Source organism: Eurosta solidaginis, chromosome 1 (assembly GCF_040869045.1).
Source record: "Eurosta solidaginis isolate ZX-2024a chromosome 1, ASM4086904v1, whole genome shotgun sequence".
Taxonomy (NCBI): Eukaryota; Metazoa; Arthropoda; class Insecta; order Diptera; family Tephritidae; genus Eurosta; species Eurosta solidaginis.
This window is the reverse complement of record NC_090319.1, coordinates 101,091,734-101,642,256: the sequence shown is the minus strand read 5'-3', so window position 1 is coordinate 101,642,256 and position 550,523 is coordinate 101,091,734. Positions and strand designations below refer to the sequence as shown.

Genomic DNA, 550,523 nt, shown 5'->3' with positions numbered 1-550,523 from the left:
TCCAGTTTTTTCGCCTCGCGAAACCTGGCATTGTCACCGAATAAATCTTCCGCGACCTTATTTACAACATGGACGCCCCAAATGTCGACCATATTGAACATCCACGTCGATGGCACTACGCTACCGACTGTCCTACACCCCAAAATCTTGGGTGTGACGTTTGATCAGGATCTACATTTTGGTGCGCACGCAACCGCAATTGTTCCAAGAATTCAGAGCCGTAATAAAATCCTCAAATCCCTTGCTGGCAGTACCTGGGGAAAAGATAAAGAAACGCTCTTGACCACATACAAAGCAATTAGCCAGCCGATTACGTGCTACGCGTCACCCATATGGTCGCCAAGCCTAAAAACCACCCACTGGAAGAAACTACAGGCCTGCCAAAATACTGCTCTCAGAATCGCCACGGGCTGTCTTCTTATGTCCCCAGAACACCATCTTCATAATGAGGCGAGAATACTTCCCATCAGGGAGAGAAATGAGATGCTGACCAAACAGTTTCTGTTGAATACCCAGAAACCTGGGCATCCCAACAGACATCTGATTGACGAACCAGCACCGCCTAGGGGCCTAAGGAGTCATCTCCGTAAGCATTTTGAGGAAATACGGGACCTGAGAACCCAGCCGTATGAAGCGAAAAAACACAAGCAGGTCCTTGGTGAACTCCATAGACAGGCGTCGGACCTTTATGTCGGGAATTGCCCGGTGAATCCAGTACTTGAAGAAAAATATCCAGAACTCGCAGAAGAGGAACGCATACTCCCCAGGGAAACGCGAGTCACTCTTGCTCAACTTCGTTCTGGATACTGTAACAGGTTAAACTCTTACCTATCCAGAATCAACCCCGACATACAAAATATATGCCCCGCTTGCAATGTGTCCCCACATGACACCAACCATCTCTTTAATTGTAATGTGGAACCAACGCCTCTAACACCCCTTTCCTTATGGTCCACCCCTGTTGAAACGGCAAGTTTCCTTGGACTCCCGTTAGAGGATATTGATGACAATTTGTGATCGGTCGCGGCTATTAGGTGGGGCGAGCATTGCTACAACAACAACAACAGGCCTGAGGATATAACTGAACTTAGGCGTTTTTTGGCAATGATAAATTTTTATCGAATTTTCTTACCTGCGGGGGCAGAAGTTCAAGCAAAGCTTAATAATTTAACGAAAGGTGCAATTGGAAATTATAAGACAAAAAATTTATTGGACTGAAGAGTTAAATAATGATTTTGACTATTGCAAGCAAAGTATTGCAAGTGCAGTAATATTAGTGCATCCTAATCCAGAACTAGAAATATGTCTTAAAGTTGACGCCTCAAATATCGCTATAGGGGCAGTCCTTGAACAAAAAGAAGGTAAGGACTGGAGGACGTTAGGTTTTTTCTCTCGAAAGTTGTCGCATGCTGAATGTAACTACAGCACTTATGACAGAGAGCTTTTGTCAGCATATTGTGGAATAAAATATTTTCGTCATATGTTGGAAGCAAGAAATTTTGTTTTATATACGGATCACGTCGGGGTCACCAAAAATATATAGATAAAAAAAATATAGAGAAAAACAGTAGTTCCGTGTTTAAAAGAATTTTTAATAATCATAATTTTTTTTTGAGAAGACAAAATTTAAAAAGATAGAAGTGTAAAAAAAGAATTTTTAAAACAAAGTAAAAATTGGTAAAGTGTTTGCCACAGGCCTCTAAAAATTTGCATTGTTTTTAAATAATTTTCTTGGGTTTTGATAGGGTTTTTCAGTTTGGTCGTTAAAAAACTGTTGGTAACACTACGGATCGATCTATGTGAGGTCTTAACGGACCGGCCAGTTCAACCTAACCTAACTGTAGCAGCAAAAATTATGCACAAATTAAATCAATAATTTCTTTCTTTCTTTTATTTATCATCGTTTATTCCAAAAAAAAAAACTTAATTGAACGAAAACGTTATAGAAAAAATCGAAAATTCAATGTGTCAAAATTGAAAAATTTCATAATTTTTTCGAAAAATCTGAAACACCCTTCGGAAAATTTTTCTAAACAAAATAAATTTTAAATATAAAATTCAAAATTTATATTCCTATTCCTTATCCTGTTCCTATTTTTATACTCAGCTGAGCACAGCTCACAGAGTATATTAACTTTGTTCGCATAACGGTAATCCGTAACGACATAAACTCATCGAGATAGATAGAGACTTCTATATATCAAAATGATCTGGGCGAAAAAAGAAATTTATTTAGCCATGTCCGTCCGTCCGTCCGTAAACACGATAACTTGAGTAAATTTTGAGGTATCTTGATGAAATTTGGTATGTAGGTTCCTGGGCGCTCATCTCAGATCGCTATTTAAAATGAACGGAATCGGACAACAACCACGCCCACTTTTTCGATATCGATATATACTTAAATCCGTTACAGGCTTTACACTAAAGCTCTTGATATTCGAATAACGGATTAGTCGACTAGCAAAGCTATTCAGTAAAATAATAATGATTATAATTAATTATTGTTCGTGTTGTAGCAGTGATGCAACAAATTAAATGGGGTTACCCTGAAATGACAGCCCTTGGTCGGGAAAAATCTCGAGTCGCTCCGGTACATAGAACCAGATGCTTTGGGAAGGGACTAGTTGTTCATAATTAAGTAACCTATTCGACTATTCGAACATTTTTGTAATTTTTAATGAAGAAGCTGCCGAAATTCTCGACCACTTAAATCCTGAGGTAGTTATGGTTTTGATGTAAATAAAAAAACACACGATAACATTAAATAAATATTTATTAGGCTACTTTCACAGAAGAAGAAATAAGAGACTGGAATAACGACGACTTCATTGAAGAGGATCATATTGAAGCTATAGAGGGAAGCGATTCCGAAGATGAAGTTGAAGCTACAGGTGGAAATGAACAAGAACGCATAAGTTCATCCGAAGCCGTAACAATTTTCAACAAAGCTATAACATGGGCAACTGCTGAAAAAATTTGCCCGAGGAAAGTTAATGCGCTACAATCACTGCGCGAAAAGGCTGTATTGAATGCGGCAGAAAATAAGAAACATCAAACCAAGATCACTGCCTTTTTTTCAAATAATTTGTAAACAACATTCATATTTGCTAACATTTTTTATTAGATAAACTGGCAATGAACTACAAAACATGAAACCAGAGAACCTCTTTGATTAACTATGCCATAAAAATGGAATGACAGTTATTCGATTGCATGCTATGTTGGAATTGAATACTAGCTAGTCGACTTTCAAGTAATGCAGAACTTTCTTCGATTTTATGCTTCTAATTGCGATTGTAAATCTGGCACCTTCCGTCTATACCTGAATTAAATAAAAAACTTCGTTTTTCTGTCCATTATTGTTGTTGTAGCAGTGCTTCGCCCCATCCAATAGGCAAATTGTCATCAATATTTTCTAACGGGAGTCCAAGGAAACTTGCACTTTAAACAGGGGTGGACCATAGTGAGGGAGGTGTTAGACGCGTTGGTTCCACATTACAATTGAAGAGACGGTTGGTGTGTCATGTGGGGACACATTGCAAGCAGGACGTACATTTTGTATGTGGGGGTTGATTCTGGATAGGTAAGAGTTTAACCTGTTTCAGTACCCAGATCGAAGTTGAGCTAGAGTGACGCGTTTCCCTAGGAAGAGTGCGTTCCTCTTCTGTTTGTGGAGTTCACTGAGGACCTGCTGTGTTTTTTGGCTTCATACGGCTGTGTTCACAGGTGCCGTATTTCCTCATACTGCTTACGGAGATGACTCCTTAAGCCTCTGGGCGGTATTGGCTCATCAATCAGATGTATATTGGGATGCCCAGGTTTCTGGATCTGGTCGGCCAATTGCTTTGTAAGTGGTAATGAGCGTTTCTTTGTATTTACCCCATGTGCTGCTGGCAATAGATTTGAGGATTTTATTATGTCTCTGGATTTTAGGTACAATTACCGTTACATGATCTTCAAATTGTAGATCCTGATCTGTCCACAAGTTCCTTCTTTCTTGAAAAATGTCTCTCAGGTGACTATAGCGCCGTATATTCTACTTGTTGCATTTATTCTCAACATTGCATTGCTTTTTGGGCAGAGTCCTTTCTTTTGCAATGCGCGTACGTTCCACGTACTTTCCATCCTTATTCATCGTCGGCACATAGGCCGAGATAAAAAAAATATTAACTAAGTATTCCCCCTTTTATGCAAATCATAGCAGAACGTACACAGTCGTAAAACACGTTACATTGCGATCAAGTCCCTCCGATCAGAAATCCGACATTAGAATAAATCTATCATGCATGCCTCGCATTTTGTTGCTGTAACCGTAAAAGCTCTTCTCGAAGGTTAAAGAGTGTAATCCCCTATCCGATATGAATCCGGCACTAGCTTCTTTTGGTACAGACCCGATTGCCACGGGAGGGATTTTTAAAACCCTCCAACCGTCGGGTCAGAAGTTCTTAGAATATTCTAAGAGCCTTGAATGAAGGAGGTAACCATTTATTTTGGAGTTGATCTCATAAACGTTGGAGTCTGTTGCCATTATCTAGTAGGTATCTGCTTAACATTATATGGTAATTCCTTTTGGTGTGCAGTCTCACAGAGTAAATTGTATGTATATTGTATATGTTGTAAACGTAAAAGAATCTTAGAACGTACTAATAAATGATCCCAGCAACCGATGCACGGGTGGATGAGAACCAATATTGGTTACATTTTTCTGCAACAACGACACTCCGTCGATTATGGGAAGTGTTATAGATGTTGATAGTGCTTTGGTGTGTATAGATGTAATATGCTCCAGAACTATCATCTCAAGGTGATAACCATTAAGTCTCGGTACCGAGTTGGTTAATGCCACTTCGAACCTATATTGTTGTTGTTGTTGTAGCGATTAGGTTACTCCCCGAAGGCTTTGGGGAGTGTTATCGATGTGATGGTCCTTTGTCGGATACAGATCCGATACGCTCCGGTAACACAGCACCATTAAGGTGCTGGCCCGACCATCTCGGGAACGATTTATATGGCCACATTAAACCTTCAGGCCATTTGGTCCACCGTAAAGTCCCTATCGAATCCGACTAAGCACAAAGACAAAGTTTCCATCGCCTTTGACGACAAAGTGCTGTCGGATGCGAAAAAATGCGCGAGCGCTTTCTGCCGACAATATATAATGCATCCTACGGTCGACAAGACGGAGAGCCCATAGACACGCACATAAAACACAAATTCAGCGCGTCACCAATCACCATCACCGCTAAAGAGGTTGAGGACGCCATTGGTCGTGCTAAAACCTCCAAAGCAGTGGGCCCAGACGGCATAGCCATGCCGATGCTTAAAAGCCTAGGGAAAGAGGGTTTCAAATATTTAGCGCATGTCTTCAACCTGTCTCTTTCCACCTTTGTCATACCCGAGAAATGGAAAATGGCCAAGGTGGTCCCGCTACTAAAGCCTGGAAACCAGCTAACATAGGTGAGTCGTATCGTCCGATATCTCTCTTATCGCCAGTGGCAAAGACGCTTGAAGCCATTTTGCTCCCTTATTTCCAAGCAAATTTGCAGCTAGCCCCTGTTGTTGTTGTTGTTGTTGTAGCGATAAGGTTGCTCCCCGAAGGCTTTGGGGATTGCTATCGATGTAATGGTCCTTTGCCGGATACAGATCCGGTACGCTCCGGTACCACAGCACCATTAGGTGCTAGCCCGACCATCTCGGGAACGATTTATGTGGCCACATTAAACCTTCAGTCCATCCCCTCCCTCCCCACCCCCAAGTTCCATGAGGAGCTTGGAGTCGCCAGAGCCTCGTCTGTTAGTCAAACAGGATTCGCCGCGGATAGGTGAGGTTGACAATTGGGTTTCGAGAAGCTATATATTGCGCTGGCAACCTGAAGGGTTGCGCTACACAGCCCCTTGAATCTGGTATTTTAGTCGCCTCTTACGACAGGCATACCTACCGCGGGAATATTCTGACCCCCTAACCCGCTGGGGTCAGCTAGCCCCTCATCAGCATGGCTTCAGAAAACTCCATAGCACTACCACCCCGCTAAATGCCATTAGCACCCAGATAAATTGCGGTTTAAATCAATACCCCCACCATAGAACAGTACTCGTAGCGCTAGACCTATCAAAAGCTTTTGATACGGTCAACCATGGCTCGTTACTGCAAGACCTGGAAGGGTCTACCCTTCCCCCATGTCTTAAAAGGTGGACCGCAAATTATCTGGGTGGTCGGCAGGCATCGGTGCAATTTAGAAACGAAACATCAAAACCAAGGAGAATTAAACAAGGGGTGCCACAGGGTGGTGTCCTATCCCCACTTTTGTTTAATTTCTACATATCTAAGCTACCTTCACCACCGCAAGGAGTCACAATCGTTTCCTACGCCGATGACTGCACAATAATGGCCACAGGCCAAGGCCCAAAGATCGATGCGCTATGCAATAAAATAAACGGCTACCTCCCTGATCTCTCCAGTTTTTTCGCCTCGCGAAACCTGGCATTATCACCGACTAAATCTTCCGCGACCTTATTTACAACATGGACGTCCCAAATGTCGACCATTTTGAACATCCACGTCGATGGCACTACGCTACCGACTGTCCTACACCCCAAAATCTTGGGTGTGACGTTTGATCAGGATCTACATTTTGGTGAGCACGCAGCCGCAATTGTTCCGAGACCTCAGAACCGTAACAAAATCCTCAAATCCCTCGCTGGCAGTACCTGGGGAAAAGATAGGGAAACGCTCATGACTACATACAAAGCAATTAGACAGCCGATTACGTGCTACGCGTCACCCATATGGTCGCCAAGCCTAAAAATTACCCACTGGAAGAAGCTACAGGCCTGCCAAAATACTGCTCTCAGAATCGCCACGGGCTGTCTTCTTATGTCCCCAGAACACCATCTGCATAATGAGGCGAGAATACTCCCCATCAGAGAGAGAAATGAGATGCTGACCAAACAGTTTCTGTTGAATACCCAGAAACCTGGGCATCCCAACAGACATCTGAATGATGAACCAGCACCGCCTAGGGGCTTAAGGAGTCATCTACGTAAGCATTTTGAGGAAATACGGCACCTGAGAACCCAGCCGTATGCAGTGAAAAAACACAAGCAGGTCCTTGGTGAACTCCATAAACAGGCGTCGGACCTTTATGCCGGGAATTGCCCGGTGAACCCAGTACTTAAAAAAAAGTATCCAAAACTCGCGGAAGAGGAACGCATACTCCCCAGGGAAACGCGTGTCACTCTTGCTCAACTTAGTTCTAGATACTGTAACAGGTTAAACTCTTACCTATCCATAATCAACCCCGACATACAAAATGTATGCCCCGCTTGCATTGTGTCCCCACATGACACCAACCATCTCTTTAATTGTAATGTGGAACCAACGCCTCTAACACCCCTTTCCTTATGGTCCACCCCTGTTGAAACGGCAAGTTTCCTTGGACTCCCGTTAGAGGATATTGATGACAATTTGTGATCGGTCGCGGCTATTAGGTGGGGCGAGCATTGCTACAACAACAACAACAACATGTTTGGAGGAATGAATACCATTTATAGCTTTTTGCCCCTTCTTCTCCCGAGGATACCGCTTACGGAATAGGTGTCTGACTGGAAGATGCTGCAACTATCATATCTATCTAGACGCTTATGATCGGGTCATGTCGACTACCTGATTCTTGCAGTATCATAAAGAGCGAAGTTGGGGGACACGACAACACTACAGTATCAGAGACCCCAGCGGGTTAGGGGTCTTAGAATATACCCGCGGCAGGTATGCCTAACTAAAGAGGAGACTAAAATACCAAATTGATTCAAGGGGTTGCCATCGAAATTTATAGCTTTTCCACCCCAATTATTAACCTCATCTACCTCACCTAGAAAGTTTTATTCGGTCATACTAAATCATTCCGGAGATGGTGCTTGTTACCGGAACGTACCGGAGCTGCATCCGGCAAAGGACCAAATTGAGGGGCATAAATTTAATCGAAAATTGATATAAACAAGGTTGACAGCTCCGTAAGCCCCCCACTGGGTTATCTTTTAAGGAAAATCGAGGAAAACGCTATAAGGGAACAAACTTGATATGGATCAACTGGGATAATAATGAAATCTCAAGGTCCTTTTGGCCTTACTCACAGAGGCACCTTCTCAAACTAAATCAATATGCAGTGAGATTGCTTAAAGGCGCCATCAAAGGAAATTCTGTTATCGCATCAATGCTTCGAAGGAAGCACATCGTAATAATCTCACTACGCAAAAGCTTGACGGATGAGGAGAAAGAGGAATATGTTCATCACCGATGTTCAGGACTGCAGAGAAGACGGCTAACATACCTGGTTGGCATTGTTGTTGTAGCAGTGGAAGTGTAGTTTCAAATGGGTTGGACCAAACATACATACATGGGTGTTAAAGGCGTTGGTTCCACATTGGAATTGAAAAGATTGTTGGTTTAATATGGCATCGACATACATTGTGTATGTCGGGGTTGATACTGGATAAGTACGATAAGTTTAACCCATTGTAGTATCCAGATCGAATTTATGTCTAAAGTGACGCGTGTCGCCCTGGAAAGTCCACTTTCCTCAACTGCGAGTTCTGGATATTTGACATTGAAAACCGAATTCGCCGGGCATTTATCGGTTTAGGACATTGCCGACTCTTTGTGGATGACTCTAAGGCCCTTTTTATACTCTTTCCGTACAAAACAGCTGCTGAATTTTTGTGTACTCGGTTTCTTCGTAGTCCTTGCTTTATGTTGGCAGAAGTCTGAAGTGCAACGGGCAAGACGTCGTCACTCTGGGGGAAAGTGGCGCCGTCCAAAGCAGGAACTGCATTTGGCAGATGTCGCAAGCATATATATTCTGTGCTGGCAAACAGTGCACAAGGTGGTAGAGACTAAGAGTCTGTTTAATTTACCTACTCGTGTGCTAGTGCCGGAAAGAGGTGGAGAAGAAGTCGGGGGTAGGGGCTTATGCTCAGGTCTGTGAAGTTGGCACCTACTTGGGCGAATAATTAAAAAAACCATATCTCATTCGTTTGTCCATCGTTTGTCCACGTTTGTCCAGGAAAAATTTTCATTTGTCCACCTTTTGTTAAAAAGTTATAACAAAAATTTTTTTTTTTCGAAAAAACCCAAAAAAAAATTTTGTTTCGCTTTATTGTGCTAAATCGTATGTCCGTCGTATGTCCATCGTTTGCCCATCGTTTGTCCATATTTGTCCAGGAAAAATTTTTGATTGTCCACCTTTTTTTAAAAAGTTATTTCAAAAAAACAAAAATTGTGTGTGAAGTTGGCACCTCCATTTACGAGTAATTAAAAAAACAAAATGCCATTCGTTTGTCCACGATTGTCCAGGAAAAACTTTCGTTTGTCCACCTTTTTTTAAAAAGTTATTTCAAAAAAACAAAAATCGTGTGTGAAGTTGGCACCTCCATTTACGAGTAATTAAAAAAACCAAATGCCATTCGTTTGTCCACGTTTGTCCAGGAAAAATTTTCATTTGTCCACCTTTTGTTAAAAGTTATAACAAAAAATTTTTTTTTCGAAAAAACCCAAAAAAAAATTTTGTTTCGCTTTATTGTGCTAAATCGTACATACGTACATACGAATGTATGCATGTACGCATGTAAGTTGTAAAGAATGTGAAAGCGAAATGTCAAAAGTCAACCAACCACTCTTTCTCTACAGATTTGATTGAATGGCTGTCAATAGCGAGTATCGCGTGCTGTAACAATTTATTCGAATACCATAAAAGGAAAAAACACAAAATATTTAAAATATGCCTCGGGGATGATTAACAAAAAATATCTTCTTTCCAGACTGTAATGAATCTTTATTTGAAAATATTTTTAGCTTCAGAATAAGCTCACACTCGAAGAAATTCCTTTTACATTGATACATTCATGTAAAGTCAACAAAATTCGATACTTAAAGCATTCACTTTTATAATAAATGCAATAATAGTAAATTTAATTAAAGCCAATTTATGCAACTTATTATTGTACAAAATAAAAAGAAGAAAGTCAAATTGAAAGCCTAATATTTCCAAATCAATTAAAGGCAATCAAGTACTTACATTCATCTGCGGCCTGCATCATTAAGGAGTGCACATTTACAGGGTGCCAAATAATTATGTGCTTAACTTATTTTATGAATTACTAACGGCTGAATTCTGTAATTCAGTCTAATCTCAAGTCTCTAAATTTGAGATTTTCCTTTAGAGACAATTTTTGTGACTTGAGATGATTTCGGTATTCAGTAAACGAAAGTCACAAAAAAATTCACCATATCGACGAAATTCACCAAAATGACAATGTACTCATACATTGAACAAATAATATAGCATTGCATTTTGTCAACGTAGTGTCGGGTGGTATTGTGGCTGAGCTTGCCAAGACGCCGATGATAATTTTTATAGAAAGTTTCAAAGTGTGTAGGTTCGAATCTCAGCGGCGCCACGTAGAGTTCGATTTTTTTTTTAAGTATTTTCTGTTTTTTAATTTTTTCTATGCTTATTTTAATTTTAGGAATAAAAAAAATATATTTAAAGCGTTTTTCGCAAATAATTGTCATACTTTTTCTGACATTTTCACGTTTGTGATCTGCCCCGGCCCAGCTCACAAATTAGTGATTGCTTTTGTGAGGCTGGAGACACGAGACAGCTTACAGAATGGCAAATTGTCTCAAAAGTGATTTTCACCCCAATTAGTCTCTAATAGTGACTAGAGACGGCTTACTGAATTCAGCTGTAAATCTTGTTTGATTTTAATACAATACAGCTGCGAGCAGGAAAATTGCAGCAAAAAGTAATAAATTAGATCAATCATTTTCTTCATTTATTTATTTTGTTAATTCTAGAAATAAATTCCATGAAGGAAAACGACGTTTAGAAAAAAATCGAATAATCGAGCAATGTTTAAAAATTTAGAATTTTCTCAATTTCAAACTAACGAAGATCTAGTAGTTATAGGCTTTATAGATAAAACTATATATTTAAAAGAAAAACAGTAGTTCCGTGTTTAAAAGAATTTTTAATAATCATAATTTTTCTTTGAGAAGACAAAATTTTAAAAGATAGAAGTGTAAAAAAAGAATTTTTAAAACAAAGTAAAAATTGGTAAGAGTGTTTGCCACATTACACCCTTCCTAGTTTAACATAAATTAAACGAAACAGATTTAACCTTTGTATTTGTACAAACTGATAATGAACTTAAAAAATTAGTATTGTTTACCGACAAAGATTCTAAAAAACTGGTTTTAATCTGTCGATGGAAATTGTATCTTCTTTTTGGCCAACTTGAATTTTAAAATATTTGGAATTCCGATACACGTAAAAGCAAAATATCCTTAAGTCATTCTCCGGTTCGTCCAGCTAATCCTCCAAGCGGAGATGGTATATCATCGCAACGTCAGAATTTGGGCACAGATAATATTGAAATTGGAGCAGCAACCGTATGCAAACTACCTCATTTCTGGTCGAAACAGCCACAGTTATGGTTCATTCAGGTGGAGACTCTTTTTTCCCTTTCGCGCATCAGGAGGGATGAAACAAAATACGAACATGTCGCCGCTAATTTGGACTCAGCACATTTAAAATTTGTTGGAAACATTTTACTTTCCCCACCACAAGAAAATAAATATGAAGCCATTAAGCAATGCCTGATATCATCCTTTGCTATTTCGGAAGAAGTTAAATTAAAGAAGCTGTTTGGAGGTTTAGTGATTGGTGATCAGAAGCCAACACATTTTTTGCAGTCAACGAAAGCATTAGCAGTAGGTAACGGTGTTGGAGATAATGTGTTAAAGACTCTATTTTTAGATCAATTACCGGATAGTGTACGTTCAATATTAGCAACAAGCAATGCAGATCTTAAAGAATTAGCTCAACAAGCTGATAAAATTTTCGAAATTTCTCGACGGCAGATAGCATCTTTATCAAATACTGATAATGTCATCAATCAACTTTCTGAAAAAATTCAAGTACTAGATCGCAAATTCAATGACGTACTGCGCGGGAGAAGTAGCAGCATATCGCTCAATAGTTGGTAGAAATAGAAAAAATAGTAAGTCAAAGAGAAATGATTTGTGTTGGTATCATAGTCGTTTTGGTCTTAAAGCATCTAAATGTATTCCACCATTTTCATATAAGCAATCAAAAAACTAGAAGAATTTTCGGGTTCTGCGACGCTCGAAATATCTTCAACTACAAGTCGACTTTTAGTAAAAGATCGTTTATCAAATCGAATTTTCTTGGTTGATACTGGTGCTGACGTATCTGTCATACCGGCAACGAAGCTAATAGTTCAACAACTTTCTAGGTGTCCCTTGAAACGTAATGCTGTTAACGGTAATGAAATCAAAACACATGGCATGAAGCTTTTAGAACTAAATTTTGGATTGAGACGTTCATTCAATTGGATTTTCGTTGTCGCTGACGTTACTCGTCCTATTATCGGGTCTGATTTTCTTAAGCATTACAATTTACTTCCGGATTTACGCAATGGTACTTTGTAGATGGAACAACTTTCGTTGGAGCTAAAGCTCGTATTACAAGTACTGCATCCCCTTCAGTTTCGCATGTAGTAAAGGATAATTCAGAATATCAAAAGATTTTAAGACAGTCCCCTGAGGTTATAAGTGTAAACTCTTCCCTTAAACACCCAAAGGAAACTCTTGCTTTTAACTTCATAAAAACTTCTGGAAAACCAGTTACTGCTAAAGCTAGACGACTGGATCCTAAACGTTTGGCAATTGCTAAAAAAGAATTTCAATTCATGTTACATCAGGGTATAATTCAGCCTTCTAAAAGTGCTTGGGCGAATCCATTGCATATGGTTCACAAGAAAATTGGGGACTGGCGTCCTTGCGGAGATTACAGATTCTTGAATAAAATAACCTTGCCCGATAAATATTCCATTCCGTTTACAACTGATTTTAATCATAATCTCCATGGAAAACATATTTTTTCCAAGCTGGATTTGGTACGAGCATATCATCAAATTCGCATACATAAAGGTGATGTATAGAAAACGGCCATTATAACACCATTCGGACTTTTCGAATTTCTCAAAATGCCGTTTGGTCTTCGAAATGCGGCCCAAACTTTTCAACATTACATGGATGAAGTTTGTCGTAATTTAGATTTCGTTTTTGTGTACATTGATGATGTACTCATAGCTTCAACTAATATTAACGAGCACCTTCAACATTTGAAGATTTTACTTAATCGTTTCAAGGAATTCGGAATTATTATCAATCCTGATAAATGTGTATTTGGAGTGTCCAAAATAGAGTTTTTAGATTTTGAAATAAGCAGCGAAGGCATTTCTCCAATGAAATCAAAAATTGATGCAATACTCTCGTATAAGAGGCCTGAGGATATCCCGACTGATGCCCGCCAAGGGGAGCGTGCCTTCCGTAAGGTCATTGCATCCGCCTCGGCACATTTCATTCCCGCGGGGGGAATTCCCGAAATCCGGCCCCACTTCCCGGCGGAGGCCGCGAGCTTAGCGAGGGAACGCGACCTTATAAGACAGCTTGATCCAGGCGACCCCCAAATAAGGGATATAAACCAACGCATCAGATTGCTTGTGGACGAACACAAGCGGACGAAATGGGAAGAGCACCTAAGAGGTTGTAACCTCTCTACCGGTGTAGGTAAACTTTGGTCCACCGTAAAGTCCCTATCGAATCCGACTAAGCACAAAGACAAAGTTTCCATCGCCTTTGGCGATAAGGTGCTGTCGGATGCGAAAAAATGCGCGAGCGCTTTCTGCCGACAATATATAATGCATCCTACGGTCGACAAAGATAGACGGAGAGCCAATAGACACGCACATAAACACAAATTCAGTGCGTCACCAATTACCATCACCGCTAGAGAGGTTGAGGACGCCATTGGTCGCGCTAAACCATCCAAAGCAGTGGGCCCAGACGGCATAGCCATGCCGATGCTTAAAAACCTAGGGAAAGAGGGTTTCAAATATTTAGCGCATGTCTTCAACCTGTCTCTTTCCACCTTTGTCATACCCGAGAAATGGAAAATGGCCAAGGTGGTCCCGCTACTAAAGCCTGGGAAACCAGCTAACGTAGGTGAGTCATATCGTCCGATATCTCTCCTATCGCCAGTGGCAAAGACGCTTGAAGCCATTTTGCTCCCTTATTTCCAAGCACATTTGCAGCTAGCCCCTCATCAGCATGGCTTCAGAAAACTCCATAGCACTACCACCGCGCTAAATGTCATTAGCACCCAGATAAATTGCGGTTTGAATCAATACCCCCACCATAGAACAGTACTCGTAGCGCTAGACCTATTAAAAGCTTTTGATACGGTCAACCATGGCTCGTTACTGCAAGACCTGGAAGGGTCTACCCTTCCCCCATGTCTTAAAAGGTGGACCGCAAATTATCTGGGTGGTCGGCAGGCATCGGTGCAATTCAGAAACGAAACATCAAAACAAAGGAGAATTAAACAAGGGGTGCCACAGGGTGGTATCCTATCCCCGCTTTTGTTTAATTTCTACATATCTAAGCTACCTTCACCACCGGAAGGAGTCAAAATCGTTTCCTACGCCGATGACTGCACAATAATGGCCACAGGCCCAGGCCCAGAGATCGATGAGCTATGCAATAAAATAAACGGCTATCTCCCTGATCTCTCCAGTTTTTTCGCCTCGCGAAACCTGGCATTGTCACCGACTAAATCTTCCGCGACCTTATTTACAACATGGACGCCCCAAATGTCGACCATATTGAACATCCACGTCGATGGCACTACGCTACCGACTGTCCTACACCCCAAAATCTTGGGTGTGACGTTTGATCAGGATCTACATTTTGGTGCGCACGCAACCGCAATTGTTCCAAGAATTCAGAGCCGTAATAAAATCCTCAAATCCCTTGCTGGCAGTACCTGGGGAAAAGATAAAGAAACGCTCTTGACCACATACAAAGCAATTAGCCAGCCGATTACGTGCTACGCGTCACCCATATGGTCGCCAAGCCTAAAAACCACCCACTGGAAGAAACTACAGGCCTGCCAAAATACTGCTCTCAGAATCGCCACGGGCTGTCTTCTTATGTCCCCAGAACACCATCTTCATAATGAGGCGAGAATACTTCCCATCAGGGAGAGAAATGAGATGCTGACCAAACAGTTTCTGTTGAATACCCAGAAACCTGGGCATCCCAACAGACATCTGATTGACGAACCAGCACCGCCTAGGGGCCTAAGGAGTCATCTCCGTAAGCATTTTGAGGAAATACGGCACCTGAGAACCCAGCCGTATGAAGCGAAAAAACACAAGCAGGTCCTTGGTGAACTCCATAGACAGGCGTCGGACCTTTATGTCGGGAATTGCCCGGTGAATCCAGTACTTGAAGAAAAATATCCAGAACTCGCAGAAGAGGAACGCATACTCCCCAGGGAAACGCGAGTCACTCTTGCTCAACTTCGTTCTGGATACTGTAACAGGTTAAACTCTTACCTATCCAGAATCAACCCCGACATACAAAATATATGCCCCGCTTGCAATGTGTCCCCACATGACACCAACCATCTCTTTAATTGTAATGTGGAACCAACGCCTCTAACACCCCTTTCCTTATGGTCCACCCCTGTTGAAACGGCAAGTTTCCTTGGACTCCCGTTAGAGGATATTGATGACAATTTGTGATCGGTCGCGGCTATTAGGTGGGGCGAGCATTGCTACAACAACAACAACAGGCCTGAGGATATAACTGAACTTAGGCGTTTTTTGGCAATGATAAATTTTTATCGAATTTTCTTACCTGCGGGGGCAGAAGTTCAAGCAAAGCTTAATAATTTAACGAAAGGTGCAATTGGAAATTATAAGACAAAAAATTTATTGGACTGAAGAGTTAAATAATGATTTTGACTATTGCAAGCAAAGTATTGCAAGTGCAGTAATATTAGTGCATCCTAATCCAGAACTAGAAATATGTCTTAAAGTTGACGCCTCAAATATCGCTATAGGGGCAGTCCTTGAACAAAAAGAAGGTAAGGACTGGAGGACGTTAGGTTTTTTCTCTCGAAAGTTGTCGCATGCTGAATGTAACTACAGCACTTATGACAGAGAGCTTTTGTCAGCATATTGTGGAATAAAATATTTTCGTCATATGTTGGAAGCAAGAAATTTTGTTTTATATACGGATCACGTCGGGGTCACCAAAAATATATAGATAAAACTATACATATATTTAAAAGAAAAACAGTAGTTCCGTGTTTAAAAGAATTTTTAATAATCATAATTTTTTTTTGAGAAGACAAAATTTAAAAAGATAGAAGTGTAAAAAAAGAATTTTTAAAACAAAGTAAAAATTGGTAAAGTGTTTGCCACAGGCCTCTAAAAATTTGCATTGTTTTTAAATAATTTTCTTGGGTTTTGATAGGGTTTTTCAGTTTGGTCGTTAAAAAACTGTTGGTAACACTACGGATCGATCTATGTGAGGTCTTAACGGACCGGCCAGTTCAACCTAACCTAACTGTAGCAGCAAAAATTATGCACAAATTAAATCAATAATTTCTTTCTTTCTTTTATTTATCATCGTTTATTCCAAAAAAAAAAAACTTAATTGAACGAAAACGTTTTAGAAAAAATCGAAAATTCAATGTGTTAAAATTGAAAAATTTCATAATTTTTTCGAAAAATCTGAAACACCCTTCGGAAAATTTTTCTAAACAAAATAAATTTTAAATATAAAATTCAAAATTTATATTCCTATTCCTTATCCTGTTCCTATTTTTATACTCAGCTGAGCACAGCTCACAGAGTATATTAACTTTGTTCGCATAACGGTAATCCGTAACGGCATAAACTCATCGAGATAGATAGAGACTTCTATATATCAAAATGATCTGGGCGAAAAAAGAAATTTATTTAGCCATGTCCGTCCGTCCGTCCGTAAACACGATAACTTGAGTAAATTTTGAGGTATCTTGATGAAATTTGGTATGTAGGTTCCTGGGCGCTCATCTCAGATCGCTATTTAAAATGAACGGAATCGGACAACAACCACGCCCACTTTTTCGATATCGAAAATTTCGAAAAACCGAAAAAGTGCGATAATTCATTACCAAAGACGGATAAAGCGATGAAACTTGGTAGGTGCGTTGACCTTATGACGCAAAATAGAAAATTCTTAAAATTTTGGAACATGGGCGTGGCAACGCCCACTTTTAAAAAAGGTAATTTAAAAGTTTTTCAAGCTGTAATTTGGTAGTCGTTGAAGATATCATGATGGAATTCGGCAGGCGCGTTACTGCTATTACTATATGTGTGCTAAATAAAAAAAATGACGAACACGCCCACTTAAAAAAATTTTTAAGTCAAATTTTAACAAAAAATTTAATATCTTTACAGTATATAAGTAAATTATGTAAACATTCAACTCCAGTAATAATATGGTGCAACAAAATACAAAAATAAAAGAAAATTTCAAAATGGGCGTGGCTCCGCCCTTTTTCATTTAATTCATCTATAATACTTTTAATGCCATAAGTCGAAAAAAAATTTACCAATCCTTGTGAAATTTGGTAGGGACATAGATTCTATGACGATAACTTTTTTCTGTGAAAATGGGCGAAATCGGTTGAAGCCACACCCAGTTTTTATACACAGTCGACCTTCTGTCCTTCCGCTCGGCCGTTAACACGATAACTTCAGCAAAAATCGATATATCTTTACTACAAACACATTCCAGGGTTACCCTAGATTCATTTTGCCAAATGGTGATTTTCCCTTATTTTGTCTCCAAAGCTCACAGCTGAGTATGTAATGTTCGGTTACACCCGAACTTAGCTTGTTATTCTTTATTATATTACTATATTCATTCCTGTTCCATTCCTTCTTTTATATATCTATTCCTATTCTTATTCCTATTGCTATTTCTATTCTTATACCTATTAATATTCCTGTTCCTGTTCCTATTCTATATCTACTCCTATTTTTATTCCTATTCTTATTGCTTGTCCTATTCCTATTCAAACATTTCTCGTATCGTTTAAGCTATAGAATTCATTGACAATTTAAATTTACGAAAATAAATAAACGAAGCAAATAATTGATGAAGTTTGTTAATAATTTTGATTGCTATATTCGTGCCCTCAGCTGTATATTGTGTTTTTTTATTAATTGAAAAACCCCCTGAGTTGGATAATTTTTTGTGATAAAAAAAATGTTAAAACACAAATTTAAGTTTATTTGAAAATTACACATATTGGGCATTTTTTATACAAATTTATGAAAACAAAAATTTTTCAGAGCAGAGCAACTCTGCAATCACCCTGTACATGTACAACGGTATCTCTTCATATTGTATATCTCCGTTTTGATGTTGTCCGTTACAAATGAAAACGATTTCCTTCCCTTACATGCCAACCTAATAAAACGTTCTGCGTTTTTACAATAACAACAAAAACAGTTCATTCAGTCGGCTACGATATGACGAAGTGCAATGGCTTGTAAAAATATTGGATTAAGTTTGGCTGGAGAGCTTTTTGTTGGTGCGCTGCTGCTGTCATGGACAGTGCAACGGAATTATATATCCATTTCTGTAGAAAAATAGAGAAAATCTAAATTAAATAAAACCAAATCAAATCACTCATCTAAATTTACGATTGCATACAGGGTTAGTGAAAAATTTCGTAAATATTAACGCCTAAAATCGTAAAAATCTTTGAGACTGTTATTGCAAAATTATTATATGAGTTTTAAACGTTTCGTTTTTTGGAATGCTACAATTGGCACAAATAATTATTTTAAATGACCTGCTGCTATCATAAGTCCGTCAAGAAGAAAATGTTTCGATAATTAAGTGACCGCTTGATGCTTCCGAAGGTTTTGGGGAGTGCAATCGATGTCTCGGAAACAATTTAACGTGACCACATTGAACCTTCTTGCCCATCCATAGTAGCACATTTTTAACAGGAGCAATGGCGAGTCGGCGGCCACCGTGGTGTGACGGTAGCGTGCTCCGCCTACCACATCGAAGATCCTGGGTTCATGCGCCGAGCAAAGCAACATCAAAATTTTAGAAATAAGGGTTTTCAATTAGAAGAAAACTTCTAAGCGGGTCGCTCCTCGGCAGTGTTTGGCAAGCACTCCGAGTGTATTTCTGCCATGAAAATTTCTCAGTGAAAACTCATCTGCCTTGCAGATGGAGTCGGCATAAAACAAGTAGGTCCCGTCCCGCCAATTTGTAGGAAAAATTAAAAAGGAGCACGACGCAAATTGGAAGAGAAGCTCGGCCTAAAATCTCTTCGGAGGTTATCTCGCCTTACATTTATTTATTTTAATGGCGAGTGAAGCTCTATTCACGGAATCGCAACTTATATTCCGCTTCGCTCAAACATCGTACTCATGCAGAAGCGTCGCTAATGTGACAATTTAGTTTGCATTTTAAAAACATTTTCCGTCTGTGCATTCCTTAACATGATAAATAAAAAGTAAATACTTGGCGCAATATACCTCCGAAGAAGCAGAAGACCGAGCTTCTCTCTCAATTTGCGTCGTGCTCCTTTTAATTTTTCACAAATTGGCGGGATGGGACCTACATGTTTGATGCCGACTCCGACAGATGGGTGTTTACTGAAAAGATTTTCATGACAGTTTGCCAAATCACTGCCGAGGGGCAACCCCGCTAAGGAAAACTTATTTATTTCTTATTTCTAAATTTTTAATGTTGCTTTGCCCGGGACTTGAACCCACGATCTTCGGTGTGGTAGGCGGACCCAGCTACCACAACACCACGGCAACCGCTTCCATTTCATGGCAACTTGATCAAAACCTCAGATATCTCACTACGGTTTTGTTCGAGCGGCATAATTTATTGGTATTGAGAATGAACAAAATCGGACTGTTGGCACACCCACTTTTTCGTCATCGAAGAAATAGCAAAAATAGACAAAAAACTTTGCGCCCCTTTTACGGCCTTGTAGTTTGTCCTTCTATGATATAAACTATTAGATATGTATGTATGTTAAAAAATTCAAAAAAGTGATACTACTTCAAATGCCAAACTCGTGTTTAAACTATGAGAATGTTTACACTCACACTACGAACGCTACGTCCCAGCGGCGAAGTGAGTCTGCGATCCTTCCACGTTATGCATTACGAAACCCTTACAAGTAATGTATTACATTCACTTAGATTGTATGCTGACTTGTAATGAAGAAATTTCTATGCATTCTTCGTAATAGAGATTTTAAAACTTCGTGAAGGTGAATTTTGAACCCGACCCCTTTAGAATTGGCTGAAAGTTTTTCTTCTTTTTCTAGCTTACGAAAGACGTTTTTCAGAAGTTTTTCAAATTTTTTCATCCAACTCAAAAAAAGTTATGAATTTTTAAAGAAACACCGTTTTTGTTTTCAAATGCTATAACTTTTTCAAAAATTGATCGTTTGGGATCTTTTTTTTTTTTTTTAAATTGTTTTTAAATGTACCTTTCGGAAGAAATTCAAAAAAATCTTTAAAGTTTTTTTTTGTAATTATTCAGTTTTTCGAGATTTTTTGAATTTCGCCTTTTTTTTCTCATAAAAAACTTCAATCAATTCTGCAATCATCCCCACTAATCCCGGAGTGGGCCGATTATTATTTTATATTTAATTGAAAAAAAAAACTTTAAAAGTTTTTTTGTATTTTTTCCGAAAAGTACATTTAAAAACAAACGGTAAATTTTTGAAAAAGTTTGGGAAGAAAAACTTTCAGCCAATTCTAAAGGGGTCGGGTTCAAAATTGGTCGAAATGGGATGGAATACCCCATGTATATATGTATGTAGGTTAGGTTTGTAGATGCTACTTTAGTTTTTTGAAGCTTTTTTGTTGAAATATTTCACATAAATTTGTTAATTTCTAAAATGACTAAATAAAAATAAACATTTTAAAAATGGTATGAATGCAAATACATAATTTACTTTGCTGTTACCCTGCCTTTGAATTCTGCCCTAAGTTGTACAGCGATTCTGTTCCAAGAGCACTTACCACTTCAGATTTGTGTATCGTTATGTGGGTGACTTCTCTCCATATTGCCGATTACAATTGCATAAATGTAATGTGCAATGTGTTCACTATACTTTACCACTTCGATTACAAGTACACGAATTGGTATAGTGGCTGTATTACAAGGTTCGTTACCCTTTGAAATCGTGTATCGTTATGTGGGTGACCTCTCTACAATGCCGGTTACAATTTCAGAAAAGTATGCCTTAGAGTAATAAACATCCGAAGATGGTTCGGATATCGTTTACTTACACCATTACCAGTAATAATGTAAGTAATCAGTTCTGTCCACGAAGCGGCCATGCTTATGGAAAAGTAATATTGATTGTAATTGATTCTGTATTGCATATTGAATTCGAAGTGTTGGAGAAGTATTGGATTATGTAATGCATACTTTCGCCGCTGGGGTGTGTCATATTGTTGTGTTGAGAAAATCAGCAGGCCTATTGAAAGTGAACTGAGTATAACTTAGATTCGATCTATCTAGGAAAAGTACGCAGAGAGTGGTATTGCTGGAAGTATAGCGTGAGAATCGGTGGCCACCGTGGTGTGATGGTAGCGTGCTCCGCCTACCACACCGTATGCCCTGGGTTCGCACCCCGGGCAAAGCAACATCAAAATTTTAGAAATAAGGTTTTTAAATTAGAAGAAAATTTGTCTAAGCGGGGTCGCCCCTCAGCAGTGTTTGGCAAGCGCTCCGGGTGTATTTCTGCCATGAAAAGCTCTCAGTGAAAACTCATCTGCCTTGCAGATGCCGTTCGGAGTCGGCATAAAACATGTAGGTCCCGTCCGGCCAATTTGTATTGAAAATCAAGAGGAGTACGACGCAAATTGGAAGAGAAGCTCGGCCTTAGATCTCTTCGGAGGTTATCGCGCCTTACATTTATCATTTTATAGCGTGAGAATAAGCAAACATGAGTGAATGTGTAATTTTCTTTGCTGATATTTAAAGAGTTTTCAAAAACAAACGCGAATATTCATGTTCGAGTATTTATTCTTCGTTGGTCGCAACAATTTTGTGTATTTTTTTGTTAGTTAATAAAATAAAGGGAAATAAAATAAAATAATAAAGGGAAGAAAACGAAAAGAAACGAAAGAAAAGGAAAATAAATGAAAGGAAAAGAGAGGAAATAAAAGCACATGAAAGGGAAAAGTAAAGGAAGGTATATGAACGTTTGTAGTGGTTGAATTTCAAGCACTGGGCAAAATCTAGTATTTTTCATTTGTGTTGCAGCTGTGCCCAGTCACCCTGTTTCTTCATTACATACCTCGTGTTCCAATGGTACATGAACCAGATACGGATAGAGATTTAACATGCAAATGTAACAACAATGTGAACCATATGTATCACATTGTTGTTGCAACACGAGGATAGTCAACATCATCGACTTGTAGGGAAAATTACAAGTGCATTTGGCTTTGTGGGTATATTTGTCTGTATCTCCGTCTTAGCTATAGCCATAAATCACTGCGTTATTGTGGTCCGCTATATTGTCAACATCAATGTGAGTGCTGCAATCGCCGCGAACTTGCCGCTAGCTTCCGTCAAAGATAACTACAAATACGCTGTGAACTATAGCAGATGATAAGTCGCCCAACACTTCGCATCCAGAAGCGAAACGGATTGCTAATGGTTGACGCTTACAAGTTTTATCACAAAACTGGCACATAAATGGTGTAGAAAATAAACTCAATATATATGTATGAATGCATCATGTGCAATATGTAGGATGTATGAACGAGTGTGTGGGTGGCATGAGAATGCGCAAGATGTACAAAAACTACTTAATAGCTGTAATTTTGCAGTTGCAGTACAGACTTATAATAAATACTCAAAATCAATTTCATTCTGGTCGTTTTGAACAAGTCACTCCAGCTATTCCTATTTTGCGATAACTGATGCCAATTAGGAGCGGGTTAGGGGGCTTAGAATATACCCGCGACAGGTGTGCCTGTCGTAAGTGGCGGCTAAAATACCAAATTGATTCAAGGGGTTGTGTAGCGCAACCCTTTAACGGTGTTGCCAGCGCAAAATATAACTTCTCCAACCCAATTGTCAACCTCAACTATCCTGCTACTTTAACAGCCAAGGCTCTAGCGATCCCAAGCTTCTCATGGATCTAGGGGGTGGGAGGGCGTGATGGCCTTGAATGTTTCATGTGGTCATACTAAATCGTTCCCGAGATGGCCGGGCTGGTGCCTTAATGGTGCTTGTTGCCGGAACGTACCGGATCTGCATCCGGCAAAGGACCATAACAACGATAACACTCCCCAAGGCCTTCGGGGAGTGTCCTTATCGCTACAACAACAACAACAGGAGCACCAAGCAGACTTTACCAGTCTTCCTCCATCCGCCTTTCCCAACTCAGTGGAGGTCTCACCTTTCCTCTGCTTTCGAACTGCGGTGTCGGCTGAAATTCATTTTGGGTTGGAGTGTCCTCGTCCTTTCGCATAACATAACCTTACCAGCGAACCCTTGGGCTTTAACTGGCTGAAGTATCTTCATATCTATGTCTTCCGGCGAACTTTTCTCTCGAACACTTCAAGAGTCACCTCATTTTCTATCGACACCGTCCATGATTCCGTGTCATACGTCAGGATAGGTATGATGAGCGACTTGTAGAGCGTGATTTTTGTTTGCCTACTCAGTCCAAAGTAGCACTTATTGGCAAGAGTTATTGTCCGTTTGATTTCTAAGCCGACATTGTTTTCGCTGTAGAGAAAAGGCTTTAAGGAGATCCTGTCCTGAGGTCGCGTTGCTCATATTAAATACATAACTTTGAAAATGACTTCGGAGATCAAATTGAAATCTAAAATTTTTTGGAGTTCCTTAAACTTTCAGTATCAAATACATTTTCAATTACCCATCACTCCATGACAGCCACCCTGTAAATAAATCTGATGTTCGTGTGGAAGTTTTTTGTTAGTGTCGCACAAAACTTTCACACATATTTTATCGTTACTTCTTTTTGACGATTTGTCTGTTTCTAATGCTCTAGTGTTTGTACGCTTGTACACATTTTTATTTTATGTCTGTCTGTCAACAAAAGATTTTACACTTAAGTTGTTAGCTAATTGTGCGTCGGGTGTTAGCTACGGGCATTTCGTAATAAAAAAATTAAAAACATACTTAAAGTCTATCACGAAAACGATAAGGCAAGTAATTAGTTTCATTCGCTTTTTATAAAAAATATTGCTTGATCACATTATCGGACAAATGACTGTAGTGCTCGACTAACTTCGACTCTGTGGATTGGAAAATCGTATTTTTTTTTAAATATATTTTCATGCCCATAAGAAATATTTTCTTAAATTTTAAAAATTTGTTTCACCGATCACATCTCAAACCTCCTTTCAGTATACTAATCCCTTTCTGGTAAAATTTGTTTAAATTGACACCTAACTAATCTTGTATGGGCTGGATACTAGTCATTCGTATTCCTTGCAGATTTAGGCCATAACAGCCTATCCAAAGGTCCGTTGGCTATTGGTTTAGCAGCAGTGTGCTAGCCCACTACGCCACTACGCCAAAGGTCCCTAAATTACCGAATTATTAAGAACCCACTAGCTTCATATGTTTTTCAGGCTCTTCTGTCCAAGAAATTACACTGTGGTTGTATTAATCACAACAACAACAAGAAATTACACTGTAGAAGTTAAATGGGCAGTGGAGTATGGAATTGTTTGGAGATGCATAAAAGCCATTTACGGAGCCGTTTAGATGTGTGATTGAGGTCGTGATCTGTTTTAATTGAATTAGTTCCAATTTAAACCCATTTGTTGCAGGATTGGAAGCGAATTTTGCCTGATAGTATCGGAATATTTGACCATTGTATGAGCAAAAAGCACCAAATCCTAATTGCTAACGAAATATACGGACTTATTTTTTCTCATGCAGGACAAAGTGAGCAAAGAAGGTGAATCGGGTGGATACAAAAATGCCTTTGTACCCTTTCGGGTATAGTGAGCGAGTTATCTACAAATATACCCATCTGGATGTATACAACCGATATGGTATAAAAAGGGTAAGTTCGTCTCCCTATAGGATATGCTCGAACAAATGCGATGAATTCATTCCATATAAAGCGATCAAAATTGAGGGGATGTGTGGAATAATGGTATAAGTCGAGTTACACCGTTTTTCCATAAATCAACTAAATAAAAAGAGCACGATTCCATACACATACCATATTAAAAAAAAAAAAAAAAATAGTGATATTTAACAAGGATATTAGCTTCACTTATGGAAAAACGGTATAACTCTCTAATAAAATTTTGCAGTGGTGAAGCATCGAAATGGTATGAATATATATTCCATGTCGTAGACCAGAAAGAACTGAAAAATAAAAGAATTGAAGTGGTTTCAAAAACGACTAAGCAGACAGAGAACTCCATTGTTAAAAATGGAAAAAAGTTTAAAAACGATAAAAGTAGTAAAAAAGAGATTGCTAAAAATACCAAAAAGAAATAAAAAATAGTTATAAACATTTCTAAATAATAGAATATAATGTTTTTAACAATGGTTATTAATGTATCTACTACTTTGTTTAATAAAATATCTCAATCAAAATATTTGATATTCGATCTATCGAATAACGGTATAACGAAAAAAAAAACAATTGTTTTTGTTTTTATCGGCCTATTGATAAATCATTCAAGGTTCGAATCGAGCTCAAGGCCAGAACAATAATTTTTTAATTTTTTTTTCTAATGATAATTATTGTTATTTTTTAATTTTTCTAAATTTGAAAAATTGTATTTTGTTTTTGGAATAGTAAGTAGAAAATTTTTCAGACAACCTGCCATAGCTGCGCAGATAGATCCATTTCGAAGGGTGCTAAGCCTTCATCATCAGTACGCTTTAGGCATGCTGCGCTAAATTGTTAGCTGTATATCTAATTTTATCCCTATTCCTAAAGTTAAGTCTCCATGTTTTTCCAAAGAGTTAAGACCAATTAGCCTGTTGCCAGCCTTGTCTAAGGTTTATGAGAAGCTATTAGCTAAGCAGATAATTGATTATATATAATAATAACTTACTATCTGAGGACCAGTCGGGATTCGGGAGAGGACATAGTTGCGCTACTGCCATGCTTAAGATTCTTGAAGACATACGCCCTGCCTATGACCGTAATGAACTTACAGTACTTGTACTTTTAGATTTCTCACGAGCTTTTGACACATCTTTACGCGGACGACACACAAATATACTTGTCACGCCCTATTGGGCTTACCGAAGACTTGTTCGTCAGGCTGAATGAAGACATCACGCATAGGACATTGGGCTCACAGAAATAAGTTATATCTGAGTGCAACGAAATCTAAGGTGCTAGCAATATCAAGCGCAACATGTGACTTGAACAGCCTTCCTGAAGTTATACTTAATGAAGACAAAATATTATTCCAAGACGTGGTCACCAATTTAGGCTTCAGAATTAACTCTAAATTAACTTGTGTTGACCATGTTAACCTTATGGTCGGTAAAATATATAATACCCTTCGAAATTTGTTAATGAAGACAAAATATTATTCCAAGACAAAATTGTTAGCTGTATAGCTAAATGGAGTGACGGCGAAAGTCGTCATGGTGCGAGGGACGCGACAGGTGCGGAGAGTGCTCCGAAGCAGGTCTCCGCCAGCCGGGAAAGCTCCCGGCGGGTCAAAAGGGCTGATCAGACGGATCAGCGCAGGGGTTTGGTTTCAAACCCCGTAGGTACGGGTAATTCGGGTAGTGGAGGGGTGTCGAAACCGACATCCAATGCAGGCCCATATGGGGCTGTGACAGGGAAAGGCAGAGGTCCAGCGAATGCGACGGACCAGCCCAGTACTAGTAAGGAAGCCCTGTCGCGAGGAGCTTTCCCAACGGGAGCCCTGGGGTCGAAGCCTGCCGGGAAAGGTAGGCGATCGACGCCGCGTAGGAAAGCTCTGGGTGATCGGCGCCTAGCTGAGAAGATCTTGGAGCGCTACGGCGGAAGGGATGCAGCTCAGATGTCTGAGAAGCATTCCCGGACGCTGGAGTGGGCCAGGAACCGGGCGAAATCACCGCTGAAGCAAGGCGGAGAGGTGTTGGCGTAATCATAGGTGCCGATGCTAATGCACACCATAGCATATGGGGGAGCTCGGATACGAACACCAGAGGTGAGTCTTTATTTACTTTTATTGTAGATGAGGGACTTTGTATATGTAATAGGGGGAATGACCCGACTTTTATTACTGCGGTAAGGGAGGAGGTCCTGGACCTCACCCTGGTTAGCAGAGAACTGGAAGATCGGATATCTGGATGGAGGGTTCTCAACGAGCACTCTTTCTCTGATCACCGATATATTCAGTTCTCGGTGAATGAAGAACGTCCCGGTAAAATATCTTTTAGGAACCCTAAAAGTACCAACTGGGACTTGTATTGTAGGAAGTTGGGAGAGCTATTGCCTGAGGCGCCTATCGTTGGTTCGGACCTGTCCGAATCTGAAATAGACGGTCTGGTGGAAAACTTCACCTTGGCAAGCAATAGCGCCTTTCAACAGTCCTGCCCACTGAAAACTTACAGGGGGAAGGGCAAGCCGCCCTGGTGGTCTGATTCCCTTGACGACCTAAGAGCGTCCAGTAGGCGGCTCTTTAATAGAGCCAGGAGGAGTAAACTACCGTAGGACTGGGAGCTCTATAAGGTGAGTCTGGGGATTTATAAATATGAAATAAGATTAGCCAAGCGAGATTCATGGCGAAGCTTCTGCGAAAACGTAGAGGGCTGCAATGAATCCGCGAGGCTTAGAAAAATACTCTCTAGGAATCCCGCCCCTCGGGGGTATCTGAGAGATGATGGTGGGGACTGGTCGATGAGTAGCGAGGAGTCCCTGAGACTTTTACTGGACAATCATTTTCCCGATGTCCCAGTTGCGCAGGGATCTTCGCTTGCGTGGTCGGCGGTTGCTGGCCATGCAGAAATGCCTGCCATCCCACTACGGGAAAGTCAAATATCCTGGGCTATAAATTCGTTCAAGCCCTATAAGTCACCCGGTCCGGATGGCATCATTCCTGCGCAACTTCAAAGGTCTTTAGGGATTTCCTGCCGCTGGTTGGCCATCATCTACACTAACTGCCTCAGACTTAACTATATCCCTAAGTCGTGGCACACGGTTAGGGTCATCTTCATTCCGAAGGCCGGCAGGGGCTCTCATGTGTCACCTAAGGATTTCAGGCCAATCAGTCTCTCGTCGTTTCTTCTTAAGACGTTTGAGCGGCTGATTGACCTGTACCTACGAGAAAGGATACCTGGGGGGTTACTGTCGGCTTCACAGCATGCGTACTGCAAAGGCAGATCGACGGAAACGGCTCTCCATTCGATTGTAAAGCAAATAGAGGGGTCTCTAGAACATAAAGAGTATGCTCTGGGTGCCTTTCTAGACATCGAGGGGGCTTTTAACAATGTTCTACCGGGGGCAATCGAAAGAGCTCTGGTGGGTTTAGAAGTCGAAGCGGCTCTGGTTGAATTTATTAGCAAACTTATATGCGGCAGAATTGTCGCAGCGGAGTGGGGAGGAGCCATAATAAGTAGGAAGGTGTGCAGGGGCACGCCACAGGGAGGTGTCCTATCTCCTCTGCTCTGGGTTGTGGTAGTCAACGAGCTTCTTGTGGAGCTGGAAGCCAATGGCTGTCGGGTGGTTGCCTATGCAGATGACCTCGCTATCCTAGTCAGGGGCAAATTTCTGGGCACCCTGCGCGATGTTCTGCAGGGATACCTGGATACTGTGGCTAGGTGGGCTGAATCATGTGGAGTGGCGGTCAACCCGGGAAAAACAGAATTGGTTCTTTTTACAAGGAAATATAAGATACCCGACTTCAGAACTCCTTCGATTGGAGGGGTACCGTTGGTACTTACTGACAGGGTTAAATATTTGGGAATTGTTCTGGACAAGAAGCTGTCCTGGAGGCCCAATGTGGAAGATAGGGCCAGGAAGGCCGCGGTTGCCTTGTACTGCTGCAGGGGGTCTATCGGAAAGAGATGGGGGCTCTCGCCAGGAGTAGTACACTGGCTTTATGAGATGGTGGTCAAACCGATTCTGCTATATGGGGTGCTGGTCTGGTGGAAAGCACTGGACACGGCGAGCACCTCCAAAATGCTAGTGTCAGTGCAACGGACGGCGCTTATCGGTATCAGTGGCGCTATGAGAACAACACCTACCTTGGCACTGAATGTCATGCTGAATATACATCCAGTAGATATTGCGGGAAAGGCAGCCGCGGCCCGGTCGTTGGTCAGGCTTCGTGATATGGGTTATATGCTTTCTGATTTCGGACACTCTAGCCTTCTTACTAGTTTCGACTTTATCCCGGACAGGACGGACTATTGCATGCCGGTGGCCGCTCCCTATACAACCTTCACCCCAGTCATTCCCCCGAGGGAGGAGTGGAGAAGAGGAATTATCTGGGGCATGGGACCGGTTAACTTGTTCACGGATGGGTCGAAGTTGGACGGAAAGGTTGGCGGGGGAGTCTTTTGTCAAGAGCTAAATGTAAGCCGCAAGTTTAAGTTGGCTGATCACTGCAGTGTATTCCAAGCGGAAGTTGCTGCGATTAAGGATGCGGTGGATGAAATGCTATCCAGCGCTACTACGGTTAGGGAATTTAACATCTACTCTGATAGCCAAGCGGCTATAAAGGCCTTGAGCTCAACTACAGTGCGATCGAGGGTGGTCTGGGAGTGCCTGACCACACTTGCGATTGCATCGAATTATTTTACAATTAAGATTATCTGGGTCCCGGGCCATAGTGATATTCCGGGTAACTGTCAAGCGGATCTCTTAGCCCGAATCGGTACAACTGAACCGGATGAAGATGGCTGTAGGGATTTCGGGATTCCGCTAGCCACCTGTGGATTGCTCTTCCATAGCTGGGCCTCGAGTCAGCTCAGCAAACGTTGGGCGGACACTACGTCTTGTAGGATATCAAGATCTTTCTGGCCGAAAGTGGATGGCAGGAGGTCTGCTGAAATAATTGGGTTCACTAAGGCTCACCTATCAATGGTCATTGGGGTTTTGACAGGGCACTGTCCCATGGGTATCCATGCGGTACGTCTCAATATATTGGAAACTCCATCCTGCTGCAGCTGTATGGAGGATGATGAGGTGGAATCACCAAATCACTTTATGCTTGACTGCCCAGCTTTTGCCATAACTAGGCGAAAGTATTTCGGTCGTGACTCACTTGGATCTCCCGAGGAGCTATCCAAGGTTGAGATCGGGATCATTCGGAACTTTATCGTTGCTACCCAACGATTCTCTAAGTAGTTATATCTACGTCACCGTTAGTTTAGTTTATTATATGTCGTATCACAACGGACCGTCATGTTGTCCAAGTGAGCTTCCTCTATCAGGGAAGCTACCACCCAACCTAACCTAACATAGCTAAATGGTTAGCGCAGCATGCCTAAAGCGTACTGATGATGAAGGCTTAACACCCTTCGAAATGGATCTATCTGAGCAGCTATGGTAGGTTGTCTGAAAAATTTTCTACTTACTATTCCAAAAACAAAATACAATTTTTCAAATTTAGAAAAATTAAAAAATAACAATAATTATCATTAGAAAAAAAAAAAAAATTATTGTTCTGGCCTTGAGCTCGATTCGAACCTTGAATGAAAAAAAAAGAAATCATCCATTTTCTAATAAAATTATGAATATATAAAATTTATGACTTTTTCTTATCAAAGAATCATAATATCTAAAATCTTACCAAGTGGAATTATTATTAATTTATTTTTACCTGTATTGTTAAGTTTTCTTCACTTTTCTCAAAAGGTTGATTTTGGAGTTATACCGTTATTCCACACATCCCCTCAATTAACATAATTGGCCACAAACGGCAAATACCCCGATATATGGATAGCGTAGGCGGCGTACATTGCAACGAATCAACCCAAAGAGATTCTGGACAAAATTTATGGAGTCGTTGATTCTGTCCCCTTGTTCTGCAAGCAGACGACCACGAAAGGCCACTGAACGCAATAATAATAGGGCAATCATCAAGGTAACCCTTATGAACACATTTAAAACTGCTTTGGGAACTGCCACGGAATTGAAATATTGGAATCTCAACGGTATAGCGCCTCTTGTGAAAAAATTATTTTATGGCTTATGGCTAGAAAAAACCACGCTTCTCACCACAAAAAAAACATTCCCGCTAGCTAAACTGGCATTACAAATAAACAAGTAAGGGTGTCTAAGTTCGAGTGTAACCGAACATTATATACGCAGTGTGAGTTTCAATTGTACAGTTCATGTCAGATAAATTACTTTTTCGAATTTTGTTACAAGGGATTTATATATTTTTGAGGCTCTAGAAATGTCGTGTAATGCTTGATCGAAATAAAAAAAATTTCTCCCAATTTCCTCTTACATTAAAACTTGGTAAGTGAAATATCATTCATGCAAAACTTTTTTTCGCTAAGACCCTTTCAAACACCCTTTATACATAAAAAGTGGGCATGTTCTTTAACGGATTTTGATTATCTTCACACAGTCTATATAATTTGGTAAGGATAGTGTCTCTGCGAAATTTCAATGTAATATCTTTAACGGCTTTTTATTTACGACTTGTTAAACTTCCAAATTTTCTTCTTCTAAATGTGGGTATATTCCAAATTTTTTTTTATGTTTTGCGTCATGAAACCAATCCACCTACCAAATTTCACTAGCTTAGCGGTATTCGTTTTTGAATTATCCATTTTTTCCATTTTTCTAAATTTTCGATATCGAACAAGTGGGCGTGGTTATCGTCCGATTTTTCTCGTTTTCAGTACCAATCTATTCTGGGTCCATATAAGCCCGTATACCGAATTTGGTGAAGATATCTCAATATTTGCTCAAGTTATCGCGTTAACGGACGGACAAACGGACGGACATGGTTTAATCAATTTTTTTTCGATACTGATGATTTTGATATGTGGAAGTCTATATCTATCTCGATTCCTTTATACATGCACAACCAACCGTTATCCAGTCAAAGTTAATATACTCTGTATGCAGAGCCAAAACCATCTCAATTATTTTCACTGAGTATAAAAATTGGACAGGGAGCCACAACTGCGTTAGTATGTCGTAGCCACTTCTATGTACCGGAGCGACTCGGGATTTTTCCGACCAAGGCTGTCATTTCAGAGTAACCCTATTTAATTTAGTGTCAAAAGTTCTGACCACGCTATGAAGACACAGCTTAATCCTTTCCAATCTGTTAAGAGCGAGACTGAAAATAATTGCACATTTAATTTCTAAGGACCTCCCTAACTTAGTACACTCAAATGTATATGCGTAAATTCCTTTTCCTTAAAATATTTCCATGATTATTTTAATAGTTTCATAAATACACAAATGTGCAAAACATACAAACATACTCACTTTTATACATATTTATTTACGTACATACATATATTACTTTTAAAACCTTGTTGGCGCCACAATATCGCAATACTTCGATTATGAATATTTATAAATATGTAGTTATGTTGTGCCTAATCTCTAACAGTGCGATACATAATATTTATGACGATTAGTATACGATTTATTAAACTTATACTTCCATTTATTACAGTTTCACTAACACATATATTTAACTTTTCAATTATGTATGGTGGGTGTCCAAGTCTATGGAAAATAGCTAATTTTATCCCTATTCCTAAAGTAAAGTCTCCATGTTTTTCCAAAGAGTTAAGACCAATTAGCCTGTTGCCAGCCTTGTCTAAGGTTTATGAGAAGCTATTAGCTAAGCAGATAATTGATTATATATTATAATAACTTACTATCTGAGGACCAGTCGGGATTCAGGAGAGGACATAGTTGCGCTACTGCCATGCTTAAGATTCTTGAAGACATACGCCCTGCCTATGACCGTAATGAACTTACAGTACTTGTACTTTTAGATTTCTCACGAGCTTTTGACACATCTTTACGCGGACGACACACAAATATACTTGTCACGCCCTATTGGGCTTACCGAAGACTTGTTCGTCAGGCTGAATGAAGACTTATCACGCATAGGACATTGGGCTCACAGAAATAAGTTATATCTGAATGCAACGAAATCTAAGGCGCTAGCAATATCAAGCGCAACATGTGACTTGAACAGCCTTCCTGAAGTTATACTTAATGAAGACAAAATATTATTCCAAGACGTGGTCACCAATTTAGGCTTCAGAATTAACTCTAAATTAACTTGTGTTGACCATGTTAACCTTATGGTCGGTAAAATATATAATACCCTTCGAAATTTGTACAGAAATGCCTATTTACTACCACGTGAAACAAAAATGAAGCTGGTCAAGTCTCTTATAATTCTTCAAATTTGGTATGGGGAACTTATACACGGTAATCTTGATTCGTCTTCACATAATAAATTGCAGCTTGCCTTAAAAAATGCTGCCCGTTTCGTTTTTTCTAAAAAGAAATTTGATCATATCTCTTCATATGCCGTACAAATTCTCGGAAGTAATGTTAATAACTTCTTAAAACTTAGAAATCTATGCTTTTTGCATAAGCTAATTCATTCCAAAAATCCCCCTTACTTATTTGAAAAACTAAATTTGTGTCAGTCCACTCGGACCCTAAATCTATTGGTCCCTAAGTTTAAATACACAACATCCTCAAGACTGTTCTTTGTCAGTACAATCTGTCTATGGAACTCACTTCTCTCCAAAACAAAAACTATTAAAAAAGCAGGATGTTTCAAACTAGCAGCATTTTCTTTTCTTAATTCTTAAGTTACTCTAAATCTTTAAAGTTTTAAGTGAATGTATGATAATATATACTATTGAAAATGTGTATGTATTTAACTTTTCTGTATTTATATATGTTATGTTATATCTTTAGATGAATAAGTAAATTTCTTTTTGTAACATTTCCGTATAATTACTTAATCGGATTGATGTTCTGCCTAAAAGACTAAGTCTTCCTTGTACAAACTCTAAACAAATAAATAAATAAATAAAAAAATAAATAAAACAGGCGCGTCTAAAGTTTTTAATCCAGGGATAACCATTTAGGTGAATAATTATTGGCGCCACTTCACACGTATTATTATTCTCTTTCGTCTTTATTCGGCTTTAGTTGTCGCTGAACAAGCAGAGTAGCAACATCGGATAAAGCTATTGTTTATTTGCGAAAAGATATTTTGCAAACAAACGCTCATGCGCAGAATGTTTTCATGGTTTTATGTTAGCAATTTATCTTGTTTAAATTTTTCCGTAGACTCAGGCTATAAAGTCGTATTTATATGGCATATTTACGAATTACTTTTTGTGTGTTAACAAACGTGCCTGCATACGTCCTACCTCGTTGATTCTTTATCAACAACTAAGCCACACCAATAAGATGATTTTAGTTTTACTCACGCAGCCACAGTTTTGATTTCGGCAATCCCTGATCTTTTTGGATTTATCATTGAAAAATTATCGATATGCTATCAATATATTATCGGATTGTTAGAAATTTATTATGGAAGTGTTATCGAAAAGTTATCGATTCTTTATCAAAAAAATTATCGGTACCTACTGAAAAGCTATCGATATGTTATCAAAAGGATATCAATTCGTTTTCGTAAACTTATAGATTTGTTTTGTTATTGATATTAGAGAAAAATTGCAAAGTTTACAAACGGCGATGGTTACTAGGACATGTTTCTGAAATTCAGTTCTTCATCAGGTAGGATCTCGGGAGCTGAGTATTGAATTGAACTCGATTCTCCAACATTCACACCAGTGTAAAGACAGATGCCTTTAACCACTCAGCCATATGAATGCCCCGCTGCTAATATCAATAACAAAATAATTGTATAAAGCAATATGAGCAAGTCTCGCTAATTAAATACAGATTATAGATTTGTTATCGGCGTGTTATAGAAAAGTTATTGATTTCGCTATCAAAAATTTATCGATTTGATATCAAAAAGTTATCGATTTCTTTCTTATTGGAGTGTTATCAATTTGATAACGAAACCTCATCGATTTATTATAAGCAGTCACCTATAAAACTTCAATATAAAATCAGTGAAAGATGTGCAACCCTTCGAAAACAAGCTGATATGAAACAAACACAAAGAAGTTTAACAAGCTGAGAACAAATCGAACACTCAACGATAATAATTCACTATCAAAAATAAACCTATAGTAAAATAATAACTTTTCCGTATCGGTTGTTACCGATTAGAAGCCAATGAAGCTCTTCTCAAGAAGTCCGAAACTATTTGTTTCTGATAAAGTAACATCTTTTATGGTATAACTTCAGCCCGCAAGCTCTTGTACCTTTGAAGCATTAGTTTCATAGACGTACACCTGTATGTTTACACATCGAACCTCACGAGTACTTGGTACTCACGCTATTTGTTGTAGTATCTAATTTATTTTCTATAACTGTTACATTTCAGCCTTTTACGAGTGCACTTGAACTTTGCTCAGTAAATGTTCCAATATTTGTTTATATTGTACAACCCCAACTTATTACTTAAACAGTTATATTTAGCTGCGTGCTCAGTTTTTCTGTTTTATTGCTTTGTCAAGATGTCAATCAGTCGTGTTTTTGCCTTTTTATCCATAATGCAAATTACACTAAATAATCTATACAAATAACATGTCAATTTCTAACGACAGTTTTCGTGAGCATCTTCCATATTTTGCGTTATTTTGTGACAGCATATTTGAGACTAAACTGGGGATAGTTACATTTGTATACTAGGGTATGCACACTTATTATACTGTAAATGAAAGAATCGACCGTTTTATATAACAAAAGTGGTCTAAAGGAATAGACTCTTGACTCTAAAAAAAAAACCGAAATTCGCTGCCAGCAGAGCAAATATCTGAACTAAAAAGATACACAACATTCATTCAATGTTCGCCGGCCGATTGTTATAAAAACATAGCTCCAGTGATTAGATTATGCAAAATACATACAATTCATTTCTACAGTTAAGTACAATCCATGGTACCAAACAAAATGCAAAAGAATAAAATACAAGTAAAAAACTTGAATTGTACATTGAACTGCCCGTAAAAGACAAAGCAATTCAGGGAACAATACAATTGTACTATTCGGAAACAATTCGATAGCGTTTTGTTCTTTCGTTTCGCAGGGAATCAAGGCAAAACGCTAAGTTCGGGTGTAACCGAACATTACATACTCAGCTGAGAGCTTTGGGGACAAAATAAGGGAAAATCACCATGTGAGAAAATGAAACTAGGGCAACCCTGGAATGTGTTTGTATGCCATGAGTATCAAATGGAAGGTATTAAAGAGTATTTTAAAAGGGAGTGGCCCATAGTTCTATAGGTGGACGCCTTTTCGAGATATCGCCATAAAGATGGACCAGGGTTGACTCTAGAATGTGTTTGTACAATATGGATATCAAATGAAAGCTGTTGATGAGTGCTTTAGTGCAGGGTAGTTTTCATACCTATTGGTGACTAGGGTCTCGAGATATAGGCCAAAACGTGGACCCGGGCACCGCTTGAATATGTTTATACAATATGGATATCAAATGAGAGATGTTGATGAGTGCTTTAGTACGGGGTAGTTTTCATACCTATTGGTGACTAGGGTCTCAGATATAGGCCAAAACGTGGACCCGGGCACCCCTAGAATGTGTTTATACAATATGGATATGAAATGAAAGCTGGTGATGAGTGCTTTAGTACAGGGTAGTTTTCATACCTATTGGTGACTAGGGTCTCGAGATATAGGCCAAAACGTGGACCCGGGCACCCCTAGAATATGTTTATACAATATGGATATCAAATGAAAGCTGTTGATGAGTGCTTTAGTACAGGGTAGTTTTCATACCTATTGCTGACTAGGGTCACGAGATATAGGCCAAAACGTGGACCCGGGCACCCCTAGAATGTGTTTATACAATATGGATATCAAATGAAAGCTGTTGATGAGTGCTTTAGTACAGGGTAGTTTTCACACTTATTTGTTACTAGGGTCTCCAAATAGAGGCCAAAATCTTGATCAGGGTAACACTAGGATGTGTTTTTACATTATGGGTATCAAATTGAAGCTGTTGATGAGTGCTTTAGTACAGGGTAGTTTTCATACCTAATGGTGACTAGGCTCTCGAGATATAGGCCAAAACGTGAATCAGGGTTAACACTAGGATGTGGTTTTACATTATGGATACCAAATTGAAGTTGTTGATGAATGCCTTAGTAAAGGGTAGTTTTCATACCTATTAGTGACTAGGGTCTCTAGATATAGGCCAAAACGTGGATCAGGGTAACGCTAGGATGTGTTTTTACATTATGGGTATCAAATTGAAGCTGTTGATGTGTGCTTTAGTGCAGAGTACGTTTTATATCGCTGGGTGACTAGGGTCTCGAGATATAGGCCAAACGTGGACCCGGATACCCCTAGAAGGTGTGTGTAATATGGATAGCAAATGAAAGCTGTTGAGGTGTACTTTAGTACAGAGTAATTTTTATATCGCTGGGTGACTAGGGTTTTGAGATATAGGCCAAAACGTGGACCCGGATACCCCTAAAATGTGTGTGTAATATGGATATCAAATGAAAGCTGTTGATGTGTACTTTAGTACAGAGTAATTTTTATATCGCTGGGTGACTAGGGTCTTGAGATATAGGCCAAACGTGGACCCGGATACACCTAAAATGTCTGTGTAATATGGATATCAAATGAAAGCTGCTGCTGAGAGCTTTAAAGTAATTTCCATTGTCATATTCGATTTAGTCGCATCAACCTGGCAAAACTGATAAATAAGCATGCGAAGCCGAAATAAAGACGTGAATTAATAATACCCACATACCTATATACATATGTACGTCCTATTCGATTTGCCTGAAATTTGGTGTATTAATTTGCCTGTATTAGTATTTACGATCCTTTTTTCCGGGAACTAGACCAGAGACGGACTGGGACTGGGATTAGGACTAGGACTGGGGCTGAGACTCGGAGTGGGACTGGGACTCGGAATAGGACTGGAACAAAATACATACCACCCTTTGGGACTGGCAATAAGGGATGAAGAAGAATGAGAAGAACTTGAGAGAAGAGAAAAGAGGGAAGGAGACTGAGAAAGAGATAGAGTGAGATGAAATAGATAGATGAATCGAAAAAGACGGAGGGAGGAGTGAATATAAGGATTAACAAAAATATAAGAGGGGGAGGCAGAGTTATACGGAAAACGCTTATTAAGATGTATGCAGATAGACCAACTTTAGGGCAGAACAACGTCTGCCGGGTGTTCTAGTTTATTTATATATGTAATACAGTAGACGCTCACAAATTAAAACCACTTTGTTTTTAGGGTGATTCTTATTTCTGAAAAATTCTAATTCCATGACGTTTTTTTATTTGTATAAACCCTTAAAAATTAAGTCTATTTGCATTAAAAAAACTACAACGAAATTGTGTGTTATTCAATTTTGTTCATTAAAACTAGAAAACATAAGGTAACAATCCAGTACAATACTCCAAGTACAATAAATATATTTTTGCATTAAAAATACATAAAAGATCGATAGAAATACATTAAAAAAGCCAAAAATTAATCAAAAACTTCATAACTAATATTCAGCGATGTGCAATGATTTTTTGTTAGCCTTATGATAGGTATTAGAAGCAGCGTTTGAAATTGATTATTTATTCGATTTGATATAGCTAATTACAGATTGCGCCACATCAAATTCTAGGGCTAACCGTATCCTTTGAACACCTTTGTCAAGCTATTCAAAGATCTGAACTTTTGTTTCCAAGGGCGAAGTATTTTTCTTACGTTTATTTGGAATTTCAGCGAATTACTTTTACTTTTACTTTTAAACAAACAATGCCAAAACACGTGCACGCGTATCGAATTTCACACAAAAACTAAAAAACTTCACAGAACCGCGACGAAGATCCAACGACTACTGAGCGTAACATGAATAAATTGGGGATTCCCCTTTTCAGGTCTATTTTGCAACAAAAAACTAAATACGCTCAGAAATTAGAATTTTCGATTCTAATTTTAGATCGTGTAATGTATTGAAAAAATTGATTCTAACTTCTGGACATTCTAATTACTGAAGGTTCTAATTTGTGAGTGACTACTGTACCACGAACAGTATTCCTGCCATGATTCCAAAAACTTTTGATTTCGCCCTGCAGAACTTTTTCATTTTCTTCTACTTAATATGGTAGGTGTCACACCCATTTTACAAAGTTTTTCTAAAGTTATATTTTGCGTCCAAAAACCAATCCAATTACCATGTTTCATCCCTTTTTTCGTATTTGGTATAGAATTATGGCAATTTTTTAATTTGTCGAAATTTTCGATATCGAAAAAGTGGGCGTGGTTATAGTCCAATTTCGTACATTTTAAATAGCGATATGAGATGAATGCCCAGGAACTTACATACCAAATTTCATTAAGATACCTCAAAATTTACTCAAGTTATCGTGTCCAGGGACAGACGGACGGACGGACATGGCTAAATGAATTTCTTTTTTCGCCCAGATCATTTTGATATATAGAAGTCTATATCTATCTCTATTAGTTTATGCCGTTACGGGGTACCGTTACGCGAACAAAATTAATATAACTAGTCTGTGAGCTCTGCTCAGCTGAGTATAAAAAACATACAAAGCACGATATAAGTACCTTCGAGCAGATTTAGAAATGTTAGCATAGTAAGGACAAAATTATAGAACAATTTCTGGGTTTTATTTCTGAAATTAGTATAATTTTACCTATTTTGTAGAGCCCAAGGTGACCTAGTTCAAAAGTTAGAATTTAAGAGTGCAACATGATGAGAAAAATTTTTCCAGAAAAGAAAGCGCTTACAATTTTACGAGTTTCTGAAATTTCCTGGCTATTTTCAAAGATTTGCGGCATTATTTATGCGTATGTTTCGGGATTCGTTGAGGATCTTTCCAGAATGATGTCTAAACCCTCTAGCAATCAGTTAAAGACATTTTCGGAACAATTTCGTTTTCTGTTTTGGGTGTAGTTTGGAATTTTTTTGAAATAACTGCGATATCTGCGGGGTCATTTCTGGTCTGCTCTGTGTACTTTTCGGTATTATTTCAGCATCATTTCGGAACTACTTTCTAACCATGTGGGGATGATTTTGGTTCCATTCCGGTGTAATTTCGGAACTATATGAGAAGATTTTCATTGGCTTGTTATCGGTGTCAAGCGATATTGGAAGTCAATTTCTAGGCAGGACAACAACTGCCGAGTTCACTAGTACTTATATACACAAATTTCCTTTCCCTAATCGCATTTTCTTTCAACAAGTAGGCCTGTATGCATTTCGCTCTCTCGTTTAATTGTTGCTCAATTTGTGTGTTATACTATTTTCACACAGACGGCTTATTGAATATAAAAGCAATTTTCTACATTAAGACGCTTATTGAGCTCAATCTTCCCTACAAAATTCGAATCTATTATTATTTCATTAGTAGCTAATCGAATGCCTAATGAAGTCAAAAGCACAATGCAACTCTGTTGGCAGCGTTCCACTTCCGTTTCCGCTTCTAAGTTTTTGGTGTGTTCAGTGCTTAAAAATGTCATTTGTCAAAGCAAATGTCATTGTCTGCATGTCGGAGCGATACAAGGTGGCCGCATCGAACAGCTGATTATAACCTTTTTTATTTGATTTGATATATCAACTACCGGCGCAGTACGATTTTGACATTTGTCCATCGAATTTACAAGTACATGGAATTTTTTTTTGTTTGTAGGTATGTCACCATGCTCCCACCTTGTATCGTTCCGCCATGATTGTCTGTCTCATCCTTCATACTAATCGAGCAGTTACTTCTGTGTGAAAGCAAAAAATTTACGATTTCATTAGCAGGTGAAATGAGATCATTAAGTTTCTGTGTGAAAACAGTATTAGACAAAAATATTTTCTTCTCCTTGGTATTTTTACTTAATTTAATTAATTAAATTATAATTTTTTTCTAAGCATGAAATGGGGTAAAAAGCAACAGCAACAAAAAAAGACGAGTTTGCTTGACATTGCGTTGCAGCACTGAAACTATTCAAAGTATTTTGTAATCTATTTATTCTTCTTTTTTTGTTTCTTTTTGTATTTCTAAATTTGATGTACTTAATGTCACGCACCTTTTACAGATTTTTTATGAATATATCCGATGTCGTCAATTCAATTGTCATTTGATGCCGTCAGTTAATTAAGTAATTACTTCCATTTGGGATCTTTCGAATATGTTAATACAGTGATGGCCATACTAATGAGAACCCTATTGAGTGGCCCAAACTGTTGGTAACCTTGTCCAGCGAAGTTTTTCGTTTGAATGCTTGTCCAGAACGACTTGCCAACCCTAACACTCATCAGCCCAACAATCAGTCAAATGAATTGAGTGACCAGGGCTGAACATTGACTTATTGTTTTTTTTTTTTTTTTGTTTATAAAAATTTAAAACAACCTTGCATGATAAGCTAAGAGGCTATAAATCAACATGACAAAAAAAAATTGAATCGGGTTATCGGTTATCAGCTGGAAATGAGTTTTTATTATTGTTATCGATGTACGGAAATCATTTCGAATGAGTTAATGAGGTTCGATTTTTTTTTTTTTTTTGATAGAGCAAAAGGGATTATGTAGTGAAATATTGTTTATAACTATACTAGCAGGGTACCCGGCGTTGCTCGGATTGGGCAGATACTAAACTAAATAAGAAGGTGTATTTAAACGCATTCCTTCCCGTTACTCAAAGTCAAGTAATCAGTATATAAGATTTTATTGATATTCTTCAAAATGTATCTCCAAATTTTTCTCATTCTTACCCTTTATAATTTCCTAATCTCGCCCTCTTCTTTTTTTACATCCTCTACCTCTCTTCTTCTTTTTTCTTAGATCCATAATTCCTCTAATTTATCATTCTTTGCTTTATTTTTCAAATTTTAATTTTGTCACACACAATTCATACTCAAAATCTCATAATTTAATCAAAATATTTTAGCTGCACAATTTTTGTCTATCATCTCATATATACATTTATTTTTACAATGGAGTGCTTAAATTTAATAAAAACTTTTAAATCACTCAATGCAATCGCTTTAACTTTTTGTGAATTCAATGCTATGACCAAACAAAAGTTCTGCACTTAAGTACGTACATGGCGTATGAGTAACTTTTGCTGACATACAAAATTTGTCGCACCACCCAGTGGCGCACGTGAAGTTGAAAAAAATTTTTTTAATTCTTAGTTCTTAAATATGAAAAACCTTCGTCTTGATCGCATTTGGTGATGATTGAAGTGTGGGAAATACGTTTCCATAGGGAACAGGAAACACACACACAGAATTTGATTTATATATATATAGATATTTCTCGTATCGATGCATTGAAAGGAAAAAGCTGGTTAATAAAGCTGAGTTACGGGTAAATTCAACTGAAATTGTTGTCAATTTGTATTCATCGCAAAAGCGATGAAACCGCACAAATTGTTGGTTCTGAATTAACTGCTTCAATAGCTAAAAAACAAAAACTTAACAATTATTACCGTATGTTAAAATAACAGATTTAGGTTAAGGCAGGCTGTCGATATGATAGAGATTTATTCTAAGCTTCTCTCTAAAATTAGCTGACAGTTGTTATCTGTTGAAATTACCAAAGTATCGGTTCTTTTACAAAAATAATCAGTTAGATTGATTGAGAATCCTTAATTTTTAAAGAATAGTATTAACTTGAGGCTTTTTCTTTTCTGTTTCTTTTCTTTTTTATTTCACGGATAAATTACGGCAAATTCACGGCAATTTTCCCAATAGGTAATTTTTTTCCACGTAAAAGTTGTCTTGCCAACTTCAGAGAGGTGATTGCCCATACCGCTCACACATATACGGCATTAGGTTATCGAAATGTAAACAAACTATAGGGCTGTACTGTTCATACATTCACGTTAACTGTCAAATGGCTGTAATTTTTTTAAGTTATATACCTGTAACTTTACGAGTATTATTACAGTAGTTTTACGTTAATATGACCGCCTTTTCACTAGTATTACGACCGTTTCTTACTTGGATTATATCTGAAAATTTACTAACCCTTTCGTGAAACTGCTATATCAGTAAAACATTTCTTTAATTCAAATCCATTAACATTTCTTTTATTCAACATTTTTGTAATATATTAAACGAGCCTGACCCGTGCGCATCTTGCGCAACCAATATAAAAGTCTCTTATCATATTCTATCAATCAATTAAAACTTACAGCTGGCGTATGGTAGCAACTGTCGGAAATGCAGTGCAAATATTCACAATAGAGCCATAGTACAAATAGATTTCTTTGTGTGCTCACAATCGTTTATTTTTAACAAACTATTTTAATAAAATATAGCTAAATAAAGGCATTGCGACCAAAATTGCCCAAAGCTTGCTAATAGCCCGAGTCTCCATCTTTACAACCAAAACTTTATTTATAGATTTGGATTCCAAATAAGAGCGAAAAAGGGACCTGTACATAAAAACAGTAATTAGAAATAATATATATGATATGTAGATTAACGTATGTGGGTATGCATGTGTGTAGTCCCAATACTAATATACATATACATATACACATATAATACACATATACAACACTCCGATTTCCTTAGGTCAAACGCAGCTATTTAGGAAATTTGTTTTCTGCTAAGGTATGTAGGTTTATGCTGTTGCAGAGCTGGATTTATTTTTGAGATACCGTCTTTGTTTTTGCCGGTTGTGGCTCAGCCGTAAACATCTTCTCATGGTGTCTTTAAATTCGATCCTGCCTTGCAGTTTGAAAACATATAAATTAATAGGAATGGTTAATGTAAGTAATGAGATTTTAAAATAATTTAAATTATAGTGCCAAAAAGTACGCTGTTCACGAGTTTCAGTTTAGATAAAGATCGTTTGCCATGTATTCCGTCCCAGTTAAAATAGAAAAGAAAGTTGTCAGAGAAAAGTTTTCTCATTACTCCAATAATGTCTGAAGACGCACCTTTCAGCATAAAGATATATGATTTCTAAATAACGAAAAACCAATTTAAGTTATGAAACACAATTAAAAATATTCAAAAATACCATTGATTCTTGATAATCATCTGAGTCCAACTTTTTCTCAGTGTCATAAACCGAATCCGGCGATATTAGTGGTATAACGCCGGAGAGCTCGGTGTGAGTACCATTTTCCGTTTCTCCGCTGATACGGCATACTATTTTGTGCGTTCTCTCAATCAAAACTTTTGAGTCACGCATGACTTTATGTTGAGCCATGACTTCTGCCAATTCTGGAAGCTGAAATGAAAGCATAAATATTAATAAAAGAGAATCAAGGTATTGCGGCTACAATTACTAGGGTTTCGCAAATAACATTTAAATATTTAACTATGCACCTTTTCCTCGATCTTAGTCAATCTAGATTCCAGGTCGATACACTGAAAGAAATGGTGCTAGTAAAATCAACAAATCAGTTCTGTTGTTCTTGACTTAACGGAGATTCGGTGAAATTGATCGAATTATGGTTAATTCGACCGAGTTCTTTGTCAAGCAAACAAATTAGTTTAGTCATTTCAACAGAAGAGAAGTTGTCGCTCTTAAGTTAACAAAGTTTTATAAAATTGACAGATTTCTAATCAATCTAATTGATTTTTCTGTTAACACAACTGATCTTACAGGTCATTGCAACGGCGATCAACTGTCAATACATGAGCAAATTTCAAAGAGGATTTTACGCTCAGTGCGCTCCCTACTTTGTACTTATGACGATGGTGCCACTTGTTAAAAAAAGCACCAAAATAAGAAAACCATCAAATCGAAAAAACACACAAAATGGGGAAACAACAAAAAACTAGTTTTTCAGTTATCAAAATAAAACGAAAAAACCCTTTTTTGAATTTACTGTGCAAAAAATTATGAGATACCGGGACACCTATTTATAGGGTACAATTTTGCAACTTCTCGTCCAATGAAATGCAAAATTGCGCCCTCTTGTTGCAAAAGTTTTGCTTGAACGAACAGGATTTTTCCAAAGTTAGTAACATTATGTTCAAGTTTTTATGAATTTTCACTCACGCGAACGAATCTAATAAGATAATAAAAAAACATCCTTTTTTAATGTTGATGTTCCGACAAAATAAAAGTTTGAGTTGTTTTGGAATCGTTTCAACTTAAAATGTTACGAAAATTAAACTTGCCGAATTACATGTACTGCAGTGGTGAATTACCTTCCTGCGATTTGATTCTTTACTTTTGTATAACTTACAAGTTCTCTTTTTAAAATATTGCGTCAAACATTTATACTACAAAATTTGTTCGAAACAATCAAGTGTGGCAACTACATGCGAGAGAAGAAATTGAGAATGAGCTGAGCTGCAACTGAAAGAATTGAGACTCATGCGGCAGTTATGCGGTAGTTACTCACGAACGTACGTACCAAAAACGTGTCAGCTGACACGACCTATCTTATGAGTGTGCAATGTAAACGAAAACTCACCGACGTGCAACGCCCGTACGTACGTAGCCCGGAACGTAGAAATCAAAACAATTTTGATTTTTTCCGTAAGAACGTGTAAGCTGATCGCTCTCTCACTAGACAGAGTTGCCTAGTAAACTTTTGTGCGCTAATTTTTAACCGTTGCAATTTTATGCAAAAACACCTAATTAAAGTTTGAAAAATTGTAAAATAATTCGAAATAATTATGTAAAAGTGCTGATTATAAATATGCAATCTATTTATACTTATTTAATATGTATTCCGGCCTTTTACAATATCAAAAATTAAATTGGAAAAAGTTGATGTTTCCATAAGCATACATGCAAAATGGTCAATGGCAACAGTGCTTATCTGTAAACAATACACACACAAATATGTTATGTACATGTACACAGACGCACACATTGATTCCTACGGGCTTGAGAGTACGACAAAGGACGTTTGTCGTACGAAGCACGGTTGACCGAACTCTCAAGCCCGTAGAAATCAATATGTGCGTCTGTGTACATGTACATAACATATTTGTGTGTGTATTGTTTACAACAAAGCACTGTTGCCATTGGCCAGTTTGCATGCATGCTTATGGAAACATCAACTTTTTCCAATTTAATTTTTGATATTGTAAAATGCCGGAATACATATTAAATAAGTATAAATAGATTACATATTTATAATCAGCACTTTTACATAATTATTTCGAATTATTTTCACAATTTTTCAAACTTTAATTAGGTGTTTTTGCATTAAATTGCAAACGGTCAAAAATTAGCGCACAAAAGTTTACTAGGCAACTCTGTCTAGTGAGAGCGCGATCAGCTGACACGTTCTTACGGAAAAAATCAAAATTGTTTTGATTTCTACGTTCCGGGCTACGTACGTACGGGCGTTGCACGTCGGTGAGTTTTCGTTTACATTGCACACTCATAAGATAGGTCGTGTCAGCTGAGACGTTTTTGGTACGTACGTTCGTGAGTAACTGCCGCATCAGTTTTGTGACTACTATTTTCATTTCTATATTCATATGTATGTATATGTAGCAAGCATGCGTATTTATGTATTCACATATTTACGTATTTATATGGCGGCCGCCGTGGTGTTATGGGAGCGTGCTCGGCCTACCACACCGATGACCCTGGGTTCACACCCCGGGCAAAGCAACATCAAAATTTTAGAAACAAGCTTTTTCAATTGGAAGAAAATTTTTCTAAGCGGGGTCACCCCTCGGCAGTGTTCGGCAAAGCACTCCAAGTGCATTTCTGCCATGAAATGCTCTCAGTGAAAACTCATATGCCTTGCAGATGCCGTTCGGAGTCGGCATAAAAGAAGTAGGTCCCGTCCCGTCAATTTGTAAGAAAAATTTAAAAGGAGAACAACGCAAATTGGAAGAGAAGTTCGGCCTAAAATCTCTTCGGAGGTTATCGCGCCTTACATTTATTTATTTATATGGCAACATAGGTACTTTCATACAAAGATGTCGAAACAACTTTTTTGTTCATTTGACTACTAAAACGGTCAATTACGAATCAACGATTTGTGCGCAGTTGATTCAACATCTTGTTGCGATGGATAAAAATTGACAGAAAATTCGGTTGAATTGACCCGTATTTCGGTTGATTTTATCAATCTTTTTCTTTCAGTGTGTGCTTCTGTAATATTGTTTGTAGTATCGCCATTATATTTTCGTTCGTTATAGGGAATGTTCCATCGTTGGTTATGGAAGTAGTCGCATTATTCAAAACGGTATATTTTGTATTTAAGGTGGAGGGAAAGGACGCGCTGTATTGAGCTGAGGTACATCAATCAATTGGTTGTGTGTTTGATTGGTACTTGAGCTGGACGAATTATTGAAATTGCTGTTTATAGCGTTTGGGCAAGATGGAAACGGATCGCTGTGTTGCGCTACATCGTCCAAATTCGCATTTGTTACATTGAAGCCCTTTGACTAGTAAAACTCTCGGAATTATGGCTTGTATGGTCGGTTGGTTGTGGCGCTAGACTAATTACGGAGATTGACGTTCTTTTCGTATAATTTGGATGGAATTGGCTCACTGATTTGTGCTACATCGACGAAATGGAGGTTTGTTGCATTAGAATTGGAAGGAAACTCATCGACCAAATGGGCATTTGCTTTGCCCTTTACCAGCTTAACCTTTTTAATTCTTCGTTGGTTGGCTGTAGAGCTAGACGAATTACAGATATTCGCGTTATATGCGTAGATGCTATTGGCTCAGTGTTTTGTGCTACATCGCCGAAATAGGGGTTTGTTGCATTGGGAGCGGAGGGAAGTACATCTGCCATATGCTTGGGTGTTCGGTTGGTAGTAGAGCTGGAGACATTTAAAAAGGCGTTGCTGTTCCTATTCGGAGTACAGGTATACATAACCATGTCTCCTTCAAATATGTCCTGGCTCGCCATTCTCTCAGATCATATGCTCTTCATGCAAAAAAAGAAATTCAATTACAAGTAGCATTTATATAAGTTTGTTTGAAAATATATGAGGAGGTCCTCACCAAAAAGTAACATTTCATTCATATGTGAATTCGAGTAAATTGACAAAGTTTATGTTACCTTTGATCCCTTATGAAAGCTTATTACGAATAGAGTAAATTTTCCAAAATAAACATTTTGTAAATATTACGTTTTGGTGTGGACCTCCTCCGCATGTGATCAAATTGGAGCAAGCGATAATATAATAATATTAGTTCGAGAATTTGTGACAAGGGTTATGAAGTAAAGGTATAAGAAGATATTTATTTTCAAATGCAAAAAGCAGTGGATGTTAAAACTAATTAAATCCTCACTATAAAATTTCACCAAAGAGTTTGACAAATTGGACTAACATTTCTTGTACAACATTGGTTTCGGTTTCGCAAAATGTTCCACAAGAAAGTATTCGTAGGCTGGCATGTGAAAGAAGGAAATGATATTACAAATGATCATCAATGCAACCTTTTAAAACAAATATCCCAGAATAAAGTAAAAACTGTCTGTACTCTGTTAATTTCCAGTTTTTTTTTCTTCTAAATTTCTACAAACTCTTCCGAATTTTGAAGGGACTTAGGAAGATATATAGTCAAACCTTTTATTCATTTTATAATTGCGGAAGCAGTTTTTTTGTCACGCCTAGATCACCAAGATGCATTGGATCTAGGGGGAATTGGGATACCACACGAAAGTTTGCTGCCTCGAATACACTTTTCTGTCCTAAGTTGTGGTGTTCTGTGGTATGCAACTCACATACTTGTTTTGCGAATGACAATCTTTTTCCTATACGTTCTCCCACCTGGCAACACTTAGGACAACTGTGTTTTCCGCTATGACCTTGTACTCCAGAAAAAAAAGCTCGTGCAAGTGAATCGCATATAAATAGATGAACATCAAACCGTTTAAAATCGGGGAATTAGTACTTTCAAGACATTTACCCAGATCTTTCAACCCACTAATTAATAAAGTCCGAACGAGATTATTTAATGCTACTTGGGTAATATTATGTTGTATGGCCCATAACTTTATATAATAACATTTTTCTGCAGTCGAACGTTCAGAAGGGAAGCTGTCGAACGTACTCCCAGCATCTGTGGTACATTCAGAAGATTCCTCATGGCAGAAAGAGCTTTCGGAGGTGGTGTCCCATACATCTGTCGCAGCTGCATTAAAATCAGCATCTACCCGAGCAAATTTTGAAATATTGGCATAGTCGTCTACACTGCGCTTAAAATCTTGATTTTCTGAACTGGCAAAATTATAAAAGGTTTTTCTCTTCATATTTCCTACCTGATCTAGGGCACGTTCAGAAACACACCAAAATAGCATGGACCCAAATGCCCAAGCGTAAAACTTCTGCTTCCACTGCTGATATAAAAGTGGCTTAATATTGGACAGACCAATAAGGTAATACTTAACGACGGAGGTCGACTGCTAAACACGTCCTTCAATCATGAAGGGAATACTTCTTAAGGAGCATAAGATTATCCTCAATAAAAATCTAGAACAGGGGTCGACTGTTAATACGCGTCCAAAAATATCGACGCGTCTTGACATCAGTATTAATAATCCGTAGACGGAAACTAAAAATTTTAACTCGTTCAAAAGGTATTAACGAAAAACTTAAAAATTATCCCGGTTCCCCTTGACACGGGGGTGGGATCCATAGTACTTTAGCGCAGAAACCTTTTCTGCATTGGCGGCCTTCGACAGCGCTTATAAATAATTACCCTGTCTGGTCCACCAATGGGGTGGGATCAAAATTATATCCTTGCAAAATCCCTTTGTACACACAATTTTTTTTAGTGCACAACATTACAACGAAATGAAAATTGCCAGCTTCAACTGCAAATATCGAGGTCAATGCATGTCTGTTGACACCTCTACCGATATTTTTGGAGGCTTATTAGCATTGGACCCCTGTTCTAGATTTTTACATTATCCTCTTTTAATGTTGAGTACCTGCGTGACCGGATTACCGATGGCGAGATCAAAACGCGTCTTTTGACACTACTCCCGACATTTTTAGACGCGCTTTAGCAGTCAACCACACTCGTAAGCAATTTCTTCCAAGAATTTTTACCAGCAACCACCGTTTGCTTGTTGGAAACACGCAAGTACATTAAGAAAGTTCCACTGTTGATGTACCTTTCGTATTTCGTTGTTCAAACAACTTTTGCACACTTTATTAAATTTATTTGCAATTTTTATTGCTTTTTTGTTGGCAAATTTCAAAATTTTGTAAAAGCACGCGCACAATTTTATGAACATTCCACATAATTTTCACTTCTGTCATATGTTCCACATATACATATAATGTAAGAAAAGTCTGGCTATATATGAATCGGACATTTCAGTTAGGCCATCTCATTTTTTCATACTAACAATCAACTTTTTTGTGGAACAAGGTTGGATTTTTTGTTGTTGGCCGACATTTTCGGTCACTAGATTTTTGATGGGTGTGTTCTCTTGACGGAAAACTCCGTCGAATTAACCATAAAGCGATCAGCTTTGCCGAATATCTGCTTATTCAAGAACAACAAAACCAATTTGTTGATTTTATAGTGTTATTTCTTTTGATTTAAGTATGCTTTCCATGCCTAATTTTTATCGGCTCGTTTCACTGAATTACCAAGTAAATAAAATCAATAACTGTAGATGTACCAATAATAACCACGAATTTACACTTTACTGTGTTTCACCGCACTTCAGTTACAATGAGTTAAAATCACACCAATCGACATGTGTTGTCTGCTTTTACGAGCATCTGGATCGTTCGCGTATCACGTTTTCGAATACTTGTTCGAAGTTTCAGCATCTGCTCTTTACCTCGCAGCATGGTGTAATCACCAGGCGAAGTAAATAGAAAAGGACAGAAGATGTACGCTATCTGAAACAATGTATTCTCAAAAATCAGAGTAGGGTAAAATTTTTAACCGCTTTGAAAAAATAGGAGTAGGAAAGTAAACAGCTCTCTACCAGTGTTGCGCGTTTACAACATTTTTTGGATTGTTTACATTTTCATTGCAAACAATTGTAAATAATGTAAACTACTGTAAACATTTGCCAGCATATGCCACTTCAACTTATATTGTAAACTGTCAAGTCAAACAGATCGATTTGAAAGGTCCAAAAAGTTACTTTTTATTTATTATAAAATGAAAAATTACCAAAACAATGAACAATCGGACAGTGAAAATGAATAAAAAATATTAAAATAAATAAAAAATAAAAATAAATGTAAGGCGCGATAACCTCCGAAGAGATTTAAGGCCGAGCTTCTCTTCCAATTTGCTCCTCTTGATTTTCCCTACAAATTGCCCGGACGGGACCTACATGTTTTATGCCGACTCCGAACGATATCTGCAAGACAGACGAGTTTTCACTGAGAGCTTTTCATGGCAGAAATACACCCGGAGCGCTTGCCAAACACTGCCGAGGGGCGACCCGGCTTTGAAAAATTTTCTTCTAATTGAAAAACCTTATTTCTAAAATTTTGATGTTGCTTTGCCCGGGGTGTGAACCCAGGGCATACGCTGTGGTAGGCGGAGCACGCTACCATCACACCACGGTGGCCGCCGGCGTATTTTTTTTATTATTTTTTACAAGCTTGGAAAACTGTTTGAAAAATAGTGAAAATACTTAATTAGTAGTAGATTGTTTATGACTCATAAAAAAAAACAAAAAAATTAATTGTTTACAATTGTTTACAAAAATTAATTGTTTACGTAAACAAGTAGCTTGTAAACAATTACATTGTTTACACGTAAACAATTGCTGTAAACAATGTAAACTGTTTACAGGCCCAACCCTGCTTTCTTCTGAAGCCATCACAGAAACAATTTTTTTTTCAGCATAACAGTCCCGCCAATACAAAAGGGGATACTAAGGACTAGTGCGAGTTCTGTTAGCATTCAATCAAAATAAAAAAAATTAAATTTGGCCACTTAAATGCAAGAAATACAAACTGAGCTCAACTTCAACGACAGTTGAAACTTTCACTGAAAAACCGGACATAATAGGGAGAGGTGTTATGCATATAAATATATAGTACGTATGTACGTCAGTTATTTAGTTGAATTTTACTGTCCTTTGCGGTACTTAAATGGGTTTTGGGCTCGACTGCTGGTCCCGAACGATTGAAAGTTTTACATACCCACTTGGAAGTAACATTAATAAACTAAATTGGGTTTCCAAGCCTAAAACAAACCTTACAAATTTCCAGCTGATTTGTTGATTTGACGTTGGAAGCCGAAAGTAAAACATATGTTATACAAACTTGATCAGAAGATCGCCCAACATCTCTAGACAGTTGACTTCATTATATATTACCAATATTAATGTTATTATTTACCAACATAATACAAGGGATAGACGGCCCCGCGGCAATTGCCCTAGTACCAGAAGATGCTGATTCACAGCAAGCCGGATTTATATATATACAAAGGACAATTCATAACTGTAACGTTCCTCTAAATTCAAGGGGGCTAATTTTTAGGGCAAAACAGCAAAAATGAGTTACAATTTTTTGTGTATTAAGAATACAATGGTTTTAGTGAAGTTTTTACATAAGTAGGGTATAAAACTGTGGCGAATATTAGCATTTCGGTTCATCACTATGCTGCTACTAAATAAATGCACAACAACAGCAAAGTAAGCAACCACACATACATATGTGCATGTAAACATCAAAGCAAGCAGCCACACGTACATATAAACAGCGAAGAGATTATTTCACATACTCACATGCAGTCATTACCTAAGAGTAGAAGTTATTACTCACACATGCACACGCATATAATTAGAAGACAAATATAAATACCAGATACATAAAAGTGAAATAAATAAGTAGCTGTTCGTGAAAAGTCTAGACCCTAGGAGATTTAGGCGAACGAGCTAAGAGAGAGTATAAAAGGAGCGCAAGCTGAGGAAGAGTCAATCAGTTTGATTTTCAACACGCTATTAGTGAAGTACGCGATAGTTGTAATTGTGAAGTACTATTGCCACAATAAAGTTGTAAATAAAGACCATTTCGCCAAGGAAGAAGCTTTTGTTGGATATGACGTGAAAACAAATAGTTTGTTTATACAGAGACCTGTTTAAATTTTTTTGGGAACAAATTAAACATATACATATAATCTAAACTTCAACAACATGAACGTCGTATTTTAGCTCGATTTTACTTGTGGACACCGAAAATACAAATGCTGAATCTCTGTGATTAACTCCAGTAAGGGTTCATCGTCCTAATACGTTTATGTGAAAAAAAAAGTACTAAAAGTTTCATATTTTCCTCCTGAAAATGCAAAAACAACATTTTTCGGGGACAACATGAATACTCCTATATTGCTGCTACAGGCTAGGTATTGGGATAACAACACCTGGTACTTAATTCGCCTTAAATCGAATGTACCTAAATTAAATTTTTTTCTGTCACACTTATGCTGCTGCAATCTCAAAAATTTTCTAGGCTGTCTTGTTTTGATTTCGAATTCAAAACTCATTGCGAGCATTTTCTATTAGCAATATAGCAGTATTACATATATGGAAAGAACAAAGAATTAATAGCAAGACAATTGACGGCTTAATTCACCTGGTTATGCCACCATGACCTCGCAGTAAATGCCATCATAGCTGTAGGCACTAGCTATCCCCTTTCTTTTTATATCAGTCTTGCCATAACAAATTAGTGCAAACAGTTTTTGACGAATATTGCCGTTATCGGCTGTGATAAAGATATAAATCAAATCGTAATGAAGGCCATAGCGAAGAAGCGGTTGGTACATTCTGTGTTTGGGTACTGCGCTCGCCAGTTCAAGCTCCAGCTGATAGGAGCTCCACAACTATCAGATTTCGAATCAGCATTTAAAATAGGTCTTATGTAAGAGAAATATGGACTGTCTAGTTCAACCCAGCCAATCTAGTTAATTATTTCCAAGGGAACATTTTTCGTTACTATAATCTTATAGATTTGGCAAATAAATATGTGTATCGACCTTTGTCACGGCGACTAAAAGATTGCAGTAAATCGCTGCGACAACTTCGAAGAAATCGCAGTGACAGCATTTTATTTTCGCAATCACAGTTCTCATCACAGGCATAAATAGGTTCGACAATATGAAGCAACATAATTATAAAAGCAGACATAGGATTGGTTGCAATGATCCGAACTGTGGGAAGAGGAACACCCAAGGGCTCACCCTCTCTACTGTGGGTTGTAGGAATGGACGACATACTACTCGAGTTCAATAAGAATGAAGTAGCAGTAGTAGACGACGTTGTTATCACAGTTTCACAGTCTCTTTCATCGACGTTAAACGCAAGCCTACAAGCTGCGCTTAGTAGGTTACATGCCTGGACCGTGCGGTCTTACTGTTAATCCAAACAAGACATAACGGATATGCTTCATAACTAAAACATCTCAGTTTTGACTCGCTCTCAACGAGAGTTCCGTCGAAATAGACAGCGAGTTAAATTGGAGGGTAATAGTTAGCAGAAACGTGGTGTGGCTTTACAGACCTGGCTTTACATAAGATTCATTCTAGCGTACGCAGCTTTTTTTTAAGACTTCTCTCGAGAATTGTCAGCCGACAAAATATTTAAGGTCACCTCACTATACGCTTTGTTCTTTGAAAAGCTAAAGACGCACTCTTCATCCTTCTTCCAAACTTAGCTTATATCTTCAACCCTCATACTCAAAAAATATAAAAAATATTTTCTTAAAAAGGTCTCGATTTTTTCATTTCAAAAGTTTTTGAAATCGGTTTAGTACAAAGTTTTCGTGAATTAAGTTAACCCAGCAGACTTAGTTCTGTCCGAAAATAGGTTTGCCTACATTCAAAAGTGATACCCTCTTCTCTTTCTATAACATTCTCGTCTACTTTATTCTGCATTTTTCTTTTTAATCTTGTCCATCCCTTATTTTATTTATCTCCCTCCCACTTCTAATAGCGCTCTCACTCCAAATCTCACTCCCACTCCTACTCGTACTCTAACTCTCATTCCCACTTATACTCCATTCCCATACCCACTCTCAACTCTCACGTCCACTCCGACTTTTACTTCCGCTCTCAATCTCAGTCCAACTCCCACTAGCACTCCAACTCTCGATACCACTGTCATCCAAATTAATCCGTAGTGACAAATTTGTAAAACGTGATGCAGCGATTTTTCTATCCTCATTCTCCAGTTCTACTCCAATGATATTTGCATGCATTTTGAATTTAAAATTACCTTTATATAAGGTAATATAAAAATAGCATAATAAAATGAAATTTATATCCATAGATTGTAGATTTACTGTTGCCGGACATGATTAAGCTTACGCTTGGTTGATCGCTGACAGATTTGCCCGCCTCTTTCCAAACATTTTTTTGTTTGGTGCTCAGCCGACCGACCAACCACCACAGTTTGTCTGCGTTACCCTTTATTGGCATACAAAATTTACTCTGTTTTTCTACCCACAGCATAATTGATAATAGTTATAAAATTAAATATGTTCTTTGGTATATATGTACCCGCTGTATATTTTTAAATTATGCATATTCATGCATTTCGCACAGTAATTTCTACAAACAATAAAGGTGCGTAGGATGTGTGGCTTTGACGTTGGTCTTTGTTGGCTGTCATATTTGAGCCTAGCGATAGTGTCATATCAACTGTTGCTAGTTTTATGGACATTTATAGTTTAAATATAAGTATGTAGGTATAAGTTTTAAACAGGTAAGGGTTTTGAAGAGAGACGGGTGATACAAGCGGGATGTGATGACGTCACCAAATCAAATATTTGAAGAACGCAAATAATTAACGAAACTAACTAATCGGGGGCTTAGAAAATACTCGCGACAGGTATGCCTGTCGTAAGAGACGACTAAAATACCAAATTGATTCGAAGGGTTGTGCAGCGCAATCCTTTCATGGGGATGCCAGCGCAATTGATAGCTTCTCCAACCCAATTGTCAACCACACCACCCGTGGCGAATCTCGTGGGAGAAGGTGGGAGGTTGGGTGTTTAACGTGATCCCGGCTTACAGAACTCCGAAATACATAATCCAGACCCTAACTAATGCAGAGAACCTCCCGAGCATTCATAATCTGGGCACGACAAAAAAGACATTGTTCAAAGATAAAATTCCTACCAATTAAAAAATTGCTTAAATTTTCGCTCTTCGGCTTATATTCTAGAACAACAATTTGCCTCGCTTGGGTCTTGTTCATAATTGGCTTGATTATGCCTTGTTGGGATTGTTGAAGCCGTGCTTATGAGGTGCATCCAATGATGTAACGATGTAGGGGAAGAAGAAAGCGAATATTACCTGAGAAAAATTGAGGGAAGGTGAAAGGAAAAAGAGGCCAATAGAAAGGAAAGATGGAGAGAAAGAAGACTATAAAAAGGAAGAGTGGGTGAAAAGGGAAAAGGAGATATGGAAGAAAGAATGAAGTTTGGGGTACCTAAGCGAAAAGTGAGTGGGTTGCACAAAACAAAAGTGAGCCATGTGAAGACAGAGTATGGTACTAAAAACAAATAGACGAAGTAGTGAAAGAAGCTTTAAAAGTTAAAAGACCGTAGTTGTGGCAAAGGGAGGTGAAGTTAAAGAAGAGAAAAGACAGAAAACGAAATAGGGAAAGAGAGGATTACAATGATAAAAATTCACTGAAATGTAATAGCTTAAACGTAGTCCATATTTTTTAAAAAACAAATGTTACAAATTTAACTTACTCGTTTTAAATTAGCATTAGATATTGTGCAATTTAGTACGCTTTTTTGATTGGGCTGGAAGGGTTGGGCTAGCTTAAGAGACCCCCGGCCTTATACAAAACAATTTTTTGAAAAATTATTAATTTTGTTTTAATGATTTGCGATGAGGGAGATAATGGCTGTAAATTGATCCCTTGTCAAATTTGTTTCGAGACCTTTTTTGGTTCATTGAGAAGAAAAACTTAAAGAACCAACTATGTTATTCCACTTAGAAGGACAAAATAAATAAATGGGTTTAAATTAAAAAGAGGTTTCCGTTTTAAAGGTCAATCGAATCTCTTCACCAAACCTGTTTACACGTCTAAAGTATTTTATTTCAGAATCTTCGATTTACGTATTTTATCAATTGTTTGTATCTTGAGATTTCAATTTTGCCACAAAACAAATTCTCTAGCAATTCAAAACGCTATGCTACTATGGAGGTTCTTTTTTGCTTTCGCTCCGGCTCTGAACATGAACAGAGTATAGAGCATAAAAGAGTGATGGCATTTCTTACGCTCTGCTACGAGCTACGTCGTGTTTCTGAGCTGAGCAAATAACAGAACAATAACTCCAAATGGCGGCCGCCGTGGTGTGATGGTAGCGTGCTCCGCCTACCACACCGAAGATCTTGGGTTCACACCCCGGGCAAAGCAACATCAAAATTTTAGAAACAAGATTTTTCAATTAGAAGAAAATTTTTCTAAGCGGGGTCGCCCCTCGGCAGTGTTTGGCAAGCACTCCGAGTGTATTTCTGCCATGAAAAGCTCTCAGTGAAAACTCATCTGCCTTGCAGATGCCATTCGGGGTCGGCATAAAACGAGTAGGCCCCGTCCCGCCAATTTGTAGGAAAACTTAAAAAGGAGCACGACGCAAATTGGAAGAGAAGTTCGGCCTAAAATCTCTTCGGAGGTTATCGTGCCTTACATTTATTTATTTATTTATTTTTAACTCCAAAAGAAATGCTATTTGTAGTGGAGAAAGAGCAAAAAAAATGTACGATATTTTCTCTGTTGGACATTGTTTTGCGCCACTCTTCGTCTTTTCTCGCGCTACTACTTATCTGAAAAAATTTCAATGCTACGTCGGAGCAGACGTGAGTGTCCCGAAGCAACTGCAATAACAAGAAAAACAAGAAGCTACAACAACAACTTAAAGACCGACAATTAAAACTTGTGGTATAAAAACAATATAACTACGCTTTATCAGCTCCAACAACAAAAACGAGAGAAAAAACAAAGTTCTGTTCAGTTTTTTTGCTATGGCTCCACTATAAATAACATTTCTTTCTCAGTTTTTATTCTGCTACCTTGCTGCGCTCTAAAACAAGTCGTAGCTCAAAGCAGAGCTTAATAAATGCCATCACTTTTTTATGCTACGGCTCTGATCTATGCTCTGTTTATTTTCAGATGTGGAGAAGTAGAAAAGCGCATTTTTCTTTGCTTCTACTACTCTGGAGTAGCAAATGCAAACACTGATGTTCACATTTTGCGGCGTTTTTTTAATAGATCTATTTTACTATCACATACTGCTCTTTTATAAGCTCGTTGTTGCTACGTGATCCGGGAACTGTGACATGCCAATCAAAATTCCGCTGCACCCTTCGTACAATATTTTACATATATATTTCGAAATATTCGTTAGATATCTCTAATAAGTCAATAGCACACGCTCACCTATTGTTTTCATTTGCCCACTCACCACAAAATAATTCCATGTAAACTGTAAATGAATTTCCCTGCACGTGCCATCAACATTTGTTGTAATTTAAAGTTTGTAATTTGGTTTGTTGAAATGTATGCTATACAATTATGTTAGTTCTATTTGTTTGATTTTACTACCGGAAGCAGGTAAATGTGTTATTTCATAATATATTTTTAATTTCATTTAATTTAAAATAGTTAAAAAATAGATTATGACGTAGATGACATCCGATTCTAATTTCGTTTGGAGGAAATAGTTTAGTTGGTTATAATATTTTGTTCTGATTCATCATCATCAGTAACGTTAATGACCGAAAAACTATTTTTTTTTTTGAAAAGGTATTTTCCATTTTAATTACAAAAACTTTATGTTTATAGACTAGCTTATTCCCGTGGGTTCCACCTATAAAAATATGCAAACTATATAACACAAATTTTAAAGTTATTATAAGGATGTGTATTTGCGAATTTAGGTACTGCTGAAACCATAGGATATACAATATTTTTTGTAAATTATTTGGAGTATAAATAAAAAGATTTTTTGATGAGCCAACTCTGTAGTAGGCTACCTATAATTGGCCATGGGTGAAACATGAGTTGGTAAGATTGACTCCTACTACAGCTAATGACTGCTCTTGAGCTCTATTGATAGACATTGCGAAAGCCAACCCAATAGGAAATTTGAGGCGTTTGAAATTTAAACGCATATCTGTCGGTATTAATTGAATCCTTGGTATGAAAACATTTTTGTTTTCGAAATTTCCCGATCAAATCATTGCTTCAATGACATTGGAAGTTTTGTGATGATAAGCCTTGTCGCATTACATAAGCCCGGAGGATCCAAATTACGTAGCATAATATTATGGACCCTTTCTTAAGGATCAATCGATGAGGAGGAATTCCTGGTGGGTCCTAGGAGTTAAGAAACTCAACCGGACAATGCACAGCTTGCGATTCTTCCACGACTGTGTCAATGGGTTGATAAGTAGTATCGTTTGTTTGAATATTATATATGTAGATATAGAAGATGTAGACAGACTGAAATTAACAAACAATTTTCATTTGTAGGGAAGGTGCCACGCCTGCTTTTCCCCAATTCCACATTTTACTGAAGGTGTTAGGACTTAACGTCATATAGCTCCTTACCAATTTTTATTATCCTACCATTACTACATCCAGAGATATAAGGTATAATATATTCCATTTGTATGGGAGGTGCCACGCCCCCGTCTCCCTCACCCCACATTTTCTTGGAGGTGTTAGGGATTGGCCTCATATAACTCCTTACTGAATTTCAATGTTCTAGCATGAATACCTTCAGAGTTATGCGGTATCAAATATTCCATTTGTATGGCAGGTGCCACGCCCCTTTTATATATCGAAATTATTCTTAGCAGGTGACCATCCCTGGAAGGTTTCAAGTGGGTTGTGCAAATTTGGTTGTGATCGGTCGATCCGTTTAGGACGCAACCCGATCTATACCTACATACATACATACATACATAATTTGAATTTTATATATATAGATATACTATTTTGGACATATAACAATGCTGTTTTGTTTCGCAGAAATTAAGCAAATTATTGTTTGGCCCCTAGAAGCAGGGGTGTCAAACTATCGTTGGCACTATCGTGGACTGACATCATTCGCTTATTTCCTTAGAAGGCTAGAATATTTCAATTGGGTTAGTCTGCGACCCAAGTAATGAACTGTACTAGTTTTCCATGCGAATAAAAACAACATGTTAGTATTCCATAGGATTGACAGCACTGAAAGAAAACAACTGGTAAAATCCACCGAAATACGGATCAATTCAACCGATATTTCTAACAATTTTTAATCCATCGCAAGCAGCTGTTGAATCAACTTCGTACAGACTTGCGATTCTGAATTGAGAGTTTCCGCAGTCGAACCAACAAAAAAAAGTTCATGAAATGAAAGTCTCATCAAAGTAAAATTATTGGTAAATATTTTGATATTGTTCTTTCCAGGTTGACAGTTGTTCGCTGTTGAAATGTCAAATCGCATCAGTTATTTCAAACTGCCGTTTTTACAAAATATTGCTAACTCGAGAACAACAGTTTTTGTTCCGCTAAAATAACTTAGCAAATTTGTTTTCTTGAGAAAAAACTCCGTTGAATTAACCGTAATTGTTGGTTTTACTAGCTACATTTGTTTCGGTGAAAGTAACATGAAAGACTATGGATTAGAGATATACGCCGCCGATAAACGCCGCCGCCGCCGCCGATTTTGGTCGTTTTTCGCACGCCGCCGCCGAATGTCAAAAATATCGGCGCGGCGGCGGCGGCGTCCGGCGCGTTACTATATTTGCTACTCGTTTAAGACTGTTTAGGCCATTTATTGTTTATGTCGAAAATTGGTCGGATATGGTCGAAAGTGGTATCAACGGATGCGCATCACTGCCAGTTATAAGAAACTAATTGCGAAATTTAATTATTTCTAACTGTTCAAAAGTTATTTAAAAAACAGGCGCGATTCGGTGTCAGCTTAACACGGACTTTGCATCACCCAATTCACCAAGTTATTAAAACAAAACACTAAAAGAAAAGTTATATAATAATTTTATATGCTCACTTTGCATATTTGTTTTTAAAAAATAAAAAAATGAATAATGAACAATGAATTCAAATAAAATGACCCAAGGCGAACATGTTTTCAAATTTTCTTCAAGCTGGTAAACAAAGCAAATTGCCCCAAAAAAGTGCCGATTTTTTTTTAAATTTTATGTTGCGATTGGCTGAAAGAATAAGCGAAATATGTGATGCAAAATCCTTTAGTAGGTTCTAGGGGCATGAACACTCCTCTGAAATGTTTCTTACCTCATACTTAAGTTGAGGATATATATTCGTATGAGAAGGGTTTGAAAAATACTTGGGCTTACATTCAAACATCTTTTGTTTATTTGCGAAACTATACAATAGCGTCTGAAATGTTAATTTTGATTTTCACACTTCATCCTTCAACACCCAAGTCTCCCGGTTTGACATTTCCTAAAGTTGGCAGCCCTATCCAAAACTAGTCCCTTGGAGTGAATCACATTGATTAATGCCTATCAACCAAGTTTAAACATCACCTAAACGTTACGGCTCCTTTTACAAATGTGAATACGTAGGCACATATATTTACCAGGTGAGGCTTTGTCCTTCGCAAGAACACTCAAAGTGGTGAAGTAAAAGCTTTCCCAAGACAGTCGAACTAATGCCCGTGTGTGCTACACTAGTCTGAAGCTATGCGGTCATCCATAATGAGCTCTTATATCATAAGCCCGGAAAACAGCAATTAACATCTTTCAACTTAAAATGTGTCGACTTTCATTCTAAAATATCGTTTTGATTTAACGAAGACTACTGAAATCAATGTTGTGAACACAAACGTCTGCAAAATTTGGATTTAAAAAATTTTATCCAGGGTCCTTGTAAAATTTTAATTATGTAGAAGCGCCGAGGATTATACGATTTTCAACCATGAATTACGCAATGACATCCACATAAGATTGCTTATGATGTCGAAGACGGCATCCTTGGCCGAATAGTCACTTCCTAACGTTTGGTGTTTCTCTGGTGTAGCTCGGCAGCATAGCGCGACAAAAACATCAGTTAGAAAGTCTTCGGAGCTACAGCTAGAGCTTCTAGCAAAGTGACCTCGACGAAGGTATGAGTTCGAAGTCGCAGTCCTATAGCTTCTGTGCTGGCATATGGTATGTCAGGAGGCGTGGTAGCGACTGGTGGTTGGGATTGCTACTGTTCGCACATGATTTAAAAAAGAAATTGTGTTCGCGACGATTGTTAGGAGTTAACCCCAGGTGAAACTACGCTTTGCACGAGCTATACAGATAAAATTGTGACCATTTTGTGTATCTCTATTTCTTTTCAGCAAACGCAGCAGTACCAATTCCAAAGACCGGGGTTAGGTTTGAAGCCTCTCTGAAGTAAGCGAACGAGGCACAATCCCTCCGCAAGAAGCTACTTCTGAAAATTTTTAACCGATCTGTGCGATTTTGAGGCAAAAACCCCGCATCTTTTCGAAATGGCAAAACGTTGATTTCCTTAAATACATACAAACAAAACCTGGAAAAGTCTAGCTGAGGGGTAGACTGCTAATACGCTACCAAAAATATTGAGAGAGGTGTCAAACGACTCGTTCAAAAGATATTAACGAAAAACCGAAAAATGACCCGGGGATCCCTCCGAAACCGGGGGTGGGATCCATAGTATTTTTATGCAGAACACTTTCGGCCCTTCGGCCGCGCTTATAAAAAATTACCCTGGGTGGGTCCAACACCGGTTTGGACACCAAAACTATATCCGCGCAAAACACTTCTGTTCACAATTTTTTTTTTGCGGGTACAGCAACATTACAACAACCACATGAAAATCGCCAACTTCAACTGCAAACATCTCCGAACAGAGATACAATTTTTCTTTTCCGCCTTCGGATTATTGTTTTCGAGGTTAATACGCGTCTTTTGACACCCCTCTCGATATTTCTGGTAGCGTATTAGCAGCCGACCCCTCAACAAGACCTTTACCCAAAACCTTTCCTAAAAATTATTTTTTTAAATTGAAAAATCAAGCTTTTTAAAGTCAGAACACCGGCGTATGCCGGCGCGCCGCCCACGCCGCCGCCGCCGGTATATAATAGAGCCTACGCCGCCGCCGCCGATAAAGTTATCGGCGTAAACCTCTACTATGGATACATTCAGTCTACGTGTGGTCTTCATTGACAAACCAGCTCAACCTAACTTCCAGAACATAACCAAACTATATTCCTAATAAATATTTTTATGAATTGCTTATATATGTATATTTTTGATGTTTCTTTTTTTTTTATTTGCAGTAAGACCAATGAACGTTTTAAGCAGAATTGATTGATGCATCGTTATTGGATTTGGAATTTACGAACATGCGGTAATATAACTGTTTAATATCTGGTGATATGTCCAATTATTATGTTTTTCTAAGAGAAACTGAAAAGAAAGAAAGAAACATTTACTGGCATATTGCGATAGTACTATTTCGAAAACCGCCACGAATTCATCGTCAGGTAATTTCGTAAAGTTATCAAAGGTTTCACAGAGATTCGAAGCGCGAACCCACGATGAAACTGCAGTTGCTTTAACCACTAGGCTATCCTGCTTGTATTTGTCTTCTTGCTTAATGCCAGTAAATGTTTCTTTCTTTCTTTTCAGTTTCTCTTAGAAAAACATAATAATTGAATATTCAATTATTATAAGCCAGTGTTAAGCTCATGAATTCTTAATAGTAAGTATAAATTGAACACACCATTAAAAACAAACATAAATCTGCTGAACAGTTAACAGTTTCAATAAGAAAACACATATATTTATTTGCACATCTTATAAAATTATTATTATTACTACACACAGTTATTACATCTTCTTACAGAAAGCGCCGATTTAAAAACGTTTATTTGCATTTTAAAGCTTATTTATGCGAAATGGTCAGTTATTATATATGGAAAGGAAGGAATAGATAATACAGGCGTAGCAATTTTCCAAAATGTAAAAAAATCATAAAATTTTAGTTTACAGTTCTGGCAATCGAAACCGAATAATTCGATTGAAATATGTCTTACTTGCAATTAAACTTTAAAATATTAAATTTTGTGCTGCATAAAATATAATAGCTGATAGTTTTCTTATACATATGACCAAAATTTGTTAAACGAAACTACATCTTGTGTGTATGTTTGTTCGCTGTGAATGAAGCGTCCAAACACGCGTTCAGTGAGATAATTTCAGCACATCAGATGTTGAAATAGTTGTATAGGCAAAAAAAGGCCAGCTAGCGAATGCTTGCATGTAAGTATGTTTGCATTTTTATTTCATTTTGTTTTTGGCGTCGAATACATACATATTTATGCAACAAAACCGATTGAAGCGAACATTTTTTTAAACATGTTATTCGGTTAAAAAACAGAAGTAGAACTAGAGGCGTAAATCTATAGAGAATAATCAACAACGGACAGCAGGAGAAATTGTCAAACTGGTGCTACTTGAAGATTAGCAAAAAACGCGGTGTTTTCGTTGAAATTTCACAAAAAAGTAATTGAAAACGTTAAAAAATAGTTAAATTGTGGTTTTTATAACAAAATAATATTTTTCTAGTGTTGGAATTGACAAATTTCATGCAACATTTTCCCAATGGCGAATTACCTACCCGCGATTTGATGGTTTACTGTTTCCCACTATTCCTTCTGTAGGCGGCTCTCTATTTTTATACGTTCTGTGAGTTAAACCATTTCGTATGTTTGGTGAAAGGTCAGCGAAGGAACAGGAAAACGAAGACGGGGAGAGTGAGAGAGAGAGACCGAGGAGGGGAAGAGAAAAAAGCCTCTTGAAAGTAGTGCAGATAAACCAAAGTTAAGGCAGAACAACATCTGCTGAGTCTGCTAATATATTGTATAGAAAAGTACATAGTTTCAAAAGCATTGAACTATGACAATAAATGTTTTCGTTGATTTAGGCCACACATTTGGATTATTTGCTCCGCTGTGGGGGTTCCACATAATTCTTTTATGTTGACCTGGGTTTTCAAGATTCAAATGTCAAATTCACGATCATGACTATTTTCCGATATTATTCATGCAGTTAGATCATGAATCGATATATTTTTTTATAATACATATTATATACTAGCTGGCTATGGTGGCGCAAGGCTTCGTGACACCCTTAGACACTAGTGTAGTCTTACCATGTATAAAGAAATTACTTACGATCACTTTGGTTCCGAAATACTTTGATTTTCAATTTAAGGTTATTTCGAAATATAAAATAATTTTAAAGGTTTTGAAACTAAATTCATATATATATTTCGGGCTAATTTTTATTTTAAATAGCTATATAGATATAACCACAGGAAGCTAGAAGCGTGAAACCATTTGGAATGAGTATAAATAAATCCTCCAAGATTTCATGAAAAAAAATTGATTCAAGGGGTTGTGTAGCACAACCCTTTCAAGGGGTTGCCAGCGTAATATATAGCTTCTACAACCCAATTGCCAACCTCACCCACCGAATCTTGTTTCTTTAACATCCGAGGCACGGACGACCCAAAGTTCCTCAGGGATCTAGGGGTGGTAGGGTGGTATTGCCTAGATGCTTTCATGTGGTCATACTACATACATACCGTTCCCGAGATGGTCGGGCTAGTCCTTCAATGGTGCTTGCTACCGGATCGTACCGGATCTGTATCCGGTAAAGGATCATCAACATCAAACCCCAAGGCATTCGGGAAGTGTGCTTATCGTTACAACTACAACAACAACATGTACAAATATAGCCAAAGCCAATATGAGATCAAGAAACGAGAAATAAATAAGCAACTATTAGAGAACGTTGTTCGCGAAAAGTCTAAACTCTGGGAGAAACAAGCGGCTGAAACGGTAAAATTGACTTGATATACCGCTTACTTATAATAAATAGAACACAAAGCTCTTATAATTAGACTTTTTTGAAGCAATGTCCTTTTAAATAACTTTATTAACCTTTTGCATTTTTTTTTGTGAAGATTCCTCTTTTTTACCCCCTTTATAATCTTTAAAGATTCACATCCCCTTAAGAAAGGGTATGAAGCCTCAGATTTTCTAATTTAAATATTGACGGGTAAAATATTGAAAAGGAATAAAGTTCAGTTACATTCATGAACGAAAAAATGCCCTTGGCACCACCAAAGACAGTCCAGAACTTATTTTGTTTTGTAGGCCGGTATCTAGAGATTGGATAAGCTGTCGAAGCTTAACAAGCTCGCGTTCATTTGGTCGCGTTTTCAACGTTTAGCTTTGCCAAATTTCATTGTTGTTTTTAATGTACGAGGTTGCACAAGCGAAAACATTATTTCCCCAATACAAACGAAAAGTCTCAAAACCACAATTTGAACCACAATATGTATTGTTTTCTATAAAGAGAAGAAAACATTGTTTTGCAAAAAGGAAAGTTGTTTGTTATTGTGGGCTATGTTTTTATTTCCTGCTCTTCCTATTTCGCATTTTGTTTTCTTAGTTTTTTTTGTATACAAATTCATCAAAAAACATTTTATCTGATGACTTACGAAAGAGATGGCCGCATGTAGTGATATAATATTTCACATCGACATTGCTGGTGCTGCATATTTTGCTGATTGCACTGTGGGCGATTTGTATTAAATTTGTATAAAATCCTTTTCGTTTTTGTTAAATTATTACTTATATCTTTTTCATGGTGTCTTAAAGTTGCTTCGGTTGAAGCTATGGTCAGGAGTAGGGTCGTCAACGTAACTTTAGGCGCAGGCTCGTTATGTAGAATGAGTACCAGAGACATGCGGGAAGGGGCTTCTCTTAGCACACTGGTAGTCAAAGAAATCTTGGAACACAAAGCTTATCCTATTCACAACTATAAAAACCTATTATAGATTAAAACATTAAGCTGGAAAAAGTATGTTGAGAAGAGCTTAAAGAAAGCTCTGTTAGCGTATCCCACTCACAAGGAGGCCTTCTGGTGGAATTGAGCACTGTCGTCCTTAAAGCGCTTACATTGCAGCTTCGATGAAATCGGATCTCTTATGGAGGTGTTCGGCCTCGCTGGCATCCATAGGGCATCTTAGTTGGGCTCACGAGCTTAACAATGTTGAAAGGAATGAATTTGAATGCCGAAAGCTTCTAGCATCGTAGCATTATTATTGCTATCTCTGAGGAATGTTATCGAAGAATACAAACTTGTGAACCAACTAGCAGGTCTCATAGTCCTTATGGCCATGTTTCGATAGGAAAGAAATGAAATTGCTTCTCAAACTAAATAAATCTATAGTAAGCGTACTTATTGTGGTGGCGCATACCTACAAAGTCCTGACAAGAAGCTATCACGTTGAGGTGGAAGAAGAATCGCTTCATCACTTGCCTTGCCGAATGCTAGGACAGTAGTCCGGTATCGTTCGTCTGATATTTCGCCCTTGCTAAAGTTCGTACGGGAAAGCAAGTGACCGACTTGAACAAATTAGTCCTCTTTCGGCACTCACCGGGGGCATGCACAATGAAAGAAAAAATGTCTCCGTGTTGATCTGTGTAAAGTTGCCATGCACGCCCTCTCAACCCAACCCAACATAAATTACTTCTAAAGATTGTCAACCTCATTCGCACACTTTTATATGCCCCTTTTTCCAATGTACGGTGTCAGCGTACACTTCGCTTAAGTGTGACTCATTTGCTATGTGAATGTTACGTATTTGGTAAGAGTAAATGATCAAATATAAACAAGTAAGCAAGGCTAAGTTCGGGTGAAACGGAACATTACATACTCAGCTGAGAGCTTTGGAGACAAAATAAGGGAAAATCACCATATAGGAAAATGAAACTAGGGTAACCCTGGAATGTGTTTGTATGACACGGGTATCAAATGAAAGGTATTAAAGAGTATTTTAAACGGGAGTGAGCCTTAGTTCTATAGTTCGACACCTTTTCGAGATATCGCCATAAAGGTGGACCAGGGGTTACTCTAGAATGTGTTTGTACGATATGGGTATCAAATTAAAGGTATTAATGAGGGTTTTAAAAGGGAGTGGGCTATAGTTGTATATGTGAAGGCGTTTTCGAGATATCGACCAAAATGTAGACCAGGGTGACCCAGATCATTATCTGTCGGGTACCGCTAATTTACTTATATGTATATCTAATACCACGAATAGTATTCCTGCCATGATTCCAATGGCTTTTGATTTCGCCCTGCAGAACTTTTTCATTTTCTTCTACTTAATATGGTAGGTGTCACACCCATTTTACAAAGTTTTTTCCAAAGTTATATTTTGCGTCAATAAACCAATCCAGTTACCATGTTTCATCCCTTTTTTCGTATTTGGTATAGAATTATGGCATTTTTTTCATTTTTCGAAATTTTCGATATCGAAAAAGTGGGCGTGGTCATAGTCGGATTTCGCTAATTTTTAATACCAATATAAAGTGAGTTCATATAAGTGAGTGAACTAAGTTTAGTAAAGATATATCCATTTTTGCTCAAGTTATCGTGTTAATGGCCGAGCGGAAGGACAGACGGTTGACTGTGTATAAAAACTGGGTGTGGCTTCAGCCGATTTCGCCCATTTTCACAGAAACCAGTTATCGTCATAGAAGCTATGCCCTTACCAAATTTCACAAGGATTGGCAAATTTGACTTATTGCATTAAAAGTATTCTAGACAAATTAAATGAAATAGGGCGAAGCCACGCCCATTTTGAAAACTTTTATTTTTGTATTTTGTTGCACCATATCATTACTGGAGATGAATGTTGACATTATTTACTTATATACTGTAAAGATATAAAATTTTTTGTTAAAATTTGACTTAAACTTTTTTTTTTAAAAGTGGGCGCTTTCGTCATCCGATTTTGCTAATTTTTATTTAGAACACATATAGTAATAGGAGTAACGTTCCTGCCAAATTTCATCATGATATCTTCAACGACTGCCAAATTACAGCTTGCACAACTTTTCAATTACCTTCTTTTAAAAGTGGGCGGTGCCACGCCCATTGTCCAAAATTTTACTAATTTTCTATTTTGCGTCATAAGAAGGTCAACCCACCTACCCAGTTTCATCGCTTCAGCCGTCTTTGGTAATGAATTATAGCACTCAAGTTATCGTGTTTACGGACAGACGGACGGACGGACATGGCTAAATGAATTTCTTCTTTCGCCCAGATCATTTTTATACATATATAGAGGTCTATATCTATCTCGATTAGTTTATGCCGTTACGGATTACCGTTATTCGAACAAAATTAATATACTATGTGAGCTCTGCTCAGCTGAGTATAACAATCGGAGTCAGCAAATTCACGGAAAACACCATCAAGTCGGCGCGCGTAGGTGCGACGACAACAAAACGTAATTTAGTATGTTTTCTTTTTCCGTTTTTAGTGTTTGGTCTCTTCACTTGCGTGTGTTATATTTGGTTTTTTTGTTTTTCTCCGTCATAGCAGCTGTTTAAAGTAAACCTTGTTTTATACTTTTTCCCCTACCTTTTTTGTTGCTATTTCTTATGTTTACCAGCAAACTCACATGAGTCTCGTTGCCAACTTTATTCATTAATTAGTTTCATGACTTGTTTTACTTTTGCTTTTGTTGTGATCTTTCGTTCGTCAATATTCCGTTTCAATTAATGTTACTTTTTTATTTTAATTGTTTTGTTAGGAAATTGTCAGACTTGGATAGTTAAGCTATGATTTCTTGCTAGATCTATGATAAATCTTATGATAGATGTTATATCGCTGAAACACGAGAGCTTATTTAAAATGAATCATCCGACTAAGATATGGACCTTGATACTTAATGCTAATGTATATTTAAAAATATCTAAATTTTTGGTTTCGCTAAACCATTCAACTATTAAATTTCGAAATAGTAATATATTTCGTTTATTTTGGAACCAGCATTAACGCAAACAATAACCTATGGAAGCAGAGGAAGAGGGTGGCCCCCATTCCGCTGGAAGTACTAGATGGACACCGATTTAAATTCTCTTGGTGTTAGCAATTCATGCCAGTTAGCTCAACGAATAAGCGACTAGCGCCCTTTGTTGGACGGCTATAACAGTTCATTCGGCTAAGCGCCAATTAGGTAAGAGTTATTTCGCTATTGTTTAACGCAGCACCGTTCGGCATTGGCTTTGTATGTCACATGCTACTTACATATTTTAAATAATTACTCCAATAAAATATTCAATTTAAAACCTTTATCGAACGAATGTGCATATTTGCAAATGTATTCTAAATTTGTGACATTGATCTTGAATGTCTGAATATGCATTTCATGGTTTGAAATTAGCATAAGAATCAATTTTTTTACGGTTTCGTATTTTATACATTTTCAAGATCATTCTGACTTTTTCCATATACTTAACTATAAATATGTATGTATTTAAACGTGTTTGGGCACATCTTAGCCTGTACGAAAGTGTATGAGCCGCTTCTGACTCAGCAAGCCAATTCAGCCAAATAAGCAGTCATAAGCTTCAGTTCAGTTGTGACTTCTTAACGTTTGTGATGACTCATCAACAATTTAGACGTTGTTTATTTCACGTTCTTAACGTTTTAATCACCACCCTCACTCAATCATTTACTCTTATTACGTCTTATTGACACTTTGCACTTTTCGTTGCAGAACCTCACCTTTGTTTATTGAGTGGGTTCGTTTGTCTGTAAGTGCGTTTTTTTTACTCAGCGTGCTTTGCACACAGAGTATATTAACTTTGATTGGATAACGGTTGGTTGTACAGGTATAAAAGAATCGAGAAAAATATAGACTTCCATATATCAAAATCATCAGTATCGAAAAAAAATTTGATTGAGCCATGTCCGTCCGTCCGTATGCCCGTACGCCCGTCCGTCTGTCCGTTAACACGATAACTTGAGTAAATATTGAGATATCTTCACCAAATTTTACGCGAGCTTATCTGGACCCAGAATAGATTGGTATTGAAAATAAGCGAAATCGGATGATAACCACGCCCACTTTTTATATATATTGTAACGAATTTACTGCAATTCCCCTCATTTGCAATTTTCTGCCAACGTTCGTATCGCTAAACTGTTGAATAAATAACTCCAATATTGAATAATAGAAAAATGGCCTTTATTAAAGTACAATAACACTTATACTTTGCACAATATTGTGACGAATATTAGCAACACTAAGGGATACTATCATCTCTAAGCCGATACTAAGCAGTCACTTGTATCTACATAAACAAATCAATCATTATGTCTACATTTATGTACATACAGCAGCGGAGAGATACTCACAAAAGTATGCAATCATCAGCAAAGTAGTTCTCACACATACATATGCATATTTCTGAGATACTCACAGAAGTATTAAATCTTCAGCGAACTAATAAATTCTAGAAGGAGAAACGCCTAGAAACATGCGAACCAGGAAATCGAAGAGTATAAAAGCAGCACCAGCTGAGGCATGAGCAATCAGTTTTGATTTAAGCACGCTATCAGTTGCGAAGTATAAGTGTTATTGTGAAGTATGTTCAAAGTAGTCTAATAAAGACCATTTTGCATTATTGAATTTTGGAGTTCTTTATTCAACAATTTAGCGATACGAACGTTAGTAGAAGGTGTAAAATAAGCGGAGTTTCCCTAAATTCGTTACAATATAACATTTTGGAAAACATAAAAAAAAACTGATTATTTAGTAAATAATACACCTAGAATGTTGAAATTTGACATGTGGACTCATATTGAGACTCCTGATAAAAATTTGAAAAAAAATTTTAAAATGGTCGTGGCACCGCCTACATGTGATAAAATCAATTTTACAAATGTTATTAATCCTAAATCAAAAATCGCTAAACCTATCGTGACAAAATTTGGCAGAGAGGCTGCCTTTACTATAGGGAATGCTTTGAAGAAAAATTTACGAAATCGGTTAAGGGCCACGCCTATTTTTATATAAAAGATTTTTAAAAGGGTCGTGGACGAATAAAATAAGCTATATCTTTATATCAATGGTATTTCATTTTCCAAGTGGACTTATAACAATAAATAGGAAAAACTTTAAATTTAAAAAAATGGGCGTGGCACCGCCCCTTTTATGGCTAAGCAATTTTCTATGTTTCGGGAGCCATATCTCGAAGAAAAATTAACGGATCGTAATAAAATTGGGTACACAAATTTTCCCTATAGTAGGAAATGTTTATAGAAAAAATGGACGAGAATGGTTAAAGACCACGCCCACTTTCATATAAAAGATTTTTAAATGGGTCGTAGACGGAAATAATAAGCAGAAAAGAGCTTTGTATCAATAGAATTTTTTTTCTTAATTGAATTATAATATTAAATTGGAAAACACTAAAATTTTTGAAAATGGGTGTGGCACCGCCCCTTTTATGACTAAGCAATTTTCCATGGATCGGGAGCCATAACTCGAAGCAAAATTAACATATCGTAATGAAATTGTGTGCACATATTTTCCTTATAGCTAAAAATGGACGGGATCGGTTAAAGACCACGGCAACTTAGGTATAAAACAAGTTTAAAAGGGCCGTAGACTAGAATAATAAGCTATAACTTAGCAAAAAATAGTTTTGAATCATTGATATTTCACTTATCAAGTTTTATTGTAAGAGGAAATGGGGAGACATTTTTTTTAAACGGGCGGTGCCACGTGTTATGTAGAAAAGTAATTTATCTGAAATGAAATGTACAATTGAAGCTCACGATGAGTATATAATGTTCGGTTACACCCGAACTTGGACACCTTTACTTGTTCACAAATAGACTTCGCCTTTTCTATTGCTTCTTTACAGAGAGTGTCTCGAAATTCGGATAGTTCAGTCGCTAATGATTTAAGATCATGATACGCTTCTCTAAAATTCATCCCCGGATCTTGTAATCTGAGCTGCGCGCGATCCTCCTTAAGATTTCAGACCAGAAATGAACTAAGGTTATGAATTGTAGCTTCGCTTCTGGTGTCACTTGTGGTGTTAGATTCCTCTGCTAATTGTTATAAGATTTCTACTACATTCTCTACACCACTGTCGAGTTGAGTAATTAATTGGTTTCTTTAAAGTTATAAATGTCAGTACTTAATTGGTTTCGGTTAGCACTTTTTGTTGTTGTCTATCGTTCAACTGCCTAGATAAGTCTTCTTAATATTTTATTTGCGGCTGCTTACCAAGTTTTTTCGTTTTTGTTATCGTCTTTCCCTTTTAATTATTACTACCGCTTTCCTTATTCTTCCTTTTTAATCACTGCCAGTCATTGTTTTCATTAATTATATACTTGACAGACTTCCTTGAACTCTCTTACCCTAATTGTAGTTGTTTTTGTGACATCACTGCACTTGCTTGTCATGAATTTCCATTGATGATTTTGTAATTACAAGATTCTTATTTCTTACACTGGGTTGTTTGATGTCTAATTATGTTTCTTTGTATTGGGCTAAGGTTCTGGTTGCGCGCTTTCTTATTTCCAGGGAATGTTCCTTCATAAAAGATATATTGTAACGAATTTCAGGAATTCCTAATTATTTTGCCCCTTCTGCTAACGTTCGAATCGCTGAACTGTCGAATAAATAACTTCAATATTCAGTATTGCAAAATGGTCTTTATTTATACTACTTTGGGAGTAGTACTTCACAATAACAATTATACTTCACTAATAGCGTGTTTGAATCAAACTGAATTCTTATTCCTCAGCTTGCGCTGCTTTTATACTCTCGGTTACCTCGTTCGCCCACTTCTCCTAATGTCTAGACGTTTCCCGAACATGCGTTCTAGAACAGTTGTATCTCATGCTTGGTTATTTAGCTATATAAATGTATATCTGTAGTTTATGTTTTTTCTAGCTATATGCGTGTGCATATGTGAGTAACAACTTCTGCTCTTAGCTGCCGGCTACATATATGTATGTGAAATATTCTGTCAGCTTTGATGTTTACATGTACACATGTGTGGCTGCTGGCATTATTGTTGTTGTGCATTTATTTAATAGCAGCATAGTGATGAACCGAAATGCTAATATTCACCACAATATATATTTTTCCTAAGAGCGAATGCAGAAAACTGCTTTAGCCTCGTCTAAAAAAAATTTAATTAAATCCCTTAAATGGGTCAAATATAGTATTTAAATATGCAATGTAACTTCACAGAAAGAAATAAAGCTAGTCAAATCAACAATTCCGGTTGGTTGTTCTTGAATTAGCAGAAATTCAGTAAAGTTGATGGCATTGTGGTTAATTCGACCGAGTTTTTTGTCAAGATAACAAATTTGTTCAGTTATTTCAACAGAAGAAAAACTGTTGGTTTCAAGTTAACAGTTGTTGTTGTTGTTGTAGCAGTGCTTCGCCCCACCTAACAGCTGCGACCGATCACAAATTGTCATCTATATCCTCCAACGGGAGTCCAAGGACTTGCTGTTTCAACAGGGGTGGACCATAATGAAAGGGGTGTTAGAGGCGTTGGTCCCACATTACAATTAAAGAGATGGTTGGTGTCATGTGGGGACACATTGGAAGCGGGGCATACATTTTGTATGTCGGGGTTGATTCTGGATAGGTAAGAGTTTAACCTGTTGCAGTATCCAGAACGAAGTTAAGCTAGAGTGACTCGCGTTTCCCTGGGGAGTATGCGTTCCTCTTCCGCAAGTTTTGGGTACTGTTCTTTGAGTACTGTATTCACCGGGCAATTCCTGGCATAAAGGTCCGATGGCAGTTTGTGAAGTTCACCAAGGACCTGCTTGTGTTTTCTTGCTTCATACGGCTGGGTTCTCAGGTGCCGTATTTCTTCAAAATGCTTACGGAGATGACGCCTTAAGCCCCTAGGCGATGTTGGCTCATCAATCAGATGTCCGTTGGGATGCTCAGGTTTCTGGGTATTCAACAGGAACTGTTTGTTTAGCATCTCATTTCTCTCCCTGATGGGGAGTATTCTCTCCTCATTATGTAGATGGTGTTCTGGGGACATAAGAAGACAGCCCGTGGCGATTCTCAGAGCAGTATTTTGGCAGGCCTGTAGCTTCTTCCAGTGGGTAATTTTTAGGCTTGGCGACCATATAGGGGACGCGTAGCACGCAATCGGCTGGCCAATTGCTTTGTATGTGGTAATGAGCGTTTCTTTGTCTTTTCCCCAAGTACTGCGAGCAAGGGATTTGAGGATTTTATTACGGCTCTGGATTTTCGGAAAAATTGCGGTTGTGTGCTCACCAAAATGTAAATCCTGATCAAACGTTACACCCAAGATTTTGGGGTGTAGGACAGTCGGTAGCGTAGTGCCATCGACGTGGATGTTCAAAATGGTCGACATTTGGGACGTCCATGTTGTGAATAAGGTCGCGGAGGATTTAGTCGGTGATAATGCCAGGTTTCGCGAGGCGAAAAAACTGGAGAGATCAGGGAGGTAGCCGTTTATTCTGTTGCAAAGCTCATCGATCTGTGGGCCTGGGCCTGTGGCCATTATTGTGCAGTCATCGGAGTATGAAACGATAGTGACTCCTTCTGGTGGTGAAAGTAGCTTAGATATGTAGAAATTAACAACAGTGGGGATAGGACACCACCCTGTAGCACCCCTTGTTTAATTCTTCTTGGTTTTGAGGTTTCATTTGCGGAGTTTTCTGAAGCCATGCTGATGACAGACTAGCTGCAAATTTGCTTTACTGGCGATAGGAGAGATATCGGGCTATACGACTCTCCTATGTTAGCTGGTTTCCCAGGCTTTTGTAGCAGGACCACCTTGGCTATTTTCCATTTTTCAGGTATGACAAAGGTGGAAAGAGACAGGTTGAAAACATGTGCTAAATATTTGAAACCCTCTTTCCCTAGGCTTTTAAGAATCGGCATGGCTATGCCGTCTGGGCCCACTGCTTCGGATGGTTTAGCATGACCTCAACCTCTTTGGCGGTGATGGTAATTGGTGACGCGCTGATTTTATGTTTATGTGCGTGTCTGTTGGCACTCCGTCTATCTTTGTTGACCGTAGAATGCATTATATATTGTCGGCGGAAAGCGCTCGCGCATTTTTTCGCATCCGCACTTTATCGCCCAAGGCGATGGAGACTTTGTCATTGGTCCTAGACGGATTCGATAGGGACTTTACGGTGGACCAAAGTTTACCTACACCGGCAGAGAGGTTACAACCGCTTAGGTGCTCCTCCCATTTCGCCCGCTTGCGTTCATCCACAAGCAATCGGATGCGTTGGTTTATTTCCCTTATTTGGGGGTCGCCGGGATCGAGCTGTCTTATAAGGTCACGTTCTCTCGCTAAATTTTCGGCCTCCGCCGGACAGTGGGCCGCATTTCGGGAATTTTACCGGCGGGAATGAAACGTGCCGAGGCGGATTCAAAGACCTTGCGGAAAGCACGCTCCGCTTTGCGGGCATCAGTCGGGATAGGGAGGGCAGCAAAGCGGTTGTCTGTAAAGGATTTGTATTCGTCCGACTTTTGTTGCAACTGCTGTTGTGGCCCTGGGACTGGACGTCCTTGGGTAAGCATTGGGGTACCCGGTGTACTTGGGTATGCGGCCTGGCAACATGGCGCAATGAAACCCGTCGAGGGGTTGCCGTCGCGGAGACCAGAACATCTAGGAAAGTGGCACCGTACATAGCAGGAGCTGCATTGGGCGGATGTCGCAAACATATATATTCTGTGCTGGCAAACGGTGCAAAGGGAAGTAGGGACTAAAAGTCTGTTTCCCTGACCTTCACAATTGCTCCCGGGTAAGAGGGTGGGGGGGGGGGGGGGGGGAGACGGGGGCAGGGGCTGATGCTCGGCATTGTTCCCGACTATACTACGGAGATTGTAGGAATGAGTGGGAGCAGCCGTATGAGTTGGTGGCGCCGTGGGGCGCGAGCATCAGCGGGTACTTGTTGTGGCTTGCTAAGCAAGGGGGGATGCTGGAAGGTAGTGGGGGGCGCTAAGGCGCAGACTACGGGACGTCCTGGGGCGTGAACAGCAAGGAGCCACAAAAGATTTATAGAAGTTACGTGGACGTCTGGTTTTGGGATCTAGCCCAGAACAACCTGTCCGATGCAACCATCCCTTACACGAGACACACTGACAATAGTATGACCGTCCTAAAACGATTCCTTTCCGGCAGATGCAGCAAAACCATTTCTCACGACCGGGGTCAGGAGACGGACCCGGATTGGGTTCGATATCTTCCCGGAGCAAGAGAATATGGAGCAGTCCCGCTGCAAGGAACTGCTGGGAGGATGACAATTTGTGGGAGGGACGCAACAAATTAAATGGGGTTACACTGAAATGGCAGTCCTTGGTCGGGAAAAATCCCGAGTCGCTCCGGTACATAGAACCTACGGCCTTGGGAAGCGTCAAGTTAACAGTATTCTGTAACAGATTCTCAATTAACCTAACTGATTTTCCTGTTAAAAGAACTGATTTCATTGGTCTTTCAACGGCGAACAACTGTCAAGCTAATTTTAAAGAGAAACTTATACTATGTTCAAACAGAAAAATAAATTGAGGAAATTTCGATTTGAATTGGGTGCTGTTCATACAACTCGATTTAGCTTACACTATAGTAATTTGATAGCTGGTTGGCTCATCTCTACAGCAAGAACATACCTTTGTTCAGACTGTCAAAATGAACACGCACATTATTGGGCGAATGAAATTGAATGAAAACATAAAACTTTGAAATTTTTGTGTGTTGTAAGAAAATGTGTTCAATGTTTTGGTTTCATTTTGAGTTTGCCATCTTCTTTTGACAATCCCTACTCCAGTGAAATGAAAGATATAAAATCAGCTGATGAGATGAGCCAACCATATAGTTCAGCCATGCGTAACTGACGTTAAAATATACTCCATAAACACACTTTACAATGTTGCATTTGCAGTTTGAAACAATTTATTACGCAATTTTTTTTAAATGGGCAATTTATTATTACAATTTATTATATGACAAATTGCATAATAAATTGCCCAAATAGTATAAATTGCCAATTTGGTGTGTGTTTGAACCTAGTATTACGCTCACTCAATTCAGAATCAACATAAATAAAATAAATATCTAGCACGATTTACCTCCGAGGAGATTAGGCCAAGCATCTCTTCTATATGCTTTATGCCGCTTACGAACGGCAGCTGCAAGGCAGATGAATTTTCCCTGAGAGTCTTTTCTTTGCAGAAATACACTCAGAGTGTTTGTCACATTACTGCCGAGGGGTGATCCCGCTTAGGCGGAGCACACTACCGCCATTTTTTCATTATTTGAAATGAAAAAAGTTTTACTTGATTTATTGAAAATGATATAACTTTACATTATTGTTTCCATTAAACCGAAGTTGGCATCTTGAGCTCAATGAAAATTATCGTGTTGTTTTTGTTGTTGTATTAACGATAAAGACACTCGCCGAAGGCTTTGGGGAGTGTTATCGATGTTGATGGTCCTTTGGCGGATATTTATTCATTCATTCATTCATTCATTTATTAATAATTTTCTTAATGCTATGTAGATATTTTAAATTTCCATATTGTATTTAACACATTTACTATAACATAGCCTAAGAAAGGTAGATGGCATTTATTATTTTAAGAATTAAAATAGTAGTAATGCCATTTTCAATACTGTTTCTGTGTGGGGTGTACATTAAATATTTTCATAAAACCTTAAAGTTACTAATACACTTAAAAAATTTATTAAAAAGTACTTCAGGTAAAATAATTTGTATAATATTTTTTATTTTTTATAAGTGTGACGTTCTAGGATACGGAATTTGTACAGTTCGAAGTATATTCCTACGTAAGTTATGGGCTTCTGAGGGAAAGCTCTCCAAGTAACCTGAACGAATAAAGAAAATACTCAAGACTTTATATAAATACAAATGACGGCACGGTAGTATATCCAGTCTCCTAAAAAGCGGCATAGAGTGAGATCTATAGTTTGCACTACAGATACGTCTAATAATTCCCTTTTGAATCGTTACAACTGGTGATAGTTTATTTGCCGAGGCGCCACCCCAGCAGCTGATACCATATTGAAGTTTAGATTGGAATATGCCGTAGTAAACAGTTTTTAAAGTAGATAAAGTGCAACACTTTTTGAGACGATAGAACTGCATAGTAGTATAGAGAAAGTACTGTTTCAATGTATGGATGTGCGCAGACCAATTCACATGATTGTCAATTATTTTACCAAGATATTTAAAATTGTCAACAACATCAACTCTGAAACAGTTGTCACTGCATTGAATATTGCAATCGAATGAACTTATCGTAACATTCTGAGTGCACACCATATGGTGTAAGTTAAAACGAAGGCATCCTTCGGCATGAAATATAATATCACAGCTAGGTAGTTCTTTGGCAACATGGCTAATATACATAAGTTTCGTTTTATTACTAACAAGTAATTTGTGTGAAGCAAACCAAGCTCTCAGCAAATGCAAATCAAAGTTAATGTCACATATTAATTCAACTTCACTAGTTGTACTGTACGCAATGGCCAAATCATCTGCAAACGCTGTGGTTTTGCCCTTAAATGGCAGGAAAAATATTGAATTGATGTATATTAGGAACAATATTGGACCAAGAACAGAGCCTTGGGGTACTCCCAGATTTACAAACAGTGGGCTACTGTAACTGCTATCTACTTTTACTCTTTGTATTATGTTAGAAAGATAGGATTTAAACCAGTTATGAATAAAGCCTCGGAAGCCTGCATCGTGTATTTTATCCAAGAGAATATCTCTTTAGACCATGTCAAAGGCTTTTTTATATCAACAAATAGGCCGGCGCAGTTTCTTTTACCGTCTAGAGCTCTGTAAATATTTGTGCATCAGAGCGTCTTCTGTTGATAAACCCGAACGAAATCCAAACTGCATAGGACTGAAAAAGTTTGCATTTTCTAGAAAATTTAAAATTATTTTTTTGACTGCTTTTTCAAATACTTTCGATAAAGCTGAGAGTAGCGATATGGGTCTATAGTTGTTTGCATCCCTCTTGTCCCCCTTTTTGAAAATCGGAATAACAACAGCGGTTTTATGGATATCAGGAAAAATCCCTTGAGTAATACTGGCGTTGAATAAGTATTTCAATATATCAACTATATTAAGAGACTAGCTGACCCCAGCAAACTTCGTTTTGCCCAAAGTTAAATTAAATATTGTATCATTGAATTCTATTCATTTTATTGCACCCTATAAAAGGGCAGAGTAATCGATGTGCTCAATTCAAAGCTGCATGATACACAACATTTTTAGTTTTCTAATCTGGAGCGTAAATAAAAAGTGTTGATGGTTTCCCATCTCGGGAACACGTTACATATAGTTGGCCGTGTGAAAAGCATGGCATCTCTAAATTTATGCCACATACTTGCAACTACTGCGCTTGTGACTTGTTAATGGTCACCGCATATGCAAGTTTCACTGGAATCTGAATACGCCTAAACTGAAACTGCAAATCATTTGAAGTCAAGGGTATTCTCGGAATCAGGCATTCCTCTTCCTTGAATGGTCTTTTTAAAGGTTTTGCCATTATCAAATTGCTCATAAACTTGGTTGCAAACAGTCTTGTTCCATTACACAGTATTGGTGCATGCAGATTACGAAGCATAATAACTACAGATCCAACTTTGAGACGCAAATTAAAAAATTTTGTAGGATAATTTACTATATCCTCCTCATTATCAATTCGATCGATTCATTTGTAGGATTGTAATTCTCCTGGAATTTGGTTTTGGATGGTCCAATTTAACTCATTAACATCACTATTTTTGGCTGCTAAAATTGCGCGTCCACTCAACTAAGTTAGGTTAAGATAGTTTTCACCAATATTTGGATACACGTTTGTGATGAGTTCATCCTTGTTCGAGGTAAATTGGCAAATAGCTCGGGGAATTGATATTATCGCTTATGACTACATGGTACTAAATGCTGCATACTTTTCTGCGCACTTGATTTTCTTTTAGAGATTTTTGGCGATGGAATTATAGCTTAGCCAAAGACTTTAAATATAAGATGGTGTATTGTAGAGTTCTAAAACTTTGTGGAAATTGTAAGACGGCTGTAAGAGGAATTCACCATACCTTTTGCTATGCTGTCCGCCTGATTTTTTAAGGCTGTATAACTCTGTAATTTATTTTGCCTTTGGAAAAATTACCTATTTGAAAATAAGCTGGCTGAAAATTTTTGGCATAACAGCTTAAGTTAAATCAACAATTAAAAATCTCAGCCAAGCGATTTGTAAAAAAAGCTAATTTGTCTATTTGTTTCTTATTATTTGCTCGATATAGGGTGTGTTCGAGATGCAGCAGTGCTACTTTTATGACAGCGCATAACGTTCTTCAGCAAAATTTGAGCGCGTTGGTTGAACGAAATGTTGACAATCTATTGATCATCGCTAGGAAATTAGCGACATTCCATCAACTAAGTAGCACTTTAGCAATACTACTGTTATTATTTGGCTGCTCAAACACACCCATATTAATTGTGCATTAAATCTAAAATATAAAACTCAAAAATGACTCCGGTTGTTATGTCCGCGGGATTTATTTGGTTCAAAGTAACTGCCAATAATAGCCAAAGCCACAATAATTTACATGGGTCATCAATTCTTTCTCTGATTCAAAAGCTGAACTACCAGCGCTACCGTCATCAGCTCAGTGTCATCATTGCCAGTAGCGCCAATTACACCAAACTCATGCCTGACACACAAAAATCGTTTCACTCAATAGCGCAAGTCAAATGTACTACGCACTCACTACTGAGTAGCGTCAAAAATTCGCTTGGAGTCATTGCGTCAATGTGCTACCATTGAGCTGGCACCGGCATTGGCGCTGGCGCCATGCAATTTACATCACTAAAATTGCGGAAATACCCAGGCTTATGACTTTTTTAATCCAGATGGTGAAAACGAAGCAGGGGCAAAACGTATGGTGAATTCCTATCGCAGCCGTCCCACTTTGTGGCGAATGAACGACTCTACAATGCTCCCTCTTATTAATCTACTCTCTTTGTCTTTGGAAATTATAGCATGAGTGGGCGACATCTGTAATCGAGAGTGTCTGCTATTCAACACTGTGCGTAATACGCGAGCATGGGATTCACCACGTGGAAAGAAATTTTTCTCATATAAAATAGCATGGTTAATCCCATACCCGCGAAGTGATGGCATGAAATATTGCTTGATAGCATGTTTTGAACCTTCTTGTTACTTGCAAAGATTATCGAAAATAAAGATGTTGCAGGGACGAAAAATCGTGTGAAGCAAGCTTCACAAAATTCTAGTAGGTCACATTCACCACATACCACAGCAGAATTTGTTAACTACCACTGTCTGTATTTGTTATTTAATAATTATTTGTACACTTTTTATTCAGGTAATGTGTTCAGAATTTTAACTTTTACTCTCTAAAACTCCAATCAGTGTATTTCTGTGCTTAAATTATGTTAAAAATTGTGTTAAAGTTTTTGGTGTGGTGAAAGTGACCTACTAGAATTTTGTTACGCTCCGCTGCTTTCCACCGAAGTTTGCGCCTGCAACATATTTATTTTCGATAATCTTTGTTACTTGTAGTCACCTAGCGGTATAAAAAATACTCTTTACGAATGCCCTTATCAACAGCTTTCATTTGATATCCATATTGTATAAACACATTCTAGTGGTAGCCGGGTCCACGTTTTGGGCTATATCTCGAGACCCTAGTCATCCAGAGGTTTGAAAATTGTTCTGCAGTAAAGCACTCATCAACAGCTTTCATTTGATATCATTATTGTATAAACACATTCTAGTGGTACCCGGGTCCACATTTTGGTCTCAAGACCCTAGCCACCCAGCGGTATGAAATATAGCCTATAGGCTATTCCGGTACCTAGATAATATACTTACAAAATTTTATAAAAATCGGTCCAGTAGTTTTCAGGTTTTAAGCATCTGTACATACACTCACCACGATTCATTTTTATATATATAGATATTCTCTTGAGTAGCATATTTGAAATACCATCCTCACCACATGAACTCGAGTTTTGCAGTGTGTTAATAATTTTAATAATTTCAAAGCTTGAAATGGTTTTAAAAAAGAAGCTATTTTGAGCACAATTAAACGAAGGTGGAGACTGACAATCGCAGCTGCGTGAACTTAGATTACCAATCGTGGTAAATTGTTGGTTAAATTTGTTAGCCTCTTCTACAGCTTCCGAAATTAGCTGACTTTCAGTACGCAATACAACTGGCTCATCACCCTTAATGCAGTTTTTATTTAGAATAGTGTTGACCACGCCCCATTCTTTTCTTGAGTTGCCAAGTGCTGATTCAAGTTTTTTACGAATAAAGTTATCGCGTGCCGAATTTATTTCCTTCTTGGTCTGTTTACTAATTTTATTGTATCGGCATCGAAGCCTTGCATTACCGGGACGCCTAGCTCACCTTTTTCTTAATTTATTTTTAAGCTTTATTTTATTTAAGAGATCCCGAGTGATCCAAGGTTCATGTCTAATAATTTTCTTTGAAAGGCTTAAAGTGTAAGTGCAATTGTTAATATGCGCTTTTAACGTTTTTATGAAAATGTCATAAGCTAGCGATATATCATTTTCAGCGTATACGGTAGCCCAACTTTCAAAACGTAGCTTTGGATTCAACTTGGTAAAGTTAACTTTAGTTAGGGATTTACGAGTACACTTGAGATTTGGTTTCCCTAACGCAATTCTTTTTATCTGTAAACCGGTCACTTGTAAGTCCATATTAAAACTAGAACAGTCTCTACACTGAGAAGCGTTAAAGCGACAAAAAACGTGATCAATACAAGTACCTGAGTTTATTCGTGTTGGTTCATTAATATATGATGTTAAACCGTTTTCAGCCATTAATGCCAAATAGTCATCAGTTAGTATTCAATGATGTAGAAGGTCTAAATTAAAATCGCCTAAAACAAAAAAATTGCTAGTTTTTTCATTGCTTACGATAGATGAATATTCGTCAAAAAAGCAGAAGTAGGTACAGACTGAATTCTATATACTCCCAATAGGACAAATTGTTCGCCTTTGAGGTTTAACGTAAGTTTTAATAAATCAGCACTATTTAAGCTAATACTTACTGAAGTACAATCATAATTTTCTCGTACAAATGCTCCAACACCTCCTGCACTGTAGCTATCATTTGCATTCGCATAGAACCTATAATGGGGGATACTATAATCACCTATTTCATACGAATAAATCCAGATTTCACTCAGAAAAATTACATCTGGTGGGAAGTTTTGCCTAAGGCTGCGTATATTCTGATGGATAAATAATAAATCGTTATTACCTGCTGAGGTCGAGTTATGCTGAATATTTTTACTAGCGATGATTGATTTATCATTTATCAGAACGTCATCGAAAATTAGATACGACTCTTAAGAGTAAAGATTTAAAATAAAATAAAAGAGCTACAAAGTAGCTAATCAGCAACTAACTTTAAGTCATCGAATGTTCTGATGTTGACAACGCTCTCATTTTCAGTTTTTTTCAGCAGAAAACTGGATTTCCCTAACCATAAGAATTTGTAGCGTTTCTCTTTCTTTATCTTATACGCAGCAGTAAACAGAGCTCGAGTATAACGAGTATAACGTGTGAGAGCATATAGATCCGATACGTTCCGGTAATACAGCACCATTAAGATACTAGCCCTACTATCTCGGGAACGATTTATATGACCACATTGAACCTTCTAGGCCATACCGCCCTCCCCACCCCCTAGTTCCAAGAGGAACTTGGGGTCTCCAGAACCTCGGCTGTTAATGAAACATATTCGCCACGGGTAGGTGAGGTTGGCAATTAGGCTGGAGAAGCTATATGTTGCGCTGGCAACCCCTTGAGAGGGTTGCGCTACACAACCCCTTGAATCAATTTGGTATTTTAGTCGCCTCTTACGACAGGCATACCTACCACGGGTATATTCTAAGCCCTCTAAGCCGCTGGGAACTGAAAATTATCATTATATTTTGTAACGAATTTTAGGAAATTCCTGCATATTTTGCACTTTCTGCTAACGTTCGAGTCGCTGAACTGTCGAATAAATAACTTCAATATTCATTATGGTAAAATGGTCTTTATTTAACTACTTTGGGAGTAGTACAGTTACCGCGTATTTCACTAAAGCGTGTAAAAATCAAATCTGATTTTATTCCTCAGCTTTCGCTGCTTTTATATTCTCTGTTGCCTCGTTCGCATATTTCTTCTAAGGTCTAAACTTTTCACGAACATGCCTTCTGGAACAGTTGTATCTCAGTTATTTAGCTATATGCGTGTGTTTGTGTGAGTAACAACTTCTGATTGTGATTGTTTCTCTTTCTTCAAGGTGCTGGTTATATGTATGTGTGGCTGCTTGGTTTCATGTGTTCATGTAAATAAGTGTTACTGCTTGCTTTAATGTTTTTGTGCATTTATTTAGTACAGCATAGTGATGTATAGAACTGCTAATATATATTTCTTCTGTACGTGTGTTTGTGACTGAACTCCTCCTAAACAATTGGGACGATTTTTATAACATTTTTTGTGTGCGTTCAATGGGATTTCAGTTTAGAACGATTTATACCCACAACATTTTTTGAAAAAGTGGGCTGTGACACGCCCACTGGCAATGTAAACTTAATCTTGCTAAAAAGTTGGCGGTGTCCGCCTCTAATTGGAAAAAATTCAAAATGGGTTTATTTCGCATTATTTGACAAAGGTACTCAATATTTGGTATATAGATTCCATATGTGAGAAAATTGAGGTAGGAATGACAGTTGGAGTGGGAATGGGCGTGGGAGTTGAAGATGGAGTGGGAGTGGAATGGGTTTGGGAGTGGGAGATAAATAAATGTAATATGGAGAATAATAAGAAGAAGAATGGAAGATAAAGTGGTACAAAATGGGATATTGAGTGAGAATGACCGTCCTTGAACTTCATTGATAGGGATAGCAAATTGGACAAATTTAAAATTGAAAGGCATATCTATCAGTATCAATAGAATCCTTGGTTTTAAACTTTTTTGTTTTCGAAATTTTCCGATAAAATTAATTGCATTCGTAAAAGTTTTATGTTGAAGAACCTTGTCCCACTACATAAGCGCAGAGAATCCAAATACCAAAGCATAAATATTACGGGCCCTTTTTAAGGATCAGTCCATGAGGAGGAATTCCTGATGGATCAAAAGAGTTAAGAAACTCAGCCGGATATACACAGTCCTTCCACGACTGTGTTAATAGAGTGATAAGTTGTCTCGGCACTAGTGATATAAACATCGTCATTTTAAGGTGCCAAAATTGCCTTTTCTCAAAGCCATTTATAGTTTGTAAAGATAGATTCAATATTTGGAATAAGCATTTGCTATTAAAGCTCATATAACTCCTTACAGAATTTCAATGTTCTAGCATGAATACCTTCAGAGTTACGCGGTACCAAAAATTCCATTTGTTTGGGAGGTGCCACGCCCCTTTTATATATGGAAATTATGTTTAGCCTACGACCATCCTTGGAAGGTTTCTAGTGGTTGGTGCAAACTTGGTTGCGATCGTTATATCCGTTTAGGACGCAACCCGATCTATACCTACATAATTTTAATTTTATATATTTTGGGAAATTCCGCTTATTCTAAACCTTCTGCTAACGTTCGAATCGCTAAACTGTTGAATAAATAACTCCAATATTCAATAATGCAAAACGGTCTTTATTAGAATACTTTGAGAGTACTTCACAATAACTCTTACTTCACAACTAATTGCGTGTTTAAATCAAACTGCTTTCTCCTAAGGTCTAGTAACTTCGCGAACTTCATGCTTGGTTACCAACCATATATGCATATATTTGTAGTTTATAGTCTCTCGCATTGCCATATGCGTGTGTATATGAGAGTACTACTTCGTTTGTACATGTGTAAATGATGATTGATTTTTATAATTGATATTAGAGAAAAATTGTAAGTTTACAAACGGCGATGGTTACTAGGACATGTTTTTGAATTTCACTTCTTCATCAGCTAGCTTTTCGGGAGCTGGGTGATGAAGAAGTGAAATTCAGAAACATGTCCTAGTAACCATCGCCGTTTGTAAACGTACAATTTTTCTCTAATATCAATTATAAAAACCATTGTATAAAGCAATATGGGCAAAGCTCGCTAATTAAATACAGATGATTGATTTGTTTAAGTACATACAAGTGGCTGCTTAGTATCGGATTAGGGATGCTAGTATCACTTAGTGATGTGAATATTCGTCACAATATATAGAAAACGGTTTAAGCTTCAATCCCTTAATACACATAGGAGCTTAATCTTTTTTTGTGATTATTTTTTTTTTGCAAATTAACTTTCATTTCTTCATTATCTTGCTATCATTGTGGTTGCCGCTTAACGACCTTTATAGCTTTGAGTTAAAATTTCACGGAAAAAATCATTATGCTATTTTAATATTTTCATACTTTTTTGTCATCCTTTTTCGCGACGAAATGCTCAATTAATTCACAATATAATAAAAAGGTTTGTATTAATTATTGCATATTCATATTTGGTATTATGTTTGAAGAGAAAGTGAAAATGTTTACCAACTGTGAAGTTAAATAAAATGAACATTTTTCATTTCGTAATTAAAATGAAGTTTTCATAGTTGTGGGAAATTTAGTTAGTAGAGCAAGGCACAACCAGTAGAGTTTCCTATGGATGTGAGGAGTTACAGAAAAAGAAAAATGGCACAGCACTGTAACCGGTTTAGCGATTGAGTCACAAAAACAGCAGCCAAATCATGGATGAACCTGCCGCAACGTGCTAGAGCTGCACTTGTCTTTTGCCGCTCCATAAAGAGGTGGCGGTTTGCCGACATGACAGACCTACTCATTGTGGCCCTTACATTTAATATGCTGAGCTCAAAAGAGCAGGTCGCAAGAAGCAGTAGCTGTATCGCTAAGGCAGGTCACACAGAAAGGCAGAAAAAGTCAGCATGCTACATAGAAATGACGAGGTATCTATCCAACGAATTAGACTTTCACCGCTCATCCGTCATCGCAAACTCCTAGTCGAAAGTACAGAAGCCATCGACCAGAAATTATCTGGGTGGTATCGGTGGAATTTAGAAACGAAACATCAAAACCAAGAAGAATTAAACAAGGGGTGCCACAGGGTGGTGTCCTATCCAGACTTTTGTTTAACTTCTACATATCAAAGCTTCCTTCGCGACCAGAAGGAGTTACTGTCGTTTCCTACGAAGTTGACTGCACAATAATGGCCACAGGCCCAGTCTCACGGATTGATGAGCTTTGCAACAGAATAAACGGCTATCTCCCTGATCTCTCCAGTTTTTTCGCCTCGCGAAACCTGGCATTATCACCGACTAAATCCTCCGATACCTTATTTACATGCACGTCAATGGCACCACGCAACCGACTGTCCTACACCCCAAAATCTTTGGTGTGACGTTTGATCACGATCTACATTTTGGTGAGCCTAACTGGCGAATTCATGCGCTTCTGTTATTGGCGCTGAGATGTCCCGAGAATGTAAGGGTAAATAGAATAGTAAATGGCTCCCACGGTACTGCTGTCGTTTTAAGACGACAGTTAGCCGGCACACCACTCTGATTGACGTGGCCATTCCATTTGAGAATAGCATATAAAATAGTTTAATTTGCCTTTTAGGGCAGTTGCCACAAGTTTCCAGAAGAATATCAACAGCCTTTTACAGACAATAACCAATAGGCCGTTAATTCTTTTGCGCATTTTCGTCTTATAAATGTCGTTATTGTAGCCCAATAACAACTTTTTCTGAATCGAGTGGTCCTCATTACACTGGCACAATATCACAATACTGGAATTTCATGATTTCTCCATTCATTGCTATAGACTTCTTTCATTCATCAGCGCGAAGAAAGCCTTCTGGCACTGTATGCATGAAAAAGGGATGCTAGGTTGCATGTACTTCATTAAGAAGTGTCCTGGAATGCAAAAAGGGCCGGTCGGACTACTAGCCAATAGGCCGATTAGGAGGCAAGGGAGGGTGCAGAACTCAAGGAATCGGTAGTGGAAGTCCCAAACTTTTTGGGAGAAATCAAAAGGAGACAGGAGTTGCATATGATCTATCAAGCAGGAAATGCGTGGACAAAAGCGCGGGGTTGCGAAATTAATTAAATCATCTGCAAGTCATACGACGTTATATTCACAAAGTCGCTCGTATTTCTAATTAGACAAGACTTACGGCTCACGATGGGCATACTTACTGGGCACTGCCTTCTGTCTTCACATGCTTATAAGTTAGGCATAGTCAGTAAAAGCAGTTGTAGGAAGTGCAGGAAGAAACGGTTAAGCACGTGCTGTGTTCGTGTCCTGCGTTCGAAAGGTCAAGGATCCAGCTATCCGGCTAACCTAGGTCTTAGAAAACTTCTTATATTTGCCAAAAGAACGGAGTTATTCTATAACATACGTCCTGGTACCTAATTGGGAGTTCTCCGTTTGGTCGTCAAACAAATTGTGGTAACACTATGGACACATTCAGTCTATGTGATGTCTTTGACCGTCTCTGACCTTGACCGGCCAGTTCAACCTAACCTTACCTAACAATAGTTGTAAAATTTCACACTGACGTTTATTTCACCGTAGACTATTCGTTATGCTTTCGATTAACACCGCTTACATAGCTTGCCAATGTGTACTTTCCCTACTTGCTTGCTTCCACACTCGTCTGGATTATTTCAATAACTATCACAATCTCGAATAATTCTCTGACGTTCTGCTGTCTATATCTGTGTGTATAGTTTCGCAGTTGTTGTAGCAGCGTTTGCTTATTAGTGGTGGCAGTCTTTTTTAGAATTGCATAGTGATGTGCGATACTTGATAACTTTTTTATACCTATCGAGGATTCATTCAGACACAATGCACATCTTTTAGCATTTAAAGCTAAATATGAATTATTTTTGAACGATTTTGGTCATTCAATTTTGGTTCGCAGACTAACCGGTTTCGGCGGTATGTCATCTTTTTGGTGCAATACAAAAAAGCAGCAATTAATCAACGTTATGTCGGCAGCAGTGAAAGCAAATCTGAAAATTAGAAGGCGCGCACGCAAACTGAATTTTTTTTGTGTGGGTTTTATTATGACCAATTTGGCACTTTTCTATCCCCCAAGTACACATTTGACCGTCAGGTTTACATGAAAGTTGCATTGGCATGTCGACATGCAAAGTCACGTACAATAAGTCTTTTTTTATTTATTTTTCAATACTAAATTAAATTAATATACATAATTACATAATAGTAATTGGTTGTTGTATCAAGTATATACTCGTATTATGTTGCAATATGATTTGCCTAAACAATGAATTGGGTGATTACAATTTTAGTCATGGAGGTATAACTTTGATGGTCAAACAAAATTACGGCTGGCGCTTTCCCTCATTCGAAGTTGTCAAGTAATTTTTTGTTTGTTTTTACTTTCTTCTTTTTGTTTTTGTTACTATATTAATAGCTATGCGCTAATTTATGACATACGACGTGTGATACGGTCAATAACTTTTGGTTCATTAGCTGTATTTCGTTGCAAACTATTACAATTAAAACACTAGCTAGCTTACCGAATTGCATGGAAAGCAATAATAACAAGTAAGGACGGGACTGTCTTCGGCTGTGCCGAAGACTTCATACCTTTCATGAATGGGGCTGAACAATAATTTTATCCCATTCGTAATATCCAAAAAATACCTAAGCAATTTTTAAGATAAATATAAACTAAACTATATTGACAAAGCTAAAAAAACTTAAGGAAAAAAATTTTATTTGAACAATTAGTTGAAAGGGAGAAAAACTAAATTGCGTTAAACCTGGCTGTGAGAGAGCCATGGCTTAATCGACTAACCTCATTGTTCTGATAATTTCGATGGGTCTGTCATTCTGTAATAATGATTAAAATTGTATTAATAACAGCCAGGAGCACATAAAAATATTCCATCATGGTCACTGTAAGGCGTGTCATAAGTTATCGCCTTTACACTGTCCGGAGATAAACTGGTCAGTAACCAATCAATAGCAGTTTGTTGCTTCGTAGTGGCAAGATTTTCCAAAAGTGAATGCAGTCCCAGCTGCTCTAATTTCCTCCCAAGAATATCGTTTGACGAATTTGGACAAATGTTAAAGTCTCCTACAAGAACAATTTTTTCTAAATTTTCATTGAAGAGCTCCTTAGTATCCTCTTCCAGCATTCTTCTAAATGTCGGCAATGAGAATGATGGATTTCGGTATACCAACGCAATAGCTATATTTGCCTTTGATATCGCCAAAAACTCGATTTTTAAGATAAATATAAAATAAAAAATAGGTAGGTTCTTTGTGTGAGGATGCAAGGCTTCACGTTTTTTGTGGTCTGCATGTAAAAACTATGACTACGAATCACGTATTTCAAAAATATATGACGTAAACGTAACTATTTGATGAAATTTGATGAATTTTGAAGCTTATAGCCGTAAAAAAGGGGCAAAAATGACAGTTTATATGAAGTATATAATATAAATACCACCGATCTCTATGATTTTTTCAGACAACAATATATGCTATATACGTAAGCATTTTGTGTAATTTGAAGCTTCTAGCTGTTAAAATGGGGTAGAAATAGCGAAAAGTTTCTTATCTGAACAATCGGTTGTATGAGATATATACTATATATACAACCGATCTCTATGATTTTTTCAGACAACAATATATGCTATATACGTAAGCAATCGGTGGAATTTGAAGCTTATAGCTGTTAAAATGGGGTAGAAATTGCGAAAAGTTTCTTATCTGAACAATCGGTTGTATGAGATATATACTATATATACAACCGATCTCTATGATTTTTTCAGACAACAATATATGCTATATACGTAAGCGATCGGTGAAATTTGAAGCTTATAGCTGTTAAAATGGGGTAGAAATTGCGAAAAGTTTCTTATCTGAACAATCGGTTGTATGAGATATATACTATATATACAACCGATCTCTATGATTTTTTCAGACAACAATATATGCTATATACGTAAGCAATCGGTGAAATTTGAAGCTTATAGCTGTTAAAATGGGGTAGAAATTGCGAAGTTTCTTATCTGAACAATCGGTTGTATGAGATATATACTATATATACAACCGATCTCTATGATTTTTTCAGACAACAATATATGCTATATACGTAAGTATTCGGTGAAATTTGAAGCTTCTAGCTGTTAAAATGGGGCTAAAATTTGCGAAAATATATATATATATATATACTATATATATATACTATATATATATACTATATATACCACCATATATATACTATATATACCACCGATCTTTATGATTTTTTCATACAACAATATATGCTATATACGTAAGCATTCGTTGAAATTTGAAGCCTCTAGCTCTTAAAATAGGGCAGTAATTACGAAAAGTTCCTTATCTGAACAATCGGTTGCGGGGGATATATACTATATATACGACCGATCTCATCAATTTTTTCAGGCAACAATATGTGCAATATACGAAAGTATATGGTGAAGTTTGAAGCTTCAATCTGTTAAATTGGGTAAGATATTACAAAAATCCTCTTTTTCTGAAAAATCGGTTGTATGGAGGATATATGCTATAGTGGTCCGATCCGGTCGGTTCCGACAAATGTCTAATCGGACACCCAAATACACCCGCTCACCAAATTTTATCAAGATATCTCAAAAATTGAGGGACTAGTTTGCATACAAACAGACAGACGGACATGGCTAAATCAACTCAGCTCTTCAACCTGATTATTTCGGTATACTTAATGGTGGGTCTATCTATTTTCCTTTAAGGACTTACAATTTTCGGTTTCGTGACGAAATTAATATACCATTTCATTTTTATGAAAGGTATAAAAAGTAATAGAGTTGAGTTGGCTAAGCGGTTTCAACTGAAACCGCCTAGGTAATTGTCGACCTGATTGATAGTGTTGTATAGTGTTGCATATTCAAAAATAGGGCTCTATTGTGAACGAGCGAATGAAATGAACATACGAATGTACCGATAAACAAAAATAAAAAAATAACAGCGTGGCGGCAGGGTGACATACATACAAATAAACACACGCATTTCATGTATTTTGTTTTTGTAATTCTCTGGTTGACTGTCAAAAACAAACTGCGCTAGAAGTAGAATTGTCAAAGCAGCTAAAAAAAAGTAACCATCTGTATGGTTTTGCCATAATGAAACTGTTTAGCTAGTTGGAGCGTTTTTTTCGAGCTCGCGTAATAAAAAAAACCCCTATTGTTGTTGCGCTGGTTCGTAGTCGCTAATTAAACTCAACTAGTTGTATGTAAAATAGAAATGCGGCAAATGTGATTTTAGCGCATTAGACCGTTTCAGTAATTTTTAGCATTTTTTCTTTGAAATATGCTTGAACACTTTCGTTTGGTGTAGGAAAACTTACTTTTAAAACGGGCCACTCCATCTCCATTTGAAATACAGAAAAACCTCTCTTAACGGACATCTTTATTAGGCTGGCACCTCCCTTGGCCCGATGCGGACAGTTCTATTCTATTAAATTGGATGAAAAACTTCTCCTGAGTGAACACGAACCTCTTATCGGCGGACATTGATACCTGTTTTCATAACAAATCAATCAAAAACCTCTCTTGGACGTCATCGTAAGCGGACAAAATGTATCAATTTATAACGTTAGATACATTTTCAAGTATAACAAGTAAGGAAGGCTAAGTTCGGGTGTAACCGAACATTACATACTCAGTTGAGAGCTATGGAAACAAAATAAGGAAAATCACCATGTAGGAAAATGAACCTAGGGTAACCCTGGAATGTGGTTGTATGACATGTGTATGTGTAGACATGGTATTAAAGAGTATTTTAAGAGAGAGTAGGCCATAGTTCTATGGATGGACGCCATTTAGGGATATCGCCATAAAGGTGGACCAGGGCTGACTCTAGAATTTGTTTGTACGATATGGGTATCAAATGAAAGGTGTTACTGAGCATTTTAAGAGGGAGTGGGCCTTAGGTCTATTGGTGGACGCCTTTTCGAGATATCGCTATTAAGGTGGACCAGGGGTGACTCTAGAATGTGTTTGTACGATATGGGTATCAAATGAAAGCTGTTAATGAGTATTTTGAAAAGGAGTGATCCTTAGTTCCATAGGTGGACGCCGTTTCGAGATATCGCCATAAAGGTGGACCAAGGGTGACTCTAGAATGTTTGTACGATATGGGTATCAAACGAAAGGTGTTACTGAGCATTTTAAGAGGGAGTGGGCATTAGGTCTATAGGTGGACGCCTTTTCGAGATATCGCCATTAGGGTGGGCCAGGGGTGACTCTAGAATGTGTTTGTACGATATGGGTATCAAACGAAAGGTGGTAATGAGTATTTTAAAAGGGAATGGGCTTTAGTTCTATAGGTGAACGCCTTTTCGAGAAATCGCCATAAAGGTGGACCAGGGGTGACTCTAGAATATGTTTGTACGATATGGGTATCAAATGAAAGCTGTTAATGAGTATTTTGAAAAGGAGTGATCCTTAGTTCCATAGGTGGACGCCGTTTCGAGATATCGCCATAAAGGTGGACCAGGGGTGTCTCTAGAATGTGTTTGTACGATATGGGAATCAAATGAAAGGTGTTACTGAGCATTTTAAGAGGGAGTGGGCATTAGGTCTATAGGTGGACGCCTTTTCGAGATATCGCCATAAAGGTGGACCAAGGGTGACTCTAGAATGTTTGTACGATATGGGTATCAAATGAAAGGTGGTAATGAGTACTTTAAAAGGGAGTAATCCTTAGTTCTATAGGTGGACGCCTTTTCGAGATATCGCCATAAAGGTGGACCAAGGGTGACTCTAGAATGTTTGTACGATATGGGTATCAAACGAAAGGTGTTACTGAGCATTTTAAGAGGGAGTGGGCATTAGGTCTACAGGTGGACGCCTTTTCGAGATATCGCCATTAGGGTGGGCCAGGGGTGACTCTAGAATGTTTGTACGATATGGGTATCAAACGAAAAGTGTTACTGATGATTTTAAGAGGGAGTGGGCATTAGGTCTATAGGTCGACGCCTTTTCGAAATGTCGCCATTAGGGTGGGCCAGGGGTGACTCTAGAATGTGTTTGTATGATATGGGTACCAAATGAAAGACGGTAATGAGTATTTTAAAAGGGAGCAATCCTTAGTTCTATAGGTGGACGCCTTTTCGAGATATCGCAATAAAGGTGGACCAAGGGTGACTCTAGAATGTTTGTACGATATGGGTATCAAACCAAAGGTGTTACTGAGCATTTTAAGAGGGTGTGGGCATGAGGTCTATAGGTGGACGCCTTTTCGAGATATCGTCATTAGGGTGGGCCAGGGGTGACTCTAGAATGTGTTTGTACGATATGTCTATCAAACGAAAGGTGTTACTGAGCATTTTAAGAGGGAGTGGGCATTAGGCCTTTTCGAGATATCGCCATTAGGGTGGGCCAGGGGTGACTCTAGAATGTTTGTACGATATGGGTATCAAACGAAAGGTGTTACTGAGCATTTTAAGAGGGAGTGGGCATTAGGTCTATAGGTGGACGCCTTTTCGAGATATCGCCATTACGGTGGGCCAGGGGTGACTCTAGAATGTGTTTGTACGATATGGGTATCAAATGAAAGGTGGTGATGAGTATTTTAAAAGGGAGTAATCCTTAGTTCTATAGGTGGACGCCTTTTCGAGATATCGCCATAAAGGTGGACCAAGGGTGACTCTAGAATGTTTGTACGATATGGGTATCAAACGAAAGGTGTTACTGAGCATTTTAAGAGGGAGTGGGCATTAGGTCTATAGGTGGACGCCTTTTCGAGATATCGCCATTATGGTGGGCCAGGGTGACTCTAGAATGTGTACGATATGGGTATCAAATGAAAGGTGGTAATGAGTATTTTAAAAGGGGTAATCCTTAGTTCTATAGGTGGACGCCTTTTCGAGATATCGCCACAAAGGTGGACCAAGGGTGACTCTAGAATGTTTGTACGATATGGGTATCAAATGAAAGGTGTTACTGAGCATTTTAAGAGGGAGTGGGCATTAGGTCTATAGGTGGACGCCTTTTCGAGATATCGCCATTAGGGTGGGCCAGGGGTGACTCTAGAATGTTTGTACGATATGGGTATCAAACGAAAGGTGTTACTGAGCATTTTAAGAGGGAGTGGGCATTAGGTCTATAGGTGGACGCCTTTTCGAGATATCGCCATTAGGGAGGGCCAGGGGTGACTAGAATGTTTGTACGATATGGGCATCAAACGAAAGGTGTTACTGAGCATTTTAAGAGGGAGTGGGCATTAGGTCTATAGGTGGACACCTTTTCGAGATATCGCCATTAGGGTGGGCCAGGGGTGACTCTAGAATGTTTGTACGATATGGGTATCAAACGAAAGGTGTTACTGAGCATTTCAAGAGGGAGTGGGCATTAGGTCTATTGGTGGACGCCTTTTCGAGATATCGCCATTAGGGTGGGCCAGGGGTGACTCTAGAATATGTTTGTACGATATGGATATCAAATTAAAGGTATTAATGAGGGTTTTAAAAGCGAGTGGCCCGTAGATGTATATGTGAAGGCGTTCTCGCGATATCGACCAAAATGTGGACCAGGTGATCCAGAAAATCATCTGTCGGGTACTGCTAATTTATTTATATATGCAATACCACTAACAGTATTCCTGCCAAGATTCCAAGGGCTGTTGATTTCGCCTTGTAGAACTTTTTCATTTTCTTCTACTTAATATGGTAGGTGTCACACCCATTTTACAAAGTTTTTTCCAAAGTTATATTTTGCGTCAATAAACCAATCCAGTTACCATGTTTCATCCCTTTTTTCGTATTTGGTATAGAATTATGGCATTTTTTTCATTTTTCGTAATTTTCGATATCGATAAAGTGGGCGTGGTTATGGTCGGATTTCGGCCATTTTTTATACCAAGATAAAGTGAGTTCAGATAAGTACGTGGGCTAAGTTTAGTAAAGATATATCGGTTTTTGCTCAAGTTATTGTGTTAACGGCCGAGCGGAAGGACAGACGGTGGACTGTGTATAAAAACTGGGCGTGGCTTCCACCGATTTCGCCCATTTTCACAGAGAACAGTTACCGTCATAGAATCTATGCCCCTATCAAATTTGAGAAGGATTGGTAAATTTTTGTTCGACTTATGGCATTAAAAGTATTCTAGACAAACTAAATGAAAATGGGCGGAGCCACGCCCATTTTGAAATTTTCTTTTATTTTTGTATTTTGATGCATCATATCATTACTGGAGTTGAATTTTGACTTAATTTACTTATATACAGTAAAGATATTAAATTTTTTGTTAAAATTTGAATTAAAAAAAATTTTTTTTAAAAGTGGGCGTGTTCTTCATCCAATTTTGCTAATTTTTATTTAGCACATATATAGTAATAGTAGTAACGTTCCTGCCAAATTTCATCATGATATCTTCAACGACTGCCAAATTACAGCTTGCAAAACTTTTAAATTACCTTCTTGTAAAAGTGGGCGGTGCCACGCCCATTGTCCAAAATCTTACTAATTTTCTATTCTGCGTCATAACGTCAACCCATCTACCAAGTTTCATCGCTTTAACCGCCTTTGGCAATGAATTATCGCATTTTTTCGGTTTTTCGAAATTTTCGATATCGAAAAAGTGGGCGTGGTTATGGTCCGATATCGTTCATTTTAAATAGCGATCTGAGATGAGTGCCCAGGAATCTACATACCAAATTTCATCAAGATACCTCAAAATTTACTCAAGTTATCGTGTTAACGGACAGACGGACGGACGGACATGGCTCAATCAAATTTTTTTTCGATACTGATGATTTTGATATATGGAAGTCTATATCTATCTCGATTCCTTTATACCTGTACAACCAACCGTTATCCAATCAAAGTTAATATACTCTGTGAGCTCTGCTCAACTGAGTATAAAAAGCTCACCACCTAGCATAATTTGTATGTAAATAAAATTTAATTGCCTGAAGTAAGGTTAGGTTGAACTAACCGTTTCGTGGGGAACTTACATAAACAGAATGTATTCATAGTGTTACCAAAAGCTTATTCGTGAACCAAACTGAAAAACCCCTTTTAAAAACAGGACCTATATTGTAATATAACCTCTCGGTAAATGCTAAATATTTTCTAGGACCTCCCCCCCTCTAACTGCTAGACCTTAAAATTCGAATTGACGTAATTTTTTACATTTCGCAGCCCTACGCTTGGTTGCACAACTTTCCTATTTGGTTAATCAATTGCAACTATTGCCCCCTTTCCTAGTCCATTCTTCTTTTTGTCAACATATATGCCAATATAACCGGACCCTATAGCGATTATGAGCGTCTCCCTTTTCCAATTCCTCCTAGTGCTTATATACTCTCTAATACACTTTTAGATGCTTTGCTATGCGAGATTATCGTCTTAGTGGTCGCCTGGTTGTCTTTATAAAGGTTAACGCAACTGCAGTTTGTCTAGTTGCCTTCAAGTATCTTTGCTGTTTTAGTGATCTACGAGCTTGTACGATCTGCTTATTATCGTATCGGCACAGTATACGATAAACCCTCCTGGTTCTATCGGTGTGCACGTTTATGGCATCTTCTGACATTTTCACGGTTTTGTCGTAAATATCAGGAAAATACCCGGAATATTCCTTTTTTGTATCTTTTTTTTGGATATTTAAAAATCATTTGAATCGAGGCTGCTTGGAATTACAATTCAGCAATTAAATTTATACGTCATTTGAAATTAAAAAATTTTCGTTTTGATTTTAAACAAACAACCCAGCAAACAGTCTTATACAGGTCTCCGTCCGATATCATATATGAGCCTTATTGGCGGCATATACTGCTAATTTTGAGTCTTTTAATGACACTACTTCAGGGCGTTTAAGAAGAATTTTTGACATATATCCGAAGCGGAAAACATAGGGGAGAAAATTGTTGTGATAAACTCCCATCAGGATAAGATAGAAATGAAATAAGTATTAGTTGAATTATTTATTTATTTAGAATAAATTGTCGCAGACAAATTTCTGAGTTTTTATTCCGGAGCTGCCTAGTTTACTGATTTTGATATTTTTCGTTTGCCCACAATTTTCTCATATTGGAGTCATAAAAGGCTCTAAGGTGATAGCATTTTTGAAGACCCATATTGAACTCCAGAACTGTAAGAGAATGTTTATAGGGTACACATATTTACGCAAACAAAGCTACCCCTCAAACATGCTCACGGTGCTCATAATTTAAGAATCCGAAACGAGTCCAAAATAAGTGGGCAATGTAGGAATCAGAAAAGCGTCGAAACGCGTAGGAGGGTAAAGGAAAATTTTATTTTTGCCTTTTATTTAACGGCCTAAAAGCTCCCAACCTAGCATGCAAAAATTATCATTTATCAACTATTTATGTTCGTCACAGCGAGTTTGGAACAAATTTTGAAACTTTGTTACTACAATTTTTCATTTTAATACAAAATGAATTACATTTGTACATTATAGTTACCCTTGCTATTCTTTTTTTGTATAAGCATCGACGTTTTTCCGCTCATGGACGCTTCTCGACATCTTTAATGTGACCGCAAAGCTGCCACGCTCTGTTCAGGTGTGTCGAACTTTATATGACCCCAATAAGCGCTGCCGATGCCTAGTAAATAGGCCATATAGGTCTCAGATAATCAGAGTTTATTAGAGTTAAAAATGACGTCGGAGAGTTCCAGTAGAGTATAATATGAGCTGTTTAAACGCCTTTTAAGACTTATTTCGGACTCTTATTTAGACTCAAATGATTTACGTTAATAGGCTCATATAGGACGACCATTGCAAAGGGAAATACATTGGTTACGGCATCCCAAATGAGCACATACCGACTGTAAACGTTCCAATTAAGATATTTTCCGACTCTTGTTTGACTTAAAATGTTTACTGGGTAAACTTAAATTTTTGCAACGGATGTATTATTGGCTAAGTATTCTTGAAAAACGCTGGATTACATATTAAAACTAATTCAACCGATAGCGTAATGGCTAACTGCTAGGGCGGGTCGATTTAAAAATCGCTCATTGCTCTGTGAAAATCGTATTCCAGGGATCAAAATAAGAAACTTTGCCGAAGGAACCATACCTCTAAAACGAATTCTGATGTCCCCCCCTTTGGGTCGAACTTTTGGGTAGGGGCAATTTCAATTCTACCTGCTTGTCTTGTGGTGGCTTAAAAAAAAACAACACAAGCAATTTTACGACATGCAAATGCATCACAGTGATGTCTTGGTTTTAAAAGGGGGTTGTAAAAACGCTAATTTCTAATAATTTTTTTTAATTTCTTTTTTATTACTAAGTTAAATTCATTTTTTCATTTACTTATGTTCTGACTAATAAATTTCTAAAGAGAAAAATAAACTCCAAAAAGAAAAAACATAGGCATTTCAAAGTGGGATTTTTCAGAATTTACCCCTACGACCCAAAGGGGGGGGGGGGGGGGGGCATCAGAATTCGTTTTAGAGGTATGGTTCCTTCGGCAAAGTTTCTTATTTTGATCCCTAGAATATGATTTTCACAGAGCAATGGGCCATTTTTATGCCTCCCCACAAATCGACCCGGCCTACTAACTACCCACCAATATAGGACAAATTGGGTACATTTTGGATTGAATTTGTGTGTTTGTTTCCCATATTTTCCAAAGGATTATTTTTACCCTTCTTTTGGTTAAATATTTGGGTATTTACCCATTTTTACCATATATACCCAATTTACCGGGTATTTACCATTGGGTATTTACCCATTTCTCATCTCTAACAATAAATAAATATATGTCACGTATACGCACCGGTACCAGTATTTTCAGGAGTTGGGGCTATTTGGGTGTATTTAGTTGGTATTTAATAAAATAATCAGAGTTATGAAAATTATTACTATTGCAGTGTTTTCAAGAAAAAACTGTTTATTTTACAAATCAACTGCTGAGTGGAATATCACCCTATCTCGGCTGCCTGTGTGATAGAATGACAATTCTTTTTTTTTTTTTCAAAAACACGCTATTTCAGAATTTTCTTCAAAAACGCCCTTATTCAGAGTTCCGTTAAGGAACGCACTGTCTGGGAATTTTTTTCATAAACGTCCAAGCTAATGCAAAAATATATTGTATTAAAACTGAGATAGGACGTTTTTGAAACAAATTCTAAAATAGAGCGTTATTCAAATGTTTTCTGTAACAAGGCGTTTTCGAAACGGAAGCCGATATGGAGTGATATTCTATTCAGCAGTCGAAATGGTATGATACTAGCCCGTTCATTTTAAAGGTTTAAAATTCAGTGCAGCTCAAGTTTTAAAGATGCGTCTACAGCCAAACGCAACTCCAGGCTAGATTTGTAAGAAAGCAGAAAAAAACATTTTTTTTTTGGACACGGTCTAATTTACACTTTTTCGAATATTCATAATATTGCAGTTTAAAGTACTGTGCATGCATCAACAATTTTTTATTGCAATTCAATGACATTTGCAACTTCATAAACACAAATGTGTTTAGGTTACATTAGGTTGAAGTCGTTGTCTCGTACGAGGACACACCCCACAGCGTGTTAGGGGATCAGAATATATCCGCGGTAGGTATGCCTGTCGTAAGAGGCGACTAAAATACCAGATTCAAGGGGCTATGTAGCGCAACCCTTCAGGTTTCCAGCGCAATATGTAGCTTTTCCAAACCCAATTGTCAACCTCACCTATCTGCGGCGAATCCTGTTTCACTAACAGACGATGCTCCCCAACCTCCTCATGGAACTTGGGGGTGGGGAGGGTGGGAATGGCCTGGGGGTTTAATGTGGCCACATAAATCGTTCCCGAGATGGTCGGGCTAGCACCTTAATGGTGCTGTGGTACCGGAGCGTACCGGATCTGTATCCGGCAAAGGACCATCACATCGATAACACTCCCCAAGGCCTTCGGGGAGAAACCTTATCGCTATAACAACAACAACAACAACGAGGGCACACTTCAACTCGACAGAACTGTTTTAATTGTGGAGTGGATGAATTCATGCTCTAGTAATTTATTCCAGGTATCAAAAGGGAAGTACTTTAGCTATGATCATACGCCTTGCATGCCTTTTAATTTGCTTATGACATATTCTTAAGGCATAGCTTAGGTTTATTATATCTAATCGGGGGTTTTGAGAGTAAAATGAGGTGGATAAACCCGTAGCCAATACCTTAAAGCCCAATACAACTACAAATTTAGAGCGTAATACTGAACTTAGGGGAACAATTACTTAGAGTCTAGCTGAACTGGAAAATTTACAATAGCTATTATTAAGGTTTCCAAATCAAAATTCATCAACATTACGCCTATGTTTAAGGACAAATTTTCCCCTGCAAGTAGGTCCATTTAATAAACGAAGTGTTTTAAATTTGTGTATCTTTTTTTAATTTCCCCCTTAAGTTGCATTAAGTCCACGCTCCCTTACGTATCATTTTTCTAAATACATCGATCCATTCGCCATCTAGCTAAAAGTTTAAAATTTCAAAGCGCCACCTAGCGGATTTTCCTCCTTTTGTTACATTTTCTCGCTCGTTTTGTAGCTCAGTTGTAAGGTTTTTAAAACTTGATTGCAAGCGTCTCCCGTTTCGTACGAAAATTTAAATATCAAGAACCGGCCGACATCAAGCACATATAAAATATTAAGGTAGATAGAAAGTCTTTCAAAAATTTATCGCAAAATTCTCCCGTCCGATCTGTATAATTTTCCTAAATATTTAGATACGCACGACACTTAGCGAAACTATTTGTCATATGTGTTAAACTGTCATTGACCTCTGAACCACATTTTAAATTTTAAGTCTGTAACACACCGGGAAGTTTCTTAAAAACTGACCCCAAGATTCCAAATTTCGTTCAAATTTTCAAGTTATTCCGAGCCGTGCGTCACATAGGAGATTTTTTTCTCCTTTTGTTGCAATGTCATGGCGTCTTGAACTAAGTTAAAGGTTTCAAGTTTCTTGCTCTATTAAAAGGTACTTAAAAATCGATCGCAAGATTCCATATGGATTTCCCAAAGTAAAAATATAAAACTGGAGCGCACATTCTTGGATTGGAAAGTTGGTAGGAAAGGAGATATTATTAGTCAGTCAATTGCGCTCCACCTTTATATTTTTACTTCTCATAAATATTTTTGCAATTTCTATGTCAAAATTTAAAAATTATAGTTTAGGAAGAGTATGTCTTTATATAAGGAGACATTTTTCGCTCATTTTTGTCCATTTATGAAAGGAAGTGCTTAAAATTTTTTATTTTATTTTTATTTTCTCTTCTTACATCTTCTCGGTGTCTTAACCTATCTGTTAAGTTTTACGCTTGTAGCTCAATAAGAACTTACATAAAAATCAACCCAAAATTCCCTCCGTTCCGTTTGATTTTTCTAAATATCTAAGTCCGTGCGCCCCCTAGCGAAACTTTTTGTATTGTGTCATCGGCTGTCATCGACCTCTGAATTAAGCTCTAAATTTTTAGCCTCTAGCTCATCGAGAAGTTACTTATAACCCGGCTTCAAATTTCCGAATTATTATCTAATTTTTTTGAACCGTGCGCCACCTTTTGTTCCTTTGTCACGGTCACGGTTAACCTGTCCCTGAGGTTTCATGTTTGTAGCTCAATGAGAAGTTACTTTAGTTTTGCATTGAAACTTTTCTAAGCGAGCCGAAAAATTTAGATGGGATAGAAAAAAGGCTCAATATAAAGGTAGGTAGGTGTAAAGGCTGCTACCCAGGTCGCCCTAGTAGCTTATAAAAAACCGTTTTAATTGCAACAAAACACATTTGAACCAATTTTTCCGCATGCGTGCTTAAATCAAAAAGACCGGTGCAGACCGCAAAAAGTTTATGGGTATCGGCCCAAGATCTACCCAGTAGACCCCTTGTCCTTTTGTCCTTGTAGCTTGGCCATTTAGTTCTTCAAAATGCACAGCTCGTACTTCTTTTCCAGTTTTGCTGAGGTTTGTACATACATATACAAATTTCGAGTTTCACTCTAGGCTGTCCCTAATGTTATGCCTACCTCAACGCCGTTTATTCCCTCACTGCTTTCCGCCGAGCCCCTACGCGCGAGCTTTTCTTCTATCTCATTTTCTTACCTTCATACCCCTGCGGGCTTAGAACTAGTGTATGGTGCAGCTAACGCCTTTATTGCTGCTTCGATGTCAGGAGAGATATATTTTTCAACTGTTATGTTCCGGACCTAGAATGAATTGCAGGCCACACTACAGTATGACGACAGTTTGTTAGATGTCAGCCTCACACACCTGAGTACATTTTGGAGCCATCGTAACCCTCTTACAGTCATCCCTACTTGGAATGATAGTGTGAACACAGCGATAATAATCTATTTCGGAATTAAGGTACCCGGCGTCAATCAATTAAGGATACTTCTATGCACCTACTTCTAGACACCCTTAGTCTCAGTGCATTTTGTGCAGACGTAATAATATGTGGATGTCTATCGGAAGCAGGTTTAAGATGTTGCCTTAAGTCGCCGTGAGGCAGGTGCGGCAGGCTCCGGTGGCACCAACGCACTCAGTGCTGAGGACGTTGTTGTTCTTACTAAGAGCTTTCTACCACACTATAGAGTCATACAACAGCACTGCTCGCACCATAGCCACATACATCCATAGCACTATCTTTGGCCTGATACCTATTTCTTACCGAACATCGCTTTATAGGCGTGGAAAGCGAAGTAATCCTTCCGTACACGCTTCTCGATCCACGCTTTTCAGTGGAGTTTCAAACCGATTGTAAGTTGCAGATTTTATAGGGTTAACAGCTGGCCGTTTAGCCTTGGTAATCCAAAGGTGGGTTTAGTCCAAGGCCATATCTCTCTGCCCATCTACTTACTTTTTCCAAAGTTATTTCCCCGATTTCGCTCATCACTGAAGTGGGCCCGAAATCAAGATCCGCACATCGTCAACGTACGCTACAATCCTCACAGCATTTGTGTCGAGTTTTGCTGGAATATCGATTATAGTCATGAGCCATAGCAGAGGTGAAACCATACCAACAAAAATATAATTTAAATGTGGTATAAAAAAGTATCAAAAATGATTCACCATCATTTTAATAAAATTATGTTCGTAACACAATATTATTTATAAATTTTATCAATTCCATGAAATTTTACCGTATAACATATTGCCAAAAAACTTTGAATTTAATATAGCATTCATATGAAAATAAATTCGCGTTTGGCTGCCGTTAATAATTTGATATTTCCATTACTCAACCTCCACATTCATGCCACACTGCCAAAGTAAAATTAGCTCAAATTTATTTTAAAGCTCCATAACATGAACTTTGACACTCTGACGCATTGACGTGGGTACAACATATTTGGGTTTGTACGTTTGTATGTATGTATTTAATTTTTGTGGATACATGTTCCATTAAGGAATCGATTTGAGCCTTGATCCTTTTTAATTTTGAGCTATACTTTGAGATTTTTGTTATACTCAGCTGTATCTAGCAGGCATGGGTATATCTAATTAATTCGGTTAACAACAGATTATAACGGTAGCGATGGATATAACCTTCTTTTTATTCATCAATATGGACGAAAAGAGAAATCGATTTAACAAGAACCATAAAAAGAAGGAAGAGACCACAATGGTTGCGATTATACCATGTAAATTTCTTCCAAGGCTTTTTAGGATAGTTTCAAGACTACTTCGAAACAATGATTTCCATGCTGCTTTGGTACAATTTCAGAATGATTTCGGAATGGCTCTGGAGGTCATACTAGGACCATCGAAACTATTTAGGGACTCATTTCGGATTTATCTGGCTCATTTCAGGGCTTTTTTCATGATTTCTTGCATATATTTAAGGGTAATTTCGGAATTGTCTTCGGGACAGTTTCATGGCAATATCGGCCGCCGTGGTGTGGTGGTAGCGTACTCCGCCGACCGCACCGAGGCTCCTGGGTTCAACTCCCGGGCAAAGTAACATCAAGACCTCAGAAAAAAGTGTTTTCAATTTAAAAAAAAAATTCTAATCAGCGTCGCTACTCGGAAGTGATTTGGCAAACAATCCGAGTGTATCTCTGCCATGAAAAGCTTCTCGGGAAAAACTCATCTGCCTTGTAAATGCCGTTCGGAGTAGGTATGAAACATGTTTGTCCCGTCCCGCCAATTTGTGAGGAAAATTTAAAGGAGCCCGATTCAAATTGGAAGAGAAGATTGGTCTTAATCTCCTCGGAGGTAAATCGCGCCAAGTATTTGTTCATTATTTTGTTTTTCGGGATTATTTCGTAACTATTTTGAGATCATTCCGCGACTTTCTCCGGATAATTTAAGGATTGTTTCCGGAATTATTTCAGGGCTTTTGTAGGACCAATTGGGATTGTTATTTAGACTAATGAAAAATAGTACCGAGACTTTTTCGTTATAGTTTCAGAATTGTTTAGGAATCATTTCGACATCATTTCGAGACTATCTGCGGATCATTTCAGGGTTGTTTTGGGATTTCCTCGCGACTATTTTGGGACGGAATCTGAATAGTTTCGAAAATATCTTGAAATAATTTCAGATCATTTTTTTTATCGTATCCAGACCATTTTGGGATTGTTTGAATGTTTATATCGTAACTATTTCAGTATAACTTCTAGTTGATTTTCAGTATAATTTCGGCATTGTTTAATGGATCTTGGCGGGACTATTTCGGGAACATTCGTAGTTGTTTTCCAGTTTAGTTCGAATTTATTTAAGGGATAAGTTCGGGATGGTTTCGGGGTCATTTCGAATCAATCTCGGAATGTTATGACTTTCTCCGGCGCATTTCGGAGTTATCTCCCGGACCATTTAGGGATTGTTCTCAGGATTGACTCGGGACTATTTCTGGAATATCGTTTGGCAAATTTTTCTTGAATTGTTTTAACTCTAAGACACATACATAAAAAGCAATGTCGGACTTTGGTTCCACGAAGCTGTATGTTTTATTTCCCTCGAACAAACAGAACCGCGCCTAAAGGCTGATTAAAAAAAATGTTGAGGTTATCTGAGTCATGTTTCTAAAACCACACTATCTTTTATGACGGAACTGGCATACAACATTTTGGTTGGCACTAATGGGAACTTAGCCGCAATGAACAAATGGTCCCTCACTTGTTATGCTTATGTTAACATTTAAGACCATACCAAACTATTAATGCATATTTGGAGACTGGGAAACGTATATCTTTGTTCCAACTCAAGTCTTTTTAACAATGCGTCGGAAAACGTCTAATAATACGCATAACACGAATTACTTGATGTGAGTATTTTTGCAGCAAAAACGATCAAAATTTTTGGGAGACTGTGGTTTCGCTGCGGCAGCCTTTGGTGGAAAATCAATTAAGTTCTTTCGCCTACTGTGCCGGCAATTTTTTTTTTTTTTTGGCCACGTCGTGCGCAACGCCGATGCAAGAAAGCAAATTTAAGGAATGTAGCCGTTAGCGTGTGTACGCTGTTGATGGATATACGGATTGATAATTTTTGAAGAAGCCTCTACAGGTGGCTCGGCAATACTTGATGACGATACAGTGATACGCCCAGTGGGTTAGGGGCTAAGGATATACCGCGGTAGTTATGCCTGTCGTAAATACCCAAATGATTCAAGGGGTTCAGTAGCGCAGGTTGCCTGCGAAATTTATAGCTTCCAATTTATAGCAAACCAATTGTCAACTTCACCTTTCCTTGGCGAATCCGGTTTATTTAGCAGCCGAGGCTTTGGCGACCCCACAAGTTCCACTATCAACATCAATAACACTCCTCAACATCTTCGGGGAGTGTCTTTAACACTAGAAAAAAAAACAACAACGTTACAGTGATACTGTCTTCATCGGAAGTCGGAATTACCTCCGTGGAACTCAATTCCTTTCCGTCTCAATCCAAAACAATTTTGTTATCTTAATACAAGTGTAAATTGCGCCGTGTTTAGTTGAGGCATTTTTAATTGAGAGCAAAATTTGAACTTCCTTTTTTGTTGTTGATAGCTACAATGAATATTGGTACGGGATACCTTAAGATACTTAATTTTTCGCATCGTATGACAACATCATTTTATTTATACTCATGTCTTCATTGTTTACCTCTGCCACTTTGCACGTACGAATTGAGAACCATGTCCACTTATTGGTGCATTTGCACTTGTGACATATGCAAGTAAAATAATCCATGCATACATATGTGTGTGTATACATACATTCATACATACAAATATGTTGGGGGCTGGAAATTATTTTCTTCCCTTCTACCTGCTACCTTGCTGGGTCTTACCTTAGTCTACTTCGACATTTTCCGCCCTTTTAGAAATTTATTGCGCTTTCTCTAAATATAAAGCTTTTGTTTTCTGTTTACAAGAGCATTTGCGAATGCCCACGTATAGTAGACGTTATAAAAATAGATAATACAAGTTTGTATGCAACAACAAAACTAAGAATATATAAATGTAAGCAGAGTGCAGTCAAGCAAACATTTAAGTACAGCTGCACAGTGGTTTAAAATTAGATGTTAATGTTCAAAAATTGATAGTCTCCCTTTTCATCCGATTTCATCTTTGTTTTTGCGCTTAGTGTTTTTAAAAGGTTGATGAAGTTAACTCTACTCGCGAGTATTGGTACCACTCCCACATGCGATATTTATCTTAATTGACCACATGACATATTAATATCTCTTTGATAGCTCTCGAGCATTGATCTTTCGCAAATTAACTACATCCCTAATCCCGCCCTAAAACGCCTTTATAGGAAGAAAAAAAGCAGAAAGGCGCGAGTGCTATGATCTTGAGCTGCTAGTCACCAGGAGTAAGGCCCACTAATGTTACCAAAAAATTCGGCGACAGACGGAAGATTTTAAGTCCGGGACAAACTCCTGTAAGGTCGAAAAAGGGTGACCTTGTAACATATATCCAGATTATGGAGGGATCACGTCTCTGCTCTCTTAAATTGAGAAGAGAGACGGCAGTGTACTGCAATCGATGATGATTGAATAAATGTCTCCCCACCCAATTATGACAAAGTCAGAGGTGCAAAATTTGGTCGGGCGAGTACATGCCCAACGATCTTTACCCACTCCACAAGAAGAGAGATCCTGCAAACTGCGCCAAATATCGCAGAATCAGCCTTCTTAATATCGCATATAGGGTCCAGTCAAGTGTATTTTGCGAATGATTGAATCCCCCCGTGACTCGGTTGATTAGACCTTATTAGTGCGGCTTCAGACCTGGGAAATCTACCATCCACCAGATTTTCATTATGCGCAAAATCTTAAAAAAGCGAAAAAAGAATTGGCACACACTATCTCTTCGTGGATTTTAAAGCCGCCTTCGAGCGCACGAAAAGGAGCTGCCTGTATGTCGCTATGTCCAAATTTGGTTTCCCTGCAAAACTTATACGGCTGTGCTAAATGACGTTGAGCAACGACATCAGCTAAATCGACATGGGGGCAGACCGCTCCTTGCCGTTCGAAACTAAACGACGGGGTGACCTCCTATAATGCGATTTCTTGGAACATATTCTATAAAAGCCTGCAGTTACTGGCGTATGCTGACGACATTGATATCATCTGATTAATATCGTCTGATCATCCGCGCCGTAAGTTCTGCTCACTCCATACTGTAAAAAGCAGGAAAAGTTAAGTTCGATGGTGAATGAGGACAAAGCGAAGTTCCTACTTTCATCTAGCAAAGAGGAAGCTAATTTGCGCCTTGTCAGCCATAATTTCGAAATAGTAAAAGACTTCGTTTATTAGGGAACCAGCGTTAACACACACAACAACATCAGCTTTGAAATCCAACGAAGGATAACTCTTGACAATAAATGCTACTTTGGACTAGGAAGGCAATTGAAAAGTAAAAGAATTCTCTCTTCGCACACGAAAAACATGCTCTAGGCCTATTTTTATCAGAACCAGCCTTTGGAAGCAGAGGAAGGGGCGGCCCACATCGCGCTGGAAGGACCAGGTGGAAAACGATTGAAATTGCCTTGGTGTGACCGATTGGCGCCAGTTAGCCCAACGAAGATCACCGTTTAAACGGTTAAGCGCAAATTAAGTAAGTAAGCAAGGATGTACTGGGTATATTTTTCCTAAAATATAGTAATGGTGTCCTACACCCCTTGGGAACAGAAGCTCTTTAACTATTTTTAGCCGTTATAAATATAAGGCTCATACAGCTAGATCTCAAAACAGTTTTGGAAAGGTGTACAGTGGTGAACTCCCATCCCTACCCCTTCAAGCTTCTGGAGCCTTTTTATAAATCAACATAGCTCTGAAAGTACTTACCTCAGACCCGTAAAATTTGCTATATGGGTTATATAGATAGAGGTCAATGCAATTTTAGGAAAGTGAGTAGTGCCGCGCTCGCGTCCTTGGGGACGATTTTGGACTGTTTCGGGAATTTTTTCGGAAGATTATTTCGGCAAATCATTTCGAGATTGTTTTCGGAACTATTTCGCGATTGTGCACTATAATTTTCTTGACTGTTTCAAGATTATTTTCTGGACAGTCTCGGAAATATATTCCGGATGATATCGGCGTATATGGCAATCTTTTTTCTTTTTTTAATTTTCTTCGTGTGGACTGGGCCGTAGCTGTCTAGCTCGAAGTCTATTTAGACCCACATTTAGAAGATTAAGCAAGTACTTCAGTGTAGAGCACACAATTTATAATTTTGGAATTAAATCAGCCCTTAAGTACCCCTTCAAAACTTCTACTTTTTTCGCACTAAAGCAAACAAAACATTCAAAAATTTTGCTTAACTGGGCTATGAATTGCAGCAGCCTGCTTTTTTAGAAAAGAGCATGAAAAACTAAGATTCTATACTCGAAAAACAAAATACGTAAAAAAACAAATTTACGTACACAGCTCATTCCAATTTTGAACCACTGTGCGCTGACTGAGAGTGCATGCCCGGCGCGCAGCAAGTGTTGTGAATCTTTTTCAGGGTTAGTGCACTTGACTGCGTAATTTTTGTTTTTTTTTTTTGTTTTTATCATTATTGTTGTTTTTATACCCAATTGTATTGGTAAAAAATAATATAACTCAGTTCATCCATACAAAAAAAAAAAAAAAAAAAAAAAATACAAAGCGCGATATACCTACAGGCAGCTCTAGGTCTAACTTGTATTCCAATATGCATCGTGCTACTTTTTAATATTCCTACATGTGTTATACCCTCGCCGAACGGCATTTACAAGGCAGACGAATTTGCACAAGGAAACTTTACATGACAGGAATATACTCGGTAGTTTATGTTGATTTTCCCCAGGACTTGAACTAAGGACCTCCAAATTCTTTTCTCCTGCGAGTGGGAATCGATGATCGATCTGTTGACAGACTCAACAAAACCAACGTCTTGTTGTTGTACAACTTTTTTCCAATTGCCTTCTGCTGCATTTTAATATACAATATATTTGTTCTGTACGTGTGTTTGCGACGAGGACTTGAGGATGCTTTAGATACGGGAACTGGACCAGGGACCGACCTATTCCAAAAAATCGAATTTAAAGTGCGGTTCGCTTGAAAATCGGCACAGGCACCTTTTCTCTTTCAAGTGGACCAGAGGCTTTGGGAGTGAGAGTAGGAGTCGAAGTGGGAATGGGTTTGCGAGTGGGACGGAGATAAAAGGAACAAGGGATGGACAAGAATATGAAGAAAAATGGAGAATAAAGTAGAAAAGACCGATAGTAAATAGGAGAAGCGAGGCTCAATTTTTAAACTGACGGGTACTCTAGCATTGTTTTTACTTTCGCACAGAACACACGTTGTATATTTGCATATACGAAAGATATGCATAGTCGTTGGCATATTCTTTATGAACAGGTTCTTGAGTTGTGCTATTTTTAAAAGCACAGTAACTAATCAGGAATGTTATTTGTTGTTGTTAAGCAGGGAGTTTGAAGATATTTACAAGGTATAACCGAAACATCTTTTGTCTTGTACGTATGTTAAATGAAACGATTGAAAAAATAAATTTCCTGAAAGAATTTTAAAACGTTCGCGTTTGTGCATTCTTAAACTCGTTGTGTAAATCCACCGCTGGGTATATAATGTTCTCCCGCATCCGATCTTGAACTTTTTGAAATTTTCATTAGCTTTTTTGCGATTTTGTTTTTATCATCGCTCAAATGTGTAAATTTTTTCGGTGAATTTGTTTTGATTTTTTTCTGTTGCAACTAATTTGAAATTGCACTGTTTTCAAAATCCATATTTACTTCACTTCTCCTATTTTTCTTTTCTCCGTATTTAGCTTTTTTCTGTGCTTTGTTTTTTTGGAGATTTGCTATTTTTTAAATGTTGCTCTTGTTTTTATTCTTATAATTTATATATCTTTGTCATTATCATTTTTCCCCATTCACATTTAGCTCATCTTAAGTGTGAGTTATGACTTTTGCTTTGTTTCCTTGTGCCGCATTTGTTTGGATTTTTTTTTTTTTTGACAGACAAATTTCGCCATCCGATTTAGGAACAACAATCCACTTAATGGGGGGCCTTATACAAGGCGAATCCATACCAGGTGGTGGCAAAGCGAATTAAACCAATTCGCCGTGCAGAAGAATGTCAAGACAAACGAATATTTTAATTGATTTCGATTAACTAATATATTAAAGTACAAGGCACTGTTGGGATAACAACACCTGGTACTGAATTCGCCTTGGCCTTATGCATATAAAGCGAAAATGTGTCGAAATTTTTAAGGCTTCTTATTGGTAACAATCAACATCAGCCAGATATTGCTTAGCTATCGACATATTATCAATAGCGAATTATTATCCGTTTCTTCTTTCCGCTTGTTATCGCCGAGTCATTGGCTTTTTATTCATTACTTTTCGGCTTGTTATCGACGGGTTAAAAATGCGTCATCGATTTTATATAAATAAAAAGAAGTTTCTTTTTTTGCTATCTGTTTCATAACAAACCGATGAGTCGTCTATAACAAATCGATAAAATTCTGATAACAAATTGGTAACATTCCGATAAAATATCGATAACTTTAAAAAAATTATGTATGTGTTCAATAGCTAATGGAAAATTTTTAATAACATATCGATAGCTTTTCGATCAATAATCACAATTTTTTTGATAATAAATCGATCACTTTGCGATTGCAAATCGATAACTTTCCGATAACAAACTAGTATCACGCCGATAACAAGTTGGTAAAACTCAGATAGAAAATTTATAATTTTTCGATAACATCGATAAATTTCCGATAATAAATTGCCATATTTTCGATAACTAATACTCCAACAGCAAGCTGACAACTTTTCGATAGCAAGTCGAACATTTTTTATATATCTTTGCCTTTGCAATTTGATAGGTTGTCTATACCCTAGACAGATAGCATACCGATAAGAAATTGATAACCTGTTGATAACAAATTGAAAGCACGCCTTCCGGTTGTGATTACGACTTCGGTTTTGAGTTCAAATTTTTCCTCTCTTTCCTCCTTTTCTTTTTTCCTATCCTTACTTTCCCTTTCCTTTTGCTTCATTCCCCTTCTTTTTCGTTTCGTCTTGTACATATGTATGTACACAACAGACTCGAAGAGTACTTGCTACTCACACCTTTTTATACTCAGCTGAGCAGAGCTCACATAGTATATTAATTTTGTTCGCATAACGGTACCCTGTAACAGCATAAACTAATCCAGATAGATATAGACTTCCATATATCAAAATGATCTGGGCGTAAAAAGAAATTCATGTAGCCATGTCCGTCCGTCCGTCTGTCCGTAAACACGATAACTTGAGTAAATTTTGAGGTATCTTAATGAAATGGCAACCACGCTACTGTTGGCAGCCATAATTTCGAAATAGTAAAAGACTTCGTTTATTTGGGAACCAGCATCAACACTAGCAACAACATCAGCACTGAAATCCAGCGAAGAATCAATCTTGCCAATAAATGCTACTTTGGACTAGGTAGGCAATTGAAAAGTAAAGTCCTCTCTCGGCGAACGAAAATCATACTCTACAAGTCACTTATCGTACCCGTCCTGCTATATGGGGCAGAAGCATGGACCATGACAACAACAGATGAAGCGGCTTTGGGAGTGTTCGAGAAAAAAGTTCTTCGAAAGATTTATGGACCTCTACGCTTTGGCGATGGCGAGTACCAAAGAAGATTTAATGATGAGCTGTACGAGCTTTACGCAGACATCAACATAGTCCAGCGAATTAAAACGCTACGGCTGCGCTGGCTAGGCCATGTTATGCGAATGAAAGATGATGCACCGGCCAAGAAAGTGTTTCTATCGGAACCCGCCTATGGAAGCAGAGGTAGAGGGCAGCCCCCACTCCGTTGGAAGGACCAGGTGGAAAACGATTTAAACTCCCTTGGTGTGACCAATTGGCGCCGGTTGGCGGAGCGAAGGAGCGACTGGCGCGCCTTGTTGGACGGCCATAACCGTTTAGACGGTTAAACGCCAATTAAGTAAGTAAGTAATGAAATTTGGTATGTAAGTTCCTGGGCACTCATCTCAGATCGCTATTTAAAATGAACGAAATCGGACTATAACCACGCCCACTTTTTCGATATCGAAAATTTCGAAAAACCGAAAAAGTGCGATAATTCATAACCAAAGAGGGATAAAGTGATGAAACTTGGTAGGTGAGTTGACCTTATGACTCAGAATAGAAAATTAGTAAAATTTTGGACAATGGGCGTGGCACCGCTCACTTTTAAAAGAAGGTATTTAAAAGTTTTGCAGGCTGTAATTTGGCAGCTGAGTATGTAATGTTCGATTACACCCGAACTTAGCCTTCCCTACTTGTTTATGTTTTCATTGTACTCTGGACTAGAGGATATGGAATTAAAAATTTGCACAACTACGACCCATAAAATCACCTATTCCAGTTTTTGTTTTTATAATAATAGAAAAATTACGCATACACCCATATTTCATTTTCAATAATTTATTACCCATTTACATTAAAGTTCTATTGCCTTTTGCTTTGCACTTAAAGATTGTGCAATCGCCAAGACTCGTATCAGCTCCTACAAAACCCACTGCAAAGTTTTAGTATTTGCAAACATTATTGCTCTGGTGCAAAGTTCATACATGTTTCTGAGCCACTTAATCGGATTAATCTTGATCCATTTATTGTTGTTGAAATTAACCAACTGCATAAAATAACGATGGAGTAGTGCTCAGAGTATTGTTATATGAAGAAATATATATAACTTAAAATACTGTCCAACAATTTGGAGGGCATTGTCTGAGAGCGAATTAGTTCCGCAGGTGACATTTTAAAGTGAAACGCTGTTGGAGGATTAAGTTTATATCAAAAGTTGAAAGTTTGCCAAATTTCAAAAGCAAGTTAGAGTTTCGAGAAATCCCTTCGACTGATTCAATATCCATGATAATACAGAACAACATTCCAAGAACTTCATGATATGCCTGGACCATATGCGCAAATACTTAGTGTCGTCCAAAATTGATGATATTTAAAAAAAAAAGCCTTACTTTCTGACAAAAATAATTTCCAAAAAATCCTTAACCAAATTTTACCTGGGGTGACGGAAAATCATTCCAATATACATCAATTCCCTTAATTCTAACCTAACCTAAGCTTTGGGTAACAAGTATATATTAACAACTGATACCCAAGCCACAGGCCATCCAATGTTAGGACAGGACAAAGTTTGCCGGGTATTTACAAAATGCCCCATTATTTGAACAGTTTTTGTGTAAGGCACGAATAATTCCGTATCCATCGAAAATCAGAACAAGTCTTGAAACTAGGGGGGGCTCGCTTTGTCTTGCAAAAGGTGCACAAATGCATGGATTGCTTGAATTGTTAGTTCTTATCAATAAAATACACGCAATAAGTATATTTATAGTATGCTCAAACCTATGTACATTTTCGTGCAAGGAATTGTAGGAAATGACAATCAACCCTGCTTCAGCGGTGTTCCGCTCATTTCGCTCAGGAACACCGCTCAACGCTTCTTAAGGCCGCAGCACAATGAAATTTTTCATATAGATGCGTTCAAGACGAATTCAGTAGAGGTGGTGTTATCCCAACAGCTGATTGCTCCTTCTTGATAATTTTCGATACAAAGCCTTGTACTTTAATATGTCAGTTAATCGAAATCAATGAAAATTTTCTTTTGACTTGACATTCTTCTGCACGGCTAATTGGTTGAATTCACTTTGCCACCACCTGCTACGGATTCGCCTTGAATGCGTTTAACACAAGCTTATACATTTCAGTAACATCGCCACACTCAACCAAGATGTTGCGTTTATAAATATGAAGGAACTACAGACTTGGCAATTGAAGTTTTTTTCGCTTTGCCAATTAACATCCAAAACTTCGCGAAACACTGTAAAATTCTCCCTATACAACAAAAATACTTGCTAAAATATTTTGTGTCATACAGTTTGTTATACTGCAGTTTTTAATTGTGAAAAATGTTAGAAAAGTTACCAACGAATGGGAAATATAATTTCACATGCAAAGTGTGCCAACACCCTTAGCCAAAGCAAATGGCAATTTCTTCTCCTCATGCTTTGCTTGCAACAAAATTTGGGAGATGACTACTTTTCCATGTCAGATGGCGCCAGTGTCGCTCAATCTACCATTCTCCATAAAAATACGTACAATCTACTCATAATGCATAAGATTGTGTGATAAGCATCTATATGAAAAACTGCTTATGTGACGGGGCTTTTACTGATACTATGGGGTGCTCGCGTAGTCTTGAATATAAACAATCCGTGCACCTTGAAGACAAAGCGAATCCCCCTAATGTTTCTTATTTAGTATGATAATATTTCTGTAAAATAGCAGTAATGAATTGTTTCCTATTTTTAACAAATTACTTTTTTCTTCTTTTACAGCCAAAACAATCGTAAAAAGCTTACTTGCCTTAAAGAAATTGAAAACTTGGTAAGTACCCATGCTCTCTAAAACACTGGTGGTACAAACAGAATGCAACCTAGATGAATAAATCCTTCCGGGTGCAACTTAGTTGAAACTGTCATATCTGGCTTGAAGCTGAAGTTACTTGTTGGCAATCTGAAAGCCGTAGCAAAAAACATTATCCGAACTTATGAAGACTTACCTAAAACAGATAATTCGAAGCCACACGACTTTCCGACTGCTCCCCAAAACAAATTGGCTTACAAATTTGACTAGCGCTTCCAAACCCCATTTTTCTTCTTAAGAGTCTGGAGTCCAAACTCCTTTTCATCTTTCGGAGTATGTCAAATTCGTGTTCAACATACATTCATGTAATATGTGATACGAAAAGATTTTAATTTAGTTGATCATTCAGATATAATAGAGAGTATAAGTTATATAGAGCTTTATCTGCATGAGAATACTTGTTTTCGTATCGTATAAATTTACCATACGAGTCCAAGTGCATAGTACCCACAGTCACCACTTACTCGTAGTGTTTTTGTATTTTTTGTTCTGATAAATAGTAGGGAGACTTATTAAAATATGAATATATAAGGTGTAAAATTATATCCATTTACATACGCTGTTATATGAACGCACCAATATTATTGGTAAACTTAATAGTCGATCAGGTGTATTATTGCCAAAAAAAAAATTGCGATTATTATACAAATTATAAAATGGCAAGATTAAGTGAAGAATCAAAACTAAAACGTCTTTACTAAGATATTCTTGTAAATGACTTGGTGGAGATTTCTTATGAAAATGACGGCTGTTATGTTTGCAAGGTTGCATTCCTTTGAGTTGACCGCGCTTACACCATGAAATGTGCGCGTAAATTTATACAAATTGTGTAAATGATTTTTCATACAAAATTTTACAGTTCATTTATGCACTAGATAAACTTATACGTTTACACTAGGCCGGGTCGATTTGTGGGGAGGCAAAAAATTCGCCCATTGCTCTGTGAAAATCATATTCTAGGGATCAAAATAAGAAACTTTGCCGAAGGAACCATACCTCTAAAACGAATTCTGATGCCCCCCCCCCCCCCCTTTGGGTGGTAGGGGAAATTTTGAAAAATCCCACTTTGAAATGCCCATGTTTTTTCTTTTTGGAGTTTATTTTTCTCTTTAGAAATTTATTTAGTCAGAACATATGTAAATGAAAAAATGAATTTAACTTAGTAATAGAAAAGGAATTTTAAAAAATTATTAGAAATTAGCGTTTTTACAACCCCCTTTTAAAACCAAGGCATCACTGTGATGCATTTGCATGTCGTAAACATAGTTGTGTGGGTTTTTATTCAACCGTTTTAAAAAATTAAGGTATCACTGTGACACAATTGCAGATCGTAAAATTGCTTGTGTTGTTTTTTTAAGTCACCACAAGACACAGCAGGTAGAATTGAAATTGCCCCTACCCAAAAGTTCGACCCAAAGCGGGGGGACATCAGAATTCGTTTTAGAGGTATGGTTCCTTCGGCAAATTTTCTTATTTTGATCCCTAGAATACGATTTTCACAGAGCAATGAGCGATTTTTAAATCGATCCGCCCTAGTTTACACACTTTATAAGGCATTTATCAGGTTATATGAGTCCCCCTAGTTATTTAATTTAATTTAAATCTGAGCACTCGAATATGATAAGCGTGATTCATGCGGTGTGTTGTAGGTGCATATAAATATGTACGTATAAATTGTGTTCATAAATTTTAGCAACGAGTCTATGACGTTCCGCATTTTTCCCAAATTAATTTTGTTATTTTTCAGCCTTAAAGCGGCAAGCTTAAAAACAAATGTCTATTGTTAGATTTTTTAAACTTTTCGTTTTTGTTTTTGAGATTTTAGATTTATTGGTTGATAGCATATATGTAATACTCCTATATTGCTAATAGAAAATGCTCGCAATGTGTTTTGGATGCGAAATCAAAGCAAGACAGCCTATACAATTTTTGTGATTGTAGCAGTATAAGTGTGACAAGTAAAAACTTAAATTTTGGTACATTCGATTATTGAATACAAAAACAAAAACATGTAAACAGCAATATATCGGCACTCTGATGTTGGGGAATGTACTTAGCTTTTTGTAGCAATATAGAAGTATTACATATATGGTTGATAGATTTATTTTAGGTTTTGGTTAATTAAGTTTAAAATTTAAACTAAATAAAATAAAAAACCCCTTGTATATTGAGACGTTTACAATTTAGAAGGAAAAGGTTTGAATAATTGTTAAAACCGAAGAAGGGTTTAAAATTACAAAATTACCATAATGAGAGGGGAGTTAGAGGCGTTGGTTCCACATTACAATGGAAGACACCAATTTAGAAGGAAAAGGTTTGAATAATTGTTAAAACCGAAGAAGGGTTTAAAATTACAAAATTACCATAATGGGAGGGGAGTTAGAGGCGTTGGTTCCACATTACAATGGAAGACACCAACCATCTCTTCCATTGTAATGTGGAACCAACGCCTGTTCCATTATGGTCCACCCCTGTTGAAACAACAATTTTCTTGGACTCCCGTTAGAGGATATTGATGACAATTTGTGATCGGTCACACCTATGGGATGGGCGAAGCACTTCTACAACAACAACAAGGGTTTAAAAATTAAGCTCTAACTTTTAATTGCGTATAAAATTACGGTGATTGAAAAAGTTCTCTTTGAACACCGTTAACATTAACACTTACGCTGTACTTTTTGTATCTGACAAAGGAATATTATATTAATGTGGATTTCTTTTCTGAAAATACCGCCGCCCTGTTGGCTATTCTTTGCTCTCTCGTGATACTATGTATTGCATTCACAAAATATTTTTTTTTCACTGCACACTGGTCGGTCTTATATGGAGTGGCCAAAATACTTTCAGTAGAGATATCAACGTGAAACTTTGGTCACGGCTTTACAAATATGTGAGAATTATTTTTTCATACCGACTCACAACCACCCACTTACACCGCATGCATATACATGCGCGATAGCTCGCATTGGTAAGATGTGTCTATGGCAAATACAATATTTAATATGATTAAATAAAAAAATTTAGGTTATTAAAAGATCTTCATACATAACAGTAACAAAACAACAAACACACTAAAAAGTTTACATTTGCATATCGTCGACTGGATAAAATAATGTCGTATGTTACATGTGAGCACATATAACATACGACAATAATTTATCAGTGTGACACTATCCGAAAACTGTCACAAAACATAGTTAGTGGCACAAAGTGGCAGCTGATATTAACACTTTAGAATCTTAGTACTTTGAATAATAATAAGATATAAGTCCCAACGTGAGGATCGGTGAGGAACATAACTAAAACTTTAGCTGAAATTGAAATGTTTGTGCAAATAAACACTAATAAAGGCACTGGTGAAATTTTAAATAACACAAGAGAACACAACAAGCTAAAGACACTAAAATTATTTCTAAATAAAGTAAATACCTTCGATATTCATTTCTAATTATTTCAATACAATGATATTTTATGTATTTTTAAATAGCTTAAACTTGTACTTTATTTTTAAATTGCTCACACTGCAAAAACGAACTAATACCATAACCTCACTTTTGAAGCTATTCTTAAAGAGTACAGTTCGAATACAACAAAAACAAATATACCTCTTAAAAGGCTGTTCTAATAAGAGATACTAACGACACATTTGGAACTTTTCACTTTGAATTTTTTATTTTTGGCCTATGGAACCGACCACTGTGCACTGGCTACAAATGGAGTCCATTGCACAACGCCATGTGACCTAGTTCAAAAGTTAGAATCTACGAGTGCAACATAAAGGTAACACTTTTCCCAGAATAGAAAACGCCATACGTTTGGTGCGAAATCGAAGAGATAGACCCACTAATAAGTATACCGAAATGATCAGGATGGCGAGCTGGGTTGATTTAGCCATGTCCGTCTGTCTGTACGCAACCTAGTCCCTTAATTGTTGAGATATCTTCATAAAATTTGCTATAATTTGGTGTCCAATTAGACATTTGTCGCAGCCGACCGCACAGGACCACTAGAGAATATTTTTTCCAAAAATTACTTTATGATACAGTTTGATACAGCAGGAGCTAATGCATTAGCCTGACGTAACAGTAATATCAAATATTGGTCACACACAAAGTTAATCAACTTTATGATGGGTTCATCCTATGCTTTCAGTGAAATATTCGAATAGTTTTTTGCCTGTAATGTGAATTTTTTTATGTCGGCGAGCAGTTTTGCACTCTAAGCCGACAATATAAGTATCTCCTATACAACCTATATTCCAGATCTGAAGATTTTTCCCGTTAGTTGAAAGACAGATGCTTACATTTACGGAAAACATTACTGTCTGAAAAAATCGTCAAGATCTGTCAATGATATAATATACATACATATATCCCATACAACTGATTGTTCATATTTTATGAATTTTTCAAATTTCATCCGATTATTGCACAGCTCCATCAATGAAAGGTATGTGGTCTTCTATCCATCCCGTCCTTACTTCTTCCACGTTAAAACACTACCACGCTATTTAGCGAATGACAAAGAATTTCAATACTGGGGCAAATTCATCATCATCATTAATTGGCACTTGAATGATTTGGGGCATTTCGTAACAAGTCACGCGATGATATGCTATCGATTTGTTAGCTGACTTCTACCAATTTCTTACAGTTTTGTGTCTTTTCGAAGTTTCGAAATATATTAATGCATTTTCTATGAATTAAATTATGTAATTGAGTTAAAATTATGTTAATTTAAAGTTTCATGTTGAATTTTATTGACTGGTCATTAGTTTTATGAAGTTATAGTTCATAATACCCTACAAATGTCACAACCGTGGCATGTCCACAACCACATTTTTCATAACATTTTAGGTGGTAACTTTTTTAATCTTTAATTACACGAGTAATAAACTGTCATTATATTAAATACTTGACTTAATCTGCAATATTAAATATTGTTTTAATGATAAAATTTCTGTTTTCGCTTTGTAATTTGATTTTGAAAAGTGTCCATGAGTTTTTGAGTAAAAAATATTATTCAAATCGTTAGATTGGTACTGCTTTATTGCACATTGGTTTGTGACATGTGAGTGTGAATTTTGATCAGCAAGTGTCCCCACATATTTCCAAGTTAATGTTTGCAGTCTTAAAATAACTAATATCCATTTTTAAACACTGAAGAACTGGAAAAACGGTACGTATCAAAAAATCGTGTCACAACCGTGGCACTTGTATCTTTGTAGTTTTAAGTTAAGTACGGTCTATTGTACCAATTTTCTTTAAATTTTGCTGACTTAACCTTAAAATATTACGGAAAATCTTGCGAGTCATACTAGCTTTTTTTAACGAGCAGTTCATTGTCAAAATGTCACAACCGTGGCACCCGTGTAATGTCACAACCGTGGCAGGTTTCAGTATCAAGAACAGAAACTAATAGCTGTAGCTCGTCCAATTTGCGAATGTTTTTAGCTATAAAAACTCATAGAAAAATGATTGAAAATATTTGAAAATCGAATTTTTTTCCCAAAATTTTGGGTTGGTGCCATGAAAAGCTTATCAGTAAAAACTTATCTGCCTTGCGGATGTCAGTCGGAGTCGGCATAAAACATGTAGGTCTCGTCCCACCATTTTTAAGAAAAATTTAAAAGGAGCACGATGCAAGTTGGGAGAGAAGCTCGGCCTAAAATCTCTTCGGAGGTTATCGCGCCTTACATTTATTTGTACTAACTGATATATGGTGCTTCGCATATTCAAAAGACTACACGGGAAAACAATGACGTGAAGTACTTTCACTATTTGGAAAAGATGGAGTGTCGGTCGATTTGACTTCTTGGTATGAAAGTTTAATTAAAGAAGCCAGCCTTGCCTGTTTCCAAGGTTTAGTCAAAAGTTTGCAAGAAAAGAACAACAACAACAAATGCAAATTCTTACTAATTTTTTTTTCCATTCGAATAAATTCTATTTAGTTCATAGCTTTAAAGTCCTGGCAAAGTTGATGTATCCATATCCATATAAAACAGCTGATCCAACCAACCTTATTGAAATCAATGTAATTTGTCAAGGGTGCCATAACCAACCAATTGGTTTTTGGTTTTTCGCCATATCCATAACCTAAAAATATGTGAGTTGGTGAATTTATTAACTTTTTGTATATTTTATTTAATTGTTTCGGATACGTTTTGACTAAGAGGCTCATTATTTGTGGAATATGTCTGTAATTTTTTGCGTTTTCTTAATTTTTTATGAAAACTTCACGATTTTTAGGTTAAGGCACCAATAACTGATGCCAATGGATATTGATAAGTAAAAATATGGTTACGACTATGGTGCTATGACTATGTCAACTTTGCCTGGCCCTTTAACTGCATTCACAGCCATATATTCATGTGATCAAATTAAAATACACTTTAATTTTGAATAAACAGCTTTACAACAACAACTGCGTATATACATCCATATGTACATAACGGAATGTTTTCTTAGGTATAACAGTATATTATGCAGATAATGCAATAACGTTAGTCGCATACATGATTTATAATTACTAAAATATTGTTGATGTCATATAATTTTTTACTTTATTGTCGATCAAGTGGATTGTAGAAATAATAGCGCATGCACACATTTGTTTTTGCAGCGTGACTTTCCAACTAAATGGTTGTTAAGGTATCATTATTATTAATTGGCACTTAATCGGCTAGACAAGGCACGCAGGCTATTGGGAGCAAGTTTTCTTAAACCTGTCTGCTCCCAACTCCTTTCTCTTCTTCCAAATACTGGTACCGATAGGAATACTTTCTGAGCCAGAACGGCTTCATAAACTCGCATAACATACCCTAGACAGGGTATCCTTTGGGTTTTGGTCATTACACTACATTCATATCTGTGTAAAGATCTTACAGCTAGCCATTATACATCCTTCCCACGGACATGACCCTACATCTTCCCAAGAGTTTTTCTCTCGAACACTTCAGTCATGATTCAAAGCCATATAACAGGACAGGTATGATGAGAGACGTTTATAGCGAGATTTTTGTTCGTCTTTTCAATTAATTACCCAGTACCACTATTGCAAACAACCATAAGCATTCAGCACTATAAGTCCAGGTGCTGTTAACAATGCCCTAAGGAATGTGGATGTTAATAAACCCCTATTGGAACTGGTTGATCAAGTACTCAAGGGAAGGAAATGACTTTCTTCACTGAGTAAAGTTGTTATAACACGCTTATGTCGCAGGGGACACACCCTCAGGGTGGTATTCTTTAATCGCTTATATGGATCCTAAAGCGAAGATTGGAGCATACGCTATTGCTTTCAGAGGCAAGTTCACTCAAACTTCATGCGAGTTGAGCTTGTCTTATATACCAAACTAAAGAAAAGATTTTATTTATTTTACTCTTTTCTATTTTATTTAATTTTGTTTTATTTAATTTTTTTATTTCTTTTATTTTATTTGATTTTATTTTACTTTATTTAATTTAAATCTATTTTAAGGTGTGGGCGTTTAAGTGGTAGTAGGATGATCGTGGAGTGAGACTAACAGTGGGATTGGTGTGGAAATGAAGATGAGAATGGTAGTGGGAGTGGACGTGATAGTGTGAGTATATGTAAGAGTGGGAGTTGGCGTGCAAGTAGTGTTCTGAATCGTACATAAGGACAGCTATGATGGGAGAGAAATTTTTGTTCGGCGAGAGAGGACTTTTCCCCTGAATTTCTAGGTGACATTAATTTCGCTGTTAATGCTAATTCTCAGATACATAAAGTCCACAAAATTTATTCCGAGATTATTTCTTTGGAGACCGCAAAAAGCTCGTCTTGTGAGCGTGGGGTTCGAAATAGCATAGCAAACTTTTCGGGTTAGAAGACATTCACATCCTCAATTTCGATATATTTCCCTGACGGCATCTTAAACGGTCATCAATCATCCATTTCTTCCGCTTTTTCAAAACATAAACAAATCGGCCTACTCTAGAAAACCGTAGAATACTACTTGGGGTGTTGTTCATTCATAAGTTGGTCATCGGCGAGATTGACTCTTCTGAATTGCTAGCTCGGCTTAATTTCGCTGTTCCTTCTAGGACGTCGAGACACTACGTGCCTTTTCTTTTACCGCTATGTCGCATAAACTTCGCAAAAAGTGACCCCCCCTGCGGATTTTGTGTGCGCACTACAATGACCTGTATAAATGTATAAGTATCGAATGTTCGCTTTTTTTTTTTAATTTCTAATTTGACCTAATATTTTATAGTTTGATATTCTCTCTGAATCATCTTGAGTTGTTAAATGCATAAGTTTACTTTTATTTAATGTTAATCTTATACTATATTAGTTATAATACTTTTTTTTACAAATTTTATACTTTACCAGTCGACCGTTTTCATTTTGTGTCGACTTTAAATAAATAAATAAAAAATAAATAAATACTATGCCTTTCTATTGCATATTCTATAGAATTAACCACACACTCAAGTTACCTATTCTCGCAATAAGTAATTGACTTTTTTATGTATCAAAAAGTTTGTTGACTTTCTGCAATATGGACTTGCCACTCACTTAATTTATTTTCAAGCATACCGTATCAACAATATACAGAAAAATTCTATGCATATTTTTGAAAGCGTTACTTCTCTTTTGGCACGTCGGTACTTAATTTTTCTCACAACAGCCCTATGAGTTCAAGGAATTCTTCCTTCTTGAAAGCGATAACTTTATAAGTATTCAACGAATTGCGATTAAAGAATGTATTTATATATTCAGCTTTTGAAGATATTGCAAATGAGATTTGTTTTCGGAAGAAGTGTTTTGTGTAAAACTATTCCCGCAGGTGCTTACAGAACCCCATAAACTTCAATAACAACAATGTTAACCAGTTTCCCGTACCTGATTACATGTAGTCCGGTTCCGTTATTGCACAGTTGAAACTTTTAAGACGCTTGATTTTTAATCTGAGGCCTGGGGATAGATTCAGTAAATATGCGTTCAAAATTGACACTTACTGAATCTAGGCTCTCGTATGAAATTTAAACGTTTAGGGAAAAACTTAGTATCCATAAAAAATAGCATTAACCTCATTGCTTAGTTAGTTTATTTACGATTAACTGAGTTTGCCACAACTAAAATTTTTGAACTGTTCCTTACTGAAACATTGGGGTTTTGACAGAGCACTATCCCATGGGTATCCATGCGGTACGTCTCAATATACTGGATACTCCATCCTGCTGCAGCTGTATGGAGGATGATGAGGTGGAATCACTAAATCACTTTATGCTTTATGATTGCCCAGGGCACTGTCCCATGGGTATCCGTGCGGTACGTCTCAATATACTGGAAACTCCATCCTGCTGCTGCCGCTGTATGGAGGATGATGAGGTGGAATCACCAAATCACTTTATGCTTGATTGCCCAGCTTTTGCCAGAACTAGGCGAAAGTACTTCGGTATCGACTCACTTGGATCTCCCGAGGATTTATCCAAAGTTGAGATCGGTATCATTCGGAGCTTTATCGTTGCTACCCAATGATTCTCTAAGTAGCTAGATCTAAGTCACCGTTATTTTTGGTGGTCACAACGGACCTTCGCGTTGTCCAAGTGAGCTATCCTTATCAGAGCAGCTACCACATAACCTATCCTATCATATCCTACTGAAACCTAACTGCGCCATACATTTTATTTCATTGCACTTAAGCAAAATTAGATTCACAACACATGGTTGGTGAAAGTCATATACTTAACCTATAAATGCGATCTGAACAAAGGTACGTTGTCGCTGTAGAGAAGAGCCAACCATATAGTTCAACCATGGGTATGAACGAGAACGATGAATTCGCTTATACTCTCCGATCTTCACATTCAGTCAAGTGCCGGACGTCGTAGTGAACGTAAAATTTCCAAAATTCTCCCGGAGCATACCTAAAAGAACAAAAAACCATAACAAATGACTTTACAGTTACAAATTGAGAAGCTTAAGGGATATGAAAATTATAAGGTTTGGTCCATGCAGGTGCAAGCTTACCTGGAATCAGAGGGATTATGGACGGTTCTTGAGGAAGAGCCTGATCCTGGCTGTGAGGAGGTAAATAAATATGAGTTCAAGTAGTGAATTCAATTGGGTAAATAATAATGTGTTTTTATTGCTTTCTAGTCCATGCGCAAAGACAAACGTGCTAAGTTCATTATTTTGTGTTTGATCGAAAAAAAGATTTTGCATATCATTATCATTACGAATAAGCTATATACCGCATCTGATTGGTGGTTTTATTTACGAAGGAAGTTTGGCTTATCTTGAGGCCTTTTATGACCAACTAACAGTTTTTATATGTTAACTATCGGCCCGGTACGCGCTTCGCTAAGTATAAAGTGAAATATTAAATCAAACTCATTTATTACAAAAAAAAAGATATTTTATTATTTGCTAGCTATTTTAAAAACCAAAACATTTGGATAAACAATATTTTTTGTTTTTCCATTTTGAGCATGAATAAACAAACGGCTGGGGTACCGACTCTGGAACAGGCAACATAAAGTTGGCCATGTGAAACACATGATTCCTCCAAATTCACACCACAAACGTTAAGTGTTTGCCCTTGGGCTGTGTTGATGGACATCGCAAATGATAAACGCACAGGATATTGTAATCGTTTGAATTCAAATGGCATATCAGTTGGAATCATAGGGATACGCGGTATTAAACAAACTTCTCCTTTTGATTTACCAGTTAAGATCGTAGCTTCAATCAAATTTGGAAATCAATTTTTCACTGCCAATCTTTTGCCATTACACAGTTTTGGTGGATTAATATTTCGCAATAATATAATCAAAGAACCCACTTTCAGATTCAAACAATGCGATGGCCGGTTCTAATGAATTTAAAAATTCAATTGGATAATTCACTGCCTCATCTTGATTCAAAGCACTGTCAATTGATTTATATGTCGTGACAACACCTGGGAGTTTTGCTTGAATTTGACAATTAATGGCATTGATATTATAACGAATTTACTGCAAATCCTCTTATTTGCCCTTTTGCTAAGTTCGATCACTAAACTGTTGAATAAATAACTCCAATATTTAATAATGCAAAATGGCCTTTATTAAAGTACTTCATAATAAATAACTCTACTATTTTCAAATAATACTGCTATTGCTCGCTACATAGCGTCTTAATCGAAACTGCTTGTAGCGTGTCTACCGCTGGTGCTTTTATACTCTGTGATTTCCTCGTGGCATCTTCTAGGCGCTTCCATAATTTACTTAGTTACCGCCATATAATTATAACTACAGATGCACGTATATAGCTTCTCATATGCGTGTATTTGTGAGCGACACTTTCACAATTACAATTGCATACTTTTGGGAGCATCTCAGATAAGATATATGCATGTGTTTGTGCACTGTTTCTCCCTGCGTGTACGTACATATGTGTAGACATAATTTATTGATTCGTTTGTGTAGATACATAATGATTGATTTATGGATGTGCCTGCAAGCCACTGTTTAGCATCGGCTTAGAGATGGCAGCACCCCTTAGTGTTGCTAATATTCGTAACAATATGAATGTTCTTCGGTGCTAAAGTGGCGCGTTCTCTCAACCAATCATGATTTCTGTAATTCTGAAGAATATTTGGAAAACACATTCAATCAATTCATCTATCGATTTCGTAATTGTACAAAAATTGTTCGGTACAGTGATCAATCCGTTGTTTCTGTCAATTTGTATTTTGCCATCACCAATTTCTAACAATTGTTTTGAAAACTCATGGGCATCTGGATCATTTTGTAGGTAAATACGCATATTAATGTTCAGTGTCAATTTTTGTACATATCTCCAAAGAACTGGTGACTTCAAACTGGCATTTATTTCATCAGCAGGAGTTGATCGAGGAATGACAGGCAATGTTTGTCGAAAATCCCCTGACAGTAATATCAAAGCACCACCAAAAAGCTGTTGATTACCACGTAAATCTTGCATTGTTCGATTAAGTGCTAGTAATTTTTTATTCGCCATTGTACACTCATCCCATAAAATAATTGACGTTAATCGCAGAACTTTTGCCATAGCAGAATTTCTTGAAATATTGCAAGTTGGAGTTTCAATCACCTGTATATTCAATGGCAAATTTAATGCAGAGTTTGCTGTACGACCACCTTCTAATAATGTAGCAGCAATTCCCGAAGATGCAAGTTCCAATGCAATTTTCTGTTCCGATTGAATAGTCGCTAAAATCAGTGATATAACGAACGTTTTGCCAGTACCACCAGGTGCATCCAAGAAATATAATCCACTTGCATTATTGGAAATGGCTTGCATGATTGTGTCATATACATGTTTTTGCTGAATATTCATTTTGGTTATATTTTCTCACGTTCCAATTCACGATCAAACAGATTATGCATCTCATGATTTGGTGCGATCATACCCCCTTGTACTAATGTTTTATTTGCAATCGTTAGACACATATGTTCAATTATTATCAAAGCTTCGTTGTACTTTTCCAAAGTTATCAACAAATCAGGATTTCTTCCATAATGACGCATACGAATTAAAATATCTTCTGCAATATAATGTTTATATTTGTTCCATAATTCAAGTGGATTTGATGGCATACATGTTGATGATATAATGGCAAATAGCATTCGTATTTGTTGAGGATGAGCCGAAATAGATGCATCATGAAGTGTTGAATCCCAATGTGCATCATCCTCCAACAAATGCAAAAGTTGGCATGCTTCACGGTATGTTTGTCACAAATGACCGTTGACTGTTCTCAATTCTTGAAATGATTTTAGGCCATTCACGTTAACTAATAACAATCTCAAATAAAAACACTCAACATTGTTTGGATGGACTGTATATATTCTCCCAATTGCATCTGTTTGGAAAATGCCAGGATGCCCATGACCTGCTGTTCCTTGTTTACGTCTTTGAAATTTTTTCGAAAACACATCCCATGTGTAATACTGAGGCATTTCAGAATATAACAAAGCTATCGCAAATGTATCAGTGGTTGTGCTGCTCTTTCCAATACATTTAAATAAATATATGTAAGGCGCGATAACCTCCGAAGAGATCTAAGGCCGAGCTTCTCTTCCAATTTGCGTCGTGCTCCTCTTGATTTTTCCCTACAAATTGGCCGGACGGGACCTACATGTTTTATGCCGACTCCGAACGGCATCTGCAAGGCAGATGAGTTTTCATTGAGAGCTTTTCATGGCAGAAATACAATCGGAGCGCTTGCCAGACACTGCCGAGGGGCGACCCCGCTTAGAAAAATTTTCTTCTAATTGAAAAATCTTATTTCTAAAATTTTGATGTTGCTTTGCCCGGGAGTTGAACCCAGGGCATACGGTGTGATAGGCGGAGCACGCTACCATCACACCACGGTGGCCACATTAAAATAAACATGTTGGCCATTCTCAAGATGTAGAGCCAAGTGAACCACCGCAGGGTGTCTTTCCTGCATTGGAAACGACATAATCCTATAGACAGCTTCGTTGCTACTAATATAGCGCCCCATTTGATACTGAGTAATTTCATCATTTGTATTATCACCAGCAACACCGAAAATATATATATTTAATGGATTTGACATAATTACAATATTCCACATTTATATGAGCATTGAATATTTTCGATAATAATGGACAATACGGAACCACCCAACGATTATCAACTTCAACTTCCTGGTTATGCATTCCAATGGTTGCTGTTTGCCATTATCATTAGGTAATCTACGTCGATACAAAGGATATCCGTCATTGCCCGTTATTGTGTCTGAAGTGAATTGCCTTAGGTATCGTTTCGAACACTTTTCACCAATCATACATGGTGAATTCACATTTAGTTCACCGCACGGTCCATGTATCATGTTTTTAACGGCAACTTGAAATAACTCATGATCAGCAGTGTGATCAGGAATTTCAGCTGATATACGGTTATCGATTTGATCCGGAGTTATTTTATGTACCAGTCAAATTAGTATATATGCGTGCGGCAATCCCCTTTTCTGACATTCGATGGAGTACATATGGCAACGCACCTCCCCAAATACATATAATTTCACAATTAAATCCATAAGTGCTTTAGATTTTTGCCGAAAAACACGCGCAGTAATGCCATGACGATTGGTTGTCGACTGTCCTGCAAATAAATTGTTTTTGATGTCATCCCACTGCGGATTACATGTAAATGTAATGAACAGATCCGGTCGACCGTATTTTCGTATATAACACATTGCGTCTTGTGCATATTCGTTCGTATTCCGTGGGCTAGCAATATACGAAGATGGTAATATAGTTAAACGTCCGATGTATTAGCATTATTCGCTATCGCATCTTGCAAATTAATATATTGTTCAGATCTTAATTTTGCTTGGTTGAAACGAATAAAATTAAGACGTTCTGTTTCTATTTTGGCATACATATCAACGATGTACTGATGATATAGTTTACCACATCTGAAGATATAATTTTGTTCTTGTGGACGAACCATCAATCGATACGAATAAAAATTAATGGCACTAACTTTTTTCTGTACATGTATACCTAAAAATAAGTGCAAAATGTGACTTAAGAAATTTATACAAATGATGAAATGTCAACACACTGAAAATATTATTTACCTGTTCGTGGATCAATCATTGGTATATTGATATGGTAGCCATCGTCACCTTTCCAATGCAATATTGGGTATTGATGAAGTTCCGAAACACGTTGCAATTGCTCATTTCTGCGATGAAGTATAATATCACGGGATTGAAGCTGATCACCAAGAATTACAATTGCAACCTCATCAATTGTCGGCGCATTGAATGGCCTTTCATGCTGTCCAAAAGGTGTTCTATCAGCCCTTATTACGATTTTGTGATTATCAGATGGCATACGATCGAGAGCAATTTTGAACAATTGAACTAATGCGTTATGCTGATGGAAAAACCTTTGTAGCTCACAAATAATTTCTCGTCTTGTATTCAAAGCAATTGCACAACATTGATCGAATTCACGATTTTCATCACCAATCAAATAAATTTGCAAACAATTATAATCAGCGTCGGGGTATGGCAATAACGAACCAGCTTGATGATAAATTTGGCCCTGAATCTGCAACATGTATGCAATTTTAGGTATATGTTGTATAATAATTTTTAAAACTATAGAATACTTTATGATTCAGATTGATTGGGACAATCCTGTTTAAGTATTTACCTTAAACGTCGGCATAAAATTATATCTAATAATGTTAGTAGCACCAAAGGAAGACATTTGAAATGCCGAATTGTATTGCTGAATATGACTCAAAAAGTGCTTCGAATTTTCAGAATTCCCAAAAATTAATGAAGACAATGGTTCGGGTGGAGTTTCTAATGCTGGCAATTTCACTTTTCCATTAGCACAACACATGCCGGGCGTTTCACCTGGAAATTTAGCCGCATCACAATGTGGACATATTGCGTCCATTATTCCAATATATCCGTACATACTGTAATCAATCTGACTGTTGTGATTAAAAGTAGCACGCATAATTTCAGGTACAACAGATCTACTTCGTGCATTACGTTCACGCTGCGATGAATTAGCTTGGGCTAGTTCATCTGGAGTCTGTGATCGCCTTTGTAATGCCGCAGCATTTGCATGATGCGATCGGCGACCTATATATCCTCGTGAAGGTCGTGGAATTTTTCTTTCAAATAAAAAAGAATAAATTAAATTAAAAAAATGTCTACATTAAAAGTGGTACACCATATACCATACTTACCGTTTTTTGTTCGGAAATTCGCTTTGCGCTATATTTCTTCTCTTCACAAATTCACACAAACTTCAATAATTATTAAACAAAAACACTATTTGCATTTTTATGTAATAATTTGCACCGCGGTGATTTCGGACACTACTGAACGTATTGGGCTGCTTCGTTTATTCTGCTAACGAATGGTGTTGAGGCCAAAGAAAACGCTCCAGCGATGTTTACACTCCAATGTCATTTATTCTCCTAATTTGAATTTTCTTAATGCTAAGAGCCAAAACTCTATACCTATCTATACAAAATATTCATGTATTTCTCTATGCAAAAAAAATGCACCGTACTATTGTTCCATGTCTTTTCAAAGCCTACTTTGTTTGTCGATCTGCCTGCTACATACATACATGTTGATATAAATATAATGCAAGTAAGTTTGTAGGTGGGAATAATACGTAATAATATTATATTGTTATGTGGTTGAATATACCATTTTAACTGGTTGTAGTATATAAGAATGCAATCTCTTAACCTGAAGAAGAAGAGTTCCCAATTGGTCTATATCTCGAGTCCTTAGTTACCCAGCGAAACGAAAAGCCCTCTTTTCATTAGCATTTATCAACAACTTACAATGGATACTCATGTGGTTCAAACACATCCTAGGGTTATCCGGGTCCACGTTTTGGTCTATACTATAGCAATCATCAACAGCTCCCATTTGCTACCCATATTGTACAAACACATCCTAAAGTTACCCGGGTACACGTCTTGGTCTATATCTCGAGACCCTAGTCACGGAGCCGCATGAAAAATACTCTATACTATAGCATTCATCAACAGCTTCCATTTGATACTCATATTGTACAAACACATCCTAGGGTTACCCGGGTCAACACAAACCATCTAATGAATAGTCAGAACAAAGCCTAAAAATTTGGTTTGGATAGGTGAGCCCGTTCTTGAGTTATAAAATCACAACGAAAAATGGCATTCATTTTTATATATATAGATGAAATAAACTTTATACCTTCAATTATTTTATTGTAGAATTATGGAGGGTTACTGGGAGGTGGGCTGGTCATAACTATGAGATTTGGTTTCTCGGTGTAACGCTGTACATACTTTTGTCCTAATCTTCATAGGTATGCTCTTTCTTTAATATGTTCTTTCAAGGGGCACAAGTCACATTTCTTCGAGATGACTTTTTTATTGAAAGACATTGGAGCGCACAACCAACTCCGCGGGGATTTATTTGAGCTGCTTAATCCAATATAGACACCTGCCAACAGCCGCACCGTATGGTGCATGAAGATCAGACGCTGTTGATGGAATCCTTTATTGAAGTGGAATTGGGGGAAACTGGGTTGTCGCCTTCTCACACTATCTGACCACCAAAGGAATGTTCAGTGACAACCCAGAGGATACTTGAGTGAAGGCGTTTGGATGTGGTAAGCTGCGATCAGTAGATGAATGACAAAGCAATTTAAGCTTTGTTTAAGTTATCAATTCGCTCAGGTAGCTCAGCTAGCCAATTAAGTATGTATCTGGGAGACTCCCACTTCCTCTACTGCCCATCAGCTAAACTGCGGAGTGTTATGGACGTTCGTTGTGGTTGTTTTCGATTCGCCCTGTTCAATAGACACTAAAACTCAAGAACGAAACTATTATGGAAAGTTGTTGGACAGACAGCTTGTGGACAAATACAGGCGGGCGAAATGGGAGGAACATCTAAAGAATTGTAACCCTTCTGCTGGTGTACTTAAGCTTATGGTCGACGGCAAAGTCCCTATTAAACCTGACTGGCGATAAACTGTAATCGTACGCGACGAAATGCGCAAGCACTTTTTGTCGGTAATATGTAATGCACTCCAGGTCGACAAACATGCGCATCTCCTATTACCATCACCGCCACAGAGGAAGAAATAGCCTTCAATCTTGCTAAAAAAAAAGCAGTAGACCCAGAAGGCATTGCCATGCCGATGCTTAAAAACTATGCCAATGAGGGATTCAAATATCTAGCTCGTGTCTTCAACCTCTCTTTTTCCACTTTCGTCATCCCCGAAAAATGGCTAGGGTGGTACTACTAATAAAGCCTTGTAAAGTAGCTAACGTCAGTAGCCAAAACTGCTCCACTTTTTCACAGCAAACCTGCGATTTGTCAATCATCAGCATGGATTTCGAAAATTACATTGCACCACCACCGCACTAAACACCATCAACACACAAATAAATTGCGGATTAAAGCAGGAACCCCTCCACAGAACAATACTCCTAGCCCTAGACTTATCAAAAGATTTTGATACAGTCAATCACTGCACGTTACTGCAAGACTTGGAAGGGTCTGGACGGCAGGCATCGGTGCAATTAAGGAACGTAACATCTAAACCCAGAATAATTAAATAAGGCTTGCCACGGGGTTATGTGCTTTCCCGCTTTTGTTTGTATATAGAACCTCCCTTTGCCACCTGAAGGAGTTACCATTGTATCTCACACCGATGACTGCACGATAATGCCAACAGGTCCCGGCCCACCCATTGATGAACTAAGCAATAAAGTAAACGACTATCTCCCTAGTCTCTACAGTTTCTTTGCCTAGCGAAATCTTACATTGTCACCGACCAAATCCTCGGCGAACTTATTTACAACGTGGACAAAACATTTGTCGCCCATATTAGACATCCACGTCGATGGCATTACGCTACCGTCTGTCTTACACCCAAAAATACTGGGTATGACGTTTGCTCGGGGTCTACAGTTTGACAAGCATGCATCCGCAATTGTTCCTAAAATACAGAGCCGCAAAAAAATCCTTAAATATCTTGCATCCAGCACTTGGGGTAAAGTTAAAGAAACGCTCACTACCGCTTTCAAAGCAATCGGCCAGCCGCTTGCATGCTACGTGTCTCCAATACGGACCTACTGACTCATACACTATGATGACCTTCACTATCTTAGTTTACATCCATCTTAAGATTTCGGGGCTGCATCCCCAGGATTTTTCTGTAATACGTCCTATGATATGGTGTTGTCGACGTGCTTTCTCCACAGTAGCTTAGAGTCGAAGTTAACTCCCAAGTTTTTCAGCTCAGTCACATGCTCCAACCGTACTCCACCCACTGCAATTTGCCTTATACCTCCAGTAGTATGATACTGGTATACTTATTTCCAATCAAATCCTACTATTGGGTATCTCCATGTTAAAAATACCAGAGAGTTGTCTGACTCGTTGGGTTTAACTTTTAAAGCAGTGCTGAGGTAGTATTCATCTCATTGATTTATTTGTTGTGTAGTATATCTATCGTCAGGAAAATAAGATTTATTAGTTTACGACCAATTAAAATGTTTAATATCAAATCATATCAAGTATTTTAATCGATCATCGAAATGAAATAAGTCCAAGCATACAGAGTGAAGGTGCATTAAGACAAATATTTAGGATGCGAGAATCGGTAAGCTGCAATCAGCTCGTGCTTTGAGTTCGACCGCTAGAAACTGTTACACCTTAGCCTAACTTCCTAGGTTTGAGAATAATAACCATTGAAAACCGAGTAATTTTACCTATCGCCCTAGGAGTGCCCATTGCTTTAAACTATAGTTCCACCCACCCCAAGAAATTAGAGGGGTCTGCGGGCTATCAAGGCGTAGCGACGGCTGCATTGTATGACATTCTCCACATTCCATCTGTAGACCTGGTAGCAAAGAACATAGCGTCAACAACTGCATCGCCGCTCAGTGCCTCGGGGCAGCTTGAGCGCAGACCATGCGGCCATAATAGTATAGCGTCATCAATTGCAGAGAAAACAGACTACCTGATTCCTTATCTGCACTTCGAAGGGTATCTTAGAGCCAAGTGTGCCCAAATGGCGGACGAGACGATGCACGTGTGCACGTACGTGTTTCCAAAGTAGTGGATGGAGTGAAGTCTCTGTAGCGTTTTCCTGCTGGAAAAATTTGCCGTAACTAAAACAGCAGAAACATTGGAAGAAAATATAGTGAACTGCAGCCGCTTCAACTTTTTTATTGCCTGCCAAGCAGAAATTAAAAGGCAATAATCTCGCATAGCACAGCACCTGACAGTGTGTAAGAGTGTAAGCAACCCCTGGAAGGAATCGGTACAGGGAGAAGCGTAGTTACATCTATACTGGGTCCAAGGGCATTTGCGACTAGATGGGAATGTAAAAGGGGTTGAACTAGCTAAAAAGGGCGCATCCTTCGAAGCTTCCGTAGATGTCCCATTTAGTTTGGACGAAATTGAGAGAAGGCGAGAGGTGTACATTATCGACCAAGCAAGAAAGGCGTGGACCCAAGCACGGGCTGCAAAGTGTGGAAGGGGAGGAGACGAAAAAAATGAATAATTTTTGAAATAAACTTCTTTTTTCAAAACTGTGAATGAGGATACCTTAATTGCAATGCTTTTGAGTGTAGAAGCTTTTGAAAAAGATAAATAAAAATCATGTATGCCAACCCAGCAGCTATTTTATGACTTAGCACAATTTCCGCACTCAAAACAAATTTTTTCTCCCGACTTAGCACTTTTTACTCAATATGTTTCCTCATCACTCCTTCGCTTTAATGATTGAAAGATAACACTAAAACTATATATTTCACAAAAACTACTATTTATTTGTCAAACTATTTCTAACGGTTCTGATCTGGAATCTTGTGCCGGATGGTGCGCAGACAATAATTTATATTTAAATTCAAACAAATGCTGTGTTGTGTATTATTCCAAAAAGACAACTGCCACATACTTTATCTACAAACTAAATGCAAAATCTCTTAATCATTGTCAAGAGCATTGGGACTTGGGTGTAATTTTTGACTCCAAACTCTCTTTTTCTAGTCACATTGACTTCATTGTTTCAAAATTTGTTGCAATGGTTGGGTTCAGTAGACGTAACACCAGTGACTTTAAGGACCCTATGACGTTGAAGGCACTTTATATATCCTAGGTCAGAAGTAGTCTTGAATATTGCTCAATAATATGGAATCCGTTCTATGAATCTAAATTTGAGAGAGTTCAAAAATTTTTTACAAAAATTGCTTTACGTATGCTACACTGGCCAGACGGCCTCCTATCATATACCAGCAGGCGCAAATTGCCTGGTCTTCAGGCTTTGCATTACAGAAGAACTTTTATCTCACTCATGCTTGTCTATAATGTAATAAACTTTAGTACGAATTACTCTGATTTATCTAATTTGTTCATTCCATATATTCCACTGCGTGATCTTCGGCATAATAGATTATGTATCGAAACAACTCATAAAATGAATTATGCTATGAATGAGCCTATAACTAGGACTCTACATCTAGAAAATCGATTCATCGAAATAACACTACTATTTATTTTAATAAATAGTAGTGTTTAAGCGTGAATTGTTTTCTATTTTTAACTAGTCTGTAAAGTCTGTAATAAAGCATGTAGTTATCGGCATGTAAGAATTGAAGTAGATTATGGTCAGAGCAAAGCATTTATCAAACACCAAAGGCATTTCTCAATTGGGTGAATACAATTTCAAGGGGTTGTGTTCGCAACCCTCTCGAGGGGTTGCCAGCGTAATATATAGCTTCTCGAACCCAATTGTTAACCTCACCTAACCGTGGCGAATCCTGTTTCATTGACAGCCGAGGCTCTGGCGACCCCAAGTTCCTCATGGAACTAGCGGGTGGGGAGGGCGGTATGGCCTAGAAGGTTTAATGTGGTCATATAAATCGTTCCCGAGATGGTCGTGCTAGTACCTTAATAGTGCTTTGTTACCGGAACGTACCGGATCTATATCCGGCAAAGGACCATCAACATCGGTAACACTCCCCAAAGCCTTCGGGTAGTATCTTTATCGTTAATACAACAACAACAAAGCATGCGCGCACAAAGAAATGACTAGTAATTCAAATTGATATTATTGACAGGTTGACTTAGCACATTTTTTTTAACAGCTGACGACTTAGCACATTTACACATCATTGCCCACAGCACGTAAAAATGAAAAATTTTAATATTTTTTTTTTTTGTGATCGATGTATTTTGAATTCATGTTTAAAACTGCATTAAAAAACAATTTTTCAAAAAAAGGGACTTAGCACATTTTCACATTAAGCTAACGATATGCTATTTATACTATTTTATTGTAACGTAGAAATAAAATTCTCTTTTAACGGCCACATATTGTTTCAAATAATCTGTTCTAGTTATTTGGTAACATTTTAATACATTTCTGATTGATTGATTTAATGATGATTATAAATTTCAATTATTCAATATAGAAGGTTCGGATATCAAAGAAAGCCTTTTCTTGCTTTTTTCGCTGCAAAATTTTTTATAATAATATACAAATTTTATTGTCTTGCCAAACGGATTCAACACAAAGCGTGGCAAGTCCTAAAACTGAGATGAACACGTTCTATGAAAGTTTTTGATTCTTGAAAGGACGCTGAAGGAACGTTCTGCACTAGCTACAGTGACACATATAGTGCAAAAGATACGTAACGCAACACAATTGTTGGGGAAAATCTTATACAGATTTTGAACATACGTAGATGGCATTTAGCATTTCTAATGGTGAAAGACCTTCATCACAATTTGCTTCGTAAATGTGTTTCAAGTGAATTATTTCGCATTCTAAGCTTTGAGAAATGTCCGACTTGTACTTTTCGACAAATTTTGCTGCGCTCGCCCGAACCGTAGTTTCATCCATGTCTTCAAATTGCGACAAAAAGGAAAACGTCTCGCTCAAATTTCTCATAGCTGCAAATCGTTCAGTAATGCCAGTGATTACCGAATCAACGATCACCGGGAATGTATTGTTTTTAAAATCAGACTCTGAATCATCCGTAATCATCTCATTTAAATTATCTTCAGAACATCTTTTGGGTCTTCTCTTTCGAATGTCCGGAAACTTTGGCGAGATGTTCAATTGAATAGCAACTGTTTTGCATTCGTTTAAAATTGTTTCCCATTGGTTCCTTATCAACTTCAAATCAGCTAATAAGGCATCTAGATGTCGGACCTCAACATCTATGTTGGCGCGTCTAGCTTGGAGGACCACGTTTCTTTCATTAATGGTAGTCAGTATTTTGAACCAAATTGAGGACAGCAAAATACATTCGAACTTGTTGATGTACTTGAGAATGCCGGTAACATCTCCGTATGCTAGCGCAGTCAAATTTGGCTTTTGTCTGAAAGACAATGAAGAGAGCTCGGTACATGTTTTTTTTTTTGAGGATGTCCCATCGTTGTGGAATGCTGCTGAAAATAGTAAAATATTTTTGTACAACTCCGAAGAAAGTAATTGCAGTCGTACAACATTCTGCAGCATCAACACCACATAAATTGAGACTGTGGGTTGCACAAGGCGAGTAATCAGCCTTCGAGTTGTTGTCGAGAATGTGACGCAGTCTCCGTTGTAAGCTTCTTTCATATTGGCGCCGTTATTGTATCCTTACGCACCAATCTTTTAATGCGATTTCATGTTTACCTAGAGTATGGCAAATTAGATCAGCGATTTTCTGACCAGTTTTTTTGTTACAATTCACGAAAGCCAAAAACCGTTCTTGAATTGTAAAATTTTTTGCTTTCGAATTGAAATGGAGTTAGCGAAAAAGATCGTAGTCAACGTGACTAGCATCAGGCATAGCATCAACGATAATAGCAAAATACTTGGCTTTCTTGCCTTGATCTAATATAGTTTCCCTCACGTGCTTTGCACAAATTTCTATAAACTCGTTCTGAATGTCTGGGGAAAGATAGTGAACCTGTAAACGTTTGTGCTGCTGTTGTGAAATCCTAACTTTCTCCAAATTATCTCTAAGAATCGGATCAAAATGGCTTATGAGATTTTAGATTCCCAAAAAATGTCCATCGTTTCGTTTACCAAGATATATACCTTCGCCTTGAAAGCTAGACATCTTTCACCCAAAAATAAAATAGTGTCAAAAATTCTATATAAAATTTCTTTCCACTGTTGAGTTTCAGTGATTAGCTGTTCATTGATAAGTGTATCAGTTGTAGCCTCGTTTTGAATTAGATTTTGTAAAGGTCGCCATTGAAAATAACATTTAATGTGATCTGGAGTATTTTCGTGTGATGGCAGTTTATCGTATAGCTTCTTCCATACCTGGAATTTCGAATATCCGCCAGGACAACAAATTTTAGGTCGATTTAAAATAATGGCGCTTAATAGACGACATGGTAGGCGATAAAAAAAGCATAGCTACTGGCACTCCACATTAACCAGTCACGCTCCACTTTCTCTCCATTTGGCAAGAGCCTGTTTAGCAACGAGGTAGGAAATGCCTCGTCATGAAAATCACGTGGAAAATAACAGGACACTTTTGATGACCTCGACGAATTATTTCGTTGACTTCTTCAGATCGCAAAAACTCATTATTCACGGTACCGATATCGAAGTCGTTTAAATAATCTGGACTTTGGTACAGAGTTGGTGGTATTGTTGGAAGACTTTTTGAAGATGAACCTTCATCAGTGTCACCACGAAAACTTTACGATTTCGGATTCAAGTAAACATACATGTTTGTTTGATGTTTTTATTTTCTCCTCACTATTCGAAGGCCCAGGCAAAAAATCATGATCAATATTCGTTGCTTTTGAAATCGGCTTAAAATTTGAACATGGAACAACTAAAGACTCCTGAATTAAAAAAAATGTCTTAGTACCTCTAAATCGCGGGCCCCTTGAGAAACCCCGGGCCCGGGGGAGTCCTCCCCTTCCCCCTCCCCTCTCGTCGGGCCTGCTTATGACTATCAATAGAAATTTGACGTGTCAACCGCCTTTATTTAATTGTTTGATCAACGCCCCAGATTGTTGAGGAGTGTGGTGACTAGTACCTAGGACCTACCTAATTATTTTCTAGTTTTAGTATTATTATTACTTAATGTAAGTATTGTTTTCAATAAAACCGTTTAACTTAAAAATTTTTTTTTAATTATTTTTTCAATGTAAGTTTTTGCATTTATTTCAAACTTAAAAGTTATAAAAAAGGCACAGTAAAGTAACAAAAAAAAAAAAAAAAAAATAAGGTACAATAGAGGTACATAAATAATACTGATTTTATATTTCATTTTATATTTGTTAATAACAAAATTACGTTTTTTTTATATTTTGTTTTGCCATTTGGCGATAAGGTATCGTTAAAAAGTAAGAAGAATTTTTCACACTACTACAATGACGACACGGCTATAGGTTCGCCAAAAATACGACTTGCCAAAACGTTGGCCGATGAAAATTAATTAAAATTTTTTCCAATTTTTTTATTCAATTTTTAACATCCTACGGGTGTACGAATCACCATTAGAATACACGTGTGCGATATCAAGTTTATGTTGGGACGAGATATGTTTGAAGGGCCTTAGACTTTAAAATCTATGACTTCGTCCTCAGAAGATGAATTATTATTTTTGCGACACTCAAAAATATTATTTGTGTTCAATAATTTTGAGATCGTTGTTTATTTCAAAGTCATGACAGCATTTATTCAAGCGTTTAGGACCACTTCTTATTGTCAGAAGCGAATTCAACATAACTAAACCCATTTTGTTTTTGTGTTTGCTTTTAATCAAACTCGTGTTTGAAAACGTTCTGCAACTTCAGTATTACTTGTGTACAGTACAAAATCGACAAGCTTTTGGAATTATACTGTTTAAAATCAAACCAAAAACTTAATGTTGAAGTCACATTTTTCCATTTTTGGAGATAGATATTTTGCCACTGCATTTGTAATCTCGTTATATCATCAGTGCTATACTTGTTTTTTTTTTTTGCATTTGTGAAATATGAACACCTTTGAGGTTTTACAATTCTCAATGTGTTTTCAACCGAAAAGAAATCTAAGCGTTTCTATATTGTGCGGCAAGCGTTGCCTTAATTGCTCTATTAATTTAATTATGAATTCTTTCAATGAATTCGTCCATACATTTACCTTATTTCTTAATTCGTATATATTCTTCAAAGGTATAATGAAAATAAGGTACGGGAGACAAAAATTCTTAGAAGGTGACACTATGCTGTTGCGCAAGCTGGAAAGCAAATATACAACCTCATGACACAGTTTATCGATTAACGTTTTTGTTATCAGCTGAGTGCCGTGTTGCCACTTCATACATAACGAAACAAATAAAATGAAACTTCGACACACATAAACCACATTACAAATTTCACAATACGTATTGCCGAAAAAGATTTGGAGCCAAAAAGGGACAAACATTTTAAAGAGGGCCAAAAAAAGAGCTAGCAATGTTTGGAGCTAAACGCAAAAAAGGGCTAGATCTGGCTCATAAAGCACCAAACTGGCAACACTGAGTAGGGCTGACTAAATTCAACACGGTGTCTACAGACCACAACCACAATAAAGCAAAGCTTGACGACAACCGTATCCAAGCATTGGCTGCTTGATTACTTTGAAGGCGGCAGCTACAAATATAAATTATAGCAAACAGTAGCGAAAAATTTAGAAAAAAATGTTAATTATGTTTAAAAAACGCCCAAAAGATTGATTTTAGCTTTTATTATCTGTTATTTACTTCTATTTTAGTTTTTATTGACAAAGTAAAGAGGATGCCACTCACTGTCGCTTCCCAAAAATAGAATTAGGTTTAATCTGGCTACAACGGCAGTCGTGATTAATGCTGCTCTGTCACGCCGATAATAACGAACCACATAACATGTGTAAAAATAACACGGGTCAACACAAAATTTGTCTTTGACTTCAAAGAATTAAATTCTAAAGAATTTTACGAAAAAAAAAAATATATATATGGCATGAAAAAGTTTGGTTTTAATTTTCACTTGAAAATGAAACAACTCAAATAAATATTTTGAAATATTTTGATTAAGTTTCGAAAATCGAAATAACTTACAAAAAAGTGGAAAATGATTTAAAAGTGTACACTTTTCACTTTTTATTTCATGTTCATAGGTACTATCCCTCAATAAACCCCAAATATTGACTCCCATCATGTTTTCATTATATTGGCCTTGATAACGTTGTTCGAAGAACAGCCTAAAAGCTCTGCTTTACTTTTTGGTAAATTTAAATCTTTAATGAAATCATTAAAATCTTCAGTAATGATGAAATGATGTTTTTTTCTGGTGTCGGTAAAAACTCCTTACCGGCATTGCTTTTATAAGAACTAAGATATGATCCACTTCTCTGTGATAATGTTTTCGGTGGATCTGGTACTGGTCGTCTCAGATCGTGTGCGACTGGAGCAGAAGAAGATTCAAGATCAGCATATTCGATCGGTTTTGCATTTTTACCTCTACGTCTTTCGGATTCACAATGCAAAAGTAGCAGTCTTTAACGTGGTCTTTTGGTTCTCGCCAGATTCTTGGTGTTGCAAATTTCATAGATTTTTTTCTCACCTCGATACCAACCTAAAATATAGAAAGAGGAATTAATATGTCTACTTTATTAATTTTAATATTTAAAAAAAATTTGCTTACCTTCCACACATCTTTTACAATAACTACAAGCAACATGTGGAGCCCATGTCTTGTATTGATTCCAAACAGGACAGCCAAAATATGCTTCGTAGGCTTCACAGAGGGTGAGAGATGTATTTAATTCATATTTTATATCTCGATCTTTAATAAATTGCCAGTATATATAACAAAAAGCACCAGCTTCATATTTACACTTTCGCGACGCCATTTTAGGTTATTCTAGATTTGTACAAAACACCTGATCGTTGTTTAGTTATCACGCTAGCGCCATGAGTATTGTTACTATAACAAATACGAGAGCAAACTTTATACCGAAAAAAGGTATTTTCTTTTCGTTTTTGTTTATAATGAAACATAAAATCATGAAATAAACTTTAGGACAAAGAACAACATTTTTTTTGTAGAGTCGTGTAATTTGACAGATGTCGCTTTGTAGCCGCTGCCGTGAATGTAATCACTTAATTCTGCCCAAAAGCTGCATATATGTAAATTCTTGAATTATTTAAGGTCCTCATTCTCTGCTAAAGCTCTAAATTCGGAATTAAAATGAAATAAAAATAAATGTAAGGCGCGATAACCTCCGAAGAGATCTAAGGCCGAGCTTCTCTTCCAATTTGCGTCGTGCTCCTCTTGATTTTCCCTACAAATTGGCCGGACCTACATGATTTTATGCCGACTCCGAACGGCATCTGCAAGGCAGATGAGTTTTCACTGAGAGCTTTTCATGGAAGAAATAAACCCGGATCGCTTGCCAAACACTGCCGAGGGCGACCCCGCTTAGAAAAAGTTTCTTCTAATTGAAAAACCATATTTCTAAAATTTTTGATGTTGCTTTGCCTGGGCTTTGAACCCAGGGCATCCGGTGTGGTAGGCGGAGCACGCTACCATCACACCACGGTGGAATTAATTTTCTCTATTTTATCAAATTCAGATTTCGGTAACAATTCCATAACTAAAGGTGCAATACTATTTGTTTCGCCGCTTAAAATAATTTCTTGTGAAAGCTTTGCAGCCCATAACAAAGTCCTATCATTCAAATTTACTTTCTTTAATAAAGTACTACAAAATTGTATATAAAATTGTTTAGAACAGCTGTTAAATATGTGTACATCATCTTCTTCGAAAAGGTTATTTGATAGCATAATATCCACATTACCACCGCAGTAAACTTCATCTGGGGTTAAGTGATTTTCGTCTGAATCAATATTTAACATCCAAATAGGGCTGGAGTCTAATAAGATTTTTTTTATAAAATTTTTAATTTGGTAATAAGTAAATGTATTCGAATATCTTCAGACTGCATTTCTATATTCAAATTATTTATTTCATTTAAAATATAAGAAAGAAATGTAAAACATTACTTTATAAATAGGATTTTGAAAATTTTCAGATATAACATTATTATATTGATTACTGCTTTTATTTTCAAATACGTAAATATTTAAATAATACTTGAGGGTATCCCATTGCTCAAGAATTCTATCTATGACTGCTTGTCTAGAAAGCCCACTTGTGGGGGCGTACTTTAGTATAACATGCAATTCTGTACCGAAATGTTCTTGAAAACTCTGAAAGTCTGCCCTCCTAACGGGAGTTTATCCAAAAATGATAGTTTACGTCTTTTAAAAATTTATCAATTTTGTTGGGTAATACATTACAAGCGGCCATTGAAGCTAAATTTAAAATGTGACAAAGACATCCATTAACACGCAGATTTGGAACAACTCAGCCTTTCTTGCACTCCGCTTTTTGCTCCCATCATAACCGAACAATTGCCGGCAGTGAAACCAATAATGTTTTCAAGTGGTATTGAATGGTCTTTCAAACATTTAATAATGGCATTAAAAATACCCTCCGTGCCACTATCGGTCAAAGCTATGCAATCTAAAAATCTATCAATGCACTTTTCATCAAAAATTCGAATCGAAACTGCCAAATTTTTTGATATACATTAGTTTATCAGTCGGTTCATCTATTATGAGAGAGTAATAATTCTTCTGACAAAATGCAATTATGGATTTAAAATTTTCTGGCCCCGTTATTTGAGTTATAATTTTCTGTGCTTTAATTCTATTGATGCAAAATTTGTTCACAATTTTAGAATGAGTTATGCCATTTTTCATAAGCATATTTAAATGATCCATAATTGCAAATGGCAAATTGTGCTCGGCAACAAAACAACTTAACTAACTATATATTTTCTTCGAAAATTTTTAAATTTTTTTGTACATTCAGAGCTGCTTTGCAAATGACTTGAAGTGTAGTGCGGTGTTTTACAAAAATGTACCAAATATGTCAAGGTAGTACCAACGTATTTTCGGGAAGCGAAATGTACAAAAAAAAGTACAAATGTACCATGATTATCATCACTGATGCACATGCGAACGAGAACGATGAATTCGCTTATACTCTCCGATCGTTACATTCAGTCTAGAGCCGGACGTCATAGTGACCGTAAAATTTTCAAAATATTCTCGAACCATACATAAAAAAAAAAAACATAAGAAAATGACTTTACAGTTACAAATTGAGAAGCTTAAGGGACATGAAAATTATAAGTGTTGGTCCATGCAGGTGCAAGCTTATCTGGAATCAGAGGATTTATGGACGGTTCTTAAGAAAGGGCCTGATCCAGACTGTGAGGAGGTAAATAAATATGAGTTCAAGTAGTGAATTCAGTTGGGTTAATAATAATGTGTTTTTATTGCTTTCTAGTCCATGCGCAAAGAAAAACGTGTTAAGTTTATTATTTTGTGTTTGATCGAAAAAAAGATTTTGGATTTCATTATCATTATGAATAAGCCATATACCGCATCTGACTTGTGGTGTTATTTGCGAAGGAAGTTTTGACTTGTCTTGTGACTTTTTAAGATCAATTAACTGTTTTTATATTTTTATGAAATAAACTTTATACTTTCAGTTGTTTTATTGTGGGGTTATGGAGGGTTACTGGAAGGTTGATTGGCCATAACAATGAGATTTGGTTTCTCGGTGTAACGCTGTACATACTTTTGTCCTAATCTTCATAGGTATGAAGTTCGCTCTTTCTTTAATATATTCTTTCAAGGGGCGTAAGTCACATTTCTTCGAGATGACTTTTTTTATTGAAAGACATTGGAGGACTCTTGTATTCCCCAGCGCACAATCAACTCCGCGGGGAATTATTTGAGCTGCTTAATCCAATATACATAGACACCTGCCAACAGCCGCACTGTATGGTGCACGAAGGTCACACTCTCTTGATGGAATCCTTTATTGAAGTGGAATTGCTAGGTTGTCGCCTTCTCAAACTATCTGACCACCAAACGAATGTTCAGTGGCGACCCAGAGGATACTTGAGTGAAGGCGTCTGGAAGTGGTAAGCTGCCACATCCGAGTGGCAAATTTACAAGTCAACAGGTGCGACAAAAGTATGTTTGGCCATCCATGAAGAAGGACATCGCCGAATGGGCGAAAAATTGCATTCCCTGTCAGCGCGCGAAAATACATCGCCACAACAAGCTAATACCGCAAAAAATTACTGTGCCTGACAACAGATTCGATCACGTCCACATGGACATAATTGTTATGCCCCATGCGCAAGGATTTCGTTACTGTCTCACAATGATCGATCGCTTTTCTCGCTGGTCCGAAGCAATACCAATAAGAGATATTTCAGCGGACCCGATTGCGAATACTTTTTGCGTTCATTGGGTATCCAGGTTTGTGTGTCCAAAAACAATCACGACAGATCAAGGTACCCAATTTGAATCCGGGTTGTTTAAAAATTTGTGTAAACTTGGTGGTGGCCAACACATTTGGGATATTCCGCTTATTTCCAAACCTTCTGCTAAGGTTCGAATCGCTAAACTGTTGAATAAATAACTACAATATTCCACAATGCCAAATCGTCTTTATTAGACTACTTTGAAAGTACTTCACAATAACACTTACACTTCGCAACCAATAGCGTGCTTAAGTCAAACTGGTTCCTTACTACTCAGCTTTCGCTGTTTTTATACTCTCTGTTGCCTCGTTCACCCATTTCTCCTAAGGTCTAGTAACTTCGCGAACTTTATGCCTGGTTACCCCATATATGTACATCAGACATCGGCGTTTCATAGATCAATTGATCAGATAAACAGGTTATGCTCTTCTTTGCTTACCAAATGATTTAGTCGTCGCTGAACAAGTGGCGTAGCAACATCGTGTGTGGCTATCGCATGTCTGCACAGCGAATGTTAAAAATATGCATGAATGTACGTATAATTTTTTTGGTTAGCATAGAAAATTGTTCGCTTTGCATATTGCGTATCAAAAAAATGGAAGTCTTTGTTAGTTGCTGTCTAACAAGTGACTTACATGAAAACCAATCGATTCGCGCGATCAATGCGTTCTCACTTACCTATACACTTGCATTTACAAATACGCCTAACATGTGTAAATGATGATTAATGTGTTTATGTAGCTTGCTTTATGTTGTTGTGCCTTTATTTAGTAATTAAACTTAGGGATGTGAGTACAAATCTCTCGATCTAACCGCTGCTAGCCTCTCCAAATGAACCGCCCTTCTATTTAGTGGTTTCCCAATTTTTGACCCTCTTCACAACTCTGTACGGGCCTTCCAACTGCACCAAAATTTGGATGGAACACCTTTCCGCCGGTGAGGGTTGTATAGTAGTACCAAATCTCCCTCCAGGAAACCTTCCGAATTATTGTTCTTGTCGTACCTGCGTTTCATCCTACTACTCATTATCCTGGACCGTTCCCTCACACACTGTTGGTTGGCCAATGAACTACTTCGCAGAGCTTGATCTTGAGGGATTGACTTTGCATCATCAGTATCGTCTTGACGGTTCACAACAGTAGTGCGCCCTGGCTTGAAACTACCCTTGCATTCTTTCTGGGATATTCTTTCCTTCGTTTTAGTGCGTCCATTTGGTTTTGTCAATGCCAGTGTTTCTCTCGCAGGTATCTTTGATTTTGCTTTGTTTGGCCCATTCGTTCCATCAATATTTGCCCGATCTACTGCCTTTGACTTTGGTAGTCTTTGTCGAATCGTCTCCACCAGCACTCGCTTACTGCTGAACCCTTTCTCCAAACTGAAGTTGAGTGGTACATCCTGGTTTTTATAGCGCATATTCCTTCTTTGCGTGTCGATCCTGATGTCATGGTCAACTAAGAAGTCCGCTCCCAATATGACTTCATCAACGATCTCCGGCCACAACGAATTTGTGTAGAACCGTGACCTTTCCAATTAAGACTTCAATATCACTTCGCCCTGGATTAGGTTATACTTGCCAGTGACCGTACGCAACCTTGCCCAAGGTAATGGATTTGCTCTCCTGTTGACCAAACCAGATCGGATTAAGGAATGATATGCGCCCTTATCTACAGTCAGTACACTTTCTTTGCCATCCACATTTCCTTTGACGGTAAGACTGCTCGATTTCCGGCCAATTTGCGAGATGGATATCACAGGACATTCAATAGCTGGGGCAAGTTCTCGATCTTTACATCTGACTCGCTCTTGCTTATCTCCTCCAGCTTTGCGTTTACGACCAGCCAAGTTGGAACTACCAGGACCGGTGCTGCAATGATGTGCAATGTGACCAGGCTTCCCTCATTTGAAGCATTTGATTACTCTATTACTCCGCTTTTGCGATCCTTTCAGCGCCTCCAATTTTGTGTTCACCCAGTCCGGCCTTTCTACTTCCACACGGCGTGCTTTGAAAACTGGCTTACACAGAAGCGATGCTGTTTCCTGAGTCAGCGCATGGGATACTGTTTCAGCAAGCGTGGGTTTTGGGTTTGCGTATGTCGCTCGCTTCGTTTCAACGTCCCGTATGCCATTTATAAAACTCTGCATTTTTACCCTCTCGGTGTATTCCACGGGTGCGTCCGCATTTGCCAAATGACCTAACCTTTCAACATCCGAAGCAAACTCCTGCCTCGTTTGATTTTTGGTAACGGTTTTGCAACTCTATTTGGTAGATCTGTTTCCTATGTTCGCTTCCGTAACGTCGTTCTACAGCCATCAACGCTTCATAGTTGTTCCGCTCTCCTTCGGGAATCGTCTGTAGGATTTCGGCTGCTGGCCCCTTCAGTGCTACGAATAGAGCTGCAAATTTATCTTCAGCATTCCAGTTGTTCACAGCTGCGGTCTTTTCAAACTGTAGCTTAAAGACCTGGAAAGGAACTGAACCGTCAAAAGATGGAGTTTTTACCTTCGGATTGCTCGCTGAAACAGCCGGGCGATTTAGTTGTAACTGCTCCATACGACCTTTTAAATCATCGACTTCTGCCTGAAATTGTGCGATTTTTGCATCCTGCGATTCAAGTTTTGATGATACCCTTGCTTTCTGTGCCTCCAGCTGCGAGGATATGCGGGCCTCTTGTGCTTTCAACTGCTCAGCCAACTGAGATGCCATATATGTATTCTATTCTTCCAGTTGAGATGACATTTGCGACGACATTTCTGAAATGCGTGCCTCCTGTGCTTCCATCTTGGATGTAATCTATGTCGACATTTCTGAAATACGCGTTTTTTATGCTCCAATCTTGGATGTTATACGGTTCTCCTGCGATTCCAGTTGGGATGTTATACTTGTCCTCTGGTTTTCCAGTTGAGATGACATTTGCGACGACATTTCTGAAATGCGTGCCTCCTGAGCTTCCATGTTGTTGTTGTTGTAGCAATGCTCGCCCCACCTAATAGCCGCGACCGATCACAAATTGTCTTCAATATCCTCTAACGGGAGTCCAAGGATACTTGCCGTTTCAACAGGGGTGGACCATAAGGAAAGGGGTGTTAGAGGCGTTGGTTCCACATTACAATTGAAGAAATGGTTGGTGTCATGTGGGGACACATTGCAAGCGGGGCATACATTTTGTATGTCAGGGTTGATGCTGGATAGGTAAGAGTTTAACCTGTTACAGTATCCAGAACGAAGTTGAGCAAGAGTGACACGCGTTTCCCTGGGGAGTATGCGTTCCTCTTTCGCAAGTTTTGGATAATTTTCGTTAATTACTTGTTTCACCGGGCAATTCCCGGCATAAAGGTCCGACGCCTGTTTATGGAGTTCACCAAGGACCTGCTTGTGTTTTTTCACTTCATACGGCTGGGTTCTCAGGTGCCGTATTTCCTCAAAATGCTTTCGGAGATGACTCCTTAAGCCCCTAGGCGGTGCTGGTTCATCAATCAGATGTCTGTTGGGATGCCCAGGTTTCTGGGTATTCAACAGGAACTGTTTGGTCAGCATCTCATTTCTCTCCCTGATGGGGAGTATTCTCGCCTCATTATGCAGATGGTGTTCTGGGGACATAAGAAGACAGCCCGTGGCGATTCTGAGAGCAGTCCTATAGTTTCTTCCAGTGGGTGATTTTTAGGCTTGGCGACCATATGGGTGACGCGTAGCACGTAATCGGCTGGCTAATTGCTTTGTATGTAGTCATGAGCGTTTCTTTATCTTTTCCCCAAGTACTGCCAGCGGGGGATTTGAGGATTTTGTTACGGCTCTGAATTCTCGGAACAATTGCGGCTGCGTGCTCACCAAAATGTAGATCCTGATCAAACGTCACACCCAAGATTTTGGGGTGTCGGACAGTCGGTAGCGTAGTGCCATCGACGTGGATGTTCAAAATGGTCGGCATTTGGGGCGTTCATGTTGTAAATAAGGTCGCGGAAGATTTAGTCGGTGATAATGCCAGGTTTCGCGAGGCGAAAAAACTGGAGAGATCAGGGAGGAAGCCGTTTATTTTATTGCATAGCGCATTGATCTTTGGGCCTGGGCCTGTGGCCATTATTGTGCAGTCATCGGCGTAGGAAACGATTGTGACTCCTTCCGGTAGTGAAGGTAGCTTAGATATGTAGAAATTAAACAAAAGTGGGGATAGGACACCACCCTGTGGCACCCCCTGTTTAATTCTCCTTGGTTTTGATGTTTCGTTTCTAAATTGCACCGATGCCTGCCGACCACCCAGATAATTTGCGGCCCACCTTTTAAGACATGGGGGAAGGGTAGACCCTTCCAGGTCCTGCAGTAACGAACCATGGTTGACCGTATCAAAAGCTTTTGATAGGTCTAGCGCTACGAGTACTGTTCTATGGTGGGGGTATTGATTTAAACCGCAATTTATCTGGGTGCTAATGGCATTCAGCGCGGTGGTAGTGCTATGGAGTTTTCTGAAGCCATGCTGATGAGGGGCTAGCTGCAAATTTGCTTGGAAATAAGGGAGCAGAATGGCTTCAAGCGTCTTTGCCACTGGCGATAGGAGAGATATCGGACGATACAACTCACCTATGTTAGCTGGTTTCCCAGGCTTTAGTAGCGGGACCACCTTGGCCATTTTACATTTCTCAGGTATGACAAAGGTGGAAAGAGACAGATTGAAGACATGTGCTAAATATTTGAACCCCTCTTTCCCTAGGTTTTTAAGCATCGGCATGGCTATGCCGTCTGGGCCCACTGCTTTGGATGGTTTAGCACGACCAATGGCGTCCTCAACCTCTTTAGCGGTGATGGTGATTGGTGACGCGCTGAATTTGTGTTTATGTGCGCGTCTATTGGCTCTCCGTCTATCTTTGTCGACCGTAGGATGCATTATATATTGTCGGCAGAAAGCGCTCGCGCATTTTTTCGCGTCCGACAGCACTTTGTCGCCAAAGGCGATGGAAACTTTGTCTTTGTGCTTAGTCGGATTCGATAGGGACTTTACGGTGGACCAAAGTTTACCCACACCGGTAGAGAGGTTACAACCTCTTAGGTGCTCCTCCCATTTCGCCCGCTTGTGTTCATCTACAAGCAATCTGATGCGTTGGTTTATATCCCTTATTTGGGGGTCGCCTGGGTAAAGCTGTCCTATAAGGTCACGTTCTCTCGCTAAGTTTGAGGCCTCCGCCGGGAAGTGGGGCCGGATTTCGGGAATTCTCCCGGCGGGAATGAAATGTGCCGAGGCGGATTTAATGACCTTACGGAAGGCACGCTCCCCTTGGCGGGCATCAGTCGGGATAGGGAGGGCAGCTAGGCGGCTGTCTGTAAAGGATTTATATTCTTCCCACTTTCCTTTTTTGAAGTTTATGAAAGTGCGTTTTTCAGTGACGATGAAGTCGGCGTTACGCTCTAGCGAAATAAGTATGGGCAGGTGGTCGGATGCCAATGTTACCATCGGCTGCCAGTTGACGCAGTTTACGAGTTCTGCGCTCACGATTGAGATATCTGGCGAGCTGTGACAGCTTCCTACCATACGTGTGGGGGCGTCTCCATTTATTGTGCAGAACGTCGTTTCTTCTATTTGATCCCCCAACATCTCACCCCTACTGTCCGCCCGCAAGTTTGAATGCCATAGATCATGATGGGAATTGAAATCGTCTAAGATAATGCGATTGTTGCCAGTGAGTAAGGCCCTGATATTAGGGCGGTATCCACTGGGGCAACAGGTGGCAGGAGGGATGTAGATGTTGATGATTTCTAGGTTTGCATCGCCTGACCGGACAGATAGGCCTTGACGTTCTAAGACATTGTTCCTGCGGTCGATGCCAGGATCAAATATACAATATTGCACAGAGTGGTGTATGATAAACGCGAGACCGCCTCCATTTCCGCTTTCGCGGTCTTTCCTGTGGACGTTATACCCAGAGCAGGTCTGCAATGCAGATCTTGCTGTGAGTTTAGTCTCTTGAATCGCAGCAATGCGGATGTTGTGCCGCTTCATGACATCGACTATCTCCTTAATCTTCCCAGTTAGTCCATTACAGTTTAACCGCAGAATTCTGAAGGTTGGGGAAGGCCAGGACGCAATTGATGTTGTGGCCCTAGGACTGGGCGTCCTTGGGCAAGCATTGGGGTACCCGGATGATTTGGGTTTGCGGCCTGGCAACATGGCGCGATGAAACCCGTCGGGGGGTTGCCGTCGCGGAGACCAGAACATCTAGGGAAGTGGCACCACCCAAGGCAGTAGCTGCATTGGGCGGATGTCGCAAACATATATATTCTGTGCTGGCAAACGGAGGTAGGGACTAAGAGTCTGTTTCCCTGACCTACACGATTGCTGCGGGAAAAGAGGGGGGAGAAGACGGGGGCAGGGGCTGCTGCTCAGCATTGCTTCCGACTCTACAACGAAGATTGTAGTTATGAGTGGTAGCAGCTGTTTGAGTTGTTGGCGCCGTGGGGCGCGAGCAGCAGCGGGTACTTGTTGTGGCTTGCTGAGCAGCGGGGCTGCTGGAAGGTAGTGGGGGGGGGGGGGGGGGGGCGCTTAGACGTAGACTACGGGACGCCCTTGGGCGTGAACAGCAAGGAGCCACAAAAGATTTATAAAAGTTACGTGGACGTCGGGTTTTGGGATCAAGCCCAGAACAACCTGTCCGATGCAACCATCCCTTGCACGAGACACACTGAACAGAGTATGACCGTCCTAAAAAGATTCTTTTCCGGCAGATGCAGCAAAACCATTTCTCAGGACCGGGGTCAGGATACGGACACGGATTGGATTCGATGCTTTCCCGGAGTAAGAGAATATGGAGCAGTCGTGCTGCAAGGAGCTGCTGGGAGGATGACAATTTGTGGGAGGGACGAAACAAATTAGATGGGGTCACACTGAAATGACAGTCCTTGGTCGGGAAAAATCCCGAGTCGCTCCGGTACATAGAACCGACTGCCTTGGGCTTCCATCTTGGATGTTACTGTCAATGTTTGTGCAGATATTGCAGCCAAAATGCCTTTGAATTTGGCTTGGTCAGTGGTAGCAGATGTAGAAAGTGCGGGTTGGAGGAGGAAACGATCAAGCACGTTTTGTGCGCGTGCTCCGCGCTTGCCAGGCTAAAACTACAGCTTTTAGGAATGACACGGCTGTCAGATCTAGAAGCAGCAAGTGAAAGCGTCTAATATTTGCCAAGAAGAGAGAACTAATACTAAATAACTGCACAAACGGAGAGTGCCAGTGGGAATGGGAGTTCTGGTGTGAGCGGGAGTGGGAGAGGAAGTGGGAATCAGTTTGCGAGTGGTAGTAAGATAAATGGAATGAAGGATGGATATGAAAAACCCCCAGCGGGTTAGGGGGTCAGAATATACCCGCGGTAGGTATGCCTCTCGTAAGAGGCGACTAAAATACCAGATTCAAGGGGTTGTGTAGCGCAACCCTTTCAGGTTGCCAGCGCAATATATAGCTTCTCCAAACACAATTGTCAACCTCACCTATCCGTGGCGAATCCTGTTTCATTAACAGCCGAGGCTCTGGCGACCCCGAAGTCCTCTTGGATCTAGCGGGTGGGAGGGCGGTATGGCCAAGAAGGTCGCATGTGGTCATAACAAATCGTTCCCGATATGGTCGGGCTTAGTACCGGGACGTACCGGATCTGCATCCGGCAAAGGATCATCAACATCGATTGTACTTATCGCTACAACAATAACACAACAATAAGAAGAAAAATGGAATATAAAGTAGAAGAGAATCTGGAAGAGAGTGAAGGGCTGAAGCGAGACTCACATTTTAAATTTAGGCACACCAATGATGAGCTTTCACTTTAACCTTGATTAAATTTGATTTTTCGAAAAATTCACTCGCTAATAATCGTAATATTCGTAACCTTAACTCTCATTACAGTTTTTCGCACAAAAGAGCAGCAGCTGTTACTGTAATTTGAATGATAAACATTGACATAAATAATTGGACTTGAAATATTACAACTGGGCGCCAGGGGTTCGAATAAATTTGACTTTATAGAACAACAATAACAGCAATAACAACAACAAAATAGTTACTAGACTATGAATTGGCAAAAGTATGGACACATTACAAGTCACAAGTAATGCGGGTAGTGGTAGTAATTCATCACAATTATCGTCATTGCTCTCAACAACAACAACAGCAAACACAGCAACAACATCACCCGCAAAAGATCATCATCATTATCATAGCTTATTGTTGTTGAATCGATCAGCAGGAAGCGGCGGACGATTGCGCACAAGTAGATCTCCATCGGATACACGCAGTTCCGATCACAGTATGTACAATAATTAGACGTACATTTATATATATGTAGTATATATATATGTGTGTAATATGTAAATACATATGGTACTTTGTATATATGTATGTATCTAACAAAAATTTATTTTCAAATACAGTAGGATTTCGATAGTTCGGACACGTTATAACCTAACCATAGTATACTGCTTTCGATATTTGATGGTACAACAACGCTATAACATTACTCATAGTGTTGGCGATTGTGTTTCTGAAATGTAGCCTCACGAAAGATCTAGTGCACTTTCTACACCTGCTATTACTGACAAGGCCTAATTTAAAAGTGCACAGTCCGAATACCCTTCATCATAGGAATAACTTAGTTAGTCTAAGGTTAAAATACCGGCACATGATCTTCCACACTTTTCAGCCACGCGCTTGATTCCTCGCCTTTCCTGCTTGGTCAATCATGTGCAACTCTCGCATTCTTTTAATCTCGCCCAATCTTATTGGGACGTCTACAGCACAAGCTTCGAGGAATACAAGTGCACCGCACAGTGTAACTTTTTTCCTTTTTAGGATGCCAAAAGTCCAAAAAACAATGTTCTCTAATATAAAAAATGTTTTGACATGCATCAGATTAATAATCAACTGTTAAGAAAATGTATACACAGTAAAGTAAAAAACCCACGATCGCCATGATAAGCATTATGAAACTTGGATAATTGAAACAAGTGTAAAAGTCATTTCACAGTCCAAAATTTTTGACCAACTTTGTGGTCACGTGGTGGATTTTTCGATAACTGTTTTGGCTTCAACCTATTTTATTTAACAGCATTGCAATGCATTGGTAAGTTTCAGCCACGTAGGCATTTAAATTTTTTTTGTTTTAGACAGCCACTAAAAGTTTGGTAAGCGTAGACAATTTTTCGTTTTCAATAGAATACAACTTGCCTGATTCCGCCCAATTACATTGAACGAATACATGCACATTAAAGGGAATTTCATATAGTTTCAGATAAAAAAAAAACCATTGCGAAATTTTGCGTTTTTCTTTGTAATCGCCAACTTAAGGTATCTATGCCCTCGCTCACGTATGAAGCGCAGTGACCTATCAATGGAATGTCATCAATTCAAGTCTACAATACTCGATCCCAAAACAACACAGTTATACCTGGAATGGTAAAAACCCAGAAGAAGGAAACCTGTGCACTGAATAACCTTCATTGTTTGTCATATGAGTTTTCCCATAGTTAACGAGTTGTGCACTTATCCCATCAACTTATGTTATGTATGCACGCCTACCAGAGGGTCGTCTATTATGGGTGATACTTCTAAGCAATTGAGTGCTTCGGGAATATACATATGTATGTATACATCACATAAACGCCTACCTATAGCTCGCTCGGATGTTTGAGATTCTAGGTAGATCTTTAAGGGTAAATATATTTTTGTTAAGCATTAGCAGGTATTATTTTCCTGTAAAAACCCAGTTTCTTATTCTATGACAAGTGATATAATAAAACGCTTGGGCTAAGATCATATAAAAAAGATCATAAATAGAACAAAGCTAAAAATGAATCATACCAAAGACGGACTGCATTTAAGTAAAACCAACTGCACTGTACCAAATTTTCCTATATCATCAACTAGTTATGGCTATTTCACGAAATGCACTCTTTGAAGTTTGGCTAAAAAGCAAAGATGGAGTAACGGACAAAACCATATTTTGAGTATAATTGGAAGAGATGTGGATCATTCAAAATTAAAAAAATACATCATCAAGCTAACTTATAATATTCGTAAGAGATGGGCATGTTGTTTTCGATCTACAAGTAGATTTATTAAGAAAAACTGAATGGTTATCAGAAAATCTGGATTTTACAGATTATATGCTTTTAACCATTTAAGCTTTTGACCACTATGTGACAGAGACAAGGGTACTTATATTTATCGGAATATGCTTGGTATAATATGCCAGTGAGCGTGCATAAAATTCTGTTTCATGGAAAGAGTATAATCGTGTCTGCTATTCTTCCTATTGGTCAACTTTCGGAAGAAGCTCAAGAGTCCAGAAACAAAGATGCACGAAACTATCTTGAACTTTCGCCACAAAAAATTTAAGAATTTGTTTGTTATTTGTAGTAACTTGGGTTTGCTGCACAGGTTGCTTATATCGTCAGACCCGTTGATAAACAGTTTGCGGAAAACCACTAGGTCAAAGCGGCGAGCATTAACGAGTGAAGTTATTGGCTTCTTATCTGAACGAGAGCATGTCGACGATATTGACTCCGACTAACTTTATACCAGTTAAAATATCACTTTCAATACTCAGTTGAGCAAAGCTCACAGAGTATATTAACTTTGATTGGATAACGGTTGGTTGTACAGGTATAAAGGAATCGAGATAGATATAGACTTCCATATATCAAAATCATCAGTATCGAAAAAAAATTCGATTGAGCCATGTCCGTCCGTCCGTCCGTCCGTTAACACGATAACTTGAGTAAATTTTGAGGTATCTTGATGAAATTTGGTATGTAGGTTCCTGGGCACTCATCTCAGATCGCTATTTAAAATGAACGATATCGTACTATAACCACGCCCACTTTTTCGATATCGAAAATTTCGAAAAATCGAAAAAGTGCGATAATTCATTACCAAAGACGGATAAAGCGATGAAACTTGGTAGGTGAGTTGAACTTATGACGCAGAATAGAAAATTTGTAACATTTTGGACAATGGGCGTGGCACCGCCCACTTTTATAAGAAGGTAATTTAGAAGTTTTGCAAGCTGTAATTTGGAAGTCGTTGAAGATATCATGATGAAATTTGACAGGAACGTTACTGCTATTTTTGTATGTATGCTTAATGAAAATTAGCAAAATCGGAGAACGGCCACGCCCACTTTAAAAAATTTTTTTTTTAAAGTCAAAAGTTAATATCTTTACAGTATATAAGTAAATTATGTCAACATTCAACTCCAGTAATGATATGGTGCAACAAAATACAAAAATAAAAGAAATTTTCAAAATGGGCGTGGCTCCGCCCTTTTTCATTTAATTTGTCTAGGATACTTTTAATGCCATAAGTCGAACAAAAATGTACCAATCCTTGTGAAATTTGGTAGGGGCTTAGATTCTAGGATGATAACGGTTTTCTGTGAAAAAGGGCGAAATCGGTTGAAGCCACGCCCAGTTTTTATACACAGTCGACCGTCTGTCCTCCCGCTCGGCCGTTAACACGATAACTTGAGCAAAAATCGAAATATCTTTACTAAAGTCAGTTGACGTAATTATCTGAACTCACTTTGTATTGGTATAAAAACTGGCCGAAATCCGACTATGACCACGCCCACTTTTTCGATATCGAAAATTACGAAAAATGAAAAAATGCCATAATTATATACCAAATATGAAAAAATTAATGAAACATGGTAATTGGATTGGTTTGTGGACGCAAAATATAACTTTAGAAAAAAACTTTGTAAAATGGGTGTGGCACCTTCCATATTAAGTAAAATAAGTAGTAAGGAATACTGTTCGTGGTATTACATATATAAATATATTAGCGGTACCCGACATATGATGGTCTGAGTCACCCTGGTCCACATTTTGGTCGATATCTCGAAAACGCCTTCACATATACAACTACCACCACTCCCTTTTAAAACCCCCATTAATCCTAATTGGATACCAATATCGTACAAACACATTATAGAGTCACCCCTGGTCCACCTTTATGGCGATATCTCGAAAAGGCGTCCACCTATAGAACTAAGGCCCACTCCCTTTTAAAATACTCTTTATCACCTTTCGTTTGATACCCATGTTGTACCAACGCATTCTAGAGTCAACCCTGGTCCACCTTTATAACGATATCCCGAAAAGGCATCCACCTATAGAACTAAGGCCCACTCCCTTTTAAAATTCTCATTAACACCTTTCATTTGATACCCGTATCGTACAAACAAATTCTAGAGTCATCCCTGGTCCACCTTTATGGCGATATCTCGAAAAAGCGTCCACTCATAGTACTAAGGCCCGCTCCCTTTTAAAATACTCATTAACACCTTTCGTTTGATACCCATATTGTACAAACGCATTCTAGAGTCAACCCTGGTCCACCTTTATGGCGATATCTCGAAAAGGCGTCCACCTATAGAACTAAGGCTCACTCTCTTTTAAAATACTCATTAACACCTTTCATTTGATACCCATATCGTACAACCAAATTCTAGAGTCATCCCTGGTCCACCTTTATGGCGATATCTCGAAAAGGCGTCCACCTATAGAACTAAGGCCCACTCCTTTTTAAAATACTCATTAACACCTTTCATTTGATACCCATATCGTACAAACAAATTCTAAAGTCACCCCTGGTCCACCTTTATGGCGATATCTCGGAAAGGCGTCCACCTATAGAACTAAGGCCCACGCCCTTTTAAAATACTCATTAACACCTTTCATTTGATACCCATATCGTACAAACAAATTCTAGAGTCAGCCCTGGTCCACCTTTATGGCGATATCCCTAAATGGCGTCCACCTATAGAACTATGGCCCTCTTAAAATACCATCCATTTGATACACATGTCATACAAAGACATTCCAGGGTTACCCTAGGTTCATTTTCCTACATGGTGATTTTCCCTTACTTTGTCTCCAATGCTCTCAACTGAGTATGTAATGTTCGGTTACACCCGAACTTAGCCTTCCTTACTTGTTATTTATAAGTATGTATTTCGATTCCGTTTTTACAAATATATGTTCCTATGTTGTGTTTGACTTTGAAAATAAAATTTTTTAAATATTAACGAAACGCCTCTAAGCTAAAGTTAAGAAATCTAAACAATTTTTGTTTATATTGGCACTGGAAAATGCTTTTAAAGTAGAAAATATCATTATGTGAAATTTCGTCTTATATGAGGGCAAGGAGAAAAAGTGGGGCGGATCACGCCCATTTTTATTCTCAAATCAGATTTAGGTATCTGCAACCACACTGCAAAATTTCAAATGAATTTCTCTATTGGTTTGGCTCTTATTAATTTTAGTATCCTAAAAGTAAAAATGTTACACTGTGCACTGGGCGTTAAAATTAAGCTATTTTCTTCCAGTATTTCTACTGCTTTGGTTATGGCTACTACCGCCTGGACAATGCTACAATGATGTGGCAGCTGGTAGGATATGCTTATTTGTATTAATTTTTGTGTGGCCATCCACCAAACAATGACTCCTTAGTATAGGATAGGCTTTACAATAGCTATAAATATATAACGAGAGAGAGAGGGCTATAGACGCCACGTACACCCCACATGCGTAAAGTGTCGTCGAGGCGTTCTTCACTCTCTCCTTCACGTTAAGCTTCCACAACTGACTGCATATAATGATTTCTACTTTGTACAAGGTTTCTCCTGCAGTGCCACCCTCCTAGCTTAAGTCTTGTCCAATTCGGGACCTCTAGTAAATTAGACCATATCCGTCTTATCCGCGTTTGCGCTCAACTCGCCATAAGATGCCCAGGTATGTATTTCCTGAAACGTCCGATGCATCAAAAGGCTAATTGTTGGATGGATTTGTTCCACTAATGAGAACTGCAACGTCATTTGCGTACGACGTAAGTTTGACGGGTCCTCCATCGAACCGCCTGAACAGTTGTTTGATGACTAGCATCCACAGCAGGAGTGGTAATACTCCACCCTGTGGCGTGCAGCAGCAACATCTGATTACGGCTTTATGTAATTCACCCTCCATTAACGCCTGTCAGACCAAGCCCGGCACTACCCGCTTCGTGATTGAGGTGTATCTGCTGCCTGCTGAGTCTTGTCGCCTTTAGCCGAAGGCTGCCTCTTAATTCTGCCGCATGAAGCTTATTCCACCTCGTACTGGTTGCAGTATCGAGAGTTTCTCGCTGCACAACTCTTGAACTGCTTTCAATCTACATCTACCGCCTCATCGGTGCATTCCAAGCGCTCACTCCTCTCGAGGTTTGATGGGTCGACACTCCTCCCAATCCTTGGACAATTTTTAGTGCTGCACGGTACTGCGAGAGAGCTGTTTTACTACCTCTGCTGCGATTCAACTCCCTTTCCATAACTGAGCTCTTTAATTACTTTCACTCCCGAGTCCGAGGCAGCGCTTATGGCGCTTTGTATTCCTTGGCTTGCGACCCCTTTCTCCCTCACTCATTCTCCTTATAACCTTAAGATCTTGAGTTGTTCATCTTGTTCGTATGACCTTCTGACCGTTAAGGCGGCCTCAGCGGCCTACTATTAAGTACAAGAAAGAAAATCGTCCGCACAGCAGCGCCCGTTACTGTGGTAAGGCCATCGTTACTTTCCGAGGCGGCCCGGTATCGGGAAAGCACGGTCCGCATAATACTCTCAAGAAGGCGGGTCGTAAGAGGTTTCATACTATTTCGAAACAGGAGTCTTCAACTTTTTAATCTTAATCATATTTTTATGGTGAGACTTCCTAAAGTATCTACATATTTCAAATATCTAGAGATAATAATTTTTAATATCAAAATGCAAAATTTATCATTTCAGTGCTTTTAGCGAGGCGATTCTATAGAATTTAATTAGTTTTGTGTTGCGTCTATTTTTAATAATTAGTCATTTATTTGGTATTATAATTTTTCTTTTTTCAATTATATCTCGGACATATATTTAACGAGCACCTCTTCCTCAAATTCCGCCTTTATCATAATATGCATTCAGATATTATCAGTTATTGTGTAGTTTTCTTCTAGTCAATTGAATGTTTCCGTTCTTGTTTGGTATGTGAAAAAGTAGGCGTGTCCACAGACAGCGACACAACTTACATTACACATACGAGGGTTGGCTAAGAAAAATGTTAAAAACTAGCCGAACCCGTGCGCATCTTGCCCAACAAAATGCAACAAAATATAAAATTCTCATATCAAATATCAACAGAAATCAGCTGTTCTATCAATAAAAACTTACATGCGCTTGCACTGCCATCTGGCGAATGTTAACAACTGCCGGTAATACAGTGGTAGTTCTAATCAAATATTCACAATAGTGCCATAGTACAAATATATTTCTTTGTGTGCTCACAATCGTTTATTTTTAACAAATTATTTTAATAAATTATAGCTAAGCAAAAGCACTACGACCAATAATGCCCAAAGCTCGCTTATAGCACGAATCTCCATCTTTACAACCAAAACTTTATTTATAGATTTGGATTCCAAATAAGAGCGAAAAAGGGACCTGCACATAAAAACAGCAATTGGAAATAATATATAAGATTGCAAAAAAGTATGTGAGTGTGACAAATACGACATCCCACCGAGAACTGAAGATAATTTGTTGTGGGCTCTCCTTGCTAAGCAGCATTGTTAGCTTTAAATGTTACTATTTACACTAGAAAAATCATCATGTACAGGAACAGGTCTATAATTTTGTCACAGCGACTGAAATATCACAACAAATTGTAGCGACAATTTGTAAGCAATCGCCGTCATAACTCTCGTCCCAGCAACAGTTAATTGCGATAATATGCACCAATTAGCCTGTGGTTTACGCTGCGAATGAGCAGTATAGTTACTATACGGCTATGCAAGCGCTCTCGTATCGATGAATCCATACCGCTAGATGTCGCAGTAGGATGCGTTTGAATAGCCGCGTATGTAGCAGTTAGATGCGATATCTAGCAGTAAGTAGCACAAATAACGGATTCATTGATTCTTATTGTTGCAGCTTATTGTTTCGCTATGATAAGGGTTGTAATTGGTAGATGTGATTGTGACTCTGACTCAGCTCATATTGCTCTTTTATCTCTGTGACACAATTAAGTTTTTCATAAAGATGCATTCAGCGCAATTTTATGCATGCCAGTAACATCGCCACAATCACGCAAGATGTTGCGCTTGTAAATATAAAGAAACTTCAGACTTGGCCATTGATGTTTATTTCGCCTTTCCCATTCACACATACAAAATTTCGCGAAGCACTGTTATAAACAATCTGACTATAGGTACAAGAGAAATACTTGTCAACATATTTTGTGTCCTATTCAGTTGCAGTGACGGGGCTTTCACAGATAAAAATCACTGTGATAGCGAATGAGGAAACCGATTACTAAGACGAAATTGTTGTTTCATTCTTTGGAATCCGAAGATCTAACTCTCTATGCCAAGCGCGCAAAGGAAATTATTGAGGTGGTTAAATTACTCACTACAAAACGAGTTGTGCTTAATAGCGGAGACACGAACCCATGTGCTACGGTGCTATCAACATCAAATATCTAAGGCCTGGTTTTTCAGTAGTTGGTTAAGCTAAGCTTAAACTAAGTTTGCTCAAACTCTAGTCAAATTTAAACTCCAGTTAAACTACTGAGCACTTTTTCAGACACAGTTTAAGGCCGCCTTTGGGGTATGTTTTTTGTGCGGCAACATTGGTTTTTCTATTATCTAGATAATTTGTAGATACGGCAACAGCTGGATTTTTTTTACCCAGCAAACATGGAAAAAAATTCTCCAGCGAAATTATATATACTAGCCAGACCCGTGCGCATATTGCGCAGCAAATATAAGTCTCATATCAAATATCAACAGAAATCAGCTGTTCTATCAATCAATCATCTATCAATAAAAGCAATGACGCTTGCACAGCCGTCTGGCGAATGTTAGCAACTGCCGGTAATGCAGTGTTAGTTCTAATCAAATATTCACAATAGTGCCATAGTACAATACATTTCTTTGTGTGCTCACAATCATTTATTTTTAACAAATTATTTTAATAAAATATAGCTAAACAAAAGCACTACGACCAAAATTGCTCAAAGCGCTACTAGCATGAATCTCCATCTTAACGACCAAAACTTTATTTATAGATTTGGATTCCAAATAAGGGCGAAAAAGGGACCTGCACATAAAAACAGCAATTAGAAATAATATATAAGATAGTTCCGGAAGTGGTATCCAACATTATTATTTAATTATTCTTAAACCAGATAGTTCTCGAGTTGATCTCCAACGTCATTAATAGTTTCCAATTATTATCCTTATTCGAGAGATTTTGAGAAATGTACAGTTCTCAAATGAATATTCAACACATTTCTGTAGTTAATAACCTTCCACCAAAACAAACAGCTGTTTATTGTGAGAAATAAACACCTGGTCGATAGCAGTAATGAAGCGTAATTAATCAAAAATATATTATATCGGCGGTCGCCATGGTGTAATGGTAGCATGCTCCGCCTACCACACCGAAGATCCTGGGTTCACGCCCCGGGCAAAGCAACATCAAAATTTTAGAAACAAGGTTTTTAAATTAGTAGAAAATTTTTCTAAACGGGGCGCCCTTCAGCAGTGTTTGGCAAGCACTCCGTTTGTTTTTCTGCCATGAAAAGCTCTCAGTGAAAACTCTTCTGCCTTGCAGATGCTGTTCGGAGTGGGCAAAAAACAAGTAGGTCCCGTCCTACCAATTTGTAGGAAAAATTAATATCAGCACGACGCAGATTGGAAGAGAAGCTCGGCCTAAAATCTCTTCGGAGGTTATCGCGTCACATTTATTTATTTTTTAAAATATATATATATATATATTTTAAAAAATAAATAAATGTGACGCGATATATATATATATATATTTATTTATTTATTTATTTATTTATTTATTTATTAAGTGTTTGTACCAGGAAGACTTACGTCTTTTAGGCAGTACATCAATCCGATTATACATACTTAAATGTTACAAAAAGAAATTTACTTGTTTATCTAAAGATATAACAAAGCATATATAAAAACAGAAAAGTTAAATACATACAAATTTTCAATAGTATATATTATCAAACATTCACTTAAAACTTTAAAGATTTAGAGTAACTTAAGAGTTAAAAAAGAAAATGCTGCTAGTTTGAAACATCCTGCTTTTTTAATAGTTTTTTTTTTTTTTTTTTCGTGAAAATACTGTAGTATGGAATCTTACATTTGAGTCCAGTTACAGAACCACAAGTTGTTAATTAAATTTATTCAATTTAAGTAATAGGATTTTTTGCTTTATAAAAAATTCCCTCTTTTGCTGAGTACGCTATGATTCTCGAGTTGAGCCACTGTTCCGAAACAACTCTTGAGATTTTAGAAGTATGCCTAGTTATTAACATGAGCTCTAATGGTACTCAAGCCCAAATGCTTGTTGGGTATATTCGACGCCATTTCGAACGAACGCAAATAACCGATAGGTTAACTAGAGTTTAACCCTGCCAGATCGGCCACTTAAGCTCAGCTTAAACTTCAGTTAAAGTAGACTGAAAAACTGCAGAATAAGTTTAAGCGTAGTTTAAATGACAAACTGAGTTGAACTTGTACTGAAAAACCGGGCCTAAGTGGATTGTAGATACTGAAACGGCACCAAATTTGCGTGTTTTTTTAGTGTGGGGAGAAGTGTTCGCTCTTAAATGTTTGTTTGTATGATATACGCAAGTAACAACCCTCGTATGTGGATACAGGCGAAAACTTCTACATATATGTAGTGCCATACAAAGGATCTTATAATTCATTTAACTACTTTAATCTTAGTAACGTTAAATTTCCGAACGCCTCGTTGAATACCGTTTACTGGGAGTGTGCTCTACATACTTTTACTCAGTAGCTAAATATGTTCAGGAATTTTAAGTATGCAACAATTAAAAAAATATTTAACCGTGGCTATAGCAGTAGTAATTCTATATTTGTTAAAGCATATCTGTTTAGTAGCAACTAAACGGCGAGAACGACGTAGCGATGAAATATTCTTGCCGTGAGCGCATGAAACGCACCAACGTCACCTCTTGCCTAGCAACTTGAATGCTAAGTGAAGCAACCCTTCAGTGATTTGCACTATTTCTGAACTAGAACCCTGCAAAGAACCCGAATTGCCCAAGTTCCGAACTATCGCAAAAGTATCTCGTTAAGAGACGGTACTTGTTCTGTGCTTTCAACTGACACTTTTGACTCAAACTCAATTGGTTCAGTCGTACCATTTTCGCTGCATGGAAGTTAGTGTGTGTTATCCTTCAATTAAAAATTTAATGGCTTCATTCTGTATTGCGAACGATAGCTCAGACCATTGTGAATGAAACTAAGTGTGATATCTTCTGCATAGACGTCAAAATTCCAAAGTGATTAGATCGCCTGATTTGTAATTGACTATCGCTGTCTCATTCTGTATCTCTTTCTATCACCCGCTGAAGATATGCGCCGCCATATTGAACACCCTGTCAGGCAGTTGACAGATAAGATATCAAACTTAGTTTCATTCACAATGGCTCAGACGAACGATTCGCCTCCAAATGATTTCGCCCAGCAATGGTAATCTTTATATTTTTCGTTCAGCCTTTACGTTTCTTAGTTTATGTCAAACAGGAAGGCGAAAGCAATTGTCAATTGATATGTAGCCATCGTTTAACATAGTGCAACACCGCAAGCGATTCATCTCTGAGGCGAAACGAGCGTTTGTTTTTGTTTCGTAATAGAGAATGAGGGCCTAAGTCTCCAAACCAAAATGTAGAATAACTATGGGATGATTTGAAAATACGACAGTAAATCCATTACCTTGGATTCGAGTGCAAACATAGCTCCAGCGTCCTCTTTTGCGCACACTATTAGAATTCTCAATGTCGGCTTGGGCCGCAATATAACTATAGCCCAAATAGGCATAAGCCGCAGTGTCCCCCGTCCGCGAGCCCGAATGGCAGGAGAAGAAAGAGGGGAAGAAGCAGAGATAGGTCTATATGAAGATGGAGAGGTGAACGTCAATCGTTGTTTTCTCCTCAGGATATAAATAAACAGCAATGCCTTCGTGATCAGCACGGCTAGAACTTCCGAAGGGAAGAGTCGTACGATATGGCGAAAATAATCGTAGTAGTGGAAATAAAAATATCGTAGTCAATGTCTTAACTGTATATTTTTTCAAAAATATGCTATCAAATTACTATTTTGAACCAGCTACTTTCTTAAACTTTTCACCTTTGGATATGGGCTACTTTTCAAAACCAGTTGCTTTATCGGAACCGATTACTTTATTCGTCCTGATTATTTTTTTGCAACTACTTTTGAGCCCGGTTACTTTTCAAACTTTTTTGAAGTCGGCTTTTTGAGAACCGGTTGTTTTTTCAGGAACCGGTTACTTTTTAAGAATCGGTTAGGTCTATCTAATAACTGGTTACCGAGTACTTTCTTTTAGAACCGGTTAGGTTAGGCTAAGAGGGTGTGCATGGGAACTTCTAACACTTCCACTCGGAGAAATTTTTGTTCATTGTTTGTACCCTCAGTGAGCGCGACACATTCGTACAACTAGATTACTTCCTAGTGGTCCTCGACGAATCACTTGCCTTCTCTGACGAACTTAAGTAAGAATGGAAGATCCAACTTCCCAACCTCTGCCAGACTGTCGAAAAACTATGCGCCCAGAAGTCTGAGTTGTGGGCATTAGTTATGAATCGACACCTCTTCCACCACGTTCTGAAAGCTTCTGCACAGGGAGCCTATTTGCAAGCGCCATCGTCGGAGCATTGGCGCAATCACCTGTAATGACACCCGTAAGTACTCACACTGCAGATTTGTTTAGCTTTAGAAGGAGCTAGTTCCTTTCCCGTCCAATAAGAACGTTGAGACCTAGCAATCATATCGGATGGTTCACAGCAAGTTCGTTGCCCTAATCTCAAATTCCTCGATATTCTTCAAAATATAATCGAACCGTCTGCCTCGCTTATTCCCATTTTGGAAGAGGGACATTTAGGTGCCTTATAGACGCCAGCAAGGCTCGACACCTCTATACGATAACCGAATTTATTTAGCTTTACGGCGGCGTGGGCAAAGATCGTTAGATTAATATCTGAGGCCGTACTATCCTGGAGCAGTCTGGCTGCTCTTTTTGTTCATAGACCTCCCCTTGGAAGACACTGCAAGAGTCCCAAAGTTGGTAAGATTAATTTACCTGCAGATGCTTTGAGTATATTACAGCTCCAGTACCCTTTTCCATATTCGAACCGCCTATATATGTAGATTGTAATGCTCTAAGCTTTGCCCCCATTCCTTGCTTTGAAGAATATCTTATGTTTTCTGCACCTGGATGTCAAAAACCGCAGTGATATGCTCGGTGTCAAACGTAAGTTAGGTTAATCGTCCCATTGTAATGCCATCTAACATCGTCGCGTGCCCGTATTCGTTTCATAACCCGATGTTGGACTCTCTAGGTGGTAGAACCCCTTTCGCGGCCACTCCCTGCAAGAACACTTGTAGAGGCATCAAATGAAAAATAACGTTTGACCCTTCCTGAGGTGCGCTGATCACTGTGCCTGGCAGTCCCAGGCATGTTCGCCTTTGCACCTGCCCAACCCTATGTTCATTGCTCTTTTTATCTAGCGTGTTCATCAGACAAGAGCTTCATACGTTAGTATCGAATAACATAGTCATTCGCCATGCCATGAATGATATGCGGCGACAGTCTCCAGTTCCTTCCGAAAGCCCTTTTGCAGGTGTAGTATGTTGCAAGAGCTTTCTTTGGCCTCACCTCCAGGTTCCTTTTCCAGCTTATGTCATTTAGCGTTGTGCCGTTTAGCCTCATTAAGTAAATGGAGGAGAGTTTTGTTTTACTTGTGAATAACAAAAGCCCCTTTTCCTCTCGATGCCTAGAACCAGTATCCAAAGAATAAGCGAGAGTAGGCCGCCCTGAAGTGCCTTTGGTAGCCATTAGAGCCGGTTACCTGTTACTTTCTTCACTTATTTACTTATTTTTAAAGCGATCCATTAATCGCCATAAGAATGTAATGGGGCTCCTGGAACCTCTTTTGACTTTTTCGGCTCCAACAGCTTAAAGTAACTATTAAAATGAATCAAAATATTTAAAACATTTTTAAAACAAGTTTTCATTATCAATTTTTGTTTTATCAAATTATTGTTAACACACAAAAATAACTGTATACTAATTTTTCATAGTTTTGTATACATATTTGTAATATTTAACACACTGTGCTTCTTTTTCTCGTTCTCGTTATTTTGTTGTTTTGCGCTAATCGAACATAACTGCAAATATGCATTTGCAACAACACACGCCTACGCTCGCTCTCACGCATACGCTCGCACTTACACGCACACATACAAACCAATAAAAAAATAATGATAAACTAATTAATAAATAATGTGTAATTTAATATTTAACAAACAAAAACAAAAAAAAAAACACCAGCACGCTCGCTCGCACATTTTAATATTGCTTTTTAGCTTCGTAACGCTAAAGCTAACAACAACAATATGTAGCAACAAAAAGTTGATAACGGTATTTAATTGCAATAAAATCTGAGAACTAAATCAAAAAAGCTCCAAAAATCATTTAATTCACATTTTCATTGTTGCTTGTTCATTTGTTGTTGTTATCACAAATCACCCCCGCCAAATTGTGTAACATTAATGAAAGCGCCAAACTAAAAAAAAACGAAATTCATAAATTGCAAGCAAAAATATAAAAATTGAATAAATTTAAATCTACTTTCCTCTTCGAACCACCAACTGCATCAACAACAACTACAACAAACACAACACCAAACTACAACAAAAACCACAAAATTACATATTTTGGCGCTCAATGTGCTAATCGAAAATTCGCTTCACTTTTCTGTGTATGCGTGAATGCAAATTAATCCTGCGCACGCAGTGTCGCGTGAACGGCATCATCATCATCATCATCGCGGTGATAGCACCGATTCGGCAAGTCACAACGACCGTGCAGCATCACTCGGAGTAGCAGCAGTTACGTCTTCGACATTGGTGGGTACGACCAGCACACTGGGTGGTGCCGGCGCATCGGGTACCTCCCTGGCGACAACTACATCGACGGGCGGTATTAGTACTTACGGCAGCAGTACTATGACCGGTTGTATCGGTAGTGGCAATAGTGGTGCCACAGTTGCCACATTTCGCGGTTTTCGCAGTCATTCACCATCCAGTCGACGTAGCCGCGAGCGTAGTCGTCGAGAATTTCAACGCACACACGGTTCCGATCAGGGTGGTCTATTGGCATACAGTGGTTTGAGTGGGTTAAGCGGCGGTAGCGGTATGAACACCGGGGCCGGTGTTGGTGGTGGTGGAGGTGGAGGTGTTGGTGGTAGCGGCGGCTTTATTGTTGGCGGTAGTGATGGTAGCACCTTGGATAGTATGGGCGGCGTCGGCGGCACCGAGGAGTCGCGTCTATCAGGTGTGACTAACAATTGGAAAATACATACATCATATTAATATGTTTTGTGTAATTTTAGTTTAACAATATTTATAAGAAAATACGCTAAAGCAGTGGTGGGCACGCAATATTTTTGCAAAATCAAGTACGAATGTTTTGATGCAGTTTTCAAAGCCGTTTTATTTAAGTTTTTCCCTTCACATATGAAATATGTGTTATTGTGGAGTAGATAGTTACGGCCGTTAAATAAGAAGTGAAAGGTTAAATTTCGTTTTCCCATCCCACGCGTTTCGATATTTTCATGCCTTCTGCATGATTAGGTTAGTTTAGACTTAATCGACAGGGCCGTCCCAACTAGCCTATCCTAAACTAGAAGAAGCCATGAAAGGGTAGAAACGCATGGAAATGAAAAAGAAAACTCCACTTTGACCTCTCACTCTTCGCGTTTCCACGCTTTCATATCTTCTTCAAAGAGTCTGATAATTTTATTTTACGTTACAATTATTAAAAACGTGGGTTAAATGCAAAGGTAATCTGCATCACAGGGATGCACGAGGAAACAATATCCAATAGTATGCAAAAAGTCCTGTTCATCATAGAAAGGTGTTGTGGCACCAATTCTAACCAAACTGTCCTAGTGCCTTTTAATCGGAGAAGAAAACTATGCATTGAGGCCATCTTTCACAATGGTATACTGGACATTTAATACTGTTGCGAAGCCAATAATCACCTATGTTTCTTTAGTATGGTGGCCGAAGACCACGCAAAGAACAGCAATAGCAAAATTAAACAAACTTGTTTGTGCTGGCATTACGGGTAAGATGACAACGTCCCCTGCTGATGCGCTTAGTGCCTTAGTGGGAGTCCCTTTCTTCCCTATTCTAAAAGGAAAAGAGGCAACACTTTCTGCACTAAGACTTTAAAATATGAGGTAAAGTGCGGAAACAGGACAGGGCATATGAAAGTAATAAGATTCATTTGAAATCCCGTATTGAAACTACATGATGCAATGGCCACAACGCTCAGAATTTCGTGGAATTTCGACGTGTCCATTATGGACAGAACCCTCTGCGAAACAGAGAATCCATATATTGACCCTGAACCAGAGGTCTGGCTTAAGGATGGATCAAAATTTGATGACGAAAAAACCGGAGCTGGTATCTATGGACTGAACTTAGAGAAATCGACATCAATGGGAAGCTACCCCACTATTTTTTAAGCACTCACTAGCCCTCTTTCATAATAACTTCTAAGATATTGAAATTGGACGAGTCCAAAAAACAGGTTTTGTTAGGTTGGGTTCCCAAGCATCAGGGACATGAAGGTAATGAACATGCAGACTACCTCGCCAAGCAGGGTGCTATAGCAGCATTCTATGGTCCAGGGCCATGCTGTGGACTCACAAAGGCTCACACAAGAGGAACCATAAGTAACTGGGAAACAAAGCAGTTCAGACAAAACTGGATTGATTGCCAGGGCAGAGATATGCCAAATTGTTTATACTCCCAGCAATGAGACTATCAGCCAAAATCATTAAGAAAAGAGGACCTATAGATTCTCGCAGAACAAAAAATGGCACTCAAGATGGCACAACGCCGAACCCGGGTTGTATCGAAACCAAATTTGACCAATGAGCCACCCTGTCGAAAAGTGAATTGGTGTTAATAATAGTGGTCCCTACAGAAGACGTGAAAACGTCAAAACGCGTAGAAGGGAAAAAATTTTACTTTGCGTTAACAGCGAAAAATAGGTGATAGTTTGGCCAAACGAAAAAACATTATAAAAACATATATTTTTCGTATTTAATAAATAGATTCCCTGAGGAAGACACGAAAATGTGTCGAAACGCGTCGGAAATAAAAAAATAAACTTGTTTTATTTAATTAAATCGGCCTAAAAGCTCCAAATTCATATTAAATTATAAAAACATTTTTTTATCTGGGTGTATATTGTACTCGGCCGCCGTCTATCACACCGAATACCCTGGGTTCAAGCCCCGGGCAAAGCAACATCAAACATTTAGAAATACGTTTTTTCAATTGGAAAAAAGTTTTGCTAGCGAGGTCACCCCTAGACAATAGTTTGGCAAACACTTCGAGTGTATTTCTGCCGTGAAAAGCTGTTCAGTGAAAATTCATCTGCCTTGCAGATGCCGTTCGGAGTCGTCCCACCATTTTGAAGGTAAAACTAAAAGGGAGCACGACGCAAATCGAAAGAAAAGCTCGGTCTATATCTCCTCGGAGGTAGATTGCGCCTAGTATTTTTTTATATTGTATGCGCACCACTGTTTTTATGAGAGTTGACTAAAGTTAGTTCATAATTTGTTATTTTTTCGTTAAAATATTAAGTATAGCTTTAGCCAACGCACTAAGGTTGATCCCTTATTTTAGTTTTCTCAAAAAAAAAAAAAAAATAACACATCTTAAAATTAAATTTGTATCTTTCACTATTATTTCCTAGGCACAGATGATCTCTGCTATCAATCGTTTGCATCCGACGAACAGGACAGCTCACAACTGGGCATTGATGGTAATAAAAAACCTCATCGCCGTCATGAACGCACCTCAAGCTTGCAAGCTATCGACCGGCTTAACACAAAAATCCAGTGTACAAAGGAATCTATACGGAAAGAACAGACTGCCAGAGATGGTGAGTAGAAAACGGTTTTATAGCATGCTGGCCTGCCATATGGAGGGTCATGGATTCCCTAGACTTTTATTAAGACTGCTCAATTGGTGCTTCACTGTCCCGCATATTTCAGCTGAACCCAAAAAGCGCATTAGCTATTTCCCCTTCCTGTTAACTGACATCTTTGAGAAATAAGTCAGGTTGTTCCACTGATATTTTTAACGTACGTTTTTAGCTTTCTGAACTGAATCATTTACTGACACCATTAACTTTCTGCTGAGTTCTTTTCAATGCTTCTTAAATGTTGTTTACCCACTCTTGCCTTTCTGTTGCACACGGTGAGCTTTGAATGCTAGCTTACTCAAAAGCAAGGCCGTTTTCAATTTTGTCGTGGTTATTTTGTAGCAGTGCTTTGCCCCGTTCAATTGGTTCGACCACTCACAAATTGTCCTCAATAGCCTCTAACGGGAGTCCAAGAAAACTTGCAGTTTCATATATGGTTGGTGCCATGTGGGGGCACATCATTGCAAGCAGGACATACATTATTTATGTCGGGATTCATTCTGGATAGCTAAGAGTTGGACCTGTTACAGTATCCGATCGAAGTTGAGCTAGACTGACGCCCGTCTCCCTAGGGAGAATGATATGCTCTTTTGCGAGTTCAGGGTATTTATATTTAAGAACGGGGTTCGTCGGGCAATTCCTAACATAGAGGTCAATTCATGAGGTTTTCGATATCAAAGCATGTGGTACTGTGTCGTGGAAGTCGGGTTTTGCATGTATATATATATATACCCTGCAGCGAATCGCACTACTTCCGAACTAGCGCAGAAGTATTATCTCATTAAGAGACGATATTGGTACTAATTATGCTAACAACTGATACCTTTAACATTACGATGTCCTACGAAATGGCAATTGCCCCTTTTGCAGATCTTCTTAATTGGTTCCACCGTAGGTGGTTCGGAAATAGGCGCTGCCTTTGATTGATTAATTTAAGTACATATTGGTCAAACTTAAGCGCTGTTGGTATAAAAATTTTGGCCAACTGTCCCGTTTTGCATCCAATTAGCGCCAGTTCGAAGATAGTCATTAATTTTCTCTACAGGGTAGCTCGTTCTGTTTCGATTGGCCCGTATTTTATTTGCCAAACTGTAAAGGTTAACGCGAACTCGACGCAAATTGGAAGAAAAGCTCGGCCTAAAATCTCTGTGGTGGTTACACTCAGAAAAAAATTTCTCCCGATTGAAGAAAAATGGGAATGAAATGGTACTTAAGAAATTTGTTCCTCATTCGCATAGCCAAATTTCTTCAAAATGAGGAAAAATTCTTCAAATTGAGGAATTTTTCCTCATTTTGTAGAAATGTTGGCCATGCGAAGAGGAAAAAATGTCTTAAGTGCCATTTCATTCAAGTTTTTTCTGAGTGTATCGCTCCTTGTATTTATTTATTTTTATTTAGAATGTTTACCCACTCAGTGTGCTCCATGAATGCGTCCGCGTTTGCTAAAAGAGCTAATCTTTGGAATACATCTACTTTTGGATTACACGCATAAGCAGTTGGGCGATTTAGTTTCAAGTATTAGATACGACCTTTCAAGGCATCCATCTCGGCTTCTATGTTATCTTGCCGACGAATAGGTATCTCCTTAGTTGGTTTATCTCGCGTCTTATGCTTCCAGCCGATATGATATATTAACCTTCTCTTCTTTTTGTTGTTTCGCTCTATTCAATAGGTTGGGCCATACGGATGGTGCTGTTAGAGGCGTAGGTTCCATATTACAATTGCAAAGATGGTTGGGTTCATGTGGGAACATATCGCATGTCCTTGCCTTCTTCGAGTTAGTAGTCTCTTTTGCCTCTTCTATCGTAGTTGCTGCTTTCTTCACATCAGGATTAAAGACAAATTATTTTAAGTTGACGCCCATAGCTTCTCATAGTCGTGATTGGAGATCAGATGTATAACCGGTTGCAAATAATCCAGTTCCAACTCCTTAATTGGTTGCTGTATCTTCCATTCACTGAACTTTTGCTCTACTTTTAATCCTGAAATTTATTCTACAATTCCTCTTCAGACATCAGTTGTGACGCTTTTGATGATTTCTAACTTATTTTATCGGTTTGTGGAATTCAATTTCGAAACCGAAGTTCACTAACGACTTAAGTTTTTAATTTTCTAATATGTTTTTTAAACTAAAAGAAAAATATTACCCCCCTGAGTAAAGTTCTTTATGGACGTTTCTTATAATTATGTTGCTTGAGGTTTACGTCTTACCCTTACTTCCCAAACTTCTGGGAACATTTTTCTATTCGGTAACCCACTCACTAGTGACCTCATATGTTTTTTATAAATTTCATTCTCTTCTCTTTCTCTTCTTACGTCACAATGGGGTCTATTTGAGCCACAAAATCTGTAAACGGGTGCGGTATTATCACCAATGCTGTGGACGGTGGTCATCAACCACTTACTTAGGCGGTTCGATAGAAGACCAGGCTTCGAGAAAGCTTGAGTGCAGGCCGTATGATCCATCAAGCAATATAGCGCCATCAAATATAGGGCGAACAGAATACATGGTTTCGTGCCTGAGCTGCGAATAAGAGAACTTTTAGGCCATAATAAAGCCGGGGGGTTGGCCCAAGATGAGTGATCCTCCGGCTAAGAAAGTTGGTTTTTTATCGGAATGCTCCTACGGAAGCAGAGGATAAGGGCGGCCACACTCCGCGGGAAGAACCAGGTGGAAAACAATTAAGTTCTCTTGGTGTTACTAATTGGTGCCAGTTAGCACCGCGAAGAAGCGGCTGCATGGCCGGGCCATACATATATAATTGTTTCCGGTCGTAAAAGGCGGTAGCGAAAAGGCCGATGAGTAGGCAAAGTAGGGTGCAGCGCTCTATAAACTGGTAGACGTCCCAATCAGCTTGGGAGAAATGAAAAGGAGACAGTAGTTACATATGATCCATTAAGCAGGATGGACGTGGACAGAAGTCGTGCCTCGCTGTCGCAAGGTCAAGGCTCCAGCTTCTAAGGGTGGCAGAGTTGCCACATCTTGAGGCAGCAATTAAGCTAGGTCCTTGAAAACTTCTATTATTTGCCAAGAAAACGAAGTTATGCTATTCTGGCAACCCTATGGGCACATTCAGTCTATGTGAGCTCTTTATTGACTGACCAGTTCAACATTACCTAACCTAGCCTTTCACGTCACCAAAAGTGTAACGTGCACTACCCGTAGCCCCGTTCCAGAGCGACGGCGGCAGTACGCTGTGAATTTGAAAGAATCTTTTACTCTATTGTTTATCAATAAAACACTAGTATTGGTAAAAGAGGTATATGGCTCAAGTTTAAACCCCCAGCGGGGGAATATAACCGCTGCAGGGATGCTTGTCGTAATAAGCGACTAAAATACCAAACTGATTCAAGGGCTTATGTAGCGTAACTCTTTTAAGGGGTTTCCAGCGCAATTTATAGCTTCTCCAATCCGATTGTTAACCTAACCTACCTGTGGCGAATACTGTTTCTTTAACAGCCGAAGCTCTTGCGACCTCAAGTTCCTCATGGATCTAGGGGGTGGGCGGGGGGTTTTGGCCCTGAAGGTTTTATTTAGTCATTTAATCGTTCCCGAGATGGTCGGGCTAGCACCTTAATGGTGCTTGTTACCGGTGCGTACCCGATCAGGGAAAGAACCATCATCATTTTTATCAATACCTTCCTTTTGCTCCCAGCTAAACATTGCTTTATGCCATTTCTTTGCATTCACATCCATCATCAGGGAAGTTACACATTCCCTTCTAAGACTGCGGATGTTAGAGCTTATAGGGATCAATGTTCAATCATTGCTTGTAGTCAAACCATTATTGCTTCTTGCTATTCAAGATATTCCAAAGATAGAATTTTTACAATGAGAATAGAACCAAGAATTGACTGCAGAAAAATTATTTGCAAAATTTTTCATAATTTGTGCTCAATGATTCAAAATTTTTTTTAGCGATGGAGTCACCGGAAGGATAATATGTCACCGTTCTTTTTTAAAACCCCAATATGCCGTATGTTTCTCTGATATATACCGATACAAAGCATCAGCTAACCCAACAACAATTCCAGTCATACATTAACAATGACATCATTGATTCTTATTTTTTTTTACAGATAATGTGAACGAATATTTGAAATTGGCGGCGAGTGCTGATAAACAGCAATTACAAAGAATAAAGGTGAGTTCTCCGAAATCATAAATGGAATTTATTGCAGGTGAATTCAGAAGAGGTGGTGATGCATTCTTGTGAGAACTTTGCTTTAGTTGGATATTTTAGTTATAGAAAATATCCCAAAGAATTTCGGTGATTTCGCTGAAAATATTGGCCTTAGTTAGACCCTCCCAAGCCTGTTTTTAGAATATGAGAATCAAGTGAAAAACGCTAATGCGATATATCAGACATACTTTTAAAATATAGATCTTTTTTTATCGGTATGGTAATATGAAAAAACTCTTTCCACCAATTTGACCCCAACAAGTATTGGCGCTAACACCCAAAATATGGACCTTGATAAATCTGAATATACAATGTGGGTATCAAACGAAATGCGCTAAGAAGTTTAGCAATGAGCGTTATCTTTTTTTTTTAATATGCCGCTTTAAATATGCACCGGATAGGTCCTAAATCTGTTTTTTACAAATTGGAAGTAAACCAAAAAAAAAAAAGCGACAGCAGTATCGGGGAGCTTTCACTTCGATGTATGAAATATAGCTTGCAAATGTATACTGAAATCCATCACTGATTCGACAGCTAATTGAGAGCAACAAGGGAGATAAGGAATTCTGCTAACCCAGTAGAGCTTTCCCTCTTCCTCTGATACCAAACAAGAGTGTCGATAATAATCACTTCTTCGGACGAACTTTTCTCTTAAATAGTACAATGCCATCCCATCGTCTCTTTACACCGTTCAAGATTTCGAACTGTAATCGGGACGGGACGCCCAGAGAGGACTCAATCCAAAGCAGTAGTCACCAAATATGAAACTGTGGATGTGTTGGTAAGAGCAAAATAATCTTAGTGGTAGAGGATTATTCGTTGATTGACGAGCAACGTATGCACGCATGAGTGTTAACACTTCAAAAGTGAACTCGAATAATTGTTTCACTAGCTGACGACCTCTGCTCCAAAGCAGCATTTTTTGGCTCCTTATAACATGCTACACCAAAATGATTTCCTGTTCTGCTGGATATAGTAAATCTTAACACGATTTATTAACTTTTGTTGTCTTACAGGCCGTATTCGAGAAGAAAAATCAAAAAAGCGCACACAGCATTTCACAACTACAAAAGAAACTTGACAATTATACGAAGCGTGCGAAAGAATTGACAAATCATCAATACGCGAATAAAAGTCAACATCGGCAGCCACGCGAAGTGTTGCGGGATGTAGGCCAAGGACTAAGGTAAGCTTTGATAAAATATGTATTTAGTAATTTTAACAGAAACCTTTTATCGTCTGCTGAGAGGAAGATTTTTTTATCTGCGTGCTCGAAAATACCCCTACTCAGACATTGTTTTAGGAACGATCTACATATATCGAAATTTTGTTAAAACCGCCCTATCTATGGTTTTTTTTTTAATCTTTCTTTGCGATATAAACAATTTTTGAGACAGATTTGTGAAATGCATAGAACGCATGATTCAATTACAAGATCTTTGCTCGGCTGAAACATTTTTTGACAATTGACATCCGTTAACTGTGTTGTTTCTTTTCGATTTTTTGAAAAATATTAGTGGCAGAAAGAGAAAGCAATCAGTTTACAAATACCCGATAAGTACTGAGCTGCATAATTCCTTAGAACAATTTTTTTTAATTTTATGATGAATTTAATAACTATGCCATGATTTATTAGTGTGGCTGAACATAGGTAATTTTACGAAAAGTACGGACACAAAGGAATCGTATACTTCCGTAAGCCTATGAACATACGAAACCTAAACCAATTTAAAATTCATCATTCAACGTCCAAAAATTAGTAATAATGGCGATGCCATAACGAAATGTACTCATTGAGCATGTTCGGAACATTAGTCTCCATTTAAGACTTTGTAGAATCGCTTTTGGGCTATTCCGAGCTCGTGTACGGAATATTCTAAATTAACGTTTTATCCGGAACACTTCCATGAATACTTAAACGGAAAAGAGAAAACTCTAAATACTCCTTGTGTAGCAGGACAGCATAAATGCTTAACTCTTCTGTCAAAGTCGAGGCCGGAATATAAAGTTCTAAGACAAAAAGCCATCGTCTTTAATTTTTATTTATCAGTTCTTTGCGGCTGCTGAGTAGAGTATCACCCCATGTCGGCTGCCAGTTCGAAATCATCCTATCTCAAAATATTTTTCAACACTTTCATATTTCAGCATTTGCCACAAAAACGTCCTATATCAGAACTCCCTCTTATGCAAAATGCATTGAACTTATGCTCAGATAGGGAGTTTTTGAAATACAGCCCAATTCTAAATATTCGCACTGAATTTTGTTCTCACGGATTTTTTTATTCCCGCGGAAAAATTCCTCCAACTCTTTTCTCCTAGGGAGAACAATAATTGGGGAATAGAAATTTCGAATTTCCGAAGTCAGCTGTTTTGTCAATTAAAATTTCGCTGCGCATTTCTTATTTTATTTAAAAAATTTTAAAGTTTAATTATTGTTGCGAATTTGTTTGAAATAAAGTATAAACAATGCACAGTATTGCATTTCATATGGTATTCACTGAAATGTGTAATGAATTGGTACCACAGCAACATCAACAGAAGAGCATAAGAAGAAAAAGACGGCGGGATAACACAAATCCGCTGCAGTTACCTGCTTCCATTCAGCAAAGCAATTATCTGTCGGCCAGGTCGAGCTGAATTCGTGTTTCCTTGCGCAATTTCTGGATGACTGCATCAAATATACCAAGAGTTCTTCCGTTGCTTGTGATATACTTTTCGGCTTAAAATGAAGATTATTGTGGTAGAATGTACATATTTCAGCACAAATTTGTACAAATAAGTGTTCTTTTTTAAAAGAACCAATTTACTTTAACTATTTTGATGCATTCCCTTTAATTTAAGAAGTGAAAAAACTCCTAAGAAATGGCAGAGAAATCTCCCTCTCACTCACTTTAATAATACTTACTTTTCTCCCATAACCGGTTTTCGCTTTTTCGAACATTGTTTAGAATAAGAGGAAAGGAGAAGTGAAAAAACTCCTAAGGAATTTTTATTTAGAATACGAGAAATGGGAGAAAGGAAAAAACTCGCAAGGATTTTTTTTTAGAATTGGGCTGATAGTGTATTTTTGAATGAAATTCTGACGTACGGCATGCCCATTATCAATTCACGAAATATTTTTTTAGAAAATGAGTCATTTCCCCCAAAACCTGTTGACATTTACAAATTTATTATTACTACTAAATGTACTTTTCTACTACAATTTTCTCTGAAAGGGATTGAATTATTCCCCATTTTCCTGACTTGTCCTTTCCACTTTGTCGCCGATTTGTTGTTTCTGTTTAACTAGTTTTCCCATTTTACTTTTTTAAATAAATAATTCTTTCGGCACAGAAATGTCGGTGGCAATATACGTGATGGCATTACTGGTTTTTCCGGTTCGGTGATGTCCAAGCCGCGCGAATTCGCACATTTAATTAAAAACAAATTCGGTAGCGCTGACAATATTAATCAAATGTCAGGTGAGTATGCAAGATCATATGGGATAGCCTACTTTAAGGCTTATTTGATTTGCAATAAGCTTAATAACCTTTCACTCTGGCAAATTTATTAACATTTCACAATTTAACGTCGACGTAGAAATTTAGACAAGAGGACAATAAAAATTAAAAGTTAAAAATCTAAAATTGAATTTTGAATGTAATTTAACTATGTGATGCAAGCGAATACCCCCATTAAAGAATAGCCTCGCTTTTTGCTGATTTAAATAAAGAAAAAATCGTATCCTCACTTTCGTAAAACAACTCTTCCGTTTTTTAGAAGCTGAAATCAATAACATTAACTTGCCTGTCAATGCTGATTTGATTGGCAGTTCGACGCCGAATAATAACATTGCAGCCACTTCCACCGGTTCGGGTAATACGGGTGGCGCGGGTAGCGGTAAATTTAATAGCGATAATGGCAGTGAGTGCAGCAGCGTTACCAGCGAGAGTATACCAGCTGGGTAAGTCACACATACATGGTAGAGAATTTAGTTATAACTATTAATTATAAATATTAATAATACATGATGCACAATTTAAACTACATGCATTTATGGTTTTTTTTATACTTTGATCTTTTTCAGCTCTGGAAAGAGTCAATCGGGTGCGAGTCAGTATCATCTTGTGCTCAAATCCCTTTTAACCGAGTTAGCTGAACGTAAAGCTGAAATTGAAAAGCTAAAAGAGCGATTAGAACGATTAGAGGTGAGATTTAATTCCTGTTGGATTATACGGTCATAGATAGACTTGCCGCAGTAGCTTAACATATAGTGGATATGTGTTAGAAACATGGCGCACCTGGCTTTATTTTGCATAAAGTGGTTTAGGATAAGGTTTAGGTTGGGTGGCTTGTCGCCATGAGAACTTCTTACTTGAATGCTTTTGATACACGCTTCCAATGTTTACTGAGTCACTGCCTGACAACGATATAGTTACGAATGGGCAAATATCGAGCTTGGATATTTCCTTCGGAGAGTCCAATATGTCAGAGATATTTTCGCTTGCTCCCCACATAGGCTGAGCCTTAAGTTACTAGATGCTTCCACCATATCGTGGGTACAATGCCCTACTAATAATACAATTACCATGGATAGATGAACTTTAGTAAATTGTAATAGCTCCACCGAGCGCTTGGAGTCCAGAACAACTCGAACGCTGCAACCATCTTTTACACGTAACACACTGGCAAGAGTATGACCGTCTGAGGTAGATCATTTTCGGACATACATATGCAGCAGAACCACAACCTGGGACCGGGGTTAGGTTCAATACCATCCCGAGATAGGAGGGTATGGAACAGTCCAGCTGGAAGGAGCTGCTCCGAGGATGACAATTTCTGGTAGGAAATTACAGCCCTTGGTCGGGAAAAAATCCCGAGTTGCTCCGGTACATAGAACCCGCTGCCGTGGGAAGGTCCGCAGTTGTTCAAATTTCCAGTTTCCTTGGACTTCCGTCAGAATTGGCAAGAAGTAGAGAGCAAGTAGCCAGTGTTTAGCAATTACCTTTAGATAGCAGCGCAAGACAATCGAAGCCTTCTTCCTTCACATTAAGCTTTCAAGAGAGTTTGGACTTGTAATTAATATTATCAGACAGCATCAGCATCTCCCAATCGAGGCAGGTCGTTCACATATGTTGTTGTTGTTGTTGCTGTAGCGTTTAAGACACTCAGAGAAAGTTTTCGGGTTTAGGGGGTTAGAATATACCCGCGGTAGGTATGCCTGTCGTAAGAGGCGACTAAAATACCAAATAGATTCAAGGGGTTGTGTAGCGCAATCCTATCAGGTTGCCAGCGCAATATATAGCTTCTCCAAACCCTATTGTCTAACCTCACCTATCCGTGGCGAATCCTGTTACATTAACAACAGAGGCTCTGGCGACCCCGAACTCCTCATGGATCTAGGGGTGGGAGGACGGTATGGCCTAAGAGGTCGCATGTAGTCATAACAAATTGTTCCCGAGATGGTCGGGCTTGGTACCGGAACGTACCGGATCTGCATCCGGCGAAGGACCATCAACATCGATAACACTCCCCAAGACCTTCGGGGAGTGTCCTTATCGCTACAACAACAACAACAAAGTTTTCGGTAATTTTATCGATGTTCATGGTCCTTAGTCGGATATATATCCGACCCGACCATCTCGGAAACGATTTAATATGCCCACATTGAACCTTCTAGAGCATCCCCGACCCCTTTCCTCCATGAGGAACTTGAGGAAGCCACAGTATCGCCGGCTAATATGTGTCCCGATTCATATATGTAAGAGGTAAAATCAGGGGCGGACACTCTTGAATTTGCAAATGCTTTGAATTTAGCTCAGGAAAAGCGATATTGTGGAATAATTGTCCATATTTTTGTTGATCATCCAAAGTTTGATCGGAGCAGAAAATAAGTCAAATTCTCTTAACTTTCTAGAGCATACCCGTTTTACACACATTCGTTCATATACATTCATTGTTTTTATAAATTATTTTGCAGACTGCCCAGAAGGAATTTAATAACCTAACGGCTACACTGGAAAGTGAACGCTACCGCGCCGAAAGTTTAGAAGAACAAATAAACGATTTAACCGAACTGCATCAGGTTTGTGAAAAAAATATCTTCTCATCAAAATAACATATTATTAAATATTTGCAATTTTGCTTTTTTTACAGAATGAAATTGAAAATTTAAAACAAACAATTGCCGATATGGAGGAAAAGGTGCAATATCAAAGTGACGAACGTTTGCGCGATATTAACGAAGTTTTGGAAAATTGCCAGACTCGGGTAAGTGTGACCTAATTTTGTGGCTAAAAAGTGGTGAATCACTTCTGCGATTAAAAGAAGATTCGAAAAGAACTCCCAAAGTTATTTATTTATTTTTGATGGTAAAATACCCTTACGTCGGTAGAAAATGGCGCTCTGCATACGACCCCTTTAAAACTTCCTCTTTTGATCAACTATTAGTCTTTATATTATTATATTAAAGTGTATAATGATTTGTGATAGGGGTCCCTTGAAACAAATATAGGAACACGAAGAATTGGAGCTGGGTATATTTATAGACTTCGAAGCAGCGGCGCTCCTAAAACACTTACCTTCTTCTTGTAGGGATAAATACACTTCCCGAAGGTTTTGGCAAGTGTTATCGTTAATGATGGTAATTAAAGTACGAGCTCGACCATCTCGAGAACGATTTAATATAACCACGTCGAATCTTCTAGGTCATTGGATTTAGTGGCCTCTGCGTGAATCCACTAAGCCTCTTAAAGCGTTTGGGTCGCCACAGAGCGTCACATTGTACATACATACATCCGGTGGACATTGCGGGAAAGCCGGCTGTGGTCAGGTCATTCATCGGTGCATTGTGATATGTGCCTTTCTGACTTCCAACATTTCAATATCCTTACCAACTTCGACTTTATTATAGGGTGGACAGGCTGTTGTGTGCCGAAAACTTCCCTCTATAGTAGCTTCTGCTCAATCATTCCAATCTCCAAAGAGATCATCTTGCGCATTGGACTAGGAGTTCAGGGATGGTTGATGCGCGGGTTTCTGTCAGGAAGTCTATGTAAGCCACAATTTCAATCTGCCCATTACTGTAGTGCCTTCCAAGTGAATAGATGCTTCGCAACGATCTTCTAAGGTTCTTGGTCTCCGGAGTCCCTACAGTAAACACAAACAATTTCACTAAAGTCGCTTGACTGCTCATTTTAAAACTAATAAATGAAAACTTGAACCTCTTTTAAAACTCGTTGGAGGCATTGTGCAGACGTCTATATCAAATGTCAATATTTGAGTTCACACCCAATATTCGAGTTCAGACCCAATTTATCAGCAATAATTTGTTGTCAATTAGAGATCTTCATTAACTTTGGACTTAACCTGAGTCACAGATAAGTAATTAGTTCAAGGTACCGTCCGTGTTTCACGAGACTCTCTCTGTTCCGTTTAAAATCCTCGAAAATACTTTGAAATATTCTCTATCCTTTTTAGTTTACTCCATCTTCGAAAGAGACTTGCATAGCGAACTCTTCCTGCCAGCGGGGTAAGGGGACTTAGAATATACCCGCGGCAGGTATGCCTGTCGTAAAAGACGACTAAAATACCCAAATAATTCAAGGGTAGCGTAACCCTTTCTTGCCAACGCAATTTATAGCTTATCCAACCCATTTGCAAGCTCATCTATCCGTGGCGAATTCTGTTTCTTTAGCAGACGAGGCTCTGGCGACCCCAAGTACCTCATGGGACTAGGGAGTATAGGGCGGGTTTGTCTAGAAGATTCAACGTGGTCGTACAAAATCGTTCCCGAGGTGGTCGGGTTTGCATTTTAATGGTGCATATTACCGGAACGTGTCGAATCCAAATCCGGCAAAAGACCGTCAACTTCTATAAAACTGCCCAAAAACCTTCGGGTTTTTTTTGGTCGCTACATAAATTTCGGTTGCTCCTCCGCCAGCTTCTTTGCGATTTCTCGTCTCCATTTTCACTGGCCGTTGTAAAATTTAAATAATTTTAGCTAAATTATTGCAAACAATTTGGTATTTGTTTCTTTAAGTTTAAGGCATAACTAAATAAAAGAACTTCTGTCAGTCCCCTCATACAAACCGATATGTTTCAATTTATATACACTGTAGATTATTACGTCAGTTTCGCACACTTTTAATAGCTAAAATATATATTTTTAATAATAATATTGAATTCTAATTGTTTGCTTTTATTTTCTATGAAATCTTTAGATATCCAAAATGGAACATTTGTCACAACAGCAATACGTGACAGTCGAGGGTATAGACAATTCAAATGCACGTGCTCTTGTCGTTAAGCTCATAAATGTCGTTTTAACGGTGTTACAGGTAGTTTTACTATTAGTGGCGACGGCGGCGGGCATTATAATGCCATTCTTAAAGACTAGGTGAGTAATGAATTGTTAATTACGAAAAAGTATTAATTTGATTGATTTGATACTTTTGTGTGACATAAAGATATTGTACATACAGTTGTAAACAAGAACATAGCAGCAAACTATTAACAAATTTTATATAAATTTTTTGTTACATCCTATTTATTTTCGTTATACACTCTATACTTAGATTAATGAGTTTGGATGGAACTCTTGTTGTTATTGTTGTTGTTGTTGTAGCAGTGCATCACCCCATCCAATAGGTGCGACCACCCATTAATTGTTATCAATGTCCTGTAAGGGTAGTCTGGGGAAACTTGCAGTTTCAATAGGGTTGGACCAGAGACATAAGGGTGTTTGAGGCGTTTGCTCTACATTACAATTGAATAGATGGTTGGTGTCATATGGGGACACACTAAAAGCGGGAAATACATTGGGTGTGTCGGGGTTGATTCTGGATAAGTAAGAGTTTAACCTATTACGGTATACAGATCGAAGTGGGGCTAGAGTGACGCCCGTCTCCCTGGAAAGGTTGCTTTTCTTATTGAGTTTATTGTATTTGTCTTTAAGAACGAGGTTCACCGGGAAATTTCTGACACAGTGGTCCAAGATCTTTTTATGGATGTTTCTGAGAGCCCCTATGAGTGTAACCCCATTTACTGTGTAGCTGATACTATCGTTGCTGGGAGTATAAACCTGCCTTTTCCCTCCTAGCAGAACCTTGTTTTTGGCTACCATATCATTTAATAATCCATTGCATTCGTCCAATAGCCTGAAGTCATTGTGTAAGAGTGCAAGCCACGTAAAACTACCTGCTGTCAGGCATAATGAGGATACTCCTCGAGGATAAGCCTCTTCGTAGACATTCTCCACTTCAAACTTCTATGGCATGGATTTCTGCCTGGAAAATAGTTGGATAGCACCCCATTTGTATCGCTTTCTTAAAGTTCGGCCAATAGATTTTAACTCCCGATTTTCCGTCATCAAGTTTCAATCTATCTGGAACCAGACCTCTAAGTCGGGGTCAGCGGAAATGGATTCCTTGTTTGTTTTTTAAATATCTACATATACAATACATTGGGTTTGTCGGGGTTGATTCTGGATAAGTAAGAGTTTAACCTATTACGGTATACAGATCGAAGTGGGGCTAGAGTGACGCCCGTCTCCCTGGAAAGGTTGCTTTTCTTATTGAGTTTATTGTATTTGTCTTTAAGAACGAGGTTCACCGGGAAATTTCTGACACAGTGGTCCAACATCTTTTTATGGATGTTTCTGAGAGCCCCCATGAGTGTAACCCCATTTAATGTGTAGCTGATACTATCGTTGCTGGGAGTATAAACAATTTGGCCTGTCTTTGCCATCCTAACAGAACCTTGTTTTTGGCTACCATATCATTTAATAATCCATTGCATTCGTCCACTAGCCTAGAAGTCATTGTGTAAGAGTGCAAGGCACGTAAAACTTCCTGATGTCTGCCATAATGAGGATACTCCTCGTGGATAAGCCTCTTCGTAGACATTCTCCACTGCAAACTTCTATGGGATGAATTTTTGCCTGAAAAATAGTTAGATCGCATCCCATTGGTATCGCTTTCTTAAAGTTCGGCCCATAGATTCTAACTTCCGATTTTCCATCATCAAGTTTCAATCCATCTGGAACCAGAGCTCTAAGTCAGGGTCAGCGGATATGGATTCCTTGTTTGTTTTTTAAATATCTAAATATATTATATATATAGTAAAATGAGTATATACATATGTATATGTATGCTTATCAAAATTTATATGTGATTATTATTGTTTTTTTATTTACAGAGTGCGCGTGCTTACAACTTTTTTGTTCATATTCTTCATTATATTTGTGATACGACAATGGCCTGATGTACAGGACATTGGTGCTGGGCTGATGCGACATTTAAAGGAATCATTGGTTGTAAAATGAAGTACATAAAGGCGCTTATAATAATAAACAAAATTAGTGGCAAAAGCATACACAAACATATACATGCATACATAGAATATATACATATACATACATACATATACCATATAGTGCATAATACATTTCCGTTAAATAAAATAGAGAAGTAATGAATTGAAATAAATATGTCGAAGCAGTGGCAATGTCACCAATACATACATATATAAATATACATACATACTTGCATATAAATGTAGCGACAATTAGTTATATGTACATATATATATAAAATAATTTGTTATTCCTTCTTAGCTATTACATAGTGACATTAGGAAAATCTGAAAATTTAAGAAAACAAATTAAAATGTTAAATACGTAAAGAAAAAAAATTAAATACAATACACAAGTATGTAGTAATTCATTAAATTCATAGGCCCGTATCATAGTCGCTGACTAAAATACTCTTTAGTTAAAATCTTACCTAAATTAAAAATTGGATTTGAAATTTTGGTCTGTCATAGACATATTAAACACAGTTTCAGCTAAAATAAGCATGGACAGGGTAACCGCATGAAAAAAAGGCATTGATTGGCGCTATGAAGAATTTTTTTAGAAGTTTTAAAAGTTCACCCTGTTCCTTACAACCGTGGTTACTTGACTCCACGTATAAAATATGGTTTTTTTTTTCGTGACAAAAACTCTTACAATACCACAAAAATTGTCAAAGGAGTATCTGAAAATGCGTTTTGATCATAATCTGGTGGCGGATAATTATCATTAAATTGTATTTAAAAGTTGTTAGCAAACGTTGTGTAAAAATTCGCTGTCTTTTAATTGAACATGAAAATACTTATTTAAAGAAAATTTATTTAATATCGTTCTTAAAAAATTATTTAAATCTCGCACCATAAACGATTAAGTAGTTAAAGCGGATTTGGGCTCCTTAAAGCAAAGGAAGCAACAAGGCTATCCACTCATACATTAATACCTCATGTTGAATAGTTTATATAGTTTGTAAGAATGTTGTAAAGAAAAGTTGTTTTCATTAAGACAGATGTGACGGCCAAAATGATGCAAATCTTAAATGTTAGGTGGTCCTAACCGTTAAAGCCGTTTAATTTAATAGACCCGAACCCGAATAAGGATATCTCTAACCTCGATACTAATAAGTATGCAGGACATTCAATGATAATCAAGTTAAATCAAATTTAGGTTTGTCTTCGCAAAATCAGCATAAATAAAGCGAGTTTAGTATAGTATAGTATAGCCATTGTACTTGGACCTGCAAAGTGTAAGTCCCTTTTATTATAAAATAATTGAACTCAAGTCGGTCATGACATAGAAGGGGTGAAAAAGGAGGGAAGTAGTATAACAGCGCCCGTACCAAGCAGATCTTAAAATTTTTTGTTGTTAGTTCTTCTTGTATTCCGTGTTTTATTTCACGCTTTCTTTTAAGAGGAATTGGCAAATTTAAAGGGAAATGTAAGACACAAAAGGAAATCCAAGCAGAATTCAAGAATTCTGTAATAATAATTCAATCATCAGAAGTCGAAAATAAGAAATTGTTCTTTTAGTAGTACTGGTGAAAATTGTATCTGTTAATTCCTTTCTGTGTACAACAATATCACCAAAATTCAGGCATGCTTAACCAACGAACCGATATCATTTCGTTACGATAATCAACGTTAATAAACGAAACAAAGTCATTTCGCTTCGTTTATTAACGTTAATTATCGTAACGAAATGATATCGGTTCGTTAGTTAAGCATGCCTGCCAAAATTACACCAACCACATGAAAATTTTAAACTTTTTTTTTTTGTAAAAATCTCTTGACAGAGTAAAAGCATTACTTTGTCGCCTTCGGGACTACTGCTACTTTTTCCTCAAAAGATACTAAAATATCAAAACTCACAAATAGCTATGAATGCGGAATAATCTTAATTAAATATCTCGCATATGTGGAGCCAAGTAACCATCGCACAAATTGTGTAATTTTCGTCAGAAATATAATAATACGAATTCAAGCGATAACAAATTAGTTCCTGACGTATATTTGCTTGTCGGGGAAGCCTTTTTCCACTTCCCTTTAAGTTCATCGCGTTTAAATAGCAAATTGTTTAATTTCTCGCAATTTTTGACAGCAGACCGACAACTTAAATCTATTTTAAAAAATTAAAATCGCGCTCATGTCATTTTAAATTTAAAATACTTTTTTAGAGATAAAATAGTGTTTAAGTGGACTATAACAGACTTAAAATGATATTTAATTTATAACCATGTTTAAACCAATAAAACTCTATTTTATTTCGACTATGATTACGGGCCATATAGTTTAAGAACAGCTGTCAGCTATTGAAATTCGGACATGTGACAGTGTTCCTTGTGAGATAAGTATATTTTTCCACAACAGATTTTGTGGTATTATTAAATAATTGTGTTAATAATTTTAACCAATTTTTACTGCAAATTTGTTAGTTAAAAAAAAACTATGAATGTAAAATAAAAACTCAGTAAACCAACTTCGAAAATGTTTTCGAAAAAATTCGAAGATTTGAGTTTTTATAAATTTGTATGCAAATTTACAAATTTTATTTGGATTTCAAGGAACCTTTTTGAGCATGCAGTTTGTTGTCTATTTTAGTCTACAAATTCGCATAGATTTTCGAAAAATTGTTTGCCAATTTTTACATTTTCTTCTTGTGTAGCGCAACCCTTTCAAGGTGTTGCCAGTGTAATTTATAGCTCCACAACCCACCTAGAAGGTTCAATATGCTCATATTAAATCGTTCCCAAGATGGTCGGGCTTGTACTTTAATGGTGCACGTTACCGGAACGTACCGGGTCTATGGCTAGCAAAGGACCACCAACCTCGATAACAATTCCCAAAACCTTCGGGGAGTGTCTTTATCGCTACAACAACAACAGTTCATCTTTATATTTCCTTTGATAGTCGCCGTCGGTATAACGGAGAGGACCATAAATCTTCCGGAGAAATTTTCTCTCGAACCCTACAAGAGATATCTCATCTTCTCTCAGCACCTTCTATGATTCCGAGCCATATATCAGGACAGGTGTGATAAGCGACTTGTAGAGCGTGATTTTTATTCGTCGAGAGAGCACGTCAAGAATGGACTACTCAGTCCAAAGTAGCCCTTCTTGTCAAGGGTTATTCTCCGTTTGATTTCTAAGCTGATATTGTTTTCGCTGTAAAAGCTGGTTCCCAGATAGATGAAGTCCTTCACAGTCTTGAATTTATATCCCCTAACAGTGGTGTGGTTGCCAAGGCGCGATTGCATCGATTCTTTCTTGGATGACAGCAAGTACTTTATCTTGTCATTGTCTTGTTCGGAGAAGGCTGAACTTACGGCGCATTAGTTGAGGCCAATAATATCAATATAATCATCATACGACAGTAAACAGGATTTTATCATTACGGTTTAGTTCTGCTGCTAGAATTATCATCTCCAGCTTTATTTTAAAGAAATGCACGAAAGGGAGTCGCCTTGCTTCAACCTCGTTTGGCTTCGAATGGCTCGTAGAGGTCCGTTCCAAACATTACGGAGATTGGGGTATTGCTCAACCTTATTTGGAAGAGCATTATCAACTTTGCAAGGAACTTAAGTTCAGACATAGCAACATACGAGCAACTACTTTTCGCGCGGTCAAAGGCTGCTTGAACTCGACAAAAATATGATGAGTGTATTTTCTTTTGTTGTAAGTCTTCTTCAGGATCTGGCGCATTGTGAAGATCTGGTCGATGATAGATTTATCAGGTCTGAAGCGCACTGATAGGGTCCAATCAGTGCGTTAAATTTAAAACACCCTTCTGGAAAAAATTGTGTAAAATTAATGCAACTTCATAGTCGTGCTGCGTCAGACTAAAATGCATCCGAACACAAAACTGCATATTAAAAAAGTTTTCCAAAATTCTAAATAAGATGAGGATTTTGAAAAGTTGTTCTTGTTTTTCGGCCTGCTGACTTTTTTTTTTTCAATCGAATTCAAGGCTTTAACAATAATTTTTGTAACTATTATAGTTTCACATGAGCTTTCAACAGAATCCCCAAAATCCCGATTTTTATAAAGTTTCCGAATTTTTTTTTTTTTTGGGAAACCTTTACATATATATATTTTTTTTTTATACAATGTTTTGATATATATATTTTTTTTTAATTAAAAAAATTAAAACAAACAAGAAATAACTAATAAAATTTGCAAGTAGCTTTGGTGATATTTTTATGCTCGCACGTGTACATACACAGCAGGCATTTTCAAATAAATTCGTTCAGTCATTGAAAATTTGGACTTTTCATTATTCAAAATGTTAAAGTTCCAGTTTTTCTCGAAACTTGCTACTCTAATAATACTTGACAGATTTAAACGCTTTTTAAACCAAAATTATCGCGAATCAATCAACTTGTGCCTGACCTAGGTCACGTTAGAAGGAATATTTTTTTTTTATAACAATTAGAAACAGATGAAAACATGATTTTTGCGGAATTCTTCGCAGTTTTCAGACAATTACAAATTTTAACAAATCCTACTTCAGGACATAGCGAATTGCCTATTTATAATAAAAAAACATGTTGTGTATTGCAGTCAGACGAGAATTGTGCCCAATGCATTGCGTACCAGTTGTAATTGACCTGTTTGAGAGACTTCGTTCAAACGACTATACTGACTTTTCTTTTACATTAAAAAAATCGAGAAATTTTTAATAAATACACTAATGTTTGCGTATTGAAGCAATAATTATGAATTTGCTCAACATTCTTCGGGTTTTATTTAAAGAAATCCATAATGGATGCATTGATTTTAAGCCGTAAAGGTGGCCTAACCCCTTAAGAGGTTCTAGAAAGCACCGTCAGCATACGACATCAAAAAGTAAAGGCCCATTTTGGTATCTGCAATCCCATAAATTCGAACCGTATCATACTTGTGGTGCAAAGCATATCTGGCTTAGCTTGTAATCCCACCTTTTCTTCGTAGCTTAGCCCGAAGGTTTTGGGGAGCGTTATCGATGTTGATGGTCCTTTGCCGGATATAGATCCGGTACATTCCGGTAACAAAGCACCGTTAAGGTACTAGCCGAGCATCTCGGGAAACATTAATATAACCACATTAAACCTTCTAGGCCATCCCCCCTAGTACCATGAGGAACTTGGGGTCGCCAGAGCCTCGCATGCTAAATATGTGTATGATACATTCATATTTGTAACAGGTTCGCGAGGGGTCGCGTAGGTGAGGTTGATAATTGGGTTGCGGACGCTTTGTATTGCGCTTATCAACCCCTTGAATCCCAATTCTTGAGGTCGAAGAGCTGAATCGCCTAACCCGATGTGTTAAGAAAAATAAAGCACTATTAGGTAATGGGCGAAAGACGTCCATTTAACAATATGTTTAAAAAGTACGTGTGCGCAGTTTCGGACATTTCTTATATTTAAAACAAAATAGTTTGCATAATTTTAGGCGTTAGCAGTTAGAATATTAGTGCAAAGTTTTAGTTTATGAATATTAATTATGCTAAGTTATTTGAAGATTGAAATTTCTAGCATAATATTCAGCTTATTAAAACGAAACAGAATTAAGAAAACAAAACAGCAATCAATTCTTAAAATTGATGACAGCTTGTATGTATATATGTTAACGGCGGGGTAGCGGTGTATTGAAATATTGTAAATTTTTTTGAGTATTTAGTAACTATTTAAAAAATGCCCAAAAAATCCAATTTAAAAAAATTTTAATATTGTATATTATTTTTGTATGGCGATTGTTTTAGCAAAAACAAACACATTATGTAATAAATATGTAAAACTAAATTAAAATTTTGCATAAAAAATTACGACGGTGAAATGCAAAAACAATAAAAAAATGAGTACAATAAGTATGCTCTTATATTTGTATTTGTATTTATCTTATTTATATATAACATTAAATACCTATCTAGATACCTAAAACGCATTACCGACATTGAATTGAACATACATATATATGTATTTATAATTATTATTTTTTATTACTCTTTGTATTACAAACAACAACAAAACTGTGAACATAAAAGAAACAAATTTAAATAAATAAATAAAAATATATAAATCTAAATAAATCGATAAAATAACTTCGAATGTAATGTTTTATGTAATTAATTATATTTTAAGCCTTTGTGTCATGGCTAGTCCCAGTGGCCTAGGTAGGGTAGGGGTGTAAGAGTGATGGATCAAACCTCGGTATTCAACTTTCTTTTATGAGCGGGTTGCCATCAGAATCATGGGCAATTAGCTCGGCATTTTGTGCCGCTACTGTGACATGGAAGAGACCTCGCTTCATAGACCAAAGATTCTTATTGTTGGTTTAATTGTGCTTCGCCCCATTCAATAGGTGCGACCACTCACAAATTGCCATCAAAATCCACTAACTGGGGTCCAAGGAAACGAGCAGTTTCAACAGAGAATTTTCTCTGAGAGGCGTACTTACGAAACATCGGATGCCTGCCTTGGTAGTCTACATTCTTCTGCAAGAGTGGGATAGTCTATATTGATAACGGGGTTCACCGGGCGCGAGATAGTAAAGGTGTTTATAGATTCTGGTTGGATGAGGCTTATAGCCTCCTTATGTTTGTATGTAGCAAACGGCTGATCAGGAAGTTGCCGCATTTCATCGTAGTGCTTGCAGAGATATTTCCTTATCCCTCGTAGAGGCGGGGCTAGATTCAAGTAGTTGTTTGCTAGGTTGTCTCGGTTTGTGACATTCTAGCAAATACTGTTCGTCCTAAATTTCGTTATGCTCTTTAATGTCGAGCTCTTTTGCCATGCTATGTAGATAACATTCAGGGGTCGTACGAAGACATCCTGTGGCAGTTCTGAGTGCAGCATTTTGGGCAGGCCTCCACCTTCCCCAGTGTGTTTTTTAGACCAGGCGACCAGACTGGTGACGCCTGGCACATGAGCAACCGGCAAATTGCTTTGCAAGTGGTTAGCAGCGTTTCTTTATCTTTTCTCTAGTGCAGCCGGTAAGCGACTTGAGGATTTTCCTGCTGCTTTATCCTTTGGACACAATTTAGGAGGCACACGCTTTGAAGGTGAGAGTGTTATCGAACGTTACCTCTAAGATCATTGGGTGACTCGACAGTCGGTAGCGTACCCCTATCGACGTCAACGTCCAATATTTGCGTCATCTCTTTCCTCCACATCGTAAACAGAGTGGCCGTGGATTTTGTCAGTGATAGTACCAGGTCGCGCGAGGTAAAGCAACCAGAAACACTGGGGATATAGCTGTTTTTTCTAGAAACTAGTTCGTCTATTGAAGGGCTAGGTCCTGTTACCTTTATCGTTCAGTCGCCGGTGTAAAAATGATAGTAAATCTCTTTAGTAATGTATATGTAGCAGAGAACTGCAAAAATCACAATTTTCTTGACTTAATCAAACACTAAAACTTGCATTCACATTCAATCATGCAATTGAATAAACTCAGCATCTGTCTTTACTAGACTCCGTTAGAATGATTGCGATCGAATGACCGAACAGGTTTTGCGTACGATTGTATTGGTCAAACAAAGGCAAGCGGAGAATGAAATCAAAGCACGAGAATTAGTATCGTTTAGTTCGGCAAACAAGCAGAATCGTAAGCAATGTTTATATGTTTGTTTATATGTAGCTTGTCGGCGTGACGTAAGGGCAGAATAATCATGCAAATATTCAGACGCATGGAGTTTTCATATTTGCCTTTTCATAGCGATGAATGTAATCGCTGTTGAAACAAACAAGCAAACGCCTGAATTGATTTTATTCACCCATGCAATAAGTTGGTTGATTTTAAATCAATGTCGATTATGTTCGTTTAAGCAAGTTGGATCATTGAACACGATCATGTTGCCGAATGAAATCGAACGTTGTTGTGTTCGATTTTTGCTGTTCTCTGGTATGTAGGCAGTTCTGATATGTATAAATTAAACATAGGACACCACCCTGTGTCACCCCCTGTTTAATTGTGACACTGCCTCAGGGTAGTGTCATGTGTCACACTTTAAAGGCTCCATTACTGATACTTAGCATAGACTTGACTTGACTTGAGAACTGTCACTAAAAAGTTCTGTTAAATGAACATTGCATGTTACTGATTACTCAAAACTTGGCAACACTTAACTTGACTTAGAAGTCTGTTGAATTTTGATTTTCTACGTAAGTTCTAAGTGACGTTTACATTTTGAGATGCCATTTGTTTGTTTCCATTTCATTTTGACATTTTGTCATACAAATTGACATTTATTTAAAAATAAATTTCAACGCTGATTATGATGCCAGATTGTATGCGCCAAGTCAAGTCAAGTCTATGCTAAGTATCAGTAATGGGGGCTTAAGGGCTGTTACGTCAAGTCTACCCGTTATCCAATTTGAAAAGTTTTGCATAGCTAGTCTGTTGGAATCAAATTGTCTTTACGGTTCCTATAAGACCATAAAAGGAAAGGAGACCATTCCGCTACCTCAGTTCTGTGCATCACTAATAGTCGCTATGTATGCAAATATTAGCGTCAATCATTAGTTGTCAATTAAAGAGCGAAGTGTGCTCAATTGAATGTTAGGATAATAGGCCAACAGGTGCACACATTTAAAAGTAATTACCCAGTATGTAGTACATATAAATAACTATTGAGAGCCACTTCTCAACATATTTTATTTGTACTTCTATATGATTGAACGTTAACACCCAGTAGGCGAATTCACCAACTTTTAACGATGCGACTGGTTGACATTTTAACAAACGATTTTTCACTTGCGAAAACGACTGTGCTATTCACTAACTTAGTTTTCATGTCGCTATCGAGGTGATAACTAGATATTAACTTACCAGATATTTGCGGCCAACCAGATAGGACTTACTCTTTTCCTGAAACAATGTGGAACCAATTTTGAATTAAATGAGCCGCAGTCTAAGTTAGGATTATAACTTTCACTCAAGCATAATAGATAGTTCGGAATCATTTTATTCTTGCCTCTCTTAAAAATTAGCGATGCGCTCTTCCTACTCACCTGATTTTTACTTTTTTCTTGTACTTAATCTACCTTATTAGTGTTTTAATTAGCTGATGACCAACAATTCTCGGTAGCTAAGCAGTTTTAGATCTCGACGGTTAACAAATCCCTGCCTTTCAACGACTCGGCAAAGAGAAATTACAAGTCCGTGCGTCATACGGATGCGCCCCTCTTTGGAAGGTGATTACTTGCCATTGAGAGAAAAAAAATAGATTGCTCAAAAGCGAGTCCAAATTTTTTTAAATGTGCCAGAGTGATAATCGTAATTTTGAAACAAACAGTGGAAGGGTTCATTTAATTCAAAATTGGTTCTACTAAATTTTAGGTAAAGAAGTTTAAAATGTCTTAAAGGCCGGGAAGGAATGCTAAAATTTACTTCGTTTAGGCCCACTTGCAGATCGGCAAGTTAACTATTCAACTCAGAGTTATTTGAAAAAGTTTGTCAAGAGTGTATCAGGTTAACTCTTCATGTCAAGTTAACTCTGAGTTAAACGGTTAATTTGTCATTCTGCAAGTGGGCCTTAGCAGGAATGACCTAGAGGCCGAACTATTTAGAAACTCAATCATAGAAACAATTCCAAGAATTTCTCTGGCTAGCGCGGGGGGGAAGGTTAATAAATTTCAGGCGATTAGAATAAGTTGGCAGATAGTACATATAATCGCATTGAAAACGTCTTAATATGGCAGCTAATACATAGAATCCCCTTGAAAATTGTTTAAGGGGAAGGTAGGAATTGTATTTTGACTTATTCCAGCTGATCAGTATCATAGTGCCTCAAATGAAAGAGGTTTTGCCTGAGCCAAATCAAAAATATCTGTAATTTGGGGAAGAGGGACATTCGAACTTGGATTTGTAGTCATAGTAATAGAAGAATTGTTGGGTACAGAAAAATTTAAATAAGTAGAGAAATTGTTAGGAACTTTTTAAATAGGCTAATGGGCATGGTACCAGAAAAATTATCGTTCGAAGGTTCGTTTACGTTTGGTATTTCTATATTATCCTTACTTTAAGCCTTAATTACAGCTTTCTACCGTCATATCCTCGCCAAGGCTTCCCAGGCATTGAACGCCCACATTTTTTAACATTTCGCCTAAGATATCCATAAACAGAATAAAACAGTCTATTAAACACCGTTTCAATATTTATAGCCCAATTTTAGAAAGAAATTGCTTTTCTTTTGTAGGGATGTGTTTGCCATTCTAAACAATGTCTTTTAAGAAGTTCATGGAATGCTAATATAAATCATACCAATTTTATTTAGAATGGAAAATAGTAAAAATATTGAAGCGGTGTTTGAAATAAATTATTATTCTCTTTACGAATATCGTGAGCTTAACAAAACATCTTTCTTGCGGACCGTGAGATAGGAAATTGAAAAATAAAAAAGGCACATTATTTGTTTGGTTTGGTATAACTAAAAATTAGGTTATAATTGTAAAAATATAGATATATACATACATGCACATGCATACATATGTGTATTGTATACATAGTGACTTAAATAATTAAAATATTTTTATAACATAGACATACACTTGCAGACAATTTGGTAGTTTTTTTTGTTTTTGTTATACAATAGACATATTTAGTTGTTGTTGCTATTAAATATTGACTGCTGAGTAGAATATCACCCTATCTCGGGTGCCGTTTGGAAAACATAAATTCAATACTTTTTGACATAAGCTGGGGTGTTAATGAAAAAAATCTGAGATAGGGCGTCTTCAACCGAATTCTGAGATAAGGCGAACTAAAATTTTCTGGAATAGGGAGTTTTCGAAACGACAGCCGAAATAGGGTAATATTTCACTTATCAGTCGATGTGTCGCTATTTATTTTTTACTATACATTTTAATTGCAACAATTTGAGTTTATATTCATTTTTTTTTTTTTTTTTGTAATAATGTTAATATTGATTTTTTTATTTATTTATTGCGCTTGTACGTCTTTATTTTACTTCTTTTTTATTATTTTTGTTATAACTTACATAGTCTCACAACACACGCACATAGTAATTATTTATATAGTAAAAATTACAAACGTATGGATGTATTTACATATGACTATATTATATTTATGTATGCGCGTACGCATGCAAAATAATCGAAGCCAATATTTAAATCACATTTTATAAACTTCTAATAAAATAATCAAAAAATTAAAAAAATGTTTACAGTTGATGATTAACATACAGTTTGTGTATTGACACACAGAATTACTGTCAATGTAGTTTTGTTGATGTGTGTATGTGTGTTATTATATACGTACATATTTATGCGTGTGGACATTTGCATACTTTCATCAAGTTTACTGTTGCCATTTAGCACCTAAGCTTATTAATCAACCACAGCGCTTTCAAACACAGGCCCGACGAGAGGGGAGAGGGGTCAGGGGGTCATTTACCCCGGGCCCGGGCTTTGGAGGTGCCCGGGAATCTCAAAATGCTATCCAAGCTTTTTGCTTATAGAAAATAAACAAACCACACCTTTAATCACCTTTCGAAGATAGCAAACATTTTAAATTTCAACAAATTTTATAAATCTCTTAACGGGTCTGCACCCCGCATAAGGTGTAGTTGGTTGTTGGCGTCGGCTTTGTAGCATAAAGTTGAATTCGTTTTCTGTTGCAGCAGAAAAATTCGGTATGATGCAAATTCTTATACAGCGATATACATGTATGCATGTATACGCTTAAATATACATGTATATACAAATGCATATAAATATGTAAAAGGTGGTAATTTTGATTTTGAGAATTTGTTCATTTTAGTATGGGGGCCCGTATTTTTTTTTTTTTTTGCCCCTGGACTCGGATTTTCTCTCGGCGGCCCTGTTCAAACATAAATACACACACACACACATTAACAAACAACTTTCTACATCACATCTCATTGTATATAAATAATAAAAGAAAAGCTTTTTGCTATTCACATTTCAGAATTCATTTTTCAAAACCTAAATTTGATTTGGTTTTAGCTTTGATTGCAGTTCACACTCATATGCGTCGAGTTCGATTTTTTGGAGCTATTGTTGTTGTTGCACGTGCGCTCACTTCATTACCAGTGCTATCATTTGTATTGCTTTCGTTTTGTGTCACAACTATTACAGGTTCATAAATTGATTGCTGAGGCACATCATTATCAGCATCGTCGTCGTCGTCTTCATCGTCATCGTTATTTTTGTTGTTACTATTATTGTAGTTGTTGCAGTTGTTGATTTCTTTAAATGAACCGGGTAAATTTGGATTAAGAATATTATTCGATGAATGCGCAACTGTAGGTGGCGCTACAATCGTTTGTGTTATCCCCCTAGCGGAAGATGCACTTTGTTGTCGTAATGGTGCTGTTGCTATGGCAGCATCAATTGCAACGGCAACATTGATCGGTATATCAGGTATGACCTCTTCAAGGAAAGGAGGCGCTGCAACGCTTATTGATTGATTGTGGCGGAATAAACTGTAAGCATTAAAAAGATGTATTTGTTTTATGAATGAAATATTTGTCGATTATAAGTTTTTGGTGACCTGAATTTAATCCAACAACACCTTTTCTTCATTAGCTTAGCTTCATCAATTTTAAAAACCGATTATACTATTCACTTTATTTAAATAAATAATAATAATTAATTTACTTAAAATACAGAAACTTTAAGGGTTGCATGGTACTGAACCACGTGGCGCAATCTTAGGGAACGGCTCGAGTAGTCTTCATACCAAAAGCGGGAAGAACCAGTCGTCAGGGGTTACAGACTTCAAGGCGCATGCCACCGAAATTGTATCTAAAGTACAAAGCCGCAAAAAAATCCTCAAGTCGCTTCCCTCAGCACCTGGGGAAAAGATAAAGAAACGTTGTTAACCACGTGCAAAGCGAATGACCAGCCGCTCATGAGCTACGCGTCACCAGCTTGGTCGCCTGGTCTTAAAAATACATACTGGAGAAGGTTGCAGGTCTGTCAAAATGCTGCAATCAGAACTGCCACCGGATGTCTCCTTATGACCCCCGAAAACCACCTATATATTGAGGTGAAAGAACTCAATACTAAAGAGCACAACGAAATGCTGAACAGGAAGTTTTTGCTAAATTGTCACAAACCGAGACATCCTAGCAAACAACTGCTTGATCTCGCCCCGCCTAGACGGGGATTAAGGAAACATCTCCATAAGCAATATGACGAGATCCGGCACCTGCCAACACAGTCGTTTGATACAGACAAGCATAAGCAGGCCCTAAGCCAAATCCGCACAGAGTCAGTTAACGCTTTTGCCAGGAAGCGCCCGGTGAACCCTGTTATTAATAAGCAATATCCTACCCTTGCAGAAGAAGAAAGCTTACTACCAAGGGAGACACGATTCACCTTGGCCCAACTTCGTTCTGGATACTGTAACAGGTTCAACCCCCCGACATACGTAATATATTTCCTGCATGAGATATGTCCCAATAATTTTTTCAATTGTAATGTGAAACCTAACATCCCTTTGGTCCGCCTTTGTTGAAACGGCCAGTTTCCTTGGACTCCGGTTAGGACTTTGATGAGTGGTCGTGCCCATTGAATGGGGCGACGCACTGTTAACATAACAACAACACCAGTCGTCTGCACCCGAACGACTACAGGTCTATAAGTTTAACATCTTTTCTGCTCAAAACTTTAGCACGATTAATAGATGTAGATGTATATAAAATCAAATATGAATGAGTAATTCCTCTCTTCAGCACAACATGCTTACACCAAAGGTACGTTCGTCGATACTGCATTGCATAGGGTGGTCATGAATATAGAGAAAGATCTGGAACACCCGGAATATATCCTAGCAACCACAGTCTCAGCTCGATTGCAGTACATTCGGCCTTGACAAATTGGATCGGCTCCATGTAAAGCTACAGAATGATTACGTCGCAATGGGGTGTATGCGTGGCAACAAAATCTGTAAACAGAGGAACCCCGGAGGGATGGGTATTATCACCAATGCTGTGTGCTGACGTTTCAGTCGTCATCAGCTTTCTACTAAGGATCAGATCTCTGATGGATCAAGCGCTTCGGGATGTACATGCCTGGGCATCTGGAATCGATCTAGTATTATTTACTAGGAAACATAATGTCCCTAATTAGACTAAGCCTAAGCCTGGAGGGGTAACCCTTCAGGAAAAGTACAGCACGATAGTAAGTTGTCGTGGAAACTTTATGTGCAAGAGAGAGCGAAGAAAGCCTCCGTGGCATTGTATGCATGCAAGAGGATGCTAGGTTCTACGTGGTGCTTATCGCCCTAAATCCCACATTGGGTATTTACGGCAATTGTCAAGCCCATGGGGTCCTAGTTTGGAGAACAGACACACAAAAAAATACTTTTACCAAAAAACTTGACGGGGTATGCAGATTACCAAACCTAATTACAAAAAAATACAGCGACTGCAACAAGGCTTAAGGCCTCCGGGCAGCTTGAGTGCAGGCTGTATAACCACATCAACATAGCGCCAAATATTATATGGCGCCTGAGCTTCGAAAGTGATCTAGGGACCAGAAACGAGTCGAGGCAGATGTAAGAAGTGAGAGCTGCAACCATTGAGCACATTCTATGTTAGTGTTCTGTGCTTGCGAGGTCAGGGCTCCAATTACTAGGGGTGGCAGAGTTACCAGATCTCTAGGCAGCAATAACGCTAGGTACTAGACAAATTTTAGTATTTGCAAAGAGAACGGAGTTACTCCATAACATAAACCCTGGTAAGTAATATTTTAACATTTAGTATATGTGAGTATTCATAGTAAAAATTAAATAGTTTTGCAGCTTTTTTGCCAGCTCATAGGAACTTATGTCAAAAAGCTGCCACTAAATTTGAAACCATGACCTAAGACTATGCGCCTAAGACAGGCCATGACCATGACCTAAGACTAAGGACGCCATCGATCATGCTAAACCATCCAAAGCAGTGGGTCCAGACGGCATAGCCATGCCGATGCTTAAAAGCCTAGGGAAAGGGGGTTTCAAATGTTTAGCACATGTCTTCAACCTGTATCTTTCCACCTTTGTCATTCCCGAAAAATGGAAAATGGCCAAGGTGGTCCCGCTACTAAAGCCCGGGAAACCAGCTAACATAGGAGAATCATATCGCCAGTAGCCAAGACGCTTGAATCCATTTTGCTCCCCTACTTCAAAGCAAATTTGCAGCTAGCCTGTCATTAGCATGGCTTCAGAAAACTCCATAGTACCACCACCGCGCTAAATGCTATTAGCACCCAGATAAATTGCGGTTTAAATCAAAACCCCCACCATAGAACAGTACTCGTTGCGCTAGACCTATCAAAAGCTTTTGATACGGTCAAGCATGGCACGTTACTGCAAGACCTCGAAGGGTCTATCCTTCATGTCTTAAAAGGTGGGCCGCAAATTATCTGGGCGGTCGGCAGGCATCGGTGCAATTTAGAAACGAAACATCAAAACCTAGAAGAATTAAACAAGGGGCGCCACAGGGTGGTGTCCTATCCCCACTTTTGTTTAATTTCTACATATCAAAGCTACCTTCGCCACCATAAGGAGTTACTATCGTTTCCTACGCCGATGACTGCACAATGGCCACAGGCCCAGGCCCACAGATCAATGAGCTTTGCAACAGAATAAACGGCTACCTCCCTGATCTCTCCGTTTTTTTCGTCTCGCGAAACCTGGCATTTTCACCGACTAAATCCTCCGCGACCTTATTTACAACATGGACGTCCCAAATGTCGACCATTTTGAACATCCACGTCGATGGCACTATGCTACCGACTGTCCTACACCCCAAAATCTTGGGTGTGACGTTTGATCAGGATCTACATTTTGGTGAGCATGTAGCCGCAATTGTACCGAAAACCCAGAGCCGTAATAAAATCCTCAAATCCCTTGCTGGCAGTACTTGGGGTAAAGCAAAGACGCGCTTATTACCACATACAAAGCAATTGGCCAGCCGATTGCATGCTACGCGTCCCCTATATGGTCACCAAGCCTAAAAACCACTCACTGGAAGAAGCTACAGGCCTGCCAAAATACTGCTCTCAGAACCGCCACGGGCTGTCTTCTTATGTCCCCAGAATACCATCTACATAATGAGGCGAGAACACTCATCAGGGAGAGAAATGAGATGGGTACCAAACAGTTCCTGTTGAATACCCAGAATCCTGGGTATCCCAACAGACATCTGATTGATGAGCCAACACCGCCCAGGGGTTCAGGGAGTCATCGCCGTAAGCATTATGAGGAAATACGGCACCTGAGAACTCAGCCGTATGAAGCAAAAAAACACAAGCAGGTCCTCAGTGAACTCCACAAACAGGCGTTGGACCTTTATGCCGGGAATTGCCCGGTGAATCCAGTACCCAAAGAACAGTACCCAAAACTTGCGGAAGAGGAACGCATACTGCCCAGGGAAACGCGAGTCACTCTAGCTCCACTTCGTTCTGGATACTGGAACAGGTTAAACTCTTACCTATCTAGAATCAACCCCGACATACAAAATGTATGCCCCGCTTGAAATGTGTCCCCACATGACACCAACCATCTCTTTACCAACGCCCCTGTTGAAACAGGAAGTTTTCTTGGACTCCCGTTAGAGGATATTGATGACAATTAGTGATCGGTCGCACCTATTGGGTGGGGCGAAGCACTGCTACAACAAAAACAACAACAACTATGCGCCATTGTATTGGTGGCTTCGACGGAAAAGAGAAATATGAAGAAATTTTATAATCACCATCAATTGGCGCTTAACCGCCTAGTCTTAGCATCTATACCTGTTTTAACATGACTGGCTGACTAACTGACACCAGTGGCGAACACCAAGCGAAATCAAGTTTTCAACCAAGACCTCTGCTGTTTCCAAATGCTTCTTCTATCCAATTCAGAAAAGGCAGAACTTACAGAAGAAACTTCTGCCTACAAAACTGTATATCTTAGAAAAAAAATTTGTGTTCAATCCCACGAGTATTTCTTGGCCAAACAGGTGTTTACAAGTGCATTATCTTTCAGCACGTTATTGTAGAAATAAAAAAGAGGGAGGAACCAAATATCATAATGTATAATTCGCTTGTCACACACGTAGAGCAATGTACTTTTATTTAATGATTTTAACGTTTCCAAGATGGCTATGAAAAAATTTGCGAATAATCAAAATTAATCACCCTTATCGCGAGTTTTATTTTCACCCGAAAATATTCACAGTTTTTGTTCACCCTATCGCAGAGGGTGGCGGAACAATTTTTCGTGTTCGAAAAAGATTTCACCTTATCGGCGACTGTTTGTTCGAGCGAAATGAACAGCGGGGAAACCCAAATTTGTTCACTTATATTTTACAGGCGAACGAGAGGAAAACAAAATCACCCCTATTCTGCATTTTGATTACGTTCCCGTTCTACGCTCCGCTTTAATCGAAGTTTGGTATTCTGCATTACGACGGAATCGTAAAGAGAAGAGGAAGAGCAAATGATTTTTCGAAATCAGCTGTTGGTACGGAATGTGTGAACATTGGAACATAATAAATTAAAGAAAATTTGTAAAAAACGTTTATATTTTATTATCCACGCCATTTTGTACAAAAAAAAGCAATAGAATATATTGCTGCAGTGTTATATTTTTTTTGTTAAGTGAAGTGCTTTCATAATTTTAAGTGTGTTTTTGTCGTTCTTTTGGCCAATTCCCTGCCGGGGCCACCAAGTTTTGTTCAAACGGATTCCTGCACGAATATAGTTGACATTTTCTGAATTTTAAGGATGCTAATTTCATTGCACTGGCCTAAAATACTTTATAAAGGTCTATTTATTCTTTCCGCAAGGATTATTTACGTTTTCGCTTCACCTTCCTCTACGCCGGCAGCTTGCTTTGGCATATAATTGGACCCAACGAACAGACACAAATTATAGCTATTATAATGGAATCAATAGCTGCGGCTTTATTTATGGAGTTGGAAAGCAACGCATACGAAAATTGCCAGGCGAGAATGGAAAGGCAAATATTGCGAGATTTGTGTAATCCATTTGAGATGAGTGACGAATTGTAAAAAATTTAACTTAAAAGTGGTAAAGTTTAATGACTTATTTTCTTATTTAGGTTCAAAAAAAACTTTCGACTTAACAAGGATGCTTTCAAGTATGTGTTAGATACTTTTGCGGGGCAAATACGTCCAAGGACTTCGACATCGACATGTTGTTTTTGACCTGGAAACACATAAAAAAAACAATCATCATCAAGCCTTCTACGTTTCTTAACAAGTCTTACTTACATTTTTGTTAAAATTCTGTTATAAATTAATAAAAAAATAAAAACAAAATATTTTTCCGCCAACTAATTTGCAACTTAGAAAAACGGAACTACGATCGAAATGCAGAATACAAAAAATCGAACGATTCGTAGTTGGATCGAAAGAGATTGGAACACAGAATACCAAAATTGCCAAATCGAAAAAATTCCAATCCCAGTCGAAATGCAGAATAGGGCTGAATGTAAATAATTTTTTGTTTTGAAATTTGATATTCTTTTATTGTTAGAAATAAATCAATGAATAATGCACAATCGGAAGCTGAGTGGAAAAGTGAAATTCCTGTATTGCTAAGTATGTAAATTCTATTTTCTATGACAACGTATCAGTCAACCAAGTTATCTATTGTGGAGAAAGCAACGGTTCCAAAATGTTGAGCACCTCTGAAAGAACCTCACTGAAACAAGATTGGCTAAGACCCACCTCATGGTCCTTTCCAACGCCTTTTTGATGTCTTCCCTCTGCGATAAAACTAACACATGCGCTCAACTTTACAATTGGTCGAACTCCAAATTTTTGCTTCAATGGTGGCAAGGAGTTGGTAAGAATATCTAGCAAATATTTGAATGGCGGCTTGTTTAGCCTGTAATATTGCCGAAAACTAGTTGAAAAGAAGTTAACTTGTTATTAAAAGTGCTGAAATTGCCTCCGGATCGCTTTCACATTTATATTCTCCTCGCGCTCAATCAATACCAACCTAAGTGCAATACTAAACATTTTTTTATAACAATTTTATCTCTTTTTTTGCGATATTTTAATGAAATATATGCTTGTTTACAAAATCTACAGAATTGCAAATAAATTATTTGTTCACCGCAATAGAGCATCAGCTGTTTCGAAGTGAACTTTTGTTCGCCCGAAATTGCCGATAGGCGAAAAAAGTTGACCCGAACAAAAAAGTGAAGGCGAACACTTTTTCGCGTGAACTTCGCGATAAGGGTGAATATGTAAAAGTAGGGAAGCAGTAGTACGACACAGTGGAGGATTTCAAACAAATAGGTACCTAGTTCTCGTCTCTGTTTATCTCTGGTCAGTTAGAATCTTAAAGCATCGATTAATCGTCGAAGATATGTTTGGTTTGCTTAGTGCCCGTAAAGAAATTCTCATAGCATTCTTACATATAGCAGGTTTAAATTTGTTGTATTGGTATCGATATGGTTCTAATGAATGCAAAGTAGTTGCTAAAAGACTTTGTAACGAAGCAAGATATTTATAGCGTAACATATTTTTCCTGAAGTATTTTATAAGTTATTCTGTATGGCAACTCCTATCACTTTTAAACTTTCGCGTACAATGGAAATAATAGTGTAAATGAATAACTTATTGGTCTTTTCATTCGTTTTACATGGTTTATCCTTTCCTTTTTATTAACAAGATCACCTTAAAATAATTTTGCGCTGTCGCAGATTATAAAAAGCACTCTTAGTTTTTAATAATTTCGCTTTACGATCGGCGTTTTATTTTAGCCGTGGAATTTAAATTGTCAATCTTTGACAATTTTTGCTTGAATTAAAATATTTCACTACAACGAAAAAAACGCTGTTGTTTAAATTTGAATTAAATAAGGGTAAATAACAAACTTAAACTCTACAACTTCGACTTTTCTCGTCGAAAGCCAAAGCATACGGAAGTTCCACAGGAAAATTCAGATACCACCTTCCCTATGAACATAACAAGTCAGAATTTCGTTTAAGTTTTTGTAGAGATATTTATCTTTTTCTTATTTATCTTTTTCTTATTCTTATTTTTTTATTATATTCTTATTTTTTTTTCATACACATACACATACATACCTGAACAATGGTAGTCGCCAGAAGGAACGTCTATTCGTAGTAAGCTGTTCGACTAGATGTGGCGGTAAATTAGGCCTTCGATCAAATGGATTCACGCGACGTCCACTGCGTACTGTAGAGCTTTGTGAAAGTAATACTAAAAAATAAAAAGAGAATAATTTTTTTTTATGATTTTTATATAAAAACCAAAAAGCTGTATTTTTAAAGTCACCATTATCTTCATCGGATGTTGCATCGGTTACATAATTGCTGTCATTTACTTGTGCACGCCTAAAAGTGCCAACCCGTGTTGATGTGCTTGTTGCATTGCGTCCACTACCAACGCTTGCACCAATACTGCCTGTCGCCCTGCCACTTTGTGTTTGACTACTACCAACGACTCTGGCTCGTTGTGCCGCTGGCAATAGCGGGGTTGTATCATCATCTGTGTCCGTTACACTATCCAATGAAGATTGTCGAGTCGGCCTGCTGGGTCGGTGCTGGCGTTTGGTAAAAACCTTCCGTTTACAAATAGGGCAAACGCGACGATTTTCTGTTAGCCATGGATCGATGCAATGACTGTGATAAGCTTGATAATACAAAATAAAAAGGGTGACTTATTGGTGAATGAAACAAATTTATTTGAATTCCACTTACGATGCTTGCACGGTAAAATGCGCAATTTATCGCCCTCAGCAAACTCATCCAAACAGATGACGCAGGTATCTTGTGAGAGATCACAATTTTTCGTATATTTCAAAATCGGCAATTTCTTAAGCATATTCTTCGGTAAGCGATGGCGGCGTAATCGACGCTCTTCACGTATGCATTTGTAAATCATATAGAAGATCTGTGTAAAAAATTTTATTTTAAAAACGCGTAATTAAATTTAATAAATTGAATTGTTGTTGTTGTTTTAACGTTAGATAGAAGAGAACGTTCTATTCATAAAGGAGAGAAATGAAATGCTGAACAAACAGTTTCTGTTGAGTACGCAGAATCGATGTTGATGGTCCTTTGCCGGATGCAGATTCGGTACTAGCCTGACCATCTCGGGAACGGTTAAGTATGACCACATGAAACCGTCCAGGCCATACCGCCCTTCAACACGCTAGATCCATGAGTAAACTAGGGTCGCCAGAGCCTCGGCCGCTAAAGAAACAGGATATGCCACGGGAAGGTGAGTTTATCAATTAGGTTGGAGAAGCTATAAATTGCGCTGGCAACCCCTTGCATCAATTTGATATTTTAGTTGCCTCTTACGACAGGAGGGTATATTCTAAGTCCCCTAACCCGCTTGGGGTGAACTTAAAGAAAATAAGCACAAAAAAGGCGCTCAGGGACATCTACAAAAAGTTGACAAATTACTATGCCAACTTTTCAGAAAAGCAACCTCCTCAAGGAGACAGAGTGATCGCTGAACCCGATTCTCCATGAGTTTAAGTTAACTAGAGCTTAAACCTGCTCTCTTGGCCCCTTAAAATGCGAAGAACAGCCAAATTTTATGAAAACGACCATAGCGGCAGATTTATATGGAGATTAACTTTAACAACAGCTTAAATTTGCACTGAAAAATTTAGCCTTGGTTATCCCGAATAAAACCCGATATACCCAATGTATGTTCCGCTTGTAATGTATTCCCACACGACAACAAGCAAATTTTCAAATGCAATATAGAACTACCTCCTCATACACCCTTACCACTTTAGTTCAACCCTGTTAAAAGAGCAACTTGACATTTGGGTTACGGATAATGTTGGCTGATCCCTTGATTTTTGAGGAACAACGTTATATGTGATTGTGACCTCTCAGCCACATCGGGAATCAGTTTTATATTTTTCCCTACGGCTTGTGTTGCGAATAAGTAGCAGATGTCGCAGAAAACCTCTGATGGCCGATTTCACCACCCTTTTTGCTACTAAACCCATTTGACATACAAAAACCCTATCAGCTGTTTTATACATAGTAGTATTTTTGCTACGTTTTAATTACACGCCACCCAGTGAATTCACACAATAGCGGGGTTGCTATATTTGCATAATGAAATAAGTATAAATCAGGGATGCACCTTAACGTTAAGCTAATCGTTTATCAAAAAATTTCCACCGTTTCCGTTGAAACACTTCGAAATATTATCGATAAAGAAATTATCAAGATAAATTGTATCTCGTTTTTAACCGAAACGAAAAGCTTTCGTTAGCGTTAAAAACGTTAACAGAAACGTGATACTTTATGTTTGAATTGTGCTGGCAATGCTATAGCCATGGTGAAGCCGTAAGGTGGCAACAACGAGCGCACATACACACACAAACTCTATGTAATTTGTTTGTGTAATTCGTTGGTGGTAATGTCAAAAATACTCTGAGAAATGTTCGTACTGTCAAAATTCATGAGAAAAGTTGCAATCAGCTTGGATAATGCTTTCACCTTTAATGACTCCGCCATCAATCAGCTTTGCCAGCATAGTTTGAAATTAATAATCAACATAAACGATTTGATTTCGTTTTGATATGGCAGAAAACGAAACGAAATCATTTCGTTAATTTGACGATCTTAACGTTAATAAACGAAACGAAATGACTTCGTTTCGTTTATTAACGTTGATTATCGTAACGAAATGATATCGTTTCGTTGGTTAAGCATGCCTGGTATAAATACTGCCATTTAATTCGACTCAAAATTTGTACTACAGCAACACTGTTGAAAGTCGAGAATAAGCCAGCTGACAGGTAGGCTAATTTGTGACTCAGCTAAGCGTTGGTGGTGAAACAGAAAAATTAAAAAATATGACTTAACTAAGTTAAGTCGAGTTGGTGAAATCGGCCCTAAGGAATAGCCTCCAGAAACGCACTCACTAGTAGCAGATATATACATACATAACATTACCGTTACTGCGACCATCGATTTAACAGTGGATATGGACTGTTAGCGAGGGTGTTTCTATAGCCGCCTGCGTATCATTTTCTGGGACATCTACTGTTATTCAGTCGCAGCCTAAATAATACGCTCATTGTATTGCTTCACAGCATAGAAGCGATTTGTTCCTGTGATCATAGCTTTGTTTTAGTCTGTGATTGAGTTTATTTGTAAGCGTGATTTGTAACGAGAAATAAATGCTGTCACAGGCAATCTGTCACGGTTATTCCTTCTAACCTGTCGCTGTAATGTACTGTGATATTTGAGTAGCTGTGACAAAATCACAGGTACACGGATATTTGCCAACTCTAGTTGCGGATTCTTTGAAGCTATTAAGCTTTGTAATGCGCTTATCAACCCCCTGTAAATAACGATAAACATTGGAGTGAACCTTATAAATGAAGTTATCGGGTCAAGTCTCACCTATTCAAACAGTAATACCAAGGACAGAAATATTACACATTAATTTTGGTCCCGATTAAGCCATGTCGCACAGGGGTCAAAATTAGGATTTCTCCAGAGACTCCAAAAATTTTAAGTTAATTAAAATTAAAATTTGATAGGGTTTTTCAGTTTGGTCGTTAAAACAAACTTCTGGTAACACTACGTACTCAATCAGTCTATGTGAGGTCCTCATGGACCGGCCAGTTCAACCTAACCTAAAATTAACATTTAATTTTTTGTTTTTTAATACCCGAAATCGAGAATATTATAGTATGCAATATCAATATGTATAAATTAAAGGGCGTCCCACAGTGATAGAAATTCAAAATTTAATATATTGAGTCCTCATAGCATAATTTGGACCAAATCGTATCATCCGTGATCATACATGAACGAGTCACTGAACATAATCGCTGAATTGTATATTTGATACAATCAGTTCGACGTTTTTACATATATCTATTATGACTTTAAAATATGCTCCAACGTACTTTTGGACCTAAAAATAGTAATTCATTGAATATAAATTGATATTTTATTGCTATCGTATTTTATTTATTTACACGACTGTGCGACATACCTTAACCGGTTCCAAACGGATATTTTTGTCCTTGGTATGATCATTTGAAGGGGTGGACCGAAACAAATCGAATATTCGATTGATAACAACTACCCTAATATACATATACTAATATTTTTATTTTTATTTTTTTTTTTGTTATTGAAATGGTTGTTTGAGTGCATTTACAGCTTTAGAGTTTTTCAGCTTCTCCAACCCAATTGTCAACCTCACCTACACGAGGCGTATCCTGTTAAAAATTTGATGTATACGTACATAAAATTAGCAGGCTAGGCTAGATAGTAGCCCCTGTAGCATATCATTATTCGGAAAAGAACTATCATCGTCGATAACACTTCTCAACGCATTCGGGCATTTCGTGGTTCCTCGGAATAATAGTTTTCACAAATGAACGCCTATTAATATCAAATTATATACCATTAAATTAAGTTTTCTATTTACCATAATAAGAAAGCAAAGGCCAATCAAAATCGAAAACGGCAAAATTAATTGTGTGTTAATGTTGAATGGCAGCTCATCGTTGATCACTAATATAATTTCAGCTGTGAAGAAGGACACCAAAGCTATACCTGTCGTCTGGCCAACAAAAACGGCTGGTATGTAGATGCCACTCGAATTTTTGGCTGACATTTGTTCTGAGAAAGAAAAATGAATAAGTAAAAACGGTATAATTTGTACTTCCGACTATAGACTAAAATTCAGTTAAAACTATGTACTACCAAATTATGCCTAAAGTCAGCGTAATCGACAAAGTTTTCAAGGCGGTTTCGAAAATTTATTTTTTAAAATCCTTAAATTATTCGAAATTAGTTTAAGAGCCTTTCATGTTTGTGTAAACTTGGCAAGTGTTTCATTGCTGTTAGCGTCTCTAGCGACCTCATGAGCAGAGCTCACAGAGTATATTAATTTTTTTCGCATAACGGTACCCCGTAACGGCATAAACTAATCGAGATAGATATAGACTTCTATATATCAAAATGATCTGGGCGAAAAAAGAAATTCATTTAGCCATGTCCGTCCGTCCGTCTGTCCCTGGACACGATAACTTGAGTAAATTTTGAGGTATCTTAATGAAATTTGGTATGTAAGTTCCTGAGCATTCATCTCATATCGTAATTTAAAATGTACGAAATCGGGCTATAACCACGCCCACTTTTTCGATATCGAAAATTTCGAAAAACCGAAAAAGTGCGATAATTCATTACCAAAGACGGATAAAACGATGAAAGGTAGGTGGGTTGACCTTATGATGCAGAATAGATCAACAGTTTAGTGATTCGAACTTAGCAGAAGGTTGCAAATAAGAGGATTTGCAGTAAATTCGTTACAATTGGTGTCAGAAGAGGAATTGTTGAATAAATTCCAGAGGACAACAAGTAAATGGCAAAGTTAAGTGAATTGAAGATCCAGCAACTCAAGAAGGAGTTGGAGAGCCGTGGACTGAATACAACCGGTATTAAACTCGAACTTCAGGCACGACTACGAGAGACAATGGAAGCAGAAGGAATTAGGGTGGAAGAGTATGTCTTTCATCTTGATGTCGACGAGACAACAACAAAAATTGAGGAGAAAAACGAAACATCGTAGACAGTTACGAGCACAGACTTGAACATGATATTGGCTGCAATAACTGCTCAGACACCGACAGTGGCATCTCAGCTGGAATCGCAGGAGACACGTTTGACATCCAAGATGGAAGCACAGGAGGCACGCATTTCCGAAATGTCGTCACAAATATCCACAAATATGTCATCACAACTGGAAGAACAAAAGACATATATAGCATCGCAACTGGAATCACAGGATGCACGTATTTCAGAAATGACGTCGCAAGTGTCATCTCAACTGGAAGACCAAAAGACATATATGGTATCTCAATTGGAAGCGCACGAGGCACGTATATCTGAAATGTCGGCAGAAATTTTGGAACAGATATCATCAAAACTGGAAGCGCAGGATGCAAAAGTGGCTCAATTTCAGGCAGAAGTAGTTGATTTAAAAGGTCGTATGGAACAGTTACAACTAAATCGCCCAGCTGTTTCAGCAAGCAATCCGAAGGTAAAAACTCCATCTTTTGACGGCTCTGTTTCTTTCCAGGTCTTTAAACTTCAATTTGAGAAGACATCAGCAGTGAACAACTGGAATACTGAAGATAAAGTTGCTGCACTATTCGTGGCATTGAAAGGGTCTGCAGCTGAAATCTTACAGACTATTCCAGAGTACGAACGGAACAGTTATGAATCATTGATGGCCGCTGTCGAGAGACGTTAGGGAAGCGAACATCGGAAACAGATCTACCAAATAGAATTGCAAAACCGTTACCAAAAATCAAACGAGATTTTGCAGGAGTTTGCTTCGGATGTTGAAAGGTTGGCCCATTTGGCAAATGCGGACGCACCCGCGGAGTACACCGAGAGGGTAAAAATCCAGTTTTAGAAATGGCATACGGGACGTAGAAACGAAGCGAGCGACATATGCAAACCCAAAACCCACACTCGCAGAAACGGTATTCCATGCACTGACTCAGGAAACAGCGTCACTTTTGAGTAAGCCCGCATACAAAGCTCATCGCGTGGAAGTGGAAAGGCCAGAATGGGTAGACACAATTTTGGAAACATTAAAAGGAACGCAGCAGAAAAAGATGGTGCCGTTTAATACTTTAAATGTGGAAAGCCAGGGCACATTGGACGTTATTGCAGTACCAATCCTAACAGTTCCAGCAATGTGGCTGGTCGTAAACGCAAAGCTGGAGGAGATAAGCAAGAGCGAGTCAAATTTAAAGATTGAGAACTTGCCCCAGCTATTGAATGTCGGGTGATACCTATCTCGCAAACTGGAAGGAAATCGAGAAGTCTTACCGTCAAAGGAAATGTGGATGGCAAGGAGCGTGTACTGACTGTAGATAAGGGCGCATCTCATTCTTTAATCCGATGCGATTTGGTCAACAGGAGAGTAAAGCCATTAACTGGAGCAAGATTGCGTACGATTACTGGCGAGTATAACCAAGTCCAGGGAGAAGTGATCTGTGAAGTCTTAGTTGGGAATGTCATGGTTCTACAAAAATTCGTTGTGGCGGAGATCGTTGATAAAGTCATATTGGGAGTGGACTTCTTAGTTGACCATGACAAAAAGATTATACGCTATAAGAACCAGGATGTGCCACTTACTTCAGTTTGGAAGAAGGGTTCAGCAGTAATCGAGTGCTGGCGAAAGAGATTAGACAAAAACCACAAAAGTCTAAGGCAGCAGATCGGGCAAGGGTTGATGGAACGAATGGGCCAAACAAATCAAAACCAAAGGTACCTGCGTGAAAAACACTGGCATTGACAAAACCTAATGGACGCACTAAAACGACTGAAAGAATTTTCCAGAAAGAATGCAAGGGTGGTTTCAAGCCAGCGCGCACTTCTGTTGAGAAACGTCGGAACGATACCGATTATGTGAAGCCAATCCGTCAAGAGCAAGCTCTACAAAGTGGTTCATTGGCCAAACAACAGAGTGCGAGGGAACGATCAAGGATAATGAGTAGTAAGATGAAACACAGGTACGATAAGAACAATAATTCGGAAGGTTTCTTGGAGGGAGATATGGTACTGTTATACAACCCTCACCGGCGGAAAGGTGTTCCATCCAAATTTCGGTGCAGTTGGGAAGGCCCGTACAAAGTTGTGAAGAAGATCAGTGACACCATCTACCGCATACAAACCATTGGAAAACCTCGAAGTAGAAGAGTGGTACATTTGGAGATGCTAGCGGCGTTTAGATCGAGAGATTTGTCTTATCGGGACGATCAGACTTAGGTGGAGGGCAGTGTAACGAATATTAGCAGCACTAAGGGATACTATCATCTCTAAGCCGATGCTAAGCAGTGACTTGATGTACATCAATAATTCAATCATTATGTCTACACATATGTACGTACACTCAGCGGAGAAGCAACGCACAAACACATGCATATATCTCATCTGAGGTACTCACAAGAGAGGGCAATAATTTGTGCAAGTATTACTCACGCGCATATGAGAAGCTATAAATGTAGTTGTGGCTGGTGATTTTGTAGCTGATAACTAACTAGTAAGTTCTGGAATGGAAAAGCCTAGAAGTATGCAACGAGGAAGCCAGACAGTATAAAAGGCGACAACAGTAGAGGCGCGGGAATCAGTTTCGATTAAGCACGCTACCTGTCGAGCAATAGAAGTGTTATTTTGAAAGTACTTGAATAAAGGCCATTTTGCATTATTAAATATTGGAGTTATTTATTCAACAGTTTAGTGATTCGAACTTAGCAGAAGGTTTCAAATAAGAGGATTTGCAGTTAATTCGTTACAATATACTAAATGTACAGCATATATAATAAATTGTTACAAAGCAGTTAAAATTATTTAATGCGCATATTTGTACGATGAAACTGGAACTGGCAATACAAGCCGAATGTTTACTTAGAACTCTCGCGATGTCAGTAATGTTATTGAGATAACAGCTCGCTGTAAGCAACAGTGCAGAGTATGCATATTCAACACTCCTTAACGCTCAGAATAGAACCCCGGTGGCTTCCTCATTCTTATCGGCCTATCTGTGGCAGATGATGGAAATGAGTTTACCACTGGATCGATTGTTGGCGTAGGTACCGAAGACGGTGATTGATTTTCTGCAAGTTCATCTTGAGACGATACTGATTCAGCCTGCATACCAGCATTTACGTCGTCGGAGCCCTCCTTCTCGGTTATTATGTACTGATCAGAAGGAATTGTTTGAGGATGGATTTGGTCTATGAGGCGCTTGTTTATTCGACCATCTTCCAGGCGTACGGTATAAGAAATCGGTCCTGTTTGCGATTCAATAGTTGCTTGCTTCCAACGTGGACCAGATGTATAATTACGTATCCAAACATGATCGTCTTTTTTAAATGTTAATTAACCTGTGGGACGTCACCACTTTCCACTGTTAGTGCGGTTAACTCATTTGGATGAATCTTGTCAAAATAAGATTTTAGCTTTCTATTGAACATTAGTTCTGCTGGTGATTGACCCGTTATGGCGTTGGGTGTGATGTGTTGGTTAAAAATGAAGCGAGCGAGCTCTAAGTCAAAATCGCATTTCGCTGGTAATTTTTTAAAAAAGTCTTTTGTGTTTTGCACCATACGCTCGGCCTGTCCATTTGAAGACGGATGGAACGGAGCGCATCGTATGTGTCGAATTACGTTGCCATCCATAAATGATTTAAAAAGCTCTGATGTAAATTCTGTGCCGTTATCAGAAACAATAGTGTCAGGCAGACCATGTGTTGCGAATAGTGAACGTAATGGCTTAATCGCCGCTATGGATGATGTCGACTTCACAGGAAAAACCTCAAGCCATTTGGAATATGAGTAAATCACGATGAAGAATAAACGACCTTGAAAAGGTCCGGCGAAGTCGATATGTAGACGTGACTAAGGGACCCGTGGTCGATTCCCACATGTGCAGTGGTGCATGTGGATTGTCGTGGCGAGTCTCCTGACACGGTGTACATAGTTTAACCCTTCTCTCAATGTCGGCATCTATTTGAGGCCACAATACGTAGCTTCTGGCTAATGCTTTCATGCGCACAATTCCTGGATAGCTCGCATGTAGTGCATCTAATATTGCCTTACGACCACAAGTAGGAACGATTACGCGGTTGCCCCATAGTAAACACCCTTTTAGTGTCGATATTTCGCCTTTGCTATGTAGTACGGATACAATCGATCGTCCCGAGACATAGTATTCGGCCATCCCCTTAACGCCCAGCTGAGCACCATTGACATATTAGAATATTTTTTTGTTAACGAAGCTATTTGTTTCGCGTCAAGGGTCGGGTCGCCACTGTTTCGATCATCAACACATCTTGTATCGCTTGGTCTTCCTCTTTCTTCAGCTTATTTTCCAGTGGAAAACGACTTAAAAAGTCTGCATTACCCAATTTCTTTCCCGCGCAATGAAGAAGCTCAAAATCATACGCGTTGAGAAAAATGCACCTTCAAGCATTTGATTAGATATTACTGCAGGAATCGGTTTGTTTGTATTGAAAATTCCTAGCAGCGGACGATGGTCAGTGACAATCGTGAAATGCCTACCGTATAGATAATCGTTGAATTTTTTAACTCCAGTTATGATTGCCACAGCTTCCCTGTCGATTTGTACATAATTCCGCTCAGCTTTGCTTAAAGTTCGGGAGTAAAAAGCGATTGGTCGTTCAGAGCCGTCTATCATGCGATGGCTTAAGACAGCACCAACTCCAAAAGGAGATGCGTCACATACCAGGATGAGAGGTAACTTTTCGTTATAGTGTACTAACACGCGATCAGAAACGACAAGCTGTTTGAGCCTCTCGAAAGCATATTGATGACGCGATGTCCATTGCCATTTGCTATTTTTATCAAAAAGTCGGTGTAGAGGTTCGGCAATGGTTGCCTTATTCGGTAAATAGTTGTGATAAAAGTTAAGTAGCCCTAGGAATGATTGAAGCTGTTTTTTGTCTCTTGGGGCTGATGTTTTTTGAATTGCTTCCACCTTTCCGGGAGATGGACGGATACCAAAAGAATCCAATTTAAACCCGAGAAACTCTATTGATGCCTCATTAAATTTGCATTTATCTTTACGTAGCCGAAGTCCCGCTTCACTAAAACGACTTAGAACGTGGTCTAGACGTTGCGCTAATTCCTCTTCGTATTTCCCCATGATTACGATGTCATCGAAATACGGTAGAACACCATTGATGCCACGCAAAATGTTTTCAATAAAGTTTTGGAAAATGTCTGGTGCTGAAGAAATTCCAAACTGTAGACGGTTGACTCGAAAAGCACCTTTGTGAGTCACTATTGTTTGTAGCAGTAAGGATTTTTTATCGACTACCAGCTGTTGGTAAGCCTGCGCTAGGTCAAGTTTAGCAAATATACTTCCACCCTCAATTGATGACAATAGGAAACTTATGGCAGGAATTTGGAAACAGTGTGGCTTTAGCGCATTGTTTAGAGTCGACTTATAATCGCCACATATTCGCATGGTACCGTCACTTTTTACAACGGGCACGATAGGTGTGGACCAATCTGAGTATTCCACTGGATCTAATATCCCTTGGTCCGTTAATCTTACTAACTCAGCTTCCATGAGGCTGCGGATAGCTAAAGGTATTCGACGTGGAGGTAGGCGTTTGGGTGGTACTGAAGGGTCAATTTGCAGAGATACAGGCGGTCCCGTGCATTCGCCCAATTCTTCATAGAAAAGATGATTGAATTTGCTAACAACAGCTTGCACGGAAAAGATCCTACTGATTTGGTAGATGCCCTGAATGCTGATACCCAATGGCTCAAACCAGTTACAGCCTAACACATTTGATTGATTGCCATCAGCTATAACGATAGGTAAATTGGGTAGTAGTTTGCCGTTGTAGTAGATCGACACGTCAACTACTCCCTTTATCGGAATAAGGTTGGCTTGAAAATCGAAGAGTTGCAGTTTACATTTATGTAGTTTATGTTTTGCGCCTGACCATGTTTGTTCAAATGTCAATGATGACATAATCTTATAGTTTGACCCAGAATCAACTTCGAAAGTGCATGATTGTCCATTCATTATGACGGTAGCAGATTTCTTAAAGTGAAATTTGATTTACAGATTGATCGTTTTTATTTTTCTCTCGTGGTGCCTTCTTTTGTTTAAATTGATGTCGTACGTTGGAAGAATGAGATGAATTAGTAGATCGGCAAACGCGCTGCAGATGCCCTTTAATTCCACATGAGGAACAAATGGTCTCTTGATATGGACATTTGAAACGTGCGTGTTTTCCCCCAAATCCTTGGCAAAACTTCTCCGTAGCATTGTTATGGCTGTTTTATGATTTATGATTGTTTTGTGATTTTTTGTTGTTGTAGTTTTTTCTATTCTTGCTTGTAATAGAATGAACGTGGTCAGGTTGGCGCATCTCAATCGCATTTTTAGCAGCCGCAGCTCGATCGATCACTTTTTGTAACTGAAGGTCAGACTCAGCTAGTAAAAAGTGTTGTCCTGCTTCACCACGTAGCCCGCAAACAAGGCACAATCACGCAGCATACGATTCAGCGCAGTACCAAAATTACAGTCAACGGATAGCTTCCGTAAAGCAACATACTCAACAAAACATTCATTGGGCTGTTGATCGCGTTTGTGAAACTTGTAAAGTGCAACAATTTCCGAAGGTTTGGGACAAAAGTGATTAGTCAACGTACTCTTAATTTCCGCAAGTTTTAATGCACCTACCTGTTTCGGCGCCACCAATGATATAAGGAGGTCAAAGAGACCAGGGCCAGCCAAGGTCAGGAAAATAGCTTTCTGACGCTCTCCCTCCTGTACATCATTGGCCAATAGATAATGTTCGAAGCGTGCATAGTATGATGTCCATCTTTAAGGTTGACCGATGTCAAAATGTTCCAGATTTCCCACGGTTGACATAACTTTTGAAACAATTTGCGGTTGTGGTTCTTTATTTTCAATGGTTTCTACTTTCGGCGGCATTAAAACTCCTAATAACACGTTTCAGCAGGGATGCACCTTAACGTTAAGCTAATCGTTTATCAAAAAATTTCCACCGTTTCCGTTGAAACACTTCGAAATATTATCGATAAAGAAATTATCAAGATAAATTGTATCTCGTTTTTAACCGAAACGAAAAGCTTTCGTTAACGTTAAAAACGTTAACGAAAACGTGATACTTTATGTTTGAATTGTGCTGGCAATGCTATAGCCATGGTGAAGCCGTAAGGTGGCAACAACGAGCGCACATACACACACAAACTCTATGTAATTTGTTTGTGTAATTCGTTGGTGGTAATGTCAAAAATACTCTGAGAAATGTTCGTACTGTCAAAATTGATGAGAAAAGTTGCAATCAGCTTGAATAATGCTTTCACCTTTAATGACTCCGCCATCAATCAGCTTTGCCAGCATAGTTTGAAATTAATAATCAACATAAACGATTTGATTTCGTTTTGATATGGCAGAAAACGAAACGAAATCATTTCGTTAATTTGACGATCTTAACGTTAATAAACGAAACGAAATGACTTCGTTTCGTTTATTAACGTTGATTATCGTAACGAAATGATATCGTTTCGTTGGTTAAGCATGCCTGCGTTTCAGGCAGTTTTCCGTGCTATGTGTGCTTACCTAGTATACCACAACGATTATAATCGTATGCATAGATGAATGGATTTGCAACTCTTTGTTTCGAGAGAGCGCTGTCAAAATGCACATTTTTTATAACATTTATCAATGATGCTACTCCAAACAAAAATGAATAGATCTGAAAATGGGGATTTTTGACATACATTTCGGCGATTATAGTTTCAATCATTTAATAAAATGATAGTCGTAAAATATTCATTTCCTTAAAGTTATTTTACAATAATACGACTAGTTAGAGTTAAATATAAGCAAATCTAAGTAAAACTAATATTTCGATTAAATTAATTAGTCAAATATTGTAACGCATTTAACTCGCAGTGAAAACCATATATTCTTTTGAAATTTCAGTAAATCGGACCCATGATATAATAGTTAACATTATTTAATGGATAGGGCTTATCCTACATGTCTGGCGTTCCAGGTTCTGTGATCAAAATGAACTGGTTGCATCGGGAGTTCATATTTACAAAACCTGTTTCTAGTGATAACTTTTGAATGGGAAATAATATCTACCCTCCGCCTTCGAACTAATAATATTTACACTAAAACAAGTATTTTTATCCTTTTTCCCATTATTTTTGAACGCTATTCTACAGTTGTAGGTCAAACTAAAGTTTACCAAAAGTTTTGGCACGTTTTTCGTTTTGGCTGGCACATTTTTTGTTCTGGCACCCGCTTCAGCTGGCGCGAGGGATTTATCTGTGATTGTTGCCAGCAACAACTAGAAGATAAATCCCTCGTGAGAGCGAAAATATGAGAGCGTAAACAAAAGATTCGTATCAATCTAATCTATGATCGTATGTATTATTAGCCGTGTTTTTTTTTACACGCGAATACGTTTCGCTTGCGCGTGAAAAAAACGCCTATCCTCGCTTAGATAATGCTTAGGAGACACATCTAGCGGCAGTGGTTAAACCACTAGCTACAGCACAGGGTGCACCGAAAAGCGGAGACACAACTCTTGTGTTTATTTCTGTGGATAACATATAACTGAATCAGTTGTGATAAATATGGACGCGCATTGAATACATAGATACCCTGCAAAAATCGTTGGATCATGTGGTCTACTGGAGTACTTACCATTATACTCCACTGTAATGCAGCAATGGACCAACTCATGTTTCTACACGAACATATTGTAAGCCGATCATTGCTCGTTTTTTACGATTGTCATCACTACACAATGTTTATTGGACTGTAGGTACTCCATGGATTACTCTGATGTAATGCGGAGCTGGAGTATATGGTCCGGTCCTAGGACATCGCAATGTTAATTGGACCATATTTTTTGTATGAATTGTGATAAATTTTGGAGCACTCGGTTGGTCCATAGCGAGTACTCCATACATGCATGCATGGAGTACTCGCGATTTTTGCAGGGTATAGTCGCCAATTTTATGTTTTGTCTTTAACTTCAATATTATTTACTTTTTTAATTCATTTATTAAATTGAGAGCATATATGTATAATAAATTTTTACAAAGCAGTTAAAATTATTTAATGCGCATATTTGTATGATGAAACTGGAACTGGCAATACAAGCCGAATGCTTATGCGGCAGTTACCCACGAACGTACGTAGAAAAAACGTGTCAGCTGACACGACCTATCTTATGAGTGTCCAATGTAAACGAAAACTCACCGACGTGCAACGCGCGTACGTACGTAGCCCGGAACGTAGAAATCAAAACAATTTTGATTTTTTCCGTAAGAACGTGTCAGCTGATCGCTCTCTCACTAGGCAGAGTTCCCTTGTAAACTTTTGTGCGCTAATTTTTGACCGTTTGCAATTTTATGCAAAAACGCCTAATTAAAGTTTGAAAAATTGTGGAAATAATTCGAAATAATTATGTAAAAGTGCTGATTATAAATATTTAATCTATTTATACTTATTTAATATGTATTCCGGCCTTTTACAATATCAAAAATTAAATTGGAAAAAGTTGATGTTTCCATAAGCATTCATGCAAAATGGTCAATGGCAACAGTGCTTATCTGTAAACAATACACACACAAATATGTTATGTACATGTACACAGACGCACACATTGATTCCTACGGGCTTGAGAGTTCGGTCAAACGTGCTTCGTACAACAAACGTCCTTACGTACGGCACACGTCGGTGGGTAACTGCCGCATTACTTAGAACTCTCGCGATGTCAGTAATGCTATTGAGATAACAGCTCTCTGTAAGCAACAGTGCAGAGTATGCATTCAACAGAAGGTAATTTAAAAGTTTTGCAAGCTGTAATATGGCAGCTGAGCATGTAATGTTCGGTTACACCTGAACTTAGACTTCCTTACTTGTCTTTTTTGTAATTTAAAAAAAGGTTTAGCGAAAAATGTCTAGCTTAGTTAAGGTGATGTTAGTCTTATGCCCGGTTTTCAGTACCAGTTTTTTTTGCAGATTTGTTCGTATTCGTATGAATACAGCTGGTTGGTTAAGATTAAGATGTTTGTGAGAGCACCTTATACACCATGTGACAAGATTGTTGTAGTTGCCAAAAAACCAACAGTGGATGTTTTGGAGTGGATTTACATAAAATTTTTCTTTTTAATAACATTTTTATCTTTACTCTAATTGCTTAAATTATTGATATTAATTATAAATTACATTCTATGCTTAAATTACATGTATATGTTTGTTTATATATATTATATTTATTTTATTTATATTTCTGTGTTTAAAGCGAGAAAAAGAGTTCTGTGATTTGATACTAAGTCCAATACTCAAAATTTTATGAGGAATTGGTTATTAAGCACATCTTATAACTTTTTGAAAAGCTGTGCCTCACGTATAAATTTTACGAGTTCTTCATATATACATCCGCATTTTCATTAAATGGAATTCCAACATGACTGATCCAAATAATTTAGATTTCATCAAAGTTTGAGCTATTTAATTTATTATGAATCTCTGCAACTATGAAATTTGTTGTTTTCTTTTTTAGGGCATTTATTGAGGATAGGCTGTCTGTGAAGGCGGCTAATTTCTTACATTTTTCCATTGCTGATATTTTTATCGCTTGTTTGATGGCTGTCAGTTCCTCAAAAGTGGATGAGTATTTATCATCGAGTCTGTACAAATATGATAAATTTTTTTGAATGTCATGTAGGTATGTATGCTGCAGCCTGTGCTGCTGTTTGTCACAGAAGCATCCGTTGCAAGAATAAAGAAGTCTTTGTTGTGTAAGTCGGTCTTTACTTCATTGTACATCGCTTTAAGTTGTTTTTTTGAATATTGACTCTTTGAACTGTCAAGGTTCGTGCCTAGTAGGTATAGGTTACTTTGCATATAGAATGTGATGTCTGTGTCTATTTTGTCAAAGATATCTTGAAACTTATTGTATATGTAGCTGTAACTAGAGTTTATTTCCGGGTTGATTTGAAGTTGTGCTACGAGTGACTCATTAATAAACCATTGTTTGGTGAGCTCCTTTGCTGTCAACCATTTAGCTCTTATCAAAGGAGGTAGTTCTCCTGCCAGTGCATATCTACTATGAATTGCGAGTACTGGGAGGTACTCCTAAGCATCTTCTTATAGTTTCGTTACAAATTGTTTTAAGTTTTGAATTATAGCCTTTAGGCGCATTTGCAAAGGTGGTACATCCATACTCTGTCTTTGTTCTCACAAAGGCTTTGTAAAAATTTAAAACATATTTTGGACTTAGCCCTGCCTTGATAGGTACTATTTTTATTCTCCACCAACTGTCTTCGACATTATTACTGTTTAGATGATTCTCTAACATTTGAACTAGTGCTTTTTTGGCTTCCAATAGCAATGTGTTATCCGGTCTAGTCCTCCAGCTGTCGATCTTTTGTTGATGAGTATTTCATCAAATTTTTCTTGTGTAAAAAGAATGTAATCATCATTATTTATTTGTCTGAGGAGTAAGTTGTTGTCTGTCAGATCAGTGGCCTGTTCCTTAAGAAAATTTAGAAATTTAGGTAGGGAGCATTGTTTTCTTCTGGCCAGCTACATTTTGAGAAGCTGGCATTTTCTTTCACATTACGTACAAATTTCCATGCATTTTTGCTATGCGGATCTCGGTTGAGTTCCTCAATTCTGTCTTTATAGCTTTGGCTTTTTGCTTTTTTTGCAGCCTTTTTATACCTTTCATGAACATGAAATGGTATATTAACTTTGGTCCGATGTTTGCAACGTTGAGAAATATAGAAGATAGACTCACCATTAAGTATAGTAGTTAAGTGTTTGAACGCAAACTATTCCCTCAAATTTTGAGATATCTCAATGAAATTTGGCACAAGAATGTATTTTTATATTATATTAGACATTTGTCGGATCCGGTAGGATCGGACCACTATAACATATATCTCCCATACAACAGATCGTTCAGATAAGACGATTTTGGTCATTCCTGCCGTAATTTAGAAAGTATAAACGTGAAACTCGGTGATATATATTCTAATATATCATAGAAGATATCCTGAAAAATCACTTTGATCGGAGCTATATATAGTTATATCCCATACAACCGATCGTTCAGATAGAAAGATTTTTGGCAATTTCTCCCTTAATTTCCAATATAAAAACGTTAAACTTGGTGATATTTATTCTAATATATCATAGAAGATTTCATGAGAAAAGCATTTCGATCGGCTCTATATATAATATATATCCCGTACAACCGATCGTTCAGATAGAAAGATTTTTAGCCATTTCTCCCTTAGTTTCCAATATAAAAACGTGAAACTTGGTGATAAATATTCTAATATATCATAGAAAATTTCCTGTAAAAATCATTTCGATCGAAGCTATATATAATATACATATATCCCAAACAACCGATCTAGGAATCATCCTAGACAGTAAGATGTCATGGAAGCTCAACGTGGAGGAGAGGGTCAAGAAGGCCTCAACGGCACTCTATGCATGTAACAGAATGCTGGGGTATACGTGGGGCTTATCGCCCTCTCTTTCTCTTTGGGTTTTTACAGCGATTGTAACCCCTATTCTATACTATGGAGTTCTTGTTTGGTGGAAAGCCACACAAAAAACAACATATGTACCTCAAAAAATTAGAGGGGGTATGCAGACTATCGATGCTAAGCATTACGGGAGCCCTGAAAACAACCCCGACGGCTGCACTGTATGCCATTCTGCACATTCCACCTGTAGACCTGGTAACAAAGAACAAAGCATTAACAACAGCAACCAGGCTCGGTGCCTCGGGGCAGCTTGAGCGCCGACCATATGGCCATAGTAGTATAGCGTCATCAATCACAAGACGAACAGACTACCTGATTCCCTATCTGCGCTTCGAGGGAGATCTATAGGCCACAATAGAGGTGGACGGTTGGCGCAAGGGCGCGCAAATGGCGTACGAGGCGATACATGTGTAAACAGATGGTTCCAAAGTAGTGGAAGGAGTAGCGTCTGCGGTATACTGTGCTGATCCGGAAATAAGCAGATCCTACAGGCTGCCGGATTACTGTAGCGTTTTCCAAGCGGAAATATTAGCAGTAACCAAAGCAGTAGAAACCCTGGAATAGAATAGCTTAAGCTGCAACCGTGTTAACTTTTATACTGACAGTCAAGCAGCAATTAAGGCAATAATCTCGCATAGGACAGCATCTAAATGCGTGTTAGAATGTAAGCAATCTCTGGAGAGAATCGGGACAGGGAGAAGCATACATCTATATTGGGTCCCAGGGCATATGGGAATAGATGAGAATGAAAAAGCGGACGAACTAGCTAAAAAGGGTCCATCCCTCGAAGCTTGTTCCGTAGACGTCCCAATTAGACAGGGCGAGATTAAATGAAGGCGAGAGGTGCACATGATCGACCAAACGGGAAAGGCGTGGATTCAAGCGCGGGACTGTAAAGTGTCGAAGAGTATGTGTAGGTCTTACAACCGTAGACTCACAAAGTTGCTTGTATCATTAAAAAGAGAGGACTGTAGACTCGTGACGGGTATTCTGACTGGACACTACCTTCTGGCGTCACATGCCTTTAAATTAGGCTTGGTCAGTGATAGCAGATGTAGGAAGTGCGGGTTGGAGGAGGAAACGATCGAGCACGTTCTGTGCTCGTGCCCTGCCTTTGCCAGGCTAAGACTCCAGCTATTAGGAGTGATACAGCTGTCAGATCTAGAAGCAGCAAGTGGCTTAAATCCTAGGAAGCTTCTAGTATTTGTCAAGAGGACGGATTTATTTTATAACATAGGTCCTGGTTTTTGATAGGGTTTTTCAGTTTGGTCGTTAAAACAAACTTCTGGTAACACTACGGACTCAATCAGTCTATGTGAGGTCCTCATGGACCGGCCAGTTCAACCTAACCTAACCTAACCCTACAACCATCGTTCCGATAAGGGGGTTTTTTGCCATTTTTTATTTTATATTTATCTTAAAATCGTTTAGGTATGTACATGTGTTCACTATATATTTCTTATCTTATACAGCGGATTACTTGGAGATTACGAATGGGATAAGATTATTGTTCAGCCCCATTCATGAAAGGTATGAAGTCTTCGGCACAGCCGAAGACAGTCCCGTCCTTACTTGTTTTATTTTAATTTTTCCTCTGGTGCATCATTTATATCTTCAATCTTTCCTGTGGCTCTTGCCTTTTTGGTTTTTGCAATAAGAACTCTATAATTTTTTTCCATTTGTTCATCCCACCATGCCTTGTGCCATGTGTTTGAAATTGTTCAGGTTGATTGTAGCCTTTCTGATGGCGTTTTTAATAGAGTTTTCTATATTCGAAGAACAGTTGGCGTCAGATATTTGTGATAGTTCAGCACTAAGTTTATTTTTAGCAATAAAGTGAAGAGGCTATTTTCTTATATCTGCTCATTCAACTACAATAGGGTGATGGCGACTTCCTCCTATGAAGCATTGACTGCATGTCCAGAAAACAAAGATTAGAGAAGCTCAAGTCCAAGACTGAGCCAGTGTTTGAGTCAGTATTGTGTGTTATTGTGCCATCATTATGACTCATAAAATTATATAAGACAGATGTGCAGTCTTAGAGGTGCATATATCATTTATTTTCAATTCTTCAAAATTGTCTGTACATACCTTTAAGTACGAGCATACTCTGCATAGGAATATGTGGCATAGCCATGTTTGGGAGATCTTTTTGGAAATTTTTTTGATTTTTCGGATTATTCGGTTTGGTTTCTTTATACGGATGCATTTCATGGGCAGCAGCATTAGTTTTTTTCTTTTTCTTAGCCCACACATCTTCGCTAACGGCGTATGTGGACGCCAAAGATCCCCGCCATTTTGTTTCTCTATGTGAACGCACTAAGCTTTATTTGAAACTTGCCACTTCGTAAAATAAAGATAGTTTTTGAAAAGAAAGTGCCAGTGCGAGTTTAAACTCCACTTAATTGAATAGAAATTAACCCTGCCACTTCTGCCGTTTAAGTTGAGATGAGCAGCAAAATTTTATGTTACCGAACAAATTGGCAAGGTTACACGAGAACCCGGACATTAGTTAGCTTACACTTACTTCACTCTGCTTCTTTCATTTTGACATTAGTTTTAATTTTTTCATCAAAGGTGAATCAGAACTTTTGTCAAAACTTTTAAAGTATCTTCATAGAACTCGAACCGACCTCAAAAAAGTGTTTAGCTAGCGAAATGAAGAATAAAGAGGTATTTCAAAACAAAACTTTTTCGTCTTTGTTTCGAACAATCAAATTTCGAATGTATGTAATTCCGATCTCTAGTTATCACAAATAAATGAAATCAAGGCGTAAATCATAGTGGTAAAAATTTTGTTTACAAATGTATTCGGAATCCTGCGAAACTTTTAGATTAGATGTATATTTTTCTTAATCTATACCGACACATTTTCACATCTAAATAGCCGGAAAACATACCTAAATCGTCGCCATCATTATTGTATACAACAACTGCGTCAAAACCAGCTGCCTGCGCATTGCGCACCTTTTTTTCGAAAGTACAATTTGCACCACCACCTCTGCAAGAAAGAAAACATTTTTTATATAACACTTAAATCAAAAAAAAATCAATAACTTTATCACCTCTCTATTATAGCAACAAACTTTGCATTCTTCGGATAGGCAAATCCGACGCGGGGTGGTTCAGCCACTGGTGCACAGGCATGTTTTTCTTCAGCTGGTACGGAAAATACTTTTATGCCATTCGCAGGCAAACTGGGACCAAATTGTGCAGGCAGATCATTGTACTGTTCAATCAGCTGCGAAAAAGAGAAAAACTGAAAAATATTAATACAAAATTATTAGAAATTAGAAAAAAAGGGGGGAAACATAAATTATAATATCAATGGAATAATAGTTATGATAAAAGCCACTCAAATAATAAATTACACAGGTCGCCAAAGTTTAAAAGAAAAAAATACGTTTACACTATTCCATACTACTTCGGCTCTGAATCTGAAATCATATTTTTTTGATGAATTGCATGAAATGTTATATTAAGTTTGGTCCGAAATGGAAAATTTTAAGTCCTCAAAGGAGAAAAGAAAGACCACCAATAAGTATAACGAAATTATCAGGAGACGAGCTGAATTGATTTAGCCATGTCCGTCTGTTTATTTGAACGCAAAGTAGTCCCTCAATTTTTGAGATACTTTGATGAAGTTTGGGGAGCTAGAATCTTTTGGACTTCGATTGGACATTTCTCGGCAACGACGGGATCGGATTACTATATCATACATATATCTCTCATACAACCGATTTTTACAGCTACAAGCTTGAATTTTACCTAGATCTTTACGTGTATGGCAAGCATTCTTGTTAAAAAAAAAAAAAAACTCGTCAAGATCGGCCGTATATATGGTATAGTACAGCCAATTGTTCAGATAAGAGGGGTTTCGTAATTTCTTTGTAATTTTCACAACTAGAAATTAAACATTTATCCAGTTGCTTACGTACAGGCATATATTGTTGCCTAAGAAAATCGTCACGATCGGTCGCATATATAATATACATTTATATATACTCCATATAACCAATTTTTGAGATTAGAGGGTTTTCGTCCTTTCTTCTCAATTTTCAGAGCTACAAAGATGAAATTTGACAGAAAGTATTTATATGGCATGCAATGTATATAAAAAGTCGTCATCATCGGTAGCATACATATAATATAATCCAGGCAACCGATTGTTTAGATGAGAGGGCCATCTTCAAATCTATCTCATATTGATAGCAGGAAACATGAAACTTCGTTTGGGGATTACTAATTGAGATTTATATATCACTTGTATCTGTTTTCTATACAAAATATATCTTATATAACCGATTTTTGAAATTTTATCACAATATTGTTCAGCTATATTTATTAAAGGTGTAAAGTCTTCGGCAGAACTGAAGGCAGTCCCATCCTTACTTGTTTTTATTTGGTTCTGATATCGGAGATATTTTTACAAACCCAACAAGCACAGTAAACGTAGTGTGAGTTTTTAAAAAGCATTCCTGAATAAACATTAAGCTTGAATACAGTTTTTCCATGCGCTCTCAACGCGTACAAAAATATTATTAAACAAAATTCAAACCAGCCGACAGCTGTTTCGATTATACCTTGTAAATCTCTTCAAAGCCTTTTCTCCCGGGAGTGGGATTCGAGCCCGAACTCCTACGATGGTTGAAGTGTTATAAACTCATTCACCCACTTCATGCCTTAGTTGTTGTAAACTTATTCCAATTGCCTTCCTTGCATATTTTATTCTTTGCACAGTACATACCTTGTATGTAATCATGTGTAAAAGTTATGCTTTTTGTTGGTGGCAGTTTCAAAGAAACTGGTATTTTGCTTTGTTATATTTATAGAAATACAAAGAATTGACAAATGTTGTCTATTTGTATGAATTAAGCGGGAATTGCTCTCATTGGCCCGTAATCATAGTCGAAATAAAATAGAGTTTTATTGTTTTAAACATGGTTCTAAATTAATTATCATTTTAAGTCTGTTATAGTCCCCTTAAACACTATTTTATCTCTAAAAAAGTATTTTAAATTTAAAATGACATGAGCGCGATTTTAATTTTTTTAAATAGATTTCAAGTTGGTGGTCTGCTGTCAAAAGTTGCGAGAAATTAAACAATTTGCTATTTAAACGCGATGAACTTAAATGGAAGTGAAAAAAGGCTTCCCCGACAAGCAAATATACGTCACGACCTAATTTATTAAACCTAGAATGCGTATTAATATATTTGTGAGGAAAATTACACAATTTTAAAATGTGCGATGGTTACTTGGCTCCACATATGCGAAATCTTTAACTAAGACTATTCCGCATTCATAGATATTTGTGAGTTTTGATATTTTAGAATCTTTTGAGGAAAAAGTAGCATCCTATAGTGATTTTGGCATTAAATTTAGAAATAAATATTCAATGGAAGAAATTATTTACCACACACGTCGATTTTTAATACATGTCAAAAAAATTCGGGACAGGTGTCTAATGACGCGTTTTAATTTCGGAAGTAATAATGCGAAGGCGGCAAAGTAATACTTTTACTCTTTCAAGATATTTTTGCAAAAAAAAATTTAAGACTTTCATGTGGTTGATGTAATTTTGGTGATATTGTGGTACACAGAAAACAATTAACTAAAAAGGCGTTTTACGCTGATACAATTTTCACCAGTTTCGCAGCCGTTTGAAGGTAATTATTAGGTTTTTTGTGAATATCTATTAATAAAAGAACAATTTCTTATTTCCGACTTCTAATTATTGAATTACATTACAGAATTCTTGAATTCAATTCTGCTGGCATTTCCTTTTGTGTCTTCCATTACCCTTTACATTTGCCAATTCCTCTTAAAAGAAAGCGTGAAATAAAACATGGAATACAACAAGAATTAGCAACAAAAATTTTAAGAACTGCTTGGTACGGGCGCTGCTAAACTACTTCCCCCCTTTATCAACCTCTTAGTCTATGTCATGATCGACTTGAGTTCAATGATTTTCTAATGTAAAAGGGACTTACATTTTGCATTGTACAATGGCTCAACATTCTAGGTCACTTGTTTCCTATGGAAAACTATACTAAACTTCTTTCATTTATGCTGACTTTGCGAAGACATACCTAAATTTGATCTAACTTGATTATCATTGAATTTCCGACATAGTTATTCGTATCGAGATTAGACATATCTTTATTCGGTTTCGGGTATATTAAATTAAACGGCTTGAACGGTTAGGGTCACCTAACAATTAAGGTTTGCATCATTTTGGCCGTCACAACAACTTTTCTTGACAACATTCTTACAAACTATATAAACTATTCAACATGAATACGACTGTATGAATGGATAGCGTTGTTGCTTCCATTGCTTTAAAGAGCCCAAATCCACTTTAACTACTTATTCGTTTATGTTGCGAGATTTAAATAATTTTTTAAGAACGCCATTAAGTAAATTTTCTTTAAATAAGTATGTTCATGTTCAATTAATAGATCGTGCACGAGTTACAGTACGTAACCACCGCCTTATGGATTTAGCCTTATGTACGCATAAGTTGATTGATGTAAACAATGTCTTAATAAATGAAATCGATATAAAATCGATTAGATATTATTATCTGGAACGAAAAGACCCTGTCTTAATATTGGATATAAAAGAAACCGGAGCTAAAGTTTAAATAAACAAATAAAGAAATAAAATTTCTATTAAAAAGTTAAAATTTAATATTTTGATTTCGTAAGGTAACAAAGACATAAAATTTGTTTCCTTGGTTTCCTAAAAATATAAAGGAAACCAAATCTGGCGCAGTCGGTATAAGAAAAAAAGGCAAGGAGGAAATCGCATGCAAAAAACGTGCATGACTTTAACCTCAAACGTAAACCATTGTGGTAATACATCACGCCGCCCTTTTCCAAATTCGCTGAGCTTCACAGTTTAAAGCTGAGCATTTTTCAAAGTGGAAATTAAATCTTTGGCTAAGGAACTATAAACAGAATCCCGGCATATTAGCACGTCGAGAGAATATCGACAAATTCAATAGCCGTTCGTAGTCATAACAGCACCGGTATCGCTACGTCGAGAGAACATCGACAACACACAATTATCTTTAAGAATATCCAAAGTTGCAACCATTTATGAAACTTCCAGGGTGCATCGAAATCTCGTATTGTACACATTTTCACCATCTGATGCTCCAATTAAGAGTAAAGAGGTACTACTAAGTTAGCGAATTTGAGCACATGAAATCAGCTATTAAGACCCGGAGACAACTTGAATTTGATAAGGAACGTCCTTTAAGTAAGTTAGTTCTAAGTAATATTTGTGAAAATAGTATAACGATGGAAGCGAACAATGGGGCAAACGCATCTGCCACTGGTGGACAAGCTAGCTCAAATGGAGGAAATCTTAACACACAGCCTAATGTAACGCAACTTCTAGCACACTTAAAAATTCCGGACGCCGTAAAAGATGTGCCAGAGTTTAAAGGCAACTCAACATCGTTATACGATTTTATCGATAATCTAGAGGAAATATTAAGTCGTTTGCCAGATCTTGGCAGTAATTACACAAAAATTATAGTAAGGTCGGGTCGTAATAAAATTGTCGGTGTAGCTAACGACGTTCTTAATATGTATGGAACAACTCGATTGGCCACAGATAAGAAGCAATTTAATTACGCACTATGCCGATAAGCGAAATGAAACTAGCCTAATTCGAGATCTACATTTTATTAAGCAAAATACAGGCAGCGTCGAAAATTTGTATGCAAAGATTATAGAAATTTTAGCAAGCTTAACGAATACCTTAAAAGTGCATGAGTGCGATCAGAATGTAAGAGCAGCGAAGCTTAAATTGTATCAGGAAATGTGTCTTAACGTTTTCTTATCTGGACTTAGAGAGAATCTTGGATCCACTATTCGAGTTATGCGTCCTAACTCAATACCTCAGGCTTTTAATTTTTGTCTCGAAGAACAAAACATTCAATACTTGAGAAGTCCTTTGTCGTCAGGAGAAGCTACAAAGCGAGTTTCAGTTCCCAACCCTCAAAATATGCCGAACCGTCTATTAAAGCCAATCGTACAACAACAAATCAACAATCCATTTTCCCCCATCCCTTCAACTCAAATAAATCCACGAGTTTTTCCCAACAATACAAATCCACCACAAACTACCTTTCAAAAATCATTAAGTAGAATGCCACAATCGCAAAGGTCTTCCGACATTTTTGGAAAAACCAATCAGCAATCTAGAAACTTAGACGTGCCAGAACCTATGGATACGTCTAGTGGAAACTCATACCTAAATCGTTCCAATAGCAATTTGCAACCACGTAACCCAACACAGTACACGGTAAAAGGAGTATTTAACGTAGAATATCCATTCATCACAATCCAATTCAGGAACCAGATTCAGGAACTCAAAAGAGCTCTAACAACCCGTATACATTTTCAAACGAAGGCAAAACATACGCTTTTAACCCTCACGTCTCTTCTGAGCCCCACTTCCATACTAAATACGAAATAGATGACGGAAATTTTCAGATAGCAGCCTCGGAGACTCCATTACATTCGTAGATTTTAACTCACATCAGTCTTGTAATTTGCCTTACATTGATATCGCCGATAGCCAAAATAATAACCTAAAATTTCTCATAGATACTGGTAGTAATATGTCGTTCATAAACCCAGAACTTGTAAACAACGTTATCGAAAAAATCAAACCCATTGCAATTAAAATCGTTTTTAATACTCATATGGTCGACAATCAAGTAAGATTTAACTGTTTCAAAGAATTCAACGATAATAAAAAATGTCGCTTCCTTTTATTTAAGTTTCATAACTACTTCGATGGTCTTATAGGCCTAGAGACTATGAAACAGCTTGGCGCAGTTATTGATCTAGAAAAGTCTATCCTAAAAACACCAAAGACAGTAATGCCTCTTAAATATAAACCAAGCTATATGTCAAAAAAATACATTGTTCCACCTAGAACCAAAATAGTCGCCAATCTGCCAGTAGATATACAGTCAGGTGATATTTTCATAAAAAGCAAGTGCATAAGCGACTACTTATTTATACCCGAAGGAATTGTTAAGGCCCAGGATTGGCACGCCTTGGTCGAAGTCATTAATTTCTCTGAGATCGAACAAAATTTTATTGTAGACCAGCCTATAAAAGTAGAACAATTCAGCAAAGAAAGTTTCCTAGAAGTACACAATTATTACAGGTAGTACAAACGAATGTAGCATTTTGAGCTCTCTAAGAACTAACCATTTAAATTCAGAAGAAAAGCAACAGCTAATAAAAGCATGCGCACATTTTGAAGACATATTTTTTAAAGAAAACCAAAGTCGAACGTTCACAAAAAATATCAAGCACGAAATCAAAACAGCTGATGACATTCCGATCTATATGAAATCCTATAGATATCCGGAAATGCATAAAGCTGAAATACAAAGACAGATTTCGAAAATGCTAGAAGATGGAATCATACAGCCAAGTTATTCGCCCTGGTCTTCACCCATTTGGATTGTTCCAAAAAAAGTTGATGCAAGTGGGAAACAAAAATGGAGGTTAGTTGTCGACTATAGAAAGCTCAATCAAAAAACTATAGATGATCGGTACCCTCTTCCAAACATAAACGATATTCTCGATAAACTCGGTAAAAGTATGTACTTCAGCACTCTAGATTTAGCTTCAAGATATTACCAAATCGAAGTGAAAAAGGAAGACATAGCTAAAACTGCTTTTTCGGTTGACCACGGTCACTACGAATTTATAAGAATGCCGTTCGGGCTGAAAAACGCTCCTGCGACATTCCAGAGGGTTATAGATAATATTCTACGTGACTTAATAGGTAAAATATGTTTCGTCCATATGGATGACATAATCGTTTTTTCAACATCTCTTCAAGAACATCTCGAGAATTTAAAATCTGTGTTCTCTAAGCTAAAGGAAGCAAACCTAAAATTGCAAATGGATAAATGCGAGTTTCTCTGCAAGGAAATTTTATTTTTAGGCCACATCGTGACTGTTAACGGTGTAAAACCCAATCCCGATAAAATAAAGGCTATAAAAAATTTTCCGGTCCCGAAAACTCCAAAGCAAATAAAATCATTTCTTGGCTTGGTGGGCTACTACCGAAAATTTATTAGGGATTTCGCCAAACTTACAAAACCTTTGACATAATGCCTACGAAAAGATCAGAAAATACGAATCGACTCCCGTTTTCTCGATTGTTTTGAAACATGCAAAAATATTCTTTGCAATGAACCCATTCTTCAGTATCCGAACTTCGAAAGGCCATTTGTTCTGACAACAGATGCAAGTAATGTTGCTGTAGGTGCCGTCCTATCGCAAGGGCCAATCTGTTCAGATAAGCCAATATGTTTTGCCACCAGAACACTTAATAAATCAGAAAAAAAATTATAGTGCTATAGAAAAGGAACTATTGGCGATAGTTTGGGCGACGAAGTACTTCAGGCCGTATCTCTTTGGCCGAAAATTCAAAATAGTTACCGATCATAAGCCACTCACTTGGATTTTTTCCCTTAAAGAACCTAATTCAAAACTTGTTCGTTGGCGACTTAAGCTCGAGGAGTTTGACTACGAAATAGTTTATAAGAAAGGATATGAAACCAGTAACGCAGACGCCTTGTCGAGAGTAGAGATAAATCTCACAGAATCAGTTGAAAATAATGTAGATGATTTAGACTCGAACACGGTACACTCCGCCATAGAAAACCTTAACGACGCAATACCTATATCGGAGCGTCCGATTAAAGACTTTCGTTATCAGGTTATTGTAAATAAACATAACAACAGTGGAACTCAAAAATCTTTAAAAATTTTGTTTAAGAAAAATCGCAGATACACCATAAAGATAACCGATTCCAGTATATTAAAAGATATCGTCGATATCTTAGAGTCGTTTTGCAATTCAAAAAAAACAATCGCCATTCTAAGTGATGATGAAAGCTTCAAAGTTGTTCAAGAAGTTTACTCTAAGTATTTTAGCAACAGTAGGTTAACTCTAGTCCGATGTGTCACGCTTGTGACAGATGTAGTAAAACCCGAAGAACAGGAAGAAATCATCCGAAACTATCATAGAAACTCCAATCATAGAGGTGTGAACGAAACATATAATCATCTGAAAAGAAGATACTTTTTTCCAAAAATGAAAGATTCAATAACCAGGGTGCTAAAGAATTGCGAAATATGTATGACACTTAAGTACGACAGAAACAATAGACCCATAAAGTTCGAGTTGAGTGAAACCCCAAAAAACCAATGGAAGTAGTTCACATGGACGTCTACACAGTTCATAAGGAAAATTTTTTTAACAATTATAGATAAATTCAGTAAATTCTCAAGCGCTTATTTATTGCCCTCAAGAGGTAGCATCTGTATAATACAAAAGCTCAAACATTTTTTTTCTCATCATGGTATACCAAAGAAACTTGTTTTCGATAATGCATTGGAATTCACATCAACCATTTTTCAAGAATTTCTTAACTTATACAATATAAAAGCACACGTTACTTCAGCAAAAAATTCAACCGGTAATTCACCAGTTGAAAGATTCCACTCGACTTTAACAGAAATAATCAGGATTATATACCACCAAGACAAAAATAAGCCAATCAGTGAAATTGTCGATGAAGCGATCCTTACATATAACAACTCCATCTACTCTTCAACTAAACTTACCCCATTCGAGGTAATAACAGGCCATTATTTCAGGTCGACACCATTCCCAGCAAATACTTCCACCATTACGAATCATGATTTCTTAAACTACCATGCCAGATAATACGAAAAGCTTACTGAAATTATATTCAAACGAAGTCTTAAAGATAAAGAAAAAAATATAAACAAACTTAACTTGAATCGCATAGAACCAAGAAATTTTAATGAAGATGCCTCGGTTTATGAAGCCGATAATAGAAGAAATAAGCTAGCTCCGAAATTCGTAAAACATAGAGTAAAAAATGATAACAAAATAACAGTAGAAACCGAAAAAAGAAAAATTCATAAACAGAAACTTAAGAACAAATGCAAAAAAAAAATAAAAAAAAAAAAATATACACAATATTATAAAAATGTTTATTACCGTAATTCAGGGATGCCCCTTAACGTTAAGCTAATCGTTTATCAAAAAATTTCCACCGTTTCCGTTGAAACACTTCGAAATATTATCGATAAAGAAATTATCAAGATAAATTGTATAATTGTATCTCGAAAAGCTTTCGTTAAAGTTAAAAACGTTAACAAAAACGTGATACTTTGTGTTTGAATTGTGCTGGCAATGCTATAGCCATGGTAAAGCCGTAAGGTGGTAACAGCGAGCGGACATACACACACAAACTCCATGTAATTTGTTTGTGTAATTCGTTGGTGGTAATGTTAAAAATACTCTGAGAAATGTTCGTACTGACAAAATTCATGAGAAAAGTTGCAATCAGATTGGCTAATGCTTTCACCTTTAATGAATTCGCCATCAATCAGCTTTGCCAGCATAATTTGAAGTTAATAATCAACATAAACGATTTGATTTCGTTTTGATATGGCAGAAAACGAAACAAAATCATTTCGTTAATTTGACGTTCTTAACGTTAATAAACGAAACGAAATGACTTTGTTTCGTTTATTAACGTTAATTATCGTAACGAAATGATATCGGTTCGTTGGTTAAGCATGGCTGCCGTAATTAATAGTTTGAGATTCACGTATAGCCACGTAAATTAGTCAATATGCTTAAAATAATAGGGACATGTAAATATTTAAAAAGAAAAGACCCTGTCTTAATATTGGATATAAAAGAAACCGGAGCTAAAGTTTAAATAAACAAATAAAGAAATAAAATTTCTATTAAAAAGTTAAAATTTAATATTTTGATTTCGTAAGGTAACAAAGACATAAAATTTGTTTCCTTGGTTTCCTAAAAATATAAAGGAAACCAAATCTGGCGCAGTCGGTATAAGAAAAAAAGGCAAGGAGGAAATCGCATGCAAAAAACGTGCATGACTTTAACCTCAAACGTAAACCATTGTGGTAATACATCACGCCGCCCTTTTCCAAATTCGCTGAGCTTCACAGTTTAAAGCTGAGCATTTTTCAAAGTGGAAATTAAATCTTTGGCTAAGGAACTATAAACAGAATCCCGGCATATTAGCACGTCGAGAGAATATCGACAAATTCAATAGCCGTTCGTAGTCATAACAGCACCGGTATCGCTACGTCGAGAGAACATCGACAACACACAATTATCTTTAAGAATATCCAAAGTTGCAACCATTTATGAAACTTCCAGGGTGCATCGAAATCTCGTATTGTACACATTTTCACCATCTGATGCTCCAATTAAGAGTAAAGAGGTACTACTAAGTTAGCGAATTTGAGCACATGAAATCAGCTATTAAGACCCGGAGACAACTTGAATTTGATAAGGAACGTCCTTTTAGTAAGTTAGTTCTAAGTAATATTTGTGAAAATAGTATAACGATGGAAGCGAACAATGGGGCAAACGCATCTGCCACTGGTGGACAAGCTAGCTCAAATGGAGGAAATCTTAACACACAGCCTAATGTAACGCAACTTCTAGCACACTTAAAAATTCCGGACGCCGTAAAAGATGTGCCAGAGTTTAAAGGCAACTCAACATCGTTATACGATTTTATCGATAATCTAGAGGAAATATTAAGTCGTTTGCCAGATCTTGGCAGTAATTACACAAAAATTATAGTAAGGTCGGGTCGTAATAAAATTGTCGGTGAAGCTAACGACGTTCTTAATATGTATGGAACAACTCGATTGGCCACAGATAAGAAGCAATTTAATTACGCACTATGCCGATAAGCGAAATGAAACTAGCCTAATTCGAGATCTACATTTTATTAAGCAAAATACAGGCAGCGTCGAAAATTTGTATGCAAAGATTATAGAAATTTTAGCAAGCTTAACGAATACCTTAAAAGTGCATGAGTGCGATCAGAATGTAAGAGCAGCGAAGCTTAAATTGTATCAGGAAATGTGTCTTAACGTTTTCTTATCTGGACTTAGAGAGAATCTTGGATCCACTATTCGAGTTATGCGTCCTAACTCAATACCTCAGGCTTTTAATTTTTGTCTCGAAGAACAAAACATTCAATACTTGAGAAGTCCTTTGTCGTCAGGAGAAGCTACAAAGCGAGTTTCAGTTCCCAACCCTCAAAATATGCCGAACCGTCTATTAAAGCCAATCGTACAACAACAAATCAACAATCCATTTTCCCCCATCCCTTCAACTCAAATAAATCCACGAGTTTTTCCCAACAATACAAATCCACCACAAACTACCTTTCAAAAATCATTAAGTAGAATGCCACAATCGCAAAGGTCTTCCGACATTTTTGGAAAAACCAATCAGCAATCTAGAAACTTAGACGTGCCAGAACCTATGGATACGTCTAGTGGAAACTCATACCTAAATCGTTCCAATAGCAATTTGCAACCACGTAACCCAACACAGTACACGGTAAAAGGAGTATTTAACGTAGAATATCCATTCATCACAATCCAATTCAGGAACCAGATTCAGGAACTCAAAAGAGCTCTAACAACCCGTATACATTTTCAAACGAAGGCAAAACATACGCTTTTAACCCTCACGTCTCTTCTGAGCCCCACTTCCATACTAAATACGAAATAGATGACGGAAATTTTCAGATAGCAGCCTCGGAGACTCCATTACATTCGTAGATTTTAACTCACATCAGTCTTGTAATTTGCCTTACATTGATATCGCCGATAGCCAAAATAATAACCTAAAATTTCTCATAGATACTGGTAGTAATATGTCGTTCATAAACCCAGAACTTGTAAACAACGTTATCGAAAAAATCAAACCCATTGCAATTAAAACCGTTTTTAATACTCATATGGTCGACAATCAAGTAAGATTTAACTGTTTCAAAGAATTCAACGATAATAAAAAATGTCGCTTCCTTTTATTTAAGTTTCATAACTACTTCGATGGTCTTATAGGCCTAGAGACTATGAAACAGCTTGGCGCAGTTATTGATCTAGAAAAGTCTATCCTAAAAACACCAAAGACAGTAATGCCTCTTAAATATAAACCAAGCTATATGTCAAAAAAATACATTGTTCCACCTAGAACCAAAATAGTCGCCAATCTGCCAGTAGATATACAGTCAGGTGATATTTTCATAAAAAGCAAGTGCATAAGCGACTACTTATTTATACCCGAAGGAATTGTTAAGGTCCAGGATTGGCACGCCTTGGTCGAAGTCTTTAATTTCTCTGAGATCGAACAAAATTTTATTGTAGACCAGCCTATAAAAGTAGAACAATTCAGCAAAGAAAGTTTCCTAGAAGTACACAATTATTACAGGTAGTACAAACGAATGTAGCATTTTGAGCTCTCTAAGAACTAACCATTTAAATTCAGATGAAAAGCAACAGCTAATAAAAGCATGCGCACATTTTGAAGACATATTTTTTAAAGAAAACCAAAGTCTAACGTTCACAAAAAATATCAAGCACGAAATCAAAACAGCTGATGACATTCCGATCTATATGAAATCCTATAGATATCCGGAAATGCATAAAGCTGAAATACAAAGACAGATTTCGAAAATGCTAGAAGATGGCATCATACAGCCAAGTTATTCGCCCTGGTCTTCACCCATTTGGATTGTTCCAAAAAAAGTTGATGCAAGTGGGAAACAAAAATGGAGGTTAGTTGTCGACTATAGAAAGCTCAATCAAAAAACTATAGATGATCGGTACCCTCTTCCAAACATAAACGATATTCTCGATAAACTCGGTAAAAGTATGTACTTCAGCACTCTAGATTTAGCTTCAAGATATTACCAAATCGAAGTGAAAAAGGAAGACATAGCTAAAACTGCTTTTTCGGTTGACCACGGTCACTACGAATTTATAAGAATGCCGTTCGGGCTGAAAAACGCTCCTGCGACATTCCAGAGGGTTATAGATAATATTCTACGTGACTTAATAGGTAAAATATGTTTCGTCCATATGGATGACATAATCGTTTTTTCAACATCTCTTCAAGAACATCTCGAGAATTTAAAATCTGTGTTCTCTAAGCTAAAGGAAGCAAACCTAAAATTGCAAATGGATAAATGCGAGTTTCTCTGCAAGGAAATTTTATTTTTAGGCCACATCGTGACTGTTAACGGTGTAAAACCCAATCCCGATAAAATAAAGGCTATAAAAAATTTTCCGGTCCCGAAAACTCCAAAGCAAATAAAATCATTTCTTGGCTTGGTGGGCTACTACCGAAAATTTATTAGGGATTTCGCCAAACTTACAAAACCTTTGACATAATGCCTACGAAAAGATCAGAAAATACGAATCGACTCCCGTTTTCTCGATTGTTTTGAAACATGCAAAAATATTCTTTGCAATGAACCCATTCTTCAGTATCCGAACTTCGAAAGGCCATTTGTTCTGACAACAGATGCAAGTAATGTTGCTGTAGGTGCCGTCCTATCGCAAGGGCCAATCTGTTCAGATAAGCCAATATGTTTTGCCACCAGAACACTTAATAAATCAGAAAAAAAATTATAGTGCTATAGAAAAGGAACTATTGGCGATAGTTTGGGCGACGAAGTACTTCAGGCCGTATCTCTTTGGCCGAAAATTCAAAATAGTTACCGATCATAAGCCACTCACTTGGATTTTTTCCCTTAAAGAACCTAATTCAAAACTTGTTCGTTGGCGACTTAAGCTCGAGGAGTTTGACTACGAAATAGTTTATAAGAAAGGATATGAAACCAGTAACGCAGACGCCTTGTCGAGAGTAGAGATAAATCTCACAGAATCAGTTGAAAATAATGTAGATGATTTAGACTCGAACACGGTACACTCCGCCATAGAAAACCTTAACGACGCAATACCTATATCGGAGCGTCCGATTAAAGACTTTCGTTATCAGGTTATTGTAAATAAACATAACAACAGTGGAACTCAAAAATCTTTAAAAATTTTGTTTAAGAAAAATCGCAGATACACCATAAAGATAACCGATTCCAGTATATTAAAAGATATCGTCGATATCTTAGAGTCGTTTTGCAATTCAAAAAAAACAATCGCCATTCTAAGTGATGATGAAAGCTTCAAAGTTGTTCAAGAAGTTTACTCTAAGTATTTTAGCAACAGTAGGTTAACTCTAGTCCGATGTGTCACGCTTGTGACAGATGTAGTAAAACCCGAAGAACAGGAAGAAATCATCCGAAACTATCATAGAAACTCCAATCATAGAGGTGTGAACGAAACATATAATCATCTGAAAAGAAGATACTTTTTTCCAAAAATGAAAGATTCAATAACCAGGGTGCTAAAGAATTGCGAAATATGTATGACACTTAAGTACGACAGAAACAATAGACCCATAAAGTTCGAGTTGAGTGAAACACCAAAAAACCAATGGAAGTAGTTCACATGGACGTCTACACAGTTCATAAGGAAATTTTTTTTAACAATTATAGATAAATTCAGTAAATTCTCAAGCGCTTATTTATTGCCCTCAAGAGGTAGCATCTGTATAATACAAAAGCTCAAACATTTTTTTTCTCATCATGGTATACCAAAGAAACTTGTTTTCGATAATGCATTGGAATTCACATCAACCATTTTTCAAGAATTTCTTAACTTATACAATATAAAAGCACACGTTACTTCAGCAAAAAATTCAACCGGTAATTCACCAGTTGAAAGATTCCACTCGACTTTAACAGAAATAATCAGGATTATATACCACCAAGACAAAAATAAGCCAATTAGTGAAATTGTCGATGAAGCGATCCTTACATATAACAACTCCATCTACTCTTCAACTAAACTTACCCCATTCGAGGTAATAACAGGCCATTATTTCAGGTCGACACCATTCCCAGCAAATACTTCCACCATTACGAATCATGATTTCTTAAACTACCATGCCAGATAATACGAAAAGCTTACTGAAATTATATTCAAACGAAGTCTTAAAGATAAAGAAAAAAATATAAACAAACTTAACTTGAATCGCATAGAACCAAGAAATTTTAATGAAGATGCCTCGGTTTATGAAGCCGATAATAGAAGAAATAAGCTAGCTCCGAAATTCGTAAAACATGGAGTAAAAAATGATAACAAAATAACAGTAGAAACCGAAAAAAGAAAAATTCATAAACAGAAACTTAAGAACAAATGCAAAAAAAAATAAAAAAAAAAATATACACAATATTATAAAAATGTTTATTACCGTAATTCAGGGATGCACCTTAACGTTAAGCTAATCGTTTATCAAAAAATTTCCACCGTTTCCGTTGAAACACTTCGAAATATTATCGATAAAGAAATTATCAAGATAAATTGTATAATTGTATCTCGAAAAGCTTTCGTTAAAATTAAAAACGTTAACAAAAACGTGATACTTTGTGTTTGAATTGTGCTGGCAATGCTATAGCCATGGTAAAGCCGTAAGGTGGTAACAGCGAGCGGACATACACACACAAACTCCATGTAATTTGTTTGTGTAATTCGTTGGTGGTAATGTTAAAAATACTCTGAGAAATGTTCGTACTGACAAAATTCATGAGAAAAGTTGCAATCAGATTGGCTAATGCTTTCACCTTTAATGAATTCGCCATCAATCAGCTTTGCCAGCATAATTTGAAGTTAATAATCAACATAAACGATTTGATTTCGTTTTGATATGGCAGAAAACGAAACAAAATCATTTCGTTAATTTGACGTTCTTAACGTTAATAAACGAAACGAAATGACTTTGTTTCGTTTATTAACGTTAATTATCGTAACGAAATGATATCGGTTCGTTGGTTAAGCATGGCTGCCGTAATTAATAGTTTGAGATTCACGTATAGCCACGTAAATTAGTCAATATGCTTAAAATAATAGGGACATGTAAATACTTAATTTGATATCTTCAATACTATTTTTTTTTTTTTTTTTGGAAAGGGAGAAGTTACAGTACGTAACCACCGCCTTATGGATTTAGCCTTATGTATACATAAGTTGATTGATGTAAACAATGTCTTACTAAATGAAATCGATATAAAATCGATTAGATATTATTATCTGGAACGAAAAGACCCTCTCTTAATATTGGATATAAAAGAAACCGGAGCTAAAGTTTAAAGAAACAAATAAAGAAATAAAATTTCTATTAAAAAGTTAAAATTTAATATTTTTATTTCGTAAGGTAACAAAGAAATAAAATTTGTTTCCTTGGTTTCCTAAAAATATAAAGGAAACCAAATCTCATGCAATTTTAAATTGATGGCTGATAAAAAACAGCGAATTTTTACAAAACGTTGGCTAATAACTTGTAAATAGAATTGAGTGATAATTATCCGCCACCGGATTATGATCAAAACGCGTTTTCAGGTACTCCTTTGACAATTTTTGTGCTATTGTAAGATTTTTTGACAAGTAAAAAATTACCATTTTTTATACGTGGAGTCAAGTAACCACGGTTGTAAGGAACAGGGTGAACTTTTAAAACTTCTAAAAAATGTCTTCATACCGCCAATCAATACCTTTTTTTCATGCGGATACCCTGTCCATGCTTATTTTAGCTGAAAACTGTGTTTAATATGTCTATGACAGACCAACATTTTAAATCCCATTTTTAATTTAGGCAAGATTTTAACTTAAGAGTATTTTAGTCAGCGACTATGGTTACGGGCCATTGTCTTTAAATGTATGAAAACATTTATTTGAAACAATTTTTAGTTTATAATTTATTTCATAATTTCGGAAAAATTCTAACAACGTGACATCATGTGTTTGTCGTTAATTGTTGATGAAACAAGCGACTTATCAAAAAAAAAGTCTTGTTTTACTACATAATGGCTAGATATTTCGATCGGTTTTCAAAACACTTAGAGAAAGATTTTTGTCACTAGTAAAGCCAAAAGTATTTATTTCAAATGCTTCCAAAAAATGTGACAGGGCATGCCACTGATGAAGCCATTACAATGGCCGTCAAGTTAAATGAATTCAAAACTAATGAAAGAAACTTGTTTGTTTTATGTTAAGTGCACCTGCCACACACTAATCTAAAATATAAAGATAGAAAGCTATAAAAATGAATTCTTATGGAAAACTGTAAAAGTTGTCACAGTGCCAAAAACGGTTCAAGCTTGTAAACTATATACAAATAAAAAGTAAGGAAGGCTAAGTTCGGGTGTAACCGAACATTACATACTCAGCTGAGAGCTTTGGAGACAAAATAAGGAAAATCACCATGTAGGAAAATGAACCTACGGTAACCCTGGAATGTGCTTGTATGACATGGGTATCAAATTAAAGGTATTAAAGAGTGTGTTAAAAGGGAGTGGGCCTTAGTCCTATAAGTGGACGCCTTTTAGAGATATCGCCATAAAGGTGGACCAGAGGTGACTCTAGAATGTGTTTGTACGATATGGGTATCAAATAGAAGGTGTTAATGAGTATTTTAAACGGGAGTGGGCCTTAGTTCTATAGGTGGACGCCTTTTCATAAAGGTGGACCAGGGATGACTCTATAATGTGTTTGTATGATATGGGTATCAAATAGAAGGTTGTAATGATTATTTTAAACGGGAGTGGGCCTTAGTTCTATAGGTGGACGCCTTTTAGAGATATCGACATAAAGGTGGACCAGAGGTGACTCTAGAATGTGTTTGTACGATATGGGTATCAAATAGAAGGTGCTAATGAGTATTTTAAACGAGAGTGAGCCTTAATTCTATGGGTGGATGCCTTTTAGAGATATCGCCATAAAGGTGGAACAGGGGTGACTCTAGAATGTGTTTGTACGATATGGGTATCAAATAGAAGGTGTTAATGAGTATTTTAAACGGGAGTGGACTTTAGCTGTATATGTGAAAGCGTTTTCGAGATATCGACCAAAATGTGGATCAGGGTAACCCAGAACATCATTTGCCGGGTACCGCTAATTTATTTATATATGTAATACCACGAACATTATTCCTGCCAAGATTCCAAGGGCTTTTGATTTCGCCCTGCAGAACTTTTCCATTTTCTTCTACTTAATATGGTAGGTGTCACACCCATTTTACAAAGTTTTTCCTAAGTTATATTTTGCGTCAAAAAACCAATCCAATCACCATGTTTCATCCCTTTTTTCATATTTGGTACAGAATTATGGCATTTTTTCATTTTTAGAAATTTTCGATATCGAAAAAGTGGGCGTGGTCATAGTCCGATTTCGCCCATTTTTAATAACAAGATAAAGTGAGTTCAGATAAGTACATGAACAAACTTTAGTAAAGATATATCGGTTTCTACTCAAGTTATCGTGTTAACGGCCGAGCGGAAGGACAGAGGATCGACTGTTATAAAAACTGGGCGTGGCTTCAAACCGATTTCGCCCGTTTTCACAGAAAACTGTTATCGCCATAGAAGCTATGCCCTAGCCAAATTTCACAAGGATTGGTAAATTTTTGTTCGACTTATGGCATTAAAAGTATTCTAGAAAAATTAAATGAAAAAGGGCGGAGAGCCACGCCCATTTTGGAATTTTCTTTTATTTTTGTATTTTGTTGCACCATATCATTACTGGAGTTGAATGTTGACATAATTTACTTATATACTGTAAAGATATTAAATTTTTTGTTAAAATTTGAATTAAAATTTTTTTTTCAAAAGTGGGCGTGTTCGTCATCCGATTTTGATAATTTTTATTTAGAGTAACGTTCCTGCCAAATTTCATCATGATATCTTCAACGACTGCCAAATTACAGATTGCAAAACTTTTAAATTACCTTCTTTTAAAAGTGGGCGGTGCTACGCCCATTGTCCAAAATTATACTAATTTTATATTCTGCGTCTTAAGGTCAACCCACCTACCAAGTTTCACCGTTTTACCCGTCTTTGGTAATGAATTATCGCAGTTTCTCTGTTTTTCGAAATTTTCGATATCGAAAAAGTGGTTATAGTCCGATTTCGTTCATTTTAAATAGCGATCTGAGATGAGTGCCCAGGAACGTACATATCAAATTTCATCAAGATATGTCAAACTTTACTCAAGTTATCGTGTTTACCGACGGACGGACGGGCGGACATGGCTAAATTAATTTCTTTTTCCGCCCACATCATTTTGATATAAATAAGTCTATATCCATCTCGATTAGTTTATGCCGTTACAGGGTACCGTTATGCGAACAAAACTAATATACTCTGTGAGCTCTGCTCAGCTGAGTATAAAAATTGCTTCTCATCTAGCACAGCTTATAGCGAGCACTCTGCCGTTAGAAAAGAAAGAAATGCTTTACTTCTTTGGCAAGTCGATATTTAAATCTTTCTCACCCAGCTTAATTAGTTCAAGGAATTTCAGTACTATTGTGGTGTTAAGCCACGCACTTGAAAACTAAGTATCTTGACACAAGAAAGTGTTTAACAGGAAGGCAGAACAACTTCTTGAAGGCAATAACTTTATAAATATACAACCATGGTGGAACCATACAAGGTGACAGCATGGTGACTTATCTAGAAACATAACTAAAAGTTCCATGTACTTTGTTTTTGTAAATTCGATGGACTAATGTCAAAATCGTACTGCGCCGAAAGTTGATGTACAAATCAGCTGTCCCGTGCTGCCACCTTGTAGAGTTCCGCCATTTGTGCGCGAATCGCGATTGAAAAAATTTATTTATATACATATGTGACCTGGAATCAATAGGGTCGTTTCATGATTCCAGGACCTGGAATCAATAGGGTCGTTTCATGATTCCAGGTCACATATTCAGCTTATGAAGCAAATGCAAAAGATATTTAATTTCGGAAGAAATGTTTAATGTAAAATTAAACAATTAAAATTAAAAGTAAACCCCATTCACCTCTGAGGCCTGGGATCAAAACTCACACTGAATGTTGGCTCTGATATGAAGTTTAAACGTTGAGAAAAAGTAAGCATCTATAAAAATAGTACTAACAAAATTGCTTAGTCTCATTTATGATTTACTGAGTTAAGGCTTGGTTTCCTCGAAAGCGGTGCCGCTATTTAGCGGCCGTTACATAGCGGTAGAGCATATTGTCAAAAATATTGCAGTGTAAAAGTAATTATGTGTAAACTAAGAAGACGGTGAAGTTCACCGTAACGTAATATAGCGGCAGGGCATAAAATATTACGGCCGTCATGACGGTAGAAACTCGTTCATCACTGCTGTTGTCAAAGCGGTGAACATTTTGTCAAATATTTATAAAATAAAAAAAGATTTTTGAATTTGAATTTTTTTGATCATGTTTTATTTTTTTATGTGCAGTTAAAAATATAAGAGGAAAAACTAAAAACATAAAAGGAAGATGGATCGTCTGTCGTAAGTGTTCATAGTATCCAACAAAGCGGTGCCGCTGAAAACGGTGAGTATACCAGGCGTTCTTTAGCGGTCGTAATAAAGCGGCACCGCGTTCCGAGACAACCAAGCCTTTACGGAGTTCGGAAACACCAGAACGCAATTTTTTGAACTGTTCCTTACTAAAACCTAACTGCGCTATACATTTTATTTCGTTGCAATCAACATCATAATGTTGGAACAACTGGAATGCCGAAGATAAAGTTGCCGCAGTGTTCATGGTGTTAAAAGGACCTGCTGAACAACTGAGAGAACTAAACAACTACGAAACATTGATGGGCGCTCTAGAAAGGCGATACGAAAGCGAACACAGGAAGGAGATATGCCAAATAGGATTGCAAAACCGTTACCAAAAAGCTAATGAGACTTTTCAGGAGTTTGCTTCAGATCTTGAAAGGTTGGCTCCTTTGGCAAATGTGGACTCACCCATGGAATACACCAAAAGGGTAAAAACTCACGAGCTTTATCAATGAAATACGGGATGTTGAAGCGATGCGAGCGACATACGCAAACCCAAAACCCACATTCGTAGAAACGGTATCACATGCATTGGCACAGGAAACTGCCTCACTATTGAGTAAACCAGAATACAAAGCTCATCATGTGGAAGTAGAAAGGCCAGACTAGGTAGATACAATTTTGGAAGCACTCAATCGGGATTGCAACAGAAAAATGTCGGAGTTATCAAATGTTTCAAGTGCGTAAACCAAGGTCACATTGCCCGTCATTGCAGCAACGGTCCTAGTAATTCCAACATGGCTGGTCGTAAACGCACAGCTGAAGGAGATGAGCAAATTTCCAAACCCAATCAACCGTTAAACTACAGCGAGTCAGCCGTAAGACGCGACAGCTGCCTCCATGCCCCATAATCTCTGTCTCACAAATCGGAAGAAGGTCGAGCAATCTTACTGTTGGAGGACATGTGGATAGAAAGGAACGTTTACTGACTGTAGATACGGGTGCATCTCACTCCATCATTCGATCCGGTTTAGTTAACAAGAAGATAAGACCATTGCATGGAGCAAGATTGCGTACAGCTACTAGAGAGGACACCCAGTAATGGGAGAAATAGCATGTGAAGTCACAATTGGGAACGTTACGGTACTACACATTTTTATAGTGGCAGAGATTGTTGATTAAATCATAATTGGATGCCTTTGTCGATTAAGAATTCCACTTAATCGACAAAGGCATCAAGATAGATATGCAAAGCAAGACGATGCGATATAAGAACATGGATGTGCCACTTAATTTCGGCTACGAAAAAGGTTACAGCAGTAAACGAGAGCTGGTGGAGGAGAATCAGCAAATACCACCAAAACCAGAGGCAGTCATCTGGGCAAAGGTTGATGGAGATTGTGGGACAAACAAATTGTGGGTTGTGGAGGAAGCGAATACATCAACACCAAATGTACTTGTAGGAAAAACCCTGGCTATGAAAAAACAAGATGGACGTATTCCTTACCAAAGGAGCTTTATTGGGACGATGCCAAGAGGCTGAAGTAGCTATTAACTGTGAACAGCTACATGAAAACATTTCAGTAGCAAGATTGATCTTTCAAATGACATCACGCCATGGACGGAGGGGCTGGATGAAGACTATCAGAGTAAGGTCAAACAACTGCTCCTAAAGTACGCAAACATATTTGACGGTTCCAAACCAGGCCGCACCAACGTTGTGAAACATCAAATTGACACTGGAGATGTGAGGCCGATCCGTTAAGCTCTACGTAGTGTTCCACTGGCCAAGCGGGAAGTTGTGAGCCAAATCATAAAATAATTGAGCGACTGTGTCGCAATCAAACCATCAGCTAGTCCATGGAGCTCCACGGTGGTACCTGTGAAGAAGAAGGATTAAAAATGAGGTTTTGAGCGGACTACCGCAGGTTGAACGACGTCACGAAGAGGGACAGCTACGCACTGCCAAGAATTGGCGACACTCTGGACTCGATATCTGCTACGAAATGGGTTTCTAGGCTGGACTTAAAAAGTGGCTACTGGCAAGTGGAGGTAAAGGAGGTAAAGGAGGAAGATACGGAGAAAACAGCCTTCAATGTCGGAGATGACCTTTGGCAATTTACGGTGATGCCTTTTGGACTTTGTAATGCACCAGCTACTTTTGAGAGCCGCGTGGATAAAGTATTGAAAGGACTACACTGAAAAACATGCTTGGTGTACCTAGACGACATCTTCGTTTTGCGAAAGAACTTTGAGTAGGCGACATCATCGTTTTGCGAAAGAGCTTTGAGGAACATCTAAAGCACTTAAAGGAAGTTTTTCAGAGAATAGCTGGTGCTGGTCTGAACCATAGTCCCAAAAAGTGTTCTCTGTTCAAGAAGCAAGTTAGTTACTTGGGTCATAAAGTAACGACGGAGGGCATCTGCACCGCGAATGAAAAGATAGAAGCAGTAAAAGATTGGCCAGGACTACAGAATCTGCATGAGTTAAGAAGTTTTCTTGGCCTGTGTACCTATTACCGCCGATTTGTACCAAATTTTGCCAGCGTAGCCCATAGCCTCCATGAGCTTATTGAAAAGTGAAAAATTAAAAAGATGCGTTGTCTTTGGTTGTCAGATCAATAATCCCTTTATTACAAAAATTCTTTCCCTTTTTATAGCTAATTACTTAACCTACACATTTACAAATATCCTAATACTAACAACTAAAAATAAGTACATTTGTATTACAGAGTATATATGTGAATTTGTATTGTTATGCATATATGTAGATTTGTATTAATATGCATATATGTAGATTTGTATTGCTATGCATATATGTATATTTGTATTACTATGCATGCATGTAGATTTGTATTAATATGCATATATGTAGATTTGTATTATTGTGCATATATGTATATTTGTACTACCATGCATGCATGTAGATTTGTATGCAGTCAGCAGATCGATATTCATGTGCAATGGGAATATTTGGTTAATTCATATTCTTGGTTGTATGTAAGTACTAAGCAGAATTTATTAGCTGTGAACGGACAAAGGTTTCATATTCGGCATTCCATTGATAATAGCTAACCGCTGGGCTAGTTCAATAATTTATGTTGTATAATATTGTAATATGATTGTTACTAAGAAGTATTTAGCATAGAAGTTCATGATGCGTAATGGCGTAAATGTATTGCATGGGTGGGCATGACGCATAATGCTACACCATCCGCCTTGGAAAAAGAGTATTATATAATTGTTTTGTGAACAATTCTATAAGACTCTTTGTTCGCATTTAAGAGATCTTGGTATTTTACCTTAACTTGAAATTGTAGTGAGAGGTTGTGTATTTTGTTTCTAATTTGCTGACCTTGATACTTTTATTATGTTTACATTTAATTTTATTTTTTTTCAATATTTTGTACAAATCTTTTTTTTTTTTTCAAATTTTAAATTTAACGATTATTTTACGTATAGGAAAAATTTTAAATTTAACAATTATTTTATTTTTTTTTACTTATTTATATATTTTATATTTATTTTACAGCCGGATTTTAAATGTGTGCACTCACTTAAAATCCGCTTGTCTTTGGAAATTTTTATTAACTAACCGAGTAAATTGGGATACTATGGTTGAACCTGGTTTTTCTTAAATTCTGAGTTAATCATAGATTTTTTTTTTCAAGGTTCGAATCGAGCTCAAGGCCAGAACAATAATTTTTTTCTAATGATAATTATTGTTATTTTTTAATTTTTCTAAATTTGAAAAATTGTATTTTGTTTTTGGAATAGTAAGTAGAAAATTTTTCAGACAACCTGCCATAGCTGCGCAGATAGATCCATTTCGAAGGGTGCTAAGCCTTCATCATCAGTACACTTTAGGCATGCTGCGCTAACCATTTAGCTATACAGCGGTGGTTTGTTTGACTGGCAAATTTGCTACTTCTATTCCTTTTTACCAACTATATTTATTCAGTGTTCCGCCATCTGGTGCAAATCACTGATAATGCTGGATTTTTGTTTATTGTCAATTACTTTGTTTGACATTCCCAAGTGCTCATGGTTTATTAACAATTGTTTTTGTTTTTATCGGGCTATTGATAAATCATTCAAGGTTTTTTTTGTTTTTTTATTGGTATTCCCGTTACCGCTTTCTAGTCAATTTAAGTAAGAATATTTCTTACTACTATTCAATTCTATTTAGCGTAAAAGATATTTCCTATTACTATTTCCTATTCTATTTTACCGGAGTTAAAGTAAAAAATATTTTTCCTAAAATTATGATATCTATAAAAGCGAGTTTTTATAGTTAAAACACCTCATACTTATATATATTTCTTTCATTATTTTTGTTAAATAACACCTTTTCATAGTTATATCATTTTATTAGGGTTACATTGAACTTAGAACGAATAAAAAATTTTATAGCTAATTATTCGGAAAATTTTGTAGCTGTAGTTGGTGGAAGAGCGAGGTAGCTATGTATCAATAGTAGTTCTATTAATGGATGAGTAGAAGGTACAGTGGGTGCAAAGAAAAAAATGTTTCGTATCTTTTAAATGTTATTTTTATATTTTCGATAATTTCCCTATTTTCCAGCAACATCTTGGATCTTATGTGTCATGCGATTTCTGCGGCGGCCACCAAGACAGAATCGTCATAACTTTTATGAAGAATTATTTTTATTTCTATACCGGGATTGTCACATGCACAACCTTTTTGGTTAGTGCAATTATTTGATCTTTGAGAACTTGGGTACCAATTATTATTTTATAAATTCGCCTACTGCAGTAAATATTCAATTATTTTCACCAATTTGTCCCTCAGGACAACTGTGTTTTCCTTATAAATTTCAAGTCCTGGATTGCCGGCATTTCTTTTATGCCTGGTCGAATATTGTCCTAAGTCAATAACTTCCTCAACAATCTGGTTTCTTGAAAATTTGTCTACGCTACCATTTTTCTATCCTAAGATGAAAATGAGCGCGACTAGTCTTTTATTGCAAATATATAGAGCGCTTTATTATATATATATGTTCTCTTTGTGACTTTTTCTTCATGCTTGTTGTTATGGGCTGGTTGTAAAATATTAGTATTTTTTTTCGTTAGGTCTTGCTTACTTCCACTGTCCTAGAATTTCCTATTGCTTCCTGACCATCTTTATCAGGGGCAATCGAAGGAATTATGCGAATTTTGGATTTGCTGTTCGCATTAGGCAGAGCTACCTTTACTGTCGATTGTGACATTTTGAGACACTATTTGAGATTTTACTTCAATTATTTATTGCTCTTCCTCAGCTTTGAGTTTGGAAATTTGGGTAGAAGGGGGAAAAAAAATTTATACGCGTTGTTGCACGTTATTAGTTTGCCTATATTTGATTTTCATATCGTTTTTAAGAATAGCGGCTATCGCTATTATTCATAGCCCTATCGTGCATATTAAAGCACCTAGCCAAATGTCTGTAGTTTTTGTGTCCACTTGGGCTTGTGGCTCATATTTTACCAATTTGTTGTCAACTATTTGCTCTTCAGAGGTTTCTTTGCCGAATTCATAGCCAGCTATGGCTATCATAATGCCTTGGGCTATTTTTGTCCACCAAGACATTTTGGCTATCTTCCTGCTTCTATGAGTAATGAACTAAATTTTAATTTTTAATAAAATTTTTCGATTTTATTCTTTTATCCTATGCATTCCATTTTACTCTTGATATTCATTGATTATTAATAAATTTACTATATTTAGTTAATTGATATTTTAACAATTTACTTTTAAAATTGTAATTTTTGTTTTACTTTAGAATTTTTCATTTCTGATTTAGGTATTTTAAATTTTTCCTTAAAAAAAATTTTTCTAATTTTTATTTTCTTTTGTTTAATTAATTTTACAAAGTAACTAATATTTTGCATTAGATTTTAGAAATAGTAATTTTTCTTTTTTTTTTTTTTTTTAATATACAAAATATTTTAATAATTAATTTTTATGACATTTTGCTGATTTATTTTTCTTTATTTAATTAACGTTATAGAAAAATTTGTTTCTAAAGTTTTTGATTTCCTTAAAAAAAATTTAAATGTAATATTTTTGACATTTCTTAAAATTGAACAAATTTTTTTTTCAAAATTTTTTTTCTAAGCCACATTGGGCTTCAATCTTTTTCCCTATATTTTTTTTTGTTTAGTTTGTGTCATTTTCAAAGCTGACATCAAACTTTTTTAAAAAAAAATTAGTTTATCCTACCATATTTTAAAAAAAATGCCTAAGCGTCCTTAAAGGCGGCCCAATTTATTTCTAAATATACTTATTAGTACTGCTTCCAGCCAGTCATGCCACCAATTGGTCCTGCAGAATATTGTTGTTTAAAATGTGTCCTTTCAATCCGTTTATTCACTTCGCCTTATGCTTTATTCATCCTTGGTTGCCTTTTCTAAAATGTGTCCTTTAAATCCATTTATTCCACTTCGCCTTATGCTTTATTCATCCTTGATCACTGCTGTTGATTAATTTTGTTGCTCAATGTTATTTGCCATCTGCGTTTGTTTCTTCGTTATTGTGCTGTGATAGCAGTTGTAATCCTTTGTATCAGGATCGTTTCAACTTTTGCCCGGATGGTAAAATTATTAATTTTTTTATACTTTGTTTTTTAAAGTTTCTTGGGCAGGATCTCTGAGCAGCTAAATCTTAAGCGATATTTGCTTGGTCAGCAAATCTTATGCTTATTGCAGATAAAACTGGCAGGATCTTTTCCTCCAGCAAGATCTTTAGCTAATTTTGCTTAAGAGCAAATTTTCAGCTGATTTAAGATCAGGCTGGCAGGATCGCCATGAAAAGTGAAAAATTAAAAAGATGCGTTGTCTTTGGTTGTCAGATCAATAATCCCTTTATTACAAAAATTCTTTCCCTTTTTATAGCTAATTACTTAACCTACACATTTACAAATATCCTAATATTAACAACTAAAAATAAGTACATTTGTATTACAGAGTATATATGTGAATTTGTATTGTTATGCATATATGTAGATTTGTATTAATATGCATATATGCAGTATATGTAGATTTGTGTTATTATGCATATATGTAGATTTGTATTGCTATGCATATATGTATATTTGTATTACTATGCATGCATGTAGATTTGTATTAATATGCATATATGTAGATTTGTATTATTGTGCATATATGTATATTTGTACTACCATGCATGCATGTAGATTTGTATGCAGAGTCAGCAGATCGATATTCATGTGCAATGGGAATATTTGGTTAATTCATATTCTTGGTTGTATGTAAGTACTAAGCAGAATTTATTAGCTGTGAACGGACAAAGGTTTCATATTCGGCATTCCATTGATGTTAGCTAACCACTGGGTTAGTTCAATAATTTATGTTGTATAATATTGTAATATGATTGTTACTAAGAAGTATTTAGCATAGAAGTTCATGATGCGTAATGCCGTAAATGTATTGCATAGGTGGGCATGACGCATAATGTTACATTATAAGAAAAAATAAAGCTTTTGAATGGAAGGAGCAAGAAGTGGCTTTCCAAATATTGAAAGAGCGTTTGAGCACTGCCCTAATGTTGGCATATCCGATTCCAGGAGCAAGATTTATTCTAGATACAGATGCGAGCGGATATGCCATATGAGGCGTATTGTCACAACTGGTTGATAGACAGGAGAAGGTAGTTCCATATTACAGCCGTTCAATTGGAAAACGAAAGAGGAACTATTGCGTTACACGGAGAGAGCTGTTGGCATTGGTAGAACGCATTAAACATTTTCACAAGTACCTCTACTGGCAGGGATTTCGCGTCCGGACAGATCACGCAGCGTTGAAATGGCTCCTGCAGTTCCGTAATCCATAAGGTCAATTGGCACGGTGGGTCGAACGACTACAAAGCTATGACTTTTCCATTGAGCATCGAGAAGGTAGTATCCAAGGGAATGCTGATGCAATGCCACGAAGACCATGTCATTTGGAATGCAAACACTGTGCGAAAGCTGAGGCTAAGGAAAACATCATATATGTCCGACTATAACGAGAACGGATTAATGGGACATGGAACAACTAAAGAAGGCGCAGCTAGAAGATACACATCTGTCACATGTTATGAAAGGGCTTGAATGAAACGGAAGACCAAGTAGAGAGATGTCTGCAGAGATTCCTGTTGCGAAGTTGTATTGGGCACAGTAGAACTATTTACAATTTATATCCGATTGTCTGCATCGAACATGGGAGAGTGAGGATGGTCAATGTAAGAAGGTGATATTTGTTCCAGGAAAGATGATTTCTGACGTTCTCAGTGAGCTACATAACGGTCCAAGTGGTGGTCATCTTGGAATCACGAAGACGCTCCAGAAAATTAAGTAGATATTATATCGAGTTGGTTGTCGTCAATCGGTCACTGATTGGATTGCCAACTGTGAGGTTTACAGCAGAGCGAAAGGGCCCAAAACCCGAAGTCATGGCCAGATGAAGCAATATATTTCAGGTGCACCATTTGAAAGGGTCGCCATAGATGTCGCAGGTCCATTTCCTACTAGCAACTGCGGACCCAAATATGTACTGGTGGTTATGGATTATTTCAGGAAATGGCCAGAGGTATACTCAATCCCAAATCAAGAAGCGGAAACAGTAGCAAAAGTGTTTATAAATAATTGGGTTGCAAGGTATGGTGTACCAATGGAGCTACATTCTGACCAAGGCAGGAATTTCGAATCAGCTGTGTTCCAGGAAATGTGTAAATCATTGGGCACTCGAAAAACACGGACAACTGCCTTGCATCCTCATTCCGACGGTATGGTGGAACGATTCCATAGAACCTTAGAGGCGCACTTAAGGAAAGTAGTGGACAGGTTCCATAAATAGTGGGATACACACATATCATTATTCTTGATGGCTTGCCGATCGGCAGTGCATGAGACAACGGGCCAAACCCCCGCAAAGGTAACTTTTGGGATAAATGCCGATGTGGTAAGAAATGCCAGGAAATTCACTGGTGTCTTGGAGGAAGAGATGAGGGAAATACATGATCTTGTAAGACAACGAACCAGGATTATGTTGAAAGCCAGATACGATAAAACAATTAACTCGGAAGGTTTTCAGGAAGGAGATTTGGTGCTGTTATACAACCCACAACGGAAAAAAAGGTTTGTCCCCGAAATTTCAGTGTAACTGGGAAGACCCATACAAAGTTGTAAAACGGATCAACGATGTCGTTTACCGCATACAAACCATTGGCAAACCACGAAACAAAACGAAATTTATTCATTTGGAAAGGTTGGCAACGTGGATCGGGACGATCAGACTTAGGTGGAAGGAAGTGTGGCGAATGTTAGCAATTTCGATGTGTCACTTATTTCACATACGCACATGTAGTCATCACATAAGAGCAGAAGTTATTACTCACACATACACACGCATATAATCAGAAGACGAAAGTAAATATCAGTTACATAAAGGAGAAATAAACAAGCAGCTGTTCGAGAAGGTTGTTCGTGAAAAGTCTAGGCCCTTGAAGATTTATGCGAACGAGGCATCAGAGAGTGTACAAGCAGCACAAGCTGAGGAATCAACAATCAGTTTGATTTTAACACTCTATTAGTGAAGTACTCGATAATTGTAATGTGAAGTGATACTGCCACAGTAGAGTTGTAAATAAAGACCATTTTGCTATACTGAATATTCGAGTTATTTATTCGACAGTTCAGCGATTCGAACTTTAACAGAAGGTGCATAATAATTAGGAATTTTGCAAAATTCGCTACAATGTTATAAACGTGGTATAAGGCCCAGTTTTGCAATGCGCGTTTAAAGTACAGTTAGATTTTATAAGTACAATTCATGATGCACAGGGTCGGTTTTAAGTGCGAGTTTAAGATGAAATCAAATTCTCGGAAACCAGAACCATTTTAGAAGATCTGCCCAGTTCCGGGTTCAGCGTCATGTATACCTTTTAAAAAGTATGACTGGTTTCTGGGCCTAAAACTTGTCGGCCTGTGTTATTAATACAAATAAGTGCTTTATACTTACCACACTATTCAGTTTTTTGTAAACCAATATATGTCCCGCGACTTGCTGAGTAAATATGGAGAGTCCAAAAAATGTGAAAAATTCGAAAAGCATCAATTTTGAACGGATTCGTGACTCCATTATTTGATAGTGTATTGAAGTTCGTCGATGGAAGTGGATGTGAACAGCAGTTTTGTGATTCTATTGATTGTGACTGCGAGTCCGTACAAGTTCACTACTCTTTTGTTAGTTAATTTGAAACCACCAATCAATAATTTTCTCGTTAATTTCTTTTATTTTCCAAATTTATTTTCATATGTTCGTGTCAGAAAGTGTTGGTGTGGTTTCTGTTGTCGCTGTTGGTATGTAAAACGTTTTAAATGTTTCATTTGTAATGCAGTTGGTGAATGGGCGTCTCGCTAAACCTGAAATAAAACAAAAATGATGTGTTCAATATATTTTCAGTTTAAAACACTAAAATAAGAGCATTAATTGAAATTTTGCTTAAAAGAGGAACTTTAAGGTGCATGCACCCTTGGCAAGTAAGAGGTTTTATGCAACTAATTGTTGTGGAAAAACGTCATTTCCGAATGTCATATCACTCCCTTACAAAGAGCACAGTATTTTTTAGAGACACTTCTGCAGTTAGAGGCTCATGAGAACGTGGCGTTGCCCTATTGTACCACTAAACCACTCACAGGTTAAGGGAAAGGTTATTTACTGATATGGATAGTCTCTTGCCGGTTATGATACGATACTAGCACCTTTTGATGCACCTTTTCCAGTTTAAGTTCACAAAATTAAAATTCAAGTTCAGAAAATTATAATCCAAGTTCAGAATTTCCAATTTAAATTCAGAAATTTACAATTCAAGTTCAGAAATTTCAATTCAAGTTCAGAAAATTACAATTGAAGTTCAGAAAAACCAATTTAAATTCAGAAATTTACAATTCAAATTCAGAACATTACAATTCAAGTTCAGAAATTCCAATTTAATTTCAGAAATTTCCAAGTTCAGAAATTTCCAATTCAAATTCAGAAAATTACAATTTAAATTCAAAAAATTGCAATTCAAGTTCAGAAAATTACAATTCAAGTTCAGAAAATTTGTCGGGTATTTTTTTTTTTTTTCATCCAATGGAAATAAATGTATGTAAGATGGTATCTATGTGTTAAGGAAGCATTGGTCATCTTAACTCGTTTAAATCTTTTTTTCCGAGATAGCGAAAAAAAACTCGCTCATAAGCAATTGCAATGCCATACAGCTATATTCTTAGCGTCACAACCATTGATCTGCACTAGTATGACAGCAATGATGACGAAGATATGACCACTTAAACAGTCACCGGAGCGTCCACACTCCCGGAAGTAACGTATAAGTAGGTACTGTCTGCATAGATCTTGGCGCCATATGTCAAAATATCTCAAATTATGCGCCATCATCATCATTTATCATGAATTGGCACTTAATCGCGATTTTGGCAGTTTCGTAACAAATCATGCCAGCTTTCCCTGTTTCGCGGTAACTGACGGTGATTGGAAGCACCATGAGAGGTCAAGTCTTCCCCACCTTCGCATCTCTGTGGAGATCTCTCCCTTCCACTGCTTCCAAACTGCTGTTTCGACTGAAGTACTTTCTTGGCCCTAGCGTCATCATGCACTTGTTGGAAAGAATTATCCTCCATTTGATTTCAAGGTTCGGGATGTACACACCTTGAAGAAAACTTAGGGTACACTATACCCAAGCCACCATTTTGGCAACATGGTCAACGAAGCATCAACACTTCCGCAAGTAACATAAAGTATAAAGTTAATTAATTAAAATAACTTTTGAAAATTAACACCCTACTTATAAATTTCTGAATTCGAACTGTAATTTTTTAAACTTGAAATGTAATTTTCTGAACTTGAATTGTAATTTTCTCAGCCGTCTCTCCCTGCAGCTCGCACTTTCTACATCTGCCGTTTGCTGATGGGGCCTAACTTATAAGCGTGTGACGCCAGAAGTCAGTGCCCAGTTAGTATGCATATCGTGAGCGTTAAGTATTCTCTCTTTAGAGATAAGAGAAACTTTTTGGGTATAACGTCGCAGGATTTGCACGTGATCTTAAACATTTTGGTGGCCCCGCTCTTTGGCCACGCCTCTCCTGCTTTATGGATCATATGCAACTCCTGTCTCCCTCTGATTTCAATCAAACACCCTGTTGCACCTTAGAACACATTCACGAGCACTTAAGGCTCTGAGAGAAAAAGGTTCCTCATTTTGCAATGAAAAACGCCGGACCCGGCTTCATCCCTGGTAAATCTACTATCAACCAGATATTAACGATGCGCCAGATCCTGGAGAAGACTCATGATAAGAGAATCGACACGCACTATCTTTTCATCGACTTCAAAGCAGCCTTCGACAGCGCGAAAATAAACTGCTTGTATGCTGCTATATCTGAATTTAAGTTTCCTGCAAAGTTTATGAGGCTTTGCCCAATTTCTTGAGGAACATCATCAGCTCCGTACGGATTGGTACGAGGTATTCCCATTCCTTTTCATGCGATTTCTTTATCCTAATGCTGGAGAAGTTCTAAACCGTGATGGTAAAATCTATTATATCTAAAAGCGTACAATTGCTGGCGTCTGATGATGATATTCATATCATTGGCGTTAAAGAACGCGCCGTAAGTTCTGTCTTCTCTGGTTTAATTAGAGGAAAAAGTGGGTCTTACGATAAATGAGGCCAAGACCGAGTACAAGCTGTTATCCAAGAAATAATCGGCGCATCCGCACCTTGGAAGCCAAGTCTTTTTTAACGCATATAAATTCGAGACTGTGGAGGTCTGCGTCTATCTTGGAACCAGCATTAACAGCGAAAATAATGTCAACTTAGAAACCAAGCGGAGAATGCCAATAAGTGCTACTTTGGACTGAGTGGGCAATGAAAAGTACGACCTAAAATCATGCTCTACAAATCGCTCATCATACCTGTCCTGATGCATGGCTCGGAATCATGGACGGTGGCGAAAGAAGATGAGACGGATCTTGGAGTTTTCAAGAGAAAAGTTCTCAGGGAGATTTATGATCCTGTCCGTAACGCCGACGGCTAGTATCGAAGGAGATATGATGAGATGTAATATTATAATAATGACATTTTGGTGCAGTATACATGCCTTTTTTGCACGCTATTTCTCCGTTTTTCTTAGCCTGCATGCTTTATGCGACTCCGAACAGCTTCAGCTGCAGCATATGTATTTTGCTGAGCTTTTCATTGTAGAAATATGCTCATATGGCGAGCCCGTTTTAGAAAAATTTTCTAAAGCATTTTGATGAGCCGAAGTCCTTTGGTTAGTTAGGTCATATATTACCTTTATACCACGGCGGACAAGAAAGGTTTCCTATTCAGTATAATATCAGAGCACACAAACAATAGCTTTTTATATGTAACGCAAGAAGCTGTTTGTATAATTTATCAGATGCACCTAACAACATGTATTTTGAGGAGCAGAGTTCGAATCTGGGAGTCAATTCATATGGTTCGTCCTCCATACAGAAAGAGGTAATAAAAAGGGGAAATGGAGAACGAAGCAGAGGAAGTTTGAGGGAAGTCCAAAAGGTAAAGGGAACAAGCGGAAGAGGGGAGTACTTAGAAATAAAAGTAAGAATAAGAATAATGATTTGAAAAAAAGTAGAAATAGGAGTGTGACGAATATTAGCATCACTAAGCTGATACTAAGTAAATAAAGGCACAACAACGATAAGGCAGGATGCCACTCTTGTGTACGTAAACAAATCAATGATCTTTTACACACATATATACACGGCAACGAAGAGATACTAGCACATGTAATCATCAGCCGAATTAGTACTCACGCATACACCCGCATATGGCTGGAAGATGAGATAAACTACAAATATACATGTATATAGAAATTACCAAGCAGGAGATACAGCAGTTCTAGAAGGCGAAACGTCTGGACTTTAGTAGAAATATTCGAATGAAGCAACGGAGAGTATAAAAGCAGCGCAAGCTGAGTAATCAGTAATCAGTTTTGATTTAAACACGCTATTGGTTGTGAAGTATAATTGTGAAGTACTACTCTTGAGGTAATCTAAATAAAGACCAGTTGCAATACTAAATAGCGGAGTGATTTATTCAACAGTTTAGCGATTCGAATATTAGCAGAAGGTTGCAAATAACCAGAATTTCCCAAAATTCGTTACAGGAGGTTAACAAGAATAATAGGAATAACATTAGGAGAGGATTAGGAGTAATTGTAAGGGTTAGACTCAGTTAAGAGCAAGAGCAGGAAGATTAAGAGGAAAATGGGGAAGATTTTTGGGAGGATAAGTGGGCAGATTAATGTAACCTGGAAAAACGCAGGAGGGATGGTTAAAGAGTGAAGAAATTTACTTTTAACTTAATTTGCCAACGTTTTTAGGTATTTTTGGGAAAACAAAAGCTCTATAAACTGCCGCTGGAGTAGCCATTTATAAATCACATGTTCTTATATTCAACATCGATCTACACAGTAGTTCAAAATGCTACGGAAGTTCATGACTCCCAAACTATAGGCAATGTGTGTGCTTCACAAATGTTAAACTAGAGGATGGCAGTGAACTAATGATGATTATTGTCTACATCTCAAAACCAATAAAGATAAACTACCACTATTTTTAGCTGGGGATTTCAATGTAAATTTTGCAAAAGATGAGTCAACGCCATTAATTCCGTTACTCAAAGAAGAACTGCAAGAGCAAATTAACAACAATGCAAGAGAATTTACTATCAGATACGGAACAAGAATAGATGCTGTATTTATTAGATATCTTGATAATGTTATGCCCAATACTTTTGTAACATACTACAGTTACCATCGGCGAATTGTCACAGTAATACAGTCGTTGTTGTTGTTGTATTAACGATAAAGACCCTCCACGAAGGCTTTGGGGAGTATTATCGATGTTGATGGTCCTTTGCCGGATATATATCCGGTACGTTCCGGTAACAAAGCACAATTAAGGTACTAGTCCGACCATCTAGGGAACGATTTATATGACCACATTAAACCTTCTAGGCCATCGCTCCCTCCCCACCCCTCGTTCCATGAGGAACTTGGGGTCGCCAGAGCCTCGGCTGTTAATGAAACAGAATTCAAAGAAGGGAGATTGCATAAATGTTTTCCTCCTAATCGAAAGCGAAGGATAATCGCACAGGAAGTGCTTAAGTGTGTGTAACTTAAATTAAACATACCAATTCTAAATATTCTCGCGGAATTTTGTATGTATGTATGTATTTATTGACAAGATATTAGTACAATAAGACCTAGGATCTTTTATAGTACAACCAAGATGAATAACTCTTATAATAATAAAAATAATAAAATAAGTCGAACTATGTCAAACTTAATAACAAACTCAAATTCATAAATAAAAAATTTAATAGGAAAATTGTATTTAAAACTAGCATCTATAGTTAATATATAAATAAATAAATAATTATTACACTTTGAGAATAACATAGTGGGAAAGCTCATTCACATTGACTAGTAATTGTAGATAGCGAAAACTAAGATATACATATTTACGTTAACTGAAATAAGTATAAATAATATTTATAAAGTTGCTTTTATTAAGACTACTTCGAATAGGTGCTGGAATAGAGTTCCATGTACGAATAGCATTGACAAAGAATAGCCGGGCCGAAGTTCAATAGTTATAAGTTGGCACTATTATTTCGTTGATTCGGGCAGATCTGGGGAAAACTAACTTATCATATAAGTACCTTGGCTCTTTATAACTAATAAGTCGATAGAGAAAAATACAGTTTGTGGTCAAATTTACTTAATCCGAACACATAACGGGTGACATGGTTGAATGCTACATCAATTTTGTGTGCAGACTGGGAACTTAACTTGCTGTACACTAGCTCAGAGTAGCAAATTATCGGCATAATTAATTGTATGGCAAGCTTTCTCCTAATGTTAGCGGAGGTAAAGGTTGCAGGCATTCTCAGATTCCTCAGAACATAATACACCTTACTAACAACAGAGTTCACATGGTCGTTGCAAGTCAAAGTAGTATTGATAATGAAACCAAGATTGGTTACTTTGGGTACTAGTTTTAGGCTTTTGTCGGCAATGTACACAGGTGGTAGTATATTTTGAAAATCTATTCGCTTTTTAGCTATGGGCAGCACATACGATTTATCACTATTTAGGCATAGTTAATTTTTCGTCGCCCAGTCAGAAATGGATGTTAGGTCCCTATTCAACCTCGAGCATATATCACCTGTGTCCTCATGATTCCCGGATAGATATAGCTGTATATCGTCAGCATAAGCATGCATGTGTACATGCTGACATACATAGAAAATATCGTTAATAAAAATACTGAATAGTAGCGGCCCCAAAATAGATCCTTGCGATACCCCAGTGAGTAACGGTTTTAGACTAGACGCTTCGGAGCCCATTTTGATACGCTGGGATCTACCCGTCAGATAGCTCCGCATGAGACGCGTTGCGGAATCCTTAAAACCAAAGTAGTTGTTTAGCTTCATACAAAGCAAGTCATAATTCACCGAGTCAAACGCTTTTGAAAAGTCAAGTAAGCATAGTAAAGTCAGTTGATTTTTGTCGAAAGATCCCCTAATGTCATCTAAAATTTTTAGTATAGCCGTGGAACAACTGTGCCTAGCTCTGAAGCCTGACTGATATGGTGACAAGAGGGCAAACTTTTTAAAATGGTCAAGTATTTGTTCGAACAGCAATATCTCGAAGACCTTTAAGAAAGCAGGCAAGATGCTTATTGACCGAAAATCACTGGGACAACATGCAGACTTAGTTTTGGCGATGGGTCGAACCGTGGCAACTTTCCACCCATCAGGGAAGCATGAAGTTGTGATACTGTGATTCAGGATATGGGTGAGGGTTGGCAAAATGTAAGGTGCAATCAATTTCACGAACTTAATTGGTATGTTGTCCTCACCAATTGCATTCGATTTTATATTGTAAATGCATCTAGCCACATCGTATTCCGACACAGTTTTAAACTCAAAGATTCGACACACAGGCACGAAAGAGGAAGTATAAGAGGGGGTACTAGTACTAACACAAGACTGGGAGACGCGGCAAACAAATGCATTATTTAGGAGGTCGGGACAGAGGGAACAATCAGAACTGTCACTTACATGTACCCGAAGATGTTTTAAATTACGCCACAAAACATGATTCGGCAATGATGTGTCCAACATTTTACTAAAATATTTAATCTTCTCTCGCTTTATAATAGCAGTGGTCTCGTTCCGGACAAGCTTGTATTCACGCCAATTGGTTTCATTGCGGTTCCTTTTCCAAAAGGAGTATCTTTTATTACGCTTGATGATCATTGTTCGAACTGATCTGTTGAACCAAGGGCAAGATGGTTTACCAAGATAGGCACGTACCGGAACATGAGCCGTATAGAGATTTACCAGGATACCGTTCAAAAATCTTAATTTTTCATGTACCGAGCTTAGACCCCAACAAACCGACCAGTTAATGTGAGCAATGTCATTTAATAGATTGTTTACGTTCAGCATTCGGTAATCTGGGAAAAGGGGCGGACTAGAAGCTATATCATTGTCATTAAACTTAATGTCAAACGAACAGAAAATTAGGTCATGGTCCGAGACAAACGACATTTGATCAAACTTTAGAACAATTGACACATCAGACACAATGAAATAATCGAGAAGACTAGGACAGCAATTTTGTCCGAACCTTGTGTGAACAGACATGTTAACTACACCAAGACCAACACCGGAAACATCGTCTAACAGGCGGCTGCTATATACGTCACTACATAAAAGGTTTACATTAAAATCTCCACATATAATAATATCAGTAAAATCAACAGCGACTGAGGACAACATTGTAAAGTATTCCTTAACACTACAATATTTATGAGGATTATAAACACACGATAAAAGAACTTTGGACAATGGACTAGACACTTCAACTAACAAATGCTCAGTACCGCTATCAGATATACGTGATATTAACCGACTCCTAAGATACTTTCTACAATATATAGCTACACCACCACCCTTCTTATCCTTCCTATCCATCCTATACAGTACGTAGTCCTTTATGTCAAAATGGGCGTCCTTGACTTCAGATCTGAACCAGGTTTCCGATACTTTCGGGCTAAAGCAACTTTAAATGATTGAAAACACAAATACCGTAAAAACAAATACGAACAGAAAATTTGCGCCATCTTCACATAGCAAAAATAAAAACAAATGGAATACAAAAAAAACAAACAAATATATAAGCATGGGGCTAGCAAAACTGCTCCAGATCCTCTTCACATGAGATCTTTGTGGGCTGCATGGCTTTGTCGTTACCTTGCCTGATGTAAACACAGCCACGAAAACTGAAGGCCGCCTGCAGCTTCCTCTCTCGTCGTAATTTAATCGCTGCTTGGAGAAGAATGCGCTTTTCCCTAGGAAGGCTCTCATGAAGATTAAAATTACCCTGTATTCCAAGAGATGCCAACGTAACGACGGATTTCGTACGCCTACGGTAGTCGCCAAAAGCTCGGAGAGTACGATTCCTATCCAGCGGTAAATGAAATTTAATGATGATTGCCGCATTGACTCCAGCTCGCGGGGGCTTAGTTCGAAAAATGTCTCTAATTTGTGGAGACTGGAAGTCAATTGACAGACAAACAAGGTTGAAGATGCTTTTAAGGTTTTCTCCTTCCTTGAACGGAACGCCGAAGGCGACAGCGTCAGCAGAAATGTCAAGAGTCGATCTACTGTCTAATCTTTTTGCAAGATCCACCTTTATTCGTCCAACTTCAGCCTCAGACTTTTCCAGCTTCTCATTCAGCTGCAATATACGCTCCGATGATTCACAAATCTCCGCTTGTTGTTGTTGTTGTTGTTGTAGCGATAAGGTTGCTCCCCGAAGGCTTTGGGAAGTGTTATCGATGTGATGGTCCTTTGCCGGATACAAATCCGGTACGCTCCGGTACCATTGCACCATTAAGGTGCGCTTCGATCCGTTTTGTGAGCTTCGCTTCCACCTCACCAATTCTCTGAGAGACACTCTCAATTAATACTCGTAGCTGATCAGTCTGTTGGTGTACCTTCGACTCTACTTCCTTCAGTGTATTATATACAGCTTTTAGGGTGACAACTGTAACCTCATCAATTTTCGGAGTCTTCGGCGTGGGAGAACCTTTGCTCAAGCGACGTTTCGGGGCAGCAGGAAGAGCAGTGTAAGGCATAACAACAATTGGACGTGACGAATGCAAATTGAAAGAAAATTTGGATTTCTCGATACACCTGGTCACCTCAATATATGTCAGTTGACTGGCAACCCTGTTCACTGGGGAAAATGAGTGGTGTTTTGGCAATTATCTTTGTCGCCTTTCGTTTAATTTTTGGCGCAATAATAATGTTTAGATAGTGTATGTACGTGTGTCAGAAAGTAAAATTTCAAATTTATTGTTTTAACTTTGTCAATGACACTGCCAAATGACGCTTCAAGTGTATATTATAATTCACAGCACTAAAAATTTAATGCTTCTTTCCTGTCTCGTGTTTTATTAATATATAGTGTTTTTTAAACACAGTAATTTAATTATTTTATGCAGACGATATTTATTGATGGTCTTACCACGCACGGATTTTTTTATTCCCGCGGAAAAATTCCTCCAATTCTTTTCTCCTAGGGAGAAGAATAATTGGAGAATAGGAATTTCGAATTCGAAAATTTCGTTGCGCATTTCTTATTTTGTTTAAAAAAAATTTAAAGTTTAATTATTGTTGCCAATTTGTTTGAAATTAAGAAATAAGGTACAAACAATGCACATTATTGCATTTCATGTGGTTTTCACTGAAAGGAGTAAGAATTGTTGCCACAGCAACATCAAGGAGCATAAGAAGAAGACCGGCGGGATAACACAAATCCGCCGGAGTTGCCTGCATTCATTCTGCAAAGCAATTTTCTGGCGGCCAAGTCGAGTTGAGTTCGCCTTTCGCCATATGCCAAAATCTATTTAAGCCTTCTTAAAAAATCCTTGCGCAATTTCTGGATGGCTGCATCAAATATGCGAAGAGCTCTTCCGTTGCTTATGATATACTTTTCGACTTAAAATAAAGAATATTATGGTTGTAGAATGTAAATACATATTTTAGCACAAATTTGTACAAATAATTGTTCTTTCTTAAAATAACCAATTTCCTTTAACTATTTTGATGCATTCCCCCTTTAATTTAACTAGTGAAATAACTCCCTCTCCGTCACATTCATAATACCTACTTTCCTCCCATAACCGGTTTCCGCTTTTTCGAACATTGTTCAGAATAGGAGGAAAAGGAGAAGTGAAAAAACTCACAAGGAATTTTTATTTAGAATACGAGGAATGGGAGAAGGGAAAAAACTCGCACGGAATTCAGATGATCAACAGCCTAGTAAGTTGTAGCAACCTCCGCCTTAAAGACGCTGCAATGATTGGGTAGGCCAAAGGATAGATTCCACCCCAGTTGAAGTGCAAAGATACCGATAAAGTGGGCTTATTATCCAGTTTTGAGCCCTCAGTATATATCGGAAGTCCACCGCCCAGGTCCGGTGGTTCCTTCAACCAATAATCTCTATCCGGGATGAAAACATCGTACTTCATATCGAAGAAGACAGTCGGAGCGCAATAGTCCGACGAAGGTGAATCCAGATTCTTAAGGATGGCTGCATGACCACCCATAATGCTATTTCAGCTGGATAACTCTCGCAGCCGCAGAGCAAAAAAGGCAAGACATTAAAAATACTGTACAGCGCTTCCGCAGGGGTGGTACCCAGAGTCCCTCAGCATCAGGGTAGTACCCGCTATCACCGGCAGCTGCCTATATGCTTATATTTCCTAATGAACAGTGCCAGTTCAGTTTTGGCTTAATTGACAGATACACCTTTACTCCGGGTCCAGTTCTCCACCAGTCTCATCTATGTTTGCATTATATCGTATTGTGTCTGCGGAAACTTCCCCCGAGTAACAGCGCGAGGTCATCTGCGTATGCGATAATCTTGCACCTAGATTTCTTGGTACTACAATTTTTGGTATGCCTTCCAGAACTTAAAGGAGAAAATGAGTTAAAAGAATATTTGTATAAAGTAATACGTCATCCTTCCAACATTGCCATTATACCAGTCTAACTAACAACAACAAGGCATTGCGGAGCCAAAATGGCTTAATATATATTCATATGTACCAAAAGCAATAAAATGCAATATGTTTATTTAAAAAGAAAATAAAAAATTTTTCTAAATCTACAAATGGATCAAAACACAGCGCGAAATTCGTCCTTAATGGCGATGAATTTTAATTTTGAAATTTTAAAAGTACGGCGATCGCCATGGGGTCGTTATAGCGTGCTCCGCCTACCACATCGAAGGTCTTGGGTTCAAGTCTCGGGTAAAGAAACATCAAAAATTTAGAAACAAGATTTTTCAATTAGAAAATAAATGTTTTAAACTGGGTCTCCCCTCGGCAGTGCTTTCACAAACATTCCGAGTGTATTCCTGCCATCAGTGAAAATACATCTGCTGTGCAGCTGCCGTTCGGAGTCAGCATAAAACATGTAGCTCCCGTCCCGCCACATCTTAGGAAAAACTGAGCAGGAGTACGACGCAAATTAGAAAAGAGAAGTTCGGAGGTAAATCGCGCCAAGTATGTATATATATATATATATATATATATATATATATATATTTTTTTTTATTAGAAACAGCTTAGCCGATACAAAAGTGCAGGTGAGCAGTTACTTAAAGTCCATCTAGATTGCAAATTTCGCAGTATGGAAGATATTGAACGCCTATAAATTGTGCTCTGCTTTAAGATTTTTGTTTCTGAAGCTATTTCCAATAGCTATTTTCAAATTACAAAATCAAAATTAAGGACAAATTTTCTTCTGCGTTTTGATACAATAATATAAAGGAAAGGTTTAAAATTTGTTTATCTTCTTTTTTATTTCCCATTTTTAGGCCCCTAACTCACCGGGAAGTTACTTAAATCCCGATTCCGAAGTTCTAAAAATCGTATGAACTTTCTAATTATCTCACCCATGCGCCACTTAGGGGCAATTTTTCTCCTTTGGTTGCATTTTCACAGTGTACTGAACTAATAGCGTTTTCTTTTCTGGCTAAAGTGTTACGCTTTTTGTACGCCGCGCAAGGGTTGTTATTCTATTCTAAAAAACAGGCAACGCCTTTACGGGGTATTTCGTTCTTTTGTGAAAATTGTTGCCTGCTCGCAACGCAAAAGCGTTACAAGCCAACCTAATATAAACGCACGCAAGTAATTTTCTGTCAAAAATGTCTCATGCACTTACAGCTTGTATGAGAGCAACCCAAATTGAATTTGCTGCGTGAAAACCTAACTCGATTTCCAATTTTTGTTCTGCGTGACATTTAGATTTGACGTTTGCACACATGCTTTACATCAAAGCCGGCCAAAAGCTGCACATTGTGCAATTTGAGTTCCTATTTTCACACCAACACTAACGATGTGTGATCACGATCGATTGCTTTCGCTTGTCGCTCACTAAAATCAACAGTGAATGCAAAAGGAAAAGTCCATACTACTTTTTGGGCACATAATAAAAAAACATGCTGCAATGTTAAAGTGACTTTTAATACGTTTTAGTTAGTATTATTAAGTTCCTTTGAACATACGTATTAATATGGACAATTTAAATATTGACAATTTAATATAAGTAACTTTTTATACGCTCTAGTTAGTTTTATTAATTTTTATAACATTTTTTTTTTTTTTTTAATAACTTTATGTTTTGAAAATATATATTTCTATCTTTACATTTACTTTGTTTTATAGTTCTTTCTTAATGAAAAAGTGAATTTTTTAAGTAAATTTTGCATTAAATAAACACCATACCTTCTTTTATAAAAAAGTTTTATCTGGCTAGCTCGAAATCAAGGATTAGCTTGAAATCAAACAACCAAAGTCCTTTTTAATGTCAAACTTCACAGTCCACATTTTCTTTTGGCACACTGTGGGGAGTTGTCACTCAATTTTTACACACTCTAATGCAATTGTTCTAGTAGTATAATGCTGCCAGTTACTGAAAGAAACTAAATGCTTAAAAACAGTTTCCACAGAGGATAAAAATACAACCATTTTTACGTGTATCGAATGGACAAGTGAAGACATGCAACTATTTTCCGCTGTTGGCGTGCATCTGCCACAATCGACTTATGGACGGATAATTATGTGCAAAGGAATTTTTTGGGAGTTACCTTGCACTACCAAAGAAATTTAAAATTATATGACGTCGTCTTGGGTATGAAGTCTATGGACATCGAACGTTCCACCGGTGTTAACATTTTGAGCAAGTTGACCACTTTGTTTGGTGAGTTCGGAATAGACAATATAAATGAGGTTAAATTCGTAACGGACAGAGGTTCAAACATAGTCAAAGCTTTGGAAGATAATACTCGTTTAAATTGTAGCAGTCATTTGCTAGCAAATACTTTGGAATGCTCTTTTAAGGAAACCGAAGAGCTGTCCGGGCTTGTACAATCTTGCAAAAAAATTGTTAAATATTTTAAAAAGGCAAATTTACGACATCAGCTGAAAACCTCTTTGAAAAGTGAATGTCCTACCCGCTGGAACTCAAATTTTAATATGTTTAAATCTATTGTAGACAATTGGTTCCAAATTAATGAAATACTTCAAGAAAAAGAAGAAACCCAACTGCTAATCAGCATCTCAACGCTTAAGGAGTTAGTTGTCTTATGCAATGATTTCGAAATTATATTCAAAAAGCTGCAACTTTGCAGCTCTCCGTCATTATGTTTCGTTATACCGTAAATTCAAAAAATTAAGAATCTCTGCGAGCCTAAAGATACTGATGTTACAGCTATATTATCACTGAAATATAACATAATTAAAAACGTTGACAACACTTGGCTTACGCATATCAATCTATGGCATAAAACAGCTTTCTTTTTATAAGATCTTCAGTTTTTTTCCCTGAATTAATAAAAAAAAGCTGCAAAGCAAACAGTTAAAACACCTACAGAGGAGATAGAAAGATATTGCAAGGAAAATGTTGAAATTACTGATGAATTTGATGTACTAAAATGGTGGAAGTCTAACGAAAAGTTTTATCCATATTTATGTATGTAAAGTCGCACTTCAAATTCATTCCATTCCAGCCAGTACTGCAGCCGCTGAACGAGTTTTTTCATTGGCCGGTAACGTGATAACAGAAAAAAGAAATCGACTTGGACCGAAATCTGTTGATAGTATAATATTTTTGCATTCAAACTTAAAAAATGTTTCAATTTGAACATCAAGCATTTAATCATAGGTATTGAACTGAATTGAATTGAGTTTATATAAAGAACTACAGAGCGCTACAAAAAATGTCTCATTTAAAACTTGTTATACTCGAGCATGCCCTTAAAAAGATATCATCAAATGGATGAAGTATTTTTTTTTGTGTTTTACAGTATTATTTATAAACAGAAATTTACTTTTTTATGCCAATATTCATAACAAGACCGCATTTATTTATGTATTATTTTCAATCAAAGGCTGAAATATGTATAAAAACCAATATTCTTTCGTTTTTATGGTCAAATAGAAAATTTAGTGGTAGTTGGAAATTTAAATCTGATGCATTGTGCCCAACTATGGTTGTGGTTTAGTTCAGCTTTGTCGTTCATAGCTTACAGATTTAGCAATCAACCTTTAAAGGATACAAACATTTTATTTTCTTTTATAAAAAATTCTGTGAAAAGAAATTTATGCTTGCATAGTTGATATGTATGTATATTTATAAAGCTGGAGACATTGGTGCTTTATCGGTAACCGTATCGGTAACCTTTTAACAGCTGATTCGAACAACCTTATGAGAATTAATGCAATTGATTATTAGTGCCGCTAAGGTCGTAACCGTATCGTAGCCAACCAATTGGGTTTTTGTTTATCGTCGTAACGATAAACAGCTGATTACGTTAGGGATACGGATACAGCGATACGACATACGGCACCAATGACTCCGGCTTAATACTGAAAGACTGAAATATGAAAATAAATGTTATTTTGTTACGTTAATTTCGCTTGTTACTTTACTTTTCTACTTTTCTAGCATTGTCCAGTCACGGTTGCACATATTCATGCACATTGTGTCCTTCTTTTTGCCTTTTCCTTCTGATCAATGTAATCGTTGTTGAATCAAACGAACAATCGCCTGAATTGATTAAATTCGGGGAAAAATGAATGAAATCGCACATGCATGAAGCTGCAAGTGATTTGGTTGATTTCAAATCAATGGCGAGTATTTTCATTTATACAAGTTGTATTGTTGAATTTGATCATGTTGCAGAATGAGAGCGAACTATGTTGTGTTCGAATTTATCCGTTCTCTGATTTGTGTGGCCTGCTCTGCTTTACATTGTCGCAACGCATGCTTATTTGGGTTAGGGCAAAAAACGCTGGTTGTTTGCGTGCGCTAAAAAACGCAGTGCGGTTTTATTAGGTTGGCATGTTACACTTTTACCCTGTATAATAGCGTTTTCTTTTCTGGCTAAAGTGTTACGCTTTTTGTACGCCGCGCAAGGGTTGTTGTTCTATTCTAAAAAACAGGCAACGCCTTTACGGGGTATTTCGTTCTTTTGTGAAAATTGTTGCCTGTTCGCAACGCAAAAGCGTTACACTTTTACCCTGTATAAAATGGCGGTGTGGCAGTGCAACTCTGTGAAACTCTCAATTCGCTCTTAAGTTCAACATATACTCTGTTAATAGCCGTGTTTTTTTCACACGCGTATACGTTTACGTTTGCGCGTGAAAAAACGCCTATCCTCGCTTAGATAATGCTTAGGAGACCCATCTAGCGGCAGTGGTTAAATAACTATAGCTACAGCACAGGGTGTACCGAAAAGCGGAGACACAACCCTCTGATGGCCATAGGGTATAACATATAGCTGAATCAGTTGCGATGAATTGTGGACAAACATGGAATACATAGAATTAGTGTAGAGGGTGAAACAAAGACACATATTTCAGTTACATCTGAGTATAATGCGTATTGAAATTTAGTAGGACAAATTTTATGCGCAGCAATTTCAGAGGTGTATTTAAAGTTTGTCGCTTAGCAGTCCATATAAAGTTTAAGCGTAAACGTATATAGAAGTAAAAAAAACACAGCTATAATGGAAGTAACAACAACTTAACTAAGAATGTGTTGCGTGATGCAACAAAGAAAATTATATACTATATGTATGTATTAGAGATATACGCCGTCGATAAACGCCGCCGTCGAATGTCAAAAATATGCGCGGCGGCGGCGGCGGCGGCGTCCGGCGCGGTACTATATTTTCTACTCGTTTAAGACTGTTTTGGCCATTTATTGTTCAAGTCGAAAATTAGTCGGATATGGTCGAAAGCGGTATCAACGGATACCCATCACTGCCAGTTATAAGAAACTAATTGCGAAATTTAACCCTTTCTCACTGTTCAAAAGTTATTTAAAAGAACAGGTGTTTTCGATGTCAGCATAACACGGACTTTGCATCACCCAATTCACCAAGTTATTAAAACAAAACACTAAAAGAAACGGTATATAATAAATTTATATAATCACTGCATATTTTTTCCAAAAGAAAAAAAAAATTACCCAAGGAGTTTCAAATTGTTTACAAGTTGTTAAAAAATTGATATTAGAGAAAAATTTGTAAGTTTACATACGGCGATGGTTACTATGACATGTTTCTGAATTGCACTTCTTCATCAGCTAGCTTTTCGGGAGCTGAGCGTTGAACTCAAATCTCCAACATTCATATCAGTGCAAGCCTTTTTAGCTGCTAAGCTATATGAATGTCCCGTTGTTCGCTGTTCAATTGGTCTCTAAGAGTTGCCTTTTTGTTTATATTCCTTTTGATCACCATGTAGGCACATACACTCTGTATGTAGTTTATTCCTAATGGTGTGGATATGATTTTTAGGCGCGCTTTTGAAAGCTTAGTAACATTTGTTCGGATTTTTACAGTATGTGTTTTTAATACTTCCGCTGTTACCATTATATCAATATGATCATATGTATTTAATTAGCGAGCTTTACTCATATTGCTTTATACAATTGTTTTTGTAATTGATATTAGAGAAAAATTGTAAGTTTACAAACGGCGATGGTTACTAGGACATGTTTCTGAATTTCACTTCTTCATCAGCTAGCTTTTCGGGAGCTGAGCGTTGAACTCAAATCTCCAACATTCATATCAGTGCAAGCCTTTTTAGCTGCTAAGCTATATGAATGTCCCGTTGTTCGCTGTTCAATTGGTCTCTAAGAGTTGCCTTTTTGTTTATATTCCTTTTGATCATCATGTAGGCGCATACACTCTGTATGTAGTTTATTCCTAATGGTGTGGATATGATTTTTAGGCGCGCTTTTGAAAGCTTAGTAACATTTGTTCGGATTTTTACAATATGTGTTTTTAATACTTCCGCTGTTACCATTATATCAATATGATCATATGTATTTAATTAGCAAGCTTTACTCATATTGCTTTATACAATGGTTTTTGTAATTGATATTAGAGAAAAATTGTAAGTTTACAAACGGCGATGGTTACTAGAAAAAGCAAAAAAAGTGCAGATTTTTTTTTAAATTTTATATTGCGATTGGCTGAAAGAATAAGCGAAATCAGTGATGCAAAATCCTTTAGTAGGTTCTAGAGGCATAAACACTCCTTTGAAATGTTTTTTACCTCATATTTAAGTTGAGAATATATGTACGCATGAGAAGGGTTGGAAAAATCACTTGGGCTTACATTCAAACATCTGTTGTTTATTTGCGAAACTATACAATAGCGCCTGAAATGTTAATTTTAATTTTAACACTTCATCCTTCAACACCCAAGTCTCCCGGTTTGACATAAAGTTGGCGGCCCTATTCAAAACTATTCCCTTGGAGTTAATTACATTGATTATAGCCTATCAACCAAGTTTAAATATCACCTACACGTTACGGCTCCTTTTACAAATGTGAATACGTAGGTGGTGAAGCAAAAGCTTTCCCAAGACAGTGGAAAAAATGACCGTGTGTGCTACTACCCTAACGAAGTGGACAGTCGAACTAGCCTGAAAACTGAAGCTACGCGGTCATCCATAATAAGCTCTTATATCATTAGGCCGGAAAACAGCAGTAAACATCGGTTTTTGTAACTGATATTAGAGAAAAATTGTAAGTTTACAAACGGCGATGGACATGTTTCTGAATTTCACTTCTTCATCAGCTAGCTTTTCGGGAGCTGAGCGTTGAACTCGAATCTCCAACATTCATATCAGTGCAAGCCTTTAGCTGCTAAGCCATATGAATGTCCCGTTGTTCGCTGTACAATTGGTCTCTAAGAGTTGCCTTTTTATTTATATTCCTTTTGATCACCATGTAGTCACATACACTCTGTATGTAGTTTATTCCTAATGGTGTGGATATGATTTTTAGGCGCGCTTTTGAAAGCTTAGTAACTTATGTTCGGATTTTAACAGTATTTGTTTTTAACACTTCCGCTGTTACTATTATATCAATATGATCATATGTATTTAATTAGCGAGCTTTGCTCATATTGCTTTATACAATGGTTTTTGTAATTGATATTAGAGAAAAATTGTAAGTTTACAAACGGCGATGGTTACTAGGACATGTTTCTGAATTTCACTTCTTCATCAGCTAGCTTTTCGGGAGCTGAGCGTTGAACTCGAATCTCCAACATTCATATCAGTGCAAGCCTTTAGCTGCTAAGCCATATGAATGTCCCGTTGTTCGCTTTACAATTGGTCTCTAAGAGTTGCCTTTTTGTTTATATTCCTTTTGACCACCATGTAGTCACATACACTCTGTATGTAGTTTATTCCTAATGGTGTGGATATGATTTTTAGGCGCGCTTTTGAAAGCTTAGTAACATATGTTCGGATTTTTACATCATTCAACTTAAAATCGGTCGACTTTCATTCTAAAATATCCTTTTCATTTAACGAAGACTATTGAAATCAATGATGTGAACACAAACGTCTACAAACTATGGTCTACATTTTAAAAATTTTATCCAGGGTCCTTGTAAAATTTTAAATATATAGATGCGCTGAGGATTATACGATTTTCACCCATTACGCAATGACGGCATCCTTGGCCGAACTCCCTAACGTTTCAATTTGTTTCTCTGGTGTAGCTCCGCAAAAGCATCCGTTGGAAAGTCTTCGCAGCTACACCTGGAGCTTCTAGGAAAATGACGTCGACGAAGGTATGAGTTCGAAGTCGCAGTCCTATAGCTTCTGTGCTGGCATATGGTGTGAGGGTCAGAAGGCCTGGTAGCGACTGGTGGTCGGGATTGCTACTGTTCGCACATCGGGAATTGTAGCTCTTAAAAACAGCCGAAAAAACTGGAGGCGCCCTGTGCCACGAGTTTTATGAGTATTAATAGACCATTAATAGCAACCGTAAGTCAACATTGTGCGATGCCGCCAAGGAGCCACAAATGATTTAAAGAATTTGTGTTCGTGACGATTATTAGGAGATAACCCTAGGGGAAACTACGCTTTGCACGGGATATGCAGACAAAAGTGTGGCTATTTTATGTATCTCTATCAGACCAATTCTAAATATTCTCGCGGAATTTTGTTCTCGCGGATTTTTTTATTCCCGCGGAAAAATTCCTCCAATTCTGTTCTCCTAGGGAGAATAGGAATTTCGAATTTTCGAAGTCAGCTGTTTTGTTAATTGAAATTTCGTTGCACATTTCTTATTTTGTTTAAAAAATTGAAAAGTTTAATTATTGTTGCAAATTTGTTGGAAATTAAGAAATAAAATATAAACATTGCACAGTATTTATTGCATTTCATGTGGTATTCACTGAAATGAGTAATGAATTGGTGCCACAGCAACATCAGCGGAATATAAGAAGAAGACGGCCGCATAACACAAATCTGCCGGAGTTGCCTGCTTTCATTCAGCAAAGCAATTTTCTGGCGGCCAAGTTGAGTTGAATTCGTCCTTCATCATATGCCAAAATCTATTTAAGCCTTATTAAAAAATCCTTGCGCAATTTCTGGATGGCTGCATCAAATTTGTATACCAAGAGCTCTACCGTTGCTTATGATATACTTTTCAACTTAAAATAAAGAATATTGTGGTTGTAGTTGTTGTTGTATTAGAAGTGAGAATATTGTGGTAGAATATAAATACATCTTTTAGCACAAATTTGTACAAATAAGTGTTCTTTCTTAAAATAACCAATTTCCTTTAACTATTTTGATGCATTCCCTTTAATTTAACAAGTGAAAAAACTCCTATGAAATGGCAGAGAAATCTCCCTCTCCCTTACATTCATAATACCTACTTTTCTCCCATAACCGGTTTCCGCTTTTTCGAACATTGTTCAGAATAGGAGGAAAGGGAGAAGTGAAAAAACTCACAAGGAATTTTTATTTAGAATACGAGGAATGGGAGAAGGGAGAAAACTCGCACGGAATTTTCGTTTAGAATTGGGCTGTATGTATCTGCAGACGCAGCAGTACCAATTCCAACGACCGGGGCTACGTTCGAAGCCTCTCTGGAGCAAGTGAACGAGGGACAATCCCTCCGCAAGGAGCTACTCCTAAAAATGTTTGAACAGTCTGCGAGATCTTGAGGCAAAAACCTCGGATCTTTCCGAAATGGCCAACACGTTGATTTCCTTAAATACATACAAGCAAGCCCTTTCATAAATACTATTTTTTAAATCGAAAAATCAAGCTTTTTAAAGTAAGAACACCGGGGTACGCCGGCGCGCCGCACACGCCGCCGCCGCCGGTATATAATAAAGCCTGCGCCGCCGCCGCCGATTAAGTGATCGGCGTAAACCTCTAGTATGTATGTACATAACACGCACACAGATGCTTGGGTGTGTGTACCAATTTCAGTAAAAAATATGTATTTATAAGGAAAATAACGATCATTTAGTATAGTGCTACGAACTAGGCCAATAAATTAGATTATAGTACAAATCAATTAAAGCAGATTCGTTGAAAACACATACACAAGTATGTCATATAATATTCCAAGTATAAAAATTATGAAAAAGAAAAAAATGGCATTTGAGGAAAGCAGGAGTCGTATGTTGTTGTTGTTGTTGTAGCGATAAGGTTTCTCCCCGAAGGCTTTGGGGAGTTTTATCGATGTGATGGTCCTTTGCCGGATACATATCCGGTACGCTCCGGACACACAGCACCATTAAGGTGCTAGCCCGACCATCTCGGGAACGATTTATATGGCCACATTAAACCTTCAGGCCATCCCTCCCTTCCCACTCCAAGTTCCATGAGGAGCTTGGGGTCGCCAACAGGATTCGCCGCGGATAGGTGACGTTGACAATAGGGTTTGGAGAAGCTATATATTGCGCTGGCAACCTGAAAGGGTTGCGCTACACAGCCCCTTGAATCTGGTATTTTAGCGCCTCTTACGACAGGCATACCTACCGCGGGTATATTCTGACCACCTAACTCGCTGGGGTGCAGGAGTCGTATCGTCCCTTATGATCACAGTTCGAAAGCTATTTTCACTCAAAATAAATATGAGACGGTTCAACTATATAGGTTAGGTTAGGTTGAAAGGGCCGATCAACAAAAACCTCACATAGACTAAATGTGTTCATGGTGTTACCAAAATTTGTTTGAAGACCAAACAGGGGAACCTTAATGAGGTGCCAGAACTAATGGTATAGAATAACTCCGTCCTCTTGGTAAATACTAGAAGTTGTATAGGGCCTAGCTCATTTGCTGCCTATGCCCATCGTGAGCCTTAACTCTTCTCTCTTCAGAGATATGAGCCACTTTGCAATTTTACTGCGCCGCGCTTCTGTCCTCGCCTTTCCTGCTTGATGTTTGATATGCAAATCCCGCCATTCTTTAATTTCATCCACACGGATTGGGAGGTTGCCGTTGTTATTGTTATAGCAGTGCTTCGCCCCATCCAATAGGTGTGACCGATCACAAATTTTCATCAATATCCTCTTACGGGAGTCCAAGGAAACTTGCTGTTTCAACAGGGGTGGACCATAATGAGAGGGGTGTTAGAGGCGTTGGTTCCACATTACAATTGAAGAGATGGTTGGTGTTATGTGGGAACACATTGCAAGCAGGGCATACATTTTGTATGTCGGAGTTGATTCTGGATAGGTAAGAGTTTAACCTGTTACAGTATCCAGATCGAAGTTGAGCTAGAGTGACTCGCGTTTCCCTCGGGAGTGTGCGTTCCTCTTCTGCGAGTTTAGGGTATTGTTGTTTAAGTACAGGATTCACCGGGCAATTCCTGACATAGAGGTCCGACGCCTGTTTGTGGAGTTCACTGAGGACCTGCTTGTGTTTTTTTCCTTGTTGTTGTTGTTGTTGTAGCGGTGCTTCGCCCCACCTAATAATTGCGACCGATCACAAATTGTCATCAATATCCTCTAACGGGAGTCCAAGGAAACTTACTGTTTCAACAGGGGTGGACCATAATGAAAGGGGTGTTAGAGGCGTTGGTTCCACATTAATTAAAGAGATGTTTGGTGTCATGTGGGGACACATTGCAAGCGGGGCAAACATTTTGTATGTCGGGGTTGATTCTGGATAGGTAAGAGTTTAACCTAATACAGTATCCAGAACGAAGTTGAGCTAGAGTGACTCGCGTTTTCCTGGGGAGTATGCGTTTCACTTCCGCAAGTTTTGGGTACTGTTCTTTGAGTACTGGATTCACAGGCAATTCCTGGCATTTAGGTCCGACGCCTGTTAGTGGAGTTCACCAAAAACCTGCTTGTGCTTTTTTGCTTTATACGGCTGAGATTGCAGGGGCCGTATTTCCTCAAAATGCTAACGGAGATGACTCCTTAAGCCCCTAGGCGGTATTGGCTCGTCAATCAGATGTCTGTTGGGATGCCCAAGTTTCTGGGTATTTAACAGGAACAGTTTGGTTAGCATCTCATTTCTCTCCCTGATGGGGAGTATTCTCGCCTCATTATGTAGATGGTGTTCTGGGGACAGCGCGCGGCGGTTCTGAGAGCAGTGTTTTGGCAGGCCTGTAGCTTCTTCCAGTGGGTAGTTTTTAGGCTTGGCGACCGTATAGGGTACGCGTAGCATGCAATCTGTTGGCCAATTGCTTTTTATGTGGTAATGAGCGTTTCTTTGTCTTTTCCCCAAGTACTGCCAGCAAGGGATTTGAGGATTTTATTACGGCTCTGGATTTTCGGTACAATTGCGGCTGCATGCTCACCAAAATGTAGATCCTGATCAAACGTCACACCCAAGATTTTGGGGATAAGGTCGCGGAGGATTTAGTCGGTGATAATGCCAGGTTTTGCGAGGCGAAAAAACTGGAGAGATCAGGGAGGTCACCGTTTATTCTGTTGCAAAGCTCATCGATTGGTGGGCCTGGGCCTGTGGCCATTATTGTGCAGTCATCAGCGTAGGAAACAATAGTAACTCCTTCTGGTGGCGAAGTTAGCTTAGATATGTAGAAATTAAACAAAAGTGGGGATAGGACACCACCCTGTGGCACCCCTTGTTTAATTCTTCTTGGTTTTGATGTTTCATTTCTAAATTGCACCGATGCCTGTCGGCCACCCAGATAATTTGCGGTCCACCTTTTAAGACATGGGGGAAGGGTAGACCCCTCCAGGTCTTGCAGTAACGTGTCATGGTTGACCGTATCAAAAGCTTTTCATAGGTCTAGCGCAACGAGTACTGTTCTATGGTGGGGGTTTTGATTTAAACTGCAATTTATCTGGGTGCTGCTGACATTTAGCGCGGTGGTGGTGCTATGGAGTTTTCTGAAGCCTTGCTAGCTGCAAATTTGCTTTTAAGGGAGCAAAATGGCTTCAAGCGTCTTGGCTACTGGCGATAAGAGAGATATCGGGCGATATGACTCTCCTATGTTAGCTGGTTTCCCAGGCTTTAGTAGCGGGACCACCTTGGCCATTTTCCATTTTTCGGGTATGACAAAGGTGGAAAGAGGCAGGTTGAAGACATATGCTAAATATTTGAAACCCTCTTTCCCTAGGCTTTTAAGCATCGGCATGGCTATGTCGTCTGGGCCCACTGCTTTGGATGGTTTAGCATGACCATCCTCAACCTCTTTGGCGGTGATGGTAATTGGTGACGCGCTGAATTTATGTTTATGTGCGTGTCTGTTGGCCCTCCGTCTATCTTTGTCGACCGTGAAATGTATTATATATTGTCGGCAAAAAGCGCTCGCGCATTTGTTTGCATCCGACAGTACTTTATCGCCAAAGGCGATGGAAACTTTGTCATTGTGCCCAGACGGATTCTATAGGGGCTTGGGGTTATAGGGGTGGACCAAAGTTTACCTACACCGGCAGAGAGGTTACAACCGCTTAGGTGCTCCTCCCATTTCGCCCGTTTGGGTTCATCCACAAGCAATCTGATGCGTTGGTTTATATCCCTTATTTGGGGATCGCCGGGATCGTGCTGTCTTATAAGGTCACGTTCTCTCGCTAAATTTGCGGCCTCCGCCGGGAAGGTGGGCCGAATTTCCGGAGTTCTACCGGCGGGAATGAAACGAGCCGAGGTGGATTCAATTACCTTGTGGAAAGCACGCTCCCCTTGGCGGCCATCAGTCGGGATAGGGAGGGCAGCAAAGCGGTTGTCTGTAAAGGATTTGTATTGGTCCCACTTTCCTTTTTTAAAGTTTATGAAAGTGCGGTTTTCTGTGACGATGAAGTCGCCGGTACGCTCGAGCGAAATAAGTATAGGCAGGTGGTCGGATGCCAATGTTACCATCGGCTGCCACTTGACGCAGTTTAGGAGTTCTGCGCTCACGATCGAAATATTCGGCGAACTGTGACAGCTTCCTACCATACGTGTGGGGGATTCTACGTTTATTGTGCAGAACGTTGTTTCTTCTATTTGATCCGCCAACATCTCACCCCTGCTGTCCGCCTGCAGGTTTGAATGCCACAGATCGTGATGGGCATTGAAATCGCCTAATATAATGCGATTATCGCCAGTGAGTAGGACTCAGATATTAGGGCGGTATCCACTGGGGCAATAGGTGGCACGAGGGATGTAGATGTTGCTGATTTCTAGGTTTACATCGCCTGACCGGACAGATAAGCCGTGATGTTCTAAGACACTGTCCCTGCGGCCGATGTCGGGATCAAATATATGATATTGCACTGAGTGGTGTATGATAAACGCGAGACCGCCTCCATTTCCGATCTCGCAATCTTTTCCGTGGACATTATACCTAGAACAGGTCTGCAGAGCAGATCTTGCTGTGAGTTTAGTCTATTGAATAGCAGCAATGAGGATGTTGTGCCGCCTCATGAAATCGACTATCTCCGTGATCTTGCCAGTTAATCCATTACATTTAACTGCAGAATTCTGAAGTGCTGCAGTTGAGACGTCGTGCCTCTAGGAGTAAGTGACGGGTGCTACGCCTTGGTTGTGAAAGGTTAGGACGCAATTGCTGTTGTGGGCCTGGGACTGGACGTTCCTGGGTAAGCATTGGGGTACCCGGTGTATTTGGTGGTATGGACTCAGAGTCTGTTTTCCTGACCAACACGATTGCTGCCGCAAAAGAAGAGGGAAGAAGACGGGGGCGGGGGCTGATGCTCGACATTGCTACCCACTCTACTACGGATAATGTAGTTATGAGTGGGAGCGGCCGTATGAGCTGGTGGCGCCGTAGGGACGCAATAAATTAAATGGGGTTACACTGAAATGACAGTCCTTGGTCGGGAAAAATCCCGAGGCGGTTCTGAGGGCAGTATTTTGGCAGGCCTGTAGCTTCTTTCAGTGGGTAATCTTTATTTATTTATTTTATTTATTTATTTATTTATTATTATTATTACAGCTTTTATGCCTAGATTTACAACATATAAACTTATCACATGTAATATGAAATATCTATCGTATCACAGTTGTGCGACAATATAATTTATTTTTAAACATATTTAAGTCTTCACAGTTTCTTATTTCTACAGGAAGTTCATTAAATCTTTTTAGATCTTTATAAAACAAGTTAAGCTGTCCTCTTTCCGTTGTAAAGAGCGGAAGTCTGAAGCTATTTTTATTTCTCGTATTAATATTGTGAACGTCTCTTTGATATACAATATGTTGCTCAAATACTCCGGCAGATTACCCTTTTTAATATTAAAAATAAAAATCATCACAAAGAAAAGGATCCGCTGTTTTACACTAAGCCATTGCAATTCATTTAGCATTTCTCTTGTCGGAGTATCGTATTTTTTCTTTAGAATAAACCTCATCGCTTTATTTTGCATTTTTTGTAAACTGTTTATCACACTATCTGCCACTAAAAACAATACCCTACAAGCCGCGTGAGCAGAACGCTGATGTGTTCACCAACACATTCACACAAAAGTATTGCGATTACTAATACATACAAACTTGGTGTTGTTAATTTTTTTTCATGTTTGCCCGAAACTGTGCGTACCTGTCCATAAATAACTCAATTTGTGTTCCCTTGCATTATTTTCGGTCAGTTTTGGGAACACGAGAACGATATTTGGAGAATATCAGAACAAAGCTATTATTTTCTAAAACGCAAAAGACTTAAAAATTTCAGAGCGCGACGGGATTTTTAAATTAATTAATTAATAAATAAAATAAAGGTTAATATAATAAAAAAAATATGAAAAGAAGGCATTTTGCTAATTGCTTATCGAAAGAGAAAAAGCTCTTTGACGATAACGTTAAAATGTTTGAAGAACTTGAGAAGTCCTCTCAAGATAAAGTGCAAAGTGTTGCTAATTCTTTGGAAAGTGTTGCTAATCCTTTGGAAAGTGAGGATAATCCTTTGAGTAGTGAGATTTTGCAAAGTCAGTGTTTGCCAGTTGATAGTGTTCGAAGTGATAGTGATGAAAGCGTAGAAGAGTGTTTAGGTGCCCAAAGTTATTATGTAGAAGAGGGTGCAGGTACGGATCTGAACGACTTGCTAAGAAGTTGGGCCATAGATTTTAAAGTTCCTCATAATATTATAGACGGACTTCTTCAGGCACTCCAAAAGGGTGGGATAAAGGATTGCCGTTGTGTGCCAAAACTCTTTTAGATACCTTTCGAGAAAAAGTCAGTGTAGAATCTATGCCAAATGGTGAATTTTTGTACTTTGGTATACAATACCAACTAGTTTCTAAACAATTTTCATTTTTGGAGGCACAAGAAGAGGTTTTAATTGATGTGGGAGTAGATGGTCTCAAACTTTTTAACAGTTCAAGTCGAGTTTTATGGCCTATTCTTGGAGCACTAGTACATTTTCCTAGTGTTGATCCTCTTGTTATAGCTAGCTTCTAAGGTTTTAAAAAGCCTGAAAATATTAATGATTTTATGGCTAAGTTCGCTTCAGAGGCAAAATCCCTGCGAGAAAACGGTATTGCTGTCGGTCCCAATAAAGTGTTGTTAAAATTTGATGTGCGTGTGTTCATTTGCGACTCCCCAGCTAGGGCGTTTGTTAGTGGTGTTATGTCATTTAATGCCAAACATGGATGCCCCAGGTGTCATATAGGGGGTGACTCGGATGGGAAAGTATATTTACCCACAACGTCTGGTATACCCAGGACGGATATAAGTTTTGAGAAAAGAGATCATGTGTCTCACCACAGTCCTCAATTCAGGCAACAGAAAACCGTTTTAGAAGATGCCGGCTTTAAAATGGTTTCTCAGTTTCCACTAGACTGTATGCATTTTGGTAGATTTAGGTGTCGTAAAAAGGGTTTTAAAAAATTAGAATAGCGATGCAAATATCCGAAAGATAAATGAAAATATTAAATTTATTTCTAATTACTTTCCTTCTGAATTCTGTCGTACTGCGAGAAGTTTAGATGAAGTTAGTCGGTGGAAAGCAACGGAATTCAGACAGTTCCTTCTATACACAGGAATTTTTGTTTTAAAAGACTGCATTAGTAGTGAGTTGTACTTCCTTTTCCTACTACTACATACCGGCATTCGACTTCTTTCAAGTGAAAGGTCGTTTAGGTCTGAGGCTGATGTTGCCCAAGATATATTAGAGCATTTCGTCACGCAGTTCAGTGTAATGTTTGGGAAAGAAATCGTTACTTTCAACATTCATGGTTTATTACACTTGTCAGAATGTGTCAAAGATCTTGGTCCTTTAGATTCCTTTTCTGCTTACAGGTTTGAAAATTTTATGCAATTTTTAAAAAAAGATAGTAAGAAAACAAAATCAAATATTGCAACAGCTGTTTTTAAGGTTGAAAGAAAGGCAGGATGTAAGTTCATCGATTCACAAACCTTCCAAGCTAGGCTCTTTCGATATTGATTTAAAGAAAGATAAAGACTGTTTTTGTTATAGCAAAAAAGTCGGCCCTATAAAGGTAGTAGAACTTATAGAGTCAGGAGAATTGGAAATAGTGCAATGTACAGTTTTTCGGAAAACGCAAAATTTTTTCGATGTACCTGTTAGCTCCTCCGATAGTTTAGGTATTGTTGTTGCAAGTGAGCCAAGCTTAAATTTGGTTGATTTAAAGAGAGAAGATCTTGATTACAAGTACTTCTGTATCCCTCAGGAAAGCAAATTTTTGCTTGTACCCCTTCTTCACCACCTATTCCATGAGTTTTCCAATTAAGCCACTTTTTCCTAACCCTTGTTTCATAAACTTTCAATAAAGTAACACTTTCCACACTTTCGAATAAATAAATCTTAAAAATATAATTAAAACGTATCCTTTAGCTTTTGATTATAAAATTTTTGAAGAGTCCAGTTACAAGAAGAAGTGCAATTATGGAATCTACAAATAATGGAAAAAACATCTCTTGTACATGATTGTAAGAACAATAATGGTAAGAACATCTCTTGTACATGATTTGTACATAAGTTAACTTTCAATAATTTTCAGCGAATTCTTTCAATAAAGTGTTTGCAACGAATAGACGATTTAATGAGGCTACATCTGAAGCCGAAGGTGCTGCCATTTCCTCAGCAGGAATGGTAGTCGATCAGGCTGAAGGACTGCTACAAGGAGATCAGGCTGAAGATGTTGGAACCAACCAAATTGAAGTCAACCTGGAGGGATTCAAGGGGTTGTGTAGCGCAATATATAGCTTCTCCAACCCAATTGTCAACCTCACCTTCGAGCGGCGAATCCCGTTTCACTAACAGACGAGGCTCTGGCGACCCCAAGCTCCTCATGGAACTTGAGGGTGGGGAGGGATAGCCTGAAGGTTTAATGTGGCCATATAAATCGTTCCCGAGATGGTCGGGCCAGCACCTTAATGGTGCTGTGTTACCGGAGCGTATCGGATCTGTATCCGACAAAGGACCATCACATCGATAACACTCTCCAAAGCCTTCGGGGAGTAACTAATCGCTACAACAACAACAACAACAACAAGTCAACCTGGCAGGACCTAATGGAGGTAAATTTTTTAAATTTTCATTTTGTTTTAAACCCCTCCTCTAGACTATTAAAAATAAATAAATAAATGTAAGGTGCGATAACCTCCGAAGAGATATAAGGCCGAGCTTCTCTTCCAATTTGCGTCGTGCTCCTCTTGATTTTCCCTACAAATTGGCCGGACGGGACCTACATGTGTTATGCCGACTCCGAACGGCATCTGCAAGGCAGATGAGTTTTCACTGAGAGCTTTTCATGGCAGAAATACACCCGGAGCGCTTCCCAAACGCTGCCGAGGGGCGACCCCGCTTAGAAAAAATTTCTTCTAATCGAAAAACCTTATTTCTAAAATTTTGTTGTTGCTTTGCCCGGGGTGTGAACGTAGGACATACGGTGTGGTAGGCGGAGCACGCTACCATCACACCACGGTGGCCGCAAGAGTTTTACCTTTCGTTTATACACAAATCATTTGCCCACATATAGTTAAAAATCAAATATACCCATGTTATTTGTACGTGAAAACAAAAATCGTGGTAATACACTACATTAAATTTAAAAGCTTAAATGTTCACAGCCATCTCTTTGAATGTCCTTAACCATATTTTCACTATACCAAAAGAGAAAGCTTTGTATTTATTCAGCCCGCCCTAATACATTTGCACATCGATTGCTGCCCTACCTCAGAATGGGATTGCACACCGACCTATTTCAGACTTATTTTTTAGGAAAACAGATAATCCAGATGCAATATTTCTATATTTTTCCACTGTCCAAGCAAATAAATGATTGCCAAGATGAAAGCCCCATGTAATATCATGTCAGAAGTTACATTTACAAGTATAGATGCACCCTTTAATACAAAGACGGGTATAATATCCAGGTGTAACATGATAATTAAATTTAATAGCGCAGGATTGAATAAAGGGCCCTCTGGTTTAGCAAAAGAATTCCCACATTGCAACAAGTCATAACTGGAAACATTCCCCGACATAACGTCGCTGCACTTTCCACCACTATTAAAGCAGAACCAGATATAGTAATCACAAAGAAATTTGCTATGTAGAGCACCCCATTGCGGTAATTCTTTACTTTAGCTCACAACTGCTAAAACTCGACCGCGTTTTGATCCCAGGACCATGAATCCGAAAGCGGAAATTCAAAATTTTATTTCTGTCAAAAGATATTTCCAAAAAACCAAAAAATGGCCCCGAAGCACTGCGAAACCGGGGGTGGGATCCATATTTTGGTAGTAGTGCAGTTTACGGTACCCACCCTAAAGTTGGGCCAAGATTTTCGAGTGAGGTATTAATATCGAGAACAATAATCCGAAGGCGGAAAAGAAAAATTTTATCTCTGTCCGGAGATATTTGCAGTTGAAGTTGGCGATTTTAATGTGGTTGTTGTTGTTTATACCCACAAAAAAAATTGTGCATCACCGTGGCGGTAGCCACGGTTATACCACACACCCGGACTTGGCATGGCGTAGCCCAGGGTTATTTTTTATAAGCGCGGCCGAAGGCCGCCAACGCAGAAATGTGTTCTGCGCAAAAATACTATGGATCCCACCCCCGGTTTCGGAGGGACCCGGGGTCTTTTTTCGGTTTTTCGTTAATATCTCTTATCCGCCTTCGGATTATTGTTCTCGAGATTAATACGCGTCTTTTGACACCACACTCGATATTTTTGGTAGCGTATTAGCAGTCGACCCCTCAACTAGACTATTACCGTTTTTTGGGCTTGAGAACTGTCTCACATCCAGTTTGATATGGGTTATTTAATTACTCTATACACCAAGTTAATCACCAGTAAAGTTTTTTTCATTCCTAAGTGTCTTTTAAACTTGCACGAATATTTTATACGCCAATTACACGGCTCAAGTATCCTTGTGCCAATTACCAATTTGCACAAGGATTTGCCTGGTGTGTGCACTGGTTGCGCTATTTGCGCAGAGAACTGCGCTAAAATCAAAACGATTTTGATATTTACGCATGTCTGCAAATATTGCATATGCTTTTTTCTTCGTGTGTGGTGAATCTTACACAGTTTACCTGTGGTTTCTGATAATATAACATCAGTAATTATTGCTTAAAAATGTTAATATCGAAGGCGTAAGGACAATCTCTAGCTTGTAACAGGAATTCACACAAATTTAATAATACATAATAATTTTTTATACAATTAGAACTCATGTTTCATTTGGTGCGCTAGTTGAAAAATGAATATTGCGCAGTGCTGCAATGAGTTGAGCTGGTCTTGCAACTAAAATATAAAAATTATAAATACAATGGAAAATAAACGCTTCTGGTGCGAGTTTTTCGACTTATACTGTGAATTACCAGTGGAAAATAAATAGTGTATGTCAAAATTTCCATTTGCACAAATTCCGTCGTTTTATATTTGCGCATGGCTTTTGTGTCGTGTATGGGCCGTCTAAGCCAAAGGTAGATATGTGCAACAAAATTAGCTTGATCAGCTGACTTCTATCGTTTTCAATGCCCCAACAAGAAAGCTATCAGTTAGGTAGCTGTGATGTATATTACATATTGCGGCATATTCATAGACGAAATTTAGTTGGTACATAAAGTTAGTTGAAGCTTTTTCGACAGATATCCAATAGAAAATTATGTCAAAAAGCTGTAACTAACTTTTAGTTCTTAACTAAGTTTGACTATGAATACGCCCCATTGTTTTGTATAAGATATTAAACGTATTATTCTTTTTATAGATGTGCTGAGAGTTTTGATGGAGATTATTTATAAGATGGATCAAATTGAACAGAATGTAAGAAGTAGGGTAATATGAGACGGAGGAAAAATAGCATTAAAATTCAGAATGATTTTGTATTTAACTAGATATTTGTATTTTACATTATTCATGCAAAGTACTTTTTGTATTCTTTAAACTTAGCAACGTACACTCAGCTATAATCAAAGCGTACTAATGAAAATGGTGGAGGAAATTAAGCAACATGTAAGTATTGTTTTTATTTAGTTAATTTTACTTTTAACTTCAACTATTCTCTAATGGCTTAGGCTTTTTTGTGTGTATACAAGTCTTTGCTATGCAGAATATTAGTTTCATTCCCCTAACGATAGATTACTTACTTCTTACTTAATTGGCGCTTAACCGTCTAAACGATTATGGCCGTCCAACAACGATAGATTATTATCTTAAATATACAGCCCAATTCTCAATCTTTTCCCCGGGAAGATTTCTCCCGTTATTTGCCATCCTCAACCATTTTTGTATGGAGAATGGGAAAAAGATTGAGAATTTGGCTGATAACGAAAAAAGGTATCGACCATATCTCAACCAAACTACTTTGTTGCTAAAGCTCACATCTCAGTATATAATGTTTTGTAACACCGATTTTCAACTCGTTTCTTGTTAATATATATACTTTAACAATAAACCTTCATTTTAAACAGGCGGTACCGAAGAGTGAAGTTTTGGCGCAACAGCACTTAATGCGAGAGTGCAAGGTGACGCTGAAGAAGGTGGAAAGCTCTGTGTGCAAAATTACTGGGGAAGTCAGAGACAAGTACATGGATGAAGTTGCCAGCGCATTGCCTCTCCAGAATGTATTAGAGGTTCTAAGGGTGGAAGAAAGATTGAAGGTAGAGGAGTATGCTGTATGTAATTTGGCTCAAAAAGTTCTCTTTTACCATAATTTAATTTCGCTTTCATACTTTAGAAGGCTCATATGTTCAAAATTAAGGGCATTTTAGAGGACATACCCCGAGTAGTAAAAGAAATTTTTAGTGATACGTTGATGGAAGAGTACAACTGGGCGGGAGCAGCTGGAAAGAAAAGTCTCCAAAAGCTTTCCTTGTCGAGACATTTCTTCGCGGTAAGATGTTATAAAGAGAGATGTATTATAAATTGTATTCCTATTTTGATTTTTGGTACGTTTTTAGATGTATTCATACACCAAGGACATGCATCGTATGAAAAAGGAATGAGAAAGGCGGTTCAACTCAGCCACCGCAGGATGGCACAAAGGAAATTCGGCAAAAAGCAAAAATTAGTTACTGCACAGACAAGTCCACCAGCGCAATGAAATTTTTCCTCTTTTCTTTTTCATTTAAGTTGTAGCTTTTGAATTTTCGGTTTTTTATATGTTTTTGAATTTTTTTAGTTTGCGGAATATATTTAAGTTAATTAGTTACTGTTTTTAAGTTAGGCTAATGTAATATATAAATGAAGTATTTACGTTTTCGTTATATTTTTAAGTTAGTCAGTTACTTTTTTTAAGTTAGAATAATGTGATATTTAAATGAAGTTTTCTAAGTTTTCAAAATATTTTTTAATTTAGTCCCAATGTTTAATTGAATTTTTTATATAGTTTTTATCATAACTACCTGAGACAACAAGGACAAATAACTAATAAATAAAAGCCTTTTTGACAAAAAAGAATTGAAATTTTAATTAATAATGAACACATAAAGAAAAGCAATCTGATACATATGTAAATAGTTTAAGTTAAAATTAAAAATGCAATTTATGTTTTCTTTAAAGAAATAAAATTTTTATGAATACTGAATCCATAAAAAAGTAATGAGATACACATTTAAATAAGTAAAAGTTATAATAAATAATGCAATATATATATATTTTTTATAGTTTTTTTATCATAAGTACCTGAGAATGAAAAGACAAACAATTATTAGCTTTTTAAAGAAATGAAATTTTAATGAATACATAAAGAAAAGCAATGTGATATATATGTAAATAGGTAAAGTTAGAATAAATAATGTAAATATACTTTATTTCAAGAAATGAAATTTTAATGAACAATGAAAACATTAAAAAAAGTAATCAGATATACAAGTAAAATTAAGTTAGAATAAATAATGTGATATATATATTTAATTGGACGTTTTGAGATCTTTTTATAGTCTTTTATCATAAGTACTATATAAAAGTGCACATATATTGAATAATAAACGAATTTTTATATACATCTATATGTTTTTTATTTATTATGATGCATCCTCTGTGATTGATTTGCACATCCGGTTTGATGGATCCGCCCTGACTAATGTTTACATCATGTTTGATGGTTCCGCCCTGACTAATGTTTACATCAGGCTTGATGCCTCCGCCCTGACAATTTTTTACATCCGGCATGATGCCTCCGCTCTGACGAATGTTTACATCCGGTATGATGCCTCCGCTCTGACAAATGTTTACATCCGGCATGATGCCTCCGCCCTGAAAAATGTTTACGTAATGTCTGAAGTCACACGTGTACAGCCAAACCCATCAGGTTTGTCATACTGCTAGAGCAAACCTGATGGGATATTCGTACTGCGCCCTGATGTGACTTTCTTACAGCACTTCCTGACAGATGATCAATCATCTGATTGTCAGCTGTCTAGTAGGGTATGGTAGGGCAGTAATTAAAATGAGGTTCCACGATTGTTCTATATACAAGAATTTTATGCTTTTTTGAAACAAATTTACATGATCTGTATAAAAAGCCTATCTTTTTTGCTCTCTTTTGCTTCAAGTCGTTTACATGATCCTCGAATTTCACTTTATTATCAATAACTATACCTAGGTATTTTATTTTATCTACTTCCATAATTTTGCAGTTTCCGATTTTTAGTTCATTTGTATTACTAATAAGTGTTCTACTTAAGATCATATATTTGGTCTTATCAGCATTTATCTTTAATTTATTTTGGCACATCCAGTTATAAACACTATCTAAATCTGATTGCATTTTTTCAATAGCTACATTGAGATTTTTATCGCTTATCATAATAAGGGTATCATCTGCAAACAATTTGAGATCACAATGGTTTACTGCTGTGACTATGTCATTTATATATATTTTAAAAAGTATTGGTGCGAGTATCGATCCTTGTGGAAGGCCGATATTAACAGCTTCTTCACTTGATATAGAAGTACCATTAATTAATGTTTGTTGACGTCGGTTGGAGAAATAACTTATAAACCAGTCCAGCGCTTTGTCTCTTATGCCGATACTATACAGTTTATCCATCATAATTTGGTGAGATACAGTTTCGAAAGCTTGTTTTAGGTCCAAAAATACCGCAATTGCGTAGTTTCTTTCATTTAGTTGATTTTTCCACTCAAAAACAATTGAATTTAAAACCGTCTCACATGAGTGTTTTTTTCGAAAACCTGATTGCTTCGAAGTTATAATTTTATTTAATTCAATGTATTCTTGCGCTGCTCTTTTACAATTAATTCGATGATTTTCTCATCTGCTGGCAATGTATTTATTGGTCGCATTTCATTCGATTTTATGGTATTTTTGACTTTATAAACTGGCGTTACCGTAGTAAGTTTCCAATAATCTGGCATGGTAGCAGTTCTAAAGCTCTCATTAATTATATCAGGCATGCTTAACCAACGAACCGATATCATTTCGTTACGATAATTAACGTTAATAAACGAAACAAAGTCATTTCGTTTCGTTTATTAACGTTAAAAACGTCAAATTAACGAAATGATTTTGCTTCGTTTTCTGCCACATCCCAACGAAATCAAATCGTTTATGTTGATTATTAATTTCAAACTATGCTGGCAAAGCTGATTGATGGCGGAGTCATTAAAGGTGAAAGCATTAGCCGAGCTGATTGCAACTTTTCTCATGAATTTTGACAGTACGAACATTTCTCAGAGTATTTTTGACATTACCACCAACGAATTACACAAACAAATTACATGGAGTTTGTGTGTGTATGTCCGCTCGTTGTTACCACCTTACGGCTTCACCATGGCTATAGCATTGCCAGCACAATTCAAACATAAAGTATCACGGTTTTGTTAACGTTTTTAACGTTAAGGAAAGCTTTTCGTTTCGGTTAAAAACGAGATACAATTTATCTTGATAATTACTTTATCGATAATATTTCGAAGTGTTTCAACGGAAACGGTGGAAATTTTTTGATAAACGATTAGCTTAACGTTAAGGTGCATCCCTGAATTATATCAGCATAAACGTACACTGTGTATTCAACTGAGTCTTTTACAACACCATCCGTTAAAAGTTTCTTGCCACCTATCTTGTGTTTAAACTGTTTAACAACTTTTGCTACAGTATCAGCTGTCACTTCCGTGAACTCGAAGTATGTGTGTACATTATAATCATGGTTAAAGTTATTTCCCACTATTTCAATCTCGTTATTAATATTTTGTATACTGTTCACGAAAAATTGATTTAGTTTATTTGCTATGTCTCTTTCATCGCTGTATATTATGTTATTTATTTCCATTTTTGTTATCGGAGTTTTCTCTTTTTTTAAATTAACTGTGTCTTTTAAATATTTCCACATAAGCTTATTGTTTTTTCTATTAGCCAAGATTTTACTTTCCAGGTACCTGTTTTTCTTAATCTTAATTAGTTTTTTGTAGTGTCTTTTTAGGCTTTTGTTCTGCCTCCAGTCACCACTCATTTGACTACTTTTATAGAGACCATTTTTGCGTCTGTTTAGATCAGTTAACTCGCGATCATACCATTTATTCATTAGTTTCACTTCAATTTGTTTTTCAAACGTTAGAACTTTCACTGCTTGAACCATAACATAATTTAAAGCTTTGATTTTATCTTCAAGTGATAAATTGTTTAATATACTCAAGTTATCGTATCTAAAAATATGAAGAAGGTTTTCAGCATTGTAGCACTCCCATGAAGTTATAGTTTTTGTCACACGCATTTGGTACTCTTTCTCTGATTCTAAAATAAACCCAATTGTTTTCTGGTCAGAGATTTTATTTTCTTCAAGCCTCATACAGTTAATTTTATCACTATTTGAGGAAAGTAAATCAATTCTTGTTTGAGAATTTTCTGTTACACGGGTATTGAAATCCATTACCTGAGTCATACATACATTTGCCATAATGTCAATTAACTGATTTCGGATGGAAGTGTTCCTGTTCATGTATATATTGAAATCCTCCATAAGTAAGTTATTATCGCTTGGTTCAAACTTATGTATAACATTTTCACACAAGTAATTTATAAAATCACTGTCATTACTATTAGGTGAATGATATAAAAGTCCCATACACCATTTTGTACCATTTGTTTTAATTTTAATAATTATACACCACATATTTTGGTCAAAGCTGTTGTTGTAAATCACTTTATACTCAATTGTTTCGTGAACATATATTAACACACCGCCTGTGTGACGGCTATGTGAATCACATCTTACGATCGTGTAGTTAATTAATTTCAATTCGGAATCTTCTATATCACTTGTTGTTCTTGATTCTGAGCACATCACAATAAATGGGTTTTTTTATATATGAGCATTTCAACCTCATTTTTGTTAGCTATGATGCTACTTACATTTAGGTATAAACCAAGTAGTTGCTATTTACGGTTAGGACCTTTGTTACGGCAATATTTTTCATAAGCATCGACGTCTGCTACCTTTTAGGCTTGGCGGCCATATCGGGGACGCGTAGCATGCAATCGGCTGGCCAATTGCTTTGTAAGTGGTAATGAGGGTTTGTTTATCTTTTCCCAAGTACTGCAAGCAAGAGATTTGAGGATTTTATTACGGCTCTGGATTTTCAATACAATTGCGGCTGGATGCTCACCAAAATGTAGATCCTGATCGAACTTCACACCCAAGATTTTGGGGTGTAAGACAGTCGGTAGCGTAGTGCCTTTGACGTGGCAAAAAAAAAAAAAAAAATAAATAAATAAAAATAAGGTCGCCGATGATTTAGTCAGTGATGTCAGGTTTCGCGAGGTGAAAAAACTGGAGAGATCAAGGAGGTAGCCGTTTATTTTGTTGCAAAGCTCATCGATCTGTGGGCCTGGGCGTGTGGTCATTATTGTGCAATCATCGGCGTAGGAAACGATAGTGACTCCCTCTGGTGGTGAAGGTAGCTTTGATATGTAGAAGTTAAACAAAAGTGGGGATAGGACACCACACTGTGGCACCCCTTGTTTAATTCTTCTTGGTTTTGATGTTGCGTTTCTTAATTGCACCGATGCCTGCAAAATGGCTTCAAGCGTCTTGGCTACTGGCGATAGGAGGGATATCGGGCGATATGACTCTCCTATGTTAGGTGGTTTCCCAGCCTTTAGTAGCGGGACCACCTTGGCCATTTTCCATTTTGCGGGAATGACAAAGGTGGAAAGGGACAGGTTGAAGACATGTGCTAAATATTTGAAACCCTCTTTTCTTAGCCTTTTAAGCATCGGCATGGCTATGCCGTCTGGGCCCACTGCTTTAGATGGTTTAGACTGACCGATGGCATCCTCAACCTCTTTTGCGGTGATGGTGATTGGGGACGCGCTGAATTTATGTTTATGTGCGTGTCTATTGGCCCTCCGTCTAAATTTGTCAACCTTAGAATGCATCATATATTTTTTTAGCAAAAAGCGCTCGGGCATTTTTTCGCAATCGACAGTACTTTATCGCCAAAGGCAATGGAAACTTTGTCATTGTGCCTAGACGGATTCGATAGGGGCTTTACGGTGGACCAAAGCTTACCGACACCGGCAGAGAGGTTACAACTACTTAGATGCTCCTCCCATTTCGCCCGCTTGTGTTCATCCACATAATCTGATGCGTTGGTTTATATCCCTTATTTGGGGGTCCCCGGGGTGGAGCTGTCTTATAAGGTCACGTTCTCTCGCTAAATTTGCGGCCTCCGCTGGAAAATGAGGCCGAATTTCGGGAATTCTGCCGACGGGAATAAAGCGAGCCGAGGCGGATTCAATGACCTTGCAGAAAGCACGCTCCCATTGGCGAGCTTCAGTCGGGATAGGGAGGGCAGAAAAGCGGAAGTCTGTAAAGGATTTGTACTCATCCCATTTTCCTTTTGTAAAGTTTATGAAAGTGCGTTTTTAGGTGACTATGACGTAGGCGGTTCGCTCGAGCGAAATAAGTATAGGCAGGTGGTCGGATGCCAATGTTACCATCGGCTGCCAGGTGACGCAGTTTACGAGTCCTGCGCTCACGATTGATATATCTGGCGAACTGTCCTACCATACGAGACGCCCCCACTCCGTTTATTGTGCAGAACGTCGTTTCTTCTATTTGATCCGCCAACATCTCACCCCTGCTGTCCGCCTGCAGGTTTGAATGCCATAGATCGTGATGGGCATTGAAATCGCCTAAGATAATGCTATTATCGCCAGTGAGTAGGACTCAGATATTAGGGCGGTATCCACTGGGGCAATAGGTGGCAGGTGGGATGTAGATGTTGATGATTTCTAGGTTTACATCGCCTGACCGCACAGATAAGCCCTGACGTTCTAAGACACTGTCCCTGCGGCCGATGTGGGGATCAAATATATGATATTGCACTGAGTGGTGTATGATAAACGCGAGACCGCCTCCATTTCCGATCTCGCGATCTTTTCTGTGGACATTATACCAAGAACAGGTCTGCAGAGTAGATCTTGCTGTGAGTTTAGTTTGTTGAATCGCAGCAATGCGGATGTTGTGCCGCTTCATGAAATCGACTATCTCCGTGATCTTGCCAGTTAATCCATTACAATTTAACTGCAGAATTCTAGGTGTAAGTGACGGGTGACTACGCCTTGGTTGCGAAAGGCTAGGATACAATTGCTGTTGTGGCCTTGGGACTGGACGTCCCTGGGTAAGCATTCGGGTACCCGGTGTATTTGGGTTTGCGGCCTGGCAACATGGCGCAATAAAGCCCGTCGGGGAGATTCCGTCGCGGAGACCAGAACGTCTAGGAAAGTGGCACCGCCCAAGGCAGGAGCAAACATATATATTCTGTGCTGGCAAACGGTACAAAAGGTGGTAGGGACTAAGAGTCTGTTTCCCTGACCAGCACGATTGCTGCCGCAAAAGAAGGGGGAAGAAGGCGGGCGGGGGCTGATGCTCGGCATTGCTACCCACTCTACTACGGAGAATGTAGTTATGAGTGGGAGCGGCCATATAAGCTGGTGGCGCCGTAGCTCGCGAGCAGCAGCGGGTACTTGTTGTGGCTTGAGGAGCAGCACAGCTGCTGGAAGGTAGTGGGCGGCGCTAAAGTGCAGACTACGGGACGCCCTTGGGCTTGAACAGCAAGGAACCACAAAAGATTTGTAAAAGTTACGAGGACATCTGGTTTTGGGATCTGCCCAGATCAACCTGTACGATGCAACCATCCCTTGCACGTGACACACTGACAGGAGTATGACCGGCCTAAAAAGATTCTTTTCCGGCAAACGCAGTAAAACAATTTCTACGGACAGGGGTCAGGTGACGGACCCGGATTGGGTTCGATACCTTCCAGGAGTAGGAGAGTATGGCGCAGTCACGCTGCGAGGAGCTGCTGGGAGGATGACAATTTGTAGGAGGGACACAACAAATTAAATGGGATTACACTGAAATTACAGCGCTTGGTCGGGAAAAATCCGGAGTCGCTCCGGTACATAGAACCGACTACCTTTAGAAGCGCAACCCTCAAAGATTTTTCTAAGCCATTCCCACCAGCGGTTTAGGGGGCTTAGAATATACCCGTGGCAGGTATGCCTGTCGTATGAGGCGACTAAAATACCAGATTGATTCAAGGGGTTGTGTAGCGCAACCATTTTAAGGGGTTGCCAGCGCAAAATATAGCTTCTTCCACCCAATAGTCAACCTCACCTACCCTTGGCGAATGGAAATACAGGGAGAGTCAAGGAACATCGTCTTCGCAGCGGCCTATTTTGCGGGAGATAACCACGAGGTCCCTCCAGAGGGTGTGAAGAAACTGACGGAATATTGCAGACGGGCAAAATTACCGTTAATCATGGGATGCGACCCCAATGCGCACCACGAGGTATGGAACAGCACAAACACCAATTCAAGGGGTGAGTCCGTTCTTGAATTTATTATTAGTAATTACCTAAGTATATACAACGTTGGGAATTCACCAATCTTCATCACTAGGTCTAGAGAGGAAGTCCTGGATATAACCCTGGGTAATGATCTGGCTGATGAGCTGACGGAATCCGACGTCAGGGGTACGCGGATGATATTGTTATCATTGTAAGGGGCAAATTTGATAGCACCCTTTGCGACATAATGCAAAGGGCATTGAGGTTAACGAAGGAATGGTGTACTGCGGTAGGGCTAAGTATCAACCCTAAGAAGACATCCATTGTGCCCTTCACCAGGAAAAGAAAACTGTAAGGGATTAGGCAAATCACAATGGATGGTGTACAGATGGAGTACACGACTGAGGTGAAATACTTGGGAGTTACGTTTGACTCTAAGCTCTTATGGAAGAAACACGTCGACAATACCATATCAAAGGAAGAGCAATTATGGTGTGCAGACGTATTGCAGGAAGATCCTCGGGATGCAGCCCAAAGATCCTAAGATGGATGTACACTAAGCTTCAACGCTTAGTGTGTCTGCATTACGGGAGCCATTCGAACATGCCCGACGGCAGCAAAGAGGTGCTGCTTGAGTTAACGCCTCTACATATAACAATTGAGCAGGCAGCCAGGAGAACTTTAGTAAACATAGCTAAAGAGGGATGTGGAAGAGGCAAAGTGATACAGTCACGGAGCATGGCGAAGCTGCAGGAGCAGATTCCACTTATCCAACTTCCCAGAGATTATACGAAGAAAATAATTAAGTTTGAGAAGCGCTTCAAAATAGAGCCGGGGAACAAATGTACGTGGGACACCTCCAGGATTGAAGCGCTTCACCAGGAACATACTATAATATGGTACACCGATGGCTCGAAGACACCGGAGGGCATAGGAGCGGGGATCTTCGACCACCGAACCAAAACATCCCTACCACTCGGAAAATATCCGAGCATCATCCAAGCCGAAGTTGTCGCCATAAGCCGGTGTGCAGAGATAAATTTACAACGGGGACATACCAACGAGAAAATCGCTATACTCAGCGACAGTCAAGCTGCACTCAAGGCATTATCTTCAGTTGAGATTAAATCATTAACAGTCCTTGATTGCGTAGAGAGGGTAAACAATCTAGGAGTTAATAACACCATCCGTCTAGCATGGGTACCTGCACACAGGAGTATATGGTAACGAGCGAGCGGACGAGCTTGCCAGGTTGGCAGCGGCCGGAAAGCCAATAGGTCCCGAGCCTATGGTCCCACTAGGGTCACATACAATAAGGGAGGAATTTCTACAAAAGGAGGCGTGCTTCAGAGAACACTGGCGCGAAAGTCCAGGACTTCGGTAGGCAAAGGCACTAATAGGAGGGTACAACTCAAAGCGATCTAAGGCTATGATTAATCTCCCAAGAAGTAGCCTTAGGATTTTAACAGGTATACTCACAGGTCACTGTAGGCTAAAGAGCCATATGCATAAATTGAGCATATCGGCTAGTAGCCTCTGTCGATTCTGTGATGCCGAAGATTAGTCTGCAGAACACATCCTGAAGGAATGTGATGCAGTCGCGAGACGAAGGCTTAGGATCAATCAAATTAGAAAATAGTCACATACAATACATATACAAATAGAAAATACACTCTCTGAAGCCGACAACCATTCTGCATTTTCTTAGAGAACTCGGCTTGGATGAAGTGTTGTAAAGAGAATGAGGGCACAATAGACCAATAGGTCGCAGTGCTTAACCTCGCAACATCTATCTATCCATCTACCCGTGGCAAATCCTGTTACTTTAACAGCCGAGGCTCTGCCGACCCCAAGTTCCTCATGGATCTAGGAGGTGGGTAGGCGGGTATGGCATAGAAGGTTTCATGTCATCATACCAAATCGTTCTCGAGATGGTCGGGCTAGTACCATAATAGTGGTTGTTTCCGGATCTGCATCCGGCAGAGGATCATCAACATCGATAACACTACCAGGGCCTTCGGGAGTGTCCTTATCGCTACAACAAAACATAATTTCGAAATAGAAAAACTCTCTTCATTTGGGAAACAGCATTTATACATTAGCATTGAAATCCAGCGAAGTGTCAGTCAATCTTGCCAATAAATGCTCTTTGGACTAGGTAGGCTATTGAAAAGTAAACTCCTCTCTCGGAAAACGAAAATCATGTCCTACAAGTCACTTATTCTGCCCATACTGATATACGGTACAAAAGCAAGGACAATGACAACATCTGCTGAGGCGAGCTTTATGCACACATCGACATAGTCCAACTTATTGAAATACAGTGGCTACGCTAGCCAGCTAAAAAAAAGTATTCTTATGGGAACCCGCCTATGGAAGCAAGGAAGAGTGCGGCCCCACTCCGATAGAATCGCAAGGCCAAAAAGCGATGTAAATTTACTTGGTGTTAGAAATTTGCGCCAGAAGTGGTTATTTCGGAACATGGTTTTATTTTCAGAAAAGGTATTCCCATATCCTTAATAGGCTAAACGTTCGAAGAGAGTTATGCGGCTAAAAAATTTGGTTTCGTGTTGCTTGATCAGGATAAAGGAAAAGATCAATAAAAGAACTTGAAGCTCTCTGCGTGTTAACGAAATCATTACCATAAAATTAGCAACTTTTGTACGTATGTATATTCGATAAATAAATACTTAAATATAAATAAAAAAATGCATCTTAATTTTTTGTTCGCAGTTAAGTGAAATGTTTTTGTCACTTGAAACCCGACTGAATTATAAGCGCAAATAAATTCCTAAATTGTCAAACAAAGCATTTTAGCGGGTAGCAAATAACGTTTCATAAAGGCATGCATATGATAAGCAAAACATGAACGGGTTAATGCATTTGTACATAAACCTATTTGAAATATTCGAGGTAATAACGTCGTCAGAAATTTAAAACAAGAATTTTACAAACAGCCAAAAATCTAAATTTGTGTGGTATTAAAGTTAACTTATACTGTAATAATTGAGCAAAACGTCTTAGTTTCGGTTTTGATTTTGCATTATTAAATAAGCCCATTTGTTCTTCTTACTAAGGTCAAATCACTCCGAAACATCAGGTACATGAATTGTATTTGCCCCTTTGGCCTGGCATGCCTTACCAGTTATAATCTAAGCCCACTGATTCCCAGGGGTGCCTCAGTTTGGCTTGCTTTTGCTGCAAGCACAAGCAGCAGTCCTACGCTACTTCTGAATCAGCCTAATTTTCCCAGGGCCTCTTCAGGAATATTAGCGTACTACCTTTGTTTTAAGCTATTACCCAAATTAACGTAGATACATATTTACAAATATATGTACATATGAAAAGTGCCTAAACTTCCACAAGGTCATCGGAATTAAGCCTTGAACTTAACAGTAAGGTTAGAGATAGCAAAATCTGTAGAGTAACTACCGGTAATAGTGCAGTTTACGGTACCCACCGAAATTTGGGCCAAAATTTTCGAGTGAGGTATCAGAAGACGCGTATTCACATCTAGATCAAGAATCCGAAAGCGGAAGTTAACTTTTTTTACCCGTTCAAAAGATATTAACGAAAAACCCCGGGTCCTTCCGAAACCGGGGGTGGGATCCATAGTATTTTTGCGCAGAACACCTTTCTGCGTTGGCGGCCTTCGGCCGCGCTTATAAAAAATAACCCTGGGCTACGCCATGCCAAGTCCGGGTGTGTGGTATAACCGTGGCTACCGCCACGGTGATGCACAATTTTTTTTGTGGGTATAAACACAACAACAACCAAATTAAAATCGCCAACTTCAACTGCAAATATCTCCGGACAGAGATACAATCTTTCTTTTCCGCCTTCGGATTATTGTTCTCGAGATTAATACGCGTCTTTTGATACCTCACTCGAAAATCTGGCCCAACTTTAGGGTGGGTACCGTAAACTGCACTACTACCTAACTACCTACATCAATTTCCTTTTACATTTGTTAGTTTATTGGCACGGTGGTATTCGGAAAAAAGAAGTGTATTATACTATTATAAAGGAACTTTTAATTATGATTGTATGAAAGTGTTTAACGACATTGGCTTTTTTTGGGAACTGTGGGTGCACACATTGTGCCTTTACTATATCTACGAAGTGGGACTCAATTACAATTTTCATACGTCAATTTTGTAAGCATAATAGTGTATGCAAGTTCATTAACATACGCAGATACTTTCATTATCTCAACATTGACGCATTCCATGACTTGTTCATTTGTGTCAAAAACTACAATCAACTATAACTTACAAAACAAAAAGGATTCGGTCTTCTTCCACGGTATTTTTTTAATTTCTTGCTGCCTTTTTAATTACGTATATCGTTTTCGTCTATGGCTGCCAGTATCTTAACTTTTTCGTATTATGCTTTATGGCCACCTTCAGTATCGACTAGCCACATTTCTTTTTGGCTTATCCCGTATTTTTTTCACAGCTGGCTCATTGTTCTCGGCGGGCTTGTACACTTTATTAAATTTTTTTGTATTTCCTTCGGTTATCATTTGTACACACGCCTTAAGCTATTTTTTCAGCTTTTACCACCTTATCCCCATCGCAATTATGTTATAAAAACACCACCTCATTTCCGTTTTCTTTAAATTGTTATGTATTTTTTGCGTTGTTTGTTTTTGGTAATTTTCGTTCTTGCTTCATTGGGCGAAGTCGTTTTTGCTGTAATCTTGTGTTTGCGTCCTGCCGCGACCGATAGGAAAAGTATATTCACGACGAGCGTGCCAAAGTGTTAATAAAATTCGTCGGCCTGTTTGTTTCACATGAAATCTTTTTCTTTTTTAATTTATTGCCACAAATTTATTATCCCCATTGCCTTTTCAGCGTAGCTTTGGCAAATTATAAATCGCATTTTAGCAAAATTCAAATGCTTTGGATTAATTTAAATGAAGAAATTTATTTTGTTGCAATAATTCACCAACTAGTACGAAAATTCAGAACCATTGTGAATTCACAATGTTCAGAATGTTATGCTCCTTCTTGCCATTCTTCACAGTAATGGTCGCGTCAGAAAGAAGCTTTTTATATAGGTGCGTTAATAGCTGTTTTTCTTTTAACATCTATATACGTTTAAGCTGCAGACATTAAGCTGGAGACATTGGTGCTTTATCGGTAACAGTATCGGTAACCTTTTAACAGCTGATTCGACCAACCTTATTGGAAACGTTTGGAGCGTTTTTTTCGAGCTCGCGTAATAAAAAAAAACCCTAATTTTATTGGTGTCGCTAAGGTCGTAACCGTATCGTAGCCTACCAATTGGTTTTTGGTTTACCGTCGTAACGATAAACAGCTGATTACGTTAGGGATACGACTACAGCGATACGACATACGGCACCAATGACTCCCGCTTCACCCTTAAACTTTATATGGACTGTTAAGCGTTAAACTTTATCTACTCTTCTGAAATTGCTGCTGAGAAAATTAGTACTCCTAAATCTCAATACGCATTATACTCAGATGCAACTGAAATATGTGTCTATAGCTGTGTTTTTTTCACGTCTTTATACGTTTACGCTTAAGCTGCAGACATTGGTGCTTTATCGGTAACCATATCGGTAACCTTATAACAGCTGATTCGACCAACCTTATGAGAATCAATGCAGTCGATTATTGGTGCCGCTAAGGTCGTAACCGTATCGTAGCCAACCAATTGGGTTTTGGTTTACCGTCGTAACGATAAACAGCTGATTACGTTAGGGATACGGATACAGCGATACGACATACGGCACCAATGACTCCAGCTTTAGTGCTTTATCGGTAACCGTATCGCTAACCTTATAACAGCTGATTAGACCAACCTTATTGGAAACGTTTGGAGCGTTTTTTTCGAGCTCGCGTAATAAAAAAAAACCCTAATTTTATTGGTGTCGCTAAGGTCGTAACCGTATCGTAGCCTACCAATTGGTTTTTGGTTTACCGTCGTAACGATAAACAGCTGATTACGTTAGGGATACGACTACAGCGATACGACATACGGCACCAATGACTCCCGCTTCACCCTTAAACTTTATATGGACTGTTAAGCGTTAAACTTTATCTACTCTTCTGAAATTGCTGCTGAGAAAATTAGTACTCCTAAATCTCAATACGCATTATACTCAGATGCAACTGAAATATGTGTCTATAGCTGTGTTTTTTTCACGTCTTTATACGTTTACGCTTAAGCTGCAGACATTGGTGCTTTATCGGTAACCATATCGGTAACCTTATAACAGCTGATTCGACCAACCTTATGAGAATCAATGCAGTCGATTATTGGTGCCGCTAAGGTCGTAACCGTATCGTAGCCAACCAATTGGTTTTTGGTTACCGTCGTAACGATAAACAGCTGATTACGTTAGGGATACGACTACAGCGATACGACATACAGCACCAATGACTCCCGCTTAAGAAACGAGGGCACTTACGAAAGGTATGTTTTCAAGAAAAGAAAAAGAAAATAAATCACATAGACACAGGAATGGAAAAAACTGTGGAAGAGTTACTGCAAGTTAACGAAAAAAGTGTAAACAATAGCCGTGTTTTTTTTTACACGTAAACGTCTATACGCTTAAACGTTATATGGACTGCTAACCGACAAACTTTAAATACACGTTTGAAAATGCTACGCATAAAATTAGTACTACTAAATTTCAATACGCATTATACTGAGATGTAACTGAAATATGTTTCCATGTTTCACCCTCTGCGCTAATTCCATGTATTCTATGCGCGTCCCATATCTATCACAACTCATTCAGCTATATGTTATACCCTATGGCCATCAGAGGGTTGTGTATCCGCTTTTCTGTACACCCTGTACTGTAGCTGGAGTTATTTAACCACTGTCGCTAGATGGGTCTCCTAAGCATTATCTAAGCGAGAAAAGGCGTTTTTTTCACGCGCAAACGAAGCGTATACGCGTGTAAAAAAACACGCAGTGATACGCATCCGTTGATACCACTTTCGACCATATCCGACCAATTTTCGACATGAACAATAAATGGTCTAAACAGCGGTAAACGAGTAGAAAATATAGCAACGCGCCGGACAACGCCGCCGATATTTTTGGCATTCGGCGGCGGCGTTCATCGACATCTCTACTACTCAAGAAAAGTTTTTGAATTGTTTTCAAAACAGTGCCCTCACTTCATTTTGCATAATAAGTAATGGCCCTATTACTTTTCAAGCTATTCAGTTTAACAAAAAGTAATAACTGATGAATTATTTGCATTGCAAATCAATCACAAAGAAATCATTCACACAAAAGGTACGTGTTCGAGAAAATAGCAATGAGTGAATCATTCACACCCAAAACTAGTAATTCGAAAAAATAGTAATGAATGAATCGTTTGTACCGAAATCTACTCCTTTTCCAACTGTTTTCATAAAAGTTCAAATGAATATCAGAAAAGTGCAAATGTATATCAGAAAAAGGAAACTGTATTTCAGATATTCCATTTGTTTTTCAGAATACCTTAATTTTATTTTAGAAAAAGTCAAATATATTTCAGAAAAGCCAAAGGTATTGTAGGTTTTACAAAACTATTTCAGAAACATCAAATATATATGAGAAAATAGCAAATGTTTTTAGAAGATAAAAAAGTATTTCAAAAAAAGCCAAATGTATTTCAGAAAAGCTGAAATGTATCTCTGAAAATTTAAAATATTTTTCAGATAACAAACAGGTTTTTTAGGGAAGTAACATTTGTGTAGAAAACTCAAATTTCAGTAAACTCAAGCAAAATATTAATTGTTGTGCTGTGAAAAAGTGGATAATTTTTATTAAAATTAAAGGGAATATTGAAATACTTTTTACATTTTCTGAAATATATTTGGGGCTTTCTGAAATACATTTGCGGTTTTCTGGGATAGATTTGGAAAATCTGAAATACAGTTGACTTTTTCCGAAGTACACATGAGCTTTTCTGAAACAAAGTTGAGGGTTTCTGAAATATTATTGATATATGTATCTGAAATACATTTGTGGTTTTCTGATATATATTTAAACTTTTTTGACATTCGTTTGAGCTTTTCTGAAATACAATTGCTTTTTCTGAAAGAAATTTTTCCTTTTCCGAAATACAGTTGGAAAACGTGAACATAACGAATCATATCGAAAACTAATAATTCGATAAAAAAAAAAATAATAGTAATGAACGAATCACTAATACCAAAAGCTACCACATGGTAAGGAAACACCTTTAACCCTGTATGCTATCTAACTTCAGCCACGTGAACATACCGGTGGTCGCAATAGAGGGGAAGGAAGAACCGTCCCTTATCCTCTCACTCTGCTACATGGTCCTTAACGGGGACACACTATCCTGCTTGATGTCATAATAGCCATCATCCCGTCGCAAAGATCCTGAGCCAGATAAATAATTTTGCATGTAAATGCAATAACAATGATTTGAGCCAAATAAATTCAGACAGAAGTCTGGTTCAGTTTGTGAGCCAGATAATTTGTTAATTTCTTATCTTTAGTTTGGCCACGCTGCCTTTAATAAACCTACTTTTTTCAGAAATAGATGGCGCTGCTTGGCCTTTAGCCGTATGTGTTAGGCCGGGTTTTTCAGTAGTTGTTTAAGCTAAGCTTAACCTAAGTTTGCTTAAACTCTAGTCAAATTGAAACTCCAGTTAAACTACTGAGCAGTTTTTTAGTCACAGTTTAAAGCCGCCTTTGGGGTATGCTTTTTTGTAGGTGCGGCAACATTGGTTATTTTATTATTTCGATAATTTGGAAACATGGAAAACATACTACAGCGAAATATATATCTAGAGTTTAAGCAAACTTAATTTAAGCTAAGCTTAACCAACTACTGAAACCCGGGCCTAAAACAATGTAAAGTGCGAAAATGTGTTGCCAGAACTTTTTCAGAAAAAAGACTAGATGGAGAAAAAAAATACGCTAAGAAAGGCTACATATCGATTTTTTAAGGCTAAAAAGAAGCTAAAAGTGTACAACAACTTTTCAGGCGGTTTGTTCCATTTTTTGGCATGAACCAATATACAGATCCCGCATTAAAAAATAAGAGAGCAAAAAAATAATAGTTGGCTGGGAAATAAATTTCTCGGCGTGACGTCACGCTTTGACTATATGTTTTATTGCTGACGCAGTGTTCAGACTTTATACCAATCAGAGTATTTTGCTCCGCTCTTACCTCCTACCACATTTTTTATCTTAAAGGTTTATTTGGGTCGAGTTGAAAACTAAATAGTATTACTACCTAATATCTTTTGGTTGAAGATTTCAATGCATATGTACGTATGAAAAGCTGATTGTTCACAAGTGACGATTGGACGAAATGATTGTTCGTATCTTAAGACAAGTTTGTTCACATTTTTCGTATGGAATCAGAATAGAAGGAGTAAAATGCAAGCAAAAAATGTGTCCGGACGTGATCTGTAAATCCTGCCTAAATTCAACATACTGGTTTTCTTGAAGTTTTATATAAAAATGAAATACGTTGAGTCAGTGAGGTCAGCTAACCCTGTTTTGCGATAACAGTCGCCAATTGGGAGCACCAAGCGAGGTCAAAGCTTCCTCCAACTGTCTTTCCAAACTCAGTGAAGGTCTTCTCTTTCCTATGTTTACAAACTGCCGGAGCGTATTCGTTCATCCGCATAACATGACCTAGCTAGCGAAGCTTTCTGTTTTTATTGGCTGCACTATCGTCATATCTGCGAAAAGCTCATATAGCTCATCATTATACCTCCTTCGATACTCGCCGTCGACATCACGGATAGGACTATAAATCCTCCGGAGAACTTTTCTCTCGAATACTCCAAGAGCCATCTCATCATCTCTCGACACCTTCCATCATTCCGAGCCATACATCAGGACAGTTATGATGAGTGACTTATAGAGCGAGAATTTTGTTCGTGTCGAGACAGGACTTTACTTTTCAATTGCTTAAAGAAGCACTTGTTGGCAAGATTTATTCTCCGCTTGATTTCTAGGCCGACATTGTTTTTGCTTTTAATGCTGCTTACCAAATAGACGAAATCCTTCACAGTCTCCAATTTTGAATCCGTCAACATTGACGTGGCTACAAAGGCCACGATGACAGCAAGTACTTCGTCTTGTCCACATTTACCGCAAGACCCACTTTTTTTGCTTCTTTATCTTTTACCAGCTCTTCGCCTCCATGTTTGAACAGCCCGACGGGTATCCCATCATTACTTGGCACCTTGTGATTTTTTAGCCGTAATATTGCCATTCCCACATCGCCAAAGTTGGATGCCGGAGCGTGATTTTCATCATCGGCAATCGGGGTATCGGGTTCGTCTTCCCCCACACTCTGTACGCCAGTTATCAAGTCGCCATTATCATTCCTACAGAAATCTTCCCAGGTCTTGAAACCTTCTGTATGATAAACCAAAAATAATAATAATATTTTTCGCGATATATATTCGGGGAGATAGAGCCCACTTTTCTTCCAGAAAGTTGTGTGCTAATGGGAGCATTATTTGGTAATCCTACACGTTTTAGGCCGACTCCATGTGCATCTGAAAGGCAGATAACTTTTTTGCTGAGAAACTTTTCATGACGAAAACACAATCGAAGGGATTGCGCCACCAAATCAATTTGATGTTAGTTGTTCGCCCGTTTTCAAAAAGGAAAAAAATATACTCCGAAAATTTTATTTTTACTCCGCCGTAGTCGTTTACTCAGGTAACAGTTTTAAATACTCCGAACACTGGTAGCGAAATATGAGAGAAATGTAATAAATCGAGAAACTTCAAAAGCGCTACGTCATCAAACTATTTTTTTCAAATTCGATTACAATACAACAATTCCGGAATGCGGGATCTTTGCTGATTTGTTTATGATTTTTTGGGACTCCAATTTCATACAAAATAATTTGAATAATTTACAGATGCAATCTGTAAAAATTGTTTAAAGTGACGCATTTAGACTCTTCCATATCTGTGAAGTTGAACACACAATCTCGCAAAACAAAAACAATTCCAAGTATGTTTCAAATAGCTCTTTAAGTTCCTGATAAGGAGAAAAAATGTCTGCATAATTACGCCTAATTATCGCATTTTTTCTGCCGAAAAATTTAGATTTTAACTAAATTGGTGTTCTGAGTAGCTTTTTAATAGTTCTGGAGTTCCTTACAAGGATAAACAATTTCGGCCAATATTCGTATATTATTTTTATTTACAGGAACATAAGAACTGTTGAAAAAGTTTTAAGAAAGAAATAAATTTCTCGGCGTGACGTCACGCTTTTGACAACATGTTTTATTGCTGACGCAGTGTTCAGACTTTATACCAATCGGAGTATCTTGCTCCGCTCTTACCTCCTACTACATTTTTTATCTTGAAAGGTTTATTTGGGTCGAGTTGAAAACTAAATAGTATTACTACCTAATATCTTTTGGTTGAAGTTTTCAATGCATATGTACGTATGAAAAGCTGATTGTTCACAAGTGACGATTGGACGAAATGATTGTTCGTGTCTTAAGACATGTTTGTTCACATTTTTCGTATGGAATCAGAATAGAAGGAGTAAAATGCAAGCAAAAATGTGTCCGGACGCGATCTGTAAATCCCGCCTAAATTCAACATACTGGTCTTCTTGAAGTTTTATATAAAAATGAAGTACGTTGAGTCAGTGAGGTCAGCTAACCCTGTTTTGCGATAACAGTCGCCAATTGGGAGCGCCAAGAGAGGTCAAAGCTTCCTCCAACTGTCTTTCCAAACTCAGTGAAGGTCTTCTCTTTCCTATGTTTACAAACTGCCGGAGCGTATTCGTTCATCCGCATAACATGATCTAGTTAGCGAAGCTTTCTGTTTTTATTGGCTGCAATATCGTCATATCTGCGAAAAGCTCATATAGCTCATCATTATACCTCCTTCGATACTCGCCGTCGACATCACGGATAGGACTATAAATCCTCCGGAGAACTTTTCTCTCGAATACTCCAAGAGCCATCTCATCATCTCTCGACACCTTCCATCATTCCGAGCCATACATAAGCAGTTATGATGAGTGACTCATAGAGCGAGAATTTTGTTCGTGTCGAGACAGGACTTTACTTTTCAATTGCTTAAAGAAGCACTTGTGGGCAAGAGTTATTCTCCGTTTGATTTCTAGGCCGACATTGTTTTTGCTTTTAATGCTGCTTCCCAAATAGACGAAATCCTTCAGTCTCCAATTTTGAATCCATCAACAGTGACGTGGCTACAAAGGCGACGATGACAGCAAGTACTTCGTCTTGTCCACATTTACCGCAAGACCCACTTTTTTTGCTTCTTTATCTTTTACCAGCTCTTCGCCTCCATGTTTGAACAGCCCGACGGTATCCCATCATTACTTGGCACCTTGTGATTTTTTAGCCGTATTATTGCCATTCCCATATCGCCAAAGTTGGATGCCGGAGCGTGATTTTCATCATCGGCAATCGGGGTATCGGGTTCGTCTTCCCCCACACTCTGTACGTCAGTTACCAGGTCGCCATTATCATTCCTACAGAAATCTTCCCAGGTCTTGAAACCTTCTGTATGATAAACCAAAAATAATAATAATATTTTTCGCGATATATATTCGGGGAGATAGAGCCCACTTTTCTTCCAGAATGGTGTGTGCTAATGGGAGCATTATTTGGTAATCCTACACATTTTAGGCCGACTCCATGTACATCTGATAAGGCAGATGCCTTCTTTGCTGAGAAACTTTTCATGACCAAAACACAATCGAAGGGATTGCCAAGCCACCATATCAATTTGATGTTAGTTGTTCGCCCGTTTTCAAAAAGGAAAAAAATATACTCCGAAAATTTTATTTTTACTCCGCCGTAGTCGTTTACTCAGGTAACAGTTTTAAATACTCCGAACACTGATAGGGAAATATGAGACAACAATTCCGGAATGCGGGATCTTTGCTGATTTGTTTCTGATTTTTTGCGACTCCAATTTCATACAAAATAAATTGTTTAAAGTGACACATTTAGACTCTTCCATATCTGTGAAGTTGAACACACAATCTCGCAAAACAAAAACAGTGCTAAGTATGTTTCAAATAGCTCTACGTTCCTGATAAGGAGAAAAAAGGTCTGCATAATTACGCCCAATTATCACATTTTTTCTCTTTTTTTTTTGGATTATTAGTTTCTTGGTTAAAGCGTAAGCTTATAAAACACCAGGTTATCCCTCCATTGGTGTTAATCCATAACACCATGTTATATATTCAAATTTTAATGTCTTTAAATTGTTGTACAGTTGCTCCACCAACACACAGGTAATACACTAAGGCCAGAACCATGTGCTAAGTTCTGCGTAATTAAGGTTATTATATATTTAGATTTAATGGTTTACTCCAAGTACGATGAATTATATTTAGATTTAATGGTTTACTCCAAGTACGATAAATTTTAAGTTTTTCAACTATTTTTAATAAATTTTTGTCATTTCGATTCCCTCACTATCCGCCATTTTGTTCTCAACCGCATGAATAGCGTCCTTTTATAGCACGCGGTTGAATTGTGGGGAAACGAACTTGACGCGACGACGTTACAACACGAAGTGGATTTTAACTAAATTGGTGTTCTGAGTAGCTTTTTAATAGTTCTGGAGTTCCTTACAAGGAGAAACAATTTCGGCCAATATTCGTATTTTATTTTTATTTACAGGAACTTAAGAACTATTGAAAAGTAGAACTCCCATGCTTTTCAATTTGAAGATTTTTTCTAAATTTTGCAGTTTGAGAAAAATTTTACCTTATACGTGTAGATGCAGTTCGCAATCGTTCAAGTCCACCCTTAATGACAGTAAATAGCATTGTCTTTTGTCTACTTGCGAACTCAGAAAACCAGTTAAATGTTTCTGAAATCAAAAATTTTAGTTTCGCTCGGAAGCAGTTTTGAAGCGGATAAAACCGCCTATAATCGAATGACAAACACACAGAACTACATGGCTATTAGGTTGATGTTGCCTTAATAAAGGTACTATTCCTCGATTTTTGCCTACCATAACGCTAGCATTATCTATTATTAAACACCTCAAAGTTTTAAAATCCAGCCCAAAATTATCCAATGTTCTTAAAATTTAATCTACACCAAATTGTTCATCTACATATCGCACACTAACTACAAAAGAGTGACAACTTGAAAAAATGGAAATGTTCAGGAGAGAAGAAAAACGGTTTATGTGAAAACGTCTGTAATGTTATACTGAAATCCAGTTTTATAAAGAAGGATACCTTCATTATAAAATGAATTAACGAAATTTTATTGTAATTATTTGTTTACGGACAAAATATATAGCAACTTTGAATTATGACTATTTCTAAGAAAACTTACTACTCGTACATTCACAATTATTTCATCAAAAAAGGCACATTTCACAATAATACAAACAACATTACTCACTCTTTACGTATAATAAGACACAATTTTAATTAATACACAACAAAGTTAAAAGTTTTTTGCAACAAGATAGTCAGAATTTAAAATAATACACTTTATGCGTAAAAAAACTGTTCACTTGTTCTTATGCACATTGACACAACTAAAGCTGGAGTCATTGGTGCCGTATGTCGTATCGCTGTATCCGTATCCCTAACGTAATCAGCTGTTTATCGTTACGACGGTAAACCAAAACCCAATTGGTTGGCTACGATACGGTTACGACCTTAGCGGCACCAATAATCGATTGCATTGATTCTCATAAGGTTGGTCGAATCAGCTGTTAAAAGGTTACCGATACGGTTACCGATAAAGCACCAATGTCTCCAGCTTAAAAATAGTACTCTGTAGTTGATAGAGCCATAGTGTACCTAGACAAGTGTGTCAACTAAGCGATAAACGTCAAAACTACAAACAGCCTCGCTCACCTGATGCAAATCTCAGGTCTAGAGTTGCATTTTTCGTACGTAAGAGTACTGCAAGCTGAGTTGCATTTAATAGTTTAATAAAACTTTGTAGTATTTACAGATGAAGAAGTTGCATATATTTCCGCGTAAATAAGAATACTAGAAGATTTGTAACCTGCAACAATGCGGAAACATACGGAAAGCAAAATTTATTTAAATTAAAGTCAAAATATAAAGCGCCACACGTGTAACATGCAATATTTTCACTTCTAAGGCTGTTTACACAAATGCATAAGGGCAAAATTATATAAACGCTTGGGTCGCTTCAAAGCAATGATATCGTACGGTGTTTCATTGTTTTTCGTACGGCGTTCGCAAAGCGTAGGCACGCAACGAAGGCATTTATGGAAATTTTTCGACACTTCGCCCGACAGATGAATTAATGAATGCAACACAGCCAAATCGTCTATGTAAATCCGCCTTAATTTTTGTAGCTGTGAAAGTCTTCTGCAAATAAAATGGTGCTGTAAATGCAAACAAATCAAACTCCTGTATGATACTACTTTATCTCCAGCTCACCGGGAAGTTAGTATAAAATCGATTGCAAGATTCCCCTCGTTTTGCAAGGATTTGTAGTTATCTCACTTAGCGCGCTACCTAGCGGAATTTTGTTTTCTGTGGGTTGTATTGTCACCAAGCCTCGAACTGTGTGCCAAGTTTCACCGGCAAGTTAGTTGAAAATGGATTGAAAGATTCACAAATCAAAACTAGTTTTCTTAATATTGTCACGGATATTAACATCACTAAGTTATACCATCACTAAGGCGATGCCAAGGCCACGATAAGCAGTATTTACGTCAATAATCAAATCATGTATACACATATATAAGGCAGCCGAAAGATGTCACACACAGATACATTTACTTATACGCCTATGTATGCGCGAGAGACTGTAAACTACAAACATTCACATCAATAATTCAATCATTATGTATCTACATAAACGAATAAATAATTGCGTCTACACATATGTACGTATACGAGCAGCGGAGCGGCAATGCACAAACACATGCATATATCTTATCTGAGTTGTCACAAGAGAGAGCAATAATTTGTGCACGTAGTTGTGGCTGGCGATTTTGTAGCCGAAACTAACTAGTAACTTCTGGAAATCGAAGAGCCTAGAAGTATGCAGCGTAAACTATAAAAGCGGGGCAGGCAAGTAAGAAGTTTCAGTTTGATTTGAGTTGTCAAGCAGTTACGACTAACACGATATCTAGCGAGCAATAGCAGTATTATTTTGAAAGTCAGTTTCATTTAAGCTATCAGTTTGGTTATTAAGCTATTCGTTGCACAGTTTGAGTGTTATTGTGAAGTATTTTAATAAAGGCCATTTTTTTCCATTATTAAATATTGGAGTTATTTATTCAACAGTTTAGCGATACGAACCTAGCAAAAGGGCAAATAAGAAGATTTGCAGCAAATTCGTTACAATATCTCGATCCATGCGCCATCTACCCAAATTTTTTTGATCAAATATTGCATTTTCACCGGGTTGTGGCTCACGCCCAAGTTCCAAGTCTCTAGCTCACCGGGAAGTTACCTAAAAATCGATCGCAAAATTCCCTGCGTTTCTTCAGGGACTTTCGTTTATCTCGATTCGTCTGCCACCTGGCGGCATTCTGTTTTCCACGAATTGTAGTGCCATCGACTCGCAAACTATGTGCTAAGTTTCAAGTCTCTGGATCACCGAGAAGTTAGTTAAAATTCGAAATTTCCATTTTAAAATAAATTTTCTGTATATCTCGTCCCGTGCGCCACCTGTCGGATTTTTTTTACTTGCATTGGAACTTCCCCAGACCTGAACTATGCTCTAAGTATGAAGTGTCTAGCTCAACGGGAAGTTACCGAAAAATACTTTTCCGTGGGTCAAAAATTCGTAAGGAAATGAGGGGACAAACATGACTTAATATAAAGGTACTAGAAGACCCGGCAGACATTGTCCTGCCCCAAATTTGGTCAATCTGCATACATTTTAATAACCTTTTTCCGTCTGACGCTGCCCTCCCTCCCTCTTAACTTTTTCCTAATCCTTTTATTCACTCCTCCCTCCATATTTTTCGCTTCATCTATCTCTATCTTCGTCTCATTCTATCTCGTTCTCACTCTCCTTCTCCTTCTCTCTTTTCTCTTCTCTCAATTTCTTCTCATTCTTCTGCATCCCTTATTGCGTGTCCCAGAAGGTGGTATGTATTTTATTCCAGTCCCAGTCTAAGTCCCACTTCGAGTCTCAGTCCCAGTCCTAGTTCTAACTGGGATAATATATTACTCTGTACTAAAGCACTCATCAACAGCTTTCATTTGATATCCATATTGTATAAATACTGTCTAGGCATCCACTGGCCCACGTTTTGGCCTATATCTCGAGACCCTAGTCACCCAGTCACCTATCCTATATTTCAAGTTAGATCAAACTACAAACGGGGTGCAAAACAAATTCAAAATCGGTTTAGTAGTTTAGGAGTCCATTGGCCTCAATTGTGTGACACGTGTTTCTTATATATTAATATAATATAAAAACCCACGAAATACACAAGCCAGTTTGTATTTCATAGGGTTTTTTGACATTAGGCCGTTTTTTCTTTATTTTTTCTGACAAATGAAAATTTTGTTTTTAGTTTCAAAATTTTGTGCATAAAAACACAACTAAATTCAAAGTGAAAATTGTGTGTGCAAATGAGTTTTCGATAAGTGTACATTTTTCAGTTTTTCATAGTTAAGGAATTGACCTCCAGATTCTTGTGTTACACAAATATAGTAAACTTGGGTACAGAAATTCAAATTAAAGTTTTTCACAATAATTAGAAAAACTATACGTTTTCTCTGCTTTTTACACTTAAAGGAGTAACCCTCCGTAATAAATTAAACTTTTAATGAAAATGAATAACTCTGAACTGAACACTTTTCGCCATGATCTAAAATTAAAATGCTGTGGAACAGGAGCAACACTTTTGTGACTACATAAACACTGTTTCAATCTTTTAGTCTCTGCACAGAACCCTATTCGACCGTTTTCAACCGAAACAACAATGGCAACCCAGTTTTTTCCGTTATGCTCACTAAAGCGAGTGCCTGTCAGAAAGAAGTCAACACACTTGTACTTGTACACTATGATAGAGCGCAAGCATAACGGCATAACGGTAATTTTCCAGTTAAAAGGGCCGTATGCAGCTCTTAAGAAAACCAAAAATTCCATATAAAATGACAGCCAAGAAATGCTCAAGAAAAATTTTATGAGTGAAATTTTCTTTTGCAGTACGCAGCTCTGAAGAAATTTAATACATTTTCTACTACTATTTTCTAAAGATTTTTTTAGAAAAAGTGTACACGTAAACTCTTTCTTTGCCAAGAAATAAATGGTTGTGCATTATTTCTTGAAGAAAAAGTGACATTTGGACTTTCAAAAATACTATCAACTGACTTTTTATCAGTGAGTTTTTTTGTTCATAGTTTTGCTTTACAGAATCAGAATTTCAAAGTTTACGCAATTTCTTGTGTACATTTTAAAACTCACAGCGAATAAGGCCCCAGGAATGGACAACACAGCAAAAGCCTCCAAGCGTCAGAAGCGCATATTGCACTTTTCCAGCGAGGAAAAGCGCAACCTTATTTCAGCCGTTAGATTAAAAGATCGGATTTGGAATATCGGCGATCCGCTGCATTCAAATAAAAATGCAGTGGATCAGGCGTGGAATGAGATAGGTTTTACGCTTGGTAAATCGGGTAAGTATGTATAATACGTTGTATATTCATACCAATTTGAAAACTTATAGTATTTTTATTTAGTGGAAGAGTGCAAAGCTGCGTGGGTGAGCTTGAGGGAAAGCTACCGCTACCGGGCGAAGGCCACGAACAAATTTAAGAGTGGAAGTGCCGGTGGGGAGCAGCTCAGTGAGCCATATTTTAATGAGGATATCGATTGGGAGTTTGCGGAGGAGATGTCCTTCCTGCCAAATGTATCCCAAAAGAGAAGGTACATATACACACAATATCATTAAATTTTAAGTAATCATATTCAATTTCCTTTTCTTTGCAGCACTTTCACTACCAGTGATGATTCCCAAAATGAGGAAGCGAGTACATCAAAACGCCCTGGTTCTCAATATGAATATGTAAGTTTATGTATATACATACGTATGTATCTTCTATATTATAAATAAATAGCTATTGGTGCCGAGATGAAAGATGCGGTGGGTTCTTCAATTTAGGAACGCAACATCTAAGAAGAGAAGTAGTTACAATAGTATCCTATGCAGACAACCAAATCTTCAGAAACCCTATTCACGACGGGGAATAAGCAGATTAATGACGAACTAGATATACACATCGACGGTACTAGGTTACCGACAGTCACCCAACGCAAGATCCTTGGTGTGATATTCGATGGTGGCCTCTGCTTCCACGAACATGACACCGCAGTCGCCTCTAAAGTACAAAGTCGCAACAAAATTCTCAAGTCCCTTGCTGGCAGCATCTGGGGTAAAGGCAAAGAAACGTTGCTGAGTACATATAAGGCAATTAGCCAATGTAGTCGCCTGTCAAAATACCGCACCCAAAACTGCAACTGCAAAGACGATAATCATCAAAGAGCGCAATGAAATGTTCACTAAACAGCATCTAATGAATTGTCATCAACCCGGATATCCAGGTCGACAATTATTAGACACTGCTCCGCCTCCCAGGAACGTGACAAAACATCTCCGCAAGTATATGAAGAAAGCCCGACAACTTGTGCCTCCACCGCCGTTTGACTAATAGAAACATTCGAGACTCGCAATCTTATACATGATACAAAAATTGGAAGAGTTGCGCCCGGTGAACATCGTTATTGGTGGAGTTATCCGGAACGGCAAACGGTAGCCTACTACCGAGGGAGGCGCGCATCTTTCTGATTCAACTTCGTTCTGTATACTGTAGTAGAACAAACGCCTACTTATCCAGAATCAACCCGGACATGTCCGATATGTGTATAGCCTGCGATGAGTCCCCACATGACAAACCACTTTTTTATTGCGATGTGGACCAACAGATCTAACGACTCACTCTCTATGGCCCAACCCTGTCGAAACAGCTGTTTTCCTTGAACTATGATTGATGATCTTGATGAAAACCTAAAAGTGGTGGTGGTTTTGCATGAACGGGGGCGAATAACAACAACATGCGGTGGATGGGATGCTAAGCAGGGGTAGAGATAGGAGCAGTGATAGAGGGAGAGGTAGGTTTACAGGTAGATGTAGGGGCGGAGATAGAGGTAGGCAACTCCCAATTCAGCAGGTTCTCAGCTACCGGAGTTACTCGGAATTTTTTTTCCTGACCAAGGGCTGTCGTCATGGTATAAACCCGTTTAACCCAGTACACAACACTCAAAAGTTGTCATCAATGGAGCAGCACTCGCAACGGGACTGCTCCTTACCCTCCTGCTCCCGGAAGGCATTGAGGCTAAACCCGGTCCACGGGATTGGTACTGCTGCATTTGTAAGAAAAAAATGCGATGACAACCTTATTGAACGGGGCGAAGCACCGCTACAACAACAACAAGAACAGAGGTAGGTAAAGAGAAAGGGGTAGAAGTAGAGATATGGTTAAAGGAAGGGGTAGTATTAGAGGAGGGGTAGATGTAGGGTTAGTGTCAGTGATATACGTGAGGGTAGAGGTAGGGGCACAAGCATTTATAATTGCTGACTGATTTGCTAATTATTGTTTATTCATAGACTCCCACACCACCGAAACGTTCCCGTTTAGCTAGCCAGCCCCAAAATCAGGAAATATGGCAGAAGTTCGATGACCTTTTGGAAAAACAAGGCAATGCGTTGAAGTTGCGGGAATCGGAGTCGGAGTCTCCATTTAAGGAAGCTTTTGCAGGCTTCGAATTTCTACTTAAGCAGCTTCCGAAGAAGGTAGCTGATGAAGCATGCTGCAACTTTATGTACACGCTGTTACAAAAAGTTGGCGCGGAAAGAGAAAAGTCTTCCTAGACCTATTAATTCATAAGCCAGTTCAAACTAAAGAACTATTTTCATATGTCGACGGCTGAGTGGAACAACAATTTATTTGGAATGCCGATTCGAAAATGCCACAAAAACGTACCTAAAATGCAAACTTTTGAAGAGCGTCTTCTTCCAAACTTTTTTTCAAAAATGCCCAATGTTAGAAGTTGTATCAACAAAGCTCTATCTCAGTTGAAAATATCTTTTATCGAGATTTGCCGTTTCCGAAAAAAATTCTTAGAGAGTTCTTCAATAAAATTTTGAAATAGTTTTTGAAGCGCATTGGAATCGGTAGTAAAGATAGGGAAAACCTCCACTCAGTTCTCTACTTTAAGTTTTTATATACCTTCATAAACTATCAATCAACAGGATAGGATAAAAATTTAAAATGGTTTTAGTCTTATATTTATTTATGAGTTTGTTGCGTTCTTTTTCCGTACAAGTTTTGTGGTAATTCTAATTTGATGACGGGCTTTCAAACTCTGATTAACTTTTCTGAACTCTGTGTAAGTTTTGAAATTTTTATTTATATCACATATCTGTTATATTCCGCTATACTTTAAATGAAAATTATTGAAAACTCATAAATAAATATAAGTTTCGAATAAAACCATTTTTAATTTTGAAACTATTCAGTTGATCGGCAGTGTAAAGTTCGTAATATTGATAAGTTAATAAATGTAAACGCGAAAGTTATGTTATGAATTCATTTACTAATTTATTTAAATTTATGTTTTTATGCAGGTATTTTGAGAGTAGCTGCACTAGTGACCTAGAAAATTGAATCTAATTTAAGTTTAGACCGGCCCACAAAGTTCCAAAAAACAACTATTACCTTCAGGTGCTGATGATTGCAATTGGACTACAAAACTGCATACTCAAAAAGCTCCTAAAAATCTGAGGTTGATTCTATTTTCTTCTATTTTTCTTCTATTTCTATTTCTATTATTCTTGCCTACTCCTATTTGAAGGCAAAAGAAATAATTCAAAAAATTTCTTGAGCATTTACTTTTGATCTGCATACGGCGCTTAAAGAAGAAAATAATGACAACGAAATTTAAGGGGCAGTTAGAGATGTGTACTGTGAATTGGTTTATGGAACAAAACCGATTTTGAAAAATTTTAAGTTGTGACTCTTTTGTAGTTAGTCTGCGATATATTTTCTTAAACTAATTTCTGAAAAAAAGTTTAAAACTAAATCACAATTTTCAAGCTTAACGGAGAAAAGAAAGCTAAATTCAGCTTGAAAAAAGCTAAACCGGCAACACTGATGCAGAAACAAAATGTGTTTCGCGGATACCTTTTAAAGGGGGAAACAAATTCTTAATGTACACGTAAATACGCGAGTTTTGATACCACACTCGAAAAGACCTAAATTTAGGTTAGGGTCCCTAAACTGTATTACTACCCAATCTTTTTATAAAGGGCAGTATGTAGATTTAAAATTGCAGATACTGCTTCTCAACAAGTTTCGTAATAAAAACGAACCAAGATTTGAGCATTTTATTTTGCATTAATTTGAAGAACAGATCCAAAATAATCTAAAACATTTATTTTTAATTGAAAAAAAAAAAAAACAGCATATGTTGGAAAGTCCAATACGTTAAGTTCAATATCCAAGTTTCAGTTCGAATGTACATGCCCACGTTCTTTGAGAGGACAGCAGAATCCCTTAACTGAATTTGTGCTCGAATTGTCGAAAATTTTTTTGGTTGTTTTCTATGAAAACTCTTGAAAAAAAGTTAATTGATTACATCTTAGGTGTTGAAATTAGAAAAAAACCAATGGTATTTATAAGTGGGTAGATATTAAAATAAGCTCAAACATATTGGCGCATAGTCATAGTCAAAATAAAAAAAGTTTTAAATTTAGTTGCAGCTTTTTTGACAGATAAGTCATAGATAATTATGTCAAAAATCTTCAACTAAATTTAAAAACTATTTTATTTTGACTATGCGCCATTTTTTTTTTAATTGCCTGATAATTGATAACTTTTAGTTGGCATATCAAATTATCCTATAGAATCATACATTGTCTTAACTACTTAGGTGGTTTGATACTCAAGTACATCTTATTTTGTATAGTTTGTTTGACAGGATTAATTTTCTTCAGTATTTGTGTCATGGTCTCCACAAGACGATCGCTTGACACGCCAGTCTTTTTATTCTTGAATTTAGTTAGCAACTCTGTCGGTGTCATGGGTTTGCGCATTAGATAACGCCGAACCGCCTCTTCTGTAATTCCATAATCACTGAAAGCAAATTATAAATTAGTATACATATGTGATTAATGTGTTTATATGCACGAATAACAGTGAAACCTCGATGTACAGAACATGTAGGGGTTTGCCAAATTCGTTTGTTTCGAAAAATCGGTTTGTTGCAGCATAATACCTTCTCTAGAGTTGCTATAGTAAGTGGCGTGCCTGCCGTATATACCGACGGCTCCAGGGCACATGATAATGGTTCAGAAACGTTTTTTTTTTTTAGAATTTGCGTGTTTGTGTCAGGAAGTCGCTGAAGGTTTAAAAAAGTACAATACCGCAAATTATTATACAAATATACTAGCAGATTCGGAAAACATTTTCCTGGCTTTTTTTTGTACGTTTTACAAACATCACCCCTGCTGTGGACGCTGGTCATCAACCAACTGCTCAGGCAATTCGATGAGGGACCCGTAAAACTTACGGTTTACGCAGATGACGTTGCAATTGTCATAAGTGGAAAGTGCCTTCCAACGATTAGTTCTTTGATGGATCGGGCGCTTCGGGATATTCATACCTGGGCATCTAATGTCGGGTTGAAAGTCAATACGGAGAAGACGGATATGGTCTTGTTTACAAAGAGGTACAAGGTCCCAAATTGGACCAGGTCTAAGTTAGGAGGGGTGACCTTACAGGAGAAACCTTGCACAAAATATCTAGGAATCATCATAGACAGTAAGCTGTCATGGAAGCTCAACGTGGAGGAGAGGGTCAAGAAGGCCTCAACGGCACTCTATGCATGTAAAAGAATTCTGGGGTGTACGTGGGGCCTATCGCCCACTCTTTATCATTGGGTTTTTACGGCGATTGTAAGCCCTATTCTATACTATGGAGTTCTTGTTTGGTGGAAAGCCACACAAAAAACAACATACCTCAAAAAGTTAGAGGGGGTATGCAGACTATCGATGCTTAGTATTACGGCAGCCCTGAAAACAACCCCGACGGCTGCACTGTATGCCATTCTGCACATCCCAGACCTGGTAGCAAAGAACAAAGCGTTAACGACCGCAACCAGGCTCGGTGCTTCGGGCAGCTTGAGCGCCGACCATATGGCCATAGTAGTATAGCGTCATCACTCACAAGACGAACAGACTACATGATTCCCTATCTCCGCTTCGAGGGAGATCTTAAGGCCACAATAGAGGTGGACGGTTGGCGCAAGGGTGCGCAAATGGCGGACGAGGCGATACATGTGTACACCGATGGTTCCAAAGTAGTGGAAGGAGTAGGGTCTGCGGTATACTGCGCTGATCCGGAAATAAGCAGATCCTACAGGCTGCCGGATTACTGTAGCGTTTTCCAAGCGGAAATATTAGCCGTAACCAAAGCAGTAGAAACCCTGGAAGAGAATAGCTTAAGCTGCAAACGTGTTAACTTTTATATTGACAGTCAAGCAGCAATTAAGGCAATAATCTCGCATAGCACAGCATCTAAATGCGTGTTAGAGTGTAAGCAGTCTCTGGAGAGAATCGGGACAGGAGAAGCATACATATATATTGGGTCCCCGGGCATATGGGAATAGATGGGAATGAAAAAGCGGACGAACTAGCTAAAAAGGGCGCATCCCTTGAAGCTTGCTCCGTAGATGTTCCAATTAGATTGGGCGGGATTAAGCGAATGCGAGAGGTGCACATGATCGACCAAGCGGGAAAGGCGTGGGTTTAAGCGCGGGGCTGTAAAGTGTCGAAGATTATGTGTAGGTCTTACAACCTTAGACTAACACAGTTGCTTCTATCATTAAAAAGAGAGGACTGTAGACTCATGACGGGTATTCTGACTGGACACTGCATTCTGGCATCACATGCCTTTAAATTAGGCTTGGTCAGTGATAGCAGATGTAGGAAGTGCGGGTTGGAGAAGGAAACGATCGAGCACGTTCTGTGCCCGTGCCCTGCACTTGCCAGGCTAAGACTCCAGCTATTAGGAGTGATACGGCTGTCAGATCTAGAAGCAGCAAGTGGCTTAAGTCCTAGGAAGCTTCTAGTATTTGCCAAGAGGACGGAGTTATTTTATAACATAGGTCCTGGTTTTGATAGGGGTTTTCAGTTTGGTCGTTAAAAACAAACTTCTGGTAACACTACGGACTCAATCAGTCTATGTGAGGTCCTCATGGACCGGCCAGTTCAACCTACCAACCTACCTACAAACATCAAATGAATGGGCGGCTCTATAAACGTCGTAAGCGCCAATCATATGTATATGTTCAGGAACGCAAAGAAAAAACCTTTGTTATGGAATTTATCTATGTATTTTTAATTTATAATAACCTATGACATGTGAAGTTTTTTAAATAAATTACAAAAAGGCTTTAGTCTATTCTGAAATAAAGGGTTTTGCTTTGCGTTCCTGCACAATTATGAATAACATTTAAACGTTTTTCGTACCGCATATTCTAATGTTCTCTAGTGATTGGCTTGATATCTCCAAAAACTATTAAAATCTCGTAATGCAAATCAATTTTGATTCAACTTCTTTGTTGAAAACTCCACGTGAATTTATAGGTTGGTTTCGAATTTAACGCGCTTAACAGAAAATATAATTTTAAGTGCATAATTTTGCAATATGCATGGAATATCATATCTACTGAGTTTTGGGTTTGTAAGGGATCGATATATCAAGGTTTCGCTGCGCTAATGTTTTTTTTTAATTTCTTACTCTTTATTGGTTGCATTCACCACACCCGCATATGTTGATGGTACCATGGGTGCCGTATCCGACTTGGGCCGCTTCGCTGGTGTATTAACTGGACTATTGCTATTCTCAGAAGCAGTAAGATCACTTGGCATGCTATTATTAACTTTACGTTTGACAGCACTGTTCGATGTTGAACCGGTGGGTGTTGCGGAGCGCGAAGTATTATTAGAAGAATTCTTATTATTTGGCGTCTCTTTCATTTTTTTCTTACTGGTGCTTTCGTCTTCAGAATCGCTGCTATCTGAACTAAAATCGCTAGAAGAATCTGAAAAGTTAACAGATAATAATGGATGTTAAGTGTTGGCATAAAATACATATTTGAGATGTGATTTCTTACCTTTTTTGTCGTCTTTCGACAACTTTTTAGTTTTCTTCTTTTCCTTGTTGCTAGTATCCTCTTTACCTTTGTCTTTCTCTTTATCAGACTCATCAGATTTCTTTTCCTCCTCATCGTCTTCATCTGAAGTTAATAATTTGCGTAAAGCATCTTCCTCAGCTACTGATTTCATATCTTTATCCAATTTCGATTCCGGATCGGGCTCACTTAAGTATAAATGAAATATTGTTATTATATAAAACAAGTTTATTAGGAAGTCAATTTTACTTACTCTTCACTAGATTCTGTATCGTAGTCCATCTCGCGACCCTCTTCATCGCCATCATCAGACTCTTCGAAAGCCTCGTCATCTACATCTTTTTTTTTGCTTGGCTTTTTTTGTTGACCCTTTTTGACTTTTTTCTTGCTACAATCATCATCACTATCCTCTTCTTTTTTCTTTTCTTCGTCCTCTTCTGAGTCGGACTCTTCATCTGAATCAATCCATTCATCCATTTCGCTAATCTTTAGTTCTTTCGACTTTTTCGATGCTCCCTTTGACTTGACCTCATCAGGATCCTGCTCCTCCTCTTCATCGCCCTTCAAACGTTTACGTAACATAAGCGAAAAATAGTTCATCACTTTTTTACGTCTCCCGAATTCGTGCTCAGCTTCTTCGGCGGACAGCGACTTATAACGTTGTATCGGTTGGAAGTTATACCATTCGTTTAATGGATATGCTTCAATAGCACCATCTGGGGCATGTGTGAAAACATAGAAGGCTGCATTTTCACTAACACCACCCTCGCGTATGCCCTTAAATTTTTTCCCACTTTTTCCGCCAACTTTTAAAATCCATGGCTGCGCTTCCGGCCGATATTTTTTTGCAATTATTCCGAACTTCTTCCGACGTACCTCTTCCCTAAGATCACGGTTATACTCAGATCCAGCACCAAATTTGGGCATATCTTCTTCCATACCACGAAATTCTTTCATATTATTTTCCCTTTCCATTTTGACGTTTCGCCATTGTGCAAAATCAACATTCAGAGTAGCATTAAAGCGCATAACATGATGTTTCTTCCGCAAATTCTTCGGGACACGAATGTTAAACTCTTGTACATTAGTTGGCGGTGCTGATGACGACGTGGAAGCAGATGTACCACTAGCACTGGTTACAGTGGCTTTCGTAATAGAATTAGTGGGCTTAGAAGACGATGCCATTTTTTTATTAAATCTTTAGTTGTTATCAATTGTATATTTTGTAAAAATTTCACAAAACACGAAAATGCAAAATGAATACCTTGGAGCGAAATAAACAAAATCAGTTTGACAAATAAAACTGACAAACAGATGATAAAAAATTATTGCTACATCTATCTTTTTAGCACAGTGCTGCCTTCCATCGAATTAATTGCATATGTAGCGAGTCACTATACCGTAATAAATAAAGCTATTCAACACTGACCGTATCAGAATAACTTTTTTCTTATAGGTATGTAACGCAAGGTGCACACGAGGCTACGCGTCATAGACGCGTACAAGATATTTCATGTAGCTACAATTCCTCTACGCTTCAAGATCGGCATACGTGCTACTTCCAACCGTCGCTAAAAAAGAAAAACATTTCTAAAAAAAATTAATTTATGCTGTGTAATTGCCATTATACAAAAGTTGATTGTATATAAAATTAAAAAGGAAAATTTTCAACAACGCGAATAAGTGAAAAAAAGAAATTTCACAGGTTTGCAAACGGAAAATTGTAAACAAACATCTTCTTCTTGCTCTTTTCTAGGCGTATTTATGCCTAGCGACCAACATTGCTGTACGCCTAGCACAAATCACTAACAGAGGATTGCGCATTGTGCATGTAAACAAAAGATCAGCTGTTTTTTATGGGCAATTCATACGTTATTTTCCTATAGCTCTTCTTTTTTTCTCTCTTTCTTTCATTCGCTCAGTCAACTGTGACGTAAATGCGCAGAACAAAGCAATTTTGAACTCGTGAATGGGCAATCTGGGTCGGTGATTTATTTACGCCTAGCTACATGAAACTTTCATGCTTTGGTGCACACAAGGCTACGCGTCATAGACGCGTATTAGACGCTGCATCGAAGTCTGTACGCTTTGATCTTGAACACATGTACTTGAATGCAGAGCTGCGTACGAGGCGTCAGCTGCATGAAAACTTCATGTAGCTAAGCGTACAGCAATGTTGGTCGCTGAGCATACGTACGCTTGAAAAAAAGGAATAACAAGATGTTTGTTTAAATTTTTTAAGCTATTGCATAGATTTTATCGCGGGCTTGGCGACTAAATCAAAAAAAACCGTAACGGATATTTGTCAAAAAAGATCCGAAAAGGCTCGGTGTTAGCAACAGGCCAAATACATAAAATTGGATCTCTATCATAAACAGCGGTGGGCACCACTACATTTACACGGTTACCAAATTGAGAATGGGTTAGTAAACACGAACGCGTAGCGAGCACGAAAGCAAAATCAATTATTTATTTAGTTTGATTTCAATGCTTGAACGGTGAACACGTGTCACACGCACTCTTTGGTACTCTGTTTTAAGCGCGCGTGCGACACTTCCTCACGGGTACGACCATCGAATTCAAACTAAAAGAGCTGTCGTTGATTTTCACGAAGTAGCCATTGTGCTATCGCTTATCGTATACATATATGGTCGCTTACAAACCAACCTAATAAAACCGCACTTCGTTTTTTTAGCGCACGCAAACAACCGGCGTTTTTTGCCCTAACCTAAATAAGCATGCGTTGCGACAATGTAAAGCATGTGTGCAAACGTCAAATCTAAATGTCACGCGGAACAAAAATTGGAAATCGAGTTAGGTTTTCACGCAGCAAATTCAATTTGAGTTGCTCTCCTACAAGTTGTATGTGCATGAGACATTTTTGACAGAAAATGACTTGCGTGCGTTTATATTAGGTTGGCTTCTTAGCAGGTGCTAAGCTCACGCCCACCCCGGATCAAGTTAAAGTTAAAGTGAATGTTAAACTTAAAGCGAAAGTTAAAGTTAAAAATAAAGTTAAAGTGAAAGTTAAAGTTAAAGTCAAGGTTAAAGTTAAAGTAAAAGTTAAAGTGAATGTTAAAGTGAAAGCGAAAGTTAAAGTTAAAAATAAAGTTAAAGTTAAGGTTAAAGTTAAAGTTAAAGTCAAAGTTAAAGTTAAAGTTAAGGTTAAAGTTAAAGTTAAATTTAAAGTTAAAGTTAAAGTTAAAGTGAATGTTAAAGTTAAAAATAAAGTTAAAGTTAAAGTGAAAGTGAAAGTTAAAGTTAAAAATAAAGTTAAATTTAAAGTGAAAGTTAAATATTAACTTCTCATTTATTCAATAAAAGTAAAAAATTTGTTTTTTTATCGGTCACTACGCTTAAAAAGGTTAACTAGAATTAATATCAAAGACAAAACTTGAATTAATATCAAAGAAAACAAAATGTTGCATAAATATTATAATTGCATAAGTTGATAATATGCAATAGCTTTACCACGGCAGTCCCCGAGTGCCACACGTCCTTTTTTTGTATGCAAATTTGTGTAATTAGTTAGAAAATGTCATTTTAGTTAATAGAAGTGCGTGAAAGGTATATTACCAAAGCAAAAAAGAGTATTCAACACCATAAAAGCTTTACTAGACATTGTTGAAGCGATTAAAAGGCTAAAACGTATTGGAAACTAGAAATCCAATCTCTAGTCCGCGGTGGTGTAAAGTTGCCTTTCATAATTTACAAAGGCACAGGGATGCAAACAACTTTTAATACCTATTTTCCTTTGGTTCTGGGACGGATATTCCTGAAGAAATTTAATTTCTTATTTTTTTCAGTAATTGTTTGCTGTTTGTAGCGACGCTCGAAAGTAGCATCGTGTTCAGATCTTGAGGCGTAGAGAAATCATAGCTACATATCATACCTTGTACGCGTCTATGAAGCTAAGCCTCGTGTGCATCTTGCCTAACATAATCAGGGCTGTCATGGAATCCAAGTCGGTTTTGCATTTTGTCGGAATTAAAAACCAATATTGGTTTAAATTGGTGTCACAAAACCGTTGTTACGGTCTGCTGTTATGGTCTACGGTTACGATCCACTGGGAGCGTTTTCGTGCGAACACACCTAGTGACTGGTGATGGGACCTAAAAGTTGCGATGGAAAAGTATCGAAAGAAACAAGAAAAAATCGGCGATCGCTAGGGAGAAACACGTTGTTTCCGGAAAGGGGGATCGAAAGCATTGACAGCGCCAGCAGGCAAGAAAAAAAATCGCGGCAAGGAAAATAAATTTTTCCTTAAATTTGCCTAAAATTCCGGGACAAAAAGCATTCCCACATAAACGAAAAACCAATTCGCAAACGCGGTAGCTATTAGTTGTGAAAATAATAGCATAAAACTGGAGCAACAGGAAAAGCAAAAAACCAATTGAAGAAGCAGATCGTTTTCCCCTTTTGGCGTTGCTCTTGATGGTGCGTTTGCCGCAAGCGTGAAGAAATTGTACTTTTCAAGTGTTGGAATAATAAACCATTGCCAAATATATTGAGTTAGCCCAATAACAACGACGGGCTTGTAATTGCTTTAATTTCTGGAAAAAGGGGTAAACCCGATTATAAAAACGAGGCTCCATCCCTTTTAAAGCCTCGTACACACGCCCCGCCACGGTAAAACAATCGTTCAAATATTAAGATATATGCAAAGTTTATTCGGCACGAGGAGACAACTTCCGCGATTTCTGCGCCTACTGAAGATCTTACTTTCGTCGCAAGCTCGTTTAGGGGTTAGTACCAATACGACCTCACTTCATTGCAATCATCATTATAATTTTAAGCAGCGAATGGTCGTGGTAACTATAATCGTCGTAGGCAACAGCAAGGCCAACCACCACGTCAACAACGTAGCAATCCATTAAATTATCAAGCAGGAGGTAATGCTAACGCTGCGTATGCTCCTAAACAACCTATCAACAGCGGAGTGGCTCTGAGACACCGGCTATAACAACAACAACAGCAGGGCCCGGACATAGGCCTGCTGCAACACTACGTACGACAAACACGACCGGAAACAGGGTGAGTTCGTTCCGTGACGCGGACTAGTTAGGAATATTATACCCTTAGTATTAGTTCCTTTTTGTGGGTACTTAATGCGGCCGTAAGCCTTAAAGAAAAAGGGGGAGGGGGGAATGAACATTTTTTTTCCTTCTCGAAATTTGCTGTTTTTGTTTTTCCCGATACGGTCCGATGTACATATGTACACCTGCAAGTAAATTCACAGCTGCAAAAGATATTAACACATATTGCTAGCTATTTTCTTCTGTAACACGTTAAAGAAATGATTAACGAAAGCCACGTAAACGAAAGTCAAAAATGTTGTGGCAAGAGATTGGAAAATCTTAAGTAGACACTTAGAATATCTGCAAACTTTGCGAGTACGCATTTTCACATTTTCTTCCATATAGAAATAATTTTCCAATCGTAAGCTAAAGTTTCGATAATAATTGTCAAAAATCAGCGGGAATTCGGTTAGACTACAACCTTGTAATGCCAGCCTAAAAGAATGTAGTGAATTACAAAAAGCTGCATACTCAAACATTTTAATAAGGTTCTGAAGTAAAATTTCGATTTTTTTTCCAAAAATGATTTAGAAGCTGGTTTACAATTCATCCAAGTTTTTCTTAATAAAAAAAAAGAGGAAGAAAATGAATTTGAATTTGCAGATAATCTTTGGTGCTAATTTTTAACTCGGAAGTGTACGTTAACTTGCGCTGAAACTTAATGTAAAATTTGGTTACTGAAAAAGGTATCAATTATTGAATTGTGCTGTTAGTTAGTGCGTGTAGATACCTAGCCATTTAGTATGTATTAAGTAAGAGTGAAAAAAAAATTAATTTTCAAAGTCGCAAACACCAAAAACATATGTAATTATATTTTAAGAAAATGTGCAGGATCATTTTAAAATCTCATTGTCATTGTTATATAAAATAATAATAATAACATGATGCACGACAATATAGCCTATTAGCAAGTGTGACGGACTTTTCCTTTGACTTTGCCGGGGTTAGCCTCAGTCCGTCCAGGGTTCCTGAAAGTAGAAATTCCTACCGATCCTTCTAAAAGAATAACCCTGTTTATTCTCATAAAACGTTACAAAAGTATTTATTTAATAAAAATTCTATTTCTACTCCTAGCTGATTCCCTTACTTTGTAAGAGGTGACTGAGGTAATAAAGCCCTCGGCCAACCTCTGCGGTCGAATGGAATAATAAAGCCTCCAGACGAGTATACTTTTAGTACAAATGAAGTGAAAAACCTTCAGGTGTACTCTTGGTCGGTAGTGATAAAACCTACCGACTCGTATGCCTGTCTCCTAATCTCTGAATCTTAATGCGAACTCGTCGCCCTTATATACTAATTTTTGCACGCAGGCAAACGGTTATTTTATAATAACAACTTTCAACTAATAGTATTAACAATATAAAACATTTGTTATTCCGGTAAATATTTCCTTCCCATGAATTTTCATGCACCATAATGCTCCTTATTGAATACAATGCCTTTGTACTTGCTCATACCGGGCTTTCCAGGCTTTGGTTTATATATTGTGTGTTTGTATATTTGTTTGTGGTCACCTGATTCTAATGTTGTGTTTTGCTTTGCCCAATGCTTCTGCCTTCTGTTGTATGGCGTGCGTTGGTGTGTTGTATGCTAGTGCGTAAATATGTATAGCGAAATTTCAATTAGTAGCGGCGCTTACTTTGACGACTTGCTACTGATCTCCGTTCACTTAAGTTATTATGTATCTTGAATTTGTAACTGGGTACATTGGATTTTGAGTGTGCAAAGTGAAATATTCGTAATTGAAAGACGTTGCACGTTTGATGGTGCGACATTAAGTCTCTCCTTTATTGAATAAATTATTGTCTTTTATACTAATTTACTTAACCTATACATTCATAAATATCTTAATACTAATAACTAAAAATAAGTACATAGGAAATGGGTTATGCATACATGTACGTTTGTATACAGTCTTTGTATACATGTAGTTTTGTATGCATAACTCCATACATGTAGTTTTGTACAATTTGCAGCGTCAGCAGATCAGTTTGAATATTTTGGTATTTTCCCACAATTAGTCGAATGTTTGTATGTATATTACAATGGGTTGTGTGTTTATATTTATAATTTATTAACTGTGATATGCCCTCACTAGGGTAGGCACCTTGTCGTTGGTGTGAGGGCTTAGCCGAACTCCATAGCGCCCGACTATGAGGCGGAGCTGTTTAGGACTGACATCTACGCCGTTTCGCCTCATAGGAGGGCGGCGGGATGTCGGTGACCAAGAACTGCCAACCCCCTAATCCAGGGTGTTATGCGCACCGTACCTATTGGACGATTTGCAGCCAGGGGATAAATTCGGCTGTATTCGAACGGAGCCTTCCCGATACCGGGCCATCTCGGGAAGTAGTTATGGCCTTACCGCAGTAAGGGGCGCTGCTGTGGCGGACGGTTCTTTCCCCGTATATAATACTGTACCGCTGAGCCCGCCTTGTCGGGCAGGTGGTCGTACGACCAAGATGAACAACTCATTACCTGAATGTAATAAGGAGGATGTAAAGAGGAGGACTGAGTCGCAATCCAAGGACGACAAATACGAATTAAGCGATGCGTCAGACTCGGGGAGCGAGAGTAGTGCTGATTCAATGAACTCCGTGTTGGAGAAGCACACAAATGAAAACGGAGTAGAAGAGTGGAGAAGGGTACGGAGCAGAGGAAGTAAAAGAGCTCTCTCGCAGTACCGTGCAGCACTAAGAATTGTACAACGCTTGGGAGCAGTGGTCGACCCAACAGAAGTGGAGATTGAGGGCTTGGAATGGGCCCATGAAGCGGTAGAAGTAGGTCGAAGGCAGTTCAAAAGGTTTGCTGCGAGAAACCCTCGGTTTTGCAACCGGTACGAGGAGGAAGAAGCGTCGAATGGCAGAATGAAGAGGCAACGTTCGGCAGAAGGCGACAAGCCTGCTTTCAAGAGGCAGAAAGGACCCAGTCCTAGAGCCGCGAGGCAGGGCAGTCGCATAGACAAGACAAGTAGGCCCAAAGCTGTAAGACAGATGGGTTCCAATAGCGAGGTAGCAACTACCTCGAAAGCTGCCAGTCAGAGGGAAGTTCCAACTACGGAAGTAGGAGATAAGCCAAAGGGAGATAACGCTAAGACTCCGGCTTTCTCGGAGGCGCTAAAGGGAGTTAACGCGAAGACTCCGGTGTTCTCGGAGGTTCCAAAGGGAGATAACACTAAGACTCCTGCTTTTTCCGAGAAGATGAGTGATGTGGCAAAGCAGTCACTGACTGTGGCGCTGGTTGATCGTAGCAGTCCGCTCGGACAAATGACTACTGAAAGGTGGAGATCTGTGGAAAGGAAGCTTATTAGCTTAATGCTTAAGATGATGCGGGAACAACCAAGTAAGCCCCTTCCAACCTTTGATTCGGGGGGATGGTATAATGGTGTGAAGATGATAGCGTGCGGCAACATCGCGAGCTTGCGGTGGCTGGAGGAAGTCGTTCCAAACCTCCAAAGGCAAGGCACGAACGCGCGGTTTGAGGTGGTGGATAAAGCGCAAATCCCCACGGTACCAAAAGTTAAGGTATGGATACCATGCGTGATGAAGTCGGAGGATACACTGCGACTTCTGCAGAATCAGAATCCGAACATACCGACACAGGATTGGAAGGTACTTAGTGTATCTCGGCCTACCGAGGATGGTCAGTTCTACATCTTCCAAATAAACAAGCAGGCGGAGGATATTTTGTACACGCAGCTTGGCAAAATGTCCTTTGGCACTGGCAAAATTTACATGCGACTCAGGAAAAGAAGTCCCGAGGATAAAAATCCTAACACGCTGGAAGTGGGCGAAGTCGAAAAGGACCTCAGAAGCCTAAGGGAAAAAATACAGGTGGAGGTCCCCGACGTCACCACGAACGTGCTAGAAGAGGACCAACCGCTAAATGGTGCTGTGACTCGCACAGAGGAACACACGGCACAACATTCACGAGGGGCTGAAGGGGGCCTCGAATACTCTAAACCAAAAGGGCAAGAGGAGGACGACGACGTCAAGACGAAGGTGCTGGAGGGGGACAAACAGCCCAATGGTGCTGCGAGTCCTACAGATAAACCTCCAACACAGTAAAGTGGCGTCGAGCGAACTCCTCCTAACCCTTGAGGAGGGTTCGTTTGACGTGGCGCTGATCCAGGAGCCGTGGCTCTCATCGGGAGGAAAGGTTTCTGGACTTAGCGCGTGCGGGTTTGGCGTTTACTACGCACAAACGGAAGGACGGGTGCGAGCTGTAGTAATGGTAAGGAAACAGCTGCATTCATATATGCTGCCTAATTACACCACCGAGGATCTCGTAGCGGTGGCCGTTGAGCAAAAGAATAAGCAGGCATTTATCCTGGCGTCCTGCTACATGGCCCATGCCGCGGAGGTTCCACCGATGGAGTGCAAAAGGCTAGTACAGGAGGAAGGGCGCAAAGGGCGGTTGGTCATAGGCGCAGATGCAAATGCGCACCACAATGCGTGGGGAGGAGCAGATACGAACGAGAGAGGCGAATCTCTATTTTGTTACATCCTGCAAACCAATTTGCAGATAGCCAACAGGGGAAATGTTCCTACATACATGTGGGAATCGATAACCGCACAACCCGTAGTGGACAGAGGAAATAGTACAGGATCGCACCTAACATACTTGCCAATACAACCCTGACGAATGACAACGAAAAAGACTAAGTGGAACGGACAATATAATTCGGCCGCTAAGCTAAGAATCGGACGTTTGACCAATTTTGACCGCGACTAAATAATTTATTGCTAATTAAAACTATTATATTACATGTTAACCGGTGTTGTTTTATTTCCCAAATGGAGTAGAACCCACAAATTGGTGTCAGAAGTGGGATGACTTCGCAGTGATTTATTTTTGCAGTAGTTATTTCATTAAAAAGAACACTTTGCAAAAGAAAAGTGCGTGCATATTCATACACATGCGAAGACGTGCATTTGAAAAAATTTAAAAGGCAATCGGCCAAACGAAAAAACATCAAAGTAAAAAATTTGAACTGCTCGAACATTAAATAGCAGAAATAAGTTATCGAAATAACAAAGTGCATAATTGGCGTAGAAATTAAAAAAGGTGCATTTCGCCATAAATCTACAAAAAACCGTAATCGAAAAAAACGGTATTTTGAGGCCGAGGTATCAACAGTTCATTGGCAGAAGTACGACATTTGGGCGATCAAACAGCGCAAGTCATAGGAGCGCCAACATTTTAGAAACAGAGCAGCATCAAACGAACGCATATCGTACCAGCACGACATTACAGCCAAGCAAGTGGCGCGAGCAGAGGACACAGCACAACCGACGCAGGCGACAACGACACGCATGAAAAGCAAGCTTTCAGTATATTATTTTATTTTATTTATCGTGACAGCAGCGAAGTTCGGAAACGGCTGAGCAGTAGCAAGCAGCGAAGTTGAAGACATCACAGCTAAGTTTTTATGTCTTGTATGTATTCCATTTGTTCAGATTTTTTTTTTTGTAATTGCACACAGTAGTGGCGGCGAAAAAAGGACACTTAAAAAAAAAAAAACCAATTTCATACACTAATAGCTAATCAAAATTTGCTTGAATATATATTGCTAGACATTGTCAAAGTACAATAATAAAATTTTGAATTGTTATTTAATTTCGTTTGATAATCAAATAGTGTCCGCCACTGAGTTTAGATATAAGCGTATATAATAATATTAATTCATATTTCATATACCATAATATTTTAAATAACCTTTTGTATCAAATCGTAAGACCATGAACCGCGAACAGATACTAGGCTTGACCGTAGACGGACTAAAAGAAACATTAGAAGAACTTGGGTTGGCGACTACTGGACGGAAGGCTACACTACAGGATAGGTTGTTGGAACACTTCGGCCTGAATGCTAACGAAGATTATGATGTCGAATCCGATGACGCAGGTAGTAGACGCAGAGCCCATTTTCCTATTGTCGAGCGTTCAATATTTACTCTACGCGACGTTGAAGACTCTATGACGCAATTCAGCGGATCAGGGAACCCTAGTTTTGAGCAGTGGGTCCAGGATTTTGAAGAGAACGCAATAGCCGTACAATGGAGTGAGCTGCAAAAATACATCTATGCTAAGCAGTTACTAAAGGGAGCTGCGAAAATGTTCGTACGAAGCCAGACAGGTGTTAGCAATTGGGGCTCACTCAAGGCAGCGCTGAAAGAAGAGTTCGGAACTGCAGTGTCATCTATAGAGGTACACCGGGCCCTGAGAAATCGTCGTAAGCGTCATGGAGAAGACCTACGCGAATATTTGTATAGCTTGATGGAAATCGGGAAATGTATAAGCTTGGATGACCACAGCCTAATACAGTATTTTATCGACGGCATACCGGATGCGAAATCAAACAAAATCAACTTGTATCAAGCGAAGTCCATAGATGATCTCAAGTATCAAATTAAAGTTTACGAAAAAGTTCAGCAAGGAAAACCTCAACCCTTTGCTCCCAGCTCGGTGCAGCCATCGTCATCAAACAAGGCAGTACCGAGTTACAGCTCCGGTGAGAGGAAATGTTTCCGATGCGGCGACAATTCGCATATCGCCAGAAATTGTAAGCGTAGCAAAGTAAAATGTTTTAAATGCGGTGAAGAGGGCCACCGTGCAACGGAATGCAAACCAGATGTAAAAGTGAAGTCGGACAAGGATAGTGTTAACACGATGACAGGTATCAGGGGTGGTCTGATTTTTAAAGATTTGGTTTTCACGGCGCCGAATATGATGCCCCAAACTATGTCAGCGTTAATAGATACTGGTTCGGATTTGTGTCTAATGCGACATGATACGTTGGTGATGCTACGGTTGGACGTCGATCTAATAACTAAAGAAAAGCGGCGATTAGTAGGCATAGGCAACAGCGAGCTAGTAACCATAGGTAGTTTCACGCAACATATGATCATTGACGATATTCCCTTGCACATAACATTCCACGTAGCCAATGAGCGAGATCTGAGTTATGCTATTGTGGTTGGCAACGATGTTCTTAAACAAGTTGACTTGACCGTTACAGAAGAAGGCGTTGAGTTTCACAGGAAGGGGTCTAAGCAGGAGAAGTTAACGACGGAATTGGTTGCGCAGCCACAGGTATGCGCACATACATCGGACGACTCACGCGAAGAGCAGACCGAAGGGGCAGTAGGAGGGCAGCAGCCGACCATATTGAAGCTCGCTAATGCAGTTGGTGAACTGCTTGGGCAGAAGCAGGTGTCAGCATATGATTTGAAGAAGGGCGGCGTGAGCGCCGCGGAGCGCAGGTTTATTAAGTCAACAGTGACAGAGCGTCCTAGCGACGGGAAGGCCGAACCGATATCATCGTCATCAAACAAAGATATCGGGGCAGGCGAAGCAGTTGCGGAGGAAAATGGTAATACACGCGATCAGGGAGAAGATAAAAACAGGATTCCTGAGCTGATAAGGGAGTTTGGCGACATGTGCCTGACGGTAGATGCGAGCAAATTATCCGTAGCAGAATTATCTCACCTTAGTAGCAACCAAGCAAGCAAGGTCAGACAACTAATAGATGCACACAAGCCAATGCGCGGCGCTAAGGAGCCAGTTGAGATGAAAATAATCATGAAGGACGATAAGCCGGTGTATGAGCGACCAAGGCGAATGTCTTATGCGGATCAGTGTTTGGTGCAGGAGAAGGTAACTCAGTGGTTAAAGGAGGGGGTCATTAAACCCAGTACCTCAGAATATGCCTCACCAATTGTCCTCGTACCCAAGAAAAATGGCGAAAAAAGACTCTGTTGCGATTACAGAAGATTGAATGCCAAAATCGTGCGAGATAATTTTCCGATGCCAGTTATGGATGACGTCCTCGAACGCTTGCAGGGAGCCAAGGTTTTCACGACGCTTGACCTGAAAAACGGTTTCTTCCATGTCCCTTTAAATACAGAGTCCCGCAAATACACCGCATTCGTCACTTGGAGTGGTCAATTTGAGTTTTTATACGCGCCGTTCGGCATCTGTAATTCGCCGGCTGCATTTTCAAGATTTATATTTGCCGTCCTGAGAGATTTAATTACAGATGGAGTAGTCATAGCCTACATGGATGACTTAGTAATTCCCTCCAAGGATGAAACTGAAGGTATTCAAAAGTTGGAGTTGGTGTTGAAGACGGCTGCAGCAAATGGGTTGAAAATTCAGTGGAACAAGTGTCAATTTCTTTTACGTAGAGTTGAATTTCTGGGATACGTTATCGAGAACAATACGATTAAACCATCCGAGGTAAAAACGAACGCCATTAAGCATTTCCCTCTGCCTCGAGATCGCAAGTCTATGCAACGTTTTCTCGGCTTGATGTCCTATTTCAGAAGATTCATCGAAGGTTACGCAAACATAGCAAGACCACTTTCAGATACGCTGAAGCAAGATGTAAGGTTCGCGTTGGGCGACGAACAGCTAGCTGCATTCCAGCAGCTCAAAGCCGCTCTAGTTAACGCACCAGTGCTAACATTGTACGACCCGAAAGCTGTGACTGAGGTGCACACAGACGCTTCCAAGCATGGATATGGTGCCGTGCTTTTGCAGAGAAACCCGGACGATCAACAGTTTCACCCTGTCCAATTTATGAGCAGGAAGACGAAACCGAGCGAGGAAACTTATCACTCTTACGAGCTAGAAGCGCTAGCCATCGTAGAAGCCCTAAAGAAATGGCGAGTGTACTTGATGGGCATCAAGTTCAAAATCATTACGGACTGCAATGCCTTTGCAATGACGATGAGAAAACGAGACGTACCAGTGAGAGTTTCTCGTTGGGCAATGTACTTACAAGATTTCGACTACGAAATCGAACACAGAAGTGGCACCAAGATGAGGCATGTAGACGCCTTGAGCAGAGTTTCCTGTTTGCTTATGGAAGACGCATTGCATCATCGGTTAAAGCAAGCCCAAGAAAAAGACGATTGGGTAAGAGCTGTGCGTAAGATCATTGAAAAGGACGAGTACGAAGATTTTTATATGAAGCATGGCGTGGTACACAAGGATCCCGTCAAGGAGTTGATTGTTGTCCCATCGCTCATGGAACAGGAGATAATCCGAACAGCACACAAGGAAGGTCATTTTTCCAGTAAAAGGACTCAAGAATTAGTTGAGAAATCGTTTTTTATTCCACAGCTAAAGTCAAAAGCAGCACGCGTTGTCGAAAGTTGTATCGAGTGCATCGTAACGGATAGTAAGATGGGGAAAAAGGAAGGGTTTCTTAAACCTATTAAAAAGGAAGACCGCCCTTTAGGTACATACCACATAGACCACGTCGGGCCTATGGAGCTGACAAACAAAGCGTACAACTACATATTGGTAGTCGTGGACGCTTTTTCTAAATTCGTTTGGCTCTACGCGACTAAAAATACAGGTGCAGATGCGATCGTCGACAGGCTTAGAAAACAATCAGCAGTATTTGGGAACCCTAAGCGTATCATCACCGACAGAGGCGCAGCTTTCACATCGAATCTCTTCAAAGAATATTGTGAAGGCGAAAGTATCCAGCATCTAATGATTGCTACAGGTGTACCGAGAGGGAATGGCCAGGTGGAGCGCATGCACAAAATCGTAGTTCCTATGGTATCTAAACTCTGTAGTGAGAGTCCTGGTAGTTGGTATAAGCAGTTAGATCGAGTACAACAAACGATTAACAACACTCCACCCCGCAGTACAAAAATATCACCATTCAAAATTCTTACCGGGTTAGATATGCGCGTAAACGGTATTCCAGAACTTCAAGAACTCTTAGATGTTGCCATAGAAGAAATCAATTCGGATCGCGAGCAAAGCCGCCATCAAGCGAGAGAAAATATTGCTACGATCCAGGACGAAAACCGAAGAACATATAACGCCCGTCGCAAAGCTGAAGTAGAGTACAACGTAAACGAGCTGGTAGCGATTAAACGTACACAGTATGGTTCTGGTCTAAAATTGAAGCCGAAGTACCTCGGACCTTATAAAATATTGGAAAAACTTGAACATGGCAGATATGAGGTTGCGAAAGTCGGAGATCACGAGGGGCCTGGACGAACTACTACAGTCGCGGAATTCATGAAGAAATGGGACCCTTCATTCGGGTCGAATGAACGCGCAGGATGGCCGAATGTGGGAATCGATAACCGCACAACCCGTAGTGGACAGACGTACTAGTACAGGATCGCACCTAACATACTTGCCAATACAACCCTGACGAATGACAACGAAAAAGACTAAGTGGAACGGACAATATAATTCGGCCGCTAAGCTAAGAATCGGACGTTTGACCAATTTTGACCGCGACTAAATAATTTATTGCTAATTAAAACTATTATATTACATGTTAACCGGTGTTGTTTTATTTCCCAAATGGAGTAGAACCCACATACATTGGTCCAACATCCAGCAATGTTCTGGATATTACATTGAGCTCCGAGCGTGATATATCAAGGTATGATTGGATGGTTCTCGATAGACCATCCTTCTCCGACCATGCGTATATAAGCTTCAGCATCCCACTAAAGAGGGTAGAGAAGGGAGGAACCTTTAGAAACCCTAGGGCAACGAATTGGACTAAATTCCAGAAACATGTAGAAACGAAACTGGGACAACCCAAAGAGGTTGCTAATGTAGAGGAACTGGAGGAGTCGAATGAATTCCTAACAAGGACACTTATGACTGCGTATAACAAAGCTTGCCCTCTAAGAAGATTCAGAGGAAAAGCAAAGCCGCCATGGTGGAGCAATGAGCTGAGTCTTCTAAGAAGACAGGTAAAAGAAATGTTTAAACTCGCAAAGACCGCGGAAAGCGAAGCGTGTCGGGACGAGTACAGGGATCTACTGAGGATCTACAAGCGTGAAATTACCAGGGCGAAGAGAAACTCATGGAAAAGTTTCTGTACGGACATAGAGTGCTCCAGTGAAACAGCACGGTTGAAAAAAGTCCTAACAAAGGGAAACATAGTCCATGGACTAATAAAGAAAGAGAACGGGGAATGGTCACGTGATAGTGAGGAATCCCTTGAGGTGCTTCTCGATACACATTTCCCATCGGGAGACGGTTTAGAAGAACCAGCAGACATCACTCACACTTCGATCACGGAGCTAGTGGTGCCGGGCTTGGTGACCGATACCAAGATCGAGTGGGCAGTGAAGACGTTTTCTAAGTTTAAATCGCCAGGCCCAGATGGTATATTCCCGGCCATGCTACAAGTCTCAAGTAGGGCGGTCGTGGAATGGCTTAAAATAATATTCGATGGGTGCATAAGACTGAATCATGTACCGCACTCTTGGAGAACTGCTCGTGTAGCTTTTCTACCAAAGGCGGGGAAGATCGGTCACGTGTATCCCAAAGACTATAGACCCATTAGCTTAACATCATTTCTGCTCAAAACCTTTGAGAGGCTGATAGATGTGTACATAAAGTCCAACGTGGATGAAAAGCTGCTCTCCACAACACAGCATGCGTACACCAAAGGCAAGTCGGTAGACACCGCATTGCATAGGGTGGTAATAAGCATAGAGAAATCCCTGGAATATAAGGAGTATGCTGTAAGAGTCTTCTTGGACATTGCCGGGGCTTTCAATAATGTTGCAAAATGGGCGATTATGGATGGTCTTAATTACATTAAAGTACATCCTGCCTTAATCAGATGGATCGGCTGCATGTTAAATTGCAGAAAGATTACATCACAATGGGGATTGTACGAGGCCACGAAATCAGTGGACAGGGGCACGCCGCAGGGAGGGGTGCTATCACCTCTGCTGTGGACACTGGTCATCAACCAACTGCTCAGGCAATTCGATGAGGGACCCGTAAAACTTACGGCTTACGCAGATGACGTTGCAATTGTCATAAGTGGAAAATGCCTTCCAACGATTAGTTCTTTGATGGATCGGGCGCTTCGGGATATTCATACCTGGGCATCTAATGTCGGGCTGAAAGTCAATGCGGAGAAGACGGATATGGTCTTGTTTACAAAGAGGGACAAGGTCCCAAATTGGACCAGGCCTAAGTTAGGAGCGGTGACCTTACAGGAGAAACCTTGCACAAAATATCTAGGAATCATCCTAGACAGTAAGCTGTCATGGAAGCTCAACTTGGAGGAGAGGGTTAAGAAGGCCTCAACGGCACTCTATGCATGTAAAAGAATGCTGGGGTGTACGTGGGGCCTATCGCCCTCTCTTTCTCATTGGGTTTTTACAGCGATTGTAAGCCCTATTCTATACTATGGAGTTCTTGTTTGGTGGAAAGCCACACAAAAAACAACATACCTCAAAAAATTAGAGGGGGTATGCAGACTATCGATGCTTTGCATTACGGGAGCCCTGAAAACAACCCCGACGGCTGCACTGTATGCCATTCTACACATTCCACCTGTAGACCTGGTAGCAAAGAATAAAGCGTTAACGACCGCAACCAGGCTCGATGCTTCGGGGCAGCTTGAGCGCCGACCATATGGCCATAGTAGTATAGCGTCCTCAGTCACAAGACGAACAGACTACATGATTCCCTACCTGCACTTTGAGGGAGATCTTAAGGCCACAATAGAGGTGGACGGTTGGCGCAAGGGTGCGCAAATGGCGGACGAGGCGATACATGTGTACACCTATGGTTCCAAAATAGTGGAAGGAGTAGGGTCTGCGGTATACTGCGCTGATCCGGAGTTAAGCAGATCCTACAGTCTGCCGGATTACTGTAGCGTTTTCCAAGCGGAAATATTAGCCGTAACCAAAGCAGTAGAAACCCTGGAAGAGAATATCTTAAGCTGCAACCGTGTTAACTTTTATATTGACAGTCAAGCAGCAATTAAGGCAATAATCTCGCATAGCACAGCATCTAAATGCGTGTTAGAGTGTAAGCAGTCTCTGGAGAGAATCGGGACAGGGAGAAGCATACATCTATATTGGGTCCCAGGGCATATGGGAATAGATGGGAATGAAAAAGCGGACGAATTAGCTAAAAAGGGCGCATCCCTTGAAGCTTGCTCCGTAGACGTCCCAATTAGATTGGGAGAGATAAAGCGAATGCGAGAGGTGCACATGATCGACCAAGCAGAAAAGGCGTGGGTTCAAGCGCGGGGCTGTAAAGTGTCGAAGATTATGTGTAGGTCTTACAACCTTAGACTAACACAGTTGCTTCTATCATTAAAAAGAGAGGACTGTAGACTCATGACGGGTATTCTGACTGGACACTGCCTTCTGGCGTCACATGCCTTTAAATTAGGCTTGGTCAGTGATAGCAGGTGTAGGAAGTGCGGGTTGGAGGAGGAAACGATCGAGCACGTTCTGTGCTCGTGCCCTGCACTTGCCAGGCTAAGACTCCAGCTATTAGGAGTGACACAGCTGTCAGATCTAGAAGCAGCAAGTGGCTTAAGTCCTAGGAAACTTCTAGTATTTGCCAAGAGGACGGAGTTATTTTATAACATAGGTCCTGGTTTTGATAGGGTTTTTCAGTTTGGTCGTTAAAACAAACTTCTGGTAACACTACGGACACAATCAGTCTATGTGAGGTCCTCATGGGCCGGCCAGTTCAACCTACCTACCTACCTAACTGTGATATGTGTCTCATATTCGGCATTCCGTGCCGTCTGGGTTAGTTCAATAATTGTAATATGATTATTACTAAAATATATTTGAATTTGTTATGCGTAAAGCTGCAAGTATGTTACAGTAGGTGTGGCATATAATGATACAATACAGTGTGTGACGTATAATGCTACAAAAGGGATTGACCGCTGCATTTTTATGTTTTGTGTGTATCTACCTCCCTCCCAGATATTCAATACATGTTAGGGTGATCCTATATTTAAAATTTATGTTTGCGAAAATGTAAGTATTTGGCTTGCGTGCAAAAGTGCGCAAGTCTAATTTGTTCTTTAATTTAATAATTATCAATTCAATGTACAACAGAATATATGTATTTAGGGTATAATTCATAAAGGTATACATATGTATATTTCTGGTGCTTCATATAAAATGTATAAGTGATAAATTCAAATATTATTATACATTTCAAGTTATTTCAAAATGTATGTTCTTTAGAAAAATGTATTGATATGTGTATGTTGTGAGGATACAAAGTCCTCGGCTTTGGGGTCCTCACACTCCCCGCTCACCTGCCGCAATGAGACCCACCGTCACCAGGTCGGTGCGCGTGATCCGTACGCGGAAGTGGTGTTCGCCCATGCTACTTCGTCGTCGCTGCCGTCGCTGGCCATCCGGCTCAATATGACGCTGCTTTTGTCGTTGAGGCTGCCGTTGACCCCGCTGGCCTTACGGCTTAATATTCTGCTGTCGTCGTTGTGGTTGAGGCTGCCGTTGACCTCGCTGGCCTTACGGCTCAATATTTCGCTGTCGTCGTTAGTTGTTGGCGTTTCTCTGCCCTTCCCGTCGGCGGTATGTGTGATGCCAGTCTATAAAATAAATGAAAAACTGGTGGATTTTCTTTAGGGTGTTCCCAACGTCCCAGCAAACACAGTTTCTAACGTTAGAGAAATATTTTAGTTTTACATTAGAATTCTAATGTAGTTCTCTAATGCAATTCGAATCAAAATCTAGGTTAGAGAACTAGGTTAGAATTCGACTGTGAAACGATTCGAATAACACCAGAAATGCGATGTTATGATTATTGTCACAGTTATCGATTATTTCCACGACATGATCACTCATTATTAGTGTCATACAAACAAATGAAAATAGTGGAAATATTAAGAGTTGAGAAATAAGTTTTTTTTATTTATAATAATAAATACTAGTAAGTGAAAATGAATTAAAAAAGGTTAAAAAAGGAAAGCGAGCAGATTATTGCAGGGCTACTTGAATGGCATTAAGAAAACGCTTCCTCATCCGTACCTCAAACCAACGCTGAGCACAATCTTTAAGTACGTTTTTAATTTATTATAATAGAAAAAGCCTTTGAAATATGTTCATTCTTAATACATAAGATTATAACCAAATAAACGTATTTAATAAAATGAAACAATAACAATTTCGCTGATTTTCAATAATTGAATTAAATTGCGCATCACTTGAAAATTCTCATTAGAAACTCATTAGAATTTGACGTTAGAATTCGATTACAATTCTAACCCTTTTCTCGATATCGAAAACGAAGTCCCCTTTTTGTCGAGAATGCTATAATTCGCGACAGTTTCGCAAATCGTCCTCTAACCTTCTACCTTAGAGAAATACATTAGAATTCGATTCGTCTTCTAATCGTTTTCTAACCTAAATGTTTGCTGGGGTGTATGGTGGATTTTAAAAAAACGTGGTATATCATGCGCCTAGTTAAAGAGTATATTTATGGGATATTTATGTAATTGTGGTTAGAGTTTACCGAGCTTTTAGTGGTTGATTCGAATTCCGTACTTCTTGATATGAAATTTCTTCGTGTATGATTTGACACTGTCTCGGTTGGGCATGTCCGTTACTACCGATTTCATCCGGATTGAAGTAGAATCTTACAAAATAGTCTGTAATTCCGCAGTTGTCTCGGGGTGTGTGTTCGTTTAAGGCTGCCATAGCGAACTGCCTTCCCAGGTGTAATCTTGATCCATGTGCCGGTTCTCTGGCGATCTGTAATTTATTTTCTGGAAATATTCATACCTGATTCTCCGCAATGTTTTGTACTTGACCGTCTCTGTATGCCATCAGCTGTTGACTTGTACCTTGGTTCTCTCCGTGTTGTCTCTCGGTCTCTTCGCTGACTCGTTTGAGCGTACCGCAAATGGCAACCTCGCTGTTCTTTCTCTGTTGTTGTACCTCGGGATTGTTGTTTGCTATTCGATTTGGCGATGTTGACGCGGTTTGATCTTCACTAGCGCCCTTCTTGTATCTTTGTTTATGACTTTGCCTCCTGGATTCGTTGTTGTCGGCGGCGTCGGCTGCGTGGTATGCTTTCAGCTCACTTAGGTGGGCTGTCCTCCTCCTTCCTCTGAAGACTTTGTCTAGCTCTACGATCACTGGTGACACAAAGTTCGTTACCCGGTGAGGTCCACTGGCTAGTTTGGCTGCAAAGTTATCCGCCGCTTTTGACAGCTGATGTTCCTTTACCAGCACTAGGTCGCCTATCGCCGGTCGCCATTGCCTTCTTAAATTTTAATACTTCGCTTGCTCCATGGATGCTCTCTCTTGCTTCCGTCGTACCATCTCGAATATTTCTTTCATCCTCGTTGACTTCTCTCCTGGGTTCGCTAATTTCTCACCTGTACCAAATGTCTGCTCATCGTAAAGGCTGTTGGGGATTCTCGGTTCCCTCCCTTGTACTATGTATGCTGGACTGTAACCGGCCGATTCACATACACTTGTATTCAATGCCAGCGTTATCTCTGGTAAAAACTCATCCCATGTCTTCTGCTCCTTTCCCGTAAATTGTGCTATCATCCTCTTGATGTTCCTGTTTGCCCTCTCTGTCGGGTTCTCCTGCGGTGCGTACGGTGCCGTTAATTGGTGTTTCACGCCAAGTTCCTCTAAAAATCTCTTAAAACGTCTACTGATAAACTGCGCTCCGTTGTCCGTAATAAATACTTTTGGAACGCCGAACCGTGCCAAAATCCTCTCTCGAAATCCTCTTATTAAACATTCTGTCGTTGCCTTTCTGATTGGTACTACCTCTACCCATTTTGAAAATTTGTCTAGGAAGACTAATGCCATCGTGTTCCCATGCTTCGATCGTGGCATTGGACCAACAAAGTCTGCACAGACTGTTGCCCAAGGCTCCTCTGAAATCTTCGTTAGCATTTTACCCGCGGCTTGCTGTTGACTCGGTTTGTATATTTGACATGTGTGACATTGCTGTACGTATTTCCTTATATCCCTGAACATTCCTGGCCAGTAATAACGTGTTGTTGCTCTTGCTATCGATTTTCGGATGCCCATATGCCCTGCGCTTGGTGTGTCGTGAATCTCATCTAGCACTCTGCGTCTCTGTGGAGTCGGCACACATAGCTTCCATGGCACTGCATCTTCGCCATCCACCCGACTTCCTATGCGTCTGTACAACTTTCCATCCTCGATAACGTACTCTGGGAATTTCTCCGGGGCCTTTCTTACATCTTCCATCTTTGCTTTAAGCCACTTACACTCGGCTTTTCCGTCGTCCATCGTCAACGTACCCAACTGCTCGTCCATCGGTTGCCTTGATAATGCATCTGCCACAACGTTCAACTTTCCTTTTCGATACTGTACGTCAAATGAGTATTGCTGTAGTTCCAGCGCCCATCTCGCAATCCGACCAGTCGGACTCTCTATGGCATTCAACCATTTCAACGCTAGGTGATCTGTTATTACTGTAAACGTGTATCCTTCTACGTATGGCCTCATTTTTCGTATTGCCCAGACTATTGCCAAACACTCCTTTTCTGTCGGTGAGTAGTTCATCTCTGCCTTGTTTAACCTGCGGCTTGCGTATGCTATTACTCGCTCTTCGTCGCCTGAACCTTGCGTAAGTACTGCACCAAGACCAAAATCACTTGTATCCGTCTGTAAACTAAACTTCCTCGAAAAATCTGGACAAGCGAGTACCGGTGCCTGCGTCAGTGCTGCCTTAAGTGCTTCGAATGCTGATTTTTGCTCTTCAGACCACCTCCACTTACTACCTTTCTTGAGCATCGATGTTAACGGGTGTGACACTTGTGAAAAATCCGTCACGAATCTTCTATACCATGACACGACTCCTAGAAAACGCCGTAACTCGTATATTCTTCGGTGGTTCCAGTTCTTTGTTGGCTGCTATCTTGTCTGGGTCGGTATGGATGCGTTCCTCGCTAACGACATGACCTAGATATTTTAACCTTTTCTTAAAAAAACTCACATTTTTCCGGGTTTATCCTCAGGTTTGCTCTATGCAGCCTTCGAAATACTTCAGTTAAATGTGCAATGTGATCTTCCAATGTTTTGCTTGTAATGATAAGCAAACGCGTATGGTTCCAATTCTGGTCCTATGACACGATCAAGTGCTCTTTGGAAAGTTGCTGGGGCTGAGTGCAAGCCAAATGGCATTACCCTCCATTGGTATAGTCCACGCCCAGGTACTGTGAATGCGGTGTATTGCTTGCTGCTTGTTTCCATAGAGATTTGCCAATATCCATTTTTCAAGTCCAAGCTACTGATAAATCTCGCGCTTCTTAATTTGTCCAAGATATGTTGTATACGAGGTAAAGGGTATGCGTCTGGTACTGATCTTGCGTTTAGTTGACGGTAGTCTACGCAGAGTCTCCATTTACCATTCTTCTTCTTTGCCAAAACTATGGGTGCGCTGTGCGGGCTATTCGATGGTTCGATGCAACCTTTTTCAATCAGCTCGTCGACTTCTTTGTTGATAATTTCTTGCATTTTCGGATTCTTCGGATAGTACCTTTGCTTAATTGGACGGTCGTCCCTCATAACTATTTTGTGTGTGGCCACGTTGGATACTCCTGTCATCTTTGCACATACCTGTAATTCTTGGCTCAGAAATTTACTCACCGCATCTTCTGTCTTGCTAGTCTCTATCGCCGCCATTGGGTTGTGTTCCTTGAAATCTTCGCTATTCGTTTCTACCATAGTTGTACATGTCACTACCTCTTGCTCCCGTTCGCCTACTCTCAACGTTATTTCTTGACCACCACATCTCATCGCAAAGTTTACCTTCGCCAGATAGTCCGTGCCAATTACCACCTCATCGCACAGTCCCGGTAGGATTAGCATCTCGTTCCTCTGTACTTTATCACCCATTCTTAATTCTGCGTCTACCGCTTCTTTGATTATTATTGCTCTGCTATCGCCCATTCTTACTCGTGTCTTTACTTCCTTCAATTTGCCAGTTTTTAATCTTCTCACCATTGCATCACTTATAAAGCTCCTCGTCGCTCCCGTGTCAATCGCTGCTACCGCTTCTTCTCCGTTCACATACGTCTGGTCGTTTCCCTGTGGCTTCCTACAACAATCACGCATGAGCACGCCTATCTTACCACATGTCCAGCAAAATTCTCTTCTTATGCCTCGGCACCCGTATGAAAAGTGACCGCCTCTTCCACATCGTCTGCAGACCGTTCTTGTATCTACATATTCTTGTTGTGGCTCTGACCTCTGCTGTTGTTGGACTTCTACTCGCTCCTCCTGTCTTTGTTCTGCCTGGAGACACTGGTACTGACCTTCTTGACGCCGTGGTATGAATGGCCTTGTGATTGGTCGCATTGGTTCCCTGTCAGAAGTAATATTTTCATAGTCTTGAGCTAAACTTACCAGCTCCTCAAGATTGCTGACCTCGCTTCGCTTTATATATAGTTGGTACTCTCTGCGCGAGTTTCTGTAGATGCGGGTTAGCTTCTGCTCCTCGGTGTAGCCCGCGTGACGCATGAGTCCTTGTAATACTAAGACATAATCTTTAAATAGCTCACCTTGTCATTGTATGCGCATTCCAATTTCATCTTCCAATTGCTCTAAGTATCGGGAGTTTAGAAAGAACTTCAGGAAGTCCTTCTTGAAGGCGTCCCACTCCTGCCAATGCCGGTTGTTATTCCTGTACCACACCAACGCTTTGTCTTTCAATAACTCCGGCAGCGCTTTTGGAATTGTGTTGCGGTTGATTTCATACCCATCTGCTAGCTCCTCCACTCTTTCGATGAATCCTAGGGGATCTTTGCCTCCGTCGTACTCTAATCCCAACTTCCTTACTCTGTCCATGGTCGTTGTATATTTGCCAGGCTGTTGAATATAATTTATCGTTGCGTACGTACCAGGCTGCTGAATAAAATGTACATGTGCTTGTCCGACCTCCAATTGATTGGGTGCACCATTTGCCTGCCCAATATTTCTTGGTGAATTTAGTTCGCTGCTTGTCTTTGATGCTTGTGGATTTGTTAACCGTGCATGGCGAATCGCCAACTCTGTGAATCGATCCCGTAAGTTCTCGTTATCCTTCTCCTCTTGGGTGAATGTCGCCAATCGTTTTCTTAGTTCGTCAACCGTTCCGCCATCCTCTAGCCCAAATTCCGTGCTGTAGGCTACCAGATCCTCTCGAGTGAGATAGTATATCCACGATACCTTTACCATTGTTATGCTTTATATCCTCGTCGTATTAAACCAGAAGTGTGTGAATCTTGTTTCCCTCTTCGTTTCTGATGCTCTGAAAGTATATCTTAAAATTGAATTGTTTAACCTGCTCGGGCGCCAAACTTTCCTTTGACTTTGCCGGGGTTAGCCTCAGTCCGTCCAGGGTTCCTGAAAGTAGAAATTCCTACCGATCCTTCTAAAAGAATAACCCTGTTTATTCTTATAAAACGTTAAAAAAGTATTTATTTAATAAAAATTTTATTTCTACTCCTAGCTGATTCCTTTACTTTGTAAGAGGTGACTGAGGTAATAAAGCCCTCGGCCACCTCTGCGGTCGAATGGAGTAATAAAGCCTCCAGACGAGTATACTTTTAGTACAAATGAAGTGAAAAACCTTCAGGTGTACTCTTGGTCGGTAGTGATAAAACCTACCGACTCGTATGCCTGTCTCCTAATCTCTGAATCTTAATGCGAACTCGTCGCCCTTATATACTAATTTTTGCACGCAGGCAAACGGTTATTTTATAATAACAACTTTCAACTAATAGTATTAACAATATAAAACAACTGTTATTCCGGTAAATATTTCCTTCCCATGAATTTCCATGCACCATAATGCTCCTTATTGAATACAAAGACTTTGTACTTGCTCATACCGTGCTTTCCAGGCTTTGGTTTATATATTGTGTGTTTGTATATTTGTTTGTGGTTACCTGATTCTAATGTTGTGTTTTGCTTTGCCCAATGCTTCTGCCTTCTGTTGTATGGCGTGCCTTGGTGTGTTGTATGCTAGTGCGTAAATATGTATAGCGAAATTTCAATTAGTAGCGGCGCTTACTTTGACGACTTGCTACTGATCTCCGTTCACTTAAGTTATTATGTATCTTGTATTTGTAACTGGGTACATTGGATTTTGAGTGTGCAAAGGGTTGATTGACCGCTGCATTTTTATGTTTTGTGCGTATCTACCTCCCTTCCAAATATTCAATGCATGTTAGGGTGATCCTATATTTAAAATTTATGTTTGCGAAAATGTAAATATTTGGCTTGCGTGCAAAAGTGCGCAAGTCTAATTTGTTCTTTAATTTAATAAATATCAATTCAATGTACAACAGAATATATGTATTTAGGGTATAATTCATAAAGGTATACATATGTATATTTCTGGTGCTTCATATAAAATGTATAAGTTATAAATTCAAATATTATTATAAATTTCAAGTTATTTCAAAATGTATGTTCTTTAGAAAAATGTATGGATATGTGTATGTTGTGAGGATACAAAGTCCTCGGCTTTGGGGTCCTCACACAAGAAAACAAATATAGATTAAACCCACGATCTATTAATATATACCTCTTTATATAAATTTATCTTTGATAAAGCGAATGTCCGTAGCGTTACTAGAGATATTTTCAATAAACCCACCTAGAAAAATAAATTGAATATATATTTTTTTTTTAAAGTTACATAAATATCGTGTTCAGATCACGAAAAACGAAACAATGAAACAACAGAAACCAAAAAAAAAAACAAAACTACATGTATTTGAGTATAGATTAAAGGAAATATGTATACAAATTTACACGAATAATGCCCAGCTCAGCTTCAGTACTAAGTTTGTTCTAACAAAATTTTATTACCAAACTTATTTTTAGCGCGTGCTATTCGAATGCGAGTAAATTCTCTGATTTTCAAAAAGTTCAAACAAAAAATATATTTTGTGCTAAATTTGTTCTAAAATTTTTGTATTGTCAAATTGAGCCTTAGCGCATGCTAAGAAAAAAATTAAATTTTCCTAGCCATAACATTTTTTTTTCTTAAATGATTAAGGGAATGAATTGTCAATAAATTTGAGTTATAAATGGGAATGCTGGCAATCCTTTTTATTTAGAAGGCACTAGGTAAAACAGGTAAGGGGACCCCGAAAATTAGGTGCGTCGGTGGCCATGGATTTGAGGGTGGGATATGCACCGGGCGTCGCAACAACACCCGCGGCGCCCCCAAGTTATATTCGGCCCATTCCTATTTTTGTTTGTTTTCTTTTAAATTTTCAGCGTTTTATTTTTGAGTTTGATTTTCAGCGATTAGTAACCGGTCATGTCCGGTTCGGTATTTTTTTTTGCGGTTATTTCTTTTTGAATTTAAAATTTTTGAATGTCTAGCGGTCTGTCCGTGGCATCCGGTTCGACCGGATGTCGTTTTAGTTTGAATTTATAAGCGTTTTGAGTCGGTCTCTGCGCTTCTGTCGGTTTTTTTTGAATTTGACAGCTGAGTTTTTTGATAGGCATGATAGGAACTTTTTTCTGTTTATGGCGCAGGAACAGTAAGGTTGGCAAGGACCCGCCCCAGCCGACAATGACTAGCCACTGTGCACCACCACATCATGCCTACCGCCTTCCTTACTGCTTCCATCATAGATGCGAAACCATAACAGATGGCGCCCAAAGTGGCGCCAGAGGCGCCGTTCGCGAGGGTCATTCCGGGTCAACTTGGGAAGTTGACCATTCCACCAGTCCGAGGTGGGCAGCCGCAGGAGCAGCCCCCTGCGTTGCGGTGGGATGGTTGACGGATCAAGTTGTCCGGAGTGGTTGTTGTTGTTGTAGCGATTAGGTTACTCCCCGAAGGCTTTGGGGAGTGTTATCGATGTGATGGTCCTTTGTCGGATACAGATCCGATACGCTCCGGTAACACAGCACCATTAAGGTGCTGGCCCGACCATCTCGGGAACGATTTATATGGCCACATTGAACCTTCAGGCCATCCCTCCCTCCCCACCCCCAAGTTCCATGAGGAGCTTGGGGTCGCCAGAGCCTCGTCTGTTAGTGAAACGGGATTCGCCGCTCGAAGGTGAGGTTGACAATTGGGTTGGAGAAGCTATATATTGCGCTGCACAACCCCTTGAATCCCGGAGTGGTCATCGGGGGCAGTGGCCGAAGGAGCCACGAGACTGAACGTCGTGTCCTCCTGATTTTTGTATTCACCCGGTGAGGCAGTGCTGCACGCACTTAGTTTTTTTTGTAATTGGGGTTTTGTTACCGGAAGTTGTCCGTTAGTCGGCTTGGAAATATGTGTCCGCTAATTGGGGTTTATTAATATTTTTTTTGCAATGTTTAAATTTTTATAGTTTTTTTTAGTTTCCGTCTTTTTTGCCGAATTTGTGATATCTGGTGTGAGTGTGTGTGTGAATAGTAGGACCCCAGCTCAGCCCACGTCTCAGGTGGTGCCACAGAATTCCACCTGGATTTTTTTTTCATATCTTTTTTTCTGAAATACCAAAACTACGATCTAACTAACTAATTTTTTTCTAATTATAATGTCGAATGACCAATCGTTCGGGCGAATGCCCACCAGAAACGCCCCTTCCGGGAGTGATGGAATTTTTTTTACCAAGTTTATAAAATCATTTTTTTTTTTTTTAATTTAGAAATTTGATTTTTTTTACCCTGTCTGGGCATTGTGACGGTCGGGGACATCTCGCCCAGTATTCTCCCCGAGCACTGACCTCATAGGATGTTCACACGCGTACTCACCGAGAACCGTGAACACCCTGGCAGTCCACGCTTGAATTGGACTAGTCTTTCGGAGTTTGGACGAGTTCTCCATAACAAAATGTCTACACCCATATTTCTTTTTGGCCTTTCTGTGGGGGCGATAACCACTAGAACTATACGGAGTTTTGACGAGTTCTCCATAACAAATGTCTAACTGCCGCAAAGCCTTAAACTAGGAAACAGAATTAGGGCCTCATTCTCTATTACGAAAAGAACATTCGTGTCGCCTCAGAGACGAATCGATAGTGTATTTGCACTCTGTTAAACGATGGTAACATATCATTTGACTATTGATTTCGCCTTCCTGTTTGACATAAAGTAATAAAGGTAAAGGCCGAACGAAAACGATAAATAATACCATTGCTAGAGGCAATTATTTGGAGGCGAATCGTTCGTCTGAGCTATGGTTCGCAATACAGAATGAAGCCCTTAATTCCCGATTTGACTTAACTTTTTTTTTTGATGGACCTGTGTTGCCCGGCTAGTTTCGTAGTAGGACTTTGAGACTCTTATCTCAGGGTTGAGTCGTGCCCCACGTTGATTGGCATCGGAGGTCCCTGGTAGTGGCTTCCCACAGATGATCCGGTTTCCTGTTCGCTTCATCGTCAGGTCTACAAAGCGAAGCAGGTTTGTTACGGTCTGCTGTTATGGTCTACGGTTACGATCCACTTGGGAGCGTTTTCGTGCGAACACACCTAGTGACTGGTGATGGGACCTAAAAGTTGCGATGGAAAAGTATCCAAAGAAACAAGAAAAAACCGGCGATCGCTAGGGAGAAACACGCTGTTTCCGGAAAGGGGGATCGAAAGAATTGACAGCGCCAGCAGGCAAGAAAAAAATCGCGGCAAGGAAAATACATTTTTCCTTAAATTTGCCTAAAATTCCGGAACAAAAAGCATTCCCACATAAACGAAAAACCAATTGGCAAACGCGGTAGCTATTTGTTGTGAAAATAATAGCATAAAACTGAAGCAACAGGAAAAGCAAAAAACCAATTGAAGAAGCAGATCGTTTTCCCCTTTTGGCGTTGCTCTTGATGTTGCGTTTGCCGCAAGCGTGAAGAAATTGTAATTGGCAAGTGTTGGAATAATAAACCATTGCCAAATATATTGAGTTAGCCCAATCACAACGACGGGCTTGTAATTGCTTTAATTTCTGGAAAAAGGGGTAAACCCGATTATAATAACGAGCCTCCATCCCTTTTAAAGCCTCGTACACACGCTCCGCCACGGTAAAACAATCGTTCAAATATTACGATATATACAAAATGTATTCGGCACGAGGAGACAACTTCCGCGATTTCTGCGCCTACTTTCGTCGCAAGCTCGTTTAGGGGTTAGTACCAATACGACCTCACTTCATTGCAATCATCATTTAAATTTTAAGCAGCGAATGGTCATGGTAACAATAATCGTCGTAGGCAACAGCAAGGCCAACCACCACGGCAACAACGTAGCAATCCATTAAATTATCAAGCGGGAGGTAATGCTAACGGTGCGTATGCTCCTAAACAACCTAACTATCAACAGCGGAGTGGCTCTGAGACACCGGATATAACAACAACAACAACAGCAGGGCCCCGAACATAGGCCTGCTGCAACACTACGTACGACAACAACGACCGGAAACAGGGTGAGTTCGTTCCGTGACGCGGACTAGTTAGGAATATTATACCTTTAGTATTAGTTCTTTTTTGTGGGCACTTAATGCTTTCGTAAGCCTTAAAGAAAAAAAAAGGGGGGGGGGGGGGGGTGAATGAACATGTTTTTCCTTCTCGAAATTTGCTGTTTTTGTTTTTCCCGATACGGTCCGATGTACATATGTACACCTGCAAGTAAATTCACAGCTGCAAAAGATATTAACACATATTGCTAGCTATTTTCTTCTGTAACACGTTAAAGAAATGATTAACGAAAGCCACGTAAACGAAAGTCAAAAATGTTGTGGCAAGAGATTGGAAAATCTTAAGTAGACACTTAGATTATCTGCAAACTTTGCGAGTACGCATTTTCACATTTTCTTCCATATAGAAATAATTTTCTAATCGTAAGCTAAAGTTTCGATAATAATTCTCAAAAATCAGCGGGAATTCGGTTAGACTACAACCTTGTAATGCCAGCCTAAAAAAAATTTAGTGAATTACAAAGCTGCATACTCACATTTTAATAAGGTTCTGAAGTAAAATTTCGAATTTTTTTTCCAAAAATGATTTAGAAGCTGGTTTACAATTCATCCAAGTTTTTCTTAATAAAAAAAAAGAGGAAGAAAATGAATTTGAATTTGCAGATAATCTTTGGTGCTAATTTTTAACTCGGAAGTGTACGTTAACTTGCGCTGAAACTTAATGTAAAATTTGATTATTGAAAAAGGTATCAATTGTTGAATTGTGCTGTTAGTTAATGCGTGTAGATACCTAGCCATTTAGTATGTATTAAGTAAGAGTGAAAAAAAAAATTAATTTTCAAAGTCGCAAACACCAAAAACATACATATGTAATTATATTTTAAGAAAATGTGCAGGATCATTTTAAAATCTCATTGTCATTGTTATATAAAATAATAATAATAACATGATGCACGACAATATAGCCTATAAGCAAGAAAACAAATATAGATTAAACCCAGGATCTATTAATATATACACAATGAAACAACAGAAACCAAAAAAAAAAACAAGAACTACATGTATTTGAGTATAGATTAAAGGAAATATGTATACAAATTTACACGAATAATGCCCAGCTCAGCTTCAGTACTAAGTTTGTTCTAACAAAATTTTTTTACCACATTTTTTATTTTTAGCGCGTGCTATTCGAATGCGAGTAAATTCTCTGATTTTCAAACAGTTCAAACAAAAAATATATTTTATGCTAAATTTGTTCTAAAATTTTTGTATTGTCAAATTGAGTCTTAGCGCATGCTATTCACATAAAGATGCTCCATATTTGAGGTGCGGTATAAGTACAAAAAGTTTTAGAAAAAAATTAAATTTTACTAGCCATAACATTTTTTTTTTTTCTTAAATGTTTTTGTTTTTCCCGATACGGTCCGATGTACATATGTACACCTGCAAGTAAATTCACAGCTGCAAAAGATATTAACACATATTGTGTTGTATAACTGACTGTTGGGGTAAGGCGGAGGTGGCATTTGGCATGCTGGCAAGCCCCTGCTAGCTCGTCGGGCGGGGTGAGTTTTTGCTCACTCGCCTTACCTACAGTTATACAAACAAGAGAGAGGTTCATGCCTGAAATCTATGCAAAGGAAAGGAAAGCTGGAAGAAAAGGTCTGTCCGTGTCAGGTGGAGTCATCCCTCCCACTCTGCGTAAAACCTTGACGCAGCCTTGGACGTCGCTGTGACTCCTAAATTTAGCAACGTCCCCTTAGCCTGACATTTGTCGGTATGTTACTGTCCCATGTCCCTATCCAGTCTAGTCAGTCATAGTCGCCTCACATTCACGTCCCCTTTTTTGCACACGTGCAACACCCACACCAACTGAGTGTCTTAGCCTATCATTTTTGAATGGAATCAACCCATGAACCTGCTGAATATAAACGTATGAATTTTTGGCGTAAACGTTATAAAGACTCTTTATTCAATAGTTACCCTGACCAGAAAAATAATATTAATAAAATTCACAATTCAACAATATCACCTATCTTACGGCTAGTTATGGAGACGACTTATATCTATTGTATATATATATGGATTGCAGGAGGCTAATAATAAGGAATGCGTTTTTGAAAGGAAGGAAACGGAAGCTAAGTTGGACAATTAGGAACTCAAGGAAATATCAAGATGCCGAAAGTCAACCGGAAATGTTTATTTAATAGAAAGGTTATGAATGCAAAAAGACAAAAAAAAAAAAAACAAAAGGATACTCTATAATGAAACTTGAAATTAAAAATTACTGAATCGAAAATATGACAGGAGCTTTAACGTAAAAAGAAAACTAATAATGCCAAAATTGATTAAATTGAAAATTATTAAATAACAAAAACTTTAACATGACACAGAAACCCAAAAATGAAAAAAAAATTCTTATTTGCAACTCGTTAAGTGTACTTAGCGAGCCGCCACTGTATGCCAAGCGATTATCACCCTCTTGGCTTCCAATAGGGTTTCTTTGTTAAAAGGTGAGATATGTGTACGTTTGTATATACATACATTTGTTTGATTAAAATGAATAGCTTAAAGAGATATCACTTACCGAGCATATCCCGCGACGGAGGCGCCTGCGTCGAAGAGAGAGAGCGTGGCTGGTAGATCAACATAGACATACGTAGATGAGCATATACCGACAAACAAATCCTATGTTGGAACGACTACTCAGTAATAGGTGGAAGAGGGGATAATGAGAAATTGCAAAGTTATTCGGGCATGCGGTTGCGGCCCGGATCAAAGGCTTTACGCGCGGTCAAACAAATTAAATTATGAAAACAATATATATAAATGGATATGAAATGTGGCGATAATAAAAGATTTAAAGTTTAATATGGTCCGGGGTATTGGAAAAACTCAAAAATTTAATACTTCGGGCCACAAAAATGGAATCGCAAAAAAAATCTAAATTAATAAAAGTATTGAAAAATAATGAAAAAATGGGCTAAGTAAAAAAAAGAAAGAAACTCAAAGCGTGTAAGAAAAGCCCGAGTCGAAAAGAAGAAGAGTTAGGTGAAAAAAAATTTAGCAAACTTTAAATGCGAAAAAAAAGCGAAATAGAAGAAAGAAAAAAATATAAGTGCAAGGTATAAAAACCGAACGCGAAAGAAAACTGAAAATTAACCAAGAACTGAAGAAAAATATGGAAATCCGAAAAATGTAGATTATTACGGTGGTAATAAGAGGTAAAAAAGTAAGAAATGAACTGTGAGGCAAATAAAAAAAAGGTGTGAAGAGGTAAGAAGAAATGCACAAGTGGAAATGTTAATAATTATAAAAAAAAAATTGTTAATATTAGGGTGCTATAATGACAATTAAATTCATACAAAAATCTAACCAAAATTCATCCAGGTTTTCAGTTATTAAATAGAAAAAACTAAAAACTAGATCTAAAATTTAACTAACACACTCCGTTGAAAAGATTATTGCAAATTCAGAAAAGTCCAAAAAAAATTAAATTGAGAAAGTTGGTAACTTTAACTTAAACTAGCAAACAAAAATTTAAGCAAATGGATTGCAAAAAAAACTGCAACAAAACAAATGCGGTGTTGGTTCCTCTCTCCTCTATTGTGGTTTTCTCTGCAGGCGAAGCTTCGAAAAAAATGCTGTGGTGCCGGGACAGGAGCGCCAAGATGCCCCTCTTTTATACCCTTCGGCGTGGAGTCCGGCACCGGCTCTATGTTTCCCCTCCTGCTGGACTTCAGATACTACCCCGCTTATTTGCTTCTCTTTGGTGTCTGTGTGTGTGCGTGCGTGTCGTGGCACTAATGATGGTGGCTGGTGTGGCAGGTTAAAACCTTTGTGTCGCAATCTGAATAGGCAAGGGAAAAGAATTTTAGGGACTAGGGTCATGCTGACAACGAAACCAGACATTAGGGTACAAGAGGACTTATTATATTTATTGACTTTCATCGAGTTATGTTATTTTATCTATTTATTTGCTTTTTTTTATTATTCCAATATACGTATTTATGTCATTTTATTTATTTAGTTGATTTTAATTTATTTTACTTAATTTTATCTGTATATTTAATGTTATCTAGGTATTAGATTTTACTCAAATGTTGGACTTTATGTATTCATGCATGTTATTTTATTTTATTTTGTTTTATTTTATAATTTTAGTTAATTTATTAAAATTTAATTTTATTGTTAACTTTCATAATTTTATTTAATTTTATTACTTCACATTATCTTTGTAGTTACTTATATTTATTTATTCAATTTTATGAATTTTAGGTATTTAATTTTATTTAATTTAATTTACATTTTTAAAAATTTTATTTATGTTCAGGAATAGTCCACACGCACCAGGGGCTGGGGCTGGGGATTTCACTGACTCACCTGAATAGGATCCAGGACACCGAGTTGTTTTTTCCTATGTGCCGGTGCTTAACGGGCCAATAACGCGGTTAGTAACAACCGTAAACCGAAACTTATTTTTTTTTCACAAAGGACTTTTTTTCCACTTAAAACGACTTTAGTAGCTTCCGCACTCACTTGCATGTACTTTACATTTGAGACATGCCCAGTCATCGTTTGGCGATCGTACCCCATAGATCGAAAGCATTTCTTTCTCACCACTTTCACTCAAGAACGAAAGATACCAATACATACAATCCTCTTTTGGCGGGAAACGACAGACATAAACTTTCACGAACAAACTTCACGCATACTAACAGATACATGTTCGAACATCTAGGAATGTGTTTGCTTTCTACCAGTTACTAACACATGTGAACGTAGCTATGCTGGTATATGCACACAGATATATACGTAGATGTTTGAACATCCTTACCATCGCCTTAACCCACTGGCTGCCGCTACAGGCTCGCAACCGCCGATGTTCCTTGCAACATGGAGCGTGGGCGTAAAAAAAAACTCAAAGCGCAGTCTGTAATCCCTTTCCCTTGATGCGCCTAACGTGTGGCCTCGTCCCACGACCTAAAGCCGGGCTATCCCCTATTTTCTCGATTATTCAGGGTCTAGGTTAAACTCGTATAGGGGCAGCACGCAGAATTATTAAATTTTCTACTACTAAACTAATATCACAGATGTATGCTTATTTTACGGAATAGAAGGACATGCGGGTTAAATCTAAAGTTATATCACTGGTAGGTATCTAAGCCTATATCACAGTTATGCATCTAAATCTATATCACAGTTTTTAGTCAGTTAGTAGGAGAAAATATCACAGGGTAAAAGAATTTAAATAAATAAAAAGGATATACAACAATTTTTGTTGTTATATCGAACCCGCGATCTTAAAAAGGATATATAAATAATAAAAATAAATAAATAGATAAGTAGGTCAGTAAGGTCAAGTATACAAATAGTCATAAATATAAATAATTGCATAAATAATTACTTTCATGGTCAAATCAAAAACTAAGCTAGAACACATAACACATATCAACCTTCAACATATAACCACAGACTAACATTCAACATGTAATTAAGCAACAAAGATATCTTTAGCGTGGTATACGCCGATTTTCTTGCCACTTGTATCGCCGAGTTCATACATGGACTTACCAATTACTTTGAGGATTATACACTTTACTTGCTTAGGGGCAAGTTTCGCGTTGTAGTTATTTATTTGTGAACTCTGCTTGAAATTCCGGCGATATGCCACTTGTCCGATTTGGAATTTCACATCTTTGCTCCGAGTCTTGTAAACCTTTTGGCTTCGCTCATGAGCTAGCTTCAATTCCCTCATAATAGTATCTCTTATTGCTTGTAATTTATCTGCCCGCGTATATATCTCTATATCCGAGTCTTGAACGGACCCTAATTTGCGACACACTTCATAGGATGCCCCATGTTGCATCATTGGCATGCCAAACGTGGCATAGTATGGTGCACAACCTATGGAAGTGTGTACCGCACTGCGCAGGGCAAACCCTGCATCACTGATGCACTTATCCCAATTCTTTTGGTTCTTTTTAATAAATGACCTCACGATTTGTAGCACTGAGCGATTTACTCTCTCCGCTGCATTCCCTTGTGGAGAGTAGAAAGCCGTTCGGATGTGAGTTGTTCCATACTTCTCTAAAAATTTCGCGAAAATATCAGAGACAAATTGTTTGCCATTATCAGAATGCACGTATTCCGGAACTCCAAATATGTGAAAAACCTCTTTTTCTAAGAACTTAACTACTTCTACAGACGTGGCCTTACGCATAGGTTTTAAAAAGACGAACTTAGAAAAATGGTCAAGACACACAAATACATAAACATTTCCATCACACGTACGTGGGTATGGGCCCATAAAGTCAATATACAATCGTTGGAAAGGTCGTTCAGTTACGTGCTGCTTGCCCATGGGTGGTCGCTGGAAGGAATTTTGGGTCTTATTTCCTTTACAGACTTCACAATCTCTAACATATCTTTGCACATCGATTACCATACCAGGCCAGTAATATTTCTCACGTATACGGGCTAGCGTCTTATGGATGCCTCCGTGGCCCGCTGAAGGTGAGCTGTGAGAAGCATCCACCAATCCTGCATGCAGCTCCGATGGTACCCAGAGCTTCCAGGTCTGGTCCTGTTGAAGATCGTCCCCCCCTGTCAAACTGTGTCCGTCTATAGACATATCCGTCCGAAACGCATAAGTCCGGAAGTTTGTCTTGGTTCTGTGTCACGGTCTTTGTAAGTTCGTCATACTCTTCAGTTTTAAAGTAGGGTGAGTCTAAGTCAATGTCCATTAGTCTGTCTGATAGCGTAATTTCCTCCATGTGAGCCCGCGACAGCGTATCTGGAACAACGTTAAGTGCTCCTTTCCGGTGTTCAATTTGGAAGTCGAAAGCCTGCAATTTTAAACTCCACCGCGCGAGTCTTCCAGACAGATCTTTCTGGTTCATCAACCATTTCAGACTCGCGTGATCAGTTATAATTGTGAACGGCAAACCTTCAACGTACGGCCTAAATCTTTTTACGCTTATCACCGCCGCGTAACACTCTAGCTCAGTAATGCTATAATTTCGCTGGGCTTTATTTAGTTTGGCGGAAATGTAAGCTATCGGTCGTTCGTTGTTCTCGTCGTCTAACTGAAAGAGTACCCCGCCCACTCCGTCTGTAGAAGCATCGCACTGGATGTAAAAACGTCTGTCGAAATCAGGGTGTACCAGTACGGGAGCAGAAATAAGGCTCTGCTTTAGCCGCTCGAACGACTTCCTCGCTTCGTCTGTCATCGTAAATTTCTTGATTTTATCTTTAGTGAGACAGTCGTGCAGCGGCGCTGCAATCGTCGCGTAGTCTTGGATAAAACGACGGTACCAGCCTGACATCCCTAGAAACCGTCGGAGCTGCTTTGGTGTTTTCGGTTCGGGGAAATCCCACACAGCAGCAACCTTGTTCGCATCGGTAAGGACGCATCCATCGCCCACTACATAGCCTAGGTATATAACTTCTTTAAAACAAAATTTACTCTTTTCCACGTTAATGGTAAGGTTAGCCTCACGTAAACAGCTAGCGACCTTTTCCAACAAACATAAATGGGACGAAAAATATACGGAGCATACCAACAAATCATCCAAATACACAAACACGAAATCACGTAAAGAAGCGGGTATAACCTTGTCCATGAGTCTACACATTCTTTGCGCTGCGTTACACAGTCCAAACGGCATGACTGTGTATTGGTATAGGGGACGCCCTGGCACTGTAAAAGCTGTCTTTTCTCTAGATTTCTTTTCGAGCGGTATTTGCCAAAAGGCATCCTTTAGGTCAATGGCCGAAAAAACCTAGTGTTTTGAAGCCGGCTGAGAATCCCGTCAATGTTCGGAAGTGGATAAGCGTCCTTTATAGTCCGCTCATTGACCTTCCTCGCGTCGAGGCAGAGACGCTTCTTTTCACCTTTTATCACCAGCGATACGGGAGAGCTCCAGTTACTATTGCTCTCCTCAATCACCCCTAGACTCAGCATCCTGTCTAGTTCTTCAAAGACAAGTTTTTGAATCGCTGGTGAAATTGGATAGTGCCTCTGTTTGACTGGGAGATTCTCATCCAAAACTTCGATTACATGTTCTTCTACGTTGGTTTTCCCTAACCCAAAAACAGCAAATGATGGGAACTGCGCCTTGATCCCTTCTAAAGCCACAGTTTGCTCTCTCGTAAGGACATGCTGCACGGCATTAAAAGATAAATCGCCCTCGGCGGGTACAAGTTCTGCCACGGCAGTGTGGGTTGAACGCGTGCTAACCCCCCGACTAACAACATTTAGATCGAAAGCCTGCCAAACGTCTACCCCTAAATAAACCTCCTGCTGGAGGCCTGGCACGATAAGGAACTCAAGGTCCTTATACACTCCATCCCAAAAGACAGACAGAGTGATAGCACCAACCACCGACGTTTCGCCGCCATTCGCTGTACGTATATTGTGATTATTTAATGGGATGATGCTACCCTCTCTGCCTTCTATCACCTTTTCATAATTTTTCCCGAGGCAACTCGCGCCAGCACCTGAATCCAGCAAGGCTAAGACATCCCTATCACCGATCTTCGTTTGAGCGAAGAAACGGTTGTCGCCCTTCAACGTGACAATTGTTGAAACTATTTTATTAAAAATTCTTTTCATGATCTTTCTTTTTTCTCTCATTTTCTCTATTTTATTGTAATTCCTGCTTGTTTTCCTTGCTAACACTTCCTCACAAAAAATTCGGTGTCTAGCGGCCTCATAATCCAACTTTCGTCGATGTAGACTTTTTGGCTCGACTTTCGATACCCCCGCATTTTCATTAGACAAACTACTATCAACCTTTTTTAAAATTTGGTAGCTGGGTTGGTCTCCGGGCAGTCTGTGCCCTGGCGTGAGCTCCCGGCAATCTCCGCCAGCTGGGAGTTTCCCTTACCCGCCTTGAATACACAAAAAGACATATCACCGCCACACGAAAAACATACCATGTTATGGAAGGACGACTTACAATGATTCTCTTTCTTCAACTCGGACGGATTTTTAACAAAAAAGTCGACAGGCATACCACACGAAAAACATAACATGAGATGGAAAGGGGACGCACAAAATGAATTGGTGGTGGGCTTGGGGTTACAAAAAGGCTTTATTTGAGACGCACTTCCGGGCATTGACTGTGTTTGTTGTTGGAATGCTGCCTTCGGTTTCACACGATTAGTGATCGCGTCTACGGGTTTCCGGTTAATCCCCTCATCCCCAAGTGTCGCTTCGGGATATTCGAGTTCGTTGACCGGCTTAGCTCTGCTACGGTTTTCTTTAATTAGCCGTTCCGCCCGCCTACATTCCGCCTTAAGCTCAGCCAGCGTTTCAATTTTAGATGCGAAGGTTAAATTCGCAAGGTAGGGTTCAGGTTTCCTCGGATTATTCCTACTAATTCCTTCTCCTAGAAGTCGTCGAACCCTTCCTGTGGCTGTTGTTTACGCTCCATAATTTCTCGAATTATCTCGTAATCGGACTCCGCTGTCCTGAAGTGGGCTAGAAGTTCTGTTTTCAGCTCTAAATACCCAAAGTCGGGTTCATCGGCATGATCTTCTAGAACTTGCCAGTACCACTTCAAGGCAGAGCCCGTTACGAGACAATGGAAATCGGTGAAGAGCTGGAAGTGCGATATGTTGTGCTGCTGCCGCAACTTCTCAATTCTAAAAAGGAAGCTCTCCACCGTTATCCCCTTACTTGTACCGTCAAATTTAACATGCCACTTATCCAGGTCCAACTTCTTCCATCTCGGTGGGTCCTGGACATTCCTATTGCTACCTGAAACCCCCCTTGCTGCATCTAAATCGACACGCTGGTTGGCTGATTCATTCCTACCATTTCTAGGCTCAGGAATAGATGCCCGCTCTGACCGGTGCCCTAACGCTTGTGCCGATGTCTCCACGTCAGCAACGCGTGTGCTGAGGTTCGAAACGTTGTCTCGAATGTGGCGGACCTCGTTCATGTAATGCGACATGAGCTCATTCTGTTGTGCCATCATTTGCATCATATGGTTAAGTTGTTCGATGTTGGCAGCTGTCGTGCTGGCTCCGCTACTTCGAGGTTCCGATACCGCGACACCCGCGTTCGCTGCTGGCCAATCCGTTTAGGAATTGCCCCTCCAGTTGCCCCTGCAGTTGCACCCCCCGTTGCACCAGACTCCTCCGTGTCAGACATTTCAAACAGTTGGTCGATTTTCCTCGAAAAATTCAGGCTGCTATCTCCTTCACTGAAATAAAAACTGTCGGAAACTCTAACCCTAGGCGGACGGATGCTTTCCTCCCTAACGGAACCGAAAACCCGCGAAGTACACCTGTTGAAAAAGTCCGTGGGTAAGAAGTCTACGGAATGCCCGTGTCGATCTGCGTGAAGATGGATCCGACGACCTGGTTCTGCAATGCTCTACTCACGCTCCTCGTTACTATCTTATTTGCGTTGAATAACCCCAACCCACCAGCAACTCGTTCCGGTGCGTCTTCCTCCTCCATACACGAAGACAGCCACTCAAGAAAAAGGAAAACTTTCTTGAACAATTTGGGGTTGAACACAGAGATAAATAAGCACGCCAAGACAAATTCCAACCCTGTTAGGTTTAACGATAGTAAAAAAAAAGCAAAAACAATCACAACAAAATTTGAGGGATTGTGTAATCAACCCCAGGTACCCAAAAATAACGATTTGGTTAAACTAAAAAAAATAATATATATATAAATCTAAAAGAAATATTATGGAGGTTTGCCAAAATAGGTAATCAGCAAGTAGTCCCATAAAAAACTTGTTTTCGAAAATTCAACCAGATTTAAATTCAAAACCCAAAAGCCACTACTTCAAGGGGTGGTAAATAAAAATGTATTTATAACAACAAACTATATTAAAACAGAATTTTAAATGATAATAAATAGGTAGAGATAAACTTTCAATATACTAACAACGGATGTGTAAAAAAAAATATAATAATATAAAAAAACTGAAGAGAATATTTCGAAGAAAAAATTCAAACTAAGCTAAATAGAAAATAAAAAAAAAAATGAAAAAAATAAAATAAAAATAATAAAAAATCTAAATTCTTAATAATAAGATGTATATATGTAAATATAAGATTGTATTGATAAAAAATATAAAAAAAATTCAGAAAAGGGTCTTAGTTACTATCAACCAATTTGGTATAAAAATTCACTAATATTACAAAAAGGTAGAATAAAAAACTCTTAAAATTCCAACAACACTTTAAGAGGAAATTCTGTAGAAAGACAAACGTTTGCGCATAAAAGAAAAATTGCTATAAGAAATTAAATAAACTGCAAAATATATGTATGTATGTAAATATATATGTTCATACAAATGTATCAGAATCTATGTAGATTATAAGTAAGTACACGTGTAGTAAAAGAAAAAAAATCTTTCTGGTTTCTTTGTTGTTGTTATATCTGTTAAATTTTTCGTTTATTCTATTGGTGTGTGTCGGTGTTGCACCTCGGCAAGGTCGTAGTGGATGCGAGTCGTTTGTCAGTGATTTGCCTAAGTCCAGGTCATTTGTATTTTTCAGTGTTCAGTGTTCAGTGTGGCACATCAAACCTCTAAGCCATGACCCAAAGCTTGGCTGCCACACTGCCGCAAACAACCGTGATGAAGGCTCACTGTAAACCTCATGTACAATCAGTGCTGGACTGCTTGCACAGTAGCTTAAACAGTGGCCTCCACTCGAAGCGTCTTCCTACTATTATACTTGCTTTACCGCAGGATCCCACTTATACAAGCGTTGCAGCTTATATAAGGAACTCCTACGGTCGGCTAAGTATCCCCCCTCGTATTTGTTACAGTGGCACTAATCACATCGAACGTGTCCAAGTGATGTTGCCACTATAACGGTCGTCTGTCCAGTCGAAGAAAGAAGATTGTTAAAGAAAGTGACAGAGAAATCAAAACTAATTTTTAAAAATTGAATGAAGCAAAAAAAAAATAAGGAAACTGAGAAATGGGCTATTGATGTTAAAATTAGTAAGTAAAACAAAGTAAGTAAATAAAATTGCAAATCGACAGACATTTGGGAAAAATAAAAATAAAAAAACTGGGCTATTTGTTAGGCGCCATTGTTGTATAACTGACTGTTGGGGTAAGGCGGAGGTGGCATTTGGCATGCCGGCAAGCCCCTGCTAGCTCGTCGGGCGGGGTGAGTTTTTGCTCACTCGCCTTACCTACAGTTATACAAACAAGAGAGAGGTTCTTGCCTGAAATCTATGCAAAGGAAAGGAAAGCTGGAAGAAAAGGTCTGTCCGTGTCAGGTGGAGTCATCCCTCCCACTCTGCGTAAAACCTTGACGAAGCCTTGGACGTCGCTGTGACTCCTAAATTTAGCAACGTCCCCTTAGCCTGACATTTGTCGGTATGTTACTGTCCCATGTCCCTATCCAGTCTAGTCAGTCATAGTGGCCTCACATTCACGTCCCCTTTTTTGCACACGTGCAACACCCACACCAACTGAGTGTCTTAGCCTATCATTTTTGAATGGAATCAACCCATGAACCTGCTGAATATAAACGTATGAAATTTTGGCGTAAACGTTATAAAGACTCTTTATTCAATAGTTACCCTGACCAGAAAAATAATATTAATAAAATTCACAATTCAACAATATCACCTATCTTACGGCTAGTTGTGGAGACGACTTATATCTATTGTATATATATGGATTGCAGGAGGCTAATAATAAGGAATGCGTTTTTGAAACATAGGTAGTAAGGAAACGGAAGCTAAGTTGGACAATTAGGAACTCAAGGAAATATCAAGATGCCGAAAGTCAACCGGAAATGTTTATTTAATAGAAAGGTTATGAATGCAAAAAGACAAAAAAAAAACACAAAAGGAAACTCTATAATGAAACTTGAAATTAAAAATTACTGAATCGAAAATATGACAGGAGCTTTAACGTAAAAAGAAAACTAATAATGCCAAAATTGATTAAATTGAAAATTATTAAATAACAAAAACTTTAACATGACACAGAAACTCAAAAATGAAAAAAAAATTCTTATTTGCAACTCGTTAAGTGTACTTAGCGAGCCGCCACTGTATGCCAAGCTATTATCACCCTCTTGGCTTCCAATAGGGGTTCTTTGTTAAAAGGTGAGATATGTGTACGTTTGTATATACATACATTTGTTTGATTAAAATGAATAGCTTAAAGAGATATCACTTACCGAGCATATCCCGCGACGGAGGCGCCTGCGTCGAAGAGAGAGAGCGTGGCTGGAAGATCAACATATACATACGTACATGAGCATATACCTACAAACAAATCCTATGTTGGAACGACTACTCAGTAATAGGTGGAAGAGGGGATAATGAGAAATTGCAAAGTTATTCGGGCATGCGGTTGCGGCCCGGATCAAAGGCTTTACGCGCGGTCAAACAAATTAAATTATGAAAACAATATATATAAATGGATATGAAATGTGGCGATAATAAAAGATTTAAAGTTTAATATGGTCCGGGGTATTGGAAAAACTCAAAAATTTAATACTTCGGGCCACAAAAATGGAATCGCAAAAAAAATCTAAATTAATAAAAGTATTGAAAAATAATGAAAAAATGGGCTAAGTAAAAAAAAGAAAGAAACTCAAAGCGTGTACGAAAAGCCCGAGTCGAAAAGAAGAAGAGTTAGGTGAAAAAAAATTTAGCAAACTTTAAATGCGAAAAAAAAGCGAAATAGAAGAAAGAAAAAAATATAAGTGCAAGGTATAAAAACCGAACGCGAAAGAAAACTGAAAATTAACCAAGAACTGAAGAAAAATATGGAAATCCGAAAAATGTAGATTATTACGAGGGTAATAAGAGGTAAAAAAGTAAGAAATTAACTGTGAGGCAAATAAAAAAAAGGTGCGAAGAGGTAAGAAGAAATGCACAAGTGGAAATGTTAATAATTATAAAAAAAAATTCTTAATATTAGGGTGCTATAATGACAATTAAATTCATACAAAAATCTAACCAAAATTCATCCAGGTTTTCAGTTATTAAATAGAAAAAAACTAAAAACTAGATCTAAAATTTAACTAACACACTCCGTTGAAAAGATGATTGCAAATTCAGAAAAATCCAAAAAAAATTTAATTGAGAAAGTTGGTAACTTTAACTTAAACTAGCAAACAAAAATTTAAGCAAATGGATTGCAAAAAAAACTGCAACAAAACAAATGCGGTGTTGGTTCCTCTCTCCTCTATTGTGGTTTTCTCTGCAGGCGAAGCTTCGAAAAAAATGCTGCGGTGCCGGGACAGGAGCGCCAAGATGCCCCTCTTTTATACCCTTCGGCGTGGAGTCCGGCACCGGCTCTATGTTTCCCCTCCTGCTGGACTTCAGATACTACCCCGCTTATTTGCTTCTCTTTGGTGTCTGTGTGTGTGCGTGCGTGTCGTGGCACTAATGATGGTGGCTGGTGTGGCAGGTTAAAACCTTTGTGTCGCAATCTGAATAGGCAAGGGAAAAGAATTTTAGGGACTAGGGTCATGCTGACAACGAAACCAGACATTAGGGTACATGTGGACTTATTATATTTATTGACTTTCATCGAGTTATGTTATTTTATCTATTTATTTGTTTTTTTTTTATTATTCCAATATACGTATTTATGTCATTTTATTTATTTAGTTGATTTTAATTTATTTTACTTAATTTTATCTGTATATTTAATGTTATCTAGGTATTAGATTTTACTCAAATGTTGGACTTTATGTATTCATGCATGTTATTTTATTTTATTTTGTTTTATTTTATAATTTTAGTTAATTTATTTAAATTTAATTTTATTGTTAACTTTCATTATTTTATTTAATTTTATTAATTCACATTATCTTTGTAGTTACTTATATTTATTTATTAAATTTTATGAATTTTAGGTATTTAATTTTATTTAATTTAATTTACATTTTTAAAAATTTGATTTATGTTCAGGAATAGTCCCCACGCACCAGGGGCTGGGGCTGGGGATTTCACTGACTCACCTGAATAGGACCCAGGACACCGAGTTGGTTTTTCCTATGTGCCGGTGCTTAACGGGCCAATAACGCGGTTAGTAACAACCGTAAACCGAAACTTATTTTTTTTCCCACAAAGGACTTTTTTTCCACTTAAAACGACTTTATTAGCTTCCGCACTCACTTGCATGTACTTTACATTTGAGACATGCCCTGTCATCGTTTGGCGATCGTACCCCATAGATCGAAAGCATTTCTTTCTCACCACTTTCACTCAAGAACGAAAGATACCAATACATACAATCCTCTTTTGGCGGGAAACGACAGACATAAACTTTCACGAACAAACTTCACGCATATTAACAGATACATGTTCGAACATCTAGGAATGTGTTTGCTTTCTACCAGTTACTAACACATGTGAACGTAGCTATGCTGGTATATGCACACAGATATATACGTAGATGTTTGAACATCCTTCCCATCGCCTTAACCCACTGGCTGCCGCTACAATTGCTAGCTATTTTCTTCTGTAACACGTTAAAGAAATGATTAACGAAAGCCACGTAAACGAAAGTCAAAAATGTTGTGGCAAGAGATTGGAAAATTTTAAGTAGACACTTAGAATATCTGCAAACTTTGCGAGTACGCATTTTCACATTTTCTTCCATATAGAAATAATTTTCTAATCGTAAGCTAAAGTTTCGATAATAATTGTCAAAAATCAGCGGGAATTCGGTTAGACTACAACCTTGTAATGCCAGCCTAAAAAAATTTAGTGAATTACAAAAAGCTGCATACTCAAACATTTTAATAAGGTTCTGAAGTAAAATTTCGAATTTTTTTTCCAAAAATGATTTAGAAGCTGGTTTACAATTCATCCAAGTTTTTCTTAATAAAAAAAAAAGAGGAAGAAAATGAATTTGAATTTGCAGATAATCTTTGGTGCTAATTTTTAACTCGGAAGTGTACGTTAACTTGCGCTGAAACTTAATGTAAAAATTGGTTATTGAAAAAGGTATCAATTGTTGAATTGTGCTGTTAGTTAATGCGTGTAGATACCTAGCCATTTAGTATGTATTAAGTAAGAGTGAAAAAAAAAATTAATTTTCAAAGTCGCAAACACCAAAAACATATGTAATTATATTTTAAGAAAATGTGCAGGATCATTTTAAAATCTCATTGTCATTGTTATATAAAATAATAATAATAACATGATGCACGACAATATAGCCTATAAGCAAGAAAACAAATATAGATTAAACCCAGGATCTATTAATATATACCTCTTTATATAAATTTTTCTTTGATAAAGCGAATGTCCGTAGCGTTACTAGAGATATTTTCAATAGACCCACCTGGAAAAATAAATTGAATATATTTTTTTTAAAGTTACATAAATATCGTCTTCAGATCACGTAAAACGAAACAATGAAACAACAGAAACCAAAAAAAAAAAACAAGAACTACATGTATTTGAGTATAGATTAAAGGAAATATGTATACAAATTTCAACGAATAATGCCCAGCTCAGCTTCAGTACTAAGTTTGTTCTAACAAAATTTTATTACCAAACTTATTTTTAGCGCGTGCTATTCGAATGCGAGTAAATTCTCTGATTTTCAAAAAGTTCAAACAAAAAATATATTTTGTGCTAAATTTGTTCTAAAATTTTTGTATTGTCAAATTGAGCCTTAGCGCATGCTAAGAAAAAAATTAAATTTTCCTAGCCATAACATTTTTTTTTTCTTAAATGATTAAGGGAATGAATTGTCAATAAATTTGAGTTATAAATGGGAATGCTGGCAATCCTTTTTATTTAGAAGGCACTAGGTAAAACAGGTAAGGGGACCCCGAAAATTAGGTGCGTCGGTGGCCATGGATTTGAGGGTGGGATATGCACCGGGCGTCGCAACAACACCCGCGGCGCCCCCAAGTTATATTCGGCCCATTTCTCTTTTTGTTTGTTTTCTTTTAAATTTTCACCGTTTTATTTTTGAGTTTGATTTTCAGCGATTAGTAACCGGTCATGTCCGGTTCGGTATTTTTTTTTGCGGTTATTTCTTTTTGAATTTTAAATTTTTGAATGTCTAACGGTCTGTCCGTGGCATCCGGTTCGACCGGATGTCGTTTTAGTTTGAATTTATAAGCGTTTTACAAAATTAAAAAAAAAACAGCGATTTTAAATTTTCACATTTTATTTAACAACCACAAATCGTAGGCAAAATAAAATTTAACAGGAATTTGCAAAAGAAGAGATGTGGCATGGAGAAAAGTGATGGGAAGAGAAGAGAAAAGAGAAGATAAGAGAAAAAGGAGTAGAGATCTCTGTAAATTCTTCTCCTTTTTTGTGTTTAATTCTGCTTATTTAATTCTATTTTATGATTCAATAACCTATATTAGCTGTTTTTTTTACATCTATATACATACAATACGCTTAATTTTTATATGGACTGCTAAGCGTTAAACTTTCTGAAATCACTGCGCAGAAAATTAGTACTCCTAAATTTCAATACGCATTATAGTCAGATGCACCTGAAATGTGTGTCTATGTTTTACGTCTACTCTGCCTCTATGTACATATTACCTACACAAATGATGTATGTCCACTATTCACCGCAACCGATTCAGCTATATGTTATACCCTATGGCCAACAGAGCTATGTGTCTCCGCTTTTCGGTACAACCCGTTCTGTAGCTAGTTATTTAATCACTGCCGCTAACGTAGACGCTAGAGATATACATATATATGTTCATGTCGAAAATTGGTCGAAAGTGGTATCTACGGATGCGCATGTTGTTGTTGTTGTTGTAGCGATATGGTTGCTCCCCGAAGGCTTTGGGGAGTGTTATCGATGTGATGGTCGTTTGCCGGATACAGATCCGGTACGCTACGGTACCACAGCACCATTAAGGTGCTGGCCCGACCATCTCGGGAACGATTTATGTGGCCACATTAAACCTTCAGGCCATTCCCTCCCTCTCCACCCCCAAGTTCCATGAGGAGCTTGGGGTCGCCAGAGCCTCGTCTGTTAGTGAAACAGGATTCGCCCCGGATAGGTGAGGTTGACAATTGGGTTTGGAGAAGCTATATATTGCGCTGGCAACCTGAAGGGTTGCGCTACCCAGCCCTTTGAATCTGGTATTTTAGTCGCCTCTTACGACAGGCATACCTACCGCGGGTATATTCTGATCCCCTAACCCGCTGGGGTTACGGATGCGCAAACTAATTGCGAAATTTAACTCTTTCCACTCATTCAAAAGTTATTAAAAAAAAAAAAAACAGGCGTTTTCAATGTCAGGTTAACACGGACTTTGCATCAACCAATTCACCAAATTATTAAAATAAAACACTAAAAGAAAAGTTATATAATAAATTGATATGCTCACTTTGCATATTTTTTCAAAAAATTAATAATGAACAATGAATTCAAATAACATTGAACATGTTTTCAAATTGTCCTCAAGTTGTTAAAAAAAAGCAAATACCTAAAAAAGGTGCCGATTTTTTAAAAAATTTTATATTGCGATGGGCTGAAAGAATAAGCGAAATCAGTGATGCAAAATCCTTTAGTAGGTTCTAGGGGCATAGACACTCCTTTGAAATGATTCTTACCTCATACTTAAGTTGACGATATATGTATGTACGTATGAGAAGGGTTTGAAAAATCACTTGGGCTTACATTCAAACACCTGTTGTTCATTTGCGAAACTATACAATAGCGTCTGAAATGTTGGTTTTGGTTTACACACTTCATCCTTCAACACCTAAGTCTCCCGCTTTGACATTTCCTAAAGTTTGCGGCCCTATCCCCAACTAATCCCTTGGAGTGAATCACATTGATTATAGCCTATCAACCATCAACCAAGTTTAAATATCACCTACACGTTACGGCTCCTTTTACAAATGTGAATACGTAGGCACATATATTTACCAGGTGAGGCTTTGTCCTTCGCAAGAACACTGAAAGTGGTGAAACAAAAACTTTCCTAAGACAATCGAACTAATGCCATGTATGCTACTACCCTAACGTAGTGGACAGACGAACTAGTCTGAAAACTGAAGCTACGCGGTCATCCATAACTAGCTCTAATATCATAAGGCCGGAAAACAGCAGTTAACATCTTTCAACTTAAAATCGGTCGCTTTTATTCTAAAATATCGTTTTGATGTAACGAAGACTATTGAAATCAATGTTGTGAACCCAAACGTCTGCAAACTTTGGTCTACATTTTAAAAATTTTATCCAGGGTCCTTGTACAATTTTAATTATGTAGATGCGCCGAGGATTATACGATCTTCACCCATTACGCAATGACATCTACTTAAGACTGCTTATGATTTCGAGGGCGGCATCCTCTGCCGAATAGTCACTCCCTAACGTTTCAAGGTGTTTCTCTGGTGTAGCTCGGCAGCATAGCGCGACAAAAGCATCCGTTGGAGTCTTCGGAGCTACACCTAGAACTTCTCGGAAAGTGACGTCGACGAAGGTGTGAGTTCGAAGTCGCAGTCCTATAGCTTCTGTGCTGGCATATGGTGCGGGACAAGAGGCGTGGTAGCGACTGGTGGTGGGGATTGCTACTGTTCTCACATCGGGAATTGTAGCTCTTAAAAACAGCCAACAAACTGGAGGCGCCCTGTGCCACGAGATTCATGAGTATTAACAGACCATTAATAGCAACTGTAGGTCTTCCTTTTGCGTGACCGCCAAGGAGCCACAAATGATTTAAAGAAATTGTGTTTGCGACGATTATTCGGAGTTATCCCTAGGTGAAACTACGTTTTGCACGAGATATACAGACAAAAGTGTGACTATTTTATGTATCTCTATTTCTTTTCAGCAGACGCAGCAGTACTAATTCCAAAGACCGGGGTTAGGCACAATGACAAAGATTCCATCGCCTTTGGCGACAAAGTGCTGTCGGATGCGAAAAAATGTGCGAGCGCTTTCTGCCGACAATACATAATGCATTCTACGGTCGACAAAAATAGACGGAGGGCCAACAGACACGCACGTAAACATAAGTTCAGCCCGTCACCAATTTCCAACACCGCCGAAGAGGTTGAGGATGCCATCGGTCATGCTAAACCACCCAAAGCAGTCGGCCCAGACGGCATGGCCATGCCGATGCTTAAAAGCCTAGGGAAAGAGGGTTTCAAATATTTAGCACATGTCTTCAACCTGTCTCTTTCCACCTTTTTCATACCCGAAAAATGGAAAATGGCCAAGGTGGTACCGCTACTAAAGCCTGGGAAACCAGCTAACATAGGAGAGTCATATCGCCCGATATCTCTCCTATCACCAGCAGCCAAGACGCTTGAAGCCATTTTGCTCCCCCTACTTCAAAGCAAATTTGCAGCTAGCCTGTCATCAGCATGAAAACTCCATAGCACCACCACCGCGCTAAATGCCATTAGCACCCAGATAAATTGTGGTTTAAATCAGAATAACTCCCATAGAACAGTAATCGTAGTGCTAGACCTATCAAAAGCTTTTGATACGGTCAACCATGGCACGTTACTGCAAGACTTGGAAGGGTCTACCCTTCCCCCATGTCTTAAAAGGTGGACCGCAAATTATCTGGGTGGTCGGCAGGCATCGGTGCAATTCAGAAACGAAATATCAAAGCCAAGAAGAATTAAACAAGGGGTGCCTCAGGGTGGTGTCCTATCCCCACTTTTGTTTAATTTTTACATATCAAAACTACCTTCGCCACCAGAAGGAGTTACTATCGTTTCTTACGCTGATGACTGCACAATAATAGCCACAGGCCCGGGCCCAAAGATCGATGAGCTTTGCAACAGATAAACGGCTACCTCCCTGATCTCTCCAGTTTTTTCGCCTCGCGAAACCTGGCATTATCACCGACTAAATCATCCGCGACCCTATTTACAACTTGGACGTCCCAAATGTCGACCATTTTGAACATCCACGTCGATGGCACTACGCTACCGACTGTCCTACACACTAAAATCTTGGGTGTGACGTTTGATCAGGATCTACATTTTGGTGAGCACGCAGCCGCAATTGGTCCGAAAATCCAGAGCCGCAATAAAATCCTCAAATCCCTTGCTGGCAGTACTTGGGGAAAAGACAAAGAAACGCTCATTGGCCAGCCGTTTGCGTGCTACAAGTCCCCTATATGGTCGCCAAGCCTAAAAACTACCCACTGGAAGAAGCTACAGGCCTGCCAAAATACTGCGCTCAGAACCGCCACGGGCTGTCTTCGTATGTCCCCAGAACAACCAAACAGTTCCTGTTGAATACCCATAAACCTGGGCATCCCATCAGACTCTGATTGATGAGCCAGCACCGCCTAGGGACTTAAGGAGTCATCTCCGTAAGCATTTTGAGGAAATACGGCACCTGAGAACTCAGCCGTATGAAGCAAAAAACACAAGCAGGTCCTTGGTGAACTCCACAAACAGGCGTCGGACCTTATGCCGGGAATTGCCCGGTGAATCCAGTACTCGGGGAACAGTACCCAAAACTTGCGGAAGAGGAACGCATACTCCCCAGGGAAATGCGAGTCACTCTGACTTTACGATTTTTAGCTGAAGCAAAGAGGATAAATACAATGAGCCGTCACTCGTTATTTTTTTGGCATTTACTCGATGTATACTGAGAGGTAGTCGCTACTTTTTTTTTGGGCGAGATGTTTATAAATGTCTTCTATACATTTTTGTGGGGTATTTGTGTTTATTTTTGGACTGTATTTAATTAATTTATTTAATTCTCTTTCCAAAGATCACAGTTGCACAAGGGGCCTACACGGCATGGATAAATGCGAGACAAGTAAAAATGTCCCTCTCAGAAAACATTCGGCATCAATTTTTTCAATTTCCAGCGAGATACTCGCCACAAAATAACGAGTGACGGCTCTTATTGTATTTATCCTCTTTGGCTGAAGTATCCTATCAAAGATCAGTTGGCAAGGATTCTAGTATGAGTGTGGGTAAAATACTGCTTTACATTGAATTTTTATGCTTTCCCCTATTAAGAATGAAAATATATGTAAATTTACATTTATTTTTATAAAATAAACCATTATTTACTTACATTTTTAGAAAATATTCAACTGCAACGGAAAAACAACTATGAAAAAATGAAATCCAACGGCATTTAACTGATTGGTTTGTTTCCGATAGCAAAATCGATATTATTGGATTCTGTGACACCTAAAATCGACACTAATTCCAATTCGAACATTAAACCGATAACATTGGATTTCATTACACCAAAGTAATTTTTTTGTCGATTTTAAATCCGATTCCGACAACAATTGGATTCCATGCAGGGATGCACCTTAACGTTAAGCTAATCGTTTATCAAAAAATTTCCACCGTTTCCGTTGACACTTCGAAATATTATCGATAAAAAATTAATCAAGATAAATTGTATCTCGTTTTTAACCGAAACGAAAAGCTTTCGTTAACGTTAAAAACGTTAACAAAAACGTGATACTTTATGTTTGAATTGTGCTGGCAATGCTATAGCCATGGTGAAGCCGTAAGGTGGTAACAGCGAGCGGGCATACACACACAAACTCCATGTAATTCGTTTGTGTAATTCGTTGATGGTAATGTCAAAAATACTCTGAGAAATGTTCGTGCTGTCAAAATTCATGAGAAAAGTTGCAATCAGCTTGGCTAATGCTTTCACCTTTAATGACTCTGCCATTAATCAGCTTTGCCAGCATAGTTTGAAATTAATAATCAACATAAACGATTTGACTTCGTTTTGATATGGCAGAAAACGAAACAAAATCATTTCGTTAATTTGACGTTCCTAACGTTAATAAACGAAACGAAATGACTTTGTTTCGTTTATTAACGTTAATTATCGTAACGAAATGATATCGGTTTGTTGGTTAAGCATGCCTGATTCCATGACAGCCCTGAATAGCTGTGTTTTTTTTTACATCTATAGACGTTTACGCTTAAACTTTATATGGACTGCTAAGCGTAAAATTTTAAATACACTTCTGAAATTGCTGCGCAAAAAATTAGTACTACTAAATTTCAATACGAATTATACTCAGATGTAACTGAAATGTGGTGGTGTGATGGTAGCGTGCTCCGCCTACCACACCGTATGCCCTGGGTTCGCACCCCGGGCAAAGCAATATCAAAAATTTTAGAAATAAGGTTTTTAAATTAGAAGAAAATTTTCCTAAGCGGGGTCGCCCCTCGGCAGTGTTTGGCAAGCGCTTCGGTTGTACTTCTGCCATGAAAACCTCTCAGTGAAAACTCACCTGCCTTGCAGATGCCGTTCGGAGTAGGCATAAAACATGCAGGTCCCGTCCGACCAATTTGTAGGGGAAATCAAGAGGAGCACGACGCAAATTGGAAGAGAAGCTCGACCTTAGATCTCTTCGGAGGTTATCGCGCCTTACATTTATTTTTTAACTGAAATATGTGTCTATGTTTCACCTCTACATTAATTCTATGTATCACCTCTTAAAATGGTGCGTGTACACAATTCATCGCAACTGATTCAGCTATATGTTATACACAGACATGCAATAGAGGGTTGTCTCCGCTTTTCGGTACACCCTGTGCTGTAGCTAGTGGTTTAACCACCGTGTTTTTTTACACGTGTATACGTTTACGTTTGCGCGTAGAAAAAACGCTTATTCCCGCTTAGATAATGTTTAGGAGACCCATCTAGCGGCTTAAATCTTAAAGCTTAAATATCTAACTAGCTACGGAACAGAGTGTACCTAAAATCGGAGACACAAACCTCTGGTGGCCGTAATGTATAACATATAGCTGAATCGTTTGCGATGAATAGTGGATACACACAATTTTTAGAGGTGATACATAGAATTAGTGTTGAGGTGAAACATAGACACATATTTCAGTTATATCTGAGTATAATGCGTATTGAAATTTAGTAGTACAAATTTTATGCGAAGCAATTTCAGAGGTGTATTTAAAGTTTGACGCTTGGCAGTCCATATAAAGTTTAAGCGTAAACGACTATAGATGTAAAAAAAACACAGCTAATATTAGCCGTGTTTTTTTTTACACGCGTATACTTTCGTTAGCGCGTGAAAAAAACGCCTATCCCCTCTTAGATAATGCTTAGGAGACCCATCTAGCGGCTGTGGTTAAACAACTAGCTACAGCAACAGGGTGTACCGAAAAGCGGAGACACAACGCTCTGATGGCCATAGGGTATAACATATAGCTGGATCAGTTGCGATGAATTGTGGACACATATAGAATACATAGAATTAGTGTAGAGGGTGAAACAAAGACGCATATTTCAGTTACATCTGAGTATAATGCTTATTGAAATTTAGTAGGACAAAATTTATGCGCAGCAATTTAAGAGGTGTATTTAAAGTTTGTCGCTTAGCAGCTCAACCAAAAAAGTCCGAAAATGTTGTAGTTGAGCCGAGGATGACACTGCACGTCCACTCTGCCGAACAGACAAGAACTGAATTTGTTGAGTATTTTTGATCCACGCAAGGGTTGGGATCATAGTTCAATTATATGGTTGGCTCACCTCATCAGCTGATTTTATTTTGCCCATTTCACTGGTATGTATAGGAATTGTCAAACGGAGATGGCAAACGCAAAATGTAACCAACACATTGACAATTATTTACTGCCGCCGTGGTAAATTTTTTATAAAAAAAAACAGTTTCACATCACTTTAAGTAATTTTTTTAGTAAATACATCTAATTTAGTACATTATTTTCCCACAACACACAAGAATTGCACCGTCTTATGTTTTCTCTCCATTCGCCTAACACCAACACGCAGATTTTAACAATCTGAACAAAGGTATGTTGTTGCTGTAGAGATGAGCCTACCATAAAGTAAACCATGGGTTGGTATTTTAAACCCGAGTTAAAGTTGACATAGTCATAACCATATTTTTACTTATCCATATTGTAAGCATTGTATAAGATTAGATTGTGAACGTATAATAAGGTTAGATTGTAAACGTAGTATAAGGTTAGTTAAGTGTAACCCTATAAGCACAACATATTCTGTAAATATTGGCAACACCAGATACTAATATAGAAGAAGATGGCGGAGCACTTCCGACTAGAGGAGAAAAGCGTCGAGAACGTGGACAACTAAAATCCAGACAACGTGGAAAACTAAAATCCAAATAAAACAAATAATAAAACCAACATCCACGCATTTTAAAGCTTCAGGTGTGGGGTTTGAACCAGGGATGCACCTTAACGTTAAGCTAATCGTTTATCAAAAGATTTCCACCGTTTCCGTTGAAACACTTCGAAATATTATCGATAAAAAAATTATCAAGATAAATTGTATCTCGTTTTTAACCGAAACGAAAAGCTTTCGTTATCGTTAAAAACGTTAACAAGAACGTGATACTTTATGTTTGAATTGTGCTGGCAATGCTATAGCCATGGTGAAACCGTAAGGTGGTAACAGCGAGCGGACATACACACACAAACTCCATGTAATTTGTTTGTGTAGTTCGTTGATGTCAAAAATACTCTGAGAAATGTTCGTACTGTCAAAATGCATGAGAAAAGTTGCAATCAGCTTGGCTAATGCTTTCACCTTTAATGACTCCGCCATCAATTAGCTTTGCCAGCATAGTTTGAAATTAATAATCAACATAAACGATTTGATTTCGTTTTGATATGGCAGAAAACGAAACAAAATCATTTCGTTAATTTGACGTTCTTAACGTTAAAAAACGAAACGAAATGACTTTGTTTCGTTTATTAACGTTAATTATCGTAACGAAATGATATCGGTTCGTTGGTTAAGCATGCCTGGTTTGAACCAAAAGTAATTGTAAATCGCTTAAATTTTTCGAAAATAGCAAATACCAGACAAGATATAATAAATGCCCTTAATGACGCCGGGGTAGATTTTCCATCTACTGCTACCACGGGTCAACTTCGCAATCTGCTACGGAGCATTATAGGCGCACCAATATCAGGATTAGCTGAACCTGATGATACAAACGCTGTTGCAGACGCTGCCGTAAATTCTGACACCGCCGATGATGAAAATGCTGCCACAAGTGCCGACGCTGCCGCTATTGTAAATTCCGAGAATGCCGACACTGCCGCTACCACAAATGCCGATACTGTCGCTATTGTAAATGTCGAGAATGCTGATACTGTCGCTACCGCAAATGCCGATACTGCCCACGCCGCCGTTGCCGTCGCCGAACGTATTCCGCGATCATTAGCTAGCATTGACCAAGAGGTTTTGGCCCTTCGAAAACGCCTAGAAATGATGCAGTTGATGCAACAAATTAAGCAGCTTCGTAAATTTGATGGAAATCAACGCCGCTTGGACTTTGGTGAAATTGAGCACGCATTGCCAAAATTTAGCGGAGATGATGTTACCTACCCGGTTCACCATTTTATGCGAGATTTTGATGAAATTTTGGAATCAACAGGTGCTAACAACCATTTTAAGCTTTTCGCTCTTCGCCGCTGCTTAACTGACACGGCACGGGTATTTTTAAATACTACAAAACTACAATGATTTGAAAAAAGCCATTATTAAAGAATTTGACTTTGAGGTGTCCCTGTTTTGAATATGCAAGCAATCGCGAAGCGAGCTAACATAACAGAAGCAGAGGTTATTGATTTTGTGATTGATGGTATAGGGAATGCCGTACCAAATGCCCACTTACTACTATCAGCGCGTAGTATTGACGAACTTAAAATGCTTATAAGTCGATATCAAAATAAATATTTCATGGTCGGAAATTCACCAGTTGCAGTGAGCCAGAGATCACAGCAAGCTAACCAGCAAAAACCAGAAGTTGAACCGCACTGTTATAATTGCTCTCAGTATGGGCATATTAAGCCAAATTGCCCATTTCCACTGAGACCAGATGGTTCGTGTTTCAAGTGCTGGAAAACAGGACACGATCATCGGCATATTAAGCCAAATTGCCCATTTCCACTGAGACCAGATGGTTCGTGTTTCAAGTGCTGGAAAACAGACACGATCATCGCGCTTGCCCAAACCCGAAGAAAGTGCTGAAGCGTAAGGACCAGGTCGCTGCCGTATTTGATGAAAGAGCCGAAGACTTTACTGAAGTGGACACTTATAATTATGTAAGCATAGAATATAAAATAGGTAGTCAAGTAGTATCTAATTCAGTGGTTGTTCGTTTTGATACCGGTAGTCCGGTTAGTTTCATTCGGAAGTCAGACGTCCCAAAACACCTGAAATAAGGAATAATGAGGGGAACAGTGTCTAAATACACGGCGATCGAAGGAACAAATTGAATTTTCTTGGAATTATTATACTTCCAATAAAATTTAAAAATAAAATAAAAGCTGTTGAACTTAAAATAGTATCAGATTAGTATATGTCTTTGCCAGTTATTTTGGGACGTGACTTTTTACAATTGTTTAACATAAAATTGGTTAAAGTTAAGTTCGATGGACCGGTTAAGAGAGAATTTGAGATGAAACCAAATGCCGAGGAAATAACTAATTTTGTAAGTGTGATTGAAAACCATGCCGTAGTTATCGAAGCCGAAATGAGCCAAAAATATTTCCAAATTATGCAAATGATGATACTGACATACCAGATGTTTTCGGTATAGACATAGCGTCCCATAACGATATCGACGTAGATATAAAGTTATTGAAAAGTCGCCAGTTAGAGTGAAAACAAATTATTGACGAGACTTATTTAAATACCACTATTAAGGTCGAACCGTATAAGTATGAAATGAAGATACATCTCACAACTGATGTCCCATTTCATTGTAACCCCAGACGACTTTCTTATTCAGAACGAAACGAGGTTCAATCAATGGTAGATGAGCTGTTAAAGGAAAATATTATTAGGCCTAGTAACTCTCTGTATGCCTCTGCAATCGTGCTGGTGAAAAAGAAAAATGGTAATACTCGTTTGTGCATTGACTATAGGGCCCTGAACAAGATAACAGTTAGGGATAACTACCCCTTACCTTTAATTGATGACTGCATTGAGTTCCATGAAAATAAAAAATTTTTTTCGTTATTAGATTTGAAGAGTGGTTTCCACCAAATACAAATGGAACCTGGTTCGATTCCGTATACTGCTTTCGTAACACCGAATGGTCAATACGAGTACCTTAAAATGCCATTTGGATTAAAAAATTCCCCCGCTGTCTTTCAACGCTTTATTAACAGCGTATTTCGTGACTTGATTGAAAATAGGACGCTTATAGTCTACATGGACGACATTCTTATTGCCAGGCAGGATTTTGAAGAGCACAAAGATGCACTTAAGACTGTTTTGGAACGGTTGTCTATGCGAGGAATACACCTAAATCTTGTTAAATCGAAATTTGGATATTGTGAAATAGACTACTTGGGCTATGAAGTATCACAATCAGGTATCAGACCAAATGATTCGCATATTAAGAGTATACGCGATTTCCCAATGCCCGTCAATCAGAAACAACTACAGTCTTGTTTAGGACTTTTTTCATATTTTTGTCGTTTTGTCTTTTTCGCAAATAGCCAAGCCACTTCAAAACCTTCTTAAGAGAAACTAATTTCAATTTCGATGGGAATCGCCTCAATGCATTTAATGCACTAAAATCTCGACTGTCCAACAGTCCAGTCCTTGCAATATACAACCGTGACAGAGAAACAGAATTGCACTGTGATGCTAGTACAATTGGATTTGGTGCTGTCTTACTACAGAGACAAAAAATTCCATCCAGTTTCTTATTTTTCAAAGACTGCTTCAAGCGCTGATTCCAGGTACCATAGTTTCGAACTCGAAACTTTAGCGATTATTTACGCCTTAAGAAGTATCAGAACTTACTTGGAAGGTATGCCTTTTAAAATAATCACAGACTGCAACTCATTAGCCATGACTTTAAAAAGGAAGCAGCTGAACTCAAGAATTGCTAGGTGGGCGCTTGAACTAGAGAACTACAATTATAAAATACAACATAGGAAAGGAGCCTCAATGGGACATGTTGATGCTTTAAGTAGGGCAGAGATAGCATTAATTATAGATACTAACGAAGTAGAACTTCAGATTCAAATAGAGGGATGAGACTATTGCTTCCTTGAGAAATCGTCTCACCGAAAGCACTGTTGAAGGGTTTGATCTAATAGATGGTTTGATATATAAGATTAAGCACGACAAAAAAAAAGAGGTTCTATGTACCCTCCGAAATGGAAACAAATGTCTTACGAGTGGTTCACGAAAAATTGGGACATCAATCCGTTGATAAGACAGTTAGTAAGCTAGACATGTATTATTGGTTTCCAAATATGAAAGCAAAGGTAGAAATGTTTGTTAGAAACTGTTTAAAATGCCTAATGTACGCAACTCAACCCAGGGCCAAGGAGAGAAATTTTCATGCAATTCCAAAAGTTCCACTTCCGTTTGATACATTGCATATTGATCATGTTGGTCCATTACCATCTATAAACTCAAAGAGGAAGCACATATTAGTGGTAGTTGATGCCTTTACTAAATTTGTTAAATTGTATCCAATAAAATCCACTAGCACTCGAGAAGTTACTGCCGCACTTGAAAAGTATTTTAGCTACTACAGTCGCCCTAGAAGAATTATTAGTGATAGAGGAACAAGTTTTACATCTTTGGAATTTGCCGATTTTGTTTCCAAACGAAATATATACCATGTTAAGGTTGCTGTCGCCTCTCCACAAGCCAACGGGCAAGTTGAACGATTAAATAGGATTATTAAAACAAAGCTAGGGAAATTAACGGATCCAATAAACCATGCCGACTGGTGTAAAAGCTGCTGGAGGTTGAATACGCTATAAATAATTCTGTTCAAGCACCTGCCGTGACACACCCAGTCGGCTGCTATTTGGGGTGGAGGAAAAAGGAACTTTAATTAATGAATTCACGGAATACTTTCAGGACAAACTATATTCCGATGCAAATCGAGACTTGGTCACTATACGGGAAAATGCCTCCAAATAAATTAAAAATAGGCAAGAATATGATTCAAAACGGCTCTCCGCGTCTGGTACAAAATGAAAGACGTATGAAGTGGGAGACTACGTAGTCATAAAAAATGTTGATACGGCCGTAGGTGTCAATAAGAAATTTTTGCCTCAGTATAAAGGACCTTACGTAGTGCACAAGGTATTAGGGAATGATCGCTATGTCTTTCGTGACATTGAGAATTGTCTACTGACCCAGCTTCCATATGATGGGGTCATTGAAGCCCATCGCATTCGGAGATGGGGTGAGTAAAGCCGATAACTGCGACATTGGTAGAGAGGATGCAGTGGCTGATCTTTTAGCTTAATTGCCATTAATATATTTATACATAGGATCGAGGGCGATCCATGGCCAGGAATGGCCGAGTTGTAAACGTTGTATAAGATTAGATTGTGAACGTATAATAAGGTTAGATTGTAAACGTAGTATAAGGTTAGTTAAGGGTAACCCTATAAGCACAACATATTCTGTAAATATTGGCAACACCAGATACTAATATAGAAGAAGATGGCGGAGCACTTCCGACTAGAGGAGAAAAGCGTCGACAACGTGGAAAACTAAAATCCAAATAAAACAAATAATAAAACCAACATCCAGGCATTTTAAAATATCAAATTGGCTTCTGTTATTGGTGCCTTAACCTAAAAATCGTGAAAATTTCATAAAAATGAAGAAAACGCAAAAAATTACAAACATATACCACAAAAAATAAGTCTCTTAGTCAAAACGTATCAAAAACAATAAATAAAATGTACAAAAAGTTAATAAATTCACCAACTCAAATATTTTTAAGTTATGGATATGGCGAAAAATCAAAAACCAATTGGTTGGCTATTATATGGTTATGGTGTAGCACCATTAATCGATTACATTGATTTCCATAAGGTTGGTTCGATCAGCTGTTTTATCTGGTTATGGTTAAGTCACCATTAACAGGCCCTTTACGTCAAACTACGCATACATTTTTTTCGTTGCATTCAATTTGACTACCTATGTCTGGTTTTCAGTGCGAGTTTAACTTCAGTTAAAGTTGACTAGAGTTTAACCTTGTCACCTTGTTCGATAACATAAAATTTTGCTGCTCATCTTAGCTTAAGCAGCCAACTGTAGTTTAAACTCCTACTGAAAAACCTGGCCTTGGTATTTTATTTAGTTTCCAATCTACGCCAAAGCATCTTAAATTTTAACCAGAGTGGTTTACTCAAGTTAATGCGGCCGCCGTGATGCGGTGGTAGCGTGATTGCCTACTACATCAAAAATCATGTGTTCAAGGCCCGAGAAATACTCCTAGTGTATTTCTGCCATTAAAAGCTTCTCAGCAGTAAAACTTTTAAATTATCTTCTTTTAAAAGTGGGCAACATTTTACTAATTTTCTATTCTGCGTCATAAGGTCAACCCACCTACCAAGTCTCATCGCTTTATCCCTTTGGTAATGAATTATCGCACTTTTTAGGTTTTTCGAAAATTTCGATATCGAAAAAGTGGGCGTGGTTATAGCCCCATTTCGTTCATTTAAATAGCGATCCGAGATGAGTGCCCAGGAATTTACATACCAAATTTCATTACGATACCTCAAAATTTACTCAAGTTATCGTGCTTACGGACGGACGGACGGACATGGCCAAATGAATTTCTTTTTTCGCCCAGATCATTTTGTTATATAGAAGTCTATGGGTACGCTTACACAGCCACCGATAAACCTAAAAAATTGCAATCAGCTGATGAAATTGGCCGGGCTGGTGATAAAATTGCAACCGATTATCGGCCGGCAGCTTTTTTCTTACATTTTACTTTTTCGCAAAAATGCGCTTGCGTTTTTGCTTTTATGTGCTTATCACATAAAGGGCGCCTGTTTTGCACACAACTAATTAATTTTTCACTCCATCGCACAAATAATTAATTTTTCACAGTAAATGCACGCAATTTATCGGACGATGAAATTGAACTTAAGTTAATCTGACATGAAAATTGAAAATCGGAAATTAACTGAAACTGCCTATAAACTAAATAAAATAAAGAAATTGGCTTAAAGGTATGAATATCACTTTAATCGTTTTCAGGATGAAAAAATATTTAAGCTACTGTCATAATCACAATCCTAGTTTTTTAGAGACGACCTAGTGCAGAAAGGTGTGAAACGATAGAATGCCAACTCCATGTTTCTAGTTCGCTAGAATGCTGCCAAAATGAAGTAGAACTAACCACTAAAGATTGGTTAATTCACTACCTCAAGATTAATTATTTTCACTTTAGGGTAGAACAATAAATTGACGCTGCATGCTTATTAACTGTTACTGCCAAAACTAATAACAATCTGCCGAAATTGATTCAGAATTTTGTTCGGGTTTAACCATACATAAAATTTCGTCCAAAAGTGTGGCAAAGTTCTCGTCACATAAAAACCATTGATCTTGTTTGTCAGTTTTCTCCTCGAAATCAATAGCCATAAGTGCAGCAACAAACTCAATCGGACCAACGATACTGAATTTTTTATAATAAAGTGGATCAATTTGTCGTCTTTTATTGTTTCGGCGTTGTGGTAAATTTGCCTCCATCGCCTCAGAATTTCCGCTTTGTTCGTTTATATTCATATTTTCGTTATATGTTTCAGCCAATAAATTTATGTCTTGTGAATTTAATATAGACTCGATTATTTCATCGGAATCAAGTACCTCGAGAATTTTAGCATCACCACTGAATAGCTCTTTAGGGCTACTCTCTTCTACTTTTACTTTATCACTTGTGGCAATGTTCGCAGTTAAAGGATTGATAAAGTTTGTTGTACTGGAAATGTTACTGTTACTTGTTGGCTCCATTTTATCTTCGAAGGTTGTAAAATTATGTTGTTCCATTTTATTAAGCATTTTTTTAGCTAAAGACCTTGACGCACGAATTACAGCGATGTCGCAATCATCTTGTATAGATTTTAATAGTAAACCAAGGACGCCACGTTGTGAAAGTTCTGTAAGTACTTTGAAAAATCGCAGATTTACTTCTCTCGGATTCAGTTGAACTATTTTCTTCTTCTCCTTAGAAAATGTCACAGACGGAAAGGTGCCATCAAGCATACCCTCATTGGTTAGCAAATAACAAATTCGATATCTCAAACAATTAATGGCTTCAACTTTCGCTTCCCAGTATAAATCGTTATCAATTACGTATGCAATTATAGAAAAATAAGTATCGCTATAACGGGTTGGAATTTTGCTTAGCCTCGTTAAACGTGCAAGAGCACATATAGCTTCTTTACGAACGATGCCTTCAGGTTCATTATAAATAGTATCCACCATATGATCCTTTTCAATAAATTGTATAAGAAAATATGGAAAAAATTTATGTGATGTTATACCTTGAGTTAAATGAGCGTTTTCAAATAAAAATGACACCAGTAGGGTTTTTTATATTTGAGTGTCAAATTAGTTTTTACTCATTATTCAAGGGATGTGAGTGGGGGAAAAGTTATTATTCGTTGAGCGAATTTCGAACGCACACCTGTTGATAAACTTTTTAAGACCCGTATGTAGTTTTTAAACACCGGATGTACACTGAACCGAAAAAATTGCATGTATACAAAGAAACAGTGCGTATATTTTAAGAAATGTTCATTGAAAACCTCTCCAAAAACCGTATTCATAGAATTTAAGAATATAAATACATTAAGATATCCATGAAATTTATTTTTAAGAATATTTCTTAAATTTCAAGAAAAAGTTCTTATTTTACAAGAAATTGTACTTCATAAAAATTATGTAATTCTTCCCTAAATTTTAAGAAAATATTCGTACAATATAAGAACTCTTTCTTAGAATGCATCAATTCGTTCCTAAATTGTATGACGTTATTCTTATGACCTAAGAAACATTCCTTAAATTTAAGAAAGTATTCATACAATATAGAATCCCTTCTTTAAATTTATGTAACTACTTTTACCTTATATGAACATGAATTAAATAAATATATGGCATTTCGTTTAAAATTCATGAAAGTTTTAATGCAATAAAAATATAATTTCATTAATGAAAATCAATATTTGTATGCAATTTTTGAAATAGTTAATATATAACTCATTTTACAAAGGATAATGTTTATGTGTAATTACGAACATTTTGTATTGAAAATACTTTTAGTTTGAAATTCAAATACTTTGATTAAATTGATACATATACTTTCATTAACAAAAGGTAATATTTATATGTAATTAGGTACATTTCGTATTGAAAATACTTTTGAGTTTAAAATTCAAGTTAGTTAAGGTATTTAATATAATTTAAAATTATAAGTAGTTAGGTACATTTTGTTCAAAGCATTATATTGTCAAAAGTCTTTCATTAGTATAGTTATGTTTACGACTCCATACTGTTTAAATCACTCAGTAGTATACTAGCCTTTGAAGAACTTTTTGAGGTACTAGAATACATGTTGAAAAAGTACATTTCGATAAATTTCCAGAAATGGATTGAGTCGTCAGGGTACTTTAAATCAAAAATATGGTAACATTTGTAGCATATGTCGAAATGTTGAAATAGCTTGTATTCGGATTTGTATGGCTCTAATAAGTTTGTACATTTTGACACAGAAGCCAAAAACTCTCTTTTAGCTTTTAAATTAGCTTTCAGTTTTTCATTTATAATTTGTTTAAATACTTCTAAAATGGGATTGAATAATAGAGTTTGCAACGAATTTTTAATGTCACACAAATCTTTTCTGGAAAAATTGGCTTTCGAATGAAGGTAAAATATAAACTTTAAAGCGGTTTCGTCTAAATTAATAGATTCTGTTGGTTCTTGGGGAGCACCAGGAGCGAAAGTAAATTTATTTATTGAATATGACGACAATAAATTAGTCCCATGGTGTCCTGCAGCTGTTGAAGGTGATAATGGTGTTTCCTTTACTGAATATAGCATATTTGTCGCATGCCCTTCTGGTATTGATGTAGATGAAGTTGCCTCCGTATGACTTTTTGTTGGTTCCGATAAAGTTGAAGTCTTTGTTCGTTTTCAAATGTGTCTTTTGATGTGGCGTTTGTAGGAATGAGAACTCCCAAAGAGCTGACGACAATTAGCACAACGATATTCATCGAATTCTTTGAGTTTATGAATTTTTTTTCGGTGAAAAATCAAGGTTTCAGTAACGAAAAAGTTTTCTGCACATAGAAAACACTTGATCATTGTACGGAGCACTCACAAATTAATTTTTCAAAAGTAAATTCAGTGTTTCTTAGGAGATATTCTCGCGTCACTTGCATAAGTGCAAATAAATTATGTATACTAAACACGTTCACACAAAAACAGTTATATCAGCGCTTCGTAAGAAAATGTTCTTTTAATCTATGAAATTTATGAAATTACAAGAAATTGTTCTTAGATTTTACGAAACTTTTCTTTAATATATACTTAAATAAGAACAGTTCTTGTATTCTTAGAAAACTTTCTTAAAATCTATGAACGTTTTCTTACTCTTTCGTTAACTGAGACACAAACTCATGTTTCAATTCTTATATTCTAAGAAAAATGTTTTAGATTGTAAGAACGCTTTCATACGCAAGTTAAATGTATGCACGAGTTCTTAAATACTAAGAAACAGTTCTTATACGGTAAGAACTGTTCATTAGTAAAAAAGTTTGTGTACGTAATTTCTTAAATTTTAAGAACAAATTCTTATTATCTAAGAACAAATTTAGTCAAGCAGCTTAATGAATATGGTTTCTTATATTATGAGAACGAAGTTTTGTCATAAATATAATTTTATGAATTTTTTCTTAGATCATACGCAAATTCTCTTAAATTATATGCAATTTTTCTTAAAATTTAAGAAAAAAATCGGAGTTAATTTCTATGAAACTTTTTCTTAAGAAAACATGTACGTTTTTGGTTCAGTGTAGTTCTTCAGAAAACCAAAAAATCTATATAAAATGAGACTCCAGAAAGGGTTAAAAAAATTTCGTCTGTCGAATTTACTTTTGCAGTACGCAGCTCTAAATTTCTACCATTATTTTCTTAAGATTTTAAGGAACTTATTCTGAAATTTCGGAAAGTTCTTTTCCGTTTAATTATTCATGAAAGTGTTCCGGATAAACCGTTAAATGAACGGCTTAATAAGCACAGTTCGAATAATACTCAGAATTACGGGTTTATCCAGTTGCCTCCTTTAAATCCCATATATTCGATAATAGAAAGCAATAGGTATTGTGACGAATATTAGCATCACGAAGCTGATACTAAGCAGCCACTCGTATGTACGTAAACAAATCAATCATCATTTACACACATACATACAATGCAACGAAGAGATACTCACAAACACATGTAATCATCAGCCGAGGTAATACTCACGCATACACACGCATATGGCTACAAACTACAAATATATATGTATATGGCTGGTAACCAAGCATGAAGTTCGCGAAATTACTAGACCTTTGGAAAAATGGGTGATCGAGGAAACCGAGAGTATAAAAGCAGCGTAAGCTGAGCATGACTAATCAGTTTTGATTTAAGCACGCTATTGGTTGTGAAGTATAAGTGTTATTGTGAAGTACTTTAAAAGTAGTATAATAAAGACCATTTTGCATTATTGAATATTGGAGTTATTTATTCAACAGTTTAGCGATTCGAACGTTAGCAAAGGTTTGGAATAAGTGGAATTTCCCGAAATTCGTTACAGTATCATAGTCGGTATTGGACAGAATAGCCCCTGCATGTGCAAAACGTAGTTTCACGGAGGGAAATGTTCTAGGCTAACTCTTAATACTCATTATCGAGACGATTTCTTTAAATCATTTGTGATTTCTTGCTGTTCACGTACAAATGACGACATGTCATGATTCTCGTGGCACAGTTTTCAGCGATTAGCATCAATGCTGGCCTATTGTGCGGCAAAGGGTGCATACAGTTTTTTCGGCTGTTGGTGTAGCTCCGGAGACTTTCTGACGGATGTTTTTGTCGCGCCACGCTGAGCTTCATCCGAGAAACACCTTGCAACGTAAGGGAGTAACTATTTGGTCAAGGATGATCATTAGACAGCTTATGATATCATTGCGTAACTCATGGGTGAAAATCGTATAATCCTCGGCGCATCTACATAATTTCTATTTTGCAAGGACCCTGGTTCGATATTTTAGAATGAAAGTCGACAGATTTTGAGTTGGAAGATGTTAAGGTTATATGCTCAGTCTAAAATGTTGTTTTTCCGATATAAAAGTTCATTAGTTCGACTGTCCTCTATGTTAAGGTAGTAGCACACCTGATCGTTTGTTCGACTGTATTGGGAAAGTTTTTGCTTTACCACTTTGAGTCCTCTTAGGAAGGAGAAAGCCTCATCTGGTGAATAGATGTGCCTACGTATTCACATTTGTAACAGGAGCCGTAACGTGTAGGTGATATTTTAACTTGGTTGATAGGCTATAATCATTGTGATTCACTCCAAAGGGACTAGTTGGGTATAGGGCCGTAACCATAAAAAAATGTCAAACCGGGAGACTTGGCTGTAGAATGATAAAGTGTGAAAATCTAAATTAGCATTTTAGACGCTATTTTACAGTTTCGCAAATAAACAACAGATGTTTGAGTATAAGGCCAAGTGATTTTTCAAACTCCTCTCATACGTACATATATCTTCAACTTACGTATGAGATGAGAGTAATTTCAAGGGAGTATTTAAATCCCTGGAAGCTACTAAAGGATTTTGCATCACCGATTTCTCTTATTCTTTTGCCCATCGGGATACATAATTTTTGATAAAATCTGCACCTCTTGTGGATTACATGCTTTTTTAATAGCTTGAGGACCATTTGAAAACACGTGCGACTTGGGTCGTTTTATTTGAATTCATTGTTCTTTATTAATTTTCTGAAAAAATTATGCAAAGTGAGCATTTATATTTATTATATAACTTTTCTTTTAGTGTTTTGTTTAAATAGCTTGGTGAAATCGGTGATGCAAAATCCGTGTTGAACTGGCGCCTGTTTTTTAAAACAACTTTTTAACGGTTTAAACGAGTTGAATTTTGCATTTTATTGTATTCTTATAACTGGCAGTGATGCGCAACCGTTGGTACTGTTTTTGACCATATCGGACCAATTTTGGAAATGAACAAGAAACGGCCTAGACATGAACAACAAACGACGAAAATCGGCGGCGCATATCTAGTTTTTACAACAGCCATATTGTTTTTGTTTCGAAAAAACAACACTGTATAAACTTGCTTGGTAGCCTTGCTATGTTGAGTTTTTGGCCGTATATCAATACTGGTCGTCCCATTACTTAGACCCGACTGTTCTGGGAACGTGCCAGCTAACGACGCATCCAGCGTCCAGCGTGCCTATCGTAACAGGCGACTAAAAAACCCAAATGATTTAAGGAGTCGTGTAGCGCAACCCTTTCAAGGGGTTGCCAGCGCAATTTATAGCTTCTCCAGCAGAATTTTATATCTCACCTACAGGTGGCGAATCCCGTTTCTTTAGCAGCCGAGGCTCTAGCGACTTCAAGTACCTCATGGAACACTTTGTAGCTGCAAAAGCAAGTGTACTGAGCAATATATGTTTACTCACATACATCAAAACCCTCAAAATCTTCGGGGAGTCTATTTATAGCTACAAAAAGAAAAATAAGGGCACTCAGCATTTCTTGAATAATGAACAAAAATTGAGACATTTTCCAATTAAATGAGTTACTAAATTATTTGATATCGCCCATCCTTATTTGATGTGTTTTTTACGAGCTTGCACATCTGTACTTGAATTTTGTATGCACCGGTTAACACCCCTTTCCTCTTTAACTTTATCTTCTCTTGCGAAATAGTTGCACACAAAAATAATACTGCTACATTTTGAAATTTTAGTATGCATTAAGGGCCAATTAAACTTCCTTAACCCTAACGCCATAGTCGTAACCATACCCATTTCCATAAACATCTCCATTGTGATCGATTAATGGTGCCATAACCTTAAACAGCTGACATTTTCATAAAAATGAGGAAAATGCTAAAAATTACAAACATATTCCACAAAAAATAAGTCTCTTAGTCAAAACGTATCCAAAACAATAAATAAAATATACAAAAAGTTAATAAATTCACCAACTCAAATATTTTTAGGTTATGGATATGGTGAAAAACCAAAAATCAATTGGATGGCTATGATATGGTTATGGCTTAAGCGTTATGGTATGGCACAATTAATCGATTACATTGATTTCCATAAGGTTGGTTCAATCAGCTGTTTTATCTGGTTATGGATAAGTCACCATTAATTAGCCCTTTATACATACACCATTACGAAAAAAGTATGCGGGTTAAGTGTTATACCAATTGCACACAAAAGCTTAATGGAATTACAATTTCTTTTACGCCCCGATTCTAGTGTGGTAACAACATTCTTCACCGCGGTAACGAAATCATGTGGAAACTTCTACACCCTTTTGGTATTCTATCCGCGAAAGTAGCCGGATAATTTTTTACCCACAAAAGTAGGTGGTTACATCGAAATAACCACACAACAGCTGTTGTTTAGAAAAAGGCAAAACTGAAAAATAAAGAATTGTAAGTTCAAATAAGTAAAGATAATAGTAAAAAAGTGTTGCCTCTTGCTATATATTATATATTATATAAATATATATTATATATTTGTTTACATTATGTACTTTCACAGAATAAATTACAATATAGCTATGTAAACACGTATGTATATATGTACGTATATACGCATCGTCTCGTTTATTCGTTAGCCTCGTATGTACGAGTAACACATTTTCGGTAAAGCCATGGCGGAACCATACAAGGTGGCAGCATGGTGACATAGCTACAAACATAAATAAAAATTCCATGTACTTTGTTTTTGTAAATTCGATGGACGAATGTCAAAATCGTACTGCGCGGGAAGTTGATGTATCAAATCAAATAAAAAAGTTTATATTCAGCTGTCGCATGCTGCCACTTTGTATCGTTCCGCCATGGGTACAGCGAAGAAAACCAACTTGCAAATTTCACCACAGACATTGGTGAGTTTTTCGGTGATGACAGCGTTACCACTTTGGCCAGAATCGCGAATAAAAGAACTGGTAACGATTTTCGGTTACATAATGTTCTGGGTACTATTTTACCGGTAACGCTCAAAATCGGCCCGTTAATGAACATTTTTTTTCCTTTCCACTGTGTTGCTTTATCAACGAACATCCGTCAGCAGCCAAAAAAAAAATATTACGTTGTTTACAAAAAGTAGTTAAAATAAAAAGCAGCCCTTTCCTCTTTAACTTTGAAGATGTTTTTCAGAATATAGTGGCAGTTCTACCAGTGAATTTAACAAAATGTGATTGGCAGTTAAATGTGATTCTCTTGTAAGAGACTATTACATATGTCAAACAAATGTAAACAAATTAATTAACCCTATGTGGTACATGTAGACTTTTTACACTTCTGTGTTTTTTTTGCATTTTAACTTGTACGCCAGTATTATTTCTGATGTATAGATTCGCCTCGGTACGCGGTTACGATTATTGCATCCTAAAATGTACTTGTATGTATTTTTCTTTCAACAAAGCGGAAAAATAATCAAAAAAATTTAAAAAAATTAAAAAAAATCAAAAATAATCGATTACTTTCATTTCTTTTTTTTGTTGTTTGATTACTTTTGATTATTTTTGATTTTTTTTTCAATAATCGTAAAAAATCATGATTTTTTTTTATTATAATCATTAAAAACAGAAAATAATGGCAGGTAATCATTAAATGGCGTTTAAAGAAAATAATCAATGGAACGGCTGATCATTACCATTAGTAATCATTATTTAACAGGTCTGTGTGAAACATTACTTGGGCTGTTGAAAAACTGAAAAAATTTAAATTTAAAAATAATTGATTATGAAATACCTACAGCTTCAAAACACAAGCTTTTTTTCTGAAGTAAAATAAAAATTTTTTTTTTACTTTGCTTATTTTCTGCTGCTGAAATATTTTCCAAATTTGAATTCAGCCAATTATGTAGTACTGAAAATAGTTGAGCATTTTCAAACCCTGTTACAAACCGTTTAAGCCGTTTTCGTCTATTCAATCGCTCAAGATTTATGCTTCTTCGCATTAGTTATCTCCCACTTTCAGAACAACTTTTTGTTAGGATTTTTAAGTTTATACACCTAACCTTCTCGAGGATTACTTTCATATTTAAATTTTCGAAAGGGCTTTCTGTTTGAGCTTCTAAATCGGAAATATATATGGTATTTAGCTTAAGTGTGCCCAACTTGAATGGGCACAGCTCCTGGATACAACCGATCACATTTGTAAATACTTAGATCTGACGGACAGCTGATAAAATGAGATGAACTTGTTAATACAACCCAGCTTTCTTCCTATCGCTTTCACTTTGCTATCCTCGCTGTTGTAACACGAACCTCAATCTTCATACCTTGTGCTTCTTTTCATATTTCTACCTCCTATTATCTAAATGAAATTGTAAGAGGATTAAAGGTTGATAAGCGCAATAAAAAAATGAAATTTCACAGGCTCGAAAATTATTTTTTTGGGTTTGTGTATTGGAACTTTTTTCCTGAGCACAAATCCTATCGATGGTGCGATATCGGTTAACTTTCGTCCATACAAATCGACCCATCCTAGTGTACATGTATCACACTTTTCTTGGCGTGTTGTTATCGTAAATGGTAGTGTTTTATTTAAAAATAAAAGCTATCTTTCACAAATTTAAGATTAAAGTTTTGAAAAATTTTATGAAAAGGTTAAAATTCTTTTTTTTACTGTCAAAATCAATCACATTTTGTTAAATACACTTTGCTCAGGATCATTACGACGGGATGATGGCTTATGATTCCATTAGGCATTCAATTGCGCGATAATGACATTTTTAAGAATTTGAATTTTGTATGGAAGTTTGATTTCAATAAGGGCCGCGTCAGATAGAATTTTACGCCACAGTTTAGCCTTGACAAGAGCGTCAAAGGAGCACACAACTATGTCACAATGAAGCGCCAAACACACAATTTTTTTTTAGCTGTTTGCTGTTAATTTTATTTTAAAACTTGAAAAATGCTGCGAATAAAGGGAAAATAAAATGCAATAGATGACAAAATTATCAAAAGCTAGAAATTGCCCAACTTTTCGTTACTTGTTTGCGCCAAAGCATTATTTCTGTTAACTTTCACGAAATTCGTATGCCTCAACTTTATTGGCAAAGTAAAAGTTGTACGTAAAGTTCTATTTGACGCAGAATTAAGGGCTTTAATGTAGAAAAAGTTTCTAATTACTTTCTCGCCGCTCTGTGTGCAATTCGTATTTAAAAGATATTCATATCTAAATTTATTTCAAGTGCCTTTAAGAGTTTTTTAGTCCCGAATGCAGATGTATATGCGCGTAAAAAAACACGAGGCTATTATAATTTTATAAAAACTCACGAATATATCCTGCGTGCTGAAATCATCATCAAATATACAATCGATAGCTACCAATTCTGCGATGCATTTTATTGCAGAAGCGCGAACATAGGGCTCAGTGTCGTTTATGGCCATATCCTGCACAATCTTGCATATCCAATTTTCGGCCAAAATTTTTTGAAAAGCTGGATATTCTTCAAATAAACAAAAAAAAACGGAGGGTTATTTAAAAAACAACATAATTTGAGTCGATATATTTCAAAACTGCCTAAGTCCATCTTTTTCGGGATTTTTGATGCAATTAAACTATTAGAACAAATCTAACGTTTAAAACAAGCAAACAAATTTACCTAAATAACGTCAATAAGATTAAAAGCACATATAAGTCATGGCGGATCCGCCATCCCTTCGAAAATCGTTCCAATATAAATCATTTATCCACCCTGTCGGAAAATCAACACAACAAAATGAGTCACACTTAAGTCCGTTCATGCGAATCATATTGGACAATTTACCAAAACTAAAAAGGTCCATGTTTTTTTCTAAAGTACCTGAGTCCAGCAAATAAACCATTTTATTGCAAATATGATTTTACTCCTCATTATTCTTTCATTGTTATATGCTTCAAATTTGTATTTTGTCACCTTCCTTACCAGTGTTGCCAGAACTTTTTCAGAGAAAAAAGCTAGATTGACAAAAATAAAAAGCTAAAAAAGGCTAAGAAAAAAAGCTAAGAGTTTTAAGCAACTTTCTATGCGTTTTATTAATTTTTTTCATAAAAGACATAACAGAATAAAAAAAATTATTTAATTTTTACTCGAATTTCATAAAAAATAAAAAATAGTTAGCAAATGCTATCTGTGTTTTAATTTAAAAGGGAGACATGATAAATAAAACTCCACTCTATAACTTTTCGTAATATGTTTGAGGTAAATGGATTTTTATTTGCAAAATAAGAACGCCGATAAAACTATTTTCAATAAGGAAATCTACTTTTTGACCTTTTAAAGAACCCATGAAAGATGTAAACTGTACATTCCACACTGTCTGAGAACCTCTTTTTCAAGTTTTTGGTATGAGTTTTACACCGACTCCAAACGATATCTGCTAATGAATTTTTGGAGGGAATATTTTCATGACACTCTCTGGGCTGGCCGAACCAATGTCGAAGCAGATGAAACAGTCACAGAATCGAGTGGAAAACACACGGAACGAGAACGATATTAGGTTGATGTTACTTTAATAAAATTACTACGCCTCGATTTCTGCCTACCATAATGCCAACATTATCTAGGAGATCCATTCTATTTGTAATTTTGATGTCTATGCAGAAGTAATCACACTTGTTTTATCCACAATAACAGCTATATCCAATGGACTGTAAGAAACAACTAACACGAATTACCGAAAATTTATTAATGATAGAATTAGGCTAGCTTGATATGTATCGACCCATTTAATATATGTACATGTTTTTGTCAAAAGGCCCCATCTCATCTATTTGTAACTTGCCAAACTAAATTCAAAAGAAACCTGAATTCAATATTTAGAACTATTTATAAGGTAGGACCTTTACTTTAAAGTTCTGTAGATATCTTACTTATATGTGCTATGTTGGCAATGGAGATAACAAGTTCTAAAATACTGTCACGTACTTCCCAATTGGTATCATGAGCACGGTTCTTTATAATTGGAGCCATTCGGGTAAAACTTGATTCGTGAAGATCGTCAACAAGCAAGGCCATGTCAGGTGAAAGAAAATGCTCGATAGAAAGTTGTAATAATTTTAGTGCCTGTACACACACCTGCAAACAAAAACGAAAAATAATTTTTAACGATCAATAGTATATTGTGACGAATATTAGCATCACTAAGCTTATACTAAATAAATAATTACGCAACAATAAGAAAACATGAAGCAGCCACTAGTATATACATGAATACATCAGTCATCATTTATACACATACATACAAGGCAACGAAGAGATATTTCACACACATATATGTGGCCATCAGCCGAAGTTGTTGCTCACACATACACACGAATATATGTAGCTCAATTATCAAGCAGGAGATACAGCAGTTCTAGAAGGCGAAACGTATAAAAGCAGGCGGAGAGTATAAAAGCAGCGCAAGCTCAGTAGTCAGTAGTCAGTTTTGATTTAAGCACGCTATTGGTTGTGAAGTATAAGCGTTAAAGTAGTCTAATAAAGACCATTTTGCATTATTGAGTATTGGAGTAATTTACTCAACAGTTTAGCGATCCGAACGTTAGCAGAAGGTTTAGAATAAGCGGAATTCCCTAAATTCGTTACAATATGTAATAAATTATTTTGATTTATAGGAGTTAGCTACAAGTCGCCATCGATATCGTGAGATTAGGTTCCCCCAAGCAACTTTGATTCCAATTGATACGGAGCCTGAATGGTAATTCAGTGAGCGTTTGATTGGTTGGACTTTGACTGGAACACCAGATAGGTGCGTTGCCACTCATATAACACGGGATGCCTGACCAGAACAAAACTTTCATGTCATCAGAAAAGGCACACTTTTGCGCTTCCAACAATGTATAATTTGTAAATTTCTATTTAGAAATATCAAAAAACCAAAAAATCTTACAAAAATATGTATTTAATTAGCGACACATTCTCATATTGTTTTATACCATGGTGGAATAATCCTTGGTATAAAATAGAAGGTAGTTCCACTCAAAATTTTTTGACGTATTTGGGGATTTTTGAAGTTTCATAAAGTTTGTTGTTTTGCTAGAAGCGTTGCCATACCGTTAATGTTTAAGACGAAATTGCGGTTTTTCGGGATGGAAATTTCCTTCAGAATGAAAACGCATTGGTCATCTGAGACAATAATAATATGCTTTAGCACGATTTATGTGCATACATATCGATTGAGAATACAGTAAAACATGTAATTTTATTGAAAAATAGTGGATAATGATTCATACATTGGTTAAGGACTCATATCTTTATGGCAGCTTGACCCCAAGACAGAAATAAATACACGAAAAAACTGTTCTAAGATGGACCTATTATGCATGCCGCTATAGTGGATATTTCTCAAGGCATGTTGAGAAAAAGTTAACCTCCAAAGTCTGCAGTGAGTGGTAGGTGGTTAATTTGTTACGTTTGTAGGACGCCACATCCATGTCAATCTTAGAGTATGCCAATGGAAAGGTAGCAAAAACCGTAGCAGCATTATCTAGGATAATGATAAATGCAAGAGGACCAAAGCAACGACGGCGTTAACTTCTGGCTGGCGTTGTAAAAAGCCAAATACTTTACGGGGCTCCTGTTTGGCATCAGGCCACGGAGTATAAATCATACTTCCGCGGGGTAAAGTCGACTTACCGCCTGTGTGCACTACGCGTCTGTAGCGCCTTTAAAACTGTCTCTGACGACGCAGCACTAATCATCGCAGGAATGTGTCCTATAGACATATTAGCAAAAGAAGCAGCGACGATTTATCGGGATCAAAGCTCAAGTAACGGAGCACGAGAGCGAAGCGTGCAGATCTGGCAGCTCAGGTGGAATGCCTCAACAAATGGTCGTTGGACACACCGATGTATCCCAGATATTAATATATGGATATCTAGAAAGCACGGCGAGGTGGATTTCTACCTCACACAGTTTCTGAGTGGTCACGGATCCTTTAAGGAATATTTGCACCGATTCAATCACGAGCCTAACAACATATGCGATCACTGCGGCGGCGATACAGTAGAAGATGTTTACCATGTATTTTTCGAGTGTCCTAGGTTCTATAGCTCGAGATGCAAACTGTGCAGAATATTTGGAGAGGATTACACTCCTGAAACAATTGTTGGATGCATGCTACAAAGCAAGGTAAAATGGTCAGCGGCGTGCGTTGTAATAGCGGAAATAATGAAGTGTCTACGAAGTCTTGAAAGGCTACGGCGCAGCAACGAACATTGAACAGTCGAGTTGTGTGGGCGGATAACAAATTGCTAAGGTGGAGGGGATCGAGCTGAGCACGTATTGAATGCAAGGCCTCCGTACAATTAGCGGCGTGAGAATGATAACATAAGAAAATACCGTAATATATGTAGGTAAATGTAATAGCAAACCAGGCGACGGATTGGAGACAAGGCCTCTTCAACCGTTCGAATACTGCCCCAGGTGAAGGAATAAAGCACGGATTGGAGACACGGCCTCTTCAACCGTGCGACCAAAAGCAGTCAACATACACGCAACAACAAACCTACGGATTGGAGACAAGGCCTCTCCAACCGTAGAAACAACGAGTATGAGGGTAAACGTCTCACATGCAATCAGAGTTTATACTCGTATACGTATTGTGGAAAAAAAAAATTCAAAAAAAAAAAAATAAAAAATTTCTATTTATACATATATAATTTATTTACACATAGATACATATGTAAAAACAAAACCCTACAATACAAGTAGTCGAACGCACAAGCATGCCACAAGCACTATATGCACAGTGTTTAAGGTAGGCTTGTAAATATTCGTAGAAGTTGTATGCGTCAAGCACATTCAGGTAGTAAGCAGGGCGTGTCAGTCCCAGCGTTAACCATACCGCGGCACTATCTAAGTACAGCAACGTGACCCCGACAGACGTAGAGCTTAGTGCTCAACCTACCTCCCGACGGAATACTTGACGGTAGTACCGGGGGGTAAATGGTACTCAGATGGTAGGAGGTTTAGTGCGGTTAAAGTCCCACACTGACTATGAGGCTTTCGATGCTTCCTCCTCGTAAAAAAAAAAAAACAAAAAAAAAAAAACATCCATGTCAATGCTAAAGGGGAACATGTGTATAGGCGGGGCTTGCCCCAAGGTGACCCCTGGTCCAACGGGCAAAATAACTCTGATAACTAGTGGCCAACCTGCAGAGCTACAGGGAAATGTTATTCCCTAAAATATGGTTTAACAATTTCCTCCTCAAGCGCTACGGTTGAATTATATAATAAAAAAATAATGTCAACTTGTCGCCAATTTATCACCATTCAATTTCATAAAAATCTTCCTTCGGCCAATCAATTGACAACCGTGTATGTTTTATTAACATGTTCTTAGCAAACGTACGGACACTTAAGAAGGCTTGATTTGTATACTTCGATCCATGTTTCTTCCATCAAAGCAATTTTCGGTAGCTCGAAAAACTTATTAAAAACCTTCTTTTCTAGGCTGATATTTCGTATTAAAATATTTCTAGCGCATGCGGGTCATTTTTTTTCTGTTTTATTTAAAACTTGCTTATGTCCGTTGGTTTTACCCCACGTTTCTATAAAAATATGCAAGCAACGCGTAACTGGCCATGGGTAAAACATGAGTTTGTAAGATTGACTTGTATGATATAATCATATTTGTAACAGTATTCCCCTCGCGTAGGTTGACAATTGAGTTGCAGAAGTTCTGAAGCTATAAAGGTTTGTATTGCGCTCATCAATCCCTTGATTCGCAGCTAATGATCGTCCTTGTGCTTCATTGAATAAGAAATTTGAGGCATTTAAAATTGAAAAGACAAATCTATCGGTGTCAATGGAATCCTTGGTTTTAAACTTTTTTGTTTTCGAAATTTTCCGATAAAATGAATTGCTTCAATAACATCCATAAAAGTTGTGTGATGAAAAGCCTTGTCCCACTACATAAGCGTGGAGAATCGAAATAACGAAGCATAAATATTATGATATTATGGGCCCTTTTTTAAGGATAAATCGATGAGGAGAATTTCTGATGGCCCAAAAGAGCTAATAAACTCAATCGGATATGCACAGCTTGGGACTCTTCCACGACTGTCCCAGCAAACACAGTTTCTAACGTTAGAGAAATATTGTAATTTTACATTAGAATTCTAATGTAGTTCTGTAATACATTTCGAATCGAAAACTAGGTTAGAATTCGACTGTAAAACGATTCGAATAACACTAGAAATGCGATGTTATGATTATTGTCACAGTTATCGATTATTTCCACGACATAATCACTCATCCTTAGTGTTATACAAACAAAATAAAAATTGTGAAAAGTTGTGTGGGAATAATATAAGCTGCGAAATAATTTTTTTTATTTATAATAATAAACAGCAGTAAGTGAAAAAAAAAGTTAAAAAATGAAAGCGAGCAGATTATTGAAGTGGCTATTTGAATGGCATGAAGAAAACGCTTCCTCATCCGTACCTCAAACCAACGCTGAGCTCAATCTTTAAGTACGGTTTTAATTTAGTATAATAGAAAAGTCTTTGAAATATGTTCATTCTTAATACATAAGCTTGTAACCAAACAAAAGTACTTGATATAATGAAACAATGAAAATTCCGCTGATTTTAAATAATTGAACTTAATTGCGCATCACTTCAAAATTCTCATTAGAAACTCATTAGAAATTGACGTTAGAATTCGACTAAAATTCTAACCCTTTTCTCGATATCGAGATCGAAGTCTCCTTTTGGTCAAGAATGCTATAATTCGCGACAGTTTCCGCAAATCGTCCTCTAACCTTCTACCTTAGAGAAATACATTAGAAATCGATTCGCCTTCTAATCGTTTTCTAACCTAAATGTTTGTTGGGAATAGAGTGACAAGTTGTCTTCGTTCTAGTGATATTAACATCCTCATTTTAAGGTGCCTTAAATGTCTTTTCTCAAAGAAATTTATAGTTTGTAAAGATAGATTCAATATTTGGAAGAAACATTAGATATTAAAGCTTCAGGTGATGTTATAATTTCTCAAAAACTTGCAGGAAAAGAAATCAAATCTGTTAGTAAAGAAATAGGGATTTTGCCATAATTAATTTCAAGAAGTTGTTCAGCAAAAGCTGCTGCTGAAGTGTTTCCGCCAAAATGCCCTCTCATATTTCTAAAGAGAGTAAATTTTTGTACATAAAGCCGTCTATAGACGAAAAAGCACGCATTTACTTCAACTGCGGCTGTTCCAGCAACTAACGGGAAAGCACCACCTTTGGGATGATCATTACACCTTAAAAATACATCAATTAATATCAAATTAAACAGAAATGTTTTTTTCCGGTTCCTCCATGCGTATCCAAAAATACCAACCCTAAAAATAACATAAAAGAATATTAAAGAATAACAGCCAAACCCAACTCTGCAATCAAACTTTACGTGTTGAAATAACCTAAGTTTTTAAGGCAGCCATAGTTCTGAAAGTTCCGTTTGTCTTTTTTTTCAATTCCATATATTACTGGTGCTGTTAGGACTTAACGCCATATAGCTCCATACCAATTTTCATTATTCCATTTGTATAGGAGGTGCCACGCCCCTTCTTACTCACCCCTTATTTTCTTAGTGGTGTTAGGGATTGATCCAATTTAACTCTTTACTGGATTTCAATGTTCTTGCATGAATACTTCCAAAGTTATGCTGTATCAAATATTCCATTTGTATGGTAGGTGCCACGCCCTTTTTTATATTGAAGTTATGTATAGCCTATGACCATCCTTGGAAAGTTTCTAGTGGGTGATTCCCGATTTATACCTACGTACAAACATACATTGTTTTATATATATATATATATATATATATACAGAGAGAAAATGTAGATAGACTGAAGTTAACACAAAATTTTAACGGCGGCAGATTACTAATTTTATATTATTATATATCGATGTTATTTGTAGCCTATGACAATCCTTGGAAGGTTTCTAGTGGGTTGTGCAAATTTGGTTGTGATCGGGCGATCCGTTTAGGAAGCAACTCGATCTATACCTACATAAATACAGGCCCGACGAGAGGCGGCCCCAGCGGGTTAGGGGGTCAGAATATTCCCGCGGTAGGTATGCCTGTCGGTAAGAGGCGACTAAAATACCAGATAAAAGGGGCTGTGTAGCGCAACCCTTCAGGTTGCCAGCGCAATATATAGCTTCTCCAAACCCAATTGTCAACCTCACCTATCCGCGGCGAATCCTGTTTCACTAACAGACGAGACTCTGGCGACCCCAAGCTCCTCATGGAACTTGGGGGGTGGGGAGGGAGGGAATGGCCTGAAGGGTTAATGTGGCCACATAAATCGTTCCCGAAATGGTCAGGCTAGCACCTTAATGGTGCTGTGGTACCGGAGCGTACCGGATCTGTATCCGGCAAAGGACCGAAAGAAACTGAAGAAATGCATTGCTTAACTTTAACAGCTGTTTCTCGCAATTTCTTTTTTGAGTCATAAGCCACCTTTTCATAGACCGAGTCACATATATAAAAAGAAAGGCTAAAATGTGTTAGTTGGTTGCCAGTGTTTGAAGACATAAGTTGCGTATAACTCACGCGGTGGTTATTACATAGGTTTGGTTGCGATCGACGTACTGGGTCTCGAGATATAGGCCGAAACGTGGACCCGGGTACCCCTAGAAGGTGTTATAGAATATGGATAACAAATGAAAGCTGTTGATGAGTGCTTTAGTAGAGGGTAATTTTCATACCCCTGAGTGACTAGGGTGTCGACATATAGGCCAAAACGTGGGCCCGTGAATGCGTAGACAGTGTTTATACAATATGGATATCAAATGAAAGCTGTTGATGAGTGCTTTAGTACAGGGTATTTTCATACCTATAGGTGACTAGGGTCTCGAGATATAGGCCAAAGCGTGGATCAGGGTAACACTAGGATGTATTTTTACATTATGGGTATCAAATTGAAGCTGTTGATGTGTGCTTTAGTACAGAGTAATATATTATACCGCTGGGTGACTAGGGTCTCGAGATATAGGCCAAAACGTGGACCCGGAAACCCCTAGAATGTGTGGGTAATATGGATATCAAATTAAAGCTGTTGCTGAGAGCTCTAAAGTAATTTTCATTGTGATATTCGATTTAGTCGCATCAACCTGGCAAATCTGATAAATATGAATTCGAAGCCGAAATAAAGACATGAATTAATAATACCCACATACCTATTTACATACGTCCTATTCGATTTGCCTGAAATTTGGTATATAAATTTGCCTATATTAGTATTTACGATCCTTTTTTCCGCGAAGTAGACCAGAGACGGACTGGGACTGGGATTAGGACTAGGACTGGGACTGAGACTCGGAGTGGGACTGGGACTGGAACAAAATACATACCACCCTCTGGGGCAGGCAATAAGGGATGAAGAATAATGAGAAGAACTTGAGAGAACAGAAAAGAGAGAAGGAGACTGAGAAATTGATAGAGTGAAACGAAGATGGAGATAGATGAAGCGTGATCGTTATGACGAGACATTTCCTACCTCGTTGTTTAACAGAATCTTGCCAAATGGATAGAAAGTGGAGCGTGACTGGTTGGTGTGGAGTGCCAGTAGCAATGCTTTTTATTGCCTACCATGTCGTCTGTTAAGCACCAATACTTTAAATCGACCTAAAATTTGTTGTCCTGGCAGATATTCGAAATTGCAGGTGTGAAAGAAGCTATACGTTAAACTGCCAGTACACGAAAATACTCAAAATCACATTAAATGTTATATTCAATGGCGATCTTTACAAAAACCAAATTCAAAAGGAGGCTAGAATTGACACACTTATCAATGAACAGCTAATCACTGAAACTCAAAAATGGAAAGAAATTTTATATAGTTTTTTGGACACTATTTTATTTTTGGGTGAAAGAGGCATAGCTTTCAGAGGCGAAAGTATATATCTTGGTGAACGAAACAATGGAAACTTATTGGGCATCTTAGAACTCGTAAGCCATTATGATCAGATACTTAGAGATCGTTTGGAGAAAGTTAGGATTTCACAACAGCAGCACAAACGTTTACAAGTTCACTATCTTTCCCCAGACATTCAGAACGAGTTTATAGAAATTTGTGCAAAACACGTGAGGAAAACTATATTAGATCAACGCAAGAAAGCCAAGTATTTTGCCATTATCGCTAACTCCATTTCAATTCGAAATCAACAAATTTTACAATTCAAGAACGGTTTTTGGCTTTCGTGGATTGTAACAAAAAAACTGGTCAGGAAATCGCTGATTTAATTTGTTATACACTAGGTAAACATGAAATCCCATTAAAAGATTGTCGTGCACAAGGGTACGCGAACGGCGCCAATATGAAAGGTGCTTACAACGGAGCACTACGTCACATTCTCGACAAAAACTCGAATGCTGATTACTCGCCTTGTGCAACCCACAGTCTCAATTTATGTGGTGTTGATGCTGCAAGATTTTGTTCGGCTGCAATTACTTTCTTCTGGGTTGTACAAAAATGTTTTACTATTTTCGGCAGCAGTCCACAACGATGGGACATCCTCAAAAAAATGTACCGAGCTCTTCACAGTCTTTCAGACACTAGGTGGTCGGCTAGAATTGAGGCAGTCAGACCATTCGCAAACCATGTTCCAGGATTAACACAAGCACTAAGCGCATTACTTAAGCTAAATTTGACTGCACAAGCACACGGAGATATTCCCGGCATTCTCAAGTACATCAACCATTTCGAATGTATCTTGCTGTTCTCAATTTGGTCCAAAATACTGACTACCATTAACGAAAGAAACGTCGTACTCCAAGCTGGATACGCCACCATAGTTGTCGAGGTCAAAATTTAGAAACAAAAATTCAGAAAACAAAATTCAGAAGTCAAATTTCAGAAGTCGAAATTCAAAAGTCAAAATTCAGAAAATAATCAGACAGCAAAAAAACATTAAATTTTGCGCAAAATTTTATGTTTTTTTTTTTGCTCTCTGATTACTTTCTGAATTTTGACTTTTGAATTTCGACTTCTGAAATTTGACTTCTGAATTTTGTCTCGGAGTTGTGACTTTTGAATTTTGGCTTTCTAAAAAAAAGAGTACTGACTAATGTTTTCTGAAAAAATGTGTTTCTGAATTTTTGTTTTCTGAATTTATGGGTGGAACCAATATATCGGCACTCTGATGTTTGTGAGTGTAGCATGCCGTAGCAATATAGGAGTATTACATATATGATAAATAGTAAATATTCTGTGTTAATTTTATTTTCAGCTCTTAGTCCAAACATCATTTAGTTGATGTGGCAAAAATGTTTTTTGGTGTAATCCATCAATAATGATCCATTAATGAGACGTCATTAATTCAAATGTATTAGTGGATTTTTTATAGGGGGCCCGTAAGTTGTTTAGTCCCGGGCCCGGATTTTCTCTCTACGGCCCTGCATACATACATAATTTGAATTATATATATATATATATATGAAAGTAATTTAGTCGTATCCGTTAATATGAAATCCATCAAAATTAGAAAAATTCGTAACATTTTTCAATCTAGTAGGTTGTTTTTGGTCCCCGCAGAAGTCAAGTGGCTAACGTCACACTAAATGGAACTACCTCCATTTTTCGTATCATGGAATAACCGGGTGAAGTAAGCCATCAATTGTCTCACTCTAAACTCTTCTTTGTTCTGCCATTCGGCTATCTGCAATTTTCACCAATGTTGTCCCCGAAAAATTGTTGTTTTTTTTGCGCATTTTTTAGGAGTAAAATATGGTAGTTTTAGTACTTTTTTCACATAACCAGTAAGTGAATACCGACGGGGCTTTACTGGATTTAATTACAGAGATTCATCATTTGGGTATCTTTGGTGTTGGCTTCCATAAGTAAGACCGTGCTAAACTATTACGTTCATATTGTAGATGTTTCCATTATGTATGTTTGTTTAATTTGTTCAAAAAAAAAAAAAAAAAAAATTGAAACAGGTCTTTGTTAAAACAAACTATTTGTATTCACGTCATATCCAACTAAGGCTTTTCGCCTGTGCAGCGCTACTGAAGACTTTCGATAAATATTTTTGTATCAAGAACACCAAAAATGTTTTATTACACCTTATTTATGTAAAAACTTCGCTAAACCAATGGATTTCTAAATATAGTTACACAAATTGGAACTCACTGTTGTTGTTTTGCCCTAAAAATCAGACCACTAAGATGTGAGGAATGTTATACTTAAGGATTGTAATTTAGAATATATGAAACCGGCTCGATGGGATCAGCATCTTCTGGTTCTAGGCAGACTGCTATTATATCCCCTGACATATTTTAGTAAATAATAGCTTGGTAACATCAGTGATACATCATGAATTCAACTGTAAGAGCTTTTGGGGGATCTTCTGACCAAGTTTGTATTATATATTAGAAGGGCATATTTTTTACTTCCGATTCTCAACGACAAATCAACTGAGCAGATGGAAATAACAATGGATTTTTAGGGATGGAAACACATTTAAAAGTATTACAATCACTTCCAAGTCTGACTGTAAAACTTTTCATCAAACCCGAAACCCAATTAAGTGCACAAAGTTACTACAGTTCAACTAAATAATGTAAATGGATAACACCTCTCCCTTTTATGACCGGTTTTTCGATGAAAGCTTCAACTGCAGTTGAAGTTGAGGTCAGTTTACTTTAAACGCATTATTGAATTTTACTGCTCATCACAGTTTAAGTTTTTTATTTTTATTCGATACCAAAAGTAATAATAGCTCACACTGGTCCTGTGTATCCCATTTTGCACTGGCGTTAGGTGGCACTGATATGCTGAAAAAACAGTTTCTTTCGTAGCAAGGTATTTATTTTGCTACTCCTATTTTTTCAAAGCGTGTAAACATTTTACGCTGTTCTGGCCGTTGAAAATACATCCCTACCATTTCAGATAGCGTACATCTTCTGGTTTTGTATTGCTTAGAGCCTTCCGCGATTTACAACCAGATTGACTGAATTTTGTGTGTGTTAGTGCAGTCGGGTGGCTTCGTGACACACGTATTTGTTGTCGGCTACACGTTGATGAAAATCAAAAATTTTTGATTTTGTCATTTGACGCTAGCTTATTTGATAGTCGCGGGGTGTGATTGACAAAACGCAGTGTTGTATTTAGTTTGTGTCGACATTCAAAATGAACAAGTGCGCGGAAGAACACCAATTCATATTAAAATTTATTGAAAATTATCAATGTTTAGCAGCTTTATGGAATGTAAAGCTTTTATTATTATTTAATAAAATTTTTATAAATTTTTTTATTATTTAATAAAACTGCTGTAGTTGCAAGTAAAAAAAAGTCATCATCCGATGACTGCATATTCACGTCCGAACGCTACGGTTTCTCAATGCAAATGTTGATTGATGGCTTTTTATTTGATAGTCGCGGGGCAAGCGTCAAATACCCGACACGCACACATACAAAAATTCAGCCAATCTGGTTGTAAATCGCGGAAGGCTTTTACTTCACCTGGTGATTCCACCATGGTTTTATACAATTGTTTTTGTTATTGATGTTAGAGAAAGAAAAATTACAAAGTTAACAAGCGGTGATGGTTATTAGGTCATGTTTCTGAATTTCCCTTCTTCATTACCTATCTTTTCGGGAGCTGAGTATTGAACTCGAAATCTCCAATATTCATACTTTATACTAGTGTTAAGGCAGATGCTTTTAACCGCTCAGCCATACGAATGCCCCGCTGCTCGTTTTGCAATTGGTCTCTAAGCATTGCCCTTTTATTGCTATTCCTTTATACACCATTTGGTACATACTAATTCTATATGTTTTTAATCCTAATTGTGTGGAAACTTATAGGCACGCGCTATCCAAAGCTTAGTAACATTGGGTTAATAGCATCGATTTTATAAGCAGTACTTCCACTGTTCACTATTAATCAATATTACTATCTGTATTTAATTAGCGAGACGTGCTATTGTTGTTGTAGCGATAAGGACACTCCCCGAAGGCCTTGGAGAGTGTTATCGATGTTGATGGTCATTCGCCGGATGCAGATCCGGTACGTTCCGGTACCAAGCCTGACCATCTCGGGAACTTTTTGAGCGAGACATGCTCATATTGTTTTATATAATTGTTTTTGTTACTGATATGTTTATTGAAAATTCAACTTAGTGAATCACTTGTTAGTTTTGTATAACGGTTTTCTTGGCAATTTGTTTGCGTATACATATAAAAGATTTTAAAAAAGAATCCACACTCAATTCTACTCACTCCAAGATACGAATTTCGTAGATTAATTAAGGTTTTATTGTAATATTCTACAATTTCATATGAGCCGCAAAACAGAAATAAACTTAATAGCCAATATATGAATCAACCTATTAAAGGGGGTGTAGCATTACCTTGAATGCGTTTCTTTCAATGCATTATTGATGGTACAATATACATACACACATATCGACCACACAAGTATTCAAGTTAAACTGAACCACATAATTTGAACTCAGCGGGAGTTCAACATCACATGTGCATGCCGACGCACACGACACATATCTGTTTACATTTGTCAACCCGTCACATTGACCAACACCCTTATCGATCAGTCACGCTGATCGACATATTTGTCTGTTGGTCATATTGACTGCCAAAATATTTATATGCATCTAGGTACATGTGTCCATAAATAGGTCACCATAATAATATGCTGACTTTTCATATATGCACTATGAATGTACGTACTCTTTAGTTTGTAAGTATTAGGTGTAAACACATATTTGTAATGCCATTTGCCACCGTGGTGTGATGGTAGCGTGCTCCGCCTATCACACCGTATGCCCTGGGTTCAACTCCCGGGCAAAGCAACATCAAAATTTTAGAAATAAGGTTTTTCAATTAGAAGAAAATTTTTCTAAGCGGCGTCGCCCCTCGGCAGTGTTTGGCAAGCGCTCCGGGTGTATTTCTGCCATGAAAAGCTCTCAGTGAAAACTCATCTGCCTTGCAGATGCCGTTCGGAGTTGGCATAAAACATGTAGGTCCCGTCCGGCCAATTTGTAGGGAAAATCAAGAGCAGCACGACGCAAATTGGAAGAGAAGCTCGGCCTTAGATCTCTTCGGAGGTTATCGCGCCTTACATTTATTTTTATTTTTTCAAGGGTTTCTTGGCCCTGACTTCAGGGTTTGATAGTATATTGCAGGCATGCTTAACCAACGAACCGATATCATTTCGTTACGATAATTAACGTTAATAAACGAAACACAGTCATTTCGTTTCGTTTATTAACGTTAAGAACGTCAAATTAACGAAATGATTTTGTTTCGTTTTCTGCCATATCAAAACGAAATCAAATCGTTTATGTTGATTATTAATTTCAAACTATGCTGGCAAAGCTGATTGATGACGGAGTCATTAAAGGTGAAAGCATTAGCCAAGCTGATTGCAACTTTTCTCATGAATTTTTACAGTACGAATATTTCTCAGAGTATTTTTGACATTACCACCAACGAATTACACAAACAAATTACATGGAGTTTGTGTGTGTATGTCCGCTCGCTGTTACCACCTTACGGCTTCACTATGGCTATAGCATTGCCAGCACAATTCAAACATAAAGTATCACGTTTTTGTTAACGTTTTTAAAGTTAACGAAAGCTTTTCGTTTCGGTTAAAAATGAGACACAATTTATCTTGATAATTTCTTTATCGATAATATTTCGAAGTGTTTCAACGGAAACGGTGGAAATTTTTTGATAAACGATTAGCTTAACGTTAAGGTGCATCCCTGGTATATTGGAAATTTCAACTACGTACGGCTTATATGCCCGACTAGACCTAGAAATTGCGGTACATATTACCAAAGGTATATTTTCATTCTCAAACAATGCCTCTGATGTTACACGATGATGCACCAAAATGCAGTTTTCTCAAAAAGCGCTCGAAGAATTTTCGTTAAATTTGACTGCTGAGCTTAATTTTGCTCACAAAACACGGATCCGAAAAAATCTGAGGTGGTTTGACTTCGAATTAAAACATAGTTCAGGCACCCTGTGATGAGCTAACCCGCTATTTCTAGCTATTATGATAAAATTTTCAGCTTATTTTAGCATGTATAATATTACCAAGCATAAAGTATTGTGAAATTTTAATTTTAAAACATACAGGCATATGAAAACGGTTATGAATAGGGTAAGATATAAGAATAGGGATAGAGGAATAAGGTATGATGGATTAAGTGAGAGAAACAACATCTTAAATGTTTTTTTAAAGTACAAAGCAAACCAAAGTCTGGGGAGGACAACGTGTGCTGGGTACATATTCGTGTGTAGATATGTGTGACGCTCCGCGAGAATACCTTTGATTTAACACGGCGAGCAGCTATAGTGGGGTCGTACACACACACGGCACATAAACGAAAATGTGAGAAAGATATCGATCTCTGGTTTTTACCAAATTCGTTTGTAACAAATCGCTAAAAATAAATTGATTTTTTTCCAGTTAGAGGTCTTTTCTCGCGGAACGTCTCGTATATATAGATATATCCCTGAATGCAAAAACAAGTAAAACAGGGTGTATTTAGCATTTATATATTAAAAACCACCAATGTATTATAACCTCCCTGCTAGACAGCTGTCAGTCATTTGAGGCATCAATTGACAGATATGGCTGATGGAAATTTAGATCACAGCGTAAAGCAAAGTTTCTATCAGGTTGTTAGAAGCTACATGACAAACCTGATGTAAACATTGTGTATACGTGTATGCATACACATACACACCATGGTATTCCATACGAATAAAAGGAAAAATGTATGCGAGTGTATTAGTGTTGTCAAAAATTCTGTTAATGAGTTTCCGTCAGCTCTGTTTAGCAGGACTATTTGTTGGTTCTAATAATTCGGGTGTTAATAAAAAATTCCACTTTCATGGCAATGGCAAAAAGGGGATGTTTACATGTTTACTTGTTCCTATTTTGCAATTTAATAGACTTTGTTTACTAATTTTTTTAATGGCAACTGAAAGATTTTCTGGAGTTATTTTTTTTATCTTTGTTTGCTGCCTGCCTCCAAGTATCTAACAGTGAATGTTTTGTGTTTTGTCGATGGCATAACGATAATCTATATATATAAAAAGAAGTGTACATTTTGATTGTCACTCCATAACTCGAGAACGGCTCTACAGATTGCCATGAAATTTTTAGGAAAGATACAGGAAGGAGAGATGATGATTAGTTGATTTTGAAATCCCAAATCGGTTTAGCTATATATATATAAAAATCAAATTTTGTGTGTGTGTTCGCTATGGAAACGTATTTCCCACACATCAATCATCACCAAATTTTGGTTATGGGTTCCTTCGATCAACGGGAAGTTTTTAGGCTAAAAATAATTTCGATATATAAAAGCACCTCCCATACAAATGGAATCTTTGGTACTGCATACCTTTGAAGGTATACATGCCAGAACATTGAAATTCAATGAGGAGTTATATGAGGTCAATCCCTAACACCACCAAGAAAATGCGGAATTTGGAGAAAGGGGGCGTGGCACCTCCCATACAAATGGAATCTTTAGTAATACATAACTTTGAAGGTATACATGCCAGAACATTGAAATTCAGTAAGGAGTTATATGAGGTCAATCCCTAACACCACCAAGAAAAGGCGGAATTGGGAAAAAGGGGGCGTGGAACTTCCCATTCCAATGGAATCTTTGGTACTGCATAACTTTGAAGGTATACATGCCAGAACATTGAAATTCAGTAAGGAGTTATATGAGGTCAATCCCTAACACCACCAAGAAAATGTGGAATTGGGAAAAAGGGGGCGTGGAACCTCCCATTCAAATGGAATCTTTGGTACTGCATAACTTTGAAGGTATACATGCCAGAACATTGAAATTCAGTAAGGAGTTATTTGAGGTCAATCCTTAACACCACCAAGAAAATATGGAATTGGGAAAAAGGGGGCGTGGCACCTCCCATACAAATGGAATATATTATACTGCATATATCTGGATGATGTAATGGTAGGATAATTAAAATTGGTAAGGAGCTATGTGACGTTAAGTCCTAAAACCTCCAGTAAAATGTGGAATGGGGAAAAACTATGGCTGCCGTACAAACTTAAGTTATTTTAACACCTAAAGTTTGACTGCCTTGTTGAGTTTAGCTGTTATGCCTTTTGGACGTTTAGTAATCTGCCGCTGTTAAAAAAATTGTTTAGCTTCAGTCTATCTACATCTTCTATAAAAATCAAATTCTGTGTGTGTTCCCTATGAAAACGTGTTTGCTATACTTCGATCATCACCAAATTTTGGTTCGAGGTTCCTTCGATCAAGACGAAAGTTTTTCATATTTCGGAATTAAGAATTTCAAATTTAAATGTTTTTGTTTTTTGGCTATGCGAAAGAACTATCTTAGCTCCCAAAAATGATCATGTTAACAAAATCAATGATCGCTTCCAAAATCAATTTCCTGGTGAAGTGACGAAATATAAATCGATCGACACAGTTGCAGATGAAGATAAAATTGTGAATTATCCAAATGATTTTCTATACTCCTTAGAACCAAAAGGAATGCCTGCGCATATATCAACTTTGAAAATTGGCTCACCAGTCATGCTTCTTCGGAATGTAATCAAAGCAACAATCATCAGCGGTAAAAGCAATACAATAATATAAAATAAGATACAATAGGATACAAGAGTAAAATGTTTTAACAGAAAATTTCACCAAATATGCGTACAAAATTCAATTCAATTTACAGAACAATAAATTAAATTATCAACAAACAAAACAGAAAAAATAACGCAACATCCATTCGATCTCGGGCGTTACAACGTGCGCCTGGTAAAGCTAGTCATTTATAGAGAAATATATCTTTTTCAAGAATTGCCTCCTTAAGTATCCAAAAAACTGTCATAGTAGTCTAATATGTGCCGGATATTAGGTCTGTCTATAACGAACATAAATCACAGCGAATGGTCGTATGAAATATCGGACGACTAACACGAGAAATGAGATGCATGCATTCATATCAGACTTTGAATTTGGCGCAATAAATTAGAGAAAGATGTAACAGTTTTTCATACAACATAGAAGCAATAGTGACACATAAATTAAACTTTTATGTGCCCCGTTTTCCAGCTAAAAGAACGGGCTTAAGTAAATTTTATAATTTATATAATTTAAATATTACCTTTATTGGCAAATCTTTAGCCAGCAACAATTGCATTGCACAACTAACCAAGCATATTGTCTCTATAGAATCGTTCCAAGTGATTTTAAATCGTTCAATTAATGTTTTCATTGAAACCAAAATGGCGTGTATAGTATTAGCATATTCGGCTACAATTGTAAATGATGTTTCCGTCTGACTTAAACTTAAGGCCATGCCATTACTTTCATATAATTTTATGATAAATTCCTTAAGCGCATATATACAAGCTTGAAACACAATTATAGCTTCATCACGCTCTAAAATATCCACCATTGACATTGTGCCATAAACCGATTTTATAGATAAATCTATGCTTGTCGACTTTGGCATTTTTAATATAGAGTCACGATACGTGTAACATATACGCAGTGTTTGATCGCATGTTAATGCAAATATTTTCATCATATACTTTTGAAAAAATTCCTCTTCCTCAAATTCCTTTAAACGTAAAATCATATGTACCGGTATAAGCTGAAAAATGATTAGTTGACTTTCGAAACGCACCAATTCATTTTCTATATAGACTTGTTTTGGAACGCGCGTGCCCAGTTTTTTCCACAGTTTGTGATTAATTTCAGCAATTCTTAAAAAATTCACACAATAGTTTCGTTCAATGCAAAATTTCATTTGATTGTAAACCGCAATGCCGAGCTCATTAAAATTATTTGAATCAATTTGTTGTTGCTCATCTCCATTCCATTTATCGTGTAAGAATTTAGCGAAATAATATGATGATAACGTTGATAAAACTTTGAGTATAAAGTCTTCATTATAATACATATCAACTAACTTCCAAGCTGTAAGTTCAATATTTTGTTCTACCTGACATATGTTAACAATATTCGTCTTTTCCTTAGATTCGAGTGTTTGTTGAAATACAAATGAGAGCAAGTCTAGCGTCGCTGATAATTTATGTTGTAATTCATGATCTTCAACATTTACCATGATTCTCTCGTTATTAACTTCAAATACATTTTCTGTTAAAGGCTTTGTGATTTCTTCAAGAACCTCCTTAACAACTGTGGTATCTTTTGTTTTCACATCGTATTTATAGAGGATATCATATAGGAGATGGCGCGCTTCACGCACTACATACAATGTGTGATCTTGATTACAATATTCTATAATAAACTGCCAAATTTTCACGGAAACCAAATGTGCCATTCCGATGCTATACTGACAGATTGAGCACATAAGTCGGATGATTGATAGTTTAAGGGATGGGTTGAATCGACGCGAGTCTCTCTGTACTATTTCCAAAACTCTGAAAGGCAATACAACAAAAAAAATTTTATAGACATCCATATATGAGTTTACATTGCATGTTGTTGTTGCAGCAGCATTTAACCCAGGAAAGAAACTAGGTAAAAACAATAGTTACCTCAACAATGACGTATGAAGAACCACAAACGTGCAGGTATAACAAAGTTAAAAAATAGTTTGTATAAGAGGCAAAGCTCTTCACATCTGGGCACGTGGTACAATGAATGCTAGCTTTGGTGTTGCTGTTGTAGCAGTTCTTCGCCCCACCCAATAGGCGCGAACGATCACAAATTTTCATAATATCCTCTAACGGGAGTCCAAGGAAACTTGCAGTTTCTACAGGGGTAGACCATAGTAAGAGGGTTATTAGAGGCGTTGGTTCCACATTGCAATTGAAGAGAGGGTTGGTGTCATGTGGGGACACATTGCAAGCAGGGCATACTTTTTTTATGTCAGGGAGGGGGAGGGGGGGATTCTGGATAGGTAAGAGTTGAACCGGTACAAGTCTAGAATAGGGGTCGACTGCTAATACGCGTCCAAAAATATCGGGTGAGTTGTTAAAAGACGCGTATTGACTTCGACAACAATAATCCGAAGGCGGAAAAGATAAATATTAGGGGGACTCATGAAAGCATATAAACTTATAAGGTGTAAAATTATATCCATTTACACACGCTGTTATATGAACGCACCTAGTAATACTCTTGATAAACTTAATTGTTTATCAGCTGTATTATTGCCAAACAAAATTTTTTTGATTGTTATACAAATTAAAAAAGGCCAAGATTAAGTGAAAAATCAAAACTAAAACGTCTTTACTAAGATATACTTGTAAATTACTTGCTGATGTTGGAGATTTCTGATGAAAATGCCTGCTGTAATGTCTGCAAGGTTGGATTCCTTTGAGTTTACCGCGTTTACACAATGAAATATGCGCGTAAATTTACACAAATTGTGTAAATGATTTTTCATACAAAATTTGACAGCTCGTTTACGCACTAGATAAATTTATACATTTACACACTTTATAAGGCATTTATAAGGTTACATGAGTCCCCCTATTGTCTCTGTCCGGAGAAATTTGCAATTTTCATGTCGTTGTGGTAATGTTGTGCACTGAAAAAAATTTTGTGTTTTCATCCCACCCCATTGGTAAACCGACTAGGGCAATTTTTTATAAGCGCGGCCAAACCCGCAGATAGGTGTTCTGCTCAAAAATACTATGGATTCCACCCCCGGTTTCGGAGGGACCCCGGCCGATTTTTCGGGTTTTCGTTAATATCTCTTGAACGCGTTAACATTTTTATTTTCTGCCATCGGGTTATTAATACTGATGTAATTACGCGTCATTTGACACCTCTGTCGATATTTTTGCTAGCGTATTAGCAGACGAACAGACTACCTGATACCCTATCTGCGCTTCGAGGGCGATCTTAAGGCCGCAATTGAGGTGGACGGCTCCTCATGGAACTTGGGGTGGGGAGGGAGGGAATGGCCTGAAGGTTTAATGTGCCACATAAATCGTTCCCGTGATGGTCGGGCTAGCACCTTAATGGTGCTGAGGTACCGGAGCGTACCGCATCTGTAACCGGCAAAGGACCATCACATCGATAACGCTCCCCAAAGCCTTCGGGAAGCAACCTTATCGCTACAACAACAACAACAGGTGGACGGTTGGCGCAAGAGTGCTCAAATGGCGGACGAGGCGATACATGTGTACACAGATGGTTCCAAGGTAGTGGAAGGAGTGGGGTCTGCGTTATACTGTGCTGATCCGGAAATAAACAGATCCTACAGGCTGCTGGATTACTGTAGCGTTTTCCAAGCGGAAATAGTAGCCGTAACCAAAGCAGTAGAAACCCTGGAAAAAAATAGCCCAAGCTGCAGTCGTGTTAACTTTTATATTGACAGTCAAGCAGCAATTAAGTCAATAATCTCGCATACCACAGCATCTAAATGCGTGTTAGAGTGTAAGCAGTCCCTGGAGAGAATCGGGACAGGGAGAAGCATACATATATATTGGGACCCAAGGCACATGGGAATAGATGGGAATGAAAAAGCGGATGAACTAGCTAAAAAGGGCGCATCCCTTGAAGCTTGCTCCGTGGACGTCCCAATTAGACTGGGCGAAATTAAGCGAAGGCGAGAGGTGCACATGATCGACCAAGCAGGAAAGGCGTGGGCTCAAGCGCGAGGCTGTAAAGTGTCGAAGATTATGTGCAGGTCTTACAACCTTAGACTAACAAAGTTGCTTCTATCATTAAAAAGGGAGGACTGCAGACTCATGACGGGTATTCTGACTGGACACTGCCTTCTGGCGTAACATGCCTTTAAATTAGGCTTGGTCAGTGATAGCAGATGTAGGAAGTGCGGGCTGGAGGAGGAAACGATCGAGCACGTTCTGTGCTCTTGCCCTGCGCTTGCCAGGCTAAGACTTCAGCTATTAGGAGTGATACAGCTGTCAGATCTAGAAGCAGCAAGTGGCTTAAATCCTAGGAAGCTTCTGGTATTTGCCAAGAGGACGGAGTTATTTTATAACATAGGTCCTGGTTTTTGATAGGGTTTTTCAGTTTGGTAGTTAAAACAAACTTCTGGTAACACTACGGACTTATTCAGTCCATGTGAGGTCCTCATGGACCGGCCAGTTCAACCTAACTTAACCTAGCAGTTTTTCTTGTTGTTGTAGCAGTGCTTCGCCCCATCCAATAGGTGCGACCGATCACAAATTGTCATCAATATCCTTTAACGGGACTCCAAGGAAACCTGCTGTTTCAACAGGGGTGGACCGTTGCAGGCGACCATTGTTCTAGACGATTACCGTTTAACTTGCTACAGTACCCAGATCGAAGTTGAACTAGAGTGACACGCGTCTCCCTAGGAATAGTGCGTTCCTCTTCTGCGAGTTCTGGGTATTTTTCTTTAAGAACTTGATTCGCCGGGGAATTCCTGCCATAGAGGTCCGTCGCCTGTTGATGGATATCACTGAGGACCGATGTGTGCTTTTTGGCAGCATACGGCTGTGTTCTCTGGTGCCGTATTTCCTCATAATGCTTACGGAGATAACATATTAAGCCTTTAGGAGGTGTCGCCTCTTCAATCATATGTCGGTTGGGATGCACAGGTTTCTGAGTATTCAACAGAAACTATTTGTTCAGCATTTCATTTCTCTTCCTAGTGGGGATTATTCTGGGGACATAAGAAGACAGCCCGTAGTGGTTCTGAGTGCAGTGTTTTTACAGGCCTGTTTTTTCTTCCAGTGAGTAATCTTAAAGCTTGGCGACCATATCGGGGACGCGAGCATGCAATCGGCCGGCCAATTGCTTTGTAAGTGGCAATGAGCATTACTTTGTCTTTACCCCAAGTGCTGCCGACAAGAGATTTGAGGATTTTATTACGGCTTTGGATTTTAGGTACAATTGAGGTTGCATGCTCAAAATGTTTGGGTGTAAGACAGTCCGTAGCGTAAAGCCATCGACGTGGATGTCCAATATGGTCGACATTCGCCATTTCCATGTTTCCAAAAAACTGGAGAGATAAGGGAGATAGCTGTTTATTTTAAAAGCTCATCGATGTGTAGGCCTGGGCCTGTGGCCATTATTGTGCAGTCATCGGCGTAGGATACAATAGTGACTCCTTTTGGTGGTGACGGTAGCTTCGAAATGTAGAAGTTAAACAAAAGCGGGGATAGGACACCTCACTGTGGTACCCCTTGCTTAAATCTTCTGGGTTTAGATGTTATGTTCCTGAATTGAACCGATGCTTGCCAACCAGACAGATAATATGCGGTCTTTCTTTTTGAGTGGTTGACCGTATCAAAAGCTTTGCGATTTAATCCGCATGGAGTTAATTTTCTTTAAGTGCTCCTCCCATTTCGGCCGCTCGTTTTCACCCACAAGTAATCTGATGCTTTGCTTTACATCCCTTATTTGGAGATTCGGCCTCCGCTGGAAAATGTGGCCGGATTTCCGGGATTCTTCCGGCGGGAGTAAAACAAGTCGAAGTGGTTTCAATGACCTGGAGGAAAGCACGCTAACCTTGACTGGCATCAGTCGGGATAGGGAGGGAGGCAAAACGATTGTCAGTATAAGTTTTGTAATCTTCCCACTTTCCTTTTTTAAAATTGATGAGTGCGTTTTTCAGTAGTCGTGTTGTTGTTGTTGTGTTAACGATAAAGACACTCCACGACATGCAGACCTGCCGCGGGTATATTCTTAGCCCCCAACTGGGTTTGCTTGGTGATTCGTACCATTGTGAATGATAAGTGTGATATCTTCTGCATAAACGTCAAAATTCCAAAGTGATTGGATCACCTGATTTGTAAATGACTATTACTGTCTCATTCTGTATCTCTTTCTATCACCCGCTGAAGATAGGCGCCGCCATAATGAACAGCCTGTCAAAACGCTGAAAAGTAGCCATATTGAACAGGCTGTCAGGCAGTTGACAGATAAGATAACACACTTTGTCGTCATTCACAATGATTCGTACTTTATGTTATGGCATCTGGGAAATTTATAATACTAGTTGGTAGATAGAATTCGATAAATTTGCTATCGATGTAAACGATGGAGTTAAGGACCCATTACTGATACTTAGCATAGACTTGACTTGGCTTGAGAACTGTCACTTACAGTTCTGTTAAATGAACTTTGCATGTTACTGATTACTCAAAACTTAGCAACACTTAACTTGACTTAGAAGTCTGTTGAATTTTGATTTGCTATGTAAGTTCTAAGTGACGTTTACATTTTGAGATGCCATTTGTTTGTTTCCATTTCATTTTGACATTTTGTCATAGAAATTGACATTTATCTATAAATCTTATAAAATAAAGTCGCTAAATGCAATGTATGCACATAACTTCACACAGAGTGCTCCGATTTTAAAACGGTTTTTTGCATTTGAAAGCTTAGCTTCGTGAGATGGTACAGTTAATATAACTTGAAGAAATAAATTATAGTGGCGTGGCAAATTACCAAAATGTAGTAAAAAATCCAACGGATGGATGGATTTAAAAAATTCTACTTTTCAGTAAAACTTTGAAAAATTTACCTACCGTTTATGAAAAGAACTTTATTCCTTTCTTATATCAGCCAAATTGTTTAAACAAAAGTAACATTTTTACCAAAAAATTCGTGTGTGTGACTGTTCGGTGTCAACTGTGCGAGCAAATTACTTTTGAGTGAGGCATGATGCGACACATACGCATATATATAGCATTCGCTGCGTTATTTAACTTCGGCCGTATGTTTATAGGTATGTACTATGTATTTTCATATCAGCTTCACATACATATGTACATACACAAATAATAATAAATGGTTAAGAATGCATACCTCTCTTGAAAAATACTTTTTCGTTAAAAATATTGAACATTTCCTTAAAATTCTTAAACAGAAGTTTTATTTTTTGGTATTTTTGCATGTATCACTATCACTACGTAGTATAAAACAGAGTCGCTTTTTCTGTCCCTATGTCCCCTTGAATGCTCAAACCTTTAAAACTACGCAGCGGATATTGATGCGCTTTTTTAGTAGATAGAGGGAACTGAAGAGAAAGGTTTATATGTATAATAACATCCATTAAATAGTGGAGAAATGCTGTTATTTTTGAAGTTTCTAATGTGATGTATATATATAAAAGAAAGTGGTGTTAGTATTTATAACTCAAGAACGGATGAACAGATTTGGCTGAAAATTGGTGAAGGGGTAGCTTATAACCAGGAGACAGACATAGGATACTTGTTATCCCGTTTTGGCTAGGGTCTTGAGATCAAAACGTGGACTTGGGTAATCCTGGGATATGTTTGTCCAATATGGGTATCAAATGGAAGCTGTTTATGAGTACTTTGATACGGGATATTTTCGTACCCGTGGGTGACTAGGGTCTCGAGATATAGGCCAAAACGTGGACGAGGGTACTTCTAGAATGTGTTTATAGAATATGGATAACAAACGAAAGCTGTTTATGAGTGCTTTAGTACAGGGTAGTTTTCATGCCTATTGGTGACTAGGGTCTCGAGATTGAGGCCAAAGCGTGGAACCGGGAACCCCTAGAAAGTGGTAATACAACATGGATAACAAATGAAAGTTGTTGCTGAATCCTTTGGTACATGGTAATTTTCTTACCTATGTATATGTGACTAGGGTCTCGAAATATAGGCCAAAACGTGGATCAGGGTAACACTAGGATGTGTTTTTACATTATGGATATCAAATTGAAGCTGTTGATGTGTGCTTTAGTACAGAGTAATCTTTATACCCATGGGTGACTAGGGTCGCGAGATATAGGACAAAACGTGGACGCGGGTACTCCTAGAATGTGTTTATAGAATATGGATAACAAATGAAAGCTGTTGATGAGAGCTTTAGTACAGGGAAGTTTTCATACCTATTGGTGACTATAGTCTCGAGATATAGGCCAAAACGTGGACCCGGATACCCCTAAAATGTTCCTGTAATATGGATATCAAATGAAAGCTGTTGCTGAGAGCTTTAAGTAATTTTCATTGTGATATTCGATTTAGTCGCATCAAAACACAACTGGTAATTGCGTGCGAACGGACGTGTATTTGGAGCTCGTAAATAGAATAAACATTATAAAGTCTGTGTGCTTTGATAAGCACTAAAAATTGGTGAAACTAGCAAAGTAGTGACAGGTGATGTACCAGCATTAATAAAGTGCCTTTCTTGTGAGATTCAATTATATTTAATTTAAATAAAAAGGTGAAAATATATTTTGTTTGTGCAGTTTTGTGTAACTGTTAAGCAGAAAATGGAAGAGTGCGGGAAATGTCGCAAAAAAATAAGAGGGGAAACAGGTGTAAGATGTGAGGGTGTGTGTGTGTGTGGTAAGGTTTACCATAAAAACATTGCGTGTGCATCTATCGATGATTATGGCCTTAATTGTTTGCAAGGTTGTAAACTTTTAAGATTTATTTGTGATGATTGCATGACTTATGTTTTCCAATGTTGCTGAGGCTTTAAGGGAAATCTTGGCTATTTCAGAGGTAAACAAAGTAAATTTGAAAGAGCAAAAAAGCGAAATTGAAAAAATGTTGAGTGAGCATAAAAGGGAAATAAACGCTTCAATAACTCACAACGAAAGAGAGATGAAAATAATAGTACAAAAAATCTATAAGGTGAACTCAGAAAAACTAGAGTTAATGAAAAAAATAGAGTGCTTGTGCTTAGAAAATAAGGACAAACTAAGCAAAGTTAGTATACCGAATGAGGCGTTCAATAAGCAAAAGGATGAAATTATTAATGAAGTTAAAAAGGAGGAAATTATAAAAGAGGTTAAGAAGGCTGCAAATCAGAATAAAGGTTTTGATGGTGGAAAAGTTTCTACATATGCCACTGTTACAAAAGGCATCCCTCCAATTGTTATTAAGCCCAAAGTGAAACAAACCATTGAGAAAACAAAAACGGATTTAAACAAAATAGATCCATCCCATTTAAATATAGGAAGGGTACAAAACAAAAATAATGGCACGATAATTATAAGCGCTAATACAGCAGGCGACAAGGACAAAATTAGAGATACGCTAACAGAAAAGTTGGATAAAAATGTGTATAATATAGCTGAGCCAAAAGTGTATTTTCCTAGAGTTGTGGTAGCTAATATTAGTGCAGAGCATACCGAGAGCGAAATAGCTAGCCGGATCCTTGCGCAGAATGATACACTGAGGGAAGCTAAAATGAAATGTATTACAATTAAACGCGCTAAAAAAGAAAATAGAGGACAACATATTAATGCAGTTATAGAAATAGAGCATAAATATTATGAGGCCATCATGAGACATAAGAAAATTAATGTTGGATGGGATCGCTGCCTGTTTAGGCAGGATGCCTAACTTTTCCGCATCTGATTGCGACCCCCCCAATGCAACTCTGCAAATCGATACTCGATACTCGAATTAATTTATAACCACCCACACCATCACCCTCATGCATGTGCATGCATGTACATGCACGTGTATGTGTGCTTTTAGTCAGCACTCATGCATATGCATGTCGGGGTTGATGTGTGGGTGCCTTTCCCCTCCAAAACGGAGGATTTTGCGGGTCAACGGTTGTAGCTTGCTATACGACCGGCCTCTTTGATTTCAACAGCCAACCAGCACGCATCTGCCGCCAACGATCTCCACTGTTTTCCAGAATACATTCAGGTAATATTGTAACCAGGTTATATATATATATTCACATAATAAAGTTCACCCATTATAACGAGGAAAATCCTCCCGTGTTCTTCTTTCTTTTCTATTGAGTGAATCATCCATTGAGCGAGATCGACCCTTGTGCGCCTACCCACTGCCGGTTTACGACGCACTCAGGCCGAACATTTGGTCCTTCTCCCCGAAAAAGGGACCACAGCGATATAAATTACAGTCCACAACATAAGACCATAGCTGACCGCACACATTTTAAGAATTCCTCACAAAATTCATCAGGAAAAGTATTTTGCCCACCAACAAAAAGTCTATTATTTAACACCAGCGTCAAAACACTGAGCAAGCGACAGCCAGCGGAAGCCACTGCAACACACAAGCTACGTGCCACACCGGAATACAAATCACCAAAAAGTTCAAAGTAAGTGCAATATTTCTTGCCACATTTTTTTGGTTAAAAATAATAAATAAAAAGTGCGAAAATCCATTTGAAGTGCCATAAGTGCTTGTAACTGACCGCGAAAAGTGTAAAAACCTGTGTAGTGCCAAAAAGAAAAATAGGTGCAAACGCGTTGCATTATTTAATTTTTATAACGTCGTTTAACATTCCTTGTGACTATCTGGTCTGTCCCCCGTTATGACGGTCAAACTGTAAAAAGGTGCTACAAATGTTTAGGGTTTAACCACATAGCTGCCAAATGCGCTCTGAAACAGAGATGTAGTAAATGGCTGGGAGAACATGGGGCAGAAAACTGCCAGGAGAGCATGCCCATTAATAAATGTGGTAATTGCGTAGATGCCAATAATCAATTAGGTTTTAAGCTAAATATAGATCATAACATAATGAGCCATGACTGCACAGTTTATCAAAGGAAGCTTAAACTGGAAAAACAACGAGTTGGTTTTTAGCAACCAAGACGTACAGGCCCAGTAATAAATGTTTTTGATTTGAAATGTGTCTACTTGAATATTTTTAGTTTGTTAGCAAATAAAGCAGAGCTCGAAAAAATGATAGGAGAAGTGGATCCGGACATTGTTTTATGCTCAGAAACACGTATAACTTCAGATATTCTTGATTCTGAAATTAATATTGCACCGTATACATTAATTCGCTGCGACTCTCATAGTAGACATACGGGAGGGGTCGTTTTATTACTGAAAAAGGAAATCAAGTACAAAGTCAGGTTTAATCGATCAATGTGCTATAGTAAAATTAAAGCAAGTGTACATTAAGTGGCAAATAGGTGTGTTGTACCATTCCCCAAGCTCTAGTGACAGTGAATTTTTAAATCACGTAGACGTAGTGCAATGAAACAAAAAATAAATTACAATACAAGAGTCGCGGAAACTTCTCAAACAAAAATAGATTTATTATATGCAAACGCTGATATACTGTCTTGTGTAAATCTTGAAGACCACAGAATATGTATTGTTAAATAATATAAATCTGGCAACTCTAATTATCAGTTTTCTTTTCATACTATTTCATTATACCTCTTGTTTGTATTATACTGAATAAAGTTAGTCGCCATCTTACTCTGAAACTGCGCGTACAAATCTCTATTACAACAGGTTATGGGCCTATCCACATAGAGTGAAATTAAAGTTAAATATATTAATTTAATTAAAATGGCGACCGGCACACTCAGTTTTCCTTTCGAAAAACTTCGCGGTCGAGAAAATTTTGATGTTTGGCGGCGAAATGCAAAATCATACTTTGTGCTGAAAAGTTGTTGGAAAATCACCGAAGCAGGTTTGTCTGAAAATGTATCGGAAAAAGATCGCGACACAAACGAACGGGCGCTGGCGGAGATTACGCTCATGGTGGAGCCGAGTAATTTCTCGCACATAGCAAATGCACAGACGGCAAAAGAAGCTGGGTTGCTTAATGAGTATCAAGCTCTTGTTATGGCAGTGGAAAATTCCAAATCGAAGTTAACCGTCGACAGCGTGAAGAATTTGTTGTTGCAAGACGTCAAATTGGATTGTAGTAAGGAATCCACCAACAACGCTTTGTATTCGAAGAATTTCCAACCGAAAAAGAATGACAAAAATTCGAATCGTAAAAGTTTCGTTGTTTTAATTGTGGTCAGGAAGGCCATATGCGTAAAGAGTGTCGTAAATCTATACAGTCGAAAAAAGCAAATGAGAACGAAAGTAAAAGCAAGACAGCTATGTTTTCAAATTCTTTGCAAGCGAATTCGTGTTTACATTCTCAGAGTGGCGAGTGTGTATGGTACGTCGACTCAGGCGCAACGTCGCATATGACGAACGATCAACAGTTGCTTTCAGTGTTGCCAGGTGATGAAAAAAAAGAAGCTAGATTGGCAAAAAAAAAGGTTAGAAAAAGCTAAGTTTAGAAAAAAAAGAGCTAAAAAAAGGCCTGACATTTTTTTTGGTTAATTCATTAAATTTTTTTTTATATTTTAGTTTACACATTTGAAAATAAAAACTTATAAACATAACTTCATGTTTCAAAACATATCAGGCACATTTTCCTTGACTAGCACATGGAATTACTTTAAATGATTGCATATGTGTATATACAAAAAAAAAATATTACAAACTAATTATTTATATAAAATATTCCCCGTATGAAGAATCAGAAGAGCTTAGGTCTGCGTATAAAGTTTGGCTATTTACCATAGATATGAGATCATCGGTAATTTCAAAATCATTACAACATTTAGATAAGCGTTTTAACGAGCATCTAATATTAAGCAGCGCATTAAACATTTTAATTTTTCCTTAATTTAGTTTTCAGAATTTTCATGCCACTAAAAATTCTTTCAACCTCCGCGTTACTTAGTGGTAATACTAAAAAACTAAATATGAATTCGACAAGTTCTAAAAAAGGAGCTTCGTTTAATGCATTTTTATGTTCTCGGACTTCCGACCAAAATTCCATGGTGGAGTGTACATTTTTCCATTGTATAGTTATAAGTTTTCGCCACTGCAGCTCTGTTAATGCTATTTGACTTGAAGAATAACTATACTTCTCTTTTTCAAAGTAAGAAAATACATCTGGCTTTGAAACTTTCAACGAAATTTCAGCAGAAAAAGAATTAATCTTTTGTAGAGAACTCATATTATTAGGTATTAGGTGTTCACAGGAACTATTGAAATTATTTTATTTTAGAAATTATTAAAAATACATTCGGAGTAAAAAAGGCTAGAAAAAAGTCACGAAGCTAAACCCAAAATTTCGAGGCTAAAGGCAAAAACAAAAGGCTAAATCTAGCCTCGAAAAGGCTAACCTGGCAACACTGGTTGCTTTCAAAAGTTCGAGCAGCAGAACACAACGAAGTTATTTTAGCTAACAGTGAGCGAGTTCCTGTTAACAGCGTAGGAGATGTTAGCCTACTGTTAACAAACAGAAAATTCCAACTAATGTTCGAAATGTTGAATATGTTCCTAGTCTTTGTGCAAATCTTTTGTTAGTTCGACAAATGACTAAGCAAAACAAAAAGGTGGTGTTCGAAAAAAATGTATGTAAAATTTTCGATGTGAAAGGCAATTTAATAGCAAAGGCATTTGCGGACAACGATTTATACAAGTTGGATTGCGTTAAAAATAAAGTTGGGAGAGCAATGACTACAGTTGATAACTTTGAGCTTTGGCATCGTAGGCTGGCACACATTTGCAAGGAAAATATGAAACGAGTGCAGAATTCAACGCTTGGCGTTAATTACAGCAGCACAAGTGACCATTGTACAGGTTTACAAGTATGATATGTATGAGAGGGAAACAATTTCTTTCCCTTTCTAACACACGGCAGTTTGACACTTCGGTCAGTGTCAAACTAGCGTGGAACCCAGTGGAACCTGCGTGGAACATGAGTTTTGACACTGAACGAAGTGTCAAAATTACCGGGGTTGCTTCGTCGAAAGCGACACAGGGAAGCAAAAAAGGGATCGGAATATCAGATATGGGTTGCTGTGATGGTAAATTTTTTTGAACGAATTTAGTAGGAAATTTTAAGTGCACCCATATGGGTCCTTCAGAAAATTATAAAAAAGTCTTCAATTGGGGTATCTGAGGACGCGTAGTTATTTCAGAATTAAGAATACAAACACGTGAGTTAAGTTTTTCTACCCGTTCAAAAGTTCTCCGCGAAAAACAGTTTGAAACCGAGGTCGACTGCAATAACCCGTCCAAAAAAGCGGAAAGAAAAATGAATAGACGCGTTTTGTCCTGTTGTCAATAGTCCGAAGAGAAAAGGTATTCGAATTATTGGAAGCGAGGCCAAAACGCGTCTATTAATACCTCCCCCGACGGTTTTGGTCGTGTTTTAGCAATCGTCCCCGGTAATAAAGTATCACAATTTGTTAATTAAAATTGTCCAAAATATATGGTTATTAAAGAGAGATGTAGTTAAGTGCTCGTTTGAAAGTAAATAAGTATATTTCTTTGTAATATAAGAAAAAAAAATTTTAAGCAGTTTTCGATAGCAACTACTAAACTTTTTTTTTGTCCTAAGAAGTACAACAGTGCCAAATAGCATCCACAAAAAAAACGAACAAGAACAAGCATTTTTTCAGGTGAGCGTGGCTGTGTATGTGCGTGCTGCTACATATCCTACTTGTAGACCTGTACAATGCAAGTGACAAAGGGTGTATTATATGCTGTAAAGGTAAACAAACCAGAAATATAAACAAGTCAGCTGGTACGCGTGCAGAAAATTTGTTAGACATCGTACATTCTGACGTGCTTGGTCCAATTAGCACAAAATCGTTCAGCGGTGTAAGATTTTTACTTGTATTTGTTGATGATTTTTCAAGAAAGGTATTTGCGATACCGATTGTACGAAAGTCAGATGTGTTTGCTAAATTTAAGGAATTTAAAAGCGAAGTAGAGACACAGTGTGGCCGTAAAATAAAAGTGCTGAGGACAGACAATGGCACTGAATATTGCAACGAACCATTTGAAAATTTTTTGCGTGATTGTGGCATTGTTCATCAAAAAACAGCTCCCTACACGCCCGAACAGAACGGGGTGGCTGAGTGTATGAACCGAACGTTGATTGAACGTGTTAGATGCATGTTGTTAGATTCTGGCCTGAGAAATATATTCTGGGCAGAGGCTGCAAACACGGCAGCATATTTGGTAAACCACATTCCATGTAGAGGTAATAATCGAAGTCCAGAAGAAATATAGTCAGGTGTTAAACCTAATTTAAAGCATTTACGAATATTTGGTTGTACAGCGATGGTTCACATACCGAAACAAAAACGTTTAAAACTTGATGCAAAATCAGATGAGTGCATATTTATAGGATATTGTGCTGTGTCAAAAGCTTACCGGCTTTATCGTAAATCTGATTACAAGTTTATTGTGAGCCGTGATGTTACATTTATAGAAAATTCATGTGACGTAACGAAACATACAGAGCCAAATTTGATTATTGATATTGTCACGGATATTAACATCACTAAGCTATACCATCACTAAGACCATGCTAAGCAGTATTTACGTCAATAATCAAATCATGTATACACATATATAAGGCAGCCGAGAGATGTCACACACAGATGCATTTACGCCTATGTGTGCGCGAGAGACTGTAAACTACAAACATTCACATCAATAATTCAATCATTATGTATCTACATAAACGAATCAATCATTATGTCTACACATATGTAGGTACACGCAGCAGAGAAGCAAGGCACAACCATATGCAGACATCTTATTTGAGATGCTCCTAAATGTAGGCAATTATAATTGTGGAAGTGTCGCTCACACATACAAGCATGGGGTATGAGAGAAGCTATAAAATCGTGCAATTGTAGTTACAGCTGAGAAGTTTGAGAGATACTGGACTAGTAGATTCTGGAAGGGTCTAGAAGAGGCGAACGAGGAAACCAAAGAGTATAAAAGCCGACAGATGTAGAAGCGCTGTAATTCAGTTTGAGTTGAGCTATCAATCAGTTTGATTAAGCACGCGATCTGGCGGCCAATAGTAGAGTTTCATTTGAGTTATCAATCAGTTTGGTTATTAAGCCAGCGAGTAGCAAAGTATAAGTGTTATTTAATATATATTATAATATATAATATATTTAATAAAGGCCATTTTTCCATTGTTCAATATTGGAGTTATTTATTCAACAGTTTAGTGATTCGAACTTAGCAGAGGATTGCAAATAAGATGATTTGCAAGTAAATTCGTTACAATTGGTGTCAGAAGAGGAATTGTTGAATAAATTCCAGAAGACAACAAGGACATGGCAAAGTTCAGTGAATTAAAGATCCAGCAACTGAAGAAGGAGTTGGAGAGCCGTGGATTGAATACAAGCGGCGTTAAACTCGAACTTCAGGCACGGCTACGAGAGGCAATGGAAGCAGAAGGAATTGATGTGGACGAGTATGTCTTTCATCTTGATGGCGATGAGACAACAAAATTGGAGGAGAAAAATGAAACACCGCAGGCAATGGCGAACACAGACCTGAACATCATATTGGCTGCTATATCGGCACGTATAACAGAAATGTCATCACAAATATCCACCAACATGTCATCACAACTAGAAGAACAGAAAACGTGTATGTCATCACAGATGGAAGCACAAGAAACGCGTATGTCAGAAATGTCGACACAGATTACATCGAAGAGGCACGGATATCCGAAATGTCGGCTCAAATTTCAGCACAGATATCATCGCAGATCTCTGCTCAACTGAAAGAGCAAGAAGGACGTATTTCCTCGAAGTTGGAGGCGCAAGATACAAAAATTTTACAGTTTGAAGAAAAAATCGAGGCCGAGGGGGATGCTTTGAGAAGACGTATCGAGCAGTTGCAACTAAATCGCCCAGCAGTTTCAGCGAGTAATCCAAAGGTAAAAACACCATCCTTTGACGGTTCTGTTCCTTTCCAGGTCTTTAAGCTACAGTTTGAGAAGACCGCAGCAGTGAACCAATGGAATGCTGAAGATAAAGTTGCAGCTCTGTTCGTGGCACTGAAAGGGCCTGCCGAAGAAATCTTACAGACCATCCCAGAGTACGAGCGGAACCACTACGAAACATTGATGAGCGCTTTAGAGAGACGTTACGGAAGCGAGCATAGGAAACAGATATTCCAAATTGAGTTGCAAAACCGCTACCAAAAAGCAAATGAGACATTGCAGGAGTTTGCTTCAGATATTGAAAGATTGGCTCATCTTGCAAATGCGGACGCACCCGTGGAATACACTGAAAGGGTAAAAATCCAGAGCTTCATAAATGGCATACGGGACGTCGAAACAAAGCGAGCTACATACGCAAACCCAAAGCCAACATTCGCAGAAACGGTGTCACAAGCTCTGATTCAGGAAACAGCGTCGCTTCTGTGTAAGCCAGTTTTCAAAGCACGCCGTGTGGAAGTAGAAAGGCCAGAGTGGGTAGACGCAATATTGGAGGCACTGAAAGGATCGCAAAAGCGAAGTGAAAAAGTTATCAAATGCTTCAAATGCGGGAAGTCCGGTCACATAGCACGTCATTGCGATCTTGGTCTTAATAGTTCCAACAATGTGGGTGGCCGTAAACGCAAAGCTGGAGGATATGAGCAAGAGCGAGTAAGAGGTAGAGAGCTAGATCCAGCTATTGAATGCCCTGTGATATCTGTGTCGCAAATTGGTAGAATATCGAGCAGTCTTACCGTCAGAGGGAATGTGGATGGCAAAGAACGAGTACTGACTGTAGATACGGGCGCATCTCATTCCTTGCTCCGATCTGACTTGGTCAACAGGAGAGTAAAACCGTTACCTGGAGCAAAGTTGCGTACGGTCACTGGCGAGTATAACCAAGTTCAGGGAGAAGTGATATGTGAAGTATTGATTGGGAAGGTCATGGTTCTACACAAATTTGTTGTGGCGGAGATTGTTGATGAAGTTATATTGGGAGTGGATTTCTTGGTTGACCATGACATCAAGATCGATATGCGGAGAAGGGTGATGCGTTATGAGAACCAAGGTGTGCCACTTAACTTTAGTTTGGAAAAAGGGTTCAGCAGTAATCGGGTACTGGTGGAGAAGACTCGACGAAGGCCACGAAATTCAAAGGTAACGGTTGATGGAACAAATGGGCCAAACAAATCAAAACCGAAGGTACCTGTGAGAGAAACACTGGCATTGAAAAGCCCTAACGGACGTACTAAAACGAAGAAAGAATGCAAGGGTGGTTTCAAGCCAAGGCACACTACTGTTGTGAAATGTGGGAACGATACTGATTATGCGAAGCCAATCCGTCAAGCGCAAGCTCTACGAAGTAGTTCATTGGCCAAACAACAGAGTGTGAAGGAACGAACCAAGGTATTGAGCGTTACGATGAAACAAAGGTACCATGAGAACAATAATTCGAAATGTTTCTTGGCGGGAGATTTGGTACTGTTATACAACCCTCACCGGCGGAAAGGTGTTCCATCCAAATTTCGGTGCAGTTCGGAAGGCCCGTACAAGGTTGTGAAGAAGATCAGTGATACCATCTACCGCATACAAATCATCGAGAAACCACGGAGTAGAAGAGTGGTACATTTGGCGATGCTAGCAGCGTTTAGATCGAGAGATTTGTCTGATCGGGACGATCAGACTTAGGTGGAGGGCAGTGTCACGGATATTAGCATCACTAAGCTATACCATCACTAAGGCCATGCTAAGCAGTATTCGCTTCCCAAGGCAGTCGGTTCTATGTACCGGAGCGACTCGGGATTTTTCCCGACCAAGGACTGTCATTTCAGTGTGACCCCATTTAATTTGTTTCGTCCCTCCCACAAATTGTCATCCTCCCAGCAGCTCCTTGCAGCAGGGCTGCTACATATTCTCTTACTCCGGGAAGGTATCGAACCCAATCCGGGTCCGTCTCCTGACCCCGGTCCTGAGAAATGGTTTTGCTGCATTTGCCAGAAAAGAATCTTTTTAGGACGGTCATACTCTGTTCAGTGTGTCTCGTGCAAGGGATGGTTGCATCGGACAGGTTGTTCTGGGCTTGATCCCAAAACCCGACGTCCACGTAACTTTTATAAATCTTTTGTGGTTCCTTGCTGCTCACGCCCAAGAGCGTCCCGTAGCCTACGCCTAAGCGCCCCTCCACTACCTTCCAGCAGCCTCGCTGCTCAGCAAGCCACAACAAGTACCCGCTGCTGCTCGCGCCCCACGGCGCCAACAACTCAAACAGCTGATACCACTCATAACTACTACCTTCGTAGTAGAGCTGGTAGCAATGCTTAGCATCAGCCCCTGCCCCCGTCTTCTTCCCCCCCCCCCCCCCCCCCCCCCCCCTCTTTTCTGGCAGCAATCGTGCAGGTCAGGGAAACAGACTCTTAGTCCCTACCTCCGTTTGCACCGTCTGCCAGCACAGAATATATAGGTTTGCGACATCCGCTCAATGCAGCTCCTGCCTTGGGTGGTGCCACTTTCCTAGATGTTCTGGTCCCCGCGCCGGCAACCCCTCGACGGGTTTCATCGCGCCATGTTGCCAGGTCGCAAACCCAAATCATCCGGGTACCCCAATGCTTGCCCAAGGGCGCCCAGTCCCAAGGCCACAACAGCAGTTGCGTCCTGGCCTTCCACTACCTAGGCGTAGTCACCCGTCACTTACCCCTAGAGTGGCGGCGTCACCCCTCATGCACTTCAGAATTCTGCAGTTAAACTGTAATGGACTAACTGGGAAGATTACGGAGATAGTCGATTTCATGAAGCGGCACAACATCCGCATTGCTGCGATTCAAGAGACTAAACTCACAGCAAGATCTGCATTGCAGCCCTGCTCTGGGTATAATGTCCACAGGAAGGACCGCGAGAGCGGAAATGGAGGCGGCCTCGCGTTTATTATACACCACTCTGTGCAATATCATATATTTGATCCTGGCATCGACCGCAGGGACAATGTCTTAGAACGTCAAGGCCTATCTGTCCGGTCAGGCGATGCAAATCTAGAAATCATCAACATCTACATCCCTCCTGTCACCTGTTGCCCCAGTGGATACCGCCCTAAAATCGAGGCCTTACTCACTGGCAACAATCGCATTATCTTAGGCGATTTCAATGCCCATCACGACCTATGGCATTCAAACTTGCGGGCGGACAGTAGGGGTGAGATGTTGGCGGATCAAATAGAAGAAACGACGTTCTGCACAATAAACGGAGATGCCCCCACACGTATGGTAGGAAGCTGTCATAGCTCTCCAGATATCTCAATCGTGAGCGCAGAACTCGTAAACTGCGTCAACTGGCAGCCGATGGTAACATTGGTATCCGACCACCTGCCCATACTTATTTCGTTCGAGCGTACCGCCGACTTCATCGTCACCGAAAAACGCACTTTCATAAACTTCAAAAAAGGAAAGTGGGAAGAATATAAATCTGCAACAGACAGCAGCTTTGCTGCCCTCCCTATCCCGACTGATGCCCACCAAGGGGAGCGTGCCTTCCGTAAGGTCATTGAATCCGCCTCGGCACATTTCATTCCCGCCGGGAGAATTCCCGAAATCCGGCCCCACTTCCCGGCGGAGGCCGCGAGCTTAGCGAGGGAACGCGACCTTATAAGACAGCTTGATCCAGGCGACCCCCAATAAGGGATATAAACCAACACATCAGATTGCTTGTGGACGAACACAAGCGGGCGAAATGGGAAGAGCACCTAAGAGGTTGTAACCTCTCTACCGGTGTAGGTAAACGTTGGTCCACCGTAAAGTCCCTATCGAATCCGACTAAGCACAAAGACAAAGTTTCCATCGTCTTTGGCGATAAGGTGCTGTCGGATGCGGAAAAATGCGCGAGCGCTTTCTGCCGACAATATATAATGCATCCTACGGTCGACAAAGATACACGGAGAGCCAATAGACACGCACATAAACACAAATTCAGCGCGTCACCAATCACCATCACCGCTAGAGAGGTTGAGGACGCCATTGGTCGCGCTAAACCATCCAAAGCAGTGGCCCAGACGACATAGCCATGCCGATGCTTAAAAACCTAGGGAAAGAGGGTTTCAAATATTTAGCGCATGTCTTCAACCTGTCTCTCTCCACCTTTGCCATACCCGAGAAATGGAAAATGGCCAAGGTGGTCCCGCTACTAAAGCCTGGGAAACCAGCTAACGTAGGTGAGTCATATCGTCCGATATCTCTCCTATCGCCAGTGGCAAAGGCGCTTGAAGCCATTTTGCTCCCTTATTTCCAAGCACATTTGCAGCTAGCCCCTCATCAGCATGGCTTCAGAAAACTCTATAGCACTACCTCCGCGCTAAATGTCATTAGCACCCAGATAAATTGCGGTTTGAATCAATACCCCCACCATAGAACAGTACTCGTAGCGCTAGACCTATAAAAAGCCTTTGATACGGTCAACCATGGCTCATTACTGCAAGACCTGGAAGGGTATACCCTTCCCCCATGTCTTAAAAGGTGGACCGCAAATTATCTGGGTGGTCGGCAGGCATCGGTGCAATTCAGAAACGAAACATCAAAACCAAGGAGAATTAAACAAGGGGTGCCACAGGGTGGTGTCCTATCCCCACTTTTGTTTAATTTCTACATATCTAAGCTACCTTCACCACCGGAAGGAGTCACAATCGTTTCCTACGCCGATGACTGCACAATAATGGCCACAGGCCCAGGCCCAGAGATCGATGAGCTATGCAATAAAATAAACGGCTATCTCCCTGATCTCTCCAGTTTTTTCGCCTCGCGAAACCTGGCATTGTCACCGACTAAATCTTCCGCGACCTTATTTACAACATGGACGCCCCAAATGTCGACCATATTGAACATCCACGTCGATGGCACTACGCTACCGACTGTCCTACACCCCAAAATCTTGGGTGTTACGTTTGATCAGGATCTACATTTTGGTGCGCACGCAACCGCAATTGTTCCGATTATTCAGAGCCGTAATAAAATCCTCAAATCCCTTGCTGGCAGTACCTGGGGAAAAGATAAAGAAACGCTCATGACCACATACAAAGCAATTAGCCAGCCGATCACGTGCTACGCGTCACCCATATGGTCGCCAAGCCTAAAAACTACTCACTGGAAGAAACTACAGGCCTGCCAAAATACTGCTCTCAGAATCGCCACGGGCTGTCTTCTTATGTCCCCAGAACACCATCTGCATAATGAGGCGAGAATACTCCCCATCAGGGAGAGAAATGAGATGCTGACCAAACAGTTTCTGTTGAATACCCAGAAACCTGGGCATCCCAACAGACATCTGATTGACGAACCAGCACCGCCTAGGGGCCTAAGGAGTCATCTCCGTAAGCATTTTGAGGAAATACGGCACCTGAGAACCCAGCCGTATGAAGCGAAAAAACACAAGCAGGTCCTTGGTGAACTCCATAGACAGGCGTCGGACCTTTATGTCGGGAATTGCCCGGTGAATCCAGTACTTGAAGAAAAATATCCAGAACTCGCGGAAGAGGAACGCATACTCCCCAGGGAAACGCGTGTCACTCTTGCTCAACTTCGTTCTGGATACTGTAACAGTTTAAACTCTTACCTATCCAGAATCAACCCTGACATACAAAATGTATGCCCCGCTTGCAATGTGTCCCCACATGACACCAACCATCTCTTCAATTGTAATGTGGAACCAACGCCTCTAACACCCCTTTCCTTATGGTCCACCCCTGTTGAAACGGCAAGTTTCCTTGGACTCCCGTTAGAGGATATTGATGACAATTTGTGATCGGTCGCGGCTATTAGGTGGGGCGAGCATTGCTACAACAACAACAACAACAACAGTATTTACGTCAATAATCAAATCATGTATACACATATATAAGGCAGCCGAGAGATGTCAGACACAGATGCATTTACGCCTATGTGTGCGCGAGAGACTGTAAACTACAAACATTCACATCAATAATTCAATCATTATGTATCTACATAAACGAATCAATCATTATGTCTACACATATGTAGGTACACGCAGCTGAGAAGCAAGGCACAACCATATGCAGACATCTTATTTGAGATGCTCCTAAATGTAGGCAATTATAATTGTGGAAGTGTCGCTCACACATACAAGCATGGGGTATGAGAGAAGCTATAAAATCGTGCAATTGTAGTTACAGCTGAGAAGTTTGAGAGATACTGGACTAGTAGATTCTGGAAGCGTCTAGAAGAGGCGAACGAGGAAACCAAAGAGTATAAAAGCCGACAGATGTAGAAGCGCTGTAATTCAGTTTGAGTTGAGCTATCAATCAGTTTGATTAAGCACGCGATCTGGCGGCCAATAGTAGAGTTTCATTTGAGTTATCAATCAGTTTGGTTATTAAGCCAGCGAGTAGCAAAGTATAAGTGTTATTGTGAAGTACTTTAATAAAGGCCATTTTTCCATTGTTCAATATTGGAGTTATTTATTCAACAGTTTAGTGATTCGAACTTAGCAGAGGCCTGCAAATAAGAGGATTTGCAAGTAAATTCGTTACAATATTATTGATACAAGGGAAGATTGTAACATTAACAATTCAGAGGAGGATAATGTGAGCGAATTGTTAGATGTCAACAAATCTTCGGACAGTGACTACGATACTCCTGATGAAAGTGAAGCAGTTTATATGCATAGTGACGATTATGATAAATTGTATCCAGTTCGTCGGTCAGAGCGTATTGCAAACAAAACGAAAAGAAATTTGTTGTTGACAGTGGCGTCTGATGCTGATGACCCTGTTAGTGTTGAAGAGGCATTGCATAGTGCAGAACCAAGTGCTTGGAAGTGTGCTATGGAAGAGGAGATTGATTCTCTTAAGTCAAACAACACTTGGGTGCTTACGAAATTGCCTGCTGGTAAAAAGGCAATAAGTTCAAAATGAGTGTTCAAAGTGAAACGTGATGGGGATTCAAGGGGCTGTGTAGCGCAATATATAGCTTCTCCAACCCAATTGTCAACCTAACCTTCGAGCGGCGAATCCCGTTTCACTAACAGACGAGGCTCTGGCGACCCCAAGCTCCTCATGGAACTTGGGGGTGGGGAGGGAGGGATGGCCTGAAGGTTCAATGTGGCCATATAAATCGTTCCCGAGATGGTCGGGCCAGCACCTTAATGGTGCTGTGTTACCGGAGCGTATCGGATCTGTATCCGAGAAAGGACCATCACATCGATAATACTCCCCAAAGCCTTCGGGGAGTAACCTAATCGCTACAACAACAACAACAACGTGAAACGTGATGCAGCTGGTGAGCTTGTTCGTTATAAAGCAAGGCTCGTCGTGAAAGGTTGCTCGCAGAAACAAGGCGTCGATTATTCGGAAACATATTCACCGGTAGTTAGGTATAACTCATTGCGATTCTTCTTCGCCATGGCAGCGAAATATGACTTGACGGTGCATCAATTAGATGCGGTAACAGCATTTTTAAATGGTGAGCTTCGTGAAGAAGTATACATGAAGCAACCGGAAGGCTATGATGATGGTTCAGGCAGAGTATGTCGTTTGGTAAAGTCACTATACGGCTTGAAACAACCAAGCAAAATTTGGAACGATAAATTGAATACAGTACTCATCGGTCTAGGACTAGTTCGGAGCGAAGTCGATCAATGTATCTACTATTGTGTAAAAGATCAAAGTATGGTTTACGTAGCGATTTATGTAGACGACGTGTTGGTGTTCTCAAATGACAAAAAAGCTACACAGCGTATTAAGAGCGAGTTGTCTTCCAGATTTAAAATGAAAGACATGGGTTCAGCGTCATCCGTATTGGGCATGCGAGTTCAAAGAGATGAGGTAAAAAAACTAATAAAACTTGATCAATCTGAATATATTTGCAGTGTACTCAAACGTTTTGGAATGGATGACTGTAATGCCGTTGCTACGCCACTTGATTTGTCACAGAAGCTAACTATTGAAATGTGTCCACAAACTGAAGAAGCAAAGAAAGAGATGGAAAATGTTCCATATATGGAGGCTATTGGTTGTCTATTGTACGCAGCACAGAACACTCGACCTGATATCAGCTTCGCGGTCAATTTACTGAGCCGGTTTACACAAAATCCCGGCAAAGCTCATTGGCTTGCAGTGAAGCGTGTGATGCGATATTTGAAGGGAACTATAAATAAAGGCATCGTGTACAAAAAATCTGCTGAAGGTCTAGTTGGATTTTGCGATGCTGACTGGGCAGGAGATCTTGATCAGCGTCGATCAACTTCTGGTTACATGTTCGCTATGCAGGGTGGTGCTATATCTTGGTCAACGCATAGACAGCGAACCGTTGCATTGTCATCAACAGAAACAGAACTTATGTCAATAGTGGGTGCAATGCAAGAAACGATTTGGTTGAACCGATTGGAATCTGAGCTTATTCCTCGCGATGCAAAAACAACAACATTGTATTGCGATAACAAAAGCACAATTCATATTGTTCGTAACAACAATTTTTCTCCACGTACTAAACATGTCGACATAAAGGTGAAGTTCATACAAGAGAGGCTGGAAGATAAGTCGTTAAAGCTAGAGTACATTTCTACAAGCGAGATGTTGGCAGATGGTTTAACGAAAGCTATACCAGCTGTTAAGAATGAATTTATTAATGTCGGAATAGGTTTACAGTAAACTTACATATGTATTACTTAACATAGTTTTTGCAATGTAAACATTTTGGATTTGAATTAATGGTCGTAAATTTTTACTTATATATATTTACAATGTTGCCAGATGTTCTATTAAAGGGAAGTATTGTTAAATAATATAAATCTGGCAACTCTAATTATCAGTTTTCTTTTCATACTATTTCTTTATACCTCTTGTTTGTATTATACTGAATAAAGTTAGTCGCCATCTTACTCTGAAACTGCGTGTACAAATCTCTATTACAACAATATCCGATCACAAAACTATTTCATTTGCTATAAAAGTAAGTAATTCAAACCCGTTACGAAGAGCCATTTCATCAACATCCTGGGAGAATTATTCTGCCGATAACTTGACCACTCTACTGAGGAATTGCGATCTCAGTTTAATAAGAAGCATGAATGTCAACGACATGGTCAACTATATAAATACTTGTTTACTAGATTGTATGGGAGTACTAACGTTTGAAAAAAAAACAGTACGGTAAAGTTAAGAAATAAATGGTATGACCAAGAATTGACAGAATTGAATAAACTAAAATACCGGTTGCACTCAAAAGCTAGAGCAACGGTTGACTATACCGAATATAACATGGTCGCGAAGTACTACAAAAAACTTATCAAATTTAAAAAGATTAAATACATGGAGAATAATATTGATATCAATAGTTCAGATAGCAAGCTAATGTGGAAGCATCTTAAGCATGCTGTAAACTTTACGGGGCCACAAGAAAAGATCTTGACGGTGATCGTAAAAGGTGTGACATATGATACACCTCGCGATATTGCTGAAGCATTGAACTCCTTGGCGGCCACCGTGGTGTGATGGTAGCATGCTCCGCCTATCACACCGTATGCCCTGGGTTCGCACCCCGGACAAAGCAACATCAAAATTTTAGAAATAAGGTTTTTCAATTAGAAGAAAATTTTTCTAAGCGGGGTCGCCCCTCGGCAGTGTTTGGCAAGCGCTCCGGGTGTATTTCTGCCATGAAAAGCTCTCAGTGAAAACTCACCTGCCTTGCAGATGCCGTTCGGAGTTGGCATAAAACATGTAGGTCCCGTCCGGCCAATTTGTAGGGAAAATCAAGAGGAGCACGACGCAAATTGGAAGAGAAGCTCGGCCTTAGATCTCTTCGGAGGTTATCGCGCCTTACATTTGTTTTTTTTTTTTATTGAACTCTTTCTTTATAGATAGCATTGTTGATATAAACAGGGAAATTGAAGTTGTTCAACGTCAGAACGACTTCCATTTTACAGCTAGGTCATGATTAAAGTTCGAAGAAATTACGGTTGAGGATGTTACACGTATAGCAAAAAGGTTCAAAAATAAAACTGGGGGGAAAAATTTACTTTCAGAAGGCGTAATTAAAGATTCGGTATCGTATATGGTTTTCTTCTATGCAACCGCTATATACAAACTACTGGAACTACTGGACTACTGGAATAGTGCCAGACATGTGGAAAATTTCGACAATAGTACCAATTAGCAACCCTCACTAGGGTAGGCACCTTGTCGTTGGTGTGAGGGCTTAGCCGAACTCCATAGCGCCCGACTATGAGGCGGAGCTGTTTAGGACTGACATCTACGCCGTTTCGCCTCATAGGAGGGCGGCGGGATGTCGGTGACCAAGAACTGCCAACCCCCTAATCCAGGGTGTTATGCGGACCGTGCCTATTGGACGATTTGCAGCCAGGGGATAAATTCGGCTGTATTCGAACGGAACCTTCCCGATACCGGGCCATCTCGGGAAGTATTTATGGCCTTACCGCAGTAAGGGGCGCTGCTGTGGCGGACGGTTCTTTCCCCGTATATAATACTGGACCGCTGAGCCCGCCTTGTCGGGCAGGTGGTCGTACGACCAAGATGAACAACTCATTACCTGAATGTAATAGGGAGGATGTAAAGAGGAGGACTGAGTCGCAATCCAAGGACGACAAATACGAATTAAGCGATGCGTCGGACTCGGGGAGCGAGAGTAGTGCTGATTCAATGAACTCCGTGTTGGAGAAGCACACAAATGAAAACGGAGTAGAAGAGTGGAGAAGGGTACGGAGCAGAGGAAGTAAAAGAGCTCTCTCGCAGTACCGTGCAGCACTAAGAATTGTACAACGCTTGGGAGCAGTGGTCAACCCAACAGAAGTGGAGATCGAGCGCTTGGAATGGGCCCATGAAGCGGTAGAAGTAGGTCGAAGGCAGTTCAAAAGGTTCGCTGCGAGAAACCCTCGGTTCTGCAACCGGTACGAGGAGGAAGAAGCGTCGAATGGCAGAATGAAGAGGCAACGTTCGGCAGAAGGCGACAAGCCTGCTTTCAAGAGGCAGAAAGGACCCAGTCCTAGAGCCGCGAGGCAGGGCAGTCGCATAGACAAGACAAGTAGGCCCAAAGCTGTAAGACAGATGGGTTCCAATAGCGAGGTAGCAACTACCTCGAAAGCTGCCAGTCAGAGGGAAGTTCCAACTACGGAAGTAGGAGATAAGCCAAAGGGAGATAACGCTAAGACTCCGGCTTTCTCGGAGGTTCCAAAGGGAAATAACACTAAGACTCCTGCTTTTCCCGAGAAGATGAGTGATGTGGCAAAGCAGTCACTGACTGTGGCGCTGGTTGATCGTAGCAGTCCGTTCGGACAAATGACTGCTGAAAGGTGGAGATCTGTGGAAAGGGAGCTTATTAGCTTAATGCTTAAGATGATGCGGGAACAACCAAGTAAGCCCCTTCCAACCTTTGATTCGGGGGGATGGTATAATGGTGTGAAGATGATAGCGTGCGACAACATCGCGAGCTTGCGGTGGCTGGAGGAAGTCGTTCCAAACCTCCAAAGGCAAGGCACGAACGCGCGGTTTGAGGTGGTGGATAAAGCGCAAATCCCCACGGTACCAAAAGTTAAGGTATGGATACCATGCGTGATGAAGTCGGAGGATACACTGCGACTTCTGCAGAAACAGAATCCGAACATACCGACACAGGATTGGAAGGTACTTACTGTATCTCGGCCTACCGAGGATGGTCAGTTCTACATCTTCCAAATAAACAAGCAGGCGGAGGATATTTTGTACACGCAGCTTGGCAAAATGTCCTTTGGCACTGGCAAAATTTACATGCGACTCAGGAAAAGAAGTCCCGAGGATAAAAATCCTAACACGCTGGAAGTGGGCGAAGTCGAAAAGGACCTCAGAAGCCTAAGAGAAAAAAGACAGGTGGAGGTCCCCGACGTCACCACGAACGTGCTAGAAGAGGACCAACCGCTAAATGGTGCTGTGACTCGCACAGAGGAACACACGGCACAACATTCACGAGGGGCTGAAGGGGGCCTCGAATACTCTAAACCAAAAGGGCAAGAGGAGGACGACGACGTCAAGACGAAGGTGCTGGAGGGGGACAAACAGCCCAATGGTTCTGCGAGTCCTACAGATAAACCTCCAACACAGTAAAGTGGCGTCGAGCGAACTCCTCCTAACCCTTGAGGAGGGTTCGTTTGACGTGGCGCTGATCCAGGAGCCGTGGCTCTCATCGGGAGGAAAGGTTTCTGGACTTAGCGCGCGCGGGTTTGGCGTTTACTACGCACAAACGGAAGGACGGGTGCGAGCTGTAGTAATGGTAAGGAAACAGCTGCATTCATATATGCTGCCTATTACACCACCGAGGATCTCGTAGCGGTGGCCGTTGAGCAAAAGAATAAGCAGGCATTTATCCTGGCGTCCTGCTACATGGCCCATGCTGCGTAGGTTCCACCGATGGAGTGCAAAAGGCTAGTACAGGAGGAAGGGCGCAAAGGGCGGTTGGTCATAGGCGCAGATGCAAATGCGCACCACAATGCGTGGGGAGGAGCAGATACGAACGAGAGAGGCGAATCTCTATTTTGTTACATCCTGCAAACCAATTTGCAGATAGCCAACAGGGGAAATGTTCCTACATACATTGGTCCAACATCCAGCAATGTTCTGGATATTACATTGAGCTCCGAGCGTGATATATAAGGTATGATTGGATGGTTCTCGATAGACCATCCTTCTCCAACCATGCGTATATAAGCTTCAGCATCCCACTAAAGAGGGTAGAGAAGGGAGGAACCTTTAGAAACCCTAGAGCAACGAATTGGACTAAATTCCAGAAACATGTAGAAACGAAACTGGGACAACCCAAAGAGGTTGCTAATGTAGAGGAACTGGAGGAGTCGAATGAATTCCTAACAAGGACGCTTATGACTGCGTATAACAAAGCTTGCCCTCTAAGAAGATTCAGAGGAAAAGCAAAGCCGCCATGGTGGAGCAATGAGCTGAGTCTTCTAAGAAGACAGGTAAAAGAAATGTTTAAACTCGCAAAGACCGCGGAAAGCGAAGCGTGTCGGGACGAGTACAGGGATCTACTGAGAATCTACAAGCGTGAAATTACCAGGGCGAAGAGAAACTCATGGAAAAGTTTCTGTACGGACATAGAGTGCTCCAGTGAAACAGCACGGTTGAAAAAAGTCCTAGCAAAGGGAAACATAGTCCAGGGACTAATAAAGAAAGAGAACGGGGAATGGTCACGTGATAGTGAGGAATCCCTTGAGGTGCTTCTCGATACACATTTCCCATCGGGAGACGGTTTAGAAGAACCAGCAGACATCACTCACACTTTCAGTGTGACCCCATTTAATTTGTTTCGTCCCTCCCACAAATTGTCATCCTCCCAGCAGCTCCTTGCAGCAGGACTGCTACATATTCTTACTCCGGGAAGGTATCGAACCCAATCCGGGTCCGTCTCCTCACCCCGGTCCTGAGAAATGGTTTTGCTGCATTTGCCAGAAAAGAATTTTTTTAGGACGGTCATACTCTGTTCAGTGTGTCTCGTGCAAGGGATGGTTGCATCGGACAGGTTGTTCTGGGCTTGATCCCAAAACCCGACGTCCACGTAACTTTTATAAATCTTTTGTGGCTCCTTGCTGCTCACGCCCAAGGGCGTCCCGTAGTCTACGCCTAAGCGTATCCCCACTACCTTCCAGCAGCTTCGCTGCTCAGCAAGCCACAACAAGTACCCGCTGCTGCTCGCGCCCCACGGCGCCAACAACTCAAACAGCTGATACCACTCATAACTACTACCTTCGTAGTAGAGCTGGTAGCAATGCTGAGCATCAGCCCCTGCCAATTTATTTTATGTAACGAACCAGTCGGTCCATGTTGCCCAACACTTAGCCGACCTTCCTTATCAAGGAATGAACAGCCAGCCTTACTACAACAAAGACCAAAAGGACATTAATAGGCAGTGCCACAGTACGGGGTCAAACCATGGATTGCCTATCCGACCGTATAGGTATAGAGTTCAAGGAGCATACTCTGTTTAATGTCAACCAGCTATGCTTCAGCGAATGGGGTGGGGTTCTTGCTCCTACACTGACTTTTGGGTCGGCACCAGAAAATAAATAATAAACAGAGATTCTTACTTTGTGTAGTTCGCAGATGGAAGGGGTTGTTTGGACCTGCGAGGAAAGTTTTCTTCTCAAATACGGGAAATACCACAAAGAAACTAAAACAGAACTAGACTGACCTACAACTACCGTTAAAGGACACATATCTGATATCAAAATACTCACTCCTCCCCTCTTTTCTGGCAGCAATCGTGCAGGTCAGGGAAACAGACTCTTAGTCCCTGCCTCCGTTTGCACCGTCTGCCAGCACAGAATATATAGGTTTGCGACATCCGCTCAATGCAGCTCCTGCCTTGGGTGGTGCCACTTTCCTAGATGTTCTGGTCTCCGCGACGGCAACCCCTCGACGGGTTTCATCGCGCCATGTTGCCAGGTCGCAAACCCAAATCATCCGGGTACCCCAATGCTTGCCCAAGGGCGCCCAGTACCAAGGCCACAACAGCAATTGCGTCCTGGCCTTCCACAACCTAGGCGTAGTCACCCCTCACTTACCCCTAGAGTGGCGGCGTCACCCCTCATGCACTTCAGAATTCTGCAGTTCAACTGTAATGGACTAACTGGGAAGATTACGGAGATAGTCGATTTCATGAAGCGGCACAACATCCGCATTGCTGCGATTCAAGAGACTAAACTCACAGCAAGATCTGCTTTGCAGACCTGCTCTGGTTATAATGTCCACAGGAAAGACCGCGAGAGCGGAAATGGAGGCGGCCTCGCGTTTATTATACACCACTCTGTGCAATATCCTATATTTGATCCTGGCATCGACCGCAGTGACAATGTCTTAGAACGTCAAGGCCTATCTGTCCGGTCAGGCGATGCAAATCTAGAAATCATCAACATCTACATCCCTCCTGTCACCTGTTGCCCCAGTGGATACCGCCCTAATATCGAGACCTTACTCACTGGCAACAATCGCATTATCTTAGGCGATTTCAATGCCCATCACGACCTATGGCATTCAAACTTGCGGGCGGACAGTAGGGGTGAGATGTTGGCGGATCAAATAGACGAAACGACGTTCTGCACAATTAACGGAGACGCCCCCACACGTATGGTAGGAAGCTGTCATAGCTCGCCAGATATCTCAATCGTGAGCGCAGAACTCGTAAACTGCGTCAACTGGCAGCCGATGGTAACATTGGCATCCGACCACCTGCCCATACTTATTTCGTTCGAGCGTACCGCCGACTTCATCGTCACCGAAAAACGCACTTTCATAAACTTCAAAAAAGGAAAGTGGGAAGAATATAAATCTGCAACAGACAGCATCTTTGCTGCCCTCCCTATCCCGACTGATGCCCGCCAAGGGGAGCGTGCCTTCCGTAAGGTCATTGAATCCGCCTCGGCACATTTCATTCCCGCCGGGAGAATTCCCGAAATCCGGCCCCACTTCCCGGCGGAGGCCGCGAGCTTAGCGAGGGAACGCGACCTTATAAGACAGCTTGATCCAGGCGACCCTCAAATAAGGGATATAAACCAACGCATCAGATTGCTTGTGGACGAACACAAGCGGGCGAAATGGGAAGAGCACCTAAGAGGTTGTAACCTCTCTACCGGTGTCGAATCCGACTAAGCACAAAGACAAAGTTTCCATCGCCTTTGGCGATAAGGTGCTGTCGGATGCGAAAAAATGCGCGAGCGTTTTCTGCCGACAATATATAATGCATCCTACGGTCGACAAAGATAGACGGAGAGCCAATAGACGTGCACATAAACACAAACTCAGCGCGTCACCAATTACCATCACCGCTAGAGAGGTTGAGGACGCCACTGGTCGCGCTAAACCATCCAAAGCAGTGGGCCCAGACGGCATAGCCATGCCGATGCTTAAAAACCTAGGGAAAGAGGGTTTCAAATATTTAGCGCATGTCTTCAACCTGTCTCTTTCCACCTTTGTCATACCCGAGAAATGGAAAATGGCCAAGGTGGTCCCGCTACTAAAGCCTGGGAAACCAGCTAACGTAGGTGAGTCATATCGTCCGATATCTCTCCTATCGCCAGTGGCAAAGACGCTTGAAGCCATTTTGCTCCCTCATTTCCAAGCACATTTGCAGCTAGCCCCTCATCAGCATGGCTTCAGAAAACTCCATAGCACTACCTCCGCGCTAAATGTCATTAGCACCCAGATAAATTGCGGTTTGAATCAATATCCCCACCATAGAACAGTACTCGTAGCGTTAGACCTATCAAAAGCTTTTGATACGGTCAACCATGGCTCGTTACTGCAAGACCTGGAAGGGTCTACCCTTCCCCCATGTCTTAAAAGGTGGACCGCAAATTATCTGGGTGGTCGGCAGGCATCGGAACAATTCAGAAACGAAACATCAAAACAAAGGAGAATTAAACAAGGGGTGCCACAGGGTGGTGTCCTATCCCCACTTTTGTTTAATTTCTACATATCTAAGCTCCCTTCACCACCGCAAGGAGTCACAATCGTTTCCTACGCCGATGACTGCACAATAATGGCCACAGGCCTAGGCCCAAAGATCGATGCGCTATGCAATAAAATAAACGGCTACCTCCCTGATCTCTCCAGTTTTTTCGCCTCGCGAAACCTGGCATTATCAACGACTAAATCTTCCGCGACCTTATTTACAACATGGACGTCCCAAATGTCGACCATTTTGAACATCCACGTCGATGGCACTACGCTACCGACTGTCCTACACCCCAAAATCTTGGGTGTGACGTTTGATCAGGATCTACATTTTGGTGAGCACGCAGCCGCAATTGTTCCGAGACCTCAGAACCGTAACAAAATCCTCAAATCCCTCGCTGGCAGTACCTGGGGAAAAGATAGGGAAACGCTCATGACTACATACAAAGCAATTAGCCAGCCGATTACGTGCTACGCGTCACCCATATGGTCGCCAAGCCTAAAAATTACCCACTGGAAGAAGCTACAGGCCTGCCAAAATACTGCTCTCAGAATCGCCACGGGCTGTCTTCTTATGTCCCCAGAACACCATCTGCATAATGAGGCGAGAATACTCCCCATCAGGGAGAGAAATGAGATGCTGACCAAACAGTTTCTGTTGAATACCCAGAAACCTGGGCATCCCAACAGACATCTGATTGACGAACCAGCACCGCATAGGGGCCTAAGGAGTCATCTCCGTAAGCATTTTGAGGAAATACGGCACCTGAGAACCCAGCCGTATGAAGCGGAAAAACACAAGCAGTTCCTTGGTGAACTCCATAGACAGGCGTCGGACCTTTATGTCGGGTATTGCCCGGTGAATCCAGTACTTGAAGAAAAATATCCAGAACTCGCAGAAGAGGAACGCATACTCCCCAGGGAAACGCGTGTCACTCTTGCTCAACTTCGTTCTGGATACTGTAACAGGTTAAACTCTTACCTATCCAGAATCAACCCCGACATACAAAATGTATGCACTGCTTGCAATGTGTCCCCACATGACACCAACCATCTCTTTAATTGTAATGTGGAACCAACGCCTCTAACACCCCTTTCCTTATGGTCCACCCCTGTTGAAACGGCAAGTTTCCTTGGACTCCCGTTAGAGGATATTGATGACAATTTGTGATCGGTCGCGGCTATTAGGTGGGGCGAGCATTGCTACAACAACAACAACAACTCACACTTCGATCACGGAGCTAGTGGTGCCGGGCTTGGTTACCGATACCAAGATCGAGTGGGCAGTGAAGACGTTTTCTAAGTTTAAATCGCCGGGCCCAGATGGTATATTCCCGGCCATGCTACAAGTCTCAAGTAGGGCGGTCGTGGAATGGCTTAAAATAATATTCGATGGGTGCATAAGACTGAATCATGTACCGCACTCTTGGAGAACTGCTCGTGTAGCTTTTCTACCAAAGGCGGGGAAGATCGGTCACGTGTATCCCAAAGACTATAGACCCATTAGCTTAACATCATTTCTGCTCAAAACCTTTGAGAGGCTGATAGATGTGTACATAAAGTCCAACGTGGATGAAAAGCTGCTCTCCACAACACAGCATGCGTACACCAAAGGCAAGTCGGTAGACACCGCATTGCATAGGGTGGTAATGAGCATAGAGAAATCCCTGGAATATAAGGAGTATGCTCTAGGAGTCTTCTTGGACATTGCCGGGGCTTTCAATAATGTTGCAAAATAGGCGATTATGGATGGTCTTAATTACATTAAAGTACATCCTGCCTTAATCAGATGGATCGGCTGCATGTTAAATTGCAGAAAGATTACATCACAATGGGGATTGTACGAGGCCACGAAATCAGTGGACAGGGGCACGCCGCAGGGAGGGGTGCTATCACCTCTGCTGTGGACACTGGTCATCAACCAACTGCTCAGGCAATTCGATGAGGGACCCGTAAAACTTACGGCTTACGCAGATGACGTTGCAATTATCATAAGTGGAAAATGCCTTCCAACGATTAGTTCTTTGATGGATCGGGCGCTTCGGGATATTCATACCTGGGCATCTAATGTCGGGCTGAAAGTCAATGCGGAGAAGACGGATATGATCTTGTTTACAAAGAGGTACAAGGTCCCAAATTGGACAAGGCCTAAGTTAGGAGCGGTGACCTTACAGGAGAAAGCTTGCACAAAATATCTAGGAATCATCCTAGACAGTAAGCTGTCATGGAAGCTCAACGTGGAGGAGAGGGTCAAGAAGGCGTCAACGGCACTCTATGCATGTAAAAGAATGCTGGGGTGTACGTGGGGCCTATCGCCCTCTCTTTCTCATTGGGTTTTTACAGCGATTGTAAGCCCTATTCTATACTATGGAGTTCTTGTTTGGTGGAAAGCCACACAAAAAACAACATACCTCAAAAAATTAGAGGGGGTATGCAGACTATCGATGCTTTGCATTACGGGAGCCCTGAAAACAACCCCGACGGCTGCACTGTATGCCATTCTGCACATTCCACCTGTAGACCTGGTAGCAAATAACAAAGCGTTAACGACCGCAACCAGGCTCGATGCTTCGGGGCAGCTTGAGCGCCGACCATATGGCCATAGTAGTATAGCGTCCTCAGTCACAAGACGAACAGACTACATGATTCCCTACCTGCACTTTGAGGGAGATCTTAAGGCCACAATAGAGGTGGACGGTTGACGCAAGGGTGCGCAAATGGCGGACGAGGCGATACATGTGTACACCGATGGTTCCAAAATAGTGGAAGGAGTAGGGTCTGCGGTATACTGCGCTGATCCGGAATTAAGCAGATCCTACAGGCTGCCGGATTACTGTAGCGTTTTCCAAGCGGAAATATTAGCCGTAACCAAAGCAGTAGAAACCCTGGAAGAGAATAGCTTAAGCTGCAACCGTGTTAATTTTTATATTGACAGTCAAGCAGCAATTAAGGCAATAATCTCGCATAGCACAGCATCTAAATGCGTGTTAGAGTGTAAGCAGTCTCTGGAGAGAATCGGGACAGGGAGAAGCATACATCTATATTGGGTCCCAGGGCATATGGGAATAGATGGGAATGAAAAAGCGGACGAATTAGCCAAAAAGGGCGCATCCCTTGAAGCTTGCTCGGTAGACGTCCCAATTAGATTGGGCGAGATTAAGCGAAGGCGAGAGGTGCACATGATCGACCAAGCAGAAAAGGCGTGGGTTCAAGCGCGGGGCTGTAAAGTGTCGAAGATTATGTGTAGGTCTTACAACCTTAGACTAACACAGTTGCTTCTATCATTAAAAAGAGAGGACTGTAGACTCATGACGGGTATTCTGACTGGACACTGCCTTCTGGCGTCACATGCCTTTAAATTAGGCTTGGTCAGTGATAGCAGGTGTAGGAAGTGCGGGTTGGAGGAGGAAACGATCGAGCACGTTTTGTGCTCGTGCCCTGCACTTGCCAGGTTAAGACTCCAGCTATTAGGAGTGATACAGCTGTCAGATCTAGAAGCAGCAAGTGGCTTAAGTCCTAGGAAGCTTCTAGTATTTGCCAAGAGGACGGAGTTATTTTATAACATAGGTCCTGGTTTTGGATAGGGTTTTTCAGTTTGGTCGTTAAAACAAACTTCTGGTAACACTACGGACTCAATCAGTCTATGTGAGGTCCTCATGGACCGGCCAGTTCAACCTACCTACCTACCAATTAGGAAAGTAAAAGGTTCAATAATGGCAGAAGAACTAAGGCCGCTAAATACATTGCCGAACGTAGAAAAAATTCTAGAAATTGTAATAAAAAATCAACTGCTTAATTACTTAGAAAATAATAAAATCCTTATAAAGGGACAATCCGGTTTCCGAGAAAGGCACTCTTGCGAGACGGCCTTAAATTACGTCATATCTAGCTGGAAGGAGGAGCTGATCTTGAAAAAACATATAGTAACAGTTTTCATTGACCTGAAAAGAGCGTTCGAAACAATTGATAGGAATATAATGCTCGATAAACTACAAAAAATTGGTATTAGGGAAAATGAATTGCAGTGGTTTAGAAGCTTCTTATCAGACCGGAAACAAAGAACAACCATCGAGTCAGTATTCTCATCCGAGGCACAAGTGGATATAGGTTTACCACAAGGGTCGGTATTAGCACCAATCCTGTTCAACATTTACATAAACGATATATCATCAGCACTGAAATATAGTAAAATCAGGTTGTTGGCAGATGATGCGCTACTTGAAGTAAATGAAACGGACATTTCAATAGCAAGGAGCAAAATGCAAGAAGATTTGGACTCATTGTATAGATGGCTTTGCATTAATAAACTCAAGCTTAACGTTAACAAAACTAAGTTCATGGATTTATCTAGGACGACCAATAAAGAATCACTTAATTTAGATCTAAAAATAATGAATACAAGCATTGAGGATGTCAAAATATTTAAATACTTAGGGATCCTGATTGACAATAAACTGAGGTTTACGGATCATATTGATTATATTGTTGCCAAAATGGGCAAAAAAATTAGATTTTGGAAGAGATCGTGTAAACTTATTAGTAAGAAATATAAGTTGAAAGTATATAGATCCATCATAGAACCGCACTTCTTATATTGCCCTACAATATTCTTTATTGCCAATGAAACACAAGTAGACAGGTTACAAATTATGCAAAACAAAGCTATGAGATTTATATTGAAAGTGAGGTACGACACTTCCATAAAGAGTATGCTTGATGCACTAAACTGGTTGAGTGTGAAACAGTTGATATTTTACCATAGTATGAAATTTGTATTTTATATCAAGCATGGTAAATTACCAGCCTACCTAAGTGAGAAACTTGTTTATGTGAATGAAACCCATTCTTACATAATCAGGGAAAATAATAATTTTAGATTACCTCTTCTCAAAACAGAAATGGACAAGCAAAATATATTTTACAAAGGCCTGAAATGTTTTAATGAACTACCTAATCATGTTAAAAATTGTGAAAACTTAAACACCTTCAAAAAAAGTTTATTAGAATATTGCAAAACCCTTCCAAAAAGATAAAATATTTTGTATCTGTATTTCATGTTACTGATCCTTGAGCGTACATGGCAATCCAAATAGACACAGAGGAACCTTATGCATCAGGTAAAAAACATATATCGCTCGCAATCAAATTGGGAAAGAATTCCGGAAAAATCGTCCCAGACAAACAGTTGGAGTGTTCATGTGAACCACGTATATTCCTACACCAATGATTTATTATAGTTGGTTGTGTGTACATAAAAGCTGGTACAGGGAGGATTGGAAACGCGTCCTTTCCAACCGTCCGATAAGAGTGGCTCGCTCTGCTGAGCTGCTAGCTTTTGGGTTGCCCGGAATCAAATGCATTCCGACAGCATAAATAATAAAACTGTGTAATCATACGTCTTGGACTAGGGCAGGATTGAGAACACGTCCTTCCAACCTCCCAATGAGATGACTCCAAGACTCGCCCGTTGGGACCACCAGTTCCCGTGCTGATCGGAATCTCATGCATTCCGACACCCCAAACGCTAGAAATCCTATTATTATTAATATATATTTATAATTTGTAATAATCTAAGTTTTAGGCTTAAAACGCCGTAATAATAAATAAATAATAATAATAATAACCTGGCAAAACTGATAAATATGCATGCGAAGCCGAAATAAAGCCATGAATAATACCCACATACCAATTTACATACGTCCTATTCGATTTGCCTGAAATTTGGTATATAAATTTGCCTATATTAGTATTTACGATCCTTTTTTCTTGGAAGTAGACCAGAGACGAGATGGGACTGGGATTAGGACTAGGACTAAGACTCGGACTCGGAATGGGATTGGAACAAAATATATACCACCCTCTGAAACTGGCAATAAGGGATGAAGAATGGGAAAAACTTGAGAGAAGAGAAGAGGGAAGGAGAAGGAGACTGGGAAAGAGATGGAGTGAAACGAAGATAGAGATAGATGAAGCGAAAAAGACAGAGGGAGGAGAGAATTAAAGGATTAAGAAAAAGTGAAGAGGGCGAGGGCAGGGCTAGACGGAAAAGCTTATTAAAATGTATGCCGGTAGAACTAATTTAGGGCAAAACGGGTCTGCTAGTTTAAAAATAAATTTCACCGCTGATTATGATGCCAGATTGTATGCGCCAAGTGGTTATACTCCACTAAGTTTCCAAGTTTACGCCAAGTCAAGTCAAGTCTATGCTAAGTATCAGTAATGGGGGCTTTAGCACAGTAAGATGGCCGGAATAATGGCGTTGTCGGCTGCTCAGGGTTATATTAGCAATGAAACAATAACAACATTGCACATCATATTTATCGACGAGCGAGTGACTTACTTGTCCACTAACCGTCGTTGCTTTATTTCGATTATATTCCATTCGTTTGTAGTAAGTAAACTTAACAAGTTGAAAACGAATGAAATTACTTTTGGATTAAGTTTGCTAATATCCTCATTGAGTATGTTTAAACAGCGATCAACCCATTCCAAGACGAACGGCGCCTGCAGTATGTAAGCGTTTTCTATGTCCATGCATAGGTATGTAAAAAAACGGTACAATGAACACATAATTGTTAAACTCTATTAGATTGAAATACTGACTTAAAAACTACTTACCTTTCACAGACATGTGCGTAATGAGCTTTTCAAAGTAAACATCATTGGATGTTGTGAAATTTTCCTCGATAAAATATTCGAGCAGCCGCCCCAAATTTGTTGCAACTTGTAGATGGTCCTGCATTTTGTCAATGAAATATACCAATTGCACTACGACTTCGCTCGTGTTTTAATATTTTAGCGTTATTTATAAAAAAAAAAACAGCATTTACTCATAGTGTACCTATCTACACTATGCATTTACTATTCTATTAAAGTCACAATTTTTATTAGTGTTGGGAACTATCGAATGAAAACTATCGAGTTATTCGATAGTTCAATAATTTTCATTCATTCGATAGTCATTTGAAATTCGTTCATTACTATTTTTTCGAATTACTACCCTACAAGAATACTGACTATCATATGAGTATCATCTGATTGTCAGCAATGTCAACCTAACGATCAGCGCCTCATACAAACTTTCTATCACAAACTTAAGGGGACTTGCGCAAATGTGATGTAAACAACTGTGTACGTGTGAGTTTTTGTCTCCTTCTTATACACAAACATCGCCTACTGATTAAGTATATAGCCGTACTGCTCACTCTCATTCCTTTTCCTCGATCAGTGCTGACACTCTAACTATCAAAAATTGCCATAAATAATTGTTTACTGTAGATATCAGGTTTGACTGTTATACTATTATAAATGACAATTGTTATATTCCGCCAAAAATGAAACAATGCTTTTTGCTTTTTATTTACTTTATTTCATTACGTTTTTAATTTGTGATAAAGGCATACGCGTTTCTTATTTGTTTAAAATAAATAGTTTTATAAGAATTCAACTTCAGAATGTTCAATTTAAATTCAGAAAATAACAAAACAACAGAATAGCGCTTTCCTCAAGCGGAAACACATTTAAAAATGAATCACCACTAACCACTATTATTTTTCGCGTATCAATTTTTTGAGTGAGCCCCATACATTCCGACAGCTTTTGGTATTTTCTAATATTATTTTCGGTTTTTTTTTTCTTTTAGCATGGAGCTTTGAAATGCTCTCTTTTTTATTTTTTAAACTTATTTTTTATATGGTTTTCGTCGGTTGAAAATGGCGGAATTTAAAAAATAACAAAACAACCGTGATAATCATTTGATTGTCATATGACAGTCAGTAGTGACAACATGATTAAATCGGATAAACTGTTCTCGCATACATAAAATTCCGTTGAGAATTATGTATCTGTCTCACATGCATAATGGTATCTGCTGTATGTTCTTTTGTTCTGTACCAGGTGTCCGAAGCTTTCCCAGTTTGAGTCCTTTTTCATGATTATAGGCTGTTGTTGGGAACATGCGGACATGCGTGAGCGATCAAAGGAACATACATAAATTTAAGTATCAATGTTTACGTCATCGCAGGATCAGCATTGTCAATTACAAGTGTGAGTGTGTTAGTAAAACTATCAGCGTTTCTTGTAGGGTAGTTTTAGGCATGAATGATTCGTTCACTACTATTTTTTCGAATTACTAGTTTTATGTATGAATGATTCGTTCATTACTATTTTATCGAACTACTAGTTTTTGGTATGAATGATTCGCTCATTACTATTTCTTCGAATCATTCGTTCTATTTAAATTTTTGCTGTGCATATATCAGTGTTAAAAAGATATTAAAATAAATTTAGCATACGTCAACCTAATCGACAAACGTTTTAAGCGTGGTAATTGTTAAATATTTTTAACTGAGGAAGTGATTTTAACGATTTAATTTGTGTAGATATTTATAATGCGGCCTGGATTGAAGAGATCTTCTGTTTGGGAGTTTTTTTACCAAAAATGGCAATGAAGTTAAATGCCATATATGCAAAAAAATTTTTTAATTTTCTGGCAACACATCAAATTTAAATGACCATCTACGCCGTAAGCAACCGTCTTCCTCAGAACATAGGAATCTAACTTCAGGAGAAATAGCGCCAGTAATTTCAGAAGAGGAACGTAGTTCCACTTCTCTTTCGTCAACTACTGCAGGGAGTGCAGCGCGCAGTTCGTTAACAGTACCCATTGTACAGGTCTACAAGTAGGATATGTAGCAGCACGCACATACACAGCCACGCTCACCTGATAAAATGCTTGTTCTTGTTCGTTTTTTTTGTGGATGCTATTTGGCACTGTTGTACTTCTTAGGACCAAACAAAGTTTAGTAGCTGCTATCGAAAACTGCTTAAATTATTTTTTTCTTATATTACAAAGAAATATACTTATTTACTTTCAAACGAGCACTTAATTACATCTCTCTTTAATAACCATATATTTTGGACAATTTTAATTAACAAATTGTGATACTTTTTTACGGGGACGATTGCTAAAACACGATCAAAACCGTCGGGGGAGGTATTAATAGACGCCTTTTTGCCTCGCTTCCAATAATTCGAATACTTTTTCTCTTCGGACTATTGACAACAGGACAAAACGCGTCTATTCATTTTTCTTTCCGCTTTTTTGGACGGGTTATTGCAGTCGACCTCGGTTTCAAACTGTTTTTCGCGCAGAACTTTTGAACGGGTAGAAAAACTTAACTCCCGTGTTTGTATTCTTAATACTGAAATAACTACGCGTCCTCAGATACCCCAATTGAAGACTTTTTTATAATTTTCTGAAGGACCCACATGGGTGCACTTAAAATTTCCTGCTAAGTTCGTTAAAATAAATTTACCATCACAGCAACCCATATCTGATATTCCGATCCCTTTTTTGCTTCCCTGTGTCGCTTTCGACGAAGCAACCCCGGTAATTTTGACACTTCGTTCAGTGTCAAAACTCATGTTCCACGCAGGTTCCACTGGGTTCCACGCTAGTTTGACACTGACCGAAGTGTCAAACTGCCGTGTGTTAGAAAGGGAAAGAAATTGTTTCCCTCTCATACATATCATACTTGTAAACCTGTACAATGAACAGTACCTACCGAAGACATTTCCAATAGTGGATGTTTGAGAAGGACTGTTCAAACAAAATTATTTGTTACCAGCACACGTTCTGAGCTCTCAGAGCAAGAAAAAAATAATATTGATGAATCTCTTTTAAAGATGATTACAAAAGACTTGCAGCCGCTTTCCATCGTTGACAATGTAGGATTTGTAGAATATACAAAAAAGCTTCAGCCATTATATTCCTTGCCAAACAGAAAAGTTTTATCAAATACAATGCTACCTTTTAAATACAATGAAGTAAGAAAGAAACTGCATGACTTGCTCAACATTGTAACACATATTTCAGTTACAACTGATATGTGGACTTCTGATAGTCAAAAATCTTTTTTGTCAGTTACTAGTCATTTCGTTTGGGATAACAAAATGATTTCTGCAGTTTTATCAACAAAGAAAATCTTAGGAAATCATACCTCCCAAAATATAGCTACAGAATTGAAGTTAATATTTGATGAGTGGTCCGTTTTTGACAAAATAGTTACTGTAGTATGTGATAACGGGGCTAATATTAAAAAGGATATAATTGAAATGCTACAGAAGCACCACCACCCATGTGTAGCGCATACATTAAATTTATGTGTAATTGATGCCATCAAAGCTGTTCCACAAGTTACTGTGCTCATAAACAAGTGTCGTGCCATAGTCACTTACTTTAACCATAGTTCTCAAGCGACGGAAAAATTAAAAAATATGCAAAAGCAAATGGGCGTTACTGAACTGAGGTTAAAACAAGATGTCCCTACCCGGTGGAATTCCACCCTTATAATGATGGAGCGCATATGCTTGGTAAAAGAACCACTCTCTGCCATAATAACTTCTTTACCAAATGCTCCTGATTTCCTCAATTCATCAGAATGGGAAACATTGTTGGACTACACTAATCTTTTCAAGCCCGTAGAGGCCATGACATCCGAATTGTCAGGAGAAAATTATCCCACGATGTCACTGGTAGTGCCCCTAATCAGAGGCTTCAATACGCAGTACGAAATCGCAAAATGAAAACTGTAGAGGGAGAAAGTTTGAAGAGCAGATTGTTAGAGGTAGTTTGGAGACGATTAGGGCAGTTGGAGTCTAACAAGATGTTCGCCAAATCAACATTCCTAGATCCTTGGTTTAAAAAAATTGCGTTCGGTAACGAAATTAATGCAAATAATACAACAAAATGGCTAGTGGAAGAAGTAACTTCCCTAATACGGCAACAAAACACAAGTGTTTCTACCAACACCCCAAGAGAAGTATCGGTCGATAAAAGCGAAGTATCTCTCTGGGACCTTCTCGATGAAAAAGTTGCTGAAGCAAAAACAATTTGTCAAAACGCGCCCAATGTCAATGCAAATATTCAGTTGGAGCAATATCTAAGGCAAAATTTTGTTGATCGCTCAAATAATCCCCTAGACTATTGGAATCGTAGCCAGCCAACATTTCCGGAACTATATATGCTTTCGAAAAAATATTTATGTATACCCGCAACATCGGTTCCGTCAGAACGAGTTTTCTCGAGATAAACTAGATATGATAATATTTTTGAACAGCAATTTAAACATTGAAGGTATTTTTCATGTCAACTCAATGTACATACTTGTATTATTTACTTTACAATCAATTTTTTTAGGGGTTTAATAACACAATCAGTTGCCATCTCTGCGGCGAAAATTTAATATAGACCCTCATGCACTATCCGATTTTGGCTAGAACAACCATAGCGACTTTTAGTATTTAAGTGCTTGAAATATTTGTTTTATGTTTCTTTTATAAGGGAAATTTAATGTGCAATTTTTATATTAATTAAACGTGACCTGAATTTTGAAAAAAAAAAAAAACAGTAGCTTATGTATAAGTTAATAATGCCTCTGAAACAGATTTGAATAATACAGATAAAAATCTATTTTAAGTAACCTTATTTCCTGTTGTTGTTGTTGTTGTTGTTGTAGAGGCATAAAATCTCCCCACAGATTTGGGGAGCCCAAAAAACTGTGGGTTGCGAACCAAGGTCATTTGCATATCATTCATGCGCTTTGCATAACATGTAACAAAGGCATTTAAATTGAATATTTTCATTATTTACTTGAAGCACAATTTACACCATTTTAGTCATATTTAACGTTTTTGTTACGTTCCAATGTAGCGTGATCCAGATACGGATAGAAATTTAACATACAAATGCAACAACAAATTGATCCATATGGTTCACATTGTTGTCGCATTTGCATGTTAAATCTCTAGCCGTATCTGGATCTCGTTTCATTGGAACACGACGTTTTTTGTCTTAGATAGGTTTGTTCTTTACCCCGAGGGGTAACTAAAACAATCCAGAAATTGTTCTTTTGGCTTCTGGCAAGCTAAAGAACAAATTAAATGGATGAATTAATGAATGAAGATATTCGTTCGATAGTTAAAATCATTCAGTAACTAACTATCGATAGTTGAATTCATTCGATAGTTCCCAACACTAATTTTTATCAATGACCTATTTCAGTTCAACTACGGACAAGAATTTCGATACGATACTTTACCATATCGATATTCTTGACATTCAAGACCGATACTTTATACTCGATACTTCTGTGGCGATATTTTTTGGCATCGGGTATTTCGAACGACAAATCAAATAAACAGATTGCGCATTTACGAGTTCAAAATTGCTTCGTTATGCGCAAAAACGTCACAGTTGACTGCTGGAGCGAGTGAAAGAAAGAGAAAAAGCAAGAGCTAAAGGAAAATGACGTATGAATTGGCCATAAAAAACAGCTGATCTTTTGTTTACATGAGCAATGCGCAAACTTCCGCGTGTGATTTGTGTTTCGAACGCAGTATCGTATATTGGGTAAAAGGTGCCGGCAAAGACTAGGTTAGAGACCCCAGCGGGTTAGGGGATCAGAATATACCCGCGGTAGGTATGCCTGTCGTAAGAGGCGACTAAAATACCAGATTCAAGGGGCTGTGTAGCGCAACCTTTCAGGTTGCCAGCGCAATATACAGCTTCTCCAAACCCAATTGTCAACCTCACCTATCACTCACAGACGAGGCTCTGGCGACCCCAAGCTCCTCATGGAACTTGGGGGTAGGGAGGGAGGGAATGGCCTGAAGGTTTAATGTGGCCACATAAATCGTTCCCGAGATGGTCGGGCTAGCACCTTAATGGTGCTATGGTACCGGAGCGTACCGGATTTGTATCCGGCAAAGGACCATCACATCGATAACACTCCCCAAAGCCTTCGGGGAGCAACCTTATCGCTACAACAACAACAACAACAACAACTAGGTTAGAGAGTCAGAATATACCCGCGGTGGGTATGCCTGTCGTAAGAGACGATTAGAAGCGGAGTCATTGCTGCCGTTTGTCGTATCTCTGTAGTCGTACCCCTAACGTAATCAGCTGTTTATCGTTACGACGGTAAACCAAAAACCAATTGGTTGGCTATGATACGGTTATAACCTTAGCGGCGCCAATAACACTGGACCACGAATTTCAACTTTTTTCTTTACCAGAAACGCCGTTATGAAATTCGTATGTAAAATCACCCCCTGATTTCGAAAATTGAGTTCATTTTTGATTCTATGGTACCGTTTTTGAGATATTTGCAATTTACCGTTATTCGAAAAAACCAAAAAGATGGCCCCCTTTAATTACGTATATCTCACGAACGGGTCAAGCAATTGCAAATAATCGGAATCGGAAAGACAATAAAATTTGCTATAAATGCATCATACATTTTTTTTTGCTCAACAATACACTTTTCGAGATATTAGCTCATCATTTCAGATTTTTGATTTTTTTATGAAAAAATATGAAAAAAATTACTTTGCGAGGGCAGCATTCCAAAACCACAACTTTTTTTCCAAATATTTTTTATTTACGTAAAGCTCTGTTTAATTAGAAAAAAGACAAGCTATCATTGAAGAAAATCGATGCAAAACTACGTAAGTTATAAGCGATCAAATAAAAATACCCAGGTTGCGCAACTTCAATGTATGTATACATACATATATTAAAGGTATAAAGTGCAAATGGGATATTATCCGGATAAACGAATAACACCATAACAATGATAATACTTTTTCTTTAAATAAATCAAATAGTACTTTTAATACTCGAATTGTTTTATATTAGGTAGAGAGGTTGCATCGAAAGGAAGAGTGATTGGGTTCGAAACCTGCTGTAGGCATGTAGTTATAAACATGTATTTCCGTCACTTATGGGTAAGTATGCAGGTAGATTTTGTTATGGTAACGCATTTACATTGGAAGCAGTAAGGAAGGCGGTCGGCATGATGTTGTGGTGCACAGTGGCTAGTCATTGTCGGCTGGGGCGGGTCCTTGCCAACCTTACTGTTCCTGCGCCATAAACAGAAAAAAAGTTCCTATCATGCCTATCAAAACTGAAAGCTGTCAAAATCAAAAACCCTGACAGAAGCGCAGAGACCGGCTCAAAACGCTTATCAATACAAAATAAAACAACATTCGGCCGAACCGGATGTCACGGAGAGACCGTTGACATTCAAAGATTTAAAAATTCAAAAATTCAAATTCAAAAAAAAGGAACTCAAAATAAACTAAGCGCAAAAAAAAGAATTAACCGAACCGGAAACGACCGGTTACTAACGTTGAAAATCAAACTCAAAAAAAACTTATGAAAAATAAAATTGCAAAAAAAACTGAAAAGAAAACAAAAAGGGCCGAATATATATAGGGGGCGCCGCGGGTGGTGTTGCGACGCCCGGTGCTTTGTCCCACCCTCAAATAACCATGGCCACCGACGCACCTAAAATTTCGGTGGCCCCTTACCTGTATGCCCTAAGTGCCTTCTAAATGAATAGGGTAGTCAACATTCCCATTTTAATTACAAAAGTTTATTCAAAATTCATTTCAAAATAGTTCATAGACTATGGATTCAACCGTTTCTAAACGTATACCGCATTTTGAAGATGTTCAATAGTATTATATATATATATCTGCGTATGTACTAGTATTAGCTTATATATCTAGATAGGTTTTCGTACGTTTAATTATTTCATTTAATTCCTTACACTCGTAGTACGGATATACTGTATAATTATGTAATACAAAATATGTAATGGAAAAAACTATACGTAATGAAAACTATATTAACATTGAATTTATGTGTGCAAATGAATAGCCCTCGTATAAGGTAGTAGTTTCTCTAAATGTTGTTTTAAAACCAGCATTGTTTACTTGCAACAAATAAGCAACAACAAAATTTAAAAAAATGTACCTACAGGTTCCTGCAAAAGATCCGCAAACGAGCTCGCATACGACTGTCGTCAGGAAAACTGGGAAAGTAAAATTAATTAACGTATTGGTATCTGGTGGTTATAGAATATAACTTCGTGTTCTAATTCCCCTTATTTTTTTCTTTGGGTTTCTGTTGCTTTATTGTTCCGTTTTACATGATCTACATACGATATTTATGTAACTTACAAAAATGTCTTCAAAATTTTCTCCTTTTTAGGTGGGCATATTGAAAATATCTTTACTAATGTTACGGACATTCAGTACAAAAAAAAAAGTTTCCTTTTCGAAGGAGTGTACAGTTTCATCTAAATCTGTTTTCTTCAAAATAGGTCGTACGCATTAAGTTATAGAGACAAGGTGACGAAACGCTTGTCCCAAATGTAATAAGAAATAAATTCGAGATAAGTAATTGTAAACAAATACGTATATAATTAAAGCGTTACATCTATAAAACGAAAGAGAACTAGCCCACGGTATTATTTCCTTAGAATATATACCACTCCATTACAAGAATATTACTTCAACCGCTGCTAATGCAAAAACTTTGATTGGATGTACGTTCCAAAAAAAAATAATAGAACGTTCAATGCGCGCGAAAGGTCTTACACTTAAAGTTATGCCATTTGCGATTTCGAAATCGTTTTCAAAAGTTGAACTTTAGGGACTAGGTTCGCACATTCAAGTTTAAGCAATGGTTCAAATAATTTTAAATTTCTTCAAATTATGGTTGAAAATTTGAAATCAATTTCGAGAGCAAAACAAAATGTTCATTTCCCTTTTTAAGGCTTACGGCCGTAATACGTAAACTATAGAAATGGAACTGATAATAAAAGTATACTATTTTTAACTTGTCCGTGTCACGGAACGAACTCACCATGGTGCACGGTCGTTGCTTTGGTATGTAATGTTGCAGCAGGCCATTGGTGCCGCTCTGCCGTTGTCGTTGTCGTTGCAGGTTGGTGTTAGTGCTGGACGTGGTTGTTGCGTTCTGGTCCGAGGTGATCGAGTGAACCTGGTGGCAATAGACTTCGTGTTGACCTTTACGAACTTGATGGCTTGGTGCTAATTTTGGCGTTCGTTGGATTACGCTGCCGCGTGCTGCTGCCGTTTCTCATTTGTCCTTATGTTACTACGAAAAACAACACAATTGCGTTATTGCTGTTGACTAAGATTGGTCCTTTGGAGTGGATTAGATGCTTTGCTTCATATATGGGTGTTTTATGCTTGGTGACGTTGATTTGATATTGTTACCGGAGACTGATCTTTTTCACGGCTTTCAACAATTCACCGGAGCGTGTGGGAATCGATGTATTACCCCAGTCAAAGAAAAGTGCTGTAACCTTTTTAATTTTTTTCCACACAATTGAGTGTTGTTAGATTCAGTCACACATAAATTAGCAGCATTTGTTTTTGTGCTTTTTCGTTAAAATTTCACTTTCGGCCATCAGAGTATGAACTTAATTGATAAGCGAATTTCTTTTCGCTGTTCTACAAAATTTATTTATAATAAACGAAGTGTATTATGTGCAATACCAATAGCGGGAAAGCAATCGCTTATTGTTGTCCAATTTTGGAAGTTTTTTTCTTTCTTTTTTTTTGCTCCAATTTAGCTGAACCTTCATGGCCGGAACCTCGTGCTAAAAGAGCCAATTTTTCTTTTTTTTTTTGTCCTCGTCCTATCTGCTGGCAAAAAAAACTCCATACCTTTTCTTGTGCTCGTGATGGCCGGTCTGTCTTTTTCTTGTTTTTGCGATATTTTTTATCGCCACTTCCGCCACATCGCTAGGTGTGTTCACGTGAACACGCTCCCAAGCGGATCGTAGCCATAGACCGTAGCAGCAGACCGTAACAATTTTCAAAATTATAAGACACAAAAAAATGTTTAAAGCCTACATCTAAAGCAGGTAATATTTTCTTTTCCCGGCTTCGTATAAAAAGGAACCTTTCTGTCTAGGTAAGATTTAATTTTTTCAATTTTATTCTTGTTCCGAGTATAAATATGAGTTAATGCGCCTTGAAACTTCATAACATCTTGTTACGGTCTGCTGCTACGGTCTACTGCTACGATCCACTTGGGAGCGTGTTCACGCGAACACACCTAGTGATGTGGCGAAAGTTGCGATAAAAGGTTTCGAAAAAGAAGGAAAAAGACAGACCGGCCATCACTAGCAAAAGGAGATTAAAAAAAAAGTTTCCGGGAAGATAAGTAAGTGAAAGGGCGTCAAATTTTGGTGATAGAAAAACATCCTCGCCGGCTGTGCACCTACGCAGGGAATTGTCGAGAAACGAGGAAAGAGTCAATAGCGCAAAGCACCGAAACCGTTCTTTCCGACAAATCTCGTTTCTACGCGGCTATTTTGGGAGGTAATAAACTGTGCACAGGTTATGTTGTGTGGACACAAGGTCCAGTTGAAGTAGGTCGGCGTTCGCAGTCACACTTAGCGAGATAAACCTCTTCCTCTACGTTTACTAAGAACACTACCACCTGCGGAAAAGCGTCCGACACCACCTCCGCCTCCAGGGCCAGCAGTACGCCGCCGCGTAATACTATTGACGTCAAAGAGCCAAGTCATCCGGCTCATACAGGGTAGCGCGGAGCTTTATCGCCAGCCGGTTCACTCGGTTACCTTGACCCAAAGCGCCCACCACCACCAACGGCGCCTACTATTATCACGGGCATCACCATCAGTAGTATCTCCCCCAACCCATCCATTAGCGCCAACCACGAGCGCAACAACCACCAGACGTACCGCCAGCACCAGCTGCAACGCACACAGCGGGGCCGCGAACATAGGCCTGCGGCCACTAATGTTAACATCTGCAACAGGCGGTACCACCGACAGCAATACTAGCCGCATCTTCATCAGCTACGTCCATACCGGCTATAACAATACTAGCGGAATCCTATCAGCTACGACTATAACGGCTACAGCAATACTAGCCGCATCTTCATCAGCTACGTCCGTACCGGCTATAACAATACTAGCGGAATCCTATCAGCTACGACTATAACGGCTACAGCAATACTAGCCGCATCTTCGTCAGCTACGTCCATACCGGCTATAACGATACTAGCTTAATCCTACCAGCTACGACTATAACGGCTACAACAACATAGCCGCCTCTTTACCAGCTACGACCATACGGGCTACAATATATCAGCTACAATGACAACCACAGGGCAGCAAACCTAGGCCTGCGGTCAGGCCAATTGCGACAGCGAATATCAGCGGTTAAAGCGGTGAGTCCGTTCCTTTATATTTTGCCTTCGCTTGAGTGAACTTATAAATAGCGCTACAAGTTTTTTTTTTAACAAAATAAAGAAGGTTTGCTACCGGCACCAGGTCGATGAGGAATAACCAAAGCATACCCACCACCCACCACCAGCCAAAACTATGTACAAAATTTAGATAATTCACTTGTAAATGTGTTGATTTTGTATTCGACATATTTTACCGAGTTAAAAAGTTAGTTAAATTGTTTTGAACAGTGGATTAGATTTTAATATGTAAAGGCTTGTATAATGTAGTATGTCGTACATACACCTGCGAGCAATAAAATTGCAGCAACAATGATACGCAATTTTTATCATTTTCAAAACAAAATTCTCATTGTTGTATGGAACAGAATTATATATATAACCTGGAACTCGTCTTAAATTAGACTACATCGCGCTCCAAAACGGTTTCGAAATTAGTTGACAGTCATTGTCGTTTAACTCAGTAAACCCGGTTTTACAGTTGAGGGAAATGGAAATAGAGGATTAATTGCTGCAACTTGCAAGCCAATTTGCTACTTTTTTTACTCGCAGATGTACCTATCATAACTATATACCACTATGCCTTTGTACTAGTATAAGCCAATTTAAAGGAGACCATTGGAATTATCTGCCAGAAAATAGACTGTCATGTCAAGGCGACAAACTTCGCTAAAGCGTAATATATTTTCAATGTATAAATCCAACCAATTTGTATAATAATGTGATTACCTTTTAAACGTATGCCATTATGGTTTATTTGTATGTACGCACGTGCAACCCTTTGCAAGCACCAATTATGTAAATGTTGAAATATTTTCCCGACAACTTCTTTTTTTTGATTCTGGACAATCATAAAGTATTTTACAATTAACACGAACACATACCTAAATATTATACACGTATTTATTAACTTTTACTGCCTACAATTGAAGTAACATAGCATTCAGTAAGACTCATTTAAGATAGAATACATATACATGCCCAGGCCATTCAATGCCATTTGGACGAATAAAGAAACATATATATATATATATATATATATATATTTTTTTTTTGTGGTAAGGTTAATCACTCCTACCAGTGAATACCCATTTCCTTTTTCTGCATATATTTTGATTCCTCCACTTCTAACATACCTACCTACTGACATGCATGTATAGTTCATGAACTGGATATTTTTTTCTGTTGGGTACCTTGTTGGCAGAGATAAGGAAATCAATTCATATGTAAAGAAATGCACGTATGTGCAGCTTCAAAATCTTACTAATCCCTAACTACCCAATAAGTCAAATAGGCTGCTCTATGTACATAAACACATCAATAGTAAGTTAACTTAACCAAAACTTGCTAATAGACAGATAACAGAATTTATGTACGCAAAGCAGAATAGCATTTAAAGAGGGTATTTATAAACAAAGATACCAACCACGTTATTATAATAAATCTATTATACCGATAGGTGCCAACCTATATACGTTTATGAATTTATAAAATAGTTATGTAAGCCAACCAAAATTATAACTTAGACTTCACGAAAGTAAATAAAAAAAAAGAATTAGATTGTATTGCCTTATGAGCAGGAAGCTCGCGAAGATTAAAACACATAGATATACTTAATGATATTTCAGTTTTTTTTTTATGATGAATTTTAAATAAATTTTGTAATTTAAAGTGGGAATGCTGGCGTCGCCACTTATTTAGAAGGCACATAGGTAAAACAGGTAAGAGGCCACTTGAATTTTAGGTGCGACGGTGGCCATGGTTTTTGAGGGTGGGATAATGCACCGGGCGTCGCAACACCACCCGCGGCGCCCCTATGTATATTCGGACTTTTTTGTTTCCTTTTAATTTTCAGTGTTTTTTTTTTCATTTTCAGCGTTAGTAACCGGCCATGTCCGGTTCGGAAACTTTTTTTTGCGGTTTTTTTTTTAATTTAAATTTTTGAATGTTGTAACGGTCTGTCCGTGACATCCGGTTCGGCCGGATGTTGTTTTAGTCCATTTGAGCGTTTTGAATTAGTTCCGCGCTTTTGTCGGTTTTTTTTAAAGGCATGATATGACTTTTTTCTGTTTAAGGCGCAGGAACAGTAAGGTTGGCAAGGACCCGCCCCAGCCGACAATGACTAGCCGCTGTGCACCACAACATCATGCCGACCGCCTTCCTTACTGCTTCCATCGAAAATGCGTTTCCATAACAGATGGCGCCCAACGTTTTGGTGTCCGAGGAACTGTCGCGATGACAGTTGCTGAGGGCGCCATAAAAGATGGCGCTCCAACGGAATTTGGTGCCCGAGGCGCTGTCGCGCTGGTCATTTTGGTCAACTTGTGAAGTTGACCATTCCATCAGTCCGAGGTGTGCAGCCGCAGGAGCAGCCACCTGCGTTGCGGTGGCATGGTTGGACGGATCAAGTTGTCCAGAATGATCATCGATGACAGTTGCTGAGGGCGCCATAACAGATGGCGCCCAACGGGATTTGGTGCCTGAGGCGCTGTCGCGCTGATCATTCCGGGTCAACTTGTGAAGTTGACCATCCCACCAGTCCGAGGTGAGCAGCCACAGGAGCAGCCACCTGCGTTGCGGTGGGATGGTTGGACGGATCAAGTTGTCCGAAGCGATCATCGTTGACAGTTGCTGAGGGCGCCATAACAGATGGCGCCCAACGTGGCGCCTGAGGCGCCGGTCGCGAGGGTCAGTCGGGTCAACCTGTGAAGTTGACCATCCCACCAGTCCGAGTGAGCAGCCACAGAAGCTGCCACCTACGTTGCGGTGGGATGGTTAGACGGATCAGGTTGTCCGGGCTGGTCATCGGGGGCAGTGGCCGAAGGAGCTACGAGACTGAACGTCAGTTATCCGGATTTTTTTATTTCACCCAGTGAGGCAGTGCTGCACGCACTTTATTTTTTTTGTAAGTGGGGTTTTTATTTTCCCGGAATGTGGTCCGTTAGTCGGCTTAGGTAAAATATGTGTCCGCTAATTGGGTTTTTTTTTTTGTAAAGTAATTTTTTTTTAGTTTACCTGCCGAATTTATGTTGTCTTGTGTGAGTGAGTGGGTGAATTGTAAGGACCCCAGCTCATCCCACGTCTCAGGTGGCAACACCTAGTGCCACCTGGATTGTGACGGGTTGAGCTGGGATTCAAAGTGGCACTCCTTCCTGTCCCACCAGACTGGGGGAGCGGTTCCGAAACCGCTCCACCCATTGCGGCGGAGGCAGGAGGGGTGTCCAGTAAGAATGGACGGGAGGCCTCAACACCCCCAACCAGTCCCAGGGGCAAGCCCCTGGAGACTGCCCCTGCGTTGCGGCTGGGCGTGTTGAGATCAACCCGCGTGTGCCTGGAACTGACCCTAGTGGCCCCAACCAGTCTCGGAGGGGGGCCTTAAGACCCCCTCGCATGGCGGTTGGGAGCACTAGGGACAAGTATGAATGAATCTATGTAATTTTTTGTTTAGCCTGTAGCCCGAGTGCCTTCGGGAAGGGAATGTCAGCATTCCCATTTATTTCACGATATATTTAAATTACTTAATCGCTTTTCTTTTCCAGCTTTTGGAAGTTTTATTTTTTTTTGCATATAAGTTTATATACATAAACCTTTTTTTGACCCCTTAACTGCGTTACGCGGCAAAAGTTTTTTTTTTAACACTACCACGTGACATATTACATTTCTTTTTGTTATTATCTTTACCTAATTATGTCACGCGAGCAGTCGTACGGCCAACCGGGCCGAAATACTCCGTTCGGGAGTGCGGGAAGCTTTCGGGGGAGCCAGAACCGGGGCGGCAATAATAGGGGGGCTTTCTCCAAGGCCAGGCGTCCCTTGGTGGTGCACACCCCAGTAGGGGGACAATACGGAAATCCCGCGGGGACACATACCGGCTTGGACATGAACGACCACCGCGAAAAATTGGACGGACCGGGAAACTACAGTCAATTGAACGCGCCCCTATTAAACGCGCATGATATCTCGGGGCTAATGAACAATGTGTCGACCTACGCTCCAGATGGAGCTGGTGCCTTACCACCTAATTATGGAATGGGAAATACAAGAGAAGCTGCAAGTGACCGGACGAATACTCCCGGGATCCCGAACGAAGCTACTCGTGGAGGCTCGTGGGTGGACGTACTACACCAGCTGTTCCAGGCTTCGCAGGAGGAAATGCGGAGAGAGATGGGGTCAATCAGAAGCAATATAGACCAGCTCAATGCCGCTCTCGAATCTGCGCAGCAATCAGCGAATCAGAACCGGGACACAAATAGGATGGACGGTAACCCACCCCAAACAGTAGTATCACCAATGTACCCTGCAACGAGCAGCGTAGTAGTGAAACCGCAGGAGTGGAAAATCTCGTTCGACGGCACTGGGAGCGTAGCCGATTTCCTTTTTAAGCTGAACACCTTGTGTGAGCGCACTCAATGCACGGACGAAGAAATCATGGCTAGTTTCCACCTGTTTCTTTCCGGGCGGGCCGAAGAATGGTACTGGCTGTTCACGAAACAAAACCCAAATGCGACTTATGCCTTTTTGTGCTGCTCATTGAAAAGAGAGTTTGGCACTTTGAAAACTGACCACGAGATAAGGATGGAGATCTCCATGCGAAAGCAAAAGGCAAGTGAGTGCTATGACGTGTTTCACACGGACATAATCTCCTTGAACGCGCGCTTAAGAGAGCCAATGTCGGAGCTTCTACTGATTGACATAATAAAAAGAAACGTCAACAGTAGCCTTAAGCTGATGCTTTTTAACGCAGATTTAAGGACCCTTCATGATCTACGCGATGTAGCACGCAGAGGTGAACAAGTGCTGAAATAAAGCAAGCTGTTGGGAGCCACTTACCCAGGACGGCATGTAAACGAAGCACGCGCGACAACCACAGACATGAGGAGGGAAAGCGAGGACGGCGAAATGGATCCACAATTAGAAGCACTGGAATATCGACGCAACAGAAGACCGGACTATTCGGGAATCCAATGCTGGAATTGCCAGGCAATGGGGCACTCCTATATATATTGTGAGGAACCCATAAAAAATCCTTTTTGTTTTAAATGTGAGTATAAGGGTGTATTTACTCCTAAATGCCCTAGGGACCATCGCAGGCAGGGAAACCAGTACCCGAGCGAGAAGGGGGGGGAACCTCGTTCGGCTTCATAGCTCCCACATCAGCCAGTGCTCGAGGCGTCGGCCCGTGCTCTGAACCAGAGGGTGAATCTCTGCATGGAGGTGATACGCTCCCGAGGTGCAGTAGTACCCTGGCAGAAGAGCCCTCAAAAGTGATAATAACTTACCCTGACAGTACGGACAATCCGAATAGTTCCGAATCCGAGAGTCAAACGTCCTCATCCGCGATAGGCGAGCGTATCAAGATTCTGCGACGCCAGCATAGGGATGTCGCGTGCCAAACGCATTTTTCACCAAACCCTGAAGAAAGGGAACATAGGTACGAACAAATAAGACATACCATTTTCGAACAATACCCGGTATCGGACAATATTTTGAAGTGTAGAAAGAGATACCACAGGAGAGTACAGGAGCGAAGACTGCTGCAAGACACCACGTTAACGCTTACAGAGGATGAAAGGCCTCTCGTAAAGGCCAAAATTAAAGATAGTTTTCTTGTAGGGCTGTTGGACTCGGGAGCCAACGTCTCCATCTTAGGGAAAAATGGATTAGAATTCCTTGAGGATAACGGCTTCGAATATCAGCCCTTACATGCGTTCGTATATACCGCGGGCGGCAACAAGCAAAAAATTTTAGGCTCAGTATCCCTACCAGTCACCTTCAAAAATATCACAAAGGTTATTCGTTTTTACCTTGTTCCCTCATTGCTCCAAGAAGCGTATTTCGGGGTAGATTTTTGGGAGAGCATTTGCGTTAGCTCCCGAAATATTCCCAAGCGTAGAGTGCATAGAGATTAGACTTGAAAAGGAATAGGAACTTAACCTCCATGAATTGTCACCAGAACGAAAATTAGAATTGCAAAAGGTCATCGAGACGTTTCCTTCGTACGAGAAGTTAGGCCTAGGGCAAACTAAATTAGTGGAGCATCACATCGACACCGGTGATGCCGTTCCCATAAAAAGCAAACATTTCCCTCTTTCGCCACCGAGGCAAGCCGAAGCTTTTAGAGAGCTAGACAGGTTACTCGAATTAGGACTTATAGAAGAATCAAACTCCCCGTGGTGTAGTCCTGTAGTACTGGTCCGAAAACCAGGTAAAGTTAGGCTGTGCATAGATTCCAGGAAGGTCAACGCGGTGACTAAGAAAGACTCATACCCCCTGCCTCATATCAACGGCTTATTGAGCAGACTGAAAAATACGCCTTTTATTAGTGGCATTGATCTGAAAGACACGTTCTTCCAGATCAAATTGACGGAGTCCTCTAAGGAAAAAACAGCATTCGCAGTTCCGGGGAGGCCTCTGTACCACTTCAAAGTAATGCCATTTGGTCTGTGCAATGGACCACAGACTATGAGTAGGCTGATGGACAAGGCAATCCCTTCGCGCCTGCGAGAGAACGATGGACGATCTGATGGTATGTAGCACTAATTTTGAGGATCACCTGAAATTGCTAGCGGAATGGCCCAATGTTTGAGAGACGCAGGGCTAACAATAAACGTGAAGAAGAGTAAATTTTGTCAGAAGGAAATACGCTACTTAGGGTACTTGATAGGCAGCGGGTGTCTGAAAGTGGATCCGGGAAAAATAGAAGCAATGCAAAACTTCCCGATCCCTAAATCCCCTCGGCAAGTGCGTAGGTTTGTGGGCATGGCGAATTGGTACAGGGCGTTTATTACCAATTTTGCTGACTTGGCAGGTCCCTTGACGGACTGTCTCCGTAAGTCAGCAGGCCCGTTCAAGCTTACCTCTGAAGCTATAGAGGCCTTCGAAAAGCTAAAAGTAGCTTTGAGTTCCGCCCCTGTCTTGGCCCAACCAGACTTTTCAAGGGAATTCGTAATACAATGCGACGCTTCCAAGATAGGTGTTGGCGGAGTGTTGTTCCAGGTCGATGGCGAGGGCGCTGAGCATCCGATCGCGTTTGTATCGAAAAAACTGAATAATGCTCAACGCAATTACACGGTAACCGAGCTGGAATGTCTCGCCGCCATAATCAGCGTGAAGCGTTTCCGACCCTATGTTGAGGGATTACCGTTTCGTATTATCACGGACCACTCCAGTCTCAAGTGGTTAATGACACAGAAGGACTTGAGCGGGAGGTTGGCGAGGTGGTCGCTCTTACTGCAAATATACGACTTTAAAATGGAACATCGTAAGGGCACCCTGAATGTAGTACCAGATGCGCTGTCGCAGTTTGATGCCGATGAGTTGTCTTTCACTACCACACCCGGGGAAATAGATTTAGTCTCTCCCGAATTTAGCAGCAACGAATATTTAGACTTAATTCGGACCGTCACCGAAAATGAGGAATCGCTTCCGGATTTGCGAGTGGTGGACGGGGTAATTTTCAAACGAGTTAAATTTCGTATGGGAGTGGAAGGGGAAGAAGACTCGCTGTGGCGATTATGGTTGCCGAAAGGGCTGACTGAGGAAGCAGTGAGATTAGCACATGACGCTAACCGGAGTTACCATGGCGGGTGGCAGAAAACCTTAGAACGTGTTAGGCAGAAGTATTTCTGGCCGCAGCAGGCTAAGGAAGTCAGGGACTACGTCCAGCGTTGTGATACCTGCAAATCAGTAAAACCTACTAATCAGCAGTCGAGACCGCCTATAGAAAATACCTTTGTATCCGAGAGGCCATTTCAGCGATTATATTGCGATTTCCTAGGGCCGTATCCGAGATCTAAGCGGCGAAATCAATTTCTCTTCATAGTACTAGACCATTTTTCAAAATACGTTTGGCTAAAGCCCATGCAGACAGCCAACTCTGTAAACGTTATAAATTACTTCGCTTCAGAAATTTTTCCGGCTGTAGGGGTCCCTGAGTTTATTCACAGTGACAATGGTAAACAGTTTATCTCGAAGGAAATGAACCAATTTTTTGCAAATTACGGGGTGACGCACGTGAGGATGGGGTTATATTCTCCCCAAGCAAACGCATCCGAGCGCGTTAATAGAGAGATTGTTTCGAAGATTGGGATTTTCCTGAAAGATAAACCTGACCATACCGATTGGGATAAGCATATACCCGAGATTTTATCAGTTTTGAGAGGTGATTTTCATACGGCGATTCAGTGTTCTCCATACTTTGCATTATATGGCCAAAATATGGTCCAACATGCCTCAACGTACACCATTTTAGGGAAACTCGGCAGCCTTCGGGAAGACCAGGTTACGGTAGTAAGCCGAGTGACAAGTTGACTAATATTCGTGAGCAGATCCGTAGAAACTTAGATCAGGCCAAGGATAGGGGAGTAACCACCTATAACAAGCGCTCTAGACAAGTCAACTATAAGGAAGGTCAGGAAGTTTTTCGGAGAAACTTTGCCTTAAGTAACTTCAAACAGGGCATTAACGCCAAATTCCTACCAAAATACCTGAAGTGTCGCGTGCTTCGAAAAATAGGCAATGCACTGTATGATCTCGAAGACCTAAACGGGAAATTGATAGGTCGCTCTCACGCTTCGGACATTCGTCCGCAATGAACCAGAAAGAACGTTTCCTTGCCAAATTACAATTTGATTTTTTTATATATATACCTACCAAATGGACTTTTTTTGTCTGGGCGTTTTGGCGGTCGGGGACATCTCGCCCAATATTCTCCCCGAGCACTGACCTCATAGGATGTTCACGCGTGTGCTCACCGAGGACCGTGAACACTTTGGCAGCCCACGCTTAGGTCGGACTAGCCTTTCGGAGTTTGGACGAGTTCTCCAGATCAAAATGTCTACACCTTTTTTTTGTTTTGCATTCCTGTGGGAGCGATACCCACTTGAAATCATCTTTCGGAGTTTTGACGAGTTCTCCATAACAAATGTCTAATTGCCGCAAAGCCCTTTAACTAGGAAACAGAAATTATTCCCAACTTAACTTAACTTTTTTTTTGATGGACCTATGTTGCCCGGCTAGCTTCGTAGTAGGACTTTGAGACTCTTATCTCAGGGGTGAGTCGTGCCCCGCGTTGCTTGTCGTGGGAGATCCCTGGCAGTGGCTTCCCACAGATGATCCGGTTTCCTGTTCGCTTCATCGTCAGGTCTTCAAAGCGAAGCAGGTTTGTTACGGTCTGCTGCTACGGTCTACGGCTACGATCCACTTGGGAGCGTGTTCACGCGAACACACCTAGTGATGTGGCGAAAGTTGCGATAAAAAGTATCGAAAAAGAAGGAAAAAGACAGACCTGCCATCACTAGCAAAAGGAGATTAAAAAAAAGTTTCCGGGAAGATAAGTAAGTGAAAGGGCGTAAAATTTTGGTGATCGAAAAACATCCTCGCCGGCTGTGCACCTACGCAGGGAATTGTCGAGAAACGAGGAAAGAGTCAATAGCGCAAAGCACCGAAACCGTTCTTTCCGACAAATCTCGTTTCTACGCGGCTATTTTGGGAGGTAATAAACTCTGCACAGGTTATGTTGTGTGGACACAAGGTCCAGTTGAAGTAGGTCGGCGTTCGCAGTCACACTTAGCGAGATAAACCTCTTCCTCTACGTTTACTAAGAACACTACCACCTGCGGAAAAGCGTCCGACACCACCTCCGCCTCCAGGGCCAGCAGTACGCCGCCGCGTAATATTATTGACGTCAAAGAGCCAAGTCATCCGGCTCATACAGGGTAGCGCGGAGCTTTATCGCCAGCCGGTTCACTCGGTTACCTTGACCCAAAGCGCCCACCACCACCAACGGCGCCTACTATTATCACGGGCATCACCATCAGTAGTATCTCCCCCAACCCATCCATTAGCGCCAACCACGAGCGCAACAACCACCAGACGTACCGCCAGCACCAGCTGCAACGCACACAGCGGGGCCGCGAACATGGGCCTGCGGCCACTAATGTTAACACATGCAACAGGCGGTACCACCGACAGCAATACTAGCCGCATCTTCATCAGCTACGTCCATACCGGCTATAACAATACTAGCGGAATCCTATCAGCTACGACTATAACGGCTACAGCAATACTAGCCGCATCTTCATCAGCTACGTCCGTACCGGCTATAACAATACTAGCGGAATCCTATCAGCTACGACTATAACGGCTACAGCAATACTAGCCGCATCTTCGTCAGCTACGTCCATACCGGCTATAACGATACTAGCGTAATCCTATCAGCTACGACTATAACGGCTACAACAACATAGCCGCATCTTTACCAGCTACGACCATACGGGCTACAATATATCAGCTACAATGACAACCACAGGGCAGCAAACCTAGGCCTGCGGTCAGGCCAATTGCGACAGCGAATATCAGCGGTTAAAGCGGTGAGTCCGTTCCTTTATATTTTGCCTTCGCTTGAGTGAACTTAAAAATAGCGCTACAAGTTTTTTTTTAACATATATGAAATGGTCATATAGCTAAGGCAGCCAAAACTATGTACAAAATTTAGATAATTCACTTGTAAATGTTTTGATTTTGTATTCGACATATTTTACCGAGTTAAAAAGTTAGTTAAATTGTTTTGAACAGTGGATTCGATTCTAATATGTAAAGGCTTGTATAATGTAGGATGTCGTACATACACCTGCGAGCAATAAAATTGCAGCAACAATGATACGCAATTTTTATCATTTTCAAAGCAAAATTCTCATTGTTGTATGGAACAGAATTATATATATAACCTGGAACTCGTCTTAAATTAGACTACATCGCGCTCCAAAACGGTTTCGAAATTGGTTGACAATCATTGTCGTTTAAATCAGTAAACCCGGTTTTACAATTGAGGGAAATGGAAATAGAGGATTAATTGCTGCAACTTGCAAGCCAATTTGCTACTTTTTTTACTCGCAGATGTACCTATCATAACTATATACCACTATGCCTTTGTACTAGTATAAGCCAATTTAAAGGAGACCATTGGAATTATCTGCCAGAAAATAGACTGTCATGTCAAGGCGGCAAACTTCGCTAAAGCGTATTATATTTTCAATGTATAAATCCAACCAATTTGTATAATAATGCGATTAGCTTTTAAACGTATGCCATTATGGTTTATTTGTATGTACGTACGTGCAACCCTTTGCAAGCACCAATTATGCCAATGTTGAAATATTTTCCCGACAACTTCTTTTTTTTGATTCTGGACAATCATAAAGTATTTTGCAATTAACACGAACACATACCTAAATATTATACACGTAGTTATTAACTTTTACTGCCTACAATTGAAGTAACATAGCATTCAGTAAGACTCATTTAAGATAGAATACATATACATGCCCAGGCCATTCAATGCCATTTGGACGAATAAAGAAACATATATATATATATATTTTTTTTTTTTTTTGGTATGGTTAATCACTCCTACCAGTGAATACCCATTTCCTTTTTCTGCATATATTTTGATTCCTTCATTCCTTCACTTCTAACATACCTACCTACTGACATGCATGTACCGTAGTTCATGAACTGGATATTTTTTTTTTGTTGAGTACCTTGTTGGCAGAGATAAGGAAATCAATTCATATGTAAAGAAATGCACGGATGTGCAGCTTCAAAACCTTTCTAATCCCTACCTACCCAATAAGTCAAATAGGCTGCTCTATGTACATAAACACATCAATAGTAAGTTAACTTAACCAAAACTTGCTATTAGACAGATAACAGAATTTATGTACGCAAAGCAGAATAGCATTTAAAGAGGGTATTTAGAAACAAAGATACCAACCACGTTATTATAATAAATCTATTATACCGATAGGTGCCAACCTATATACGTTTATGAATTTATAAAATAGTTATGTAAGCCAACCAAAATTATAACTTAGACTTCACGAACCCTCACTAGGGTAGGCACCTTGTCGTTGGTGTGAGGGCTTAGCCGAACTCCATAGCGCCCGACTATGAGGCGGAGCTGTTTAGGACTGACATCTACGCCGTTTCGCCTCATAGGAGGGCGGCGGGATGTCGGTGACCAAGAACTGCCAACCCCCTAATCCAGGGTGTTATGCGGACCGTGCCTATTGGATGATTTGCAGCCAGGGGATAAATTCGGCTGTATTCGAACGGAGCCTTCCCGACACCGGGCCATCTCGGGAAGTATTTATGGCCTTACCGCAGTAAGGGGCGCTGCTGTGGCGGACGGTTCTTTCCCCGTATATAATACTGGACCGCTGAGCCCGCCTTGTCGGGCAGGTGGTCGTACGACCAAGATGAACAACTCATTACCTGAACGTAATAAGGAGGATGTAAAGAGGAGGACTGAGTCGCAATCCAGGGACGACAAATACGAATTAAGCGATGCGTCGGACTCGGGGAGCGAGAGTAGTGCTGATTCAATGAACTCCGTGTTGGAGAAGCACACAAATGAAAACGGAGTAGAAGAGTGGAGAAGGGTACGGAGCAGAGGAAGTAAAAGAGCTCTCTCGCAGTACCGTGCAGCACTAAGAATTGTACAAAGCTTGGGAGCAGTGGTCGACCCAACAGAAGTGGAGATCGAGCGCTTGGAATGGGCCCATGAAGCGGTAGAAGTAGGTCGAAGGCAGTTCAAAAGGTTTGCTGCGAGAAACCCTCGGTTCTGCAACCGGTACGAGGAGGAAGAAGCGTCGAATGGCAGAATGAAGAGGCACCGTTCGGCAGAAGGCGACAAGCCTGCTTTCAAGAGGCAGAAAGGACCCAGTCCTAGAGCCGCGAGGCAGGACAGTCGCATAGACAAGACAAGTAGGCCCAAAGCTGTAAGACAGATGGGTTCCAATAGCGAGGTAGCAACTACCTCGAAAGCTACCAGTCAGAGGGAAGTTCCAACTACGGAAGTAGGAGATAAGCCAAAGGGAGATAACGCTAAGACTCCGGCTTTCTCGGAGGCGCTAAAGGGAGTTAACGCGAAGACTCCGGTGTTCTCGGAGGTTCGAAAGGGAGATAACACTAAGACTCCTGCTTTTCCCGAGAAGATGAGTGATGTGGCAAAGCAGTCACTGACTGTGGCGCTGGTTGATCGTAGCAGTCCGTTCGGACAAATGACTACTGAAAGGTGGAGATCTGTGGAAAGGGAGCTTATTAGCTTAATGCTTAAGATGATGCGGGAACAACCAAGTAAGCCCCTTCCAACCTTTGATTCGGGGGGATGGTATAATGGTGTGAAGATGATAGCGTGCGACAACATCGCGAGCTTGCGGTGGCTGGAGGAAGTCGTTCCAAACCTCCAAAGGCAAGGCACGAACGCGCGGTTTGAGGTGGTGGATAAAGCGCAAATCCCCACGGTACCAAAAGTTAAGGTATGGATACCATGCGTGATGAAGTCGGAGGATACACTGCGACTTCTGCAGAATCAGAATCCGAACATACCGACACAGGATTGGAAGGTACTTACTGTATCTCGGCCTACCGAGGATGGTCAGTTCTACATCTTCCAAATAAACAAGCAGGCGGAGGATATTTTGTACACGCAGCTTGGCAAAATGTCCTTTGGCACTGGCAAAATTTACATGCGACTCAGGAAAAGAAGTCCCGAGGATAAAAATCCTAACACGCTGGAAGTGGGCGAAGTCGAAAAGGACCTCAGAAGCCTAAGGGAAAAAAGACAGGTGGAGGTCCCCGACGTCACCACGAACGTGCTAGAAGAGGACCAACCGCTAAATGGTGCTGTGACTCGCACAGAGGAACACACGGCACAACATTCACGAGGGGCTGAAGGGGGCCTCGAATACTCTAAACCAAAAGGCCAAGAGGAGGACGACGACGTCAAGACGAAGGTGTTGGAGGGGGACAAACAGCCCAATGGTGCTGCGAGTCCTACAGATAAACCTCCAACACAGTAAAGTGGCGTCGAGCGAACTCCTCCTAACCCTTGAGGAGGGTTCGTTTGACGTGGCGCTGATCCAGGAGCCGTGGCTCTCATCAGGAGGAAAGGTTTCTGGACTTAGCGCGCGCGGGTTTGGCGTTTACTACGCACAAACGGAAGGACGGGTGCGAGCTGCAGTAATGGTAAGGAAACAACTGCATTCATATATGCTGCCTAATTACACCACCGAGGATCTCGTAGCGGTGGCCGTTGAGCAAAAGAATAAGTAGGCATTTATCCTGGCGTCCTGCTACATGGCCCATGCTGCGGAGGTTCCACCGATGGAGTGCAAAAGGCTAGTACAGGAGGAAGGGCGCAAAGGGCGGTTGGTCATAGGCGCAGATGCAAATGCGCACCACAATGCGTGGGGAGGAGCAGATACGAACGAGAGAGGCGAATCTCTATTTTGTTACATCCTGCAAACCAATTTGCAGATAGCCAACAGGGGAAATGTTCCTACATACATTGGTCCAACATCCAGCAATGTTCTGGATATTACATTGAGCTCCGAGCGTGATATATCAAGGTATGATTGGATGGTTCTCGATAGACCATCCTTCTCCGACCATGCGTATATAAGCTTCAGCATCCCACTAAAGAGGGTAGAGAAGGGAGGAACCTTTAGAAACCCTAGGGCAACGAATTGGACTAAATTCCAGAAACATGTAGAAACGAAACTGGGACAACCCAAAGAGGTTGCTAATGTAGAGGAACTGGAGGATTCGAATGAATTCCTAACAAGGACGCTTATGACTGCGTATAACAAAGCTTGCCCTCTAAGAAGATTCAGAGGAAAAGCAAAGCCGCCATGGTGGAGCAATGAGCTGAGTCTTCTAAGAAGACAGGTAAAAGAAATGTTTAAACTCGCAAAGACCGCGGAAAGCGAAGCGTGTCGGGACGAGTACAGGGATCTACTGAGGATCTACAAGCGTGAAATTACCAGGGCGAAGAGAAACTCATGGAAAAGTTTCTGTACGGACATAGAGTGCTCCAGTGAAACAGCACGGTTGAAAAAAGTCCTAGCAAAGGGAAACATAGTCCAGGGACTAATAAAGAAAGAGAACGGGGAATGGTCACGTGATAGTGAGGAATCCCTTGAGGTGCTTCTCGATACACATTTCCCATCGGGAGACGGTTTAGAAGAACCAGCAGACATCACTCACACTTCGATCACGGAGCTAGTGGTGCCGGGCTTGGTGACCGATACCAAGATCGAGTGGGCAGTGAAGACGTTTTCTAAGTTTAAATCGCCGGGTCCAGATGGTATATTCCCGGCCATGCTACAAGTCTCAAGTAGGGCGGTCGTGGAATGGCTTAAAATAATATTCGATGGGTGCATAAGACTGAATCATGTACCGCACTCTTGGAGAACTGCTCGTGTAGCTTTTCTACCAAAGGCGGGGAAGATCGGTCACGTGTATCCCAAAGACTATAGACCCATTAGCTTAACATCATTTCTGCTCAAAACCTTTGAGAGGCTGATAGATGTGTACATAAAGTCCAACGTGGATGAAAAGCTGCTCTCCACAACACAGCATGCGTACACCAAAGGCAAGTCGGTAGACACCGCATTGCATAGGGTGGTAATAAGCATAGAGAAATCCCTGGAATATAAGGAGTATGCTCTAGGAGTCTTCTTGGACATTGCCGGGGCTTTCAATAATGTTGCAAAATGGGCGATTATGGATGGTCTTAATTACATTAAAGTACATCCTGCCTTAATCAGATGGATCGGCTGCATGTTAAATTGCAGAAAGATTACATCACAATGGGGATTGTACGAGGCCACGAAATCAGTGGACAGGGGCACGCCGCAGGGAGGGGTGCTATCACCTCTGCTGTGGACACTGGTCATCAACCAACTGCTCAGGCAATTCGATGAGGAACCCGTAAAACTTACGGCTTACGCAGATGACGTTGCAATTGTCATAAGTGGAAAATGCCTTCCAACGATTAGTTCTTTGATGGATCGGGCGCTTCGGGATATTCATACCTGGGCATCTAATGTCGGGCTGAAAGTCAATGCGGAGAAGACGGATATGGTCTTGTTTACAAAGAGGTACAAAGTCCCAAATTGGACCAGGCCTAAGTTAGGAGCGGTGACCTTACAGGAGAAACCTTGCACAAAATATCTAGGAATCATCCTAGACAGTAAGCTGTCATGGAAGCTCAACGTGGAGGAGAGGGTCAAGAAGGCCTCAACGGCACTCTATGCATGTAAAAGAATGCTGGGGTGTACGTGGGGCCTATCGCCCTCTCTTTCTCATTGGGTTTTTACAGCGATTGTAAGCCCTATTCTATACTATGGAGTTCTTGTTTGGTGGAAAGCCACACAAAAAACAACATACCTCAAAAAATTAGAGGAGGTATGCAGACTATCGATGCTTTGCATTACGGGAGCCCTGAAAACAACCCCGACGGCTGCACTGTATGCCATTCTGCACATTCCACCTGTAGACCTGGTAGCAAAGAACAAAGCGTTAACGACCGCAACCAGGCTCGATGCTTCGGGGCAGCTTGAGCGCCGACCATATGGCCATAGTAGTATAGCGTCCTCAGTCACAAGACGAACAGACTACATGATTCCCTACCTGCACTTTGAGGGAGATCTTAAGGCCACAATAGAGGTGGACGGTTGGCGCAAGGGTGCGCAAATGGCGGACGAGGCGATACATGTGTACACCGATGGTTCCAAAATAGTGGAAGGAGTAGGGTCTGCGGTATACTGCGCTGATCCGGAATTAAGCAGATCCTACAGGCTGCCGGATTACTGTAGCGTTTTCCAAGCGGAAATATTAGCCGTAACCAAAGCAGTAGAAACCCTGGAAGAGAATAGCTTAAGCTGCAACCGTGTTAACTTTTATATTGACAGTCAAGCAGCAATTAAGGCAATAATCTCGCATAGCACAGCATCTAAATGCGTGTTAGAGTGTAAGCAGTCTCTGGAGAGAATCGGGACAGGGAGAAGCATACATCTATATTGGGTCCCAGGGCATATGGGAATAGATGGGAATGAAAAAGCGGACGAATTAGCTAAAAAGGGCGCATCCCTTGAAGCTTGCTCCGTAGACGTCCCAATTAGATTGGGCGAGATTAAGCGAAGGCGAGAGGTGCACATGATCGACCAAGCAGAAAAGGCGTGGGTTCAAGCGCGGGGCTGTAAAGTGTCGAAGATCATGTGTAGGTCTTACAACCTTAGACTAACACAGTTGCTTCTATCATTAAAAAGAGAGGACTGTAGACTCATGACGGGTATTCTGACTGGACACTGCCTTCTGGCGTCACATGTCTTTAAATTAGGCTTGGTCAGTGATAGCAGGTGTAGGAAGTGCGGGTTGGAGGAGGAAACGATCGAGCACGTTCTGTGCTCGTGCCCTGCACTTGCCAGGCTAAGACTCCAGCTATTAGGAGTGATACAGCTGTCAGATCTAGAAGCAGCAAGTGACTTAAGTCCTAGGAAGCTTCTAGTATTTGCTAAGAGGACGGAGTTATTTTATAACATAGGTCCTGGTTTTTGATAGAGTTTTTCAGTTTGGTCGAAAAAACAAACTTCTGGTAACACTACGGACTCAATCAGGCTATGTGAGGTCCTCATGGACCGGCCAGTTCAACCTACCTACCTAGACTTCACGAAAGTAAATAAAAAAAAAAGAATCAGATTGTATTGCCTTATGAGCAGGAAGCTCGCGAAGATTAAAACACATAGATATACTTAATGATATTTCAGTTTTTTTTATGATGAATTTTAAATAAATTTTGTAATTTAAAGTGGGAATGCTGGCGTCGCCACTTATTTAGAAGGCACATAGGTAAAACAGGTAAGGGGTCACCGGAATTTTAGGTGCGACGGTGGCCATGGTTTTTGAGGGTGGGATAATGCACCGGGCGTCGCAACACCACCCGCGGCGCACCTATGTATATTCGGCCTTTTTTGTTTCCTTTTAATTTTCAGCGTTTTTTTTCATTTTCAGCGTTAGTAACCGGCCATGTCCGGTTCGGAAACTTTTTTTTGCGGTTTTTTTTTGAATTTAAATTTTTGAATGTTGTAACGGTCTGTCCGTGACATCCGGTTCGGCCGGATGTTGTTTTAGTCCATTTGAGCGTTTTGAATTAGTTCCGCTCTTTTGTCGGTTTTTTTTAAAGGCATGATATGACTTTTTTTCTGTTTATGACGCAGGAACAGTAAGGTTGGCAAGGACCCGCCCCAGCCGACAATGACTAGCCACTGTGCACCACCACATCATGCCGACCGCCTTCCTTACTGCTTCCACTGAAAATGCGTATCCATAACAATCTGCAAGGCTCGCCGAAGATAGTTCAGTTCATAAGTCAAATTTCAAAACCGTGATTTATTAAAAAAAATAAAATGAGTAAAAGGAAGCGAGAATTTGTTTGTAATAACGATCCAGATATGTTCTGTTTCATGTGTGGCCAATATACTATCATAAGGCGACGACGAGTATTCTCAGATCATATGAAAACTTTGTACTCCAAGTATTTTGGCATTGAGCCTAAAAATGCTGAAAAACCATGGACACCGAACACTTTGTGTACATCGTGTCGAGTAGAATTGATTCAGTCGGAATCAGGACAACAAATAAAATTTGATACACCAATGATATGGAGAGAACCTACTTGCCATTCAATAGAGTGTTATATTGGTCAAACAAAAGTAGTTGGCATTGCAAGATCAAGAAGAGTAACCTATGCCAGCGTACCTACAGTGGCATTACCAGTACTACATTGAACGGCAGTTGCGAATCCAGTTCCATTGTCAACAGTAATATCTGAGTGCGGGGAATCAAGTTGTACTGAATTTCGCATGGGAAACGAGAGAAACGTTCTGTCACAAGCACAACTTAATGATTGGATAAGAGATTTGGAACTATCCAAGGAAAAGGCCGAGATCCACGCTTCTCGTATGCAACAATTTAAATTTGTGTCATCCGATGTTAAGGTGATATATTGTAGAACTCGTCACGAACAATTTTCCAAACACTATACCAAGAAAGACAGTATATGCTACTGCAACGACATTCCTGGTTTATTCAAAGAGTTTGGTCAAACATATGATTCAAAAGACTGGCGATTGTTCATAGACAGCAATAAACTGAGTTTGAAGGCTGTATTATTGCATATTTGTAACAAAAAGCCTTCTATCCCGATCGAACATGCAGTAAATACAAAGGAAACCTACGAGGAAACGCAAAAACTACTCAAATTTATCAAATATGAAGAGCATGATTGGAAAATATGTTCGGATCTCAAAGTCGTTGCAATGCTATGCGGTCTACAAAGTGGCTACACCAAGCACTGCTGCTTCCTTTGCAAGTGGGATAGCCGAGCTCGTAGGGACCACTACGTCAGAAAGGATTGGCCGGAAAGAGTCGAGTTTACCGTTGGTGTGGATAACACCAAATACACCCCTCTTGTCAAGAAAGAGAAAATCATACTTCCACCCTTACACATCAAGCTCGGTCTCATTAAAAACTTGGTTAAGGCTTTGGACAAAGAAGGCGAAGCATTCGACTATATGAAAACAATTTTTCCAGATATTTCTCAAGCCAAGATAAAGGAAGGTATTTTTGTTGGAGCACAAATAAAAAAGTTGATCAGCAGTAATCAATTCAAAAGACTACTCTCATCAGTTGAGGCAGCAGCGTGGGAATCCTTTGAAAAGGCCGTTGCTTCTTTTCTCGGTAGACACAAAAGCCCTAACTACGAGCAGATAGTGAACGACTTAATCAATAATTATGCGAAAATGGCTTAATAAATAAAAAATAAAAAAATGTAAAGCGCGTTAACCTCCGAAGAGATCTAAGGCCGAGCTTCTCTTCCAATTTGCGTCGTGCTCCTCTTGATTTTTCCCTACAAATTGGCCGGACGGGACCTACATGTTTCTATGCCGACTCCGAACGGCATCTGCAAGGCAGATGAGTTTTCACTGAGAGCTTTTCATGGCAGAAATACAATCGGAGCGCTTGCCAGACACTGCCGAGGGGCGACCCCGCTTTAGAAAAATTTTCTTCTAATTGAAAAATCTTATTTCTAAAATTTTGATGTTGCTTTGCCCGGGAGTTGAACCCAGGGCATACGGTGTGATAGGCGGAGCACGCTACCATCACACCACGGTGGCCGCAAATGGCTTAAAGGCTTATTAAAATTAGTTTCCCAAAATTCTATAACTTGTTTACCTAACTAATATTTTCTTTCCAGGCGTAAATATGTCCTTAAAAATTCACTTTCTACACTCACATTTGAGCTTTTTTCCGGAAAATCTTGGCGACGAACATGGCGAAAGGTTTCATCAGCAAATGAAATTAATTGAGAATCGATATCAAGGATTCTGGGACGTCGCAATGATGGGCGATTACTGCTGGTTTCTCATAAGAGAAACCGATCCTAAACTGAATAAGCGTCAAAGTAGAACACATAATTATTTCGACTACATAGTAAAATCAAATTAAGATAAAGATTGTTAGAATTATGTATAAACATAAATAAATTTAAAAAAAAAAGTTAAAAATATGGGAAATTTCATTCATAAATTGAACTTTTAACTAAATAGAAACAGCATAGCTAGATATTTCACTCTTCTTTATACCATACATACGTTTTGAGGTATACGTTGAAATTGCCCAACCTTGGTATTTTTATTTGATCGCTTATAACTTACGTAGTTTTGCATCGATTTTCTTCGATGGTAGCTTATCTTTTTTTAATTAGACACAGCTTTACGTAAAGAAAAAACATCTGGAAAAAAAGTTGTGGTTTTGGAATGCTGCCCTCGCAAAGAGTAATTTTTTTCATATTTTTTCATAAAAAAAACAAAAATTGGAAATTATAAGCTAATATCTCGAAAACTATCTGGTTGAGCAAAAAACAATGTATGATGCATTTATAGCAAATTTTATTGTCTTTCCGATTCTGTAAACTTTTGCTTTACCCGTTCGTGAGATATACGTAATTAAAAGGAGCCACATTTTTGGTTTTTTCCAATAACGGTAAATTGCAAATATCTCAAAAACGGTACCATAGAATAAAAAATGAACTCGATTTTCGAAATCAGGAGGTGGTTTTACATACGAATTTCATAACGGCGTCTCTGGTAAATTCTGGCCGTCGACCAGTGTAATCGATTGCATTGATTCCCATAAGGTTGGTGGAATCAGGTGTTATGGATACGCATCTACTATGGTAGCAGCAAGGAAGGCAGTCGGCATGATGTAGTGGTGCACAGTGGCTAGTCATGTCGGCTGGGTTGGGTTCTTGCCAACCTTGCTGTCCTGCGCCATAACAGGAAAAAAGATCATATCATGCCTATTCAAAACTAACAGAAGCGCAGAGACGACTCAAAACGCTTGAAATTCAAATTAAAACGACACTCGGTCGAACCGGATGCCACTGACAGACCGTTGAAACACTCAAATTCAAAATTCAAAAAACAGAAACTTCAAAAAAAACTAACCGCAAAACAAAATTACCGAGCCGGACATGACCGGTTACTAACTGCTGAAAATCAAAATACGGGAAAAAAACGCTGAAAATTAAAATAAAAAGGGAAAGGGCCGAATATATTTAGGGGGCGCCGCGGGTGTTGTTGCGACGCCCGGTGCATTAACCCACCCTCAAAACCATGGCCACCGACGCACCTAAATTTTCGGTGGCTCTTACCTGGATTCCCTATGTGCCTTCTAAATAAGGAGAAACCTCAGCATTCCCATTTATATTTAGACATTTATTTGAAATTCATTATAGTTGAAAACGTAGTTAAAATATATATACTTAACAGTATTAGGCAAAGATTTATATTAACTAAGGGTCAATCTTATAAAATCAACATAAAAAAAAAACTGCCTCATCCTTGATAGTTGATTTGATTCTGTATCTTCCTCCCGTCTTATTAGTGGACTAAAAGGCTTAATCAGAGAAAGGACAAAAAGGTGTAACCTGAGAAACTTTACTAGTCTGTTTTGATATTGATTTTGTAAGACAAACGTTCTGATATAATCGTACTAAGCCTGTACTAAGGCTTATTCAAAGTTATGATAAGGGAACCCTGAGGCAGAAGGGAATTTTCAAGTTTATGTATTACCCAACATGTAGTACGTAGTAAGATATATTTGTTACTTTCTAATTTTATCCAATAGTGTTATGGATTCGCATCTTCAGTGGATCAGCAAGGAAGGCAGTCGGCATCATGTAGTGGTGCACAGTGGCTAGTCATGTCGGCTGGGCGGGGTCCTTGCCAACCTTACTGTTCCTGCGCCATAACAAAAAAAAGCTCTTACCATGCCTCAAAAAAACTGACAGAAGCGCAGAGCCGACTCAAAACGCTTATAAATTCAAACTAAAACGACATCCGGCGGAACCGGATGCCACGGACAGACCGTTAAACATTCAAAAATTTTAATTCAAAAAAAAACTTCAAAAAAAAAAAGTAAACGCAACAAAAATTACCGAACAGGTCATGACCGGTTACTAACTCTGAAATCAAAATAAAAAAAAAAAAACGGCTGAAAATTAAATTAAAAAAGCTGAAAAGGAATAAATACAAAAGGCCGAATATATAGAGGGGCGCCGCGGGTGTTGTTGCGACGCCTGGTGCTTGTCCCACCCTCAAAACCATGGCCACCGACGCACCTATATTTCGGTGGCTCCTTACCTGTATTACCCTATGCCTTCTATAAAAATAAGGAAGTCAGCATTCCCATTATTACTATATTTTATTTACAACTCATTATAAAAAAAAAATCCAAGGTTACAAAATTTAGGGTACGACTTAATTCCTAGCAATAATCAATTAGGAGGCATATTAAGCTATCTTATGGTATTTTAGTTTAATTTACCTTTGATTGGTATTTGTGTTTTGTATTTAATAAATTCTTCCTAACACAACAATTTGGCAAAAATAGTTTACATGGAGGGTGGGGCCGTGTGTAGAAGTCCACGAAAGTGGGGAAAGCTTCTGAGCGCCATTCACCTGGGAATGGCCAGAGCGATTCTTTTGCATGCGGTTCAAGCAGCTCACTACTGCCGGTCGCTTGCGGCCAAGTATCCTCTGGGTAGCCGCTAAACATCCGTTTAGCGGTGAGCTAATGTGAGAAGGCGACAACCTGGCTAGGCTAGCCGGGGAAATCTCATCGGCAGCGTCTATACACCTCTAGGTGCGGCTGCAAGCGGGCGTCTGTCTTGCAGCAAGCGGCTCGCTATATAAACGTGCAAGTAATATTTTCACCCCGCTGAGCGAGTTGTGCGCTGGGCTTGGGACACGCCACGTAAAACCATACTCCAATGAAATATAACAACAGGCCTCGGATAAATACACTCTCTATTGGTGACGACCATGGCAAACGTTTGAAGGACAATGAATTGAGGGCATGCACCTGGAACGTCCGCTCCCTGAATGGGATTGGTGCAGATGCCCGGCTGGTTGATGTCCTCGTCAAAGCAAAATCTGACATCACCGCCATCCAAGAAATGGGTTGGACGAAGCAAGGAAGAAAGAAGATCAAAAATTGTGACATATATTGGAGTGGCCATACGAATAAGCGCAGTTTCGGCGTCGGATTCGTGGTGGGAGAGAGACTTTGTCGCCAAGTGCTGGCGTTCACGCCTGTGGACGAGCGTCTCGCCGCTATCCGAATAAAAGCAAAATTTTTTAATATATCATTCATCTGCGCCCATGCGCCGACAGAGGAGAAAGACGATGAGGTGAAAGACACTTTTTATGAACAATTAGAACGCACATACGAGCGCTGCCCCCGTCATGATATAAAAGTCGTGCTTGGCGACTTTAACGCCAGGGTGGGCAAAGAAGGTGTTTCTGGCCCTACAGTCGGAAAGTTCAGCCTACACAATGAAACTTCTCCTAACGGACTGAGGCTGATTGACTTTGCCGCTGCTCGAAACATGGTCATATCCAGCACGAGGTTCATGCATAAAAAGATACATCAAGCTACATGGCTGTCTCCTGATCGAATTACTCGCAATCAGATCGATCACGTTGTGATAGACGGACGGCATGCCTCCAGTGTTTTAGATGTGCGCACGATCCGACGACCTAACATCGACTCGGACCATTATCTCGTTGCAGCCAAAATACGCACCCGCCTCAGCGCGGCTAAAACCAAGGAACAAAAAACACAAGGAAAGCTAGACGTCGAAAAGCTTCAATCACAACAGACTGCCAATGATTTCGCAACTCGACTCTCACACCTGATCTCTGAGAGCACAACTCATCCTGAAGGAATACAGGAGCAGTGGGAGCATATCTCCAAAGCACTTCGTACTGCCGCCGAGGAAAAAATTGGTTACCGGCGGCCACGAAAAAACAACTGGCACGATGAAGAATGCCGCGTTGCAACCGAAAGAAAAGACGCTGCCTACAGGGCTACGTTAAAAGCGAGCGCGACAAGAGGAGTGTGTGAACGCTATCGCGAGTTGAAAAGGGAAGCGAGACGCCTTTTCAGGAAGAAAAAAGCAGAAGCAGAAAGGCGTGAGTGCGAGGAGCTTGAGCTGCTAGCCACCAGGAATAACGCCCGAAAATTCTACCAAAAAATGCGGCGACAGACGGAGTGTGCTTACATTATGGTGGGAATACTTCTCTGCTCTCCTAAATGGAGGCAGCAATTCACCGCGCAGAGATGAAGAACCCGATCCCGCAATCGATGATGATGGAATATATGTCCCCCCGCCCGATTATGACGAAGTTAGAATAGCAATAACAAGATTGAAAAACAACAAGGCCGTGGGCGCTGATGGATTGCCTGCGGAGCTATTCAAGTTCGGCGGCGAGGAGTTGGTAAGGCGCATGCAGCAGCTTCTTAGCAAAATATGGGCGGACGAAAGCATGCCCGACGGTTGGAATCTAAGTGTTCTTTGCCCAGTCCACAAGAAGGGTGATACTGCAAAATGCACCAACTATCGTGGAATCAGCCTTCTTAGTATCGCATATAAGGTCCTTTCAAGTGTATTGTGCGAAAGATTGAAGCCCACCGTGGACCGGCTGATTGGACCTTATCAGTGCGGCTTCAGACCTGGTAAATCTACCATCGACCAGATTTTCACAATGCGCCAAATCTTGGAAAAAACCCGTGAAAAGAGAATCGACACACATCACCTCTTCGTCGACTTTAAAGCCGCCTTCGACAGCACGAAAAGGAGCTGCCTGTATGCCGCTATGTCTGAATTTGGTTCTCCACAAAACTTATACGGCTGTGCAAAATGATGTTGAGCAACACCATCAGCTCAGTCAGAATTGGGAAGGACCTCTCCGAGCCGTTCGAAACTAAACGAGGTTTCAGACAGGGTGACCCCCTATCGTGCGATTTCTTTAATTTGATGCTGGAGAAAATTATACTAGCTGCAGAACTTAACCGCACTGGAACAATATACTATAAAAGCGTGCAGTTACTGGCATATGCTGATGACATTGATATCATCGGCCTAAACACCGGCGCTGTTAGTTCTGCTTACTCCAAACTGGAAAAAGAAGCGGTAAAGATGGGTTTGATGGTGAATGAGGACAAAACGAAGTACTTGCTGTCATCGAGCAAAGAGTCAGCGCATATGCGCCTTGGCAACCACGCTACTGTTGGCAGCCATAATTTCGAAATAGTAAAAGACTTCGTTTATTTGGGAACCAGCATCAACACTAGCAACAACATCAGCACTGAAATCCAGCGAAGAATCAATCTTGCCAATAAATGCTACTTTGGACTAGGTAGGCAATTGAAAAGTAAAGTCCTCTCCCGGCGAACGAAAATCATACTCTACAAGTCACTTATCGTACCCGTCCTGCTATATGGGGCAGAAGCATGGACCATGACAACAGCAGATGAAGCGACTTTGGGAGTGTTCGAGAGAAAAGTTCTTCGAAAGATTTATGGACCTCTACGCGTTGGCGATGGCGAGTACCGAAGAAGATTTAATGATGAGCTGTACGAGCTTTACGCAGACATCAACATAGTCCAGCGGATTAAAACGCAGCGGCTGCGCTGGCTGGGCCATGTTATAATAATAATAATAATAATAATAATAATAATAATAATAATAATAAACCCAACGGATTAATACTCTCCAAAGCCCGCCCAACCGACACGAGGGGCGCATCCGCATGACGCACGGATTTGTTTTTGTTTTTGCCGAGTTGTTGATAGGCGGAGGTTTGTTAAGCGTCGAGATCTAAAACTGCTCAGCTACAGAATAAAAATCATCAGCTGAGTATTATATACATAACAGTAGAAAATTATACATATAGTCAATTGTTAAATAAGTTAAGGATTTAGCATATAAAGATTTTTATTTTTTATTTTTATTTTTATTTTGTTACGAGTTAAGATAGGATAGGACAGTTTTCCTTATAGTAAAAAGTGCATCCGTTATATCAAATGAATTCGAGTGAGAGTTAAAATCATAACACAAACACCGGAAAGGTTCATTTAATTCGAAGTTAGTTCTACACTGCCTCAAAAGAAGAGGTTTGTAATGTCTTGACGCTCGTGATGGGATATTGAAGTTTACTTCGTTCAAAAGAAAGGGGCTAGAAATTAGTCCATTCAGTAGTTTAGCCATAAATAATACTCCTAGCATTTCTCTACGGCTAGCGAGAGTTGGAAGATTGATAAGCCTTAACCGACTAGTATAAGGTGGAAGATTATATGCAGAGTCCCAATGAAAATTCCTTAAAGAAAAAAGTAAAAATTGCTTCTGTATTGACTCAAGCCTATCTGCATGAACTTGATATCGCGGATTCCAGACTACTGATCCGTATTCTAGTATCGGCCTAACCAATGTGGTAAAAAGGGCTTTGGTTACATAAGGGTCACTAAATTCTTTAGACCATCTCTTCACGAATGATAGAACACCTTTAGCCTTATTGGCAGTAGTCATAATATGAAGGTTGAAACTAAGTTTAGCATCCATCGTAACTCCCAAGTCAACAAAATAATTTACTGATGCAAGACAAAAATTATCAATTACGTAAGAGGCTGCTGGCAAAGATCTCCGAGAGAAGCACATGAACTTACATTTATTGATGTTCAGCGGCATTGAATTCGCGTTGCACCAAGCAACTAAGCAGTTTAAATCCGCTTGAAGCAATGGACGTTCTTCAATAGACTCATAAGACCTAAAAAGTTTTACATCATCAGCATACATTAAAATTTTGGAATATTTTATTATGGTACAAATATCATTAATAAATAGCAAGAACAGAATTGGACCGAGATGACTGCCCTGTGGGACGCCAGAGGGAACATTAATGACCTCTGAAAGAGTATTTTTAAAAATTACTTGTTGCGTTCTACCGCAGAGATAAGAAGATATCCACTGAGTGAGACCTGGTTGAAAACCAAGTCGATCCAGCTTGTGGATAAGCAATGAATGGGAAACTTTGTCAAATGCTTTACTGAAATCAGTGAAAATAACATCGGTGTGAAGATTTTCTCTAAATCCATTAGAAACATGCGTTGTGAATTCAAGTAGGTTGGTAATGGTAGATTTGCCTCTACAGAATCCATGTTGAGAGTTTGCAATCAATGCAGAAATGGAAAATGTTAGCTGATTAGTAACAATGTTTTCAAACACCTTTGGGATGGCAGACAATTTTGCAATTCCTCGATAATTTTCTACACATGACCTACTGCCGTTTTTGTGGAGGGGTATTAGAAACGATTCCTTCCAAGCAAAAGGAAAAACTCCATGTTTTAGGGACATGTTGAATAAATCAGTTAGGGGCAGATAAATGTGTTCTGCACATCTTTTGAGAAAACATGTGGGAATTAGATCAGGACCGTATTTATAAGATTCCTTCAAAGAAGTTAAATATGTAAGAACCTCTTCTGGAGATATTGATGGAATATTAATTGCGTTAAGTGAGTCAAGTTCATACGGGTATTCACTAGACAAAGAAATTAATTCAGCGGAATAGTTAGATTTGAAAAATTGTGCAAATAAATTAGCAATAACTTGATCGTCGCTAGAGAAATCATCACGGTATTTCATACCAGAAGGAAAGCCTTTAACCCTACGTTTAGAGTTCACGAAATTATAGAAAGCTTTCGGATTGCAAGTTATTTTCTTTTTCATGGCACAGAGATAGGTATTGTAACACTTTTTATTTAATTCAAAATATTTATGACGCAATATAGAGTACTTCAAGTAGTCGGAGTGTGACCCCGTCTTCTTGTACAGCCTGAAGGAACGCGTTTTTTTGTTTTTTAAAGATTTCAGTTCTTTGGTGTACCATATTTGGACTAGTTCAGTGAAAACACGTTTACGCTTAGGTACATGTCTGTCCAGAATAGCGTGAATGACGGCGTTGAAGTCAGAAACGTTTTTGTCAATATCTGCACCGTATTTGGGCCAAACTATTGTAGATAAAATTTGGTTGAGTTTATTAAAATTAGCCTTCGCGAATTCGAATCTAAAACTAGAGTCAGTTTCTGTGGTAGTGCAACTCCGAGAACTTTCTTCCAATTCGTAAACTATTTCCAGCGAAGGATGGTAAGGATCCTCAGGTACAGTAAGAGGTTCACCCCTCCTAAGAATGGATTTTGAAGTATCATCAACAAATACCAGATCAAGTACCCTCCCGTACATGTTTGGAACTATATTTATCTGTCTTAGGCAAAGTTCAGTTATTTCTACTAAAAAGTCGATGCTGGAGAATTTTGAAGAAACCGGTACAATACCATGGTCGGATGTGGTCCATGATACGTGCGGAAGATTAAAATCACCCAAGACAATTATCGAGTCAATAGGCTTCAACAATGAACTGATATCTTTCAGTAACGAAATATGGTTCATATACACCGAGGGATCTGAAGATGGTGGGATATAGCAAATGGCAATATAGGTAAAACCTATTCCCAGCTGGGTTCTAATGCACTTAAATTCCGTAGCTTCAATAACAGGTAAATTTACCTCAGCGGAAGGTATAGAAGAATGTACCGCGAGCAAAACTCCACCTCCAACTCTGTTCAAGCGGTCATTTCTATATATTTGGTAATCATTGCAAAGAATCTCCGAATTAAAAATATGAGGCTTTAACCAAGTTTCAGTAAAAGCGATGATATTGTAATTACAGTTAAATGATCTCAAGTATAGATCAGTTAGTTTTGTGTTTAGGCCTCTTACATTTTGATAAAATATATTAAGGACAGGTTTAATATTTAGTTTTTTGCAGCATCATTGGTTTGAGGAACGGTAGCAAGATTACGAATATTAACGTTGCGTCTATGCTCGAATTCACGTACAAAGGCTCCGGGTGGCCAAAATGAATTATTCAAAATTGTTTCAAAATGTTGCGCTGATACGTCAATCCTAAATGACGAAATGTCTCTAGGATAATTAAAATTAAATTTACGAATAGACACATTTTCAGATTTAAGTTTACTTATGATGTACGACTTCAGGTCCTCTTCTGTAGTGTCTCTCTCGAATCTGGAGACGAAAATCGACTTTTTAATCGGGACAGTAATCAATCTACCAGCCGGCGGTTCAGATTCCGCAGAGGGGTTTTGGGGAACCTGGTTCCTTTTTGTGGAGGGTACAGTAGATACAGCTGAATGAGCATTCGATGTCGATGGTTGAACTACTAAGGGACTCGGAGAGGACAGATTTATCAATTCAATAGTATGCGAATGAAAGATGATGCTCCGGCCAATAAAGTGTTTCTATCGGAACCCGCCTATGGAAACAGAGGTAGAGGGCGGCCCCCACTCCGTTGGAAGGACCAGGTGGAAAACGATTTAAACTCCCTTGGTGTGACCAATTGGCGCCGGTTGGCGGAGCGAAGGAGCGACTGGCGCACTTTGTTGGACGGCCATAACCGTTTAGACGGTTAAGCGCCAATTAAGTAAGTAAGTAAGTTTACAATAATAGTCAGAACCGTGACAGAGAACAAGGTGAAAATTCAAAAATAGTTTAATACGTAGATAACCAACAGATTATTGGTAAGCCAAGACATAAGGGTTTTATTATTGTTATTTATAGTCTTAATTATCCCATTATATTGTGATTTACTATCTATTCTGTGATTTTTGGGTATATTTGGTTTAATTTTGTTGTACTTTGTGGTATGCTATATTATCTTAGTATTATTTAGTTTAATTTCATTTTATTTTATGTTTTATGTTATTTTATTTTATTTTATTTTATCTTATTTTATTCGCCTCTAAAAATAATGTGTCTGAACATATATGACTAATTTATTTTGATTGTAATATATAGTGGTATCTGTGTCTGGAAGTTCAGAAACTGTCTTTAAATTGCCTACTTTTACTATTATTGTCGTCAAGTTAGTCCTTATTAAGAAAAACACTGTATTTAAAATGCCTTCGTGGCTAACAATATTTATTAATAAGAATAGTTGAAATAAAGTGAGACTGTTATTTGTATAGATTTATAAATTTATGACATTTAAATGCATTAGCGCATTACCACGTTACCGAATTGGTGCTTTCTCTGAGTTCAACTGACTGTTTTCATTCAAATGGCTCAGTCGCATTCAGAGTTGTATTTGACAGGGTTGATATGTCTACGTATGTACGAAAAGTATTGCGTGGTCTGGCAATCCAACGGCTGAGTCACATTCTAATCGACATTGTATCCCCTGGTGAATTCTCTGTGGGATTCACAAACTCTAAGGCGGCTAGCTTTGATGACGGACGTTTTATGATAACGTGACTAGTCTGTACGTTAGCGCTTCTGACTTACCCGTCCTTAGCTGTGATGACGTCTAGTACGCGACCTGTTCGCCACTGACTTCGAGGCAAGCTCGGATCGCAGATGATAACAAGTTGTCCTGGCTTCAACGGTGAGGTTTCCTCTTGCCATTTTTGACGCGTTAACAACTGCGGCAAATATTCATTAATCCACCGCTTCCAGAAGCGGTCCTTCAAATTCTGTGAGATTTTCCATTGCTTTCTTAAGCAGATCTTCATTTCGGATTCACATGGCGTCTGGGTTGAATTTACACATCCCAACAAAAAATTATTGGTAGTCAATGGCTCCTCGCTGTTTGGTGATAATGGAATGTCGGTCAAAGGACGGCTGCTGATTATGTTCTCCGCCTCTATTAATACGCTGCGGAAGGTTTCTAGACGTGAAGCTTCTTCTTTAAGTACTCGCTGCAATATTCTTTTAACACACTGAACAAGGCGTTCCCAGCAGCCACCAGCTGAGGGCTTAGCTGGACAGTTGAAGTTCCATTCTATGCCTACTTTGGACACCTCCTTTTGGATTTGGTCAAAATCAAAAAGCTGGCGGTCATTCTTCAGCTCACGTTGAGCTCCGATGAAGTTAGTGCCATTGTCGCTTCTGAGGCGAACTGGTACACCACGACGATTAACAAAATTTCTTAAACAAAGTATAAATGCATCTGTAGATAAGTCCGGCCTCCGTGGTGTAGATAAGTCCGGCCTCCGTGGTGGGATGGTAGCGTTCTCCGCCTATCACACCGTATGCCCTGGGTTCAACTCCCGGGCAAAGCAACATCAAAATTTTGGAAATAAGATTTTTCAATTAGAAGAAAATTTTTCTAAGCGGGGTCGCCCCTCGGCAGTGTCTGGCAAGCGCTCCGATTGTATTTCTGCCATGAAAAGCTCTCAGTGAAAACTCATCTGCCTTGCAGATGCCGTTCGGAGTCGGCATAAAACATGTAGGTCCCGTCCGGCCAATTTATAGGGAAAAATCGAGAGGAGCACGACGCAAATTGGAAGAGAAGCTCGGCCTTAGATCTCTTCGGAGGTTATCGCGCCTTACATTTATTTTATTTATTAGATAAGTCCACAACAACCTCTAAATGCACCGCTCTGGTCGTCAGGCACGTTGTAGCGAACTTCTCCTCACGACGTTGCTCATATAAGGAAAATTTACAAAGGTGCGGTTGGACTGAAGCGAGGTGGCATATCTAGCTATGCTTCAGCTTAGCTCAGGGAAATTGGGGGTGGGGGTGCTTCAGCCTCACGCAACGAAGTCGCACAAAAAATATTTAAATATATGCCTACGGTAACAAAGGGGTATTCTACGCGGAATTGCGCCAGCAAATTGACAGTGCAAAACAAACAAAGAAAAAAACCAAGTGACTAGGAAAATGAACAAGGCAAGAAAGAAGAACGAGAAACGTTACACCAATCGTCGTTTATGGGGAAGAAAAGCTGGAAGAACTCCCCATGTCTCTACCCACCCGACCTGTTAACCAAAAAAAAGTTATGTTCGTCGGTTAACCCTCTTAATACTTACTTCATCTCAGCCACCAATATACCTACATTTCGTCAACGGCCAATAAAACCCTAGAATTCCATCTTTAGCAATTCACAATTTCTCATTTTATTCATAAGAAAATCTTTAACAAAATTTCCCTGCTTCCTTATTACTAGCATTTAATAGTTATCTATTCAAACGAAATACTTTAGATTCAATCAACTTTATCATTATGTTCAAAACAGATAGCCTATTAGTCTAAATATCCATGAAGGTATACGTATTAACAAATAGAAATTCAATATAATTGTATTTGGATTACTAGAATGTATTTAGAACGTAGGCTAAATATGAGGACGAAGTTGGTTAAGGTTACTACCATAATTATCCTTGTAGTATTTTCCTCAATACCTATTTAGCTAACTTGGGTGTGCAAATTGTTGCAACCACGCGATTTTTAAATCGACCTACACATGCGATCAAATGCGCATATCAATGTAACGGTAATATCCTGGAGATCGTGGTTAAAACCCAAGGATTGAAAATTTTAGTTTAAGAGGCTATTGAAAATAATGCCTTCTTGACTTACAAAAAAAAAGAATGACATAAAACATGTGCATACATATGTAAAATAGAATGTGAACGGATTTACTTACATGCTTACTCGGCTACACCATCGATGCGACGTTGGTACCAGCGACGACGAGGATGCAAACGCGATAGGTTTATGCTGTAATCAAACATGCGTGTAGTTGAAGAATCATAATCAATTAGAACCAGAGGTTCTATAGCTAAATAGGTAGACCCGAATTAGGCCTGTGTACGTCACATACATACATGTGCATGCACAGCAAATGTTTTGCACACACCTTGATAACTAGAGATGTATGAGGATGCGCTTTATTGCGCCTGAAACTATATCTTGCGAATATCCAAGAAATGGATATAATTTTTACACATCAATTTACATATAAAATTTGAAACTTTTTCTCACATTGTTATTTATGCACTATTGCTTAACACAATTAATTGACCTTTTTGTATATCAATTTAGGTTCAAGAAACCTAAAATCATCGAAATCACCATAACAGAATGCTATAGCAAATTAACTTCTGCTCAATGGAACTAAGCAAATTTTCAAATTTTAGTTCATTGTTACAGCATTATTATTATGGGAGTTATGTACGATTTTAACCGAAATGCACTGAGACATTAATTATATTTATGTATATGTTGACTATAAATAAAAAAATAGTGTATGCTAATTAAGCAAGTTCAATACACATTTGAAGTATAATGCTGATTACTTAACAATCAGTTAATGGTTTTAATGGTTCCTTTTTTTTTTTTTTTTGTTTTTTTTTTATGGTCATTATATCATTGGTTTCTGGAAGAATAATCAAGTAGTTCACCAAGATTAACGAACTGGTTTAGCTGAATTTTGGTTTCACGCTGCTTAAATCATTTGAATTATTTGAAAAATCGTAGAGCTGCAAACCACGAAAATGAACAGGGCTAGAAGCCATGGTCCAACAGGATACTGGTTGTCTTTAGCTTTCGATGACTGGAATGTGAATGCATATTGCTGCTACCTAAACGCAACGGTAGCATAAGCGCCGTATTGGGATAAGATTCCGAGATGCAATTTAATTTTTGTAATAATTCAGACTTATATCACTTTGTGTGTATGCGAGTATGGCCTCCAAAGCCAGAAACATACCTTTTCCAAAGAGGTGTGGAATCTAGGCTATTTGAATCACTGAACACTGCTATGCGCACAATTGCGCTTAAGCTTCTAATAGAAGAATGTTTGTCCTTTTTTTTTTTTTCATTAACACCGGTTTTATATTTTTATTTTTTGTTAAGGCTAATTTAATAGTGACCGGAGCGACTTTTAATTTTCGATGCTTATCAGGAACTGACTCTTGTTTTTCTAGTCAGCTTCAAATTAGGCTTCATAATTGTCTAGCATCGATTTATTCTGTGCCAGGTAGCGGGCCACGAGCAATTTGTTGCTAGACATCGGAATGCAATTTGAAAAACAAATAAAGGCCATAAGCAAATGTGCAAAAAGTTCACTCGCTCGCTGGATTTAACGGTATCGTTATGAACATGTATATGCATACGTCTGTAAATGCTTATTAACATCTTGCCTTTAGAGGCTAGCATCGGATTACCGTGCTCATTCGATACTCGAATGTCCCAGTAGGAAATTCTTAGGGTAGTGCGCTACAAACCCTCCCCACCAGACAGATGCTACACGACGCGAACGCGGAAGTTAGCGTCTGCAACAGGTCACCAAATATCCTTAGCATGGTACGTTCCTTTGCTTTTACCAGTCACATCTTCCAGCAGGTAATAAGCGTTACCCACCTTCTTTATTACTCGGGCATTTATTCCCTTTGGAGCTAGTTTGGCACTGAAGTGTTTCGCCAGGTCGCTTTGCGCAAAATTTCGTCTAACTACTATCTGGCCAGGTTTGAATTCTCTCGTTCGGGTGCGGAGATTGTAGGCATGAGCATTCTTCTCGAAGGCAGTCCGAATTTTGTTGTTGATATCCTCGCGTAGTAGGGTAAATTCGTCCTGTTTTTCCAGTTTTGTCGAACTGTCGTTCAATAAATCGAGGTTTCTCAATATTTCATAATCCCTACCGTTGGTCATCAAGTTTTGGCCGAAAACAATTAAGTACGGAGACTTTCCGATGGTGTGATGCAGGCTATTTCGTAGGGAGCTATTTATGCTACTGAGATAGCAGTCCCAGTCCCGCTGATCCTTTCGAAGAAATGATCGCAAGGCCTCGACAATGGTTCGATTCACTCGCTCGGATGCGTTTGCTTGAGGCGAGTAAACTGCCGTCTTAGTATGGGAAATTCCGTGTTTGGTCAAGAATGATGAAAATTCTTTACTAACGAACTGGCTGCCGTTATCAGAAACGATAGTTTCCGGTACTCCGAAACAGTCAAATACGTCCTCTTTCAGAAACTGTATTATTAAGTTAGTCGTGAACTTTCTGAGTGGCTTCAGAAAGGTGAACTTCGAGAAATGGTCTAATGCGATAAAGATTCCGATATTTCCCTTTTTGGACCTAGGTAGTGGTCCGATTAGATCTACGTATAGCTTTTGGAATGGTCGTTCACTAATTGAAGGTTGTCCCATGGGAGGACGTAAGGTATGCGTGGGCGTTTTAAACGTCTTGCACAGTTCACAAGATGAGACGTAATCCCGCACGCCTACTACCATTCGCGGCCAAAAAAAATATCTTCTAACGCGCTCTAGGGTCTTAGCTACTCCTCCGTGTGCTGCCAAGGGAGTATTGTGGGCACTGTACAACACTTCTTTTCTCAGACCCATCGGGACTAACAGTTTCCAAGAATCGGTAGGTTGCTGTTCGTCACTATCGCAGGTAGTTCGATGATAAATATATTTATCTATAACTCTATAATCGGGTAAATCTGAACTCGCGAATTTTTCCCTCAGTTCTTTATAATCACTAGCTTCAAACAATTCGGACTCTAAATCTATTTCTGGCAACGTTTCTAATTCTACCGCCTCAACATACCCTTCTTCGTGTATGCGCGATAAAGCATCTGCCACCTTATTCTCACTACCTTTTCTATGCTCAATTGTGAAGTTGAAACCCTGGAGCTTTAGAGCCCATCTTGCTAGGCGTCCATTTAGGTCCTTTTGTCGCATCAGCCATTTCAGACTTGCATGGTCTGTTACTACTTTAAACTCGTGACCTTCGATATATGATCTGAACTTTTTGATGGCCAAAACGACAGCGAGGCACTCCAGTTCTGTGACGGTGTAGTTTCTTTGGGCCTTATTCAGCTTATGAGACACGTAAGCAATAGGTCTTTCGTCTCCATTGTCATCACATTGGGCCAAAAGTCCACCGACGCCGCACTGGCTTGCATCGCATTGGACTATAAAAGGTTTCGCATAATTAGGGTGTAGCAAAAACGGAGCTGTTGTAAGTTTCTCTTTCACGGCATCAAAAGCACATTGGGCATCTGCATCCCAGACGAACTTTTTCTTCTTGGTTAGTAGTTCTGTGAGAGGGTATGAGAGACTCGCGTATTCGGGAATAAAGCGCCGATACCATCCTGTCATTCCTAAAAATTGACGCACCTGACGTACATTCTTCGGAGCTGGATAGTCAATAATCGCATCTACCTTAGCTGAATCAACGGACAATGACCCATTTCCCACAACAAATCCTAAATACTTAACCCTACATAACCCGAAATGGCTTTTACCTACGTTTATGGTTAACCCCGCTTTTCTAATTTGCGCAGCTACTTCTAACAGATGCGTCAGATGTTCTTCAAATGATTGTGACACGACCAGCAAGTCGTCCAGGTATACGAAAACATGTAACTTTAAATGGTAAGGTATCACTTTATCCATTAATCGGCACATCGTCTGCGGCGCATTGCATAGCCCAAACGGCATTCGCGTAAACTGATACAACGGCCGATTAGGAATAGTGAACGCAGTTTTTGGTTTCGAATCGGGTGACAAAGGGATTTGCCAGAAGGCGTCCTTCAGGTCAATTTTTGATATGATGTGTACTGGTGGTAATCGCGATATGAGTCCGTCTATATTTGGTATCGGATAAGCATCTTTAGTCGTTAATTCATTTAATTTTCTAGAGTCTAGGCAGAACCTGGCTTTTCCCGGTTTCATAATCAAAACCCCTGGCGACGACCATGGAGAGCCTTCGGCTTCTTCAATCACACCCAATTCCAACATACGGTCTATTTCCTTACATAGGATATTTTCCCTAGCCGGCGAAATGGGGTAATATCTTTGTTTGACGGGTGTTGAATTTCCCGTGTCAATAGAATGGACGACTAGATTCGTGAGGCCAAGACCTTCGCTTTCAAACGATGGAAACGCCGCTATGGCGATTTCCAACTGCCGCCTTTGTGTTGACGATAATGGTAGGGTTTCCTGCTCTATTTCTTCCTCCGCTGTCAGTTGATTTAACCCTGCATCCATGCTCACTTTCAACCCGAATGTCTCCCAGAAGTCCATGCCACAAATTATGTTATTAGTCACTGTGGGAACAATCAAAAATTCAACAGCAAGGGTTCGGTCATTGAAGGTTAGAGTCATGTTAATAGATCCCGCAACCTCCTGTTTCTTCCCGTCAGCGGTTCTAACGATGCCTGAAAATTTTCTATACTCTATACTGGGGCTATCCAGGACTGATTGGGCTAATTGCGATCCGATACAACTTTTGTTGGCTCCGCTGTCTAGCAAGGCTAAATAATTTTTCCCAAGGACAACTAAGTTCGCGTACGGTCGAATGTCTGAGCCATTACATACTATCGACGATATGACAAATTTTCGCAGATTTTTCCTCCGTTGCCAGTACGAGCGTATGCGCCTAGTTGATCGGGATGTCGGGAGTATTTCGGTCGGTTCTGAAGAGATTCGGGCCCTAGCAAGCTTATACTCCGCTAAGCGGATATGATACGGTCGATATACGTTGTTGTGCAAGCTACGAGAATTTGACGCACCAGCGTCACCACTATCTTCTGGTCGATTTACGCGATTAATTTTATAGGGCGTTCTGGATACATTTTCTTGTACATATGGTGAAATAGGATCATTATGACTACAGAACCTAACTTGATTTGTTTTTATTTCCGAGGGCAATGGGTTGGGCGTCCGTCTGTCAGTTGACGAACCTCCCTCCTTGCGTTTCCCTGAGTGCACTTTGAACAACTGGGCTTATACGTATCCACAGCGCCACAACCATAACAGAATATCCGTCGTGGTTTTAAGCAGTCGTGATACCGGTGACCACCCTCCTCGCAGTTCCAACATTTTAGTTGACTTGTGTCTACCGCAGCAATCTCTCCACCAACTTCGTCATTAACATTTTCGCCGCCGTGATTTATATCTTGAGGATGGTGAGTAACTTCAAAAATCTGACGACGAATTGGAGCTTGGCGTGGTAGGGAACCAGGAAGATCCCGAAAGAACTGTTCGTGTCTGCGAGCCTCTTTCCTCAAGGTCGCAATGTCATGAATGTCCAAGTGGAGTAGCTCATGTCTTAAGTCAGGCTTAATATTTCTAATTAACGTTTCAACTAAGTCGGGGTCATTCATTGGGGATCTCAATCTATCACACATATTCATAATGGCATCCAAAAATTCATCAAAGGGCTCATTCGGTTTTTGCTTTCTTTTCCTGATGTCGTCTTTTATCTCAGAGTCAGTGGAAAAATCTTTAAACTGACGCCGCATTGCCTCACAAAGCTCAACCCAGTTAAGATCTTCACTGTTTTGACGATACCGCCAAAACCATTGTAGGGCCTTACCATCGAACAAGGAATGCACATGTTGACATAAAAGGTCAAAGTTTCCGTTCAGGTGGAGGGACGTAAGTGTGTTTATTCGGTAAATAAATTGATCCACCGTTATCCCATCGGCTGATCCTTTAAATCTAATTTGCCAGTTCCTAACAAGGTTTGACAATTTCTCATTGGCCAAGGAGATTCTCGCTCCTCCTATCGAATCTGCTCTTCTAGGGTTGGGAGGTCGAATGGGGTGTTGCTCCTGGAAAGGTGCATCACGTGGCCATTCTGGGGGGACTTCTGGTTGTGCATAGGCAGGTGGTGGTGTTCTACCTAAATTTCGGTCAATATTCACATTTTGCAACAAATTCTGAATGTCGTTCGTAATAGAAGCCATGATTTGCGTACGAAAGTCATTCATTGACTCCGCTATTATCTGTTGCACTCTCTGCTCAGAAATGTTGTTCGAGCGTTGTGGCTGATAATTACTAGATGCTCGCCTATTTCTAGGGCTTCCATCAGATCTTTGAGGAGCTGCAGTCATCACCCGTTGTTGTGTTTGGGCGAAAAATCGAGTGTTGGGCCTTTCCCGCGGTATGGCACCTGTGGAACGAACACTTTCCGCCATTTCTGTGGTCGCACTACTAGTGGCGTTATTCAAATCTGCCAAAGTACACATGGTTCGGCATACAGGACACGAGGTGTTATTGTCCAACCACGCGCGAAGGCAGCTTGTATGGAAATGATGCTTACATCTTGTTTCTATTTGTTCACTGTCCGCTTGCAGAACTTCGCTGCAAATCACACATATATTACTGTCCATGATATCTCCTGCAACTTCAGTCGAAGTTTTATCAGGGCTATGGGTTACTAGCATTAAAAAAAAAAACTATGACTCCTGTGTTTCACGGGGTCACGTAAACGTTTTTGGCTTTTCTCGAAAGTCTAAACTTTCAAAAAAAAATGTTTGAATTTCCTAAGGTTGGTTATTCACAACCGGTAGACAAAGGTATATCCTCCTTTACACAATTCAGACTTCGCAAAAAAAATTTCCAGATTAATCAATCTAAGTGTTAATTTAATATGGCCGACTATTCTGTAGGGCATATCAATGGCTAAAGATGAAGTTTGCTAATATAAATACACAATTAAGTAATTGACGATGCGTTGTTGTAACATTCCGAAACTAATGCTGGTATAAATATTCTAATCACGGCAAAGTATCACCTCACGCCGTTTCTCTATAAGAGCTTCCGAAAAATAAAAAAATCAAGTAAAAAAACAGTTTTCGGGACGATTTCGAAGGATATGCCATCGACATGAGCCAAGAGCAAAGGTCTACTTCGTTTACCTTCCCAAAAAAAATTATAGGTAACTTGTATTCCAACAATTACTATGATCCAAAATGTAATCCAATCGAAAGAAGTTAGATTTCTGGTAAGCAATCAAGATGACTCAATTTGCTAAGAATCCGATCTTTTCTAACAACTCTCAAAAAAAAAATATTGGAGTGACTGCTATTTGTTTATCAGCGAACTAAAAGAGATGGAAAAACAAGCGGTCAGATTCCGAAGCTGTCCAGAAATCTGTAGGTCCTGCTTCCTTACCCATTCTTCGGCCGATAACATAAGAAAACGGTAAAAATATAAAAAAATTATGGAGACTTAATCCGCAATATAGACACTCTATCAACTGTCGAAATGCCTACATTCGGGCCCCACGTTTGGCGCCATTTATTTTCTGTAGCCAACTTCTCCTCACGACGTTGCTCATATAAGTAAAATTTACAAAGGTGCGGTTGGACTGAAGCGAGGTGGCATATCTAGCTATGCTTCAGCTTAGCTCAGGGAAATTGGTGGTGGGGGTGCTTCAGCCTCACGCAACGAAGTCGCACAAAAAATATTTAAATATATGCCTACGGTAACAAAGGGGTATTCCACGCGGAATTGCGCCAGCAAATTGACAGTGCAAAACAAACAAAGAAAAAAACCAAGTGACTAGGAAAATGAACAAGGCAAGAAAGAAGAACGAGGAACGTTACACCAATCGTCGTTTATGGGGAAGAAAAGCTGGAAGAACTCCCCATGTCTCTACCCACCCGACCTGTTAACCAAAAAAACGTTATGTTCGTCGGTTAACCCTCTTAATACTTACTTCATCTCAGCCACCAATATACCTACATTTCGTCAACGGCCAATAAAACCCTAGAATTCCATCTTTAGCAATTCACAATTTCTCATTTTATTCATAAGAAAATCTTTAACAAAATTTCCCTGCTTCCTTATTACTAGCATTTAATAGTTATCTATTCAAACGAAATACTTTAGATTCAATCAACTTTATCATTATGTTCAAAACAGATAGCCTATTAGTCTAAATATCCATGAAGGTATACGTATTAACAAATAGAAATTCAATATAATTGTATTTGGATTACTAGAATGTATTCAGAACGTAGGCTAAATATGAGGACGAAGTTGGTTAAGGTTACTACCATAATTATCCTTGTAGTATTTTCCTCAATACCTATTTAGCTAACTTGGGTGTGCAAATTGTTGCAACCACGCGATTTTTAAATCGACCTACACATGCGATCAAATGCGCATATCAATGTAACGGTAATATCCTGGAGATCGTGGTTAAAACCCAAGGATTGAAAATTTTAGTTTAAGAGGCTATTGAAAATAATGCCTTCTTGACTTACAAAAAAAAAAGAATGGCATAAAACATGTGCATACATATGTAAAATAGAATGTGAACGGATTTACTTACATGCTTACTCGGCTACACCATCGATGCGACGTTGGTACCAGCGACGACGAGGATGCAAACGCGATAGGTTTATGCTGTAATCAAACATGCGTGTAGTTGAAGAATCATAATCAATTAGAACCAGAGGTTCTATAGCTAAATAGGTAGACCCCAATTAGGCCTGTGTACGTCACATACATACATGTGCATGCACAGCAAATGTTTTGCACACACCTTGATAACTAGAGATGTATGAGGATGCGCTTTATTGCGCCTGAAACTATATCTTGCGAATATCCAAGAAATGGATATAATTTTTACACATCAATTTACATATAAAATTTGAAACTTTTTCTCACATTGTTATTTATGCACTATTGCTTAACACAATTAATTGACCTTTTTGTATATCAATTTAGGTGCAAGAAACCTAAAATCATCGAAATCACCATAACAGAATGCTATAGCAATGCTCAATGGAACTAAGCAAATTTTCAAATTTTAGTTCATTGTTACAGCATTATTATTATGGGAGTTATGTACGATTTTAACCGAAATGCACTGAGACATTAATTATATTTATGTATATGTTGACTATAAATAAAAAAATAGTGTATGCTAATTAAGCAAGTTCAATACACATTTGAAGTATAATGCTGATTACTTAACAATCAGTTAATGGTTTTAATGGTTCCTTTTTTTTTTTTTTTTGTTTTTTTTTTATGGTCATTATATCATTGGTTTCTGGAAGAATAATCAAGTAGTTCACCAAGATTAACGAACTGGTTTAGCTGAATTTTGGTTTCACGCTGCTTAAATCATTTGAATTATTTGAAAAATCGTAGAGCTGCAAACCACGAAAATGAACAGGGCTAGAAGCCATGGTCCAACAGGATACTGGTTGTCTTTAGCTTTCGATGACTGGAATGTGAATGCATATTGCTGCTACCTAAACGCAACGGTAGCATAAGCGCCGTATTGGGATAAGATTCCGAGATGCAATTTAATTTTTGTAATAATTCAGACTTATATCACTTTGTGTGTATGCGAGTATGGCCTCCAAAGCCAGAAACATACCTTTTCCAAAGAGGTGTGGAATCTAGGCTATTTGAATCACTGAACACTGCTATGCGCACAATTGCGCTTAAGCTTCTAATAGAAGAATGTTTGTCCTTTTTTTTTTTTTTTCATTAACACCGGTTTTATATTTTTATTTTTTGTTAAGGCTAATTTAATAGTGGCCGGAGCGACTTTTAATTTTCGATGCTTATCAGGAACTGACTCTTGTTTTTCTAGTCAGCTTCAAATTAGGCTTCATTAATTGTCTAGCATCGATTTATTCTGTGCCAGGTAGCGGTCCACAAGCAATTTGTTGCTAGACATCGGAATGCAATTTGAAAAACAAATAAAGGCCATAAGCAAATGTGCAAAAAGTTCACTCGCTCGCTGGATTTAACGGTATCGTTATGAACATGTATATGCATACGTCTGTAAATGCTTATTAACATCTTGCCTTTAGAGGCTAGCATCGGATTACCGTGCTCATTCGATACTCGAATGTCCCAGTAGGAAATTCTTAGGGTAGTGCGCTACAACGTAAACAACGCTACCCATCTCTTTTCCAGACGGCGACCAATAGCGACTAGAAATGGAACACAATAATCCACACCCGTGTAAGAGAAGGGTCGCACATATGGCGTCAGACGGTCAGGTGGCAACCGACCCATCAATGGCACGGCTGGCTTGGCATTGGCACGGATACAGAGTGGACACCTCTTCTTTACTGCAGCTAATAAGGAGTGAGCCCTGGGTATCCAGAATCGTTGCCGCATTTCATTTATCGTAAGTCTACTATTCTGGTGGTGGTTCTTCCGGTGAAAGTGATCCATTACCAGTATGGCGAAGTGATGATTACGTGGAATAATTATTGGACGACGTGCTGAGTCGGGTAGGCAATATGCGGCATCGACGCGCCCATTGATACGTAAAACCGCATTCGTGTCAAGCATTGGTGTCAACTTAAACAATGAACTGGACTTCGGTAGACACTTCTTAGCTTGAAGTAAGTCGATCTCGGGTTTATAGAATTCGTACTGAACTTGTCGACATAAAGCAATTTCGGCGTTCCTCAACTCACGACAACTCACCTGAAAGTCGTAGCCTAGACCTGACGTTGGTTATAAAACGTAATATCCATGCAACTACTCGTAGGGATTTCCCAAGTGTGGAATATTTGCGAACATCTACGAGGGAAATAACATTAATGACATGCAATGACATTGTCTTACGCTCTTCCTCTTCGAGTAGATCATAGTGCAAGTGTGTAGGTTCGACTGGCCAAAATTCCTCATTTTCATACAGGAAAGCGGGACCTGTTATCCACCTTGAACTAAACGAAATTTGCGTTTTCATTTTTGTGGCTTCATCTGCTATGTTGATTACTGTCGGAAGCCATCGCCATTGATTAGGATCTGTGCTTGACAAGATTTCTGAGATTCGACTGGCTACGAATTGTTTAAAATCTCTTTTTATTGATCGAATCGAAACAACACGGTTTTGGAGTCACTCCAGAACGTGACACTATGTATACCTCGGTCTAGGCATTTTTCCACTAACGTCCTGAGTCGGCTGCCCAGGACTGCAGCTTGTAGTTCCAAACGTGGTACTGTTGTCTCTCTTTTCGGTGCGCATCTTGATTTGGCGGCCAAAAATGTTACTTGTATATCGTTAACATGTTTAAGTCGCAGATAGACCACTGCAGCGTAAGCGGCTTCACTGGCATCTACGAATATGTGTAGTTGCAATTCTTCAGCGGTGGAGTATGCGGGCGAATAGCATGTTGGAACTGAAAAATACTTGATCTCTTGGAACGATTTCCACCATGCAACCCATTGTATGTTGAGACTGGATGACAGTTGTTCATCCCAGTCTATTTGTTGTTTCCATGTATCTTGCAAAATTAGCTTGACCCCGACGGTAATGTTGGCCAGAAAACCGAACGGATCGTAAATGGCCATAGCTAATCCCAACAATTCACGTTTCGTTGGCGGCCTACTGCAATCGATAACCTCGCGCGGTATTTTGTGGAATCTGAAATGAAACTCCAAAACATCATCTCTGGAATTCCAATACATACCTAAGACTTTATCGGTTGTGGGCTGACGCTCCATGGCCACTACATCGGAAGTTGTGATGGCTCCCTGGTTTAGTTCACACTGAAGCTTCTTGCAATTTGAGATGAAGTTACGCAAATGGAATCCAGCGGCCGCATTTATTAAGACAGCTTCCTTGACTACCTCTTCGGCTTCTTGTGTATGATCAAAGCTGGCGACGAGATCATCCACATACGTACTTTCTACGATAGCCTTTGCACCTCGGGGCATCCTTTTCTTGAAACTATTGGCGTTGAGATTCTTTATGTATTCGGCACAACAAGGCGAACATGCAGCACCGAATATCATTGACGACATTACATACACTTGGATCGGTTGAGACTGGTCGCCATTTCGCCACAAAAAGCGTTGCGATTGTCTATCCTCAATACGGATCTTTACTTGTGAGAACATTTCTTGTATGTCGCCAGCTACTGCGACTTGACGTTGACGAAATTGGAACATGATGGCCATTAACGGCTGAGCCTGCTCTGGCCCCTTCAATAGTACTGAGTTCAATGACACATTCGATGTGGATGCAGCAGCATCAAATACTATTCACAGCTTATGTGGCTTGTGAGGATTTACCATCCCAAAATGTGGTAAATACCAAGTTAACGGACCTTCAACTCTCAGTTCTTCGATCGTTAGAAGCTGAGCGTATCCCTTTCTTATGTATTTGTTCATCTCAGCAATGTAGCTTTCGGCATATATATTATCTTTAGCCATTTTGTTTTCCACCTTTATGAGTCTACGCTTGGCCATTTCGTAACTTTGTGGCAACTTAATGTTATCTTTGCGCCATAATAAACCTACTTCGTAACTCTTATCAATGTATTTCGTCGTCTCCTGCAGAATTCTTCTTGCTCTTAGATCATCGTTGCTCTAAAGCGGCACAGCTGGACTCTTCACTACTAGGCTGTCCAAACTGAAATATTCTTCAACTAATTTATGCAACTGTTGAGTCGCGAATGGTTTACGAACATGAAGGAATTTAGTACTTGGAAGCTCCATGGGATGTGTTGGCCCATAAGCAACCCAGCCCAACTTAGTATTCACTGCTATTGGCCCATTAGGGTCCGAACTAATTATATCTTTAGCTACGCTTAAGTGATTGTTATCTAAACCGATTAACAAAGTTGGTTTGACGGTTGTGTAATTGGGCATGGGCAAATTACGAAGCTGGCTGTAACAGTTTCGATCAAATGTCTGTGTTGGCAGATCTAACTGTTTAATAGTGTGCACATTTTTTAACTGAAATGAATCGTTTCGTCCCTGTCCTTGTATTTGCCAGTTCACTACCCGTGACTGCTCTGTTATTTGTTTGTTATTGTACCACTGCAAAGTGAGCGGCAGATTACGACCTTTTATACCCAAACTGTTTGCGATATTTTCTTCGAGCAGCGTTATCGATGAACCCTCATCAAACATGGCATATACTACTATACTTTCTTTGGGACCTGTAAGAATTACTGGCAATATTTTGAATAAACACTCACCATGTTGGTTATCGCGGCAATTCAAGAGATGTTTATCATTGTGGTTAACTGAAGTTATCATTGACTCGACCTGCATATCAGAAATAATCGGTTGATGCAGGAGAGGATGGTGCATACGCTTGCACTCCTCCAGTCCACACTCACGCCTGGATCGGCATTCACTCAAGCCATGACCTCTTTGAAGGCAACCAAAGCACAAACGGTTGTCCTTTACTAACTTCCATTTGCTATTCAAAATAAGTGCCTTAAATTCTGGACATTCACTTAATTTGTGCGATTGTTTGCATTTTATGCAGTATTGTGACCGCTGTTGTTGCTCATCAAGATCTGACTCATTACTGTATAACACCCTACGTGAAGAATTTGTCATTGGGCGGCTGGACGATAATTGCATTCCTTGACGGCTATTCGTTGATGATTGTGGCTGAGCTGCACGTAGTGAAAACGTAAACATCGATGGCATGAGGCTTACAACTTTAGCGATATCCCTCAACCAATCGGCGAATGTCTGTAGACTTGGATGTGATGATGCACCGGCTACGCACCGAGACCACTCAAACTGTTTGTAAGCTGGCAGCTTGAGGACTAGTTCCTCCAGAAGCATTGGGTTATACAAATGTTGTTCACACTGAGATGATTTTAAAAAGGCGACAATGTTCTGAACTTAATTGGAGAAATCCAAGATTTGTTCAAGATGACTGTCAGCTATATTCGGAAATTGTTGAATTTTCCTCATTTGTACTCGAATCAATAATTCAGGTCTTCCAAAATTAAACTGCAATTCTTCAATGACCTGTGGCACGTTATTAGGGTAAATTAATAAAGATGATACAAGACGTTTTGCATTACCTTGTAATCATTGTTTACTATATAGTTTGGCAGCTTAAGTAGAGGTTATGTTGCGAATAGAGTGGAAGGCAGTGGACTAGGCAGTCGAATGTCATATAATGAAGGAATGGTGTTCGGAGATTTTTCAAAGTTAAAAAAAAAAAATGATAAAAGCTTTAATATAAATAAAAATATTGTTTTAATAACAACAAAAATGCCATATATATTCTGTATACATAAATTTGTAAGTATTATCTCACTTAAAAATTTGAATTAAATAATCTAAAGTTTTGTTTTGAAACTGAGTCGAGAACTGTGCGTGTGAATGTGCGAATTTTCACCGATCAGCTGTTAGTTGCGCTACTTGGTAAAATTTACAATGCTTGTAATGCTTTTTGAAGCCTCATTAAATTTTGACGATTGTTGTACCCAAACTCTCTAGTTGTATCATGGTAACAAGCACTGAATAGAGGCCAATCCTCTGAGTTACCATCAAAGTAAGGAAGCGGATACACTTTAGCAACTATATTATCTACATATGAAATCACACCATTGTGTGAGACGTTTGACGATTGTGGCAAATACTGTGAACGTTGTGTGTCCGGCGAAGGTATATTCATATTTACTATACCCGAATTTTTCTCCGGCGGAGATATATTCATATTTACTATACCCGAATTTGTATACGTTGATTGCAAGTGCAACTTGTTCTCCATTAGTAATTTATTTGACTGTTCTGCTGTTTTTTCTGTGGCTGCACGAACGATTCCATTTCCCTGTACTTGCTCTCCTGACGTTGACGCTGCAGCGCTGTTGCTATCACCCATTCTGATTGCGCTACGAATTTGTTCGTTGTCACGGCGAAGTTCATTTACTTTGTCATTTAATAAGTTTATGCTTGCTAACAATGCGCCAATATGTTCCTGAGTAACTCCAGAACTCGCTGCACAATCACCGTCTGTTTCCATAGAAGAATTTTCACTTATTGTATTATTTAAGCTTGAATGATTGGCCATTTCTTTTTTTTGTGCATTACTTGTGTATGATTCTTTTTTGTTTTTCTTTGTTTTGCTTCTTGTACGCATTTACAATACTTATATACTAAGTGTGAACGAGACGACTATACTATTTATGGCCGCAAATAATTTGTGTAGTTGACGGCGACTAAGAGCGAGACGACATACTATTTATGGCAACAAATAATTTGTGTATTTGACGGCGACTAAAAATATTAAATTCAACTGACGAGTTCACTGAAACTCTTTAAACTGCGAACGTTACGCACATCGACTGCTACTGAAGTTGACGGAGGCAGAATCCACTGTTGACTCTGCTGACGGCAATATTTGTATGCTTACGAATTCACTGAAATTCGGTGTTGTTGCAACTTAAGCGAGACTTACTGATGCTGCTACTGAAGCAACTAATGGTGGCATGTACATATGTGAGTACGCTGACTGCGATCAAAGCACGATGATTCCTGTTAGCTGCTACTGAAGCAGATATTTTTTTTTCTCCTTCTTTTCTTTTTCTTTTGTATTCACCAATGACGATTTATTACAAATGCGTGTTAAATTTTGTCTCACTAACGCAGAAAGCAATTCGGTAAACTTAAATGTCGTCAAGTTAGTCCTTATTAAGAAAAACACTGTATTTAAAATGCCTTCGTGGCTAACAATATTTATTAATAAGAATAGATTTATAAATTTATGGGCCCGTAATCATAGTCGAAATAAAATAGAGTTTTATTGTTTTAAACATGGTTATAATTAAATATCATTTTAAGTCTGTTATAGTCCACTTAAACACTATTTTATCTCTAAAAAAGTATTTTAAATTTAAAATGACATGAGCGCGATTTTAATTTTTTAAAATAGATTTTAAGTTGTCGGTCTGCTGTCAAAAATTGCGAGAAATTAAACAATTTGCTATTTAAACGCGATGAACTTAAAGGGAAGTGAAAAAAGGCTTCCCCGACAAGCAAATATACGTCAGGAACTAATTTGTTATCGCTTGAATTCGTAGTATTATATTTCTGGCAAAAATTACACAATTTGTGCGATGGTTACTTGGCTCCACATATGCGAGATATTTAATTAAGATTATTCCGCATTCATAGCTATTTGTGAGTTTTGATATTTTAGTATCTTTTGAGGAAAAAGTAGCAGTAGTCCTATATTGATTTTGGCATTAAATATAGAGTATTCAATGGAAGGAATTATTTACCACAGGCGTCGATTTTTAATATATGTCCAAAAATTTCAATGACGCGTTTTAATTTCGGAAGCAATAATCCGAAGGCGACAAAGTAATGCTTTTACTCTGTCAAGAGATTTTTACAAAAAAAAAAAAAGTTTAAAATTTTCATGTGGTTGGTGTAATTTTGGCAGGCATGCTTAACCAACGAACCGATATCATTTCGTTACGATAATTAACGTTAATAAACGAAGCGAAATGACTTTGTTTCGTTTATTAACGTTGATTATCGTAACGAAATGATATCGGTTCGTTGGTTAAGCATGCCTGCATTTTGGTGATATTGTTGTACACTGAAAGGAATTAACAGATACAATTTTCACCAGTACTACTAAAAGAACAATTTCTTATTTTCGACTTCTGATGATTGAATTATTATTACAGAATTCTTGAATTCTGCTTGGATTTCCTTTTGTGTCTTACATTTCCCTTTAAATTTGCCAATTCCTCTTAAAAGAAAGCGTGAAATAAAACACGGAATACAAGAAGAACTAACAACAAAAAATTTTAAGATCTGCTTGGTACGGGCGCTGTTATACTACTTCCCTCCTTTTTCACCCCTTCTATGTCATGACCGACTTGAGTTCAATTATTTTATAATAAAAGGGACTTACACTTTGCAGGTCCAAGTACAATGGCTATACTATACTATACTAAACTCGCTTTATTTATGCTGATTTTGCGAAGACAAACCTAAATTTGATTTAACTTGATTATCATTGAATGTCCTGCATACTTATTAGTATCGAGGTTAGAGATATCCCTATTCGGGTTCGGGTCTATTAAATTAAACGGCTTTAACGGTTAGGACCACCTAACATTTAAGATTTGCATCATTTTGGCCGTCACATCTGTCTTAATGAAAACAACTTTTCTTTACAACATTCTTACAAACTATATAAACTATTAAACATGAGGTATTAATGTATGAGTGGATATCCTTGTTGCTTCCTTTGCTTTAACTACTTAATCGTTTATGGTGCGAGATTTAAATAATTTTTTAAGAACGATATTAAATAAATTTTCTTTAAATAAGTATTTTCATGTTCAATTAAGACAGCGGAGTTTTACAAAACGTTTGCTAACAACTTTTAAATACAATTGAATGATAATTACAGGCATGCTTAACCAACGAAACGATATCATTTCGTTACGATAATCAACGTTAATAAACGAAACGAAGTCATTTCGTTTCGTTTATTAACGTTAAGATCGTCAAATTAACGAAATGATTTCGTTTCGTTTTCTGCCATATCAAAACGAAATCAAATCGTTTATGTTGATTATTAATTTCAAACTATGCTGGCAAAGCTGATTGATGGCGGAATCATTAAAGGTGAAAGCATTATCCAAGCTGATTGCAACTTTTCTCATGAATTTTGACAGTACGAACATTTCTCAGAGTATTTTTGACATTACCACCAACGAATTACACAAACAAATTACATAGAGTTTGTGTGTGTATGTGCGCTCGTTGTTGCCACCTTACGGCTTCACCATGGCTATAGCATTGCCAGCACAATTCAAACATAAAGTATCACGTTTCTGTTAACGTTTTTAACGCTAACGAAAGCTTTTTGTTTCGGTTAAAAACGAGATACAATTTATCTTGATAATTTCTTTATCGATAATATTTCGAAGTGTTTCAACGGAAACGGTGGAAATTTTTTGATAAACGATTAGCTTAACGTTAAGGTGCATCCCTGGATAATTATCCGCCACCAGATTATGATCAAAACGCATTTTCAGATACTCCTTTGACAATTTTTGTGGTATTGTAAGAGTTTTTGTCACGTAAAAAATTACCATATTTTATACGTGGAGTCAAGTAACCACGGTTGTAAGGAACAGGGTGAACTTTTAAAACTTCTAAAAAAATTCTTCATAGCGCCAATCAATGCCTTTTTTTCATGCGGTTACCCTGTCCATGCTTATTTTAGCTGAAACTGTGTTTAATATGTCTATGACAGACCAAAATTTCAAATCCAATTTTTAATTTAGGCAAGATTTTAACTAAAGAGTATTTTAGTCAGCGACTATGATTACGGGCCATGACATTTAAATGCATTAGCGCATTACCACGTTACCGAATTGGTGCTTTCTCTGAGTTCAACTGACTGTTTTCATTCAAATGGCTCAGTCGCATTCAGAGTTGTATTTGACAGGGTTGATATGTCTACGTATGTACGAAAAGTATTGCATGGTCTAGCAATCCAACGGCTGAGTCACATTCTAATCGACAATTATGTATAATAAGGTTTGCATGTCTATGAACATATGCACTTTTATGTATGTAATTTCGTGTATGTATCCATATCCGTATATATGCGAACAACGCAAGTGCTATAGATTTTAAGCTTATTAACGCTTCTTACGTTTCTCAAAAACATTTAAGTACTCTTTTTATTCATAATTTACGTTTGAAGTTCGTATGTATTTACGTACTAATAGACTTATCATGCTTCAGCTGTTGACATTAATTCCTTAACTATGTTAACCTTAGTTTAAAATTGAATAGTCCGAGATTTCAAATTGGGTATGCCGTAATTATTTACGCTTCTATAGTCGCATTCAGAGTTGTATTTGACAGGGTTGATATGTCTACGTATGTACGAAAAGTATTGCATGGTCTAGCAATCCAACGGCTGAGTCACATTCTAATCGACAATTATGTATAATAAGGTTTGCATGTCTATGAACATATGCACTTTTATGTATGTAATTTCGTGTATGTATCCATATCCGTATATATGCGAACAACGCAAGTGCTATAGATTTTAAGCTTATTAACGCTTCTTACGTTTCTCAAAAACATTTAAGTACTCTTTTTATTCATAATTTACGTTTGAAGTTCGTATGTATTTACGTACTAATAGACTTATCATGCTTCAGCTGTTGACATTAATTCCTTAACTATGTTAACCTTAGTTTAAAATTAAATAGTCCGAGATTTAAAATTGGGTATGCCGTAATTATTTACGCTTCTATAATGACCCTAGTTCACTCCTTTAAATTTTATACATGAAAAATCTTAAATGGAGTTCATACCTACCCAGCATCTGGATGACGAATTTACTTCCGTATCAATACGCCTAGATTATTCCTTGGAACTAAATATCGATTTTGTAAACAATTGAACCAACTATTCATTGAAAATCCGATTGCCTTCCTATGCTCACACTTCTCAATAAATGAATTCAAAAAAAATTATGGCTATACAAACATATGTTTAGACCTAAAGAAATGTTGATGCTGTTCCTAGACTACGATGTCCGATAGCATTTATGCCGACACGTCTTCCAAAAAAAAGGAAAAAAAGGTTACAGTGTATGAAACCGTGGTACGGAAGCTCCGATGTGGTTGAACTGCTGGTAATTTAAGCTCGATATGTTCCGGCTTCAACATCCTACATGGGTTACGCTTGTTAAAACATCACACTACCATTATTTACGATGATGTCCATAGATAATGTTGGATGTTGTAGTCGTGTGTGAACCTCGTTCAAGTTAACTATCGGCAATTACCTGAGGTTTTAATTAGCTCACCTTCGAGCTTCCGGATACTCCCATCCGCTGATGAAATATGTTTATAATATAATATTAATTTACGCACTAAATATGATGGAAAAATGAATCGTAATCAGATTCACAAATGATTCCAAAACAGTATTTCATATGATTGACAATTGGTATTAAATACGATAAAAAAATTGTGAAGCTAATAAAATGCCATATCAAATATGATGCTAAACGAATAAAGGGGAAAAGAAAATGTGGCTTGCAAATGATTATTCAAGAATAATCCCATCCAGGGTACACCCTTCTCCCGACGATACATTGATTTTCGTATAAAAGGAATACTTTTAAATTTGAGCGTTTTTGAGCAACTTTCTTATACACTTCCAAAATGCTGGCTGGGTATAACTGGCAAGTATTCCCCCCCTTTACAGCTCATGTATATACATAATTTTAAGCATATTTTAAATAGTATTATTTATTGAATCTAACATAAGTTTATTGAATTTAAAGGTAGGTAAAAAAAATTGGTTTTCCGTATCCGGAACGAACTCACCGCTTTCGTGCTGGTCTTGGTGTCACGGCTGGGTCTGCTGGTTGTTGTTGCCCCAGTGGATGTTACGGCCGGCCTATATGCGTCGGCCCTGCTGGTTGTTGTGGTCACAGGCGATGTTATAGCGGCCTATATGCGTCGGCCCTGCTGGTTGTTGCTACCAAAGTAGATGTTATTGGTGGTACGTCCGGTGCTTTCGTTGGCGCTATAGCTGGTGGTAGCGCGTGGTGTTGTTGTGGCCGCCTGGTTTAGTGGGCGGAATCTAAAGGTGGTCGCCCGCTTTTGGGTGGCAGGTTGTCGGGCGTTGGTGGTGTGGCAGCAGGCCTATGCTTAGCGGCCCTGCTGGTGCTGTTGTTGCTTTGGAACTATATGAGCCGGGGAGCTGATTATTACGTTCCCTCCTTGCTGCGTTTTATGAATTTTATCCGAATTTGTCCTCGATGACGCTATTAAGGGTGTATCAGCGGGTTCTTTTTTTTTTACCAACAGTATTGTTGTTATGGTTGCTCAACCTTGACTCTTTAGTTTCATCAGCGAGCGAGCGCGGTTATGGAATCTGTGCTAAAAGCATACGCCATTTGCTTTACGAAAGACCAAAATATGTATTATACGTATTGAGCTACCCACGAAGGTTCTAGGATTTGAAGTTGCGCTGTTCAAGAATGTAGTATCGATATTTTACTGATCGTCAAGTTTACTTCATTCCAAAGCCGTAAATATTTATTTTTATAAAAGTTTTATTTCTCTTGGAATTTGAAATCGTGCTTTGTGAATTACTACACTTAATTGTAGGCGTACATACTGCGACTGACTGGCTCTTTCTCTATTAAATTTTTCGATCGATTATATTTTCGCCAACCTGGCTGTCACGTACTCAATTATTTCACACCCTCTTTAATTAGACCCGTTAACTTTTCCACAAAAAAAAAGGTTACGCAGATGTAGCTAAACCATTCACTTAAATATGGAAAGTATTTGCTGTTTTCTCTATAGCACAGAGCAATTTCCTAACGAGCGGATGACCTAAAAGTCGATTTCGCTGTCGTCAGACTACTGCCAGCCAGGAAACAACAGAATTTTGCGGGTTTCTTCACTCTTCCGGCTTTTTGCACCGTAGTAAAGTTGATTTTACTAAATTTTCACTCAGCACTGCCTTTTCCGTTTCAACCCGTTCAATACATGCGAATTAATCACTTGGGTTCTTTCGCCACCACCACGCTTGCAAAACCAGGTTATGTTCCTCCTTTTTCCAAAACCAAAAAGAGAAGACCAGAAGTATCTTTTTCCGGAAACAGCGTGTTTCCTACCTAGCGATCATCCTTCACTCGGCCGTGGCGACCTCTAGTGTCCATTTCGATCAACATTGCCATGGCACCTTTTATTTGCCATCACTAGCCACTAGGTCCGTTCCAAAGGTGACTCTCCCAAGCGGACCATAACAAACCTGCTTCGCTTTGAAGACCTCACGATGAAGCGAACAGGAAACCGGATCATCTGTGGGAAGCCACTGCCAGGAACCTCCGATGACAAGCAACGTGGGGCACGACTCACCCCTAAGATAAGAGTCTCAAAGTTCTACCGCGAAGCTAGCCGGGCAACATAGGTCCATCAAAAAAAAGTTACGTCAAGTAGGGAATTAATTTTGTTTCTTAGTTTAAAAGGCTTTGCGGCAGTTAGACATTTGTTATGGAGAACTCGTCAAAACTCCGTTTGGTTCTAGTGGTTATCGCCCCCACCGAAAGGCAAAAAAAAATATGGGTGTGGACATTTTGATAAGGAGAACTCGTCCAAACTCCGAAAGGCTAGTCCAACCCAAGCTCTGACTGCCAGGCTGTTCACGGTTCTCGGTGAGTACGCGTGTGAACATCCTATGAGGACATTGCTCGGGGAGAATACTGGGCGAGATGTCCCCGACAGCCAAAACGCCCAGACAGAAAAAGTCCAATTGGTAGGTTTATAAAAAAAAAGTCAAATTGTAATTTGGCAAAAAAAAATGTTCTTGTTGGTTCATTGTGGACGAATATCCGAAGCATGGAAGCGACCTATCAATTTCCCGTTTAGATCCTCGAGATCATACAGTGCATTGCCTATTTTTCGGAGCACGCGACACTTAAGGTATTTTGGCAAGAATTTAGCGTTAATGCCCTGTTCGAAGTTACTTAAGGCAAAGTTTATCCGGAAAACTTCCTGACCTTCCTTGTAGTTGACTTGTCTAGAGCGCTGGTTATAGGTATTTATCCCCCTATCATTTGCCTGATCTAAATTCCTGCGAATTTGCTCACGAATATTGGTCAACTTGTCAGCTCTGCTTACTATCGTAACTTGGTCTTCCCGAAGGCTGCCGAGCTTTTCTAAAATACTGTACGCCGAGGCATGTTGGACGATATTTTGGCCATATAATGCAAAGTATGAAGAGCACTGAATCGCCGTATGAAAATCACTTCTCAAAACTGATAAAATCTCGGGTATATGCTTATCCCAATCGGTATGGTCAGGTTTATCTTTCAGGAAAATTCTAATCTTCGAAACAATTTCTCTATTAACGCGCTCGGATGCGTTTGCTTGAGGAGAATATAACCCCGTCCTCACGTGCGTCACCCCGTAATTTACTAAAAATTGGTTCATTTCCTTAGAGATAAACTGTTTACCATTGTCAGTATGAATAAACTCAGGGACCCCTACAGCTGGAAAAATTTCTGAAGCGAAGTAATTTATAACGTTTACAATGGTGGCTCTCTGCATGGGATTTAGCCAAACGTATTTTGAAAGATGGTCTAATACTATAAAAAGAAATTGGTTTCGCCGCTTAGATCTCGGATACGGCCCTAGAAAGTCGCAATATAATCGCTGAAATGGCCTTTCGGATTCAAAGGTACTCCCTATAGGCGGTCTCGACTGCTGATTAGTGGGTTTTACAGCTTTGCAGGTGTCACAACGCTGGACGTAGTCCCTGACGTCCTTAGCCTGCTGCGGCCAGAAGTACTTTTGCCTAACACGTTCTAAGGTTTTCTGCCACCCGCCATGGTAACTCGGGTTAGCGTCGTGTGCTAATCTCACTGCTTCCTCCGTCAACCCTTTCGGCAACCACAAACGCCATAGCGAGTCTTCTTCTCCTTCCACCCCCTTACGAAATTTAACTGTTTTTGAAAATTGCACCGTCCACCACTCGTAAGTCCGGAAGCGATTCCTCTTTTTCGGTGACGGTCCGAATCAAATCTAGATATTCGTTACTGCTGAATTCGGGAGAGACTAAATCTATTTCCCCGGGTGTGGTAGTGAAAGTTAACTCATCAGCATAAAACCGCGAAAGCGCATCGGGAACTACATTCAGGGTGCCTTTCCGATGTTCCATTTTAAAATCGTATCTTTGCAGCAAGAGCGACCACCTCGCCAGCCTTCCGCTCAAGTCCTGTTGCCTCATCAGCCACTTGAGACTGGAGTGGTCCGTGATAATCCGAAACGGTAATCCTTCAACATAGGGTCGGAAGCGCTTCACGCTGACTATGGCAGCGAGACATTCCAGCTCGGTTACTGTATAGTTGCGTTGAGCATTATTCAGCTTTTTTGACACGATCGCGATTGGATGCTCAGCGCCCTCATCATCGACCTGGAACAGCACTCCGCCAACACCTATTTTGGAAGCGTCGCATTGGATTACAAATTCTTTGGAAAAATCGGGTTGGGCCAAGATACGAGCGGAACTCAAGGCTACTTTTAGCTTTTCGAAGGCCTCTATAGCTTCAGAGGTAAGCTTGAGCGGGCCTGTTGACTTACGGAGACAGTCGGTCAAGGGACCTGCTAAGTCAGCAAAATTGGTAATAAATGCCCTTTACCAATTCGCCATGCCCACAAACCTACGCACCTGCCGAGGGGATTTAAGGATCGGGAAGTTTTGCATCGCTTCTATTTTCCATGGATCCACTTTCAAACACCCGCTGCCTATCAGGTATCCTAAGTAACGAATTTCTTTCTGGCAAAATTTGCTCTTCTTCACGTTTATCGTCAGACCTGCATCGGTTAAGCACTTTGCCACTTCCGCCAGCAATTTCAGGTGGTCTTCAAAATTTGTACTACATACCATCAGGTCGTCCAGGTAGAAGAAGACATTCTCCCGCAGACGCAATGGGGTTGCCTTGTCCGTCAGCCTACTAATAGTCTGCGGTCCATTGCACAGACCAAAGGGCCAGAGGCCTCCCCGGAACTGCGAATGGTGTTTTTTCCTTGGAGGACTCTGTCAATTTCATCTGGAAGAACGCGTCCTTCAGATCAATACCACTAATAAAATGCGTATCTTTCAGTCTGCTCAATAAGCCGTTGATATGAGGCAGGGGGTATGAGTCCTTCTTAGTCATCGCGTTGACCTTCCTGGAGTCTATGCACAGCCTAAACTTACCTGATTTCCGGACCAGTACCACAGGACTACACCACTTCTATAACTCCCAATTCGAGTAACCTGTCTAATTCGCTAAAAGCTTCGGCTTGCCTCGGTGGCGAAAGAGGGAAATGTCTGCTTTTTATGGGAACGGCATCACCGGTGTCAATGTGATGCTCCACTAATTTAGTTTGCCCCATGCCTAACTTCTCGTACGAAGGAAACGTCTCTATGACCTTTTCCAATTCTATTTTCCGGGCTGGTGACAATTCATGAAGGTTAAGTTCTTCGAGAGCTAACGCAAATGCTCTCCAAAAATCTACCACGAAGTAAGCTTCTTGGAGAAGTGAAGGAACAAGGTAAAAACGAATAATCTTTGTGGTATTCTTGAAAGTGAACGGTAGAGATACTGAGCCTAAGATTTTTTGTTTGCTGCCACCCGCGGTATATACGAATGCATGTAAGGGCTGATAATCGAAGCCGTTATCTTTCAGGAATTCCACTCCATGTTTTCCCAAGATGGAGACGTTGGCTCCCGAGTCCAACAACCCTACAATAAAACCATCTTTTATTTGAGCCTTTACGAGAGGCCTTTCATCCTCTGTAAGCGTTAACGTGGTGACTTGCAGCAGTCTACGTTCCTGTACTCTGCTGTGGTATCTCTTCCTGCACTTCAAAATATTGTCCGATACCGGTTGTTGTTTGAAAATGGTATGTCTTATTTGTTCATACCTATGTTCCCTTTCTTCTATATTAGGTAAAAATTGTGTCTGGCAAGCGACATCCCTATGCTGGCGTCGCAAAATTTTGATCGGCTCGCCCATTGCGGATGAGGACGTTTGACTCTCGGATTCAGAACTGTTGGAATTATCCGTACTGTCCGGGAAGGTTACGATTACATTTGGGTATTCTTTCGCCAGGGTACTACTGCACCTCGGAAGCTCACCACCTCCATGCAGAGATCCACCCTCTGGTTCGGTGCACGGGATAACGCCTCGAGCACCGGCAGGTGTGGGAGCTAGGATGCCGAACGAGGTTCCCCCGCCTTCTCGCTCGGGTACTGGTTTCCCTGCCTGCGATGGTCCCTAGGGCAATTAGGAGTAAGTACTTCCTTATACCCACATTTAAAGCAAAATGGATTCTTAATGGGTTCCTCAAGTAAATATAGGAATGCCCCATAGCTTGACAATTCCAGCATTGCATTCCAGAATAGTCCGGTTTCCTGTTGCGTAGATACTCCAACGCCTCTATCTGCGGATCCACTTCGCAGTCCTCGTCTTCCATCCACATGTCCGGGTTTATCGTGCGGGCTTCGTTCACGTGCCGTCCTGGGTAAGTGGCTCCCAACAGCTTGCTTTTTTCAGCACTTGTTCACCTCTGCGTGCTACATCGCGTAGATCATGAAGGGTTCTCACTTCCGCGTTGAAGAGCATCAGCTTAAGGCTACTATTGAGTTTCTTTTTTATGATGTCAATCAGTAAAACCTCTGATATAGGTTCTCTTAAGCGCGCGTTCAAGGAGACTATGTCCGTGTGGAACACGTCATAGCACTCACTCGCTTCTGCTTCCGCATGGAGATCTCCATCATGATCTCGTGGTCAGTCTTTAGAGTACCGAACTCTCTTTAAGGAATAGCACAAAAAGGCATATGTAGCATTTGGGTTTTGTTTCGTGAACAGCCAGTACCACTCTTCGGCCCGCCCAGCAAGGAATAGGTGGAAACTAGCCATTATTTGGTCGTCAGTGCATTGCGTACGTTCACACAGTGTGTTTAGCTTAAATGGGAAGTTGGCAACGCTACCAGTGCCGTCGAACGATATTTTCCACTCCTGGGGTTTTATTGCTATGTTGCTCGGAGCAGGGTTCATTAGGGTTACAGCCGCTGGAAGTGGGTTACGTTTCATTCTATTCGCGTTCCTGTTCACATTTATAGATTGCTGCGCAGACTCGAGAGCTGCGTTGAGTTGGTCCATGTTGTTTCGGATCGCCCCCATCTCCCTCCGCATCTCTTCCTGCGAGGTCCGGAACAGCTGGTGTAACACTTCCACCCACGAGTCTCCACGAGGAGCTTCGTTATGTATCCCTGAGGTATTCGCCCTGGTGCTTGCAGCTTCTCTAAAATTTCCATTTCCATGATTTGGTGGTAAAGGACCAGCTCAATCCAGTGCGTAGGTAGACACATTGGTTATTAGCCCCGAGATATCATGCGCGTTTAGTAGGGGCGCTTTCAGATTACTGGTGCTTCCTGGTCTATCCAATTTTTCGCGGGGGTCGTTTAGGTCCGAGCCTGCATTCGTCTTCGCGGGATCACCATACTGGCCACCTACTGGAGTATGCATCACCAGGGGACGCTTAGTTTTCGAAAAAGCCCCCCTATTATTACCACCCCGGTGCTGGTTCCCTCTAAAGTTTCCCGCGCTCCCGAACGGAGTATTCCGGCCCGGTTGCCCAAATGACTGGTCACGCGACATTATAATCAGGAAAAAAATGTAATTTGTTAAATAGTAGTTTTGGTATCTCAAAAAAACTTCTGCCTAAAGTAAAACGTAAGGCAGTTAGGGGTTAAGGAAAAAGGTCAGAACTCACCCCCCTTCACCCTATATTCTAGACTATGGTTTGTTAAGAAAAAAAAAAATGCATAAATATATGTAGACAAAAAAAAATTGCGCGAGGGAATAAAAAATTCGCGAGAATAACTACAATAATTACTTCTTAAACCTGAAAAAAAGTGATTAGTTTAATATATATCTTATAGCTGGTGATGGGAATGCTGACGCATCCCTTTATTAGAAGGCAGCAGGGCTACAGGGAAAAGAAAAAAAACAGCGCAGATCCACTCATTCTTGTCCCTAGTGCTCCCAACCGCAATGCAAGGGGGTCTTAAAGCCCCCCTCCGAGACTGGTTGGGGCCACTAGGGTCACTCCAGGCACACACAGGTTGGTCTCAACACGCCCAGCCGCAACGCAGGGGCTCACCCCTGGGACTGGTTGGAGGTGTTGAGGCCTCCCGTCCATCCGCACAGGACACCCCTCCTGCCTCCGCCGCAATGGGTGGAGCGGTTTCCGAGCCGCTCCCCAGGCTGGTGGGACAGTAAGAGGTGCCACTTTGAGTCCCAGCTCAACCCGTCACCATCCAGGTGGTATTCTGAGTTACCATCTGAGACGTGGGATGGGCTGGGGTTCTTGCAATTCACACACTCACTCATACTGGACATCACAAATTCGGCAATAAGAAAGAAGTTATAAAAATAAAACGTAAAAAAAATAAAAACCCAATAGCGGACACATATTTTAAACCAGAGCCGACTACGGACAACTTCCGGGAAAACTACCCCACAATTATAAAAAAAAATTAAGTGCGTGCAGCACTGCCTCATCGGGTGAATACAAAAATCCGGAGGACTGACGTTAAGTCCCGTGGATCCCTCAGCTACTGCCCCCGATGACCCCTCCGGACAACTTGATCCGTCCAACCATCCCACCGCAACGCAGGTGGCTGCTCCTGCGGCTGCTCACCTCGGACTTGTGGGATGGCCAACTTCACAAGTTGACCCAGAATAACCCTCGCGACCAGAGCCTCAAGCCCCACGTTGGGCGCCATCTGTTATGGAATCGCATCTTTAATGGAGCAGTAAGGAAGGCAGTCGGCATGATTTGGGGGTGCACTGTGGCTAGTCATGTCGGCTGGGTTGGGTTCTTGCCAACCTTGCTGTCCTGCGCCATAAAAAAAGTTCCTATCATGCCTTTAAAAAAAACTGACAAAAAAGCGCAGAACTAAATTCAAAACGCTCAAATGGACTAAAACAACATCCGGCCGAACCGGATGTCACGGACAGACCGTTAAAACATTCAAATTGAATTTCAAAAATTTAAAACAAACTAAACGCAAAAAAAACAAAATTAACCGAACCGGAAATGTCCGGTTATAATCACTGAAAAGAAGAAAAAAAAGATGAAAAAAAAAAAAAAAAAAAAAAAATAAAGGGCCAAATATATTTAGGGGGCGCCGCGGGTGTTATTGCGACGCCCGGTGCATTAACCCACCCTCAAACCCATGGCCACCGACGCACCTAAATTTTCGGTGGGCCCTTACCTGGATTCCCTATGTGCCTTCTAAATAAGGAGAAACCTCAGCATTCCCATTTATATTTACAAATTTATTTGAAATTCATTATAGTTGAAAACGTAGTTAAAGTATATATACTTAACAGTATAAGGCAAAGATTTATATTAACTAAGGGTTAATCTTATAAAATCAACATCAAAAAAAAACTGCCACATCCTTGATAGTTGATTTGATTCTATATCTTCCTCCCGTCTTATTAGTGGACTAAAAGGCTTAATCAGAAAAAGGACAAAAAGGTGTAACCTGAGAAACTTTACTAGTCTGTTTTGATATTGATTTTGTAAGACAAACGTTCTGATTTAATCGTACTAAGCCTATACTAAGGCTTATTCAAAATTATGATAAGGGAACCCTAAGGCAAAAGGAAATTTTCAAGTTTATATATTACCCAACATGTAGTACGTAATAAGATATATTTGTTACTTTCTAATTTTATCCAATATATACTACATTAGCTTATTTTATCTTACTTGACTCTATTGTAATCTATGGTTTTTTTGAAGATTTAGCTACTTTTAATGCAAGTGCCTTTATCTTACTTAGCTTAATTCAGTGTAGCGTATTTCTATTTAATTCCATTTTACTTTATTTCAGGTTAATTTACTTGGACTAGTTTGCGTTTATGCCGTTGCTGCACAACAGTTCACTAAAGCTAACTAATCGGTTGTACTTGCAACCTTTGTTTATCCCTTTATGAGGCATAAGATAAAAAAAATTTTATAAAGTATGAATATTGGTCTTATCGTATACCGTATTATTACTGACGATTGTGGTATTTAATATATATAAATCACTATTTAATAATAAGTACTATTTATTTTTATAAAATATTTTATTTAACCGCTCCTAAAAGTATGTTACAAAACGTTTTTAAATATTTCAACCGAATGAAAATTTTTGAAAGACAATATTTTACAATTGAAAAATAAAAATTAACAAGAACAAAAAAATTCAATTTATTTAAAGTAGGTACATTTAAAGTTGAATATAAATATAACCCTAAAATACTCCCCCTTCCGGAGATTTAATGTTAAATAAATTAAAAGTAACTTTCTTTTTTGTTTTTGTGTTAGGTATCTGTATTTTATCAATCATTGCTGGTTTTAAACGATCAATAGGAATAGATTTAATTTCATTGTTTATTTCAATTTTAAAGTTTTTAATATCTTTTTCAATAACTCTATAAGGACCTTCATACGGATGTTGCAAGGAATGTTTGTTTATTACACGTACAAAAACAAAATGACAATCTTTTAAATCTTTTGGAACAAAAATACCACTAGAATTTTGATGATGTTCCAAATTTGATTTAAAATTTTTAAAATGTTCACGCAAACTACTTAAAACATCCGTTGAAGTTATATTCTCTGTAGTTGAAACAAATAATTCACCAGGTAATCTTAAATTTTGTCCATAAATCATTTCAGCCGGTGTTGCTGAAATATCTTCTTTAAAAATCGATCGCAAACCCATAAGTACTATTGGTAACTCTTCATACCAATCTCTGGATCCATTCCTAGCCATTATTGAAGATTTAAGCTGTCTATGAAAACGTTCTATCATTCCATTAGCTTGGGGATGATAAGGAGAAGTTGTTATTTGATGACTTCCAAGAAGTTTCGTTAATTCTGAAAACAAGTTTGAAGTAAATTGAGATCCCTGATCTGTTGTTATTTCTAATGGAACTCCAAAACGTGAAATATATTCTTTAAAAAATGTATTTACAACCGTAACTGCAGAAATATCTCTTAGTGCGAATGCCTCTGGCCAACGTGTAAATCTATCAATTATAGTTAATATGTAACGATATCCTTTTGAAACAGGTAAGGGTCCAACAATATCTAAGTGAATGTGTTCAAATCTAGATTTTGGAATTGGAATTTTCATAACTGGAGATTTTGTATGACGATGTACTTTCGATTTTTGACAACTTATACATTCTTTAGACCAAGTATTAATATCTTTATTCATTTTAGGCCAAAAATATTTCTTAACTATCAAACGACGTGTAGCTCTACTACCAGGATGTGAAATCCCATGTAACATATCAAATATTATTTTTCTTAAATTGTTTGGAATGAAAGGCCTAGGATTTTCTCCTGACACTTCGCACCATATATTAAAGTTAAGAACAGGAATTTTTATTAGTTTCAAATTTAAAAATGTTTGCTCTGAGGTAAGTTTGCTTAATTCACTGTCTTGTTGTTGTTCACTTTGTAAAATTTTTAAATTAATGTCCGAATTATTAATCGCTTCTACTTCAAACGCACGAGATAATGTATCAGCTACAACATTTTCTTGTCCTTTAATATACCTAATGCCATTTGTAAACTGAGCAATGAATTCCATATGTCTAGTCTGTCTTGGAATGCGTTCTGTTTTTGAATTTAAAGCAAATACAAGAGGCTTGTGATCTGTAAAATCTGTAAATTCACGTCCTTCTAGAAGGTAACGAAAATGTTTAATGTTCAAATAAATAGCTAATAGTTCCCTATCAAATGCACTATATTTAATTTCGGATGGAGACAATTTCTTTGAAAAGAATGCAAGTGGTTCTGACTTATTATTAAACGTTTGATGTATGACACCACCTATTGCCGTATTGGATGCATCTACATTTAAAGAAAGTTTTGCATCTTTGTTAAAATGATTTAACAATATCGCAGATGCAAACTTTTCTTTAATGCATTCGAAAGCTTTATTAGATGTATCGTCCCAAATTAAAATCTTGTCTCGCTTCTTATTTGTTCTATTAATTAAATCATAGATAACTGTCGTAAACTCTGCTAATTTTGGTATATATCGATGGTAATAATTAACCATACCAATAAATTTTTGTGCCTGCTTAATAGATTTTGGACGATCAAAATTTCGAATGGCTAAAACTTTTTCTTCTGAGGGTCTAATTCCCGTTTCAGAAATATTATATCCTAAAAAGTTAACATTTGTTACGCCAAAAGTACATTTACTTGGTTTTATATTTAAACCGTACTCCGTTAGACGCTGAAATAGTACGCGAAGATCTTTGAAATGTTGTTCCTCATTTTCGCTTGCCACTAAGAGATCATCAATATATGTAAAAACAAAGTCAAAATCATTAACTACTTCATTAATAAATCGTTGAAAAGTTTGCGCGGAGTTCCTAAGCCCGAAAGGCATTCGTACAAATTCAAACATGCCAAAAGGCGTAGTGATTGCAGTTTTATAGATATCCTCTTCTGCCATTGGAATTTGGTGATAAGCTCTTACCAAATCTAATTTTGAAAATATTTTCTTATTTCTTAGATTCATGTTGAAGTCATGAACATGGGGCAAAGGATAACGATCAGGAACTGTTACGACATTTAATCTTCTAAAATCTCCACAAGGACGCCAGTCATTTAACTCCTTCTTGGGTACAAGATGTAAAGGAGATGCTACTGCTGAATTAGAAGGTCTAGATATCCCTGTCTTTACTAAAAAATCGAATTCAGTTTTAGCTACTTTGAATTTAATGGGGTCTAAACGTCTTGGTTTAGAAAATGGCAAATTTCCTTCAGTGACTAATCTGTGAACTGTTGTATGTCTAACTGGTTGTGAATAATCTGGTTCAGAAAATAAAGAAGGAAATTCTTTTAGTAACTTTGTAAATTTGTTATCAACAGCGAAAACTTTTGGTAGCGAAACATTACAAACACATGAAATTGTGTTAACTGAAAGACTTGTTATCGGATCTACTAAGCATTTGCGTTTAACATCAACTAAGAGACCATATTTACACAAAAAATCAGCACCGATAATTGGTTTAGCTATATCCGCTATTAAAAACGTGAACGGAAATTCGCGACGCAGTCCTAAATTAATATTTAAAAGTTTTTTACCGTATGTCGAAATCGTTGAACCGTTAGCTGCAGTTAAAATAATATCTGATGACTTTTTCGAACTTGAAGATTTTGAAACCGGAAGCACTGAAATTTCTGCTCCACTATCTATTAAAAAATTAAGTTTGTTTGTTTTATCAAAAATAAATAAGCGACGTGTAAAGGTGTCTAAATGTCCGTTGTTTGTCGCCGTAACAACGGATAACTTTAGTTTGACGAACTATTATTTTTAAAAGCGCATGGTTGTTCGCACTTCAAAGCCTGATTACCAATCTTATAATGATACCTACAGAGCCAATTTGGGTTGTCACGAGACTTTGATCGATATCTAGAAGGACTTCTAAAACGATTCCTACTAAAAGATCGGGACCTTGAATAATTTTGACTCATCTGATTTTTAATTTCACTGATCTCTAATGACAATTTTTCAAAATTTTTGCACATCATGTTAGTTGTTTGAACCAAATTTGAAATAATTGTATTTTCGCTTTTAGAATTTGGAAAATTACTAACTGAGGCTATTTCATTTTTATTATAAACTTCCAAATATTATCGGCTAATTTAACTAATTCACTTATTTCATTCAAATTCGAACTAGTAAGAATAATAATTAAATTTTTGGGCAACTTCCTTATCCAAAGCTTTTTAAGAATTTCTTTGCTAAAATTGTTTCCAGAGAGTAGCACTAGAGACCGATAAAACTCAGAAGGTTTACGGTCTCCCATTTCTGAATCGGATAACACTCGATCTAATTTGGCATTCTCACTTAATGAGTGCCGTTCAATTAAAATTTTCTTTAATGCAGAAAATTTGTCATTTTCAGGAGGATTTTGAATAAAATCAAGAATTGTCATAATTACATCCTGTGGAAGTGCAGTTATGACATATTCATATTTTGTCCCTTCCTGAGTAATGTTCTTTCGACTAAATTGCATTTCAGCATGGATGAACCATGCTTCAGGGCAATTAGTCCAAAATTGGGGAAGTTTTACCGATGTAGCAAAAATTTCATTATTTTGATTCACATATGGATTTGGTAAATCATTTTGATAATTTTCATTATCCAAATCAATAAGTGAATCGTTTACTTGATTTCGTGGTGTAGATGTACGTGTATTATTTGATGGTGAATGAAACATTGTTAATAGAAATAACTACAAAAATTATATTATAGGAATAAATAAAAATGTCCGGAAAGGAGCGTTTACAAAACCCAAATTATTAATCTATTTTGATATATATACAGATACATATAAATAATATTAATACTAGATACAGCTCACCAAATATTTGTCGCAATGGTTTTAAAATTGATTGATGAATTTAGACAATGTATTGTGCAATGGCTTTAAAATTGATTGATGAAATTGGACAATGTATTGTGCAATGGCTTTAAAATTGATTGATGAAATTAGACAATGTATTGTGCAATGGCTTTAATTGTTTTGTATTTGTAGCTTTTGTTGTTGTTGCTCTTGTAATGTTTGATTGAAAGGCTGATGTTAATGATGCAGCGGTAACGCCTGAAATAATGACAATCCAAAAATACGACGAAGACGACGTCGTGCAGTTGAAAATAAACTAATTTTATAGAAGTGAATCTAGTTTTTGGACCACCACGTCTACGTCAAATACGCGTTATAGAGGGCTCTTGTGATGTTCACGATATATTTGGTATATATTTTCAACTTGTTTTTCAGATAATTCTTCGAGTAGTGAGGACACTTCACACTAGTTTAAAGGTACGAATTACAAAACTTTTAGCGAGTTAGAGCTGGACGTTGCAAGATGTTACGCACTTTATTTGAAAGTGAATTTAAATAAATCTCTTCGCTGGTCTTTTGTAAATCAATTAAAGTTTGTTCAAGTGCACCACCTTTAACAATTTGTTTAAGAATTTGCTAATAAAAACGTAATAAGTTGGATATAGTAAACAGAACTATGGTATCGTTTTCAAAAGTCAATATGGTTTCCACTCGCATAATATATAACTAGGAAGAGAATAAATCGATTTTTGCTGAACATCAACTGGTGGCGTTATTATTTCATACAGCATACAAGAATTAAAATTTGATTCGTTGTTTTTGAATGACGGTTTTTATGTTTGGCTGGCTAGATCGCCAATGTGGTATTTAATATATATAAATCACTATTTAATAATAAGCACTATTTATTTTTATAAAATATTTTATTTAACCGTTTTTTTTGTATTATTATAACCTTATCCTCTGCACCTTACTTCCGATTTCATCTCTGATTCCGGCTCCGATTCCGATAATGCAATGTAAGTTCGACTCCAGTTCATTGAAGTCCAGTTTAATTTTCTGTAACATCTTGCGACGTGTTAAGTTAGCAGACGTAACGATTTATAACTTGCTCAGTCACCTGCTTCATTATTCCATTTACCCCTATGCTGGGGGAAAATAATGTATATTCTAAAAATTCAATGCTTAGACTCAGAGCAAAACAAAGATCTTTGTCCCACTATTAAGAGTTAGGCTTTCGACAATACCTGAGGTAAGTTTTGGCGAGTCTTATAGCTAAACCGGAAGCACTTGTCTCTGCAGCTAAAATTTAATGGCATATTCTTAAATTTCATAAATGGTAATAACAGAAGAGATTCATAAAAGATCACCTATCGCAACAAAATTAACTTGAATCAGCATAAAATGCCGTAATTATTAACTAATCGCTCCCTGCTTATGTGATTTGGTTCGGCTTTACAAAAGCTTCTTTCACCATGTATTATATTGTCGAGACGGTCTTAAATCTGCTAATCCCCAAAAGTTTTACAGCACAATCAATGAACTCAGCGGAATAGAGTTCGTGCTAAGGGCTTTGAATTTCTAAATCTATCGCAAACGAGCTTTACCAGGACAGGCTTGGAAGATTGTAAAGCCGCTTACATCACATAAGCTGGATACCAAAATATAAACGTAATCTTTCATGCATCTCTATTTAAAATATTGTAACGAATGTTAGCAGCACTGAGTGATTCTATCGTCTCTAAGCCGATGCTAAGCAGTGACGTGAATGCACATCAATAATTCAATCATTATGTATCTACATAAACGAAACAATAACTGCGTCTACATATATGTACCATGTACGTATACGAGCAGCGGAGAGTCAATGCACTAACACATGCATATATCTGAGAAGTTTATGAGCTACTGGACTAGTAGATTCTGGAAGCGCCTAAAAGATGTATAAAATTGTGCAATTTTAGTTATAGCTGAGAAGTTTGAGAGCTCATGGACAATGCTAGTAGATTCTAGAAAAATGCGAACGAGGAAACCAAAGAGTATAAAAGGCGACAGATGTAGAGGCGCTGTAATTCAGTTTGAATTGAGCTATCAATCAGTTTGATTAAGCACGCGATCTGGAGGCCAATAGTAGAGTTTGATTTGAGTTATCAATCAGTTTGGTTATTAAGCCAGCGAGTAGCAAAGTATAAGTGTTATTGTGAAGTACTTTAATAAAGGCCATTTTTCCATTATTCAATATTGGAGTTATTTATTCAACAGTTTAGTGATTCGAACTTAGCAGAAGGTTGCAAATAAGAGGATTTGCAAGTAAATTCGTTACAATTGGTGTCAGAAGAGGAATTGTTGAATAAATTCCGAAGACTTCGAATACAACTTGGATATGGCAAAGTGGAGTGAATTGAAGATCCAGCAGCTGAAGAAGGAGTTGGAGAACCGTAGATTGAATACAAGCGGCATTAAAATCGAACTTCAAGCACGACTACGAGAGGCAATGGAAGCAGAAGGAATTAACGTGGAAGAGTATGTCTTTCCTCTTGATAGCGAGGAGACAACAAAAATTGAAGAGAAAAATGAAACATCGCAGCAGTTACCAGCACAGACTTGAACGTGATATTGGCTGCAATATCTGCACAAACGTCGACAGTAACATCGAAAATTGAAGCACAAGAAACACGTATTTCAAAAATGTCGACACAAATTTCTTCACAACTGGAATTGCAGGAAACCCGTATAACATCACAATTGGAAGAACAGAAGACATATATGGCATCCCAACTGGAATCGCAGGAGACACGCATAACATCAAAGATGGAAGAACAAGAGGAGCGCTTATCATTGCAGGTGGCACAAATGTCTTCACAGTTAGAAGCACAGGAAGCAAGGGTAACATCAAAGCTGGAAGCGCAGGATGCAAAAATCGCTCAATTTTAGGCAGAAGTCGATGATTTGAAGGGTCGTATGGAGCAGTTACAATTAAATCGTCCAGCAGTCTCAGCGAGTAATCCAAAGGTAAAACCACCATCCTTTGACGGTTCTGTTCCTTTCCAGGTCTTTAAGCTACAGTTTGAGAAGACCGCAGCAGTGAACAACTGGAATGTGGAAGATAAAGTTGCCGCAATCTTCGTAGCATTGAAAGGACCAGCTGCCGAAATCTTACAGACTATTCCAGAGTACGAACGGAACAGTTATGACGCATTGATGGCTGCTGTAGAACGGCGATACGGAAGCGAACACAGGAAACAGATATTTCAAATAGAATTGCAAAACCGCTACCAAAAAGCTAACGAGACTTTGCAGGAGTTTGCTTCGGACATTGAAAGATTGGCTCATCTTGCAAATGCGGATGCACCCGTGGAATACACGGAAAGAGTGAAGATTCAGAGCTTTATAAATGGCATACGGGACGTCGAAACGAAGCGAGCCACATACGCGAACCGAAAGCAAACATTTTCTGAAACGGTATCCCATGCATTGACTCAGGAAACGGCGTCATTATTGAGTAAACCAGCATACAAAGCTCATCGTGTGGAAGTAGAAAGGCCAGAGTGGGTAGACGCAATATTGGAGGCGCTGAAAGGATCGCAAAAGCGGAGTGAAAAAGTTATCAAATGCTTCAAATGCGGGAAGTCAGGTCACATTGCACATCATTGCGATCTGGGTCCTAACAGTTCCAACAATGTGGGTGGCCGTAAATGCAAAGCTAGCGGAAATGAGCAAGAGCGTGTCGGATGTAAAGAACGAAAGCTTGCCCCGGCTATTGAATGTCCTGTGATATCTGTGTCGCAGATTGGAAGGAAATCAAGCAGTCTTACCATCAGAGGGAATGTGGATGGTAAAGAGCGTATACTGACTGTAGATACGGGCGCATCTCATTCCTTGATCCGATCTGACTTGGTCAACAGGAGAGTAAAACCGTTACCTGGAGCAAAGTTGCGTACGGTCACTGGCGAAGAAGTGATATGTGAAGTATTGATTGGGAAGGTCATGGTTTTACACAAATTCGTTGTGGCGGAGATTGTTGATGAAGTTATATTGGGAGTGGATTTCTTGGTTGACCATGACATCAAAATCGATATGCAGAGAAGGGTGATGCATTATGAGAACCAAGATGTGCCACTTAACTTCAGTTTGGAAAAAGGGTTCAGCAGTAAGCGATTGCTGGTGGAGAAGACTCGACAAAGGCCACGAAAGTCAAAAGGAAAGGTTGATGGATCGAATGTGCCAAATAAAGCGAAATTAAAAGTACTTGCGAGAAAAAGACCGGCATCGACAAACCCTAATGGATGCACTAAAATGACTGAAAGAATTTTTCAGAGAGAATGCAAGGATGGTTTCAAGCCAGCGCGCACTTCTGTTGGGAAACGTCAGAACGATACTGAGTATATGAAGCCAATCCGTCAAGAGCAAGCTCTACAAAGTAGTTCTTCATTGGCCAAGCAACAGAGTGCGAGAAAACGATCCAGAATAATGAGTAGTAAGATGGAACACAGGTACGACAAGGAAAATAATTCGGAAGGTTTCCGGGAGGGAGATTTGGTACTGCTATACAACCCTCACCGGCGGAAAGGTGTTCCATCCAAATATCGGTGCAGTTGGGAAGGCCCGTACAGAGTTGTGAAGACGATCGGTGATGTCATCTACCGCATACAAGCAATTGGGATGTCACGAAATAGAAGAGTGGTACATTTGGCGATGCTAGCAGCGTTTAGATCGAGAGATTTGTTTGATCGGGACGATCAGACTTAGGTGGAGGGCAGTGTAACGAATGTTAGCAGCACTGAGTGATGCTATCGTCTCTAAGCCGATGCTAAGCAGTGACGTGAATGCACATCAATAATTCAATCATTATGTATCTACATAAACGAAACAATAACTGCGTCTACATATATGTACCATGTACGTATACGAGCAGCGGAGAGTCAATGCACTAACACATGCATATATCTGAGAAGTTTGAGAGCTACTGGACTAGTAGATTCTGCAAGCGCCTAAAAGATGTATAAAATTGTGCAATTTTAGTTATAGCTGAGAAGTTTGAGAGCTCATGGACAATGCTAGTAGATTCTAGAGAAATGCGAACGAGGAAACCAAAGAGTATAAAAGGCGACAGATATAGAGGCGCTGTAATTCAGTTCGAATTGAGCTATCAATCAGTTTGATTAAGCACGCGATCTGGCGGCCAATAGTAGAGTTTGATTTGAGTTATCAATCAGTTTGGTTATTAAGCCAGCGAGTAGCAAAGTATAAGTGTTATTGTGAAGTACTTTAATAAAGGCCATTTTTCCATTATTCAATATTGGAGTTATTTATTCAACAGTTTAGTGATTCGAACTTAGCAGAGGATTGCAAATAAGAGGATTCGCAGCAAATACGTTACAATATATGTTTTCTATAAAGAATGCCGTATATAATTACCAATTCGCTTATAAATAAAAACTAAAAACTTTTCACATTCTTAGTTTGTCCGTATTACGGAACCAACTCACCGCTTGTGGTTGGTAAATTGGGTGTTTGTTTACGTTGGTTATATGCTGTCATTGCCGGTATATGTTGTTGCAGCTGGGTGGTTGCAGCAGGCCTATATTCGGCAGCCCTGCTGGTTGTTGTTACTAAAGCTGGTGTGGCAGCAGGCCTATATGCGGCGGCCCTGCTGGTTGTTGTTACTAAAGCTGGTGTTGCAGCAGACCTATATGCGACGGCCCTGCTGGTTGTTGTTACTAAAGCTGGTGTTGCAGCAGGCCTATATGCGGCGGTTCTTCTGATGTTGTTGTACTAAAGCTGGTGGTGCAGCAGGCCTATATGCGGCTGCCCTGCTGATGTTGTTGTACTAAAGCTGGTGGCATCAGCGCCCGTGGTTATGGCGCGCGGTTTTGGCGTGCGAGGTTGTTATCGTGACCGCCTGTGTGGTGGTTGCGCGCGATTAATGGTGGTGGTTATTGGCGCCGTTTATGGTATAAGTTGTTGCGCATTTGGTTGGCGCTGCCGATGGGATTGCGGTTGTGGTTGCGCGGTCGAGGTGGTTGTTGTGGGCACTGGCGACGTGGTTGGCGCAGTTGGTGGTGGTTGCGCTCGTGGCTGTTGCGTCGCAAGGGTGGTGGTTGCGCTATGCCCGCTGAAAGAGCGTGCTTGATGATAACGTTGTTCCACTGTGACCAATGTGCTAAAATCTGTCTTATTTGTAGTCACCTTAGTAGGGATGTTTGGCGTTCTTGCATATTCACTGCTGCATTGCAAGGCATACGATCCGAATTATGTGTAAGTGTGATACTTACAATTGATAACTTAAAGTTCAATTGAGTTCTTGTATCGAACAAATTTCGGCGATTGGGATTTGTTGAATAAGTCTTTTTTTTTTCTTTTTGTGTATAACCGTACGAGATTATTTTAACGCTTACAAGTTGTTTGGTTCGGAGCCAAACATATATTTTTTCTTGATAATTTAATTAAAAAATTTTCCTTTTACGACCACCACGCTTTCACCACTTACTGCACTCTTTTTTTCTTTCCTTCATTGTAGAAAATGTTTTCTCTTCCATTCAGCGACGGAAGAACGCAGTTATCTTACTGTGCCGGCGATTATCGATTGGTTCGTTCTTATGGTTAACACATCCCTACAGCATTATATATGTAGCGGTCCGGCTGTCAACCCTTTGTGTTGATGTTAGGTGAATGGAACGTAGAGAAAGCGTAGAACTTTACAACTTTTGTGTCCTGTGGGAACGTTGTGCGCCAAATTAGGTAAAACTTTACCACCACGGCAGTGCATAATTGCTAATGCATCGGTTGCATTTTGCGTTCGCCATCTCCTTTTGACAATCTCTAGGCCAGTACAATGAAACGAATAAAATCGCTGATGAGATGAGCCACCTACACAATTGAGCCAGGTGTTATTGAAAATTCGTCAATGTCATGGGAATTTTTGGCGATGCCACCTGCACGAAACTAACAAAATGTTGTTTTAACCACCCCAGGTAGACATGAGTGAGGGTGAATCCTACCTTTTTTCCTATCAAAAGCCACATGGTACGTTCCAAGGATGAATCTCCCAAGTGGACCATAACAAACCTGCTTCGCTTTGAAGACCTGACGATGAAGCGAACAGGAAACCGGTTCATCTGTGGGAAGCCACAACCAGGAAACTTTGATGCCAGCAACGTGGGGCACGACTCGCCCCTAAAATAAGAGTCTCAAAGTTCTACCGCGAAGCTAGCCGGGCAACAAGGTCCATCATGAAAAAAGGTTAAGTTAAATGGTGAATTAATTTTGTTTCATAGTTAAAAGGCTTTGCGGCAATTAGACATATGTTATGGAGAACTCGTGTTACGGTCTGCTGTTATGGTCTACGGTTACGGTTGACTTGGGAGCGTGTTCGTGCGAACACACCTAATGACTGGTGATGGGGCGAAAGTTGCGATACAAAAGTATCGAAAACAAGAAAAAGGCAGATCTGCGATCACTAGCAAAAATTGCCACGAGTTTCCGGAAAAGTGTGATTGGCTTGAGCTGAAATTTGTGGCGGCCCGGGATTATAAAAAGGATCGTGTAACATCTGTTGGCACAACTTCAACAGCAAGGCGCCAACTGCTTCATTAACATTATTGCTACATTAACTACACATCCCCACTTATATTCAGACGAGTTTCCGGAAAAGTGTGATTGGCTTCAGCTGAAATTTGTGGCGGCCCGGCGATATAAAAAGGATCGTGTAACATCTGTTGGAACAACTTCAACAGCAAGGCGCCAACTGCTTTATTAACATTATAGCTACATTAACTACACATCCCCACTTATATTCAGATGAGTTTCCGGTATAGTGTGATTGGCTTCAGCTGAAATTTGTGGCGGCCCGGCGATTATAAAAAGGATCGTGTAACATCTGTTGGCACAACTTCAACAGCAAGGCGCCAACTGCTTTATTAACATTATTGCTACATTAACTACACATCCCCACTTATATTCAGGGGAGTTTCCGGAAAAGTGTGATTGGTTTCAGCTGAAATTTGTGGCGGTCCGGCGATTATAAAAAGGATCGTGTAATATCTGTTGGCACAACTTCAACAGCAAGGCGCCAACTGCTTTATTAACATTATTGCTACATTAACTACACATCCCCACTTATATTTAACTAATCGCAAAACACCCTAGCCGGCTGTGCACATATTCAAGCGAGTATTGTGGAAGAACCAAAAGACTGCAACGAGGAATTGCAGGCCGATTCCTTAGCCCAACTACTAGAAGAACAAACAGGTGGTAATAAACCTTATCACGGTTGTGTCGTATTGACGCAAGCTCAACGTATATAATATCCAGTGAAGTAGGTCGTCATTTCACAGTCACACTTAGTGAGGAAAGTTCTAGTGATTCCGATTCGGATTCGAACGTCACTAAACTAATTGTTGATGAGAACCATTGGTATCCGAGAATAAACCCCTTTCTCTACCTTTACGAGGTACACTACCACCTTTGGAAAAAGCGTCCGACACCAATTCCGCCTCCAGGGCCAGCAGTACGCAGCCGCGTAATACAATTAACGCCAAAAGTACCAAGTCATCCAGATTGTAAAGGTCAGCACGAAGCTTTATCGCCACCAGGTTCATTCGATTACCTCGGACCAGAGCGCAACAACCACCAACAGTACCAACACCAACCTGCAACGACAACGACAACGGCAGAGCCAACACCAATGGCCTGCAACCTGACTTGGGTGAGTTCGTTCCAAAAAAAAAAATAAAGAAAATAAAAAAATTTTGATTTGAATGAAAAGCAGAAAAAAATGGCGCTTGGAACGCCAAGCTTAAGTTGTATTTAAAATTAGTTTTTAAATTTACCTATATAAAATTGTTTTCTTCGTTCATATTTATTTCATTAAATAGACTACATACATACTACATGCAAACATACTAGGTTGGAGTGGGAAGAAAAAAAAATTACACATAAATGATTTCCACTATTTAAGTTTAGCTTGTATTAATTATCTAACCAAAATAATTATTACATGAACGCTTATGTTTTGCAACTTGACAAGATATTAAAGAATGCAACAACAGTTTAATATACAAAATTATTTACACATTTTAAAGGTTTGTTCACAAATAAACAGGCAGTTTTGTCTCAGTCAGGTTAAGCACCAATTACCTGTTAAAACGCTCAAAACTAATTCAAACATACTCCGTTTATTTGAGAATGCATCTTATATACATTATATTGAACAAAACTCTTTAAATATAACTAAAAATGTATTCAGCAATTTACGAGTATAATACCTACCTAAACATTAGCTTTACAGAAAGGGCATACATCTTTTTTTTATCATTTTAATAATATATTTTGTCGCTTTAAAATGTTTGAAGTTGGCTCTATAAATTTTATTGATAATAAACCGTCTTTATCACGTGAAACGTTTTAGCGATTCATTTTTGGAGCTCAACCATAAATTTAAAGAAACATTTTTTTTGCGACCGCAGCCATTCGTCGATTATGCACGAATCGGCAAAAGGATTCCAACTTAATTTTTTTTCTTATATCATACAAATGCAATATATATATATATATATATATACATATGAATCCCTATTGCGGGCAATATCTTTCGAACAACAAGACGAAAGTAATATACGTGCACGTAATACATATTGCTATCGCAATTTCATCTTTATTGCTTTTGTAAACACTCTTCTTAGTACATATTACATATTATTATCATTATACTATGCGCATTAGCATTATACCAATTTGATATTTTGTTACACTCAAAAATAAGTTCTACTATAACAACATAATAATTTTTGTAAGTGAAAAAAAAGCAGATAATAAGTGATTATTGTAACAATGTACTTTAAGGGCAACCCCTTAGGATAATAACCAAAACAGAACTTTATATATATTTTTTGTTAACAAAATATAAGCAAATTAATTTGAATACCTTTGTTGTTAGAGAGTATAATTTATATTAGAAATTTAGCTAATAATCCAATGATTTTTCAAAGAAAAGGTTTAACAACAGTATATTAATAATGAATTTTGAATAAACTTGTAATTTAAAATGGGAATGCTGGCGCCGGCATTTATTTAGACGGCACTTAGGGTTACCAGGTAAGGGACCACCGAAATTCAGGTGCGTCGGTGGCCATGGTTTTTGAGGGTGGGACAAGGCACCGGGCGTCGCAAAAACACCCGCGGCGCCCCCTATATATATTCGGCCCTCTTTGTTTATATGTATTTTTATTTTTCAGCCGTTTTTTTTGAGTTTGATTTTCAGCGTTAGTAACCGGCCGTGTCCGGTTCGGTAATTTTTTTTTTGCGGTTATTTTTTTTGAATTTAAATTTTGAATGTTTAACGGTCTGTCCGTGACATGCGGTTCTGCCGGATGTTGTTTTAGTTTGAATTATAAGCGTTTTGAGTCGGCTCTGCGATTCTGTCGGTTTTTTTTGAACTTGAGAGCTGTTAGTTTTGATAGGCATGATATGACTTTTTTCTGATTATGGCGCAGGAACAGTAAGGTTGGCAAGGACCCGCCCCAGCCGACAATGACTAGCCACTGTGCACCACCACATCATGCCGACCGCCTTCCTTACTGCTTCCACCGAAAATGCGAATCTATAACAGATGCTTTGTTACGGTCTGCTGTTATGGTCTACGGTTACGGTTGACTTGGGAGCGTGTTCATGCGAACACACCTAATGACTGGTGATGGGGCGAAAGTTGCGATACAAAAGTATCGAAAACAAGAAAAAGACAGATCTGCGATCACTAGCAAAAATTGCCACGAGTTTCCGGAAAAGTGTGATTGGCTTGAGCTGAAATTTGTGGCGGCCCGGGATTAAAAAAAGGATCGTGTAACATCTGTTGGAACAACTTCAACAGCAAGGCGCCAACTGCTTCATTAACATTATTGCTACATTAACTACACATCCCCACTTATATTCAGACGAGTTTCCGGAAAAGTGTGATTGGCTTCAGCTGAAATTTGTGGCGGCCCGGCGATATAAAAAGGATCGTGTAACATCTGGTGGCACAACTTCAACAACAAGGCGCCAACTGCTTTATTAACATTATTGCTACATTAACTACACATCCCCACTTATATTCAGACGAGTTTCCGGAAAAGTGTGATTGGTTTCAGCTGAAATTTGTGGCGGCCCGGCGATTATAAAAAGGATCGTGTAACATCTGTTGGCACAACTTCAACAGTAAGGCGCCAACTGCTTTATTAACATTATTGCTACATTAACTACACATCCCCACTTATATTTAACTAATCGCAAAACACCCTAGGCGGCTGTGCACATATTCAAGCGAGTATTGTGGAAGAACCAAAAGACTGCAACGAGGAATTGCAGGCCGATTCCTTAGCCCAACTACTAGAAGAACAAACAGGTGGTAATAAACCTTATCACGGTTGTGTCGTGTTGACGCAAGCTCAACGTATATAATATCCAGTGAAGTAGGTCGTCGTTTCACAGTCACACTTAGTGAGGAAAGTTCTAGTGATTCCGATTCGGATTCGAACGTCACTAAACTAATTGTTGATGAGAACCATTGGTATCCGAGAATAAACCCCTTTCTCTACCTTTACGAGGTACACTACCACCTTTGGAAAAAGCGTCCGATACCAATTCCGCCTCCAGGGCCAGCAGTACGCAGCCACGTAATGCAATTAACGCCAAAAGTACCAAGTCATCCAGATTGTAAAGGTCAGCACGAAGCTTTATCACCACCAGGTTCATTCGATTACCTCGGACCAGAGCGCAACAACCACCAACAGTAGCAACACCAACCTGAAACGACAACGACAACGGCAGAGCCAACACCAATGGCCTGCAACCTGACTTGGGTGAGTTCGTTCCAAAAAAAAAATAAAGAAAATAAAAAAATTTTGATTTGAATGAAAAGCAGAAAAAATGGCGCTTGGAACGCCAAGCTAAAGTTGTATTTAAAATTAGTTTTTAAATTTACCTATATAAAATTGTTTTCTTCGTTCATATTTATTTCATTAAATACACTACATACATACTACATGCAAACACACTAGGTTGGAGTGGGAAGAAAAAAAAAATTACACATAAATGATTTCCACTATTTAAGTTTAGCTTGTATTAATTATCTAACCAAAATAATTATTACATGAACACTTATGTTTTGCAACTTGACAAGATATTAAAGAATGCAACAACAGTTTAATATACAAAATTATTTACACATTTTAAAGGTTTGTTCACAAATAAACAGGCAGATTTGTCTCAGTCAGGTTAAGCAGCAATTACCTGTTAAAACGCTCAAAACTACTTCAAACATACTCCGTTTATTTGAGAATGCATCTTATATACATTATATTGAACAAAACTCTTTAAATATAACTAAAAATATATTCAGCAATTTACGAGTATAATTCAATTTACATAATACCTACCTAAACATTAGCTTTAGAGAAAGGGCATACATCTTTTTTTTTATCAGTTTAATAATATATTTTGTCGCTTTAAAATGTTTGAAGTTGGCTCTATAAATTTTATTGATAATAAGCCGTCTTTATCACGTGAAACGTTTTAGCCATTCATTTTTGGAGCTCAACCATAAATTTAAAGAAAATTTTTTTTGCGACAGCAGCCATTCGTCGATTATGCACGAATCGGCAAAAGGATTCCAATTTAATTTTTTTTCTTATATCATACAAATGCAATATATATATATATATATATATAAATATATATATATATATATATATATATATATATATATACATATGAATCCCTATTGTGGGCAATATCTTTCGAACAACAAGACGAAAGTAATATACATACGTGCACGTAATACATATTGCTATCGCAATTTCATCTTTATTGCTTTTGTAAACACTCTTCTTAGTACATATTACATATTATTATCATTATACTATGCGCATTAGCATTATACCAATTTGATATTTTGTTACACTCAAAAATAAGTTCTACTATAACAACATAATAATTTTTGTAAGTGAAAAAAAAGCAGATAATAAGTGATTATTGTAACAATGTACTTTAAGGGCAACCCCTTAGGATAATAACCAAAACAGAACTTTATATATATTTTTTGTTAACAAAATATAAGCAAATTAATTTGAATACCTTTTTTGTTAGAGAGTATAGTTTATATTAGAAATTTAGCTAATAATCCAATGATTTTTCAAAGAAAAGGTTTAACAACAGTATATTAATAATGAATTTTGAATAAACTTGTAATTTAAAATGGGAATGCTGGCGTCGCCATTTATTTAGAAGGTACTTAGGGTTGCCAGGTAAGGGGCCACCGATATTCAGGTGCGTCGGTGGCCATGGTTTTTGAGGGTGGGACAAGGCACCGGGCGTCGCAACAACACCCGCGGCGCCGCCTATATATATTCGGCCCTTTTCGCTTTTCTTTACTTTTCAGCTTTTTTTTTTGTTCTTTTGATTTTCAGTTTGGTAACCGGTCGTTTCCGGTTCGGTAAATTTTTTTTTTGCGCTTAGTTTTTTAAGTTTCTTTTTTTTTTTTGAATTTTAAATTTTTGAATGTTTAACGGTCTGTCCGTGACATCCGGTTCGACCGGATGTTGTTTTAGTTTGAATTTATAAGCGTTTTGAGTCGGTCTCTGCGCTTCTGTCAGGGTTTTTGATTTTGACAGCTTTCAGTTTTGATAGGCAATTTTTTCTGTTTATGGTGCAGGAACAGTAAGGTTGGCAAGGACCCGCCCCAGCCGACAATGACTAGCCACTGTGCACCACCACATCATGCCGACCGCCTTCCTTACTGCTTCCATCATAGATGCGTATCCATAACAGATGGCGCCCAACGCTTTGGCGTCCGAGGCACTGTCGCGATGACAGTTGCTGAGGGCGCCATAACAGATGGCGCCCAACGTGGCGCCTGAGGCGCTGGTCGCGAGGGTCAGTCGGGTCAACCTGTGAAGTTGACCATCCCACCAGTCCGAGTGAGCAGCCACAGGAGCTCCCACCTACGTTGCGGTGGGATGGTTGGACGGACCAGGCTGTCCGGGCTGGTCATCGGGGGCAGTGGCCTAGGGAGCCACGTGACTGAACGTCAAGTCCTCCGGATTTTAGCATTCACCAGGTGAGGCAGTGCTGAACGCACTTTATTTTTTTTTGTAAGTGGGATTTTAGTGTACCGGAAGTTGTCCGTTAGTCGGCTTAGGTAAAATATGTGTCCGCTAATTGAGATTTTGAGTTTTTTTGTAATTTTAAAATTTTTTTTATATAACTTTTTCTTTGCCGAATTTGTGTTGTCTGGTGTGAGTGTGTGAGCGAATGGCAGGACCCCGGCTCAGCCCACGTCTCAGGTGGTACCACAGAATACTACCTGGATTGTTACGGGTTGAGTTGGGATCCCAAGCGGCACCCTTACCTATCCCACCAGTCTGGGGAGCTGGCATTGAAGCCGCTCCACCCATAGCGGTGGTGGCAGGAGGGGTGTCCAGGGTGAATGACGGGAGGCCTCAACACCCCCAGCCAGTCCCACTAGCGCGTCCTTGAAGACCGCCTCTGCGTTGCGGCTGGGTGGGTTGGGACCAACCTGAGTGTGTAGGAAATTGACCCTAGTGGCCCAA

General features: G+C 38.8%; 6 protein-coding genes across 14 annotated transcripts; 2 read left to right on the top strand and 4 right to left on the bottom strand.

Annotated features, from left to right (window-relative positions):
* Positions 1-43,200: 43,200 nt before the first annotated feature.
* Positions 43,201-49,273, bottom strand: LOC137236602 (uncharacterized). The gene is made up of 3 exons (XM_067759386.1): positions 49,244-49,273; positions 44,059-44,271; positions 43,201-44,000 (listed from the first exon to the last, which is right to left on the bottom strand). Exons 2-3 carry the CDS (start codon positions 44,248-44,250, stop codon positions 43,830-43,832), a joined length of 363 nt encoding a protein of 120 aa, XP_067615487.1. The 5' UTR covers positions 44,251-44,271; positions 49,244-49,273; the 3' UTR covers positions 43,201-43,829.
* A 14,025-nt stretch (positions 49,274-63,298) lies between these two features.
* On the top strand, positions 63,299-194,370 carry Dmtn (transmembrane and coiled-coil domain 2 protein Dmtn). 5 transcript variants are annotated; one of them, XM_067759378.1, is made up of 14 exons: positions 63,299-63,322; positions 116,711-116,759; positions 155,557-155,956; positions 170,576-171,115; positions 173,555-173,743; positions 177,866-177,930; positions 178,986-179,155; positions 181,303-181,430; positions 181,729-181,912; positions 182,036-182,156; positions 183,929-184,033; positions 184,105-184,218; positions 186,171-186,346; positions 188,146-194,370. In XM_067759378.1, the coding sequence occupies exons 3-14, from the start codon at positions 155,737-155,739 to the stop codon at positions 188,270-188,272; spliced, it is 2,139 nt and encodes a 712-aa protein (XP_067615479.1). In that variant the 5' UTR covers positions 63,299-63,322; positions 116,711-116,759; positions 155,557-155,736; the 3' UTR covers positions 188,273-194,370. The 5 variants fall into 5 exon arrangements, with proteins under 5 accessions (XP_067615479.1, XP_067615484.1, XP_067615480.1 ...); XM_067759379.1 differs by lacking the exon at positions 63,299-63,322 and adding an exon at positions 69,891-70,018; XM_067759383.1 differs by lacking the exon at positions 170,576-171,115.
* Positions 146,347-146,887, top strand: LOC137237022 (uncharacterized). Its single transcript, XM_067760162.1, has 2 exons — positions 146,347-146,622; positions 146,692-146,887. Exons 1-2 carry the CDS (start codon positions 146,485-146,487, stop codon positions 146,824-146,826), a joined length of 273 nt encoding a protein of 90 aa, XP_067616263.1. The 5' UTR covers positions 146,347-146,484; the 3' UTR covers positions 146,827-146,887.
* Positions 194,145-305,851, bottom strand: gzl (godzilla E3 ubiquitin protein ligase). 2 transcript variants are annotated; one of them, XM_067759384.1, is made up of 9 exons: positions 305,155-305,851; positions 259,732-260,135; positions 229,462-229,655; positions 229,297-229,397; positions 212,710-212,903; positions 208,986-209,178; positions 208,561-208,917; positions 208,350-208,485; positions 194,145-200,733 (listed from the first exon to the last, which is right to left on the bottom strand). In XM_067759384.1, exons 2-9 carry the CDS (start codon positions 259,849-259,851, stop codon positions 200,274-200,276), a joined length of 1,755 nt encoding a protein of 584 aa, XP_067615485.1. In that variant the 5' UTR covers positions 259,852-260,135; positions 305,155-305,851; the 3' UTR covers positions 194,145-200,273. The 2 variants fall into 2 exon arrangements, with proteins under 2 accessions (XP_067615485.1, XP_067615486.1); XM_067759385.1 differs by having other exon boundaries at positions 229,462-229,637.
* A 17,362-nt stretch (positions 305,852-323,213) lies between these two features.
* TfIIFalpha (transcription factor IIFalpha) lies at positions 323,214-328,461 on the bottom strand. The gene is made up of 4 exons (XM_067759377.1): positions 327,327-328,461; positions 327,056-327,261; positions 326,680-326,983; positions 323,214-324,012 (listed from the first exon to the last, which is right to left on the bottom strand). The coding sequence occupies exons 1-4, from the start codon at positions 328,256-328,258 to the stop codon at positions 323,802-323,804; spliced, it is 1,653 nt and encodes a 550-aa protein (XP_067615478.1). The 5' UTR covers positions 328,259-328,461; the 3' UTR covers positions 323,214-323,801.
* A 17,598-nt stretch (positions 328,462-346,059) lies between these two features.
* On the bottom strand, positions 346,060-458,136 carry LOC137236585 (uncharacterized). 4 transcript variants are annotated; one of them, XM_067759352.1, is made up of 8 exons: positions 457,874-458,136; positions 457,596-457,779; positions 418,481-419,765; positions 401,218-401,422; positions 399,639-399,811; positions 373,569-373,640; positions 353,511-353,582; positions 346,060-346,536 (listed from the first exon to the last, which is right to left on the bottom strand). In XM_067759352.1, the coding sequence occupies exons 1-8, from the start codon at positions 457,995-457,997 to the stop codon at positions 346,261-346,263; spliced, it is 2,391 nt and encodes a 796-aa protein (XP_067615453.1). In that variant the 5' UTR covers positions 457,998-458,136; the 3' UTR covers positions 346,060-346,260. The 4 variants fall into 4 exon arrangements, with proteins under 4 accessions (XP_067615453.1, XP_067615455.1, XP_067615451.1 ...); XM_067759354.1 differs by lacking the exon at positions 353,511-353,582 and having other exon boundaries at positions 346,061-346,536; XM_067759350.1 differs by lacking the exons at positions 346,060-346,536; positions 353,511-353,582; positions 373,569-373,640 and adding an exon at positions 387,974-390,539.
* Positions 458,137-550,523: the final 92,387 nt, after the last annotated feature.

Bases quoted from the DNA above. Each gene is read 5' to 3' on its own strand.
- TfIIFalpha (XM_067759377.1), bottom strand. From the start codon at position 328,258: ATGGCATCGTCTTCTAAGCCCACTAATTCTATTACGAAAGCCACTGTA. The intron at 326,984-327,055 runs GTAAGAAATCAC...TTAACTTTTCAG, and splicing joins GTCGAAAGACGACAAAAAAG to ATTCTTCTAGCGATTTTAGT. The intron at 324,013-326,679 runs GTAAGAAATTAA...ATTTGCTTTCAG, and splicing joins GTGAATGCAACCAATAAAGA to TGATTATGGAATTACAGAAG.
- LOC137236585 (XM_067759350.1), bottom strand. From the start codon at position 457,997: ATGCAGGACCATCTACAAGTTGCAACAAATTTGGGGCGGCTGCTCGAA. The intron at 419,766-457,595 runs GTAAGTCACTCG...ATTGCCTTTCAG, and splicing joins CAACGACGGTTAGTGGACAA to AGTTTTGGAAATAGTACAGA. The intron at 390,540-399,638 runs GTGAGTTTTTAT...TTTATTGAAAAG, and splicing joins TCAGCACGCAGGATATATTC to GATCATATGGTGGATACTAT.
- LOC137237022 (XM_067760162.1), top strand. From the start codon at position 146,485: ATGACTTTACAGTTACAAATTGAGAAGCTTAAGGGACATGAAAATTAT. The intron at 146,623-146,691 runs GTAAATAAATAT...ATTGCTTTCTAG, and splicing joins CTGATCCAGACTGTGAGGAG to TCCATGCGCAAAGAAAAACG.
- Dmtn (XM_067759378.1), top strand. From the start codon at position 155,737: ATGGACACATTACAAGTCACAAGTAATGCGGGTAGTGGTAGTAATTCA. The intron at 182,157-183,928 runs GTGAGATTTAAT...ATTATTTTGCAG, and splicing joins AGCGATTAGAACGATTAGAG to ACTGCCCAGAAGGAATTTAA. The intron at 184,034-184,104 runs GTTTGTGAAAAA...CTTTTTTTACAG, and splicing joins ATTTAACCGAACTGCATCAG to AATGAAATTGAAAATTTAAA.
- LOC137236602 (XM_067759386.1), bottom strand. From the start codon at position 44,250: ATGGCTCAACATAAAGTCATGCGTGACTCAAAAGTTTTGATTGAGAGA. The intron at 44,001-44,058 runs GTATTTTTGAAT...TTCGTTATTTAG, and splicing joins ATGATTATCAAGAATCAATG to AAATCATATATCTTTATGCT.
- gzl (XM_067759384.1), bottom strand. From the start codon at position 259,851: ATGGAGTCACGAATCCGTTCAAAATTGATGCTTTTCGAATTTTTCACA. The intron at 229,656-259,731 runs GTAAGTATAAAG...AATATTTTTCAG, and splicing joins ACAAAAAACTGAATAGTGTG to TTTTTCTCTTTTTCGCAGCT. The intron at 208,486-208,560 runs GTGACTTTAAAA...TTTATTTTTTAG, and splicing joins AACATCCGATGAAGATAATG to TATTACTTTCACAAAGCTCT.